General features: G+C 37.8%; 1 protein-coding gene across 5 annotated transcripts; it reads left to right on the top strand.

The window, feature by feature from the left end:
• The first annotated feature begins 108211 nt into the window (after positions 1–108211).
• Positions 108212–536499, top strand: NRG3 (neuregulin 3). Of its 5 annotated transcripts, XM_056352555.1 has the most exons (9): positions 108212–109982; positions 278626–278755; positions 411790–411863; positions 452396–452422; positions 496217–496319; positions 501068–501194; positions 509448–509575; positions 518739–518909; positions 524853–536499. In XM_056352555.1, exons 1-9 carry the CDS (start codon positions 109289–109291, stop codon positions 525358–525360), a joined length of 1962 nt encoding a protein of 653 aa, XP_056208530.1. In that variant the 5' UTR covers positions 108212–109288; the 3' UTR covers positions 525361–536499. The 5 variants fall into 5 exon arrangements, 1 of the variants encoding a protein (XP_056208530.1); XR_008824052.1 differs by lacking the exons at positions 108212–109982; positions 278626–278755; positions 411790–411863; ... (3 more) ...; positions 518739–518909; positions 524853–536499 and adding exons at positions 446202–446310; positions 458915–458997; positions 459088–460120; positions 460205–460417; XR_008824051.1 differs by lacking the exons at positions 108212–109982; positions 278626–278755; positions 411790–411863; ... (3 more) ...; positions 518739–518909; positions 524853–536499 and adding exons at positions 419781–419930; positions 456155–460120; positions 460205–460417.
• Positions 536500–576716: the final 40217 nt, after the last annotated feature.

The following is a 576716-nucleotide window of genomic DNA, read 5'->3' as shown; positions in this document are numbered from 1 at the left end:
AAATGTTGTGGGGGAAAGGAGGTAGCAGGCTGTAACCTTTCTGTTAGCACTTCTCGATGTTGTGCATATATATGCAATGACGTGATGTATTGGTAATTGATCTCCAGTATTTATGTTGCAGATTAGTATCTCTTTGAAAACAGAGTTAATTAGTGTTAAGAATTTCACTGTAATAAACTGTACTGATCAGATTCTTTTAATTTTCAGTGTAAGTGAAAATGAGTGAATAAGCCCAACTTTTGAGTAATATAAATCAGTATTAAATCCTTTCTGCATTTAGATGGAGCAAGTATCTATATTGGTTACAAATAAATATATGTTGTAATGGAGAGCATTTGTGCATATGTGATGACAGCAGCCGTTTTTGTGTGCAGATAGAATTGCAGCCTGTACAAAGAAGTTTGCTCATGGAGTTTGTATGAACAGCTTATATTATCCAAAGAGCAATTGCATGCATGCAGTTCATGAAATGAGCTCCAAATCCCCAGTGAGTTACCCTAAGAGAATAGGCCTGTTAATTCAAACAGTTTGACTACGTGACAGAAACTTTGGAGTGAAAATCCTGTATCTGTTAAAATCCAGTGGGAATCTGGCTATTAACTTCAATAGATGCAGGATCAGGCAGTATATTCCTATGTGACTTTGGTGCCACATTTTGTTCTATAGGCAGTACGATTTTGAAACTAGGGATGTTTATTTCATCCCTTCACTCAAAATACGCCAGAATTGGGGTTAAATAAATACAATAAGCAAGCATGACAGTCTTGCTTAACAAAGAATAATGTTAAAAATAAGTAAACAATACAGTTGAATCTGGCCTAGTAATGAGAGAACAAGAGCAAAGTAGACAATTTCTCTTCTGTCTACTATATTCTAATTTTTATGGATATATTATTAAAGTCTTCTGTACAGCCATCTGCATTGCAAAAGTCTCAGTAGTGTTTGGTTTTCTACTTTTCATACTAAATAAGTAAGTAAATATAATTCTCTGTATTTGTTACAGTCCCTCTGTAAAGTTTAGAGGGACTAAGAAGTTCTGTATTTTCATATGTTTACTCTGCAAAGCTTTATTTGAATGTGACTAATTAAATAATGTCTGCTACATTTCCTCTGCAGTATTTCTGGCATATTGAAAGTTGCTTAGCGTGCCAAAGAAACACTTTTTTATACAGTATAATTATATACAAGTATCGTTGACACTGTTGAGCCTGTAAAATATTTACTCAGCTTGTAAAACATGGAGTGTTAAAAATACGAAACACAACTTCGGAAAAAGAGAAATACCTTTAATCTGACAAAAACATATTTGAAAAGAATTTGAAATATGTTTCTTGAGAAGAGGGGAGTGGAACTGAATTTATTTCAAACACCACATACTGTGTAACAGTTTGGCTTATTTTTTATTTAAATTAAGCTGACCTCAGTAAAAAAGCATTTTTGAGTAATATTAATAAAATTTGCATTATTAAACACTTTACAGGTGATCTTTGCTTAGCTAGGCAGAATATGTGGGTTTTTGTTTTTTTTTTTTAGACACCGGACAGTTTAACACTTCTCCCTCATGTCTAGATTTGTTTACAGATTGATAAAATTTCATAGATATATCACTTACTGAATCGAAGTTTAAATAATGTAATATTCCAGGAGTTTTCTCCATTAAAGTGCTTTCCAAACTGCCTTTGCCATTTGCTGAACCAATTTTGCAGGCTCAAAGAATATACAAAAACCAGTTGTAAATAAATCTTTAGCAGTTCCTGTGCAATGTCCTTTAAGCCTTGACCCTTTACAGAGTTTTTCATTATTTCCTTATGTGTATCTTGAGAAAGAACTAAAAATGAACTCTAAGCCAGATGCAAAAATGGTGTCATTCCCAAATAATTTTCATAAATAAGTACTTCGTTTCAAATAAAGACAGGCAAGCTTTGTATTTAACTTCGGTTCATTTGTGGTTGATTGATTTTTATTTTTTTTTTTACTAGACTCAATGTAAAATCACAGGGCAGCTAAAATCCGCTGCTAGTTCTGTCCATCTACAGGGCAGAGTCAACACTGGAGTTATATTCAGCTCAACCAAAGGCAAAGTGAGAAAGGAAAAGTACCGTGCTGCAAGTGAGGCAAGCTATGGGCAAGTAACCCTGGAAATAAATTAGAGCAGCTTAGGAGGTTCCATATGATTCTCAAATGATGAACCTTTGCACCAGCTAAGAATGTGATGAAGTGACACGTGAACTTTTAAACCTGATGGGATTTTTGTACGTAAGCTAAAGAAAGAAGGTTATGCAATTACCAGGAGACTGTTTTTTTCAGAGAGAGTTTGCCCAGCTAATCCTGAAAGAATTGGTTGTAGCTATTAATATTGAGCATTTACAGTGTGAACCTAGCTGAAGTAATTTAATTAGTGCCTATTCACTGGAGAAACAAAGATCCCCTATAGATCACCATGTTAGTTGATATGTGCTGGCTATCAACGTTAATTAGTAGGAATTTGTTTAATTTCCTATCAGTCAACTACCTTATGACACTTTCATGAGAACTTTGTGTGGTTGAGTCAAATATATCCATAAATTGGAAAGGAAATAAACCTAATTTTCAAAAAAAAGTTTAAATTTTTGTCAGAAATTTTAAATGTTTTTAATAGACTTCATTGCTTCCTGGATGCCAGAAGTCTTCATATTAACTCATTCCAAGCATACAGTCTTTTTGTTTGGTTTTTGAAAGACACTTATTTAACAAACACTGCACCCATTTCTCTTCCGTATATTACCGCCCGATTCAGGGATTGCCTGCTAAGGGCCTTATAGAATGCTAAAAACAGTCTAGGTAAGAAGTTCTTTGTTGTGCTTGTTTGATGTCATCTCCCATGTCACTTGTGCTACAGTGTAGTACAGGGTTCCTCAAACTTTTTAACCAGGGGGCTGGCACGCAGATGAAGTGGCAGGCGGCCATCTGCGGCTGCTTGGTTTCCCCCCCCAACCCCCGGCGGGGGGGTCTGTAAATACCGGGGGCCGGATTGAGGACCCTGGGGGGTCGTATCTGGCCCGCGGGCTGTAGTTTGAGGACCCCTGGCGTGGTAAATTGGTGTCTCTGTAGGTGAACTAAAAAGGAAATTCCATGAGAAGCTCAAGTGAGAACATAGCCACCTGGCTGAAAGCCTGATATTTCATAGGCAAAGAAAAGAAGTTTATGCCATTCTTTAAAATAAAACTTTGAATCAGGTGTACTGCAGTTGTCAGCTTTGTGCTCAAGTAGTTGTAGAGCAGAACTATTTTACAGACTTACCATGTTTCTGTTCATGTTTCAGAAATAATTTCCATTTTCTGCCCAAAAGGGAGTTTTCCTATTGTATTTATCTAGAAATAGGAATATTTTTGTGAATAAGGTCATTAGTATTCAAAGGTCCCACAGCATGGTTCTATGTAGAAAGGACTGTAGATGATATTCTGTGGTGTGGTGATATCCTGCTGCTTGCAGTATCATTTGCATGCCTCTTACTTTCTGACTGTACACTCATTACACTTTTATCTCTATCCAATAAGCTGGCTCTTTGCTGCTGAGTGGAAGTTCTAAGTGCTTGTTTTTTATCCCTAAGCATTCCCATGAAGTACTAGGGGTTGCAGCGTTGTAACCAGCCTCATCTGCTGCTTCTTGCCACAAGTTGAGCCAAAAGACATCACAGCGAATAGGGCCCTGGATTCTCATGCTGCATGTCTGTAGAAAAGATGAATATTTGTATGTTTCATAATAGCAAGAATGACACATTTTCCTTTTCTTTTGCTACTTGTCATTTTCTTTCCTTTGACTTATTTAAACAGAACAGAGAACAGTTATTTGCATCTTTCAATCATCCATTCTAGGAATTTTGTGATGAAAAGCCTAGAAGAAAAAAACCTGTACTGTGATCCTTAGATTTGCACAGTAGTCTGTGTCTCAGTTGTACAGCATTTTCTGAATCTATATGGAGGGCACATATTAAAAGCAGATTGTGTTCTGTTGCTTTATTAAAATTCAAGAAATCACCTCTTCTAGTGAAATCTTAAATTCAAATGACTCCATGTGTAGAAATATTTTTTTTTTTTTTTAATGTAGCTGTTGAATGAAGGCTCGGAGTATTGTGCTGTTTTTATTGTTCCTTCCATGAGTTTTCCATTTTAGATTCAAGTCAGAGGCTGACTTGCAGAAGAGAACATACATCAGAAAAGACAGGTAGATACAGTATAAGGAGGAGATAAGAAAGGATATGGAACAGTAGATTTCACATTTCATTTTAATTTGGAACATGGCATTTAAGTCCTATGGAATGCCACAACAGTCTCTCACTCCATTGACACAAAATGTAGCTTAAGTTATTAAAATTAGGAATCTAATTTTAAAAAAACCCAAACAAGTTGTAGGACTGAGCTGGTATCTGCTGTACTTTTTGACAGTGTATTTGAATTGGTGGTGGTTGGTGGGGTTCCCACACACCCCCACCCCCCGCATTTGGATTTTTAGGACTTCAAATGTCCTAACGCTTAATTCCATGAACTGATTCTCCTAGGAGAAAAGAAAATTCTGAAAAAAAAAAATGTCTCTTGTAGATTGTTTCTTACTAGGATATTTTAAATTGTCTTTTGAGGTTTCCTTCAATTTTTATTTTCAATGTTACAACAGAAAAGGCCTCGTTATTTCCACATCTATCTAAAAGTTCTCTCTTTTTTTTTTTTTTTATTTTTCACTCCAAACTTACATTGTAATTCATAATTGCATTGAAAAAGGATTTTTAAGCGTACACAAATATATCTATGCTTCATGAAACAAATAATGTCCTTGATATTACAGAGTAAATAATTCCTGTACTGGTCACTCCTGTGGTTTGGATATCAAGCTTAATAACTCAGTTTCTTTATTCATTATAACAAATCCTATAAATCCATAGAGTGCTGAGGAAAAGTCTATCAAATAAAAGACTGACAAAAATTAATGCAAAAATATCCTTTGTTCTCACGACACTGGACACAATTTCCCATTAAATATATTGGTGGAGAAATAGCAACAGAACTCATTTGCATACTCCAAATAGTTTAATTTTATTCATTGGATTTAATTGTTATACCTGCAGACAGAAGTTAGTATGTTGCATGGCATATAAAATTCACAGAGTGGGAAATTTGCTTTAAATTGCTTTGCTGTTGAATCCAATTTTCATCCTCACTGAGGGAGAAAATATTTTTTGTTATGAATGGATGGTTATATATTTTAACTACTTCACCTTTACCTCTTAGAATAGCCTTAACAAGGAGTTCCTTATTTTCCACATAGTGCTCATAGCTATTTCTCAGATACCTCTGTCTACCAGGAATTGTTCTGAATTAGTGAAGGTTGCTGTCAGTTGGGGAATAGCGCTTAAGTATGGCAGCCCTTTCCATTTTCAGGTATGATTCTGAAATTGGCTGTATCTCACCCTAGAACTCAGTGGAGCTCCTCAAGGAATGGATTAAGTGCATCAGCTGTGTTTCTTTGAATACCTGTGTACAACGAGTAGCTTTTTCTCCATTTCACAGACAGGCTGGTGCACAGGGAGTGATCTACCAATGCTGAGGAAATTGTATCTGACCAGAACTGGAGCCACAGAATACCTGGTTCCTTTGCCTCTTGTGAAAACATACGTCTCCCATTATGTAGCGAATTGGCATTTAGTACTCTCATATCCATGATAATGATCTAGCAGCTCTGAAGAAAAAACATTTTCTTGCACTGAATTTTCAGTCTCTTAAACCTTCCACGTTTTAAAGCAGGGGTCCTCAAACTACAGCCCGTGGGCTGGATACAGCCCCCCAGGGTCCTCAATCCGGCCCCCGGTATTTACAGACCCCCCCGCCGGGGGTTGAGGGTGGAAACCAAGCAGCCGCAGATGGCTGCCTGCCACTGCAACCGCGCGCCGGCCCCCTGGTTAAAAAGTTCGAGGGCCCCTGATTTAAAGGGTTGGAGATACTGGGGGACTGGAGAGTAAGTACTGGTAGGGTCTGTCCTTTGCTCAGTCAGTGGGGTTACTGCAGATGTTTCTGTGAACAGAATGAAACTCCTAAAGTACAGGAAAATCTTCTAGTTGTGCATACTGTTAACCTATGATGGAATTAATAATTATTAAAAAAGGAAGCTTTGCACTGGGTGTGGGTAAAGTTGTTCGCCTGTTCAGTTGTGTTTGATTTAGACTAGGGGGTGGACCTACTCCAAACCCCTGGAGTTTGTTTTTTTTAATAGTTGAGGGAACAAAAGAATATCTGAATTACTTTTTTTGTTTCGTTTTACAGGAAGAGTGATTCCTTGGTGGTGGTGTTTTGTTAATACTGCTAGACCTATGACAATTTTTCTCTCCATGTTTCCACATCTCCTGTCCTAGCCAAACACAGAGATATTAAACATATATAAAATATTAAGTAGTCAAATGGGATTGTATATTTAGTTATGGTACCCATACTTGTACAGGGCAATCACTAGGAAGTGATTTCTAGGTATATTTTTAGAGTTTCAAGGAAAATAGAGCTGGAATCTATTTTACTATGTTACAAATCAGTTTTGGAAATGTATAGATCTGCCTCAGTCACACCCCATTATGCCCAATCCAAGATACTTCTGTTTCTACATTTTTAAAGGTTGTGTTCTTTCTGTAGCTGTAGCTAATTACAGATTTTTGCAGTATAATGTCAAGATATTGTTTTAAATTCCTATTCTGTATTTAAAAGAAATGGTGGCAAACAAAGGGTCTGCGCATCATCTTTTCAATATTTTTACAGTTTTTTAGACCGCAAAGTGGAAAAAGAAGGGGCAAATGAAGAAAGTGCTGTTAGACCAAAGCACTCAGCCAAGCAGTTTTGGAAACAGGCCTGATCAAGGGTGATGTTCCACTGTTTTTGCCTTCATATAACTGTAGCTTGCTACAAAAACAATCAAATGAAACAAAGGTGTGTCTGTCAAAGGCTCATAGAGAAAATGTATACGCAGATTCTAAAACTATCCAAGTATATTAACTTACATGCAGGTAATCTAGAGAATTTGTTATGCTTCATACAAAGAAACGTACATCATAGCCAGAACCTCATCACAGAACAGTAATAAACCCAAAAGCCCCTTTCCACCATGAAAACTATCAGTTTACATATTTGAAGGGATTTTGGGGGCCAAAGTCTAGTTAGAGTTTCCATGTTTAGAATTTCTCTCTGTTGTTTTGGTAACACCTAGATATGTAAAATTAAACCTCATTTTTCTGAATTACAGTTTCAGGCTTTTCCCAGTCTGAAACATAACTGTAGTGCATTTTGATTTGATAGTTGTGGAAACAACTGCTATATTCCCACACTGTTGTTAGTGGTACTTGCCCTCCCCTCCCTTACGACACCCAGAGTATTGAAATTGTGTTGTTCTTTTTAGGTCTCCTGAGCTGAATCCATTTTGTGCTGAAATCAGTGGCATGTGGAACAGCTTTTTGTGCTCTGATTATATTCAGGGGGGAATATTTTCACATGAGAATTTTTCCTCTGGTAGTGTAGAGCTGCTGCTGTTTATCTTGGGCTGTAACTATCCCCTTGATATGATTTCGGCCGTCTGGGAAAGAATTATTTAATTAAAGATTTAAATATACTTTAGTACAGAGAAATGCAAGTGCGTACATCTAAGAGAGAAATGTAGGCCACGATTTCATGGTGGAGAAGACGATCTGGGGAAAAAGCAGCTGAAAAAAATTTCATCTGGGCAACAGAATGCCTAATATTTTAGTATTGAGAGAAAAGGTAAATAGGAGTCTTAGGTATAGAAAGAGCAGACTGTTGAACACAAACAGTGCTCTGTATATAGCACAGATGAGCTTGCTAATGGGCTCGTGCTTAAAGTTCTGTTTGTTCTTGAATAACATGGCAGGTTGCAGAACAAGTTTCCTAAGAAAGAAATATTTATATATTTTAAGATAAGATTCCAGGATTTAATAGGCATGTATCTTGCTCATGGTCTAGACGTGCACTTATGGAGGGAAAACAGATTTGATCTTCAGGAACTTATTAACCTAGAATGCAGAAATACAAGACCCCATGGTATCAAACTTGAAGCAGAAAAGAGGAAATACAATGCAACATTTGGAAAGTGACAATGAGTAATCACTGAACCAGATTTCCAAGGGAAGAAAAAAATATCTCATTATGTGAAATCTTTAAATTAGTTTCTTTTATGTTCTAGATGAAGCTCTAGTTGCCAGCCCTGGCAACGCTTGCGTGTCTACTTCAGAACTGATAGGTGATATTTGATGGCCTATTTTAAGTAAAATCTTAGGCTGTAGTAATCATTCTTATCTCTAATAAATTAACTAAGGTCTTGCCTACTCCTACAGCAGCAATTTTTACTAAACCTGTTAAAGAACTTGATTTGAATTTTTGGATTTATTTTTCTGTCTACTTGTGCTTAACTGCATGGAAATAGAGTAGTGAGCTTACGTGCCATAACACACAGGAAATGAAACTCTAGTGTCTATTTAAAAGATGAAAGGAAGTTGATCTGAATCTTCATTGTTATATCGCATCTATTCTGAATGGATGGATTCGTTTATTTTGGGTCAAAGGAATGCTTTCTAAAAGAGACCCATCCAAACCCCAGAAAAAATGAGATAGTGGTCAGTATTGAGATAATGTGAGAGTAAAGAACTGTAGAAGTTACTTGTAATATTTCTAAGCAGCTTTACTTTATTTAACATGTATTTACTGTGACTGTCACCAAAACAAAAATAGCATGCGTTGAACTGTGTTCACAGCTAACTGTCTTTAAAACTACAGTTTAATCTGATGAGGAAAAAAATCCCCAACAATCAGTTAAAGTTCTACTTCTCCGCTGCTTCTCAATGCACATAAGGTATTGCCTTTATCACAGGTTTTGCCTTTCCTTCAGAGTTTAATCCACATGCATGTACATGTGCAGTTCTTGTGAAACTTTTCATCTGCGCTTTCTACCAGAATAGCTGCTTCCAAGAGTGATTGAAGACTAATTTGTTAAACATCAATTTGGACAGTCTATTTAATTCTAACTGCTTAAAAATGGAGAGACTGGGCAGGATGGAGCTTTTCTAGAAACAATATTACAATCTTATGATCTCACTATGCCCACGTTTTCTGCATTGTGCAAACCTCTGAAGAGTAACAAGGACAGTCTGTTGCTTTAATATGTATTCACCAATTCTGAAATCTTTTTACAATATAATGTGTAAGACTGTAATGTCTAGTACTCTGGCACTCCATAGCTTTGTATGGAGAACAGGAAGAACATGTAGGATATAGAAGACAGATATAGAATAAGTTGCTTGGGCATCCAGGCTAGTTTACAAGACAGGAATGATTTCTAAGATTGCAAATATTTCAAACTCATGTGGAATTTGTGTGCCTAACTTCCTTTCACAGATCTGTGCATTTACCTAGGTAAAATTGACATTAAAGAGTTTGTTTAAAATTTTTTGCTAAAACATGGAAATCATCTGTCTCTATGTCATGAAGGAAATCTATCCACTAGAAATTGCTCTCAAAGTTTTTCTAATTGCTGCAACTATACCTAAGAGAAAAAGAATACACAGAGGAGTGTAACAATTTATTTATAAGTATGAGGCTAAATGGAAAGGATATAGTGTTACGTTACATTTACATTTCAGTGTGGAATAATATATATTGACAATCTGCAGAAATGTACGATGCCTTTCTTTGATGTCATTCTGGTATAAAAATCCGCAGCATTAGATTTTAACATCACCTTTAGACTTATGCAAGGCAAATTCCATCATTTGCTCTGTTTGAATATTATAAAGTTTCTCATTACTGAAAAATGTTTTGTCTTTGTGGTGTTGCATTGTCTCCGAAATGATGCTTTTGAAATCAGATTTAGTTTTTGAATGGAGGAGGACATTTGAGGGTTATATGGGGTTTGATTTAAGCTCTATTTATCTTGTTATCCGTGAGGTTCATGTTTATTTAAAGGTTATGGAGTGATTTGCTGGGATTAATTTATCTTTCTTCTCCTGCCCCCCCCATTTATTCAAGTGTTTATTTTTCTCTGTCTGTGAGGAGGACTTATTTAACAGTGTCTCTTCCTACAGTTTTTAATATAGCATGAGCAAAGAACAGCCTTAAGACAAAAATCTCAACTTTTTTGTTTGGTGGTTTGAGGTTTTTTTAACAGGGTAAACTATTGCTCTGTTTTATGGCTTTTAAAATTTAATTTGTTAGTTCATAGCGAAGCAGTGTCATGTAGTAAATTAATTTATACTGTTGGATTTTGCTCATGTTCTACTGTGATTTGAGCATACATTATGCATTTGGATTTTATTCTGCCTGTGGTTATTGTTGCTCACATGTGAGAATATGAAAGGATTAGTACTTTTTTTTTCTTGAGTCTTTATTTCCCTGAGTTGTAGACATGAAAAAGATGATGTAAGTGAATTTGTTCTAAGATTATTTAATAAAGTAACAACAACATGGGTAACGAACAAATAAACATTGATTTAGCTTATAATATCTGGGAGATTTGCAATTAGGTGATACAGTATTTACAGGCATTTCTCAGATTCTTCATGAAGCTTTTTTGAATATAAAAAAACTTATTTATGCCTATCTTTGTCTCTTTTGTAAACTGTAAGCTTACTGTGGCACTATGGCTGCATAGAATGTAATGAAAAACAAATTCCATCAGTCAGAACCCCAAAATCCTAATATCGCAAAGCAAATGCTGATCAAATAGTAGTTATGTTCTTCAATACCTACTAAAGGACTATGATATATACATTTACAGTAAGTAAGTAATTTCAGTAAGTAAAGATAAAATTTTATTACTTCATTATTAAATTCAGAATAAATAAATTAGAACTTTAAGTATTACAAAAGTGCATTCTTTTAGAAATAGTGTACAAAAATTAATATTACTGTGAGTTTTGTTTAACTTCTGAGGTTAAAATACAAACCTATAAAACTGCATGGCTTAAGCTAAGATTTTTATTTCTTTAGTGCATCTGCAACTGTTATTAAGGTAACTTCCTGATGTCTTTTTCATACTGACAGTCCAAAGAACTTTTGTTTCTGCGAGACTTTTTCTGAGCATTTTCACTAAATCTCCTATATCATTACCAGTAGAAACAGAGTTTAATTCAAATTGTGGTCATAACATTCACAGCAAGTATTAGAACTTGTGGCAAGTTGCACTTTAAGAAAACCAGGAGCAATACAGAAATTGTTGGTGTATTCATAAAGCCATTCCTAAGAAGGCTAGACTGGCTGTTGTTTGAATAATGGATGACTCAACCCATTTCTCTCCAGGCTCTGTATTAGAAAGATTATTTGCTGTCATTAGCACAAGACACAAAGTTTCTTTCCACACCTTGCTGCTTGGTGGGGGGTTTTTTTGGTGGTTTTTTTTTTTTTTTTCTGCTCAGAAATATACCCATCAGTGCATGATCAGGTGTCAGTCATGCTCTGTCATATCTGATTTGTTTTGCTCACTCTTTGGGACTTTCTTTCTTAATTTCACAGCTGAATTTGACATTCAGGGTCTCCTCCTGTGCTGATTATCTAGAGATAATGAATGCTGCTTGTATATGCATGTATTTCCACCTTAATATAAAAAAAAGTTTTGACATTCAAAAAATAACACATCAGTCACAGACTTCTAAAAATAAATAGATTAATCAAAGATACCTTGCATTCTCACTACTTCATTCAAATTATGTTTATTTGTGAATTTTAGTTTCTTAGGAAAGTATAATTACCTATGCCATGTTATATCTTTATGGATTTTGAGTTTAACTTTAGGTACGTTATGGTTTGATAAGAAGTTCAAAAATATAAGACAAGGTATTTCAACTCAAAAAAAATGGTGAAAGAAAAAAGTTGTTAATGGTTGATAATAACTTATGATTTTGGTAATCAGTTAGATATTGCCATATGGAGCTTCAGATGAAGGAATAATTCTGCCATTGATTTCAGTGGGGCCTCTTGAGAACCACAGCAGACCCAGCGTGCAGGACCTGCAGTGGCTGTGGCAGTCACTGAATAGCTAGTGGAAGCAAGGCCACCAGAGAATAGTGGGGGATATCATGCCTAAGGTGTTACTTTACAATATGTCAGTAGTGGCTGGAAACAGAGCTTCATTCTCTATTATGTCATTATAAAGATGAAGATGGACAAAAGTAGTGGAAAAGATGCAGCTTCCATCCCTGTGTGGTGTAAAAGGTAGAGGACACAATGCAATGCTTTAAGGAGCACGGTCACTTTCAACATCATGGAGATGCCTTTTCTTGACCATGCAATAAACGTAATAGGTTGAGGTTAAAAACAGTGGACAACTCTGTCTTGTTCTGTTATTGTCTATTTTAAAACTAATTTTGATACTGATCTTTCTTATGTATTCTTAAGTTTTGTCATGAATAAGTGGATATGAAATAGCTCATCATTAGAAATACTCAAATGTTTATAGTGGGGAGATCCACAGAGTAATCTTTTAACTCTCTAAGGCAATTAGAAATGGCAATTTCTGAATGACATGTCACCTCAAATACATCCTGCTTTCAACATGAGTTATGTCTGTATCATGTAATACTTACATCCATTCAGACTTTCCATTAATGCATGCAAATAGATCCTTCCTTGGATCCATGTATATAATGTGATGAGGTAAAGGGAGATAAGTCACTTAAAATTTAAGAACCTGACCCATATAGTGTCCATAAATTCCAACTTACAGTGGAAGAAGATAAAATATACTTAGTCTGGACATTCATACATTAGTTTGTGTTGCCATAAGTAGATCACTACTGTTATTAACTTAAGCACCATTGAAGGACTGGATGGTTTTGAGAAACTGGCATAATGCTGTTACCTTCAGTGATACTAATTCACTTATGCCAGCCAAGAATGAGCTCAAACAGGATGAAATGATTCAGGCATGTCAGGTATATGTTTACATGTAAGGTCTCATGTAGTTTTGTATGGCTCCAGTTAAGTGTTGGCTTTAAGATAAGCTGTGGAGACTTGCTTAAATCCTTTGACATGAATTAGAAGGTTTTGTTAAAAACACACTTAGCTGAAAAATGAGAGATAAACAAATCCAGAGCTGCAGCAAACGTGATTATCAGAGGCACATGTGGAAAGTCTCAAACAGGCAGCAAATACACTGCATTTGGCAGGTGACAGCTACCTTCAGTACTCGGAAGGGAGGTGCAGCAGTCATGGCTGAGCAGCTGGGAAAGCCTGGAAACACTCAGATCTGGAAGGATCTAGATATAAGGATTTCCTAGGTGTTCTATGAACAATAGCATAATTCTATTAGACAGTGTAAAATTATGCAGGGGTTTTGGAATTTAGTTCCAAACTGAAAAAGTAAATATATGGTGATAGGTCAATAAAGGGGGCAGATGGCAAAATGCTGAATGCTGGAGCTGGAGATTCAAGTGATGGTTGAGAAGAGGGGTTTCATGTTGCTTAGTTCAGGATGAGATGTCTCTGAAACCTCCCTTCATGAAATTTGTTCCTTTCCCTTGGTTATTAACTGCCAAGCTCTGCATTGATCCTGCACATTCAGATGTGAGGGCAGAGTGGGAGAATTTCTCCTGCTACTAGAAGTCACAAGCTTCTGGCCTCCCCTATCTTGGGAGCTGTCACCACTTGTCAGTCAAGCGTAGCTTCCAGCTCTTCCTCCTTCCTTGCATCACCGTTTTTTTGCAAAGTCTAAAACCATGCTGCTCTCGTGTTCATCCTTCCTAATGCTACAATCTGCTCACTTTCTCCTGTAACTCTTTTGCCTGTGAACTCAACTGAAGCACACTGCTCTCAGGTGAGGCCAGCCCCCAGCCCAAGGCAAAAAGCCATCTCTTCCACCCAGCACAGGTTCCACCAAGCCTCCACAGCGCTATCTCCATCATGGCCTCCAATTATGAGGCCACTTTCTCCAGCTGGAGCTAGGGCCCCAAGTCTTGTGGCCTGGCGCCAGCACTGAGCTAAAGGCATAGCTCAAAGTAATTGAGTGATGTGGTTCGGTGTGTGTCACTGCCTCTTGAACTAAAGACATAGTTAGGTATAGTAATCAGTAGATCAAATTTAAGTGCCCAGCATGAAGGATAATGTATAGAATATTCTAAAGCATTTCACGTATGTTAGTTGTTCATTCTTTTCAATCAAGGCTGCAAATGAGCTGTGTAAGGAGAGTATACCGGTGGAGATTGCTGTGTAGTTGAAGTGCATGTGAGTACAATTTTATAGGTGCCACTTTCTTCTGCTGAGCTGTATTTTCCAATCTGAGAGAGAAAAAAATGGTGCAACATACACTGGCAATTTGTGCTTGCATTTTCTGGAAGGTAACCCTTATGACTCTTCAGCCAAAATCAGTATGCAAGATTCAAAGCAGGTAGAATTCCAGACTCTCTTTCCAAGTGTGATTTGCTGTGCATCAAATTTGTGTCAAAGCATTTCTAAATGGCCTTTCTAACATACTTCTAGAAAGGGAATGGGAATGTTAATTGGAAAAAGCTGAGCTCTGTAACATTCTTATGAATCTGAGCAAAGTCCAACAACTCTACATTTATACTATCCTAATGAAAAAAAGTCTAATGGATAACACCAAGGCAGAATCTTAAAACATAAATGGTGTCCAGCTTCTTTGCAAACTAAGTTTGGATCTGAAGTCTCAGTGATTTGAATTTAAAAAATGAAATTAGCTTCCTATCCCTTCTAATCCACACAGTTAAATTCTTCCCTGGAGTATAAACAGAATACAGCAATCTCAAAGAGAATTTCACCCATATAAGAGGCCAAGTTCTTTTGTTGGAAGTAGGTAAAATTCCAAAGAAAATCATATATCTCGGAACCACTACTAGTTTAAGATTTATTTTAATTACTTTAAAAGAAAAAAGCCACACCCCCAAACTTCTAAAGTTCAAAAATTGGCTTTAAAACTGAAAAAAATATTTAACGTTAAAAAACTTTTAAACTGATTTTAACTGGAACTACTAGTTTAAAAACAACTGAAAATTATAAAATGCTTACAATACCTCAGGGCAAACAAGTCTGAGAAAGATTCAAAGCCATGTTTTACTGGTAGTGATGCTTACAGCACGGCATTGGCCACCCATCAGATTAGACTGCAAGAGCTAGTCGCAAGGTTCACAATAAAGATCTGTGCTAAACCAGTTGCTACATAGCCATTGTAGGAGCAGGTTTCTAGTAAAGAGGTGCCTTTGATCTGAACATTTGGTTCCAGAATAGCAGGCCGCAGATGGGGAAGAACAGATTACAGTACATTTTTTCTAGAAGGATATGTGCTTTACAAACAAAGGTTACTCTAAACAATGCAAAATGCCAGCCTGTTCAGGCTGAAGACACTATAAATGCAGTAATACATCTCACGTAAGTAAGCTGCACTGGGGTCACATAATTGGGTTTTCCTTATAACACAGTAGGAATTTTGCTTTGAAAACTGCAATGAATTCTACCCTGAATGCTTCCAAGGATTTTAAGTAAAAGAAACAATAATTTAATTAATTTAGACAATCATGGCTTACATGAAATCAAAATGTAAACTGGAGCCAAAAGTGAAAGAGCAAGATTAAATCTTTGTTTAGCAGTATATATTTGAGACAAATTCTGGAAATGTGGTCACAAAATATATAGATTATTCAAAAAGCTGGTAACAACTGCACCAAATCTAGCAGTGGAAAAATACTGGGAACTAGGACAAATTTTTTCAGTGGTACAAAAGAACTGTACGAAGTCATAGGCAAGGAAGCTTGGTAAATTTGCAGTGAAATTGCCTAAAGAAAAAATGGAACAAAAAGAAAAAGTGTGATTTAATAGAAATTGTAAGAGCATATCTGTGGAGTGGAAGTTGATTATAATGGTAGCTGAAAAGTTGAAATGGATCTTTGTTTGTTTGGACTTGGAGGTGAATATTGAAGAAGTGCTGATTAATTATTTCCCCAGCTGCTCTCTGAGATGGCAACTAATGCCAGCAAGAAACAAATTTCCCATGAGAAAGGATAACATTCAGAGAATACCTAGTTCGTGGCAAAACAAAGAGTTAAGGAATCAGTTGGCCAGGTGCCAAGGTTCAGAGTGATAACTGTCTAACTTTTGAAGGAAGTGGCCAGAGGGGACAGGGTAGTGGCTCAGTACCTTTCTGGAGAGCACGAAATGGCTTCATAGTCTGTTATAATCTCATATTCCTTAAACTGTAAATACAGACAGTTCTTCAAAGTTTAACAGTTACCACTTTTTCTGCTGGACAAAGTAAAATCTAAGAGTAAACTGGAAGAAAGATGATGAGAACTAAATATGATGGCATTAGGAAAAACTGTAGAATCTATAGACTGAGTTTTGCACCAGATGTAGTAACATACAGGAGAAACAGTAACCAGACAAATAGTAGGAAATTGTCAGGAGAGCTGTGATTTAATTACAGTGAGTGAGCTGGAGTCTTTAAATGAGAGATCAAGTCTAACAAATGTTACGGAATTTTTCCAAGCACACTCATTTGCAGTGTACATATCATGTAAAAGTTTCTCTTATATGGCAAATGTCTGTTTAATTAAGATATGCATTAATTACCCTAGCACTGCACACAAGTGCATGGTTTTTTGTGTGCCCTAAATTAAAGAGCAGATTAGAAGAAAATTATTTTTGAACTAAACCACAGTAGCCCGTAAGACTACATAATTACTTTGGACTAGATAATTTTCTCCTGAAGGAAGAAACTCAAATAGCAGTGCCTTTTCAACAGGTACTTTCAGGAAACGCTGTCAGGATTTTGTTTTCTATCAAATGGGTCAGCAGAGGCAGTCCTATGAACCCCACAGTTTTCTGCCTTGAGTTCTGTAAGCATGGAGAATGGTCACAATGTCTCCTCTTAATGGGGATGTCCACACTTGGAAGTGACTTAGCTTCACATCAGTGTCTCAAATGTACAATTTATTTTTAAACCTCTCCTAGAAGATGCAGGAAGAGAAAGTGTGTCAGCACTCCTTCTCTGACATAGTACCCTGAAGGCAGCTCTGTAGCTCATCTGTCCAGAAGTGTGTTGGGCTTGTGTCTGTGGGGGCAGGCTCTCCCTTCCCTGCTGTATTGTGAGGTACTGACCATCCAGATCAACATACTCTGAAAAAATATGGCCAATGGTGACATACAAATCCAGAAAAGTAATATTTACCTCAGTTATACAACTGCCATTACTGTTGGAACTTTAGAGACTAAGACATTTTTACTATTAAAAATAGAAATTTTGTTTGTCTTCCGACAGGTTCATAACAGCAGCAAAATTATGGGTGTGATTCATTCACTGAAGTAGTGGAAGTAGTGACAGTAACACTAATGTAACATGTTCAGATTTTTTTTAAATATTATTTTAATTAATTATTATGATGTTAAAATATTTAAATAGAACAGCTTGGAATTTTACTAATTGCTGAATTTCTGTATGAAATATCCTGATAATTATTTGTAAAAACAGATTTTGTCTTTTTCTAGTACTTTTTCCAAGTAACGTATGCTGGAAAAGAAACAAACTGACACCCAAATGGTTTGAGATTTAAGCATTTACTTAGGGATCTTCTACCCTACATTCAAAAAGATAAAAATCCAAATAAAAACCTCACTACTGAGTTGAATGTTTAGCCTGGAATTTGGGAGGTGTGGATTATGAACTTTCCTCTTCAATGGATTTCATTAGGCTTTGGTCATATTTCTTAATCTTGGTGCCCTGAAAAATGAAAATAATATATCTGGGAGAGACTATTGTGGAATTCACATTAATTAATACGAAATGTTTGGAATTAAAGCAATAAGAAATTATAGAAGTACCTGTGAATTCTGTCTAGAATATAAATTAGTTTTAACAGACATCAAAGAAATCCATGTTGAAATATTAGTTAAAATATATTTTATTTATTGATGATATTTCATTTGTGTTAGGTACTGCAATAACACCTTGGATAATAGAGTCCCTAGAGGATGTAAGATTTGTACAAATGTAGTTCTGAAGAGATCTAATTGTTTATACAGAAAAGGATAACCATTTAAACAGCAGAACATACTATAAGTCTCATTAAAAGTTAAAAAATTCTCTGAATACCTTCCATGTATATTGGTGTTTCCAATCAGTGTGACTGTCCAGAGACCATGCTAGAGATTCTGGCAGTGTTCAAACAGTGCTCCCTCCCATCACAGGGGCTTCTGTCAAATTCAGAGAAGTGACTACTGTTCTCCATCCAGAAGTTTATCTGCTGCTTTCCCTGGAGTTGGCTTCTCCATGCCAGTGGACATCTGGTCTACTGTGCTCCGTACAAAGATGACAGAAGTTCATAATGTTATATTTCTAATATGTCCCCTGTGACTGACACTTAATTTTCAGTAATATCATTTACTGTTAATTACTATAGAGAAGGATGTATGAACATGTTCAACAAAATATACAGCTTGTTTTCAAACTGCTTTTCTTATTATACTCTAAAAATATCAGGATCCAGTCAATATCTCTTGTGAATATAGCCATATGTTTTCCCTCTGCACCCATGTCAGGACCCATATGCTTAGCTGAGAGGTTTTCTTTGCATGCTCTAGAACTTTTCCCGTGGTATTTTCTCTTTATTTGTCTGCAGATAACTTATATTCAGTTTTGAGCTGACATTTGTGCAAGGAAACAATTATTTTCCAATTAACTATACATTAAGCCTGATGGAAAACTATTTAAGCTTTTTTAAAGGACCAGGGTAGTGGTTTTGCTACAGCAGATTCTGTTACTTAAAAGAAACTAAATGAATTCCTCCTTAGCCAAATATTTTTAGTTTTATGAAGCTATGTGTCATGGTGATGCTTTTGTGCTTAACAGCTTATGCTCTGATAAAGAACCTGTAGCAGGCAGACATTGACAGGCAAAAAGATAAACTGCCTGTAAAAAACCTAGATGACATAAAACTGAATTTAGTCAGAAGTCAAGCAGGTAACTAAAATGTTGAACATCCAGCTCATACAGCTGTTCCAAAAGGATTATCTAACTAGATGTGGACTAGATCTAAAGGAAAAGGGTTTGGCTATGACTGCTTTTTTGCTATCTTGCTTTCTGTTTTATCAAACTATAAAACTAAAATTATGCATAATACATATCGTAGGAGTAACATTGTAGCTTTTTGAACTACCGCAGGCAAATTTCTGGAAACTTACATAAGCAAATAGGACCATAGTATAGAAAAGTCTGGAATCCAGCAGTTTCAGTCATGGACTGAGCAAACCAGCCTGCAACTGGTAAGTCACTAGAGTTAGTAAATGCAGTGGCACAGTCAACAACATATGCAAGTAAATCAATCTTATTTAGTTTTATGTGACACAGTATCAAATTTATCAGTTGCTTCATGCCTATAGGAGACAAAATAGGTCAGTTTATCTGCTTGCAAACTTAAATACCACGTTGTGGAATGAAACCATGAAAGTGAATGAGAGTATCCTGTGCTGTCTTAGTTGAGAATCAGACTCTGAGAAGAAAATTCATGCTTGACCTTACTTCTGATGCATATTTTTTTCTATTTTTTGAGTCGCGTCTCCAGATATATAGAGAGGAGGAACATAATGAACTTCAACCAAGGCAAGTGTAGGGTCCTGCACCTGGGGGGGAACAGCCCCACCGCCAGTACGGGCTGGGGCTGAGCTGCTGGGGGGCAGCTCTGCGGAGAGGGACCTGGCAGTGCTGCTGGGCAGCCAGTTGCCCCCGAGCCAGCAGTGTGCCCTGGTGGCCGAGGAGGCCAATGGTGCCCTGGGGGCATTCGGGGCAGCGGGGCCAGCAGGCCCAGGGAGGTGATCCTCACCCTCTGCTCTGCCCCGGCGAGGCCACAGCTGGAGTGCTGGCTCCGGTGCTGGGCTCCCCAGTTCAGGAGAGACTGGGAACTGCTGGGGAGGGTCCAGCGGAGGCTGCGAAGGTGGTGAGGGGGCTGGAGCATCTCCCTGGGGAGGAAAGGCTGAGGGAGCTGGGCCTGTTTAGCCTGGAGAGGAGAAGGCCGAGGGGGGATCTTCTCGATGTCTGCAAATACCTTAAGGGCCAGTGTCAGGAGGACGGGCCGGGCTCTTTTCAGCGGTGCCCAGCGACGGGACGAGGGCGACGGGCACAGGCTGCACCACAGGTGGTTCCTTCTGAATATGGGGAAGAACTTCTTTCCCCTGAGGGTGACGGAGCCCTGGAACAGGCTGCCCAGAGAGGCTGTGGGGTCTCCTTCTCTGGAGACACTCAAACCCGCCTGGACACCACCCTGTGCAGCCTGCTCCAGGTGAGCCTGCTTTGGCAGGGGGGTGGGCTAGATGATCTCCAGAGGTCCCTTCCAGCCCTGACTCTGCTGTAATATTAATACCTTCCGTAAGATTAATTGCCCTAAATCTATGTGCTTCCCAAATAGACTATTTGCGTATCTGTTCTAACTAGTGATGTTTAACAAATCTTGTTATTAGTATTACAGCACATCAGCCACTCCTAATATGTCAGCCTTATGAGCTCTGCATTCTTCTTGTTACTCTAATAGTGAAAAAGCTTGAGATACTAGTGTAGCAGGGAAAATGAGTAGGCAATCATACTCTAATCCATTATTGTCCTTTCCCATTCTTTAGAATATCCTTTGCAACAATGAATTTCTAGTTAAAAGTTGAAAACGCAGATCGTTTATTGTCATTATCAGATGGTAATTCTGATTTTTCTAATATATTAAAATCAGTCTTTTAAGAAAAGGCTAAAAGCTTTCTTCTTATTTGTCCTAGGCTTTGTTCAAGTTCCTTTTATGGGAATGGAACTTACACAAAAATCAATCTTGTGTTCTCAGTGCAAAAGTGATTGAGGGAAAATAACAGTGAAAAGGAATTTACTGGTCTGTGAATCAGTGTAATGCTGAACTGATTAAGAGTATGCAAAAAATCAATTGTATTAATCTGGATCAAGGAATTAATGAATTCAAAAGATTTTTAATTACTAGCTGTCATGGAATGGGCATAACATTAGCATTGCTTGTTCATAATTATCACAAGGATTCAATATTACTATTGTTATTGGACTCTGTTTTCTCCCTCAAAATATGTTCATTAAGGCCTAAGTCATTAATCAACAGTGAGTCTGATTTCAGCAACTGAATTATAAAACACAGCAACATGCCTGTTTCAGTTGTTTTCCCCTTTATTTTATTTACCTCTTTAAAATTCCATCTTTAAAAGGTAATATTTTCTCAAGACTGAGTCTCAGAATAGGCTGTATTAATTTAAAGGTAAAAGAATGCTTATGTATGAAACCAGGAGATGTTGATGAGAGATCTTCTTATGAAGCAAATGGCTTAAACACCTCTGAACCAGGAGTGGTACACTGGAAAGGCATTGCAGTTACAGCATATTTTTGCCATAACTTCAGTTCAGTGTTAACTGTTTTGCAGTCATCAAGTATGCTTCAGTAGACAGCCTTCTTTGCATTCTTAGCAATTACACAGGTTATTTCTGGAACAACAAATACAAACTCACTTCAGGCCTGTTGACAAACCTGGAAGTAAGGCTATGCAAATAATCGACAGTCACTTTGGTACTAATAATACCTATAATGATATAAATATCATTTCCAACTAGGGAAAAAGCCCATGCCAAAACAGTAATTTGGGAATGGAATGACGGATCATCTACTTTAAAAGAGAGAGGGGAAAAAAACAAACAAACAAACAAAAAAAAAAAAACCACCAAAAAAACAAAACAAAGTAAGGTGGACATTTTGTCTTATACTCAAAAGGACATAAATGATATATGAAATATTCAAAAACCTGCTAGAAGCGGAAGACTAGGAATAGTGTTCACATTTTAAATATTCAAAGTAATATTGTTTACACAGTACAAGCTGTAGCACGCTGGTTTCAGATCTCACTTCTCAAAAGAATGTAGTGTTCCTTTGCTATCGTTTCAGCTGCTCTTGGTCAGTCTTCTGTGGATTCTCTGCCTGCTTTTGAAAGCAATAGCCATTTCCCAGAAGATCAGGAAATTGTGTCCTATGCTGCAAGCGAATGACTTAGGAAATAACTCTTTGTTTCTTGCTCAGTTTCTGACTGGAGGGTGTCAAAGCAAAAGGAAGAGAGAGGCTCAGAATGCCTCAGGGGAAGGTGGCACTGATGCCAGACTTGCTTTGCCTAGGGATTTGTGTATGTCTGTGTGGGGGGGTGTGTGTGCTGCCAGTTAAATGGAAGTTTCAAAAAACACTCTATCATCCCCCTCCTTTTTTCATTTTTGACATTAAAACTTTCAGACTTAACTCAAATTCATAAATTTACCCAGAGGTTTGGTAGAAATTGCCCAGATTTCTCTCTGAATCATAACTTGTTCCATTTTCATTAGAAACTCTGTTCAAGGAATGCTTCTAAGTAATAGTATTGGTAAAGTTTTGTTATTTTTAATAAACAATTAGCCAAGCATTAAGATAATCTAGCAGCTATGGGGTAGGAAACCTTTCATTATGAGGCCGTTATTGTCAAATCCAGCCCAAAGTAATTATGACCCATGGCTGTTGTCTTGTGGTCTGTGAAGTAGATTTGCTGAGAAGAGCAATAATAATGAAATAAAAAAACCCAGACCCTGTCCTCTCGATTGCTTTGCACTTTGCACAAAATATATAATGCTATTCTAGGGATTTGTGGTTTTCGGATGAAAAGAATGTTTTGTGGGCTTTTAGCATGACATCAAACAACATTTAACTTACTTTTGTTCCCTGGGACTTTTAGGATTTCTTGGTCACAATCTCCAGTACATTTTGTCTGGAAAAAATCTACTTGAAAGGAATTACTTTTTAAGGGTGTTCGGTATAGTCTGAGTTGACTTTTTTTCCTCCTCCCTTATTTTTTCCCTAGCAATTCTGATGCTAAGCTGTCCTGTCTTCTTGGCTTTTCCTATTTTTACAGTCTGTATTGAAGCCAAAAGCTGGGATATATTTAGAATATTAATGGATGTACAAGTAAAATAAGCTCTGCAATTAAAACTTTATGGGAGCCCATGGCCTTTGCTTACTTAAATGGATGTCATCTGTTGTGCTGTGTAAAGTTCCTCTTTATTTATATAAATGCGATGAAAAGGAGAGCAAGGTCCTTTCTCATTTTGGTTTTCTACTATCTTAGGCGGGAAGAAGATCATGCGCTATGTCAGGGCGAGTGTGGCTATTCATGAGTGAACCCCACCTGGATCAGTGGCTACAGTTCTAATGAATCTTTGCCTGTCATATCTCCCTTACAAAAGCAGAGAAATTGTAGATTTAAAAATATGGCTTCAGTGATGTTTTTTATGCAACAGCTGTAATTTTTTCTCCCTTCAGACCTTCCTGTTTGTTTCAAGCCACATTTCCAGTTATTTAGGATGAAATATAATTTATCATAGCTACATATCACCTGTTACCTTACCCTTCTTAGTCTGTGCATTTCAATGATGTTTAGAATGGTGGTAAAAAACCCTTCCCCTCTCTCTCTCTCTCTGTGTGTATATATATATATATATTTTAAATTAACTTTTATTACAATGACCAGTGTATATATCTCTGTGGTTACAGATTAACTGTATAGTGGATGTAGATAAGAACCAACTCCTAAACTTACTTTAAATTGTTAGAATCACATTATAGGTTACTGTTTCTGCAGTGAGTATTTACTAAATATGCATTATTACATATATTATTTAAATGTTTTATATGATTCATACTATATAGAGAGACAGATTTGTAAAATTGGAGAAAGGTTTCAGTTGAAATTTATGACAAAATGGCAGAAAACAGTATCTTTGAGGCTTTTTCTCACACCTTCCCTTAGCTGCCTCCCCTCCCCAGCTTATGTTTAAGAACATAAGCCTTAAAGTGCTACTCTGATGTTGGAGGGATTGGGATGTCTAAATAATAAATGTCTATATATGAAATCAATGCACTAAAAAGAGATGTATCTATTAGTAAATAATATTTTCATAAGAAATTTCAGAAAGTAATTAAGTTTAAATCATTTGGAATATAATAATAAACAGTTAAATAAAACATCAACCTTGAAATTAATCATGGGTAGAAGGGCTTAACTCTTGTTATTAACAATATACAACTTTTTCATTTCATAATTCTATAATGTTTAGAAAACATGTTGTACATCAAATCTGCCGTCTAATTTAATACAGAGTGAGATCAAGTGTCTTCTAAAATATCTAGAACATAGGGAACATCAATTTTGAAAAAAAAAAACAAAAAAAACCAAAACAAAACACCCTACCTTTCATCCAGGGTATTTTCCTCTGTTGCCTCAGCCAGTTTCTCAGCCAAATTCTATGTCCTCCTGGCCTAAAATGACAGCAGCATCTCTGACAGGATCTGGTGGCTTGAAAGGTAGTAATGTTTTCCTGATTGACTGGATACCAAGCAAAAAATAATTCCAAATCAAATGTAAAAATAAATGCAGTTTATTATACTGCACAATAATAAAGAGAAAATGGTATGCTATAGGAAAAAAGGAAACTGTACTGGTAATTATGCAGAATACAATAAAAGAGCAATAGCAGCGAAGCATCAAATCATTACTGCAAAGCATTACAGAGGCTAAGAAAAGGAGACCTCACCAATTCCCACCTTAACATCATCCATGCACACCCTTTGGCTGGGAAGCCCCATTGCAGCCAGCCCCAGGAGTCTCTTGTAACTTGGAAAATTCCTATGTGGTGTGTCCACCCATAGGTGAGGCTTCTGGCCCAATCCCAGAGCTTGCCCACCTTTATACTCAGTGAAAAACAAAAATAATTTACACACCTAATGTATGCAAATCTTTTTAAGTTTAGGCGATGTGCAGGCTGCACTATCTCATGATCTGTAAGGTTCACACATGCCAGGGACATTGGCCAGATGCCCGAGCATTGTGGAGTTACTGTCATGCCACAGCTGTGCACAACATTGATTGCCTGGATGTTCCTGCTCATATCTTGCTTGTCTGGGGGAGGGGGGGGGGGTGCTCAAGACAAACACCACCTGCTCATTAAAGTTATTCTTGAGCTCCCCGAGCTCACTGTCCAAGTTAAGTGATCCCTAATTAAAGACAAAGGCTTTTTCTTAAGCAGTAATCAATTTAATACATTATCACCAGAGGCAGCAACTGCAGACTGCTGCACATGTTGCTGCCTCACTGTGCATGCCGGTCTCCTAAGAAGCTTCCTAGTGCTGCAGGGGCAGAAGGAATGTCTTTAGGCAAATATTACAAAGATTGGTGTGTTGATGTTGTATTCCAGATAAATTGTCTTGGGATAATATAGACATCAGTCTATATTATGCAGTATATATTGTATAGGCTATAGTCTGTACTACAGTTTATTACTGCAGACAACAGTAAATAGATGAACTGCCTGCATGTGAAATACATAGCAGTTATTGAACACTGAACTGGATATTAAACACCGAACTGGAAAGACTTAACTTTGGCAAGAGACTGAAAGTGCCTCATCTCTGTTCTTAATTAACTAATTCTAAATGAAAATATAGAACCAAATGATTTTAAATTATGTTGGTCATTTGGGAGGGAGGGGGGGAGTGGAAATCCTAGAGTTCCCAAATGGGAATTTCCCATTCTTCCAAAAAGTTGTCACAGTCCATTTTGGATTCAGAGGCTGGAGTTGAATCCAGAATACTTGAACTATTTTCCAGATACTTTCTAACACAAAAATAAACCCCTTCTGCTCTCCAATGCCAGATTTTTACACTTTATTCAGTCTAAAGCATAACTATGTATCTAATCTGATATATTAACAATCTTATAAAACGGAGATTGCTGTAATAGTCCAAGAATCATGTGACTTCAAAATTTAAAATATTATATCTAAAAAAAAATTTGCAAGAAACGAAGTAATTATTTTCTAGCCATGCACTTCTTTCACTGAATTTTACCCAAAAATCTTTGTAAAGTATTGCTGGCTAGATGTTGCAATTGAAAATACAGTCATCTTACTACTTCTACTTAGCAGTGTACTGAAGACTCTGAACAGCTGTTACTGCTCTCTTCATTGGTATCATACTGTCTAAAGGCTTGAGTATTTCTAAATGTTTGATCACTGAAGTGTTGAATTTTGGAAACCGAGATTTTCCAGGGGAAAATTGATTTGAATCAACCGCACTGTAGAAAATCTGCTATGAAGAATGGGTGGCCTCTAAAAGATAATGCTGAGAAAAATATTTTCCTACAATGCTGAATCCTATGATTCAAGCCAGCGGGAGTAAACAATAGCAGTCTGGCATTTCTTTTAAAACTCACAGGTAAAGACATTGGCACTTTGGAAAGAAATGTTACTTCTTTTTTAACCGCAATTCAAATTTTGATAGCAACTACACAGAAAAAAAAAATCCATGTTTGTGTTTTTAAAACCAATCAAAAAACATGGCATGACTAAATTCACAGAAACTAAGGCAGACAACTGGGGAGTATAAAATATTATGACAAATATTGAAATTCTACAGCAATAGAAAGACCAAAGCAGTAATAACCCCTTACTGTCTCATAGATCTGGAATCCGAGGCAGAGCTCTTTCAAACAGTGGGAGAGCTGCAGGATATGAAAATAACTGGATCCATTACCCAGTGTTAAGTAATTGCAAACTTTTCTGTTAGGAATGGATTAAGTGGTATATGGTTTTCTCATAATTTTTGTTCAGGTGACTGATACAGACTTCAGCTCTGCACTAAATCCCCTGCTTTCAGCTCTCTGTGCCTTCTCATCTGGATGACACTAACAAAGTGGTGCCTTTCCTGCCTTTTCCTAAGCTTCCAATTCAGCACTGTTCCCCTTCTTGGCTACATGGAAGGTTGCTTTGTGTACTGGAGATTTCTTTCTTGTACTTTCTGAAGTCTTTAAACATAAGAAATGGAAATGAGCAACAGTAACATGGCAGCACCACACAACACACCCACCGCAAATGCCCAACCTCAGATGTATAATAATGGTTTGATGCACGAGTTGCCATAACACTTCTGTGGTCTTACTCTAATGTTAGTGCTAAAGGTAATGCTTAAGTGCCTTGATGATTAAAGGCTTAACACCGTGATTTCCTTCTCTGTAGTAGGGACCAAATCCCAGAGTCCTTCTTTGTGTGAGTCAATGAATCAGTGTGAGGTTAAAGACTATTAATGTTTATTTTCATTCTATGCCACTTACCACTCTGATCTTCTCTATTACTCATAGTTTCATCTCTCTCAAGAGGCACTGTAACTGGCAGTCAGGGATGTATATGGAGCATCAGTGGAAAAAAAATAGCGCTTATAGAAATGCACACATAATTTAGCAAATACCATATGAATAATAGTAGCAATTTTATCGAAGTGATGAGACCATACTGCAATTCACAGATATAAATCTCTGCCAAGAACTTCCTAGATCTTCTTTGTTAACAGTTCTGTGAATTTTAGTAGAGAATGCTAAAATAATTCTAAAGTACTGGTACGTTTGGTTCTTTCCCTTCTCCACACTGATGTGGTTGAAGCCCAAGCTACATCTTTTAGGAAATGAATTTTGTCTGTGAAGTGGTAGAGAAGCTGAAGTGGGAAATCATGGGTAAGGGTGAAAGACTCAAAGACATAGTTGTTGTAACTTTAAATACTTCTAGATAACCTTGCAGTCCAGTATTGGGAAGTATTTTCTGGTATTGTAACATTAAGTAACATTAAGTTTCATTGGTACTAACTCTAGTTTCAATTATAAAATAAATTTTCTTTGCTTGGAAAAACAGACATTTTTTAACAGAAAAGTTGCTTAACTTCATATAAAATTTTTGATCGGGGAAAATATCTTTCTGGAGAAATTCTGGAATAATTTCTTTCATTACTTTTTTTCAAACAAAAACCAATTTCTTTAATACTGCTAACTGCATTACTTTTAAAAGAAAAAAACACTTGGATTAAAAAATAAGTTTGTTATCATATGGTATTGTATACCTATTTAGTAATTTCTCTTATTGGGAGACAGTAGAAATTAAAATATATGGGAATATGCACATTAAATCAAGCTGTTCTTTAGGATTAAATATCATTTTAGGAGAGCAGCAAATAGTCATTTACTTACCTGCAGCGGTGGGAATTCAGTGTAGCATGAGTATGTTATAAAGGAAAGAGGAGAAGTCCTTGATAATTAATTCAGTGTCTTACATCATGGATATGTTTGCAGGATTATACACAAAAGTGTAAATGATAGGTATGGTTTAGCATATAGAAATAAATTCAAAGTGAACACCTTGCTTATGGCAGCTGCTTCTGAGCTCTCAGAACTGGTTGCTAACACTGAGCAAGTCAGATCTTAGGGGCTAGGGAGAAGCCATTAATGAATTCGGGAACATCCGTTTCTCACACACCCACAGATGCATTGGAGTTGTTATAGATATGCCCTCTGCTCTTTTGTATGCTGTTCTGCGCACCCACTATAAGCTTCTCTTGTCTATCTTGCTGTTTCTGAAACCCTTAGCATAGGTGTCATTTGAGCAATTTAAAGTGTTCTAAACTCTGTATTAGTGTTTTGACTAATGTGATGTATCAAGCTCCAAGTGCAGAAATATGTCCTCTGAGCTTTTCAGAATCATAAGGCATTTGTATAAAGTTTGCCTCACCTCAGTTTAGCTGCCTTCGAACCTGGCTTTGCACTTTCCACACCCTGCCCCCCCCCCTTTCTGTCCTCCACGGAAATCTGTCTGTTTCTCCAAGTCCTAAGCTATTTAATGTTTTGTTGACTACCTTCTGTTTTGCAGAAGCAAAAGTGTGCAGTTAAGCATGTGGTTTTGTTTGGCTAGCTGATCTTTAATGCATCTGCATGTTACATGGTGGATATTACAGCTATTATTATGAACAAGCATTTTTATAAAATGTAAACCTGCAAGGCTTTTTAGATGAGTAGAACATGTTCTCTGCCTCAGAACACCTGGTATCTGTATTAAGCAAAACAAATGCTGAGGCTCAGGAGAAGTATTTGGGAAATGTGAAGAGTGTGTTAGGATAGTTTAAGAAGCACTGAAGGGAAGAAGAGTCCTGGCACAAATGGCTTGGGACAGGCAAAGAATTCTTGGCAGATGAAGGCATTCCAAGTGTGGGCAGCTAATCTGACACATTTTAGGCAAAATATTTAAAGAAAATAAAAGGTTTAGAAGAGTCTGAAGAATTAATGTGGTAAAATTGCAGAAAGCTGAGGTGGAACTGGAAGCAAAAGTATTTGCGTGATGGAAAAGGCTTATACACAAAACTTTATGCATCAGGGAGGTAGTTTTGAAATTGATGCAACCAGAGATAGAAAGTAAATGGAATTTTCAAGAAGTAAATCATCCCTTTTATGCTGTGCTGCAGAATACATGCTGTACACATACTCCCCAAGATAGCTGATAGGCAGAGCTGACATGCTAAGGTGGCTGTAACCTTTTACTCGAGCAAACACACATATTTCTGGACCACCGTACAACATACACAGACAATTTGTATAGATACAAAATGCACATACATAGTAGGGGAGAAATGAAGGCAATAGCTTACCATTCTGAAAAAAACATCAATTCTATTGACAAGACAGTTGCATGGTGTGCAACAGTTGCAGAGTATGCACCTCTTCAGCATAAAAGATAAAGTAGCTCATTTGTCTGTTTATATTATGTAGTCAAAAACTACAGTCTAGCTCTTGAAGGACAGTTGCTCTAACATGAGCTTCTATAGACAGTCATCACATTAATAAATATAAAAGGAAATAATGTATGTATTCCCACATGCATCATATAAGTTTTATTGACGAGTAGAAAGTATTATATAAAAACATAAATAAATTCAACACAAGATCCTTTCAAACCTAGCTTACTATTGATTTATTATTGCTTTGACTTCACAGGCAAATTGCACACTTGCATCTGCCATTGTGATTATTCTCCACCTTCGTCACTCAGCTACTCCAACCTCTTAGACTAGGTGTGGGGTTTATTGGTAAAGTTCTTACTTGTTTACTCTTACCCGTTATCACTGTGATTACATCCTATTCCATCCTCAAAGTTTAAAAAATTATCAAACCAAACCCCTTTTTTCTTGTGGTTTTTCAGGCGTCATAGTTTTTCCTACACACAGCCACAATGCTTCACAGAAATACTCCTACAGGAATGTGTATTGATTGTCACAGTGTGTGGCTTTGATATACTGGCTGTTGTTCAGTAACTGATGTATAGCGTGTATCCGCTTTGCGCAGATCAGTATGATCAAAATTCTATTTTGTTCAGCTTTTAGTATAGATATTTCCATTTTTTCTTTCTCTATCCAAAGTGATGCACTAGGCCTTTTTCTAGAAGGAGCAGCATTTCACCTTCTCTCCTAATTCAATTTGTTGAATGCAGGCAAGAGAGGGAAGCTTTAAGAGGGAAATTGCTAATGTAGGATCTTGTTGAAGGATCTTCTTCAACTGCAAGTGGCACATGTTATTTTAAAGACACCTTAAAAAATAACTTACCATGAGGTCACTGTACCAAATTAGAAAAGAACAGTTGTGCACATCTAGTAATTCCCTCTTTAGGGCATACTTCTGTTTTATGAAGAATTTGAATTATCCTTAATTTGAATCTGTTTTAAGAATTTCTGTTTAATTGTTAGATAACAGCTAATAGCATTTCAATAACATTTATAAATTGCAGTTGAGACCAAGAAGTAACTCTATAAGAGGAAAGAAACAGTAAAGTTCCTTTACCAGGTCTGATATTTCTGTCTTAGAAAGTGTATTGTTCAACTCCTAATAGTGAAAACAAAAGCTGCTTAGTGCCTAAAACTGATGGTAATTTAATGATGTCTGCTGGTTCAGTTTTGCCTGAGGGATTTCCAGCATATTAAGAGCTATAAGTATGAGATATGATCACAGAACATTCCATTCTGATACATTTTCTGACTGCAGTGTGAGTGAACTCATTTAGGAAACACTGAGGATTTTGGATTACGTGTTGACTTGCATAAAAAGCTTTAATAAACATACTGCAGAGACTGGTAAAAATAGTCTTCATACTTGGATGGAAACAATTCTAACTGATTCTGTGACCACATAAATATTAGTATTATCACTTATTATCCATCAGATCATTTGGTCTTTAGTTGCCTGTCAGTGTCTCAAGTTGTTCAGTATACATAGCTGCTAGTGTATGCTCTAACACGTCCTACTCAATAGCAACAACATCAATCCAGCTTCCCCAAGCCTGGGAACTGTTATATCTTCTGAACCCTTAGTTGGCAATTTTTGTTTTATTTTGATATGACAAATAATGTCCTTCGTTTCACATTTCATTGCAATGAGGATGATAATCTTTTGAATGTTACATGCTTTCTCAGTTTACTCAGATTGTAAACTCTTTGAGGTCTTGCCTTCTTTTTGTTTTCCAAGTAATACGAGGTACTTTTCGGCTGGGGCCTCTCCATGTATAAGTAGTGAAATAGTGGGTTCGGATCCCGCTTCTGTTTCAGCAGTATCCGATTTATGCATTTTCATCAGGGATTTTTCATTAAGTGAGGTACAACTTCCAACCTTGCTTCATGCAGTCCTTGTTCTTCACCAATTCCACAATGTGTACTGAAAATAAAATTAGGATTTTTAGAGACAAATTGTGTAACTTGGTTATAAATGCTACAAAAAAACCACACAGCGTAAAACCAATCCTCACGGGTGTTTAGGATCTTAGCCTTACCTTTCAATTTCTTGACATTTGTGGGTGTTGATTATCTTTAATTTTAAGTTAGCATCATTCTAACAGTGAGCTTCACAGTAGGTGCCCTGTTACCTTTCCAATGTAAATGTTATGACTCAATAGGAATTGCTGTTTGTATCAGAATGCTATCTTTCACAATGATTAGCATCATTTAGCAACAATACCATGTACATGAGAGAGGTTTTTGACCTGAATTCAGAACAGAGTAGTCTTTCACTTTTAGAAGAGCAAAAGAACCTTAAGAGGAGTTAGAATGATAATACTTTGCATTGTTCATGTGTGCCAACTGTCTTTACTATTCAGTTTCTGAAACAGAGGATGGATTCTTGGAATGACAGTATCAGTATTGCAGCGTGAGATTAAAGGACCGTGAGTAGCCAGTGTTAGGATTACACTACCAGGATGAAATTTACCTTTACACCCTGGATTTCCAAATTCTGTGTAATCATCTGTGGTGCAACAAAACCTAAGTTTTATTACCTAATAGCCAAGTAATATATATGTGAAAATTATAACTTTAAGTGAGGGCAGCTTGCTAGCAAACCTAAGCAAGCAGAGCCACCTCCACCTGCCTTTAAAATCTTTATTTGCTAAAACATTGTTTAGAAATCTATGCTGTTCTTTTCTGTTGATTTTTTTTTTTAAAGCTATGTTTTAAAAGCCCTAGCTGAAATCATTTATGATAAAGACACTGCTTCATAGGTACTGGACAAACCATCCTTCCAAAAAGGTATCATTTGTGCCCCAGAGCTGAAGCAGGCTGAATAGAAAACATAAGCAACAAGGGGAAACAAGAAATGTTATCTTGCTTTGTGAGTGGGAAGAGAAACATAAACAGATCTAAGGTAATGATGTAGACAATGCTTTGCCTTACCACTGAGAGTAGTTTGAACAGCCTTAAATTGCCACTGACGGAGCCCTGTAACACTGGCATGGGTTAGCTTGTTAGTTCTGCTGGAAGAGATGCTGTAGTACAGGTTTTCTGTATTGGACACAGGCACTAGAATTTGCTGCATATTTGATTTGGTCATTCTAGTTTAAGACTCTGCACTACTCTCTGGCGAGCTGTTTAGACTTGCTCAGAGGCTGTATAAATAAGTCTATGACAAAGATATGAGTTGTCCCCAGATCCCCCAGTGTCATCTTCATTGCCAAACACATTTGTTTTATACAGTTGCTGCTGAATTTCCCTTTTGTATTTTTCTGTTGATCATACTATTTGCCATCTATCAAACACATGCAGAATGGGCTAACACAGAATAATAAAAGCCACGCTCTTGTTGTATTGGCAATGGAATAAAGAAGATCTGGTGAGATAAAAAAAAAAAGTGTCATTTCAAAGTCACAAATATATTTCCGTCTTATCCGTCTGTGTTCTGTCTCTCTGTACAAGCTGAATAATCTATTTTTTTGTTGCATATCTGCTAGGAAAAGTAAGATGATCTGGCTTGTATTTTGCTTACTAGGCTAATCTCTATCTGACTACTTATTGATCTTTTCCTCTGTTTTTACCTGTTTGCTTGCCCACCTGCTTCTTTTTCTGAATGGTATTGTTTTCATTTTTTATGAAAATTTGTCTTTATAATGAAAGAGTTTTGTTTGCTGTTTTTAAATAAGTTTTTGACGCATTTCAGGTAGCTATTCTTGCCTGTTCAAATCCCTGCTGTACTGAGGTACGGGAGAACCAGAAACACGATCGCTGCCATGAGCTCACTCTAGGTGGCACTAGCAGACACCGCAAACGCCTCTGATTCACCGCGGGTAAGGAGAAGTTGGTACAGCGCTGCAATTTCACTGCAGCGGCATATGGCAGACGGTGCAAATTTCAGGTAGGCAAGCACTGACCTGTGTCTGTCCAACCAGAGCCTTTAACACCTACAGAACGCCAATTAAAAATGTTCTGGAAGCAGTGATGGTGATAACTGCTTGATGCAGTAGTAGACATTTGCACAGCTGCATTATTTTTACTCTAAGGTAACTGTCTCATTCCCTTTTCTGTCTCTTTTATGTAACACTCCTATTTTATGATTAAATTTGGCTCTTCTATTGTACTCACATAATGCCTTTTTCTTTTAACGCATCACTTCTGAACTTCCTTCTTGAGAATATCAGATTCCATGCAGGGAAAGAGGGGAAAGAAATTCTCTTCAAAAGGACAATGAGGATACGCCAGGGAGGGTTGTCAGCTCAGAAAACAAACCTGCCATATTCTTTCCTCTTCACATTTTGCACTCTTCCTTGACTTAAAAATTGCAGACTGGATTCTGCTCCAAGGAGAATATTGTCTCTTGCTAGGTTTTTGTTTGTTTTGTGTGGTTTTTTGGTGGGTTTTGGTGGGTTTTTTTGGTTGTTGTTGATCTTGTAACACATTTTTGCAACACTAGCCAATTAGTTGAAATATTGAACGAGTATTTTAAAGCACTTTATTTTATTTCTTTTTCTCTCAATTCTTTCTGCTGCTTCCATAAGGAAAAACATACCAGTTTTGATCTCACTTCACCTCAGCAAAATCAGATAATACAGGGCCAGTGCAGCAGTGGTTTACAAGGCCAGGATGATACTATGAAATCTGTTCATGAGCTGCCAAAGGGAAAGCATGTCAAGTATTAAGTGCATAGGCTGGGTGGAACAGTGACAATTGGGGCAGGAACTGTAAAAACATGAACATGGGTCACTAGTTGACCAGTTGGCCATGCAGCTATCGAGGGGATGTTGAGAAAATTCCCTTAACAATCTCGCTAAACTCACTTTGATTGTAAAGGATGACTATTGCATTTTACCTCCCTGAGGCCTTAATATGCTGAAGCAGGCAACCTGTGCAGTTTTACAGGAGAACATAGACTCCTAAAAATAAATTAATCATGTATGATTTTTCATGCTGACAGATGCTAAAGTTAAGATGAACAGTTTTCTGCATGATATTCTGGCTTTCCCAACCTAATTTGGCCACAATTTTTTACTTCCCATCTAAATATGTAAAATAATGTACAGAAATACATTCTGTTTTCCTTAAGGGCAGAATAGTTTCTGCTAGTCATACACTCTGAAAGAAGCATTATCCAGAGTATAAGGCTAATCTGGAGGAAAGATTAGGTAATGTTACATTTTCACTGTGGCCTCAAATAGGTATTTAGGATCAGATTTTAACATGCTTGAAGATATCTAACAGAATTTTCAAAATCACTCTCATAATTTCTATATGACACCTGTTTTTATCAATCTGTATGTTTAGGTACCTACTTAAAAATTCATCTTCTCTTTAATGTATTTTCTTCTGCATCTTGGCCTTTTGGCTAAGAAGCCTAGAAATGGATGAGATGGAGGTGGAGTACAATTGCTTGTATTTGGACTGTGGCTCCTAAAGATTCGTCAACATCTATATTAGGCACTTATCAGGCACTACAAATTTAATTTATTTGTTTTGCTGGCATAGCCAGAATAAGGGGAACTTCAGATGGCCAACACCATAAAAGTCAAGAGAAAATCTTTCAAGAAGTCTGGGAGCATTCAAGCTGACATTCACTTTGAACAACACACATGGGGAAAAGTGAATACTAACCCTCACATATAAAAAAATAGGTTCCAAGATAACTGTTTTCATTAGATTAGAGACATTACATTTTTCGCAGACAGTTCTGTGAAAATATTAACTCACATCTTAACCGTGGTTAAAGTATAACCAAAGTAGATGTTAGGAATTCCCAATTTATTTTAGGATTTCCTACGTAGAATAAAATAGATCTCATTATTGTTTTAATTAGTAAATTCATGGTATGACCCCCACCTTGTATGCTTTATAGAGTTGTTGTTTTCAACTCCAAATATATATATATATATATATATATATATATATAAAAAAAAAAGCTTGGACAGAGAGGTAAAGAAGGATGACAAGGTCTGTCAATTATATGGAATGGCATCTGTGTGAGGGAAAACTAAGTAGGATTTCCTAAGCTAAAAAACCCAGATGTTGCAACTGAATATATATATATACATATATATGTGTATCAGTTCAGGATATGGGATATATTGCTATGATGGGAAAGTTTAGAATACTGACAAATCAGAATTGCTATCAGTACTCTCTATCAAACTTCAAGAGCATATTGAGAGAGATTCAGCAGGAATCTGAGTAGGGTCCAAAATTTCCCTTTACATACAATGTCCAAAGCTTGACAAAGTAAAGAAATTATTTTTTAAAAAAGGCAATTCTGTGATCGTGAATATGAAGTTACAACCTTAGCAATAGTCAACTGCACAAATATAAAATTGGAAATGACTGACTGGGTAATTTTTCTAAAGACAAAGGTGTGATTACATGTCAGCTATGATTTCTTACTGAGAAAAAGACAACCAAAATAATTCTGAGATGCATAAACAAAAAGTGCAATTGGTAAAAAGTTAAGTAATACAGCTGTTTATCCCTTGTAAATTCTCAGGTGGAAAATTGTGGTGAGTCTACATTCATCACAAAGTGAACCAATTGCCAAAGTACTGGGCAAGCCAATGAAAACAAGTACAGTTACAGAAAACTGGATTGTAAGGAAAGGTTGCAGAAATTAGTGTGAAGGTGACTGAGGGAAGACATAATTTTTAAGTTTGTAAAAAAAGAAATATTAGGAAATAGGCTATCTTCCACATTTTAACCATAGTTATATACCTCCATCATGCAAGTTAGTTTGGAATAGGGTAGTAGATCTCTGCTTTAAAAAAGTTTAATGAAGTAGGCAGCCTGTGTTCAGCACTAGATCCAATATTGTTATCTTTCATACAGCTGAACCACTATAAGCAGCTGCAGGAATGGTTAAAGCCAAGGTAAAGCTAAAATGTCACCGATAAAATTAATTCATTGGTTATTTTCATGAACAAGTTTAATCTCTCCTGTCAAGACTGACAGCTAATACACAGTCTCATGGTTTTAAAGTTGCCTGTGCTGGTTATCAGTTTTAAAGCCTAATTTTGCCTGCCTTTGCAATGACCACCACCAGCTTTGGAAGCAGGCAAGCCGCAGAGTGAGTCAGGCACAACAAGGTCCATGCAAGCACAGGGGCACTGACTGCCTCAGCCTACCGGGGAGAGTCTCTTTTGGCAAGGGGAAAATTGTGGTTTTCCCTGTATCGTCAGTGCTCAATCTGGCTTTGGGAAGGACCCCCCATTCATGATCCCATCATTCGTGTCAACAGCAGTTAATAGCTCATGTTTGCTCACACAGGATGTTGCTGAGAAGCCAGAGGCTCTTTATTTTCCAGGCTGGCAGTTTTTTGAATCCGCTCTAATCTGCCTTAGTGTTTGTTCACAGTACAGAGACTGTCCTGCCAAGAATGATCAATGATCTCCTGTGGGTTATCAATTGTGGTCACTGTTCCATCTTGACCATAGGTGCTTTTTAAGTATACATAGTACTGAACGCTATGGACAGACACACTATGAAAAAAATGACCAAAGCTGGGCTCTTAAATCCATTTTAGGCAGCCAACAACGTGACTCTTTCCCCCTGAAGTGCTGAATACCAGCAATTTCCATTAACTTCACTTAAAGCTGTGCAAAGTCACCAGGGCCCCATTGGCCCTTTGCTCAGTGCAAGCTCAGGTCCCTCGTCAGCATGGAACTGGCATAGTTCAGTCAAGCCAGAATCAGGTAAAACCAATAACCCTCACTGTTTTGTTCATCTATAATTGCTTGCATATATTTAGTTTTCATTTTCCTCACTTAACAGGCTGGACTGGTGCAATTAAGTCTTACACAAAAATCTGCAAAAACACACCAGAGAAAAAGCAAGCAAGACATGTAAATATGTTAGAAAAAACTGAAAGAATAAATGTTACTTCAATGAAATCAGAGTACAAAAGGATTTTTCGCTAAGAATCTGAAGATGATGAGCTTAGATAGCCAGCTAAGTATGTGGGCAAGTTAGTGCTCATTGTGACAAATGTTGTTTATGTACACACCAGCAGGAAGTAAACTGAGATTGCTTTTCCTTCACTTAAATTCTAGGAGTGAAGCATTTGAACAATTGCTGATCTTAAAGTATTGAGATTAATAGAGTTAATTTTTCCTTTTAAGAAAAGACAAACACCCCCTCACCCCAACATTCATAAAGCTGCTAATGAAGGAACAGAGATCCAGAACCCATCTAAGGATTGAAATGAGCTCTTTGGCAGTAACTAACAGTGTGTTATTTTGTCCTATCTTACACCAGCAGTAGATTTCATATGTTTGTCAACTAATGTTATAAATGATCTACACAAGTAATCATAAGTTTATTGATGATTTAACTAGATAGTTTAAATTAAAGTGTTTTTCTTTTTTCTGCATGCATGAGAAGTATCAAGAACCTAACTTACAATTTTGTATAGTTTTTTCAGGTGGCAATCCATAGTATCCTAATTAAATGTTTTAAAACTGGCATTGAATTTTGGTTCTTAATAATAAAACTTAAAAAATTCTTAAACTAATATTAACAAAACCTTAACTTAGATCTTCTTGGAGAATCTGTCTTTTAGAATCTCTCTGTCTTTTATCATTATTGTTTCCTTTATATTTCTTTCCTAGTTCTACAGTGAGAGTTAAGAAGGTCACTCTGACCAAATGGCTGTAATATCTCATATTTGTATTTGGCAGTTCTTCCAAATGGCTATTTGATCTTAGCTGTATACTACAGATATATTTCTATTTAGAATAAACCGCAACTGGCGGCGTGAGTGTCTACATAAATCTGAGTGCATTTGGATTTCTGATAAATGTGTCCAATAAACTTTTGGCTCTGTCATAAAAATAAGCTGGGGTGCCATTCTTTCCAATTATCTTCTTTTTGGGACCAATATTAGCGAAATGAGTGTTCCAGGGCTGCTTATAACAACTGGAAAACATTTCTATATGTTGCTATAGATAACTATGTCTTTCTGTCCCTGATTTGATGTAATGTTACTATTAGATAAAAGCCAGATATTTTATTTAAAAAACATGACAAGACTTTATTTCCAGAGATTACAAAGAACAGTCAGTACTTGCTGGTGAACAGTATATGCTGTTGCTTCCTGTGTAGTTTTTCTAATAGATGTTTGTGTTTGCATTTCTTGCCTGAAGGCAAAACACTAGTTAAGGAAAAAAAAAAAAATACAAAAAAATCAAATCACACACATCTTTCAATACTGAAAAACAAACATATAGAATCTCCTTGAAAAAAATTATATTTCAGGTGTGTTACTTGCATTTGGGCAAATATGTAGGTCATTACCACAAAAGCAAAATGATTGTAAAATTCCACAGGTATGAGGAAAACTTTGAATTATATTCAATTTTACAATAATATACACAGATTGCTATAGAGTGTTATTGGTACATGAGTATTTATCTTTATACAAATACTTACTTGTGGAGTATTGCTATATTTTATGAATTTATATGTTACGTTTACAAAAAAGACTATATACTTGTCTGGTATTTGATGAACATTCCTAGATTTGAATATAAAATGTAGACTGTTGTCTACTTTTATGTCTAAAACTTAGATTAGTGGATTAGTAAAAGTGAAGGTTTGTCTATTTTGGAACTCCTGAATTCAGTAAGAATAATAAGCCAAAGCTGAAATAAAATTTTGTCCAATTTTTGTTCATTCAGGTTTGCACAGTAGGACTGAAAAGCATAAACATTTTCAAGCATGCTCTCTTCCATGGAACTCCTTTCCTTGTATTCCCCAGTTTTGGTTGCTCACTTTTTAACTACCATCCTGTTAAATAGTTTGAATATTTTGGAACAGCTGTTTGGAGTTTTGGGTTTGTATGTAGAATGATGAAAAATTATCTGCAGCACTTGAACGCCATTCAGCAGGAGGGTTATGACTATTACTTGATTCCTTGGTTTGGGTTTGGGTTGGTTTTGCTTTAGCCTGAGTTTATATTGATTGGTAAGGAGTTTTTTTCCTTCCTGTAAATTATCTGAACAAATAATAGTGTTCCTGACAGTACTGTGCTACTGGGAACTCAGCTGCTAGTAAAGCACTCTGTAAAGCTGCCTTCCAGTGTGGTTTGCAAAGTTCCACAGAAGACAAAAATCTAGTCTTCAGTGTCTTTTGACACACAAACATTCAGTAAACCAGCCTGTCCTGGAAAATACAGCTAAGTCTTTTATTTATTTTTCTTTTAAAAGGCCTTTTAGCCACTGCTAGTAGAAACCAGTCTATAACATAAGAGAATTAAAAACCAACCAAAAAACCAAAACCAGTCCAGTTTGTTACTGGAATTATATCTGAATATATAATACGAGTGAAGACATCTCCAGCAGGATTTGTCCTGCTACTGCTTCTTTTTTTTTAATTCTTTTTTTCTTTTTTTTTTTCCTTTTTTTTTTTCTTTTTTTCAGTCAGGCTGCTATTATATTGATTATCACACTACTCTGACTTTTTTTCTTTTTCTTTTTTTCCAAAACCTTGTACAAGGAACTCGTATACATATTTCTTTATTTAGATAGGTTAGGCCTGATTGGAGCTCTCACATTTCCTTTTGAAAAGCAGAATCTACATTTGGTCATTTTTAGAAGTTATAATTTTTAAAATATTTTTAAATTTGAATCTCTAAAATGTTTGTTGATTGTGCTTATATGGTATTAGAAAGGCTTATTAATCAGTTATTCTAATACTGTGAAGGTAGCTCAGTAAATTTCTAGCTAATGTGTTTTATAAATATTACCATGATTATACATTTCACTGAGTTATAAAATTATTTGTTCCCCTGACACATCCTTGTAAATGAGAAGTAGTAGCTCAGCTGATCTTATCAAGAGGGAAAGGTTAAATTAATGACTGATTCAGTCAGTCTTTTACCTTTCATTAGTAGTGGATTAATTTCTTAAAGAAATGAAAGATTGTCTTGAGTTGTTTAATGTGTAAATTTCATTTTAAACACACATTTACAGCATAACGTATTAATGGTGAAATTAAAAAAATATGTATCCCTCACAAATGGCCAATCATGCTAAATTACAAGACCTTTACTCTATCCTGGCTCTGTAGTAAAAGCTAAAAACATGCACAGGTTAGTAAACTTGGTTTTAACAAGGAGGAACTCTGGAGTAAACATTTGCTGTATTAGTAATGTATAAATAAGATATAGTATTTTTAATGCATTTATAGGACTAGCATTTCAGTATTTCAGAAGGTGGCAGTGATAGGCCTAGAAATTATTACTATGGTTTTACTTGCAAAGTACTGGAGAATAAGAGTTCTCATCTGCTTCCATAATAAATGTGGAAAGAGTGCTTTCCATACAGAAATTTTTTTTTACATCTATTCAAATATTTGAATACATATATGCAATCTCAGACAGTGCTCTTATAAATAGGGTAAGATCAAATAGTAAGGCAAGAGGTCTTGAAGGTATTTCTTATGTTTCCTTAAATGATACTGGTGACTCACTAGGTCATCCTTCTTTTGAATCAGTTTTGAACCAATGTTTCATAAAGTACTAGTGGGAAGTTAGTGTGGGAAGTGCTCTTTCAGATGAGACCATATGTGGCCATGAAAGTTTCCCCCATTCTCTCCTCAAGAGTAAGATTTGGAGGTTTGGATTTTTGTTTTGCCTTAGTTCATTTTATTCCGCCTACTGCATCTAAAAATGACTCCTGTAATTTTAATTACAGTAGCCATTCCTTTATTTAAAAAAATGAACAAAACTGAATTCTTGTTTTGTCATGTGAGGTCCACTGAATTCTATCCTTAATATTTTTGCAGTACTGTAAAGTGAAACTGGAATTCATAATTCAGTCTACAAAATCATCTTATTTCTTTCAGAATAGCAAGAGGTGTTGTCTTTTATTATTCTTACTAAATGTAGGCCATGTGATAGCCTTTGTTATACTTTAAATTATGACAAGCTATGTAAAGGTATTTTTGTTTTGTTTTTTTCCAGTAGTGATTGCTGCTTTGATCAGATGGCAAAACTTTGATAGGAAGATGTTTCTGTATAATTTATAATTTAATGTGTGAAAGGCAACACAAAGAACATGCTAATTATTCAATATTTTGAGGGGGTTTATTGGATCAGATATGCATATATCATTCCCCTAAGGCATCTGAATAGATAAAAAAGCTGTGTGTAATGGCACACTTACCTGGTAAAAATTCAGCTACTCTGCATAGCAGTTTGTTCTGTTCAAACCATCTGGCAGCTGCAAGGAAATAAAAAAATAGCCAGCTATAACTTTCCTGTTACTTCACCATGTCATGGCTGAAATTTTTCATGGTTGATTTGTTGACAACATGCAGAATGCATGCAATTTCTTTCAGAATGTTAGTGTTGAAATAATTCTGAGATCCTTGATTTGGGAGCAGAATTGTGAAAGTGAGCAAATATATCAGCCTTCCTGCTGAAGCCATTCATATTATTGTTGTGTTTAAAAAAAACGTGCTAAAAAGATGAGGCCTTTGGTATGGTTTATAGTGTCTGAATACAGACACTGAGAAAGCAAGCAGCAAGCTTTTGGAAAGACTTGGAAGGAGCAATGAAGCATTCAGAAAACCTGAAAATTTTTAGGTATATTTTAGGATCAGATGTTGTTGGTTTTATGCTGCTCCATCTGCTTCCATATTAGAGAAGCTAAAATGAGTCAGGGAGGAAAAAAAAAAAACCTTCAAATGTTTATTGATATTTTCAATTGATGTGTTCAAGTATGTTTGTATACTGACTAATTTCTATGGACTTTTGTGTACTCTTAGACCAAGCCATGAGTTTACAGGCAAATATTTCAAAAGGATTCATGAGCATATGAAACTTCGAAAAAGAATAAAAAAAAAGAGAAACCCAACATAAATAATTTTCTATATAAAGGTGAGGAAATTTATATATTTTTTTCTTTTTCTTTTTTTTTTCTTCTTTGCTTCAGGTTCAATACCTGTTCAGTTAGTCCAGTAGTTAAGGACGTGGGACTTGGGGGAAATTCAGGGTATTGTGACAGGGGATGAAGAGGGGTTATAGTGTGAGGGAGAAATGAAACTCTCTCACAGGAAATTAGATTACTTATACATGAATTATAGCAACATTGACTTAAAGCATTTTGCTTGTCAGTCAGTTTTATTTTCAGGCTCAATTCTCCAACTCTGTCGGTAGAACAGCTAGTTTTCCATGCCTGTATGTGGTACCACAAGCACAAACTTGTATGCAAACAAGAAAGATGGCTGGGAATAAATGTGTATACTGTGATTATTCAAAATATTAAAAAAGATTAGCCTCTGTTAATATGTCTGTGTGTCAGCATAGTAGGTAGCAGAGAGCGCTAAGTTGACAAGTATCAGTGTAAACAAGCTTTGGACCTTGTTGCTTAAGTTCATTACAAATCATGGTTTCAATCAATCAGTTTCACTTTAATTCAGAACCTGGTGTGTCAATGAACATTGGTCTAAGGTGTAATGCCCTCTCTGTGACTGCTAAGGGACTGAGCCATAGACTAATTTAATCATAGCACCATACATTTATTGATGTGTACGGAATCCTATAGGATTACACTAGAGAACAGTGTCATGGACAAAAATGTACCTTTTTGTTTGGTGATGAATGAAAGCTTCTAGAGAAAGAGAAATTGGATCACTGTCTGAAATCTTATCAAGATATTTTCCTTTTATTCTTTGCTTTACCTTTACAAATGAAGTAACTCTGTGATAACTTGGTTCTTTTAAGAATGTCTTCATCAGTGTGATTTAAATTGCTTCCACTGTCAGATCACTGAAACGTTTGTGTATTTTCCTAGCTACTGTTACATGTTAAAAGTCCTGTGATACTGAATCTAAATTGTGAAGTTTCTCACAAACATAACATGTCGTTCAGCAAGGAGTAAAGAGGGAAGAAAATAGAAGCAGTATGTCAGGACTTTAAATTTATCTTCGAATTGTATACCCTTCTTTGCCTAATGGGGGGGTTTATGCAATCTTAATTGCAATGAAATGTTTATAACAAATATTTAATCAGTATTCAGTGATTAAATAGGCAAATTTAATTTTCTGTCATTATTTTTTCCTAGGTAATCAATGCAGATGTGATTTAATGACAAAGTCTAATTGAGTACTTTCATTTTGTGAAAAGAAAATTAAAAGGAGAAAATTCACTTTTTAAATTAGAAGTAATGATGGAGGCACAGGACAATTCCTGGGGATTAATGATTCTCTGAGAAAGCTGAAGGCTCAAGGCTTAGCTGTGGGCTGTTAACCTCAGGTGGTCATTAATTCTTCAAGTAATGCTCCATGCCCAGATCATTATTACAACTGAAGAGTGATGGAGTAGCAAGTTTCAGCAATTAAACCATCAGCAGTATATTTAAATGCATATTTTTCTTTCCAACTTGTATATCCTGACACAAAGCAAAGAATTAATCAAACCATTGACAGTATCCAGTCAAACCTTTGGTGTTTTTCTTAATTTGTATGATGTGTCATTGAGGATGTGCCACGTTATGTATGTGACTGCGTTTGTTGAGCCACACGTTGTTGTCCCAGTAGCTGTGCCCCACACACATTAAATATATGGTTGGCTGTATATACTTCTAGGGAGCCCTACTTACACAGATTCTTGTTCTCTCTCTCTCTCAATAATGATGCAGATGCCACTGGCTTGACTGGCACCAAAATTTTAAGTGTAAGCAGCATCTTGTCTTCACCATCTTACATGCTAATTTCCCCATCTTTCTGCAATTAAATATGTAGCTAAACCTTATTTTTCTAGGGTTTTTTTCAGGCTGTTGTATAGCTTCATTAGTCAAAGGAGAAGCAAGACAGAATCCCCTACAAGCTAAAGCTAGAACTTGTTATAAACAGTGTAAGAGCTTATACCAACATGTCAGTGCTTGGGTATGGCTTTTTAAATACATCTTCATGCAGCGAGTTCTGATGATCTGCAGATAGACCTTCACTCAGTTCTGTGAAGAGTCAACAGATTTCATGGTATTGCTTTCAGTTTGAGATCTACATGATTACCTGATACCACCACGTTAGACAATTTTCATGTAACTAAGCTTACATTTACACATACTAGATACTTGGTTCATATACAGAGTCTAAAATTACCCCCAAGTCCTGGCAAAACATTCATTCTTCTCCAAAGTCATTGTTGAAATGCTTCAAAATTCTACTGCTGAAACATTTCGACCTGTGAGTCAAAAGGGCAGATTAACAGACAAAAGCAGCTAATCCAAAACCCAGCAGTTTATGCCTGATAGGAGCAAACAGACTCATGAAGCACGCAGTGTTTGATAGGTCTCAATACGATGTTAATAACAGGTCTGCAAAGAAGTGAGCAAGCCAGTCACAGGGAGCCGCTTTCTAGAGCGACTTCAGGTGAGAAAGACCAAGAATTGCTGGAAGCATAATCTAATTAGCAAAATCATTATCATAGCGTCATTGTGGGTATAGATTGTGCATGTAGCATAGGTAGCATGCCAAAGCATCTTGGTGTCATCTGCTGGTTTAAAGCGGAGCATGTATGAGACTGTATGGCCTGCAGAATAGGTATATGAAGGTTAAAATGTGTTATGTTTCTCATTTTACATAACTTTGAATTTTAACTTATTAGTTCTGTTTACCTTAATGCAAATATGAGTATAATAGAATAAACTATTTTCAAATTATTGTAAAATGATAAAAATTCCAGGGCAGCTTTGATTATTTAAGTTGATTATAGCAGCTAAATGTTGACAGGATAATGCATTCACCAATTATTCCACTGAATAATAAATCTTTTGTTGCAGTTCTCTGCTTGTCAAAATAATGCACTCTATTTTAAAACAGTCTCTGCTGAAACATGCATTTGTGGTTGTGATCGCCCGTAGCTGCTGCTAGGAGGAATAAATTGTATGCTTGCACAATTTGCCAGTCCATCAGCATGCTGGTAAACCACTTCATATACAGCATAAACATTAATGGCAGCAAAGTTTAAAGTTATGGCTGTTACTATTCCCCCTGCCTACATGGTCCATCTTTGTTCTCTGTCAGTCATAGTTTTTGGAAGGCAGTATTCTTTTAAAAACGTCGTTCCTGAACTAGTGCATCACAGAATTCTTCTCCTTACGATATTTCAGGGTAGTCATTAGTGGGGAAATAGCAGCTGCACTTCAGTGATTACTACAGAGAACCCAGCATATTCGGCTTGGGGGAAAGGGGAAGAACTCCATGTATGTGAATCTGCAGCAACAAAATTGTGGTTTAAAATGAAAAATAAGCCTAAACCTACTTCTGCTCCATCTATTTCACAGGTATTTTCAGAGATTTTTATCTCATATCCCCATTTGATCTTGTTCATACGGGCAGCATAGTATAGTACGGGCAGCAGGTCTGAAGTGTAATTTCTTCAGTCTCTCTGCAATAAATGACAAGGTATTCAATACCTCATTTCTGGTTTGGAGTTCAAGTAAAGTACTGCTGCTTACCTAGCTGTTGCCTAAAACTGTAGGCAACTTCCAAGTAGTGCCGTGGATAGTGTGTGAGAAGAATGGCTTGCAGATCACTTGTGATTTTGAAAAATTAGAGCATTAGTTTGCACCCGTGATGGATGCCAGGTATCTCTGATAGTTCCTGGCTACGTGTTTGAAACTTATTGTAAAATACCAAAATATATCAGTTGTGTCTGTAACATGAGAATAATAAATATTTTAAAATTTAATTCCTTACTGTTGAACGCTGAATGTTTGAATTTCACAAGGGGTCTTATTTTTACTGTTTGTAAGAACCAAAACATATTTCAGTCACCAAAAGCTTTAATTTATGTATTTTCAAATTGTTGCTAGATTGATCTTTCTGGGGTAGTATTTTCTTTTTCTCCACAGCCAATATGCTTGACAGTCTAGCCAAGCAGAGCATCTGATAATCTATCAGTTTTTCTTTTGAGGGGGCATGAGGGTGGTAACAAGAGATTTGGGGTTTCCAGCTCCTTCAGAGTCCCGAGTGTCAGGAAGTACTGCAGGCTGTCCTCCAGAAATGAAGCCATATAAGGGCGATTAAATAAGCCTCCTCTTCCATTCTGTGAACTCTTGAAACATGGTCTTGGTCATCTGAGCTCATGCCAAGTCACACAATGATTGAGACTGGTTGGGCTGCTGCTATCAGTCCTTAGACTTCAGATAAAATGTATTTTGTTGGCAGTTAGGGCATCTTAGCCAGTTATATTTGCTTATATATTTAATGCTGTTCTGTCCAAGTACTCAGTAGGTTTTAATAGTAGTTTAGATTTGTGTGCTCGTGCTTCTGATTAGATCTATTTTTATGTTTGTGATTACAGTTAAAATTATTATATCTCTGTAGACGGCCTGTGTCACTCAGTCTCAGACTTATATAAAAATATCAGGCTTCATGGCTGTGGAATATTTTCTCTGATTAAAGCTTTATAACAAAACAAAAAAAAAGGATTTTTTTTCTGTTTAAACTGACTATTTTGTTGAAATATATTATTTTTCATTTATTCCCAACAATAGGGAAACTCCATATTCTGTGAAGTAATTAAAGTAATTTAATTATTTTAAAAGTAATTAAATTGATTTAAAATAAGTATTCAATTTTATAAAGTCATAAAATATATTAAGTAAAACAAATATAAATCATTTTTACAATTATGAAAAGAAAGAGAGAAAGAATTACTATCAGTGTTCATCAATCCTTCAGTATTACTAAGGAGGGGTGCTTAATTTCTAAAAATGTCCATGAGACTTCTGGTGTTACAAATTATCTTTATTATACAAATTGACCAAAATCCACCAGGGAGCACATTCAGGTTAATACTTGAAGGAAAGACCCTAATATGTCTCTATACTGTAGAGAGATGCACTATTTTATTCCCTGAAGGGTATATAATAAAACCTTTCATAAGGTTGGCTTTACTTTTATATCCAGAAGTTTGCTACTTTTCACAGCTCTCATTCAAGAAAAAAATCCTTTATTGGTTAGATTCTTGCCTATTACCTTGATTCAAAGTCTGCCAACATCAAGAGAAAGTCTATTATTAGTTTAAATTAGTTGGGCTGGCCTGCATCCCTGCAGATATTCAGCAGCGTCTGTGCATTTGTGTGTCAGACTTCATTGACAGAAAAATATGACTGATAGTAGTTTACTGAGTGCTGGTGAGGACACGTACACAAAATACAGTAGAACCTCGGAGCTTTCAAACATACGTAGTGTCAGCATTGCAGCTCAGTTATCTAGCTGGATGCCACTGCAGGCATACGGATGCAGTTTTAATCTTGTTACCTTGGGGTAACAGTAAAGGTGACAGAGACATTGTCTGAAGGGGCTGTCAGTGGCCCCTCTTGTGGCGCCAGGGGCCGGTTTGTGTGGCTGCGACTGCTGTTGGCAGCTATGTGAAAAGGAGCTTCATTTTCTCATCAAAAACTTTTCAACAGTGAGAACTGGGAAAAGAATAATACCAAAGATTAATTTACTGAAATCACATAAAAGCAAGCAATAAATCCCAGAAAGATTTGATAAAATAATTTTCTACGAATGTGGGAAGTAACTAACACTGTGCGGTCTCTCTAGTAACATGCTGGCAAGTCACTTGCATTCTCTATGCATTAGTTTGTTTCTAGAATAATTGGTATTGACTGTCTTAATTAAATTTATTAAGTAAGTTGAGCAAAGGTCACTTTATAATTATTGATGGAAAATTTTATTCCTTTTATCATTCTATTACAGAATAAAGATCAGATGTGGAAAGGAGAAGGGAAAGGAATTCAAATGCTCCAAGCTCCTCACACTGTTTCCAGATGCAGCTGGCAGAGATGCATTGGCTTCAACTGGTTTTGACTCAACAGAAAAAGGTGAGTTGCATAGTCAATGATTATACTTGTGTCCAAGAATCCTCAGTTAACTCATTAATTCCAATCCATAAGATAAGAATCTGACTTCAAAATATTGTTCATGATATTGAGACTGAAGAGATGTGTTTTCCCTCTCAGGTAATGGACCCAAACAGGAATGATTACAAAGTAGTGTGGGAGATATTATCTGAGTTCAGTTTATACTATTCTCTAGACAGGTGGAGTATAAGGCTATAACTTCATGACTCCTTATCTCTTAGGGGCTTCAAGTAGCAACATGTGAGCTTGACTTTTTCTGGTTTACACACTGAAATTTAAGAAGTGACAATATGTCTAGTGTTTATAAAAGCAGAAAATAGTTCCCAACAGTAGTTTTTCCTTCCCTGAGGCAGCTCTGCCTCCTCCATTTCCTTCTTTATCCCGTACAAGCATACTTCTGTGCTCCATGCAAAAGAATTCTTTTGTATGTAAGATTTTAAAGAAATAATGAATTCTGGGTAATCATATAAGGTAAAAATTAAAGCTTTTGCCTATAATATTTTGTTACTATCATACATGCAGTCATTGCGGAGCCTATGAATGAACAGAAATTTTCACCAGGAAAGAAAATCGTCCTGTAAGATATTTTTACATTATTAATTTTCAGGCACTTAAAAGATGAAATCATAGAATGGGTCACACTGGGGAGAGCTCGCTGGAATTTGTATACAGGTGAACATTCATATTAACTAATGCCTTTTCTGTAAAAGAGTACCTCAACTTATACTGAAAGATACAGAACACATTCTTCCTTCTCCCCCTTTATCCGTCATCTTTATCTTCATTAAAATATGGATTAAGATTCTTATCCTCCTCCTTTATCGTCATTAAACCACTGTCACTTAAGACAAATGTAAGACCTAGTGTAAAGAAGGTGTTCAGCATTCAACTATTCATCCAGATAGTTGTTCAGAAAACGCTGTGATACTTTTGTGCAGAGAAACCAAGGTTTTTCTTTTTTTTACTACTTCTGCCTCTATAGTATAACAATGATCTTTTCCTCGGACTGCTGATCTCTTCCCAAGAAATTACGAATGTCTAAAACATTATGCCATTCATTCAGTTTGCTTTTTTCTGTGTAGTTTCTTAGCAAATAAGGCATTTCTTCCCACGCTATATGTGGAATGTACTTCATATTGTGTGTTTCAGCCAGCAGTTTAAAAATGCCTCCTGACTGGTAAAACGTGAATGGCAGTCTCACTGGCCCATCTGTTTAAATTATTTTTGAAGTGCTATAGCACAAGCCATAATATTGATGAAATTTCATATTCATTTGGATGTTGACAACATTTTTAACTTTCTTATTTTGTTTCTGGGTATATTGCTATAAAGATTAAATACTTCAGAAAGGAAAACCTACCAGAGCCTAATTCTGTAAAGGCAAAATTTTACATTGAATAAGCAATTTTTGGAGTTCTTTCCTTTATATTTTCCTGCTAAAAACAACATATGCCTTGAAAAGTTTGGGAGTCATTTTCATGCCCTTGGAAGCCTAAAGCTTAAGTATGCCTAATTGAGGCATCAGATTTAAGAGTAAACCCACAAAAACTAAGACAGCTTCAGCAGCACACAGCATGCAGCAGTACGTAACTAAGAGACCTTAGAGCTGGGCTTACTGGTACTGGTCATTCTCTTTGAATTAGTATATAGGCTGTGCCAGATAAAAATATTGAAAATCAAAAGAGCCTACGGCCTAATAAATATTTTACTGAGTCAAATATTCATAATGTAAAAGCAAATTATTCTAGCTCTCACATCATGCATCCAAAATAAGTGTAATGCAACAAACCTGCCTTTGAATAAATCCAGCAGAATATGACTACAAGTACAGTAGTCAGAAGGTTATTTACCTCTCATTAATTTTCCTTTTTCTGTTGTCATATTCTTCCTAATATGCCTTCAGGTTCTTCTTAGCAAAATGCATTTTTAATTTCCAAGCATGCCTTCTTCAGCTTGCATCATGCACTATAGTCTATGCATATATGAATGCAGAAATTAATGTAACCTGTTGTATATTTATCAGATTATATCTACCCCATTAGTCTCCATAATGGCTAAGTAGTGGTTCCTTGTGTATCTGCTGTGTTGACCTCATCTATCAATGGACCCACAAAGGAAAAGATTCTTCTGTTCCCAATAATATAAATTACTATTTAGCCCAGGCTATGCCTTCAAGCTGCTATGATGGCATTATTCACAAAAGCAAAGTTATTTTTGTTCAGATGTATTTTTAGTGTATAACATCCCAGCCTTACACCAGGTCTAACATGATGGGAACACAGAATCTCTAGGGTCCAACAGCAGGATGAGTGTGCAAGTGTAATGAAAATTGGCAGTTTTGAACATTCACGATTAGAAAATTGGTGGCTGATTCATTCAAACTTCATTCATGTTTTGTACCTAGCAGATACATCAAAGGAAAGTTAGAAAGTTCTGAAGAAAAAAATATTCTCAGGACATTTAAATTCAGCATGTTATAATAAAAATTATTTGATTTTAAATCAAATATCTTAAAAACAATACAAAGTGAGCTAAACGTGCTCTGGGATTTGCAAATATATGTATATAAAGATGTGGCATTGTCATGTGCATTTTCTTCCAATTTGGCTTAAGTCCATTCAAATGAACACTCAGCATGAAATATTATCACAGAGAATAATGCGGTCACTTTCTCTCATTAATGTGCATCTTTTTCTTTTGTAGTTTGCTAGTTCTTAGAATAATGGAATGTTGGTTTTTTCTGCAGTTTAAAAAGATTGAATAATTTTCAGATATATTTCAGCTGCTTGTGTGCCAAATTAGAAGTACGATTGTGAAACGAATGCTGTAAGCATTATGATTTTGTTCTGTCAGGAGCTACAAAGTAAAATGTACTCAGCAGACAAATGACAGTTTTGCTAAGCAGTGAATAGCTAACTATTTTTTGTTGCTATAATACTACTTTTTTTTTTTCTGGTTTTACTTTTTTCCAATTATCATTTTGCTCTATGCTGTGTTTTAATTGTCTAATTCTTTGTGCTTTATTCCTAAGGACTAGATGATTGGTATATTTAATATTTTGTTAAGTGATTGTAGTATATGAAATTTGTTTAATTTGGATAAGGTCTGGGTTGCTGGGTTTTTTTGTCTTCCCCACCCCCTTACCCCAACCCCAAAGTTTAAATCGAAATCTCCCTATAAATTCAAATCTCCAAATCTCTATCAAATCTCTACTCTTACATAATGGCTACTAGACATATCACATCACTCTTTGGAGGTAACCATGGCATCCATGTATTAAAAACCTGTCAACTGATTATTATTTTTCTTCCCGATCCCACTTTAATTCCTTGTATGTTGGAATATAAACAGAACATAGACTGTCCTATATGTGTATGTATCCTCTCACTGTCTTGCGGAGCTGTGGCACCTACAAGCTGTAATATGTGCAAGCAAATTTCAGAGGAGCTGCTCTGCAAAGGAGTGTGAACAAGAGGTCCAATTTGGTGTTTACAAGTAAATTGGGATTATTTACGTTTGGGGCATCTTTTTCCAAAGAGGAAAATGACTGCTCTAAAGCAAATCACAGCAAGCTCCATCACAGGACAGTGACAGTGACAGATACCCTACCCAGGTGTCCAATCCACTGCAGCCCACATCCTGCTCCTACTTTGCTGCTTTAGTTAGTGTTCAAAGCCAAATTTCACTGATTAACGCCAACATAACTGACTGAAGTTTCTCATAGTTCAAATCCTGTCAGTAGTATAGATGTCATACATCATCTTAGGTATAGTAGCGGTGAATTAAAAGGTAAGAGCTATGCCTGTTCTCCAACACTAACTGATTAGCTAGCAGAAACAGTTCTGTACAACATTTTGTGATTTGGAATTCACAATGTTATTTCTTTACCTAGCGAAACAATAATACTTACCATGAACATTATCAGCCAATATAAGAAAAGGTTGAGAGAGAATCTTGACATTATGTGATTTCCATTGAGAGGAGAATTGAGGGGTTATTTTGGAATTTCTCACAAGTTCTTAATGTTATTGCTATCATGCCTAGTTCTTCTCCGCTAACACATCTGGCACCTCTGACTTTTTCTGGCATCAACATCTGGCTCTGTCAGTGTACATAAGAAGCCTGTAACTGTCTCATACCAACCCTATGAATTTTGAATCTTGAGTCAAGGCTTCCTCAAGTAAGAGGGGGATGTTTATACTAAGTTCTAGAAAATTAATTTTAGGGAAGGTCTAATATAACCCAAATCCTGTCATGGATCAGCTGGAACAAAATATGTTGGTACCTAGCTTAACACCTACATTTGAATAATTAGTGATGGGTTTTAATAGCTATTTGTTATAGTTTATTGATTTTGCACTGCGATAGTGACTTCCTGTGTCTCATTTAAAAATTTTTGCTATTTGAAGGGCATCATTCAAGATAGTATCCATATGACTTCATTTAAATCTTATTTAAATTGAAATTTCCTAGAGCAAAGTCAGCATTTTTATGAGTCTATGTTTATTAGTTTTCAAAGATCAAAACCTAAGAAAATAATATTGCAAATAGAAAATATCTAGCTTACTGTATTTTAAGCATATTGTGAACCTGAAATAGAAAGAGCTAGTAAACCATCTGACATAATCTCCATTATCCTATTGACAGTGTGAAAAATATATAAGGAATTAAAGATTATATTCTAATTATATTATAATGTATAACCAAATACCATCTTAATAACAGGCATGTGCTTTTTGTGGTATTCATGATAAAACAATGTGGGAAATTGAGTCACTTATTGAAAATGTACAGCATAAGGAGGAGATGAAAACCCAATGCTGTTTAATATTAATCTTTGCAATGTATTACATTGTGCTATTGGATTTGGGTTTTGGGGGTTGGGTTGGGTTGTTTTGGTTTGGGGGGGGGGGGTTGTTGTTGTTTTTTTGCAAGTGAAGGTTCTGTAAGTTACAGAATAAACTGTGACAGGCAAAGGAAATAATAAGACTTTTGCAGAAAAAGGCAAGCACTGTTTCAACAGGTATGTTGGTATATATGGCCCTGAAACAGCAAAAATTTGTACGTTCCAGACATCAATCGGAGGATACGTAGCAGACTTTTGCAAATTCTTTTAAAAAGTAAAAGAGTAAGGATGGGTTTGCTGTCATGGATGGTGCCTGAGTTGTTTAGGCTGGGTAATGTCATATAAAATACTTTTTAACCTAGTACTTATGGTATTTTGCAGTATGAGAGCATTAAAGGCAGTCACAGAGGGCAAACCTTCAGGGTTATTCTGCCTCAGCAGTTCAGATTCTCCTTCTGCCTTTTCTGGCAGGTCTTCTCTAACAGAAATATTCTTGGACTTTGTACTAAAAAATAATTGCTAGCACAAGTGGCTAAAAATGGTTTCTTCAGGTGCTTTCCCAGACTTCCCTTTCTCTTTCTGTAGCAGCTTTCTTGCTTATTTTAATTCAAAATAATAAAAATTAAAGACTAATTAGCCAAGACAAAGCTTCCTTTCCCACATGCTTACAAGATCTCAACACAAGCCAAACTTTATTTAAAACCTGAAAGCCAACTGTGTTCATTGATTCATTCTGAAGAAGGAAGCAGATACACAGAGAAAGTGAATGTTTTTGTAACCTATATTTGCAAAATCTAGTACAGTTAAGTTTAAACCATCAGGTTTTAGGAATTTTCCAGAGAAGTCAACCTTTTGAAATCTAAATCTCAACACTTTTCATTTATTCTGTAATCAGTTTATATTTAATGCTTTGTTTCCAATTAGGTCTTTATTTTGTAATACATAAAGGTGGATGTCCACTTGTCTAAAATTAATTCAGAACTTGAATTTGTTAAGCTTATAGTCCAGTTCTTAACTGGATCTGGAAATGTTTGTCTCACTGGAGAGAAACTATGCAGAAACTCATCTCTGAAATTAGGATTCCGTGAAGTGATGAAGGGCCTGAGGATGCTTAGTTCAGGATACAGTTGATGAATTGAACTGTGTATTTTTAGTTACAACAAGGAAACAGACCATAAAAGAAGTGTTAAGTCAGTCTTAGGGTATGCACAACCCTTTTTCTGTTGTCTTTCTGTATGAGAATTCCCTTTAAATAATTGATTCAGAAACAATCTAAAGGCCATTCAGCTGTATTGCCATGCAATTATACTGGTGATCTTTATGCTTTGAAAAATGTTTTCTTTGTATCTGAAGGGATTTTACATGCAATGATATTTTTGCTCCCCTTAATAATGCAAACTTCTGGAACAGTCCTTCCTATGAAAAAGAAAATAGACCTCTGTTGCTAGGGTGGTTTATCTTGTCCCACAAATTCTTACTAAAAAAGAGAAATGAAGCACCTTCTGGGAAATATAATGACACATAAACAGCTAAATTAGGATACTAATTTCTGGAAAACAGTAGCTCACATGGCCAAGACGACAAACAGAATACTGTCTTGTAAAACAAGGTAAATTGAGTTAAGAATAGATTAATGACCAGATTTATGGTCAAAGAATGGAGGCAAAACACCCAAAAGCAAAGCAAAATGATAGAGGCAACTATAAGTAAAACTTAAACATGAGGCTGCATTCCAATTATCCTTCCCTGACCATCATTTTGAATTAGGTTATAAGAATAATATTAAATGTCTACTGGGAAATAAATAATGTTGGCTTAATACTTTCTGCTCAGCATTACATGATAAAATGTAAAAAAATACTGAGGTTTTAAAGGGAAAACACTCTTGTGTATCTAGTCTAATATTTATTTCACTGCTCTGTACCTTTTGGAAGTATGAAGAAATCATCCAGTCTTATCTATATGTCACAAACTTTGAAATAACACCTTATTACCATTAATGTGGTACTACAAATGGGTTTAAACTAAAATTCTCCAACAGCCAAACAAAGAAACTTAGGTGCCACCAATCAAAAGGCAGAGAAATTAAAAGATGACGTATCATATAAAAGAACAGCACGGTGGGGTTTTAATCCATTTCAGTTATAGATGAGTCCTTTTCAAGTTTTTTTGTATACCCGTGCTTATCATCTGGATTTTAGCGTGATTAAAATCTTTTTCACCAGTTTATCACTTGAAAATCTGCAAAGTAGCTTACTGTCTCCGTTTAAAACAGGCAATTAAAAGGAATTGTTGCTATGGTCATGTCACATGATGGAATTCAAAACAGATGTCCTGAACATACTCAAGGAGTAAAAGGTAGTACAGCCACGTTGGCTAACCGGAGGTAATTAGTTTTTGCCAAGAGCAAGTGTACTAATAAATTTAGCTATAGTGCTTCCAGGATGTTTGCAGCTATCCTTTTGCTGTCTTGTGTGGATATATCAGTTCAGCTGGCACCAGCTTACAAGTCTCTTCTCTGACATCTGTTAATGGCTTTCCCAGTGACCACCCAGCTTAGAGTCATAGAGATTTTAGTGCTGTAGCAGTTTAATCACTCTCAGTGTCATTTTATTAATAAAAAGAGGGTTTGAGTCCTTCTTACTTCTGAAAACAAACCTTATGTGATTGTGCTTTTTGTGTATCTCTGTTTTCTTATGGAGGCACTTGAATTTGTTACCTAATTTCAACCAGAGGGCAATAAATGTGGGAAGACGCATCTAAGAGGTGGTCAAAGGCAACAGGTGGTGGTTAGGTTTTCACAAACTAAAAAGATTTAGCCACAAATAGCACAGAGCTTCTAATAGGAAAATCAGTGTTCTCATGGGAAGGCCAATGTTCTCAGGCAATTAGTCACTTGCTCATGCTCTGTAGTTCTCTTAGGAGAGTGAATAATGACATGTTTTGTGCAGTCCTGTATGAGATGTGGATCTCCACAGATTCCCATTTTGTACAAGGAATTGATACAGAACTTTCTTAGCACCTTGGAACTTTCCTTGAAGCTTCCAAAGCTGCCCTTCCTGCACCACACAATGCAGTGGGTGCATGTTCCCAGTCTCACCTGCCCTTACTACAGAAGAAAGTCTAGGCTGTCCCTGACTTAGAATACAAGAATATTTGTCTGCTTGTCATCCTTATTCCTTCTTTCCATACTTCTTTCATTTCACCCTTCATTCCGTCCATCCTTCCTTCCTTTTTTTCCTTTTCCTAGGAGCTAAGCAACTTACTGACCTTGCTTACCACAAGTGTTGAATTTCAATTCCCATTGAAATTAGTGACACAGTTCCTATTAGCTTCTATGGGAGTAGTAGCAGGTTGCAAGTTATTGACTGCTTTCTGAGGTTATGACCATAATCTATGGAAACTGGCACACTTTTACTAACTTTTGTGGAGCTTTGTTGATTTACAAGTGCTGGTCTGAAATCATCAAATTTTAATGCCTTTAAAATTAAAAAAAATGAAATTGTAATAGCATAAGTATTCATCAAAGTAAAATGGAAAAAAATAATTTAACTTTTGAGAGATAAGTATATTTTTCACATACTTAAGATTAGCGCTTCAGACGCCACATGAACCAATTCCCGTCTAGCAGCTAGCTACCTTGAAGTCAGCTTCAAGGTACAGAGTAACACATGAAGAGACACCTAGCTGTTACTGTACCCCTCCCGTGGTCACTCACCAACAGACTGTCCAGGGCTACTTCTTCTGAATTAAGCTCTGAGCTTAATTAAGGTGAATTAAGCATTCATTCCTTTTAGAGTAATGCTCTAATTGATACCAATGGCTTTCAGAGAGGACGAAATGGTGGCCAGCCTGCCACCAGGCTTCTTCTTTGTTAGACCAGTGCAAGTCAACTTGGCAGGATATTACGCTCAACAGAGCAAAAATATGTATGGGGTGACACGATCACATCACTTCTAAAGCATGGGTATTTTAAATGTGCCAACAGCATTCTAAGGCCAGCTTAAGCTTTCTGACAGTCTTTATTGTTATAGATTTTCCTGTCCTCTGTACTTGTTCTCACCTCTGCTGTCTTTCCACCTTGGGCACAGTCTCTAACTTATTCAGGGATTTTTTTTAACTTTTCATTGCTTGAAAATCTCTTAAAATATATTTAAAAAATTCCAAACTTTTTGTAAGTGCAAGTCACCATTTTTCAGCATGTTATGCTACCAAATTAGAAACAATGCTTCACAGTAGTTATCAGACAGTATTTACTTTCAAAACAGAATAATCTTCAAAAGTATGTCAGGTTTGACTTAGTCACTTTGGCTAAGTATTACATTTCATAAATATTGATAAAACCTAAGGATTAAATTGAATTTAACATTAAAGTTACCAGTCTGATGTAGGGAAGCCTAGCATGAGATTAATTTAACTTCCGTGTTTGGTGTCTTAACAGTCACTGCCAAAGGTGCTAGCCTTTCTTGGAGAGTTTAAAATATCATTTTGCTTATTGTAACAGTTAACTAGTCCCTGGAGGTCAGAAATAGATGATCTTCCCACTCTGCTTAATCTATATTAAGGTATGTAAAGCTAGATGACAGTTTTACAGAGAACTTTAAATATGGTAAGGATGGTTGTCTTACTGACCACGAAGATGAAGTGTGGTTAGTGTTGTGTGGAAAGTATGCTTCTTACTTCAATTCAAAACTGGGTTTAAAAAGAGAAAAGGTTATCAAATGAAAGATGATCCCAGATGGAAAATACAGCTCCAACAGTTACCAGCAATAAAAACTGTCTTATAAGTGTTCTAGGAATTTCAGAAATATTAGCTGCAGAAGGAGTCTGTAACAGAACATGGAACTGCAGATAGAACAATCATTCATCATTTAACATCTGAATCATTTCTTTCTGACTAAAGAGAAATACATATCAGAGAAGTCAAATAATCCTTTCCTGTTATTATATATGATTCATTAATTCCAGATATACAAATGCTCCAAATTGCATTAATCTAAAAGGAAGTATTTTCATCAAAATAGCATTGAACTAGTGTTTAAAATAATATTAAAAATTATTTTCAAAGTAATTGTGATTTTTTTTCAATTTGTTTAAAGTGGCCACACTCACAACCACCCTTTTAGACAATATCAAGGTTTTTGTAATGTAACTGGCATACTGGCAAGTTGGAACCTTGTCTGCACTTCGCTATATCTTTGCATTTCTGCTATGGAATAAAAAACATAATCTGCTATTAAAGATGAACTAAATTTTTAATTGGAAAGTCTGAAGAAACTAACAAAAAGCCTTTTTGTTGTATCTATACTTAGTTTATTCAGTCTATATTCAGAGTTTTAGACTGAAAGATACATGATGCATGTGCAAGATTTTTTTAGATCTTTGCAAAAATTGTAGTTGCAGATTATAAAAAAGGAGTTCAGTCCATCTATGAGGTCTCCAACTGTTTTGTTTGCTTGTGCCAGCTTTGAAAGTGAGAGAAGGCTTTGGCACCTTGTCACTGATAAGCTCCTCACAGCTGACCCTGCTTTCAGCAGGAAGCAGCGCTAGATGACCTGCTGAGGTCGTGTCCAACCTGAATTTTCCTCTGATCTTTTTGGTATCTAGTTAGAAGTGAAGGAAAGAGGTTCTGGGGTGTAGCTTTATATCCTTAAGTGTCCTAAGAAGGTGGGTTTGTGTGTTGTAGAAGCTTTTGAGATCATCCAGAGAAACAGTTTTTGCCTGTAGAAAGTAATATATGTGGTTATATGGGAGACAGCTTTGACCTTGTGGTTTGTTCTTACTGTGCAAAAGAGCAAAAGTAGTAATTTTTGAGCCATTGGAACAAAGCCATTTGAAGAAAAGGTGACTGAAGTGTTTATGAGGATTTGTAATGAAATGTTATGTAATCTAGTCAAAAGGAATATCTATTTTCTAGCTGGGAAAGTATGAAACAGAAATTGGAGCACAGGCATCCTGACTTGGTCTTGGCCCCTACTTTTGAACAAGGCATGTGCTATAATGAAAGACAGCATACTAGGATTTGCGCTGTATTAAATGTTCTTCTGCTGACAGAGAAACTTTCTTTGACCAGACTTTGGAATTATCTTGATACCCATGCGTGATTGTTTCAAAGTGTGCCATGGAAATTACTGGGATATGTAGCAGCTGTTAAATCTGAATGTAATAAAGTGCATCAGTGATGTGTATGTTGTGCTTCTGGGTTTAAAAATGTTACCAAAACTTCCAGCTTTGCACGCAACTGCATCAGCGCACCTGTGTTCGCAGAAGTGGATCTAAAGCTTTGTTTTCTTCTTTTGATGGAAGTAGGATCCTGTCATGAAAGCATTAGGCTGGAAGTCATGACTTTCCTGCCTGTGCCACAGAATTTCTGTGTGGCCCTGGGCAAGCCATTTAATTCCCACCACTGCAGTTTTCCATCTGAAAGTGGAAATGTTGCTTTTCTAGTTCATATAGTAGTTTAGGAAAATGTGTATTAACCATGTTTGAGATATTAAGGTGTAATGATGACAGGTGACTGTAAAGTAGTAAAGACACATTCTTATTGAAGGTTGAGTTTTATATGTAGATGGCTTAACTCAGTAACTCCTTTAGGAAGCTTCTATTAAAAAGGAATCCAATCAAAAATTCTTCATCCTAAGCCTAAAAATATTTTTTTTTTATTTGGAAGAAGACGACTAAATCAGGAAAAATTTAGTGTTAAATCCACCTGGTAAGTTCATGGTAAGTCTAATAGCAGGTAAATTTCAGGAAACAAGTCTTGATACTGTTGGTTTACAGCTCAAAAATCAGTGAAAATCACTTGTCATTACCTTAACTCTCAACTGAAGGGTCTCATGTAATGTTTGCATTGTAAAGTAAAGACACAATAGTTAGCCTGTTACCTGCATTATTAATATAAGAAATATTTATGGTATTGCTTATATGGTTAATACCTATATATAGGTCTCTTAGTGGCTCAGACTGGAGAAAACTATTTAAAGAAGTCTCTGAATCAGGGGTACCCCTAAACTTGTTATCTTAGTATTCTGATTGATATATTTATGAACTTATCCATTTTTTTGGTGGCTTTTAAGAACTCTTCTCCAGTATTCCTTTATTTGTTGGTCTGGCAGAGGCTTGTAAGTGAGACCTGCAGGTACTGCAATGTTGCTTTGCAATTTGCTGAAGCCATTGTTTTTCTATTGCTCTCCTGCTGTGCTTGAAATTCACCCATTTATGTTTAAGTATGACAATATGAAACAAGCAGAAATAACCACTATTTGTTTTATCATGTCTCTGGGACAAATCTGTCAGCATTTCATCAAGCCAGACTTACATTGTCCTCAACAGGATTTCTGTGTGATGGAGGACTGCTGCATATAGCACTTTGAGTTTTTAAATCTTACACCCTCTGTGCCTGAGTATTGACAAATGCATATCTCTAACACCTTATTTATTTTTTATTGAAAGTAGAAGCTTGCTTTGCCTCCCTCTTCTTGATTCTTGTTGATGTCAGACAAATTTACATGGATGATTGCTTCCTTAGCATGCTTATCTATCATCATAAGTGTGAGATAACACCATTGGTGCAAACCAGAAGAGAAGAGATCACCCAAATTCTGCTATTTATTTAAAGGACACATTAACCTTCAACATCTGATTGATTTTTTATTTACAGATCCATGGACTACCACGCATTGGTAATGTTTTTATATAAACTGTTCCTATGAAGCAGGTGACTTTACATTAGTTCTAATACTTCATTTTTCTGAGTAACTGAACCTTGTTGCTGCTATGTCAGGCCTGCTGCATTTCTGGTTTTGTAGGGAGAAGTTCAACCAAAGCATAAAAGTCTCTACATTCAATTACATTAAATGTTTGAATCTTATGAGTAAATGAGATCTTATGGGAGATTAGCAACCATTTATGTGACATCAGATTTTTTTTTTCCTATTTGCTTTATCTCTTGGGTTTTTTTGGTTTACGTGTCTTCCTCCTTGTGTACATGAAGCACCTCTTAAACTGCAGCTTTCATTTACAGGTACCTGGTTTGATACAGCTTCTGTCCAGTGTAGCATTGTCAGATGGTCTGCAATAGGTTCCTGTTTCATTCATGCAATATGAGGTCATCTGAGCACCATTATCTGTGCAGAAATTGTTCATCATGATCATCACCATTCTAGTAGGAATTGTCCTTATTGCTCCCTCCCATTCCCCAGTGACACATTATGATGGCACTCTACAGTCCCTCTGAGTCAGCTGTCATCTATTTGTCATTCCTTTTTATGTAGTCTCACATGGGTCCACGCGTATGACTGATGCACACTTCCATAGGATATAAATACACTTCTGAACCTTCCTCAGGCCTATCAGTCTGATCCCTGTGCATGTTCTTAATGAGCACTCTTGATATTATTGGCATCTGTGTTTAAAATTTCCAGTTTGAGTAAGTGCTTTCATGCCATTGAGGTTAGTGTGTACTTAACTCTCTTTGAAAGCTATGTATACAAGCAAAAAGAAATACAGCTAAATAGAGTGTCCTTAAGAATTTTCTTCAAATATATAAAATTTACAGAAGTCTTATGGCAAGAGTTTGAAAGGAATTTTAAGTATTCAACTCCCATTTGAGACTTTGATAAATCCTCCTTCTACCTTTAACCATTTCAAAAATTCTTAAACCATACGTTCTTGCCCTGCTTCCTGGGAGCTGTCAGCACACCAGACAGTTGAAAATATGGTACAGCTTCAAATATAATGTCATCATCATTACAATCTGGCCCAGTCAGCACCTGTTTTGGCGTCCTCTTCACAAGTAATCTTGCACAGCTATGGCACTGCATGGACTAGTAACTAAAGAAGCTGATCAGGGAGCAACAATTACTTTACTGACAGTGTTTAGGTTTCTGGGGTTTTTTTCTTCCATGATAAAATGATAAAAACATTCTGAATGTTTCCATGTACCTGAAATCTAATTGATTGTAAAATTTAGATATTCAACTTAGGTCTATTCTGTATATCGATTGAAATAAAGAGTGTACCCTGGACCAGTTAAATTGATATTGCTTTATGGCACATCTCTGGTTAGCTGAAAAAACATTATTAAATTTTAAAATCTTAGATGAAACCACTTTGACCAGTGGTTTTCAGCTCTTAAAGGTAATCACTTTACCATCTATTTTAGTAAGTAATTTTTATTAGCCTTTATACAGTATGTGAAGAAAAGGGTTGTCCTCCAAAGCAAGGTCCCAAACTAATCCTAATGGTAGACTAGATTCAAAATGGAGATTTAAAAGACCATAACTGTCCCTAGTAAAACTATGTGGTTTTGCTTTTTACAAAATACACAGAGAAATGTTAGACCCTTATGAATAACATTTATGCAAGGTGGTGCATAAACCATACATTTATTGTTGTGCTCATTTTCCCAAGGAATTCATGCACTCATCTGACTTGACTCAAAGCCCTGAACCCTCTCATGGAACTAGATACTCAGAGGAAGAAAGTCTTTCCTTCAAAACATATCTCAGATTAAGTTTTACCTAAACTTTATTCATTATGTTACTAGCTAGAATATTTTCATGTGCTATGAGGCTAAGCTATTTCATCTGCTTAATAGAGCTTTCTTGTTCTGTCAAATTCTAAAATCGTGTCCAAATTTCCATGATATACAGTAACCCAGGCAAGACATTTCCAAGATTTCCCAGTGAAACAGCTATCTATGTATGAACTGGCTCCACCCACAACCCAAACATTTGCATAGATCACCTGACTATAAAACATTCTAGCCATAATTGCAACACCTTCTCCATCCCTCAGCAGATAAAACTGTTGGACTACTAGAGAGAGAGAAAAAAGATGTAACACCAGCAGCTTATTGTCTTTTGAGTGTTATTGAAGAGACAGATCAGATTTCAAAATCATTATCATTCTAAACATATTCTCTATATTCTCATTCAGTTAGTGTTTAACATGTCTGATTATATCAAGGTGCTTTCTTAGAAGTGTGACAGTTCATCATATACCATGATATACAGAATATAATTGCTAATAATTTTTTAACAGAAGATAAAAGTGGAAATTGTTGAACTGATTTTGAAAATTATTCTAGATCTGTTACCTTTTCTGGAGTACAACAGTGCTTTTCTTTGAGCTGTTCATTTGAAAATCTTTGGTTTCCATTTTAGCAAGGACACCCAAGGAATTTTCTGATGACATCCAGCTGAGCCTATTTCCATGTCTCTTTCTCCATTCTGGGGATAAGGACCCTGCAGAGTTTTTATTAATCTAAGAACAGAGAATATCAGTGAAGGGATGCCAAGATGAGTGACAGACGAGAGATCAACTCTTAAATGCATAGTCAAATCAAATACAAGTTTTCCAGAAGAAGAAACAGGAACAGAACCTCAGATACCTTGTTTGGATTGAATCTCTATCATTCATTTAATGTATATTAACTTGAAATGATGGATGCAATTTACCATAAGTAGAGTTGTAAATGCTGACTGACTAGGAGCAGAAGGAAAACTTTTAGAATAAGGCTGAATTTCAGAAACCTACATCTGAGTTGCATTTAACACATATATTGAATCCCTCTTTCTCAGCAGAATCATAGCTAGTGCTGCATCAGTTCTTAAGTGTTACTTGTTCACTTGGTGGTATGTAAAACAAAATGTTTTCCAGTTATTGTCAAAACAAGTACTGATATTTACCATAATTAGCTACTGTCATGTAATAAAATACAATTTCAGCTTATAAAATTGCATATTTAATTATCTATTTCTTGAACTCCACAGTCAGTTAAAAAGTTCCAATAATGGATTTTAAAATCTCTACAAAAATGCTCTTGACTTTTCAAGACTATGTCATCTGTCTATTTTGGGTTTTTTGGGTTGTGTTTTTTTGTTTGGTTGGTTGGTTTGGGGTTTTTTTTGGGGTGGTGGTGGGTTTTTTTGTTTGTTTGTTTGGGTTTTTTTATGGCTGCAGAAAACCTAGATTTTGAATGAGGCTCTAGCGTGAGTGGAGAACTTCAACAATATGTGTCAGTCATTTAACACTATCACAGATGATGAATGTGATGCTTTCATCCTGGTTTTGGAAGGTTTCAGGGGAATCTGTGTTCAAAAGTAGCCATAATTTAGAGCCATAATTAAATGTGCCAATACAAAATCTGTAGTTCAGACAAAATTCTGCATTTACTGGCAAACTAACATAAGTGATTGGAAATCTCAGTTAAGGTGAAGTAGCAATTAAAACGTGATTAGTCTTTATTATAAGGTGAGGCAAATGGAGGATCAAGTACAATAGCTGCTGCATAATTGAGGTGCAGAGTGTTGTTATGGGAAAAAGATGTATTTTGAAGCTTTCAGAATATGATTTTAATGACTACACTTGGGTTAAAGGTGAAATTTGCTCTTTAACATTTGTCAGCAAGCTCTTCAGTGTCATTAGCATAGCTGAAAATATTAAAGATCACCATTTTGCTTTTCCTCCAGAAAATGTAGTGCAGCCCAGCTGGTGTTCTAATTTCTCTTACTTTGGTTTCCCTGAATAATAACTATCTAGTCTTAAAAGATAGTTTCTTTAAAAAGAAAATTTAAAATGAGTGTTTTAATTGAAGGTAGAGTGTTACAAAATGTATAGATCAAAATATAAACATGAGTGAAATTAATTCATAAATCCTGTTTTGGAGTAACACCTTTATGTTTCTGCTATTACTGTGCTGAAAAACAGTTATGGCATATCATGCCTTACTTTCCCCTTTCAAGTGTTTTTTTTAGCTAGCTTACCATATAGAAAGTTCTTTGTAGTTATTTTGGGTTAGCTTTTGTAGGAGTATGCTTCCGTAGCCTAAAGTAAAATCTCTTAATTGAAGGGAGGGCAGAATGTGTAGTGCGTTTTATATATTGAATCTTAATTATTTCATCCATATGTATAATCCCATCTGCTTAAGCATGCTGCGCTCAAAGAACAGGGGGCCTTATTCCTCCTTCTCCCACCTTGAAGATGATTTCAACAAAACAGCATAATCTGTTCCAAAGAAATGCAGTTCATTCTTTCTTGTAACAGACCTGGACAGGGTGATCAATGGTTAGCTGTAATTGCAACTGCTCCCTAGTATGGAACAGTTTAATTCCATAGTTTATAGGGACATGTATCTAGCAGTAGGGTTTACAGTCCTACTGGCTGCATCCCCGTGTTAAATACAATATTGAACTTTATAGTATCTGAAATTTCCCTCCCTAAACAACTTTGTAGACCAAAATCTAAAGCCACTCTGGGAAAATAAATGAGAGGCTTTATCAGGAAAATATTGAATAATGAGCTTGCTTGGTATCTGTTATACCCATATTATTTAAATCTGTTCATTGTACTACTCAGCAAGCAGGGTGGGTCATTCATTTTTTTAAGCTCTTCTGCTGAGATAATTATTCATGAGATTTGCATAGGAGTGTGTCAAGATGGTGGTGATATAAGATTGTATTTATGGGAGTTTAGTACATTTAGATCGTTAGAATTTTCTGTGTGCATGTGCATAGAATTTCAGACAGGGATTTTGAATAAATTAATAAATATTGTGAAAAACGCCAGATGAATGTGTTTTGCCATGGAAACCTGAGAATTCGCTTGAAATTTATGCAAGTAATATAAAATGTTTGACCATTTTTATCCTGTGGTGATACTGTTGGTAAGACATGTTGTTTATGGCATGCTATTTAGAAAGTATGAGAGAGACAGAAAGAGTTGAATGGATTGCTAAACAAATTTTAAGCTGCTTAAGCATTCAAACACAGCTGCAGAACTTAAGCAATGACTAGTTATTGTACAAAAAGTACTGAACAGCAGCAACGTTCCACACTGATTTGACTATAATATGCTTTTCTAAGGAAACAAGAACATTGGATTCCTTGGGGTGGGGGGAGAAAAGTGTTGGGAATATTCTCTTTCTAAGAAAATACTTTTAAAGAATAAAATACTTTGCTAACCTGCATTCTGAAATCACTAATCAGATTAAGGCCCTGGACGTACAATTGTAATCAGTCTTTTTATAGTCCCCCTCTTACTGAAAAGGACATTGAAGTACACCTAAATGATTCTATGTTTCTAGGATAATTTACCCATCTCGTAAGTTCATTGTAGAAATCAATAACATGTAAATTTGCTAATCCCTCTCCATCTTTTTCTTGGATGTTGCTCTTCTATAGATCTAAAGACAGACCATAAATCCCACAGAATTTCATTTTTCCAAGTTATTAGCATCTTCCACCTTTGGTCAGACTGGAAATATCAAAAGAATGGGCTTTTATGTAGTACATTGACTATGTGGTTTCTGTTTCTGATTCAACCAATACTTATGCAGAAAACTGAAAATGGAGAAGTGGGGATGAAAAAGGATTTTTTTTCTTTTTTTGAGGAAAGAAAATTGTTTTGAGCAAAGACTGCCATTTTTTATCAACTTTTAATTTTTTAGTATCTGAACCTTTAGAATTAAAGATCATTCTTACTTTTCATGGTAAATATGAATACCTTATTTCTCTTCTATTTCCAGAAAGAAAAAATACTTTTTTTTTTTTTCTTTGAGTCAAGGCAACTATTTTGAAAGATGAGACAGGAACATTTTGATTACTTTTAAAGTTTACCAGTTCTGTTTTGTCACATTTTATCTCAGAGAGGACATGCTCCTGGATTTGTTTTCCTCTGAGCCTCAGGAAAAGAATAGTGCTCCTCCTTCTATGTCCTTCTAAGTCTTTAGAAACATGTGCATGTGTGTTGGACTTTCTAGCAAAACCCAGAAAATGTATACATCTTAATGGATATTTCAGTGGTGCAGAAAAAAAAAATATAATATGAGCCTAGCCCAAAGTTATGAAAAGAAAACAAGAGACGTTGTCAGAAATAAATTAAAAAGCAGAGTTCCGTATGCTCTTTCCACAAAAATTTTTCAATAGTGACAGAAATTTCTTGGGCTTTTTCTATGAGAAATATAATCCAAGATTTCAAATAGAAAATCAAGAAAAAGAAAACCACTGAGGAAGCCAATTTGTATTCTAAACTAGTAATATTGAAAAACTTTACTCTGCTAGGACTGTAAGTGAAAACCATAATTCTCCTTTGTTATTTTATCACAATTTTGCTGTTGTTAGAAGTAGTACATAAGATCATTAGAAGAACCGAAGGTCATTAAAAGACACAGAAGAAAAACATGTTTCAGTAGTTTTTAAAAGCAGGATGTCTTCAATTCTTAGTAATTTCCCTCTTATTTTCTGTCACACACAGAAAGTAGAATAAAAAAGGAACACTAAAGCATTTATTGAAAACATCCAATACATGGGGTTAATACTGTAACCTGATTTTGAGATGATGTTCTGGAATTAATAAGGTTAAAAATACAGATTCACAAACACACATACAAGCTTTATCATCCTAAATGAGCTTTAAAAAATCTATGGCATTTTATTCTCTTAGTCTATTAGCATGAATATGATTGGGATCTTTCATATAGAATTTACTAAACTTTAATAAAAGTTCTTGTTAAAAGTTAGTTTTCACGTAAAATAAAATTAGTATTCACTTAAAGACTTCTCTAATTCCTCTTGCTCTTGAAACTGAAAGGTCATGCCTGGACAAGGATGTGTTATCAGAATAACTAGGAACACCATCATGCATCACCAGAATAACAAGTGTAAGTTACTCTTTTCTTAAAGATTCAGTGGCAAGCTATTGCCTTGCATTCAAATATCTGTTCTATCAATAAACCGGAGAGATATCCTCACATGTTATGGCAAGCCAAATGACATACTTGCCTGTATTTAGTCAATGAGAGAATAGTTGTTTTTGTAACCAAGTAATAAGGACAGTCAGGCCAGTTCTGATCACCTAGAATTTCTTACTCTTTTCACATCTTTCACATCTCAATTCAAATATTAAGACTCTAACCCTTGAGCTCTAACCCGATTCCCTGCTTATCTCACATAGTCCCCGTGTCTTAAAAGTATTTACAGGGAACTATTGCATAGTTTAGCTGCTGTCCAGGTGTTGGATGCCTGTGATTCAGTCCAAATGAGTGTGTAGTTTAAGAAAAATCTTCTGAAATGACTAGTTCTGCTTTTCTTCTCCCTCCGCCACCTAGATGTTTCTATTCTCAGCCTTCAAAAGGAGCTTTCAGTATCCAGTATCTAGAAAAAGAGCTTCTGTCAGGTTTGAAGCTATACCACAGATACCGGTAGAACATAATAAAAGTCTACCCCATCAGATTTCTCTGCTTGCTGCTCTCTAAATATGACAGAAAAATGTCTATTTTGTAACTAGCTGCTGCCTTGTAAATCTTGTAGGCTGTAAGTCGTTTCTTTAAAAAGCTGTTCTAGTGTAATTTCTTTTTCTTTCTGACCTGGCCTTGAGTAAAGGGCATAAAAAGACAATTGCAATAATAAGTGGAAGGGAAAACACAGCAATAAATAAAATATGTTTGCACAAGCAAATTACAGGAATCAAAAAAGCATGAATCTACATATACATTTTTATCATTTTGACACACAGGAGGTAGGGGGTATGCTATCTTGGCTTAAAAGGAGCTTTCAACAATTAACCCCCTGGTTAAAGTAAAATAGCACCCTGTAAGATAATAAAAATTATAAAAAAGCAATGTAGAGAAAGCAAAAAGAACATTTTCATTTAATGGAAAATAAATTCATATCATTGTTTACAGCCTTGCTGTTCCTTGAATCATCAAACCAAATAACCTTGCACACTATTAAATGGCATCATTTAATTATATACACTTTTCTATTAAAATTTTACTAGACTGTGTAGGAAAACATACCGCTATGTTGAGCATAATTGCATATTATTATGCCTTTTTGCAGACACAGTCATGGGTCCCTAAGCTGTATATATGTGTAACTTAGTGATGGTGCCCATATCACAGCTATACCATGGTTAGTGTTTGAAGACCTGTAGTTCAAGTGGTGCTCTAATCATCTGATGAAAGTCCTTTGGAGATAATAGCAAGAGGCAAAAAAATATACAGGACTTAAAAGTGTGAAAATAGAAAGTTACAATAAAGTCAGGACTAGTCAGAGGTTTTTAATTTAAAAAAAACAACTGGATAACTTTGAATAGTAAAGCTTTAAGATACAGACATGATTCCTTTCAGCTGTATACATGACTTGCCTTTTTCTTACTTTGTCCTTGAATCATACCTTTGAAAACTTCATAAATTGTACATTTTTTCATCTAAATCCTAGTATCTAACAAGGAAATCATCTTTACCAGCTATCAGTTTATAGAACATCACATTTCCTTAGAACCTACCTCCCCACACTTTATCGCATATAATGCCATTTGACTCTCATTCATGATGTTTGCTATTGATTGGTGGTATGGGAACTTTGTGAACTTACCAGGGGAAAATTATTCCTCTTCTCTCTTCTTTTAAGTGGAAAAAAAGTGAACTGTTTGCATAGACCAAAACAAAGCCCACTGCTCTTTTCTTAAAGCTTCCACAGATCTTGCATCTTCCTTCAGCTGTCAGGTGTCTAAACTAAAATCATAATATTAAAGAAAAGAGTTATAATTATTTTGCCCAACTGGCACATAGGGAAATGGATTTAATTGCATTCTTTTCACTGTCAGATTTAAAGTAAATGCAATGGCAATAGATATAAAGCCAGGTAAATAACTGTACGGTGTGATTTATTGGGGGGCAAAGGGAATTTGTTGACCAGCTTCAGTGAAGAAATTAACTTTGTATGACATTAGCTTTCATGGTTTTGGTCTTAGATCTGGAACAAAATACATTGGAATAAGACATGCCATCTATTCTGTTGGAGAGGCATGCATTTATATGTAAGAAAGATTTTTTTTATTTCATACTTCTGAAATACTTCATATTTTTAAACTTCACAACATTTATAATTACACATTTTTCTTTAAACATATATATAGGTTGAAAAGTATGTTACAGTTATAGCAGAACTAAAAAGGAAATATTAGAAAGTATCAAAAGTATCATGATATAAGATATCATGACGGATATTCAAAATATCAAAATATTCCTTGTATTAGTGTCTTGATTATATACATATGTACTCACACATATATAATTTTAGTCTGATATTTTACAAAATAGTTTATAAAATCTGATGTATTTTATAAAGTCTGATGTATTGTATAAATAGTAATGTCTTTACATGATACTTGTTCCTCCTTAATCGGTGAAGATGGAAGAGGCACTCTCTTGTTAGCACCCTTTCTCTACTTGCCCACCTTTTTTCCATTCCATCAGCCCACACTTTCCCTTTCTTTGGCCTTCAGTTTTTCTGAAATGCTTCTGTATTTGATGCTTTTCTTTATTTGATTCAGTGTTTTGATTCAGATTCTTCACTGTGGTTACTCCAATAATACTGGCTGTAAAATTTTCAGTACCAGGTTTTAGTAAAGCATCTGAATTGCCTGTAGCGATATCACCCAAGGCTATTGTCTTGCTTGATTTTTATTAGCCAAGCAGAGTCTGACTAGGTCAGAATTTGTATAGAGCCCCTCCAGGTAACAAAGAGACACTGTGAAGTACAAAAAGGAGAATTCACTAACAAACGCTCCTTTTCCGTTTCCTTCAACACTGGCTTAATGCTGCATTTTGGTCATATTGGTGGGGTACGATCTGTTAATTGATACAAGTGACAGAATCATTTATCAATTAAGGTTTTAAACTGACTCAGAAGTGGGCAAAATGCATCTAGTCTTTCTGTATTCAGCTGGAAAATAAGCAGCCCCTGTCTCCTCTGTTCATATTCCTAACAGGATAATGTTTATTTCTTTGTGAGTATGTAAGCTCTAAACCAGTAGAGGTCCGGCCTTATCTGAGGCCCCTAGATGCTAACTGCTATCTGTACTGTGAGGATATACAGATGTATGGGTTTTAGGCAAAGCAGGAGACCCTTAATTCCCAATGCCAAAGTACAAAATCATTCTATTTAAAAATATTCTTAGACTCAAAATTTTGCCTATGTCCAGGCTTGAGACTTTTTGCTCATGAGTGCTCTGATAAATTTCAGAAGGATAATTGGCCACAGGATTCTTCAGGATGTTCTGGATGCTTGTACATCTCCCCCCATCCCCCCACCCCCCTAAAACTGAATCCCAGAGGAGATAGCAATGAGGTTTCCATGAACTGTAATGCTGGAAAAAAGTCCAATCTTTGAGATTTTTCATGAGAATAAGGGAAGAGAAAAACAAACAAACAAAAAAATCATGAACCATTTTGCAAGTTCAGGTGGTTGCAAATATGGGTAGACGAATTTCAACAGAGTATAAGGCAACAATGTTTCATCTTTCTTTGATTTGAAGTTGCACTCACAATCTTCATACCGTTGAAGTCCTGCCATGTGGTTACAGTAGAACTTACATCAGCTCTGCGGTGCTTGCATGTTTGTTCATTTAAGTGGCAACTTAGCATTTTGTCATATGAGTCTTTTCTCCCTGGCAGATGAATAAACTGGAAAATAAAGTCTTCCATCCTTTTTATTTGAATGTAGATTTTCCTCTTTTTAATCTGAGGAAAAATTATGATCCTTCAGTGCAGAAACTGTTGACAAAAAAAAAAAAAAAATCACAAGCCAAATTCCCGAACTCCTAACAATAAAAAGTCAATTTGGATATATGGGGGGATTTTATTTTTTATTTCTATGCTAATTTACCTCACCTTTATTTCTTATTCATCGTGTATGCCTTGGATCTCATAATGGTCTCTCTTTTTTTTTTTTTTCTCTGTTTCTATCCCTCAGGTTTATTTATTTTGAAGTCTGGGTTTGGTTTGGTTTCTGGTGTCCGTCGCCCTTATTAAAAAAGGCAACTTGACAGTCATAATTTTGAATGTTATACTAAAGCAATGATGATAGATTAATGAAATATCAACATGTGGTATGCTGAATGTGTTTAAATTTTAATTGATTCTTGAGTCAAAAAGAAATGCAGTTACTATCTTATTTCCATAAATATATACACAAGAAAAATAGCACCAAGAAGAATATTAACATGAAGAGTGAGTTAGAATGGCAAATGATTATTAGCATGCACAGATTTACAAGTTATGGTAATTCTCATCTCACATGCAAAGAAAATCAATATATCTCAGATAAATCTTTTTGCCTTCTAAGTATTGTTTGCAGGAATTCAATACTTCCATTCTTTTGCAGAAACGCTGACAACTGAGTCATAAATACATTTGAATAATTTCTGTCCATTTCTATGTATTGCATAAATCAAGACTAACACCCTGCAGGTAGTATGGAATTTGTCTTTGTCCAAATTACAGAATTACTATATTGCAAATAGTTGGCATGTTTAATGAACATTTTCAGAAAGTTTATTGGAAACAAATTATACATTGAAATAGGGCATCTGATGCTTGATTCACAAAGTAACGTTTTGATACATTTTTGATCGGTATGATGTTTTATGTATAAATATTATATTGTTTCCAGCATAATATAATTTTGATTTTGTAGTTATACCTCCATACACATTATTTTCATTCATAGGTTTTTAAAAAAATATTTAGTATTTAATTTAATATAACAGTGTAAGTACAGCAGTATTGATTCAGCTCAAAGGTGTTGACAAGGAGATGTTGACATGATAAATAATTCTAACATTGAAATACTAAGTAGCTTAAATACTATACATACATAATCATGAGATTTCAATTTGAGTTTCTGAAGCTTTTTAGTCAGTCTATGTCATATCAATTGCTGAATGAGAAAACTTTTGCAGATCTTTATTTCTACCTATTTTCTGGTGATGAATATGGAGGCTGAATTGCAGTTATCACACACAGGACTTGTCTGGAGATCCTCAGTATTCCAGTATAATCCACACTATTTTGCAACACGCCAGAAAGATGTCATGGCTGGTACTAGTGACCAGATGACACTTTATTTCCTTAGTCCATGATACCACCTCTAATGGAAGTCTGCACAAGTACACCAGCGCCCATGGTCAGCAAAAGCAGAGCATGCCTTTTTATGTGCCAGGTCATAGAGAGACAGCACTGTCACTAGACAAGGTTAAAGGATAAAATAATGTCCCATTGCAATAAGAGAGTAATGTTATGAAAAGAGAAAACAACAACATGTATTACAACATATTCAATAGTTATACTTAACACTGTCTTTAAGAATGTCTTATAGTAAGTCAAATTTTCTCTTCCAGTCAGTTTTGTCTCCAGTGCCTTTCATGCCTTTTATCTAAGATGTTACTGGTTCCTCCTGTTCCTGCCTGTGCAGCACCTTTCTTCCTGTTATGGAAAAGATGGGATCACAGGTATGTTACATCTATGCTCTTTTTTTCTGTTTAGTCTAGACTGGAATGTTTTAGCCTCATTTTTCTAGTTTCTTGTGACTAGCACAGAGTACTTTTGGACAACACTGTGCGCATTACTTGTTTTTCCTTTCTCCATATGCTCCTGTTACATATTCAAGTGGCTTTCCTGGTTGTAGGTTGCTAAAACGCTTGATAAAAGACCCCTGGACTTTTGAAAACTCTCGGTAAAATGCTATGCATAATATTACAAAAATTAATAAACGCACAGTTCATAGTAGATGCAGAACTGTGCCTCCCTGTGCATCACACAACAACTTCACATAATATCCTGAGTGCTGACATTTCAAGAATTGCTGCTTACACTGAGTTCAAGTTTTTCCTCTGTTTGCCTAGCTCTGAGATACCAGTGGTTTTACAAAATCCTCTCTGGGAGCTGTATCGCAATAATATACATTTTTAAAGTCTGCAATAGTTGCATGTAATCTCTAGTAAAAGTGTAGTACAGCAATCTGTCTTTTCTGCCTGAGAAGAGCTTGAAATTAGAGATAAGTGATTGATTACAACATTGATAACGGGTAAGGAGCTGACCTCAGCTTCAAATAGGGGCAGAGCAGATGGTAGAGGCATATGTTCTGCCCTTTTATGTTAGGCAAACACAGTAGCTGTATGTCTTCCTTCAAACACCTTTTATTTAGCAATAACCTTGACTATTTTCAATAATGGCTCAGTCCGTCCAAGAAGTCACTGCTCTGTGCTACTACCATCTTCTCTCCTACTGATGATGCTTTTACTTCCCTCATTTTCGTTAATTTCAGTGCAGGCTTCAGTGTCATGCCACTTTCTAAGATACATAGAGTTTTCTTTCATTACAAATTAGTTTTATTTATGTCACTTTACTCTTCTGCTGTGCTTTTGTGTGTGTGTATGACTGTATTGGTTTCCCTGCACCAAGACCTTCCCTGCTGAAGTTTGAAAAAGCTTATTTGGGTGATCTGCATTAAACTTCATCAATTAATTGCTCCCTGCAACTCCAAGTACACAGAGATGATACAATCCACCAAACTTTGAGCAGTTATTTGGGTTTATGCCCCAGGTGTATTCATTGAGAAAAGCTGCAGTCCATGCATTTCCTAGAATTGTTCTGGTAACTTTATTTAATTTTTGGTGCCTGTAACTGACAGATACTTACCAGGTTCAGAAACGCTACAAGTTAAATTGCATCATTTCTAATGTTGGGGGGGGGGTGGTGGTGGTGGTGCAGTGTGGTAATTTTTTTAGCAACTTGTTAGACTGGGATTCAGTTTAACAGACAAAGGAAATAATGAATCAGCACTGTCTTGAAACATTAAGAATTTGGAGATAATTTGCTCAGTAAGATGCCAGATGAGGGTGTGGTGTGTTTATTTGTTCTGCAATGGACTTTGTTTTCTGTAAGGCATTTCCAGTCAGTTACATATTCTTTGCTTATCAATTATTGGCTCAACTGATCTTTTAGAGCCCTTGTTGCCAATTCTATGCAAACTGTGTGTAGTCAAACAACCTATTCCTTTTGTTTTGTTTCATCATAAAAGACATCCTTACATTATTTAAAGTCTTAAAGATATTAAGGGCACTCTGAATTTTTTGGGGGAAAAATATTATATAAATAGTGGAGACAATTCCATTAAATGTTTCTGTGTGAGGTGAATTGACTGCTGTATGATTACTAATGTTTTTTTCTCATTTACTAAAAGCTAATCCAATTTTTAGAGTGTCTGTATAGGCATGCACGGGATTGTTCTATAGTGTACAAGACAAACATTTCTTGGTAGATACAAAAGACAGACATAATAATTTTAACTGCCTTATAAACAGAGGGATTTATTGGTGGCCTTGGATCCACAATATTCAGACATGCTGAAACAGAAGATTTTTTTTGGGGGGGGTGTATCTCTGCACATACCAGAAGGAACCACAAATCCATCAGCCCCAAACGGATTTTCAATATCTTAGAATATGTAACCACCTGAAAATGCCTCACAGAAACCAGTCTATTGCAGAACAAACACACACACACCCCCCATAATATGTGTTTAAGAGTGTGGATCTTTAAAATCCTCATGGAAAAGTTCTGTTTATAGTACCTTAGTTGATCATGCTTGAAAAAGCTGCAGTGAAATGAGGCTACCTTCCAAGCAATTGTCCCAACCTTTAATTTGTGGCAGTGTTGTGGCAGCAGTAGTGGAAGGATGCAGATTTAAAGGCCTGTAGTGTTGTCTTTAAGCTAGTATTTCTCCCCTCAAGCTTAGAATTTGTCTTGTCTTGAGGACTGGTCCTACTTTCCTACTCTTATCTAACATATCAGGCATGTAAGAAAGCAAAATTAATTTGCAAGTAAATGTAAATAAAACTTAACAACACTTCAAATCTCAGGCAAATCTCCTTTAACTGCTGTGTTGCATTGAAAAATCACTGTGTATATGTAACATTTAAAATGCTGTTATAAATTGTTATAAATCCAATCAGGTACTTAATGAATATAGGACACAAGTAATTACTGGGCGATTGTTGCACTCTACTAAGAAAATCCTTATTATATAAGAAGGCCTACAAGGTTTTGATGTAATTTCCTGAAATGACACCATGTGTGTAAGATGTGTAATTTCAGGGATGGAGTGACAAATAAGCCGTTGGCTGATTACTAATACAGTAATTTTAGATTCTTTAATTGTGATGAGTAATAGTCACCCAACTTTACCTCTTGCCAAAAATCTGTCTCTGGCAGTTAATTCCACTGATATGTGGTTTTTGTCACAGATCTAAGTAATCCCACTGGAAACCTTCTGATACAGAGTAGTCCAGGTAGGATGTGGTCCGACAAGGAGTAAGGGCAAAGGACAATTCATTTATGACAAGGAGTCAATCCATTGAGAATGCCCTTCACATTCGTGAACCTCTATCTCTAAGCTACTCGTCTCTTTGCTTTTCCAGCACTCTTTTGTAGCTATAGTATCTCAGGATTTGGAGGGATTGGGTTTTTCTCCTTTTTTCCTGTACCTTTGAACATGAACAGTTTTGATAAACTGAGGAAATGAGCAAGCAAGAGGCACTACTGTTAAAGAATAAACACATGATGATGGAAGCCAAGTGGAAGGGGAGTGCAGAAAAGGGTGGGACCCTGAGGCTCATAGGGAACTAGAGAGGATCCATAAAACAATTATATGACTGTGAACAACACAAATGCAGGGTGATGTGGGGACATGCTCTTACATCACTTGTCACAAAGAATGGGACCACTGATAATCTTTAACATCATGACTTCCTTGAAAGGGTATTTTACTTTGTTCTGTCACAAAGGATACTGCATTCCAGATGACATTTAAAAAGTATCATTCAAAGCAGCATTTTTTATTTCCTATGGCAGAGCGTGCAAATAAATTTAGCAGGTGTTATTAGAACTGGTAGGGGGTGGAAGGCAAATAAAAATTGCTGATAGGGATTTTCTCAGTGTGCTACTGCTGGGATCCTGCAGAGACTAGACAGTCTTAGTTAAAGCTGAAGTATGCTTGCTTTTTATGGGAATTCTATCTCTTTTTATATTATCTCACCTGTGAAATCTATTTACAGAAGAGGAATTTTCCATTCACCTTTCCTAAGATAATTTTATTTTGTTGCTCAAAGTGGAAGGGCAGTCTGCAGCTGTGTATGGTAAACCAGTGTGATGCATTATCAGGAATACAAATGAAACATTTTCCTACAAGCTCACCTTTTCCATTTTCTGCATAGGTCTAGAAAGTTCATTGGTTGGACTATTCACACACTACAAGCAATTACACTCTGTCACTTTTAGCTTGCTTTCATTTTCTTTTCTTTTTCCTTAACATGTTTGCCTAAAAGTAGGCCAGCATGACGGATTGATTGTGGACTAAAATACTTTTATATCCCATGTTCTGGATTTTCCACCTTTAAAAGCACTCTGAAAAATACTGTGCTTACAAGAAAACTGGCATATTCAATTTATTGTTTTCTACTGTCTTCAGTAGAGTTTATTTTGAGAAAGAAAAAATTGTTCCTGAAACAGGAAAAAAATCAGTCTTGATTTGCATTAAAATTCTTTTGCAAATTCATTATTTTTTTGGAAGGGAAGAAGGATATTTGTTCTCAGAAAACATACATGTTTTAATGGTATTGCTATAAAGAAATGGGTAACAACTGTAGAATGAAGTTGACACTGGTGAAATGACATGACATTTTCCGGCTAGAGGGATAATCTTTTTCCGATCCCTTTCTTTTCTGATGATTAAATTCCCATTCTGGCCTCCTGCAAGGCAGGGAAGGGAGCCCTTCTCCCCTATCCCTGTGTTCCTTCTCCCCCCCATACACGCTTTCCCCATCTTTTTGCTGCCTCTTGTTGCTGAAGTTTGTTTCTACTTTTCTGGAGCAAATCCATGTCCTGCTGTCTGTAGCTTAATCAGGATATCTCTTAGAATAGGCCCTTGACTAGGATTTCTGTGAAGATAATGAACTGTTTTCCACAAGCAGCATTTTAAATGCTGAGCTTGTCAGTACAGACGCTTCCACTTCAGTTACTTTCCTAGGAGGACTAGAGAGAATACAAGCAGGGATAAATTTTCTTGCTATAAATTCACTTTGTGTCTTAATACTGTACAGGAATGAGTATTTTAGTATTTTGACTAAGAAAGGGGTTAAACCATTTGTAAACCTCCATATATTCCCTGCCTCCTCCATTGCAAGCTGCAACCTTCCTGCTGCTGCTGCCACAAGCCTCTGCAAGGTGTAGGGAACGTACAACAAACCATGCCCTTCAAGTCAGGCTGCCCTGTGTCACAAAATGCCACGCCATGACCAGTGACATCTCTGTGCTCACAGGTTAGGAAAAAAACCATTGCTATTGCTGGTCAGTAATTAAACAGCCAGCAATGGCTGAATCTGACAAGCAAGTTAACTGTGCACTTATCTTTTTTTTTTTTTTTTTTTTTTTTTTTTAATGGTGCAATAGTAACTGCAAATTACATCGCCTGTAAGCATTTTGGCTACTGTCAGTGGGGCCATGTTTTCTGTAGAACTTGTATAGCTTTTAAATGAGCCTCATATGCCCTTCCTTTTGATTTTTTCCTCTCCTGGTAATGGAGAGAACAACTATGAACAATTTAAAAAAAAAAATAATTCAATTTATGGTGTTCATATAATTTATTTTTTTGAAATAATTCAATTTATGGTGTTCATATAATCTATCTCCTAAATTTTTTTAATGAGCAAAAGAGGGAGGGTTTTTCCCCTCCTATTCCTTCCCCTACTATGAAAACACTTTCCACAAAATCTGAGTTGATTTCTCCCCTGATATCACACTGCTTAAGTGACACTGAGGGAGCATGGATTAAAATTTCTAAGTAAGGAAACAGAAATTGAACAAACTAGTCTTAAGTTACTTTGCTCTTGGCTTCTCTTAGGCTCTTTAAATGCCTTTTATGAAATTGCTGTTAAGGAATAAGCAAATAAGCTAGACTGAGCAACCCATTTACAGACAGAAATAATCAGGAATTGTAAAATACCTTGTTTCTTTTCCTACTTACGGGAAGAAATATTTTAGCATCTCTTGTGGATTAAAACACAGAAACAAATAAACAAAATTCAAATTATTTTCATGCCCTACAAAAGGTTTTAAATGTATTTTCCATTTCATGGAAGCATGTTATGGACTCATTCTTCACAAATTACTCTGTATTATGCTGTTAAACTGATAAAACAAGTGAGATTAAATCTTAACTCTAAAAATTCATGTTTGCTTGAATAGAGTTGGACCATTTTTTTCTATTTCAAGGTCTGTCCCAGTAAGATTAAATTACATAACATTATGCAGAATTAGAGCACTGATTTCACCCTGCCCTGAACCTGTTGTTTCTTAACACTAAAGAAATATTATAAGGCAATGAATAAGTGGAAGAAGGTACTACTTCTGATAGAATTAAGTGAGGTTATAAACTCAGTAGTACAAATAGTGCTATGCATTTTTGCAGAAAAAGAAAAGAAAGGAAAAGAAGTATTACTTTTGACACCAAGGCTGACATCTTGGACTTCTCCATATACCTCCTATTTCTTACAAAGCTGCAACATCACAAACATAAATGTTCATACATCATACATATGTCAGTTGAAATTACTTTGAAGATTTCCAAATACAAAAATAAATGTCCTTTTTCAATGAAGAACTTTCATGAAATAAGAATATTTCTCAATCTGTGTTTCAGAATATTTATTGACACTTGCGACAACCATACAGTTTTTGTACAAAATATTCATATTTCTGTCTTGAAAGATAAAATTAGTGTTATATTAATGTTTTGAAAATGGAAGCCAAATGGAAATCTCTTCGTGCAGAAGCCTGGCATTAGTGTTTTTTGTGCACAAAATAATTTTATAAGATGTATTGAAAGCTTTTTTTTTTTTCACGATTAGAGCTTTACTGATTGCTGGAAAGGGTTTATATTTCTTGGGTTTTATTTTTTTCTAAAATTGTAGCGTTGTTGCAAAGATTTGTTCTTCAGTGATTGCTGAGAAATTATCATGGAAAAGCTTGTTGAGGAAAATAAGCAAAGATAATGTCTGTGTTTTCAGCAGAAATAGTAGAAGACTAAACTGTACTTTTCCAGCATAAAATAATAAAATCCAAATTCTTATATTATTCCCTTTTTTCCTCTTTTATATTGGATTTTCTAAACACAGAATTGTGCTACAGTTAGGAATGAGTGCCTACTATATTAGTAGTCCCATCTGACACCAAGGAGAATGTAGACTAATAAATTGCTAAGCACAAAGAGAGGAAAGGCAATGTTACAGTTGGGAAGTTGCAGATTTCATAGCGAAAATAAAAATAATGGAAAAGACACAATTTTCAAAAATAACACAAGTAAAGTAAACATTTTGATGCTTTCAAAGCATACTGAACTGCCAAGCTGATCATGATTGTGTCGATTTATTAATCATCCTGAACCTATATTAGCATTTTCATAACAAATTTAGCGATCTAAACAATTTTTTTCTATGTAAGGTCAATCCACATAGTCTACTCAGTTATGTTGTAGGAGTTCACCTAATTAAAACATGAGAGGTTCCACAGAGGAAGTGAAACTAAACTCTGGTAAACCATGTATAATTTTGTCAAAATTATAGAGTAGAACATCAAGGTTAATATGCCTGTTACTATAAAAAAAAAAAATGGCTTCATTAAAGGATAAAGATCTATGTTTTCAAATACTTACAGATTTGCAAATCTTAAGCAGTTTGGGCTGAAAATGTGTGGTAGCTGAATGCTTCATGGAAGGTTATTTTTATTTCAGCCATAACCTATTGAGTCAGCCATTTTAAAATGTGTGCCAGTGTAGAGAAATTACTTGACAGATAAAGACTTTGCAGAAATGTACTTAACGATTTCGTTGATAAAAAACGTAGATAAACAGATCTAAGAACAATTACAGGTTCGTATGGATCCAATATAACTTGACTATTTGGTACATGAGATAAAAGACAAAAGAAGGATAGGCATTGTGAACTTACTAGGCTTTTATTTTGCATAAATGCAATGAAATATCAGGTGAAGGTAGATGACATTAATTCAGGGAAAATCTATCATTCAGAGTTAGATGGGAAGTTAGTGTTTAAACTGGGCTATACTTAGACAAAGGCCAGGAGGGCTTAGTGAAGTGGCAGTGCACATTAGTATATGTAATTATGTCCAGAGTATTGGGGGGGGGGGGGGGGGGGGGGGGGGGGGAGGGCAGCAAGGGAGAGAGATTGTAATAAAGTGGTAACAACAGTTGATATAAAGCATCAGATCCATCAGATATTTTTTTTTCTTTTTGCAACACAACAGCCCTGCTGACAAAGGTGAGACCTGGTAGAAAATTCTCTAGTTATCCTTAAGATTTAAGCTGTTCTCACTTCTTTGAACTACTTAATCATTCTGTATATAACTCAGAAATAGGATTTTGAAGGAGTATTAGTTACCCAGCTTCTTTCAGTTTTTATTGGAATTTAGAAACCTAACTTCTGGCTTTTTATAATGTTCAATGAATAATAGCTTCTTTAGGTTATTTATAAAGTTCCACCATTGCATTTACTGCTCATACGTTCTCTATACTTCCCTTCTCTCTCTAATGACACAGGGCATGTCTACTCAGCAGTCACTGCAGACAGATCTTAACTAGTCAGCCCAGCTTCTCCAGGAGCTCACTGATGGGTGGTGGCTGAGAATTTACGTGGCTTTTCAAGGAAGTTTTGCAACTATGCTGACCTGTATGCCTCTGTAGAAATATCGATCTCTATAGTCATCTAAGTTAAAAGAATATGGGTATCTTTACAAGAGGCAGTACAGACAGAAAAAGAGGGAGGTTTTTTGCTTACTGTTATTATAGAACCTTGCTAGGTCATGATTAAAGTTTTAATGCATGAGAAGACAAAGGCAGAGCATGCCAGGAGTGCAAAGGGCTTTCCCTGGGAGTTTGCAGTGTTCCTTTTTTGATTTGGAAAATTCATAGGTTTATGAAGTCAATCTGAAATCTCTTGCACTGATGTAGCTGATATACCTGGAAAATAAAGATTAAAAAAAAAAAAAAAAGTGCAACCAGAAATGTGTTCCCACAGTCTGTAGCATTTAGCTGTGCTGATATTCTCTTGCTTTGCTGTATTTAAAAATCACCACCATTAAATAGCATTGAACTTGCCATTAAAAGTTGCCTTTCTCTTAGGAGTCAATTATACTGGAGGCTGGCAGCAAAACCTTTGTGGTTCAGAACATTTTATACATAAGAGAAATAGGTGGAGCCAGTTGGTATAGATATGCTATATTTAACTTTCTAAAGCTTCTTTCGTTCTAAACTATAAGCGTATATGCCTCTCAAACCTGTGCGCGTTATATTTGCAGTCTCCAGTTTCACTTTACACTTTGCTGTAATCGTTAATTTGCCTGTTCTGAAAGTGTGATAGTGAAAACTACTTTTCTATAACTTAAGTTGAAGTTCACATGAGTATCGTTGGAAAATCTCCTCCTTCTTGATATCGTTAAGGTAGTATCAGGGTTGGAATATGAGTTTGCAGTTACAATAATTCAGATATTCCTATTTTTTTTTCTCCATTGAATTTGTTCTATGAAGGGAAGATACACCTAATATTAAAATACTTTTAGGCCTGCAACATACTTTTCAGGCTGTTATTAGAAGATACTACTGGAATGCTGGAAATACTTTAAACAGATTAATATGTAGCTTAGGCCAGACTCTCAAGTGGTCTAAAGCTGCCTAATGCTGAAAAGTCAATGGAGTTATTCCAAGTGTCCAGCTCTTCAAATTTAATCCCATTCATTTGATCTGTCCTAGAGAAAATTCCATTTTTCACACTCCCATGTGATGCAAAAATTAATATTCACACAGGTCCTAACTGGGAATGAGGATTCTGTGGGTTGGTTTTTTTGCAATATGGATGTTTAAAAAATAGTTATGCTTCACAAGACTTTGATATCTGCTTGGAATGTATTTAGTCTGGGTGTATTTGTAAGGACAGAATGGTGAGCATTCTGGAAAATTAGTAGTAGGTGTACTCGCATTTCTTAATTTCATATTTAGTTTGTCAGAAACTGTTTATGACAGGCCTATATCCTATTCATCCTGACTCAAAATTGTACTTCCTTTCCTACCTCCTAGCTACATTGCCTCTCAGGAAGCCTTGTCATTTTAGAGAACAAGACAGAGTAAGAACCCAGCTGAGATTGTCAAATGTATAGATGTCAGCCAACACAAGCACAGCCTGTATGTTTAGAGGAGGGCTTATGTTTTAAAATCGGATCCAGAAATCAGAGAAGGATTTCAATAGTGAGTTATTCAGCAGTCTAGAAAATTTTTCAAATATTTAGCAAATTATTGCATTAAATATTAGATTTACTGTTATTTATTTTTTTCAGGGTAAATTATTTTAGTAATTTAATAGTAAGAACTACATCTCATAAATTCTTTGAGCCGGTGCTAAAGAAATGCCACAGACTATATGGTCTGTCTTCCTGGTGCTATAGACAACAATAAAATGTATTGATATAAAATTGCCAGAAGTATTTTGCACCATTTTAGGTTCCTGTCTCTTTTGCCATTGGATTTTGGCACTTGTATTTAACTAATACTTTGTTCTGCCACAGCTTTGTAGTGATGTCCCAGAGGGAAAAAATAGACTGTTTAATGCACTATTGTCCTAGTATCATGCAAACATCAAAGGCGTTGTGTAGTTCATCCTTTAAAAATATAATTCTGCAGAAGAACTTAGAAATGTTAGACTTTTAGTCTGTGCCACGCAAAAAAATAATGTCATGCGTTCAAGGATATGATCCAAATACTCAGGGAGCAACTTGGCTCTTAAATACAGTTTTCAAAACAGCATTCTTAATCCTCTATTGATTTTGATAAGGAAGTAATATATGTTACATACATACTAAACATCATACTAAAAATAAAACCAAAGCTTTTAATGGATGTAATAAACCTATCATATATACATATAGTTTAAACTCAAATGTTGTCACACTATATCCAATACCTGTGCATGCTTTTAAGTTCTAAAAAGTTGTTCTCAAGACAGCAGGAGCCTGTTCTTACCAGGCATGTTCTCTTGCATGTAATACTGCACATCTTGCTTAATCAGCTAATGTATATATGTGGGCAAGCACAGCAGATGGCTTCTGAAGACAGGTGGGAGCTCAGCTACACCTCAGATTTTAATGGTGGCAAGGGAAGCAGGAGGAGAGAAGAAAGTTCAAAATAATGTTCTATCCACACACTTCTAATTTGATTTATCAGGCACATAGTGATGAATGAGGTTTGCTAATTTTTTCCATTTCTGGTGCTTCTTCCCTGTCCAGCATTCTGGATTTGCTTTCTTCAGGGATGCTAGAAAGGACAGGTTTTGTTTCTTGCACAGACTTATAAAAAGTCTTTACTTTGTTTGAAGAGAATCATATGAATCTATTCAACTCTTCAGTATTGAAAACTGGAAAGTTCAAAATTTCCTTTTTGCATACAGTGGTCAAACAGAAAACAAACCAGAATCATTTACAGTTAAAGTAAAGCAGATTTATTTTTTTTCTGAATTAGTGAAAACTTATATATTTTGAGGTTGGTGTAGAATGCTTCATTGCACCAAGAACAAGATGTTCTCTCTCATTCGCGAGTTATCAGTGCTTACTATAATTTTGTAAACATTCAGGTTTTGAAAATACCATCATATATAATGTGTTTAAATATATTGTTTAGAAAATGTCAGATTTTTCAGCTAAATCTATATCTCACAGTTTTGCCAAAATTAAAATAATATTAATATTTTCAGCGCTCTGTCATCAAATATTTTGCATAACTTAAACAACAACCAATCAATATTTATGACCATGTCTTTTACTTGACTAGTCTCAAATGTTCAAATATATTTTTTGGGGGGGGCAGGGAAACCATATTAGCTGCTGCCAGCCAGTATTACCATTAAGCAAAAAAAGGGGAGATCAGGCTAGACAGATGTCTGTACTTCATTTGAAGAAGTTAATACTCAAATAGAACTTGTGAATTAGTATCCATTTAGCTTTATTAAGACACTGGCAACCGTATTTTGGAAAGCTTTGTTGAAAAGCATTATCAAAACACTACAGTGAAATTGTGGAAATGAGTGTACTTATAATATGGAGCACTTCCTTCCATCTTTTTGGCTTATCTCCTATTAAACTGACAGAACAGAACAATTGCTGCCAGCTAACAACAGGTTTTTGAAGCTTGTTGCCATTCTCAGTGCGATACATGAATTGGTCCTTTCCTCCAGCTGTCACATTTCATTAGCTATTTCTATTCACTTTGCTTGCACAAGGTCTTTTTTCCTTGTAGTTTTGACACAGTTGTGCTGCTATTTTAAAATCGCACCAAACTGTGAACTTGTAGTAAGTGGTAACACTTGAAAGAAAGGATGTTCCCAGCAAAATGTGATACTGATTTATTATTGCAACAGGTTACAAGAATGCATTTTTGGCGTTTTCAAAATATACCTCCCACTTTGGACATGGGATATCAGGAAAGTTCCTTCAAGAATTCCCTTTGCAACAGGAATTACAGTTCACATGAAACTAAAATAAAAGCAAAGGAAATGACAAGGAGGGAGGTGAAAGGCTTTTTTAAAAGCCTCATGTGGGCTGGGAGTTCACTTCTGTGTTGCATTCTTTATGAGCAGGGGACGTATTGGATAGGTGTCAGCCAGGGCAAGACATTTAATTGGATGGCACCTTCACTATCTTCCTGCGTACTGTTTCCGCTTACTTAGAATGAGAATAATGTATATCCTATCTTCCGTGCATGTTGTGTTTAGGCTATTCTATTTGGACTACAAAACTCCTGCCACTTCAAGGGGTGTTCACAGTGCTGGAATACTGTGTTCTCCCCTACACATGAGCAGAGAGTATCTGGCTGGAAAACATCACGCGTCAGATAATCTGGTAAAGACGGTAATAGGTGATGGAACCTCTGTGACTGTAAACCCTAGTGTTGCTAGTGAAATTAGTATTTGTTCTGTTAACTCCTGACCAAAAGATTTTCAGGGATTTTTGAAAAAAATTAATCTTTCCCTGGGGAGCTTTTTGTATGTATGTATGCTCATATAAACCAGGAAAGCCTGAACCACACAGTGATGGAAAGAAAGTCACTTCTATTTCTAGATTTTAACTGCAAGTTAAGTAGTCATGTGTGTATGTAAAACATACACACTGTAGGATCATAATCCATAATCAGGGCTCCTATAAAAGAAATGCCCACCCAAACGCTAATGAATTATATTTGCATTAACTGTCTATATGTATCTAGAAATGGATACAATAAAACAACAGTAGGTGGGGCTCTATCATTTATTCAATAATTAACTTTTTTGCTTTTCTGAGATGAATTAAATGCTGTTTCTGGGGAGGACTCAAGGTGTAGTCATGGATACATAACAGAGCCAACTAAACTGCTGAGTTACCTAACATTTAGCACCCTGACCACCCACGCTCTCCAGCCTTGTGTGGCTTCTATCTGTCCTCTCTTATTTCCCATTGGGAAGGAAAACACGGAAAACAGCATTCAAAAAGCTGTTTCTGACTCTTTGCTTTATTAAAAATTATTGAAGACTTCTTACTATGAAGTATGAATCCACGTTTTCACCTTCTTAAACATTAAACACCTGAGAAAACACCAACTACCTTGTGATGACTGCTTAGTGTCAGTTAGATTACAAACAGCAATCCTTTGGGTGTTCCATGGCATCTTTTCTTTGGAAAAGTAGTGCTTCCCTTACTGTGAGCAACAGGCTTTCCCAGAAGCAGCCTGTTCCTTCCCATGTTCCCTCCTTGGCTGATTCTCTCTTTAAACCCTTTTTTCCCAGGAATACTTCTCCCTAGCCTGTTCCCAAGATCTGCATCCTGTTTACCAGGAATATAAAGCAATGCAAAATCCAGCATTTTTCCAGAAGAGGCTCCAAAGCCTCCAACATGTAATGGATCTTTTAGACCTTTCTTTACTCCTCACAGAGTCGTAACAGTAATGTTCTTTAATGGGGAAGGGCTTGGTGAAGAGTTGCTTCGAATGTTTTTTTAATCTTTTAAACCTAGTGACAGCCTAGAGCGATGAGGGGCTGCTGCTGCTGCCCTTATGTATACTTGCAAGCTATTCCTTGATCAGACTGTTGGAGGGGTGTATATTCATCCTTCCAGAAAGTTTTGTCCAGCACCTCGCTGATGTGTCTGTATGGTACATCAAAGCCCAGGAACTGAGAGCTCTGAATATGTGTCTGTGCAGAGAACTGTGCTCAAACCCCAGCATTTCTTAGTTCTTTTGAATTCTGAATCATTCCAGTGCTCAAATTCCTATTTTAGTATGATATTTTTTTCTAAATTTTAAGCCCAGATACGCAATATGCCAGAAATAATAAGATCTCTCTGTCCCAGAGAAACATCACAGCAATACCTTGAAAAAGTTAAATGTTTCTGATCCCACCTCAAATTCTTCATGAAATGAGGGGATTTTGCTGTTGGAAATGATTATTTTACCATGAAAATGTTAAACAGTCCCTCTGACACTTGCAAATGTATGGAAATTCACACCTGTGCTCTGGAGGTGGAATTTCACAATTCTTACAATGAATGTATTTTTACAAAGAATGCTTTATCTGACAGAAATGGCAAATGTTTCACCCTGGAGCAATTACACATGTGCCCATGAAAATATCAGTTTTTACACACAGGTACTCACAAAGGGAAAACTGGAGGTATAGTTTGAGTACTAGCTAAATGAAGCACCAGTATGAGGCCACGTATTGGAACAGAATACTCCATTCATTCCTGTTAAAGGAAAAATATATATTTTAAATGATTGCACTTCTCAAAGACAGGGTACACAAGGCAGTGTGTATCAGCCATTCACTAAAAGTGATAAACGTGTATTACGGCGCGCGTCTTTCTGTATGTCTCTGACTACATTGGATGACACCGCTTCAACTGTGCTTTGGCTAAAAATACAGCTTTACATCTAAAGTTCCATCTGTGTTGTTGTAACGTAATTCAGCTGCAGAATGCACACTCTTGTTTCACTGACTCCCCGAATATTTGTACTGAGGAATATCAAGGAGAGTGAAGCAGAGAATAATTTTGTCCATGTATGAAATATTCTTATATAATGTCCTAATCTGGAAATCATCTTTTTTGAACAAGGGAAAAAGCCAAACAAATGAGGGAAGAAAAGGTAATGAATAAAAATTTTGACTCAGGAGGGCCAATTCAATATTACTCTTTAACATTTCATCCAGCATTTCAATCTGAGTAGAGAAAAGCAATTCCATTTTAAGGAAGCTTTCAAAAATTTGGTTGCCTTCCAATTTGAAACAAATGCTCAAATCTTCACATTTTCTACTGGGCCCAATTAGAATTGTAGGGCAAGGCTGTCTGTGAGGCTGTGCTTGAACATAGAAATTAAAAGGCTGGAAATTCCATGCTCCAAAAATACCTACGTGGCTACAAGTGAGGTAGCTCCAAGCATCTGGCTCTAAGAATAGGAGCAAGTGAAAGCCTGATGCCTGCTGGCACATCTGATCTAAGTCCTGCTCAGCTCCAGCTGACTGTGTGACTGTTCATTGTTGACTCTGATAGACATGAGACCAAGTCTCAGCTAGTACAAACTATTCTCTATGTCTCTTGATCTTTCCAGATTTCTGTGTGAATGTCGATTCCAGTTTGGTTTAATCTGATTTTTCCTTCAGTTGACTTGTCAGTTAATTTCAGAAAGCAAACATAAATGCCTGTGGATACCACAGTCTTCTAAGATTTTAAATCTTTAAATTTTATCTATCTGGAATGCTTTACGGGTTCTCATCATGATTAGTAACATAGTTACATTATGTTTTGGAAGCATTGGCTTCATAAAACATATGAAAGACTGCTTGTAAAAATTTTAGAACCGTAAAGGACTTGTTCCAATGAAAAATTTGGTCTGGAACGTTTTGAGGTCTTAAATGGATTCAGAAAATCCATACTCTTTAAGGATTCTCATTTCTGTTGGTTGCAAATGTCCTGATAGATGCTGTCACCGCATGTATGTATTACGTGAGATTAACAGTTATAATTTCTACAGGAAGGTGCCATGTGTGATATGCAAGGGTCATTTGTAAAAAGCTATCTGGTTACCTGAAGGTTTGCATACAGATGTATCATCCTGTTCTTTACACAGACTAAAATGGAATAATTTGTCCTTTTTCCCTGTATTTATTATTGATTATCCCTTTTAAGAATCATAAGTGTTCCCCATTCATAATTTATGTTTCCCTTTGAGAACTTTTTGTGTATCTTTAGGATACTAAAACTTTACTAGGCTGTATACTTTTTCAGTCTTTTTTTGTTTCTTTTCCTTGTATGATATACCAATACCTAATTAACACTGCTACTCTGATGTGCTTCAAGCTGTGGGCTTTTTTTTTTCTACATACAGCAGGTGAAAACACCCACAACATATAAAAGCGCTCTTGCTTTCTTCTACATTTAAACAATAATCATGTCATAAAAGCAGAAGTTAGTGACTAGAAAAATATTTAAGGACAGATCATGCCCTTCTGAAATGATACTGAAGTTATGGTAACTGTCCTATGCCTCATTCTTCTGAAAAAAAGAAAATTATACATGGATTTAGTCTAGTGCTCTGCTTTCTATAACAAAGCAAGAGCAGTATTTAAGAGGTTCCCAAGCCCCTAGCCAAGACCTATTATAATCCTGAAAAGAAGCATAGCAAGTGTAAAGGAAAAAAAAAACAAAAACCAAAACACAAAACCAAACAAACAAAAAACCAAACACTGTATGAGTCTTAGTTTTCTATAAAGCCGGGGCGGGGCGGGGAATGGGTATATCAAATGCAGTAATATATCTTACTAACTGCAGTAATGTTATCTTGATTCATACTGTGATTGCAGAGCAGTCCTTGTCTTACAAAAGGTTCTAATACTGTTGCAGTAAATAAACTCTGAATAATTATTCATGTTAGAGGAAAGCCTGAAGGTTTAGCCAAGATGGACAACTGGTTGTGCAGGGCAAGTTTGTGTGCAACACAGTTTCACCTTGGAGCCTTCATGACCTGTACTAACAAAATGGAAAAGGAGCAGTGAAGGCACTTGCTCCTGCTGTTACTCAGCTAGGTCTTGGAGATGTCAAGAGCTTTCTCAGAGGGATGTGGGAGCTAGCAGAGAATGGAACTGTGAACTGAAGCCTGCAGTATCTCTGCCAGTGGGTCAAGCTTTGTAATGGACACCAAGCCTTGGGCTGGCTTGTGTGTTGGTCCTGGACATGTGAATGAAGTTGCCTGGAGACAGAATCTCAGGGTAAAAGCTGGGAATTGACTGAGGCAGGGCCACTGCAAGGAAACTATTACCTGTCCTGGAAGTAAAAAGCCTTACCAAAGAATGAAATTATACTGTATTGGAACTAAGATAGAATTCTTCCTTTTGATCAAATTCACTTTCCAATTTTAATTGAATGTAGACAAAAATTCCATTCTCTTCAGGACAAATAAGGTTATTCTTTTTGTTGGTTCCTTGTCTGAGGTTAGAAGGTCACTTTCTGACTCTCAGCCTTTCTGTGAAAGGCCTGTCGTAGGAGTAGAAGCTGCACCGGGGAGGGAAAAAGTTAATTCCGAGAGGAGGGTCTTACAGATGTGCAATTGCAGACACGCAGAATGATCACATCAAAGCTTACAGATCAAATAGCAACAGACAATTTTACATATTTACAGTTTATGCCAAAATGGTTAAACAAACCCTGTGAAGGATTCTTGGTTGGACTGAATCCACCAAGTGTTCCAGAGAGAAATTAACCTGTTCTGTAGCACACAATGCAGAACAGACACTTAAAAACCAAAGAAAGACAGAAAAAAAGTAGAAGGGAAAAGAGAAGGAGAGGAAGGAAAACAATAAATGCCTTCCGAAGAATCTTAGTCTCTGACAAACAAATGCCTTCGGTGTCAGATGCAACCTGCCAGGTAGGTATTCAACACTGTATAAAAAATGTGTTGGCAGTGTACGAGAAATAAAATTACAGATCTGATAGGCATATTGCAAAACCTGCAAGAAAACTTATCTTTGCATTTGATAGCATTCTGCCACAACTCACTTGGCGTCAGCTCTTCAAAACACACACCTCACTGGAGAGTCAGACAGGGGAACTTTTGTAGCTGCTGCTGAGCACAATGTGTGACGAAACCACGCCTAATGACACACTCCTGAACCTACACACTACACGTCCCCTCGATATTTTTGTCCGTGTCCATGCATGGTTAAATCTTTAGGGACTGTCAATGGGCTGAACAGACGGCAGTATCACTCTGCCCTAAGCTCACTGTTCAGGCTTGCTTCGTTAGAGCTGTGGGGTTGGGTAGAGGGTTCACAAGCTGTTTCCTCAGGGAAGGGGGATCTTACCCCTGATTCTGTGGGAGCATTGAAAACTCTGTCTAGACGTATAGGATAGCAGTGTTTTCCAGATTATTACAACAGCATTTAACTTGGGCACTGTGATTACAGTTACAAGGCAAAATTCTGCTTGTCTGAGGGGATGAAAGGTGGCAGGCAGAAAGAGAATTTTGCCTTGTTATACAGTTAGTGCAGTTAGATGACTTCTAGGATTGCTCTGGCAAACGTGTCTGCCTAGTGTGTTAAAACAATGCTAGCACTAGTGGTTTAAGAATAAATGGGTAGCGTTGGCTAAAATCTAGACAGCTTGGATACAGCTGCTCAGGATGATATGGATCTATGTGTTTGTGGCTGCATAATGGATGTGTAAATTATACAACGTCCCGTGGTGGCAGACTGTACATCAATACTTTTACATTTATGCATTGATATATAAAACTATAATTTACAGCCTGTTCGGATGATATGCTAACAATTTAAGTACAGAGACCTCAGACAGAAAAGCAATTAGGTAAATTAAGTACATAAGCTCGAGTTTAATTTTAAGCCTGGGACCAATAACAGTGAAATCAAGAAAACTGTTTCCATGTTAAATTCCAGTCACTGCCCAGCCCTGCAAGTATTCTATAAACAGCATTGCAGTAGTAGTGTGTATGTCTGACAGGGTTTTCTGATGTGAAGCCCAGCACAGCTCCTTAAGTATGCACTAGGACAGACTCTTCCATGTCCTGGCACTCAATGCTACCACCTATCAGACTGACCTTTGCAGGTCAGTGGGAAAAGGATCTCATCTAGATTTTCTAAACTCTTGTGGGGTTGTAGACAAAAGACTTTCTGCAGCCCTATTATTTGGTTATGGTGTTTCCCAAAAACATGTCTCTCATTTACTACCATTAACAGAGGTTTTTCAGTATGAGGTAAAAAACCCTAAAAGTGTCATTAATCATAAATGTAGCAACACAGTGCTAAAAGCAAGCCATAAAAGAATAGGAAACTCATATGAAATCTGTCATCAACAACTTGTCTTACCTATGCCTTTTTTTAAAGGTATCATTCTACTGTGGAAGCCAGGAGATCAATTCAACAGCATACCATCTCTGTAATACCAGCTACTACCGTTCAGAGTATTCTATCATGAGATTTCCTTCCTTTAATTTTTGGTTTCTACTGATTGCTATTTCTCTGTCAATAGCTAAAACCTCCCTCTGTCAGCCTGGGGGCTCTTGGTCTGCTGTAGTTGTAGTTGACCTGTATGGACATATTCATAGTATATTCTGCGACCATATTAATAGCACATCCATGAGCTTTGAGGAGGAGGATTCCAAAATCATCTGTACAGAGTATCATTTGAATCCTGATTAATCTACACATTTACTTTTTCTATTAAGAAAAAGCCAGTTGAACTGCATTCATAAACCAGTGAAGTAATATTTTAAAAATTATTCATCATGAAAGTTATTCTTGTCCTCAACATGCCACAGTTTCATTTGTCTTGTTTTAGTAGCAGTGCTTAGAGCACCCATAATGTATTTATCAACAGTACTGCTTTTAGGGTTAGTATGTCATACAAACACTGCAGAAATACTGATTTAACTCAGTGCCTGTTGAAGGCTGAGATTTGGTTGACTAGATATTACAGTTCCAACACCAACATTTTTATAAGAAAGAATTACAATTTTACATACCAGATGGTGAGAGAATGTTACAGTATTTTTTTTTAATCCATTACCCATGCAAAAAGCACTAGTTCCATACACTTACTTCCACCTTTCCTTAAAACACACTATGCATTCTGCAATGCAATTGGAAACCTGAGATTTCCACTAGTTGTACAGATACCAAAACCTCAGTTTTGCAGGGTTACTTGCCTTGAGCTGGACATGTAGTATGGGTGGACCATATAGGCATCCAGGAATCAGCTATGTGATGAAATAGAGCTTTTCAAGAAAGGTATGACTACTAGAGAGTACCTAAAGTGCTTTTCAGCCACGTCTCAGTTAAAGCTATTCAAGTGTTAACTCCCTGGAGTCTTTTATTACCGGCAGGGATTATTAAAAAATGAAGATAAGCTTATATGAACAAAGCACTATATATAATATCTGTAGTATACAAACAAGAACATATTTAAAACTAAAGAAACTGCTTTACAGGCTACAAGAAATGCAAAAGTGGTGGAAGAGATTACTTGTCCTTCATTGTCTCACCATTCATGCACAGACAGTGCCTGACCTAATCCATCATTCTGTCATCATTGGCATGTAATAACAGGGTAACTTTTTTCAATTAAAAGCCAGAAAATTAAACTTTAGTGGAAACAAAATAAAAACGCATAACTTAAAATCTCAGCCACTAGCTAGACTTGTGTTCTGCTCCTCAGGAAAAAGCATAGACTGTGTTTGCTTTAGGAGGAAAATGGTGCTTGTATTCAAATAATGGGACAGAACTCAGCTAGCTTCTGCTATGATACCACATATCTGTAAAATACTATCCAAAATATATCCATTATAAGTAGAATCAAATTAAAATTTTAAAATTACAATTTCTAGTATTTGAAGTGGCCATTTTTTTTTCCCCTCTGGACAATTTTATTTTTGCCATAAATAGTATGTTGAAATACTTCATTCTGAACATGCAACCTTAGAGAATTGTGCTGTCCTCCAGATAGTTGTATTTAACTCTATAAGAGAATACTTTTTAAAAACCAAACAAACAAAAACTTTCTGGAATCATAGAAATCTCTCTGTATGCAATTTGCTATTTCAGTGGTTCGTGTGCACCTTTTCAGTCACTCAGCATCCCTTTGATGAATTTTATAAACCTAACCAAGTAAAAAATTAGCTATGTTAATATATCGGAGAAAGGTTTTTGGTCTTTACATATTCATTCTTTGGGAACTAATTAAAATTGATTTTTCTGCTGTTGGTTTTTAATGTCATCCTACATTGTGAGTGCATTTTCCTATGATTATTTCATAGTTCTGAATCAGAGATCACATAACTGGTGCCCGGCAGGTTTGACACCCATAATTTTTTGGTCATAAATATTTAGGTTTTCTAAAAGAGCTTAACTTGATTTATCTACTTTTAAAAAATTGGTATGGTGTAGGCATCACTTAATTTGATCTAATAAGTTCTGTGGTGTCCTGTCCTAACTATCCTCTAAGCCGTAATCACTATTTGTATGCAGAGCATTGCAATTAGAGTAATTTTCTTTGCTGGTGATTCTGAACTTGAAAGAAAAATAAATTAGAATAAAAATGCAAACTCTTTATACTCCAGTACATTAGACATTATTTGAATATAAAAACTGACCTTCATAGCTTCAGAAGAAGAGATTGTACTTGCTCCTGCTCTCAGTTTGAACCTGCTTCATCCACCACCCCCCCCACCCACTCCATCTTTCTGGTTGGTTTTGATTTCCTGCTACCTTGGCCATAGCTGTATCTTCTTAATGCTTCTCAAGATTCTCAGAGACATGTGGACTTTACAATACATTTAAAACCAAGCAATCTCAGTCTCTTGTTATTTTCTAAAAATAGTGAGCATAGCCCTTTGTGAGCTAAAAGGCAATTCAGATTGTGTAGGGATGTTAAAATTTGGCTCTTACAGTAAGTCTGACTTTGATTTGCTTGACTCAATTGCAGACTTCATAGAAGTTTGATAATAAGAATATAGAATTTTCTATACTAATAGGAAATATCTCTTTAATTCAGTATACTCACTATGAAACATCTGAATGAATTACTGCAATGCCATAAGTGACATTTGTGAACAATGATTTCAAAAACATGTTATTCAGAGTTTTTCTGCTTAGAATTTGTTCAAACGTTAATTTTCTTTGGTTTGGGTGGGTTTTTTGTTTGCTGTTTGTGTTGGTTTTTACAAATAAAGAAGACCCAGTGGCAAAGGCAAGCATCTGTTGCACAAGTCACTTTGAAAGCTGACTGCCAACCCAAAAAACTTATTGTAATAAGAAAGATGTCAGAACAAGAGGAATATATTTCATTAAATGGTGATCCTCCTTATCTTACTTGCTTTTAAGAAGAAAATGTTTTCTAATTAAAGATCTATTTGATTCAGTAATAAAGGCATGGAATGTTGTGAGGAAGGAAACCCCCATTCCACCACTCACAGTACTCTGGTTAGGCAGGGAATACTACAGCTGGCCTCACGGGAGGAGTATCTTCCAGCACATACCCTGAACAAAGTAGGAGAAAGCAGGTTTCCTCACTGTTTATACAACTTATTCTTCATATATTTGAAACAGATATGTAATGATAGGTGCTGAACTGCAAAGCAGCACCAGCCTCCGAGAAAAACCTTGCCTCTTGGAGGACACTGCTGCACCCACCATGGTCTCATGACAAGGAACGTGACATTTATCTTGATTCCTTTCCACGTGACAGTGAGTACTGTCAAAATGTAATAACAATGACATCATATGATGTGCAGTACAAGTGTGCCTTACTATTACTCTTTTGGTTTAGTGCCCTTTGCTTCAGAACTTCCTAAGCTAGTAGCACACAGTGAAAATTTGCTGTCTGCTCCTACAGACAAGTAATCTCAACAGTTTCACTTTTAAACTTGTGTCAGTTCTCAGTTGCTCTGTGAAGATCGTAAGTAAAATCATGTTCCTGTTGAAACACAGAGAAGCTCTGCTATTGACCACAGCTGGGACTGGATTTCACCCTATGATGCTGTCAAGTTTTTGACATTTATATGCCATCCTCACTTCTTGAATCTTATGATTGCAACAGAAATGTAGCAATGTTTAAAAAGAAGAAACGTGGTTTTCCATTTGCATAACTTTAATGATTGAACTGATTGAGCTTAACATTTCCTTCAAAGTTCCCACTTTGGCTGGCATTGCTAGTGTTGAAATTGCAAATATATATCTCAAAAGGGACATATTTTTAGAAAGTTTTATGTGATAGGAAATAGGGTCTTAGAGATGAAAAGTGCTTTTCATCTTAGCATTAATTTCTATCTCGCTTGTGTATGTAAGCAATGTGCTGTGGAGGAAGTCAAACTGTGTGCATGCTATTAGCTATATGTATACATTTGCCTACTTGATTTTTTTTTCTAACTCAATCAAAAGAAGCTTTTAGGATGAACAAGTAGGAGATGAAGCAAGGACCAGAGGCAAGACACCCTTCTGTATGCTACCTCCTAAGAACTACTGGTGAAACCATTACTGGGGAAGTAATAAAAATTATATCACTACTTTATCAAAATTATTCTAAATCATTAAAAGCTTCCTCATTTTACAATAGAAATGCAGCTCAGTACTTAAAGACAGTTTGTGCAAAACCAGTGAATGAAGATGGTGGCTCTAAAGGACAGACTTACAAGTAGGATATCCCAACATTTGTCAGATGCAATAGGTTTTCTGTTCTTTGTATACATGCCTAGGTATACTTTTGAATTTGTATACAGCATATTTATTTTTTAGGGTCAGTTTTCATTTAAAAAGCTGTTTGTCGCAAGCTGCTAGAGGAAAATTTCCTGTAGGTGCCAGTACAGCTTGGCCTGTTGCATAGCAGGGCTGAGAAATGGAGCCTGAACTTGAGGACTGAATCTAGGGCATATCCTCAAGAGCGCAGAAGTAATGAAATCTGCACGCTGGTCTTTCCCAGCCTTCAGAGCGAGGACAACAGCAGCAGCAGTACAGGTTTGTCTTCATTCATGGCATGAACACAGTTACACGAGGTAAATTTAAACCATGCACTGGGGCTTGCATCCTCCTCATGACGGAAGCTAAATCAGGGTTCATCACCTAAAGCATGCCTCTGCCTCCTGATCACATATCTGGGTTTGACTCAAAGTATGTACAAGAATGTGGTGTGTAGGGTAAAAATAGCTCAGGGATGACAATGCATCTTGATTTTTAAAATGACAGAAATTCAGTTAACCTTTACTTTTAGGCACCTGAATTCTGCAGAAGTGAGGTTTATAGAGAATTCATGCAATTGGCTGGTGATTTTAATGGAAATGGATGACCTGCAGCACTTTTGACTCTTGTGCTTTATATTAGCTGTCCAAATAAACACTGAAAATGAAGATTTGAAGCACTCAGGTTTGAACAGAGTTTTGCTGCATTGTGGATGTTGTTATTTTGTACTACATTCTAGCGTAGAAATAGAGGAAGTGAGGAAATAGCAGTAGAAGCTTATATGGGGACCTTGGGGACATTCACGATTCCCTGACCACAGGTCTGGATGATCAGGGAGCTAGATCAACAGATTTGGAAATCTCAAATTCTGATCTCTGACTTCTGAAGTATACTCTGACTTCTGAAGTATAGATTTACTATTCTGCTGATCTTGATTCCCTGGTTATAGACATATTGACTGGAGAGGTTTCCCTTTAAAATAGGTTCAGTTTCCCAAAAGAGGTGAAGGGAAATGTGGATGGCTCTAGAACAAATGAATAGTTGAGCAGTGTATGAAGCCTAGCCACTTAGCCTTTGCTGACAGCTGTTTTAAACAAAAATCTTCATTTTGCACTGGAAAGAGATACAGAAATTCTGATCCTGCTTTGTGATTGGGAGCATACGTGATTCTGTTCTTGAAAAAAACATTTTATAGCCGTCATTTTTAGGGATTCCTCCGTGCATCCCCGCTGATGGTGAGAGACTCGCTTCAATTTCTGACTGCCAGAATAGCCTGGTGGGTCATGGATGATAATCTGACCTTAAAATATGATTCAATAAAATGGTTCTGTATTGTATTGCTTCTAAAACCAGGAATATTTGCACATTTTTATTTGTAAGCAAAACTGAACTGTATGGCTTTGTTTAGCAGCTAGTTGGTGGCTGCTCTGGTATTAAACAGGACAAAGTCACAGGGGTTTGTTCCACAGCCAGAGTATGAATTCTGTTTACTCCATAGCTTTAACATCTTTCTTCTCAAATATATATCCACATTTACACACACACACACATATATATACACGTCTACATTATATATATGCATACATATATATTTATAAAAGCTTTGTCACTCTACCTTTAGATTTGTTAATGACATTACAAATGTAATGTTGGTAGGGAAAGAAAGAGTTTAAAATAAAGCAAGCCTTGCGGGACTGAAAGTTTGTTTTCTTTAGCCAACTGGCTCAGTTACTCTGGTAAAAAGAACCCAAAACACAAAAGAAAACAAACTCAATAAACCTTACATCTCTTTGTTTATCATGCTTACTATTAAAATGTCAGAATGTGCAGGGTATATTGTTATTGGTATAACGTTGTTTATTAAATATTAAATCCGTGATTATTGAACTGTAGAGAACAACTACCATGATGAGGGCTGTGCATCAATGGATTCATAGTACACACAAAGAAATACAGTATTATGACTCAGAATTACTAACTGGGATTTTAGATTGGCTAATTCATTTCTAGTTTTCCATTGTACAAATACATATTAACACCTACGGTATTAGTAAGTGGAAACATGGACTTGTACATTGATACTTAATTAGTTTAAGGTTGAATCCTAGTTGTTGGGTTTTTTTAAAAAAGTCTACTGTTTTTAAAACTCTGAGGTTGAGAATTGGGCTAACTGTTGTCAATTCTATTGCCTTCAAAATCCTAAAATTTTCAGAGTATTTATTAGTTTTTTCTCTCCTTTTATTAATCACAACTTTTATTACAATAGATTCTGTACATAACAATATCATGCATATATTTACCAGTTAAGATTCCAACTCTTGTTCTCTTGAAAAATTTATTCAGAAGCTATCTTGCTCTAGGCATTGTTTTACTTCTTATTGTCCCTCCTCAGTGTCTCTCCATTCACAGTTAAATTGAAATCATAGAACCCTAGAATAGTTTGGGTTGGAAGGGACCTTTTAAGGTCATCTATTCCAACTACTGCCTCTCTGGGCAACCCATTCCAGTGTTTTACCACTCACATTGTAAAACACCTTTCTTCCTTATATCTAGTCTAAGCCTACCCTCTTTCAGTTTAAAACCATTACCCCTTGTTCTGTCACAACAGGCCCTGCTGAAAAGTTTGTACCCATCTTTCATGTAGGCCCCCTTTAAGTACTGAAAGGTTGCTATAAGGTCTCCCCTGAACCTTCTTTTCTCCAGGCTGAACAACCCCAATTCTCTCAGCCTTTCCTCACAGGAGAGATATCCCATCCCTCTGATTATTTTTGTGCCACTCCTCTGGACTCACTCCAACAGATCCATGTCTCTCCTGTGCTGCGGGCTCCAGAGCTGGATGCAGCACTCCATGTGTGGTCTCATCAGAGCAGCACAGAGGCAGAATCGGCTCCCTCAACATGCTGGCCACACTTCTTTTGTTGCAGCCCAGAATACAGTTGGCCTTCTGGGCTGTGAGTGCACATTGTTGGGTCATGTACAGCTTTTCATCCACCAGTACCCCCAAGTCCTTCTCAGCAGGGCTGCTCTCAATCCCTTCATCCCCCAGCCTGTATTGATACCGGGGGTTGCCTCTACCCAGGTACAGGACCTTGCACTTGGCCTTGTTGGACCTCATGATATTCACAGGGGGCCACTTCTTGAGCTTGCCCAGGTCCCTCTGGATGGCATCCCATCCTCAAGGCATGTCAACTGCACTACTCAGCTTGATGTCATCTGCAAACTTGCTGAGGGTGAACTTGATCCCACTGTCTATGTCATTGATGAAGGTACTAAACAGTACTGGTGCCAATATAGACTCGTGAAGGATACCACTTGTCACTGATCTCCACCTGGACATGGACATTGAGCTGTTGACCACCACCCTCTGTATGTAACCATCCACCAAACCTCATCCACCAAACAGTCCACCCATCAAGTCAATGCCTCTTCAATTTAGAGAGAAGGATCATGTGGGGGACCATGTCAAAGGCCTTACAGAAGTCCAGAGAGATGACATTCATAGCTCTTCCCTTGTCCACCTATGTAGTCAGTTCATTATAGAAGGCCACTAGGCTGGTCAGGTTGGACTTGCCCTTGGTGAAGCCATGCTGGCTGTCTCATATCATCTCCCTGTCCTCCATGTGCCTTAGCATAGCTTCTAGGAGGATCTGTTCCATGATCTTCCCAGGCACAGAGGTGAGGCTGACAGGTCGATAGTTCCCAGGGTCCTCCCTTCTACCCTTTTTAAAAATGGGTGCAATGTTTCCCTTTCTGCAGTCATCAGGAACTTCACCTGACTGTCATGACTTTTCAAATATCGTGGAGAGTAGCTTGGCAACTACACCAGCCAGTTTCCACAAGACTCTGGGATGCATCTCGACAGGTCCCATAGACTTATGTGTGTATACATAGATCATACATAAATAGAAAACAGTGACAGAAACGGGATTCTCATTTGCTTCATTTTTCATAACTCTTTATGCTGTTTTAGGCTATGTATAGAAAAGTTCGTCGTAGTCTCATAGGGGTGCTAAGAAACAGTCCATTCTGACTTCTGTGCTGAAGAATGAAAAAAAACGGTGTTTTGAGGTGAAGTGCTTGGAAAATTTGAATGATTTCATGGATGTCTCAAAGCTTTAAAGATGAAAGATCCAGCTTTTCTTCCTGATTAAGCTATGAGAATGATGAGATCCTGTGGGCTTTTTCTACTTCAAAGGGTCATTCAGATATAACTCTAAAGGTGGATGCCACAAAACTATTTCCATGAAGTTTTGTAGAATTAATTCCTTTTGTATTATGTGGAAGGATAAGGAGACTGCTCCCTTTGGCTTGTTCCACCTGTTGTTGCTCTGGGCATTCAGGGCAGCATTTAAAGAGGTACCTGCTAAGCTGCTGAACCTCCCAAGTAGTAGGACTCTAACATCCAAAGTCACATTAATAGAACTCATTACTTTTGATATAATTCTCCCAGGCAATTGCTTTACATTTGATATCAGTTAGGTCACATCAGGAATAAATGCTGCTTAACTGATGCTTTAGGGTATGGAAATTTGGTCTCCATGGGTTGGATTCTGGAACATCTGGGACCAGCTCCTGTCAGCTATGGGAGAGCCTGCCTATTACAGCAGGGAAAGTATGAGTCAGCGTTGTTCATCATTGCTACCTCTGAACAATTCAAGGTTAAAAACATGAATTTCCAAACTTCTTACCTACCAGTTTGAATGTCAGTGGCTGATTTTGAAATTTCAAATAGATGAAGCACTGTTTCAGGTTGAGCTCACACAGGCTTAATATGACCAACTCCCCCCCCTAACAACAGCCCAAACGAACCACTGATAATAAAGCTACGAAAAGCACCATTACAGAGCTTTACCAAAATGAAATGAAGGAACTCACAACAACGAAGTAGTAAGGACACATTGTACTGAAGGTAAGGAAATTGTGATATAAGAGCTTACTCAAGACTTAAAAGCAAATCCATAGCTGAAATGGAGTCAGTCTTGGCACCTAGTCTATACCGGAATAAACAAATTTCTGGATGAATACTAACACTAGGAAGAAAATAATAATTCCAAGTTCATTTCTCTACAATCTACACAATATTAATTGCTCATAGTAGTTTTTCATGTCACTGTTTTTCTGTGTTAAAATCAGCAGCAACATTTGGCTTGATAGGTCATTTATTTGGTCATTCAGGGCAGAGAAGCCAGTTCTTTTGGATGTAATTTAATTGCTGGGACTGATGAGGAAGTTTTAATCTATCTCTGTCCTATCAACTTTGGACTTCACGGGAGTGTCAAATTATTTTAAGTTCTACTTTTTCCATTGCTCTTTTATTCCTCCCTTTAATATGGATTTCCAGTGCTTCTATACCCTGCTTTGCCTTTGATCGCTGTAATAACTTTACAAAATAATTGAAAACATTTATTTTAAGATAAAATCTCTCTTTTTAATGTAACAGCTATGATAAATGTACTGTTTATCCAAAGACTGTGACAGAAGGCAATTTTATTTACCATCAAAACTAATCGAGACTGGAAAAAAAACCTGTCAGTATTAGTAAATAATTTTAGTTTTAGAGAAGGCAACGATTTAAGGCTTTGTTCAAAGTCATCTGGAGGTGCACTATTTGCCCTGTGTTGTTACCCTTGTAGATTTACCATTTTAAAGAGCATTCACCTCTGAAACCGAAATAGTTGGAACTAGTTCAGTGTCTGGATGCCTCATACTTTCCTGAAATTTGACAGTCTATGTTACTTTGGGTTACTTTCCAGGGGAAACTCAGAATACATTGGATGCTTCAGACCTGCTAGCGGAGGAGTTTCCAGGGCTGTGCCTCTGCACTGAGCTCCTGCTGGAGCACCTATCCCCAGAGGTGGCTGGCATGCACCCCTGGCCATCCCTGGAGCTGTTGAGGAGGAGGACCCAGACAAGCACCTTCCTTTCCCTCAGGTACATTGTAAGGGTTTATAACTTACCTCTTTGCCCCTTTGGTAACATACGGAAATCTCTGCAGAAACAATACTTTCTTTGCCACCTCTCTGCAAAGACTAACGCTTCTACAATGGACAGGAGAAGTAAAGGTATTTCAATCTTTATTCATTATTCCTTGTGATAGACTGCTAAAGTGCAAGCACTTCCAAAACCTATCTAGTCTCATATCATACGCCCATATCCACAGCCAGATCCTTCACCAAGCAACACCTCACAGCAGTGTTCTCTACATTGGGCAGAAGTTACATGGGGCAGCAAACAATTTTGAACAGAAAAAGGAAAGATGCCAAAGCCTGAAACACAGTATATCTTCCCTTTCTGCCTGATTAATTGGGACTGAGTGTACTAATTGGGATGAAAAAAATGTAGATTTTCAGGAAAGAAAACTTAGGAGTGAGTCATATCAGTAAATAATTTTAACTTTCTTGTCTGTTGATGATTGATTGCTTCACAGGCTTTCTCACTTGCTGTTGTCATCATTTTGTCCTAAATCTTGGAAAGATTTTAATTTTGGATTAGGGCTTAGTCCAAGTTCTTGTGCAATATTCTAGAAGATTCCTGCTGATGTCATTGTGCTTTGGAGCAAACCCTTTTGATGGCATTTTCCCTATTTGCTTTCAAACATTTCTTTCTCTGGCATCCTAAATTAATGTTCCTGATAAAAATCTCAGGGGTTATAAAGGCTTGAAGAGTAATATATGCACTTCTGTTGCATTGCAGTGGCTTCACTATGTCACAAGGGCATTGTTAAGACTAGTCGCTATATTTCTCAGTCTGAAATCATTATTAAGCATGTTCATAAGGGACTGATACAATACTACTAAAATCAGAATTAAAAAATCACTTTGATTTTACTCTTGTCAAACAGAATTTCTCCCACTGAATTCCTTAGAATTTACTGTCAGCTGAATGTGGAGAATATTGAGAATTTGGCTTGATAAAAACATGAGTCAGGCCTTTAGGATTTCAGTTATTTAGTAGTATGTCCCTCCAAGGAATGCATTCAGTTTACTAGTATTTCCAGATTGAAACACATTTTGTAGGATTTGGGGTGTGGGATTTTCTGCTAATGTCATGACATATTTCAGTTATTCATTATGAACCATACCAAGATAAATATTTGAATTGTATATATTCATTGATGTACATTCAAGTGTAATTCTAAGTATTTCATCACAGCCCTGGCATTTGCAAATAGGCTACACATGATCCGAAAAACTGAGGACATTCTGACTGTTGAGGAGGAATCAGCATACTTGCACTGTGTGAAAGGATAGGTGTATTTTATCCAATTAATTTAGCCATGGGATTGTTATGCAGAGTTTATGTTGCAGTGAGAGAGAGCAGACTCTTCTCCCTATCCTGAAATTAACTGCCACTCATCTCACACCCGTCTGAGACTGACATAATGCTAACTGGCAGCTTGCTAACGTCTCAAATGGCTGCTGTGCTTTTGAACTCTGTGGTGGATTTCTCACTCGTTAAGACTTGTGCCATTCCTCCTGGGTACCACGAGTATTCATAACACCCTGCGTAAAAATACAAGGAGGAATACTTAGGGCTCTGCATTATGCACAGGTATATGGTCGAAGTGTCTTGACAACATGGTAGCTGAATAAAGCTTAGTCTGTTTGTCTTGCCTAATGGCTATTTTAGCAATCAGAGTGGGAAAGAATACTTTAGTTCTGAGCACTGGTTAATGGGATCAGTGGAAAGCTACCCACATGTTTCACAGGTGACAAGGAAGAGAGTTACATGCCAACAGACAAAAAGCAAGGTTTTCCCTGACTCTGAACCAACGCTTTGTGACATGAATGTTGTAGCTGAGCTAGGGATAAAAGCTAGGAGGAAGAATGAAGTAAAGATTATTCAAATGTCATAGTTTGGGAAAATACGCCAGCAGCATAACACCTATTGATATAACCAGCCTAAATTCCAGCATCCTTTGTGAAATTCTGTTTTGTTTGCCACATCCAATTGCCAAACTGCCAGAAAACAGCAAGTGTGATGGATGCTGGAGGAACTCACAATTCTGAGAGATTGTTTAAGCTATCAGAGGCTGATTGCACCATAAAGCAAAGTAACTGTAGAGGTTTCATTGCTCATAGCTTCAGACAATATTTACCTGAATTAACAATGAATGTCTTCAGATATTTTGTAAAGTTGGGGAGGAAAGAAAGGCTTTTGAGAACTGTGTGTGTATGTGGGACTGGAAAACATGCATCTCACATGCATATTGTTTTGGTGCTGAAATGGACATGGCTCCAAAAGGGTCTTATTTTCCAATTTTTAATTTCTGCTTCTTTTGTTGGCTATTCTGAGGATAGTGATCCTGAGATGTCTAGGATTAATTCCATGATAACAGTTAAAGCAAATCTAACTTCTTTAACTCATTTATTACATTTCCCTATTTGAAGACTCTGTGGCTGTATGTGGTTACTCTGTATGGATGCACGTGTGAAGCTGGTCAGGAACAGCACCCTTGTAGCAGAACCATCAGCTTTGGCATACCTACTGCACAGGCAAAACATCACCGCCCTGTGATAAACAAAGTAATATATGCATAAACAGTATATCTGTTATGTGTGTGTCGCAGCGGTCACTAAAAAAATACTGTTTCTGACTCCACCGCAGAGAAATAATTTTATTTAGTCCCAGTCACAGATGTCCTCAAAGAGATACTAAGGATTTCTTTGCATATTATGAAGAAAAGTAAGTATAAAAAAAAATGAATTATATGTTGTTTTCTGATCATGATAAACACATACTTCCAGAAAAAGCAAGAGCTGGGCTATGATACAGAATGAGTAGGAAGAAATGCAAGTGAAATTTACCAAATACCTACGTAAATTAGAATTAATGCACTGAACAGATTCAGTTTAACAAGAGTGGGCTGATTTGAGAAACAGATTATGATTTGAATATTAATTTTTGAGGACAGAGAGATAATCTAGAAGCATTCAGAGACTGTGGTTTTTTTACACATCATAACATTTTAACTCATGACTTCATTATTACAGGAAAAGATTTCCATACATTGTCTGCACTCAGGTGTCTATCTAGGTGCAAGGCATGTTTTTTTTTTAAACTGAAGTATAACCTATTTGAAATACATTTGCGTTTACTGTGGGGTTAAGGGAAAGCTACACTGAGCTTCCTGTATCAAGATCTATGCCATTTCATATTTTTAGACCAAAGAACATTCTACAGAGATGATAATAGTCAATGGTAAGATCTTCATTAACTTACCATGGTAATACCTGGTTTTAGGTAATTCACTTAAGTGAGGCATATTGAAAGCATTCCATAATCAATTTCAAGAATAGTTCGTCAGCCCTCAATGATAAGAATGGGAAATTGTAAGAAAAGAAGCCTGAAAATCATTACTTGTAATACAGGAAGTCTTTCAATATTAAACAATTAAATGACTACACTTGAGAGTCATCTTAATGGTATCACATCCTGATGTCTTCCATTAGAACCATTACAAAATTTAGGAGCTGACAGCTTGAAAATCTTACTGGGGGGAAGAATTGCTGTTGAGACAGATGAAACACTGAAAGACAATAGGACATGGTCATGAGAAAAATAAAAGCTCTCTTGTCTTGTGAGGGCTGTAAACCATTTTTGTTGTGTTCTTTTCTTCAAGAAGCATGTACAAACTTCTTGAGAATGAATACAAAAAATGATTCATACCCAGCTTAGTGAACAGCAATACAGCTGCAGAAGAGGCAAGAGCTAAACGACATTGTACGGCAACACAAAGCCCAGAGCAGGACAAAGGTATGCACAGTTTGCAAGGAAGGTGAGGACTGTGCAGGGCAGGCACTCATGACTGAAAGCACCTGGTTCTAGAGTTCCATAAGAAATCCTGGACTCCATAAAATCAGTGACAAAGCCTCCCTGGATTCCCAAGACTTCCCAGTCTTGCTCATTCACTTGCTTTACTGGGCATACATTTGTGTACTGGGCAATGCTCATGTGGTTGTTCCTAAATGCTTTCTCCTAATTCTTTTGCCTGTTTGTCAGAGGAGTAGAAACCCATATATTCATGTTTTCCAATGCCAAAGTGCTTTTTTTTTTTTATGAGGAAGTGTTTAAATGATACGTGATTACCTGATAAACCACTTCCACAGATTTTCTTCGTAGCTGTTAGCATAGACATATCTTAGAGAAGCTGCCAAACTCCAGTTGCATTGGTCCAGGTGACAATAGTCTAGATGTCTAGTTAATGTAATTTTGATATTATATTATAAATGCCATTAACATTCGTTCTGAAGAAAAAATCAAGCAGATATGTTTCAGTTGCAATATTTTATTTTCTATAATTGACTGTGTATATACAGAACAAATGTATTTCACAGTTTGTTTCCAACTTTTGTGCTCATTTTTTCTGTATAAATATTAATATACTTTTAAATACGTGACTAAGGAAATTATACGTCAATACCAGGAAATGACACCAATGAGATAACAGTTCAGAAGCAGGGTGAAAAACATCTCTACATTTATAATTTTAGAGACCATTTTCTATAATTTTGAAAATGGTGATAAAACCATCTTTTGGTATGCTGCTGTTAACTCTTCAGTGACCACCCTAGCTGTTGAAATGTTTGTCCATTAAGTGAATGGAAAGCACACGCTGTTGACCACATTGAACTTGGAGTTCAACTCTGGAGCAGATCAGAAAGCTGGAGTAGTTTCAATATCAAAACTTGGTCTGGCCACATCCCGACAGCTGCAGCCTCAATACGTGCCTGTGCCATCGCTTTCCCCCAGCTGCTGCAAAGGACCATCTTTTCGTTGCAGGTGGTTTTTGTTCTCCTTTAGGAAATCCCTTCTAGAAACAACAGCAACAAAATGCTGCTTATTGTTAGTTACCAGATAGCATTAGCGTCGGAAAACATCTTCTCGTCCTGAGCCCCGTTTTTTCTCCGGGAATCCTCTCCAAAGGTGTCTCCACCTCCCTCCTGCACACGCACACCCCTCGCCGCTCCCTCCACACATGTCTTTTTTGACATAGAGCAGCAGCCTATTGGATTGCTACCACAGGATGGGTTCAGGCGATCCCCGCTCACCCCACCCACCCGCCCCTTTCTTTTTTCTTTTTCTTTTCGTTCCTTTCCTTCCTTTCCTAGGCTCCACTTGCCGTAGCATGCACCCTCCCGAGGGGTTTGCCTGGATCATTTATTTATCTTGTGCGCATTAAGAAACCACCATTAGGCTTTGGTGGGAGGCGCCTTACTTTCTGCGCGCTAGCCTGCCTCCCTTGCGCTGCGATAGGAATACACAATTGAACAGAAGCTGCAAGCTTGGCAGGAGCTGCCTTCCGCGTGCCTATTTATTTGCCGGATCCGTATTTTTTTTTGCCGACTGGGTCACTGCCGCCGTCCCACCCCCCTCTCCAGGGCTTCATCTTAATTTTTTTGGGTGTGTGTGGATTTGTTTAATTTTTCTTTTTTTCCGTGAACCCTCGCCGGAGTTTTGATGTCGGGCCGGACTTAGCGCGGCCGCGGAGGAGCTGCGCGGAGCTGTACCCCCTTGCCCCCGGGCCCCGCCCGCGGATCGGCCTCCCTGGCCCGGCGCCGGCCGCGGGTTGGCCGCGGGGCCGCGGAGTGGCGGGTGCGCTGCGCCGCGCCGCCGCCTCCCCGCGGAGCAGCCGAGGGATGCTGCTGCGCCGCGGCCGGGCATAGGCAGGAGCCGAGCGGGCGGGGGAGGGAGCGCAGGGAAGGCAGGCAGGCAGGCAGGCAAGAAAGACGGAAAGAAAAGATCCCCCAGCTCCCAGGGGAGAGGAAACCAGAGGAGAGGCGAGAAGGAGCGCGAATGTGAAGGAATGTGCCTGCCCGCCGCCGGAGCCGCACGCTTGGGATAAAAAAAAAATAAATCCAGGAGGCTGATTCTTGCGACTTATAACGCGGAGGAAAAAAAAAAAAAAAACAAGCCAGAAAAAGAAAAGAAAAACCTGAGAGCGGAGGGAGAAGAAGGAGAGCGAAGAGGCAGAAGCGGGCAGCGCAAGAGGAGGGCGCCCGGCGGATGGCGTGGCCGTCCCGCTGACTCCGCGGCCGCGGGAGGCTGCGCGGGGCATGCCATGCCGGCGGCGTGACTGAGCGGGACGCTCCCGCCGCCCGCTCCGCTGCGCCGCGCTCCCCTCCGCCCCGCTCCGCTCTCCTCCGCCCCCCTCCGCCGCATGCCGCCGGCAGCCGCGGCGCGCTGATGCCCCGGGGCCGCGGCGGCGCTGCGGACGGCCCCTAGGATGAGCGAGGGGGCTGCCGGCGCCGCGGCGCCCGGGGCGGCGGAGGCGGCAGCGGCGGGGGGCCCGGGCGGGGATGGGGCCGGGGGGCCGCCGCGGGAGCTGCGCTGCAGCGACTGCATCGTCTGGAACCGGCAGCAGACGTGGCTGTGCGTGGTGCCCCTCTTCATCGGTTTCATCGGCCTGGGGCTCAGCCTTATGCTGCTCAAGTGGATCGTGGTGGGCTCTGTCAAGGAGTACGTCCCCACCGAGCTGATGGACGCCAAGGGCGTGGGGCAGGACCCCTTCTTCCTCTCCAAGCCCACCGCCCCCCCCCGCGGCGCGGAGACCACCGCCGCCGCCACGCCGCGGCCGCCCAGCCGCGTCAGCCCCCGCCTCACCACGATGAGCCGGGCCCCCCCGCGGCCCCCCGGCACCCGCGGCCCGGCGCGGGGCGGCCCGCGGCCCACCGCGGCACGGCACCCCGCCGCGCCCCACACGGCGCCGCCCGCCAGCGGCCCCCCGGGCACCGCCGGCCGCGGCGCCCGCCCGCCGCCCGCCGCCCCCAGCACCCCGCCGCTGCCCGCCTGGCCCACTGCGGCACACGCTACCTCCTCCTACAAGATCTACGTCCACGACTCGGCGCCGTCCTGGACCTTGTCTCCCTTCCAGGAGTCGACCACCACCACGCCGGAGGCCAGCACGACCCCCAAAATCCGTAAGTACCGCCAGCCGCCCCGCGCCCTCGGGGCGCCGCACCGCCCGCGGCCGCCCGGCTCGGCCCGGGGAGGGGGCCCAGCGCCGCCGGGGCCGGGGCGATGCCGCCGCGTCGCGGGGAGACGCGGGGCTCCCGGGCGGCTGCTGCCCTGCGGGAGGCCGGAGAGCTGCGAAGTTTGCGCTGCTTTTCTCCACCACCACCACCACCCCCCCCGCCACCACCACCCCCGCTTGCATGTGTGTGTCCGTGTCCCCCCGGCAACTTCCCCGCTCGCGTGACGGATGATGAGGCAGGAGTAGCCATCCGAGGTGACTGGATCTCGCCGTGGTCTTTAGGGAAGATGCAGACACCACACACACCCCCCCCCCCGCGCCCCTTTCCCCTTCCAGGCTGGTCTGCGGAAGGTGTTTGGGAGGTGTCAGGGCGAGGGGGAGAGGAGGTGACCCCCCGGGCGGCGGGGAGAGTGGTCCTCGGGAGGAGCGGGGCGGCTTGTGCCAGTGCTTCTCTGCCGGTGCGGGGGTTTGGCTTTCCCACAGCCTCTCCCTCGAAATAGAAGAGCGCGGGCTGCGGAAGGATGCGCCCCCCGTCCCGGCGCCCGGCTTTTCGAAGAGCCGTCGCCAGCTCCCGCAGGAAGGAGCCCGGGGCGCCCCGCGAATATGCAGACGCAGCCAAGCGCTTTCCCGACTCCTGTGTGTAGCCACAGCACCGTCTTGCCGTAACTATTTTTTTTTTTTTTAAGCAGAGGAGGGGGCTAGTTCCCCGATTGATGCTCTGTGGCTGGCTCTTCCCACCCTCGCAGGCGCAAACCTAAGGATTTGGGCTAAATCCGAAAATTCGTTTGGTCTGGGTGCATCAACTTTCAGCCTCTCATAAAGGTTATCTAGGACAAGTGCAATCCGTGCCAAAAGAACATGTGCGTGGTGCTATTTAGTGAAATGCTCAATTATGCTGTATTATAGTCATCTTCTGCGTTTTCTTGGATGCAGTAGAGGAAATGGGAAGCTGGGTGTCCTCCATTAACTCTTACTTGCTTCTGCTAGGAACGTCAATTCAATTGAATGCTACCACCTGAATTGCTTTTACAGCCCAGGGCTCCCCTTTTGCATGCTAATGTAAGACTATTCTGCTAGAGGATTTTGTTAGAGAGTCATTTGAACTTTATTTTGTCCGTTAAATCTATTTGCTGATGAGCCCCGGGACAGAGAGTATATGCAGAGTGAACTGATCTTGTGAATTGACAAAATCGGGAGAAGAACAGCAAATTGGACGTGGGTGGGTGGGTGGGTGGGTGTGCAGGTGGCGGGTGGCTGGGAATGATTATGAATAAAACTTACCACTAAATCAGAAGAGCAAACAAGGCAGTAACTCGGTTCTGTGGTGTCTGCTACAGTAACAGAGAGCCGTCCCTGACAGGTGTGTCTGAGCCTGCTGGCTCTGGGGGTACAACCTGCAGAGGAAGGCAGGTGTTACCAGAAGGAAAATTTTCTGAACCCTGCCCGTTTGACTTAGGTGTAGGGAGTTACACTGGGCACCTTTAAAAAACAAAACAGCAAAGGCAGCCCGATTTTCACCCTGTGGCTCTGTTTCCAAGCCTTGTGTGAACCAGAATGTTATTACATGGTGTTTCAGACTGCTGTGACCTGTGTGTGTCTGAAATGCTGCCTGGGCTTGCCAAGTCGGGGTCTAAGTGCTGCCTTGCAATCTCTTCCTTTCTCCTGTTTCTGCCTTTTTGGGTATGTAAGAGAAACCCACAGCAATTTCCGCCCCTCTATGCTGTCTCCTTACAAGGTATAGAAGGCAAGAATATCCTGATTAATAAATAATGTTCAGCTGGCAGGACTCTCCTCTATGAAAGACACACAAAGGAAGAAGAAAACCCACAGTCTTGAAATGTTCCTGGCAGTTGCAGAGTCTCGTAACTATTATTTGTTTTAGGGAGACTGCTAGTACCTTTTACAGCAGGGTGTTTCCCCTCATTAAATACAGCTCAGTTATAGGATGAAATGCAAGAAGTGCAAATCCAGCAGAAATTGACCCTGTTTGGACACATTGATAGCAGAGATTATCATTAATGGAAGATTAAATAGATTACATAAAAAAGGATTTGAATTTGTAGGGCATGTGGAAATTTTTTTTCAGAGCCTACAGCTCTACTTTCCTGATATGTATAAAGCTCTACTTTCCTGATACATGTACGTATCTCTGAGGATACATGTAAAATTCTTGGGGGCTGGAGTAATCACTGGAGGGGAGGGGAGAGGGAGAAGAAATGCAATCTTTCTGCCTTGAACTGCTGACATGGTGTGACCCCAAAGCAAGTGTCTGCATCTGCCACTAACAGCTCTTGGGAAGAAAGGGATTTTTTTGAAACAAATTCATCCTCATTTCCCAGGTTGAGCTGCATGTTCCTTCTGTGCCCGTTGCTCCAGCTGCTATTGAAATGAAAGTCATGGATCCCGTTGTATTGTGTGAATACAAATCTGACATGACAAATCTGATGCCCCAGCTTTCGAAACAGTGCACACCCTTGTGTGATCCTCTGGCTTGGCAAGGCACACGTGTCGGCAGGAGTCATAGGTTATTCAGCATTTCACAGCTCTTAAGAAAAGAAGCAGCTGTCTTTAGCTATAGTGGTGCGTGTTGCAGTTTATTTAATTGTTTTAATATGTTACAGTGGGCTCAAAACATGACTTAGGAAAATGGAAGGTAAATCGGGAGTTATTTTTCCAGAAAGCCGGATGATTGCCCACCTGAAGTAAATGTTGGTAAAGCCTTTTCTCTGTGTGTGTATTCATCTGAGGAGATGTTGTGAAATCTCTCTTTTTTTGTGGGTGTGCATAATGACAATAATTCTTGGTTGTGTTTCACTCAAAGTCAAGCTATCTGTTAGCTGTTTTGAAAGTTCTTGATGAAGATCCTTCAGGTTCTGACTAAGCAAAAGCCACTTACTCATCAAATCTCGCTCTGTGCCTTGTGCCTGCATGTGTTTCTCATGACCATGCACGGACTATGGCTTTTCAGCATGAGCCTCTTTATTCAGTGCTGAACATAAAAATCAATCATTGATTTAGAAGGATGGTCCAGCCTGTAGATCAGAAAAATCAACCAACTGACTGGAACACACCAGTGAGGTTTTATTTTTATCAAGCCATTGGTTTCATTTCTGAAGAGTCATGCCCTGATTTTTCCAATATGCATTTTTCATGGTATTCTGGGTTCTTCAGTAATGTTATTATCTTTAAATTGAGATACTGTACTTATAAGAATTCCTGTGTGAATTCAGCTGTGAAATAGCACTGTGGTTTCTCTTGTGTTCATATGACCAAAGACTAATGCAGACAACCGAGGTCAGGCAGGTGGGGCTCAACTAATGCATAGTAACCAAGGAAAGAGATGTTACAGGACCCTTCATCGATATGTCTTGTGAAGTCCAGTTGCGACCTTTTTTTATGAGTCCAGACTGCAGCCTGCATTTACTTTGATTTCCTGCTAAAGATTTTTTCATCCAGTCGTTTATCCTAGTCCTGTCTCTGTCTGTTTGTTATGCACGACATGGGTTCAAGGAACAAGCATCTGGCAGATGAACTGTTACCAACACTGACATTTTGGTAAAACCTGTTTGTTTTATTTTGCACTGACTCAGATATCTTTTTCACATTAAGGATGGCACTTAGATGGAACTGCGGGGTTTTCACCAACTGGAGGGTGTTGTGGGAGGTGCCAAACCATAGTAAAACCAGACCTACTCTTCCCAGAGCTCTAAAACGTTCTGCCAACAAATGACATGTATCTGTGAACACTTTGCATTATGATCATGAGCTGTCATTGAAATCGAGGGGAGCACACATGACTGTAAAGCACGTGCCTTTAGCGTTGACTAAGATTAATATGTCAGTTATTTATCAATTTGTAAAGCATCAAAAGCTGTTGAATTGGAAAAAAAATACTGAAGCAAACAATGGGGAGTTCTAAAAGCATTTGCTTCTTCCTTATTCCCACTTACTTTCTATTCACATACCATGAGTCAGTGTACCACAGACATGATTAGATTTGTGTTTCCCATCTTAAACACTTGTCAACAGAAAGGCTACCGTCAAGATAAAAATAACAAATACGGAATTGTAGTCACACCACTAAAGTGGAAGTTACTGTAATTTTATTTTACTTTTCATATTTTACAGCTATAACTTGCTTCATCAGTTTCAGTTAAGTTGGATGACACTAGACTTCATTCCATTTTCCATTTATAATCCTCTTTACAGTTAGGGACTAGCACAGTTATCACTGAGTTCTTAAGGAATGTGGAATGTTTAAGTGAGTCTCACTCACAGATATGTACGCTGATTCTATTCAGCTGTACTTCCTCTCTGTTCCTTTTATTGAAGTGCTTGTTGGAATCCCATGACCTAGGAGAGCTTTCATAGCACTGGTGTGATGAGAGGAAGGGATGTGGCTGAGATTACTCCATGCTGCCTTTTAACCCTGAAGAAAATTCTTTTGGGGGCTGTAAGGATTCTCATTACATTGATTTAACTTGTGATCACTGGTGAAAGTAAAGCCTTGCATTTTATTTGGCATATTTTTTTAGCATCTATACAAGGACATTATGTGATATATTATATGTTGACAGCAGAATACCATTATTAAATTAAAGTATTGATTCACTGCAAAGTATTATGCTAAAGTAATGTCAGTGGTTTGTCTAAACCCACAGAAAATGGAAATTAAAAATTAAAGCAAAAGACCTGTCTCTATCTGCAGTATTGTGTCTAGTGTTGCGGTACATTTATCATCTGAGTCATTGCTTTGAAACCTCCTGCAAAGCCCAGTAAATACATGGATTGGTATGGATTTGGCTTTGACTTTATCTTTAAATTCTATAGCTCATGTGGCTTTCAGGAGGCACCTAAAGCACACTAGTGTTTGGTTTTGCTGATTTCTCCCATGACTTGTTTGGAAACAAACTGCACAAGGGAAGCGGCCCGTAAAATCATATGGGACTACCTGGTCACAATTATAAATAAGCAAATGACAACCAGAAACACTTGTATGCTTCCGAGCCTGGTGATGTGTTTTTGAGATTCTTTGTGGTTTGAACCAGTTTGCAATACTGCAGTCTTAACTGGGCACTTGTGCATGCATACACAAAACACAAGCAGGCACTTGTGCATTTGCCCAGTACCTGTCTTTGAGGAGGATCGGGCCCTCAAAGGCTGTAGTAACTTCAGCAGCAGGCTGTGCAGGAGTAACTTCAGCAGCAGGCTGTGCAGGACAGCTACTTTGCCTCTGGCCCTTCCTTCTGCAGCACAGTTCAGAAGAGAAACCCAGAGTTTTCATTGTAGCTAGCTGGACTGAATGCCAAGGTAAAGAGCAGCTTTTTTAATTTGGAAATCCCTTTCAGGTTCTGCTGTGTGGAAGGGATTTATTTGTCCTTGCATAGCATACGTTGCATAGGCACTTTTTTTTTTTTTTTTTTTTTTTTTTTTTTTTTTTTTGCATTGCAAGAGTAGACAAAACGGGCAAAAGACAACGAGTTACTTTGTGTTATGGAGATGATTTCTTACTGTAAGTCAGGGGTCCTCAAACCTTTTAACCAGGGGGCCGGCACGCGGATGCAGTGGCAGGCAGCCATCTGCGGCTGCTTGGTTTCCCCGTAAAGAGCAGCTTTTTTAATTTGGAAATCCCTTTCAGGTTCTGCTGTGTGGAAGGGATTTATTTGTCCTTGCATAGCATACGTTGCATAGGCACTTTTTTTTTTTTTTTTTTTTTTTTTTTTTTTTTTTTTGCATTGCAAGAGTAGACAAAACGGGCAAAAGACAACGAGTTACTTTGTGTTATGGAGATGATTTCTTACTGTAAGTCAGGGGTCCTCAAACCTTTTAACCAGGGGGCCGGCACGCGGATGCAGTGGCAGGCAGCCATCTGCGGCTGCTTGGTTTCCCCCCCCAACCCCCGGCAGGGGGTTCTGTAAATACCGGGGGCCGGATTGAGGACCCTGGGGGGTCGTATCCAGCCCGTGGGCCGTAGTTTGAGGACCCCTGCTCTAAGGGACTTGGCTCTTTGATCTTTAGGGTGAGGGTTAGAAGTGCCCTTTAATATGGTGGCTGCATTCCAGATCAAACCAGGCTGTGTTTTCTCATTGCGCAAAACTAAATTTCCAGGGCGAACAGCTCCTAAACCCGCTTTCATACCTTTACCTTCCCCTACATACCTAATCTCAAGCCACTCTGCTGAGTAAAGTACATCTTCCGTGGAGGAAAGTAGCTCCCTCTGAGGGCTGAGCAGACGGGCTTGCCAGACGAGAGCAGTTCTGACCAGGACAAGGCAGAAGATGAGCATTCAAACGGCTTCTAGGTAACACACAGAGAAACAAGATGCACATAGATGGACAAGTGCTTTTTGAATGGGGTTTTACTTGTTATTGCACAGGTTTCTGGGGCCCTTTGGTAAAATGCATTCATGAGGAGAAAGATGAGTAAAGCAGCCATGAGGAAAATTAAAATGGCAACTGAATTTATAAATTTCAGTGTCCTTTTCACAGAAGAAATACCTAATTGGATCAACCCATCCTGGTGAAATTTGGTGATAGCAGGGGAAAATATATTTACTAAATGCTTATTACTGTTTAAATGTTTGCTTCTGAAACTTTATCAATATGCTCAATATTACTCTAATAATATTTTAAAATATAGATAAAATAAGTAAAACCTACTAAATTCTTCCAATGTTTCATCTTTTCTGTCCTCCAAGGGCAGTTTTTTTGTATTTCCAAAGCTGTGTTTCTCATGCAGCATGTTAACTAGGGGTATTCCATTACTTTCAGGTCCTTTTTACAACGTGTTACTCCTGATTTTTTTTTTTTTGTGGTGTAGTTCTGGTAACTGCTGACTGCAAGAGACAAACTACTGTGCTTCAAACCTAATTCACTTTGTATCATGTTTAGCAGCTGATTTTTAAGTCCAAATTGATTTATGTTTTTTCCTCAGAGTATTTTGATTTTTTTATTTCTGCAAGAATTAAACCTTTGGGAAAAGCTCAGGTGGAATGGGAGAGGCTCACTCTCCAATAAAAACAGAACTGGGTAAAAAGAGAAAGGGAAACTTTGCTCTGAAATACTTGAAGAAATTTCTTCTTTAGTCCCTGTGAAATAAGCCCAAACTTGCAAAATCTCCTCTTTTTGCCTTAACATCCTCTCTTTGTTTGTTAGTTTTTGGTTTTACGGCCTTTCTTTCCCTTTTGAAATTTGAATTATTCTCTTGGCAATTCTAAGGGCCCTACAGGTGTGTCCCATCCCCCCCTGCCACTTCCATTTTACCCTCACAGGGAAGATGCACATCAGCAGTGCATAAACATTGGCAATGTGGTAGGTGCTCTTTGTAGAAAAAATAATTGATATTTTAATCTGTATGAAAAGACCTTTCACTGAGGCATTTTGTAACTTTGTTAGCAAAGAATTGAGGAAAAAATATCCTGATAGTATTCCAAGTAGAAGTGCTGCATTAAGTAGTTTAGGGTCATTGGGATTTATAATGAGATTAGTATGTGACCCAATTTTGCAAACATATAGGCCCAATACAGGGTGTGGGGGTGATGCCTTTGCACTTTTGTAGAGATAGGCATTGGCAGAATCAGGGTCAATTTATGTGAACATCTGTGTGATTAAATCTGTTACTGTGTCTTAAGATCACAGTGTGACTGCTTACAAAGCATGCCTGTGTATATACACATATATCAGCTTTAAAGTGCTGCTTTTTAAAAGATGTCAGCATTATTTAAATGTGCTTATTAGAAATGAGTTTCCGTTGGTACATTTTCTTTTTTTTGTGTGTGTGTGTCTTTAGCATTACCTTGAAAATTACACCATTATCCTGTTTATTCTTTGCCTGAAATGAGTTCTGTAGTAAAATCTTTGTGATTTGGGGAACTGTTGTTTCTTAGCTGTAGACTGTCACAAGACATGTGGGTCATTAATTTTTTTTTGTGCATCACTTTTAAATGATTTCCATACCTGATTTTTCTGAATTTTTTTTATTGTTCTGGAAAATAATACTTCTGGTTTTGCACATTTTTTTTTCCTTCTTTATTATTTCTTCAGCTAGATATATGCCAACACTGACTTCTTCCTAAAGCTTATTGATAGAAAATGCTTTCTAAAACATAAGAGATGGCGAGCTGTATTGTAAGATTTAGTTATTTTCTGAAACCAAAATTATGAAACTGTCTTCACATTGTCCACTTCACAGCATCATTACTGTTAAAATTCAAGATTCTAGTTCAGTAGGAACTCAGAATTGATTGCTGGTTGTTACCAGATAGAGGGGCTATAGCACTGTGTAACGGCAAACCATTAAATTAGTATTAACAGCAAATAGCCTGTTTTCCAGATCTGATTATTCTCAGTGATGTCAGAACTTGTAAAGCAAGCATTTGAGATAAGATGGGGTTGTTCCCTTGGAAGGGCTTTGGTGGTCTGGTTTTGCTGCAATGACAAGGGTTTTTTTCCTAAGATGGTTGGCAAGGAGGGTAGAAAATGCAGAAACCAGTATGCAGTTGCTGTGGTGCTTCTAAATGTAGCCAGGATTTTAACAAAAACAAAAGACTTGTATCAAAGTGTTGCTAACCTGCAAAATTGTGCTGCATTGTGCAAAGCTAATATTTACTTACGTCTCCCAGTTTAATGCATAACAAAATAGCATTTCTAGCAATGTGCTCAGAGTGGCTGAGAGTTGTAGACCCTCTCAGTGGCTCAGTAATACTGTTGAATATTAAAAAAAGATGTAGGGAATCTTTGTTTCCTCTCCCCTTGGTGAAGTACAGTACAGGTGGTCAGAAGGTTGCATTAAAATAGTGCTAAGCTGTCTCAGAAGTTTTGACTTGACATTGGTTGTATAATACTCGCTAAAAACAATCTATTCATTGTCTTCCAAAGGGGTGTGCTTTGTTAGTGTTTTTTTAAGAGTAGTGTTGTGTGGAGACTCATTTAATGTTCTTGTTCAATCTGTCAGTGAATTTACAAGAGAGATGCAGGGTTCTTGTTTGAAACTTAGAGATAAGCTGCACTGCAGTCGTATGGTGATTTTCCTGGCATTTAGCACTATGGAATATGAAGACTTTGTACTGCCAGGGTTTAGTGGGCAGTGGGTTCAAGAACTTAACTGAGGGGATTATTCTGATGAGTGTCCATGCTCCTGATTTAGAAGGGTAGAGGTACTTTAAAAATTATTTCATAAGTAGCTAAACCACATTAGTCTTTAGCCTGAAATGTGGCCCAGCTACATAAAGGTCATAGTGTTAAAGTTCAATCCTCTTTTTCTTTTTTTCTTTTTTCTTTTTTCTTTTTTCTTTTCTTTTTTTTTTTAAATTAATTAAAAACCCAAAATGCCCTGCATAAATACATACAACAATGACTTTTTCCTTAAGCAGTTTGGGTTTCTTTTCTTTTAGATTTCAATCTTTATTTATAACATATATTAATAGAGCATACTATACATTTCACAGGGTCAGCTGCTTATTTATAAGACTGTATCTCAGTGTAATAAAATTGATTGTAATTTGTTTTCATCGATCAGAAGGGTTAGTCAGAACAATACAGGTTGCAAACTAAAACAGTTTATAAATTATAGTATCTAACAGGTGAAAATACTCTTTGAATACCATTTCTGAGTTTATAACATCCAAACTTAAATTCACTGATTATCTCAAAGCAATTTAGAGATGATGCTACTAAACTGACACTGTGCACTTCTGCAACAGGTTTATTGTAGCACACGTAGGCTCTCTTCCTACCAGAACTGCTGTTAGGAGGTTGTACCTTTGCCTCAGCTAACTACATTCTGAGCCATGAACATGACGACCTTGACGCTCATAATAATACTAAAAATAAGGCAGAAAATGCAACATGCATAGGATACTTCTAGAGTCATAGGATTTACAGTCCAAAGGCTCATTTGTGCTGGGGATGATGAACATTTGCCACTTGGTGGCTGCTGTCACTTTGTCTTAGCGTGGGAGGGTGGCGGATGGGCAGTGGAGATGATGGGGTGAGCTGTACCTGTCCTGCACTTCTGCACAAGGAGCTCTTCAGAACTCTTTGGCCTGATCCAGGAAGACGCAGTCTTTGCCTTGGCTCTGTCAGCATTAACTAGCCTGCCTTGTTCTCTACAAAAGCACAGAGGGAAAGAAGTGTTTCTAATACCTTTTCATATCTGCAGCACATTCATTACAGAGGCTTACTTAGTTCTAAATGAAAAGCAAGAATAGTAACTTAATATTTTAAATTGGTTTTAGAAATATCTGCCTGCAATAGGGAATTCTTACAGGTTTTAGTTCTTGGATGGCTGGATTTAATCTGCATATGTGAAGCTGAAATGTTAGTGTGTGATGTGTTTAAAGAGGGAAAGAAAGAAGAGTCTAATACTGTAGTTGTTATTTTATAGGAAACTGAAAAGATCACTTGCATCTACTGAATTTCGGTAATTGGGTATACTACAAGGCTTGATTACACCTTGTGTTTACATACATTTGAAAAGCTATTCTTTATTACATTGGCAGACGTAGTGGATTTGTAACCAGCCACAGCTTCGCTGCTGTAAGGTGCATCTAGAAATGTGAACACACACAGTATGAGGAGCTACTGAGTAATGGCTCCTCATTCCCAGTTTGTTTACTGTGCATATTTTGGAAACATAAACAGGTATTTATTCAAGCTTGATAATAATTAAAATATATTTATCCCTGATTTTACCAATGATCCTGCTGATAAGTGATATGCCTGTAGAAAATGAAGTGTTTTGGACAGGCCTAAGCTAAAAGTTCTTAGGGTGAGGAGATTTTTGTAGGTAGAGGTCTACAGTGAGGATGAGGTATGCTAGGTGACAGAAAGATTAATAATTCTTGTGAGATGTTTTATTTACAAACTGTAAGAATTTTGTCTGTTTAAAAGCAGTGTGGGTTTATCAGGCAGCTCATTTTAGAAAAAATGCTTTTAAGAAGATACTGTAAGATTATATCTAATTAATTAAATATATTACATTTGAATTATTTAATTAGAGATTATTTTTCAACCCTTCCCTAACATTCTTATACTCTCTTAATATTTTTTTCAGGTTTGTAATCCTGTTTGTGAATGCCGTCTATGTGACAGCATAGACTCTTGGACTTTTCAGCACTGTTTCCTAAGGAAAAAATAAATTTACTGTACTCGATGTAATGAAATAACATTAGAATCTGAGGAACTCTTCTCATATGTAACCAAGTATTCAGTGGGAGCTGTAGGCTGCTCTGCAGTTCTGTAAGAATCACAGAAGAAGCAGGATAGACCACAGACAGGCACTAGACTGAATGTTTTACATGAGAACTAGTAATTAAAGCTTGTTAAAGAATTTAGAGTCCAAACATAACGAAGCTCTTCTAATTATCACCAGATTTTGGTCCAACTCTGCATTGGCAAAGAGTTAATTAAAAGCTTCTAAGTTCAGTTCAGCTCTGCATAAATGAAGATTGGAATAATCAAAACATAAATAAAGGAACTGGGAGGACATTAGATTAAATATGTGATACGCTTTTTCAGTAGTAGTTACAGAAAATAAGTTGATGTAAAATCCCAACAAACCCAAAACCCAATTGTGATATCTGAGAATCAACATTATTTCGTGTTTTTGTTAGTTACTTTGTATGATGGTATCCTAAATTACAGGACAAAGTCACTTTTCCCACTAGATATTGAAAAAGCCTGTCTCATATGGCCCTGAATAACAGGGGTGTATCTGACAGCAGGGCAGGGCTGTTTGTGAGATATCCTAACAAGCCAGTTACTCTAGTCTGTAATTCTTTAATTTTGTCCTCCAGTGAGTTGAATCAGGTTTGAATTTGGGACACTCATTAGGCCAAAGACTGCCATTATGACAACCCCATTTAAATCTTTTTAGCTTAACGTTGCAGTCAGTTGTCACCAGGAATTTTAGTAACTACTATGTTTTATATTGCTGCCTTGTTATATTTTAGAACTAAAGTGTTATTGTTGCCATATCTCACATCAAAAAGAAGAAACACTTTCAGTATGGTGTAGTCTTCTATAGATAGTCAAAATGCTCTCTGAGTAGGTGGGATCCTTAGCCAAATCCAAACCCTATGAGATAAGTGAGAATAAGTGGGCTCTAGCTAGTGTTTAAAATAAACAGTTACAAAGGAGTGACTTGATTAACCTAGTCTGTTGTTCGGCATTGGCTCATAGTTGACTTATATTAAATGCAGCTATGCTCTAGAGGAAAAAAAATATCTGTTCTAACAATAATCTATTTATTAGAAGGGATCTCAGATGGAGAATGAGGTTTGTAGGAGAGGTATTCTAGCAGATCAACTAATGCAATTGGCCAATGCTTTTTCTGTGTCTCTTTGGTGAGGTGATGTAACTGATTTCCTTTTCGATTTTCAGCTTCCTTCCAATAGTAGGGCTCTAACATCAACAAAGTTTTAGTGTTTGTTTTTTTTTTTTAATTAACTGAAAATGTTTTTCATAACTTGAACTGACATGCTTAGCTTTGAAGTGTAAATAGGTAAGTGTAAAGCTTCCTCAGTGTTGTCCTATTTGCTTATTTAGCCTGCTGTTAGGTTTGAGGTTAAAAAAACAATGTTGTATCAGAGAAAGTTACTAAAGGTGGGTAAGAAACTGTTTATAATTTTAAAATTCTCGTGCATTCAGACTGTCTTAGTAGCTTGGAGAAAGCTGTTTAGTATTAATATAGTGTGTACATAAATTAATATTGTGTATAAATATTTAGTATTGTGTTAACACCTAGACGTATGATCCCAGCAAAGGCATTCGCATTGAAGGCTCACTCAATATGGATTTCAAAGCCTATATGAAATGATTTATACCGGTGCTTGAAAATGTGTTTTGGTAATAGCCTTTTTAATGCCTTTAGGACATTTAATTGCTATTAAGTGGCATAATCTGCTGTTTGGAATGGAGAGCTGGGAGTATTTTTGTTGCAAATAGGATAATGAAATGGATTGAAAACAAGGAGGAGTAATAAATGTGTGGATCGGAACTATTAAAAACCAGCTTGGGCTCAGCATCCTGTTTATGACCAGACTATCTGGTGTACACCACCTAGGGTCAGGTATCTTTACCCCAGAGAGTCATGGGGTTGGCTACAGGTAGTAATCTGTCTGGGGACTGATCCTGCCCTTGCTAAAGTAGTACTAAAGCTATGTTAATTTTCATAGTAGTGGATTAAGCCTGTGGATCTTCATTTGTTACTCCTGAAGTCAGTGGAAGCTCTGCGTGTGGCTGATACAGGACACATTCAAACTCTCTCGGTCTGGCACAGTTGGGCCTGACTGGAATACCCATTGTAGTGAACGGTGGGCTAGTATCTGTGTAGAAGGTTTTTGACAGGGTTTTTGTATTCTGCATGACTCTCAGTGGTTCTGCCAATCTTGATTTGTAGCACTTCCATCATATCTCATTATGTGAATGTCAAAGCACTAAAGAAGTTTGGGGTTTCAAATGGTTTTGTTTTTAAAAAATCATAAAAGTTAAATCTTTCAAAGTGGTACGCCCACTTCCTTTCCACGTATTTCAGTTGTGCTCATGTGGCAGGGTGCTCCGTTGGTAGTCAGATAAGCAATAGGAGAACCTAAATTATTTTTTTTTGTGGAGATTTCAGTTTGAAGTGATTGCCCTACCGTGGAATTTTCTTGGGGATCCACAAGTGCATCTTTGTTAACAAAGCTTGTCATTTGTAAAGAAAGCTGCACTATAAACTTCAGGTCTTAAAAAGGAAGAGTATGTAAAAAATAATAAAAAAAAGTTTGTGAGATAAATTGTTAAAAGTCAGGTAATATTTTGTAAGTTAAGACTGTTATTTATTATCTAAACTAGAGAATCCTGGAGAATCAAAGATCTCCTCAGTGACTGTTTTGACCCAATATTTACTCTAGTATGAAACAAATGGCTAATTTAGGTAGGCTTCTGGTATCCTGAACAATCCTGCTTGCATCTAGTATTTTTTTGTGAGCTTCATGTAAGAGGCGTGGGTGGTTAGACTTTCCCTTGAGAAGTCTCCATTCAGGAAAAATGCCTGTTCTTTGCGAAGAGAAGTCATACAGTTTTGCAGCTTCAGGTAGAAACAGTTCTACAAGAACTGAACTTCTGGAGGTTTCAAGGTTATTGGTTAATAAGGGTTTACATTAAAAATGGTAGAAGCCTCAAACTCTTTATTAAACAGTTTAGAAGAAAAAACCCCCTCACAGTTCTCCGAAGTCCCAGGCACTTTCTCTGTAAACCATGTGAAACTCTACCAAATAACTGACTTCTCATAGAGACAAGCAGTTGATTGTGTAACTAGTATGCATAGCCACTGTGAAATGCATCACAGAAAGTGTGATTTTTAGGTGATTTTGTAAACACAGCTAAAATAATAATAATAAAAAATAAGATAAAGCCAGTCACATGGTATATTTGGAATTCTTACATGAAATCAAGATATGATCAGAGGAGAATTTGTTACTGCACATTTGTAAAAATAACTGTAGTTTTGGGCTTAATCTTACAATAGCTATGAAATCTAATGTATTCTGCTATATTTGCTTCTCAAAGCATTGACTGTAGTAACTACAGAAATTTCATTGATGGGTTCTGTAGAATATTTTAAATAGGGACATGTAACAGTAATTCCCAAGTGATTTATTATTTGGAGGATGTGTACACAATAAACCTAGCAGAAGCTGTCTTCCCTTGTTTCATTTTTTTGGTATATGCTATGCCACCTGTGCTTTACTGGTGCAGTGAAATTGTGAAGGCTGTTTTCTGTGTTCTGTGCTGCTTCTTCCATTGTTGCTGTTCAGTTAAGCTTTTCCAGAAATACCCGGAGAGAACAGGGCAGTAGAGTTAGCAGCAGAGGTCTTGTGCTCAGACAAAATGAGACAGATTTAGAAGCTCAGGAGATCAGAAAAGCTGGTGTAATTGTATGCATTGTAAAGATTTAGCATGCTTTCTCATAGGCCTAATTTATTATGATAAAACTCCTGCCAGCAGGTGAATCATTGAAGAGCTAAGAAGGAAATTGTCCCAGTACGATGTGCTGTGCCTACAATCAGGTGATCCAGTCTAGGATCTGTTCCTGTTGTGCTCTCCCGCAGGACCCTGTAGTATTTCTCCCAGGGATTCTTCTGGAATGGGTGGCACTACGGAAGCAAAAGAAGTGATATGAGCTAGAGAAAGTATTCCACATATTGTGGGCCATTTTGGGAGCTCTTTTAAATTTCCCTAACAGAAGGTTTTCCTAGGCAGTTGAACCTGTTGTTTTGCCCATGCTACCTCTGTGAATTGAATTTCATCGTAACCATCATCACCTGAGCACACGATGCTCCACATACCCTGAACCGTGTTGAAAAGCTGCCATGAGTCTCAATGAACAGAGATTCATGTCCCAAAAAGATCGTATTAACTGCAGTGATGCTCACAACATTCTTATTTTTCCTTTTGATGTTATTTCATCCAAAATGCTAGTTTTCAAAAAACAGATCATGAAAGGCAGAAATGTCTTAAGATTCTACCGAATAAGAAAAGACTTCTAAATTCAGAGTGTCTTTGTGTAATTACTATGAAAGTCCGATGATGGCATTGTGTCTGGCTTGTTTCTTGCCCTGTACCCTCTGTCTTGCCTCAGTTTCCATTTCTCTGCCGCTTACTGTATTCGAGTCGAAAATACTGATGCTGACAACTACAAAACAAAAACTTGATACCTGCTTCTCATTAAACAGAGAATAACTCTTCTGTATTCAAAACTTGGTTAACTGAGAATTGTTCTCATGGGTCTTTTCTAGTCCACAAAAATCTTCTGAAAGTCTTTGGAGTAAAAAAATATTTGGACTATCTTGGCCAACCTTTGTTCATGAGAGTTAGAGGTGTAGTTTGATATCTCTTTGATTATCCAATTGTTCTGGTTTTTTATTTTATTATATTTTATTTTTTGGCCAGTGCCCTGGAATTAGCAATGAGCTTTAGAAAGTCATCTTCTAGAACCTTTTCCTGATGCTTCTTATATGTAAGTGCTTCATTTTCTCTATAAGTGGTTCCTACTGGAAATATATAAAGTTTGTAGAAGATGTTTCTCCATCATACTCTGTGGTAAAGATCAATGCAGAGAAATAATTTATCTGCAGTATCCATAATTGATGCCTTATCTTTTAGTAGAACATCTGATTCTTTCGTAGCCTTCCTGTGACTGATACATTTAAATGCCTTATTTATTGCCTTCACCTAATAGCTTTTAAAATTCTATTGGTTTCCTGAATAATTTTCTCAGGCTAGATTTTATTTTTGAAAGCATGTATTGCCATTTAACTTGCTTTCTTCCTCTGCTGTGTTCTCTTGCTCTCAGGGGGAGGAAGTATTTCATACATTCCTGGATTAGATTACAATGTCATTTGAAATTCTTATATTTTATATTCTCAGGCTTTCCCCCTTCCATTTAATTTCCTTTCTTTTTCTTTTTTTTTTTTTCAGCTTCCCAATTCCTTTGAAAAGCTTTACCTATTATTTGTAATAGCTGTTGTATTCCTTGCCATCCCCCTTTTCTGTCATAACTGAGCTGCATCATACTCGTGTCTTGAATCAGCTTCTGGGGTTTTTTTTTTTGAGAGAACTGGGTCAAAACTGATCGCCTGATATCCTTTTTTTGCTGTTCCAAGAGCAGCTGTTTAACGTGCTGAAGATTTGCTGCTAGAAATAACAAAATAATAGGCTATAAGAATACAATCACATTTTCCCCTGTTTACTGTGTTCTGTGATCTTTTAAGTGGCCACAGTGGGGTAGAATTTTCTGTATTTGCTTGCATTCATCAGGTAGAAAGTTGTCAAGTTATCCACTCCTCTGAGTCTTTCCTTACCTTATTTCGTGAGGAAGGGTTTGAAGACTTTTTTCAGCTTCAACAATGTTCAGGTTCCTGTCAGAGTTTTCACGTGTTCATTGCATTTAAGTGAGCAGTTTTTACATTATCCTTACACATTGAGAGTGTAGTTTCTGTTACGGGAATAAAATATTTGAGAATAGCCCCCAGAAATTTATGTTTTCTTATGGCTATAGATCTGTCTTCCAAATTCTGTGTTGTGATTCCTTAAATTACATTCTTGGCATGAATATACTGCATAAACATGACATTTTCCTAAGCATTGTGTAGTGCTCAAGTAGATGGTTTCATGCAGTTGGCCCTTCTAATAAGCAAGTCCCTATCCTTCATGTTCCCTGCCAGTTTACACGTGGCTGTGGATACTTCTGGATTTTTTTGCATCTCTCTGCCTTGACCGTATGAGAACTGTAATTCCAATTACATGAGTGATCTGTTGACTGAGGAGCAGTCAGAACAGTCTTACGCTGATGAAGGATCTGTTTCATGTTGTTTTTTCTTCTTCAGAAGACAAGAACCTCTTTTGGAGAGAATGGCAAGGAGCTTACATACGGTTTCTTGTGTTTTGCCACTTTTGCACTCCCTTTCCGTTACAATATATTGGGTTTATAGCTGCCGGATTTGTCTTCTCAAGACCAAATACATTGCCGAGGTGGCAGGCTAAATAATTCTATTCCCTTCTCAACACATGGGGTAGTTTCTGTCTTAATTCAACTATAACTGCTTCTTGGTTATACGTAACTTCTTTTGGATATACATACTGCTACAATTTTACTTTGAAAATTTGCTTTTGTGGAGGTATGTCCCTAACTCCAATAGAGAGAAAGGTGTTTGTTGTTATTTTTTTTTTAATGGTTGTCCAGCTAATTTTTTTTTAATTACTTTTCTTCACTATAGATTGTTATCTGGCACTGTAAAATGTCAATATAATATCAAATTTGGGTGGAGGATGTGTGTATCCTGAATGACAGATGTCTTCAAAAATGTTGTTCCATCATTTTAAAAGGGGTCCGTTTTCCACTTATAATAAGTTGTCTGGGCTTTTTGATTCCTTTCTGCTTCCCAAATAATAATTCAAACTTCCTAGAGTATTTCTTTTTATAATTTAGCACCTTTTTGACACTTTCCGCTTCTGCATGTAATGTTCTTGCTGTTTTCCAGAAATTATGATTCAAGTGAATATTTCAATGCACTGAGAAAAGAACTTTAAGAAGTACAGTAGGTTTCCTTTATTCCTTAGACATGGTACTAACTAAGCTTTACTTTGATTACTAAATTTATAGTGGCTTTGTTTTTCTGCTGAGTAGGTAATTAAGTGAAGAATTACACCATTTTGAAAGAAAGAACCTTTTACATGTTGTTCACATTCCTCGACATTTAGGAGAAGATACAGCAATATTATATTTAAAAGGAGAAAACAGAATATTAAAAATAGATCACTGTATTGCAAATTAAGTAGCTCTATATGATAGTGGGACCCTTTTTTATTTGCAGCTGTATAACATGGTCTAGTATGTAGTAATGCATTTATTTCTTTAGAGGTCATGTGCAGTAAAACTTCTTCTGTACCTTGGTGAGAGAATTTAGCTAAATTCTGTTTCATCCTGTATTTAACAGCTCTTCTTGGCCATGCAATTAAAACACATCACCACAAGTCATATACAACCTTAACAGTGGTTCTGTAGAACTCAGCATAAGCTTCTATCAAGTAAAATAGTGTCTTACATGCAAGGTCATGAGTTAGAACAATGTTAAAATGGTAGCAAAGAAAGTGCTGGAGTAGTTGTTTAAACAAGTGTCCTAATTATTCAAATGTTCTGAACAAACAGCAATTCCTATTACAGTTAAAAATGCCATCTAGACATAGTCTGCATTGTTTTTCTGTATTGGAAACATTGGCCTGTCTTTACTTCTTGATGTTTTTCGCCAAACAGTAGACATAAATCAAAGCTGTATTTTCAGGTTTGTAAACACTTCTGTGGCATTGTAAGCTTTAGTATACTCATTTCAAAACATCTTTAGCAATTTGCCCAAAATGTTCTCTGAAAATGTAGAATACTAGTAATATGTTTATCTCTTTTGATAAACGTAGGTCTATTGTTGTTTGCCTGTAGAAAAACTATTTTTTGTCAACAATTTGTATGTCTACTTGTATTATTTTACTGTGTAACCTTTATATTTAATTGATTTTTATAAGCTGAAGAAGTTTTCAGAGTTGCTCTGACATAAGGTTGCAATTTCCGTGGCATGTACTTCGTAGGGCAGTGTGTAGCCTGCATCTTTTCTTCGTACCTTTTCTGACCTCATTGATTCATTTGAGTTACAACTCTGCAATTTTTTTACCAAAACATTTGTAAGTTCTCTAGTGTGAGGGGTATGTGTGTGGTAGGGGGTTTTAATTATTTTTTTTAGTTTTTATTTGTCCCTTTCTATTCTGGAGAGCAGTAGTTGTGAATTCATGCAATTACAAAAGAGGAACCTGCTAATTAGTCCCATCCCTTACCTTACAGTTTTCTCCTCCATGCAGGATTGCGTATAATTGTAACACCCTGTTGCCCAGTCTTTGAGCTTCCACAAGGACAGTTTCATTCTGGTATTTCTCAATCTTTACCTTTTGGAAAGTTTTTCTGATGTCTAGTATGACATTACTTACGTGTTCTTTGAGGTGCATAGTAGGTAGATGATGTGCTTTGCATCACTTTGGCATCCTTTTGGTTTTGGTTGGTTGGTTTTGGTGGGGTTTTTTTTTTTGGGTATCACTGTTTTTATGATTTGTTAGCCATGTTTTCTGTGCTGTGTGGTAGATCATTTCTGCTAAACCATCATACTTTGTTTTTGTTCCAACTGAAGAACTTTGAGCTTTTTAGATTGCAACTTGCAGCCGATAATTTTTACCTATTTGCTTTCACCGGAACTCTAATTGGAAGTCTTCAAGTGAACTACTTCTATGGCACTGGGAAGTAAAGGGCATTATTTCCTTTAACAACATATGAGGGAGATACTAATGTTTTTACAGTTATTCAATGAAATTAATATCCCTATTGTATATTTTTTTCCAAGCTCCATCACTCTTTTCTCCTTTCCTAAAAAGCTAAGTTTGTCTTAGAACCTTATTATTTACAGCAGCTTCATGCTGGTTTAACTGTGCCCATTTTAGTGGTTGCATCTCATAAAATTCTAGGTGAGATAATCAAGATTTTAACATGATGAGAAAAATAATGTCTTTTTATCATATTGTTTATCTGGAATTATATGAGCACTGACATTTTAATGAATCTATCTTCTCCACTTAATAAAGAGTGTTTTATCCCCTTTTATGGTAGGAGATCATATTGTGAAACAAAATTAAACCACAACAGTAGTCTCTTAATTTTTATGAATCTTAAGAGGGTTTTGTTTTGTTATAATGGTCCATTTTCCTGTACTGTTGTTTTGGTTTTTTGTTTTGATTTTTTTTCTACAACACAGAAAATACAGGAACATGCAGACCTGCAGTTGACATCTGATTTATTTATTTAAACTCTGTTTGAAAGTGTTAGTACTTTGTATGATCTGTAATGGGTTAGAGGTTGAATAACTCTAAGAAGCATTAAAGACCTGGTTTGATGACTAGTTTAATGCTTCTTCCAAGAACAATTTGTAGAGATTAGGATTTAGTGAGATATCATTAGAGGATTAGCAATTGCTTCTTAAGGAATTCTGAGTTGACAGCTAATGGATAGCTTTCCCTGATAGCTCTTTTATAGTCCACTGCAGCTGGATAGAAATCAATAAGAAAGTGAACTTAAGTTGGTTTATCCATTAATTTTGGTTTTAACAGATGAGTTTGGCTGCCATAGTAACTTGCTTAATATGTTGTCCCCATCTATCATGATCTAGATAACCTCAATTAACACACTGATTAATCCTCACATTCTTCTCCAGTACTTCCCTTCTGGACTGCACAATGTAAAGGAAAGTGTTCCAGCACGCCTGAGCAGACAGAGCATGTGCTTATCAATACCCGGATAATACGGCCTGAAGAAGAAGAACTCTTCCCCTGTGTTTCCTGGCCTCCCTATGTGCAAAACAGAACTGTACTTATACTGATTTCTGGTTTGGTTGGGTTTTTTTTGTTTGTTTGGGGTTTTTTTGTGTGTTTTTTTGTTTTGTTTTGTTTTTGGTGTGTTTTTTTTTTTCTTAATCTGTCCTATGTTTTGCTCTTATTTGAATTTAAAGCTAGTAGTTGCCTTGAACTTTACTATTAGCTGGGAATCCCAAAGCACGTTTCTCATGTCATTGTAGAAATAACAAACATAGTATCAAATGGCTTTATTTTTGAAGTTGATAAATGGGAGTGAAAAGAACTATGTAATGGTTAGTTATGCAGGACTTTTTGTGAGGAAGCCACAGCCCTCATTCTGAATCTACTGGTATTCCCATAGTTGTAACCTAATTTCGGCACTCTGCTTCTTAACTTTATGTGTCATCTCTGTTGAATATTGACTGGGGGACAGTTTTTCCCTTTAAAAGTCAGTGAAACAGCATAAATACAATCCAGTATTTCAGGTGCAATATCTTCACCAATTGTGTAGGAACAAACATTTATTTATTTATCAATTTATTTTATGTCTTCATGTGCTTTTTAAAGGTGAAAAACCATCCAATACATTTTGAAAGAGTCCAATAAAAATGTCTTGGGTTTTGGTCCCCCCCCCCTTCTTCTTCTTTCCCCCCTAGCAGGAACTGGCTATGGAGGTGTTACTTTGTGGTAGGCAGGATTAAGACAAAAAGGGTTTAGTAAGTCACTTACGAAAAAACTAAATGTGTATGTTAAGTAAATAATATTTAGGAGAAAGCTACAGGGAAAATGTTCTACACACCGTTTTTATAAATTCAAGGAACTAATGCATGGGCAAGCTATTACAGGAAACTAAAAAATAAGCCATTTTATAGTACAAAAATAATGCATTTTACACTTTAAATTTTGATTTAAGTAATAACAATCAAGAGCTTTGCTTTATAACCAACACAAGCCTCTAGGCTGCTGTTGCAAGAAACATCTCCCATCCTGCCATGCCTTTGATAGGATGCAGCTGTGCCACAGTGTTAGGGATGCTGCACCTGATGAATTGTAGAAATAGAGTTGGAATTTGCAATTATTTTTGTAGGTTTTATGCTGCCATTTCATTTATACTTTCATTTCTTTCCTAGTACTGATGGTGGATTCTCTTACAGCATGAACTAAATAGCTAACATATATTCTTAAGACCTGAGTGAACGTTAGAACATTTATCATCTTGTTTAGAAATAATTTTCTCTGGTGGAACTAGTTAGGTTTATAGGTTTATGTTCTAATATATGCTTAAAAAAGTTAAAACAACATACAATATATAATCTTCTTAAGCAAACTGGTTATACCCAAATGGTAGCTCTAAGTGTCTTTACCTTTGTTTTTGACAAAAGCAAATGCTAATCCTTACTAAGCCAGAAAATGAACCTAAACGTTAAGTCTTCCCTGTCTTTGCTGGTGTTTGCCTTAGTAGTTTCTTCCTGTGTTTCTGCAACTTCTTATGGTACCAGATTGCAAAACCATGACTCAGTTTCTAATGTGGAAGACCAGTGTGGTGCACCGTTGTCTTTTGAGCACTGCAGCCTGGGGATGCTCCGGGGGTCCGGGACACCTGCTGCCATGCCCAGGGCGTGTGGCAGCACCCGCCTGCTCAGAGAACTGAGCGCAAACTAAAATCTTCAATGTCATCTGAAGCTCTCTGCCACTGCCATGTCTGTGGCTCTGCTGATGGCAGACACATTTTAAGAGCATGTTAATGCTAGAAATAGGTCATTATTTTTAAAGAAATTAAATGATTAATCTATTATTAGTAGTAAAAGAACATTTGGCTTTAAGCACAAGCTAGGCATCGTTGCTGTCTCAGTTAAAACAAACTTAACAGTTTGGGAAGTGTTACTTTATCCCTAACAGAGAAACACATCTGGAGCTTCTTTACAGAAGTGGTTTTTAAATTTAGCAAAACTATGGGTGTTTTAGAGCCCTGCTACCTAAGAGCGTATGATTTAAATAAGAAGTCCAGCTTCTTAACAGGGAGAGGGTGGTGCGTTGGTGATACCACAGCTCAAATGCTTTGCCATACTTCCATCTTTGGGTATTAATGACACTGAATTCAGGCTGTGTATTGTTTCCCTTGCAGGATTTCTGTAATTTATCAGTTGAGCATAGTTGTTAGTCTCAATCTTCTGCACTAGAAAAAAATTTTAATAAGCACATCCCTGTTGGCGTAGAGCCCTGTTTATTCAATTATCTTAATGCTGACGTAGGATATTAAAGCAAAACCTTCTGTTAAAACTTTTGAGTATAGCACCAAACTGAAAAACCTGCAGAACGCAGGGAAGATGACCAAACATTTCTTCTAAGGTATCAAGTTTCAATCTAGCCAGGGGGAGCCCTCCTTACAGCACCCTTTGGATTCTTCTTGCAGAAGAGCTTACAGGTTAGCCCGGAGGGCTGTGAGTGCAGCTGCCAGCGTGCTCCACTGCGTATGGTATCACCTTGATTTTCTGTTTCTTGTTTTGTCGCTGTTAAGATGTTTTGTATTTAAAGAAGCTGAGGAAGAGACTTCCCCTGTTGTGGCTGAAATGTTTAGTAGCGGAAGATTCTTCAATGTAGTAGATTTAGTGTGAACGTTATGCAAGAATGGAAGCTGAAACTCGGAACTTTCAAATTGGAAACAGTTTTCCCAGGCACACATTGATATTTGAAAGTGAGGACTTGTGGTTATAGGACCCAACCTCTTATTTGGTAGTGCACAAAACTCATCCTCTGCAGTCTAAAGATGACTGTTTTCGGTAATGTTTACCAACTTTGAGACAATCTGTAAATTTCTACAACACTACTGGTAACTTTTAATGGCATGTAGGGACACATGTAAAGAGCAAAATTTGAGCTTCAGTCTCAGGCGTTTTAAAGCTTTGTTGTAGATTTCTATGACACTCCCAGTAGCCTTCACTGACATGTACAGATATATGTAAAGAACAAAGTTTGTACTTCAGTCTCAGACCATTTAAAAAATTTTGTTGCAGAGCTGATGATTGTGTGTGACGTTCCAGTCGTAAAAGTCTCTGCTGGGGACTGAGAGTTGTCAGAAATATTCGGGTTACTACTTGAGCCTGCTCTTACAAACGAGTCTTTAGTCAGACTGGAGTGTCCTCTGAAGTATGGCATCTTTGGATGCTATGTTGCAAAAAACTTTCTCAGCTCTTGTAAATTCAAACTTTTGCTGATTGTTTTTGTTTGAGATCATGTGTGAACTGTAAACCATACTTAATAATTCTACCGTAATTCAGGCAATGTAATTAAGTTTAAACTAAGTATTTGTGCTCTGTATCTAATTAATATTTTTACTTTTTTTATCCTCCTGAAAATGGTGGCATTTGAGTTCATAATTTATGTCTAACACAATATAAATACAGACCTTATTTTTTCCTAAAGAGATTAATCACATAGCTCTTCAAATTTATCATGGGGGTAGGATTTGACTTTCACCACAGACAGTCATGTTTTGGGATTTTTTAATTCCACTTTTGGTCGGTAATGAAGGGAAGATGCTAGTCATTTCTAGAAACACTTCAAAAAAATCCGAAGCACTGAAAAAACACAAAACCTTTATTCACTATTCACATTGTCATACCTTTCCAAATAATCCTTCACTGACCGGTCGCTCTGAAGGCAGCTTTCTGGCTGCCTTACCTCCAATCACTCTGCAGCTTTAGAAGTCCTGGGAAAGAGGTGGCTCTTTCATGACCAGCGTTTAACGCATTAACAGGCAGTGCAGTGATGGTGTTTCTCTGCTTTTGATACGCTTTTTTAAATCCAAGTCACCAAAGGTCCTTGTGTGGCTGTCACTGATCAACAGTTGTGTCCTGTAACTCCTCTTTCTGTTTTCTCGGGAAGAGCTCAGCCTTGGTGTGGCTAGCACAGGTTGGAGGCAGAGGACTTGATGTTCTTTCTTACTGTGGTCCTTTGATGTCGATTATTACCCCCAGATTAGTTTCAGGTCATTAGCCCAGCGATAGGCAAACATTCCATCCCTTCAGGTTTCCTATCACTTCAGTAATTTAATAGGTTCACTATGTCTCCTAAGGAATACTGTATCTGGAGTTATGTTATTTTTCTTATTTGCCTAGTAAATGTTAGTAATAGTATCACAATTTCATCTCTTTCCTTTTAGCAATTGTCAGCCCTACACTGATCATTTTTAAGATTATCTAATTGTATATGCAAAACATACTACTTATTACAGGACTTAATTTCATTATATCCGCATGTAAGTCCATCATGACTACTACCATTATAACGCTTTAATTTGAATTTTTAATAAGGGCTTTGATCCTGAAAATAATTATAAGCATTCAATTATAATTGTGTATTATCACTCTATATTATTATGCAGAGAGCTTACTTACATGCAAGTTACTGATGCACAAGTACTTGTGTAATGAACTCCTTCTTTTATCAGCTTTTGGAAGCACACTGTTATACCATATATGCAGTAACGTTTTTCAAGGGTAGCCAATGTTCTTTGCAGTGGGGATTTAGACACTTAGAAACCTTAGCCCTGGAATGGGAATATATATACGCTTAAGTGTGTTTTTAATGATTTTGGTGTTTTGGCATAAGCCATCCCTTTCACCTTAATGTTTGTAAAATTGACTAATTGATTGCTAATATACATGCATGCACACACATTTTGCTTTCTCATTACTGAGGTGGAGCTTATGATAACAGAACATACAGTTACAGTTTAACTACGTGCAAAACAGGACAGCTGAGGAATATAGAACCTAAGGTAAACCTTCAGGAAACCTGGTTCAGTAATACTACATTTTTCCTCATTGCAAATTAAAAAAGGTCCCTTGAAAGGTATCGTCATACCTGTGCCTTTACAAAAGCATAAAGTACAAGTACATGAAGTAAAACTTTCCTGTCTAGTTGGTTGTGGTTTTTTGTTTGGTTTTTTTTTTTTTTTTCTCTTTTCAATATTTTTGCTATATTGAAAGAAAAATAAGGCTGAGAGAATTCTGCGATTAGAATCTAAACTTCTTTTGACTTGGAGCATGCATTTGTGTTTGGGGAGTATCCAAGCAGAATATTTATATGATAATATCTCAGCTCTCAAAACTTGAAAAGGTGTTTCTAGCTCACCTCAGTAGTGGCTTTCCGGTGGGCCTTGTTTCCTCAGCCTGCATTTCAAGCTAGGTGTTACTCCTTGTGGACCATGGGGTTTTCCTCTCCCCAGTATCCTGCCTGGGAAGACGACTAGAATAAATGTAGCACATTTCTTCATGTACTGATTCCTCTTCGTTTTATCTCTTTTGGGAATGAGGAAAGGACTCGTGTTGTCACAGGTAATAACATCCTGCAAATTCTTTAGTTAGTGTTTTATGTAAAATGCTACAGCTACCTTTGATTGCATAAAGACCCTCATTCTGCTGTGCTACCGTTAATCACAGTCACTGATCACTGAACTAGTGGTGATTATGATAATTGTTTGATGTGTAAAAGCACAGTATAGTCAATGTTACAGAGTAAACATGGTATACTTGCCAGTTTAATATATAAATATAAGTATGTGAAATTGAAAACAGTAGGGGCAAATGGAGTGGGTGGCAATACTGAAACATAAGAATACTGTTGTTAATTGGGAACTGTGCAAGTCCGATTCATTAGATGCCAAGGAATACAATTAATTAATCATGACAGAGTACTTTGGATTTAAAAAAAGTGATTGAAAAGGGAAGTTAACCAACAAGGGAGTAATACAGATGAACAATAAATAGATAAAAATGGAAGAGCTGAGAGCAGTGTATGTTAGGAAATGGGCAAATGCCAAATGATATCACAGTATAACTAAGAAGGAACAAATACGAGTTATTGTAGTTTTCCTTACAAACTATTTGGCAGCAATGAAATTCTAAAAATGACATAGGTATAATTATAGCTAGGTTTGCTACAGAACAATGAAGCAAGGCTAAAAGTACAGTTTTTCAAAAATACTTGAGAAGAGAGAAACTGTACGTCATACAGACACAATGAAATGCTCTTGATTTTTACAAGTAAATAATTAATGCATTTAATAGTTCAGTATAAATTTGAAACATTTTGAACTGTTGTTTACACTCAAAAATAATATTCCATCTCTGCATAAGGACCTTTCTGAATGACTAGTGCGGATTTGTTATCAGTTAAGGTACCCTACATAGGTTCAGTCTTGTGAATGACTACTGATATTGAAAAACCATACATATGATGACTCGGGTAACTATAGGTGAGGTAAAGTGACAGCTGTTCTGGACAAATTGTGGTAGAGCTGATATGGAAACAGCTGGCAGTTACCTAGTGGTAATCTGATTGTAATAGTGGAGAGGAAGCGTAGTCTGATTTGTATATTCTGAGAGAATCTCAACTCGGGCTGATTTACGCCTTTGACTTTGCATCATTACTTTGTTTTGTTACATGGCATTGCAGAAGCAGGGAGATAATACTTTCAAGTGAACAAATGTTATATAAAATTGATATATGTGTGTATCATGTAAAATCATGTTAAATAGACCAAAAAATACACACCAGAACAATTGGTTGCTGGAAGATTTTGAGCGAACAGTCTCAGCATGGTGCTTGCTCTGGTGCATGGAAGTGTAGGTCCTTGTATCTAATGAGGGGATTAGAGACGTTCAGATGAACGTTATATTTATGTGCTTGAATTATTCTCACGTACAAATATCCTCCAGGTCTGAATCTTGACCTCTTTGCACATTTTCAGTTCTGATCCCACTCAGACCTACTCAGCTAATGAGGTATAAGACCATTGCCTGAGGTGGAAAGACTGTGGCACATCAGAATGCACAGTAATGTTGTTTTCCACTTGAGTGCAAGTAGTAGTAAAGGAGTTGCCAAATATGCTGTGCTTTACAGTTAATGTTTTAAGTATGTATGGAAGATCTGTGTGTCTTTTTCTGTTCTTCACTACTCTATGGCTGTGTGATGTATCAAATAAAGGGGAATAAAAATATATTTTTCAGGTATAATTAAGAATCTGTTATGCTGCGTGTTCCACTTCCCTATTTTGCAGGTGACTGTAACTGATGACTAAAGATTTCTAGTTGTGCTTAGTGTTAAGTTGAATTTTTTAGTTAAAACGTTACTGGGCATTTTCTATGCTTTTTTCCTTATCTTGAGGCAGTGTGTGACGTGGTAACAAAAGAGTCTACAGGGTAAGTTCTAGAGTAAAAACTATGCTGGTGTCTAGTATAGGTAGTCTAAATTGTGTTGGTACTTTAAAAATGTGGTTTTTTTGTATATAAAATAATGTCCAGTTAGGAAGGAATTAGATCTTCACTTCCTTCTGGTTCTTACCATTGGAACATATGTCTTACCATTGATGTTGCTGATTATTTTAAATCTTGTTTTTTGGTGATAAATGTTGGGAACCAAATAAAATCTTTGCCCGTTACAGTGAGAGGAAATACATATACCCTGTGCAACATCCATCCCTTAGTTCTTTATTTAATCTCTCAAAGCGGTATTGCACTGGTACAGCATAAACATTTTATCCCTGTTGTACTGCGCTAAGCAGAACCTTCTGTTTCTTTATGTAGATTGTTTTAAGAGTGATGAATTGATAACAGAAGCAGGGAGAATGGTGCTTCAGCTGGAAACGTGGTCTGTGTGCAGCTGATATGTCAGCTCCCTTCAGCTGTACCACAGGAGTACACGATAAGAGGATGCTGCTCCTTTACTGAATGGAGCTCCCCGCAAATCACTTCTGCAGCCAAGTGCTTAGTCCTTGTAACAATATGGGGGATTCTTCTGTGCTGTGTCCCTGCTGGATGCATGTGCTGCTAGAGCAAAAAATGTTAGGCGAGTGAGTGTAATTTTAGACAAGATGGTTGACATTTCAGTGCCTCTAGTTCAAAACTGTATTATATGTACCCAACATGGGATTACATAAATCAGTAGTAATTTAAACAGTACTGCGGTCAGTCTGCATAGAATATTCTAGAGGAAGTACAGATAGCTGGAACTTGCTCATTGTATGACTTAATTACGTTGTTGAGTGTGCATCTGTCAGATACCTAAATAATTGCTTTTTGGCACCTCATTGAAACTTTACAGGGCTTTGTTGTGTATCAGTGATAATGCTGGGCTCTCCAAGTTGGAACGAACAATTGAGATGTTGCAGCTTACCAGAACGATTCATTTATTAGTTAGCACCTGAAAATTAGCAGTCTCAGGGGAAATGTTAATGAGTGATTAATAATTTTCATGTAATTAACAAAAACCTCTACAAAACCTGTCACTTTCTAGATGCCAAGGCAAGTTAAGTGGGGTGTGTCTCTGTGGAACAGTGCAGCTGTGAGTAACTGGGGTTAATACTAGATTACTGGTTTAAACCTAATTTAGGAATATCACTTTGCTCATCTCTTTTAAGTGCCCTTTTGGATTCGATTCACTCGATATAATTTGTCTTCCAAATACCACTGCTGAGGCTCAGGACGCAGCCCCCTGACTGCTATGTCAAGAGCAACTCTTGAGCAGGAGGTAGAGTTCCTGTGTTGCAGCCCTACTCATTCTGACTGGAGTGAGTGTTCCTGAATGAGAGCAGTGAATTGCAGGGGTCTGCCTTAACGCATTGCTGACTGTCCCTCGGCGTTTAGTTTGCTTTTTTCCACAGGTATACTTTAATACTTTGAGCTGGATTCCCCACGCAGTATGGTGGTCTCACACAGGAGTTGTTTAAAATACTTCTCTAGAGTATATTTAAAAGAGAATACTTCCTGTTTTTAGATAATTGATTTTTCTGAAGTCTCAAATTTTAGTTTTAATAAAAATTCAAGATGGAGTCATTGCCAAGCACTGTGTGTGTTACCTGGGTGTGGAAGTCAGGAAGTACGGGGAATTCTGCAAAAGCAACAGGTTTGGGTCTGCTGGGAAGTCTTTTGAACTGAATAAGGAATATGGCAGGAAACTCTTAACTGGAATCTTGTCTTCTGTCTGGAGAACGATGTGTAAAAAGACTTCAGTTACTCAAACTGTTGTTTCGGGCTAGGGACAGAAATGGAGGGATTGCACTCGTACAGATAGGTATATGTGATGGGATATGTATGATACAGGGTAGGTACAATAAAAATATTAGGCAGTGGACTTTTTCCGTATCCTGCCTTTCCTGTTGTGTGTTTCTCTGGAGGCTCACAGACAAGGTACAGAACTCTATAAAATCTTTGCTGTGTCCCCAAATATTTTCTGTCTGCCTTTCCATCAGTCTTTGAGCCACAGCTTTCAGCTGTTTGGTTTTTTTTCAGGTGGTCCGTTAGGTCTGTTTCCGTCTGAGATCTATGCTGTATTGCATCCATTTTATGGATGGAGAAACTTAAGTTGGGTTATCTTCCAGAGGGTATGTAGCAGACAGAGCCTGTTTTGTTTACAAAACCAAAAATGCAAATTGGTTTTCTGTGATAAATTTGGGAGCAGCATGAACTTGACAAACTTATCCTCATGTCGCTAGTGGGAAGTTTATCCTTGTTTGCTCTGTGCCTGCTGTTCCTCTCTGGTCTTTACCTGCGTAGGGATGCTGCTGGGCTGAGTATCAGCTGAGCGCAGAGAAGGGAGTGAACGTGGCCAGGGACCCAGCAGTCATGTTGCTCTCCAGAATCCCAACTCTGAAAGCAGAAACTGGACATGGATTCTTCAGAAATTCTTAACTTAAATAAAAACTGGCAGAACTTGGGTCAAAACATATGTGGGTTAGTATATGACAGTATTGCAAACTTTGGTGTCTGCCCTAATGATTTAAGCTCCAAGCAAAGATAAAAGAAATAGCTTATCTTTGGGAACTTCTAGATGTCATGTCCTTAAAGCCCAGAACAAATTAAAAATAATAAGTTCTGATGTCTGAATAGTTGCTGTCATCAGGAGACCTCCTTGTAGTTTTCCCTTGTTCTCATGCTCTCTTGCTATTGGTAGCCAGTGTTAATATTAAAAGGAAAAAATAAAAGAAAACTAGCACTTCAGATTTAGTTTATATTATATTGCCAACATCTTAGAAGATTAGAGTATCATTTAGCAAAGTTGGTTGGCACTGAAAGAACATTATATACAGTTGGCTTGTAACATAATTTATACAAGTGTAAATGAATCTGCAGGTCTCTTGCCCAAAAGGTAACTTGGGCGTTGCTTTTAGTCTGCTCTGCAGTAGTAGCCTAATGCTGTTAGGTGTTGCTGTGTCTGACATAGGGATGTAAACAGGGATAGGAAATGTCGCTGTGGGGATTTGAGAGGTGACGGTTACTGATACAATGCCCAGGATAAGCACCTCATTTTTTCACTCAGTGTCAGGATGTGTAATAACAATTGTTCAAGACAATTATTGCACAGTCTGTGGTCTGAAATAACTGGGTTTTAGGCTCTTTTGTTGAAGAGCTAACATGAAGCTCATTTTTCATAGAATCCCATTCTGTGTAGAAAGGACTTAGCTGTGCAGACTTTATAGAAGCATTAATATTTTTCTCATAACATTTAATTTTCTGAATATTACAACAGATTTTTTAGTAAATTTAGCACGCTCAAAAATTAGCTTATATGATAAACTTTGATAACAAAGGAAATTCATTCTAATTTTCCCCATTGAGAAATTGGTTTTACTTAGTAAAATACCTATAATGAGGATAATGAACATAAAGTTAGGTCACTGGACAGTATAAAAATGTTGGCATCAACCATATCCAAGGTCATTGCTGTACATGCTTAGTGAGTAATATGGTTACCTTCTCAAACAGTAAAACAGGTGTCACATTCTTTTTGACCTTCCACGTAGGATGTTACTTTATTTAGTTGGGAAAAAAAACCAAACAGCAGAAGTATTTTAAAATTTTAAGGTCAAAGCTGAAAGCTTTCATAGCTCACTACATAGCCAGACATGCATGGAGATATTAGTTGGATATTACAGCTAAGACAGTGCTAATGTGTCAGACATTTGAAAGGGTCAAGATTTTACATATTCTGAAAATCTCAAGTAGTCATTCAGATGCTCACTGAGTTACAGACGTAAAAAGCTGCAGAATCTAGCTAAAATGCAAGTGACAGCAGCATGTTCCCTGTGCTTTTTATAGACAACTTGTAGAATATATAGGGTGCCGCTCTGTGACTAGCGTGAGCAATCAGAGGGATAAATGTAGTACTGCTTTGCCAGGAGATGAGCGGTCTGCTCAGGATTAAAAAGGAAAACTCCCTGTAGGTCCATGTCCTGCACTAAGGATGTGGTGCAGAGGTCTTTAGGACATTAAAGAAAAGATGTGTTATTTTAGGAGATTAGAAACTGAGAAATTAATCCATAGTAACATTCTCATAGATTTAGTGAAATCCAGCTTTACATTTGCTTGTGACTGCATCTCCTGATGTACGTTCAACAGAGGCTCTGAGAAGACTGAAATATCCTGCTCCATGTTGCTAATTGTTATTATTTTATTCTGATTTATCTGGTACTTGGAACTTTCAAACAGAGAAATAGCCACGGAATAGCAAAGTGGTTTGAGCTTCATAAACTTTAAATGAGGTTAACACATAAATGTTAACATTTCATCATCAAGTGTTATTAAAAAAACATGAGTAGTTGGAGATTGTGCTGCGTTGCTGTTAGGGAGGGCAACTGTGGTGAAAAAAAAAATGGATTAACAAAACCCCATATATAATTTGTAGATTGAAAATAATCTGAACTCTTCATGATGTTCTACTCTGGCTTCTAGTCCAGAAAGACACAGAAATTCATCGTGCAATTTGCTCTCATTGCATCAAAACATATACTTTTTACAAGCCATGCTATAAAAGTTTTTCAAAGACAACCAAATCACTTAGCCCACAAATCCTAGTAACTTTTGGGAAACTTTTATTTTTAACTGCAAGAACACTTTTGGTGTCAATCAGGCTATGATTGCAAAGGTTGTGAAGTTGCTTTTAGCCATATTGCCTGTAATCTTGAGTTAAAGATTCCATATGCTGGAGGTTGGTTAAATGTATAAAAACTTGCCCACTCAAGCTCATAAAAGCCTGCTTTTGTGTCATCTTAAATAGACATAAAAATGTTATTCTATTCGTATTTAAAGGAAGAAACTCTTCCAAAGTTCAGTGAGAATCCGTCCCCGAGGTGTTTATTTTAGTTTTATGCAATTCTGAGAAAAGAGTGGCTGTCTTTAATAAGTCACAGGGAATTTTGTTTGATATTGACCCATTTTAATCATGCAATAATCAAATTGTCCTGTTACATCTGCCATTATTTACAGGATATTGCTAGTCATTTGATTCTTGCAGTTCCATTTAATTTTTCTTGTATTTTCAAAAATAAAATCTTTTTCCAATGTTTTTTTATAGCTTTAAATCTGCTTTACTGCATGGTAAATTACTTCACTCTTTACTAATCCCAGAAGTTTTGGGGAACTGTTTTCTTCTTTCTGTTTCCTTCAGGCTATCTGGTGATAAATCCCTGAGCAACCTGGTCTAATTAAACCTGCTCTGAGCAGGGTCTTGGAGTAGATGACCTCCAGGGAAGTCCTTTCTAATCAGAGCTGCTCTATCATTCTATCATATAGGAAACATTGATTCCATAATGCAGTAAAACCTTTTATGAGCTTGTAGCTGTAAGGGGGAATTATGGATTGGTCATTTCTGATTTGTGAATAGCTGCTCTAGATCATCATTACAGGGCTACCAGGGACAGGAATTCTCAGCAAGCGTGGGCACAAATCAACATCTTCAAGATGTTGGGGGAGAACTTTGAGCTGGTAGCCATGAGGGAGGATTATGGATTGGTCATTTCTGATTTGTGAATGGTTGCTCTAGATCATCATTACAGGGCTAGTAGGGACAGGAATTCTCAGCAAGCATGGGCACAAATCAACATCTTTAAGATGTTGGGGAAAACGTTCTTTACAGTTTGTTTTTTTTTTAAACAGATATTGGCATGTATATTTATTTTGAGTCTGCTTTAGCAGTAATCTTATCTCCATGAGTGATTACAAGTGTAAAAATACACAGCTTGCTGAAGTAATTAATAGTGTGAAGTGGTTTGTAATTTAAAATAAGTATAATATTTGTTTTCAATTACTTTTTTAATACATCTCACATTTCAGCTGAGTTGTAATGCATCTAGGATATCAGTTCTTGAGCTCCAGGGGGAAAGCACTGTTTTCCCTGCCAATCAGTGTGTAATGGTCCTTCATTTTGACCTGGAACTAATATCTCTATGTGTGCGCGTGTAATTAAATGACAAGAAAAATATGTGTTTTCAAGTAGTATTTTATCTGTCAAAAGGAGCAAATTATTATTGTCCTTTCAATAGGTATTTGTTTTTCTGTACTTATCCCATTGGTCATCAAAAGAAAACCCTTGGTAAGGTACTTCTGTTTCTTAATAGTGCCGTGTGTTGTGTTGTCACACAGAGTTGTTCTAAATTCTGGAATGCTTTCTAAACTTGAGAGCGTAAAACTGAAATGGGACGTTTCTTTCCTTCTAATGTTGACCCCCTTTGCAGTCGTTCAGAATTCAGTACGTACTAGAGTTTGGTCAAGTACCTCCATATACATCCAATACAATTCAGTTTTTATCTTGCAATGATCTTCGACTGAAATTTGGGTAGTGTGCCATCAGGGGGCTGGATTCAGCCAGCAGTAAAAACAGGGATCAAAGTCTACTCACATTATTATTTGAGCTGTACTTGTTGTTCCCTGACAGTGTTTTTATTTCAGCAATGGAGAAAGTGTGCCCTCTTAAGAAGAGAAAACTGTCTTCAGCCCCACATCCTCAGCCTACACTGGGGTCATCTACCTCCTGCTACATATACTTCTGTTTAAATCATTGGTTCAGGTTATAGTATTTTAAAAGAAAAATATGTGCCTAGATGAGGTATTTTTGTTTTGTCTGAAAGCCGTTTTCTTTTCCCCAATACATAAATATTTTATAAACTTACAAGGTTGTTACTTGATTTTGTTAATAGACTTCTGTCGTGAGCCAGAAGTACGGTACGGAAGTCTCTGTGCAAAAAGCAATTTCTTCCATGTTCACCATTCGCCTTGCGTTATTTTTTTGTGTATATGAAACGTATCAGTGTGATTTCATCATTAATGCTGGTGCTTGCATGTTGTTCCTTACTGAGGTATTTTTTATTGTTTCAAACAAAATTTTAAAAAATATTACAAAGATAATTTTAAAATGTTGTGTTCTTTAAGGTGTTGTGTAAATCAGGGGGAGCACTGAGATATCATTCGAAACCACTATTAAGATTTGTAAAGGAGTCTTCTCAGGAAAAGAAGATTCTAATTGTTTCCTAAGCATTTAAAATAAAAAGAAAAATTACTTAGTTTTGAAAATTATATTGACTCCAAGAAATCAGGCCATAAAAAAAGTTTCATATTGAAGTTAGTTGTGTTGTGCAAATCTGAAATGTCAAAAATGACTGGTTTTAAAGGTCTGAATACAGATGAAGGAAAACAAGCTTTTCTATGAAGATTTATTTCTGTCTCCCAGTGGGTGAAATGTAGATAGGTGGATATCACTGTAAACTAGTAGAGAGGAGTAAATACCAAATTAGGCACAAATCAGCATTCTCAGCAGAGAGCACTGGAGGAAAGAGACTAACCCTCCCTGCCCAGCAATTTCTATTTCTTTCTTTTTCCAGTTCAGAATGAAGAGATGTTGCGAAAACCTTATGTTGCTGCTTTCTGCTCAGTGGAGAGACTAGAGGGCTCTGTCTTTACTACTTTCCATGCAGCATGTTGCATGAGTGGTAGTACTGAGATAATAATTGCGTGACACACGGTGACTGTAGACTTCCTAAACTAGAGGTGTGATATGCATCTGTTTATCTGCTGAAAGCTTAGACAATAAACATATGGACTTATGCTGGGTGTATTTGTTATAAAATGAGAAGCTTTTCTGTTTAATTCACTTAAAAAGTTAAATAAGAACCTAAATGTTAATTTCACAAGACCTTGTTACCGATTCTAATTCAGGGAACCTTTAACAAAGGTCTCCCTCATTTTCTGACAGTGCAGAGGGTCCTGTTGGGCACAGTGGAGGGAATTGATGGAAGAGACAAGTTCTAGCTATTGTAACCAAATAGGAGTCAGCTATGATTTACCTGGGGAGCATCATTTCCCATGAAAGGAGTTAGCTGTTGGTCCTTATCTGGTGGACAGCAGGGTCATCCTGGCAACAGACCCATATTGGCAGGGGGCAGCATGAGTGACAGCACACTGAAACAGTTTGGAAATGAGGAGATGGACTGGTTCTTCTGCCGTATGAATAGCTGCTGGGCACCCTTGCCATATCAGTTAGTCAGTCCACAGCCTGGGAGCATCACCTTGCTTTCTCCTTGGTTCCTTGAGACAACCAATAGAAACTGCAAATTAAAAAATTCATCATGGCTGTGTACCAAGGAAGGGGCGTTAGTATTTCTGTGTCTACTTTATTAAGCAGAAGAATCTAAACTTTTGGGAGGCTTGCTAAACATATGGCTAAGTTCTCCCCTGAAGCTATTTAAACTCATAATATGGCTGCTCTTGGAAAAATTGCTACTGCTAGGGTGTGTGCTTATTGGTTTTTCAAGATGTGTAATAAGGTAAAGCTCTCCACTTTATTGGAGAGTTAAAATGAATCCATAAAGTTGAGTCTTATAAATATTCCCTATTTTGACTGGCTAGATATTTCACCTCTTTCCTGCAGGTTGTAAACAGGAGAGAATAGGAATTGCCAACAAATCAAATTACAGAACATTGAAAGTGTCAGAGTGGTAGTGTTCATTATGCTCGTTCACAGAATATATGAGTCATTAAAATTCTGATATTGCTTCGGAAAGACAGAGTTTGTAATGAGAATAAAAAAAAGCCATTACTTCCACTTCTCTTTCTGGCAATGATTGTTGGGAAAATTAAGGATAATACCAAAATTATTACCTGTTTCTCATGCAGTCTTAGGTTTTCAACCCTAAATGCCCTGCCTAGTTGAAGTGCTAGGTACAGCACACTCTGAGAAGGTGCAGTGAAAAAGTTCTAAACTTTCTGGAATTACAAGTAAAAGGCTTTCATATCCTGTTATGAACTTTCTCATAATTTCAGGTCTTTCAAGTTTCTTTTTTCTTGTGTTCAAGTGGTTCATCTTTTTAGGAAAAATATGTTTTGAAAAGGTTTGTAATGTTTTTAAATGTAGAATAGTGGTGGGTTTTAGGTTTGTTTTTTAAATTCGAGATTGTTTAAGCATGTGGTAGCGTTGTGCTGGACCTCTGTTTTGTTGCAAAGGTACATGCGCATACACACTCAACCTCTTTTTCCAAGAATCACAAAGTCAGATGAAATTAATCCAGCCCTTTTTTCATTACAAATCAGTACAGACCAACAGGACAAGTAATTAACAGCAGGATATTGTCTTAATGACCAATATGTTAGTGATGCTCATGTTCTCTTGTCAGTTATGAATGCAAGGCTGCTCCCCCCATTGTCTTTGCATATCACTGATCCCTTTGTGTGGTTCTTTCCAGGGCTGCCTGGAACAATGTAACTGCTCCTTTGCCTGGGTCTCTTGAGGAGGCAAGTTTGTACCAAAATAGATGAAATGACTGTTTCTGGCCTTGTCTGTGGATGTCACTGACAGAGCTGTTCCATACTTCACACACGTTATGCAACTTTGCAGCATCACCTGGTCTCTGTAAGAGGTGAATCAGACCCAGTGAATCTGTTCAACTTCTAAGTCTACAAGCACAGCTGGCAAAATGCTTCAGCAGTTTAAACACTTCTAAGTGGTCTGTTCACGGACACTTCCTTGGTCTGTCGCAGGTTTCTGAAATACCAGTGCAGCTCTCCATCTCCAGCTTTATCTCATAAATGGCAATAAGGTGCTTCACATCCTTTTTATGATCTTGTCTGTCTTAGTCTAAAATCCTGGAGTCACAGCTCTGGGAATATTTCCTGAGTCTTAATGGGGAAGAAATACCACAACAATAGCTATTTTTATGGTTTTTCTGGAGTGGTCTAGTAATTTTCAAGGACTGTCAGCATATTGAGTGGTTGTGTTTCTGTTGTGCAGAAAAACCTCAACTTGGAACCACAACTTTTTCACCTTACTGCACATGCTCCCCTGTTGTATCAGGTTGTCTTGCCTGCAGTACACTAAATTTATTGTTTGAAAACATGCCTTGTAATTCTTTCAAGATGGTATTATGTTCAGAATACAGCTGTAGATTGTTACAAGAATGCTTAAGCTAAAACAGTAACATCACATAGCAGGTGATTTGAGGGCTAGGAGAGCCATTTATTTGCAAACACTAAAGGAAGGGTGGCCACTCTTAGGATCATAGAATTATTTAGGTTGGAAATGACCTTTAAGATCATAAAGTCCAACCATTAACCCAGCATTGCCAAGCCCACCACTAAACTGTATCTCTAAGTGCCACCTCTACACGCTTTTTAAACGCTTCCAGGGACAGTGACTCCACCACCTCCCCGGGCAGCCCGTTCCGGTGCCTGACCACCCTTTCGGTGAAGACATGTCCCCTCACACCCAATCTAACCCTCCCCCGGTGCCACCTGAGGCCGTTCCCTCCTGTCCTGTCCCTTGTTCCCTGGGAGCAGAGCCCGACCCCCCCTGCCTACAGCCCCTGTCAGGCAGCTGCAGGGAGCGATAAGGGCCCCCCTGAGCCCCCTCCTCTCCAGGCTGAGCCCCCCCAGCCGCCCCCCATCCCACGGGTGCCCCAGCCCCTTCCCCAGCCCCTGCCCGGCTCTGGACACGCTCCAGCCCCTCTGCGTCCCTCTTCCGGCTCCAGGGCTGGGCACCTGGGTGAAACTGCTCTTGCTGTTAAAGGCTGAGGCAAAGAAAGCATTAAGTACCTCGGACTTTTCCTTATCCTTTGTAGCAATGTTCCCTGCCACATCTGATAAAGGATACAGATTATCCTTGGCCCTTCTTTTGTTTCTAATGTATTTGTAAAAACATTTTTTTTGTTATCTTTTATGGCAGTGGCCAGCCTGAGTCCTTCATAAGTCCTGCCTCTTGTAGTGAACAAGTACTGGGTGGTGTAAAAGCCAGACAAGTGCTATTATTCCACACACCTCTCCAGATATAATCAGTGATACAGGTAGTGAAGTGCATACTAATTGCAGCTGCAACTTAGTCTGCAATTGATTTAAACTAAGTGTATAGAATAGAAACGAATTATGTTTAAAGAAAAATGCAGTGTAAGAGGTTTATCTTATTTAATGGTTTTCCAGTCATTGTAATTAGATATCCAATTGTAGTAAGATTTTGGTTTTTATTTCAGAATTACAGGAAATATTTATGTCCAGTTTTTTTATTTACACAACCAAAAATTTCAAATAGCCTATTATTCAAGGAAATCAAAGCATAAACATTAGAGATGATCTCTGGTCATTTTTAAAGTGAGAAGATAAAATTGACACGCTTACACTAAATTGTATTTGTAAATGGGATGAACACAGCTCTTAAAATGGAGTATATTCACTGGAGGCAAAGGCATGTTTATGTTGACTGATATGAAGTTTACTGACCTATCATAAAGGTTACTTTTCAGTGATCTTTAGCAACTTTGGAAAAGGATGCATTATGGTGGTTTTTTGTTGTTTTTTTTTTAAACTCTAAAGTATTCAGGAAATGAAATGAATACTATACTATTTTGTAAAAAAAATATACAGATTTGTTTTAAAAATGTGCCTGTGTAGATGAGTAGGAAGGGAAAAAAAAATGCAGTTTTGTCCAGCATGTCCCTAAATATTATAGGCTACAATCAGTTTAGGTCTGGTGCAGCTTTAAAGCAGTTAAATTGAATCACTGTAAGGCTTGCTGTTCATTGTGTCTTCGTGTAAGATTTCTGAAATTTTGTCAAAATCAGTATGCTGTGTAATGTGACCTTCAAGATCCAAGAACCCAGAAGAAATAGGAGTATTAAAGCAGCATAGGGCTAGCAGCACAGACACGAGATAATGATTTGCTTTTCTAATCACTGATCATGGTGACTGGTGGACCCGAAGGTGCATGAGCCAGTGCTACTTTGGGAGAGAGCATTTAGAAGCCACCATATGTGAAAGTAGCTTTGTATTTTAATTAAATGTAGAATTATGATTTATTTCCATGACTGCAAGAGAAGGGAATTTGGATGCTATTCAACAGAGCTCTACATTTCAAGAAAAATACCATTTTCCTTCGGACCTTCATTATTTACTCAGTAGAAGATTTTTTTTTCTGTTTTTGTTGATGGTGTATTGTGACAAAGTACCTGTAAATATATAACTTTGAGAAGGTCAGTGTTAGACTTCATCAAATTTTGAAGAAGGGGGAAGAAGGAAAAGGGACTAAAGAGGAAACTGAAGTGTGCTGAATATGTGAAGAGTATAGTTTTAATGTGCCTCATTTTTTCTCATTGCTGTGTAAAATGTTTTATCTCATTTCCAAGTTTAGATGAATTATTACATTCCCACACCTAGGTCTCTTCCTTGACAACAGAGAAAGCTTAGCAGACTAGATTAGATGCAGATGTGTACACATTAGGTGTTGGTTAGAGGAATCTCATGCCCTTTTTCTCTTAGAAATCTTACTTCCAGCTCAGAAACAAGTCCTGTGTGGATAAGGCACACAAATAAACTAGTGGCAGGTAACTGGAAGGTGAGGGATGAGGCAGAGTGGTATTTTGCAACATTTGGAATGGTTTAGTTTGTTATTAATCTGTACTTTGCAATTGGAATGTATAAACGTCTTTAATCAGTTGTGCCAAGCAGTGGTCAGTTTATGAGCTGCTGGTGATTGACATGTCAGGCCTGAGGAATTGTGAATTCATGTTCTGAAATTTTCTGTCCTGGCAGTTTAAATGATTTTGGTTTTTTTCTTGTGGGGTGTGTGTGTGTGCGCACGCGTGTGTGTGCGTGTGTTTTTTGTGTGTGTGTGGTTTTTTTGGTGGTTGTGGTTTTTTTTTTTAGTTTGTTTGCTAAAGTTATAACAAAAATAGTTGCAAGCTCCTTCGAAAATGTATCTATTATTTCAGAAGGTTATGGAACATCCATCAGCTGTTTTACTTAGGAATTTCAATGTATTATAATGGAAATTATCCAGATAGTTTTGTAAATATTGAGTATAAGATTGAGTTAATTCTGGATATAAATATCATTCCAGTTAGTAGTTGAATTTGGCTTTCACTGTCTGAGAGCATCACACATTTTGTCATAAATAATAGTCCAGAGTAGATGAGAAGCAGAAATGAAATTTAAAATGTAAGAAGTAAAACATGAAATAAAATATTGGTCCTCTATCTGTAGTATTTTGGTCTGCTTGCTTTCTCTTAATAGAGTGTTAATGCTGCAAATTTTGCTGGATTGTGTGTAATAGTTCCAGGATATGTTTTTTTAACCTGATAAGGGCCTGTCTTTTTCAATTCTTGAGTTGTGGTAGCATAGGTAAAATGTCCGTGATTTATCCTGTGTCCTTAGGCTTCTGATGAAACATTTCTTCAGCACACCTTTGATATTTATTGTTTTGTTAACTCTTTCATGTATGTGCTAGGCAGCTGGTTATTAAATTAAAGAAGGCTTCTGTTTCCTCTTTACAAATGATAATACTGTAAGAAGGAATGCTGTGATTTGAGCCTTTCTAATTTTCTAAGGTATCTCAGGCCTTCTGGGATGATGTATCCTTGGCTGGAGTCTTTCCATGTAAAAATATCCCATTTCAGACTTAATTTCAGAGATGAGACAGATAATAATCTGTTTGATTATTCTCCCTTTGTCATCATAGATTCCCTGGGTTAATATGTCTGCCCACCTTCTCTGACCCTGGCTGTTAGAGCTTATGGCTTTCATTCCAGATTCCAAAATGTTATTTTTTTTGACCTTTTTTGTTTTGCCTTGTTGCTTTCAAGCAAAAGGGGAAATGTTTTAGATTACTAAGAGCTATGTTTCTTCTTCTGTTTGTAACTTTAAAGGAGACTTTCAGTTTACAAATTTACAGAAGTCCTTTATGCTTTTGAAATGTACACCGATAGTTAGAGGTTGCTGTTGCTTTTCATAAGATGAGTGGTCAGCTGAAATCAAAGAGAAGGAGCAAGGTGCAACTCTGGCTTGTTTTCTCTCACATTATGTCCTTTCATTACATCTCTATAAACTCATAATGTATGCAAAAGGAAGCTAGAATACACTTCATAGATTTACAGAAAACCAATATTCATAGCATTTTAATGCTGAATTTTTATTCTATCACTTCTAATTTCTTGTGAGAATCATACAAAACCTGTATTTCAGATAGGTTGGCTGTTGACGTTCATGAAGTTACTTCTTTTCTTGAAAGACAAGTTTGGGTGTAATGGCTGACATATGATAAACATGTAACTCATCCTTTCTTAGAGAAAACCCTTGTGATGCTGCTACAGTCAGTGCTGGCTTGAATTACCAGGTGCAAAGGTGTAAATTGTGCCAGTTCAAGCTGCCCATGGCAGCCGATGACTCTTTTTGATGCAAATTTGAGGGAGCATGATTTAGGTCAGTGCTCTCTTCCTTTATGTCAGTTTTTAAAATTATTTTTGAGTTCATAATTTCTCTTAAATATGCTCCAGTAGAAAGTTGTCTGGTTACCTTTTTTTCAGCTAAGGTAAAGATCTAAATAAATCTCACCGACACCAAGGATTTTTTGCATCAAGAACTTTGTTTATTGGTGAGTTGCTCTTTGTACATGTAATTTTTAATGGATAGTGTGAGGCTTTTTCCTCATCATTGACACAAGAAAACAAGTCATGCTACTCTTAAAAGCATGGCTAAACAGCAATGATCGCTGTGCTGGTGAACTTGATGGCTCACTCTGTAAGAGGTGTGTGTGTGTCTGTTTCTGTTTGTACGAGTGATTAAGGAAAAAGGAAGATCCTTGAGTTAAAATTGAAAAGCACTTTATTTAGCAAATCGTCACACTCTTCTCTGGTAAAAAGCAGATACTTTATAGGTTGCAGAAAATATTCTTTGTACTGAAAGTGGTTTTCAGATATGAGTTCTAAGGGCATAAAGCAGCAATTGCCTTTTAAAAACCAGTCTTTAGTAATCTGCCTGCCTCTCATCATGTATTCAGAGATGTCTCCTCTGCTTATGTACGAAGAGAAAAAGACCAAAGGAATTAATTCTAGCACTAATATAGTCCTCAAAGAGTCGCATAGTCTGTAAAGGCACATGAAAAATCTAATCCACAACCAGAGAAAAAAAATTCCCTGGCCTATACTCTCAAACAGAGTGTTTGTATTAGAAGTTGAGTATACGTGTATTTTCTGTTTCTTTGCTCATTCTTGATCTAGTATATCTGTCGTTATTATTATTATTGTCTGTAAAATGCTAATTTATGCCTTTCATTTTTCTTCATTCTCTGCATTTTGTCACCGTGTACTTCCTTTTAGATGAATGTTTAAGTGCAAGATGCAGAGTGAGATCTGAAGACTGAATTTCTGTTCATGTACTTACATAGTTTTCTGGAGAGTATTCTGCCTTCTTTCCAGTTTCTGTCCCATGTGATGGTGGCAGAACCTAACCCTTGAAAGCTAATTAACAGCTCTATGCTATTTATTACTTGAAGCTTTTTGTGCTTTTACAATGCAAGTATGTGACTGCTTTATTTTGGGTTCTTGTTACATAACTTAAAAAAAAAACAACCCAGAAGTCTTTATTGTATTTTTACAATAGAAGGGAGTAGAAACAGCCACATGGAAATACATTTAGGTGTTATTGTACAGCAACCCTTAATGCAATGAAAGCAGTTTTGCTGAGTTTATTCTCATTTAACATCTGATTTATTTTCTGCTCAGGGAAAGACTTGTATTCAAAACTGCCATGTTAGTTGAAAGCTGGAGATGGAAGAACACAGACTACTTAGAGATGGTGCAATGCCACATGACAGGTGACTTTATTTTTAGAGTAGGCTAGTGCAATCTAATCCTGGGATGTTGCCTGGAAAGATGCTTTGCTTGAAGCAGCTACTATGTAGGTTACCTTCCTACATTATTAATAATGTAACAGGAATGAAAGTCTAACAAGTTTAATATTTAAAAAACCTCTCTCTGATGGTACCTTAGTGTACCCCAAAGAAAGAATATTTGGTCTGTTGTTGATTTTCATACATGGATGTAGTTTCATGCTTTGCTCCCACCCAAGCGGAAGAGCATACGTACTGTCTGCCTTACATCAGCAGTTCTAAGGGTGTGGAATGATGTGAAGCACTCACAAGGACTGAGCTTTTACTAAAACACTTGAATATTAAACTTCCCACTGAAAATCTTTGCTATGGCAAGGAGATCAGTCACCAGTATTTGTCTCATGTATCTGCTACTTCTAGCAGATACTTAATTTCAACACAATTTACTGCAGTGTTTCTGAAATAAACAACTTGATGATCAGTAGTTTCTCAACTATTCAATACGTATTGTAATTTTCAGCCATTTTATTTTCCCTTGTATTTTTTCATAATACATGGAGCGTGAGGAGTAATTTCAAAAAGCATCTGAGGAGGTAGTGTTACTGACCTTGACAAACCATTAAGCATATTAAGTACACTTACTGAGGATTATAACTTTAGGCCAGAAGTGTTAGGTTTTGTAAAAGAAAGTAAGCTCTAGTGTATGATAATACTATAGAAATATGTTTTTGAGAACTGATTGGAAAATGGAAATTTCTGTTGAAATCAGAGTACATTACTCTGAAATGTAATATTTTTTTCAGAATTTCACTCAAAGGAAATGGTCCACTTATGCTGTTAAAATGGAACGCTTGGCTATGTTATGTGTGTTCTTAAGCAGTATAACTTTATAGATTAAATTTTATAGATCACACCATTTTTTTAAAAAGTACAAGAAAGAACTGAAATAACTTTCTCTTTGGTTGAAGTGGTGTTTTCATTGATATTTAAACATGACGCTGGAGAGCCAGTGAAGTATGTATAAATTCGTCCAAATCTCATAGGTTTTCAGATTTTCTCGTAAAGGTATTTGTGCTACCAAAATTCAATTCACAAAAATGTAATACAGTTCTTTAGCTTATTTATCTGTTACTGGGCTGTATCAAAACTGAAACATTACCTAAATGTATGCATTTAAGATGGAATCTCTTTCTAGCTATATAAGCCAATACACAAAAGGGTCTAGGAAGATAAATTTCCTCTATTTCACAGAAAGTGTTCTAAAGATATACATTAATCAATAAAGAAAGTTTGAATTGTTTCTGCACAAGATTGTTAAACTATACCTTTTTTGTTAAAAAAGCCATTTTTATTTTTAGGGTTTTTTTTGTTGTTGGTCAGTTTTCTGTATGTGACACAAATGCATACAATTCCATAGCTGAAAATGCCTTCAGCCCGTATGAGAACAAACAAGGCAAACTCACATGGAGCCTCTGTGAGGAGTAACCAGACCTGGTAGCATTGCATTTGTGGAGTGGAGTGAGGTGCAGGGAGGAGGGAAGCGGTGCTGGAGCTCATCAGTTGTTGAGCTGGAGATCATCTGCTGGAAAAGTTGTGTCCCAGTGAGTTGGAAGCCACTGTATTACTCTCTTAGATCACTGCGTTTTCACAGACGTGACATATATGATGCTCTGCATTATATAGAAAAATGTGTTGAGGATTTATTTTTTTGTTTTTTTGTGTGTGTGTCCAGATTTTATGCTTTTGGAATACTGAAGAACTGCTGAAATACTATGTGCTTTTTTGAATGGCTTTTAAGTTTACTTACTTACAGTGTTAGGAATCATTGTTGCTAAGTCTCCATCAGATACATTTCCAGAAAAATGTCTGTTCATTGACTATGTATAAATCTAAAGGCTTGCAGGCTTTCCTAATTCTTTCCCTTGCTCCCCTTTGTGTAAATTTGAGCTTAAATGTTTAGCATCTTAGATGACATCTCTTCTTTTTTTTTTTTTTCTTTTTTTTTTCTCCCTCTTCTGTTTTTACTCTTGTGTCCTTCATTGATACCGTCTTGCTGCATGGTTTTCAAAAGAAACTTCTCCTTGTTGCATTGGTTCTATGTGCCAGGAAAGACCTGTCTGAATGAAGAATAATTAAAATGGCATAGTAAGTTAGTCTGGGCTGCATAAATTTGCGTTCATTTTCTAAACCACTTTAAGTGACAGTAAGTGTTTCACTTACATTTTGAGGCTCTGATGAGTCACCTTTTATGTAGGCATTTTGATGGCACTGTTGATGCCTCAGTATGACAGTCTTAACATAGCCGTAATTATGCTGAAACTATTCAATAAGTAAAATCATTGTATTAATCTGTATGTTTTCTTTCTAGGCTCCCACAGAAACATTTAACTCAGTTCTTACTCATATTCACCTTTTTCTTTCTTTCTTACTTAGGCTTCTCCAGGGAGAGGGGAGTGGAAGTTTCAGATGTAGTCATTCAGAAAACCTGATTCATACTCAGTAGCTGCTCTTGGCTTCATGCTTCTCTTTTGCCATACAAGAATTTCAGTAATTCAGATGCAGTAACCATTGTCTCTCTATCAAACTCATATCTGTACCTGTCCGTCAGTGATAGCAGATCAGTTGCAACAGTGATTTCAGTAATAAATTCTCCTATTTGACCTGTATGATGGAACAATAATACTGCCTTCCTTATGCTCTGTTTAATCTATGCACAATGCTGCTACATGTAGTTAGGATACAGCTTAAACACATGGCTTTGAACCTTATGTACAAATATCTTAATATTTTGATAACATTTCATAATCTGGATTTCATAATTAATCATTTAATAATTTGGAAAGGTAAAATACTTACATAAAATTGAGAAGAATTGATTGCCTTTTCCATGATTCAAGAAAGCATGAATGACTTTAGTAGAAATGCCTTTAGTTATCATGCATGTACCTTGATTAAGTAATAGGGTCATGAATTATTTCAATAGTTATTTTGCAGTCTTCTGAATTCCTTCCAAGCCTGATTGCTAGGAGAATTATTTAATCTTAAGTATACCAGGAAAATATTTTTTTTTAATAGTAGAAAATATATAAAAGGAGACTAAAGATCTCAAAGTTAGACTGCCAACTTTAAAGGGAGGTAGTGTAGGTTTTAATTCTCTGCAATATCTGTCATGCAAAGAACATTGCTTGAAATCCAGTACAGTAGACTACAAGTAGTACTTTTATAGATATGAATCAAATGGGGTACATTTGATTGCCAAATGGGGCTTTAACAAAGCAGAATGTCTCCCATGTCCTTTGAATTCCTGTGGAGTGCAGCTCTGTTGTGCAACACATTCATTTTGCTGACTCCAGTTGAATTAGTAATACCGTGCATTTCTCATATAGTTGGAATGTTTTCATATCTAAACCCAACCAATACAATGAATCTAACAAAGCAATTTGTGAATTTATATATGCAGTGAGCATGGATACTGCATTTATTTTTTCTAATGTCATGGATAAAATAATCCAGTAATTCACTAAAGAATCATGGTCCCCATATAGTTTATAAGATAGGTTGGTGTTTTTGGGGTTTTTTTTAAGTTGATCCTGTGGGGCATGCTTCTTGATAATAAATTAGTATTTATTAACCCCAATACATGTATTCGCCTTTATACCGTAGTACCATCATACCTGTTGCAAGCAACAAAAACATAAGTGTTTTTTGTTACTTTTTTCTTATGAAGTCATCTCTACTTTTCAAAATTAAATAATAAAAATACCTCTAATAAAAACACTGAAATTCCACCGCTTTCTTTTGAGGAGTGAAACCCATCACAGATAGTGAGAACTGAAAGAAAATGCTTCTCTCTCCCATTCGAGCTGTGATGCTTAACAATTGTCTAGCTGAAGTGATGAAATGTTGGATCTTTTTCTACTGGCAAGGGCCTTTTATCATTTTAAACCTGGTGTGAACTCCTATAACTCTTCCTGTGTGCTTACAGGAAATTCCTAATGTAACTATTTCAAAGTACTTGAACAAAAATAAAGGAGATTTTCGTACAGAGATGTATTAGAGTAGGATCTCTCTGGTCTCTGATACACATGTAAGTTTACAAAAGGGACTTTGAATATTGTTGCTTGTGTTGGTACCATGGCTATAAATGACTGAGAATCATTTCCTGAGGTCTTCCCATATCCTTTATAGCAATAAATAAATGTAAAAACAAATAAATATTATTAATTCTTAAGTTTTAGATGTGTACATACATGGCTGTCACTAGAACATACACTTTAGCCACAGTTTTCTATTGAGAACTCTCCCTATATACTGAGATAATTTTAATCCATTTGGACATAGGTACTTTATATTTACATTTCAGCTTAAGTAGTTATGTACGATGACCCTTCTTTATGTATCAATGCTTAATATGTTTCTTACTTTTCTTGTTAGAGTTCTTGGATGTGAGATTGACTTGCATTGTCTCAAAACTTAACAATGTCTCATTTGTATAAGTCTCAGATTGGGAAGAGCTTTGCCACTGCTATTCATGCTGCACTTAATCACATTTTCTCACTGGTTTCAGAAGTGGTAATTCTGGATTCTTCTGTTTTCCTAATCACAGGTTTGATATAATTTACAAATAATTGTCTGAGTTACATATTTATTAATAAGTATTAAATAGTTTTAAAAATCAGATTACAAAATCTCTTTGGAATAATTATTAAAATGGAAACACGAAGTATGTTGAATGCAGCAAAGTTCCACATCACACCAGCATTCATGGCTGGTCATGTCCTGTGAATAAACTGAAAGCACCTATGTTGTTATTGAATAAAATACAGTTTGATCTTCATAAAAATAAACTAGGTAATAATAGTGTATTGATTTGTTTCAGAATATAGAACTTAAAGAGAAAATTAGTTCAAATAATAAGGCTTGACTCAAAAGTATTGGTTAAAAAAAATGTTAGTGGGATTTTTATTGTATCTTTCTAAATCCCTAACCTTGCAGTCAATTAATGTGTTTATAAGGTTTTGTTCAGAGTAAATACATTGGGCAAAGTCCTGGGTGTCCTGAAATCAATGTTAGTTCCATTCATTTCATTAGTGCTTATTGACTTAAGTAGATTTATTCTTCTGCTCAAGGTAGACATAACATGTATTTTTCTTGCTGAATAAACATTAATTTCGAAGGTTTTCCTTTTACGAGCCTTAGTTCATGCAGAGCCTCTTCATTTATCTGCATGAAAAAGTTCAAATATGAGGATCTTAATGTGTGCATGTTAGGTTATAAAGATGATTTTAGTCCTACTGCATTTCAGGCATCATTGAAGTCTATGGGAGCTTGGAGGTGTTTAGTGCTTTTCAGAAGTTTTCAATATGGAATCTAATTCTAAAATGACTGAATAAATTAGCTATTTTCCCCCTGTACAATATGGCTTTTAAAGACTGAATGAGCTATACGATGTGCAAATGTGCAGTGAACATGGTTTAGTCCTAAAATAGAAATTATACTAAACTGCTACCATACATTTTTCTAAATTGAGAACATAATTACTTTGTGAATTACAGAAGAAGTCTTGAGCATGGCTTGAGGGAGTCCACTGTTGATGCTGCAAAGCAATTATACTTTCAAAGGGTTAAACAGATGATATTATGAAACCAGAAATCAGTTCTTGCTTGTGCTTTTTCCCCATCTTCAACATTACAGCCTAGTCTTATGCATTTATACTTTCACTGCTGTGTCTAGTGTTTGTCCTGCTAACATTCGTTGTCACAACACAGTGTAGCTATATGACCATAGGAAGTTTTTAAAGGAAATTACGGTGCAATTCAGTCCACACCCCCCTTTTGTTTACTCATTTAAGGATGAATCACTCAAGCTGTCCTTCAATCTGTGTAGAAAAACAAGCAAACACCATTGCAAAGCAATGTTTTTAAATCTGTGTCAGTTACTTTCTCCTAGATCAGTCTGCACTTTCCTCCAGCCAGCACTTAAAAGAGCTATTACTTGATAATCAGCATTAACTCTGTCAAATAGAATGCAGACGTTATGACTGCATCTTGACCTGAAATACTAAGTATGCCTAAAACTTCGCCCCTCCTCGCCTGCCAGGTGGCTCCTTATAGTGCATCTTGCATTCAGCTGTGTGGGATTCCTAGCAGCGGTTCAGGTACACCCCTTCCCAATGAGGATGCAATTACCCGTAAACTGGTTGGTCTGATAGAATGCTTAGAGTATCTCATGTGCTAGCCAAAACATTGTGGTAGTCCCCATTTTTTCCTTCGGTTTAGTTAGAGTAAATTTTTTTGGTTTCTGCTTTGCTGTCTTAATGTGAAATTGCAAATTAACATTTCTAGGCCTAGGATTATACCCAAACTTTTATTCTCACACCAAATATCAAGGAATTATTAGTTATAGACATTGTATGGTAGAAAAAAAAGTCTAGATACTAAGTTTTGAATGAAAAGATCTCAATAGGGCACAAAAAAATCAGTGCCCTTTTATTTTTTTCATTTGGTTTTAGCACATTAAATTAGAGTATATGCAGAAAGTTGTGGCATAGAAGTAATTGTGACAGAATGGAGTTGATGTAGAGTGTGTTGCATATGTTCTTCCTTTGTAGCTAAAGGGAATATGTTTATTTATAACTTCTTGTTGTCTGGAATATTCCTGTGAGACTGTATGTTCTCAGAGTTAACTCTCTGTGATCCTGCTGTAATACTAGTTTCCAAATACCATTTTAATCCCCCCATTGGGCTAAACAAAAGGAAATAAAAATACTTCCTTTATCTTTTTTTGAGGTGCAGATTTCAGCACGCTAATCCATTTGTTCAGGCTTTCAGAACACAAAAAGCTGCAGTGATTTTGCTGAATCCAATTAAGGCATACATTCTGTGATTAGAGATATCACAACAAATTATGAGAAACGAGAGGGTTTGTTTCATATTGGGTACCTTTAACTCTTTAGCACTTAGTGCTTCAAACTTTTAGCAGTGTAGATCTTGAAGTTCCATTTTGCAATCTGAGGAAGACAAAATATATTTTTTGAAAAATTAATGGTCTGATATTTGAGGTCCTTGCATTCTGGCCATCTGTCTTGATAAAACAGTAGGATTTAATGACGCTACTAACATGTAAAGCTATCTTGCCTCTGTTTCCTTGAGTATCCTCATATATGAGGAAGACAAGTTTATATTGCTTCAATATGAAAGATAAAATGAAGCTGTATCATACACACAGATAAGATAAAATACAATCTGTAACTTGAAAATACATAAAAGTTGTCATATTACACTGGAAATATGAATATTAAAAATTGTAAATGAGATAAGGTTAGCTTGGCAATTTCTACCTGTATTAAAATAAGAAACTCAGAGTTAATTTATATGCTCTTAGAAACCAGTAATAAGCAGTAAGGAGAAGTGGAAATTGCAGTGCAAAAAGAATTATTTTTATCTTTGTTCATGAGTTGCAAGTAGACTTTGCAGATCTTTTACTCCAGCTTTTCTCTATCACATATTTTCATGAACTTAGAAATGTGTAATGATGAGTCCACAAATACATCACAAATTGTCACGTTGGTGGGACAATGGGTGCAGTGTTTTTAGGTTAAATCAGAGTACTTAAATTGTTTTTACCTAAAATCACCATTACTGTGTTTGCTGCTATATATTTTATAGTTATGTTAATGCTTGAGCTGTAATTGAATTTAGCCTAGTAATTGGCATAAAAGAATAAATAAAACTGCTTAACAGAACTAACTTTTCATTATACCTATATAAGCATATATATTCATATATGTAATACAAAATAAATGTCTAAATGTTTCTAACAATTTAACAGTCTGCATATATAGGTATATATAAATGCAAGTATATGTATTTATACTATATATATGTATGCTTTTATATATACTCTATTTATGTATGTATGTATATTTATACACATTTCAGCAGAAGTTAGAGATTTCTTTTATTCCAATAAGTATTTTTTAGCTCTCTTCTAATCAGGTCTTTAAATCCTGTCTCCTGTATCAGGCTTTATATTCACGTTATCTTTAGCCAGGAGTAGTGTGTCCAAATAAAATCAGGAAATAACTAGTGGATCTAAGTTATCCTGTATGCAATGTTCACTCTTACCTTAAGTAATAAACTTTTATCATTTCTGCTGTGTTCCTTTGAAGTTCGTGCTTGCAGAAGCTTTCTTTGCGTCTGTAATCCATGCCACAGTATGTCATGTATTCATTCACCAGAAAATTCAGCAATAATTCTTCCATATGTGCATTTATTCTCTGTTAGAGACCCTGTGTAAATACTCCTTGAGCTAGAATAGTGAGAGTGTAAGCCTCCTGCCTAACTTGGTTTCAGTCTCTAATTACTCCAGCCTGTTAACACTGTGGTTTTCTCTCCAAATTCTGTCACGTCGTTCTCATTGACTGGTGGTAAAGCTAGTCACTTAGAACAAGGGCTGCAGCCTCTGAAAGTCACCAAATCATGGATTTGCTTTTGTACAAAGTGTTTTTCTTAAATGTCATTTCAAGTATCTAGATTATAAACCAAAAATTTCTCAGAAATGCTTTAAAACTGTACCTGTTTAGTTCATGAAACTTTGTGTCCTAATGAAAGCACCTGAAATCTGAGAATCTCCCTTGTAATATTATAAATACTTCCTTGCTTCAAGGTAATATATTTCTGTTTTGTTTGGCTAGGACAGTGAAGTGTAACAATGCTTTACCTTCACACAGGTGAAGACTTTTTTCCAAGAATTGTATCCAGTAGGTGCCTATCTGACTTCATGAAACTTTCTGAAATTTTCTAGCCATTGTGAGGCTAAACTCTGCCAATAAACATGTAGCTCAACAGACCTGGTTTTGAAATTAAAGTAAAAAATACACAGTCATTCTTGCACCTTTTCCCTGTGATTTTCTGTACGAGGAACCTTGGCTTACAAAGTTTACAGGATGTGTACTTATATGAACTTTGTCCTTTCATGTGTTGTGGTATTTCTTGCAAGCAGCGTGGATGGTTTATCATGCAATAGTTTTCACATTTTCTGTGGCAGTGTTATTTGACTAATGTATACAGATAGGATTTTCCACTTCAGCAGGGTAATGTCTCAAGGGAATGACATAAATGTAAACTGAAATTACAGAGAAAGAGGGGAGACTGAGCTCTTCTAAATGTTGCTGGTAAATGTGCGGTTAGATATGGCCTGATTGCTGGCCATATGTTTGAACAGCTCTGGAAGTGAGATCACCGCAAGGCAATCAGGGAGGATTTAGATGGATGATTTCCACAGCTTTATTTGAGGAGGCAGAGATGAGTGAGAGATCTGACCATGCATTTTTCAAACAGTGGCACTGGTTCTGGGCACTGTAAATTAAAGGGACACTGCAGCGTGGGAGTATGAGGATTATAGTCTGGCTGCAATTATCATGTGCAGATGATGAAAGAGTAGGGTGGTAAAATCACTATTGTTATTTGAGTTTGTACACATTGTACTGCATCCAACATCAGTTCTCTGCCGTCGAATAAAAGATCTTGTCTAAGTTGCGTTAGCTTCCTGTTCAGTAAGGACGACTACAAATCCTCACACTTGTCCAGCCTCTAGGCAGTCAGGGTAATCGGAGATTTGCAAGCTTTTGGAACAAATAAATCCCCTGTATTTATACAGACAGATAGAAATCTCTATGCATAGAGCTAGCAATTTGTTTGTGTAAATAACTACTTTTGCCTGGTGTGAATAACTAAGAGGTGTCTGACAGGTCTGTAAGATTTCAGTGCATGCAGGGAGGGATGCCTTCAGTGCAGCTGAACTGCAAACGATTAACAGCTAGGACAAATAGTCAAATAAGGAAAAGTTTCTGTGTGGAAGTGTTGAAAGTAAAAAGCCTTATCCTGAAATTGGTTAGGCATACAATTTTCTTTTTAAAGTAATGGTTGAAATCGTGCAAGAATTGTTATGCTAGTTTATTATTACTTCATTTCTCAATATAGAGAGTTTAAGACAAATTTCGAAGGAATGACAGAACTGTCTACGTTAGCAGCAATACAGGCTTGAAAGTTTTCCTCAAAGTAGAGGTCAGGTCAGAGAGAGAATGGAGCTGACTCTTCCATCTGCTTTGTAGGAGACGGCAACTACTAGTCTTCGTGAAAAATGGCTCTCATCGCGAGCCGCATGTATTGTGATACTGGCTGAAGTCTGTTTCTGCAGACCTAAGAAAGTAGGAATGTTACTATGATCTTGAGTGTTAATAGTGATGTGAGCAAAACTGATAGATGATTTTTTTTTTTTTAAGAGCTATGTGAACACAAGGGATTTCAACTGCAAGTATGTGCACAAGGTATTTTTTCCAGAGGCAGCATAATGATTTGATAAATTCATTGTGATTTTCAGGCTATTCTTATATTCTGTAATTCACTTTAAACTGTAACTGTTAGCTTTAGGGAGGAAGTTTTGCACTGTGCAAAGCATAGATGGTTATAAATGAATTTTCTTTTCCAGATCGTATGTTAGAAATTTTCTTCTTTGCAGTCCCTTTGGGTGCTGATATCAATGACGTTGTCTGTAGCAACTTGATGCATTTTTTTCACAAAACACTGGCTATACCTGTGGCCTGCTTGCGTTTAATAAATGTGTATTTTTTTATTTTTTTTTAAACAATGCTCTAAAATCTGCTAGTTTTTTAAAAAATGTGAATTTAGAAGATATTTAATGGAACTGAATTTTCATCTACCTTGTTGCAAAAAGAAATAAAACAGTTTGGTTTTTCTTTCGAATGAAATTTAAATGAACATAATGTTTCAACAGACATCGCTAGGGCATGTGTTCTTTAGTGTGTACATTAAAAGCCTTCTTAGTATGATACTATCTGCTAATTAATTCTGGCCATTCTCAATATTTTGCTCCTGTGTAGAATTAGGCATGTCTGCAAAGTCCTATTCATCAAAAGTACTGTAAAAAGTCTGTGGAAGATTTAAGATTAGAGTCCAAATGTTGTTGTAATAAGGACTGACAATTTTATTTCCTCTTGTAAGAAAAGGCAGAAGTGGGGTTGGTCTGTTGATCCCAGGAGACTTGAATTTAATGCAGATATAGTTGTTAGGGATCAGTCATATTTAGCAATTAAGCACTCTGTGTAAGATAAGGATTAATCCTAAGAAAACATTACTGATATTAAAAACCTAAGTTATTGTTGTAACTGTGACGTAGATACTCCTGTTGTCTAGTAAGACCAAAGAAGAAATAATTTAGAACTTATTTTGCCTACGTAATGAAAATTATGAATACACAAAGGCACACAAGAAACAGTTGTACTGATATAAGTTGTGCTTTGTCCTTGAGGTTCCAGTCTAACTTCTAAACTGGCAAATAAAATTATACATAAACCCCCCACAATATTTCCATTTGTCCAGTTTTCCCTATTGTTTAAAGAAAATGATCAGAAAAAATAAATATCAAATAAATAAATCAGAAGTAAAATAGAAAAATTAAACCTAAGGCAAAATTTCACCAACTGTTGTAGCAGCCAAGTACAGTATAAAGTGGGGAGGGAGTGGTGACCTTTTGGAGGGTGCCATTTGAAAGATAGTCTAGTTGTTAAGAATGACCTTGAAGCTAGGAAATAAAATCTGATTTGAAATTTTATGGACTCCACCCCACATATTTACCTTTATGTACCATACAATACTTACTCCTATGCAAATAATGAGATATAAAAGTTATTTTCAGGTAATTATTATTTATTCTGTGCTCTATGAATGGAGGAAATACTGTTTTCATAATTATTACAACATTTTTAGTCTTCTGAACAATGTAAAGCATGCATTTAAAATTATTTTTTGTCTATTTGGGAAGTAACTGCTCTGCTGTTTCAGTATGCTAGCGTCTAGCAAGTTACTAAAAAAGAAAATCCTCAGCTTTATTTACATAATAACAGATAGCTGCCTATTGCTTCAGGAGAGTGATATGTTCAGTTGAAGATACATCTCTGTTTTATAACCCTGAGAAACTCAATCCTGTCAAACATTAGGCATCTTCTACTGGCCTGATGCCTGTTCCCCGCTAAGGGGAAATATTTCCCTTCACAGCGTGGGCAGCTGCATGTTGTCCCCGATTCCTGTTTGAAATCCCACATTTTCCTGACATTGTACTGCAGCCTATATGAACAGCTATAAAATGCTTCAAAGTAGACGGTGAAGAAGTAGCTTTATAAGTGATGAGCACTTTTCCATCTCACTTATGGGGCAAGATCCAAACAAGAGAAAAAAGCACAATGGGACAGCTAACAACGTTGTAGACTTCAGCTCCCAAAGATAGTTTTGTATTCAAGTGAGACGTCCTGTGGACATTATTAGACCATTATTAGCAGTATACAATTGCCAAGTAAAGGCCAGAGAATGTATAGGATTCAGGCAGGAATGTTAGATCAATGCTAAGTTTCCTTAGTTTTGAAAACACATGCAGTTTTCTAACTATGGGTTTGGAGCAGTGGAAACACAAAACCTGTCTAGTGATAATGTGGGGAACGTTTGAGATTATTCTCGACAGCGAGAAGGAAAAACTAGCATGAAGCCTGATCTGTAGTACACTTTTTCTCTGAGTTCTCTTCATTTTGTAAATAATATAATTATTCTTTGTCATATTGGGTTTTCTGAGTGAGAGTTTCAGTAGGAGACAAGGAGACGAACCACAAGCAGATATCATTAGAGATTTAGCCATATACAGAGGTGTAGTCAAGGCACCTACCTTAAAGCTAATGGTCTCACTATCCATATAGCATATAGCTGCTTTAATTTTGCAGTATCATTACAACTGCAGAAAATGAAGTAATTTCACTGAAGTGAAAAAAAAAATTAAAAAATCAATGGCACTGTTGATGTGCTCCTGCTGAGGTGTACATGGCATTTAAAAGATGAAGTGTGGAGCCAAAGCTGTCAATTTCATTATAAAAATGTACCGATTTTGCCTAGTTAAAACCCATTAGTTGGCTGAACTCTTGCACACTCTTTATGTTTCAAGAAGTTATTTTTGAATGTCAAGCACTTGCTTGGGCAGGCCAATTTCTTTTATAAATTTCTCATGGTTAGTGAGGCCATCCTGCGTTTCTTGTGAGTGCTTTGAACAATTCTCATGCAGTGTAGAGACAGACAGAAGTATTGGAAGCAGGTGCTATTTTAAAAATCTTTTTGTAATAATAGTATTCTTGAATATTCTTACGTGGCTGTTTTTCTTTAGACTAAGTATTGATTTACTTATTTAGTAAACTTGTGTAAAAAAGTGTTGTATTACAAGATTGTCAAGGAAAGGAAGTGTTGTCGAAGACTTTACTGTATCATTCCCACGTGTCCCACTGATCTGGGACACAATAATTGTTGTGTACCAGGGGTTTCAAAGGGCTATAAGCATGGCATGATGCTAAAGCAGGAATAGCTTCAAGTTATTTACCTTCAAAAGATAACTGTCTCGTTTCATTTACAAGAGAAATTGAGGAGGATATTGATCAAGAGATGGAATTAGGTAATTTTGTGGACTAATTTTATTATTTAAATATATAACAAAGCTAATTCAATATACAGGTCTGAAGAGACCTTTACTTTTGCTTTCCTTCCCTGTGCTCTGGGATTTATGCTGGGATCTGACTTGCACTCAGGTACAGCTGAATTTTTTGCTGGTGTTTGCAGCAGACTCATTAGTCTCCTCTGGGAGGCATCTGGTATCTCTCTTTAAAAATCTGCTACCTGGGCCTCCCCGAGCACACAGTGCCACATGGCAGGACAGCTGCGCAATAGCTTAATGCCTTTCTGGGTAAAATATAGAGGAGGAGAGGAGATTGTGTCTTTCCCATCCCAAGTTGCCTTTCTTCATGACAGATAATGAAATAAGTACCTCTACGTACGTGAACTCCCTGTATTTCTAAATTGCTTTTTAAAGGATTGCTGTTGTGATAGCTAAGAATGAGGATAAGCATCTGTCTTTTACGTAAAACTTTTGCTGTTAATATGCTTTGTGGAATTCTGCAAACTTGTTCTGCAGAACGCAGGATAACGCTGATACTGTCATGCTTCTGTTAATATGTTTCATGCTTGTTTTATTAAATTTGCATATTGTAGCATTTACAACATTTATGCAAGGTAAATTTTATAAGCCAAAGCTGATTTAATGTGTACAATACATAAATAATTGATTAGATTTAAATCTAAATCTCTGACAACTTTTAAGTAATTTACAGGACTTTTTTCATCCTTTAATGACCTTTGATTCCTGAAAGTACTAACTGTGGTAAGTGTTTGCACAGGAAAAAACAATGAAGTTACATTATTTGGGTCGATTTTGTTGTTGTTTTTCTTTTAATAGCAAGGTGAGTAATGTGATACCTGCACAGAGCACTCATTTTGCATTGAAATGTTGTGGAGAAAAGTACAGGTAGACTAGACAAGCTAAGACTGGATGTTAAATATAGGGGGGTATCATTTCAAATGAATAGGGTTGTAAAAAAGGACAAGTATGGCCTTTTGGAGGCACTGAAGAAGACAAGTATTTAAATGTTTATACCTGTAATCAGCCCCATAAACGTTAACATTCATGTGTAAATGACAATTGTGATTGTATTTCAATGTTAATATCTATTAATATGAATTGAGGAAGAAATGGTATTCTCATGTCAAGTGAATCATCACTATTTCAGAAAGTTTTATTCTCATGAAGAATGAACCCTTAAAAATTTGTCCCTGGACATTACAAAGAAGAATGAACGATCTTAAAAATATGGTTAATGTATGTGTTTGTGAATATATATTTCATATTTCTCCTTTAAACTTTTCTTTTTTTCATTAAAATATGAAAGGCTTTGAAGTTTGAAGTAACTTTAGAGTTTATGTGATCTCAAAATGTAGAAGTAATCTATTTACCAAATCAACCTTATAACATGGAAGGAGTTCATTTAATCCAATTGACTCTTCCTAGTGAAAAATGTTTATTAAGAAATACAGAAAGAAGAAATATCATACCCCTAGCAACTCCAGGCTCTGTAGGCTCAGAAGGAAAGCTGACATCTGAAACAGCTGAAAGTATTTGGATTTTGCAGTCAGAATTGTTTAATTGTCAATGACATGCATTTCAATATGTATTTATGATGTTTGGTATTACCCTGTCCTTATTTGCAAGTAAGAAAATACAACTAAAGACAGGATAAGATCATCTTCATGTCAAGTAAGACAGACATGATAAGTAGGAGAATCATCTCTCCCCGTAATACAGTAGCGATGTCCACTTTAGGGTTCTCAGGTATGCAAGAGCTACAGATGTCACATTTTAAGGTTCAGAAACTCCTTGTGAGTTCTTTCCTGTTGGTTTGGCAGTAGTCTGATTTTTATTTTATACTGCAATATTTTTTGTGACTGAGACAAAAGAAATATTTGATGTAAAGTGTGCAAAAATGGGTTGGTGTTTGTCTTTTAAACATGCTAAAAGCATGAGGAGTTTAAAATCCGTATGATGGCCAGCAGGAAGAACTGACAGATGTTTCACAGTTGTGGCACATGTAGCTCTGTGGACATGGAGGCAGCTCTGTGGTGTCTCAGTTCAGGAGCCACTGCTGTGAGTTTCATTTTAAAAGACTGTCAGCTACTTCTAGGTAAGTTTTCATTATTGGATTCCAGGTCTACTGGAACAGCTTGCTTTGTCCAGTTCTTGTTCCTGCTGGAACTAATCACAGGTTCTTAAGCGCTTTGGCCTCACCGGAGGATTGCTCCCTTCCCATAGGGATTACTGACCCCTGCTGCCAACTAACAAAACCAGCATTCGAGGAGGATGTGTCAGAGTTGTAGAGAGGTGTCTTTTGCAATAAACCTTATGGTCCTCAGGTCTCCTCTGCACCAAAAGTTTTCAACAAAATATAGGTGCAGGGTTTCTACAGACTGCAAGAAGCAATCTTCTGACAAACCAGAAGGAAATCCCTTTCTTCTTGTCATTCTTGAAAAAAGCAGTAATGGAATAAAATGTGGCAAAAATTATAATTTTATCTGTTGCTATTCTTGAGTAGTACCAGATTTCTTGCAACTTCTGTGTTACTGATAGGGTAATGAGATGTGTTTTGAAGCCCAGAATACTCGTGCCAAGCCTTTACTTTGATTTCTGAAATGGGTAAATTTTGAGGAGAAAAAAGATGCAAAAATAGACTACATAGCTCTGTAATTGCATTCATGTCTCTCTGCAGATATGCTGAGTGCAAGTAATTCGGCAGAACTGCCAGTTTAGGTGAAGAAACAATAAGCAGCATTTCTTCCATTAGGCGAGACTCTTCCAAAGATATGCAGATAAAGCTAACAAACTGTAGCTGTACAGGCAGAATTAAATAAACCTAGTGTTATTAAGGGAGACCCAGGTATGCTTATTGTGAAAATGAGAACATACTGTTTCTTGTGTTTTGCATCTAGGGGTCTACTTATCCCATTACCAGTAGAGTTTAATGGGGGAAGTTGTGGTGGACGCGACAAGTCTGTTCCGTGCCTTGCAGAATCTACTTTCTGTATTTGTGTGCCCATTAGGAGCCTGATCTGAAAATCCACTAAAACTTTTTTTTACAGAAAGCACAAGAAGCAGGACAAACTGATAATGAAGCATATGCTCTGAAGTACATTCTGTGTTGGCATGTGGAAAGACTTGAGCTTTTGAGCAGCTTGGGTATGTAAGGAATGGATAATAAAGTGCTGACAATCTTAGGGGATTCTTCTTTAGATCAGACACTTAAATGCTGAATGTATCACTCAAGAACGTGATGTGGACTTGTAACACCTTGTGGAGGACTGGAGGTCCAAAAATCAATGATGAAATTCCCAGAGATTGCACATGTCATAACGTCATGTGAAATGCCATTTCGTGTGCCATGCACTAGCCCCAGTGCAAGCCAGACGTTAACGTTGCAGCAGATCTATAAAATGAAAAATACTTAGGCAAAACACATGACTGACATTTTTAGTGGGAAATGTTTAATTTTCACATCTCAAAGCAACTTGCTAAAACTAGTAATAAGAGAAGCAAGATTTCTGTATGTGCATTTTTTAATTTGTGGATTTAAAATGACTAATTTAAAAAGCCCCTCATCCTGAAACCTTGCTAATTTCTTTTGCTTGCTACCACTAAAATTACAATGTATCAATGTATTTATTAGAAGGATCATTTTTATGGGCAGATAGGGAAATGTGGGTAGATAACTTGGGGGAAGTTAATCATGGTGCTTTATTTGCTAATTGTTAGGATTTTTGCTTGTGTTCCTGTATGGATAAATTGGATTCATGATGACGGTTATGTTCGGTTCATTAATGCATATCCAATAAGTAGGCAGAAAAAAGGGGTACAGAAAGGTCATCTCATCTGTTATATCTGACTCAGATATTTCAAACCATGGGATATTTTTATTATTTAAAGGTCACTTCTTGAAAGCTTTTTTGATATTTTAGTCACATCTGTTGTCACTAATTGGCAGCGTGTAGTTTTACACTCTCTCTCTAATTCACTGCAGAGGTGGAAGTTGGTGTTAAATCTGATGAATGTGTGCTTATTTCAAGAAACAGTTCCAGGACAATGATTTGAAATATTTTACAAGTCACAGAAAGTGTGGAACAGTAGGCAGATGCCATGCAGGCTTTTTACAGTCTCCACTGAAAGATGCAAATTGGCATCTCTTAAATGACCATGTTACTTCCCATAGTGAGGTATATAATCATATTAATGAAAACTGCCTTTGTATTTGCACAGTCTAATGTGAACTTTTGCTTGTATAGTTTTCTAATCATTTAGATGTGTAGTAAGTGGAACAAAACTTTTTTTCCTCCCTTCTTTTTTTCTCTATGATAAAAAATCCAAGATCTCCTTTGGTTGAAATGAAATGTAGTTGCTTTTTCTCAGTGTCATTATTTACAAAGCGCTTCAAAGCTGTGCCACTGGAGTTTTGCACGTGTTGCTGACAAATAAGATTTTATAGGAATATAGCCCCAAGACTTAAAAAAAGATGTTGAATTGCATTTTCTGTAGTAGATATATTCATTTCCTCTTGGAAAAGAAGATTCTGGATAGTTCTGTGTTCAGTCTTGCAAAGCAATGCTAGAATCTAGTCTCTAGAAAATAATATTTGCAAATGCTGTATCCGTGGTAATTTTCTGTTTGCTTAAAAAATAAATGAAAACAGAATAAAGCAAACAAGTTAGAGCCTTAAACAAAAATAAATCATAGGGCTTCTAAATCTTACATATAGTGGTCTTACTCCCTTCACAGGGTACATCAGGCTTGGATTCTGCTGAGTTTGTTCATGAATTCAAGAAAGAAAAGCAGTCTAGTAAAGTTGTCTGGGTAGATTACTTTCCACGTCCATTAAAAGATCTCTGTCTCAGTAACAAGTATTGGATAGGAATCTGAATAGAACAAAATTCATTGAGGTGAACTAGTTCTATAATTTTATGCTGTGAACTTAGTCTTTAACAAGCAACTCAAAGGCAGCAGGATCTCATAGAAAATTTAATTGTATTTGCTATCTTAAAAAAGAGCAGAACCAGTTTGTGGACAAGTACCAAAGGATCTACATCCCTGAAGCTATTCAAAACTTGGCTGGACAAGTCCCTGAACATCCTTATCTAGCCTGGCATTAGCCCTGCTAGCAGCGCGTGGACAGATGACCTAGAAAGATCATTTCCAGCCTAAATTATTTTATGATCTTGTACTAATCCGCTCTATCTCCACTTGCATCTTTCCCTACCAAAACATTGTATTGAGTTCAGGCAATATAGTGTACGCAAGGATAATAGCGTAATCTTTTCTTATCTTGGCGGGTAACACACTATTGTATAGCTCTGGAAAAAGAGGTTCTGCTGTGTGATATTTTTTAAAAACTTACTGAGTCAGACAAACAAAGCTAGCCAGGTCTGTCATACTGGAATTAAACATTAGGTACTGTTCATGGACAGAAAGCAGTATTACATAAAAGGCTGAGTTGTTTACTGGAGAGTCATAGAAGTTACTGCAACTTAAAGCTTCTCGAATTTTTTTTTGACAGTTATGGCTGTTAACATATTGACTGCTGCTGAGATGGAAGCAAGATGTATTTATGTGGTAAAAGCAAATGTGACCTTGCAGCGAGGCTTGTTTTATTCTAGTTTATAGGGGAAAAAAAAAAAAAAAAAAAAGAGAGAGCGAGAGAGAGAAGGAGGGCACGTGGGGGCAGGAAAGCACCGGTATCTTCTGCTTTCAGGTTTGCCAGTGTTTCCTAAATTCTGCTTGCTTATGTTTCCTCAGTATTGAATCCAAATGCATTATGCATAGTAACAATTTCCATTTCTGTTGTTTATTGGGAGAGACATGCTGATGTAATTACAGAGGAGGGAATGGGCGTTTCTAATCAATAGCACTGTCCTTAAGTCATACGAGTGGCTATCACAGCATGAAGACAGTGCAGACAATCAGAAGTGCAAATGTGATCCCAGTATTTCTGCAGAGTGCTCTGAGGCAAGGCATTAGAAAACACCACCATTCTTGCAAAGCCTGAACACCTCCAGTGTTGCTACTTCATAATCAGATCTGGTTTCATTTACTCACTAAGTCAACTAAAGTATCCTGGCTGGGAACTCTTCAGAGAAATACTATATTATGTTAACTTCAAATTTGACCTATCCTAAATCATTAAGTAACATAATTATTGAGGCTGTTTCCCTGAATGCATTAACAGTAGGTTTAGCATTCCAGTTTATAGGCAGCTCAAAATCCATGTCTTGACGATGCTATACACCTTCAGATAAGATTTACAGTGGCACAAGTATAACCTGGCAGAGTAGTACAATAGCTTTAAGTAAAATAAATACTAGGGATTACATACTGAAAGTACTGTAACCTGCATAAAAAGTCAAAATAGTAAATGTATTGCATTGATGTATTCTACTGTGGCTTTAATTTAGTAGTTTGAGATGTCTTGTATTTCTTACTCTATAAAAGCATAAATTTCTGTGATGTCTGACAAGACAGTCCTTACCTGCTGCCAACAGGTGTGGTAATTACTAGGAGGAGCTTAATGCATTTATTTATAACAGCATTTTTCCTTTCTAATTATTATATGATTAGGGTTTTTTTCCTACTTTCCCCCTTGATTTGCAACCCAGTTGACTTGTTTGGAGTTCTGTTCAGTGTTCAGAGAGGAAGAAAAAGATCCTAGTGTCTGCATACTGGTAAGATATGCTGCTTCACTTGTCGAGAAGGCACAGTGATGTCTGCTGCCCCTCTGTTGAATCAGGCACTGAGCTAATGAGTCTTTCATTTAAAGCAAAGCCAGATGTCCTGGTTTCAGCTCGGATAGAGTTAATTTTTGTGTTAGTAGCTGGTGCAGTGCTGTGTATTTGCTATGATGTGAGAGCAGTGCTAATAGCACACTGATGTTTTTAGTTGTTGCTGGGTAACCTTTATACTAAACCAAGGACTTTTTGGTTTCTTGGGCCCTGCCAGCCAGAGGGGCACAGGAAATGGGGAGGGGACACAGCCAGGACAGCTGACCCAGACTGGCCAAAGAGGTATTCCATACATATGGCATCATGCTGAGTAAATAAACTGGGGGAAGAAGAAGCAAGGGGGGGACATTTGACATTATGGCATTTGTCTTCCCGAGTAACCATGACACATGATGGGGCCCTGCTTTGCTGGGGATGCCCGAACACCTGCCTGCGAATGGGAAGTAGTGAATGAATTCCTTGTTTTGCTTTGCTTGCATGTGAGGCTTTTGCCATCTACCTATTAAATGGTTCTTATCTCAACCCTTGAGTTTTGCATTCCTCTCCGATTCTCCTCCCCATCCCTCTGGGTGAGGGGGAGTGACCAAGCTGCTGCGAGGTGCTTGGTTGCTGACTGGGGTTAAACTACGACACCAGACCAATCCTTTCAATATTAATAACAAGGTGTTTTGTCAAGGGGATTAAAAGCTGCTAAAATACAATAGATTATATACTTAAATCTTCATTAAACTCACCCTCAAGAAACGGAATGATACCCGAGCAAGTTTAAGTATGTCTAACTTTGACCATTTGAATTCAAAGTTTAAACATTTAAGTATCTAAGTGCTTACAATCAGACAGATGTTGGCTGCCTGAATAAAAACTCTGGTCAAGCCTGTTGATGCCTGTGCAGGGTGGGATGGATAATCCATGCTGTTGGAGTCAATATGTTTGGTCTGTCAGAGCACAGTGAGAAAGAGGAGAAGGACAAAGATAGATGCTACTGCTTTATTCTGTTTGTGTGCTGTAATTTTAGGGTCAGGAACATAATTTTCCCATTCTAATTGAACATGTGGCTATTGACATCCTAAGCTTATTGCTGCCTTCCCCTCACTCTCTGCTTCCACTCCTCTCTGTCTTGTGCTGCTTTCACCTTTAGGAAAGGTGAACGCATAGGAAAAATTTTATGGTTTTCAGTTATTTCTTGGGTGGGTTTTGTGTTTTGTGTGTGTGCTTGTTACTTTAGGACTGGGAGGAGGGGGAAGGGAAGACTGTACTTAATTCTCAAGAATCAAAACCCTACTTTCCTACTTACTGATTATCTAAAACCTTGCAACAGGTCTGGCAGTCCTGGGTGCGGTATCCCACAAGGCAGTCCTCGCCACAGCTTGGTGCTGGATGTAGCTGCCGCCCAGTGACATCTCTTTCGGTGCCATAACTTTCTCTGTGTGCCAGGATGGCTGGTCATCTCCGCCAGTGGTTTCCTAATGGTACTGTCACACTGGGGAGCCTCGCATGCTGGTCTTCCTGCAAGGGCCCCTTAGGGTGCTTGTCCTGCCCAGCATGGGGCTAATGTTGTGGCCCTTCTCCTTGTCACCATGAGGAAGGAGTGGACCTATGGGATGTCCCAGTGCAAGGGCCATGCTGGTGAGAGAGGGTAGTGCTGATGCTCCTTTTGTAGGACTGGCTGATGGGGGCACGCAGGAGGCATAGGGGAGTGTGTCACGGAGTCTCTTCTCTGCCCTGTGGCAGCGTAAATGTGTAAATCCACTCCAGCTTCACCTTCCCCTGCTCCAGAGCTGATGCTGTGGATGGCTCCCACTGCGGAGAGGGAAAGGAGCCAGCCTTTTGCAGGATGTCAGTCATCCTTTCCCATCTTCCGACTGGTAATGTTTGGCTGATTTGAGAGAGTGTACGCAGTGCAGTCTTGGGAAGGGGTGTGGGGGGAGCTGGCATGAGTGATCACATCCTAACGTTGCAGTCGTTCTTCAGTCTCCCCCAGACAGCAGTCACTCTTCTTGCCTGTACCAGCCGCTTACTCATTCACAGCACAAATGTTCTTGTTTGTATGACAATGCTAATTGAAAGAGCTGTTCCAACTTCAGTAGCTATTTGTTTGGTTATAGCACAGACAGTAACTTCTAACTTAATAAACCAAACAGACAAATGTTCAGGAGTTACTACAGCAGTGTGAAAGTGTTTGGGTTTTTTTCCCCAGTGGGCAATGTGAATCCAAAACACAATCCCCATCTGCAGCCAGTCTGTAAATGTTTAGAAATGATGTTCTATTCTTTCTCATCCCTGATCTTTTATAGGGTTAATTTAAATGAAAGGTGGCCTAGTTTGGATTAGAAAAGTGTAAATCTCACAGACTCTGCGATGAATTATCTTAGCCTTCTAATCTGTCTTTTGCTTTCGCCGTACCTGTGGAATATCACGTGCAAAAAAAAAAAAAAAAAAAAGGTGACTGAGTTCTTAAGTTCTTATTAACCGTGAATTTACTCATATTATTAAGCCGTCTTAATGCAATACTTGATTTGATTTAAAAACTGTAACTGTGTACAAATTTTGCATCCTAAGATGAGCTGGATATACTCTGTACTAGACATTGTATCCCTCAGTGTACACAGGAGAGCCACCAGCGATAACATGTGACCTACAGGGTAAGATTTATGAGGATTACGTGGCAGGTGGAGGAGAACTTTGTGCTTTTTTCATTCTATGCATCTTTCATCAAATCCCAGTGCTCTTTCAGTGCTGCATCTTTCTGTCATGTGGACTTCAGGCATTGATCGCCTGCTATTTTACAGTATGAAATCTTCAATTCCAGTTACAGATTTAATCTGTTTTAGAAAAGAAATTGTGGCCAAGGGTGTTTATTTTTGATTCAGCTGGTTTGTGTCAGATTGGAAGAGAGAAGGTGAGGACCTTGGATCTAGAAATGAATGATGGCTCCTTTTCAGTACTGTCAGCAACTGTAAGCATGTTTTGACCTTATACCAGGTTAGAGAGAAATCTTATTAGCATTGCTGATTTGCAAACAGGTAAATTCTCTGGCAACAGTAATGAAAGCCAGAAAAATGTGTTTTGCCAGTGTTACTGGAGCAGAAATTTCTACTTTATTGTTTTACAGCATAGTATTTGAAATACAGCTTTCTCATGCTGGTGTACACGTTTATTACTATTAAATCATACCAGAGGAGAAAGCATCTTTGTACTCTGCTCCACATTAGCTGGACAGGTAGTCTAAGAGTCTGGATGGTTTTATTCTAGGTACTTTCTGGAAAGCAGTGTCAGAGTTAATACTGTACAACGTGGCCTAGTATCTGTCACTTCTTAATGATTCTAATAGTAAATAGCATTTTAAATTTATCAGTTGCTACTGTCAGACAAAAATATAAATATTTTTTTTTAAGGCCAATCATACTAACTTGCTGTCTCTGGGATTTTTTGTAGTTAAATCAAAGATTTTTATCCCGTCTTCAGTTTCTTAGTGTTTAGCGCTGCCATCTGATAACCAAGCATAGTTGTTCCAGAGAGATATAAATATTTTATAACAAAATTGCTATTCTGAGTAGTTTTCTGTATGATTTGTGTAGATGTCAGTGTTTTCTATTGTCTGTGCATTTGTTTGAAACTTATTGGAAGAACATGGCAGGAGGTGCTGTTTAATGAATGGTACCTGTCTGCCAGGCGCCATCAGATGTTAGGCGCAGCCAGTTTGGGAAAGGTGGGTGTTGTGGTTTAACCCTGCCCGGTGACTAAGCCCCATGTGGCCGCTTGCTCGCTTCCCCTACAGTGGGATGAAGGAAAGAATCAGAAGAGTAAAAGAAAACTCGTGGGTTAAGATAAAGGCAATTTAATGGGTAAACCAAAAGCCACACATGCGAGCAAAGCAAAGGAATTCATCAATGCTTCCCATGGGCGGGCAGGTGCTCAGCCATCCCCAGCGGGGCAGGGCTCTGTGACGTGTAACAGTGACTTGGGAAGACAAACACCATCACTCCGAACATCCCCCACTTCCTCCTTTTTCCCCAGATTTATATGCTGAGCATGATGCCATATAGTATGGGACATCCCCTGGGTCAGCGAGGGTCAGCTGTCCTGGCTGTGTCCCCTCCCACTTTCCCGTCCTCCAGCCTTTGTACTGGCAGGGCCTGAGAAACTGGAAAGTCCTTGAATTAGTATAAACGTTACCTACCAACATCCGAAGCCATCAGTGTGTTATTGACATTGTTCTCATAACAAATTCAAAACACAGCACCGTGCCAGCTAGTAAGAAGAAAATTAACTATTGCAGCTGAAACCAGGACAGTGAGATTTTTAAGGAACTGTCCGTTACGGTTTCTTAAAAATTCCAATTTTTCTTTACCATATTTTGCCCTTGCTGAATATACGAGAACTACCACAAAGCAATGATGTGGATGCTTTGTGGAGTTGTGGTTTATCACACTTACACACTGTGATTCAATGCACTGAACAGTGAGGCCAGTTTCAGAGTGGCAGGCCCAGCCTGTGCACGCAGGATCCTGTGTGGGGATCACGGGGACCCAGTGCAAGCAGTGGCTTTTTAGAGATCCTCCCATGGTGTGAGTTACTCTGTGTGTCCATTGTCCCCTGAATGGTCTTGGGGATCTTGCAGTGCTTCTGCCCTTTTACTGTGTGCCAGGAGCGGCGGCATGCCGGGGGAGTGCTGGGGTGCCCTGGGGCAGGGAGAGCTGGGCTTGCCAGGCCGCGCGGCGGCTCTCAGCGGGCTGCTGGCCTCTGCTTCCCCAGATGCACAGTTAACGTTGGCCCTGCCAGCAAGGTAGGTGATTGACCATCACTTCAAGACAAGTGGGGTTTTTTCTCACAGATCCACCAATAATTAATCTGTACCTGGGTGTTTGAGTACTCAATTACCATAAACTCAGGTAACCAGACAGCTGGGTTTCTGAGACATCTCCAGAAGTCCCAGATGAGATGTTCAGCTATGATATATATGTGTAATTATAATTTAGGGTATGGTTCCAGCTCGCATAGGTAGACCATAAGCTGACACAAACTGATAAAAAAGTAAATATTCTTGCTCTTTTTCAAGTGTGACTGTGTTTTTTAGAAAAAAACACCAAAAAGACACCCTACCTGCCCCTTACACACAAAAAGATTAAGCCTATTGCATTTAAAAAGCACAAATGAGTCATGCAGGTTAACGCTTTTTGAAATCTTCTAATTATTTTTGCATGCACAACAGTGTTCCAGTGCAAATGGAGTTGATATGAGAGAAATAATTAGCGTGCCAAAGATGTGATGACAACTGAGACAGTTCAATGAAATGTTCCAACTTCCATTAGAAAATAATGACCTTCTTGGCTCAGTAAAAGTATTTTAATTAAACACTGACAATTCATAGTAATCGCTGAAACTATTAGCCATAAATTTGATTCTGTCATCACAGACTCTTCACTTGCATCTTTCAGACAAAAAGGAATATGCTTATTATTTCAAGCTTAACGTTGTGTACTGTTTTAAAATACTACTCTAGCATTTCTGCAGGTTAGGAAAGTGAACCCTTAAACACTTTTTCAGAAAAAGTTGCCACATGATTGAAAAGAGTCAGTAGTTAACAGCACTGTTCTTTATGTCAGCAGTCTGATGCTTCAGTGGAATCTTGGCTGGCTCCAGTTCGTTGCTTGATCAGCAATAGAGGCACAATTGCTTCTTCCTTGATTGGTTCCATCTGTTATTGGTGGCTTTTACCATCAGGTAAACTAAAGGGGGAAATATCCTTAGTGGAATAAAAATATTTTCAGAAATGAAAATTATTTGCATGAATTATTCTCTGGTCTTGTTAACAGCACGTTGGAAGCCACTAATAGTGGACTTTCTACTCTATTGCCAACAGTGAAACAAGTAATAGGACTGTTCAGGAAACGACTTGTAGTTAAAAGAAAAAATAAGTTCTATACTGGTATTTTGCTTAAAAAATGACTAATTTGCAGGAAGCTCAGTCCTGTTTTGTGTATAGAGAGATACACACTTTAGCTGGCTGCAGAATCATTGCAAGGTTTAAATGCTATGTGACCTGTTTTGTAGCAAAGTTAAAATAACAGCAAATGGCAAGCTTTCAGTCTTAAGTTGTTTTTATGCAGTGTTCATATGATTTGAAAATGTTTCAGGCACAAATGGGGCACTTGCACACCCATAGGTCAGCAGAAATGGTTAGTGGAATAGTGAGACATGGACAACATTTATAATTGAGCAGCTTTGGATCTAATTCTATTCCCACTGAAATGAAAAAGAAAACAATTACAGTTTGCTTACACAAAGAAGAATCACGGTTGGGAACTGCAACATGACACAAGGGAGGTGCAAAAGGAGTTGAGTGCATTTTCTGCTTCTGTGACTTTGTGTTTTATGTCAGGAGAGTATGAACTAAGGACATATTCAGCAATTTGAGGTTCCCTAACTGAAAAAATAAAGCTCTAGAATGTTGTGTTGAAGTGCAAGGTAGGGAGTTCTTAACTAGCAGGGTGTTCGCCTGCTTTCATCTTTGTGAATGACTTGATTTTTCATCGATTGTATAGTGGAGCAGCTGCAGCTCTACAACCTTTGCATGAAAGGCTTTTTCCCATGCCGTGATGAGTTTGTATTTCTTTTACCAGTTGCCAGGAGCATTTATTTACCTCCTTGAGATATGACACAATGTCCTTTAAAAGCAATTATCGCCTCTCCGTTCAGTGCTGAATCTCATCACCCTCAGTTATCTATAAAGGTATCCAACTGTAATAGTATCATTAAAGTTGGTTGTATCAGGAGCATAGAAAATAATACATTTTAAGTTAGCTAAGGTTTTTCAGATCAGAAGTTGGGTTATGGACTAAATAGCTATTTTTTTCCAAAACTTACTTCCTATGTGTGTTAGTTATATTATACCATCTTTCATATTAAGATCTCCAGGCTTCTTAAAGGAATTGGGTGGTTGTTGTCTTTTAGAAACAAACATGGGAGGGATTTGCTTATTCCTAGCTTCTTCAGTTGATTTGGGTTTTATTTTCATTTTTAGCTCTACTTCTAGTCAGATATTAAGCACTACATCTATTTGCTGTTTGCATCCAGTTTGTCGAAATTGCATCTAGAACGCTGAAATGCTAGAAAGCTTTGAGTGGCTGGAGTAGTGTTCTAAAAGGAAATCATAAAAAAGTTATTGCAGTTGTCCATTTCTCCTGCAGACTATCCTGTTGAACATACATAAGATGGAGTCCACAGAAAATTTCTGGTGACATGATCAGATCATGGTGATGCATCTTTTTTAATACAACCTTCCTGAAGCTGCTAGTGCAATTGTACGTGGTTTAAATGCATTTGGGGAGGATATTAGCTCTTCCATTAAGTCTCATTCCATTTTAACTTTTGACAAGCCATGTATTTTTGTACTTAATGCTTTCGTTTCCAGTGAGGATGCATTAATGAAATAAAATATGGTTAACTAGGACAATGCTTTAAGTCCAAGGAAGAAAAACAGAGCTTCATTTCACGCTAATCCTTAGATTAACCTATAAAATTTTCTTGAATACCATGACTTTTAATTGTGACACTGTTTAAAGGTGATGGATAATTCTGTTGTGTGTAAGAATGCTATTTTTTTAAAAATTACTGATGTAATCCAGAAAAGCAGCACTGAATTTTTTATTTTTTTTTTTAAGACTTCAGTAAATATAGCTGACTGGAATTCAGGTGAATTTCTCCTCTGTAATATGTGAGTAACAGATGTCATTTTGAGGATCGCTGTGTTGAATTCTGTGCTTATACGATTGTTGTCTTCAGATTTGCATTTATAGTTACTACAAGTGTTTTAGTAAGTAATCATTGAAATAAATACTGTGGTGCTTTGTAAGGCCTTCATCCTGCCTCTGCCACCAAAGCGCTACATAATAAAAGCCAGCTTTTAGAAAGAATACTGAAAAAAAGTTATAATTTGCTGATCTAAAAAATGTCACAGAAAATAACAACAAAGTAGGCCATCATTTTGCATTGCATTTTGAGACATTTGAAGTGTTTGTACGAAGGAAGGATAGCTCAACTTAATATCACTTCAGCTTTTTAGATTTAGTTTAAAAAAAAAAAAAGGAATTTTTGATAATGCTTTTAACCAATTTATCAGGTTCAGATTTTATATACAGTGAAAATATGTGGGTGTGGGGGTTTTTATTGTTTCGTATTTACCAAAATGTGAAAAACATGTCCATTTTATAGAGATTATAAGGGAGACAAAGTGCAGGAGAGGAAATAATCAAAAAGCTCATGAACTGGAAAAATGTAAATACATTGCAGCTTTAATGAATAAATGAGCTGGTTTGGGTTCCTAAGGATACTAGATCTTAAGGCCTAATGATTTAGCTTCCTGCACACTATCATCAGACTTTAATACGGGTATTCCCTTTCAACTCTGGAAGATGCCCTCTCTGATTACCATATTAGCTGCAAAGACAGGAAAGGGCTGGAAGCTCTGAGTAAACTGGAATGATTGCCTTATATAACACAGACAGATCATTGGAATGAAACTGATAGTCAGAGACGTTTGACTATAATTCATCATCAGGAAAAAATAGTGACATTTTAAATATTAGCATAATGTAACAAACTGAGAGACTGTTTTCAAAAATACAAATTAATATCTCAATTGCAAAAGTTAAATACATTTAACTCTGTGGCAGTGGACCCTGTCATGTGGGTGCACAGAAGTTTACAGTGCAAGGACGGGCACTCTGCTTTGGTCTGCTCTGCTCTGAAGGTGACAACAGTCTGCATGCACACGATCCTTTCAACTGCATCTGGAAACCTGGAAACCTTTCTAACTGCTGTTATATCTGACCATCATGATATATTGGCAAATTGAAAGGCATTCAGACACATTCAAAAGGAAATAACAGTTATAAGGGAATAGAGGGATTTCACTTAAAATGAATGGCTAAACCAATGTATTTATTGCACGTGGTCATATCATAAGTGATGTTATGTTTTTGTACAACCCTTACTAAAATATTTTTGATGCATACCAGAAATTTCTTAAATTCTACCTTGGTATAAATAATAACGGTAATAGTGATGTCTGGGAGTTAGGGAACCATAACATTCTATGGAGTAGTAGAAGAACATAAGTATCAGAACAATATTAGTATAATATAACCATATAGCAACACTGGTAAAAAATTACTGATACTAATTGCTCACAATAGTGGAAGAAATGTAAGCTGAATATCAGGAGAAACTTTCTGTGGGGAAGGTTCCTGGAATGTCTTCCTGAGAAGTTAAAATATCTGTTCATTATACCACTTGCTTAAGACTTCCTTAAGATTAAATATTTTTTGATTGAAAATAATTGTGTATGTAATGTGGTAAACTATATTATTTAGTGATAGCAATAAATACTGACACCTACCAAAATAAAATATTCATGCATTCTCTAGTGTATTCTGTTTATTTGATTCATTAAAAAAAAAAAAAATTACTACAAATCTATCTTGGCATACAAAGGACATGAGGAGGGAGCAGACAGAAACATAAAGATGAAAGAAACATTTTCTGGCTGTTAAGTTCCTGGCGATTTATACTGCTATGATTCCACGAAAGTGAGACAATGATGACACAAAAGAGAATAGTAAAACATGCATGTTATCCTTCTTTATATGCCATTTTAAAGGTAAACCAAGAGTAATCAAAGAGTCTGTCTTGAGTATTACAATTTGGCTTTAAATTCAGGTGTTGAGGAGAACAATTTCCTTGGCTCAATACACCTGTAAATTCTTCCTGTATTCTCACTTCAGACATCGTGCTGAAAAGAAGTAGTTAAAAGAAGTGGCTTCAAATCTTTGCATCCTAAAGGATTTTCTAAAGTTTTGTTTCTGTCATATCACTGAGGATGTTCCTAAAGAGAACTGGTATTTGATCAATAAAACATTTACTGAATACACTTTAAACTGAAGCTATCCTGTTGCCGGAAAAGAAACTCATTTGGAGCTAAATTAATAATTAATATTAGCTAAAATTAATAAATATTTTAACAGAGATAATGCAGTGAACTGTATAGGAAAACAGGAATTTCCTATTTTAAACTCTGCCTACAGTCAGTCAATTGTGATTGCTTGACTTTCAGTTGTGAATTTGATTTGCCATATGGCATGGGAATAAGAGAGCTAGGCTTACCACAGGAAGACGGTATTGATATGCAGACTGAAATGGAAAATTAGATTTCCTTCCCAGATCACTGTAAAGAGTGTGTCGGATGTTGACTTCAGACTCTGTTGCAGCAAGCAAGTGTACAAATTCCATTTAATGCAGGTTTCATTCTTTCAAACCATGACTTGGAACCTGCTGATGCTGTTAGAAAGGGTATTGATGCTTTTATTTGTTTTTGTTGTTGTTATGTGTTTGGTTTGTTCCTGTTTTTCTCAGCTATGTCTTCTCAAAGAGTCCAGGTGATGCTGCTTATTCCTGTCTGTATAATTAGCTTTAACTGGTCTAGTATGGAAATCATATTTTCAAGCGTTTTTTCCTTCCTTTTTATCTGAGCTTTTTTCTGAGTAACTCAAGATGGAGTGCATGAAAAAATAAAAGGACAAATTTTGTTCTGGTGGGACAAATACATTGATCCACATCCATCCTATGAAGTCATGCTTTTTTTAATGGATGCTAAAGCTTAACTCCATTTAATTAGTCACACTGCATAGAGAACCCTACATTAAAAATAACTGCCTAAAAAAACCAAACCAACCAACACAACAACAAAAATAACCCAACACCGTTATGCATTGATAATATGCATCAACGTAGCTTCGTTGATAAGCCGCTCTATTCCTGTCTTTTGAGTATATGATGATTCTAAGCTATGTAAAGAAGAAAATCAGTTTTCAAACTGATTGCTTCAAAAAGTCTTGAAAAGCTATTAGAAACAAATGGACATGTCTGGACATGGCAAGTCCTTTGTCTTGGCAGTCTGGTGTTTTGTGATGAGTCTTATGTTTGTCAGCTTTCTAGTGTCTCAGCATGAGCTGTGCCAGACAAACCTGATGTGATGGATGAGTTCAGTTTTGGCTGGATCAGACTGTCTGTCTGAACAGGTCCATCTGGAGTAGCCCCCTAAAAATTAATTTCCACTCCTACACTTGCGATTTTTAGTGTGGAAGTTGACTGCGGTGTAGAACAGCAGTAAGCAGAAGGTCTTATGGCTGGCAGGTTCTTATTTGGAAGTGTAGCCTCTGATGCACTGTTATCCAAAATTTTGTACTTTTGTAACTTTGTAGATCTCTTCATGTAATCCGAAGCTCTGCATATTGAAATTAAGCCTGTAGACAATCATTACGTTCCTAGTTGTGTCCCAAAGATAATAGATGGAAACCCATTTTTTCTAATGTGCTCAGACTTGCAAATCCTTAAACGTAGATGGAGAAGTTCTAACCCAAAATGTATTAGGTATACTCTCTTTGGAACTGGGAATTCTGTTGCAATATTTATTATACAATATTTTACTTTATAAAAAGAGCTGAAACAGCTTTTAGATTTATAAATACGTCAACACTATAAAAATGTGCTAGTAGTTGCAAAGTTTCTGTATTAGCAAGCAAATACATTTGATTAAGTGACCATCTGGTAAAATGTTTGTTACCAGTGGAAACACTGAATTTTGGATTTTGCATGTGCCAAGTAAAATGTGGGTAAGAGTTATAGCTGCATAAATTGAGTAGGCAGTAATTGGACCATATACCTTTCAAAGCCTACTCCTATCAATCTAAATAAATATTGTTATTCTCAAAGCCATTTTGCTTAGCTGAGCCACTCCATCTACAGTCAATTGTTTTGCACATTTTAAAATTTCTATAAGGAATGATTTGATGTTGTGCAGTTGCATCTGTACAAGGGCTGGATGGCCTGGGTTTTGGTAGGCTTAACACAGAAATAAATATGTCCTGTGTTCCATGTGTAAACTGTGATTTGAGTTGGTCCTGTTGTCATACACATCAGACCTCAGTGTCACAGCATTTGGAAAGGTTCTCACCGATGTGGTTAGATGACTTGTGGGTGAAAAATATGTGTGCAGTTTGGCTTTCCAAGGGCTCCCCTAGGGCTATGGCTCTTGTTGCGTGGCATGCAAGCAATAAGAAATTCAATTATGAATTGCAAAAAATGCCAAAGAAAAAAACCTGATATGATTTCCATAGAAGAGCTGCTGTGACTTGGTTCATTGAGAATTGCAGGAGCATAACACGTTTGCTGTTTTGACCATTAATGCATCAAAGGCTGTGTAGAATGCAGTTGTCTTTTTTTCTCTCATAGCCTGTGGTGCACCTGTAGCCTTTTCAAGAAACTTTCATCATTCATTTCTAAGATATTAGCAAGTCAGATAATAGGAAATGCATAATGTGCTGTTTTAATATTTCTAAAAATTTAACCTGGAACTCATACTTGTCCTTGCTTTTTTATTTATTGGGGTTTTTTTGAACAATACAATAAGGTTTTTGAGGCCTGGGATTTTGGTTTTTTTTGTTTATTTTGTTTTTGTTTTTTTTTTTTTTTCTTGTAAAAATGGAAATATTAAAAAGGTTTAGTATTTGTCTTGCATTGTATTAAAAATTGATATTTGTAGGAGAGTGGGAAGTCTAGATACCACTTCTGTATTCGGTTTTATCTTGCTCCCAACCAGTTTTGGAGTGATTGCCAGAGGTGAAAACTAATTTGTTTTTACAGTAAGAGCTATTCTAATGCAGGGAATGCAATAGCAGTTGTTCTGTTCATAATTTACCATGTACATCACTATGTCTTCATTTCATATACTCATGGAATGAGTAATGAAGTGGTAGCTCCACCTCTTTCTCCCTGACATTAAATATTGAAGCTACAAGCCCTTTCTGAGAATAATGAGATCAGGAGCTTAGAAGGGCAGTTGTTTCTTTGATAAAACACTAAATAAAAATTCATTAGAATTCTGTTGATTCCATATACAAATTAGAGGAAACTTGTAGGAAGGATGGTTTGGGAATACTGTGCTTCATGAACATCCTGTAACACTTAAAAATTGTTACAAAATTGCTGGAAATATTTACCTATGGGTTGCTGAATGTAGCTGTTACCCGAAGTGAAAGATGCTATGGGCAAGTAAGAAGAAGGCTGAAGAAAAGACATGGCCATTGAATAGTTGCTTTAAAAATGTAAAAGGAGTGATGAATAGATGCATTTTATTTCCCACTGCTAAAATACAATTCTTGCTTTCCTATTATAAGTGTTACAAGTCTATAATTTCTGTTATTGCTCTTTAAGTGGAGGATGATGGTAGAGTATCTTTCACTGGTTTTTCTGGTGTAATTTTATTGTAAATGTTCAAAATTAGATCTTTGGGTTTATTCCAGCCAAGCTATACTGACTTATTTGGAAGTTTATCTTTTTATATTCTCTGCCCAGAGTTGAATCTAGGGCTAAGCCTAGATGAAAATCTTGTAGCATACAATACAGTGTTGTCTGTATTTTGAGGTGTGTTGCTTGCTGTGAACCAGAGTGGATTTGTAATCAGTGCTTTGCACAACAATGCATGGGGATTTACACATCGCACATCACTTAGGGGCCATTGCAACTGGCAGTCTGTCAAAATGCTTTCAGTCCACTTACTACTTGGTTTTAAGGAAGTGGGCAAGAACATCACTACAGAGAGGGCAAAGAGCTATTACAGCTTACTGTGACACTTCAAAATGCAAATTCATTGAAACACGATGCCACCAAGTCACCTAACATACGACTCGATCATTAACAATTGCAGAATATGTATGTTAATTCAAATGTGTACTATAAATAAGGAAATCCACAATGAAGTGAAATACAATCAGGTCTTAGGCATTGTACTATATTGTTTCTTGGGTCCCTGTGCTGCTCGTTGTTGTCTGTGGGTTAGGACCATCTCTTTGTTTTCTCTTCTCTCCTTTGATTCCATCAACATTTTAAGGTCCTGGGTTAAATCCTGTCCAGTCAATGCCCACCAAACCAGCTGACTCACTTCACATTTTCCTCCCATTTATTGAAGTCCTCTAGCAGCCTCACTCTAGTTCATGTTACCCATGAATTTGGTTACATTCAAGAAGACTTCCTTTTTCACAAGGTCTGCATTGCCTCTTCCTCTTGCTTAGCAAGCATCTGACCAGGTTATTCTGGGAGCTGCAATATGTCGAAATATCAGTCTGTCCCATTGCAGTACAGTATGATGAAACTCGTGACATTGTGCAAACGGCGTTAGGAATCCTTAGCACCAATATTGATGGTTGATTTGGGGTTTTGTTTTCTTTTTTTAATTATATGCAACATTTGTAATAAAGAAAAAACATCAGATTAGTGTGCATTAAAATCAGCATTTTGCTTTTGGGCAGCTTAGCTCAATTTATGTAATAAATCACATCCCCCAGGTGCAGTAAAGTACATTGAATCAAATTGCATATATTTTGCTATCACTTCAGATTAGAATTATAGCATACTTTCTGAGGACATCCCTATGTATATTATCTTTTATGATTCAGTGCTTTATGTACACATACCATTCAGATACTTTAAAATATCATCAATCAAAATGTGCAGAAAAAGGGAGTTTTGACAGCAGCTGCTGACAATGCATGCTGTTTGCATCTTTGGATGTAGTGCTTGATAGTGTCCTTCTAGAAAACAGTGCTAATAGAGGTCTTCCAGTTTATAAATATGCTTGATTTTTCAATAATATTCCCAAAATACAGACAATCTACAGGATGACTACAGGATGCATAAGATAAAATAAAAGGTAGCCACCTGAGTAAGTATGAATTAAAATAATCTGCTTGTGGAAGGGGTATGTGGTTGGGTGGTGTGTATACATGTGAGAAATCGCCAGAAGGAGAATTTCAAAGTGAGGTGGGAATGTGGTGGGGAGAAGAGTGAAGGACCTTGGAGCTTCTCTGGAGAGGTAAAAAAAAACCCACCCCAAAAGAACAAGATGTTACAGCTAATTGAGGTGTGATGTTTCCAAGCAGTCAGTTCTGTGATAATTTAGATCATTAGGAAGAAGCCTAGATGGGGAGGTCCTTGTCTCTGCTCTAGTGATGCCCCACACAGGTTGTGCTGTGTGCATCTGCTCAGCAGGCACAGGCCATTTGTGTTAGTGTGTTTCACTCACAGCCCATGCTGGAGTGTGGTGTCTACAAGATAAAATGCATCTTTTTAAGTCATTTAAGCCTTGTTGCAATACGTTCATTGTTCTTTAATTACCATGTAAGCTGTCTTCAAGATGCAATGTTGTACTGTGCAACTACTTCTCTGTAAAGAATAAGTTGAGTAAAATTAAGAGATTCTTACTGAAACGGTGACATTTCAACTCAAGATTCCTTTTTTTTTTCTGTTGTTATTATTTTTCCTTGCCATGCCAAAAGTTCTCCTTAGCGTATTCTAGCCAGATGAGCAGGAGTGCTTAATTCATACAGAACATCACTTCTTTAATACTGATATTTTGACGGTACTTTCATTGTTTACCTGTTTCCATTGGAAAGCTTCCAACTTTCTTGTGCTTAAGCAATGCTACAAAGAAATCCTCTAGAAATACAGAGCTGTAAACAGCAGCCTTTGTGACAAGAGGGACTTCATAACTCACCTGAAAGTTCATGCCTCAAAAGTTCCAGTCTTTCAGCTCACTGGCGAATGGTGCCTAATGAACTGGAAGGCTCTGTCTGCTGGCAGCGGGCATGCTTCTTAGCCGCCTTCTCTGAAAGGATATGGGTTTTGCTTTTGCATGGTGTCTTGTGTTGGGGTCAGACCATGTAATGTAATCACATTATACGATATCTTCACATATCTTCTATGAATGGTACTTTAAATTTTGTCTAGTTGGGAAATAAAATTGAGTTGAATGGCTGAAAAGTGGAAAGCTGTTGGATTGCTGTTGCTTTCAGTAAACAGTGCCAATACAGAAATAGTTTTGCATTTTGTATGGTTGTAGTAATAAAAATATGTCAAAATAAATAAGGTAAGGAGGCCTGAGATTTTCAAGTAAAGGATCTCTAAAAGTGGATATTCTTTAGTATTTTCAAAAGCTTATCCCTGAGTGGAGATGTGCTAATATTTTTCATAAATGTCAAATTTGCATGTAGGTTTTTGGGCCTTTCCTAAGCTTATTTTTAAAGCTAAATGTGTCTAGTTTTCCTTGATGCTAATCCTATGCAACTACAGAAAAATAAATTGATTTTCTGTATTGATGTGGCTATTTCTGCCCAGGCTGTAGAGGGAGAACATGTTTTTTATTGATTTGGCGCTGAACTTCTGTGAATCTTGATGAGCACAAATGAAAGAACTGCTCTGGAGGTGGTTCTGAGTCAGCAAGGGAGCTAGTACCCCTGCCTTGGCCAGACTCTCTTGTTTCTTCTCTGTATGAATTATACATTGGATTACCATAACAGCAATTAGAACAGGATCCAGCTATTAATGTGTGACCTATAGTAAGAGGGTTTTTCCTTGGAGTGCTTGATCTCTGCATAATGGTAAAAGAAGAGATTTATAATATAATTATAGAGGGGGGTTGACAAGGCTGAACCCTTTAACAGTACTGGAAGTGCCTGTGCGTCCAGAGGATGTTGTGCTTGTTTCTGTCAGAACAAATGAACAGGGATTCAAGAGAAAGATGCATGAGGAACTATTAGCTGATTTTTAAAGCTGTGTTAGGACATATTTGTTTAATATTTTCCAATGCTCTGATAGAAAGCAGCTGGGCTGCTTGTGGCTTTTAAAATTCTGGATGCTTCGCTTGTAAACCTGTTGGGAAATTGACTGTTGGGGTACTGGGAGTGGTTTGAAATTTAACCTCCAGGAGATACGGAGATACTAACAAAGATACAGCCCATCTACAGGACATGTTTTGCAGGACCAGGCATTTTTCTCTGGAAAAATACCGTATCACATAAGGCTGGATTCTCTTTTTTTGTCACCATTGTCAAATGGTTTCAGTGCTACTGCTCCTGAGGACTGAAATGATGTTTTTGTAACAGAGTAAGTTAGTGCTTCACAGGTAGCTTTTCCTGCTTTTAGGTTCTTTCTCTCACAGACACATACACAGAGTATAGAAGCTTGACTTTTATGAAGCTTTTCTGGTGATGACAGAATAGAACATGAGTATGTCTTTCAGAAAGAATAAAATCTTAAATATGATGCTGTGTCATTCTCCAGAATGGATCCTTCCAGTAATGTGGTAGTTCTCCCACTCCCTCTTTATGCTGGCAGATATGATGAACCTATTATTTCAACTTCGTCATAAACTGGATTTACTCTCTGGTTTTAAGCAGATCTAAATCACATTGTCAGTATGTTCCTTTGTGCTATCATCCTTAAAAAAATCTTTATAGCTTTGTTGTATCCAGCCAAAGGCAGAGATAAGGCTGAGCCATTTTTTGTATGTATGTAATTTAAAAATCAGCAGAGACTATTTCTTTCACAGGAATCAATAAAGTATGAATATAAAATTGTCAGGTGATAGCAACTGTGTGATGCAGAGGATTAGTGACTTGTCCTTTTGTTATCAGGGACTGAGTTCAAGCTTAGATACAACAAATCAGAAATAATATTATGCTGCATGGGCTTTAGTAGTATTGAACGAAAAGAGCTAATGTGTATAATACCACAGTCCAGCTGGGAGATATTAAGCACTACTCTAATCTCTTGCTTTCTGCTCAGATCAGCTGTGGATTCTCAGTCTAGTACTTGGTTGTTGATCATTCTTTGCCATCAGGATAAGCTTTCTCCACAGCAAGAAAAAATTAATTGTAGAGAATTCATATATTTGTGTGCTTATGAGGTAGCGGTTCTCCCTTTAGGTGCAGTGGTGGGCAGGCTCTCGGCAGATGCATCACTGATGAAGGGAACCGGGGCTGAGCAGCCTCCTGCTGGGCCGGGGCGTGTGGCTAATTCCAGTTCTTTAGGGAGGGAGCCCAACCAACACCTTTCCCCTCAGACTTTGACAGTGGTGGTTGCTATGGAAACCTTTCTAGGAATGGCCTCTTTTAGTGTTTAAATAAATGAGCTGAAAATTCTCTGTTATTTTTCTAACAGTATTTAATTTTCTTTGGGATAAGGAAACTACAAACGGATTCAACAGTCTATCAATCCAGCTTCCAGAAAATACATTAAATAGATTCGTTGTGCTGCGTGCATTTAAATATGGCTGTTTGCTTGTCTAGAAAGCATACAGACAAGGCCAGGGAATGGCCTTGATATTCTAACTGAGCTCAGAATTACAGTTTTAATTACACCTCTGAAAGAACTATGAATTACCTTGTGAAACATCAGTTAATACCTCAAATAATTAGCTTTGATAAATCGAGTGAGTTGGGCACTCCTAAGTAATTGGTTTTTTTCACCTGAGAGATTTTTGCATTTCAGTGGTGGGTTAGCAATCCCCATGCATGCTTTTTAAATCTGCTTGTAAATGCTTAGGGAATGAATACCATCAGGAGTAGCTAAGGAGGAGTACATGGATTGCACGGGTTGCCATAATGATCTGGGGGAAGGAAAAATATTATCTTACCATGAGATTGATTTCAATGTGAGCAGTGGCAGTATTTAAATAAGTAGATATTTAAACAAACTGTAATTTATCAGTAGAAGTGAAACATGAAGGATCTCTACAGCTTGCCAAACCCATTTGTAGGTAACGCTGCGCACTTACTCAATTCAGTTCCACGGAGTGGTAGCGTCTCACCTGTTCATGTGTAGAAGTAGGCTTTGAAGAGGCAAGCTAAAAAATACTTTACCTGTAGAAGCGGAACACCAATTTCAAAAATTCATGAAAACAGCGACGGGACGTTTTCTGTTTGTGGGTGCTGGGGAATTTTGTGTACAAGCCAAGGTTCGTATGACCAGGCTGGTCTTGATGAACAAGCACAGACATTTATAATCAAGCTATAATACTGGCATGATGACTGGTTGCTTCAAGAAAAATGTCTCTTCACTCAAGGGGTTGGATTGTATAAGAGGTTTTCCTGATACCCTCTGCAGGGTCTGGCATAGGACAACGCTTATGAAGTTGCATCTGTTTTAAAGCTATCTGAGCTTTTAGCCAAAACTTTTAAGGCAGTACCTGTCACCTTCCAAGTTAGATGAAACATGCCTAGTCAGGATAAACACTATTCAAGTCTGATGGAGATTTTTTCAAACGATGTGATAGCTTCCAGTTCATTATTCTGAAGATTTACATACAAAAGAAATAGGAAAGCAGTAAAACTGCAGTAGTGCTGACACCAGCATAAAAGATGAATGCTTAGTGCAGCAAAGTGATGGAGAACGCATAATTGTGTTCCCAATCACCTGAGCTGAAAGACATTTTCCAGTGAAAAATTCATTCAGAGACCTGAATTTTCCTGCACTTCCAGTGTCGTGCATGGTACAAGGTAATATAGAAGATCCAATTTGTGCTATAACAAACTAATTCCAAAACAGATCATTGCACCATGTACAAATTACCATGTTAAAAGAAAAAAAAAGCAAAACCTTCTCAAATACAGTTGACGTGAGAGATTTACATAGCCTTCTTTCCCTATATGTGAATAACTTTTCAGAGATTTGCAAACTATCAAAAACTATTTTCATGTTCAAAAGCTTTGTCAACTACAATAATAAAATTATCAAGTAAATTGTGCTTTTCCTGAGATATACCTGATATTTCTGTCATGCCAAATTTATCTGATTTTTTTCTGCACCTGAAAGTTAAATGTGTTCTCATGGGTTTTGTTGTTGTTGTTGTTTGTTTTCTTGTAATTATTTAACCAAAGAAAAATATTTATAGCTATCTGTCATCTCTGGAGAAAATAGCTGTTTTACCAGTTCAACAGTTTTACCCCCTTTTTAGTTTCATTAACTGATTCCATTATTCTGATTAGCTAATAGTTTTTAAAGATGGAATTAAAAGCAGACTCTCATAAATAGTTTTACATGTTTCCATGTGAATAATGAGGTATCGGGCTCCTCCTTAAGGAGTTCATGTGACTTGGCCTTCTAACCTATTTCCCCAAGTGGGAAATGATGTGTCGAGAAAAGGTAAGGACTGCACAGAAGCTAGAGTCGTGTTCCCTGGTCCAAAAAAGAATCATTAGAATTCTCTATATGATGGGAAAATGGCTGGTCCTGTCCCTTTAAAACCGTTTTTACTCTGTTAATTTACTTTTTCTAGTAGCTTGCATGCCTGCTGTTCTAGGCCGCAGTGCTCCCAGGTGGAGTGCCCATGGTCGGGGGAGGAGGCACTGCCACCTGCAGTGTCACCCCTCTGCCTGCTCTGCAGCTTCCTTCCTTCACAGAATTAAAAGTGTTAGAAGCCTAGCAACATTTTTGATATTACAAGTAGTATAAGATTATCGATATAATTCCATTTTGTTAGCCCCCAGAAAAGTATAAAAATTCAAGCTTTCTTTGGTGCAAGTAGTCAATCTTTTACCTTTATCTGCTTTTAAGATTTTGACAGGCTTGTTATTTTTTCTTTCAAGGAAAAAAAAAAAGCCATTTGCATTTTGTATAAACTGTTGCAGCTAGCATAAACTTGCATAATGTTTTTAATCTCCCCATTGTTTTAAAGGTGAAGGAATCAAAAAATAAGGATAAAAGGTCATCACTGTTTTTATATAGGCTTTGCCTTTTTATAAATATTGGCTGTTAAATTCTCCAGGAATTGTTTAGACAATAAACCTGAGGTATTTTATGGAACATTATTTGTGTCCTGTTTATCAGTTGACAGTTCGCTGATTCCACCCATGAAAGGCTTTTATTTAGACAAACAACAGAACTTGAATACCACCTGCTTCTGAGTAATTGCTATCCAGGCAGACTTGGTCTGATGCTTGTGACTAGTAGCTGGAGATAAAAGTCTCTCGTTTTTGTTCTTGGCCTGTACAAGAATATTCATCTTCCTAGCTTGGTTTGTGAGTCTCTCACACATGAAGCATGAGTTGAGTAAAGTAGCTAATTAGTAAGAATGTGGTATCTAATTTGAAAACAAACCACGCTTTTTGGAAAGATTGTTTATGAAAATGGGAGGGAGGAAGCTTGGTGCATCAATCTGTTCTGGAAAAAAATGTTAGAAAATATGATAGGAGGTTGCAGAGTATTATATGCTTGTTAGGTGTGTCCTTATTTTAATTCATAAATATTAATGGTTGAGTGCAAATTAGGTATTGTTGTCTGGCTATAAAGATTTCCCTGAATGCATTTGCCCTACTCAGTCATCTGTGCTTAGCTATAGAGGGAGAAAAAGTTAGAAGGCAAGCAGACAAAATATTTCATTTCCATATTTGGACTTAATGACTTTTTCTTTTTCTCCCAAAGCAAAACATTGCCTTGCTCAGATGGGACAGGAGTAGGTCATTTTGCTCCTGAGAGAGGCCCAAAGCCGCTGCAAAGGCTTCTGCTTCAGACCTGCACCAGAATCTGCACCCAGGGGCTTCCCTGCTGGGGCATCAGTCTACATAGCTGCTGGTACATATGCTACTGGCATGCAGCAGCCTCCTTCCCGCTGCTCGGCTGGTCAGGCCGCCTCCATGGAACCGCTCCTCTCTTCCCCCAGTATAGCGTGCTTTCTTGGTAGCCAGGAGCATGGTCTTCTCCCACATATGTGCGTTAGGGACAAGCTCTTGACGGGAAGTATCACCATTTCTCTTTGTAGCTGCTATGTGATAGCAAGGAGGTTTGGAGATAGATTGATTTCTTCAAGAACTGAGCGTGCTTTTCTTTTTTGATCTGTTCTGATCATCACCATATGTACTTGTGTACATAGCTACTTGTGTTTGGAACACAGCTTGAAGTTCAACATGGGACAAATTCCCAGAGAAAAATTACATTTGTAACTGTTCACTGGCAACTTCCCTACATCTGAGACTTTCTGAGAAGTCTCCTTTTCTTTCGTTCTCCCTTCCTGCCTGGCTTTCTTTCCTACAATCATTTATATTAAATAATGTGTTTATATAGGTTCTAAACCAAGACAATTCTAACTCTTATTCAGTGTTTTTGGGTATTACTGAAGAGTGAATAAAAACTTGTAATAAAGCCTGCAGTGGGCCTCTAAATGGCTGACGTCTTCTAGGGGACTCAGCTCTACTTAGCAAGTAAACAGAGGGCCTGGGCCAACGGGCAGAATAAAAAGTTGGACTTAAACTAAAGGAACATAATACATTTTGTCTAGAAGTTTGCATTTCACTGCTCAGCAGGTCATCCAGATTTGAATAATTGTTCCAATGAATACTTCACATCCTTACTTTCTTGACTACTTGGTGAGAAAGGCTTAAAGACTGGGGCAAGGCTTTTATCTTACATGCCAAAAAGAGCTTGCTTTTTTGACTGTAGCAGTTGAAGCGAAGGATCCTGGTGATACAATTATTACATATATGTACTACAAAGGCATCTTACCTGAACCTAGAGCTTCAGTCCATTTGGGATTGTCATCGTTAATAGGCACACACTTGGCTGTCCTGTTGGATTTCAAGAGATGTTTGAAATGTGGAAGTGCTGTCTCTTCACTTGCAGTTGTAAACATCAGGAAAAAAGAAAACATGAGCAAAGCATTTGGAAATAACAAGTATTGTGAATGGTGGCACCAGGCAGATGCAATGTGACTTATGAATAGATAGCTTCTTTGTCTCTTAAAAACAGATGTGTACAGCAAGTACTATCGGTATCCCGTAAGGATCTGTGTACTGTGTTCAAAAATGCAGGAGATGACATGAAGCAATAAACCTACTAAACCTCAAGCTGTAATACAGCAGAAACCAGAGCACGCCATGCATTGTGGATAGGATTCCTGTGGATGGGTAGTGTATATGCTGTTGTATAAAGGTGAGGTATACATGCTATTGAAAAATATTTGAGTATTGCTTTTTCCAGCATATGTCCTTTATCAAACATTATGTTTGGTTTTACGTTGGGTGTTTCCCTTCCCTCTGTCCAGACTTTCATTAACTTCCAATTAGTTTCCTACCTCCATCAAAGTCTTTTTTTCTTGCTGTTAAGTTACAGGTTGGTTTTTTTTTTTTAATTAATTTTTATTTCTCTGAATAATTTTATTCAGTTTTTTAAATTTGTGAAACAGGACTAATTTTTCAGCATTATTCTTTTTATCTGGAGTGGATAGAAGGGTATGTTTAAAACAAAGCTGCTATAGATTCCCTTTCCTACCTAATGGCTGATCCAGAACTGAATTGATGCTTATGTGGAATCTGATTTGAATTTTCACGGGGACAGTGAGTTGTCATGTTTCTTTCCAACATTTGCGCATGCAATTCAGTCGTGCCTTGCTCCTGTGGTACTTCTGCATTTACTTACAATTGTTATTAACCTAAGGTAAAAAATCCTAACAGGGAAAACCAGGACTCAGCTTTCTACTTAGAAGAGGTGAATTAAGAGAACAGGGCCCTTTTCTGGATTTCTAGTTTTATAAACCAGCCTTTAAAATCTCTTACATAAGTTTTTAGTAGCTTTTAGAAATTATTTTCAACAGATGTGATGGAACCTGTGTGATTTTAAATTAAATGTTTGGTTGTGTGCCAGAAAATACAGTGAAGTTATTTAGTAAAATAGAGATCTGTAAAAGTAATTTATAGGAGCTTGTGATGCTAGTCAAAGCAAAGTGTATTTAATTTTCGTGATGATCAAGCTGAACTTTATGAGTCACCTATCAATAACATTTTGACTTGAAGTGGTGTTATGCATCAAAGTGGGACTTAGAGTAATTAACCTGATCCCATATAAGACATTTGTTTGAATTACCAGTGACTGAATTAAATTCAAGAAGTGTGTTTTAGTTTAAGGCTTTAAAGTCTCCTACGTAAGCCTGGAATCACAGAGCTGTCATTTTCTGCTACTGAATCTATATTATTTATTATTATTTTTTGGCCCAAACTGGGAGTTCTGGCAATCTTATCCAAATAAATGACAGTTACCTAAATCCAAAAAACTAACAAATATTTTTATTTCATGAACTCATTGGAAAAAATGTATCTTTTGTTTCTCACAAGTTTAACACGTTTGATAATTGACATTATATTAGATTAATTGTGGACCTTAAAGTTTATAATCAGTAATTCACCTCCTTGTCAGCACATCTGAGCAACTTCAGATTGTTTCAGAAAAAGAATTAATTTCTTTACTATGTAGTCTAAATGCCTACAGTTTGTGCAAATAATTAACACTAGTTCAGAATAAAGTAATTGTAAGGATTTTTAGGGAGATTAGGGAATCTGCATGTCTATGAAGCATGAATTTCTTCCCACAAAAAAAACTATCAAGAAGGAATTTTGCCTAGTGTACTTTTTCACCTTTGTTATGATATCTTGAAAGCCACTGCTTGGGAAGCTGTGCCACGGTTGTCGTTTCACAAGTAGACTAATTTGACAAAAATAATCAGGGAGATGGATTTTTCTGTCTGTATTGAGCAGGGTAAATTTTTTGAGGGTAGGTTGCATCAGTGTGATTTATGTTCTGTGGACACAATCTTAGTCTTTTCCTTCATAGTAGCAGTGGTCTGAGAAATAGCTTGTTTATGTGTTTAGAAAACTGAAGTTGGTTGAGAATAAAGTGGAATATAGTTTTAAGAGGTTTATGCTGGATGCTAGCCCTGAAGATCCTGGCAGTACTGTCTGCTTTGATCACCTCCAAGCCACATGTGTCTCCTGGTGGATGAAAACAGCACGGTAATGTCCTAGCCATCATTGGCTCACGATGCTACGTGCAGCCGCTCTCTGGGCTGCTGTACACTGCTCTTGTTTCAGACAGAATCAAGCTAATTATTATTCTGTATTCCTCTCTACTCATAAGACTTCTTTGCTATCAGTTACCCCTTGGCAGGAGTCTGCCTCTGCATTTAAATTGTACTCCATCCTTTTTGTGCCCTACAACTATTCAAAGTTGTAATACTCCCCTTTTCCTCAATTATATTTTTCCTTCATTTTTAGAACCTAACACTTGCTTTTCTCTCCTGAGATCCTATTTACAAGTAGTGTGCTAACTACGATAAAGCTAAAGGCAATTCAGGCTTTCCCTCACCATGATGCTAACGTTCCTTAAAAGTTTTAAATGTAAAAGGTCCAAAAAGATGCTGGGGGTTCTCTGTGTGTTTATCCATCATTTAGGCTCTCTGCTGGGACAACTGCTGGAACTCTATGAATTATGAAAATAGTAACATTGTGACATGGGTGAACCTATGCAGTTTAAACCAAGTTTAAATATAGACAATATACTGCCTAGTGTAGAGGTGAAATGTTTTTCCAGCTTTAGGACCTCACATGTGTCGTGTCAGTGTCTTAAAAGTTGGGAGGGGGGTGTATGTGTGTGTTGTTTTGTTCCTCCCCTGCTTGATTGGTTTGTATTATGCACTCATTTTCACCAGATGTTTTCTTCCTCACGTATTATGAGCCAAAGTTTATCTAAAAAATATTTAACTAATATCTCTTACGGATTTTAGTCTTACCAAAACCATTAGGGTATTGCAGGGTTTATCTGGAAAAAAATAAATGCATAACAATGCAAATGCTTAAATTTTTGCTCTGTAAGCCAGGCTGGAATTTACTTGACTAGAGAATTGCGCAGATAACAACTGGCAATTAGATCTTCTCTATTTCGGAAATGCCCAGAAACAACCAAATGACAAATCTAAAACTAATTCTGGATTACTACCTTGTTTTAAACTGAATATCCCATTTCAAGTTAGTCTGCTCTGTAAGTAGTATAATTGATTTTGGAAATTAGGTTAACTACAGGAACAAACCCACTCATGTCAGTGTAGATGCTAAAAAATATTTTCAGTTTAGTAAATGAAGAATAGCTTCTCAAAATGTATTGTTTTTTAAGGTGCGTACTTTAAATTCTCTTTTTGTGCTTTGAGACTGCAAAATGAAAGGTGCTTTAATTGCAGAAGTATTATGAAGCAGCAGGTAGTGGATTTTTCAGGAACTGTGACAGAAGAGTGGCAGACAGTAGGTGGAAGTCTTTTCCGAGTGATGGACATATTCCAGAGTTATTGCTCCTTGGGACAAGTGATGCTTGTTTTCACAACAAGTGGTAGCATTTATCAAAGGCTATTTACTTGTCGAGATCTAAAAAAAAAAATAATAATGATAGTTAACGTAGCATTGCGTTATGGTACGGCAATCCAGTTAGACGGAATGCTCCAGCGAGTGCACGGATAGCTATGACAAGTGGTTTATATGTTAAATGTGGTTCCCTGTGAGTGGCTACAAACCAAACAGCTGTGTTGCGGTGTTGATCTCTATTAGTTTTACAGATCCGATTTTCTTCTTCTTAAAGTACTCACACACTTGTTTGTCTATCTCTGTGCTGGTTACCAGCCTTTTACTATATTAAACAATTTGATATGACTGAATATGAAATCATGGGAGATTTAGAAGAAATTTGTATGGTCCTTTTATAACACAGCTTTTATTCCAAGAACGAGAACTTGATATTTGATACATGTTTTGAACGGAAATAAATGAATTCCCTGGAAATGGATTTCAGCTTGCTGCTATGAGCTCTGTCTGGTTTACTTTTATCTTCCAATTTCTAGGAAGGCAGTTAGACATTGCAGTCATAAAGGCCATAAATACGGTATGTTAAGAGAAGAGAGAGGGAGGAAGAACTGCACACAGACTGCATCTGCAGTACCATGGCTTGAGGCTCTATGAAAAAACAAGCTTGAGATCTTACAGAACATGGTCTTTGTGTATACCAAAAGCATGGTTCTGCAGCCTTCACCATAGCTGATTAGGCTATTTAATAACTAGTGTTTAATTTTAGAGACTAACAAGCGCATTCCATAACCGTTAACTTTGATCAATATTTGTACTGGGACAGAAGTAATTTTCAGTGTTCGAAAATTTATTGGAATCACTAGATGTACTTTCTTGCGACTTTTTTGGTCGTCTCACTGGAGAACTCCATACAGGGACTGTCTCACATGACCTACCCTGCACAACTTATTAAGGAGCAGCAAAGAAGGGCACAATCACAATCTTTGCTGTAGGGCATTGCAGCTTGCTTCTGCTTTGAACAGTGACAGCACACAGTGCAGCCTGCCAAGAGGCCGCTATAACGTCTAAGCATAAAATTAACTGTAAAAGTGTGAGTAATCTCATCCTTTTTCAGTGAAGCATTTAAGAACGTGTTTATGGTTAATGATTAGGTCCAGATGAAAGCAGTAAGATGATCTATAATTAAAGTTAAACATATGTTTATGTGATTTCTTGAAGAGGAATAAAATTATTCAAATGCTTTAGCACTGTGGGTCACCTCACAGTACTATGTTTTCCAGAATTAGCCATCAGACTCTCCAATGGAGTAATTTAAAAAATGTTCTGTATGTGTGAGTTCAAATACATTATTCAAAATTCTCTTACCTATCTGTTTTGGTCTGGATTTTGGTAAGAGTATTTGCACTGTGCCCCTAGAATGAATCCAAAGTGCAGACAAGGAGGAACAGGGCTAATTGATGTACAGATCCTAGACTCGGAATCTGACCCTGTAATGGCATACTAACTAAAACATTGTCCACCAACTTGTTCTTTTCCACAAATAATTTTTGAAAGTATGTCTGGTAGTTACCTTTGGGTGCAAAAAAAGCAAACACTGCTTTTATGGGGGAAGAAGGGAGAATTCAGGAAAGATACTGCTTAAAATCATCCTGGGTTTTGAGGTGTAATATTTTTTACATTTAGAAAGCAAAGAATTTAAAATTCTGTCTACATTTTTACATAACAAGTAGTTATTAACAAACTATTAGTTTCAGGTTTTCCCATGTTCCTATTTTATGGTGTTCATTCTTTTTGAAGTTTTTTTTTACTTGATTAAGCTTCCTTTCCCATTACAGAACATCATTAGGTACAGTGAAATAAGGCATCTTGAAATGGTCACTGAGGAGGTTTGGAGGGGTTTGTTGTCTCTATTGATTGTTACAAACTTCAATTACTTGGGTTTTTTTCTTTAGATACTGAAAATAGGTCGTATGTTTCTTTCGATGACTGGGAAGAGAACATGTGCAAGAGGTTTAGATGTAGACATCTGCATTTCAGAGGTCTGAAATCCCACTCTGACAGAAGTTTTATGGAGAGTATAGCCAAGGAGGCTGAAGCCAACTGTTTCAGCAACTTTTTTTCTCCATCCACAATGTTTTGCATAAAGAAGGCTGTATCATATATCACTGCTGTTGCTTTGTATGTTACACTTCTCAGCCATCGGTTGTTTACCACTGCTGAAGCAAGCTAGTGGGATCAATAAAATTTTGTTCTCACCTGGTATCTGTTTAGGTTATAAAATAGATAATAGTGAGTGTTATCCAGATGAAACTGTAGAAAGGAAAGGGAAACTTTCCGTATCTTCAGTTTCCTTGAGTAATAAGTATCTATAATAAACACAAAATGAAGTGCTGGTATTTTCCCACATGCGTGGGCCGGCAGGAAATACACGTTAGCTTGTTTGTGGGCCAGGAAAAGGCTCCTGATGTACACTTCTTATTTTCATGTATAATGCTACGTAGAGTGGGGTTCAGACTCATATTCCACCTACTAAATACAAAAATTAATCATAATGTGAATGAACATTTCTAATGGATACTCTTAGGCAAGGTGCTGTGTAAATGATAGGGATTTTGATGGTGGTGGTAGAGAATAGGTTAAGGTAGGTGTACTCCGTCCACCCTGACAGAAATTATAACAGTTCCAGGATTGGCTGAAGTTGTGACAACTTTTCCGCAGGCTGCCAGAAGATGCACAAGTGACTGTGCTACAATCCCATCCCTAATTCCCTGACATACGTAGGAGAACCCATGAGGAGCTCCCCGTGCTCTTGCTCTATTGGATTCTTTTCTTGGCAGCATATAGATTATTTTGTTGTTTCGAAAGGTTTTTTTAGTTTTGCTCTGCTGCTTCTAAATGGTATGTAGAAGGCAGCGAGGGAGTGCTTACCTTTGGCACTCTATTTTTTGAGTGGTGTCTTCAGCAGACAAAAAGTCAGCAAGCAGTCTTTGTAACATAGGCAACTGATTAATAAAAACCTGCATGTCTTACATGAAATTTTCAAAATGTTTCATTCAAAAAATTCAGCCCTTTTTCTTTGAAAGTCAGGCTTATTACTAGCTTGTTAAGAGTAATTTCTTAGCTACTTTGAAGTTTTCAGTGAAATATGGCTGATCTTATTATACCTGATCTTCAAAAGTTCTTTCCAGTTGTTTTATTAAATATGTTTTCCCTTCTGTAGCATTTATGACACAGAACATTTTTATCCATTTAAAGTGGAGAAAGAAATAAAATGGTCTGAAAGTTATTAAAATTCTTTTTGTTCTTGCATACATTCAGTGTAATCTGTAGGATACAGGTTATAAAATACAGGGATTACAGAGAGGCCTAAACCCCAGACTAGGAACTTCTGAAATCTTTCCTCTGAAGACTGGATCTTAACACCAAACCCACAAGTTTATGATAATCTGTTTTGCTTCTTTACCATCTGTGTTATAAATTGGTGAAGGATCTGCACTCTGTCCTAGAACAAAACGATCTCTTTGTTGACACTGAATGCAAAATGGATCTTCAAATATTTTTTTTTTTTTTTTTATGTAGCTGAGCTAGAAAGACGGACTTTAGCTCCCCAGTTATACACTGGAACTTACCAGTGGTCAAGCCTGAACATTTGTAGAGCTTGTATGTTTCATCAGTTTGAAATTCCTACCAGCCCTTTGCCAGGTCTAACCTGCTTCAGAGGCCATCCTCTGTCTTCTGCCTAGTTAGAAGTTGGAAGCCAGGGCAGCAGAGGCTGGAAATTGTAAAGTCATCTGACCAACTTTATACAATAAGAATTAAGAAAAAATAATCGGGGGACAAAGTGATAAGGTGCTAAGTCAATATTTTTAGTAGGCAAGAAATCATAGTGTCTTTGTGGGCTCTTTCCTGCTGGATCCCAGCTGGCTCTGCTGTCTTGGTGCACTGGAGAAAACATGCTGCATTAAATAGGTTTGATGGAAAAATGTGTTTTCATTGTGGATCAGTTTGGGATATTAATTCTTACTGAATTACATTCTGTTTTCTGGCTGCATTTATTGAATGCCACTATTATGTTGTAACACTGTAACAGATTTTTATTCTAGGTAAAACTGCTTACACATTATTTGTGATATTTATTTGGAGACAGATGATGGGAAAAACATATTAGATAAAACTGAATTATGTTGCCAAGCTGTAGACTCCCAGTGTTTATAAACTGAGACAGTAGAAAATTATTTAAAAGCAAAATTCATACTTCTTACAATCTTCAGTTTCCACACTGTTGTCACTCTCAAAATGACATTTCATATTCTGACACTTAAAGTTTGATTCACATTTTTTTCCAAATAAACATAATTTTAGGTTCCTACTGAGTTTCTTGTTTATTTTTGAGGACCTGCTTGTGAGTGTTTTCAGATGAGTATACTAGGTAGCACTTTCCCACAGTAGGTACCAGTGAATTGCTCCAGAGAAGACAACAAAATTGCAGTGGGAGCTTTTGAGGTTGTCTGCACTGTGAGCAGGGACGTGCAGAGCTCTGTCCTGCTGCCTGGGCACAGGCGCCTCTCGCATCCAGGGGCTTCCTCACACCTAGGGAGGTAGCTCAGCTTCAGGCAAGGATGTCAGCAGCAGCCGTGTCAAATTCTTGGAGCCCTTCAGGATATTTTTTTCTTCCTCCCAAAAGGCACTGCTGTTGCAGCAGCTGGTGGCCAAGTGTACTAGAAGCCCACCAGAGCCCACAGACACTTTTGTGCAGATTTGGACTCTTTCCTATCTCCCCTTTCTTTCTTGGGCAATGTAAACCTAACGTCCTCTAGGGGTTTTTATAGATACAGCTTTTAGGTCAATATTACTTGGAACTTGGACAAAGAAGATGAACCATTTGGATCATTTGTTCTCCTGTGACTTGGAAGCACGCAACCTTTCAGCCCACCTCCACAAGGAAAAATCAAGGCATGCCAAAGCTGTTGCAGGGCAGGGAATTGAGAAGTTACCGGTAATAGGTATTTACCTGTTAGGTAGGGAACTGTCAGTAATCAGAGACAATTAGCAGTGCCTCCAGCTCCTGTAACCAGCTGCACTTGTAACCCACAGTCACAGCTCTTTTGCACTTTTGGTCCCTGAAAACCTGGCTGCTGCTTTCTTACCCAAGAAGCATCTGTATTTCCATCTAACCTGGGGACAGGCTACTCCATGTCATTTAATAGTGCTCTGCTGTACAGAGTTGGTCTGTATGTGATGGGGACATGAAATAATCTGCCTGGCAGATTATAAAACAAAGGGATATGTGGTGTGGAGTTTGTGTCGCCTTGGTTAGTGGTGAGATGCATTCTGTGATGTCTCCTTGCAGAAAAGTGTTACTGAGACATCTTATTCAGCAGAACGGTGGTTAGTAGTTAGTATAAAATTACTCCATGAACGCTTCAGGATGAATTTGAATGAACAGGCTGAGCCTGTGCTGGATCAGCACTTTATCTTCTATGACTGTATTGATTTTGATCCAGCGCTGTCAGCTTTAAAGCCAGATTTACTGTACTGTCAAGCCACAAACTTCAAAAGCTATCTTCAATTGAAGGGAAGTTTAATGTGATATATGCAGAAGGAAAATCATTAGTCAAAGTTGTCTTACATTTCGTCTACAAATGGAAGAAAGGTAAAAGCTCCTAATGCTTGGGCTTCATTTATTTATATTTATTTTAGCCCATTCTCCCCCATATCCACTACATGAAAGTTCTGCCAGGATTTCCCTCTGTGGTTTATTTAAAACTGTAAAATCTGCAGCAAAGAGGATGTAAGCAAAACACCATTGTTTAATTTAGGGAAGGATTTCTGGGCTAGATAAAGAGGCAGATCTAGTTAGAGAAGAAGATGGGCCTGAGGAGGATCAAGGGCTGGAAGAGAACACTCTTGAGGATTAGGTGTTGGTATTGGGAAGGTAACAGCACAGCACCAGAGAGAAGAAATGAAGAAGAAAATCTCAGTCTTATAGTCCTGGCTTGCCATTTTCTTCTGTCTGCCCATTAACAGATTAACATAAATCAAAACAGGGAAGGAAATTTTTGTAGAAGTAAAATACGAGTTCCCATTGTGTCCTATGTGTTCCTATTCCTACTTACGTTTTATATTTTACTGTTACGCTTCCAATGCTATAATTGGTAGGAATCTAATTACATTGCGTGAAGCTGTGTCTTTTTGAAGGAATAATTTACATTTAAACTCTTTTGGAGTGTATGTGGTTTGTCTTTGATGTTCTTTGATTAGTAATTGCAGCTCTTGTTATCAAATGTTACATTTAAAGCAAAACATTTTCATATGTCTCTGCTTACTTACATTTTCTTGGCAAGTCTTCTGTGTGGTGAAACATGCTATAACTTGTCCTATTAAGGTAACCTAAATTGCTTTTCCAAATATTCTCCTGTTTTAGAGGTTTGAATAAAAGAGCTTTGGTTTTATACATTCCTTGCGGACACAGATGAATGTGAACCCGTTGACTTTGGGCAGAAAAAAATTGTGTCATTTCAAACATTGTTATGGGTAGGCAGATGTTCAATCTCTCCCTGTGCTGCCAGAATGGTATCTTTACTAGCTGTACAACTTGATGCGCACAACTAACAAACAATGGATTGCATTTGGATGTCACAAGAGTATAGGTTCTTATTTCTCCCTTCTTCTAACTGGGGAGCAGAGTAGTGTCGCAAATCAGAAAAGGTTTGGAAACCTTACCTTGCCTATTACAAGTGCTGAGTTTCTATGCATCCTAAACATCACTGTGTCCGTACTTAGCTTCTCTCTGCTTCAGCTCATTCTTTAAACCATTATTACAAAGATATTTACATTCATAAACTTTTATTTCCTGGTTATATTTCTGTTTTCAGAAATTATATTTCTGTGTCTATTACATCTCAGTCTTTCCAGATTTTAGGTAGAGTTAGTATATGAAGCAAATACTGTACTTTACATCTACTTTTTTGTTAAATAGTCTATATTTTTATGAAGAAAAACATAACTTGTTTAACATTCTAATCTTCTGACATGAATAGGCTCTCTGTGTTCTTGCATGATAGAAAAATTGTGCGAACCCCTAGTATTGTAACACTGAAATACAACATTAGCCATTTCAGTGCTCACCTAACATTTCCCTGCTTTTTATCACGACATCCATATAAACACCAAATGCTGGAAAATAGTTTCTGAAAAGCACAGCTATGTTTGTTTATTCTGTCAGAAGGGGGAAAAAAAAAATGTTGCCTGAACTTCCTCAAAACAGCAATTTCAAAATTTGATTCCTTGGAGAACAAAACATTCACTTGATATATTACTGCATTTTAGCAGGACTTTGTGCTTCCAGATTAATTTACATTTTAAATTGCTATGAAAGCATTAATTTACTGAGCTAACATGGGAGGTACAGATGAAAGAGCAATTTAGTTTATAAATGGTACCATCTAGTTTCATTGTAGGAACTCTTTGTGACTTTAAAATACATAAAGACTAATTCTCCTATAGATTTTGTAACCAGTCATGTTAGTAATGTTCGGTTGTACTGTTTACAACATTGTTATGTACATTTGAATGAAATCAGCCTAGTTGAAAACTGCTGTGTCAAAATTAATCAACTCATATTAAAAAATGGTCAAATATTAGAACAGCTATGAAGAACAAATTCATTGCAATACTTGTGTGTATTTAAAATCTGAAAATACGAACATCAGTTATGATGATCAGTTAGGAATTATGGCGACAGCCATGATGTTAGTGTGCATTTCTAAAATAAAAGTTTCTGGAATTCTGGTGCAACACAATTAAATTTGAGTACATAAAGTAATTAATCCCAGATGATGATGACAGCTTACATACCATTATCTTTGCTCCTTGTTACTTTACTTCCTTCTTCCATCTGTTGTGCGCTTTTAGTGTATGAAACATTTGCTCATCTTTGATCGGTGTAACTTTTTTGATGGGCAGCACACAAAAAATCATTAATTTTTGGATCTTATTAATCATGAAGCCAAAGAGTTGAAGAATAAAAATTAAATCCCTTATTCCAGCAAACTCAGTGGCAGAATCTCCTGCAAGAAACTCCCATGTTTGCAGAGCCTAACAGACTCATTACTAGGGCAGTATCTTAAAGTCTGCATGTCTTTATTTTTATTTTTTTTTATACTGGTTTTGCTTGTGCTTTCAACCTTCTCTATTCTGTGGTGGGTGGTATGATCTGGTGATTTGAACTGGGAAGCTAGAAGCAGAGGAAGCAAGTTCTTTTGCAGACTGTGCCAAAAATGTTCTTTAATGAGATGTTAAAAATTAATTCATCCTATTTTTTAAAGGATTGAAGGGTGTAATAGCATTAAAGTCCCCAGATACTGTACTCTGTAAAATACATGATACACAGTGAGGAAAGAAAAGTCGTCATTCTAAACATACTTGAAGATAGTACAATTTCTGAGACCAGGCAAGTCAGAACACTAATGTGAAGGCTCAGGAATGGTTTTACCATTTGTCCTTTCATGTGCAAACCCCACAAAACATGACTGTTCTTTTGTAGCTTTGGTAGTCTGAAAATATGCAAAAAAATCAGGTAGGCCATGTTACCCTTAAATCCACTAGTAATTTTTACAGAATCTTACGAGTCTGGAGGAAGCCTCTGCCAAAGGGACCTGTGCTGCTCCTTTTGATAACCTGAGCATGATGGAGACTTTTTTTTTTTTTTTTTTTACCCCACCTCTGTCTGGTGGAGCTTGAGTTTGGGGCTCTGAAAGCTGAAGTTAAATTAAAACTGGTTTGTATTACGGAATAGACCATATTTTGCTTTGGTTCCTCTCTGTTGTGTCTCAGATCATAAAGATTGCTTACGCCAAAGCTTGCATGTAAACAACAGGCTTCTGTCTGCAGCAAGGAAATCTCTGCCTGAATAATAATACAGCTGGCTTCAGGAATATGATTGGAGCCTTTTCTACATTTTTGGATAAACTGTATGTGTAAATTTTTCTTAATAGTCGATGCAAATGCAAATAAATGTGACATAAAGCTGTATGTCAAGAAACATTGCAGTTAGATGCAAAGCCTCTTTCCCATGCAAGAAGTTATTGTTAGGCTGGTCTTTTTAATGCTAATTTCTAGAGTGCTCCGTGGGAGTGTTTTTTGAAATACATCCATAACAGAGCAGATGTCAGAGTTATGCCTACCCATTAATAAAATCTGCTGGGAGAAAGGTTTGTAAGGAACTTTTGAATAGCAATCTCCATCATGTCAGAAAATTTAAGTGAGATTTAAATTTATCTTTGGAAAAATATTTGTATATAAATCTTCAAGAAACCCCTCACCACGCTATTTATAAAAACAGCATGATTATTTGTTTGAATTTCATATTGGTTTATTTGCAGTAAAAATCTTTTAATCCTACTTGTTTCTGATGAGCAAGAATATCTTAAATATATAATTTAAATTCATTGGTATGAATACAGAGGCAAGGAATAGATTAATTTTGTTAATTGATTAATAATAAAGAGAAGAAGAAATGGTGCCTGAAGGTACATATATTCCCTTTGATATTTATCCCCAACTTCATGGGTGTAGCGGACTGATATGATTTAAATGTAAGCTTACATTTAAATTGTTTGTTTTGATGAAAATGTTTTAAGTTATTTAGAAAATTGTATCCTAAATCATCCATAGTTGGATCTGAATGCATTATTTTTAATTTTTTATTTGTACCATTTTTTATTTATTGACTTTATTTGCTATGAGCAAATCCTGTGCAGCTGGTGCAGTTATCTCTGATTAGAAGCACAGCAGATAGTAAATGCTAAGAACTGCTCTGGTCTCTCCAGCCCCCATAAGGATGTTGTGTAAGAATAACCTGCCCGGACGTGCCCAGCCACAGCAGATGCCCTGCGTTACCCACAGGTGTGATTGATCAGTACAGTTAGCAGATAGGTTCTAGCTGGTTCTTGTTTCCTATACCTTTGGTCAGAACAGGTCTCTTCTTCAAGGAGTTGTGTCTGCATCCAAAAACTGCTGAGAACACAGTCAGTGAGACTTACCAAAGCTTTGCTCTGTGGTTTCTTGTAATATAAACCCATCTTATTTTTTGGTGAAAGAAGGCTGAGCATATCATACCTTCTCCTCACAGAGATGGCTTTTCCTGCCTGCTTAGGTGTGTAAGGAGATACTAAGCCTCTATGAAAGAAGGCTTTGATGTGTCTCAGTTAATATCATTAACAAGATAATATTATGCAGATATATTTCTCTCCTGTTTGCACTATAACTGCAATGTGTAACCTTGAAGGATAAGTCACCTATTCAAAATGAAACCCTTTGTCTTCATGATGCAATCACTTTCTCCTCCGCACCTTGGCAGCCAGTGCTTCAGGCTCAGCAGATCTCTGACCTTGCCACCCAGGTGTGCTAGTGGTTTGCTTAAATATTTGAACATTTGTAGCAGGATGCCTGCTGTCTGTGTGGCCAAAACAGCCCAGGTGAAGTTGATGATGACCTTTATTAGCTCTTTGTCTTCTGGCCAAGCTGCTAACCAGCTTCAGCTGTGGGTCTGTGGCGTCGTGCAAGGGCTGCTCTGCCTCTCTGGGGTAAGGAGTGGAGGGGCTTTTGTCTTAAGGAAAAATTAAACTTTAGAGGACTAAGGGTGTTGGTGACCTTGATTGAGAGAAAGGTTCGGGACAGACGATGTAACTTGTGGATTTGGAGATGTCATTAACCCTTGGAGAGAGGAACCTGCTGATTTAAAAAATACGTATGAGATCACTGGTGGTGTTAGAGCTGCTCTCGCAGCCCTGGCAGAAGCTTACGTTGCAATTTGAGCGTGAAATAAGAGCAGCCTGTGGATCCAGTTGTAAGTAAGGGTTATTTTGTGTTGTGGTATTGTCATTTATTCTCTTGTTGTGGCTGTGCTCATGCAGTGACCTAGAGGCCGTGTTTTATCATGTGGCTTCAGCCTTCTTTCCTTGCAGATCTTCTATGCTGAGTTTGAGGTCTGGATGAATTGTTGTGGTAATGGCAGTAGGCGTTGGTTCCTCATATATAATGTGGTAAATGTGAATACGGTCCCGTGCCTGGAGGGGGTTACAGTGTGGGAGAGATGATAGCGAGACAAAGCAAGCATTTGGTGCATTCATGTAATCCACTGCCATTTAAAACCTTTTGGTTGTCCCAGAAACAAACTGTAGTCCTTGGCAGTATCAGTGAGGAGAAGACTTACCATGGTTATCTGCACAGTGGATCTGGGTAGAGGAAGCTGCTACCTCCGGCTTTGTTACCGGTGCTTTAAATGTAATGATGACTGATGGTTGTGTGCTGATTTCTTACTAGTCTCATTGCTCTAGTGTTACATGCCCGTAGCAGACAACTTGTTAAAATGTCACACGTGACTGAAGGTACACTGCGCAGCAACCGCAGAGTTACTTTTGAGAGCAGGTTAGGAAAATCTAGGACCTGTTCTGTCCTGCTGTGTGGCGGTGTAGAGTTTACTTGTGTAACATCAGCTAAATGCAGCTCATGAGATCACCAACACTGAATTATTCTCATGATGCTGGGTAAATATTGATGTTTTTAAAATATAGAAACTAGTGGGTGTTGATATGTGTAAAACCTAGTAAACTGCTAGGAAAATATTTTAATCTCTTTATTATGCTGATTTCTTCATAAATATTAAAATATTACCATAATACGCCTCTTCACAGTATCTAAAGTGGTGAAGAGATTTACTGTACAGAGCCTGAATCTGTATGTGTTATTGGTGAAAGCCGTGCAGCTGCTTTAACCTTCATGGACAAGAGTCTTCCATCTCTAGGACTTTCCCTCTAACTTCTGCCCAGCCACAGTGTGGTGCCATTTAAATCTGACCTGTGATTGTAGAGATGCGTGGCTATTCCTGCCTTACGTGATCAGAAGCATACATACCACCTAATGTGGCTGTGAATAAAGCTGTTTGCTCCCTGATTCAGCATAGCGTCGTAATGCATTTGAAATGGAACTTTACATAATTCACATTAAGACAAAACACTTGTGTGTGGATCGGGAATACAGTTTTGTCAACTGCTACCTGGAAGCTGAGGAAAAGAAATAAATGGAAAGGCTTGGCTCAAGCTTGAAAATTAAAGGCTATTTTTTGAGCTAATGTGCAACCCCTAGCTAAGGTACTTAGAATGGAGTAATCCTGAGACAGAGATGTGCACGTTTTATTCTTGAGCTGCGGCTCATTCTCTGCTGCTTTTTCTGAGTTTCAAAAATGGCTGTCTCTACACAATGGGCTGTGTAACAGGGATAAAATCCTTTCCTCGCTAGAATTATACGCTAGAGAAAAGCTGTCCTTTGTACAAAGCCAGCAAGGTTCCAGTGCTTTTTTGGTCTAGAGAGAAAAGCAAATGTGTTTACATTTCCGTGTAAGAAGTTTGTGCCCGTCCTTTTTTCTTCTCAAGGTAACTTGTTCAGATGTGAAAATTCTCAGGTATGTTTTTAATCCAGAGCTGAACAAATTCCCCGTGCTGGTAGAGAAAAATAGGAGGCTCGACCAAGTTATTTGGTAATGTTCCTTTTTCTACATCATCAGTGTGAATTTCAAGTTTATTTTGTTTAACTGACAACTTAAATCCAGAAAAGCTTTAGTAAGACAAGATTCACACTACTGTGTGAGTCAAGATTTGCTCTACTATGAATGGTCTCCCATAAAAATATGCATGACTTGAGGGGTGAAGCAGAAAAAATGATCAAGAAGATATTTTTATATATGTTTTTTATAAACTATTTTTGCAATCACTTTAACGTAGAACTTTTAAATGAATGAGAAAATCCTGAAACATGGCTGATAGAATGTTGTGCTCATGTTCACATTTTGTGAAAGTAGGTTTTACAAACTGGATTTCTCTATGTTCTTGTTTTGGTTTTTTTTCTTCCTCCCCACACACACACCCGCCCAGCTCCACTCTATCCAGCAATCTTTACTCATACATGAGACACTGAGAAGTCAAGGAAAGTAAATGCTAGGAAAGCCTGTAGAGGATGAAACTTGCAAGTTAAGGAGCAGTTTATGGTATAAAATACAATATTCAGCAAGGGTAGTTAAAACAGTAATCCTGGAAAACACTTGAAAAAAAACATTTCTTGGTTGCCTTTTCTTCTCTGCTTCTTGTTTCATTTGGGGCTGGGTAAACCAAATTACTGCGGGGAATAGATTATGGAGCCTTTCCAACCAGCAAAAGACTTTATAAGCTCTGCTTTTATTGTTTGCTCTACAGTGACAGAAAACTGCTGGTATTAATGTGTTCCTTTCCTGGGATTCAAAGATTACATGTGAAATGTAGGAGGGGGCTGGGATACATAAATCACTATACATCCACATTTGGAGGAGCAGAAGAATAGTTTGCTAGCTGGTTTGGGGGACTTTTGAGGGGATCAAGCAAGGACAGAGAGCATGAATGAAAACCATGGGGTTTATCTAGAGTTTGGAGTTTTCCAACAGTTTAAGTTTATTAAATGCAAACACAGATTAAACTTAATCTTCCCTGGTTTTATGAGTATTTAAAATTGGTTAACTCTACAGCATATATCTAAGTAATATGAACAAATAAAATCCCTCCTAGAGAGCAAAGATAATATCCTAATGAATGTGTCTAATATCCTGCATAGTGTTCAGTATATCACCATAATTATTAAATGGACAGAAACGGATGCCTTAAGAACCCCTCTTGTGTGCCCCATGCTTCACTAGATCTTACAGGCCTGTCTTGTAAATGCTAATTAAAACTATATTGCAATAAAGAGATGTGATTCAGTGCTAACAAGTACCTGTTAATGTTACTTCTTGTTTATGATGGAGAGGTTTAATCATAATCTAAAGTAGTGTCTGCACTGTTGAGCACATCCCGTAGGAGGCATGCCTGCCTTTGGACACCACAAGCAACTAGCAGTAAACTTGATGCTAACATGCACTTTTCTCGAAAGTGGGTACAGTTTAACTCGATTCTAGAGACCTTTTCAGACCAAGCTGCTGGATGTAGATTGCACCTCAATACTGATATAGACTGGAATCTGAGATACTGCCTTTATGAAGGGAATGACGTTCTGTAGCGCTCGGCCTGTGCGGAAGTGATGGTTGAGATTAGAGTGATTTTGAGGTGCATTTCTCTGGTAAGTAGAGAACAAGTAAACTGGTTAGCTAACAGCTTAGGCACAAGGGTGCAGGTGAGAAAAGTCCTCCACCTTTGTCTTGCATTAATTAAAAAAAACTTGCGATGGCTAATGTCACTGAAAAAGAAGCATCTTTTTTGAGCTGTCAATACCAAATAAGTAGAACAAGTCAGGCTTTTTGTTTAAAAATAATTTCTCATCAAAATTGTTTGGAACTTGACTTATGCTGCTGAAGTTTATGTACATTCTCTGTACCCTCATCTAGAGTTCAGCTGCTTTTGCTGCATGTTTCTGAGCTTCATAGATGCACCTATGCATCCTTTTGTAGAGGAGCGCAGGCAGTGGGTTGGTTAGCATTGATAACGTGCAGCTGTGGCACTGCCTCAGAGGCAGTGGGTTGATTGCTGTGGATGATGTGCAGGTGTAGCTCGTTCCCGCTAAGTGGTTAAATAGCCCTGAGGATTGGGGGTTGGATGGAGGAGGAGCAGCAGCGTGGCCTGGCCTCGCCTCTGGAGGAAGGAGAAACAGCATGGACAGTAGAATCTGACTAAGGGTAAAGCCTTGTTGCAGTCTACTAGTTTGATTGTGCTGCAACAATTGGTGCCTCGTGTGAGGCCAACGGAGTTGGACTCTGACTACAACATCCCTTGTTGAAAATAATCCTTCCTTTGTTTAAAATAGACGTAAAAGTATCCCCGAGTGCTTATGAGAGTGTACGTATATGTGGATGTAAGTGGCCTGTTACAAGGGACTGTAGAAGATAAAGGAGCTTTTTGTTCCTGATCCTAAAGGAGGAAGAGAATATAGTGCTGGATTAAATAAGTGAGTAGTCTTTACATATTCGAATTTTATAATTCTACAGTTAAGATATGTCAAAGACTCTGACAGTTAATATTTCCAGTCCAAAACTTATTTATTGGATAGCAAAGATCGAATCATAAGTTAGGCTGTTGACTTCTTTAATCCAGTTTTTCAGTATTTCCAACTTAAACTTTCCAGACTGTGATTTTGTTGTTCTCTTCTAGCTCTTGTGATCACAACTATAATGGTTATCATATAGCTGCTGTAATGTCACATGCAGAATGTTTAGTTTATGTTTCTCTAACAGATAATTAATGTAGGTAAAAGTAATTGTACTGAAGTCCGTTACTTAACAGTGTATCTTACAAGTTTTATATTAAAAGCTGTGAGGATCTGGCTTCAGAAGTCAATGAATATTGTAAGCACTTTAATTCCATCTGTAATTGGATCTACATAGGCATTTATTCCTAGCCTCTAAATAAAAAATGTAGCTGCTTATAACACCCAGGTGTACATGGCAACTTAAGAAGTCTTTTTAATTTTGCATGAACTTTTGACTTTATGGGAGTTTCTCTTTAACAACTGTAGTTCAGTTTTCCTGCAACTTATTTTAACATTCTGGTGTTTTGCTAATAAATATGTTGACTGGCTGTTCCGTTAGTTACCAAGGTGCATATTTAGAAAAAGCTATGGAAAGATTGTAAGAAGGGTAGAGGAATTTTCTAAGTCTTGCTCACCACCAGTTGGGCGATGGTAAAGTGATCGCATATAATAGATGAACCATCAGTCAAAGTGTTAGCAAACTTAAATATCTGCCATAAACAGGGTTTCTGTGCCATAGAAAATAGTGATACTGAAAATACAGACATAGTTCAGTCACAAAACCATAAAAATCTAAATGTGAGACAATGTCATCGTACATCAAGTAATGGTACAGAATGAATGCTTTGGCATTTTGCTTGATCTTAGTTCCAATAGTTCTGGTTTTCTACTCTTGAAACCAAAGTTCTTGCACAATCTTTCAAACAGCGTCAGCCATGCTGTTCATGTGTTTCTGCTAGTGACAATTTCCAACCCCCCCCCCAAGTATTATTCCCATTGACATATGTAGCCCAAGAGAACAGGTAGGATGCTGGCTCATGGAGGTATGCCAGTGTTCTTAGGGGTAAATGCCAACTAAGACAAATGGGAATTTTTATTCAGTATATTCAGAAATTGCCTTACTAAATATGCCAGGTCTTGTAGTACCTACTGGTATTGACTTAAATCCAAGACTAATTTCTTTCCCAGTAATAAGTGAGTAGTTAACAGAGCATTTCTGCATGTAGACTCGTCATCTTCTGAGCAGTAATGATTGTGTGTGTGCATGGTGTGTATATATATCTGTTTTGTGGTGTGTGTTTGTTTGTTAAGGGGTTTAGGGGTTTAATGTATGACTCTTCCTTACAGGACTCTGTCTTATTCCTTAACTGAAAAATTGTGTTTATAACTACTATGGAGGCTTGAATCATTGATTTCAGTTTCATAGCTTAGCTCTCATTTCAACTATCACAACTATTTATTAGCTTTAGTCTTTTTCCACAAATACTCCTTTTGAAAGACCAGTTGTATACTTAAAACATTTATATAAAAATTACAGGAAAATTGTTAGTAAAAGCAAGGAAATTGTTAGTAAAAGCAAATCTGAAATCTCGCTGCCTTTAGCTGCCATTACTATTTAACAAAAGCACAGCTTTATAGTCAACTGTTCTTAATCAAATCTGATACTTGTATTTTTCCAATATATTGCATTATTCAATGTACATAGAAAGGAAACACCTTAGTAATTTTTAGCCATACATTTTTAATAGCTTTTTAACTACTTGGGAGAAAGAGGGAGAGTCAAGCTAATGAAGGAAGGCGGTGAGTGAAGTGTGGAAGGATTGTCTTGTATAAACTCCGACTGCGTGACACTATAGTAGACTGGAACCAAATGCAAAAATATTAAGTATTCCTGGACAATGTCTCAGTTGTTGTCTGCTTTCCCTAGGAGACTTTGGGATTAAGTCAGCTAAGAGAGTTATTTCCTATGTAGAAAAGAAGTGCTGAAATAGTTAGGCAAAATCCCAGTACAGTACTATTATTCCATCTAAAATGTATGGCTCATGTAGCCGACTTCTGCTATAGCCGCTTCCATGCTATTTCTGTTGCCTGGTTCTGGGCCTCCTGTTGCAGGGCAGGGGATTTGCTGAAGGAATGAACCACTGATGACCAAAAGTTCAACAAGACATTCTTAAATCCTTAGGCTGCCATACAGAGAAACTACCCGGCATAAATTCTCTGTAGCTGCTCTTTTGCTGTATTGCTTCTGATGCCATGCTCTTGGCCGCGGGTGATGGCATTCACCTCTTTTGAACATAACAGCCGAGTAGGTGTAGAATGTGCAGCAGTGGCAGATTCAAAGAACATTTTCTGTAAAGCAATGTAATAAAATATTTACAAGATTTGATGTAATGAACTAGGCAATTATGTGTGAATTGTACTGTCTTTAGTCTGTTAGAATAGGCAGCCTGCAAGCATTTACTGAAGCTCCTTTAGCATAGTTTAAAAATCATGTTTTATGGAGCGAGACTATTGTTACAGTCTGTGTAAGGTTTCATTTCATCACAGTGCTTATGATGGAGCACACAAATATTTACAGTTGAACTTTGGAAAAAAGCAGGTCAAGAATTCTATTAACACTTATAAATGAACTTTATATATAAGGACATGTGCATCTTGAACCTGCTAGAGATGAGAGAAAAGACGATGAGCTTCTCGTTTTGGAAGGTTGTGGGCAATTTCATGTTCTCCAGGTATCTTTCACCTGTCTCTCAGTGCTTTTGGTGTGAAACTGCAGGAACCTCTCACCTTCCCTGCTTTGCTGGCCATTTTTCTGGAAAGCCTGTGCTGCCCAGCTGTTTAGAGCCTTGTCCACTTTATTCTTGTAGCTTCCATGTTCCAGCATGTGCAGTGTTTCTTGGAGTACAATTGAATTGGCCATTTTTCTGAGGTTGGGATGAGGTTTTTTTCTTTTCATAGATGTGACAAACCTGATTCTATTCTAGTATGTCACCCAGCCCTTCATTTACTAGGCAAAAGTGTGGAAATCTCAACTGATAGGTTGCAATATGTGGGCTATTTTGTATTGGAAATTGAGAGAGAATTTGGTTCGACTCATTAAGTCCAGAGGCAGCAGTATAACAGTGCAAAGAGCAACTAATGAGTTCTGTCTGCTACAACTTTATTTTTGGCTATGTAATAATACTATATACATTCACTTGGAAGTATTTTTCTGAACTAAGCAGAGGAAGGACCTTAAATGTTAGAACTGAGACTGCCAGTTCTGACATAGGCAGTTTTATATCAGAAGTCCAAATACTTTAATGTCCAAACTGCTCAATTCCAGAAGAAAATTGATTCATCTTTCATCAGTCTTTGTATCACTTTTACTCTAATGCTGTAATGTTCTTAAGGCAGATGATAAAGTGCTTTGATCTTCCTGTTAGCCACTTGGCATTGCTTTCTGAAGTTACGATCAGCTGCCTTGTTTGAAGTAGTTAATTGGGCCACTGAATGCAGCTTTTCTGTGCAGAGAGATTTTACCTAAATTACTATTCTGCATTCTCTTCTCTCTCTGACTGTTTTTGATTCTTTGTAGAAGGGATGTATCTGCAAGTATGTTTATTAAGAATATAGTGTCTAGCTTTATTTATAAATGCAAAAAGGAAAATGGCCTATCTACAGCTCTTACCATTGCAGTAACATGAGATGTACGGTCATGGTTTTGCACTGTTCTAGAATGACCACAAAATGTGACCAGTGATCTGTCGAAGTATGTGCAATTAGTGCTGCGAGGAGATCAACTGGAGTTTGATCCTTTTGACTGTTAAACTTTACTCTGCACATCGGTGTCTTTCTCTTCTGTGGCCTCACCAAATGAATGGGAATGAAGCTGCCAAACAAAAGTCTGTGGGACTGTGTTAAGGAAGTACTGGCTTGCGTTTAGACTATTCAGAAACTTATTTGTACTGCAGTCTGATCAGCTGAAAAATAAATTATTTTGGTTATTATCAGTTTGCAGTGCGTGAGTTTACAAGTGGAAATGGGGAGCTGGGGCTGCTGGTGGACTGCTGTTGTATAATCCTTTACCTGAAGAAAAACCTCACAGTTAAATTTGTCTGTGAAACCATAGAAATTGAATGCACTGACATCTCTCCAGCTGCCAATTTGAAATGCCCAGTGTGCTTGAAAGAGTTGGTGGTTGCTCCAAAAATAAAGAGAAGCATTTATAGAAATTTACTTCAGCTTTGATCCATACCTGGGAAAACGATGCACACCTTCAGGAAAATGTACTCATTTCTTTTGATATCTCATTGATTTTTTAAATGAGAACCTGGAAACTGGTGGAGAAACAAAACCTATTCTTTGTAAAAGCAAGGAATAAGTAAATAGCATTACCAGCTTTAGACAATGAGGAGATACGGGCTGAAGAGAAATTTGCTTTTTGCTGTGTTTTTTCTCACACATTCTCATGCTTGTAATGTATGCAAAGCATTATCAGTGATGAGCAGACTCTTAAGTCAAACCCCAAAGGGAGGCAAGAAAGAAGTGCAGTGCACAAGAGATATAGAATAGCTAAGACATTCGTGGAACTTAATTTTTAAGGGCTTTTGTAATAAAACAGAAAATAGGCAATAGCCTTTAGGCCTCGTTAACGTTGACTTATTTCCATACATATATTGCAAACAGATAAACTAATGTTTTTTTCATTTCACAGTAGGAACCATGGTGCACCTATTCTTTTCTAAATGCATAAAACTGTAGTGAATATGATTAAAAAGACTGCAAAACAAGAAAATTTTAAGCCATTGTAGAACTGAGAACTCACTTTGTGCTGTGAATTGCTGAGTCTACTGAGAAGCTCTTTAATATTTTTCTTTTCTTTTTGCCTTTTTTTTAAAACATTAAAGGGTCTCTACGTAGTCTAACAGATAACAGTTAAAAGTCGCTTTGAGTTTTTCATTGTCCCCCTATATTAAACTGGTTAGCTATTAATACATAGATTCCATGGAAAACAAGGTAGTTGCGTGTTGCTATAAGCTAGGTATTTCTGTGTAGGTGATTACTTAAGAAGCATATGTGAAAGCAGTGACACCTGCCTTTTGGCTATTGGTAAAAACTATGGTGGTTGTATGCCATATGGTGTGCTTGCAGGGGGCTGGTACAAGCAGAGTAGCAACTCACTGAGTTATAGGCTATCAATGCAAAGTTAACTTATTCATTTTCTTATCTCTGGTCCTTTAGAGTATGTGCCCTGCTAAATTTAGCAGAGAAAAATGAAGTACTTGCTGTGCTTTCACTTGTTTTGATCATTGATTATTTTTACTCCTCTGTGATCAGGTATGATCTTTAAATAACGATATCAAGAGGTCAAGTAGACACAACAACAGTATTGGGAGATGGTTGCTGTAAAAATGCTGATATCAGGTTCCTAATGATTGATATTGGTATCACCATATGTGTAGAGTTTTCTTTTGTAATAGTTGTGATATTGAAGGCATTAATTGAATTACAACCTGAGAATATTTGTGACATTTGACTGCTTATCTGCAAGTCTGCTTCTTGTAGACAGGCTGATTCTTGCTAAATACACTGTGCGAAGCTTTTTCAAGTCTGTACGTACTCACAGTGTGTGCCTGTCTAATGCTCTAGATGTGTTCTTACGGTCCGGTAGAAAGGAAGGATAGTGAATCTACCAGCTCTCCCAGATGTCCAAAGCAATGACATTCTGTTCAGCTCTTAATGCACCTCTCTTTTGGTCTAGTGTGGGTTCAAGACTTTGCCTTGGGTTGTATGTGTTTATAAGAATTAATGTGGTGTGACATCACACCTGAGAGTGGTGTCCTAATACAATTAATAATGCTACTAATGGATTCAACTTCACAGAAGTACAATGCAACTGCTCCTCATCATTATGTTCTGAGACTATTTTTGTCAGTATCAGTTTTTTCCTTGCACTCTATTAATGTTGTCCATGTTTTTACATTTTTCTTTTCTTTTTGCTAAATGCTACTAGTGTTCTCTTGTTTAAAATCTTTCGATTCCCCAATGCGATCAACCTTCTGGTAATTTGTGATCCGCTTTTATGAGGGAGCCTACGTAAATGCCACTTCAGTCCCACTCCTCATTTATTTTAATGTTCATCACTCTGGCAGTTTTTCCTATTAGAATATATCAGCTTAGATCACATAAAGCTCTTTGGCTTGGGCAGGGAGTGAAACTAAGCTCTCTGAACTGATCTCTCTCAAGAGATAAAGTTGAATGTTTTTCTGCGTTAGTGTCTTTGAAGTTTGAGGGTGTTAAAGAGAATAGTAAGCTATACTGGGGGGGTTGTGGGGGTTTGTTAGTTTGGTGGGAGAATGCAGTTCTGTTTTATGATGTTAAAATGCAACAGCTAACGATATCCTGTGGTCTGTCTATGCTGCTGACAAGTATGAGTGCAAACATATTCTAGCTCAGGTTTCAAGAACAACTTAGCGTAGCATTTCCAAGGTCTCTTTATGGGAGCAAAGCCCCCCAAGACATGGGTGTTTAACTTTTGTAACTATAGCAAATTCCATGCTATTGCAAAGAAGCTGTTGCTGTGGTGTTAGGAGCCAGAGATTTGTAAAAGTGACCTGGGTAAACAGGGTGCTAATGCACTGTGAAAATGTGTAAACCATTTAAAGAATCTCATAGGGTTTGAGATCATGCCAAACCCTATGCAGGATTCATCTGGTATAACTAGGTGAGAACATTAGATGACCTTTTTTTTTTTTATTATTTCCACAAGATACTTATGGAAAAGATCAGTTTTGATGCAATAATATCATCAAAAGTTCAGCAATGTATTGTAAGCACCAAAGTATTTTTTCTTTTTGTTTTCAAAAAGCCTATGTTCTGGTTTGCAATTAACTATTTGTATGGTAAATCTATTTAATGATTAAATTGGTTTTGTGTTGTTTCCCCTGTACACCCCCATCCCAATTTTTGAAGGAGGGAGACTAGAGCATAGCAAAGCAATGGGAAAGAACACTTGATTCTGTTTGCTATAGGAAGTTTTGTTTTGAAGTCTCGAGCTCTCTTGATTCCTGCTGAACTGTGTGGTAACATCACTTCTGAAAATTCTGGTGTGTACTACAAGCTGGTCTTTATGAATACCTTTCTCTAAATAGATGAGTAATAGACTAGAGCTGGGTTAATTTCTATTAGAGATATCAAAAGCATCTACAAAACTTGTGATTTGCACTTGTAAGTAGACCTGCATAGGTTATTGGAAAACTTAGGTAGAGAGTGAAGGTTAAATGTTTGTTCTGAATTGGTGTGAGAAGGGGAGTCAGAACTGCAGCTGCTCAGAACAGGAAGCTTTGAAGCTACTGGAGGAACTGTGGCATGTGTTCTGGAAAGTGGGTGAAGGCTCGTCTGAGTTGGGTAGACAGTGCCAACAGGGAAAGGTCTTGCAACCCTTTCTGGTTTCTGGTAAAGCTTAGATTGAGTGAATACTTTTTGGCCAGATTTTTTGCTTGTGCTGACAAATCAGGTGACTTACAACCACAACATGCTATTCTCATGGAGTTTTAGTCAAACGGGCCAAAATAGTGCCATCATTAATGAATAATAACAGAATGTTTTCAAACAGTCAAAATGTCTGTCTGTGACTGTACTGGGTTTGCGTGGCAAGGTATCGGCAGGTGGGAGCTACAGGGGTGGCTTTTATGAGAAGCTACTACTAGTAGCTTCCTCTGTGCTCAATGGAGCTGGCTGGCACTGGATTCAACACTGACCCACTGCTGGCCAAGGCTGAGCCCATCAGCAACAGTGGCAGCACCTCTGGGATAGCATATTTATGAAGGGGTGCAATGGCAGCTTCAACCAGAGAAAGGAATGAAAATACCTGAAAGCAGCCGCCCTGCAGCCCCAGGTCACGCAGGAGGGGCAGGAGGGGCTCCAGGCACCGGGGCAGAGGTTCCCCCGCAGCCCGCGGTGCAGCCCACGGTGAGGCAGGCTGTGCCCTCAGCCCGTGGGGGTCCATGGAGGAGCAGATCCCCACCTGCAGCCCGGGAGGGTCCCACACCAGAGCAGGTGGGTGCCCGCAGGAGGCTGTGACCCCGCGGGGACCCCGGCTGGGGCAGCGTGTGCCTGAGGGGCTGCACCCACGGGGGGACCCACGCTGGGGCAGGGCAGGGTGCGAGGACCCTCCCCAGGGCGGGGAAGGGGCAGCAGAGACAGCGTGTGAGGGACTGACCCCAGCCCCATTCCCTGTCCCCCTGTGCCATGAGCGGAGATGGGACAAACATGGGGGGTGAGGTTGAGCCTGGGAAGAAGGGAGGGGTGGGGGAAGGTGCTTTTAAGTTTTGGGGTTTAGTTCTCGTTATCCTGCTCTGACTTGATTGGTAATAAATTTAACTTCCCCAAGTCGAGCCTGTGTTGCCCGTGACAGTGACTGGCGAGTGACCTCCCTGTCCTTCTCGCCCCACGAGCCTTTCGTTATACGTTCTCCCCCCTGCCCAGCTGAGGAGAGGGGTGATGGAGCAGCTTTGGTGGGTGCCTGGCGCCCAGCCTGGGTCAAACCATCACAGTGACAATCTAAGAAAGCATATTTACAAGGTCTTCAGGTCTGTGTTTATCTGCAGTCTGTGGAGGAAGGACAGGGTTATTTGTAGGCACAGCACTGCGTCCCACTCTTTGACTGGAAGGATTTGGTGCCATCAGGATGTAAGTGCACCAGTGGATGGATTTCTGTTTCCAAGTGTGTTTATCTACCCTTTCCAATGTACAATTTATTAACGTACTTTTTTAGAACAAATAGGCAAACATTACTTTAACAGTGAGTAGTACCTGCCAATGCAAAATAAGTGTGAATACTTCCCTGCTGGAAAGATAATTCTCTAATTAGCCTCCAGTGATTCAGTGATTGAAAATTTGTGGATGCAAATAATTTTCAGATTACTTAAGTCACTTAAAATAAAAGATTCCTGCAGAGCGGGTAGAACTTATTTGTATCTGAGGTGTTTCTGACCCTGGATCACATCTGGCAGGAGGAAAACATATTCCTTCTACTTATCTTAAACACGGCATGTGCCTGACTGATGAAAGAAACGCATGTAGAGGTGATTCTTTCCAGTATTGCAAGATGCATGTTTTATTGGGGGAATAGAGGGAGCAAGAGAAGAGGAGGATGAGGAAAATAATATGTTGGCCTCTTAAATTTTCTTTTTGTCGATTCTTCCATTCCTCTTTTCCTCAAAGCCTTTACGGTTGGTGAGATGCCTGTCATGGGGTTCTCTTTTGCATAGTGACCATGCCTTCTAGTTAAGGGAGTGTGTTCCTTTGCTCCCTCTGATGGAGAAGCCACCTGTGATCTCCAACAGCCTGCTCAAGCAGCAGGAATTGGGGAATTATTTCTTCCAGTTTAAAAGGCTGAGGTCAGTTTTCCTGCATAACCTGCTATGGCCACGCTCCAGGCATGAATAGTTGGTGTTTACCAACATAGGGAACAATGCTTTTTCAGTGATACTGGGAGGGAAGCTGGATGTCATTACTTGTTTGACAATCCTTCTATTATATTCTTTGTTCTCTTTATCTTATCAGGACATTAGTGTGGAATAATTCTACTGGTATGTTTTTATATTTCTTTTATCACGCTTTTGGCCTTCTGGATTTTTGCCTTTTGAAGATGCTGTGCAATACTTATGTTTTTTATGGAAATGCTGTTATTAGGAGCTCTAGTGCTGCGATGGAGAGACAGGATGCAGCTTGATGCAAGCAAATGTCGATTTATTGTATACAATCACAAGTTTATATATGTTTTCAGAAGCTGCGGGCTTTAAACAGATTGGTTCTTTAGGCTAAGCATTACATACTAGGCAATCCCTAATTGGTTAACTACAAACAAAGGACACATTAAGTAAGTGTTTACAGTCATCAATTAACAGCAAGGTGTTACCTCTCCTTGGCCCATCCATTCCTCACTCCCCTATCTCCTCTCAGCATGACTCATCCTGTTGTTATCTATTCACACTCCTTGTCCTCCCAGGGTTCCTGACCTTCAAGCTCCAGCACATTCCCCTCAGCTAACTGATTGCCACTTACGGTCCTGATTTCCAGGCCAGCTCCTGCACTCTAGTTTAACTACCTGTTCTTTACTATGAAGCCAAAAGATTTTTTCACTCCAGCTAGTGGTCTGTTGGAAGCATACCACTTAAAATGATTCAGAAATTGACGTCTCTGTGACAGATTCACTCTAGACAGGCTCTATATGAAATCTTATTCTTGTCATTTAGTGTCTGTTTTAAAAGGGAAAGTGTTGAGGATGTCAGTAGCCTGAGTTTTAAGTGACTGTTAAATCCATTGCAGCTTGAATTTTAATCATACATCATCAACCAGGAAGCCAGTTGGACTTGCTGGTAGGATCATGTTGCCTACTGTGCTTTGGCAGGACCAGTGCCGCTTGGGACCACCTTGCACATCAGTCCTGGGCGCAGGATTAGGAGCCTGCCAAAATCCAGATTGCTTGAGGTTAGAATAGCCCCAGGAGGATAGCTGGTGTAGGATGAAAAGCATGTTGAGCAGTTTCCTGGATGTGGTTTACCATGTGCTAGGGTACATCTGGCGTTGCATTGCACGGGTAAGAAAGAAGGTTAAAGCAAATGGAAGGCTAGGTTTCATTTTGCCCGTGTTGCTGCTAGTGCTTCATCACTGCGATGAAGGTAAGGCAAAGAGCTTGGGATTTGTCTGAAGAGTGTATGTGCAAAGAAAAATGACCTCAGCTGCAAGAGACAGGCGAAACTCAGAAGAGGATGTGTCTGAAACGAGGAGAAGTGGTTAAATGGTCTTTGGCCATGATGCTTAAAGATGTGAAAGAAAACAGCACAGTGGCAAAGCCTGAGCGTGGTCAGGGTCATCTCGGAAGGTCTGAACATGGGTACAGACACTTCTGCATGTATGTGCACTAGATCTCCTTTTGCTTTTTCCAACAGAATCCCTTGGACCAAATAAATATTTTAACGCTAGGTACGGTTTATGCCTTGAATTAAAAATAGTATAGTTACAAAGGACATTGTAGCCTATCACCATGTATTCCTCGTCAGTGCCCATGTCATCCCTCACCTGCACGTCTGAGTTGATGAGGAGAGCTGTTTCTGGTGTCTTTATGGTCAAGGGCATCTTATCCTACAGTTTTGCTTATAACTTATTTGTGCTCAGTTTGAGGTCTGTAATTAGGTAGTAAGTTTTTAAAATATTTCACTATCAGCATCTCTCTCCTGTACTTACCAGCCAAAAGTGATCACGCCTATCCTAAAAGTTGGCAAAGGCAGGTGTTGCACAATATGAGCATTATAAGTGTTCTTACTGTAAGAAGGCTTCTAAACAAATAAAATTTTTCTGGTAAAATATTTTTTCCCTACTGTATTGCTTGTAAATTCGTAATTGCTTTAAATATATTAAACATTAAACAAAATTTGATGTAGTAAAACCAGGTGTAGGCTTATTAAATTAGAAGACTAGAACATTCATTATCATTATATTTTAATTGTTTTTATGGTCTTAAAACAACTCTTCCTACCATGTATATGATTCAGAGATTGATGTTTGCAATATTAGATAATGGCAATATTAGATGAAAGCTGTTTGCGCCTTTCAATTACTCTATGCAGTATTGCTGAATTTTCAATTACCACACTCAACTATACTGATGTGCCTTTTCAGTACACAACCTGGTCCTATAGTTTCATGCAACCTGTAGTACAAGAGAGCTAATTTGTGCAAAACCCCCAGAATTTACATTATTTAACTGGGGAAGAATTGATTTCTATTTACATAGTAGTTTTCAAGAAATGCAGCTGGTAAAACCATCAGCACTGTTTCCTAGCAGGTTCAGATACTGTTATTTGCTTCCACATAATTATGGAGAAGTCTACGCACAACTCCTTCACAGGGAGTCAGACACTGATCTGTCACAGCTTGCTTTGTTAATTTGCAGGTTCTTGCTCATCTTCTCAGGCGAGGGAAGGAACAAGCCCACCTTGGATTCTTTGCACTGAAAATATTGTTCTGGTGCAAAATTAATATTTTAAAATTGCTTCCACTGTGTTCTGTTTTAGTAATGATTTCCTGTTTCTATATGTGTTGTCTATAGCTGCTCAGCTCGTAATAGAATGAAAAGTCTCTATTTTCTTCAGCTTTTTAAAAAACTTTCTGCCAGAAATGTCAATATGTTCTAGCTTTCATTCACTACAGTAAATCTGGCTGCAAGCAAGAAGAATCGATTTTCGTCCAGGCCACCTTTCCTTCAATCTTAGCACAGTGTGTAGCCTAAAGACTATAGGTAGATGAAATTTTCTTGTTGCATGCTTCATAAAAGTAGCATAAGTACTTTAAGCCTCCAAATTTGGCAGTAAATATGAGGCAAAAGGTTTTCTGTGACCTTCTGCATGTTCTGTGAGAAACCTTTAAGCTGCCTCTGAGTAAGGCTTGACTTCTTTTGAGATATGCTCATTTTGATTGTCTTTTGAAATTCATTACAAATAAGAGCTGGAGGAAACTGTAAGAAGTGATTTGGTTTGTTATGTCCTGATGAGAACTCATTTCAGCAGTTCTTTTGTTTATTTAGTGACAATCAAATACATCTTTTATTTCCAGAATTACTTTGCTATGATCTTAATGATCTTAATCTGTAAAGCTGCAAATCTTTGTACAAAGGTGCCTTCAAGACTAAATAACTGCTCTACACTGTCTTGCCATGGCATAGTTTCTGCCTCCAATCTCATCACGCCAGTGAGGCTCCCAAAACCACGTTGCACTGAAGCGGGTTTGTAGCTGGAAAAGCCTGTATATTTTTTTACGTTTGCTTGTCCCTTGAAGTGTGTTGGTTCTGAGTTCGTAACTTCAGATATTTCACTTAAATGTTTTCCTTGGTCACTGTGAGAATCATCAAGACAATATTGAATTTGTTGTGTTTTGATGTAATGGGTAAGTGTTGAAAATAAATTTAAATCTCAGAATTTATTAAGTAAATTACAAGGAAAAACATTTTCAAGTAGTTTTCTCACATAAAGTCCACAGCTAAAATACAAATAAGCATAGGAGTTAGTCAGTTTAGTCCTTCTTTGTAATCAGTGGCTACAATTGTGAAGAAAACAATGCTAAAATTATATTTACACAGAATTTTAAATGTGAAATACAGAAAAAGGATTAGCACAGAAGAATGCAGTGCTAGTATATATGCTGACCAAAAACTTTAGAAAATCCAGCAGGAAAGAATTCTATCAAAATATAATTATCAATAATTTTTTTATGACTGTTCTCATTTATCACTATAAAAATTGGCAACCTTTTATTGAGAAGAGTACGAACACACAGCTGAAGTCTTAGCCAGTTTATAAGGCTGTCTTTTTCAATGTTCCCCACCTTAAACAAAGTGTATTAGTCGAGTCTGATAATCTCACCTACGTAGAAATAAAAATAATCCAAACCAGTCCAAAGCCTGTACTCCACTTCCATTGGCTTAAAGGCTTATTATAGTTGATCAGAAATAAGCCAGTTTGTTAGCCTTTAGCATGATTCATGCCTGCCTTGCTGCTTTTGTGAATCAAACCAGATTTGACTGTAAATGCAGCCAGAAACACTGTAGAAAGTGCACTTCTCTTCTAGCACACGTGTATCAACCTTTGCTGTGTGTATACATGTGTGCACTCACAGACGTACGCATGTAAATCTCGCTGTTTATCGGTTGTGATTGCAATCCCACAGACTCGGGCTGAATTTCTTAGTGCCCACATGTTGCCTAACCCTGACTTTGAGGACACTTCATACACTTAAGCGGTTTAGGATTAGTGATGATGTGACTCTTCAGGCATTGTCATTTGAGTAATTTCAGCACATGCGAATAGTGTAGCTTCCAAAAGTTCCCATGGGAGCAGTTTCCGTTTCTTATTTAGAAGTTGCTAAGCCCAGGAACAAAAAAGTTCAGCAGAGCATATATGGCAACAGACTTACGAAAAACCTGATCTAAGAAACAGTAGAAGTTTGTTGGTCTGAAAAGGGCAAATTAACCTGTTGTAACGGCCATCCACAGCTGGGCTGGAAATGGTTTTAAAACACATTTTTTGGATATGCCTATTCCATAAAAAATCATGTGACTCTTGCCTTGTTAAACTCTCTTTTCAAAAGTAATATGCAAGTTTGATTTTTCTCTATGTTATTTAGAATATTTCTATTATTATTATTAATATGAAGAATATTATAAAAAATTAATTGCTGTTGCCATCTCTATGTAGTCTTTCAAGGAGACAAATGTTACAAAAATAATGTTTAAATCCATTTTACATGAGAAATGAGACATATTTTTGGTAAATCACATGTGATATGGAATGTAATGTACATCTATGGGATCATCTATATCCCAATTAACACCTTCTTATGAGATGCTATTGTGCTTATTAAATCCTAACTCCATTCTATTAGCTTTGCTATTTTGCTTGGATGAGTGTATGCAGCAAAGGCAAATTAACTTTCTTAGAAATGTATCAGAGTAGATATTGAAAGTAATCTAGATAGCATGGTAGATATTGACAGTAATTTAGATGGCATGAGCAGAGAAAAAGAAAAGGTGGTACAAGTATCGTCATGTTTCTCTCAAAATAGAATTCAGTAATGTAGAATGGTTCCTTAACTTCAACATGTCCTAAACAGGTCATATAATTTTTTAGAATTTAACGCTAGGGAGGTCTCCACAAGCAAATTCTTAGTACTTATAGAATGATTTGTAAGTACATTTTTGTACCTTCAGTCTATTTTTGGAACTTATATTTCCACCAGTTTCAATGAGAGTTCCATACTGAAGATCTGTACAAAAAATATTCTTTAAATAACAGTGGAACTATAGGTACCATATTCCTTGACAAACTGAATAGAAACAGTTACTGTTCAGAGATATATATATATGCTTCATCTTTTTTACCATGAATTTGGTAACTAGGAAAGCCAGTGAGACCATATAGAAAGGCATGGATTGCTTAAAAGCATGTTTGATAAGTGTTCAGGATCAAACAGTAAAGCTGTAAAGGTGATGTAATGGCAAGGCTACATACAGCTCTAGTGAAAGTTTTAGTCTTGTAGACTTCATCTTGTTGGTCATTCGTGATCTTGCCTGCATAGATTAATTAGGCCCAAATAAGTTCAGCCATAATTCCTATAGAATTGTGGAATTTTTTTCATGTATAGAGGTGTTTAAAAAAAAAAAAAAAAAAAGAAAAGAAAACAAACCAAAAAAGGCACATGGGAGACCTGTATCCTGTTCAACTAGAAGGGCCACAAACACACACACAAAATCTGTGCTTTGACAACCACAGAGAAGTTTGAGGGGAAAAAAAAATATAAAAATGCAGTCACATAAGCCAAATACAATCAACATTCAAACCCCAGTAGGTTTGTCTGAAGCTATTATAAATTGTCTCATTCTTATGCTTCTTTTAAGGATGTTCAAGTCAATTGTTTTGGCCTTTGAGAGAAAATTAGTTTTGGTTTTGATTGTAAAGCATAAGATACTTTTTCTCTCGTGATTAATGAGATAAGCTGCTTGAATGACCGCTTAATTTAGCGATCTATTTTTAAGATTTAGAGAACTGCTTTGAGAGTATTGGTAAGTAAATTTGTTCACAGTATGAGAGGTATTTATAATTACACCAGTAGCTTGAGAAAGGCTGCTCTCTACTTAAGGATGTAACGTTGGTAATACAAGTCGGTTGTGTGTGGAGAAACTTCAGCTGTACTATGTCACACTGCTTAATTTAGAGCAGCTGGTTATAACTCAAATTGATTGCAGAGTGCCTTATTGCCTTGAAAAGCCAATTTCACAGCTGCAATCAGTGTTGATCCTTGTATTTCATTGATTTTGCAATCCCTGAGGGCAACAGGAAGGGAAGCCAAAAAGTTCTGCCATGTTACTTGAGGAGCTGTTTCCAGGTACAGGTCTAGGGACAGTGAGATTAGATTCTGTGATGTGCACAGGTTTGGTCCTCTTGCCGTTGTCACTTGTAGGTCCATCCAGTAACAAGGCTGAGCTCAGTCTCCAGAGATACAGATGGGCATGTGCACGGCACAGCCACGCCGATCAAAGCAGTGCCGTCACTGCTTTATCGTCTTTGTCCTCTCCTGCTTATTAAGGTTTGTACGGCTAGGTGGTTAGTTCATAACTTTTCCCATCTTATGTCTTTTGCTGAATTGCCCTTTATCAGATATCCTTATATTCCACACATACTTTCAAATTTTATACTCACTTCAGTGTAAAAGTAGTCTTTCAGAGCAGCTAAGTCTTGTTGACTCACTGAGATGTCATGTGTTTGAGCCCAGCCTCAGTAGAAATGCACACCTGTGCAGAATTGTAGGCCTCAGAAGCTGGAATGTGTTTACATGAAGTGTCAGCTTTTACCACTTCTCTGTCAACATTTTAGCTGGTTGTCCACGCGTGTTGATAGTCATGGCTCTGGACTTCTACACCTTTTGTTGAATAGTTTTACGTGTGGTATGGTCAATCTGACAGCAGTAAAGAAACTGAGTTTAAAAGATGGTGCTCATATGAATTGCCATGAATTTTCTGTCTCTCGAAGTTACATCAGCTTATGTATTGGCCAATGCTCAGTATCAATAGCTGGATATTTGGTTTAATAGGACATCTAGAAAAATGCCAAGGGAGATGCTGGCATCCTTTGTTACTTCGGCTTGGGCAAACAATACAGAAACAGTTTGCTGCCTAATTTTGTTCAACGAGGTCCATTCAAGCGGACTTTTCTGCCTGTCATGTTGGTCCAATGAATTACTGATACTGTATTTTCTAACTTCTGGTTGGTTTTACCCTTCTGTATTAGACATGAAATAGTATGTAAATGCTTTCATAATATGTAGGACTTAATTTAAAAAAATCTAAAACAAAATAGTACTTTCATTTGAGTTATCTGCTTTTGGTAGGTATCATTTGACTCTATAGTAGGCTACTGTTGGTGCCAAAACATTCTGGCGAGAAGCAGGGGAAAGCAATTACTAGGTCTTTAAATATAACAGTCAAAATACTACAGTCCCAAGAACTTCTGCATATCTGATTGGTATTCACCTCTTTTACTTGATAACTTGCAAGTGGCTGTATCATCAGTTTTGTTTATATCTTAAAAATAAGTGCAATGCAGTTGTCTCACTTCTCTTAATGCCTCCTTTGAATGTGAATGTTGTCTAATGATGTGTTCCTACTCTTGTAAGAGCTAGGCAAGTTACTTTGAAAAATTCACCAGCAGACTGGAGCAGCGAGTACTTGTAATTGCCCACCTGTGTGCAAGATATGCTTTTATTTAATAGACAATTTCAAAAGCTCAGTGAGTTTAATTAAAGTGTATGGAAGAATAAAAGTGAGATTAAGGTGGCAGCAAAAGTGGAGGAAAAAAGAAACAGAAGGAATACAGGAAACTGCTAGGAATGTGTTGCAAACTGTCAGGAAAGCGTTTTCAGGCTGAGCATCAACACAGGACACGCTTCAGCTGTAGACCAGGAATACAAACAGCTGTCACTCTCGCACTTGGTCCGAATACCCAAGCTTGTCAGAATCGGCCTATGTGTATTCAACATTTTTCTTTCATTATGCAAGTGCATAAAATATCTACCTTGATGTGACGATTTCAAGGCAGTGTGTCTATATGGAAATTCCTGAATCCTCAGTGGGTCCCTTGAATAAGGGATCTGGTAGGTTGGTTTTGGGAATGTTTTTTCTTCCAACCCGTGAGTTCAGGCAGCAAATATATCCATTAAAGATGGTGAGAGCTTCAGGTAAGTGTTGCTGGGTACTGAATTACTTCCTACATTGATGTCTCCCTGGGTGAATCTTTGTTTCACTGGTGTTTAGCGTTATAGTCTACATAGGGAAACATAAAGAAATCAAAACCATGTGGAATGCCTGTTGAAACAGTGTAGATGGTAGTCTTTCCAACTAACAATGCTTTGGGATTTCTTTTGTGTTCCCTTAATTTTGGGAGAAGTTGTTCTCCTGCCCTGTGGATAGGAAAATCTGAAACTTTGCAGTAACTGTAAATTATTTTATATGCCCTTAGCCATTCAAATCCTTTGTAAGTCCTTAGATATAAAAGGGGTTATGAGTGTTAGTTTCAGCAACAAAAGCTGAAAGCATCATTAGTTGTTTCTCTAAGGGCTGCTTGTGTCCTGGGTCAAATGCAGAAGGAGAGAGACAGGATCAAAAATAGTTGCCGAGGTTATCAAGCTGGAAGGGTTTGGAACCAGAACCTGAAGATACTGGTTATAGCTAAGACACAGAAGAAGAATAAACATTCATTCGTACTGCAAATCTAAATCTTCGCAGTGGAGGTCAGGTAAAGGTATGCAGTGAGTAGTTACTCACTTCTTTGGGAAGCCAGGCAACACCCTCATTCTGTGAGCTCTGGGTCAATTCTGTGGCTGGGTGGGCAAACTGAAGTTTGTCCATATATGTTTATTTCTGTATGCAGGTTTTAAAAAAAGGCTCTTGAATCATTTTACATGTAATCCAGTGATGACTTGCTGATATGGACAGAAAAGTCTGATGTAAAATTAAGTATGAAGAATAAATAATTGTCATCGTTAAATTAATTTAATGGGAAATTATAATGTAAGAATACTGTTAATATAATTATTAATCATACTTAATAATCATAATAATAGCATGCTTAATCATGAAGTATTAATAATTACTAAAAGTTGTCATTCAGTATCACAGCTTATACTTTGATATGGAACTAAAGTTATTGGTAGGAACGGCTGTCTAGTCATCCTGTTTGTCTACGAAATATTAATTCGAGTGACTTGGAAATTTTCCATGGTATCAATATAAATACAGAGACAGGCAATTTGACTCAACTTCAAAATCCTACACTATATATCTTATTTAGCTTGTGTTTGTGAAGAAAAATTGGAAAGGGCAGTGAAGTAACAGGCTTTAAAATAGGTAAAAGCCAAACTAGGGAGCAAAAAAATTATGAAGAATTAAATAAAATTCTGATGTTTCTGGAAGTATGAACAGATACTAATAGGGTAAAGGGAAAATCAGCGCTTAAGATAGCAAAACCCCGAGTCAAAACTTATCCATGTGGACAACTAAGTCCATATTTAGACAATTAAATACGATCTCTTTGTGTACTACTTGTATGAAGATCTGAATAAACTCCCACTGAAATCACAAAAAAGAAAGTTTCTCAACGTTCAGGGAACTTTTAGGGATTAACAAAGTGGCGGGTGGTAAAGGAGGATCACAGAACATGGTCCGTTTGTAGGGGATTTAAAAATTTTTGTTTAATTTATTAATGTATTAAAAACTTGTGTATCTTCAGGTTTCAATAAGAAAGAGGAAGATTAAGATTAAATTCTGGCTTCTGTGAATTCATTCACCAAATCTGTCCCTTTTTTCTTGATGCGATATGTTGTCTTTTAAGTAGAAAGAGAATGCTAAAAATACATAATTTCTTAGTCTTCCAATATGTAATGCCTTTATACAGCTCTATTTTGCTGTTACTGTACAGATGTAAAATTACTATAATTGCTTTGCTGTTATTTGCAGGGAAAATTAGTGGGGTTTGCTCTTTTTTCTTTTTGTTTTTTTTCTTCCCTTCCATTTGGAGTTTGTTTGAATTACTGGAGATGTGAATTTACAGGGAACCCATGTTAGAAGTGAGAAAGGTTGTTGTTTAATGTTAATTGACAGCCCTTTTGTTTCAGTCCCAACTTAACCAGAAAATAAGTGTTCTCATTTATTTTTACACACACACAGTTATCAAATAATTGGTTTTTTATGTGTGCAGGGTAACAGTGACATGAAGTAGTTGGAACAGGTTTGAGTATCATCATCAGGGAGGTGTGGCATGTGGTACAGATTAAAATGTGCTATAGACATGGCTTTTGCCTCTGCTGTAACGTTATTCGGTGCTCTTTGCTGTGAAGGTTCAATACAGGAATTTATTTAAAAAACAAAAACAAAACCCCCAAAAAACAACTGATAAGGTAGAAATACTCTTCCATTTCATAGTCTGTAGTGATTTTTTTTTTTTTTGGTCTTGTTTGTGTATATGTTTTAAACTACCGTAGTGACTGGTAGAATCTAGCCACAGATGCTATTTTCTGATGGGTGACATGTCATAGGAGTTAATATAATGGGATATTTTAGATTTGTATTCAGATCTTTCCTTCTTTTTGTGGTTTACTAAATGATTTGTACAGAGTTCTTGATGTTGTTTGTTTGTGATGGCAGTGATGATTTATCATGATCTTTTGATCTTTCTCCAGTGCTGTCAGGTCATGTGAATAGCCGTCAACAGATTTTTTGTAATGATAGTGAATTTCCTCAGTTGCTCTAAGACATGGAGTTGAATACTATGTGCTAAAATGGCTTGGTTTGCAGACAGGTTGCGAGACACTTGTAGAGCAAAAAAATCTAATGTCTGCTTGCCATGGATATGTAATTTTCAAGGAGAATATTGGTTAGGCAAAAGATTGAGGATTAGAGTTAGATAACATTTCAAAGCAGTCCATCTTTCTTCCAAATTCTTTCTTAAAACACATAAGCATTTACATCTCTCTAAATGACAATATATCAATTATTGGACCCCTTTCTCAGAACGTGGCAGAGAGGTTGATGTCAGTCGTTGCTTGGGTATAGATTACTTGGTCACCTTCCTGGGTATAATTCTGTTTCTAAATTTTGGTTATGTTGCTCTAATCCTCTACTGACAAACTCATAAATGTTATTGTGTGTAAAGGTCATTACTGTTGCTTTTCAGTTAGACATGGTGAAGTCTTGAACTGTGGGGAAATTAGTGTCAACTGAAGGAACTGGCTTACAAAAAAGGTTATAATCTCAAAATATCTTTTTTTTTTTTTTTTTTGGTCAGTTGTCCATGCTTTTTTAACAGTGTGACAGCACCAAGAACGACACAGAAAGGCTGTTGTCTGCCTCTTAAAGGAAGATAGGTCTTTGTGTGCAGCTGAGATGTTTTAGCCTTGTTCAAGCCATGTTACCAACTTGGTTGTAGGCATCTTTCTGTCTCTAGCTGTTAACTCTAGTATGTTCTTTACATTCTGTTCTTCACTTTTGTCATTTAGTAAAATTTTGTTAATTTTCTCAGTTTTGTTTTTGCAGGGGGATTTTTCTTTCTTCTCAATTTTTGTAGTATATTCTTTTCAGATGGCATTGGTGAGACTCCCTTCTATTTAGTATCACCTATTGATTAAGTTGATATCTAGTTTGTTTTACTCAGTGCTGCTTTAAATAATAAATTTAGGTTTTGGCTATCTGCAGTTCTTAGTAAAACCCCTTATGGTTTTGTTTAACAATGCAATAGAGTCCTTGTCTGATGGCTTCTGTGGAGCGGTGAGGAAACTAAGATAAAAACAGGAGGTCTGCTCCTTTCAGTGTGTCTGATGGAAGAGGTGTGCATGCTTTGCAGTAATATACAATACAGCCTGAAAGATTTAATGTTGGATTCCCTATGTGTGTACAATAGGGAACGCAAATATTCCTCCCGGGTCCCTCACTAGGAGTGCTGCTGTTCTGTATTAGTCCAGATTTTTACTGTTCTATAAAGATTCACCTGATTTCACCTTCTTTTTTCATTTTTACACTGAGATTTGAAGTCTGCTCAGACAGGCTGTTGAGGTGAGGCATTCTCAGCATCGTACATCTTGGCCTGCCAGACTCTGGATGCTACAATCATCTGTCTGGCCTTCCAAGGCTTTTGTGCCCTCAAAATTGTACAGAGAAATTAGATGCTAGTTTACTTGTCATTTGATCATAAGGCTTTCTGCTGCAAATTTACGTAAAGATAATACATTTGTCAACTGTGTAAAATAAATGCTGGATACTTGTTTCTGAACTCATATGTAAACAGTGCTGTATTATGAGATATCACTATACTGATTTTTCAGCTGTGCTGAAGTTTACTGTTGATGTGAATTCAGGTGAGTTTAGGTATGATAAAACAGGAGCAGGAATAACATAACAGCACGCTTGGCGTGTCAAATAGAGCATCTTTTGGACCAAATAAGCATTTAATTTTTGTAATAACAGATAATTTGTGGTCATTTCGGATTAGGTAAAGGACAGCAGCAGAAGCTGATGACTCTCTGAAAGGGAGAGAGATGAGCAGATTTCTTGACAAGCTTGGATTTGCTGTCTGGTGACAAAAGCCGTGTTTTGCTTTGTTGCTATTGTGGTGCCAACAGGAGAGAATAGATTGCTGTCTATTGTTGGAGTTGGATGCAAATTGTACTCCTGTTACACTCTAAGAAAGCCATCTCTTTAGAGTCTTACTGTTTCATGAAATTACGCTAGTTTTTGATAGGGCTGCAAGAACAATGGAGAACCTTTCAAAAAGCTTTAAAAGTCATGGATCAACATTTTTGAAAATAAGTTTGGATTTTTTTTTAAGACAGCTCTTCCTTTTGGTGTTCTGCATTTCATAAAGCAAAGTTACTATTGAAATGGAATGCTTTAGGGTACTTGCAGTCGTTTCTTTTGGAATAGCTAGTTTTCTAGTTATCTTTGGGGAAACATTTTGACACTTCTGGATTTTGTTCTTAACTGCAAGGGGGAATGGGTGGGGAGAACGATGACTTACAAAGAGATCTGCAGAGTAATTTCTGTTAATTCACTTTATACAAAGGTTAAAATATTAAGTTTGCAGATAAGGTGCCTCATCCTCCTTTGACGCAAACGAGCAGTACTACCCTCTCCGAGTTAGAGATTCCTCCCTAGTAAAGCTTATGGAATTGGATACTTTCCTGTTTTCTAAATTCTTTTCAGTCTGTAATCACGTGGGGTTATTTCAGCAGTAATAAGTGATTATCCAGTTTGGTTTTGTTAACCTGTATGTTTTGGGGTATTTTATTTCTTGTTTTTGAGTCACTGTCTCCAGTTTTACTTCCTGTAAGCTCTACTGGAGAGGTGGCACAGAGGCAGAAGTTTTAAAATCTCACTTAAAGCCAAGTGGTGTGTTTGTGGCAAAATCATGTATCTGATGTCATTTATGGCTATAAAGAAGTTATGTCATTAGAGGACAAACTTGGTACTCCTGTACAAAAGTGCTGCCTTCTGACTGATACACAAGATTAATGCTATTTAAAGTAAAATTTACTAAAAAAAGTAAACAGACTATTTTCTACGTAGAAGCTTTTAACAGAGGAAGCATTAGAAAAACGGGATTTAAAGTGGGCTAAAATACTTGCCTACATTTCTCTTTTTAATGTGTTTGTCTATTTGGGCAATTTTTTCCTGAATTTCCAGTTCATGCAGAGAAACCAATTGAGTATCTGTACAGCACAGAACATCACTGCAAATAAGTATGCTAGAAATAGCTGATAAAATGGGCTCCAGTGTTATTATGACAAAAGCACAGTATTGTGTTGTAGGAAAAAAAAAGTTATTCTTTTTCAGGAGGACCATTACTTTGCTTTTGCTTTATCAGAGAAGCATATGGGGTAGTAGACTAATATGATGAGGATGAATGTGGCACCTGTGTTATTTGACACCCATGCAAACCCAGCAGCATAACCTTTTTGATATGGGAAAGAAACGCTTTTTCTCTTTCAGCTGGGTTTCCAGTTGTTCACAGAAATCCAAACTGAATGGAGGAGAAGATGCAGGACCTTTGGAGGGTCACTGGAATGGACTTTCCAAAGGAGAAGGCCCTGTTGGGTGTTTAATAACACAAGCCCCTATGTCTAGGTATTCCTTGGCACGTCTAGGTATTCCTTGGCACATCTAGGTCTTGCTTGGCACATGGAGTTGTGCAAGGCCCATCCTTCAGTTCAAGAAGGCAGAAATATCTGTTCCTTTGAAGTATCCCCAGTGTCACCCTGCTGCAGTATTCTGCCGTTGCCTCGAGTGAAGACAAGTGTTTGCAATGTTCCCCACCCACTTTATTCTCCTCAGTTATGTGCAAATGCTCTTGCAGAATTTGAAGCTCTACCTTTCAGATACAAGCAGTTATATGAGATTTCATATTTAAAAATAAAACAGTAGTCAGTGTAAAAAGCAAAATATGTACATGGATGCAAACAGTAGAAGTCAAAATTGCATCAAAAGCTGACCTTAGTATTCTTGTCATCAAGACTATTTGTATGTGATCGCTTTATCGGTATAGGAAAGAAGATGGTTCTATAAAAGGGTTTTGATTTTTTTTTTTTAACTACTATATTTTAAACTCATGAAAGAGTTCATGTTTTTTAAGGCATAGGAAACAAATATATGCAAATGAAAATGCTAAAGTAAGTAGTCCAAGAAGCATTAAGCACCTAATCTTTGTCGATATGTTTTCCTTTAACACAGTAATTTTTTTCTTAAGAAATCCATCTTGACTCTGTACTGGATCGAAGTAATTAATTTCAGTAAAAAGAAAAAAAGTCATCCGTTCCCCCTTTTCTGTTTGAAGAGGGTGTTCTAGTCTCAATAGCCATAGTAAGATATGGTATCCATGAAACGCCTTGCAGGTGGTATTCAACTGATTGGAAAAATGCTGTAGTATGGTTCTTAAATTTGTTACCAAAATTGAAGGATTATTAAAATTAGAGAGATAATCTGGCTCCAGTGTTGTTCAGTATTTTAATTAGCAATGTGAACAAGGGAATCCAGCATCTATCTATTACATTTCTGGAACAGCACCTAATAATTGGGCAGGGGGATGTGGCATGTAAGACAGGTCTGTTTTTTTGATAATTTTCTGAAATCACTTCAGCTTGTGGTTATCTGTAAAAACCCTACTGCACTGCAGGGCAGACCTATGGAAGAGAAAGAAATACATATTTCTGACTGTATTTTAAGACTTATTACATTGTTGTAACAAATTGTCTGGGAAGAATTGCAATTCAGTAATGCTAATAGATTTTTAGTATTTTTTTTGTTAGCACATACTTGAAAATACAAAAGCAATCACTTGAACAGAATGAATGTGTATGCTTCCTACATTTGCTGAGATTCAATTCTAATGAAATTTTTGAACCTTGCAGTAAGACCCATATTTGCCTATTTCAGCCCTTGTTGGCATTTTCCTTTGGCTATTCACGTAAAGTTTTTATTTTAATATCATGTAGCACACATCTTTTAGATCCAGATTTTTTAAAAAGCTGGATTTAAACATGTAAGTTTGTGATTTCTATTGCAGAATGGCTACGTTAAAAGTACTTTTAATTGCTTTTGATTCAGCAGTACAGGGAATACACCAATGTCCTAGCAGTTGTTTCGGAGAATAGAATAACATTGTTAGCTTAAACACCCTCAAACTTTTTGAGTGGTTTTGAATCATTCTGTCATCTTTTGATAAAGCCACCCTTCACTGGCCTTTGTCAGATTGCTCGGTCCTATTTGATAAGGTAAAGCCAGATATAGTCCTGTATTGTACTGCTGCTGTATCTTAGTCCTCATCAGTATCGACCTTTTTCTGGAGGAGGCGTGTATCGCAGACAGCACCACTCCTGCTGTGTTTTGTGTTTTTAACAGATATGTCGTGGATTATGCTGGCAGCACTGGACTCATCTCATTTGTCACCCGCAGTATGCTGTGCTTTCTCCCAGATCACTATAGGTAAAACGTGACTGTGTTTAAATCCCTGCACTGCTGCCTCTCTTTTGCATACATTTACCTTTTCTGCTTCTTCCACATAGCTATTTCAGAACTTCAGAGTGAAGTTCCTTCAGAACAGGGTGACAACTGTGAATCCCTGCAGTGGCCACAGTAAAAGTAAATTGGAAAAACTGCAGAGTTAGGGAGGCTGAACCTTTTATTGTCCTACCTCAAATGAACGATAACTGTAGGTAAATGAGTTCAAAGAATAAACAGAGCTGCACAAAAATTACTGGAAATGGAGAATATAGCATGCACATAACATTAACTAATTAATAACCTATATAACTGATACTGCTAGAAGGTGGTGGGGTTTGCTTTTGTTTGTTTTTTTTAAACAGCAGCAGCAGAAACCAAGTAGATTCCCCTGTAATGTCAGAGGAGAGGAGAAATAAGCATTAAGAAACCAGATGCTGGGAAGTAAGGGGCTCTTGGTTATTCTTGTTGAGGTTTAAGATACTTAAGATGTGTTTATAACCATTACTTTTCCCTTTGATCAAATAATAAATAAAAATCGAGATTTTGCCAATCTTTAGGAAAGAGATGGCTTCGTAGTGCTGCTCAGTGTAGTGCTGGCAATGCTTCTGTGCTGGGAATGTAGATAACACTTGGACATTTCAGGAGAATGTAAGCGTTGAAACTGTGCAGGTGAGCAAGGGATGGGGGAGAAGGGATGGTTGGATGTTGGTTTTTTTTTTTTTGAGGCAAGGGGAGTCCATTATGAAAACTTGAGGGGGATCTGTTGCCCTTCAACTGAAGAAAAGGCTCATGCAAGCTGTTCCTTTTTGTGTGGTACAGCCCGTGGATACGGGAGGAGGTATCATGCTATTTATCTCAGTTGTGCCTGGATTAATGTATATCACACACTGTGGCAGTGAACCTAGTAAAGGATCCCAAAACCTTATTTTTGTAGATTTGATGATCAAAAAGCATAAAAGACACTGAAGAAGTGTTAAAGCTGCACATCATAACCTTGATTGGCAAGAGGATCCAGATCCTATTGATTTCAAGCCCCCATCCTTTGGTATTGGTAACTACTGGTAATGGTAACAAAAGGATGAAAATAACTGGTGGGGCTTGGTAGTCTATCGGCTCTGCATAATCATGACTATCCAGTGTTAGGGAAAGCTCTATGATCTTCACCATCTCCATTTATTATTCTACTTATGCCATTGTGACAGAGCAGATAAATTGCATTTAAAAAATAAGCTGTACTTGCAGTGTACTGCAATTCAGACACACACGTGCCAGCTGCCCATTTTCACTCCATTACTATTAAAAGCCAGTTTTACTACTTGTCTGTTTAATCATATTTTGCAGAGGAGTCTGTACTGAAATTCTTCATTTTACCATTGACATCTCTGGAATTGGTTATTCTGCAAATATTGTCATTGCTATATGCGGTATTAATATGACATCTCCATAAAGCTGTGTGATGGCAAATAGAGCTGTAGCTTAGTGCTGTCCTCCTATGATGTCCCACGCAAAGGGCAGTGCAACCTTTTGCTTGACAGTTGTTGGGTTTTCTTTCTTCTCCAGTCAAAATGTCAGCGTATTCGAAAGGGAAGTGGTGTAATTATTAAACGAAATAAGTTTGTGCTTGTTGTTGGTTTTGGACAAAAAGACAATGAAAATGATTTATCTTCAGAAGTTCTCCTCACTAAAGAAGAAGCTAATAGTGCCTTGGTATGGGGTACTTCTTGAATTCCAGCAGAAAGTTTCTGAAGCAAAGGCCTATCCTGAAAGTGTGTATGTGAAATTGGAGTTCAGATGTGTCTGTAAAGAAATTAGCTGACGCTAACAGCTTTGTTTTGATTTTTAACTATTAAAGTTATGATCATACCGTGCAAGGTTGATGATAGATTCTTCTTGTAAACAGTAAATAGTCAAAATGTGTTGAAAACTTACGAGACATCACAGTATTGAATAACTATTTAATTATTCACTTTTATTGCATTGCTTAAATATTCAGAAAAATAGTATGAGTTATCAAAATCCAAGTGGCATATATAATTAATGTGAAGAATATTGGTTTCTGTGCCTTTGACTTCAGTGTGGGGTTTACTTTGGAATTGTTCTTATGCACAGTGACCATAAATACAAATAAACTCTGTAGAACTCTTGCACAGTTTGCACACAGGAATTCATAATGAATCAAGTTCTTAAAGCTTTAAACAAGGGTTTGATGTAGTTTAGTTAATCTAAAAGTTTACTTGAATCAAAATGGCTGTAATTTAGTTTAATTCACCAAACTGAGTTAAGGACTCCTGTAATTATGTATTGGAAACTCTGCATAATGATTTATGGGCTTTTTATTGTTCAATTTTATAAGGAGAATTTGTGAGTAAGCATAAACATATAAGGGAACCTTTAACTGGGAGCTGCTTCTGTCCATTACCCTCTTCGTTTTGGTCCCCACCCTTACTTCTGGGAACTCCTCCCTGTTCCAATCCTTTATCCTGGTAACTAGTTTTGTTTTGTAGTTGATTATAACCTCGGAGTTAATTTCCACTTTCGAAAGGATGTGGATTATGTCACAGTATCAAAATATGTAGCTATAACATGGTAGTTCACTTAAAATTCCTAATTTATATTGCTTCAGAATAATTTTTGGTCTGATTGTGGGTGTAGGCAAGTCCAAAGATGATCCTGTAAAAATCGGGCATATGAGCTCTATTAACATACAGCAATTAATTAGAGCAAAACTTTCTTTTATAATAAAGCTGTATTATATAGCTACGTTTCTTTGCTCTGAATGTATAATATAATTTAGATTCAAACGAAGCTTGTTTTTTGCTATTTTTCCCCCAAAAATGTGTTTAATCATTGACTACCTCAATATCATGAGGTGTCAGGATATTTCTGGACTAGCTTCTAATCTTCAAACGTAAATGTACTATTGGATCTCAGAACGCCTTGGTATGTAGTATATGCCCACGATACTACCTTTCATTTTCTTTGTACACCAAAGTAGTGTTAAGGCAATGTTTAAATTTTAGTGGTATTTTAAGTACTTCATTTTGTAACCGAGGAACTGGAACTTGCAGAATACCACAAGGTTAAGCTCTCTAAACAGACTAAGAATGTGCATATATTTTTTATTTTTTTTTTTTGTAGTGCTTTACCTCTTGAAATAGTAATGCTTTGTTTTCTCTATACACTAACTCCTCTACTGTACCGTTGCTTATTCCACTTCACGTCTTAAATTCTCTTTCCTTTGGACATGCTGCAACCTATCACTTTCTATATATGTACCACAGCGACTGCAATTTGAAAGCTCTTAAACTCAGCTGGACTAGGATGAAACCATTCTTTAGATATACAAATATATGCAAGGAAAATTTAAAGTCATTATTTTGTTTTGAAGGCTATACTAGTAATAATACACTTGCCATTTATACTTAGTTTGCTGGCATGTTTATGCAAACATTAAGAGAAAAGCTTAACGGCATGTTTTGTTGCTGTATAGCTTCAGCACTTAAATTGATATTTACAGAAAAACCACAGAGGGGAGACCAACTTGACTTGCATAGACTGAAATAATAACTTTTTTTTTCCTGGACCAAACCCATTTCACATATCAGTCTGACAGCTGATAAATGCTGTCTTAATGGTAACGTTTTTTGCTTTTGTTTTCATTAGGGCTGAAGGAATTTGCTCTGTGTATTTTCTTTATTGCAAGGAGAAGTTATAATTGGTAAGCCCCCCGCTAAGCAGACTGCTCTACACAACTAAGGAATTAAAAAAATAATACGCATTTTGTAGCATGTTAGCAAAAATACAAATATTTTCTTTTTCAATCCTAGCAAATGTATAATAATGGAGAACACTATCCTAGGTTGTAATTGGCTGAATAAATAGTGAAAAATTTACTGAAAGGTTTTTTACAAGTTGCAGAAGTTCTGGAAGGATTGGTTAAGATAAGCATTAGATCATTTTAACACTCAAGCATATGGGATACTCTGTACCTGTTGGAATAACTTTACAGTAAACAAATCCCAGCTTTAAAAAAAGTGTGTGTTAATGGTTTCAGGTCTGTCTCTTTTTTTTTTTTTTAATTATTGTAATATCTGTAATGATCAGAGAGGATTGATTTTTTTTTTTTAACTACTGCAGGAATGTACTTTCTAAGTAACTCTTCAGATTAAGTATTTATACGGTTTCTGACATAATTCTGTTGCCTAATAGCATATAATTAGTGCTAATTAACACCTTTCATCATGTATACATGAAATGTGTAGAAAGATTGACATGTGGTATTCTGATCAAACAATTACTTGACATGGAATGGGCAGTTGCAAAGCGGAGGGCCTGGGAATGTATGTTCACTTGTACTTCCTTTGCCAAGGTCACATTAGTGTGAGCACCTTAGAAAGCTTTTAGATGTCTTAACACAGTTCCAGCATCTTGAAATGTGGATGTCTGTCTCAGAACTGTGGTTGTAATCAATTAGTAATGTGGTGGTTTATATTTATTACAATCTAGTGGAGTGGAAGTATCCAAAGTTAACTGTGGCAGATTTCTTCTGCTTTGCAAAGGAGGGAATCGATATACAATCCCTTTCTAGATATTTTAGGAAATAAAATTGGTACCTTTTAAGATCTGCCTCAAGCAACAGTATGTCGGGAAGTCCCTTCCCTTGGAAACCTTAAAGAAATAGTAAATCTTTGTGTGCAATTCTTGCACACGACCCAACAGTCTAGCATTGTTTGCTGCGTGTGAGTTATCTGTCATTGAATCCTTCATGTACAAAACTCATAATCATGAATTGAGTCACACACTGAAGCATTTCAGGTCATCAGAGAAGCTTTGGAATTAAAATTGAGAATTTGGTATATAGCAAAGAATTAGTGAAATATTATTGTAGGGGCTGGTGTTCCCAGTGAAGACCAGTACTTACTGGAAGTATTTACTTGTGTTTAACCATAGAATAGCAGGTGGGAAGGGACCTCAAGGTTCATCTGATCCAACCTTTCTTAACAAAAGCACAGTCTAGACAAGATGGCCCAGCGCTCCGTCCAGCTGAATCTTAAAAATGACTAATGCTGGGGTGCGGCGAATGAAGAGACGGGACGCAGCTTGATGCAAGCAAATGTCAATTTATTGTACAGAAGCACGAGTTTATATACACTTTCAAAAGCTGCACGTTTTAAACAGATTGCAATGCTTAGCTTCAAGAACCATACTAGGCAATCCCCGATTGGTGGTTAACTACCAGCAATTAACAGCAAGGTGTTACCTTTCCTTGGCGCCATCCCTCTCCCACTCCCCTGTGCTCTGCAAACATGCCTCATCATGTTAATTGTTGTCTAGACAAGCTCGAGCACACTCCCCTCAGCTAACTGAATGCCATGCATGGTCCTAGTTTCCAGCCCGCTCCTGCACTGGGGAATCCACCACTTCCCTGGGGAGGTTATCCCAGTGACTGATTGTTCTCATTGTGAAAAATTTTCGTTTTGTGTCCAGTCTCACTGGTAACTTGTACCTGTTACATCTCAGCTTTTTAATGTGACTCTTTGTAAATAGGGAGTCTCCATTTTCTTTGTAGCCACCCTTTAAATACTAGAATGTGGTGATAAGGTGTCCCCCAAGTTGTCGTCTTGAAGCTGAACAAACCCAGTTCTCTCAGCCTTTCCATACATGACAGGCTTCCTGGTCCTTTGATCATCTTTGCAGCCCTTCTCTGGACACTCTCCAGCCTGTCTGCATCTTTTTTTTTTTTTTTTTTTTTTTTTTTTTTTTTTTTTTTTATAGCAGAGACCAAAACTGAGCACAGTATTCCAGCTGTGGCCTGAAAAGTGCTGATTGTGAGATGATGACTCCTTTATCTCTGCTGGTGATGCCCTTGTTGATGCAGCCCAGCATCCTATTGGCTTGCTTTGCTGCAGCAGCATACTGGTCACTCATGTTTTGCTGCTTGTGCCCCAGGACCCCCAGGTCCCTTTCCACAGCTGCTCCCCAGCCATGTAGATACCAGCCTGTGCTGCACTCCCATCACACTTGATCCCATCATCCAGATCACTTATGAAGTTATTAAACAGTGTTGTGCCCGATATCAGTCCTTGAGGGTCCCCCCCGGTGACAAGTTGCCAGTTGGAAAAGGAGCTGTTTACCAGCAGCCTCTGGGTGCAGCCAGCGGCCGGCTCCCCACCGCCCGCACTGGGCCCTGCCTGGGCTTTGGCCGTGACGTGGCAGTTTCTCTAGGAGGAGGCTGTTGGATACCGTATCGAAAGCCTTGGGAGAAATCCGGGCAGACAATGGCCATTAATTCTTTCCAGCATGTTTCAAAGTGTGCAGATTTATACATACCTCACCGTGTGTAGTGTATATAAGTGAGAGGGAAATGTTAGGATGGAAAATGAAGAGGCTTTTCAATAGTTATTTGCTACGCTTATTTTCACTTTTTCTGAAAACTCCGGCATTGAGAAATTGTGAGAGTTAATAGAATCACTGAAGTGATATGATGATGATTTCATCATTAAATTTATCTATTTTAAATTTTACCTATTACCTCTGATACTTAGAGATTGGAAAACATACCAGGTATAAGGCAAACTGTTCAGCCTCTATGCTTTATTACAGTAGCTTTTGTGTTCAGTAGCCTGTGTGCAATCAATATCCTTATTGCTTATAACCAAACCCTCATTACTTATATGTATAAATGCCTCCTTTAAGTAAAGGTACCATCTTGACAGCCAGCTACAGCTCCTGTGGCGTAGATTTTTGTTGACGAATAGGGAACTTTCCAGTCATTTTAGATATGTCAAATTTTAACAGCACTAATGTTTTCTGAAAGAGCAGTAATCTTGTTGTCTTGGGTGTATCAGCATAGGATTTTTTTTCCTCATTGCAACAATAATGATACATTTGAGATTTCTGCCAGGTAAAAATGAAGGTCATATCTTATTATGTGTTTCATTGTGTAAATCTGGTTGTGTTGTTTGGGTGTGGTTTTTTTTGGTTTTTTTTTTTTTCTTTTAAAGCTAACAAGTTACAGGAGAGACACCGGTAGCACCTGCTTCTCTAAATATGTTACATCTGCAACCAACAGCATATTCAGGTTCAGCTCTGATGGCATTTTGTGAAGGGTAGAAGGAAGCTTGAAGAGTATCACAGGAGACTTAAGGATGTTTCTATCACAAAAGCAGGAAGGCTAATGTGTTTTTTTAACAGCTACTTTAATGATAGCGACCACCATACTGAAACATGGTCATCTCCACAGTGGGCCAGATGGGTTTTACAGGAGGCGGTGGCTTTGTTAAGCAGATGTTTGAGTGCTGTATTAAATTGTTTTATTTCTCTGGGTGATATTAAATGAATACATCAGTGTACTGCTTGACATCTTCTTTAATTGTATGATTGCACTCTTCCTTTCCTCTTTTTCACAATAAATTTTATTGCCTGCCCATAGCCCATTTTAAATCACAATGAAGATACGTGGTGTTTGCCTTATTGGGGATGGAGTGTACAGAAATCAAAAGGAAGAGAAGGTATTCAGACAGAGCAGCAGACCTTTTCAGGAGTTGCCTTCAAGACCTTGGTCAAGACACAGAGTTGCCTTTCCTCTTTCATTAAGTTAAGGAGTGGGAGAAGAAAGGAATTCCTTTATTCATAGAGGTGTTGTAATAATAAATAAAATAGATGTCACTGCTGTGGTGGGACTCTCATAAAAACTTAATGGAGGCTAGAATGTATTGTTATGGATATTTTTAGAATTTAAGGGTGTGAGTACATGGTTCTGATTCCTTTTATTACTTTGTGTGGTTTGGGGTTTGAATGTTGGCTACTTATGGTCATTGCTAGAAATTTAGGCACGTGATGATGAATGGAGCCCTAGGTGCTGCTTGAGCTTACATTGTTGGGAATTTGCTGGAAGACAAGGGGAAGATGGATGATTTAGGAAGGCAGCATAATTTCAGAAGGCTCAGCTACAGGTATTTTAGCTGCTGTCATGGATTTCAAAGTAGTCTCTGTGCTTTCTTCACTGACGGTGATGGCAGCTGTCTCAGCTCCCCACCTCTTGTTGAGGGGAAAGTAGTTCTAACTGTCCGTGTGTGTGTAGGGGGCAATGGCTGTACTTTTAAAAATTGTAGTTGTTGCTTTGCTGTCGTGGAGATTGCTCCTATATTGTAACTGCAGCTATGGTAGAGAGAACTAGAAAAATAACAACAAATTACAAGCCTGGAAACTCTCATTCACCAATAAATGTCTAATATTTAAAGAATAGCTACTAAAAGATATCACTTCCTTTCTAAATACAGACTGTCCATTTTTCCTCTTAAGTTATTGCAGTTACAGGATGGCTGTCATCTCTGTCTCAGAGATAATTCATTGATGTTTTCAAGAATGCTTTGCATTTCTTGTATAATACCCTTCACTGGAGGTTCAATATGTGTAAATGGAGAAAGAGAAACCCATTTCAGGGAGCTCAGTGAGTCTGTAGAGACTCCAAACACAGCTCAGCAAGACATTGGCATCATACAGGCTACCTGTCTTTGCAGAGCTACAAGAGTAATTGTAGGAAATGCACCATAATAAATATTCTCTGAAATACTGCCAGTTATACTACTGAGAAAGGCATTATTGTTACTTTAAGTAGACTGTGTGTAGTTTTTATAAAATAGGTTTTCTTGGTGCACGTGAATTTTTTTTTAAATGTTCAAAGGAGATGTGCCTGTGCATTTTGAAACTGGTAGAAGAAATAAGGGAGTGGGTAACTACTCTTAAATATAGGGAAAAACTATGTTTAATGTTCCTGATACATTCAGAAAACAAGTATGGTGTTGCAGATGAGAATGAAATTCTATCCAGTTTGTTCATTTTATAATGGTAAAAAGTTCTGTGTCCAAAAGTACAGTCTAATTGAAGTTAAATATAAATCAGAAAAACATTGCAAGAGTAAAACTTTTTATTATCCTCACCTATAGACTGGTATGACCAAAGAGCAGAATGAAGAAGAAATGATAGTTCCTAGACATTATTCAGACAGGCACATTTGTGAATAACTGTCTTCAGAGATGTGCTCACCAGAAATCCTAATTGCAGCTGAACAGAGCCAGCAGGTAAATTATGCTATGCCAATTATCTCAGGTTTGTTGAAGTCACTGTGCCTTGTATGGCATGTTAGTGAAACTTGCTTGATGAGCCACATACGATGCTTGCTGGTGTTCAAGAACACATGGACTCATCCTGCTACACACTGCTGCTGCACACACAACTTCTATTATTAAAAAATGTATTCAGAAAGGGCAGCACAGTATGTCATGTTTTCTGTACATCTCTGGGCAGCATTAGTCTCGTATGGAAGAAGGAATGAAAAGTTTTCCTCCTGCTTGTAATTCTTATGCCAGTATTAGCTTGGATGAAAGACAAATGAAAGGCTGGTTTTTTGGCCTCACTACAACTTCAAAGGCTAAGATTTTTCTGGTTTTTGATGAGTTCTTCTAGGTAAACACAGTATAGCTCAAAGAATACCTGCAGTTCTTTGAAAAGAATGCTGTCAGTCTACAGCTTTTAAAAGCTAATGTGACGTTAGTTGCACACAGTTCACTGGTTAACTTTAGACCTTTTTTTGGATTCCATGCAAATTTATTCATTCCATAAATTGTACAGCAGTAATAGCGTATAGTCACAAAAAGTACAAATACTTGCCTATATTTTTACTTTTGTCCTATATAGTGACATCTGGAAAAAATATCAGGAGTATTTAAAAACATTTAATCTTGAATTTATTTCACTTATGAGTTTGAAGAAATAGTTTGCTAATGTATTTTCTAATTTTTAAAAATAATGAAGACCTCAGTTAATGAGAATAGGTTGGAAAATAAATAGACTATCACATTCAAATTGTGAAAATGTAGATATTAAAAAGTGTTTCTAGGTTTTTGTTGTGTTTTGTTCTGGAAAGTAAAGTGAATAGGCTTAAGTTTTGAAAGTGGTTTGGGTTGTGGTGTTGTTGGGGGGTTTTTTTGTTGTGTGTAGTTTGGGTTTTTTATTCAGTTAAACCAGCAACAGTATTACTGTAAGGCAACCCTGCTACAAAAAAAATGCTTATTTCAGATGCTCTACCCAGAGACTTGTGCTTTGAGGTAAGGGGACAAACTCACTGCAGACAACTAGGGGGGTTGGGGCACATCAAACAAAACCACACCAAAAAACCCCAACAGAAAACATGTTCGAAAGGCTTTCTAAATGAAATTGTTGAAGGTTTTGATGACATGAATTGCTTTTTAAGGCAAAATACACTATTTTTTCCTATTTCAGTGATTATTTTATATGCACTTATTTAAAAATTACCATAATGTAGCAAGCAAGAGATCATCTAATCTGATGAAGGTGTCATTGCCTCCTCCTTGAATAATCTGTTCCAGTAGCTTGTCTTTACCATTAGAAAGCTTTTCTTCTAATTCTTAGCTGTAATATAAGCTTATTAGATCTCAAACCTTTTTGTATTTATGAAAAAATCTTACATCTTAGCCATTGTTTTACCTCTAAATAGTGTATTCCAACGTTGTTTAGATTCTTCTCTATATCTTATTTATCCTGATACCTGCATCCTCAGAAATTACCTTTGTCACTGTTCCTTGACTGGGAGCTCCACTGTCTGAAGGAATAGGCCAACAGGAATCTTAATGAATTTCATTTAGGACAAATGCAAAGTCCTGTGTTTGGGATGGACTAACCACTGGCAGGCATGCAAGAGAACAAAGATATGGTGGTCAGAAACGTTAACAGGAAGGTTATGATGGAGTATAAGGAAAATATCTCTACCTTAGATTATAACTAAGCATTGGAACAGGTTGTCAGGGAGGTTGCGGATTCTCCCTGGAAGTGAAAACATGCCAAAGCCCTGAGCAACCTGGTTAGGTTCAAGGCTGTCCCTGTTCAAGCAGGAGGTTGGACCTCTCGAGCTTTTTCAACCCTAATGATTCAGTTTCAAATTCAGAGACAACAGCATGCTTTATTACGGCCTTAGCTGCCGTCTGTTTTGCCTAGAAAGCTGATAGTTTCTTTTCACAAGTTAAGTATATGTGCGGTGAGATGGACTACTTTTATAAATTAAAATGTCAGATGTCTGTACGTGATGTAGAGAAGCTAAGTCAAAGGAGTTAATTTAACCATTGTTCCCCCCACCCTATCATTAGTTTATTATCTAATGAACACCTTCCTATGACCTTTGTCATAAGCCTGCTGCAGCTGGGTAACTCTTTCCATGTTCTGGCAGAGAGCTGGGAATTGAGCACCGTAGCTGGAGAGGTGATTGCTCTGCTAACTCAGGGTAGTTCTCTGCAGGGTACAGAAAGTCAGAGGCAGTGATTTACTACTTGAGTGAAGACCTGCTTGCAACATTGCAGTGGTTTTAGGATGGCCTGTGTAACTGAGCAAAGCTGCTATGGTTTGCAACAGCTGATGATTGTGGGTTTTTCTTTCTGCCTCTTCAGCGGTTTGGCTATGTTCCCAAAGAAACAGAGCTGAGGAGCGGTGCCTATGTCCATGCATCATTGAGGCCAGGCCTTTGAAACAGAAGATAAGAAATGGTCTGCTAACCAGCCCTCAGCCAGAAAGGGTATTGCCAGCAAGTTATCTCCTTCAACGTATGAAAGCGTTGAGGGAAAGCAAAGGGACGCAGAGCTGTGAAGTGAACAAGCAATTGTTGAGCGGATGCCTCCGATGAAAGGATATGCTGAGTAAAGAGGCACCCGTCCTCTGGGGCAGGGGGGGGATTGTAAAACATCTAGACAAGTATTTTGCAAACAGGCAGATATTTACAGGGATCTAATATATTTGGAGTAGCATAATGAAATAGTTGAACCTGGGACAAACTGACCTAAACCCAAGTATATTATTTTAATTTACAAGTGGGAAAACTCTGGGAAAGAAATTAATCTTTCCTTTTAAAACAGATTCAAAATTTCTTTAACTAGCCTCCTACCTTTTCTCCCTAATCAACCAGTTAAGTATTCTCAAACAGATGTCCTGTCACCAAAATTATTTTAGTGTGAATATTGCTGTCTCTATATTTTTTTCTGCCTAACTTTTCAGCAATTTTTTGGTTGGCTTGTGGTTTTTTCACAGTACCCATTGGGAAGGTATAAGTCTTCCCTTATAAATTTGCTTTTATAATGTTTTAAGTGTGTGTTTTGGGGTTTTTTTTGTTTGGTTGGGTTTTTTTTAAGACAAAGGGGGAGAGAAGCTTTTTCTTAATGATTGTAGGTACTTTCCTAGCTGATTTATACATGGCTTCAGTTGAGTTACAGGAGATCTGAACAGTGAATCTTAAGATCCAATGAAGTTGCATGACTAATGCAATGTGTATCTTGGTTATACTTTATGCTGAAATTATTTATGGACATATATTTATTTGGATGTTACTCATGGGAAGAAGAGTTCCGAATTAAGTCAATGGGAGTACTCACATGCGTATGTATTTTCTTAAGAGTTACAGAATTATTGCAGTACCTGTTCTATGCTCTTAAATGTCTGGACCTCTGTGGGACTTCTGACTTCAAGTTTCCTAATGTAATGCATACCATTTTGCTTTGTTTAGCCAAGAGCATTGTGCTGCTGTGCCATCAAAACACCTGTGTATACTCAGAAGCGCTGCTGATCGTGCACAAGATTGCTGTTATGTTGTTATAGAAGTGCAGATGCACTGTGTAACGCTCTGTGGACATGTATGTGCATATAGATGTACCGTTATAACAACCTTCAGGCCACTATGCAGTGAAATTCAAGGTGCATCATGCTGCTAGCCGGTCTAAGTTACTGACTTTTAGGAATCCCTGTAACAAATTCTGGATCACAAATACAGATCTGTAAGTCTGGCTGGCTGAAACTTAATCTCATTTGTTAAATGGGTTGTGGTCTAAATAAACCTGAAAAAAGCTTGTGAGACTTTCAGCTCAATGCACTAGCTTTTTTGGGCAAAGTTTCCTTCAACGTAATGTCTAATACAAAGAAGCTTCTCTGACACTTGCTGGTTTTGGGTGACAGTACAGAATGCTGCTTTTTTTTCAGCCGTGTACTCAGCTCCTGGGGAGGCATCGTTACAAGCTTCTTGCTTAACCCTTAAACATAAACACGTCAGTGTTTTTTTAGACCAAATTTTTGATCCTAAAAAAATAATTAAAATCTAGTTGTGTGTAGTGAGAGAGATTTAACTTCTAAATTCAGCTACCTAATAACAGAGACTTGGGCAGGGGTGTTCAATAGAAATGTGTTAGTTGCTTTTTGGGGAAAATTCTTTTGAACAGTAGAAATGAACTTCAGGCATACGGAGTGCTTTTCAAAACCTACCTTTTGGATATTAACTGATGTGGAGATGTAAGCATTATGTGAGCTGGCATTATCTGTTTAATGGTGTTATCTCAGTTGGGATCTAGTGTTTGTGCAATAGGTTGTTTATCATATTTTCAAGTGTTGTTTTCAAAGGAAGAGTGGTGATATCTGAATTACTCACATATAAAACAAAGTATGAAAATTGTTCCAAAGTCTGAATTGGTAAAAAAAGTCAAGCAAACCAACAACAACCCCCCCAAATCAGTGATTTTGATGCATAGCATTTTGTTAGGATATTATGCTAAACTAGCAAGTATAAACTGAGTGTTACTTGCCTGCAGACATTCACTTCTATTACTGACTGATACAATTGTCTTGTATTTCATTAAATGTTGGGTGATATCAGTTTATTGTCTTTATTTCAAGAGGAGTGGTTTAATATCTGGACCAGTGAGTCCTTAAAGTATTATGCATAAAAATTATAATCTTATGAATATAAGAAAGTATAGTTGTTTTCTTGTTGAAGAATGTGAAGTTGAAAGATCTCTGTTATATAATTGTTTCATAAAAATAACTGCTATTTGCTTGTCATTCAAAGTCTAGTTAGACTAAAACACGTTAAGTGTCAAGCCATTCAAATGACTTTGGCCCTCAAAAATCATGCTGACTTTAACTGACAGCTAGAGGCAACACAGTGTATCATATATCCCATTTCTTCATATACTCCTAGCATGGCCACTTGAAGACAAGTATTAGAACTATATTTAAAGTGTATGTATGCCAGGCTGCTAGGGAGCAGAAAATACTGTATTTCAATTGAACTCCTTACTATCTCATTCAAAATAAAATTATTATTCTAAAGCTCAGTAAGTATTCTTATAAAACTATGAACAAAAAATGTCACAAACTGAAGTCCTAGTTGCAGGGGAAATGATAATGGTACTGTTGCATAGATATACACTAACTGTCTCAAGTCCAAACATTGGTACAAAGGTAGTAACTGCATTAACAAGTCCATATGAATGAGAGACGTTAGCACGGACATAGAAGTCTATGCTACTCCATATCTCGATACTTAAAAAAATTTTGGTTTTTTTGACAGTGTTGGTTTCTTTTTCTCTTGTTTCTAATCAAATGTGAAGAACATAATGAACGGATGTCATGCTGAAAAATGGGATCTTAACTCCACTAACTCAAACCAGCATATGATGGTTGTGTGCTGGGCTGGGTGTCACATGAGATAACTGCAGTTCTGTGATTTGCTCTGTAGCCTTGAACAAATCACAAACCTTGCACAGTTCCTGCTCTTTTTAATCTCTTCTAGATTAAAATTCCTGAGGAGGAGGGAAAGAAGGTTGTAGGCTACAGTGCTTCTTGGTTGTCATTGGAAATTGTAGGTATGTAATGTAAACAACTCACATCTCAAAAATGCTGATTGAAACCCATCTTGCTATCTTCTCACAGCAGATGAGAGCAGTAATGAATTCAACTAGTTTACATATACAGCTTGTGCTTAACCATAGCAGCTCATCACATGCTGCAATAACCTGGGAACTGAGTAAACATTTTCACACTTAGTTGACCAGAGCTTCCTGCTTCTGAGGGTATATGTTGCCATGAGAACACGTACTAATTAGCTGAGAACTCATAGCAGTCACTATGCTGTAAGCATCCAGAGCCTGAGGCATCATCTGTAGGCTGGACTCAGCCCCTGTGACAGTTTAATCTGTTCCACAGTGTTCCCATGAACCTTCAAACCTGTGGTCTGGAGTGGCGGCTGCGGCAGAGATCCCTGAGTTAGCATGTCTTGAATGTGTAAATCCACAGGCAGCAAACTGAAGAGATGCCAGTATCAAGGAGCAACAATAGCAGTAAATGCAATCTGAATACCGATACAACTTAATGTGGTGGTGGTGTGTTTTTTTTTTTTTTTTTTCTTTTTTAAAAATTCTCTGAATATTGGTCATGTGAAGGCCATAATGCTAGATCAGGACTAGCTAATTTTAAGAACACTGGTGTGAATGTTTCTTCACCCCTTTTTTTCACACAAACAATATTAATACACTGAAAAGGCAGTCCAGTTCCCCAAATCCAGGGATCTTTTAGGGTTAAGGCTTCTGTGCTGAAGGTATATCAATGACAGTTAGGATATGGCCCAACAGAATGGACACTTTCAGGAGTTCTGCCTTTGGATGAAGGTTAAATTGTAGCTCATCTTCATGTAACTGCCATGGGATAATTCAGTAAAACAATTTCAGAGGTACTTATACTTGCAACTACTTAGTAAATCAGACTGCACAAGAGCAAACTGATTAGATGAATCACTGACTGTACAGATGCCCTGGAATAGAATGTCATGTGATTTTATTTTTAAAATAAGAGAATTTAAATGAGCATGTGCAAACCTAAGTTCCTAAATAATAACCTCTGTTTCACATGTGAAAGGCATCAGCTCCCCATGTGAATTTTTGACAGCTATGCATGGTCTGAAAATACTCGTTTCCTCCACTTGAGCGGACACTGGGGCTGCTCTTGCTATGGGTTTCTAAGAGGCTTGTATCCTCTAAAATCCAGGCAAACAGAGGACACAGTAACACACACACTCACCTGCTATTACCCAAGTGCTGGGCACCTCTGTGCCATACACTATTGTGCAGCCTGGTATACTGTAGAATCCTAAAAAGATGGACATCTAAACCCTGAGTTGCAAAGATAGTCTTAATTTTAGGTATGTGATATCAATGGTACTATTCATGCAGGTAACTTAATCTGTAGGCATGATACTTTACTAAAGATTGGACTTTAAGGTTTCCCAGGCTAGATGAATAAAGTTAATTGCTTTTGGTAGCTCACTGTCATTTCTAGATGCCTTGAATTAAGCACATCCTTTTTAATCAGCAACTTAAATCAAGACTAGACTGATGTACTACAGCAATCTTTGAAAGCTCAGCAGCGGGGGCATTCTCTGTTGGTGATTCTGATCTCTATGATGTGTAATGTAAAGATAGATAACCTAGAGATACACAAAAAGAAACCAGGGCTTTTGCGTTGGTTGGAGAAGATAGCATGCCAGCTAACTAAGAGGAGGAAAAGCAAGAAAATGTTCCTCTTTTTGTTTATTGAAGCATTTATGTGTTTGAGGTTTTCTTAGCTGTTTTTTTTCCACCTGAGTTCTATTACCATATAACCTTGTTGTATATCTTCTAATTAAGTTTCTTATTGTTCTCTTGAGCTAGGGGATGAGTTTTGTGGGTGAGTGGGATTTACTGGCTGGGTTGGCTGGGTTGTTTTAAACTGAGTTACAAAGCACTTACCCAGAGCTGTTTTGCCAGCCATAAACTGGGACCTCAATATGTGCCATAGCTATGAAGCACGCTCTCCAGCATATCAGAAAGAAAACTGGAATAGATTTAATTTCAGGTGCATAAAGCTAGAATAACAGAGGTCAAAAAACCAAGAGAATATTTCAGGTGCAGATGGTAACCAAAAATGCAGTCTCGTATACAGCAAGATGCTGGGCGATGGCTAGGTTGTTGGTTGGTGGGGTTTTTTTGTGTGTGTGTGGGTTTTTTTGTTTGGTTGTTTTTTTAAGTAAATATTTGGTAGAGTACCTATGGTAATTAACAGTGGCCTGTGCTCAGAATTAATCTTTCATTGTGTCCAATAAGCAAATATTTACTGCTTCGTCAACACTGTTTTATTCCATGCAGGTGAAAATGTATGAACAATCCACTTCACAAATCCAGACCAGATGGGTGAAAGACATTATGCTTTTCAATATGTGGTAATTTAGATGTTCTGCCTGGAAAAATTACTTTATTGAAACCAATCAGAGAAACAAAATAATGTTTACACAGGCAACATTGTGTGCTCTTTAAAAGGCATAAATGAGAATGATTGCTAGAGAGCATTCTCCAAAATAAATGTTATTTGTTTTAAGTTTTACAGTTCACCACCAATACATTGAGTTATCTCAAGAACATCTCAGAAAAGAAGTTTCTCATATCGATTTATGTTGTTTTTTCAGTTTTATTTTTGTTTAGAAGGGAAGAAAGAATAATGATACAGATCTTGTAGTAGGAAAACTTTGCCTTTCAAAATATTGCAAAATACATAATGTTGAATATATTAAATAAGCATAGATAGACTTACTGTATCTTAAATAAACTATTATTTTATAGTAATTTCCTTATAGTACTCTGAACCCTGGTTATTATTTCAGCTAGTTGCTATTCCAGATGCTTCCAAAGTGAATGGCTGGAAAACCTTATTATGTTGTGTGAATGTGATAACGTGGTTTCCCCAAACACAAGACAAGGGGTATGCGTATGTATACATACACACAACGTCTGTGTTGAAACAGCTAGATTATATAGGCAGCCTTGGTTTGCAGTAAGTTTATTTTTGTATTTTAAATACAGTTTGTCCTGACACTAAATTCAAATTTAAAGAAAAAATGATACCTGAAGACAGGCAGGTTGGCTTTTTAATTTGATGTTCTGTGTCTGGCCTCCTGTTGTTCTTGCTTGCTGGCTACACAGTCGAGCCGGGTCAACTGTTTTATAGAGGTCATGTGAAATACTATCATCTGTGATCAGAATGAACATGCCTGCTTTCTTCAAAAGGTGCTTAATAAGGTTACCTCTTCAGGATATTTTCTCCTTGATGTAATTCATATAAATTTCATTTTAAATACACAGTTCTTTGGAGGCTTTCAAGACTGTTCAGGAAAAAACCTTGAGCAACCCAACCTAAATTCAGTGTTTGACCAAACTTTGACTTGGATACTGGTCTAGCTAAGCTCCCAAGGTCCCTTCTGACTTTGATGCTGTGACTTTGTTTTCTGTAGTTCAGGAAGAGAGAAATAGCTGATTAATTCCCAGTAACTTTTACGGATCTCGAAGTATTACTTTAGCATTTTAAAGAACTTCTGACTACACCCAAGTCTTGTGAAGGTCTGGTGTTTGGGATGCGCGTTCTCATTTATTAAAGCTTTAGTGAGAATGAAAATTAAATTTATGAGACAGCAGATCTTGAATGGTTCAGGTATTGGTTTATTTCCTAGCTCTGCTATAAACACTGTCACATCCAGTGAGTCATTAAGTTTCTCTGTAGTTCACTTCTATTTCTGTTGAAGGTTAATAATGATTCTTTTTTCCTCTTTAGTTTGATGTAGGTTGTTTTTTTCAGGACAAGGTCTGTCTCAGTGTACTTTCTTTAAGAAAGGGGAGAAAAAACCCAACAAACTGGCTTTTTGTTGTGATTCCCTGTTAATTGTACTGGAGGTTGCCAGAAGCTGCTGTCACTGCTGTACATGGAGTGGTCCAAGTAAGAGCTTGGCTGGAACCTCCTGTTCAAAAGTGATCCTGTTTGAGGGGAAAAAAGGCACTTCTGGAAAACTGTTCTTCCAAAAATACAAAAATAGGCTAAACTCCCTCTCCACCCCCCCCCACCCCCCCCCCCCCCCCCCGCCTCAGCTCTCTTAACTTTGGGCTGCTTTGTGTCATGAACATTATTGAGATATTAGAGTTGTTAATTCCCCATCCCCCCCCCCCCTTTTTTTTTTTCTTCAAATGCCTCTGGGGTGGCAGAAGCTTAGCCTTGAGTTTGTAGGGACAGAAATCTCTGTAAAAGATGTGCTCAAAGATCAAATTCTGTCTTTACCGTTTGGAAGGCTTTTTATAGAACTATGGGCAAAATGAAGATGGAGAAAACAGGAAAATGATGCTACTTACATTTGTTCGTATTTTTCTAAACAGACTTGGGCTGAAAAGAGTGATTTTTCTTTTCATATGCTTTACACCCCCTTCATAGTCCTGTAGTGTATCAGTCAATGAGGCCAAGGAGCTGTGATAATACAGACATTTATTCAAGATGGTTTTCCCCCAGTGAATATCTAACTAAACTTGCATCTAGTAGAATAAAATTTTCTCTGGTGCTATCTATACAGAGCTGTGCCTTCTCTAGTTAAATTAAAACAAGCCCAGCATGTTAACTACTATCAACAGTGTTTTATAAACATTGCTTGAATAGGAAAGTTTAGATCATGACAAATGAACCCAGAGACAAACAGTAGATCTCAGAATGTTTCATATAATTAGAAAGATTTAAGATCATTAACTAATACGCTGAAGTCTTTAAGATACCATGTTTATTGTTTGGATTGAAAGTAATGAAGTAGCTTTTTGTTGTATGGTTGGGGTTTTTTTGTTTTTTTCTAGTACCTCTACGTCAACTTGTAGTCTTTGAAATACAAACATTGCCAGAGGTCCACAGAGCTCTGGGTTGGGAGGTGTTAAATGTTATAGTTAAAATGCTAGCAGAAGCACAGAATAATTATTTAGTCTTCCTTACGTTATTGCCTCTTCCCAGTTAAAATGGAAATGAGATTCCAAAGTTGTTTACCAGTGATCCCCCCTGTAAATCTTAACCCAAGCAACTGATGTGTTCATAAGCAAGCAAGCCAGAGTCCATATATGTAATTGTATGCATGCATACATACGTGAGATTTAAACTTCATTAAAATCCAAGTGAATTATTATCAGACTTACAACTTTAGTTTAGCAAGCACAAATCCTGCAAATGACTGTTATAAGTTATTAGTGATGGCACTTGTATGGCTCCATAAATGATCAGACTTAGATAGGAGCACCCACCAGTCTAAACTTTCACATTGCTGCAAACAAACAATATTCAGTATTAGCTCTGGCATTTGTTCTTGTGAAAATGCTGTGTAACGGTGTTTGTGTGTGTATAGATTTCTGTATGCCATAATTATATGGGAAGGAGACTAACAAGTGTAAAACAACGAAGGATAGCTTGCGGAATAACACACCTCCAGTTCAGAATGGAATCGGGAGTTGCATGGGTGTCTGTCAACAAGTCCAGAAGAAAGCAATATGGAAGTTGTGAAATTAGAGAATGAGAAAGAGATTATACATCCTTTTGTGGGTCTGCAGGAGAAAATGAGGATGCTGTGGGTTTTTTTGTTTGTTTTATTCATTAATATGCCATGATTATGAATATGGCACTAAAAGCTTAGACGTTTGAAATTACTGCATGCGTAATTATTCAATTATAAATCCATTATTAAAGGCCATATATAAGGACAATGGAAATAATAATGGGAGAGGAAGACTACGTAAGTAGTTCTCTATGGATTGTAAACCTTTACAAGTGTTGTGGTTTTCTCCTGAAACTGAGGAGACAGATTTCCTATGAGTAAATCTTGATTTCCTGCATATTTTGACGTACTCTGCATTGCTGTGGTGCTAGACAAATAATATCAAATATAGCTCACAGCAACATGGAGAATATTAACATCTACAGTGTGAATTTTAACTGTTCTTGGTTTTAGGGCAGATTCTGTCCTGGATTTTGCTGTACTCTGATTTTTAGGATATCTCAGAATGCTAAACCCTCAACCCTTGAAAGCTCTCACTATGTAAAATGTGTCCCAGTTAGGAAAACTGATAAAATTACTGATCTTCAGATTTCCGCTGGCATTTCAAGGAATGTTCAAAGTACAGAGCCTTTGAAATAATGCCAGAATCTGAATTGCTTCCTGATTTGGTCCCAGTTTATTCATCTGTCTAATTCTATGAAGAGATGGGAGGGTCCATACACTATGTACATTATGCCTTCCGTGCTGAAGAGGGAGAAAAGGGAATAGCGAAGAGATGGTTGCTGGAGTTGTAAGCCATGCGGGGGTGGACGGAGGGTGGTGCTTCAGTTCTTAATTACAATTCATTAAAAATTAAGCTTCACCCTGAGAGAGAGATGTGATGAGTCCTATCTGAGCACTAAAATAGGGCAGCAAAAACTTGCACACAAAAGCAAATCTTTGTAGGACTGAAGTTCAGATTTTTTTCCAAAATGTCATGAACATGGCTGCAGCTGTGAGAAGGCTGAATTTCAGCCAGAATTTTATAAATGTACAAGCTTTCAGCTGTTTGCCTGTTTTTTTGCTCTCCTCAGAAATCTTGCATCTGCTTGATAATGCTGTGATGAAGTGTGAGCCTAGGGAAATCTCCAGAAGTTGTCACGTTGCATTGCTGCATACAGAAGGTACTGCAGGTTCTGAACTGAAAAGTGGTGTATGAAGAAACAGTTCTTAGAGGCACGTTCTCATGATGCATGTGCAGTTGTGTTGTCATGGAAAAATACAGCATCAGTGATCTGTTTATTTTCTGACACAATCATTACCAACACTAATTGGCAGTGTTTAAGTTAATTATGAATGCAAAGATCTTTAAAATGTTTCTTGGAACATATCAACTATTAGCCATACTTGGAGATTAATCTGAGTAGCCATGATGTATGCATCATGGACAGGCAGATCTGCGGGCTTTTTTGATACCTGCTGAGACTTTGTCCAGCCCTTAAAGATGTCTGAAAAGCTTAATTTTTTTCCATGCTGGCTTTTGGTGATTCTGTAAACTTTTCATTGTTAAATATTCAGTTCAGGTGTGATTCAGATCTTGGTACTCAAAAGCTACTTCCTTCTGATCTACCTTTGATATACCCCTAAAATGTGCAGAGATTTTTCAGTGATATCCATATCTCGTGTGTACTCTGTACATAAGTCTACTGGCCTTTATGATTAAGTGCATGGCAGGGCGTACAGCTCCTTTGGTGTTGGATACTGAATTCCAACAGCTCATCTGCACTGACAGGGTTTGCAGATACTGATGTGCTCTGTGTCCTGCCTTTCTATCTGCCACCTCAAACAAACCCTACATGCAGTGTATGCACAAATGGGGAAAGTTGGATAATAAAGACTGAGGATGATCATTTTTTTTTCTTTGAAGTCCTTGTCATCTAGTCAGAAGGGAATTAGCTAGCAGGAACTATTATCTTGGATGTCTGACATTACTAAGGCAATAGTATAAGAAAATACATAAATCTACTGAATAATCATGAAACATACTCAGCCAGAGAAAATAGAAAGAAAATAGAGTAGCTGGCAAATGGAGAGATACAAGCTGCCAAAAGGGATGCAAAACATTAATTCCACCATCTCAGGATTGATTTTTTTTTTTTAAAAAAAATATTTATTTTTAGAGCCACCAGATGCTAGCCACATTGCTCATGCAAGCTAGATAATCTGAAAATTGTTCTAGCCTACTCCAACTTCCAGTGCCCCGCAGAGGCTGTTGCAGCAAAAATGAGATCAGCTTGGAAGAAAGACATTCTGACTCTACCCTTCTCCTAGATAGGGACATATGTGTCTCTTATACATGCCAGTGGCTGTTCAAGGAGGCTGGCATGGGAACTGTTTAAACAACTCTTGCAGTAATGAAGCTTTTTCCTATGCAAAAGATGGCTCATTCAATCCAACACACTACTGAAGCCAAAGATTTTCACTTGCTTATATGCCAGAGAACTTCTGATTGTGTACTCTGATTCCCCATACCCCCAAGTTTTCCAAGCTTTTGCTCAAGTTTTAATTAGGTCCAAAGCATCACATGTCGTCTGCTGTTTCTGAGTGCATTCAATCTAAATTTACTGTTGGCAAAAACAAACTGAACACTGAGGCAATGCAAAAATAACTCTTAAAAAGAAATAAATAAAATAAATCAGTAGAAACCCAGATTCACAATGAAACACCCTGTAATTTCAAGCTGAATGAGCATTTCCAAACGAGGCTTAGGTGTTAAAAGGACTTTTTCCCTTTTTAACAAGTGATTTTTGGTAACCTTGGTTTCATATTGGATTGGCTTCATAGGCAAGTCTAACTAGAGAGAAAGCAGTGATATACTTTATTTGCTTTAAACTGGGGTATAAGTGGAAGCGTCAACTGATTTGTGAAATTATATTTGTATATGGATATAAGTGGATAAAATATGTAAATAAATATTGGATTCCTAAATATATACCTGCTATTTAAAAACAATGTAGTCTACTATTCGATTGATTTATACTTCTGCAGTCTTGAGGTATTCAAGTTATGTCTCTGCTATGTAAAAGGTAGGCTTACATAGAGATTTTAGGCATTTTTAAAATTTTATTTTAATTCTCAATGTTTCTTTCCTGAAGAGTCCTGTTTGTGTGAGCAGGTTTTCTTTGGGCATCCTGAATTTTCACTGGGTTTTGTTTGTTTTTTTCCTTATTTTCATTCTGCTTCCTCCTATTTTATGTTGCTTTTAAAACTTGCTGCCCTGTGTCTTATAAATTTGGAGAAATTACGCATTAGCATCTGAATTACTTTTTTTTTCTTCTTCCTCCCTTCTTTTCCTGCTCTCTCATTCTGTGCTATTCATGTTATCCTTGGTCAGAATTTGTACAAATAAAGTATTTGTTGCCTCGGGAAGATTTACATAGGAGAACAGCAGGGCAGATGGTTTGTAAAGGAATTATTCTTCATGTTTCCTTGGGAATGGCTGAGAATCAAATGCATCTTGGTTCGTGCAGGCATTTGTCTCTTGTCTCTCCCAGTTGAGCACTAAACTTGAACCTGTATGATCTAGGTGATATATTGCTGTGAAGAACCACACTGTTTGAATCCACTTTCTCCATTATTTAAAACTTCAGATATTTAAGTGTCTCCATGTGTGACCTCAGCAACATTATTTGAGAATTATTTAAAGAACAGCATGGCTGGGGAAACAAAATAAAAAATTATTCATTGGAAGAGGAGGGGGAGAAATACTGTAATAGCAAGTATTTGTGTCTGGAGTTATTTCCACAAAGTTGACATGGGATGCTGTTGGAGGAATTGATTAGTTAGGGTTCATCTCCTGTGAACTTCTGACAATGATTACTGAAGTATTTTGGAACCAGCTTATTTGATTTATCAGCTGACTTATTTTTTTTTCTTGGCCTTTTCCACACTTCCAAGAGTAGCAGTTGTGCTCTCCAGAGGGGATACTACTAGGGTTTTTGCTACTGCCGCCAAAAATATTCTGGCACAAAATTGCTGTCTGAGTCAGCTTTGTAACATGACAGATTCAGAGACAGCTGCAGCAATGATATGTTAGCTGCCTATTGGGCAGCTTCCAAGTAGACAATAAATCTCCTACTAGTTATAAAATGTCATTAAAAATAGACTAATACAATAGATGATTGCAAAATATTGTGCTTGCTTTTCTGGTTAGCAGGTTGAAAGATGTGTAAGTGATATAAGTTACAACAGTTATTCCATCGTAGCTACATATGTTGTATATATTAGCATTAAAGAAGAATTAGAAACCATTAAAAGAGGGTGATGCACTTTTTCTGTTACCTTTTGTTATTCAGCTGTTAATTGCTCACATTATATGCTCATATTTTAGTGATCACAGCTGTTGCTTCTGTCTATGTTTTTCTCCAGTGTGGTGGCACTAGAGTAGTTGAATACAATGCATTTTCCAATGGAGAGATTGTGAAATGGAATTAGGTTTCCATTGGAGGTTTCCAGAACAGGACTTGTGTTGCTATTCTCCTGTAGTTCTATGAGCATTGTTAATGCTGCAGTTTTTAAGTTAAACGACTAGTTTAATTTGCTTTTTCTTTACTGTAATAATATTTTTAGTCAACCAGAGCCTGCAGTCCTACTTTTTTCTGTCTAATTATATTCCATTTCTGTGCCCCAGCCTACATTTAATTTGCACAGAAGTGGAAATGAAGTTGTCAGTGCCATCCTGCAACTACTCTCCTCCCCCTTACTTCAGCTATATCAGATGCCAACACTGCTGATTTGTTGAACCTCAAGCTGTTTTGTTTAGCAGTGGAAAGCTTACTGCTTTGCAACCATCAAACTGGTACAGTGAGACACAAAGCGCTTGTGATATTACCCAAATTTCTCATGGGTAAAGGTAGGAGATAATAATTTCAATTATATGCTGAATTAATCTGTGTAGTAAAACAAGGATGCAACTTCAATATGTGAAATCTCATGTTCTGTACTAGCACTGGTAGATGCCTAGGTTACTGTGTATTTGATGCAGGAGTGTAGGACAGCTGAGGAATACTTTTGTTTTCTACTTCGAGGCTAGTTTCTTGCAAAGACAGTTTTACTGAAAGATGCTCGCTACAATTCTTCTTAGTCTGTATTATCTAAACCTATTAATTGCAGAGTGGAGAGGGTGAGACTGTATCTTAGTGTTTCTTGGAGTGAGAAGAGAAGCTGCTACAGATACTTCATTCCTCTTCTTTTCTAATACAAAGTAGGGGAAAACAGTGCAAATTTGTTGATTTTAACATTGACTTTACTGTTTTTGAGATGCAAGTAGTGGTCTCTTTGTCATACTGTTGTCATTGTAACTTTAGTGTGAATAAATACTAGAGGCTTCTGTAGCATTGGAATTTATACTGTTAGAAGCCCACCCTGTAGACCTTGTGTTTTCTGAGTTTGTGTAACACTGGAGAGAAAAACTGGCTATTTGTTTTTCCCTCAATTACACTTCTTTGTCAGGTACAAGAAATGAAAGTTGGGGTTTTAAACTTTAATTAAAAAATACATAATATAATTCCTCAAAAATATTACAAAGGGGGGAAGGCAAAGCATAAGACCTACAAAATTTATTTAGTCATGAATGAATAGAAAATTAACCTGAATGGGTTTAAGAACTTTAAAATTCTAGTTAGTATTACTTCTCAGGGGCATTTTTTCTTCTTGATCTTCGGTAGAGTTAAATAATTACTGGAATGTTCTTAATCATAGCTTCCACAACTATCTTGTTGAATGATGCATTATAAAGGCTGACTCTGTTATCTAAAACCAAAAAATCAAAAATCGTACTGAAACAAGAAGATTATACTGTAAAAAGCTGAGAGAGTATATTTTACTGCATAGCACTTTTTTTTTAAGTCGGTGAATAAATGCAGACTTACATTTATTCGTATATATGAATATATATTTATATAATATATAAATTCATATATGCTTGATAATGCTTGAGTGCTTTGTGTGCTTCTGGTGCTTCACTCTCAGGAGCTAGCAGAACTTGAAAGATGCACAGAAGAGGTATAAGAATGACTTACGAGTTTATTAGCTTGTTGTCACTGTTGAAAGATTGAATTAAATTTCCTCTCCTGATAATTGTGGTAGGATATAGCTGCTGTAGAGATTCCTAAATGTGGTAGGCAAATAAGTTAGACTTCCTTTTGGTAGCTAGCTTTTGTGTTAATTGAGTTTGTAATACTTTATAGTCTTCTCAGCCGTATTATATAAAAGAGCTGTGTGCATGTTTCTTTTGCCTGCCAGTCAGCTGTGCTGTAAACAGCCTGCACTCTAGGAAGAAAATATATTTTAATTTTTACCATAAAATCAACATTAATGAATTAACCTGAAATGGGAAATGCAGATTTTACCTAATAATTACATCTTATGAAACTTGCTAATCAAGCACTGAATCGATAAGATATGAGACTTGTGCTACTTTTATTCATGGTATGCTGACAGCTTATAAAATTAGAACGATAGAGCATATTGGATGTAGAGAGCGTGCTTCCAAATGCAACTTTACAGAGCACTGTGACTTGTGGAAACAAGTGACAAACAGGAGCCCTGACTGAATGCTGTTCATAGTGGTCATGGTCCCGAGATATCGGAGTGAATTATACTGTGTCTCTACAAAAGTATCTTTCCTTATAGTTGCAAACTCCGTGTTATCTCTTCCCTTTGCTTTTTTGTTCATGGTTAGCAAAACTATACATATATTGGTTTATTGCACAAAGGCTGTTTCTCCTCTAAGAGTAAAAGCCAAGCCAAGAATTAACAACTATTTTAAACTCCTTTTCTGCCAACATAATAGTCTCGACTTTAGAGAATTTATAAGAAAAATATGTCTCGGTTATTAGACGATAACTTAGATTTGAATCACAGATATTGAACACATAATTTTGTTTGTTATATCTAAGACCAAAGGGAGATGCAGCTAAACCTGATATGAATGCAAGTGAAAGGCTAAGAATTTATGAAACAGAAGAGGATAACATTTATATTAATCTGTGAAATATCAAAACATTATGATTATCTTTTAATATTAGATATGATACCCTAGACACCTCTAGTCAAGTTCAGACCTAACTCAAGTTCTGTTGATTGAAGTCTAGTTTCTGAAGTTGTAGATTGCCCACATGAAAACCTTATCATGAGATTTTTCCTTACCACAGTTCACTGATGCTTTGCTATGTTGAGGCACTGTGAATATAAATTATATATCTAACTAGGCTAGCATTTTCTAACGCAAGTATAGAGTTGAGCAGTTTACTGTTGTATACTGCTAGTAAGGTCAAGGGGATTTGCAACACATGGAATTCTCTCGATGCTGCGTTAGAAACAGATGGAAAAGTGTTCTCCTTACCTAAGAAAAAGAACAAGAGAAATCTTGTGGGGTAAGCTTGTACACAGGAACAGAGCACTACAGAATAAACTCTTGCAAAGACGCTTTACGTTCTCATGCCTATCCTCTTTCTGTTCTTGAAGACTGAAATAAAAGAATCAAGGTGAGGAAATGAGATTAAAAAAATGTAATGTAGGATATATGGGTTTCCTTATGAAAGGAAGTGCTGAGAATAATGTTAATGCTTCATAGCCTGACTTTGCATGTCCGCACCACAAGGATGTCAAAATGATAAATGCAGTAGTGAATAAATTTTAGATTGCATGCCTTAGAAATATGTCCAAGCTTAGAGTTAAAATTGCATTTCTTATTTCCATAATTTCTGTTCAATGCGTTATTTGACCTATTTCAGCTCCTTGGAGAAAGAGCATTATACTGCCAGTCAAACAACTACTCATAGCTTCTTGATAATTAATACTTTTACATTGCAATGTGAAGTGTTTCCCTATATAACTGGTATAATCCTTTTATTCCATTAGGTATCTATTTTTTAGCCTACAGTACTTTGTCAGTGACTGGAAGAAGTGATTTATTAAATGTTGGAAAACATAGTACTGGATAATTCCTGTACAACATTAAGGAGATTGTAAATGATCCAGAAGAACTATAAACTATAGAAGCATAGAACAGCTCAGACTGAAAGAGACCTCAAAAGATCATCTGGTGTAACCTTTCATGGAAAAGAGAGCCTAAATGAGTTTATCTAGCAGCCTGTCCAGTCGTGTCTCGAAACATCCAGTGATGGGGTCTCCAACCACATCGCTGGGGAGGTTGTTTCAGTGATGAATTATTTTTGGATTTTTTTTAAAAATTGCCTTTTCTACACCAAGATGAAACCTCTCCCACTTGCCCCTTGTCTTCTCCATGTGGCTCCTTGTGGAGAACAAGTCTCAATCCTCTTTGTAGCTGCCATTTAGTATTGGAAAATGGTGATGAGTTCCCCCTGAGCCTTCTCTTCTCCAGGGAGAAAGGACCCAACTCTTTCAGCCTTTCTTCTAAGGCAGGTTCTCCAGTCTTTTGAACATCTTCATGGCCTTACTTCGGACTCTCCATCTGTCCTTGTTTCCTTTTAAATATGGGGATGAGAACTGGACACAGTATCCAGGTGCAGCCTCGCAAGCACTGGGTGCAATGATCACATCTCTTTCTCTGCTAGCAATGCCCCTGCACGGGCAGCCCAGGGTCTGATTTGCCTCCGTGGCCACAGCAGCGTGCCACTGATGTACCTTCAGCTTGTTGTCCACCAGGACCCCTGGGTGCCTTTCAGCAAGGCTGCTCTCCAGCCACACGTCCTGGCCTGTACTGGGCTCGTGGTTTATGTCATGCCAGGTGCCAGTGCTCTGCCCTTGTCTCTGTTAAACTTCACACAGTTCTTGCCTCCCTGCTCTTCCAGCCTGTCCCTGTAAGGTGGCTCTCCCTTCTGTCTCATCCACCTCACCGCCCAGTTTAGCGTCATTGTGCTCTCAGATCCCACCTCCCCAGGTCGTTCATGATGTTGAGCAGCGCGGGGCCTGGTGTCAATGCTGGGGACCCCACATGTGAGGGGCTGCCAGCCTGAGTGGGAGCTGCTGGTTGCCACCCTGCCGCCCACTCCCTGCTCGCCTCATGGACCGCCCGCCCAGGGAGCCTGGCAGGAGGCTGCAGGGAGCCGTGTCCCACGCTGTGATGAAGCCCACGTAAACAAGGCCCACTGCTCTCCCCTCGCTGACTGAACATGTTACTTCATTGTTATCAGGCATGAGTTGCCCTTGGGAAACGTGTGGTGGCTTTTCCCACTAGTCTGCTCCATGTTTTGGTTTGTGACGGTTCCTAGGAGGCCTGGCTCCATTACTTTCCCAGAGACTGGAGTAAGATTAATGGGGCTGTATTTTCCTGGGCCCTCTTTTTAGCCCTTCTTGTAGATAGGTGTGACGCTGATCACCAGGACTTTTTAAAGATTATAGGCAGTGGCCTGGCAAAGGCCACAGACCAGTCCTTCCTCCACAGCTGGTGGGTCAACACACTGTTGTTGATGGTGCTTGATCTTGTGACCCCGAGGTCCAGCTGTGCTGGTAAGGATGGAGGCAAAGAAGGGATGGAGAACCTTGGCCTTGTCAGGATTGTTAGTGGCTGGTTTCTTTAAATTTCCAAATATATTGGATGTGAAAGTGTAAAGATATGAAAATCTTCACTTTAAAATTATTTACAAGGAGCTCTAAGCAAATCCAGTTAAAGTGACGCTCCTTCCTAGGCAATGAGATTTAATTGTCCTGAGATCGCTAGGTTCTGAGCACAAAAAGTAAAGGAACATGATTTTGAGTTGTTTACGGCAACTTTATTTTTATTACTATTCTTGATAAATAATGACTAGTCATTGCTTGAAACTAAGATTTTCTTCAGTAGCCAAACTGAGCCAAAAATATCTAATCATAAACTTCCTGATGTTCTCTACTTTAGGTTTGATACATTAGGTTTTGTGTGACTATTTTTTTCTTAGTTATTTCATTTTAATTGCAGACCACTGGTGGTTCCAAAGATGTAGTGTGTTACACTTGCTTTATTCTAGCATCTTTTAACCTATGCAGAATTTTTCTTCAAGTCGTTTCTTTTTTCTCTAAGTTTTGATTGCAACCCTAGAAACCTCTTTTTCCCCTTTCTAGCTCGTCTGTCTGTCTTCCCCCCCCCTTCTAGCGCTCTCTAACTTATTTTGCTTTTGTGCTGCAAAGTCACTTAATTTAACTGTATTTCAGTTTCTCCTTGTATTGGGGACTATTTCTTAGAGCTATTTCCTCATTCCCAAAAGGGTGTTTCTTTTGGTGCCATCCAGTCTCAAGGGGTATTGGTGACCCCAGTGATGCCTGTATACTGAGGTGGGAGGGACTGCTAGTGGTCAAAGGAGAGAGAAGCCGTGGTGTAGGTGATGGATCCATTTTTGGCACCATCCCGAGTATGCTGCTTTTTCACTGAGTTCCTCTATGAATTTTTTAGATCAATTAATGGGAAGTTCTATCAAAAGACACCTGAATGCATGTCTGATTGGCAAAAGCACTCTGCCCCTAGAGTGCCCATCAGAACTGTCACGACTCAATTTTCAAAATAACTCTTCACATTGAAAGCTCAAACCTTTTAGAGTTTTAGTCACTCCTGTGTCTTTGGCACCTAGGTGTTGAACTTCTGAAAAACCCTGGCCTTTTGTGTCTTGTGGGCTCTCTACTGAGTCATCTCCCATTTGTTCAGCTCTCACTGATTTCAGTTTGAGCTGTACAGGAGAATGCACCCTCTGATGTGCAATTCTGCACGTGTATAAATTAATGCCATTGGTGTTCAGGGTTCAATATGTAAGTTCTGACAGATGTGATCAGATAATGCATTCTGGAGGGATGCTAGCCTTATCTGGTTTTCTGCTTTTGAGTTTCAGTTGCAAGATACGGTTAGGTGGGCGGGTTTTTTTGTGCATTGTTTTTGGAAACAGTGCTTGCTTGACTTGTTGTTTTTAAGTCACGAAATACGTACTTCAGTACATAAGAGTTTTGCAGTAAGCAAACAGCTGTCTAATAGCGCGTGATATTTTGCTATTAATGCACTAGTAGCTTGAAAATCCTATAATACATTTTTCAAGATATGGATTAGTACTTGTGTGTCATCTGTTCAAACTGATAAAGCATTTGGAAAATGTGAGAAACGTTTATGGAACAAGTTCATACTTTAAGTACTAATTTTGGAGTCAGGTCACACTTCAAGCACTAATTTTAGTGACTGACAGGGAGTGTGTGCTGAGTTTTTTGAGAGATGACTGTCTCTAATTTTGTGTACATTTCGGAGCTAGAGCTGTTGTTTCTGTGCAGTTGTGGATGTGATGCTGTGTTCTGGTGATACAGGGAGAAAAGCAGTCTGATTCAGGATGTGATTGGTTGTACCCACAGAGAAATGTTTTGTAGGAAAGTGCTTGTTGAGTTAACATCACATGAGCTTTCTTATATAATCCTCTGAATTAAATATCCCCCCCCCTCCATATTCAGATCATCTCTCACTGATAATAATTTCATCTACCTCCACAATCTCACTGGGAAGCCAGCTAGTGTAGATGACTGTGTTTTGATGTATCTGCTGCTTTATCAGTTTGTTGCTAAATTATCCTGATTTGTTCAATTGAATCTGAAGGATAATAGAAAAGCTACAAGTACTCCCGTATCTATAGCACATTTTTGCTTTATATCACAATGCAATCAAAGCCTTTAAAGTGTTATTGGATTAAATAAAATTTTGTCTGGCACAAAATGGCTAAGGGGTAGCTGCTTGAATAATCATCATTCAGCACTTGATTGCTAGCTAATACAAAACTGTCTCTGTAAATGTAGTAAAGTATTTTCCATATTTTCATTGGTTTGGGTTTTAATCACAGATAAATCCATGCAAACTGTTCAAGTACATTTAGAACAAGAATCCTGTTATGATTTTAAAAAATAACATTTTAATTTCTAGATATCTTTAGGTTTTTACTCATAATTTATTACTAGAATTAATAAATTCAATTATCCCAGCAGTCTCCCATGGCTGATGCCAACTGGTGTTCAGCTAGCAGTAACGTGAAGATCTCTACTTTGCTTTAAAAATGAGTGTCTTGAATATTTACTGTACAAATATCAACAACTTAAGAAAGAGTCACCGTCAGCCTAGGCTAATTCATAGCAAACGTTTGCAAGTAATATTTAAGGATTCCATTTCTTCTCCCTTAATAAATATCTTGCTAAGGCTTGATATCTTTTCCCCTTACCTAACTTTTGTTTACTTCCAAAAGCACAGGAATAGAAATTTTAGGTTATATGTAAATAGGTTTGTATGTGGGCTTATATATAAAATTTAGGTTTTAAGATTCAGGGTATGTGAATAAGCAAGGTAATGTATAAACTGCTCTGCGTGTATTTTTAATTTTTGCAAGTCCCTTTCTAGAAGGGCTCCCATGTAATCTGAAAATATAAGGAGAAGCACCACGGGATTCTCTAAGAACTACAGGGAACCCTTGTTATACTAAGTCATTGTAAATATTTTGCCATTGACTTCAATGAACATAAAATTTAACTCTGTATATGCTATTAAATGACCTTTTATGTTTCCTTCTTTATAGAATGCAATAGAGATAAAAAAATATATTGGGGAAAAAGATTGGATTTTTTTGAGAAGGGTTTTTTGTTGGGTGTTTTGTTTTGGTTTTCTTTTTTTTTTGGTAACTGGAGCTGCATTGAGAGAGCAAGTCCAGTTGTTTGTAATTGGCTTTTTTGTAGTGCATTTAAAAATGGGAACAGTGATTTAAAATAAGCATGTCACTTTTATGGTGGTTCTCAGAGAAATGATCAGTTATAAATGAATAACAAGATAAAGGAAAAAGTAATTTGCATGTTGATACTGAATCTATAAAGCTGGTAATACCCAGCAGTAGTCAAAATATACAGTATTGTTAAAAAGTCTTTCAGCATATGAGCTCTGGCTTTAAACCAAATGTGGGGTCTTAAAAATACCTCCTTGGGAATGCACTAGGTAGTTGCCGTGCCTGTGTTAATAAGTGAATGTTACTGTGTAGCTACAAAATTTGGATGCCTGTCTACTAGTGGCTTCAGAAGAGTTAAGCAGGGTCTTTTCAACTCTTGTTATCCTAGGTCACTTTTTTCACTCTTTTTACAACTAAGGCTATCTATATGGAATAAATGCTTACAGTAATGTGTAAGCACTGTATCACTTAAAGCTGGCATGGAAAACTTTTTTTATTGGAGATTTATCCAGTACAGTCTGCTTCTACAGTAAGAATGCTGCTAGAGAGATGTGACGGGTGGTAATGGTTACTGCTGCTGCAGTCTGTGCATGAACAGCTGCCATGAGTGCTGCTGTTTCCCAGGATATTTTAAATCGTATATTCTCTCTTTTCCTGCATTTGGCCTTTGCAATTACAGATATATTAATATCAGAGCATAGTACTGGAAACAATTAATATGGTAGCCTTGAAAGAGGAGATACTATTTATAATACCTATATCATGTCTTGAAGATCATTCAATAAATTAGCTATAATGAGCCATCCTGTGCTGTTATAAACATGATGAAATAGTTCAATGAGACAAGAATACAAAATTGCTAACACTAACTAAGCTTTAGACTTTAAAAAAATAACATCTGAACATTTTCTACTGTTTTCTTTTTTCCCCAACGTTCCCAAAGGACTGTTGTTTTTAATCAACTCCATGCTTGTAAGTAAAGGATCTCGAAGCCTTCCTTTGAAATGGGAACTTAATTCTTGTTCATTTGATTAAACAGTGCTATATGAGACTTAGCAATGGTATACCTACTTCTGGAGTATGGGAATCGTGCATAAAGCTTTGTTGCTCAAGTGAGGCAAGAAAAATAAAGAAAAAATGCCTAGAAATTCTTTACTCTCATCTAGTTGGAAAAAATCCATCAGAAATCAATAGCTCCCACTGCTTTAGCATGAAACACCTGGACACTTGACAATTAAAAAAAAGACAACTTTAATGGATTATTTGTTATTGCTATTTATGTACTGAATTCAAGGACATCGGAATACTTAAAAGAAGTTCTCTTTTGTTACCTATAAATTTTTTGGGTCTGCTACCCCTGTTCAAAGACTAGAAATAAATTAAAGGGCAGTACCAGTAATTTTGTGAATGCCTGCGATATATCAGTTATAAAAACAGAAACAAAAAAAAAACCCACAAAAAACTTTACAATGGAATGGTAGATACTTAGCAGGCTTCTGGAGCTATGAAGGACAGTTCCACCATGGAAAAGTCAATTCAGGATTCTGTTAGGAGTCCCAAAAAAAAGTGGGAGGTGGGCAAATAAAACAATAGGATTTATTTTTTATTACAAAAAGAATAAAGAAAGCTGTATAATCTCTACAGTGTTTTCTGTTGTTTCTGTACTTCTGTTTAGAGCAAGGTTTTAGGATTTGTTTTTTCAATAATCAATGAAGCTGTAAGAGTTTGTTTCATCATGAGTGCAACATGAAATAACAGGAGGATTGTAACATTTCAGAAAACTCTGTTTTCTGTGTGTGAGTATATCCAGCAGAAGACACCAAACAGCTCTAGGGATATCCAGGATATCAGTTAGTTACACAGCTTCTGAGCTTTTGAATGTTAGTGAATGACTTTTGTAGCTAAGTCACGTGATTTTTGCAGGCCACGGGACAGCTGTACATAGACATATATTTCCATGTGTGTCAGCCTGGTTAGACTTGCACAAATATTTCCAAGACATAAAAGGCTATAACTTAAAACTGACCTATAATGAGACTTTATTTGTGGTTTGCTTTTTTTTTAAAAAAAAAACCAAAACCAAAAAAAACCCCGCACAAACAAAAAACAAACCACAAACCCAAAACCCAACCAAAACAGCAACTCCAAGCAAAATATTATATACTTCTCAGGTTAAGGAGTGGTTTTCAAAGCTGTCATAAGCTGTCAGCATCACTGTTATCCTCAACTGTTGTGCTTTATTTGAAGCACCAGTGACAGAATTGAAAACAGTGGAAGAAAAGCTTGAAATCATGTCCCAGTGGAGAAAATGAAGCATCACAGCTTAGTCCTTTTATTTTGTAAATAAAATAGATGGGGCTTTGAGGGGAAGGTTTTGACTTCAGCTCTGCATAGGCAGAGCACCATGTCACTCCTCTGGAAGGGTCGGAGACTCCAGTCCTGGCTGGCTGGCTTGCTGTACTGGCTGGCCATAGTTTGTTAACAATTTATATCAGCAGAGCAGTCTAATTACCTGTGTAATTTCTGTTAGTACTCAAATTAAACTATGCTGTGGCTGTATCTTCAGTGGCACTTTTGCCAGTGTAATACGTCATGTGCTCAGTCTTAGCTCTACTCTGACACAGCTGAATTGGCAAAAGTTCCTGCTGTGGATGTGAGTTAATCTTGAATAATACGGAACAGAGAAGTGATTAAAATAAAACCAAACAAAACCTCTGAAGAATATATTTTGAATCTAAAACTCAAAAATGCTGACCTTGACAAGTTTTGGCATTAATTATGGTAGAAGAGGAGTATCCTGCACTTCAGACACTGCACTCTGAGAATTCACTGCGTCACTGGCTCAAAGACATGCTTTGTGATCCTGTGTGCCTCCTTAGTCTTGCTCTTGTCCTCTGGGGACATCTCTGCTTACTTTGCTCCATATAATGCAACTACTTTCATAAAAGTATTTGCACAGATAGTTTCTTCAGAGGAGGCTGGCAAATATAAGTGTTCTGTTCTCTAAATCCATATCAAATTGAGCTGCTGCTCATCAAATAGTTTTAATTACCTTTTGTAATTATGAAAAGTGCTTTCAAATACCATTATCTTCGGTTTTCCTTATTTAAAAGGGATAGAAATATATCCGATTACCGTTTACTTTTTTTGCCTAATCAAATTTTAAATGGCCATTTAATTGCTCCTGTGTAAAACTGGCCTTAAAAGGTAACTGGGCTACTATTTTGTATCTGAAGATATTTCTGCTATGTAAAACCTGATCATTCTCGGAATGTCAACAGTGATGTGCTGTCACTGTTTGCATTTACAAAAATCTTGTATTGTTTCCAAAATTCAATGTGATACATTTCACTTCAGGATTTGCTTGCAGTTATTAAAAACATAGTAATTTTTTTATAGCCTGCACTTTTTTGTAAGTATTGCTGTCAGGGGGAAAATGGCAGGACCTTTTATTCTGAATCTGCAAAAGCATTTGAAGGGAAACTTTGAAATTTATCCCCAGGATGTTTTTTCTCTCCACTGAAAACTTCAAACTACCGTATTTTTCTCTCTGGGTGGGGAGAAAAAAAAAAAAAAAAAAGTCTTGCATACAAAGATCAGGGTGTGGATTTTCTTATTCTTTTCAAATATTTTATTAATCTTCCTTTGCTTAGTCTGGTTAACAAGGAAAACTTGTAGTGCTATTTGAGATAATACACTAAGAATGAAAAAAAAGTTACTTTGAAAGACTTTTACAATTACTTGAGTTGTCTTTCAGGACAGTACTTACAGGTGTATTGTATTTCAGTGTTTTGATTTTCACCTTGGTATTAACTTGTTGGCTATTTACTTTATATCAAGTTATGAGAAAAGAGCAACTTAATGTGTTTATATAATTTTGAATTTGTAAAGTTCTATGTGCATTGAGCACAGCTTCATTCCTTTGATAGCAGGCAGCAGAATATTTTGTAATAGTCTGTATGGTACATAACGTCCACCTATAATTTTAACATATAGTATATTAAATCCTGGTCTTTTTCCCCACAAAATGAGTAGGAATTTAAACTTTGAGAATTAAGATTGTATAAGGACATTGAATCATGGTGCTCTGGAAATCAGTGTCTACTTTGAAAATCACACTTCATTAGAAAGAACCTTGCCTTAGTGAAGAAAATTAAAATATCTATCAGACGTCTTCCTCTGAAAATTTCACTTAATTGTTGAATAATCCAACCGGATTGGGAAGGTTAAAGAGATATATTAGAAGACAGGAATGATAGCTCACCCTGACGTGCTGTCAGCCTATTCCAAATCTCATCATGTAACTGCGTATTCCAAAGTTACAGCCAACAGTCCAAACTATAATCAGGTTTTTGAACTGTGTTGCTGGGGTGTTTGGACAGATCTATAGAAACCTAACAGATAGTGTACCTGAAATGACACAATCTGTGGTGCATTGCTTGTATTTAAGTTCTAGGCCAATTATTGTGACTGGTGATTCAAATTAGCATTGTCCTTAGGTTTTTGGCTTTGTTTTCTTTTGTTGTGTGGTTTATGTTGTGGGTTTGTTTTTTTAAGGTTGTTACTATATTCAGTATTTTTGCTCCTTTTTCATGGAAAAGTATTTTATTAAAAACCATATGTCAGTATATTAATATAAAAATATAGCTCTTGGTTAAAGAATACAAAATAGGTGTGCTTACGTTTTGGAAGGGATACTTTGGAAATTACAAGTACTTGAAATTATACTGAACCCTGCTGTATTCTAGTTCATTTTCCTGGTAGTATTTCCAAATACAAGGTTCCTTTTGTGAATCTTTTTAAGAAGCTTCATTGCAAATAATGTTGGGATTACACTGAATTTTGTGTGCCCTGTGCTTTCCATTTCTATTAATTAGTCTGTCTTGATCAGTTGATGTTACTGAGACCAATTTGATCAAATTTACTTAATGTATACTTTAAAAACATCCAATATTTAGCCTTTCTTTTTTTTGTTTGTTTTGTTTCTCCATAGATACTACAACGTATTCCACTGAGCGATCTGAGCACTTTAAGCCATGCAAAGACAAGGATCTTGCATATTGTCTCAATGAAGGGGAATGCTTTGTGATTGAAACTTTAACAGGATCACATAAACACTGCCGGTAAGTCATTTGTGAAGAAGTTGAAAAAAAAAGTCTTTTGTCCAAGGGAGAAAGCATTAGAAAAACGTAAAAATTCAAACTTAGAATGTTATAAAGCAATGACATTTGCCTCCAATTTGATTGCAACTCTGGTAATTGATTTTTTCACTAATCTGCAATCTTTAGAAATAGAAAAATGAAAATAGAAAAAGCAACATTTTGATTATTTTTACAGATAAGAAAAATCTTCAATATTCTGTTTTGTAATCATATAAACAAGTAAGGATTAATGTTTTGGGGTTTTTTAACACGTTAAAATCCTAGGTTCTTCTACATATCAAAGTGTTCCTTTAGTTTGGGTGCTCAAAGTGGAGCTTTGACAACAGCTTTATGCACTTTTCATTGACTGAGAGTAAGACTTGTTCAGTTAATAGTTTTAAGAATTAGGGTTTCTTAAGTTTAGTTACTGAAAGACAAAATAAACTGTAATATCCATCTGAACCTGCTATATAGCTGCTGTACAGTTTTATACTCCTGAACTTCTGTTAACATCTATCACCACCTTGAATGTATTTGAAAGACTATCAGAAAGCAAGCCAGATCTCGAGATGTAAGTATTCTAGATGTAGCAGCCAGTAAAAGGGAGTGATATGCAGAAGGAATACTGTAACATCTTCATAAAGATGAGAATAAAAATACTTCTGAAATATTCAAACGATCTTTTAAACGGAAGTGGTCCAAAATGAAAACCTGTACTTGTGATGTTTTAATTTACTCCTAAGATACTGTATGTGGCATACAGAAGGTGTATCTAAGATGCTTATATGCCCAAATTCTAAACTAGCATATAAATACATGTATAACACTAATAGAAATAATGCATCCAAGATATTCAGAAGCTTTCCTCAGTGATTTGGGACTTAAGCTGCTAAATCCCACTGAAAGTAGGAAAAAAAAAAGTCACAAAGTTGTAGGTGCCTGGTTTGAAAGTGGAAGTTTATGGATTTCAGGATTGATGAAAGTCTGTTTATCATTAGAACAGTATTCCTAAGATTTTTGCTTTTAATACTAAGCTGGTAATTTTTCCCCATTCAGTTGTATATGCTTCCGTGACCGTTCATTTATCGTCTTTGTCGTCTTATGGCATGCTTATGAAAATGAGTCATTAATTATGGGAAAAATGATGAGGTTTTCAACTTTCACAAAAAAAACCAAACATTTTTTTTTTATCAAAGCAGCAGGTGTGTGATTTTCAGTCTTAGTGTCATGAGCGGATCAGAATATTCAAACTGCACAAAACTAATACAAATTAATAGCATTGATAAATTGATATATAGGAGGATTTTTAATTAGGGTGGTAAATTTATTTGAACAGACTCTTGTAGTAAACTGTATGGATTATACTCCTGCAGATATTTAAAATATTATTTCATAAGAAATCAGTCTCTTGTTTGTTTGTTTGTTTGACTTTTAAGATCTTTCCTCTTAAATAATAAATATATATTATTTATTTGCATATAAATATGTTTATATATACAATAAATAAAAATAAACAAATTCTTGTTTATTTTCTGTGATTGTAATGCTGCAGTCTGACTAAGGGTTAGAAGTTTTTTCCATCCAAGCTTTCCCCCCTAACTAAAGAAGCTGGAGTGATGGGTTTTCGTTCTTTCCAGCAGAGTGGTATTTTTTCATTGCTTTCTCTTGAGGTTTTTCTTCCATAGGGAAATGTGGGTGTCATTTGTGAATCTGTTGGCTCCTGTGTGTAACAGGTTTGCATTGCTTGTACAAGTTTCAGGCATTGACACGTTCTCTGGGAATTAAACATCTGCTTATTTCAGTGGGTACTTTCAAGTGTGCAGCGTGAAAAGACACGTATAAAGCAATAAAAATTCATATAGCAAGAGAAGACACCTTTTAAAATTTAAAAGGTGATAAAACTAGTCATAATGCTTTGTAAGGACCTTCAACACTGCAAGCAGCAGCTTGTTCAGGATCACTTTTATGATACTGATATGTATGTCATTAATGAAGAGAAACCTTTTAATTTGACCTTCAAATTCTGTATCTCTACCTTGGTAACAGATTATGTGTCTCTTCGTTAGAACCAGTGTTGTAGTGAGTAGGATGCAGGTGGTTTTCTATCTGTAGCCTAGAACCATGTTCTGAAATAGCAGCTAGAATGTAAGCATATAGAAAAATACAATATTGGTGTACTGTATTTGCCCTCAAAGTAGGAAAAAAGTAATTTTCCCTGAGAGAATGAAAGCATTGTGGAATTCCCGTTGCAATTAAAAAAATCATTTGAATGCAGAATTATGAAGACTTAGAGAGTGAAATGATACTTTGTTCTCAGAATCAAGCTGCATTGTGTATTTTCATTGGGAGTTTGATTTTGTGTATGTTCTGGGAACAGAGCACCAATTTCCTGAAATGGGAATTTGCCATGTGGAACAGCTGCAGATCGAAGACCTTGATGTAGCAAAAAATTTTGGTCCCACTTCCTCAGGTTTAAAGAGTGTTAGTAAATTATATGCTTAGGCAGTTGTTCTTGTTGTGTGTACGTGTTTAAGGACAAAAATGCTAATGATTGTTAAAGCATAAAAAAAAAAATACTTGATACTTGATAGCAATTAATATATACTTGAGTTAGATCCTGGACCTCTTCTGTATGCTCATGAACCACACTGTCAATGCAAACATCTCAACTGGCAGTTCAAGCACCTTTCAGAGTTGACAAAATTCATCATACTCTTGTGTGACGATAGATGAGCATGTGTTGAACTCCAGCAGTCAGTAATGGCATTGGCAGTTGGATGTTGTAGAGCACTGGCTCTTATAACTTTTTTCTGTTTTGAGATACATGCCTTACTAAGATTGAACCTTGAATTTTGGCGAGTAGGACTAGCATGCACCCTTGCTAAAGGGCAAGAGGGAGGCCAGTGGCAGGAGACCACTGGGAACAAGGGAGTCTGAAGCAGCCCTGCTCATGCATCTTCCAGTCTTAGCCACCTACAGTGGAGGTTTCCTGAAGTCATGGGATTTGTTTTTTAGTTTAGTTGACAAAGTGAGGGGAAAAGGGAAAAAAAAAAAAAAAAAAAAAAAAGGAACGCTTACAGTTTTGAATTCTATAATTCCTTTTTTTTTTTTTTTTTTACTCCCTGTCTCTTGATAAAAAATTTCCTGGGGATGTAAACTGGCAGAGTTCTCCTGCGTGGTTAGATAACAAGATACGCTGGATGTTGTTTGTGCTATTTTAAAGGTGTGACTTCAGTATTTATTTTTGTGAATGGTTTAACACAGGCTTGTTTTAAGGATAGGGTAGGTCAACAGTAGAGAAACATCAAATTTAGCTTCTCCATATGCTGGTGGATTTTTTTTCGGTTTTCTTTCCCTGTTGCCTTCTTGAGAATTTAAGCTGAATAGTGAGGGTGCTTTTATTTGTTGTTTACACAAAACAAATCAAGTAGACAGTCAACACTGACATGTCAGCATTTAACTGGGTATTACATAATGCAGGCTTTAAAAAAAAAAAAGGTAGTTTAGGATTTGTCTTTACAATTTTACTTCAAAGACCCTATCTCAAGTGACAGTGGGTTTGGGGGGAGTGTCTTGGTTTTTTTTGTTGTTGTTTTGGGTGGGTTTTTTGCGTGAATCCTACTTGTTGGGTTTTTTTTTTTTCTTTTTAGCCCCTTCATTTTCTTCTGATTACCCATTTAGGACTGGAAAACACTGGGTGAATGAGTGGCTAAAACTTTTGAGGGGAGAAGAGGATTGTGCTGTTAAATTTCTCTTCTGAAAGAAGCCATTAAGACTATTGTATATGCACTGGAAATCTTGGCATTGGCAATGAACTGTAATGTCCTCCTTATTGATTTGAATACACTGGATGAGAGATTCTTTTGTCCTTTCTTCCTGTCCTTCATCTCTCCTTCACAATACAAGTGGTAGAAAACCGGAATAAATTTTCTAACAACAGAGAGTGAAAGAACATATTCACAAATGCACAGTAAACAAAATATCATTCCCAGTTAATCAAATTACAGCAGGCTGTACATATACATCTAAAGAGCATTACTATGGTTGCTATTCGAGAGTTCTCAGATTTCACAGGACAGGCTACTTTTGATGCATCTGTCTTGCTCTAATGAATTTTGAGATTGATTGATCTTGCTCATTTTTAAGCATAAAAATTACCATTTTTACACTTAGTTGATTAAAAAATGATACTAGTTTTGCTCGGCTTTGTTTAAAATCTGTTGTGAGACCAAAAGGATTAAATTCCCATTTAATGAAAGTCCAGTTTGGATAAATGGTTTATATACTGTCAGGTTTTATTGTGAGTCTTTTGCACAGTAGTAACTGTAATCCAGGCGTAGCTCTTGCTGCCAGGAAAAGCAGGAGAAAGGGATCAAACAAATGGGACTTTAGAACAGCTCTGAGCATGGCATATGATGCATGCAGTTAACAATGTTAAACATCTAAAAGGATAAAAATATAGTATCCTCATTTTAGTTATGTGGCTTGTTACCTAGGCTTTTGCAGTCTGACCTAGGTGTCTTGAAGTACCAGCTAATCCATTTTGTGTGTCGTCCCCCACCATCTTGTGTTAGTGACACTTTCCCAGGGCACTTGCAACTTGTAAATACAGCAAACCCCCAAAATTGCTCACTACTGGATAGCACTGAAAAAATAAAGCGTTTAATTAATTTTACAGTATTACAACGTTAGCTTCATCAAAAATACTCCGTTGCATTAAGCTGGCAACATACCATACAGCTAAAAGAATTTAAAGGAGGAAGAAAGCTGTGCTTAAAATTTAAGATACTTTCTATGTCAAGGGCAATCAACAGCCCTCCTGTTGTGAAAATTATTGATTTATGAGCGTAGCTGGAGCACATATCTAGGTTATATTTGTGTAGTTGCACACATCAGTAGCTGGAAATGCTACAGTTTTTACTTCCATGTTTACTTAAGAAAAGCTGAGGTGAACTTGAAATACCACATTAGGTAGCTCCAAGCTGTTGTTAAGCACCTGTATTTTAATAGATATCACACTGCATTATTATTCTATCACCAGCTTATTCAGCAGTGCTTTCACAACTTGTGGTTGCCTTCAGCAATGTAATTGTTTCTGTTGGCTCGAAGGAAATAGCCTGTGGGCCTAAAACCTTGTGGCTGTGATACATTTCAAAACTCTGGCCTGTAAGAAGTTAGGAAGCAGAATTTCTGGCCAAGACTACAGTCACCTGGATTGCACAGCCCAAGGGCAGAATCAGGTCAACTATATTCATATACTCAAGACAGTGCTAGTAAACAACAAATAAGTAAAAACCATTATTTCTTTACTATTAATAACAAATCTGCAATTTGCTTTTCCCTTTTTTATTAGAAAACCTCATGCTTTTTATATCTAGTTTTAGATATACTTTTTTCCTTCATACAAAAAGCACCCCTAAAAACCAAACTGCTTCTGTGCATTCTCTTTCAAGCTCCTGCCCCTTGAAATTATGGGAAGACATTGCATGAGTTTGCTGTTGCATGCTTGTTTTATCCTTTTAAACCTTTTTAGATGTAAATTGTGAAGAATAATGGTTTCTGAATCTCAAAATCAAATGGTAGACATCTCTAGGTATCGTAATTTTCTTGGTATTACCTGATCTTACAGGATATTTACCATTTGGTCTGAAATTTTCTGTAATCAACACATAGGATTTGAGCTTATTTAATTAGGATCGGTTAATTGGAATCAAAACGAAGTTGTTTTTTTCCAAATACTAACCTTCACCTGCATAATAACAGTACTTTCTCGGTTATCCATCTTCTTTTTCTAATAGTCCTCTAAAATTAAAACCCTTCAAGTCTGATTTTGTGGTATGAGTTTACAATAAAACACAATTAGTTTTTAAATGTAAAGACTGAGTCTTTTAACATCCTCCCCTGGTGAAACAGTGCAAGAGCATGTTATCTGAGAGGTACACTAAACACGGCTGTGTTCAACACCTGATTTGTGCTTTCATAATTTAACATTCAAAGATAGGGGCTCTCAAGAAAGCTTCTTGTCAAAGTAATTATTGATTAATTTTCACAGTCTCAACACTCCATTTTACAGTAGTTTTTATTTACAGATTATTTTCTAGATTATTGCATTTAGCAGATACTTACGTTCTTCAATCTTCTGTAACTTCTGTGGCAGAAAATACTTTCAGCTTGAAAAAATGTATATATTCAAATTGAAAAGTCTTACAAAGTTCAATTACTTTCAAATATCCGCAAAACTGAGTGTTTTAATGCAGCAGTGTAACAGTCTGTATTTCAAACATGACAGACGTTTTCCTTGATGTGTTTACAAAAATTCACCCTTCAGCACGTGCTTAAGTTTTTGAGTACTGCAATAAATTGCTCTTTATTACTGTTGTTGCTCTGGGTATCGTTCCTGCATGCATAAGCAGCTCTGTTCACCAGAGAAGTCACTGGTAGAACATCTATTCTCATCCTTTAAACATTTTCTGAAAACAACTTTTATTAATCTTATTATTTGGGGGAGGATAAATTAATTTCATGAAAAAATGAAAGCATAAAATAAAGCTTTCTATATAGTGATGGTTTTAAGTTTCTACTGAGATCCTGTACTTGGTATTCATAGTATTTCAGATTTTACTTGCTTTCAGCTGAGCACCTTAAACAAACCAGATTTCCTAATGATTTCCTTTGAAAAACTTTGATTAGTTAACAGTAACAGTAATTTCTTGGTTCCATTTCTGTCTTTTGAAGTCATGAATTACACTTCTGCTTCAGGTTATGATGAAGATATACTTCTCCTGTCAGAGCAATAAGGTAAAAGCCACAAAATACTATACACATAAAATTTACGCCCAGATATTTAAATTACACACTAATTAAACTTAACTCACCTGTGATTCATTTGATATAAGAAAATGTCCATAGAAATAAATCAAGATCCATAGTCCATTTAATCTTGTTTGAAATGCTTATTCAAATTATTATTCTTGAAAGAGTTTGAGGAAGAAGAAGAAATAAAGGAGAAATTGGGTAGCTGTGCATCCAAAGTTAATGCTGAAGCTTAAGAGAATGAATAGGTTTTAAGCTTATGTCAGCATGGAGGACTGAAAAACTGGAATTCATTTCTCTTTCCCAGAATAATAAAAGACTAATGTAAATCCATTTTCAGTTAGCGTGAATTATGGGAAAAGTAGTTACAGGCTTAGTATGTCCCTCGCCTACTTTTTAAGCCACACATTTGTAGTTCACAGATAATAGCTGTCAAATCAGTGTTAATTCTTTCATTTATGTACGTACACAGTTATTTCTCAACCATAAGAGAAGTATAATTTCTTAGAACAACCAGTAATGTGAGTGAAACAAAAGTATTTCTGAAAGCTTTAACTATCATCTCTTTCTGGAGGACTGGAAGAGTATGAGACCCAGTTCTGCTGCCTTTGCTTTTGGCACGATCCCTTCACTTAGCTGAAGGATGTGCTGGACTATAACCTTCAATTTCAGTAGAGAGAAATGGCAAATGTAGTTGCCAGACCAGCAGCTGAGTTAGCCTTCCCCCCGGCCCCAGCCACTACCAATAATTCTTATATTTCTTGATTTGGCACCTAAGTGGGAGATCGGGAAGCAATGCTGTGCTAACATTTATTCTTGTGTCTCACTAGCAAGAATATGTAAAGCCGGTGGAACCTTGAATTTTTATCACCACCTTTTCTTGTGCCTACACGTGTTTTTGAAGCTGGGTCTTGTCACTATAGGTTAGCAAGGCATCTTGATTGTATAGCGTATCTCCACTGGCAGAGATGATTCAAATCCATTCTATGTAAAATACAAACTTCCATGAGGAAAGTTGATCTGTTAATGGAAGAAACTGTCTCCTGTTTCCTATTTCCAAAGGGAAAATAAAGTTATTTTCAGTTATATCAGTATATCAGGTTATATCAGTATATGCTGTCTGGAACTAAATAAAGGATGAAAAGGTATATTCTGGAAATTGGAAAAATACAAAATGCTAGAGTCCTTCCCTGCAAAGGAATATTCTATAAATTTATAAGAATTTGTTTTTTTTCTCACCTTGCTATCCAAAACTTGCCAGTGAAAAAGGGACTGTATAGATTCTGTAGTACAAAGTATTTGTAGAAAAGAAAACCTTAAAAGGCATGGGTGCAAATAATTGACGGCATATGCTGCATCTGCCTTGAAGCTAACGTATGCAAATATTCTGCTATCAAACTGCTTTTAAATTAACTTGGAAATGAGTTAGGGTTTTTGTTGTTGTTTGTTTTACCTCCCTTAGGCAGGAAGGAATTTGTGAAATGCGTAATGCAGACATCTGAAATCTCTCTAAATTCTTATATTTACCAGTGCCTTAAGTACACTGTAAGCAGTAACATTTCCAACCTAACCCTGTCTGCAGACCTTCTCCCAGTAGATCTGCTGGAAGGAACCTTGCTAGGAGAAGAAATAAACTCTGGACAGTTGAGTCATTTAAATAGAAACAAATGCCAATGATATTAAAATGCTAGTTGCCAAGATTTAATCCACTACTAATCTAGATTAATGTAAATGAGAAGAACAGAAAATCCCATTTCCTCTACCCCTTGCTGCAAAGCAAGCCCTTCCTACTATCTGTGATAGGAAGAGGGGAAGTGAGGTAAAAATGTGTGGATTCTGTACCGTTATGAAAACTGTGTATCTGAGATTAGCTAGGCAGACAAACTGTCATATATGAATTATGTTAAAGAGATAAATATTCTGGTTCTTTGCCTATACCCATTACTGTAGTGTTTAGGAGTGAATGGATCATCTGAATTTGAAACAAGTTCCTTGAATTTAGTCCAGTGCAGGTAGTGATGAACTCTTTAAGCAACCTGCCAACAGTATTTAAAAAGGAGTATCTAATAAGAAATGCCAAGTATAAAATTTATGTCAGGTGTGTTCAGAAGTATCTCCAGAAGGTTGTTGGGGAAACATGTTTTGTGATTGCAGGCTGCCCAGAGAGGCTGTGGAGTCTCTTCTCGAGTCATTCAAAACCCATTGGACACCACCCTGTGCAGCCTGCTCCAGGTGAGCCTGCTTAGGCAGGGGGGTAGACTAGACGATCTCCAAGGGTCCCTTCCAGTCTTGACTATGCTGTGATCTTTTGGGCTATATTTGTGCTTTATCAGTCACTTTGCTAGATTGAAAACTACAGTTTTTACAATAATTATGCTGTTGAAAAAGGCTAGTGTTAGAAAACTAGAGTAATAATTTGACTTCTACTTGACTGGCATACAAATTTGAGGTCAAACTGCAGGCTGCTTAAGATACTTATAATGTGCCAGTGGTATCTTGTTAATTGCGCTATTGAAATATAAAGGATGTGTGACAGAGGAATGTCATATACAGAGACGAAGTTAGAGGTTATCTCTGGAATTACTTTCGAAGGGCAAGCCTCTGCTATGAATTACTAAGGCCATGTAAAAGGAACTTAAACAGTTAAAAATTATCATTTGCCTGTTTTGCAGTCTGGATTATAATGGTGGACACCATAGGAGATTATTCAAGAGAGCACTTTTGCCTGATGTCAAGCTTGTTCTTAAATTGCAACTATGGAAGCAGTACAGATGTTTCAAACTCAAAAGTAACTATCTATGAATTTCTTCAGAATCTCTAGGAAAAAGGAATTTTTATTGGCCGTATTGGACACTTTTTAGATATTCTTTCTTGCTTTGTACAGATCTTTCCTATGTGGCACTTCATGGTTATGACATCATTTAGATGCACAGCTGTGATGGGACAAAGTGAGATTTGAAGGGATTATACTTCTGGGGAATTTAGACATGCTATTGCAGTAAATAAGGGAGAAAGTTCATTGTTTTTTTTCCTTAAATCTTGATATTATTCAAGCAAGTTTAATCCACAGTAGCAAGTTAGAGGCAAAAAAAGCATGAAGATCATCTTTCTTCAGAGATGTTCCAATTACTTACCTTTCAGGTACAGGGTCTGGTATAGTCTAGGACAGAAAGTTTTTAAGGGATATCTATGTATTTATATATTTTAATAGATAGAAATATAGAATTTATATATTTCTAATACCCTGCTAGGCACTCCATGTATGAAATGAAGTCTTCAAAGAACTTTGCATCTTGGGAAAATAGAGGCACACCATAAAATATAAATATTGTAGAGAAAAAATTGATGTGTGCTATTTATTGTAATATTACGTGTGTTGGAAAAAGAAGGTTTATTTCAGGCTCTGGTATGAATGTGTATGTGATTTTTACCTCATCATGTAATTATCAGAATAACTTTTAAATAGGTTTTGTTGTTTTCTGAAACAGGATTTTGGTCACTTCTAAAAGTTTAATGTTCAAAACTGGTCTTACGTCTACTTAATTAAGTCCTCGACTGATTTCAGTAGGAATACTCGGGTTGAATAAAATTTGAAAATTCCATTGTGTCTTATATTAGAGTATATTTTGGGTAATTATTTTAAACAGACAGATGAATATTACAGCTGCATACACTTTTTTTCCCCTGCACGTCTCTGTTCTGCTCAGTCATGGCAACTACAGTTTCAAGTGATTTCTGCATATTTGGTTATGTGTAGCCATCCGTTCTTCCCTCGTCTTTTTCTCTTAATTTTGTGCTTAAAGAAGAAGCAACTTGAAGAACAGTATCTAGGATAATTAGACTTAATCTCTTGCTGCCTTATGCCCCGAAAATCAGAAATTTGATATTAATTGTCCAACGTGAAGACAAAAGAAAAAAATATTAGTAGTAATTTTAGGGAGGGTGAGGACTTGAGTGATCTTATCTCAGAACTTTACTTTGAATTGCAGAAAATAGAACCAAACTCCAGAGGTTTGATATGTTTTTAGTTATATGTTTTGTTCTAGTTTTTCCAGGATGGAATCGGTTAGATGACTTTTAAATATCTAGCCTTTTTATATTTCTCAACAGGTTTTTCCCCTTGTGCTTTTTTTCATTTTCCCCTTCAAATTAAAATTGGACCTGTGGGAAATTCAGAGGCATTGCTTTGTTCTCCTTCAACTAAAAAAAATAACCCCAAACCAAAAACAACCCCCCCAAAAAAACCCACCCCCCCCAAACAAACCAAACCCCCAAGGCTTTTGGTTTTTTTGAATCTGTAAACCATAGAGGACCACGTTCCTGCAAAGAGGAGTAGAGGAGAAAGCAGAAAAACAACAGCAGAGCCAACTGTTAGTTTATGGCATAAAATGAATTTCTGATTTGCCAAGATCTGTAGGTCTTGTATGCAAGTACTTTGAGAAAAAGTTTCAGTTATTGACTAATGAAAATACGGCCACAAATGCTCAATGTTTCTGTTTTCTTTAAGGCCACTGGGTAGGATGGGACCATTTCACAGTGTCCCCTGCTGTTTCAGAGCTCAGATGTGAACTGCTGTTTTTATTATGCGTTTATTGAAAATGATGGGTATTGGTGCCACAGTATATTACAAATGTCCATGTGAATTGAACCAGAGGAGGGATTTTTAAGACCAGCACTATGAGAACATGTCTTGACAGTAGACATTATAATAAATATTTCTCTTTAAGTATTTTTGATTAATACTGAATCTGCAATTTCATTAAGGGGAATATTATATTATTAGAACCACTTCAGTATTTAAAATTAAAAGCAATACGTGCAGTATTGTACCTGAGGAATAAAGCCAACAAAAGATGGTCTTTACAATATACACTCGTTTTGCTTTTTTTAGTCTTATTTTCAGCTATCATCGTTAATGGGATTTTTCTTTTCTTTAGACTTTAGTCACCTTTGGTAGATGTCTAATACAGTCATTGAAAACTGGGCTCAAAAAGGATCTGGGGATGTCATTCATGGTCACACAAAGGCAGTAAACTTCTGTCAGATGTCTGTCTGACCTTCTCTGAAAGACCTCTCAGATTGGTGATTTTATAATGTTCCTGGTCAATACATTTGAGTCATCTTTCATCTTTCCATAGGAAGGATTTTTCTGAGGTGCAGTCTAATTATTTTTTAGCAGAAATTCATGCCTATTACTGCTTGTTCTGTTTAGCATGGAAACATTACTGCTTTCTTTGTAAATTCTTTTTACAGCTTATTTAAGTTTATCACTTCCTCCACACAATGCGTCTTTCTGGAGGCTAACTTTTCCAGTCTTACCTCAAAAGTGATGCTTTCCAGATCTTGAATTCTGGCTCTACAAAGTTTAAGTAAGTTTAGTTCATGGGAATGATTTCACAAAGGCCTTTGTACCACTTTTGGGGCAGAAGATGAAGACTGATTCAGTCTACTTAGTTGTTGGCTGCACCCATGCATGTTGGCCATGTAGCTGTCATAGTTGGTGACTTCAGGTGTGCTAACTTTGCAACCATACCAGAAAGCTTACTTTGAACTAAGATCATCTATGCAGTGTAGGATCAGCTGATGTTTTCAGGGTCACTTAGATGGCTAGTCTGCATAAAAATTCTTACTAATAGGCAAAAAAAAAAAAAAAATCTTTGCATTTCCTAAAATATTTCAGTCTAAAATATTTAAAATTGGAATGCTAAAAATAATAAGGATGGGGTAAAGAATGATTACAAGCAGTAAAATGCTTTAGAATATTTTCTTGAAAAGCTTTTGGGCATCAGTTTTGTTTTCTGAAATGAAGGAGTCTTCAGTAAAAATTTGAGCTTATTTAATCAATTTCATCTTCTGTATATTGAGCAGGCTTTTTTGTTTGTCCCCTCACCCCTACTTCCTCTCTTAAAACCAATAAGGAAAACTAACAGCCTTGTGACTGTTCCTTGAAACTCAACGATGTAATATAGGTGACTGTATTTTTATAATGGAACTCAAAACCATCAAATTTTCAGATCCTGGTTTTGCCTGATAGGCAAAATGAGTTCTTTTGTACACCCTTAGCTAGTAAAACATTTCATCTGTGTAAAAAAAACAAAAACAAAACACCCCCCCCCCCCCCAAAAAAAAAAAAAAAAAAAAAAACCCAAAAAAAAAACCAAAACACCTCTGAAACCCCCAAAATCACTATAGTAGAATGACAGGAAGAGGACAAAAGGCAGAATCAAAATACCACTTTTTTCTAACTTCTCACTAAACACTTAAATCACCAAGATGTGTAATGATGACTCCCACATATCAGATAGGGGGTTTTGTGGTTTGTTGAGGGTTTTTTTGTTGTTTTTTCCTTTCTGTTCCCTCCAAATTTACATTAGCCGCAGGTGATTGTGATGACCTGCTGTGATCTCAGTGGTAGGTGTGTTGCTCATCTGTTGATTTCTAAGGTGATCATCCCTGGAGTAAATGGTGTAACTTCCTGTTCTATTTTAAATCTCCATTAACATAATCAGTTCCCATTGGAAGGAAACCTGAGCATCCCCACGTATCCTAACATCTTGTGTTCTGTTGCATAGCTTAGCATACTGCTTGTGATCTGTGTTAAATCATGTACCAAATGTTGTAATTGAGAAGTTAGAATAAACCCCCCTGCAAATAGGTCAGCATATACACTGTGGATATTTAACACTTGTCAGAAAATCCTTATGGTGTAAGGTCATTACTGTGTATGCTGGAAAGTACTGCAAGACTCAGCAGAGTTTTAGTTGGGTGCCTTTATGCAGAGCTTTAATTCTGAATAGAGCCATGATAGTTTTCAGAGATTTAAAACGCACACATAAAAAAAAATATCACAACCAAATTAATTTAAATTATGACTTCATTTTTATCAGTAGTGTTGAATATGAAAACTAGCTTTAAAATGATGCTTTTAAATTCTGTATTTTGAACATACTGCTAAATGTTTGCTTGTTTATTTTACGCTCATTGGAAGGTGCAAAGGAAGCACTGGATATTAAATATGAATTGATGATTAAATCACCATGTTCTGGAAAGATGACCAAACGTGAACAAAAATGTCACCTTACTGAATTATAGTATTTACCACTGTCTTAGCTTTGAAATAAATGCAAATAGAAAGTTCAAGGTCTCTGCACAGATTATTGCATTTTTAATTCTTGTCTTCTGCTGATGTTAGATCTGAAAGGAAATTTGTCCTGACCTTATCAGGTGCTGATGTATGTTGCTTTCTGCATACCTGTCAGTCTGTATTTCTTATTATCCATTATTCTCCTGGCAAGGACCTGCAGATGCTGCAGTTCCCTCCCTGAAAGTGCAGAGCCTGCATGCTTTAGGAGAGCTGGAGCTGGTGTGCGAATTTTATGCAGTATTCAGCTGATTTCAGTAGTCCTAATCAAAGCCTTCTGACTCCATGCTGGAACAGCAATAATACAGTAATAGGAGAAAAATTAAAATTGTCTGGTAAATCCTGAACTTTGAGCACACAAGTCACTGGATTTCTTTTTACAGCAATCTGAAATTGCATGACTTTAATTAGCCTTTACACCTTGAATGGGAATGGCAACACTGTTGACTAATTTCAGGGAAATAAATTTACAATTTTTTAAGATTTTTGGACATTTTTTGTAAATATTTCTAAAAAAGATACAAAACCTACAAATAAAAAATTAAAAATACATAAAAAATAAGATATACAATCACAATGTCTAGCTTTCATGGTAACAATCTTTTGCTCTTGGAGCAAAGTATAGTGAAACAATGAAGGTTTTAGACAACACTAAAATTTCCTTTTAGAAATGTCTTTAATTGTGGAAAATTTAAGCATATAAACATATTCAAGGAATGAGTTTTAATTTAATTTTGTGTCAGATATTGTAGTCAAGTTTGTAATTTCTGTTCTTTGGTTGAATACAAATACTTTGAGCTGTAATATGAAAAAAAGTATATTGCTGATAAAGAAATGATATCCAGAAAGAAGATGTGGTGTAAGGTACAGTTGTGTGCTTAGAAGAAATACAAAGAACATTCTGCAAGATAAATTGTAAGACGTACTGGATGTTTTCGGCAAGCCGTGTGGGTTTGTGATTTATTTTTAATGAAGCACGATCTTTATTAAAAGCCTTCATATTTTGATGAAAGCTAAGTTTATATATATGTGACAGATGTTATCATCATTGTGATTTATGCTTAAAACTGTCTGAAAAACCTTTTTCTAACTTTGAGTTTAAATGCTAAGCTTGCCTCATTATCTCTTCATGAGGCAACTGAATTCTGTGCACAATATCTTTTTTCAGATGATACGCTTGCTAGCGCTTTCACAGGAAGCATCCTGCTTGGAGTTCAGTACTTTCATGACTGAATAAATCTCAATAGTGTCATGGAAATGAAATACAAATGACAATGCAAACTGAGCAGATAAATAACTTGTAACTAAAGTACTAGCTAACTTGAAATACTGAAGAGGTCGTAGCTTCTTACTACATGTACTTACTTACAGTACTACATGTACTGTAGATTTCTTAAAAATAGTAGTACTTAGTCTTTGCAAAAGTTATTTTGTCTGTACCTTTCCTATCCTACCATGCTTCATCACAACTTCATGGAGCAATTGCATTTTTTTGAAAAGCATATTACCAAAAAAAATAGAAAATCGACTTTTTGTTTATTAGTTTTAGAAAAAAAAATTGAGGACACGGGGGGAAAAAAAATCAGAAATTGAGTGAAGCCTCAGTCTGATTTTACTGGCCTCAGGAAAATCCCTGCAGACAGGCCATATTCCTCTGATGTCATTTCATACAAAAGTATGTGAGGATTTCTCTTCCATCTTGTGTTTTTGTTATTTTGGGTCTGGTAAGGAAAAGGTAGAATTTAAACGTGATACGTAAAGTGAAGATTAGGGGGCTGGAGTTGATGGGGTCTCTCTGGCAGACTTTTGATGCTGCAGAATGGAATTTTGCCCAAGGGCTGCACTTGAGTCACACTGCCCCTTTACTTTTGCCCTTCTTTGTGTCCCTTTCTTCTTCTTCTTGTTACTTTAAGTCCTTTCTGATGCCGTGCAGATAATACTGAGGTTCTGGCTTTCTGGGTCTGTTACCATTTCAGAAGTCTGGAGGAGCAGTGTAAAGCGCACACACAGTGACTGTCCCAGGTGGAGCATTGCTAGTGGGCTGCCTTCTGAAGGAATTTTCAAGTTTCTGCTTGGGTTTCTCACTGTGACTGAAGCTCCTGGTATAGCTCATGCGGATGACCAAATCCTAGAATGGGGGTTTCTGTAATCTTGTTAGGGAAATACTAAGAAAAACCTGAAACAGATTGTCGCACCATCATCCCCTCCAGTGGGAGAAGTTTATTTCAAATATTGTCTTGCCAAGTTCATAAGAAACGGTTGGAATGTTGCTGGTAAAGACTGTGGTTTCTGGCTGAGGGGCATGGTTAGGGAAGCAGAGTGGCTATATGCTGGTCATCTTTGAGAACTCCAGAGGAAAATAGGGGGAATGAGAATTTTGATGAGTTAGTATACAGGGAAAATGGGAGACTAAAATTAGAATGTGATTAATTAATAAGCCAGCAACAATTAAACAAGCCTAAATGCCTAAATACAGAGGTTTTTGTATTCAAGCACATTGAAGGCTTTGTGTGCTGAGGAAAATTATGCATGAGGGGATGTTGTCCATAAATCTGCGGTGCTACTTTCATGCTAAATTGCTTCTGTGCCCACATGACTTGCTAACCAAAAACCAGTGCAGAAATCATTGGAACTTCTTGTTTCTGCATTGTCTGGGGTCCGTATAAGTTCTGTCGTATTAGAACAATGGTCCATTTCTTTTATAAATCATACAGCATGTTGCAAAAGCTTTCAGCTACATGCACTGAATCAGTTCATATTACTGAGCAGCAGCAGAACATGACATTGCAGCTGGTCTGGCAGAGTATGTATCAATGAGATATTGATCTAGTGTGATATTTGCTAAAATAGACTCAAAAAGAGGAGCATTATCTCCATATGGCAGTATTTGTTCAAATTATACAAGATGTTGGGAGGAAAAAAAAGATAGTAGTGCTGGAGAAGGGAAAGTGTTAGGGTTTTCCTTTTCTCCATTACTTTGACCATTTTGATAATTCCATTCAGGAAAGAGATGTGTGTGTCATTGTGGCTGTCTATATTGCTGATAACCAAATACTTGGGGGTTATATTGTTACTTATTTTGCTGCTATTGCATTTGGAGTGGGGCTGAGAGCTTAGCTTTGTACATGTGAGCTCTAAAATTGCCCACTCTTCTGGAACCACGAGTCAGTTACTTAAGAAAACAAACTTCTGTCAGGAAATGTTGATTTCCGGAACCCAAATGTTTTATTCAAAACACCTCATGTTTTACAAAAAATTTGCTAAACTGACAGAAACGTTCTTCTCTGAATGGTTGTGGTGAGCTTATGGTTGCTTTTCCCTCCTTCCCTCACAAAGGCTCCTGCATCCTTGACCTGTTGTCCCACAGAGCAAGGCACCCCACATGATGGCTGAGTCTGTCGAGCCTTGTTGGTTACGTTTGTCATTAGATTTCTTGCTCAGCTACTGCAGCATCTGTTCTTCCAGGTTCTACACTATGAAATTTTGTCAACGTGAATTTACAGTGAGAAACCTGCTGGAGAAGAATGCCAAATAAGTGAGGAAGATGGCTCCTTTTAGCATATTTGTCTGCTCTGTTCAAAAGTAAAAATAAATAAAATAAATAAAAAAAAAAAAGTGGCCTGGACAAAAGCAGGCACTTAAAATTGAAGACAAGTTATTATTACCATGTTATTTGTGCAGTAATGTGGTGGCTTGCTATTTAGGGATATAAATAGGATTTGTGTGACTTGTGATGATGAAAAAAAAGTTCACATCAGAATGGCAAAGAACATGAATCTATTCTAAAATACCTTACAGTCACTGTGTTATTTCTGAGAAGAGTAAGTCTGTAGTGGAATGATCTTATACCTAAGAACAAATCATAGTTTTATACTGAAATCTGCTGCTCTTCTCTAAGAAATGAATTGCTGAGCTATCTAACTACGTTCCAGTCAGGTAATGCGGCCCATCTTGCTGCAGAGAGGAGGAGGAAAATATCAGCTGCCGTTTGATACAGGTGAATTAAAAGGCCAAGCGAAGCCACCCACAATGGGTATTAAAGACTGTGACATTCGGTTTAACAGAGAAGGGCATCCCTCAGAGTCTTGTATCCATGTAAGAGTCACCAGTTTCTAGGTTACAGACCAATGCAGCTTTGTTTTTCTTCAGTTCTGTGATAGTTACTTAGCTCTCTGCATTACTTTTGAGGAATGGTCAGTGTTTCAGTTCACAGAGCTCGTCAGCTAGTCTAGAAACCGAACCTGTAAATTTAGAGCTATTGATTACTGATATTTTATTGTTGCTGTTTTTAAAGTAGGAGAAGTCAGTGATGAGACTTCTCTGGGAAATTCATAACAGGTGAACCCTTGTGATAGTCCTTTGCAGACTGATGTAATACTTCAATGAGGAAGAATGTTTTCCTGGGGGGGGGGGGGGGGGGGAAAGACAGTATCCAACAGCTGCTGGAATAACTTTGCTAGTAGTGAATATGCTAAGCCTTTGCTTTGGATCATGCTGATGTCAGTCACCTCCTAAGGTGAAGACCAAACTTAATCTAAGTAATGATGCTAGTGTGTTTAACATCCAGCCCTGTGAGATTTTCTTGCTTTTGAGTCAGAATTAAAAAAAAAAAACAAAAAACAAAAAACAAAAAAAACAAACCCACAACTGTAAGCATGTGTGAGATGCAGAAATTGTCCCTACTGTCTTTTATGGAAAAGATGCCCAACTAAAAACCAAGAGAAGTCCTCAAAAACAATGAGGAAACACTGCTACATGGGTTCTTAGACATTTTGCATGAACAATATTTTAGCATTTCCTTTTAATGCAAACATTAAATGTGCGCAGGAAAAAGTCATTTGCATATAAAATATTGTTAAATATCAATTTAAATACAAAGTTATTAATAAAACTAATACAAAATCTCTTTTTGAAATTAAAATAGTAAATTTTATGGAATCCCTCAAGTCCGTAACATCATATTCTGATTTATCAGTGATTGAGCAAGAAGGCAAATATCTCCTTTCCCCTAGCTGCTGTACATCAGTAGTTGCACCCAGACAAATAGTTACATGTAAGCGCATCTTTATTGTATTCCAATCCTGATTTTAGACCAAGAGGGTGAAGGCTTTAGAGAAATGCATCGGTATAAGAGAGAGAACACTTTTCATCAATGCAAGAGCTATTTCCTACTTGGAGCAGTATTATAAATATTACAGTAACCTGTGAAGCTCAACTGGGTGTATGTCTAGTAGATCCAGATCCTGCATATCTGTTTTCAGGTTTTTCGCGTCCGTGTCTCACATCTGCTGCCTGATTTTGCAAAATCTTTGCACCCCAAAGTTACAAAGAGTTAGTTTACAATTAAAGAATTGGAAATGAAGGCTAACAAGAGGAAGGTATACTGATCTGATGCTATACTTAACCAGGTTCAGTGTCTCATCCACTCCATCACATCTCCTCCTTTGCGAAGAATGTCTTACTGTAGGAACAGTTTGACCTGTGTGTTGCTTGAGAAGGTTCCGTCTTTGTTCATGGCTCTCTCTGTTCAATAGGGATGAAAGTTTAAAAACAGAGCTCTTACTCTGATTGCCATGTCTGTGGTCTCCGAGAATGTGATTACAGTCCTCCTTGTTTAAAAGATCAATTTGCTGTATGTATTTTGAAAACTATTACAGCATTTTAGGAACAATTTCTGAGTAAAAGAAATCTTTATAGATAGAACTTAGTATGTTCACCTTCTTTGCCTCCTCATGCATGTCATATGTTTTATATTTATAACCCAGACTAAAAAATTTGTATCAAGAATGCTTCTTCTGGAACCCCTTTTTCCTCTCATTTTTTTTATAATTTTGAGTTGGTGACGTTACAGGTGACTAGATGTTCTAGTACTTTAGTTTCAACAGTAATTTAAGCTGGACTTCCTTGACAGCCTGAGTTCACGTCAACAGCTAACATCATTAATGCAGTCAGTTGGTGGTTTGCTGCCTTTGCTGCGTGAGCATTGTGGTGGTCAGCATTAGACATCAACCGATAATTAGAACTTACTTATTTGACTTAGATATTCATGTGGCTTTTTCAGGCACAATAGTTTTGCCTCCCTCACACTTTAGAAAAGACCAAAATACAAAACAAAGTGTGCTAATTTGGCAATAAGAATCAATTATTCTAAATCATAACTTTTAAAAATATCTCAGTCAAGTCAAAGACATTTTCGTTTATGTCTGTATCTAACTTAAAGCTATATGCAGCCTGGTGCCCATACAATAGTGGTGATAAAGCTAGAGCTGGAGGTAACCACAAGAAACTTTGTGCTTTGCCTTTCCTCAGGGCAAAACCAATTCCATGAAAAGACATGTGTGTGTACGTGTGTCTTTATCTAAATTCTGGTTTTGTTATGCTTAAAACCAAAAGAATACAGTGCTAGCCCTTTGAAATCTTTACTGGATTTATTCATTAATCCATTGGAAGGAAAATACAAAACTAGAACACACTAGTGTGCAAAAGAACATATTCTGCCTACGCGTGCAAGATGTGGCTATCAGTTATTTCAAATTTAAGCCTTCAAAACTTACTGGAAACACACACTTAAATATGACAAGTATACTAACTTATTAAGCTAGGAAGAGTAAGAAGTTCAATATAGACAAAAGAAAGAAGGACTTCCTATAGGAAAGAAAGTATGATAGCACCACTCGAGGACTGTACTTTCTACTGGCATTGTTTGCAACTTTATAAAATACCAAAGCTAATTGACTGTCTTCAGTAATCCTTTGTGATGTCTCCTTAAATTTAGGAGAATAACTGCCTAAGGAAAGGTACATGTTTGTGACTGCAAGGTGGAGCTCTGTAAATGGAATAAAAAAACCCATGCAGGAAACAGCAGCAAAAACTAGAATGTGATGTGGTTTTTTTCTGTATATACAGCTAAACTGAAAACATCAAAAAGTGAGAGGCAAAAGTAGTCTCTTTTGGAAGGAACTATCAAGTTCTCCTAGCAGTGGGTTTTAAATGCTCTCTCCTTTAAACCCCTGAGCACTCTGTGTTTGAATGGTAATGACTTTTACAGCAGTGGAAAAGCACTATGAAGAAATGCGCTAGTACACTGCATTATGATTTTATTTCTACCTAATTTTTTGAAGTAGTGCACTGTAGAATGTTCCTGAATACAAGAAAATGGATGAGCTAGCAGTGATATATGCAACATGTTAGTAAAAAACAGACTGTATGAATTTTAAATGAAGTGCAAAGTTAATTCATTATGCATGATGGATAACTATAATATTTGCAGAGATGAAGTTTCTAGTAAATGTTATTATATGCTGAATTTTGGGCATCAACATACTCATGCTCTTCTCCAGAGGGACTTTGTGCTTTCTTTCCTTGTGTACTTTGACTTGATGCTGTAAACATAAATCAGAAAACAAGATGCTGCCTGTTGACAGGAATGGAATTAATGAATTTACCTTGATATTGTTGCAGAATTATCAAAAATGTTGTTTGTTGGGTCAGATAGAAAGGAAACACTGCTGCATCTATAGCTGCATTAGGTATTTTTTGTATAGTTTTCAAGGGTAAGTTTATCAGGTTTGGGTTCCTCCCCCAGTTGTTTTCAAGCAATAATCCATAATCACACTAAACATTTGGTGAAACCAGGCAGATCACAGATCTGCCTCTGTAGTCCAAAGTGCTCTCCTCCTGTTTAAACATTCATTTTGGCTTGTTCATCTGGTATTTTGTCATGCATGTCTAGTATTAATCTCAGGCTCACCCGAGTACAGAGTTGCTGTTAATCTTTTAATTATTTGTTCAGTTAAATCCTTTTCTGAACTAGATCCTGGCAGTGCATCTTAGAGCCATAGCGTTCCCAGGGTCTTAAGGGAAAAATGGTCACTGTACCCCAGACATAGCAGTTTCACACCAAATGCTTGTTATTCTTGTGTTTATGCTGCATATCAGGGAACATGTATTGTACTCCTCTCTTGGTGAATGTGCTCATTGGGCAAAAGCTTTTTCTCCTATGGAGAAGATTAATCAACATTACCCCTCCTGCCCCCCCCCCCCAAAAAAAAAAAAAAAAAAAAAGAGGGCGGGGGGAAGAAAATATTAGGAAAAAATGCATTGAAGCACATGAGAGGTGTTAATGAATTGTCCTGGGAGAAGAACTTTGAGGAGGGTCCCTTTGAGTAAAGAGTTAGGAGGGGCAGGTGTTAATGTCTTACCCTCAGCTGTATCCTTAACTGGGTGAGGGTCAGAGCTCTGACCGGCGCAAAAGTTGTGTTCTCCCAAGCTTGTCTTCCAGGAATGGAATAATTCAACTTATACAAACATTTCCAGAATCAGGATTTCTGGACGTAAACATTTTTGTTCATGGAAATGGAGTGCCAGTCAAAGTGTGAACACTTTTAAACCCAGACAGGTTTAGAGCAGTGACTTGAAATTTTCCAGTAGAATACCTGGAGTATGAAAGAATATGCTTCACCCTTTTTCTGTGCTTAACTTTTAAATCTTCATACCTTCCTGTCAGACTAGATTGTCCAAGCATCAGAAAGTTAACATTAAAAAGAATAAGAATTACAATCTGACATAAATTCTTATGTAGCAGTTATATTGCTTAATGATATGATGATCTCCATAATTATGAAATCGTACTGGAGATTAGCTAGTGATCTTTTTCCTCTGCATGTGAGGAATGTTTTCGCTCCCTGAAAAAAAAAATAAGACAATAACTAAAGAAAAAAATCAAAAAGTTAGAGTAACTTAAGAAAATATAGCTCCAGGGAATAAAACATTGTATATGCTTATTTAAATTATAATATATAAACACATATATGCGTATGTGTCTATATTTGTGAGAAGGATTAGTATCAGTTATTCAGTGGTCAGTAACAAAGTGGAAAATTCATTACTACAAAGCAGAGAAGTAAATTTTTTGCAGACTCAAGAATACAATGCTCACACGTAAGTTTACGAGTACATGTGGCTCTTCAGTGTCGTGCTGCTCTTATACAGAAAACTTCTTAGTGGTGATGTCAACAAAAGGTAGAGAACCTTGTATTTTACATGGAAACTTTGAGGGATTATTTATTTATCCAGGCATCCTCCCCCCTCCCCCCCTCCCCCCCCCCCTCCCCCCCGCAAACACTTTTTTATCTCTTTTTCTGTAATTCCAAATTTCTTTCAAATTTGTTGCTTTCTGTATAGTTACTGAAAGGACACAACAGTTCACAAGCGTTACAGAGGAAGGGAGGAATGGGTAAGAGTGACTGTGATTAAGTGAGATGGTAAATGTGTCTTCTCTTTGTCTCCCGTTACCGCTATAATGTATTTTTGCTTAGTGATTAAGCAGTGTAACCTTAAAAGAGTAACCATGCTAATCCTGGAACACAGTTTTTAGGTACAGAGAGAATTACAGCATTACATGATGGCCTGAGCTTGTATCATTTGGGAGAAAACATGGAGCCATGCTTAACGAATCATTGTTCACAACAGGATCAGAGAATCAGGGTAATATAACTGTGTAGTAGAAAATAAAGACTAAAATATCAGCTTTTTACTGCTTGAAAATGTTTGCACACTAACCAGAAAAACTTTTTTAAAGTCTGTAAATGGGCAAAATTCCAGACAAGTTTTTCCAGTATTGCTAGTGCTGAAATTTAGCTATTTCCTGTAGGAAAAAACCAGGAAGATATAGTACCCATCATTGTTTTCACTGACTTAATCTGTTGACATCTCAGAAAACAGGCAAATAATGCTTGAAAAACAAATGTACCCTTTTTTTTCCCCCTTCTGTAATAATAATAAAAAATTGGGACATCTAGAAATTAAGTATCATATAAACTATTCAATGGGTCTTCAGTCAGAAGATAGCATTATACTTTACTATGGTTGTTTTCATATTAATTACTGACAGATGTAAGATTTTCCAAGTCCCTTCACCTTGAGAAAATTTGGTAACAGCAGCCTTTGTGACCTTATCACTTTTAGTGTTTTGTGGGGAATAAGGAGATTGAGATATTTTTCTTTAGATTCATCCTTACAGCATAAGCGTTAATTTGTGTATATATTTTTGTTATGGTGTCAATAAGTATCTTTATTATCATCCATAGAATCTTCAAATGGAAGCCCTGTTCTCCCCTTAATTTACACTCAGCAGGAATACCGGGAAAGTCTAACAAACAGATTAAAGATTTACAAGTATGATTCATAAAATTATTAGGCACTTGGTATGTAGCTAATAGGAACGGTGTGTTATCCTTTATAATAATTGAGTAATAGCTTATTATTTTTTTTATTAAAAGTTGTACAAGTATAAAAAAGAAAACATTCATATTCTTGCAAGGAGTTTGTTGGAGTTGACATTATTCTGTGTTTTTGTTGTGATAGAGAACTCTGGCTCTTATTTATAAATCCAGAGATACATTCCTGGATATCTTTTACAAGAGTCTGCGATATGCATTAAATCTCATTATTTTAGTTCCTTCTTTTCAGGACTGGTTTAATCCTGAACTTTTCAGGAGCAGTCATCTGGTCCTAAAATAGGCTACAGCTTTTAACCTCTAATGTTTGTTGACCAGCTGACATTTATACTTGCTTGCTGTCCTGGTTTTTGAATGGAGTCAAAGTTCATTTGGAACAGTCATTTTGACTTTGCCTTTTTGCCTGTCTTGGTATTTAGACTGCAGTAAATCTGGGAATTTGATTCCCTTCTGATAGAATTTTGCACTTGCCATAGGGGGAGGTCTTGATCTTATGGGATTTGCAGATCAAGAAAACTGTGTCACAGTCTGAGACTCCGATGTACCTACAACCTATCATTGGTTTCTCCTTGTGCTTAAAAATACAGTTATGCTTCCTTGTGCAATAGAATATTTTGTATTATTACCCCTCAAGCACACAACTCTAGTGACTTTGTAAAGTGGGCTTATTAGTTGCATTTGAAATTGATTATGCACTAGACATACATGTAATGGACAAAACTAGATGGAGTTACCTAATATACTTTTTGATAGTCAGGCTGGTTAACTGTAGTTTAACCTGATAAATCATGATCAAGCAATATTTGTTTTGCAATTAATTTGCTGTTGATTACTAAGGACTGATGTATGTGCAGGTCTGATTGGGGAGCTATCTGGTTTCTACTGTCATGTGAAGGGGAACGCGCATGCTGCATTGCAGATTGCTGCAATTATTTTAGTTTTCTCTGATGTTACATTAATCCAAGACTGATCAGTGTGTTAAATACTATTTAATCACAGCAACAGCTAAATAAACAAGTTGCTTTTAATGGAATGAAAATCTCAATGCATATCTCTCACTCACTGAAATTTTTGCCTGCTCTTGTCTCAGACGCTAATATTTTGGGAGTGGTTCTTTTAGCCTGTTCCCATTTATCTGTTCTTTTCCTTTCCTTTTCCTTTTCCTTGTTCAATCAGTCTGTTGAACCTAGACAGATCAGATGTAAATCTTCATGACTGAAGCCTGTATTGGCTCTTGACTTCAGATTTTATAGATACTTTTATTACAGGTATTATCTTCTTTGAGCCCCTGCTGGAACTGAATCCCTTGTGATTGCCATTTTGTTGTTTTAGATATAATCAGGCAAAAAGAACATATTTTATGCATAAACAGATTATGTTCAAAAACAAACACCAAACCGTTTTTCTGCCTTTTCACTTGTCTCTTTCAGGATCTGGTCTTAGAAACAAACAAATGAAAACAGGGAAATAGCTTACTTGCTTTTTCAGGTTGATGAGTTAGGATTAATCAACTTAGTAACAATTTTTATACAGAGCCTGTGGGGGGGGGGGGGGGGTTGCCAGATTTTTGTTTTAATTTAGGTCAGTCCATGCAAAATGCATTCACTGCTTTTTGAATATATTGCATGTTGGTGCTGGTTAGTCCCAGATCAGTAATACTGGGAACAGCCTCAGTCTTGGATTTTCTGCACTGAGTGCTTGAATACTTGCTTCAGTTTAAGCGCCAGGATGGTGGTGTATGGTTTCAAACTCTGCATTTGCAAATAGTAAGTATTGTGTGTTTACCGTATGCGTGGTATTATGATGCAGTAATTAAGGTGGAATTCTGAAGTTGTGGTTAATTATTTTCCTTAGCTATCATGCATAGTTCTAACAGTAACTACTGAATGTTGGTGTCTATATAAAATCAACGACATAAACCAGCATAAACCAATATTTATGAAATACTTCTTCAGTTGTCAACATTTAATAGTTGTCACTGAAACTCCTCATTACTTGCAGTCTTTTCAAGATGAGCTTTTTAGTTTTTAAGTGTAATAAAACCAAGATAATAGCTCTTTAATATTCCCCCCAATAAATCATGATGAATTAGGAAACCTATCCCCTCTGCTCGCCTATTTCCTCTTTTTTTTAAGATCTTATGTAAGATGATGATGATGATTTAAGTTAGATTTATTTGCCGCTACAAATCTGAAAGTACTGTCGTCAGTTTTTATATAAGTGCACAATTCCACATCAGTCTGAAAAACCCATAGGTTAGATGTCAATTCAGCAGTAGAACACTTATTTGAAATAACAATTGAAACTGTGGCACATAAATCTTGGTCAAATTCATTAAAGCCGGTGACTGAAAGCATGAAGGGAACAATACATAGAACAGAAAACCCAAATTAAAGTTATTTTTGTGCGTAGGAGTGTAAATAGGGTCAGTTATTTCCACACTAGGGTCTTTCTTTTGGCAGTGTTTTAGCAGAGGCCATGGTCATAAGCTGAAACGAGAGGTTGTGACTTGGTAAAGGGCAGGGGGGGGTGAGTAAAAATCTCTCTGAAGATAATTAGTCATGGAAAGACCTGTCTAGGGAGGATGTGCTGTATCTGTTCTTGAAGGTGTTCAAAACCTGACTGGAGAGAACTCAAGGCAACCTTGTCAGAATTCAGTGGTGACCCAGTTTTGAGCAGAGATTGGACTAGGTGACCTGAGCTCCTTTCAAATCAGATTTGTTCTGTGATTCTTTGTGCAGACCAAAGGATATCAAAAAAGGAAATTAAGGTCTGATCCATCTTGCAAAGTTGTATTTCTGAGAAGGCCCAAGAAGTTCCTGAAAGGACCAGAAGACTTTGTCTTATGTCCTGCTTTCTTTTGTGGAACAGTTGTGGATTAGTCATGCCTGTCCTGTGGCATCTACTTAATTATTAATCACTTTTAGCAAATGCATTGATAATCATCAGTAGCCTGAGGTATTTTTACTTGATAGGCTGCAGATTTACATATTCTTTTATGTACATGCTGTTATGTAAACACATTGAATATATTAATTATTTCATAGAATCCTAGAATCACTTAGGTTGGAAAAGACCCTTGAGATCAAGTTCAACTGTTAACCTAGGACTGCCAAGCCCACCACTAAATCACGTCCCTAAGTACTGCATCTACATATTTTTTAAACACCTCCAGGGAGGCTGACTCCACCACCTCCCCGGGCAGCCCGTTCCAGTGCCTGACCACCCTTTCGGTGAAGACATGTCCCCTCACACCCAATCTAACCCTCCCCTGGTGCCACCTGAGGCCGTTCCCTCCTGTCCTGTCCCTTGTTCCCTGGGAGCAGAGCCCGACCCCCCCTGCCTACAGCCCCTGTCAGGCAGCTGCAGGGAGCGATAAGGGCCCCCCCGAGCCCCCTCCTCTCCAGGCTGAGCCCCCCCAGCCGCCCCCCATCCCACGGGTGCCCCAGCCCCTTCCCCAGCCCGGCTCTGGACACGCTCCAGCCCCTCTGCGTCCCTCTGGCCGTGCGGGGCCACAGCTGGACACAGCGTTCCAGGGGCGGCCTCGCCGGTGCCGAGCGCAGGGGGACAGTCATTAATCTTATTTTTAACTATGATATGAAATTCTGATAAACAATAAAAGGAATATAAATTAAATGAAAAACATCTTCTTTATGTAAAAGTATTACATGAGTGTATGTCACTTTTAGTTCTCTATGTAATTGGCATACAAGTTTTCCTGTCATATTGTGATAGCTATCAGCAGCGAGAATTCAGCCTTTACTGGAGGGGGGCTTGGGGTTCTGTTTTGTCTGTTTATGTCCTCATTGTGGATGCTGAGTGTAGCCTCGTTCTCAAACAAAATTTTAATTCTTCAACTAGTGTATAATCTGGAGATGATTTCTAAAAAAAAAAATATGATCAGAAAGTACTGAACACTCTTGAAGTCTGTTGCAATTACTTTTCCAGTGTATCTGTTGCCTTCACTGTGTCTATAGGACAGTTTCGCAGCTAGTAGAAGTCAGAACAACTCTGTTAAAATGGTAACTTCGCAAGTTTATTCTGTCTGAGAATGGTGTCTGTAGTGATGGTGGTGATGTGTGCCATGAGATATGTAATAAAATAGTGTATTAAAATAAAAGAATATACCCATAGACTATATGCAAAAACATTTCCCTTTTGTGAAGTACATATATGAAGCAGCAACAAGATCTCATTTGTAGGAGAAAATTTCATCCAGTAATCCTACTGCCATCCCAAAGCTATCTAATTATTCTTTTTTTAATCACACTTTCTCTGGTAAGAGTTCCTTGTGTGAAAAGTAACTCCTGAATTTCTGTAGTGAACACTATAGGGAAGTGACAACATACTCCCAGTTTTAGTAATTACTGAATATCTTAAAATGAAGAAAGCATGAGTTTAGGTTTTGCATTTGTTGAATTTCTCATTTGTATATGACAAATGTGTTAATCTTACTTTTTTTCTTAACAGTAGGAAAGGTGCTAAAATAGATATTGTGAAAAATTGCTTGTGAAATGCAATGTGCATGTGCATTTAATATGTAGAGTGGTGGCTTTATAAACCCAGGGGCTCATGGTAGGTTCTTTTGACATGATCAGTGTTAGGCAAACACCCTGCAGACAGTTTCATCTATTCAGTCAACATGTGCTATTTACACTCCTGCTGTTATTTTAGTAGGTGTTTTTGTCTAAGCCATTTGCCAAGGGTGGGCCTTGCAAGCACCCTCTATGCTATTGGGAGGATCATCATTTGCTCTTGGCTGAGTCCAAAATCAACACATGCTCAGAAGAATCAAAGCCTTGTCAATTATCAGGCTATCAAAGTGCACCTTTTGGAAGATTTTTTTTTTTTCATGCCAAGTACAATATTTCAGGTTTGGGGTTTTTTTAACAAAATTAGCAACTCAGGTAATTAAGCTTACATTAGATCAAGTAAATGAGCTCTGAGACTGGAGTTAAAAGCTGAAAGTTTGTCAGCCTAATTGTAACAAATTGTTGGTCTGACATACAAGGTTAAGAGCAGCTAAAAGCTTTTGGGGGGGAGCACTCAATCAATAGGGAAATCCTTTAAAGAAAAGCTGTGCTAGGCTTGAGTGTATGAGGGAAACAGGGCACACACCAGAGGACAAAGAGAAATTTTGACTTAATATTTAAGAACCTTTATAGATCAAAAAAGCCCCAAAGGTACAAGATTTAATTAGAAGCTAATGATTTGGTGTTGTGGGGAGCTGAAGGGAGCAGAACTGGGAATGGCTTGTTTGAAATGACCTTGCTGTCAGGGTTTCACATAAGATATTAAATGTATGCAAAGAACCACCACGAAATCAATAAAATAAAACATTGCAGTGGTCCAGTATGGAAGCACAGGACATAAATTACCATTTTAATTTTCAATCAATACAGAAACAGATATCCCTGAAGCAGTAAAACATGACCTGCACACAGATGTTCATTGCAGGACAAAAGTAGGTACAACAGAAATCCATAAATTTCTCATAAGTGTTTTCAAGGGTAATGATACTGGGTGCATTGTTTCTGTATAATTAGTATTTATCTGTTCCTGATCAGGAATATCTGCTCCCAAAATAAAGTCTTTCTTCATGATTTATCAGTTTCACAAAGCTTTTCAACAGCTGGCTTTAGAATTTATTGGATGCTCTTGTTTTGCTTTGAAGTTTGCAAGTCTGGTCAGCATTTGGAACCAAGTGTAACCGTGAACAGGTGTCAGAATGGAGTTGCCCAAAAGATACTAAAGAGGGAGACTGAGTAGCTCGGAGAATTTTACTGGAGGGTCATAGTTTATAAGTATTCAGGGTTCTATGGTAGTCATTCAAGTCCATTTGAATGAGCCGAGTAGACTGTTTCTTTTCAAAGGTTAAACTTGTTGCAGTAAGAGCTGATGGATTTTTGGTTTGAATGTGAAAGTAAGAGAGCTTGAAAAATCTAATCCATTGATACCTTTGATTAGCTTTGAAAGCCATTTTTAGGACAGTATTGAATAAGTCTATATTGCTTTTGCCTGTGCTTCCAGATGGTCAGCACATAGTTTGGAGTGTTATAATCACTTAGTTTATATTCTCTTCTCTAAGTACACAGTGCATTTGTATTTAATTTTGACTACAGGTATTTTAATTTCTGAACCACAACAACAGATACCTGAAATTGAGCGGGATATCTACCTGTGCTATAAATTAAACCCCACTGTGGATAGAATATTTGGTCATTTCAAACTCCATTTTCAAAATACCCATAGAGACATAAAAAAGAAAAAGAAAATAAGACAACACTCTTCAAATTGCAGGTGATGGCACTTTGGGGTTAAACAGGACTTGTGCTCCCTATCCAGTGTCTAACTAAAATCAGGGGAAAAATTACTGATACAAGTATGACCAAGGTCACCATCAGTGGCTATCATATGTACTCGCAGTTGCAGTAGTTTTCCACAGAATCAAGCCCCTACCATAGGTTGTTGAGTTCAGTAAGAGAAATTCAACGGAGTGATGCAATCAGTAGTTTTCTGTCCATGTTGAACCAGTGAGAAAACATCTGTTCTATGGGTGCAGGACCTCTGAAGGGCAGAGGGAAGCAGTGTCCAGAAAGATGAAGTTGAGGGTTGACCGAGTAGATGATAGTACTAGAGTATCTTTGTGAGATGGTTTAGGTAAGTAGAGCTTTGTGAAATCTATTGGTGGGTTTTGTACCGTATGGTTATTTATGTCCTATACAGCTCAGCCCTATGAATTTTTCATTGAATTTCAGATTTGAATGATATCAGGATGAAAATAAATGGAAGTTATTTCCATTTTATCTGATTTTTGCAGCAATTCTATCCAGCTGAGGAGTTAGTGTATTTTCTTTTCAGAGACACAAATGTGTCCAAATAAAACAAATCAGTCATAAACTCACTGAGCACTTCAGTGTGCCTCTTCCTGACTTTTAAACAGAACTTGAAGCTAAGTGAAAAAGATGCGTGTGGCTTCATTTTCAGGTTTTATAGTGTAGAATTCTACCTATCGTGGGATCATATGATTGTAGGTAACCTCTTCCTGTCAGGAAAAAAGTCCTTGAGAGGACTTCACGTACTCATTTTTGAAAATGGTATCTTTGCGTACAAGAATAAATCTCTTAGTTGTTTTATCATAAGAGGTGATTTCTGCCAAGTGAACACCAAATAATAATCCCAACATGTAATTTATCTTAGTAATTCTCCCTGTCTTCTTTGCTAGGAGAAAACAAGTTACCTTTTTTCTGAGCATTGTTTGTGAAAATAAAGACCAAATAATTACTGGTGAAACAAATTCAGAATTCTATGGAGGAATTTCCAAACACTGAAATGCATTTTATTTTTTATACTATTAAATTTGTGTTTACATTTGATGTGGATATTACTAGCCAATTGATAAAATACACTGGAAAAGTATTCTTGTGTAATTACCATGTAGTTTGGGCTTTGTTATGATAGGAATTTTATATTTTGGAAGGAATAGAACATTGAATTATTATGAAAGACACTTTTATAAACTTAATTTGAAATAATGAAAATAACATCCTTTTGTATTACATTTGGTGTCTTTTCAGTTTATCTTTGTAACTTTTAGTATTTGTACTTAGAAAAATACCAGCACTGTACTATAAAAATGAAAGCACATGAAGTTTATAATTACATTTTGCAAACTTCTTACATCTTTGTGTGACTAAAGAAATTATTATAACTTCATAGATACTGCATAGACAAATTGATTTATTTACTTTTAGTGTCCCTCAGTGAGTTTAGAATTGTTCTAAATTCTAACATAAAATAGTAAATTGTAGCATATGATGTGGATTTGTTTGGTTGGGCCATGGTTTGCCATTGGGAAAGATCAGATTTCTCCCATGTCGTCCATACACATACTTACTAAGCAGTACATGTGTGTTAATCTCACTTTGTAACAAGTCAGTTTGATACTTTTGACAAAAAATCTAGAAGAGTAGCAATGTTATAATGTGGGTTTTTAAAAAAAACTGCCTTAATGTGTACTTTATATATATATATTTTTTTTTTTTTAATCTCTATTTATGGCTATTTTTGTGATAAAATCTTGAAGTCACAACAGGTTTGGGTTTTTTTGTTACATCTCCCCAACTAGCACTGCAGAAATTGGAAAGGTTACACTATGATTTTATATGCTTCTCAATTAATAACAGGTTTAAAGATATTTTTTCTTTATTTTACCAGCCATTCTAATGTGTATTTACCCATCATTAAAATGGGCAATAAGGATGTAAATTGTACATGCCTCATCATTACAGCTGGTTGTACGGACACTTCCAAAAATATGTCCAAAATCCCACTGATAATCCAGATACTAAGAGTTTAGAAAGTTAAGGTAAAAATTGTGTATATACCTTGTTATATCCACTTCATAGAAGTGTAAACAAAGGAGGAGTAACACAAAAAGGAAAATCTGTTTAATCTTTTTAAATTCTTTAGTGCTGAGAATAATTGAGTAGGAAGGTGGATTGCATTTCAATATTCAACTGCTTGTTCTCAGAAAGCTGTCTTCTTTTTTCTCTAGTACATGATATAGAAAGGGTCAAGATGTAAATTTGAAGTGCAATTTTTCAGTTTCTTTTTTGTTTTATTTTTTACTTTGGCTTGCTGCACTTGGAAAAGCACTACCTCATGACTGAGACATAAATAAGAATACTGATTCATTCATTCTAATCATTAAACCATGGAAAGTGAGGAATACACCTCAGCTGCCGTATTTATATGTATGGAAATAGCTTTCAGGGTTCTGATTTAGATTCTCCCCCCCTCTTTTTCATATCTGTTAAAAAGTATTCCATTTTTCTTTCTTGAATGGTATTAATGGTTGTATTTTGGAAGATTCAGGCTGCTTTTTCCTCCCCACCCTATCTTTCACCCCTCCACCCCGCCAAAATAAATAAATAAATAAAGGAAAAAAGATGATTCCTGGAGCTGTAGTGTGATGTGTGGTACTACACAGTATTCCACGTAGGGAATTGTCATCGTTTAACCCCAGCCAGCGACTAAGTACCATGCAGCCAGTTGCTCGCTTCCCCTCCCGGGTGGGATGGTGAAGGAGTTGGAAAAAGGTGAAAGCCAGGGGGTGAGATAAGAACAGCTTAATAATTAAAGTAAAATATAATAATACTAGTAATGAAAAGGAAAAAAGAGAGAGGAATAAAAACCAAGAAAAGCAAGTGATGCACAATACAGTTGCTCACCACCTGCTGACCACCCAGCCAGTCCTCAAGCAGTGATGAGGGCCCCCCGGCCAGCTCCCCCAGTTTATATACCGAGCATGATGTTCTGTGGTATGGAATGTCCCTTCGGCTAGTTTGGGTCAGCTGTGCTGGCTCTGCTCCCTCCTGGCTTCTTGTGCCCCTCCTCACCGGCAGAGCATGGGAAACTGAAAAGTCCTGGACTTAGAGCAAGCACTGCTTAGCAACAACTGGAACATCAGTGTGTTATCAACATGATTCTGCTAAATACTAAATCCAAAACACAGCACTGCGCCAGCTACTAGGAAGAAAAGTAACTATCCTAGACAAAACTGGGACAGGGATAGGAAGGCCTATTCTGGCTTTGTTTCTTTACTGGGGAGGATCTAGAAATGGGAGGACACTGCTAACCTCTCTGCAGAGGACAGTCGCACTACCTGAAGAAAATAGAGATCAGGGAGGTGGCAGAGCGCTGGGTCTGGCAGAGCAAGGAGTGTGCATTGTTTGCATCTGAGGCCAGTGCAGGAGTAGGCCTCTCCAACTGGTAATTTCCATTCTTAGTTGAAAAGAGGCAAGAAAGATTTGTGTTATGGGTGAAATAGGCTTGCTACTTTGGCCGGTTTCTAAAGTCATTCTCTATAATAAAAACACTCTTTCCAAATATAAACTAAACATAAAAAAAAAAGGCAGAAAAGTGACAACACTGTTCTAATAAAAATTATGCATTCTGTTACAACAGCACATCAGTTTTTGCACATCTGTTGATGCACCTTGCTGTGTTATGTGATTTTACTACCCATCTCAAGCAACCTTCTTGTACCTTTTATTATCTCACCTTGTTAGAAAATGTCTAAGGCTTGATGTGCTAGCAATATACAACCATATATGTACGATGCCAAGAAGTTTCTAAACTCCTTTTTTCATTAATCTTCATAAATAAGGTCAAATGGAATTAATTGGCTGCAATTAGTAGGGTGAGAGAGGGACAAGAATTCAGTCTCCAGTTAGAGAACACCTCAGTAAGTAAAATGTATTCAGTGGGTTGAGTATGTACTTAAACAGTTGCTAATAAAATCTCAGGTCCATTGGGAATCACCTTTGTGAACTCATGGATATACTGAACTTTAGAAAAGGATGAACTTCGTGCTTATCTTTAAAAAAGAGATGGAGGTGAAAATTGCCTATCAATTTAGGCGAGGTATTGGGAGGCTGGGCATGAATATATGTTTTATAGATAGATATTTACATCCTTTTTTTTAATCTCTCAGATTTTATCTTAAAAATTGATACACCTAGCAAGTGTTCATACATAATGTGAACACTACTGAAAATACACTTGCAAAACCACTCTTCAGATGTAGCATCAATTCCTTGGTCTTCATTCTAGCTTAAATAAGGTAGGGAAACCTTAACACACACCAAAAAAAAAGGGGTATGTGCAGGAGGCATATGGTTGGGTTTCACATTATTGCAGAGGATGAGTTTATCCATTTATCTAAATTCCATTAGAGTGATGTTTCTGCGTGAAAATAATGGAGCTATCTCTGTCAGCTGGTACTTTCAAAAAACATTGTCTTCATAAAGGAGGGTGAAATTACAATAGCTAATTTCAGGTCATGTATAAGGATTAGTCTCTTTGTTCGTATGTGTTCACAAAAAGTTCTCACCATTTGGGGCCAGAGCATGCTGTGGTATTCCCCTAACCTAAAACCAGTAAAATAAAAGGTTCCGTTTTCCATAAACATGTGGCAGAGCTGGTAATTGCCCTCTGGAATTGCAGAAGAATCACACATCAGGTTTCTGGTTTGGGGGAGGAAGATTGCCACGAGGATAGGCTTGACCCCATCTTTATTCTGTGGCATATGTCTAGAGATTGGAAAACTCATTTGTCCTAAGAAGTAGAGGTATGAAGGAGATGTTATAAGGTGTCCAAAACAGTTTGCAGCTTTTCTTTGGCAGCAGATTTTTCCAGGCTGGCTGTGATTCCTGGGGAACTTGTACTGTCTATTCTGCCTTTCCTACCGTAGTCACGTAAGCTCTCCCATTGCTGAAAGAGAATTGGGAATTTGGGGGGATGACAATTGAAAGAGATAAATGATACTTTTTCTACTAATCTCTGGTTATGTTAGTAAAAATAAATCACTCTTCTGTATAAATTATGGTGGTTTATTTATTTATTTCAATTACTGATTTCAAACTCATACTGCTTTCACACTTCTGGAGTGTTTACAGCCCTACCTTTATCTCCCAAGAAAAGAGAAATAAGCTTTTTAAGTAGACAGATTGGTATCAGGGTTATTTCTTTAGATACACATCAGCTAATCTGACTTTAAAGCCAAATGCTCTGAGAGGATAAAAATGGATTTGACCACTGCATTTTCAATCTCTAATCCAGGTCTTTGACAATTAGTAAGGTAGATACATAGCATCTAAACTGATTTTAGCTATTAGTTATTTATTCTATGAGTTTTAGGTCAAAAGAAACCCGGATAAGCTTCTTGGTTATGATAAAATGTTGTTAATAACAAAAAGGGACACAATTTGTATTAATAAATTATCATTTGCCTCATTTCAAACCTAAAGCTTAAAGGTATGGGGCGCGGGGAAGGTCTTGTTCCATGGTTTTCCATATAAGATATAAAGAATAGGTTCAGGTTCTCATGGACAAATTAATGATGGTAATTACTGTTCAAGAAAGAAAATGAACATGTGAGCCAAAGAATGAGATCTAGGACTCTTCTTGGGCTCTTGACACGAGTAGTGTTGTAAAATATGACTATTTTAAAATTGATCCAATTCTTCTTTGAACCTAGAGAAATACGAAGCCTCTACTAATGTGATATTTTTATGTTCAGTATTGATACTTGCATAATACAGTTTTCTGAGTGTGTATGTGGATTTCATAAGCATATCTGTGTATAGTATAAAGAAAAAGAGAAAACCATGTGATCAAACATTTGGCTTTATATGCAGCTGTTATTTCTGAGATATAATGGAGTTCTATCTATGTGCAAAATATTTATGGGGAGCAAGAGTATGAGTGGGATAGTTTCATCCAGGGGTAATACAGTTTCGTTTATTGGTTGGGCGGGGTGTGTGTGCAGGGAACCAAAACCAACCAAAACTAGAAACAACAAACCAACCTTTTTTTTATTTTTCTTTTCTTGGAAAAAATGCAGTAAGTGTATTTAATTTGAGGCAAAGTAATTTACATTGCCTTTGATTTTTTTCTCTTGTTATTCCTTTAGCAGTCAGACACATTGACTAGTGATGAGGACATAGGACTCCTGGGATTTATTTTTTGCTCTAGCTCCTAAAGAAATCTAGTCTATATTGATAATTTAACCTGTTACTACTACTCTTTCTTTGTGGAGTAATACTGGGGTTTCAAAACGGAAACCGAAAGTAGTACAAGTATATTTGAGAACAGATGGCATTTTTTTAGAGTTCAAACTATTCATAACCTAAAATGAATTTAAAAATTTTCAGTTCTGTAATCCAGAAATTATTAAGCCTACCTAAGATGCCTTAATACAGTACACAAGATCATCTGACATTTACAGGGGAAGTATTAAAGAAAAAATGGAAACTGCAATTTGATTATTTACGTAACTTCCTACACATGGCTTGCATCACTTCACTGAAAATACTTCATATTTTTAAAGGTAATTGTATGCTTAGGTACTTAATTGAATCCAAAGCATTCCTAGAGTCTTGCTAGACTTCAGAGCATTGAGGAGATTTTTCTTCTGACAGGCAGAGTCCAGCCCCCTGATGCTGTTTACATGGAAAGGAGGATTTTTTGAGAGCTCTATACAGCTGCCTACTTATGTGGGGTTTATATTAAATATATTATTTTGCAGAAAAGGGTATTTAGTCACCATGTCCAACATAATCCTTTCAGGATAAGGTAATTTAAGAAATCATAACACTTCTATTATTTGAGTGGATTAGGTTTCATTAGTTTACTTACATGATGGAAGGAGTATCAGTTGAAGGGAGAGTCAAGGGCTGAAGAGGGATGGAGGTCCATTACATCTTGCCACTTTGCTAAAGCTCTGTAGTTATTTCTGTTGTTGGATTTTGTTTAGGTTTATTATTTATTTTTTTAAAGAAGTAGATAAGATTCTAAATCTATTTTGATCACGTCTGACAAAAGTTAGATCTCCTTTGAGTCAGCAGGTGCAAATATATATTGCTACTCTTATGCCAAGAATGTCCAGAGCAGCTGAATATTTATATAAAAATCAATATTAAGCATAATATGCACTGAAAAGTTGAAAGGATGAGAATCACTATCTAACCAATACTGATTGCCATGTCCTACCCAGTCTTTTTAGAAAGAACTGAGATTATTAATATGAAATGTGTGCCTTGCCACTCAGTTCCATTGCACATGATTTGAGTTTATTTGGTCAAGTGAATCTTCCCGAGGAAACTCATAAAGGAGCAACAGTTGTCTGGGAACTACAACCTCTCCCTCCTCTGGTGTTCACTTTCTTGCGCATGCGCAAGGAAGACAGCTCCATCTGGCAAGACCTGTGCTAGCAGCCTTTGAAGAGACCATGTTCAGTTAGTGAATCTGCACCTCTCTCCTTTTAGTAAACAATATCATTTGTTAAAGAGAAATAACTTGTTTGTTTATTAGTCAGGGTGGAAATTTAAAAACCTTACAAATCTTTTTTGTAAAAGATGAATTAACACTCTCTGGCAATGGCAGTTAAGTTACACATTTAGTTAGATTTACTGTGAGAAGAACATACAGGCTTCATTATGTGGATTTATAATTTCAATTTGTTTTTAATTTTGAGTTTGTTTTTATTATAGTATCTTGGCATTTGTGACAGAGGCATGACCACATAGTATATTTTAAAACATCTAGTTGTGAGGTTAAGTGTATTAATAAAGTTGGTTCTTTGTCTAGCTTGTCTCAAATAAGTGGTTGTATTTAATTTAGGGTATATGAGTATATTTACATACTCCAGGGACAGCAGGTGACAGTCTAAATCCCCAAATTCACAGTTTTATTGTCGTTTCTCCCCTGTATGTAGCAAAGCTAGCTATTTTTACATCTCTTCATCTCTTCCGTTGTGCTAATGATCAAGTCTGAAAGAATTCTTCACGTTGGTTGCACTGTGTATGATCTCAGACTTTTTAAGCCATCGTTTTGAAATGTTGCTCTGGCAATGGTGTATTAATCTGACCACTGTCTTGTTTCTAGAGTGTGTTTAGCAAGAACTTTCGAAAACCTGTGTTAGGATTTGTATTTACAGCAAAATATTTTAATTCTTCTTCCCCAGAACAGATTTTGTAATTTTAATCAGGCATTGCACTATTTGACATAACCAAAGAATGAGCCCTTTTAACATGGAAAATACTCCATATATTTCTTAAAATTCTCTTTTCCTCTCCCATTTTATTGTCTAGATCAGTGGTGGGCTTTTCTAACTTTTTTTTAAAAAACAATGTCTTGTTGATCATGCTATACGTGATAATCAGGTATGTTGCCACTGCATATAGCACTGAGGATTTTCACAGGAGAGATGCCTTTGGCCTTTTTTCCTTTTAACTTACATAAAATGTACATTGAAAATGGACTTCTAAGTGTTGATTATGAGCCTGTACCTGAATTGTGAACACACTTTTTATTACACAAAGAGTTCTTGGTTGGATGTACTGTTTAAAAGGTCAAATACATTAGATTTTAAGGGAGAAAATAATTTGAGTTACTTCCTTCACTAAGGTTTAAGTCATCTTAGTCTACTTCTGAATCTAGTCCTGATTTTTTGCATTCCTGTATACAACACAACTAATATGTATATTCTGAAAAAAAACCCCAAAACACCCCTGTATGTGATCCTATGCTTAATTTATGTTGATATTTTTTTTTCTTAACTGTCTGGAAAAGACCCTTCGGTTTCATCAATGGCAAACACGTGTTCCTGGGTGGTCAGGCTGTGACTGTCTTGTTAGGACAGCAGTAGATGCATCTGCACTAAAAAACAAAGGTGAAAAACAAGTTTATATGTTTATATATTTTAACAGTATGTATTGTATGTGTGGGGTTTGTTTGTGTTTCTTCCATTAAGGAAAAAATAATAAATTTCAAACACTTTTGAAGATGCAGGCGGTGACGCGCTTGAAAAATTCCAGTGTGGGGAGCTTTATACTCGTTACACATGTGCATCACATGTTTCTGTATTGATAGCTTACTAGTGTACATGACATTTTATCAAAACACCCAATGCACATTAATTATGTACCAGTATAACTAATAAATTGTCTTCCATGGTGGGCAAAGCTGTGTTTGAAGGTCAGAGGCTTGCTTTGATTCCTGTAATACCTCTGTACTACCTTCCAGCCTGTGTGATACGTACTGTGTAAGAGAATCAAATGACATAGTTTACAAGGGCTAATCTTCAAACTGGTCTATGGAAAAGCAGGAGGGCTTAAGAATTTACATCTGCTATTTTGAAGGCAAATTTTAATAATTTGCTATAAATGTGTAATTTGTAACCTGGCTGCCAGCTTCCTCTGGCAAATAGAAGTTCAAGGCTATGGAACAGTCAGTTGATTTCCCGTTGCCATTCTTTGGTGCAAAACCCTGGTGTGGGTATTCTGAGGTTTTTAAACCTAAAACTATTATTTTCTCTGTAGGGTTCTGGGCTGAGTGCCAGTTCGTTGTGTGTCTGTGCAGTATTGTATCTATTGCTGCCTGGTAATTTGCCTCTGCTGAGTAGGTGCCTGCCTCTCTTTCAGTGCACATAAACAATTTGGAGGAAGAAATAATAGGTTAGATGGCTTGCAGTTTCAGCCATGCACAAATGGTGCCAAGGTTCAAGAGTATATCCTCTGCAAGAATCTACCCTTTCTTCAGAGGATGAGATGCGGATTTAAAGTTAGAGATGATGCATTTCAGTCTACCTGGCACACGGTGCTTTAATCTGTAGAAGGGATGTTCGGGCTTTTATCCCATGGCATTGATCTGTATTACTGCTAGTAGGAGGAGGAATCAATTCTCTTTGGTGCTAGATTTGAGCTGCCTAAACTGTAGAATCGCATTTTAATTTAGACTTACTTCCCACTGTAAAAGATAAAGGCTCCTTCCGGATGTACTATTAGGTCTCAACCTTGAAGGTTTCTGTTATAATTTCAACATTTATCCACTTATCTTGCGAATAAAAGGTTTCTGTTTTAATTCTAGTAATCCCCCATGTGAAAGCCCCTAGCACAACCAGATTCATGGCTGAGAGCACACAAATCTGCTACTGAATTCACTTATATTGATTTCTTCTGCTTACTTAAGGGAGGGATCAACACCCAGCTTCATTAACAAGACTGAGCCAGCACTCCCCTGTTCTGTTGTTCTCTATGACTTTCACTAGCTGACAGCTCTTGCCTTCAGTTTGAATTACTGATCTTATACAATCGAAAGCCCATGAACGGATTCTAGCAGTGACTGATGTCTTCTCATTGCCTTGCAGAGCAAAATTGCAGAGCTTCATCATAGCAGCATGGCCTTTTCTCTGAGATTTGTAACTGTGATTTGACTGTGCAACGTTTCTTATGCTGATATATTTCAAATAATTAGTTTTGCCAGTTTCTGAGGGACAGTGGCCCATGCGGTCCATTCTTACTCAAATTTAAATTAAGTATTGAGTGATGATTCCCTGACTCAGATTCCTAGAGTCAAAAGTACCATGTTGAAATTTTGCTGAATGCACCACGAACTCAAAGCTAAAACACTTTTGCTTCAGGAAGAAGGTATGTTAAACAATACATGTGAAGTAAAAGTTACTATACAAAAAGTTACTATTTAGTGCTGAAGGGAATCACTTTATTTCTCTGATGAACCACGAGTACTGCAACTGTTGTGTTACAGCCTTTCATTTTGTAGTGGACTAAAATCAGACTTCTGTATGCTGATGTTGGTTGAAATTCAACGTGTGCCAGGGGTAGCTGTCCAGGCCACGGAGGTGAGCATGCTCATCTGCTCAAGCCAGCAATTCTTTGGACATTTTATTTCATTTTAGACACTGTTAGCTTATTCTATGCTGGTAAAAAAAAAAATCAGCTGTGGCTTGCTTGCCTTGGGGCATTTGTTTCTTGTAGCTTTACCATTGCTAGTCATTGTGGAGATTTTTGTTTTATGTTACTTTATGTTGTGAATAACAAGACATTCAATTGGTTGTAGAGGAAGGAGTTAGGTTACAGGGGGGCATGGTGTGACAGACAGCACACCTGGAGTTTTCCAGTGTGCGGGATTATTCCATAAAGCCAAGAATTTTGTAATGTTTAACAATCACTGTTTTGGCACTCTTTTACAAACTGTACATCTTCTCCACAGCCTCTTCAGGAATTGATTTTATCTCAGTTTAATTAATTTTTCAGTCACAAGTGACACTATATGACCTGAAATTTTTGACAACTCTACAGCCTAAAAGCTATCCTCACACCATATGAAGAGAAGTAAGAGCATACAGGTAACTTTCTGTGGTATAGAGTTCAGTTAATTTCTATGTTTCTTTGGGTGATATATTTTGGTAATAAGTTTTATTGGCTATTCCTACTTCTTGAGCAGAGTTTCAAATTATTTTTGTTAGCATGCTAGAAAAGTCATGTTCACTTACATCATTTATATGCATATGCAGTATTATTTTGACTTTTAAAAAATAAAATATCTCGTTTTGCAAAACTTATGCATTATTGGCCACATTTTTAATTGTCATAAATCACTGTTATCTCTAAGTCCATTTTTACCTAAGTTTTATGGGCCAGAAAGTTAGCTTTTGCTGTGAACACTTAATCTCAAAAGAAACATGTGTATACTTTATAAGTTAGGAAAACAAAGTGTCTTCATTTTTTTGTGTACTTTTTAATGTTCTCTGTACTCTGCATCTTTTTTTGATACACAGCTTGACAGAATGTAATGCAGGCATGACACATATAAAGGGTCATCTTACATTTTTACCTTTAAATGGGTGCGTAGTATTCCAGGTTTAGGCATTATCTTTCATCCAAACCAAACTTATCATTAAATAGAGCCCATCTGCAACCACAGACACAAAATATTTTAAGCTCTAGGACTGCGTAAATATTCTACAATCACACCAGAATAAAATAAGGTAGTATCTGATTGCACTTGGAAGTTTAGTGAAATTTTAATCTTGAATAGTTTTGAGGGTTAAAGATTATCTAGGGCCATCAAGGCCTCTAACCAGTGGGCTGTAAAGATGTCTTGTTCATAAGTTGTTCCTCTAAGTAATGTCTTTCTCTCTCTCTCTGCCCTCCCCCCCTTTTAGATTTAATGCCTTTCCTTTATTATTTCAAGCCTTTTTTCTGATTCGTATTCTAGCAAAACATTTACACTTTTTGTATGTACAGGTTTCTGCAGATACTCCATATCATAAATACTCCATATATCACCCTAAAAAATCATGTTGAGTCTTCCTTCCATTACCTGGCCTCTGAATTTTTATGCGATGCTTTTGTGTTACACAATGTGTAATGTTCGCTGCAGATGATTTTTTTTTGGAAGTGTATAAATTAGATCTAAAATGAAGATATTATCTTAAATTGGAAACATCGGTTAATACTATGTCTATTTTGATGCTACATATAGCAGTAATGTTCTAGCTGTTGCTTCTGGAGCTGTAGTGTCCACAATCGGACATGATGCCCTTGTTTGGGGATAATTTTTTTCCTTACAGTGGCATTGGTACTACATTTAGTGTTTGAGATAGTTTCCAATACAGTGCAACGGAGATGATATTGATATCAAGGCCTTCACAGATGTGATCATTTGGGAAAGAAATGTGAGACCATTCAGATTCTGAGTATATTTGGCAAGTACCAGACTTCTGAGCTGGACTTAAAAAAAAAGGTATAGATTCCATGCACAGAAGGGAATTCTCCTACTGAATTGGGTTCAGAGGATATTCAGCCTTTTAAAATCTGATCAGCTGAAATGTGGTGCTGGCTAATGCAGTCCTTCCACACCTGGAATTATTTACTCTATGACTTGCCTGTGTTTTCTTATATGGTGTTCTGCTGGTTTCTGTGAACAGGGAACACAAAGCCTGAAAAGACTAGCTTGAGTTCAGCTCATGTTGCTTAATCTTGAGGCTTCCGTTATGAAGATATGGTTGATCCTTCGTGAGTGATTTGTTTCAGTCAGGTGACTGTTATCCTTATCTGTCCATCTCATCTAGGATTGCAGGTAATGCTCAGCAGCATGCCCTTGAGCAGTGTTTGCTGTGGAGAACTTGAGTACCCTGTGTTTATTTATCAGTATAGAAGGGGTAATGTTACTGTTTGGCGGGTGGGGGGTGTTTTATATTTAAAGAAAGCTGAGTTGCCCTTAATGTCATTGTAATAGCACCTTAATCTAACTGCACTGAACAAAGAAAACAGCGGGGAACTGTAAGGTAATAATGAAAATTGCAATTAGGAGCCTGCTACTTCATTTTACTCCATGCACTTTCACATTTAGCACTGTAGTGTTTTTAATTTCTTTGATTTTTGTAAAGACTGAGGGTTTTCTCAATTATTCAGCCATTTCAAGCGATCTTCTTACCATAATTTTAATATATATATTGTAAGCATCATCAATAAGATTTTATTGGCTTTGGTTTTGGGTGTGGGGGTTTTTTTTATTATTTTTGATTGGTTGGTTTGTTTTAATCTCAGCAGACAGAGCTCTGCTTATTTGTACCAGTTAGGGTTGTGGTTAACATTTCAAGATAGTTATGGGGCTGGGATCTAGCACTACTTCACTGAAAGGAAATAAGTAATATAGGAGTTATGCAGGTGGGTGGAAACTAGTAACCATCAATTGAATATAATGGAAAAAAAAAAAAGAAAAAAAGACTTTGTAAAGTAATCTGATTTTGTGCAGTAGGTGGTAACTGATAAAACAATCAAACAAAAAAACAGTCAGAGCCTGTGGCTTTCATTTGAAAATCATACTGAGTAGCAATAGCAAGGTTAAACCTTGGCAGTTATATGTTCTAGCTGACAAAATCGCAGTTCAGTTTCTAAACAGTCTAATAATGTGAGCTGGCCTTTTTTGATCCCTTTAGTGAAATACCAGTTTATTTTGTAGTTGCTTTTTAATTAGAGTTTTCAATGTTTCTTTGCTATTAGAGGGATGCAAAAATAAGTAATGTTGCAATTGCTGATGGGGAGTGCATTGCTTGTAATTGTTTCACTTTGCAAAACACTGACAGGTAATGCTGTCTGTGGTGAATGAATGTGAATATGGGTACACAGTGACCAGAAGAGTTAGTGTTCTGCAGTATGAATGTGACAAAAAGGAACACTGAGTCTGTTGGCTAACCAGCTTTTGTCAAGTTTCTTTTGCCTTTAAAAATAAACCCCCAAAACTAACAACAATAAACACACACACACACAAAACCAACCAAACAAAAAACAAACAACAAAAAAACCCAAACAAAACAAACAACAACAACAAAAAAACCCAAACCAAACAAAAAACCAGCCCAAATGTAAAAACTCAAAGTTTTTCTGTCCATGAATAGGAATTATCTAGTTATGTATTATTTATTAAAAATGTATATTTAAGAAAATTAAATACTAAAGACATAGAATTATTTTATTCGGAAGGCTATTTAAGCTATCTATTAGCATATTTTTTTATTTTTATTTATATATATATATATATATATATATAATGCATTACCAAAATCACTGACAGGTCAACAGATTAATTTGCTTCTAGCAGGCAGATTTAGTGAAAAGATATGATTAAATTTTAGAAGTACCCAAGTAAAATTACCAGAACCTCTTCCTGAAGCCGTGTTTAATAGGTAGAATTGGAGTCCCTCGGAACATCTCTGCTGTCCTTGATAAATAGAGGAGTTTGGTACACTTGCCCACATAGTAGGTAATGCCCGGGTAATGAGGAGTGAATAAACTCCTTGTTTCTTAGAGTGGCAGAATTTGTGTGCATTCACCCTTATCTATGTCCTCAGCGTTACTTACTAGGGCTTTATTAGATCCAGAATAGTTTTTAATTATATGAGGATGTATTTCTGGAGCAGAACAGTCTTATATGTACCATTGGTACCAATGAATATCTTGATGCTTATGAAGTATGTGGAGAGAAGTCCTATCAAAACCTTAAACAAATTGTATATTTCTTCTAACTTTTAGATCCATGAATGTACACCTCAGGCCAGTTAAGCAGAAGAATGTGTTTTGGGGTTTTTTTCCTAGAATGAGGAAAGCTGAACAGTGACTGTGATACATTGTAAAGGGATATGTTCTCCAATGAGAAACACTTGCTCAATCAATCTCAGAAAAGCTCCAACAGTCCTGTTTTGTTTTACGAGGTTTTTTAGCTGCCAGCTTATTGTTAGTGTTTCTCAATTTTTATTAGTGTCCAATTCTCATAGTATAATTATATGTACGTCTACCTGGCAGATTAGAAAACGAAAGAAAAAATTAAAGCAGACTTAATCAGAAGTTGGTTTCTTTTCTTTACTGGCTGGAAGGAGCTTGAATTATTTTATTTATTTATTGTAAAGCATGTAGGTTACTTTGGGAAGGAACTTGATTTTTTTTTTTTTTAACATGTAGGTTATTTTGCCAGATTGAAGAATAAAACATTCTGGTTTCTGCTCAACTTGGAAAATATGGGTTTGCTTTTTCTATTTGTATAATTCCAATTGGATGCTTTGTGTATAGCAGTTACAGCTATTATATTCTCTGTATTTAATTACAGCTAACTATGTGAGAGTGGCTGACATTTAGCAGATTTGTGGCTGAAAAATGTTTCTAAGGGAATGTTAGACACATCGCTTCATTCAAAATAGAATGTGTTTTAGAATATGATTTGTAGTTTAAAACAAAGCACTGGAAAATACTGATATTTACTGGAAATGTCAAAATCTGCTATTCTTTGCACTTTAAGGAGAGCTTGACATAAATGCTTTAGGTAATCGGTTTTTCACTGAGAATCTTTTTAGTGTAAATTCTCTACAACTTTTGGAACACTCATTTGGTGTGAAAATTTCAAAGGCAAGGCAGACGGGATACACTAGTTCATCAGGGTTATTGTATATCCATGTTATATGTATACATGTATGTACATGTAGTTTATGTCTATTCTAACAGAAGCTTTGCTTTTTTCCGCAAGATTCTCTATTCACTGTGGAGGAAGGACTGGGAGAATGAGAATTGTTGAACTAAAAAAATGTGTGGAGTACAGTGTTAGTGTTAGAAAGTTGTGCAATTGCTAGCAAGGGCTAGATTGCTGACCTTTGAAAATGTGTGTCCCGCATGTTTCTGCTACGTTGTCTCCACAAGGTCAGCAAAATCACTTAAACAACTTTTCAGTTCTGTCTCTAATTAAGTGTTGCTTGAGGGCCTGACTTAAAATGCTGCACCCTCTGCAGGGGTATATACAGCAGTTTGAGAGTCAGTTGCTAGTCTTGAGGGTATCAGGAGAAAAGAAATGCCAGCTAATGCTTACTTAAGAAAACTCCTAGCGTTCTGAAGTCACAGATGGCATGTTCAACCTCCCTTTCAAAGCAAGGACGGTATAAGGTTTAAATCGGGGTTCTCAGGACCTTTTCCAGGTGAGTTTTGGTGACTTTGAGGGACAGAGGTTACACTGCATGGTCTGAACAGCCTTTTGCAGTGCTAAATCAGTCTGTGAAAGTCATCTTCTTCTTCTTCTTCTTCTGCTTTCTTTTTCCTCACAAAAGATGTTCCTCAGCAGTGTTAGGAGCCTGATTTAAGACAGCTTTGGTTTTATCTCTTCCTATTTTTTTTAGTAAAGGTTTAAACATACATTCTTTTAAGCAAGTTCTCTACATGTAATCTTCTGGTTTCCATGTGCGATATATTTATCCTGAAGAGAGGATTATACCTATTTCCCCATTTGTGCCTTTCCAAAAGGACATGTGTGTCCCATGTATTGGAAAATTAAGTCTCTGAGTCTGAGCGAATTGTTCTGAACTTTGTAGTTGGAAACGTGCAGTTCTCACTTAAAATACTGCTTGGCTGTTCAATGTAAACTGCTAAGCTGTTGAATATGTCATCTCTTAAAGTTGCTTTCATTAAATTGGTATGTATGCATATGGGGTAATCTAGCAGGGCTTGAAAGCAAAGCAAAGCAGAGTCCTTACATTGGGGAAAGAACTGCTTAGGAGTGCAAGATAATCCTCAGAGGGGTTGGATGCTTCAGATGATAAACAGAAACAATTGTTGACTTGCTAGTCAGTATTTGAGGTTTTCCTCTTGTAGAAGCTTGTGTCAGCAGTGTTAAATCCAGAAGCCCTTCAGGAAACAGAGAATAAATACCCGAGACAGATATCCAGAATTTAGGCCATCCAAAAGATTACCCTGAGGTAAACTGAAAACAAAAATGTCATTTGATAAGAAAATTCTTCTCCCACATAAGGGAGATGTAAAAGTGTATTTTCCTGTAGATGTGTTATTCCCACCCCCACCCCCCTGCCCCTTGGAATAATGGTGAATGAAGTAGAGTATCATTTAAGCTAAAACACTTCATACAAAAAGGTATGGCAACATAAATATTTAACACTTAGCGCAACAGTATAGCCATCCTTTTTCCATATGGGGGCAGGGGGGAGAAATGCAATTGCATTGCCTTCAGTGTTAGCTTGTGTGTGATTTAGTATAACCAATGGGACAGCACCTAAAGTCTTGTTAATGAGCCCACACATGTTTTGTCCTGTTAAAATGTTTCCTTGTACGTAATTTACTTAAGAATACTACCTGAGAGAGTATGGGCATGGTTTTGGGTGAAGCATAGATTTCACAGTTTAGAGAGAAACTACTTCAGGAATTACTTTCCTGTGTTTCACCTTGAGCACAAATAATGTGTTCTTTTAATTTATGATGATGTCTTTTTTTGTATAGCCTCTAATACAATTTAAAAATCCCACCGGGCACTTATCCGTAGATAAATTTAAATGATTCATTCCATTATTACTCTGCTTACTCTGTTGTGAAAGTCATCAGAAGTCTATGGTATAATGGTACATAAAAAAAGAATTAACTAATCTCATAAAAAATATCCAAAGATTCCAACAGCAAGTTGGATTTTTTTGTTTGTCATGTACTGCAGTTTGCTGTCTACCTTTATGACTTCACATAAAAGTTTGCATGATGTGGGCTGAGAATAAGAACCTGCATCTTCTAGGACAACGTCTAGCATTTCAAATGCTTGAAAAATTACTTCTGACCAGTATTCTGACCTGTAAATATAAGAAGAATATTTGGCAAACCCAAGTATAAGTAATTCACTATTCTTATGTTTACTTAGCAAACTTAATTTTTAAAAATATTGTTGTGTTCAAGAAATAAAAGTGACAATGTCAAAAAAGGGGGGGAAAAGCGCTGATCAGTTTGTTATTTCTAAGGACCTGCTCTTATTTCTACTGTCTATGTAATTTATCATTCAGTTTTTTCTTAATATTACTATAGTGCAACAACAGATTATATTATTAAACTCTATATTTTCTCAGCAGACCCTTGAATTTCACATTATAATTTACCTTTTAATATTGTCTGTGAAGTCTTCAGATACATCTGACCAAAATATCGTGTGAGTTCATTTTAATTGATTGTGTGAAATGTGCCAAAGTTTTTCATCAGCTCTACTGTTTTAATTCACATCTCTTCAGGATTGTGGGAGAATTCAGAAAGAAAGGACAGTTCAAAAAACTGGAAAAGAACAACTAAAAGTCTTTAGGATTATCTGAAAAAGATTTTATCACCTCTGCGCTAAAAACCTCCTCCTGTTATGTATAGCCATATTTATATGTAAATCTTCCTGCACTGAGAACTAGCTGAATAATCTGACAAGCCATGAGGTGCGTTTTTATTTTTGTCAGTAATACATAGAAGAACAATCTGACTGACTTTGTTCTTAGTTTTTTAACCTTCTGAGTGCTGTGAAGTGTTGTGCCAATACCACTACGTCATTTTTCATCTTCAGCAGAAAAGAATCCTTTAGAAATAATTGTAGGCTTAGTAGTGTGGACTCACAATGTGCGCTCCCATCTTAAACCCTTTAGTGTCTTGTTTGATAGACTCATATAGTATGAAGATTGGATGACCTTTTTCGAGGTCTTCATACAATTATTTTCTTTTTATGAATGCCATCTGCTCTAATAAGTTCGTGAGAATTTGCTTTTAATGTGTTGAATCTTTTTAACAGAGTTAGTGTCTGGTTTTGGCAATGAGATATGGGTAATAGCTGTTTAAAATGTATTTATCATATCTAATACTAGTCTTCAAGTGTATATTTGGATCAAAAGAAGTAAGATGTAAGAATCAGAATGCTAGAAATTAGTATTTCAAGTATATTAAATTACAATATCAAAGTTAATCACTATAAAATAACAACCTTCCAGTAATAATTGCTGAGCACAAAAATGAGCACAAAGCAAAGTTCTGTTGGTTACTAAATCCAAATTATGCAAATATTTTCATAAAAATAAGGAAACGATTAACAATTAGTAATGGGGAAAGCACTGGGCAATAAGTAGACTCGTACTAAGTTTCCTGTTCTCAGCATAAATGGTGTTGCCTGAATAACATAAGTGTATAACCAAGGAGAGCAAATTTTACCCTTGCATATTAAAAAAAAATAAATCTAACTTTTAAATAAAAATCTAAATAAAAATTAGGTACTTTCTAGTCTGTGATGAAGATGACAGCATGTGTGAATTAAATGAAGATAGAGCTGTAACATCGACCTTTGCAACAGCATCCAACTAGCCATCAGCTGTGGTCAGCAACCGAGTGATGGAACATGCAGCAGGTCTGAAGTTTGTTAGCTGTCTTCCTCCATCGCTTCTGGAGTGGTTTTCCCATCAGTTTTACTTGTGGCAGAAGGAATTGCAGAGTTAAGAAAACATAGGGATGATGCACTACAAACAGGTTTTTGCAAGCTGCTAGAGGAGGATGATCTTTAGCCTGAAAGTGATGGAACATCTCCCATTTTGTGTTCAGGGATCCCTAAAGGAAGAAGCTCAGTCTTGCAAGATTTCAGAAGTTTGGGTACTTAGTGGTATTGTAGATTTTTAATGTTTACGAAGACCTGTATTCTGATTTATCTCATTTACTGCCTTTATGTTGAGAAGGTCTGATTTCTTTCATCAGTAGAATCTTAACTCTGCAGTTGTTTTACTTGAATCTTTTGCCCAGCATTTAAATAACAAATATGTTTTATGGAAGCCATGCTATTGATTTAAGCGTATAAAATGAAATATTCTGTTGGCTGTTTCTGCTTGTGGGTTTTCAAAGTCTTGGCATAACAGTTTGCTTTGAATATTCTATTCAGATTGTGCTAAATCCATTCATGAATTATGTTTCTTATTATTATACAATAATTTCATTATATTCAGCTAGCAAAAACTATATTTGTATTTTCGTAACTATATTTCCCCTTTTTGAAATGTTATCTATTTATTGGGTGCCTAACCCAACTGCTGGAAAAGTCCTTTTTTCACTCCACACACGCTAATGGAGTGAATGTGATTTTCACATGGGAAAGGGTTTATCAGCTTTGGACACTATTCGGTATCTGCTTAGTCTTAGGTACTTGAATGAATTAGGAGACAGGGACTTGCAGGACTGAGTAGTAGTGAATTAATCCATTGCTTTCCTGTATCTGGTTTTCATTATTTATATTAAAATGCATGGTTCATATCAACCCCATTAACTTTACATATAGAGACTCTTTGTTGTGTTGATTGTCCCAAAACAGCTTGACCTTCATACTGAGAAATAGCTTTGAAACCTATTACATATAATAAAAGTTATGAACAGTAAACCAGAGTAATTTAGACTTTTTTTGATACATTAAGTTTTTCAAAGACATCACACATGACACATTAATAATAGAATGATTGATGTGGAAGTTGGTATGGTTTGTCAAATGGCTTTGAATGTGAACAGTAATAGTTTTATGCCGTTACATTTACATTTAGACAAGCATGCAGAACTAACAGTTGCTGGTTTATATTCCTCATAAAAGCTAAAGCATCCTTTTCAATTCTGTACCTCTACAGTAAGAGGGAAGGAAAAGATAACTGCTGTAAAACATTTCTGTACCTATCAGCCTGAATGTGCTGTGGTCACTGTTGAATATTAGCATCTTGATGGTGTGGTTTGATGTGCTTTCTGGGTTGTTGGGGTTTTGTTTGGGTTGGGTTTTTTGTTTTGTTTTTTGACGTTAGACACAGAATTCTATAAAGGTAAGGAATTTAATGCTAGTGTTTGGGCTGGTTACCAAGAGACAACTTCATTCTAGGCAACTGTTAACTTGTTTTTCCATCCTAAGTAGGTATAATTCTTTTGAAAGTGATAAATATGTGAACTGGTATTCAAATCATTTACATGAGCAGTTTGATTGTCTTGGGTGAAATATTTCAGGTAATTTCAGTGTTTATGAAAATGCATATGGCAGCAGTTTCTTTGTTTTAAAAAAAACAACCAACTGTTTTCTCTTCTCCCCCCCCCCCCCCCCCCCAATTTTAAGGCAAGAAGTATAATCAAGTTAATAATAAAAATGAGCATGTGTTTCATGGAATTTAGTGCTGAAGTTTTATAGTAATACAATATTCTTTCTTAAACAGGAGCCAGTGTAACTACACTTTTTGCTGGTTTATTAGTGTCTGCATTAAATTATTCCTCCTGTGCCCAGCTGAGCACTAAATACTCCAGAAACAGAAACTCCACAGCCCTTCTGGGCAACCTGCTCCAGTGTGTTAGCAGCCTCAAGGGGAACAAAATTTCCTTACATCTAACTGGCATCGCCCACGTTCCAACTTGTGGCCCTTGTCTTTCATCCTGTCAGCCTGTACCTTGGAGAAGAGTCAGGCTCATACCCTCCCACTACATAGCTGGAAGACAGGAATGGGATTTTCCCTGAAAATTACCTTTTTAAGCTCACTCAGCTTTATGATGTACTGTAGCAGTCTGACTATTTGGTGGCCCTCAGCTAGGCTAATTTCTGCACGTCAAGGTCTTTACTCTAGCCACTGCTGTATGCAATTTAAAGAAAAAATAAATTTTAGCTAGTTTGAGCTAATATTTTCTTGATGTCATTGGTTGTTTTGTTGGGGTTTTTTTCTTTGGTTGTTGTTCATCGTTTTGGTTGCACCAGTTTCAGTAAATGTTTCTGACAACATCATTTTTTATCTGTCTGCCATGCTACCCATGCCATCCCTGTTTCATAGGCCTGGTGCATTTCTACGTATTTTATAATCATTCAGCGTATTGTGGTTGTCTCTGTCGCTCTGATACTCTTCTTTTTTTGGAGTCATTCATGTCGGTGTCATCCCGTCCTCTCCTACCCTGAAGTAAACTGTATGTTTCTCATATTGAATAACAAAACCACAGAAACCTTGAAGAAACTTTGATCTATCATAATTCTAGGGCAAAACCCAATTTGTTTTCCATCAGGTTAAAGAAAGAATAAATGGGGAGGGGTGGGGTGGGTGAGAAGAGAAGCAAGTAAAATTTAAGACTGCTTCAAAAGGTTGTTTTCTTGTTTTGTTTTTTTTTTATTTAGGACCTAATTTACAATTTGCAAGTAGTAAGAATTACCGAAGCTTAGAAGAAAAACGGTTTTCTGGGGTTTGATGCTTCTGTTGTGCCAACTGAGGGTTTTAGCAGTTGGTGGATAAAAACGCTTTTACCTGTCCAGTAATTGGTTTATAGTTTTGACTGTGAAAACCTTATCTTCAGGAACTTCCTCCAATGTGTATTAAGTCAAACAAAACATTTTTTGTGATGTTACACTTTGACTTTTTTTGAAAGTTTGCAATAAGATTATGATAAGCTATTTTGAGCTGAAATAATGATTTGTTTGTTTTTTTTCATAAACGTGTAGTAGTATTTGTCATCATGTCTTCTAGGCTATTTGTAAACAACTCAGATGCCTCGGGAAGATGAATCTTATAAGAATCCATTCCTAAGTAGCATAATTGTAACAAATGATGCATAGGCTAATGTTGCACTAACCAAATTCAAAATTTCCAGCTTACAAAACCCAGGTTGTTCATTTAGCTGAGGTACAAATATCAAGTCTCTTTGGAAGTATCTGTGAAAAGCTTTGTCTTGTTTTTGCCACTTAGTTACAGTTGTGAGAATATGTAAAAAGCCAGTTCCACCTTAACATAGGCAGTAACCAGCCTTCCATGCTGTATATTTCTCAGAGGCTTACAATTTTTGATAGGTGGTGTGTGACTACATAGGAAGCAATATGAAATGTATTATATTCTCTTTCAAACTGTTTTTTTTTTCTTCCAAAATTGGATAATGATGTTGGTATTATTCCAAAAAATAAAAGTAAATGTAAATTTAAAGCTCAGTTAGGAATGGGGAGTATTCACGTGATTTGAGGTTAAAAAGATCAGTAACTCTGCCACAGAAAGGTCTGCACCCAAGAATTCCGGTAAGTACAAGAAGCACAGTAGTGAGTGCTTGAACCTTAATGATCAGCTGGTTTCTTAAGAGCGTTATAATGTCCTTGTATTTTTTTTCTGCTCAAGAGGAGAGAATTAAAATTTGCATGTGAAGCACATTCTGCTTCTCAGCCTACCTGTCTGTTGCAGATGGAGTGATGCGCATCAGTCATAAAAAGAGAAGCAGCAATACGTTTATTGGTATAAACCAGCAAGTTAACAAAGTTTGACAGTAAATTGCAACAGTGGTTTAACAAGATTCCATGGCAAGGTACACTAGATTATTTACTTCATATGGGACAGCGTCAGACAAAACTGTCAGGGAGACTATCCTGTTGAGTCATGGGGTTCAGAAAGGACCCTCTGGCATTCTGAACTCCTTCTCAGCTAGGAGTTTAGGTGTGGTTGGGTCCCGACTGAGTTGCAGGCTTCATCAGTGGTTTATGTCTAAAGGATTATATGTGCATAATCTATCCATTATATCACTTAGCTAAGATTTCAAAGTTTCAGCGTGCTTATTAGCAATTCACTTGCAGAGTATCTGATGCAATAAGGATTCTCGCAACATCAAGCAGTAACCCTGAGAGGCGTCTCTACTGGAAGGGAGATCACAGCATGGTCAGGGCTGGAAGGGACCTCTGGAGATCATCTAGCCCACCCCCCTGCCAAAGCAGGCTCACCTGGAGCAGGCTGCACAGGGTGGTGTCCAGGCGGGTTTGAGTGTCTCCAGAGAAGGAGACCCCACAGCCTCTCTGGGCAGCCTGTTCCAGGGCTCCGTCACCCTCAGGGGAAAGAAGTTCTTCCCCATCCTCAGAAGGAACCGCCTGTGGTGCAGCCTGTGCCCGTCGCCCTCGTCCCGTCGCTGGGCACCGCTGAAAAGAGCCCGGCCCATCCTCCTGACAAGTATTTGTTTATCATTTAAAATGACATACGTAAGGGTCCTTCTGGCCCTTAAGGTATTTGCAGACATCGAGAAGATCCCCCCTCGGCCTTCTCCTCTCCAGGCTAAACAGGCCCAGCTCCCTCAGCCTTTCCTCCCCAGGGAGATGCTCCAGCCCCCTCACCACCTTCGCAGCCTCCGCTGGACCCTCCCCAGCAGTTCCCAGTCTCTCCTGAACTGGGGAGCCCAGCACCGGAGCCAGCGCTCCAGCTGTGGCCTCGCCGGGGCAGAGCAGAGGGTGAGGATCACCTCCCTGGGCCTGCTGGCCCCGCTGCCCCTAATGCCCCCAGGGCACCATTGGCCTCCTCGGCCACCAGGGCACACTGCTGGCTCGGGGGCAACTGGCTGCCCAGCAGCACTGCCAGGTCCCTCTCCGCAGAGACAACCATCACACTATCTGAACAAAATGTTCTTTCGCATGTGTTGTAAAGATCTGGGGAATATAGGCTGTGAAGACAATTGCACAAAGAGCTCAGTTGTTCCTGCATTGGCTGTGGAAGTATATATGAAAGTGGGGATGGAGCAGGGAGCAGCATTTAACCAAGGTGCGAGCTCGCCAGCAGCATTTTATCACCACAAGCAGTGGCAGTTCTTGTCTTTTCCTGAGCAGGACTTGTCCAAACCAGAAATGTCTACTTTGTGCTTTTCACATATCTTGAGATGGTCTCTGAATGCAGTCATTGTCCTGTGTGCTACCCTTCTCTTCAGCTCCATAGATATGTAACTGCCTAAGACATAATCTGCTTAAAAACAATACAGTAGAACTGTAGGCATATATAGGTCAGTTCTATCACTGCTATAGGACCCTGTGTGCAATGCAAAGCAAGTGTTCTCTATTGTAAGCTTTGCAATAAAAATATTTCTGGTGTTTGTCTAGCTCTGAGGCAGCTTTGCTGACATGGTTATTTCTATCGGTTTCTTATGATTCTGCAGTAAGCTTATTTACCAGCTGCTTTCGGGATTTTTGTTCCTGGCTAAAAAGCGATGTTTCCAGCTGTGATATTCTTGATAGTGTTAGGTAAAGAAAATGACAACAAAAAAATTAGAAAAAAAGCATTAAAAATGTGCTTCATCTTCTGTTGAATCTTCTTCAAAATGCAGTCTTCTACTTATTAAATTTTGAAATGCTTGAGGCATGGACAGACAGATGGGATGTGATCCTTTGCATCTTAGTATCTTGTGCAAGAGGACATTATTTTTGGGGAGACATTTTTCAATATTCCTTCATTCCTCTACCCGAAACATATACTGTATTTCATCAAAGAAAAACACACAAACACCCCAGTTGTTCTGAGTGATGACATACTTCATCTATTTTGCTTTGTTTCCTGTGAGAAACAACTTTTCCCTTTATTGGTAATTTATAAAGACCATCCGTTTTTGCCATAAAAATGAGAACAGAAGTCTGTACAGGAGAGTGTGGTCATGGAAAATTCACCGGAAACATTATGTTGTGTTGCACCACCGTGTCCACCCTGTCACCCAATATCTAGCTGTGGCTTTTTGCCTGGGTAGTCTGTAAGGTCTGGGTGAAGGCTACATTTGATCAGAGAGAAAGCAACACTAGCTGATAATAGCTGATAGATTCTGCTGTATTTTACCATGCAGAGAAATGAAATAAACAGCACCAAAAGAAAAAAAAAAAATAAAGCAGCAGAAGACAGGAGTGTGATGAGAGATGGCTAGATGTTGCTTACAAAAATCAGAAGCAAATCTGTAGTCTTTTCCTAAGTACTTCAGCTCTCATGACAGAATAATTTTAGGTGTCTCTTATAATTAACATTCTATTTTTGCTTCTGAAAAAAAATAAAAAATCAACCTCCTAAAATGAATTGCCCTAAAATTCAGTATTTAAAATGGCTGTGGAGTAATAGAGTAGTATATAATCCTTAAAGAAATGGCAAAAATGTAACATTTCAAAATCCTTTTGCAGCTAGAGTTTTATCAGTCTGTGCACTTTACCATTCTGTTCCACATTAAATGTAGCAATTTTTTCTTTGTTAAATTTAGTTTAATTATAAAAAAGGATTTCATACCTTTATTGTAATACTAGTTTTATATAAGGTAACTGTAGCGGATCAGTCTGTAGGTCCATTTAATCCCTTATTCTGTTTACAATGACAGCTGTAAGAAGATGGCCGAGATACATGTTACTTGTTAATATCTTTCCAGCCCTTTTTTGGATCAAGCGCTTCAGGGCTGGATGTAGTTTCTACGTATTTATTAATCTTTAACAACCTTCTCCTACTCAAATGTGTTGAGTCTCCCTTAAATCTAGATATAACCTTTACCTTTCTGAACATCCATTAGCAAGGAAGTTCACAGTATTTGTTGTGTGATGAGTCATGTCATCTAGCTTTGAAGCTGTTTCCTCTTGGTTTCAGCTGATGCCTCCTGCTCCTTATTTTGGAAGACAGAGTGAAGAATCAATTTTTATCACTTTGACCTTGAAGACCATGTTTTTGTAGGCATTTGTTATTTCTCCCCTCAGTTATGTCTTTCCGGGAAGAGACTGAAGTGTTTTTGTTGTATGTAGGGATTTCTTTCACAGAAGTTATTCTTCTACCCGTGTCCATCTTAAATTTCCTTTCCCCAAATCATTTTCAGTTCTCTTGTATGCCTTTTTTTGAGATGGGGGACCAATGTGATTCACAGCATTGCTATGGACAGACCATGGATTTATAGAATAGTAAAATCAATGCTGTATTCTTGTGTTCCTTTCCTGAAAGTTACTATCTTCTAGTTTACTTTTCTCAATGACTACTGATTGGTTAAGATTTTTTTTCTCATTAGTATTTTGCTCTGTTTATCTATAGTGAACTTTATTTTATCTGTCATCTTATTGGCCACTCGGTATCCTGCATTGCTTCATGATTGATTCTTCCCCGCCCCCCCCCCCCCCCCCCCAACTCATTATAACTCACTATTCAGTTATTTTTTGTATATGTTTTCAGTCTATTTACGATAGTGCTTAACATCACTGGTACCGGCACAGACATTTGCGCAATTCCATTCCTAGAGACCTGCTTCTTCTGTGGGAACTGACCATTCACTCCCACTTGTTGTTTACCATCTTTTTACTGACAGTTACCTCAGCAAGGACAGACAATCCTTTTTATGCCTGCATGCTGAGTTTCCTGAAAAGTCTTTTTAAAATCCAAGTTAATTGCTGCATTCAAGGTTTTATTCTGCTACTTCTGTATGCCAAACTTCCTTGGCATTCTAAATCTTCTTTTAATATATTTTTGGGTGACTTTCAAAGATCGAATAACTAAAAAATTAAAAAAATGGATTTTTAAAAATTATTTATTCAGAGGCTATGTTGCAAAGCTGGACTCTATGTGGCTAAGTAAAGTGTGTTAGTAAAAGTTACTGGTAGGCCTCTGTGTTGTAGCCAATGTTCATATAAGCTTTTCTAAACACTTGCCAGGATAGTTCTGAAGAATTCATTTAACATCATATGAAGACTTAAATCACCCTGTGCATGTTTTGAAGGGGAAATAGAAAATCATAAGTTTCATGAAAGAAAATGAATGAATGTTTTTAGAAAGTTTAACTCTCGGAACTTTTAATGAAATACTTTCTTTATGATAATGGTGTGGCGTGATTAGTATGGCAGCAATTTTACAGTACTTATTGATTTCAGACACTGTGGTTTTTATTGTGTGCATCTGCTGTCCACTGCTGCACTCTGCTTGAAGATTTGTTCATGATCTTTTCTACATGGTGACTGAGATTTCTGCACAGAGATCTTTTTGAACTCTATTTGCTGCTTCTGACTTCAGTCAAAAGGCCCAGTGGTGACCGGGCTATGGGCTGTCGTACCTACAGAAGTATTCATGGGTTCTGGTGGGGGTGAGTGGGTGAAGTGCTGCAAAACAATGTCATTGATTAGTTATTTGAAAGTGTACGGCACTAAAATGTTACTATTTCAGTTGTTTACAATTTCATATAGCAGCAATGTGGCGAAATTTAACTAACTGTGAACACAGAATTCAGAAGCTACCTCTAGTACCTCAGGCCTTAATTTCATTCAGGTATATTAATATATAGCATCCAAGAATAGAAATTGATTCCCTAGAAATGTATTGATCAAGTGAGAGAAATTTGCAGGAGGTTGTTTTGGGTTTTTTTGAGTGGTATTTCTGTGACTATGGAGTTATCCTCAAACTCACCCCAGCATCTTTACTTTGTCAGTATATGTATGGTGTTTCTACCAAGACAGATACTCTTTTCAGTTCTTGTGATTATGGATAATATGACTATACCCGGGTTATGTTGCTACATCTGTCTGTGAGTTCATAGCTGTAGCTGCAGAAAATGGCCAGATAAGAAATGCTTATGTTCCTGGTTTCCTATACCTGGTACAACAAGTAACACCTTAGTGAGTTGGTTTTGAGCTGCAAACATTGCTAGGAGGAGCACATCAGGCTTACTGTTGCTGACCTGTCAGCAATTTAGCTTGTTCTTTCGGGTCCCAGCTCCTACTTGAAAGTCTTACTTAAAACCAGGAGTCCTCAAACTATGGCCCACGGGCTGGATACAGCCCCCCAGGGTCCTCAATCCGGCCCCCGGTATTTACAGAACCCCCCGCCGGGGGCTGGGGGGGGGTAACCAAGCAGCTGCAGATGGCTGCCTGCCACTGCATCCGCGCGCCGGCCCCCTGGTTAAAAAGTTTGAGGGCCCCTGCTTAAAACTAACAAAATTCCACCCCCCCAGTACTTCATTAAAGTATTGTAATCTCCTAACACACGCAAACCTTTATCCTTGTTACATTCCATTTCTTTACTTGGTCTCTTTTTGGATTCACAGGTCAGTATACATCTAAAAGAAAGTAAGTTAGAGCATGTATCAAGAAATCCAATAGATGTTCCTGAAATGGATGAGACTTATTTTCTCCCCGAGCAGTAATGGCTGCATATTTGTTTTTTCTCACACATTGAACATTAGTTAGAATATAAATGACAGATGGTAAACTTCTGCTATATAACAAAACCTATGTGGAATAATAACTAGATTACCTTGCAGTTTTTGCACTTGCTAGTAACTTCAGAAGTGTCTAATTTGACGGTGCTATTTTAAATTCTGACTTTAAGAACAGTCTTTAAGGGGTGGAATTGAAAATACAGAAAGGTGGTACTGGAATAAATTCCAGACATATAGTACTTCTGGTTCCAAAATCCTTTAGAGTTCTCTGTGAGTGTCTTTTAAATACTGCACATACACGGCTTTATCAGTTCCTGAGATCAAGAAAAGTCTTGGACTGACCTAAAGATTGTGCCAGAGTCTGTGGACAGGTCTGAGGCTGAAATTGGAGCAGGTGGTTTGTTTGGCACTTGGCCACATGTTTAAATCACCACTTCAACTCTTTTCACCTGTGGAGTAAACAAAGTGTACTTTCTGTGAAAAGGAATAGGTCTCCCCCTTCAAAATAAGTGGACAAAACCATGTCTTTCAGAAAGTATACAACATAAATTCAATTTTTTTCACTGAAAACAGAATTCAGTGGTTTTATCTTCCTTTAAAATGTATGCCTTATTTCCATTGTGTATCAGGATTGTCTTGCTTTCTAGACCAGGGTTGTCTTTATGTCTTTTTTTCTGTTAAACTGAAAAGTAAATTTTCCTCTTCCTTTTAAAATAGTTCAGTGCTGTGATATCTTTTTGGAACAGAGGATGAAGGAAAAAGTAAAATAAAACACCTCATAACACTGCAGTGTGTCAACCTTAGTTCTGGCTATTTTCTTCCTTGTTAACAGAAACAAGAATGTTAGAAACATGAAATATGTGGCTACAGATATATACACTTAAAATTGTTGGTGATGGTTTTATATCTCAATTCCAGTCATGCTGTTTGCATGTGGTCCATACAGCTGTGCCCAAATGTAGCCCTGTGGATACTAATGCCTATGGAAAACTGGTTTGTAAGCTTGGCATCCTGATTTGCATGTGAAAAGCCAATGATTACTGTCAGAATGCTGCAATCAGAGATGCAGGTTGGGAGTTCCACTGTGTCTGTCCTATATAATTTCAACTTAGAAGAGTAAGGTGCTGTGCGTATGTACTTTTCATGCAAAAATTATAAATAGATACTGAAATTATTTGTTTAAATTGCTAGACAAAAAAATGATTAAACAGGCCTACAGGCAGGTTCTGAGAAAGAACTCAGCTCAGTGTTAGTTAATAATTTTAATGAGAGATGATTTTTATTAAGTGTTAAATGGCACTGTGTAGATTGGAGAAGTAGATGAGGGGGTGAGTTCCAATAATGTAGAAAATTTGAGTTTTACTATGACAGGTGAGTCAGAGTAACATTATTCTGATAATATTATATATAGCCTATTTTGAATTGGTTATTTTACTCATCTGTAAAATTTCCATTTGATAAATGCTGCCTGCAATATAGATACTTTTCAAGGAAAGAAATGTATGTGGAAGACTTCGGTCACCTGTAAGTACGTACTAGTGTTTCCCAAACTTGACCTGCATCTACATTGTATCAAGCTTTAATCTGATTTTCTTCCTGCAGCTTTAGAAACAGAGAATTGTTTCCTTGATGTCCTGAGCTATTGTAGTAGAAGCATTTCCTTAATTTCAGCTGTTTCCATAACAAAATCCTTGCCCTGCAAAGACTTACTAAAAGTCAACATGGCTGTTTGTGTTGGTATGTGTGCGCATAGGCTTTCTCAAATCTGAGGTGAAATATGTATATTTTTAAATCTGATTTTACTTCTAGGAGAAGTAAATTTTCTTAACCTACTGTTAATGCTTGCTACAATTACTGTGGTTAACAATTAAGGTAGGAATTTAGTGCTTTCATTGCAACACTTTCAATTATCGTTACTTCTGTTTTCAGTTGTAGAGTATATACACCTGGGTTGTTTCATAGGGTTCAGCTCAGACTTTCTGAAAACTCAAAAAAACCTGAAAGAAATGTTCGGACTGAAATACAACTGGATGCTTATTTCTTAAATGTCTGAGATCTTTTGCTGGGTATTTTTTTTTAATGCATTCCCACAGCATAACTTTTTACTTCAGGGCATGTTACAGTATGTATTTATAATGAGACTGACTTGTGTTCTTTCTTGCTCTAGTGAAGTCAATGGGCTTATGTGAGACTTGCTAAGATAATATTCAGGCTATTAATCTTTACTTTAGTCTCACATGGAAGACTAGCTAATATTTAAGACTGAACTTACGGTTATTGCTACAGGTTCCGAAGTTATTTTAATCTACTATTTTATGTTCGTATTTTTCCTTCTTGCTTATTTTCTTCCTTATTTTCTTCCATTGGAAAATGATTTTTTTCTGAATACCGAAGACATTCAGAGTAGAATATTATTTCTTTTTTTCCTAGATATGTGCGTATACAACACAAATTGGTATTAATGCAATATAGTAAGTTAAATCTCTGGAGAATTTTTCAAAAGGAATATGTGGAGTTAAGTTGAAAGGGTAAGGAGAATATTTCTAGATGGTCTTTCTGCAGGGTAACAGGCTCAGTGTGAGATTCGATATACATTATTTGTGTTGTTGCTCGCTCAGAAAGGAAAGTAAAAAGAATCTTAACAGAGTTAAAAAAAAAAAAAAAGTAAACCAGAAATTGAAGGGTTTTTTTGAAAAGGTATCCCTCAGATATATGTTTATGCAGAATACCAGTCTGAGTGGAAGTAAGAGTTTAACACCAACTCTGCTTAGGGATTAATTAAGTAATCTTTTAGTTAATGATGCCTGTCTTTTAATGCATTGAATTATAGGGATCATTTCTGCTACCGGAGTGTAGGTAATAATTTATGATGACTTTCTTGTAGCTTAAGCTATGCAATAAAACTACAGACATGTCTGAGTTGTTATACAGAGGAACCCTCAGGAACATGACTTTTTTTAGAGAGGGTAAAAAAGGAAGATGGTTCAATATAAAATCATGTTTACTGTGACTTTTATTGTAGGTACAGAGATACAAAGTGGAGATAAAGGCAATCTTATGTGTATTGATAAAAAAAAAATAAATCACACAACTGACTATATTTTTTTGAAGTGAATTAAAGGTTTAAGGAGATATTGCATGGCTTGCCCAAAGAAGAAAGTTGGCCGTGTTTAAAAAAGCCCATAAAAAATGTAAGAAAGATGCAAGCATAGCTAAAGATTATTTTTTTAATGAGAAGCCTGAATAAAGAACCATGTGTAAGGCAGCATCTCAAATGTATCATTTATGGAAGATGTGCGGTTTCTATCTTCCTTGTCTTTTCCTTTGGGAATAATTTACTATTGGTTTGTACTAGCAATTTTAATGGTTTTATGAATCAAGTGAGCTTTCTTCCTGGCTCTTCCTGCCTGATCTCCGCCTGCCTTCTCTGTTTGTTGGAATGAATAGCTAGCAAACAGCATCAGCTTACCACTTAGCTCAACTGTGCTCAGATTTGGTGCAACATGCGTTGTACTATCCATGTTCCAGGTCTGAATGGCAGGTACAAAATAAGTTTTACTTTTTCCTTCCGTCTGTTAGATCAAGGTGACGCAGCAGCTCTGGCTCTACTTTGAGCTTTCCTCTTGTCAATTATTTCAATAATCTATTCTCATATAATGAAGTAAACATATGGGACAGGGAACAAGAGAAGAAGAGGCTGTTTTGAGGAAGGTAGGAGAGAAGGAAACCACTAGCAATAACAAAAAAATAGATACTTAAACTTTGTTACTATCATAGGTTGATAGAGTGCTCTCTTTGAAAATGAAAAGAGCCTTAGTTGGTGGTGTTATAGTGGTGGGGATAACTTGTGTGCAATTCCTGTTTGCAAACATATATTTTAATTTTGAATAGTTACTTAACAACATTCATGTAACTTAGTTTATTAGCATGAAACATTTACATTATTTTTTGCATTTCAGTTAATGTATAGAGAATGGCTTGAAACCAAACCACTATGTATTATCAGTGTACGAGTTGTTTTGTTTACTGGCAAGGGAAGTCACAATCTGACCCTCTGTCTGTATCATCCAATATTCAGTAAGGGCAATATAAGTAAACATTACAATCCCGCTGTCTTTATGTCCATAGCTGCTGTACAGATTGTGCAGGATTTGGAAGAATATTACGTTCAGTCCAAACTGATAGCTTGAATAAATGAAAATCTATTCATTTATGGAAATGAAGTTTAGTGGGGTATTTACATTCAACAGACATTTTTAAGAATGTTCACCTTGAGCAAAAGTGTGAAACACTCAATCAGTTACTAATCAGAGCAAGTAACTTGGGAAACCATCACAGCTTTATTGTTTAATAAATGAGACTGAAAAGTTTTCTGTAAAAGTAGTGTTGAACTACCCCCAATACTTCTTGCAGCTGCCTGCTGCACTCTAGTAAACTGCTTTGTAGGAAAGGGATGGGAAGAATACACCATTTGAAGTTTAAAACCCAAACTAAAACCTCTGCCCCATCTATCAACTATTTAAGTTGATTCCTATTTAAGTATGTTCAAGAACAACAAGGTGATGTCACTAGTCATTTTACATCCTTCAAACTTAGAAAAATACAATTCCTTTCCAGTGCTCCTTTCACTTCTGGTTTTTATTTTGCTTCTCAATTAATGTGTCATGTTTTAACATGAAAGTTTTTAACAAAGTTTTCCCAAACTGATCTGCAGGACAATGGGCACAATAGATGCCACTTCTGTTATGATGGGTTGTGGTTGGATTTCATTGTGTAATGCTATTAGTGAACATGTTGTCACCAAGTCCAAAAGAGCAGATCAGTAGATGTTCAAAAAGCTGCCTTGCATGTATAAAATCTTTTCTGCAGAGGGAAGCGCAAATCCATAGTCAGATTTGTGGCTAAATTCCTGACGTTATTTTGCTTTTTATGCAAAGAACTGTTTGCTTTAGTTCTTGAGCTGTCGTTATAGGTAACTGTTGTGAATACTGCTTCTTCTCTTCTCTGATTAAATGTTGTCAGTTTTCTTCTTTAAAACCTAGAATACTTGTTGGATCTTTTCCAGCAAATACAGTGCCGTGTTTTAGCCTTCAACAAAATGCTTTCAGTGCAGGGAGACCCTTATTGGAAGCTTAATTTGGCTATGCTTGCACACTGTTGAAATGCTCAGAGCACTTTTGCATGAAATGTTTTCCAGTATCTCTGGAAAACTCAGTTTTTATCACTTTAACATGAAACAAAATGCTATGCTTGTGAGCTCAGAATGAGCAATAGCTAAATTTTGTGGTTTATTTTAGAGTAGAACAGGTTCCAGATGAATGGGTTAGTCTTTCTTATCGCTACAGATTATTTTTTTTTTTACTTCTTGAATATAAAACACTATTCTCTATCGGTTTTATATTATATCTTTTCCATGATATTTTCATGAAAATAAAGCAGTTTGAAAATGGACTCTTCTCCAGGTCATCCTTTATGTGTTTTACATTATAGACTTGACCATAAATCTCAATTAATTCTAATGCAGTGCCTCTTCTAATTCATCCTCTTTTCTGCTTGTAATTAGCAGTGTTAGTTTTATTATTGTGATAAAACTATAGAATACATCATTGCATTTCCTCAAAGAAGTATGTGTATGCCATCAGCTTAGTACATTAAGGTTAAGTATTGGCACATGTAAGAGAGAAGGAAAGACTGAAAATAAAGTTTATGACAAGTCTTACTTTTGACAGTTTCATCTTATGTTCTGAACAGCAGTCTATTCTCTTTTGAGACCAATTTTCTTTAAAAAGCTGCTCAACTTCTGTAAATATTCTAGCACTTCGAAAGAGTCTTATTTTTGCTAATTTTTAACGCTTTTTCTGTTGTAAATAATGGACTCTGGTGTCATGCATCAATTATAGAGGCTTCTGAGATGGGGAAAGGAAAATGGGATGTTTCCGAGACCTTTAAATAACCTACTCAAAATATTATTTCCCCTGAATAATGTTTCATTATTTTTTTCTGACCTATATAGGTTAGAAGTAAAAGCCATGTCCTAATGGAAAATGAACGTTCTTATTTTTCTAATTATATGAAAGTATTGGATTTTACAGGATATCTGTTCAAAACTGCTCGAAATGTTTGGGTGAGTGAATGGAGGTGTGCTTCTCAGAGGAACTTTCATTATGCCATTATGGACCTGAGCCCCGCACGTGTGATGCCTTTGAATTAGATCATATTTCTTTAGGATGTGTATCACTTGTAAATGCTGCAGCATAACTATTACTAAGTTTGGCAAGATGAGACCTTGAATAATAAATTTTGTATTATTGGACACTGTGTTTAATTTTTGGATGGTTTGTTCAGGAGCCAAACTACAATAGGCTTTATTTCATAAGTTAATACATAAATGACACAGGCAGATAAACATGTATTTTAATGTGGTTTCAGAACAGCTTTTTAAAGATTTCAGTGTTGAAATGAAGGAAGCAATTCTGTAACATACTGTTTGATAAATTAGTATGCAATTCTTTGGAGAAGAGAGAAGTTCATAGAAAGAAACTTCCTGAATCCTACAGAATTTTGTGATTCACCAAAATAGTGTCTGTCTTGTGAGGTATTTTGAGTCCATCGTTGAGTGGATAATGAGGCTTTTACATACAGATGTACTGTGGTCATAATCTTCACTTAGGGTTATATTTCTCTCCTCATTTTGCAACCTGATAAGGGATAACAGCCTTATCCCCCTGCTCTCCTGCAGTTCTTGGTGTTTTCTGTTCTCATCTGTGAAGCAACATGAGGACTACTGAGAAAATAGGCTTCATAAATTGAAAACACCTTTTTCAATAATCTATTGGAGGAAGGTGCATGCATGTGTGCCCAGAAGTTTAGCGTTTCTACAAAATTAATTCAAAAGATCCCTGTGAGATGGATGCCCATAAGTATTTTCCCTTTTTTATTATTTTCCATTATTTTAGGTCAGTCTACTATCATTTCCCATATGATCTTTCCTAAAATTTTAGGCGTGTTTGCTCTGTATTCACCTTTGAATCCTGAGTTCCAAATAATTTTCTGAAATGCTGCATCTTCTGAAATGCTTGTATCTTTAGCCGCCTATCTTGGAGAGTTCAGTTTTCTGAAGTTTTTCAGTACAACAGGACTTTTATAGCTTTTAGGTTTTGTGCTTCTATATTACATGGATTTAGGTATTGAGTGTGATGCCCAGTCTCTCATTGTAATGCCTTCTTGTACACATGATTTTTTTAATGGCTTGTAATCTCATTTTCTGCTGTTTACATACTGAATTCTGGATCTTATGTCATGTTTGCTACTGAAAATAGCTTCTTTTTGTTTCTTCTTTAAGACTACAAGTGAAATGGCATGGAAATCGCTGAAAGTAATGATTCATCTGAAAGTGTTTATTGTATGATATCTATCTCTGGGAAAAATAAACCACCTACTTGTTCTTTACATACTTGTTATTTCATATGAGTTTTCTAATGTTTCCCCTCCTCCATTTTAATCATATTACAGAGAAACTGAATATAGAATGCACAAAAGATACACAACACCCAAAACACTCTAAGAAAAAAGCAAGATTAAGTTTGTGAAATAAAATGCTGGTGCTGATTTTTTTTTTTTTTTTTTTTTTTTACATCACAGATGTGAGGGAACAAAAGTGAAGAAAAAACATTTCAGGATGAATTATTCAACAGATATACTATGGTACACTGTCACTCAAGTAATTTCTGGGGGTTTTTAAACAGGCATTTGAATCTTTGTAGAGGTTAAGCTTTTGCAGTCTGACTGTTGGGGGTTGGGAGAGCAGTTATCAGAGGCGCAGCTGTCATCTTCTGCATTAGAAAAGCATGAAACCATTCCTGTGTGTGAGAGGAATGAAGAGAAGACCGTAGCTTTATTGCTGGTAAGGGAAGGAGGCCATGTATCCTCACTCTTGAGAGGATGACCCATATTACTTGCAGATGACCTTTATTACTTGCTTTTAGTAAGGGACTAAGGATTCTGGTCAAGCTTGCCAACTTAAAAACATTAATTTTATTTACAGTGTTGCTCTTCTGTATTACAGGCTGAGGGAGTGTAATAGGGCAGTGGTGGCAATAAGGGCAATGATGACAATAAGGCCATAGGAAATGAGCTGCCCAAGCAGCAGTGTTGTGCACTTCTAAGTACTAAAAAAATCCAACCCCTCTTTCCGGTGAAGATTTAAGCCAAAAGGGTTTCATCATGCAGAATTTCTCTGTTCTTTCTGGTTCTTCTTAAATACCAAGAAAATATTAGTGGGTAAGAGATTTAATTTGTATTCCCTTAGTCCTTTAAACGTGCCCTGAATTTTTATTCTCACAAAGCTTCCAGTCCCTGCAAGATACCCAATGCTGATTTTTTCATTTTGGCTTTGTATTATAAAATGATTAGTCAGTCTTGTCTTTTCTTTTGTCTTTCTGGTTTTTAAGTGTTTCATTTGGAGAGGTTTAATAGCTGAATGTTCAGGCCACTTTGTCTTGCCCCAGTCTGAACCATGTACTATGGAAATCAGCTTTAATTACTTTATTTTGAAAATGAATGAATTTCTGAAACATCAGTGGAAAAATTTTGTCACTAAAATGTATTTCTTAATGGTTCAAAGTAAAGGCCTTGTTGAAAGTGAAAGAGATGAAACAGGTAATCTCTTCAGAAATAATGAGTTCTTAGCAAATTTTGAATATTGTTGAGATGTTGAACTAACAGGTTCTGCCCCAGAGTTCTCTCTCCAATCCCTTTATGCAAAAGGAGAGCTCAGAAATGCTACATTAAGTTACAATGGAAAAATCTTGGACAACAGAGTAAATAACAGTAACATTGATATATTGGACTTGTATGCATAATTTTCATTTACTTTCGGTCAGTAAAGTGGTAAAATTACAATAAACAGGAGTGACAATTGGTGTTGCTACAGCAACTATTTTCTTATAAAAATAACAATTCTAAAAAGCTGGAAGAGTCAAAAGCAGTTTTATCAAATAATTGTTACAAAACAGATACATAGTAATGCAATACAATTGCCCCTGAAGGTTCAGAATGGTAAGATGGGCATAAAAGTCTTTGTCTTATGCAAGTGCTGATGCTAACGTTTTGTGTCCCTTAACCTGAAGATGCTGCCACCTTGTTGGAAAATACTTGAAGGGTATTAGAGTGGATTAGAAAGGCCCACTTCTCACTGCGGGTGATTGGGTGTGTACCGGTGTGCTTGTAATGGAAAATAGTCTCATTCAGAAACAGTGCATGAAAATAATTGCTGATTACTTTGAACCGTGTTCTTCCCCTGCACATTTGTATACAGGCTTCATGTGTCTTTTATTTTAGTACTATTACAAAAATTACGATTGTTGTTTATTACTCTGTATGAATTAAGTTTGATTTGCATTCTCTATATTTTTAAAAGTGTGTGCAGATGTATATACTTTATACACACATACATACACCCACGTTTATATACCAATTTATGTGTATGTATGCAGACATACTTATACAGAAATATATGTACATGTATACATAGACATACAGAATTGTTTTCGAATGCAACGGGGGAAAAAAGAAACAAGTGCTAAACTTATGCAAAGAGTTAGACACTTCCACTTTTTCTTCTTACGAAATGTCTGGGACCTGTGAAAACTGGAAAACAAATATCCACTTTATTCAAGTGTTGCAGCTAACTTGAGTAAGTAGAACTGAGCCTGGGAAAAAAGCAAGCCTTTTAATCTTCCTCACAGTTGTTAATCAAAATAGAGAAATTAACAGTACTTGTTATAACAGTTCTTGAAATAAGTATGGCATGTATTTATAAATTTTAAAGGTGCATGGAGCTTCCTAAATAATATAGAATTATGTGTTACAATTAATAATATAGAAAAAGATAATCTTTCAGTTCAGAATTCTGATGAAACTTGAGGGCATTTTATTCAGGGAAAGAATTTTTCCCTATGTGGCAGAAAAATGTTTTTGTTTTGTTTTCAAGTAACAAAATATTACTGTGTGTATCGACTGAGCAGCTATCTTGAAAATGTCATCTTTTAGATGCCAATACTGTCTCTCAAAAGATAGTTTGAGATTTGCACAGCTTTTTACACAGGAATTCATCATTTGGTTCTTTCCAAGGAACCCATGTCTGGCTAACAGAATCAAGGAAGCACAAGAAAAAGTTGCCTAAAACATACATTGAAGTGCAAGTGGTTTGGGGCTGACTGTAGGGAATGTAAGTAATTCTCAGCCAAGACAGTTGTTTTTTGGCATTGTATTGGGTCTGGCTGAGATGGAGCTGATTTTCCCCATGGTGCTGGGCTTTGTATGGCAGCTAGAAAGGTGGTGATACACACCGGTGTTCAGGCTCCCGCTGAGCAGGGCTGGCACAGCACCAGGGCTGTCTCTCCAACACTCCCCCTCACTGGGGGGTGGGCAAGACCTTGGGAACAGAAATAGCCAGGACAGCTGACCCTAAGTGAGCAAAGGGATAGTCCATACCGTGTGATATCTGCCTAGCAATTAAAATAATGGGGAGTTGGGACATTTGTTATTACAACATTTGTCTCCTGGAGCAACCACTACACATACTGAAGCCCTACTTACCAAAGAGTGGCTGGGCATTGCCTGCTGATCAGAAGTAGAGAATAAATCTTTGGTTTTCCTTTGCTTCCATGCATGGCTTTCTTCTATTAAACTGCTGTTATCTTGACCCATGAGTTTTTTCCATCTGATTTTCTCCCTCCCCTCATCTTGCTGATGAGGGGAGTGATAGAGTGGCTTGGTGGGTACCTGGTGTCCAACCAAGGTCAGTCCACCATAGGCATAAATCTCAGGCTTTTTGACTCAAGATGTTGTTAGTTCACCTGCAATGACGTATTAGTTAGCAGTCAGTGCGTAAGGCTTCTATTTTCATAACTGATATTAGCCACGTTTATTCAGCTTGCACTCTTAAAAGACATTCAGATGTAGAAATTCAATTGCATTTTACCTTCATAACTCATTCGCTAGTATGTGGGATTATGGAAGACATACTACTGCTCTGTTAAGAGGCAGACATGTTATGTCTTCCTATATAAAATAAAATGCAGATTTTTTTTTTCAATAAAGCTGTCCCCAAATAAAGCTTTCCTGAAACTTCTGTTTATTTTCATAGCAATTCCTCTGTATATAATCTAGGCTGTCCTGCAGTATGACTCCTTTGAATCGCACAAGACAGGCAACAATATTGAAAATTTTTGAATGTTTGCTCTGATTGAAATGTTACTCCTGTGTAATAACTTGTCTGATCATGTACCAACATGCACAGTTAACATTAATGCTTCCTTATAGCTGCAGCTGATAAGAACTGTAATAAATATGCTGCTCTGTCCCTTCCCAAGGTTAGAGCTTTTTTCGGTTAATAGACCTATATATGTCAAAATAACTTGATTTTTCAAACTCAGTGACAGTGGTGTAAGTATCCCTAGATCAGCTTTTTCATTCAGCAGAGGAAAGCATTTTCCTTGGCCTCAGGAGAGAGAGGTGTTATCCATTAAAATAGTAATTTTTCTCTCTTCTCAAGTGAAAAGTACCTCTCAGTGTAAAAGTACCTCTTGTTAGTCCAAAGAGGAGTCTTTACTTCATTGAATGCTCCTGGATAAAAAGGTGATGGGAATGAAAAGATGAACAGAGACAGAGGGCATATACTGGGAAGAGAAGTGCTGAGACAGTTTGTAAAATTAATCTTAATACTACTGACTGTGTTGGTTGTAGTAAGGGGTGACAAATATTTGCTATCTATTTACGATGTAATGTATGTAGGACTTTTTTCCTAATTGTTAAAGAAACGATAGAAATAATTGTTTTCCCTATTAATGTTAATACTGTTTGTCTAAGGATGCATTTCAGCTTGCTAGAAATGTTAGCCATCGATCACACATGAGCTGTTAGTCCTTTTGGAGGCAGTAAAATGCTCATAGAAGCCATTGGTTTTGGATAATACTTCCGAGGCAAAATATACAATGGCAGAAAAAAACTGGAAAATCTTATCTGAACCCAGAATTTCATCTCAGAGCTGTTTGTGTCATTCTCCTGAGTGAAGACAGAAATTCTGTGCCAACAGCTGTACTCTGAAAGCTGCCTGTGGATAAAATGGTTTGAGTCTTACAGAACTGACAGAGAATTCTGTGTCGTCTGTATCATCATTGCAAGGCGTATTGTTCATTAGCTGCTGAAATATGCTCTGTTCCTATATGCACTTCTGAGTACTCTTATATGCAGTTTGCTTTTGATTCACATAGTAGAGAAGAAATAAAAACTTTTTTTTAATTGCTGATTCAAATTTATTCTAAAATTCTGAATTTAGTAAGTGCTAAGCAGTGCAGAGATTTGCTTTTAGGTAGGCAATGCATAGTGTATAAACTATTTTGCTTACGATCATGGCACAAAACAATTTTTGACATCGTATGCAAATCCCAAGCTGCTCTCCAGTCATTGAGGATATTATCTGGATTTGCAATGATACGTAGAAAAATATGGTTCTTTCTAAGTGTTGTTGACAGGTTTTGACAGAATTAATCCTGATCTCATCCAGTATGTTTAATGCTGTTGACAAGGAAACGATTCCTTTTCATTCATATACCTGTAGGATAAATTTGAAGCATTCTGAGGTATTTATCATATTATGAATTCCCATTTTAAATCTATGCAAAGATTACCTTGGTATCACCATTTGAAATTTTGAACTTCAGGGAGAAGAAAAGCAAACAGTGTCTTTTAATTAGAATGCTATATGCTTAAGAAAATATAGTAAAAAGGAGGTTTTGTCCCTGCTTTTCATCTCTGACCTCTTTCCCTGCCTAAGCTGGTGTGAGCTAATATCCAGTCATTCTTCCTGTGATGTAAAAAACCCTCTCATGTTGTGGGCAGCATGAGAGGACATGGCTTTTGTGCGTAGTACTCTCTCACTCGTTTCCTATTACACCCCAGAGTTAGAGGAGATCACGGTATTAGGAGGACACAACCCTGTCCCTATCTCAAATGCTTGTTAGGACCTGCAGGTTGAGGTCATGAATTTGGAGCAATGATTTCACAGATTCAGGGAGACATCTGTTAACTTTCTTCATACATAATTGTACAGAGACTCACTTAAGACTACATGACGGTGCCTGCAGGACCCGTTTTGGAAATGCTTTTGCTTTTCATGTTGCCAGATATCTTAGCAGGAGAACCATCTGATACTGCAAGCGTGGACTTTACCTGTTAGAGCGCTTGTTAAGTACTATGTTTTGCTGTATAAATGTACTCCTAATCTGCACTTTTTATCTTTCGAATGTTGGAGAAAAATGACGCTTCCCTGTGAAAAGATTTCCAGGGGTTTTGGTAGGCTGCCCATCTCTCATTGGAAGAAGCGCTGCATGCTGTCTTTTTCTAACCACATGGTACTTTTCATTCACCTGGTATATGCTTAGGAGTTCAGGAAATCACATGCATTACTTGGGAACAAATACTCTTGGTGAGAGTAAATATGGCTTGGTGGTGATAACTGAATAGAGGAATAGCTTCTTGCTGATTTATGTAAAAATTGTAGAAATATATTCCAGCATAATTTACTGTGAAGTACTTCATAGTTTATTAGCTACTGAGATTCCGATTCTTTTCAGCACAAACCATAAATTCTTCTAACCCAGGAAGTAGTAGATAGAGTTGATCTGTTAAGCAGAGGAATTCTTCCCCAGAACAACAGAGTAAGAGGATGGATTGCTTACAGCCTGTAAAGGCCTGGGCTGGGCAAGTTGAGGTAAATTTTTACTTTAAATTTAGGTGTTTCTTCTTCCTTTGACTAACCCATAGGTGGACTTTAATACTTGTAAATACGTTTCTTAGAACGTCTTTGCAGGCTATTCACTGTAAGTTGCTGTATTTCCAGGATGAAATTCTTTCCAGCAGGATAGAGATGCTGCAGCCATACGGGCCAGGTGCTCGTTTTGTCTGAGACTGTACAAACTCATTTTGTTCCGAATTGGTTCTCATGTGGTCTGAGACTATACTGAAATTTTTATGTTCAGGAAAAGACAGGCTTTGAGATTCTTTTTCTTTTCTAATGTGGACTGATTCAACTCTTACTCATCTTTAAATGCAGGCTATATGCATGGATGTAAAAGGTGATTTTTGACTTTGGAATGAGAATCCCTTGACTGCATGACGTGTGTTGCGGTGCGTTAGGATGACCTGTAGCTGGATATATTGAGTCTTGTGACTGACCATAGGCTGTTGTGCTGGCTCTGGTCTGCAGACTGTGCCCTTGAGCAGGATTTCCCAGGAGGAGCAACACTGCCAGGTGTCATACCTTGTATCTTATAGCACAACTTGCCCTGGGCCAGAAGCTGGCTTACTGCCCCAGAAATTCACATTTGATTTTGAGAGTGGGAAGTAGAAAATAGAGGCCTTGTAACAGTATTACAAGTCTTGGCAGACTTGCTGTTTGTTCCCTATCCCTTGTGGGTAAATGAAAGTAAGGTAGACTGTCACCTCACAAGTCAGAAATGGCCATTCTGTTGTTGACTGTTGTCTCCGTTATGTGTTTGGGTAACCACAGATTGATGTGAAGTATTTAGATTGATATACAGTTTTATTAAGAGCAGAAAATACAACTTTGATCAAGAATAAAGGGAAGATGAAAGTCAATGAAAATTTTCATTTGCTTTATGGGTGTTCAGAACCTGTTATTTTGATGTAAATCTGTCCCAGTCTGTTAAATAGCTACACAAAGTGTGTGACATCTTATACCTCTGATTCTGCACACTAAGAAATAAATGCATTGAGGAGGCACAGAATGAAGCAAGATGAGCAATTAATGATGGTAACTGTGTAACAGTGTGAACCTTTTGCCCTCCCATGCATATAAACTGTAAGTCCAGTAGAGTTTGCTTTCTCTTATATTTCAGTTCTTGGGCAGCTCCTGTACCTAAATTGATGCAGTGACAGTAAGAATTTAGCTGGGGCTTTATCCATCACATACATTGATCCCTTGAAGGGTGAAAATATATCTGAAGAACCTGTAATTATACTTAATTCAAGTCACTGTAGCAGTTTATGGTCCAATCTGTTCTTGTGGAGAATGAAGAAAAAAGATAGCTAGAGACTGTTGATCACAGCTTGAACTGAATAACCTTACCAAATATTCCAGTAACATTTAAAAATGCACTTGAGCATATCATCCTTTTTACTTTCTTGTTGTTTTGTGAAAGGACTGTGGAGTCACGAAAAAGGGTTTCTGAGGTTTTAGCCCTCCTTGCTCATCTTTGTGTTTGTTCTTATATTATGTGACATCATCACAGCAATGCAGCCATCCAGAGTTGGATTTGATTGCCTGCCTCTGTTATGTGAACTAATTCAAGGCAAAAGGACATTAATAATTTTTTATTACAGTTGGTAGGTTTTCTTAGAAGTGGTAAGTAAAACAGGCATGTAAAGGCAAGCAGGGATTATTCTTTTAAAAGAATGAATTTGTATTGGGGTCCCTGTTGGTGAAGTGGGAAGTATATTTTAATGGGATAATGAAGCATCCCAAGTGTAATTTATTTTCATTTTCTTACTGATTCACCATTCTGTTCCTCCCTGGCACCTGAAGCAGTGGGCCACCTTTGTCCACACTTTGACAGAAATGTAACATTTAGCCAAAATAAATGAAGTATAACCTTCAGCTGGTGAAGAAAGCTGCCCAGTTTATAGTTGGAGTTTTAGCTAATACTCATCCATTCTTAAGATGCTGCAAAATGCAGGTAATGATCAATATTTGTCATATGAATTTGTGTCAGTGAACAGAAGTGTTCTCTCATTTATGTTAAGTATTATCAGAGTTACTTTCCCTATTAAAAAAGAAACTAGCTCCTATAAATGTAATGAAAGCTGAAAATGGTTTGCTTGTAGAGGACTTCGTTACTAGCTGAGAAGGGAGTGAGTTTTTCTTTTATCAAGTTGAACATAATAGTCCCGATAGCAAGGCTGTTGCTGTCAACTCTTTTGGCGGAGCTTTGGTACAATTACAGTGCAGGGGAGGTAGGTGAATTCTTTTTCTTTGCTGAAATATGTAGTCTAGAGAATTAACTTGGGAGAACCTATATATTGGTACCTCAGTTTTAATAAGGACCTGTATTCTTTTCTTGAGCATATTAGGGTATGTTCCAAGATGAACCATAATAAAGCAAAGATACATCTGGCTGGAAAATCAGTGTTGAGGGATAATTGTCAGCAGTTTTCTTTTGCACCAAAATCAATATCCTGATCTAGAGCTAATGTTTTATTAATTTATGTATTTTTTTTTCTTTAATGGTAATAGTGAAGCTTAACATTTTGAGTGATGTCAGTGGAGAAGGAATTGTAAACATTTTTTGGTTACAGGATATTAATTTTGACAAATTGAAAGGACAGTCCATGAAAATGCAAATTACTATAATTGGAAAGGTGAACTCTGGAGTGTGAGTAGTGCTGAGTAGTAAAATGGTTCTTAATTTTTTATGTCTGACTCATCTAAATAAGTTAATAATGTGATAATTGGAAAATAAGGTAACTACCATCTAAGGATATATTAACAGAACTCCAGTGAGCAGTCAGCTAAAAGGCTTTGTCCAGATTTTGAGCCCCTTTTTAAAGAAAAACCTGGAAAATTGAATAGAATCCATTGAAAAACAAGAAGAGCAACAGGTGGTTTCTATAAAAAAATACATAAGGAGACATTTATGGATTACATTTGTTTGTCTTATAAAAAAGAAGACACCATAGAGTATGAGCACAACTTTAAAAATGCAGAATAGTTTTGTAAAATGATTAATTGTTCTTTGAGGATGCTGTCAGTGGAAGAAATTGTTTGTTTGCAATAGTTCAGATGTTTGGATATTAGGAGAAAAGTCATCAAAAGAAAAAAGAAGGAAAATGTTCTTGTTTGAGATTTTTAAGGAAGTTAGGTAATTCCTCAAATATCAGGCACAGCATTGCTATGGTTGATTGCTCGTGATCCTTTTCTGGTAATAAACAACATATAAAGGGATGTATTTCTAGCAGTCAGTCACAGATTCCTTTTTTTGCCTTCGGTTTCTTTCATTATATTATTTTCTTCTCTTCAGTGACAAAATTTTCATTAATTATGCATGCCAGCATTACATAATTCTAGTGTTATTTATTGTTAGCATGAACATTAGTCCAAGCTCCGTGAAAAGTAATAGCACTGGTTATGATTTCAGGCAGACCTCTGGAGGGAAGAATCTGACAGCTCATGATCATCACATTTATAATCAATTAGTGATATTCAGTGAAGAAGTTTAAGGGAATTATTTTAACCAGCTAACTTATTGCAGGACACCATAGTTAATCCACTATAGGTCACAAATAAAGCTAATAAACGGTAATCATCTGCAAAAGAGCAGCTAAGTAGCAAATGTTAGGGCTCAAGCAAAGTCTGCTGTGCTACATGAGTACTTTTAATGAGTCATAAAAATGGAAAGGCTTTCTCAGTAGGGTCTGACAACAGAACACACAGCTGCTGAAAAGCACCAGACCCAAACCTTTCTTTCTAAGGTGGATCGGATGTATTGGTCACTGTGGATATCATCTGCACCGGAGATGTGGACTGCAACACAGTGCAGATAAAATTAAAGTAACTTTGATAATACTGTAAATTTAAAAGCTGTAATATAAATTGTCTGTGTGACTTTTGTAATTGACTTGCTGAGTTGAGAATGCAGAAAGTTAAAAACTAGCCAGGGGTGTTGCAATGATTCTGGCAGGTCCATATACTTTTTTTGCAGTAAGCGCTTATTGTGAGCATGTTTCTTTCAGGAACTTCTTTAGCTTCTAGATGAGATTAAAATAGGGAGAAAGACTGATTCACCTCAAAAATTGGGGAGATGTGAATTAACACTTCAGATTCAGGAAGTGTAAGTCTTACAGATCGAATCACATCTGGCATCATAACTTTGTTTCAATTACAAAAAAAATGTGTATTCAAATACATTCTCAAGCCCTTGAGTAACATAAAAAGCAAAAAGCAAGAATAACAGGGCAGTCACTGTGGTACACACCTCTCAGTTGCTAGATGGGACTGCTGATCGTAGAATCGTAGAATTGTTGAGGTTGGAAAAGACCTTTAAGATCATTGAGTCCAACCATTAACCCAGCACTACCAAGCCCATCACTAACCCATGACCCTAAGTACCACATCTACAGGGCTTTAAAATACCTCCAGGGACAGTGACTCAACCACTTCCCAGGGAAGCCTTTTCCAACGCTTGACAACCCTTTCCCTCACACCCAGTCTAACCCTCCCCTGGCACAATGTGAGGCCATTTCCTCTTGTCCTGTTGCTTGTCATGTGGGAGCTGTGGCCTGGTCTTTCTTTGCAAGAGCGAGGTGAGTCTTTCCAGTCTCCTGGTTGTTTTGTGGTTACAGCTAGATCTGTGAAAGATACCAGTTCGGGCTGGAATGTGAACAGTCTCTGAAGCCTCACAAGTCTCCTGTGGGCCTTATTTTCATATGGATTTCAGTGTACGTTCCAGTAGCTTCGCTGTCAGTGGATACTTGTTTATTCTGAGAGCTTTTCTGTGATGAGTCAAGGAAAGCCTTTTGTGAGACAGTCACAGGTGTGACCTGAGCTTAAAACAAGTAGCATAAAGCTTTTATTTCTTTGTTCAATCCCATACCAGTGTTGTCTAGGGATTGCAGGTTCACAGTGTTACATACATGCCCTTGAAAATTTTAATGGGTAATGTTTTTAATTAGTAGAGTATTAATATGTTAATAGATGTTATCAAATAAATGCAATTGTCTCCAGCATCCTACTAAGGACTTTGAGGGTGTAGCAGTTGTATTAATTTAGTTAATTCCTCTGTTGTTTCTGAGCTATTTCTTATTTCATGATTTTAAAATGTCTTGCATCCGACACACTTGACCTTTCTCATCCACTTACCACTCAAAACTAAATCTATTCAGTAGAGCTATTGAAGTATCCAGTTTGAAGGTTCCAAGATTCTTACGCTGGAAAGAAACAGCAATCTCTTTTTATAATTGGTACCTTAGGAAGAAATAGACCACTTGAAGACCCATTTGACAGAAGAATCCTGATCCTGATGAGTGTTCTTGTCATCATCTTTATTAAAAGAGATAAGGATTAGGAATCCTCTAACACAGGATCTCTCTACAAAATCTGAGCAGCTCTGCAGGACTCTAGGAGAAAGACTTTATACAAAACCATTTCTCTGGTTTTTGTCAGAAGGTTCCTGTTTTATTGCATCTTGGCTCAAGCACTGTCCTTCATTCCTTGCAATTCTTTGTCTTTTGTACTTTGTTGACTATTAAAAGCTTGAATGTTTGCTTTAGTCTACTGCAGTGACCTTGCAATGTGTGACATAATGTATGTATTTGAATGAAACGGTATGATTTGTGAGCTCTTGCAGGACTGAAATGTGAATCTCAAAACACTTAGCTATCCATTTATGACCTTTGAGTTTTTAGGCTTGCATGAAATGTAGTTAAGTACATCATAGTTGTATGAAAGCCTCAGAGGCCAATGGCTAAAATTGTTGAATTTTTACACAAAATTAAATTCTTTCTTAAAAGCTGTATGCTCCCAAGGATGTATGAGACATTGGATATACCAGTTACTCAATTATTATGCTTTTGAAAATCAACTGCTGTGCAGGTCTACCAGGAGGATCTCAGTATAAATTTCTGAAGAATGAAATAAAACTGCTTCTAATAAAATTCAATTACTATTACAAAAGTGAAAAATACTTAGGCATTGTATTCTTTGGAATGGGGTGGGATCTCCTGTGTGTGCAATAGTTTGATGGGTTTATGTCAGTCATGCAGCCTAAGAACTTTTTGTCTGTAAATTGGTGTGCAAAGAGCGGTAGATATTTTTTTTTTTTAGCACCATAGTTTGTTTTGACATTTAGCTTTAAAACAAATTTATTTTAAAGGACAGTTCCTCATGTATTTAGGCCAATGTCCTGATCCAAGGAGAGAGAATTTGCAACATGAGGTCCTGCTCTTTGTGCCTGAAAAGAGGTCTTTAAAAGAGCTTAAAGTAGCAGAAAAACTAGAATCATACTGGCTCTCATACTGCCTAGTCTATTTCTGACCATTGCAGGCTATGAATATTAGTTCATTCATTTGTTTTCCACTGAGAAAAGGTGTCATGCTTTGTGTTCAGAAAGCTTTATCTAATAAAAATACTGCCATGTATTATGAAGGAAATGCCAAAGAGGGGGATGAGGTTTGGCCTCAGCTATCAAATTCAAGTCTTGAACTCCAAGTCTGTGATCAGATTTCTGTGCCATCAGAATTGCAGTGAAAAGGCTTATCACATTTTTAAAGTAATATCACTGAATAAGCTGGCAGAAATGAAATCAGTTTCATTGAATACACTGCATATCCAGGTAACGTGATTCTGGAAACTCCTTGTGACTATTACCTTAAATCTGTTAAAATCCATTTTTTTCCAATTGCATTACTGGTAAACTTGTTCATAAAATAATTTTTCACCATTCTTTTATATATGTTGTATATAAATTCACAGCAGGAGGTAGTACGGAGGAGATCACAGTCTAGCACAGGGGGAAAAGGAAGCTGAAGCTCAGTGTTACTGAAATGGAGGGGTCACATACTGGGATCCAGGAGTGGAGCTCACTCCTGAGTAAAGGCTCCTTTTCCCTTGATTCTTAGCCAGGCCCCAAGTTATTCTGGTTTTGCTTCCAGAGTTTACGAGACTGCCAAAGCAAATTTTGTAAATGCTCCTAATATCTCATTTCTGATGTATATAATGTCCCTAGCTAGTAGAAGTGCTTTAAAAATAACCCCCTCATACTGGTGAAGAATTCTAGCGCAGGCTCTATGCAGTGGGGGAAAAGTTTTCAAACCATTGGCAGAGTGGTGCCCGTCAAGAGCAGGGTTGCTGGAAATAAAACGCTTGACAACAAGAGGGGTTTTGCATTGCCTAAATTTTGTACCAAAAACAACTTTTAAAATTAACATAAACTTTGCTTATGCCCTGACTTCCTTATGGCCATAAACTTAAAATTACTGCAGCCCAACATTCCTTAAAGGATTGAGGCGGCCACTTGTTTTAGTATGTATAAGGCACATATACACTTCAATGCACTGTCATTTAAAATGAAGTCTTTATTCTCCAAGTTACATTACACTGTGTTTAAATCGCTGTTCAAGCTACCACTTTCTTCAACTAATTAGGTTAACAGATTTTAAAATCAGCTTCCAGGATGACAGGTAGGTGGAACAGAAACATCACACTGCTACTTAAATCCGTGTAAAAAGAGTGTAAAAGAAAAAAGGCCAGAATATGAGAGTCAGATTTTCTTCTGCGGTAATCTGACAGTTTACGAGTGTTTCTGCTACATATCTTCAGCATGAGTTCTCTAAAGTTTTAATCTTTCTGCATGTTTTACAAAAGGAACAGACAGAATTAAACATGGGCATTACACATTTGTATTCAGTAATTCCAGCTATACGTAATTGTAGCAGATGATTACTGCTTATTACTGGAGGAAGAATATTTGGAAAAACTTGGAATTCTATTAAACTTGAGTTCTGATTAGATTAATTTATCATCTTTGTAGACAAAGTGTACTTGTTCCATGACAAAGAAAAAAAAAAAAGTAAGTCGTCTTACTTGGATACTTTTTAGATCATTTGTGATTCATGATTAAGAGCCCTTTAAAAATTGGTAAACCTGTAGTAGCTGCATCAGGATTGGGAAATCTGTGACTCCAGATGTCAATGATTTGAAGGTGATGCTAGATATTCTAGTACCTTCTTAAAGATCTGGGTAATTACCTATCTCATAAAAGTTCTAATTGATTAATGTATTATTCATTAGTTTTGCTGGCAGAGCTACTTTCCTCTATCATAAATGCACTAGCAGTTTTAGGAATGCATCTATAAGAACTCTCTAGGACTAATGCACTGAACACGTGATACAACTGTGCTGCTGAAATTAAGTCCATCTAGACACAGAAGACCTTTAGCCTGATGCTCTCCAATCCCCCCAAATGTCCATGTGAAGTATTCAGCTTATGTCAGCACTTTGGTATGTTTGTAGTGCCCTGGGAGTGCTTCCGCACAGGCTCAGGACAAAAACACGTGAGGAACCACACCACCATTTGAAGCTCAGAGCAAAGGCACAGAAGAGCTGCAAGCTCTGCGTTTTTTATAATCTTGTTTCCCAGGAATTTGGGCAGCACCCTGAAGACAGATTCTGTCCATATGAAAACCAAATATTTAGTTACCTAGTCACCCTAGTCTCACCGTCATACTCATCAGCCTCCTCTGTGTTTATCCTCATGAAACCTCTATGTGACTGACCCGGTAAAGTTGTTAGAATCTCACTAGTAAAGAAGAAATTACTTGCAGGCTTTAGAAAGCCTGTAGTCTTTGCAGGTAGGTGCCTGGGTTTTCAAAAGAATCTCAGTGGTTCAAGCATCCAGATGTAACTTTGCAAAGAATAAAAACTTAAACCCATATATGTTGCCTCTGTTCTCTGATGGTACGCTTCTGTATTTCACTGCAGGGCTCAGTCCTGCAAACTGAACTCAGCTGGAACCTCATGCAGGTGGAGAAACCTGTGTTTTCTTTCTTCAGACTTTGATGCATAGTTGGGACTAGAGCTCTTGTTTGTTCTTAAGTGCCTGAGTCATCTACTGCCTCATAACACAATCTGATTCAGAGTTGTTAATACTCAAGAGGGTAGAAAAATGCTATAGAAGAAACTCCAGGAAAGAATTACTGTAAGTTCCAGTCATGCAGTTATATATAGTATATGGTACAGATGTGAATCTAGATTTCTTATTTAACACTGAGATGGCCTTAAGGCATCAAATCTTGTATCAAAGCCTTATCTTCATGGGCACAGTATAAATTCGGGGGGGGGGGGGGGGGAAGGTAATGCTCCAGAGTCCCTGTAATAATCCTATTGATAGACGTGTTTTCACATGCACGAACAGCCGTGTCTTCTCCTTTGTATTTCAAAAGGAGCTGAACCAGCAGTCTCAACTTTTTAAAAGATGGAAAAAATACACATTGGATAATAAATAGTGTAGCTATTCTGCAGATACCATTGTTTTTACTTTTCTACATACGATGTGGAAATCAAAGGAAGTCAGATTTTTGAAGAGCTTTGAATGTTCTTACGTACCGGGTCTAGTCTAGTAGTTCTTTCTGTGATGCTGGAACATGTCAGATGCTTTAAAAGAAAATACAGTTGGGCTTATCCTATAAAGGGTAGTTATGGGTTAATCTTCAAGTTTGGTTTTGAGGGTTTTGCTGGGTGGTTTTTTGTTTGTTTGTTTGTTTTTTAGTGGTTTTTTTAATTGTCACCCTATTTGTTTATTGCCTGGCCCAAAGCCATTGAAACATGTTTTTTTTTTTTCTTTTCACTGAAACATAGTATGTTTCCGTGACCCATACAGCCTTACTTTTGGGTTTTATGTCTAGATGCTGTGGCAGTGTGTTCCACTGCTCTACTTCTGAGTTGTTATTTTCTTCGGTATTAGATTTGCTTGTGCATTATGTTTAGGGCTTGTCAGTCTCTTTGGATTTTTTTCCTTGGTACTGCCTTTCACAAGGAGAAAACCAGAAATATTCCTGAATTAACATTGCTGTCAAATTATATGGCTAAAACAGATTTGAGCTACAGCAGATTCATTCTCCAAGGGTGACTTGTTTTGCATTGAATCTAAAGGGTAACCTGTTTGTTATGAATTACAGAGGCTTTCATAAAATTAAGGCCCATAATTAGGAAGAAAGAATATGCATGAGTAATTTGCAGTCATGTAATGAAAGATTGCCATGGGAAACCAAGTGGATCAACACATGCTTAAACCCTTACTATAATTCTTGGCATATTTATTTTTCACTTTCCTTCTAGTCTTCTGAGTCACGTTGACCTCAGTTATTTGCAGATCTCCATGTATTACAACAAAATACTAATATTGCAGCAGATATTCAGTAGTAATAATTAAAAATGAAAATAATATGTATTCCATAGATCAGAAACCTGAGTTTAACACATAGGCTTTTTCTGTGTTTAAAATTAATAGGCAATGGTAAACTCAACAACAGAGATTATGAAGTGTATGTTTCTTCAGATAGCTGGAAAGTGTTTCTGAAATGATCTGCTTATCTCTGTAAAGAGCAAATATCTTTGACGTTTATTACTGTAGTGTTTTACCTATATCAGGCTTAGGAAAGGTACACGGTGATTTTTTTTTTTTTTTTTTTACATGCAGTCAAAAGAAAAACCCCAAACGTAAACCCATTTACTTATCTCAGGTGTAGAAAAGAGGTATAATTGATATATATATCACAAAAATGCATAAAACCGTGCGAAGAGTCGGTGTTTAAACTAAAGAGAGGGTAGAATGGAGGAGACACTTGGTTTTAAAAGTGTTTTACTGTGATATGCTCAATATGTTCAAATAAAGGAGTCTGAAAAAAACAATTAAATGACCATTCTTGATTGTAGCGCTGTCTTCTGTAGTACCAAATCCTGACTGTTGTTATCCAGTTTGATAGGGCTTAGCTAATATGCTTTGATATAAGCAGAGCCTGAAAGGTGCTCTTGAAAAGTTTATGTTTTACAAGCATGGTTGTATGATTGTTGCTGTTTCCAAAAAGATAGGCAGCAGGAAAGGTGAGAGTACGGTCTGAATGGTCCTTCAGCATACGGGGAAATAAGTAAACTTTCTACAATTTCAGTTGGAAGTTAACACAATTCATTTCAGAAATTGTTTTTAACACATACAGTGAGTTTACTGAAAGGGAAATATTTATTTGTAAAAACCTTGGTATTGCGAATATGCATACTTATTTTGTAGAAAGAGCATCTTTTTCCTTGTGAAGACTCAAAAAGCCATAGTGATATTTTTACTAAATCAGTATTTTGAGGCATTAAATACAGGCTCTATTAGCTAAAATCTTTTGTATTTATCCCTTTTTGCAATCATAACTTTTGGGATTCTGGTTGGAACAGCTGTGTGTGTTTGTAGGAAAGATCTGAAATCTTCAGGAGGTCATCTTTTCCTAAAATGTCAGGGAAACAGCATGACTTCTGTCTTTATTCAGCAAGTCCCTTTGACCTGGTTTGGGGTGATTTTTCTTAGTTATTTCATCTGGTTTTTGACTCTACAGAAGATAGTTCTACTCTTCTGTTCTGTTGACAGAACTCAGCAAAGGCAACTTGCATTACAGCCTGCCACCCGATTTAACTGTGATATTAGTAGAACATTTTTGCCACTTTTACGGGAAGAATGAGGAAGTGTTTAGGAGTGCTTGGTTGTCTAATGAATAACAGCGAGCTATAAAAAATCCCACTAAATGCTACTTTTAAAGCTGGAGCTGGTGAGAGGTCTCTCTTTACTGTGGCTTAACCTTCTTTGTCTGATGCATCTTTGTAGAGAAAGGAATTTGACTTGTAAGGAGAAAAACTGTTTCTTTTAGCTCCAGAAATGGTTTGGGGGTTGGTTGGTCGGTTGGGCTTGGGGTTTTTTTTGTGTGTGTGGTTTTTTTGTTGTTGTTGTTTTGTTTTGTTGTTGGTGGTTTTTTTTGTTTTGTTTTGTTCCCATCTGGGGAGAAAAGCACCGTGGTAAGGTTCCTGTAGTAGTATGCTACAGCTCGTGTCTGCTGTGAGAGCTTTTGGAATCTATTATGAAACTAAAAAGGCAAGTTCAAAGCACATATTCAAAGATTTAATAACATAAACACTTTTCAAAGAGTATTTATGAAAGTTCTTAAAACTACGTATTTGTCTTGGTTGATTAATTTGCAATACCTCTACTTATTCCTGGTTTTTAGAAAAGCTTATGCTAAGGCTCTGAAAGGCATAAAGCAGATTAGAATTACAGTTATTTAAAATATCTGCCATAAGTTTTGTAAGTATTATGATAAAGAAGCAGCCTGGGTTTCCAAGTTGTTCAAGCCTGCATGCTGTGAATGTTGGATTAAGCCTTTTCTGAGAAACAGCTGAAGTTACCATGTGCACACGTTTGTGAGACTCAGCATTACGCTTAGGAATAATTGCTCAAAGGCAAGCGGTCTGGTAGACAACCCTAAGGAGATTCATGTCCTTGCCTCCTTGAGAACAGAAGAGACAGTAAGGCATATTGGCATTTGTTGAATGAGTGAAATTATGGTTGAAATGTTCACTGTTAATCTTGCATATTCCAGATTTTGAATATTTTCTAACTATATCTTTAAGCATGAGCAGTCTTTCTGGATCCATCCATCCTTAATCATCTCTGGAAAATGATGCCACCTGTTTGCAGCCCCAGATACAAAATTAATTTGGCATCTATGCCTACAGAAATATTTAAGAGTCACCTCCCAATTTACTTCCTTTTGATCAAAATTTTGTATCCAGAGCTGAGTTCCACAGTTGCTTATTAGACAATTGATCATTGTATTTTCATATCATTTTCTCAATTGAACATGCCTTTGTGACTTAATGTTTATAAATGTATTTATACCGCAGGTTTTCTCAGAAAATTATATATTTTTAGGTTCTAAGGCGCTATAAGTAGGAATGTTTTCAGGTAAACACAGGTTGTCTTAAAAAACACTGAGCAACCTAATTACCATTTATACTTCTGTCAACATAAAAAAAATCATAAACCCCTTTGTTAACTGTTAGCAGAAGAGTAGAATTCAAGGTACTTGACTAAAAGAATGGTTAGAATCTGGTAAGGAGCAGAGACAAGAGAGATCTTGCATGTCCAGTTAGAGACTCCGGGAGTGTGTGCATCTGTGGATCGCAAAGCTAGCCAAAGGCAATGGAGCCTTCGCTCTCTCTCATGCAAAAATATTCTTCTGAGAGCAAATTTTTGGGAATATGAGCTACTTTGGGGCAAAATGTTGTCTAGAAAAAGATGTGAAACTGTGAACAAGGTGACTGCCATGCTTAAGTGCTAGGTTTATGAAATTGGAATTCATACAGTTGCTCCTAAATGCAGAAGAATAGACCCCATCATTAATTCTTTATAGCACACACATTGTAAAGCCTCAAATATGTGACTTGCTTGAGGCAAAAAGGGGTGACAGTAGCTGTATCTCAGCTGTAGGAGAGAGGAGCAATAACAAGATTTGGGGCTAATTAACCTGAAGTTTAGATGTATTCTGGTATGTCAGAGTGGGACTGAGTTTTCAATTTCCTGTCCTGCCGAGCAGGGTGATTTCTATCGAGGAACCCAAGCTGGTGCTATACAGTGGGATGCTGCAGGAGGAGGTACTCCCCTGCTGAACTGACCCACGCTGCCCTTTCTCAGTAACTGCTCCTCATCACCCTCTTAACCTGTGTTAAGCAGGTAGATATAAACATGAAATTAGGAAGGAGGACTTCATTAAAGACAAAAAACTTTATTTGAAACATGTCTTGTGACAGTGGACAGCGAATAATTAAATTCACACTTAACTGGTCTTTTTTAGGGCTTGTAGAAGAGAAATACTCTTGTTCTCTTGCCCCTGTCAATCTAACCTTCACCTATCAGAACAGATGTAACCTGGAAATAACTTAATGCTTTTCAGTCAGATTTGTTGCACCACTGGGTCAGTCATTTATGTGCCAGTTCATATGGAATAGAGGTGACACAAATCTGAAAGCATTTATAAATAAGTAATGAAAAAACCTCCCATTGCATTGGGGACTGGTTAACAAGTACCTGTCTATAGCAGTGTGTACTGCTGTTAAGAAAAAGTTGATGAAAGCATAGATTTAGTTGAATAAAAATCACTAAATAAATCTATACAGGGCACAGATCTGTGTGAGTGTCATTGTGAGGAGTGGACAACAAAGGGGTTACATGAGAATTAGCTCAAATCCCAGAGTGTGAATGTCAGGTAGAACTGTGATCTGCCAATTGGGGGGGGCGGGGAACAAGAGGAAAACTGTTGTTGTGACTTGTTAATTAAAGCAGGAAGCAGGGAACTGCTAGGAATATATCAGAGAAATGGTTACAGTGAGAGCCTAAAACCAGTTGAAGGGAGAGTGAAGCATTGTTAAAGAAAAGAACAAAAAGGAATTAATTTGTCCTCGGTAGCTAAGTGTAGAAGCCAGAAAAAAAGGTGAAATGTCATTAGAAATACATCAAGGATGAAGAGGACCTACTCAGACAGTAGTTCATATATTATTACCCTTTTTATGCAGTTACTCCTCTTGGTTTGTTCAGTGTTGGAGGACAAAGAGAGATCATGTTTTAGACTGGACAGGGAGACAGGCAAGTGCCAATATAATTTGCTTTGGGAACAAAAGGAAATTGTTCAGTATTTCAGTTCATTTGCAGTCAGTTAACTTTGCTGTACCGTTATTGAAATAAAAATGTAGAAGTACTGCAACAAAGTATTAAGGCAGAATAAAATATATTGAAAATTAACTCCCTTTGACACTATAATAGCATTTAATTGACATTAAATAACTCCTCTGGAACCATTATGAATATGATATGAATACAAATGTATGAAACATTTCCATCATATTGAATCAACAGCTTCAACAGATGAAGTTCCATCATTCAAGGCTTTAAGACTTTTTTTACAAGTGAATTTAGTACTTACGAAAGTGCCACGCTGACATTTCTGAAGACTGAGGTCTTACTGTGTGAAGCTTGTTTGTTGTAGCAGTTTTGCTAACAGGGTGTCAATGGGAGGAGCAGATCAGAGCTCTGTGCAACTTGCCTGGCCTGTCCTTGAGGCTGCTGCTGCTGTCCTCTGCCATCCTGTGAGGGACACAGCACAGGAAGAAAGAGTAGCTGGGAATCCAGGAGAGCAGGTCCATGTGGTTGTCGCAGCACTGTGTACTCTTCATTATGCTTTCTTCAGTAATAAGACTTCCAACAGCCATGCAGAAAAACTTTGGTTTGGATGCAACTGTTTCAGAGTATACAGAAGCCTGGGTGAGAGTATTGTGAGTTTTTAAGGATTTAGTGTTACTTTTCTTATCACCCTATTGATGATGTTTTCATCTGGTAGAATTGAACCTATTGCAAGTACTAGTGCACACTGCACCAGAGAAAGAATGGGCTGGATCGTATTCTCAAGAGCTCAAGTGATTCTGAGGTGCAACGAAACCAGCATGGAAACAAAATGAGGCTTTAACTGAGCAAGCTGTTGGTGTTTGAGGTCTCTGTAATTCATAGTTAATTGCAGATACTGGAAGGCAGCACATTATTGTGTGTGGTTCTCTGTCTGGATTTCTCCATAATTTGCTCACTAATAGGCTAATGCATGTGGTACAACAGATTAAGGTATTAGATCTGTTAATTTTGGCAAGGTCTTTCTCTTGTAACAAGCAGATTAAGCCATACCCGTCTACTGATCATCATAATGGAGAACAGCTCTTTTATTTGTACATTTAAACTTTTTGGAAGCCTACTGAATTTTGTATTTGATTCTTAATTGGAAAAGGGAGTACTTTAATAGAAGGAATATTGAACTTACAATGGGATGCCTTTGGGAATCCTATCAATGCACACTGGACTTTTTTTATTTTATGTATTTTGAATAATTACACAGTGTCTTGTTCTGTAATAAACAGATGTGGATACAAAACTAGCCTTTTGTGAAGTTAATCTATGGCAATGGATCATTAATTAGCCCTGGTTTGTTCTGGACATGTGAGGTGTTTTAGGGAGAGAAGTCATTCATGCAGTAGTGAATGGAGGATTTCTTTATATATGGTTTGGTGCAAAGCAAGAGTTAAAATAAATGTGATAATTTAAATAAGATTGTCATGTCAGTGCTTATTATTTGGAAAGTCCCAGATCTGTGTGCATCTTTATAAATGTAATTGTGTTTATAGGGTCCTGTAGGACTCAGCTTTTCAGAAAAATCTACTGACTATCAATGGGAATTGCGTGTCAGATTCCTTTATGTTAACAGTCTAATCTGGAAGCTTACTTTAGAGACGTGTTTGTAAAATGTTTTCATGCTGGAAAAGGTGATAATGATGTAGTTTGTTCAAGAAAAATACCTAGTATTAGATAAGAGAGATGCAGTCTTTCATTATAATCATAGCAAAGAACTTCCGTGAATATTTTGGAATAATTACTCTGAATGCATAGCATTTTCCAAAACAAATGCATTTGGAAAACATCTGCTGGGTCACTTGAGGGCAGGAGAGACAGTGGGTTAAGCTGCCTATAGCTCCATCACTGGGTTTCTGTTGCTCTTCCAAGCTACTCTGGTCAGTAAGGAAACACTGAAGATTTTTCTCTTATTTTCAAAAACTTTGAATATGTGAACGCCTCTGTACTGCCTCACCAGCCAAACCCTGTCACTCCCATGAAAACTGAGCCCTGTACCTAGGGCACAGGTTGCTGGACCTTAGGGGTTTGCAGGATTCCGCTTCCAGCATAAGGAGGCACAGGCTGTAGAAATGTTACAAAGTAAAAGGACTGGTTCAGCACTGCCACATATGGAAAACAGTGTAGTGATCGCTACTTCTGAAAATAAATTCTTTTTCCTTTCTGAACATGAATATGAGTTTCTATGTTCCAGTTTAGATTTGGAATGTTGGCATCTGTTGCTGAAGAAGACTTACGAACCCTTTTGAAAGATGTTTTTGGAGAGGAAAAAAGTCTTAGTTCTCAGCTGGAAGAAGGTGTAATGTTGGAAATAGAGGATGGCGAAAAATCACGGACTCACCTTTCCTGATATTAATACCTAATTACCAGGATTTCCCTGCAAATAGGTTTGATTTGAAGTAGGAAGGGACCATAAACCAGTGTCGAATTTGGAGGTGAAATTGCCTGCCCAAAGAAGCGTGTTCTCAGGTCATAGGTAAGAGCTGTGCCAGCACTGCATGCTAGCATTGATTAAATGAAGCATTTAAGCTCGTAACTCTCGTTTAAGCTTCTCAATAGAAATGGAAATGTTTTTGCTTGGGGCCTGGAATGGTTTATTTGCTTTGTTGTTCTTTTTTTTATATATATAAAACTAAGATTTTGGGGACTTGGAATAATACCGTTTTTACTCAGCTGTCCCCATTAGATGAGGGCTGATTTGGCAGGCAGGCAGGCTAGCCAGTAATGTTATAAGCAGTTATACCAGGAAGTCTGTAATTCTAGGTCCCAGCTCCACAGGTTCTATATAATTATTTTTTTTTTCTGATGCTTTTGTTCTTTTGGCTGTTTTTTTTTTTTGTTTTGGTTTTGTTTTTTTCCCTGAGGAGTGTTTCCCCCAGTGCAACAGTTCTGATTAAGAGTGTGATACGCTTGAAGGGGTTATAATGCATTTAGACGCAACTTCTTCCAGGAAAATATTTTTAAAACAGATAGTTATTTGCCCAGTATTTTACCATATGTCCAAAGCATTTGGCCGTTACATAAACCGCACTTGTTCTGCGTTTCCTTAGATTGCTGTCCTATATATGGATGTGTGGTTTTAATATTATGATAAGTTGTTATAGCAATCTGATGTGTGCTTTGAATGCAATGGTATGCTCTGAGAACACTTACCTGCAGCACCTTGCTTACTGGTCCTGTTTGTGGGCAACGCTCGAGCAGGTGCCATGCTGCAGGAAGGCAGTTGGTGTGCAGTCACGGTCCGTGACTATGGGATGTGCACACTATGCTGGCAGTGCTGGTGGCAGACCCTGTGCTTCCCCTCTTCTCACCAGAGCCCGTGCCACATTTTTAATTGCTTCTGGGTACAATTCGAGGTGATGAGCTCTACCTGGAAAGCCTACTTTTGCAGTCCTTTGTATATTGAAAGTAAATGAGTTGCTTTCTATAGCATCCTGTAAATTAAAACACGTAAGGACTAAAAGAATTTTCTCAGCTGGGAGCCGTCAACTCTGGAATTCTTTCCTTCATTTATGTGATATTTCAGTGACCTTAAGTATGTGACATGACGTTTGTCTGTTCACTCCAGCTTTTATCTAATGAAGTGGTAATGTGGTGAGACTAGAGACCACTTTGTATGAGGCACCATTCAGATTGGTGGGGTTTGAGTTACTTATTTTAATAGATGTTTAGAAGCACCTTTAATAAAGAAAAAAAGAATTTTTATTTATACTGATCTTGGCTTATTAATTCCTTACATAGGTAGTGTGGTTCTTACCTCAGCCAGTACCTGCAATAAGTCCTGAGAAAGCTCAGTAAAAATTGCCATCTTCACTAGTACAGAACGGATGCTGTCACCAACGCTGTGTTTAGTTTCAGCCAGTGTCCTTTGTCATTTTATTTTTTTTTTTTTATGTGAAGTACTGCTTCCAGGGGTAAAAGGCTTTGGCCACTCAACCTCCTAAAGAACAGCCAGGTGAATTGTCTACTTTATGCAGGCAGGCCATTTCTGTTGCTCAGGGAACTGTACTGCTGCTTACAGGTGAAAACATGGGCCTTGGTTGTGCTCTGTAATGGCTGGGGAAGAGCTGATGCTGTGCCAGCTTAGCTCCTCAGCAGTCTGCCAGCCCCTCCCCAGCGTCCCAGTATCGATGATAGTGGTGAGCTACCTCAATATGCCATCTCCTAAGTGCAGGGTTTTTTAAAAAGCAATACCAAGGTATTACAAGGAATCAGGTATGAAGTAGGAGAGGCAAAAATGTGCCTGACATCTTCATGTGGAGGTAATAAATACAAATTTGTACAGTAAATACAGACCTGAGGCTGTCAGAAGAGATTTTCCTTCACGTGTTAAACACGTGTACACAGTTGTCACCTAGCATGTTTGGTTCTGAGCTTAAAGCTTGATCTCCCTGAAAGAAGGCGGTAAGAAACCCTGGAACAAATGCACATATAAACGCAACTTAATGTCTTCAAACTGGTGATGTCGACATCATCTCTGTGCAGGGTTGTATATTTTTGTCATATCTTTTTAGCAGCCCTACTTTTTGCTGCCTTACCTGTGAACTCCTTGGGACAGTAGTTCAACTTTGGGTTCTGGAAAAATCTAGCAAAATTTTTAATATAAAAAGTTCTTAGCTCTCTATTGGTTTGGGGTTTTGAGGGGGTTTTTTTTGTTTGTTTTGTTTGGTTTTTTTCCTTTGGCTAATCATTCAATCTCTGTATTTCCTAGCTTTTACGTTACTTTTTAATTAAAAAAAAAAATTAGATTTAGCTTTTAATGCTCAGTTTAAATCTCTCTAGTCACAATACCAATCTGAAATAAACTTAAATTGGGGGGAAGACTTAATCAGCAGCTACTGTTGTTGTTGTACAGAGCAAAGAAAGGCTGTTGGAATAATGCCCATCTGATGAGAAAGGAGGTGTCATATATATTAAAAAAAAATATATATAAAAAAACCACAAACAAAACAAACAAAAAGAAACCCACAACAAAAACCCTGAAACAAAACAAAACCAACCAACCAAAAAACCACACAACAGCCCCCTCCAAAAAAAAGCACAACCAAAAAAAAAAAAAAAAACCCCAACACAAAAAAAGAGTAATTAGAACCTGAAAGAGATTGAAAATTGAAATGATAAAATTAACTTTGAAAAGGTAGGCAGAGATAGCTGAGCCTTTTTAATGAGACTAATTTGTATGTGGTTTTAGACAGTTGCAGAAAAGGTGTTGGTGCGGTGCGCGGGGGGCGGGCGTGGCAGAGCGCGTCCGCCAGGGGGCGGGGCGGGGCGGGCGGCTCGGCGCGCTGCAGCAGCGGTACGTTCTGCCTGCGCTGTCAGGGGCTGCGGAACAGCCACCGCCAACGTTTTCTTCTGGTGCTGCACCTGATATGGTCATATCTGACAGTAGATCACTGTGACAGGTCCAACATGCCGCTTTCCCCGCATCCCTGGCTTGCAGCGCGGCGCAGGAGCGATGCTAAATGGAAGGGGGCTATAAACCTGCTTTATTGTTATGAAGCATTTTATCTCTTCCTGCAGGCTTTTTGGCAAGCACCTCGAGGCAGCCTGCAAGTCTTTCTAAATAACATGCTTACTTGTTTAGAGTGGTGTGAAGTGTAGGAGACCCTGCTTTTTGCATGGCTTTCCGTCAATGATTTTCCTGGCCAGCAAAGCATAAATTTGTTTTGGATATAGCTTGTCTGTGCTTAGAAAACCAGGACGACTCATGGTGACTCACAGCATGGCTATCTTCTGACAAAACTTATGTGAACAACAAATGTTTTGATTTGGGGACTAGATTAATTAGTACTTTCTGCATCATAAACTTTAAAAAAAAAATGCACATTATTGTATGAAACAAGGTTTCTGTGTTGGGATGCACACTTCATCCTGTCTTGTCCAGAATTGAAATATTGTACAGTCTGTTCTTATGGAATATTTTTGATCACTTGCTTTCAGCCGAAATAAAGTTGGTGTGGCATTTGTGTGTGATACGCATGGTACGTAGCGTTAAAGGGAAGTCTAATTGAGTTTTGAGTATGTTTTGAAGCTGGGCACTGGAATTTTTATTTTGGCTCCTAATCTAAATCACTTACGGGAAATCCACAGTTCTAATCCACAATTCTCTTGAATTCACAGGGTTAGAGTTAACCTGTTTTACTGGGTTTTGTTGAAATGGGTCTTCACACATTGTAATGCTTTTGATAAATATGATGCTAATAGCTCTCATGGGAAATCCACCAAGCGTAAACAAACTGGTTTTGAGCTACCATAGACTCTACCTTAGAAGCAAAGAAAAATCTTGATTTATAATTTAATATAGAAGCCTCTTTGCAGTGTGGATTTTAACCTGTTGTACGGTCAGTTGTGAGGCTGCATAAATTTTCCAGACAGCGATGTGCGGAGACAGAAAGTGAAGTAGAATTTATAGGTTTTCTTCAAGTTTCATTCATTTCTTCTGCTCAGGAAGACTTCTGCTTTCTCCTTGCAGTAATATCTTGGCTTTCGTTTTGGACTGGGTCTTTTTACTACTTCTTCCAAAGCCTATTTTTCTCTCGTTACCTATTTCTCCAAGAGCATTCATTAAGAACAAAATCTTTTTCAAAATATTATAGCATAAATTTACATGTTTACTCTTTTTCATAACTCTCTGTATCACTTGAAAAGAATTGTAGTTGTTTGTTATGCTGACCTTGAGAATTAGCAGCCCTTAATTTTTTTTTTTTCTTTTACTTTTTTTTTTTTTTAAACTAGACTGTATTTGTGGCAGGGTTATGTATTACACATCAACATTTACAGGCAAATTTTAGAACTTCATTAACAATTGTTATTTTATAATGTTATAAATCAAATATTCAATTCTCCCCCATTCCTGCTTGTATTCTGTGGTTGCAGCAGGGGTAGGTCTGTTTCTTCAGTCGGGGCAAAACCCTTTAGCTTTCTCTGGACAGATCTGTAATTAGTGTAATGAATACAGGTGTATGAAGCTAGATCCCGTGAAGTCTTTGGACACAAGTAATATTTTTATTAATTATATGATTGCTACTTATCATTGTGTGAGTGACAAATGCTTAGGCTGATTTGCAGTGTGACTGCTGTCCAGAAGAAGCGTGATGTGTACTGACTTTGGAGGAACTCTTCCTGATTTGTGTTTCTGCACAGGGAGCTACAGGCACAGCTACTCCTTGCAAATCACAGCAATCCTTGCAAGGATTTAGAAAAGGCAAATAAGTGAACAGTAAAGCAGAGTCCATAATCAGCTACACAGTTCAAAGTACCCAGGATTCTTTTTATTAAAGATATAGATTTTACTGATTGCTTTAAGACCATCACATAAAGAACGGAAATTACTTTTCACAGTGCTCCATTTTCCTTTTTTTTTTTTCTGTCATCTTTTACTGTTACTGAAAAAAAGGAGTAATTCTTATTAAAAAGAAAAAAAAGCCCCATGCCAAACCCTTCTATTTTTGTCCTCGCCAATTTTCAGGCCTAATTACAACTGAATTACAAAGTACAATACTGCTATCATAACATTTGAATTTATTACTTTCATACGTATTTCAGATTTGCATTTGTATTTTACTATGTCCTTGCATAAAATACCTCGCTGTAGTACTCTGATGAATTGATGAATTCACTTTGTAAACGTCTTTGACATCCTTAGTGAAAGTTGCTATAGAATTTGTAAGTTCAGTTGCTCAATATAAGGGAAGTCACGTAGGAAAAAGGCAGTAAAGGGACAGTAAATCACAGTATCATTTGCATGGCTGTTAATGTCAGGATTTTGAAGAATAATGATCAGCCAAATGCAGTCGAGTGTGTGTTGTCCTGCAGGAAGAAAGTTTCTCTGTTCATTTACTTTTCAATTAAGTAACCCACTTAATCTCTAGCACCAATTTGCACTGTTTACTGATCTGTCGAGTTAAATGTTAATCATAACAGTATGGTGTTACCAAAATATTCTTTTTACTGCTACTAATGGATTCATCATCATCATACTTGAGGCAATAATTAGCAAAGAATAAACCTGTGTGTGCAAGAATTTATAATAGAAACTAACTTGAGCATTCAAGGTCTTTCTTTGCACCTCTGACAAATGCTGTCTTGTGAAGATGAAGATATGTTTCTCACTCCCTCTAAAACTTCTCAGGCAGAATATGATTTCATCAAAGTAAGTCTGGGGCCTGAGCTTCATACCGTACTTTTAATCCTTAAAGCCTGAAATTAAATAGCCCAATTTCTTAAAGACCATTTCTAAATGGCCATTTAGTCAGCTTAGTCAAGTCATTAAATTTGACCCACATGCCTATCTGTGTTTCAGTAAGGCAGAATTCCCGTTTTTATCCTTGTATTTAACTCCAGTCTCCTTTGTGTGTCAATCATTAATTGGTTTCTCTCCAGTAAGATTTTGCCAAAGTAATTAAAGATGCATTTCTTTCTCCCAAATTAAAAATAAAGTAAGCCAAATCTTGTTTTCTGAGAAGTAGGGTTTGCTTTTCAGGTGTGTTTGAATATGTAAGGCCTTTGCATATGAAACAAAGTAAACGTTAAAGAGAAATCACAAAAAAGTCTCGTATGCACAGTGATGAGAGCACATCCAACTGGCATCACTTATAGGAACCCCTTCTGGAAATCATAAATCCTCGAAGTGCTCTTTGTGCAGCAGCAGCACTGTAGCAGAGGCAGAGCAGGTCAATCTGAAGTGTGCACAGTATTTCCTTGCTAACATGGTGGCAGAAAACATCCCTTTTGCAACAGCAAGCTGCAGTTTACTGGTCTCAAAACGGTTGTTAATTTTCATGGCAGAAGCAGAAAAAATAAACTCTGGATAGAAGTGTAATTTCTGGAATGTTGTAGTGCTGTGTTTTAAGGAAACTAGTCTCATCTGGGGTCTTGTGAGCTCATGTTCCAGCAGTGTTATAGTTAGCAGGTGTGTTTGAACAGGGATGAAGGCTGTTTCACACACAGCCGTGCTCTTCGTTCTCTTTAGGGTTGCTGTACTATGTGTCAGTATTGATCTGCTGAAATAAACCTTACTCGGATATAAGTTGGTGTAACCACTGACTTCGCCCCAAATAAATTGTTTCCAATCACTAAAACAATATAAACTGCAGAAACTGTTTATTTCTCCTTATTATGGGCAGGTGTTACACAAATGATTAAAACATAGCTACCTTGAAGATCAATGGCCATGAAAATCCTAACTTCATCTGGTCTGTAAAACCAGACCATTTCCTGCTGAACTTTAAAGATTATTTTTTTTTTCATTATTTCCCTAATACAGGAGGATAAAACCTTTGGATTATAAGGACAAAAAAAAGAACAGAAAAAAACACAGTAGCATTAATCTAAGGTGCTTGCTGAACTTCACATGACTCAGTTTTCAAACTACAGTCTCTTAGTAGCAGTTGTATGCCATTTAAAACTTTAAAACACATTTTGGATATATGTGTGATGGAAAGAGGGGTAAATGGTGTGGAGACTGCCCGTTTCAATTACGTACAAAGTCGTCATGCTCCTTTGAATACTGCTAAAGCAAAACACCCAAGGCTTTCCAGTGGTCTTTCAATAGCTCACAGGTCTTTTCATTTCTTTTTTGTCGATTGTTTACAGTGTACTAACATAACTGCTCTGTGAAAAGCGATGCTTAGATTCAAGGTAAGTCAGTTAAATCATAAACATATGCACAGGGTGAAGTCTGTCTGGCAAAGAGAGGTTTCAGAGAGGACATGGGCTGACTGCGTACTGGGAGGAATAAATCACAGTGATGAGATGGTGCCTTTGGGTAGTGCTGCTCCCTGGCCAAGTGCAAGGTTGAACTAGTCAAAAGAGATTTGAAAGAAGTCTAGTAACTGTCAGGAGCTAATAAAAAGAGACTTCAATCAAGAGAGACAGATCTGGTTGGAGTGCATCTCAGATCTCCAGAGACAGATGAGGTCCCGTGCTGTGCTCAACCATAGTTATCTGAGCGTCCTGTTGCGCTTATGTTTCTACATCTTCTGGATGTGCTATGGCACTGCAGTGACATGGAAGAAATCTGAATTTATTATAACTTGATATTCATAGTAATTCTCACCACTGAGTTATTGGATCAAAATTTCGTATAGTATCTATGCACGCCTGAAACAAATGATGTGCGGCAGTGCTGGAGAGGGAATTGGAAACTGAACTTGGTAACCACTCAGTTACAGAACGGGAAATAGCTCATGTTTCCAGTCATTGTTTGATGAATTGAATGTCCTAAAGAGAAATTATTCCCCAAACAAGAAAGAAATAGTTTAAAGTGGATATTATGGTTTCTAGATGTGTTTTACACCACCCTCTCAATTACTTTTTAATCTCTGTCCAAACTCCCAAGCACCCCACTAATTTGTAGTGGTGTTATTAGCAGGTGGCTGCCAGCAAGCAAATTCTAAGCCGTAAAAAAAAAAAAAAAGTTGCCATTGACAGAAACAGCCCCACAGAGACTTATTCATCAGAAACCTGAAGGCAGATTTAGACACTCGAAACATATGGTCTATTGCTTTTGCCTGAACCGAGCAACAAAAGAGGACTTACCTAATTAAAGATTTACTTTGGTTTTTCTTCATTCACTTTGTCTTTCCATTTTTAAATGATCTGTCCTTTATTCATGCAACAACAGAGAGGTCAAGGCTGAAATCTTAATGAAATCACTTACAGAGCAAAAAAAAAAAAATATCTGTTTTCCTTGGCATTGCTGATAGCTTTGGTTCTTAGTCATGTAGAGGTACGCTAAAATACACCAAAGGTACATTATTTCATTCACAGTCTGGACAAATAAAGCATGTGCTTGTCAGTCCTGTGGTTGCTTCAATTTTTAGTTCTTTGTGTTGGCTGGAGGGAGTCCAGGTATGTGATTCCAGCAGTGTTTATATGTGATATGTATATTGTTGATACATGCATTTTTTGTTCAATTAACAGATTATTCCCTCTGGGTTATATTTGCATTTGGATAAGGTGAGCAGTAGGCTTATTCTCTGGAGTATCTTCTTTTCTTGGTGGCAAGTAGGGTTTAGCTGGTGAGTATTTCACAAGTTGTTCCTCTGAGTACAGATGGATTTCATCAACTCTGTTTTCACCCAACTCACTTGTTCCTGTTAAGAGTGATACAGGCATGGAATCTGTATTAAAATTTGATATCATTGTAGTCAGTGTTGCCACATCATCGGTTAAAAACGTTTTCTTCTTTTGTCTGGATGGATCGACAGCACTGAATTTTTAAAGGGATAAAATATTCCTCTTTCAGAAAATTAAGCTGCATTATATCAACCAAATACAATAACCTGGATGAACTGAGGCAGCAAGACAGCAGTGTGGCTGTAAATGAGCCTTGATTTTTGTCAGCAGGAATGCAGTAGGAGGTTAATAAAATCAATAATGATGGCAGACGATGCAAATCACAGAATTAATAGTTAGAGCTGATTTTTTTTAGTCAAGATAGAAAAAAGATGTGTTAAGGCAGGAACATCATAGCTTAGAAAACCAAAGCATGTTTAGTTTTTATGTGTCATATAATCATGTCATGTGTCATATATTGTATGATTTCTAGCATCACTTATATGACGTCCTATTAAAATACATAGAGATATATATATAAAATGCATCACATTCCTAACTTTTTCTCAGGCCTGTCAGCAAGATCAGCAGGATTTAGAGGAGCTTCTGGGCTGCTGTAAGCATGCTGTTACAGTAGCTTTTCTACTGAAACTCCCCCAAGAAGCAGATTTCCTGTAGCAGAGCTTCAGTGCATGAAGAACCTGTCCCCTCATGAGCCTCTTCCCTCCAGCATTTCTGTCCCCCAGAGCAGAGCATGGGGTTACGGTGCTGCACGGAGCGTGCCCATGTGGAAGTCATGCTGCTGCAGTCTTGCCAGTCACCCCTGCCATCTGAAATTATCCAAAAACCTCATTACTTGGCCAAACACTTTCTCTGTTTATTTTATGTTGGTTTCTTTAGCAAATGGATAAGCTGCCACTAGCAAACCAAGCCAGTTGTGGCTGCCACCAGGCAGATGTTGGGTGTCACCCCCCTCCCAGTGTTACCCGTGACTGACAGCCTGACTCCACAAGCAGGAGGTAGATGTCTGTGCTTCCCATGGGGCCAGAAGAGTGCCGAGCTTTGCTCAGGAATATAACATGGAAAAAAAAGCTTGTTAAGATACTGTAATTCGTGTTGAACAGAAAATGGATCTTGGTGTCAGAAGCGCATATAATGACAGCAAATTTGCCTTGGGGCTCCCGAGCTCACCCTGACTTACAGCGGTGCTGCTGTCTGTGTTTGGGCTGAATTGGTGTGTCTCACTTTCACTCTCACTTATAGTCAGTTTTATTTTGACCTCTACCAGGTTTTGTGTTCGTGTCAAAGGAGTAAGTTTAGTTTCTGAACACTGGAGCATTGTTGCTAAGAGACACATCACATGGTTGCTTTTATGGTAGTTTTTCAAGACTTTTAATATCTGTTGATTATTTTCATGTAGGTAACTAAAAAAAAAAAAAAAACCCAAATAAAATTATTGAAATGTTTTAACAGCTATCATGTAAAAATGTAATTTACATTTTTTCAAATATTCTAAATAATGAAGAAGAATGTAAAAATAATAAGGTACTGCATGTATTTGGACAATCAATGATAGCATTAAAAAAATGTGCCTTTGTGTATCAACTTAGAAAGAAAAATCCAAGGAATGTGATGTGGCACAATTACAGTTTTGGAATGAAATTAAAATACTTACAAGTGGTCATAAAACACAGTCAAAAAAATTGAGCTCTGGATTAGTTTGAGCTACAAAATGAGATAGATACCTAGCAGAATTAGCATTATTGCTCCACAAAGGCATTGCATGCTCAGATTATGAGATTGTAAATAAGGATTTAGGGAACTATTAAGTAAATTTTCAAAATCTTATGTAACTACTTTCTTGACCTTTCATGAGAAAAATAAGATCTAGGATGGATCCATTTATATGGGACATATCTTATTTCACTATATCCTTACAACATGTTTAATCCAACTTAGTCATAGCCATGAAATAGCAATGAGGATATTTAATCCAGTATATGTCACTTTTTCATTCTGTTGAATGTCAGTAAGGAAGGGATTTAAACCTAGACAGAAGCATATTCTCTTATGTGTGTTTATGTATCTGTTGGGATTGAAAGGCTCAGAAATTCCTCTGCAGCAAAATTAGGCAAGCAACAGGAAAGGGTCTCTAGGAGCCACACTGTTCTTATTTTTGTAGAAAAATTGTGAGGTCTGTTATGTGGAATAAGTAGGAAGGAAAAAGCTTTCCTACAATAGGTGGTCTTAAACTCTATTTTGAAAATTATTTTTCTACCCTCTGGAAACTTAACTCGTCAAAGGGAATAAGAAACATGAGTCCATGGAGTCACTTGACGGTGAAGAATTGAGGACACAAGCAGTTTGTGTTCTGGTGGAGGTAGGTAGGCTGTGGGACCCATCTACATTCAGGAAATTTGTCCTTGTATTGATTTCTAAATATAGGTATTTCTGAGTGCAAAATAAGCTCTTTCATGAAGGACTCTTTTGGCTTAGGTTGTACTGCCTCAGTGTTGAGCATTCACAGTTGTGGAACTAATGTAGGTAATTTCGTGATTCTTTTTGGTTTTAATGAGTGTGATCCTCAGTACTTGTCAGATAAAAGAAAGGATTCTATCTATCTGCAGTTCAAAATATTGGAAAACTGGCTTCTCATTGATTACTGCCTGTGTGTGTTGCAATGGATTCCTTTTTGTTCTTTTTTCTTCAAAGTTCAGACTTTATTTCCTTGTACTTTCGTTTCTCCTTCTCATGTATGTATTTTGCACCATCTCATTTTATTTCCTTGACACAGATTCAAACACATTTTTCCTCCTTTTTATCAATGCAATACCCCCGTTTCCAGTCCCTTTTCTCTGCTAAGGTTTGTGCTTCCTCATGTGCACTTACTTCCAAACCTGTCTTTCCCTCTCCAACTTCATTACTCTCACTGAAGCTGATTATTCCAACTTTTCCCTCCCTGGGTTGTAAAATGTCACAGAACCATTCATTTTGCCATTTGATGCAAAAGCTGATTTAATCTGTCAGAAAGTTGACATGTGAGCATTAACCTTTTCCTTCTGTATTTTAAAAGAAGTGGATTTCACAAAAACCTACATAAAATATCAATGTGCCTAAGGATCTTTAAGTAAATCATTTTACATTTGTCTTCTCTTTGAATTTGTATTCACCCAGGAAAGCAATTTATTTTGAATATATGGGACTATTTCATAGTATTTAAGTATGTTTTCACCATTCGTTGACATGACAGTTCAGTAGTGATCAACTATATCAGTGGCTTTCCTTATTAACAGATTAGGCTTTCTTGATTCTTTGATTCATACTCTTGGAAGTTCTCCATATTATATTTTACTTTCTTTCAGTGTAAGATTTACTTCTTTATGGAATCAGCTGCTCTAGAGTTAGCTGGTGACAGTTTTTGTCTCTAAAATCCTTGTCTAAGGGCAATTGAGAACAAAAACTTTAATTATAACTCTTTTGTGCTTATTTTCTGTGAGGTCGTCAAACTGTGATAATTAACAAAGCTGATTATTTTTCACCAATTTTTGTAAGCCCCGAATGAAGAATTCTGATTTTTCCTTAACTGCTAATTGCATACCAATGTGCTGTACCAAGAGCATACTCCTTAAGTTTCTCTAATAGGCTGTAGGGACATGGATCTGTTAAATGCAGTATGCTGCAAAATTTAAATTAGTGTTACCCAAAGTAACTGTTTAACTATTTGAAGATTAATTTATGCATAGGCATTTGTTTGCATTAAGACCCGTTTTTTTCCTATTTCATTTATAGAAAGACATCTACCTAAACAGTCCTGTCTCACATAGTGTTTGAAAATAAGTAACAAATAATTAATTTGACCACAGCAGTCAAATCACGTGGACAGAATCAGGAAAATGCCAAAACCAAGCAACCTCTCTTCTCCCGGTTTTAAAGAATCCTGCCACTCTGCCATAAGGCTTCGTTGATGATACAGTCTCAGCACCTGAAGAATCATTTCCAAAATGGCGTAAATGATATTAGTATTTCTTCCTAGAGAATAAATTAGGGAAAAGCAGCTTTAAGGCAGCATTTTGTGCCAGTTAGGTTATTGCCATACTAACTCTCAACTAGTAAGTCCATTCTGTATTTGAAATTAAACAAGATGAAATATGTCTAAATCCAGTGTTTTAGAGTGTGGAATTCACGTGAAGTTTAATCTATATTACAAGAGAAGATGAAGCAATGCATGTTAAACTCAACATTTACAAATTATTTTCGTGTTCCAGTTTTTTAGATTACTATCTGTAGAGATCCTTGAGCCATGACACTTATGTTTTAAAAATCTGGTGTGTGTTAAAAAGCCACGTTAGAAAGATTTTTTCATTAAAAGATCAAAATAAACTTTAACGCAGATTTAGAAATTAAACTGATAGAAGTTTAAACCTGCTTGCAACTACAACCAAATGTTTGACTAAAATACAATTTAAATCTACCAACTGCATATGTTATAAAAATCAGCTGGTGCTGGAGCATTTATCCTTTTATTAAATCACCTATTTAGGAATTAGTATCATGCATACAATCTTTCTCATTTGATATAAGGTCACATAATGTAATTAGTCATATTTGCATTTTGTGAAATGGCTAAGAGAGATCTGAAACTTCCCCACTGACGTAAGCTGGAAGTTTCTGGCAGCAGTGGTTCGTGAATGGAAACAAACTGCAAGAAAAGTAATCTAGAACTGGAATAAGATGCATCAAGTCAAGTAAATGTCTTTTAAATATTTGTGTAACTGTAAACAATAGTAGCTAAACTGCAGTGAGATGTGGTTTATTTTACATAGAATAGATTATTTTCAACATTCCTATGTAACATAAAATTATTATTATGTCTTGTAAATGCTATACCAATTCTATGAAAAATTTATGCAATACAGAACTTAGAGAAACTTCCTGGAAAGAAGAGATTGATTTCCCTTGTTAATTTGCCATGATTTTCTACGTGATTTTATGCAAGTAATTTTTTTCTTATTCCAGTATAATTGTTCCAATGTAGAGAGCAGGTTTTTCTGATACTATTCTTTTCTTCTTCTGAGCTATGAAAGGACTTATTAATCAGAATCAAATTTTATTCAACATTTAAATTTATTAAAATACTATTATTCAACCAGAATTGAAATGTATTATTATTTTTTATTATCCTAGCTCCAGTTCTGGCAAGCGATGGGAGTTACAAAGACACCTACTTTGTCTGCCATGCTTATCTTTCATAATGAACGTGTTGAGTATTGTTTGTATCTCTTCTTAGAGTGCCTCAATAACTTCTTTTTTCCCAAACAACCTCAATAAATGGGTCACCCAGCCAATCAAGGCGGAAGACCTGAGTAATTTTACTCACTAAAGTCTGAGAGACAGCTGTTAATTAACCTGACGTATGAGTAGTTACTTCCACTTACTGAAAGTTTTAATTGGTATGGCAGGTGCTATTACGTAAAATTCGTTGCAGAAATCTAGATATGCAATAACTTTAATTAAACAAAACTGTAGAGGTGAAAATTATTATCCCACCTGGATGCAGGATCTTCTGTCAAAAAATGTAGCTTTTCAGTCTATGTTAATATCCTTGAAATACAAAGAAGTCATCTGAATACTCATTTAATCTGAGAACATTTGGGTTTTCTCCCTGATCAATTGGATGGACAACAAAATGGGGCATTCCTTCCCACTCCAGGAGGTTGTTGCTCTGCCTGTAACATCTAGTCTTTGCATGACTACATTTTCTGACCATGGGCAATGACTTTTTCAGTTCACCCATTCTGTCCTTTTAATGCTGATTGTGGTGGGAGGTTTGGGAAAATACACTCCTATGGGTCACAGCTGGAGAAAGGGTTTTAACTGATGCCATGCAGATTACTGGCCAGGCACTGATGATGTTGTTATCATCATTGCCATTTGGGTAGGAATTGGTAAGCAGAAGCTAAGACCAATAAGGTTTTCTAGGCCTTCCCACCCTGAGGTTCATTGATCCTATATGTTGTATGAAAAGCCCCTGTATAAGCAGGCAATGAATAAATTGTGAGGGCATGAAGATGTAACGCTACCCCTATTGATTTCGGATTGTAAAGTACCACGTTTTTGCATTGCTCTATACCGATAAATAGGCGGCTATTCTAGGGTAGGGATGTATTCTACCTGAAAAGAACAGAATGTTTCTTTATAAACATGCTTTTGTGTCCATATATGTTTGGGTTTTTTTCCATTTGTGTATTCTCTTAGAGGAGAGATTTTCCCAAGAAACAAAATTCACCAAATTGCTATTGACTAATAATGCTGCTGTAGTTGGGAATATGGATCTGTTCCATCTCTACAACATCGGGTATGAAAATGTGCAGAATAAGGAAAGTTTGGGCTCATGAAATTAGGGCTCATTCAGTCTGAGAGCTGTGAAAAACTTCATTACATATAGCTGAAATGTTTGTTGTATTTTCAATTAGCATGCATTACATCCCTGAATGTACCATGTACAGAAGTAATGCTTTAGCTAGTGTTTCATGGTAAAAGTACAAAAGTTCAACAGCAGCTGTTAAATCAGCAATGCATTTTATTGACACTTTTAAGGGATAATCAATAGAAATTGATAAAAGCAGCAATGGGAAAACCATCAAATATTTATCTTTAATGTATCGTTTCCAAATACCTGTTTATTTCAGATTTAAAATGAGAAAATTTTGCATGTTCTGTTTCTGTGGGTGGGTGTGTCATCAGTGAGGAAAGAAGTTACTCATACATTTCTTTGGGTTAAGTAACTAATTATCCTGAAGTCATTGTTGCTTTTTATCAGCATCACGTTGCAAATGTGCCAAACTGAAATCCATCTATGTGTAGTCACAAGGATTTGGTGTCATGAAATCCTTTGTTTCTTTTATGTTTCTGGGTAGAGAAAATAATATTTTGGAAAATCAAGGAAATAATAAAACAGCAGGGATCAAGAGGTGATCCGAAGAGGAGGCTAAGATTGGAATCAAACTCTCATTACTTGCCAGCAAATCTGAGGCTTCGCATTCTGTCAGAGGGCTATTGAGTGCATTCCATTGAATGCTTCTTCCACCAAATGCAGGAATTTCATTTTCTCATAAGTAAGCTATGATTAGCTCTCTACCCCCAGCCTTAGACAAATCAATTAAGCACAGTGCTAGCAAGGTGTTTTGTTGTTTGATCCTATAGTTGCTTTAATAAAATTTAGAGAGGGGATATTGACAGTTTTGTTTTGCAGAGTAAATTGGGAACGCTTTTTCCCTATGAAGTGTTTTCTTCAAGTAGAAGGAATACAGTACAGGATGATTTCTTTATGTTAAATTAAAGAATATGGTAGTGTAATATTTCTCAGTTCCTTGTGGCTTTTTTTTTTTTTTTTCCTGGTTGTTGTGTATGTAAAGCTGCCCACTTGCTGCAGAATAGCTCAAGTCTTAAATCATTTACCAGCCACTTTGATGGCTTGCAAGCAAAAGACATGTTAGCCTTTTACACAAGGGATTCTTTTTCCAATCTTTGTGAGATACATAAAAAAATATGTATTTTCAATATGTAGTATATATGTTGTGGGTGTGTGTATATATATGAATATATATAAATACATGACAGCTAGTTGTAAATTTCACTTAGGACTGCTGGTGGAAAAGGTACTGCTTTGCCATAGGAAGATTGCCAATTTAATATTAACTGTTCAGTTTGTCTATATTTGGTACAACTACCATATAATTGCCATCATATTCAAGCATGCAAAGCTCTACTGTAATCCACAGGAGTCTTAGCTGCCTTCCATAAAGTGCTAAGGAACTTTTAGAAAAGAAATTCTCATCTGATCGCTGGGTATCAGCCTTCCATTGTTGCCAGTTTGATCTGCATTCAGTTTTCATTTGAATTTACCTCTAGTCAGAAAGAATATGGCACAGTGACATATAGAGAAATTAAATTTTGCCTAAACTTCCTACTTTTATTTTTCTTTTCATACAGCACAAGTATTTTTTGAAAACAGCAAGCAAATGAAAATTTAGAAACGCCCAGAGACAAGCACAAATACAACATTTTATTTTCTGTCTCTTATTGATGGTAGAATTCAGGGCATATCTACCAGGTATTTTCTTAAGTGAATGAAGTTCAAGTTAGGTACATTATTTCTTTCTGAGGCCTGTTTATCCATCTGGAAATTACATTGATATAATGGTCTTGTCCTCTATATTGAATTATCAGTGTCATTTGAATAATTGGCTTGCTATCCTGCTGGCTATCGGGGTGTGTATATATATATAATGTAATTATTGAGGCTGTTACATTGTCACAGAACTTAAAAGAAACAAAACCCCAAAGCTGGAGGAAAGCACTGAAATAGGTAAAACTGGTGTTCAAGTAGCTAGATCAGGAAAACTGCTACTGAAAAAAAAAAAGAAAATATGATGATAACTCTTGTGACCACATTAGTCCTTGCTATGGGCAGCGTTTGCCTGTTGTCTTCAGCGAGGCAATTCTTTTCCTTCTCTCCTGCTATCCAGATTGATAACTTCAGGCTTTCAAGCATCCGTACAGTCATCCTGTTTGCTGTTGTCTTATTTTATGACTCTCTACAATTCTTTTAGGGCAAGAATGTAGTTAAATTCATAATTTGCAACACGGAAAAAAACTAAGAGGGTTTTTCCCCAGCCCAATATCTAGGTGGAACTACTGAGTTTGAGATTTCTGATTTAAAAAACTTTGTAAGAGAACTGTGGAGCATACAAAAGCATTACTTGTAGACTTTTTTCTCTGAGAAAGGATTTTAAAATACGAATATCATTCCTAAACTAGGGTCTTGTTAAAAGGGAGTAAATGACAAAGTGTGTTGTCTGTCTATACAAATGATAGTTTTAGCGTAGCAAGGGAGCGCCCCTCCCTGCAGTATTTTTCATCATGATTCCAGCGTAGTGCTGCGATGGAGAGGCGAAAACCTGATTCTGCCTAAGGTGGTGGTGGTATTCTGGGAGCTAATGAACAAGGGGATTGCTGCACTGAGGTTGGCTCCTAGGAGAATACAGAATTAATCTAAATTGAAATAAGAAAAAAAATATCTGGGAATAACTAGTGACAAAGTTATCTGGAAGAGGGAGGTCTCCCACTATTCTTTTCTGCTTAGGTAACTTCATCTTTGAGCTAAATACACATTTGTGGGTATCCATGTTGCATTTCAAAAGGAATGCAGGACAGCGAATCTTTTCAGTGCTTTAAAGCGGGGAGGGGTCAGCTGTCCGTGACATGGTTTTTTTTTTTTTTTCCATTTAAAATTTGAATGTGTATTTTTAACAAAACAACACCAACAGTATAAATACACACTTGAATTACTGGCTAGTTTTGTTAGCCCAAGTGTATTTGCAACACGATCACCTGGAACTGGTCCCAGTAGTTCTCAGCCCATGAAAAAGATAGCACTTGAGCATGCTTCAAGCATCTTCAGGTTTCTGTTTATTTATTTATTTATTTTAAAAGATTTACTGTTTCTAGAAGTCTGCCAGCTGTTCAGCTCTTGGTAGATTGCAACTGAAAATCATACCACAAGGTTTGACTGTGCTTTCTGCCCTTATTCCAGACATTAATATTTTAATGTTCTTACTGTCTTTCTGTGTATGTATAATGAATGACTGACTGTAGCTTGTTTCTGGATATAAGCTTTTATGAAGATCTGTCAATACTGATTCTTGGTTCTCTAATGTCCTAGAAGACACAGTGACACGAGGCTTATGACATGTGACATTTTATTTTAATATCACGAGGGCAAATTTTTATGTTGCCAAAGGATGCAAAAAGTGAAGTTGTAAGCATTCTCAAAAGAACAGGTTTTGTAAATAAAAGGTTTTCCAAAAAATGGCAGTATTTCTAGGCATCTTTTTTTTTTAATATTCCTTGTTCATCTACTCTATATCAATAGTGCTCTGTGAAATTATTTTACAGCCCAAAACCCAGTGTACTCCTCTGTTCTGTTTTGCCACATATATTTATACTGAAATCAGAGCTTCACAGAGTTAGTTTGCAAGACTTAAAATCATTTGCATAATGTAGCTTTTTATGTTTCGGGCCAGGTGGGGTTTTCTTGATCTGTTCTCAATCAATATATCTAGTATTTCAGTAAAACAAGCAAAACTGTCTCTGTCTCTCTCTCTCTCTCTTCCCCCCCCCCTTTTAAAAAATGTTACTGACAAACAGTAGAAAGTGGTTGAGGTTAGACTACAAAGAAGATGATTCTCTGTTTTACTTGTGCAGTATAAATTGAATATAAAAATAAAACACATAATAAATATTAGAATCATAACTTACTGCATGTTATTCTTCTAAAGGAAAATTCAGAAATGTGTAAGGAAGTAGTTACGAACTACACTCCACTTAGCTTTCAGATTAAGGATTTTGGATTGCAGTCTGCTTAAATCTTAGATTGAGTCGAAGTCCTACGTGTATAACTTAAACTGGCCTGGGCCTTCATTATTAATATTAGTCTTGTGCAGCTTCTCTGAAGCAGTGGAAACCTCCCTAATTGTGTAAATGTGTACAATGCACTTCTCAGGATTAATGGATGCTGGGCACATTTTCGTCAAGTGTTGAGAAGCTGAGATTATCCCACCCCTGCCCAGGGAAGCCTTCTTTTGTTCACTAGAGGTTTGGGATAGAGATAATAATTGGGAAATATTTTATGATATAAGGGAAGTTAGGTAACTATCCAGCCTTTTAAAAAAATTACTTAAACTTTGGGTGTGTGCATGCTATCATTGAAACTTCTCACTGGAAATGAAACGTGATTAGAGTACTTCTTTGGAGCAAGAAAATAAGCTCTGAGCTGACAGGATCAGCCTCAGAGGCCAAGCACCAGCTTCATTGACTTTTAGACTTTGGCACATTTGAGCTTTTAAAATAAATTATTCAGATGTCTAAAAGGGGGTTTTGTGTTTTAAATAAGCGATTTTGAAACCATTATTTTGGGACCTTCAGTGACATTGTATAATTGAAAAAGATATTTATGTAGTTCCTGTAGGCTCTGTCACTAAGGAAGAGTATTTTAGGGATAATGAAAAATTCAGGTAGGCTATAGAATAGCCACATCATTGTAAAAATTCAATTTTTTTGTTCTATTTGTTCAATGGAACAGTTATAGAATTTAAAAAAATGTGGAATTTTATGAATGTCTTGGAAAAATCATCTTATTTTACTCGTCTGAAGTTATTTCTTATGTTGTGCAGTCTAACATCTGTTCAGAGTTTTAAAATAGTTAGAAATGACAGCAGTTCTCTTCTGCTAAGGCATCCACAAGTGTATTGAAGTTCCACAGGATGTGTTTACAGAACATAGGTGCATAAAATGCAGAAGATTAAGAAAATGCAGAGGGAGGTGAAACTGTAGACTGCAATATATTTCATATATGTTTTATTTATAGCTGTGAAACCTGTGTTTACTGAGAGCTGGAGTAGGTTCATAAGGAGGCAAAAAACTAGTGTAGTGCTAGCACAAAAAGAGAAGAAACACGAACCTTTTATTCTCTCTGCAGTTGTAGTTTTCTTTCTTAAATTTATTTTACTGATGGAGGGGGTTCTGACTCACACCAAGTCGGAAGAGAGCCCTGCAGCACCGAAGGAAATCAGAAATAATTAACAAGAGCGTTCTGAGTGGTGTTAGCCTCATAACACGGTGTATAGGCTGTAGGAGAAGATATCAAAATCAGATGATCGTTCTGGTGGCTCGGTCTTTGCATTTGTATTGGATTCTGAAAACTTGGCGTTCCCATGAGAGGTGTGGGTACACAGTCCATACTATGCTTTAGTTTTTAGACTTTGTTCCACCTACAGAGACTTGCCCATTTGAGCTGCTGGCTTTCTAAGTTTCTAAGCCAAGGTGGCCATAGCATGAATTCTACTTCAGAGTAGCCTGAGTAGCCGCAGCCTCAGCTTCTTCCTCTCAGGAAGGTCTTGCCAGTCTGCCTGTCAGGAAAGCTCTGGGAGCGAAGAACTGGTTTCACACAAGAGGCGTCGTACTGGTAAGTACATGCGGCACAGCTGGGCATGTTTCCTCTCTGCCCTAGCAAGGGAGTTTTATCGTCTCACCAGATGGCCAGAAATCTCGAAACATTGATTTAATTAACTGAAATCCCACCACCAGATGGCAGTTTTTGTGGCTGTATCAGTAAGTAGAACAGAATGCTTTAGGAGTAATATTGTCCCTCCAAAATTGAATTAGAGAAATGTTGGGTCATGTAAGGGTTACTTAAACATCTGTGGTGGGTTGGGGAGGGAAGAGTAAGTGCTAAACCAGTAAGGGGATTAGAGTGCAGAAAGTCTTTAGAGAGTACTGATGTTTGTCCTCCTCCAGAAAGCCCAGGCTGTGCCAGGTTGTTATGTAGTAGCGTAGTATAGGTTGTGGTAGCTGGAAGTTAGCATGGGTTTTAAAAATTTTTGAGGTATGGTAGGGAGTTGGGCACGGCAAATGGATTCTGTGCTTAATGTATGTAAGGTGGCTTGCATTATGTTATGTTTGACTGCTAGGCAAGCTTCAGTTTTGTAGAAAAGAGTAGTAATCATTCCAATTGCCTTTTAATTCAGCTGTAGCTAGGTGAGAAGTATGGCATGATACCAGCTAAACTCAGGACATTATCACATACTATCCACATCTACGCACGTACCCTTTCCTTATGAAAACCTGTGAATGGAAGCACAAGAGTTATCCTTTCCAACTGAGAATACAGGAGCAATAGAAGAGATTTGTAATAAATTTGATTCTCCACTTATAGTTAAGGTAATGTTGGATACTGGTTGGAATCAAAGGTGTTGGGGAAAAAAATAATTGAGGCTTTACTTTGGAATAGAAGTCCTGTGACTAATTCTTACTTCATTTTCCACTTCCTCTGATAAATCTTTGTCCCATATACATGTTCCTTCTTCCCAAGGAAGATGGAAGGCTTAAATAAGCTCACTTATATAGACTGAACCTCAAAACTGTTTTTTCTGTATTCTCGTTGTAATCTAATTAGTGCTGCTTCACTTTTATGAATCATTAAAGACTCTGCTTTTTCTGAAACCCACATACATACGGAAAGAAGTTATGGGTGACTGTTGAAATAAGTGTCTCAAGAACAAAAAAAAATCAGTAAGCCTCTGACAGAGGTAGTTGAAAAAATAGATGCAATGTTTTACAAACCCTTGATTGTACTGATATTTTTGGTAATTGCTTTCCAATAGTGAATTAGTACAGACCACGTCAGCTAGACTTCAGAACGTCTTGGTTTTAACAGCCATCTGCTTTTCTGTAAAGTGCTTTTTCCAAGCTGTATGCAATCTTCTGCTTTGCCTCTGTCTCTGATTTAGCTCTTGCTTCCTCTTTTTTGTCTCCCCAGGGTACAATTTACTACATCAATCAAAATAGGATAAAAAGGTCAAAAGTCTTCAAATGTTTTTATAAAAAAGGTGAAAAATGAAACTAATATAATCAGCTCACACATGGCATTTCATTTATGTCATTTACTCTCTGTATTATATCTCTAAGTGAGGTGAGTTACTTTTAAAGCACAGATGATGAAACTAGACCTCAAGCTTTAGGGCAAGGCGAGGAGAAAACAATGTCTATATATAGGTCCTAGATCTTTCTTTAGTAAGTAAAGGAGCCTGTATGATTGATTTCCATGACTCATATGAGCACTTCATTTAGAAAGCAGAGAATGTTGTTTTTGGGTATGGAAATCTGTTTTCCTCTAACCTGTCTCTCATGATGCTGAATGATCATTGACAATTATACTGGGATTTAGGAAATATGCTGGGTTTCAGGTAAATTCTGCTTCTCTAGAAAGGATTACATTTGTAGAAATTTTGTTGTGGGTTTGGGGGGGTTTGTTTGGTGGGTTTTTTGTTTGTTTGTTGTTTTTTTTTTTAATACAGTGGGAGGTCTTGTCATTCTCAGATGACTTATCTTTTTGTTTATCACAGAATTGTTAATGTGGGAAGAAGCCTCTGCAGATCATCTAGTCCAGCCCCCTCTTGAGCAGGGTCAGTTACAGCAGGTTGTTCAGGACTGTCGACTTGACTTTTGAATATCTCAAGGGATTGATACTCTGGGAAACCTGCTCCAGTGTTTTGCCACCCTCACAGTGAAGTGGTGGGGGTTTAATGTTTAAGTGGAGTCTCTGATATTTCAATGCATTCCCATTTTCTCTTGTCTTTTCACTGGGTATCACTGAGAAGAGTCTGTCTCTGTCTTCTGCAGTAGTCACCCCATACACACCCCATCCCACCCCACCCCAGTATTTCTGTGCATCAATAACATTCCCCTTGATCCTTGTTTTCAAGCTCAACAATCCCAGCTCTCTCAGCCCCTCCTCATGCCAGACATGCCTATGCTTTAATCACCGTGTAGCTGCTCTGTTGCAGTATTGACTTTGCTGATGAAATTTCATACGTGGTATTCTTCCAAGAAAGTATCTTTGGGAGTTGAAATTCTGGATCAATCTAGGCGATCTAGGTGATCCAGAACACTTCAGAGGATATATTGGCTTTGAGGCAGATTGTTAAACCTGTAGAATAGAGGAGGTTAAGAATGAATCCAGCTTCCAAGAAATAAAGGAGAAGAGTTCTAAACTTCCTAGCAGGGATTCTCTTTTTCCCAGGTGTAGGAACTGGTGCAAGGTTCAGAAAGGTGGAGGGAAAGGAGGAGTGAGAAAGGCCTTGGTCTTCCAAAAGCAAACTCCAGGAAGGTGCTGAAGGAAGCAGTTCTGTCCTGTGACTCCTATTTTGTTTATTCATTTAATTGATTCACTTTCATAGCACTCTGGGACTCAGGTTATTAGCAGTGATAGATACGCAAAACTCTGCTAATTACTTGAAACTTTTTTCCTGACTCTAGTAGAATCTGAAGTAAAAAAGAAAAACATTTTTCAGGATTGATGGATTTAATTTTCCATGATATGACTCTAGAGACAGAAGCCTTTATATTAAGTTGTAAATCTTTGCAGGTTGAGTTTGCTTAAATAAGGCATAATTTTATATTCTTTATCTGGGAAAACCATTATTTATGAAACCAAGAACATGTTTTTGTAGATGATGTAGGTGAACAATTTTCTTGTGTTTATGATTGCCATCAAAAGATGAGAGTCTTGAAAATATTCGCAATACACAAAAATATCTTTATCTGTTTAACTTCTAAAACAAATGCAGATATGCTTATTAATAGTGATTTTGTGATGTATAGTACCCATATTCTTTGGAATGCATGAAATGTATTCTGAAATGAATGGAATAATGTCAGTTTCCTAAGTATTAGAAGCCAGGATGAGTTTAGATTTTTTGGTGGTGGTTTTTTGAGCATTTAGCTAGTAATTAGGCTATGTAAGGTAAATGTTAAAGTCAGGAGTTGACATGTCAAAATTACTAAGAACAAACTGAAGTACTTAATTTCATGCATCACATTAGATTATGTTAACCTGAGGCTTTAAAATGCTGATTTCTAGCTCAGGTTTAACATGATTTTTGCCCCCAATACATCTGGTTTCACTCATGTTGTTTTATTCCTACTCTTGAGGAACATTAAAACCAAAACAAATTAATGAGAACATGGCTTTAAAAAACAGGGGTTTAAATCAATAGTGCAATCTTTAAGAAGTTCAGTAAGCGTATAAAAGGAAAGGACAGCAGTATGTATCTTCCTTAATGTTTTTAAGACTTCAGATGACTAATCCTTTTGCTAGCTTTAAGTTGGTAACACTGCCATATCAATCTCTACTGCATCAGAGTACCTTTTTTTAATTTGCTCTCAAATCAAATGAAAACATTTCACTGTAAATCCCATGTGAATGCTTACTGATTAGCACAAAATAGATTGAAAAGGGACACCAGGTTCAAGTGAAACGTGTTTCTTTCCTCTCAGATCTTGAACTCAAAATTATATGAGGTAAATTAAAAGGATATTTTAAACTGCAAGTGTATGGATTCCCCCACTTGATTTAAGCTGGTTATCTTTTCAGTTTCTTTAAAATATTATTCATAGTCATACAGTTTGAAAAGTTCTTTGTCCCACTAAACACTCAGGAGGAACATACTAGGGCTCAAGAACTGTGGGGGTTTTAGCTCTTCAAGTGGATGTAATAAAGCATTACCATCTTACCTTTTCTCTGTGGGAATGGACTAGCATAGCTCTAAAACAAGTTTTATTCTTTTTCTATATTTCAAAACATAAGCATTGTTTTGTATGCAGAATATATTATAAATCATCTTTACAGGATAGAATCCAAATTATATTTACCATGTAGATCATTTAAGTGTGGAAGGGAGTAAAGGGGCGGATACGTCTAACAGGAAGAGCCAACATTATCAGGGCAATAAGCAAAATATGGCGAAAATATTTTTCAGAAAGGTTCTCTCCTGGGTAGAAAGACACTTAGCTGGTAAAAATAAAATTAATGAGCATCTCATTTCTAATAAATTTGAAAGGCAGTAAAGACAACCAAAAAGGAAAAGGCTCTTTGGTTATTATTGGAAAAAGCAAGGCTGGTCATTTTTTATTTTGTGATCTGTGTGCTGATGTTTAAAGGAACTTACCAAATTCATACCACGAGGGAACGGGGGGTGGGGAATCCACCTCATTAGAGGCATAGGTAAACTTATAACGATGATGGGTTTGTAGAGTAATAATTCCAGTCGTACTTGATAGATGAAAAGATTTATATTCTGTGCACAAAAGGGGGATAAACATGTTTCATTGCAGGGCTGGACTGACTTTTGAATAATCAATGTTTATATATTAATGTAGTTATTTAGTTGTGCAGTTATGAAGGGAGAAATACCAGTAAAATGTGAAAATATCAGGGATGGCAATACATCATTCAGAATAGTCTGTAACAAACAAGTGAAGAAACATCCAAGCTAACCTTTGATTAGCTAACTCGGTTACTCCTAATGAAATAATTGCTGCATCGTGGAGCACACCTCTGGCTGCCTAACTCTACCAAACAGCTCAGCAAGTATGTGGGTAATAGTCTCTGTTGAGCTGTGTGCTACTGTTTCATGATATAAACAGTATTTGAATAAACTAGAATAACGTTATACTTCAACAACAAAACATTTGGTTTCTGAGATGTTTACAAAATTGAACAAAGTCTTAAGAGAGGAAGAAGGATGAGACTGAAGTGGGTTCTCACGGTGGTTGTCCTGACAGTGAAATATAACTAATCTGTAACTTAAAAAGGTACTAGTGCCATCTCTTCGACATGTTGAAGAGTGGGTCAGATGTAAAACTCTCATGGTTTCAGAGTGCTTTTGGGGCACCCAACTGGCCCTTGTACCTGCAGGGCCCTAGGCTGTGCTGTTTGCAGTTTCGTTGTTGGGATGCTGTGCATAAGAGCAACCCTGACAGTTGCTCTGGTTTGCTGAGTACTTCTATCCTAGTCTTCCCAGGTGGAAAACAGGGGGAGGGTGGGTGTAGGAGGGACCAGGCTTTTTCCAGAAACACCTGTTTCTGTGCAGATTGGCTCCAAATTGATCTGGAGAGTCTTGCCTCTGAATCTCTCTGAGTATACTAGCATTAGGACTAACAAAAGAGGAAGAATGGTGAAAGCCTTGAAGCTGAAACGGTAGAAGTGTGCATGTCTGAGTTAGCATACCTGTGCTGGCCTTGTCACGTGTATGGTTTAGCTGACATCCACAATGTCTGCACTCACCGTTCAGCCTCAGAGGTCATTCAGGCAAGGCTTTCCTCCCTTGTTACTTGTCATACTTTAACCCCAGCCGGCAACTCAGCCCCACGCAGCCACTTGCTCGCTTCCCTCACAGTGGGATGGGGAAGAGAATTGGAAGGGTAAGACTGAGAAAACTCCTGTGTTGAGATAAAGGCAGTTTAATAGGTAAAGCAAAAGCTGCACATGCAAGCAAAGCAAAGCAAGGAATTCATTCACTACTTGCCATCGGCAGGCAGATGTTCAGCCGTCCCCAGGGAAGCAGGGCTCTGTCATGCATAATGGTGACTTGGGAAGACAAACGCCATCACTGTGAATGTCCTCCCCGCTCCTCCTCCTTCCCCAGCTTTACGTGCTGAGCATGAGGCCACACGGTATGGGACACCCCTTTGGGTCAGCGGGGGTCAGCTGTCCCGGCCGTGTCCCCTCCCAGCTCCTGGTGCCCCCCAGCCCCTCGCTGGTGGGGCGGTGAGAGGAGCAGAAAGGGCCTCGGCTCCGGGCAGGCTCTGCGCAGCAGTAACCAAACAGCCCTGCGCTGTCAGCCCTGTTCCAGCACGCATCCAAAGCACGGCCCCACACTGGCTACTGGGAAGAAAACTAGCTCTGTCCTAGCCAAAACCAGTGCTGTGCTCCAAATTACAAGAAGCCTCTATATCCTGTTGCTGGAAAGGAACTCGTGTCCTGCATGAAACTGGATGGGAATGGCAAGATTTGCTGTGTTCGTCTTTGACATATATTGTGGAAGTTAAATTTAGAAAGGAAATGAGAATATCCTAATTTTCCTTATAACCAATGTTTAATGCATGTTTATTTAATGTAGCTCTGTTGTTTAGGAGACCTCAATATTTTTTTCTCTGAAGAAAATCATGCTGAGGTGAATGAGTTCGGCAATGCACGATTTCTGCTTTCTGCAGAAAATGACAAAGGTATATTTATTTTATCACCTCTATAGCTTTGATGCTTACATTACCACCATTATTGTGGGTTTTTTGGATAATTCCTCCTCACAAAGTTCAAGCTGAGGGGAAGGCTGTGCTGATCCTACCCTGCTGCTGTCACAGCCGCCTTGCGAGTGGTACCACTATTACGTGGTTGGCTGAAGGTCACCCAGGAGGAGAGCAGTGGGGCTCCAGGAGCAGGCATCCTCTGCTTTCTTCCTCATAAAGGCTTTAGTCTTCAGTATTTATTTCCTTTGAAATAAGAATGAATAAGATCAGAATGGCCTGTTCTGCTCTTTTTGTGTTTATGTGACAAGAAAAATTTGGTAGCACTGTCTAGAGGCAGTATGAGCGCTGCCACTTTTCTTTCACCTGAATTCAGAAGAGAATTATCAGAAACACGTTACTGACTTCAGTGGATTTATGATTAGGGATTCAAGAGAAGCAAATTTATTTCTTGAGTTTCATAGGGATGTCTTGTCAGAGACTAATTGTAATCTACAAAATTATCTTAAATGGGACATAATGACTTTCCTGATTATTGCCCACAGCTGCCATTACTTTGAAAATAGACTCAAGCAAGAGTCTTGTATGCATGACCAGTATTTTCTGGCAGCAAGCAGGTCTGATCAGTGCTACCTGTTGGAGTTACCATTATTTAGTAATATTCCAGTTCTCAAAAGTTTTCTTTTTTGTGTGGTTTGGCAGGTGGTGGCAGATCATGGGTGACTTTTCATGCAACTCCTTATTTCTAAAACCAGTACTGGGAAGAGACGCAAATTATCAACTCAAATGTAGCAGGTCTTTTGGGGAGTGCTTTGCTCTTTGATAAATAATTATTTTTCATGTACCTTCCATTTATTTGCTTGAATTTAAGCACTTCATTTACCTTCATGTAAGAGAGTTTGGCATTTTGCAGAGAACTGCCAGGAAGTACTTACTCCTCTCAGTAGTGTTAGCCTGGGTGTAAAATACTGACTCAATTCTTAGGAGCTCCCTTCGCTCCAATGTTTCTTTTTCTGCTGCTCTTACAGAAGCTGCAAGAAAGCCAGCAAATTAAAATGACCTGCTTATACTGCTTTCTGCCCACAAGTAACCATGAAATAACATGTTTTGGATTCCTGTGCGGTAGCACATAACCAGTAGTGAGAATTCTGTCAGCCAGAGAGCTGCTTTGTGGATTGGGCAAGTATTAAAATGGACATAGAACAGCTTAAATTTGTCCCTACTTGTGGTGTGTCTATCATGTGTTTTGGGTAGTTAACGTACTTGGAGGTAATGTATTAAAAATAGCTTTTTAAAATACTGGAATCAGAAATAAATGCTATGCTTTCATCTCTGCTATAATTTTTTTAAAACCATTCGCCACCCTTGTTAGAAATGTTTTCTATTAGCAGTATCTATTATATTGGGTCATTCTTCTTAAAATAAGGCCTATATTTCTTCAAAATAATGCATAGCTGGTATTCATCAGTATGTCTCCAACTATTTCAGTGATATTTGTGTTAATCAAGACTTGTCAGGTAACTGAATTATGACTTTTAAATGCAAGCTGAGGAAACAAACGTTATCCTGATTTTTCTTTTTTCACATCCTGACATCCTTAGGCTTTGGTGTGGTTCAGTCCTTCATACTGAAGAAAATCTATGTTTTAAAAATCTTGGAAATTTGATGCTGTATAGCAAATAATTGCGCTAAAATACATTGTTACAAGACTTGGTGTCATGTAAACAAATCCTCCACAACTGATGGATAGTGGAGTACCAGACATGTTCACAAGAAGAAATGAAATAATTATAATTTTAAAATATTCTTGAACACAGCTGCAAAAAAAGAAAGTTGAGCTGAATTCATAGCCTAGAATTGTGTTACTATTTACAGTTACTAAATTGGCGTTCCTTGTTTTCCAATGGAAAAGATTCCATTTTCCACAAATGAAAAATGATGTCACTGATGGGTCAGGTACTGTCAGTAGTCAGATGGAATTTCTTGCACTTAATATACATCCTGTATCAGAAACATACTCATCCAGACCCTACTAAACTACAGATACGTTGGCTGGTGAAACTTTATAAACTTCCATTAATAACTTGTGGACAAAAATGCTCAAATCACTTATACTTTTAATGATGTGGGTTCTTTTCGCTCACAAGCAAGAAACTAATTAAGAAAGCTTCAGGTCAAGATTTCACAGTGGAACAAAGAGGGCATGTTTTTCCTTGTTCCAACAAAATTTTGTGTAAACCATAGTGTGTTTTTGTGGCTTGATTTTGGGGTTTTGTGGTTTGGTTTGTTTTGGGTTTTTTGGAGGTTTTTTGTGGGTTTTTTTGTTAGGTCACTTTTCTGCTTATTTAATGTAGTACGGGTCTTCCCATATTGCTCCCGTGGAAGTCCATCTGCATTTTATATGGATGATAAGGTAACTGTTTTTTTTCCTTGGTGATGGCACTGTTCCTGTTGCAGGTTTGGCTTCTCCAGTATGAGCTCCTACAGACTTTTCTCTTGCCACTGAACTAAAGAGAGAGCAGAGTAAACTCAGAACAGCTTTGGGCTGGAGTCTTCATTGAATATTTTGAAGCTTTAAGCCAGCGGATTGCTTATGTCATAACAGGTGCTATAATGAGATGAAGGCTGCAGCTTCCTGCCTTCTGTAGGAGTTAAATTTGCTAGATTTAGTCAATTGACCCCAAGACTTTTACTGACTGGTAAGCTGTTGATCCATTAGCAGGAGAGCTTTTGCTGCTAGTTATATGCTAAATCTACATAGTGATACATATGCTATAATCTCATTACAATACATATAGTTGTCTCTTCAGGGAAAAATTATTCCATGCAAGACTTGTTACTGAATCTTTCTGTATAATGGGGCAACTTTAAAGATTTGGAGGTTTTCAGTTAGCAGCTTTAAATATCTCCAGAAAATGGCTTGCTTGAATTTTAACATCGTTCATTTTCTGGGTTCTAAATTATACTTAATATGCTAAGGAAGAGTTATTTTGGAAAATGTTTCTCTATTTGAACTTCACTAGGTAATTACGTTGCATGTCAAATTGTACTTGTCTATAAAATGCGATGTGTGCTGATCATATAAAAAACAGTTGCAGAGGCATGTATATTTCCTGCCATAAAGTGAGAGGGCATCATTTGTGTAGACCATCTGTTAGTAGTTAAGGGTATTTTAACTGGCACCTCCAGAGTGGCTTCAATTATTCTTTCCAAATCAGGTATAAACCCAGGTACAACACAAATACCTCACTGAATTACTGAGGGGGGCTGAGTGTCTATCGGAAGCACTCTGTCTCTGTAGATAAGCATTGGCTTGATATGGCCTTGAGCTGTTTAGAAGAGGAGTCTGTGACAAGCATTATTCCATATAGATATTATTACTAGACAAGCATCTGAGTTCCTATGTGTATTTTAAAATTTGTTCAAAAACTGAATTAGAAATTTTTACAGAAATTTGTAAAATTTCTTTGAATCTACAGGGTTGACTGGAAATCTTGCATGATTTTTTTGATGATAAGCAAAGGATCCATTGTACTTCTAGCTTGGGCTTGAAGCAGATTTTCTTTGAATATTTTTTGGATCTATTTTTGAATTGGGAAATACTCAATGAAACAAAATAAAGAACACATTTGAAAGTTTTTGAAAAAAGTCCAGGGCTGTTGCTTTTGTTAAGTAGCTGGAAGCAAAAGACTTCAATATTGAGTTTGTAATATGTGCGGGACGCAACTGCAAAAAGAAACACAACCAGCAAACCTGTTAACGCTACTTACCAGTGATTTTGCACCTCTTTAGAATTGCCTCACTTACTGTTTTAATTGCTGTCTTTAACAAATGGCCACTTGAAAGTGAGGTGAGTTCCTACCAATGACATCTACAAATCTTACATCTTTAGTTCTTTCTTTAATGATTTTCAGACATCTTTTTTCCTACCTATGTCCAGTCCCTGAAAGATGTTTTCAAGAAGAGTTTTGAAGAGGTTTTATAGAGATGATAATCTTGGGCAGACATGATGTAAAGCAAAGGTCTCATTTTCATTTGTTTTTTTCAAGTATTGAATGTGGCTTTCATCTGTGCCTTAGCTGCATGAGGCTTTGAATATGGTATGAAATCACTTTCTATTTATTCAAAAGCTTTCTCATAGCTGATGAATGCCATACATAATGGAAGACTATATTCATTTGTCATCCATAGTAAATCATTTATTACACAGCAGAGGTATGTTGTGGAAAAACCTAAGCAAAGCTTTTCACTTTTTCTGGTTGGTTAAATCTGAAATAGCAGAGAAATGATTGCTCAGTTAGTTGACTAAACATTTTGTTTATTAGATGGTATTTGAAGACAGTTTCCAATGCTTTTCTGTCTTACAGATTGAAGTTTGTTGTTGGAGAGGAGGAAATTTATATTTTATTTTTTTTTTATGCTATGACATGGACTAGGAAAGTCTGTGTTGATCTTTCTGCTGAGTTAAATTGGAAAAATAAAGAATAGGCCGGGGCAGTATTATTGCATTGTGCTCTGAGGCTGGTCAAGGTGTTGCCGTAGGTAAGGTGGTTTGGTATGGATAGATGAGATGAACTTGTGTTGAACTACTAGAGTGAACAAGCTGTGGCAACTTTCTCCTGTTACAAGTCAGATTTAAAATTTTCTGTCAAAAAGCAAAGGGAACAGAGAAATTCCTGTTCTGATGTGCAGTCTTTCCCATGGTTGCTGCTGAAAGACCCTGTTAAACGTTTGCCTGCCTCTACTGAATGTAAGCTAGCATTTGCAGATCTTGGAGTTAATACTGGCACTCAGGACTGTTTATGCTACACAGACCGTAAGTTTCCTTATTTCAGCACTAATATAAAGTAAAAAAAGTTAAACAACAGAAAAAAATCTTAAAATGAAAACTGTTGGTTAAGCCCATTCACGTCTTTATCTTTTCAAAAAGATTTTTCCAGATACTGCTATTTTATTTGATTTGGAGTAGTATATTTTTTTTTTAATGATCAAGACTTATATCACAAAAATATCGTGTTGCCTGTCCATTGCTGTCTGACCTAGACAGTCATAAAGTACCATAAGAACTGCTTAGATGGAATGAAGTGTATGAAAGTAAAAGTTATCACTTGTTGACCTAATAACATTTTATTTTAATAGAGCACAGCTGTGAAAAATTGAGCTGATACTAAGCATGATTTTCTAATTGGTATAAGCAAGGGTAAGTCTCCTGGCACTGTGATTTTAGAAGATTTAGCATAAGGTGAATGTGACCTTGTGCTTGTCAACACTGACAGCGTGTTCTTGATTACTTTTCCCAGTCTTGTTCCAAATCCAGTTTTATTGTGAAAATAAAAGTTAAAAGTGCTCCTCCATACCCTGCTTTAGTAAAGTTTCTGCATTTTCTATCATTTTATTTAATATTAGTCTTAATCTTAGAAGTTTTACATCTTTGTTCCTTCTTTCTTGTCTGTTGAAATATGTCAAGAGCTAAACATTTGGTGATACTTCAGAAGGATTCTTAGATTTCTTCTACAGGAAGGTTATTTTGGCATGTAAATGCTCATCAGTCTTGGCCTCTCTATTTATTTTTGATGACTGCTTCTGCCCAATTCTGTCTGTGGTGTGTTTGTATTTCTAGCCGTTTTTTTGCAGCAGAGTGCTGTAGTGCTATCGGATTTGAATTTTTCTCCAACACCAGTAGGCTACTGCTCTGTATTACTGAGCTAAGAACGAAGAAGGAAAGATTTAATTTCTGTTGATGATTGAACAATCCAGATGATGGTTGCAATGACTGTTCTCTAGTCAACCCAATGTGCTTGTGTTTCATAGTTCCTGAATACATTCTTACTTTGAGACTGTTCTCCAGCTGAAAGAGAAACAAAGGACTTCAAAACTAGAAATTCCATTGTTAAAATATATAATGGAAATTGAAGTACAGAGGACATGAGAGGAAGTCATCTCTTGAAATCATGGGATTAATCCTAGATAGCTCAGTAGTAAAAGATGTTGCTTTGTCTATTTTGTTTTCTTTGAAGCCACATAAAAAGATTTAACATACATAATAGATGTGGTAGCAGCCCACAAATGGAGGCTTATGTCAGCTAGGCTCCATTCAGCACTGAAGTTAAGCATCTGTCTATTTTATATGGATTCAAATAAATACATTGATTTTGATTGGAAAGCAGCATAAGTAGGTCTGTCTAGATCCTAGTGCCTTCTACGTATGTGATTATACAGAACTCGCTAGGGTATGAAATGTGACTGTATCCTTATCCTGGCTACCTCGTACTGACTTGTAACTGAATCCTCTTCAAATTTTCACATGCTTGCTGCACCAAAAAACTAAATGCAAAACCTTTTTTCAATCTTTGATCTGATTGTTGAAATTAAATCACAGTCAATTCCTAAGTTGCCTCTTTAAATTGCTATGCATAAAACTTGTACCCAGATATATGTATTATGGAAACAAAGGGGGAAATAATTTCTTAAGGATTTCAGTGGGTCAAGATAATTCTTATTCCATGAAAAGCCTAAAGCCTTTGTATTAGTGTGAAATGTTGACCTGCATGTAGATATACTACAAGTAAATTTGATACCAAGTGACTATCAATAATACAGGAAATTTATCTTTGGATACAAAACCTAACCTAAGTTTCAAGTGAATAATGTAGTCTAGAACCACTATGTAACAATTCTGCATGGGCTTTGTGCATCGATTAACTGTATGAAACTGTTCCTTTGTTTTAAAGAAACACCTTCAAACTAAAAAACCCCATAACTCCTCTGTTGTTGAGGGGAGGGAAATGTTCATTAGTTTAGTTGCTGTCATGTATGGCTTTACTGACACCTCTTGTTAACTTTTATGTCTTTTTCTGACCTACTTTTTATGAAAAACAAAGAACAAAAACCATCCAGAGCAGGAGAGGAATGATAATTCAGTAGTTCCTGCATAACTTTGTATGAGGCATTTAAGTCAAATCCACATAACTCCCTTTTAAATGCTAAAAGCCTCATTTGGTTCAATGGTTCCTACAGAGGATTTAGAGAAATCAGGTTTTACTAAAATATCTCTATCTAGTTTCTCCAGGGCTAAAGGATCCTGAAACACTGCAGTCAACAGTTGAAAGTTGTGTTATCTAAATCTGGGCAATGACTTCGGGTTTTGTAGCTGTGACCGTTAATCTCTGTGCCATTTGCACCAAAAGCATAATAGTACTTCCATATTTCAGAGATGTGCAGACAGTTTGCATACTGAAAAAAATAGAATGTATTATACCAATGATAAGTATGATTTTAAAAAAGTTTTATTCAATTTCTATATTGATGTTAGGATGTTTCAACTAGCCTGGTTCGAGGGCAAATCACATAGAAAAGAAAAAACTTTTCATACCCTTCTTTAGCTGCCTTTTCAATGTAATTTCCTTTATGGTTACTTGCTCTAGTTATTTTTAACAGCTACAACATTTTAAAAGAAAATTGGCAGAAAAGTGGGGCTTTTTTTTCCTTAAAGTTGATATTGTCCATTCTGTAAGAACTGTGTTTCTTTACACAATAGTCAAGCTTATTTCTATAAGAAGAGAAAAAGAAAAGGCAGATACATATCTTAATTCAATCACATGATAGATTGCAAGGTCTTCAAAAAATAAAGTAAGTTTAAACCCTGATTTGAAACCTCTATTATACAGTAAGTGGCATCTCTGTTATGGAGATTATTTTAGAGGGGAAAAAAAAAAATCTGAAAAAAAAAAAAAGAGGAGTGGGGTGAGTCTCCTTGGTAAGTATTCTGGCCTTCCCACCTGAAGGGATTCGTGTTTGTGGGCAAGAAATACTGTGTTTTTAATCAATTCCTTACTGGGTCCCCAGTTTTGTTCTTTATCATGCCATGCATTCATTTTAATTGAGTTGATTTTATCTGATTATATTGATTTTATTTTAGTTTTAGTTAGTAGGTTGTATTTGGTGCATAACATAGAAGCTAGAACTTTATGCAAGGAGTAGAGGTGCACATATTTCTGCAGCCATAAATCCACAGTGTTTTAAAGTAAAGACTCCCCTATCTAAACATACCTTTTAATGACTGGCTCTGTTACAGTTTTTTGCACAACAGGTATAATTTTGCTGCTTTGTTCTAAAAGCCTCTGGATATTTGTATTTGAAGTTACTGAGGGCAGTCAAAAATCTGGTTTTGCTTTTTCAACTTTGCTTACTGATGATATCTGTAAATGTCAGGTAACTAGATGGTTTGGCTATTGACATTATTTTGCTATAGTGATATAAAGTAGTAGAGGCTACTGGATTTTTTTGGTCGTATGACTTAGATGATTGCATTATTGGTTTTAATAAAATTACCACAACCAAGACCTGAAGGCTGTGTTAGATAGTGAAATCATATGGAAGATCCCACTGCTGCATTTTAAAAGTCTGATTACAAAATAGCTACAGTTTGTCATCTTTAAACAAGGAAGAAGGCCAGAGCTTGCCAGTGAGAAGCATATTCTAAAAACTGATTCTGTATAATAGGTTGGAGTGCAATGGGTTAAATGCACTATATCACTCATGGAAACAACTGAGGAAAACCTGCACATTTTTTTTCATCTACCTCTAAAGTCCAGCGCTTCATTTCAGGAAGAGTTTGAGCTTTGTTCAATTATATGTGTTAGTGTTAAATAGATCAAGGGAGGAATTATTGAAGGGCAATTTCTCCTGTTGCTATGGTAGGCTTTTGTAATTGGTTTTGTATTAGGGGCTGTCACCCTTCCTCCTCCTCCTCCTCTTCCCATCTGTGCCCCCTGCTCCACATGCTTACTGCTAGCAGACGGCACGCACCTATGGTCCACCACCGACAGTCACTCTCACAATTAAGAAAAGCCTTTTCCTTTAACAGTTTGCTTCTGAGTTGTTGCATGATCTTTTTATGAAACAATATTGGAAAAGTCAAGTCAACTTGGAAAAACTCTTCCCATTGTGAAACTACAGAAACAGATTTGCAAAGAGAAAAATGTCATCTCAGCTAGCACTGCTCGATATATAACTTGCCTCCAAAGTTCTACGATTTCTGGAAAAGTCTCTAATAACCATCAGCTGATTTGCTGTTAAAATATTCCTTCTGGTTTGTATTTCACTACAAACTCTGTAACAGTAGTAACTCTGTCCAAGGCTCAACGCATGACTTTTGCTCATACATGGTTAGAGCTGTGTTGGAAACTTTTTTTCCCATTGTCTTTCTGCCCACACCCCAATCTATTTTGAAATTAAGTGGAACATCTCTGATGACTATTTTTTTTCCCCCCAAGAACAATACAAGAGCAGTCCTTCCTAGAATAAATAATAATCAAGTGAGCAGGACATTTCTGCAATATAGAAAACATGGGTTCAAGTCTTTAATACTTCATTTTCACACCAAAACCTGAATGTGAATCTCTTACTTCCCAGGTGAGTGCCTGACCAGCAGTTTTTATGAAGGGTTCTTTTTCTGTCTGGCTTTGAGCATGGTATCCACTGAGAAATGTTCTCAATTGTGATTCAGTGATCTAATCTGTTGAATCAAGGAAGCCTGTTTTCTGCTTATGGTGGCTCGCTGCACATGTTAAATGACAAGACATCCTCTCCTACCCTCACTATTAAGATTACTTTTTTTCTTCCCCTGTGAATAAAATCTTCACCTAATAACAATCACAATAATAAACATAAATTTCCTTTTATTCCAGTTAAGGTCATTCTAGATGCGGGCACAGGAGTCTATATTCACCTTACCTGCAGAGCAGAGGAATTATTTTTCATTGCTTATGGGGTATTTCAGGCAGGATTGTGGAACAACTCAATGGCCTATACAACATCACAGCTTACTACTGTATATTTATTGCATAACTGGCTCTCTAACCCAGGATAAAGTGTGTTGCATTCTGTGTGTGAAAATAAATACTTGATCAAAATTATAGACCACTGGAATATTTCTTTATCATGATCTCTGATCCCTCTCTTAGATAATTAGTAAGAGATGCAGTATATACTCTTACTGGCATCTGATCATCAGTACCATGGCTGTAATGGTGTCATAAGAAAATACTTTGTAAATGATCCAATGAAATTATGAGATCTATCATTCATAGCATTTCTGAGATTGTCATTTTATAGCTTTTACCAGTGGAAAGAAACATGCTTTGGTCTAGATACACGGCAAAAATTAACTTTAATTTTTCATAGGTAATATTCATTTATTTTTTTTTAATTTGATAACTCCTGTTTATGAGGTTAGAATCCGATTATAGGCTTATATATGTTTATCTTTTGGGCACTGCGCTATTAAGACATTTCTGTAAAGTGTCACAAATCACTTTTTGCCCAGGATAATCTAATTTTCCTGATGTATCGTGTTTTTTGTCTTCTGGAGTAGTCTGTAACTGAGGTTCCCCTATGCCATTTTCAAAAATCCCACTTCAGAAGAACTCATATATCTTATGGTTTCCAAATTCTGGACTTTGTGCAGAGAACTGTTTTATGCATACTTCTTCGTATGGTGAAAGACAATGTGATCTCCATGCTTAGGGAAGAAAAATAATCATTCCCATTTCAAATGGATGGGTGGTATCATAGGGAGGGAGGGAAGAGATGGGGGTTCACAGCATTAATGTCTTTCATAGCCTCTGCAGATTGCTGGTGCCACTCTCTCTTCTGCCTTTTGTACAGTGCTGTCCCTTGAGAACTAAAATATTTCTGTTTAATAGGGATATGGAGCTTTATATCAAAATATTTGGGGAAAATGTAAACTGTGATGGTAATGGCTTCTTGGCCTTAAGCTTTATATGTCCTTCCCTAATTCTTCTAAGTAGGTTCTTTATAATACCTTCCCTTTCTCCTGCTTGCTTTAGATATGTTTTTTTTCTTCAGCTTTGCTTAACATGCAATTTGCCACCCCCCCTTCTGCGTCCGCTCACTTTGCTAGTGGGTCCCATCTGAAAACTAGGGATTTGGAGTGCTGTGTTATTCCTGCATGTGATGCAGTCATCTATTTGAAATCTTCCTCAGCTCCATAGGGTTGGAATACACAAGAAACAATTCTGAGAAATGTCCAGAGAAACTGTCTGTGATCTCTTTGACTAGAATATATGTGTTTTAATACTATTTAATATTTATAATGGGGAGGAAGGATTGAATAAACACTTACACTCTATTTACTTTTGAACACTTAAGCACAAATATGCTCGAGTAGAAAGAAAAAAACCTTCTCACTGGGAATGAGAAATGTGTTTCTCACACACACTAAGGATGTTGTGGGTGACTCTGTGACGTGCAATGCACAATGCAGTTTGTCTTTGGTGACCTTAAAAAACATAATCTAGAGAAGGTACATTACCAATGAAAGATGTAAAGAACAAATGATAAAATAATCTTAGTTGAATTTAACGGATATCATTTAAGGATGTATTCTTTGCGAGCACATTAGCTTTACCTATGATTCTCTTTTCATACCGTTTAATCAGAAGGATTTAAATCATTCCATTAATACAGTCTTGTTGATACTTTTGGTCTAGAGCCCCAACAGATACAGATATTTTGGTGAAAATCTGAACACAAAATAGAGAATTCCATTTTCTTTCTTCTGTATTTACTTTGCAAGGAGACTGTAATTAATGTCTATTTATAGAGCCCTTCACCACGGTCTGTACTTAAGCCTGTGCCCGAGCCTGCTCATGCAGTGCAGTACTTCAGCACAGAAGTGATTTCTGATGCTGGAATGGAGCTTAGATTGTCCTTTCCATCCTTTCCTGCAGGAGTCCACATGCAGATCAGAGCTTTCACTTCACTGCAAGCAATAGCTTATCCTAGTTTCATTTACTTTTTCTTTTTTTTTAAAGGTATATCTAAGAAACATTTGCTTGTCATATAAAGAAATTATCATTTCTGAAACAGTCGGCTGCATTAAAGCATTTTTCAAGATTTCCCTGATTACTCACAGCTTTTTAAATACATCTGTAAATACAAATGTGATCATTCACACTGCATATGGCAATATTGAATGACCTCAGCTGGACTTACCTGAACTTCTGTATGTGACATTACAGTGCTGTTTTAATAGAGTTTTTTGTGGTGGGTTGGGTGTTTGTTTGAGGGGTTTTTTTTTCCTTAGAGGTGTGATGCTCATTAGCAGCATGTGTGCATGTCAGGGAATGTGGGCTCAACTATCACATCTGCCCGTTCAGGATGGATGGCAGATGCCTTAGCAAAGCTTATAGGATGCCACAACGTGGTCAGATTTTATCATACTGTATCATTATAATTGTCAAGTATATATGCTACAAGATTTCAGTCTCACAAGATTTAATGACAAAGGTTTGAACTTTGGGGTGATATTGGCAGAGCAGTTATTGCTATTATTTGATCATTTCTTAATTAAATTAGAAGATTTAGTTCTTATCTTTGCTAAAAAATTTAATATAATTTAAAAAACAAGCTATGTATGGCCATAGTAGTTGTTACTTTAAAGATTAGGTTATTACATTAAAAAATGTTATGTTCTTTGATATATCATCCATCTCTGTACTAAATTTTGAATGTAACAAATATAAATTCCTCTTGTTTCAAATTCATTGAAGTGTACAGGTAGGTGAAAATGTTAAGTTTAGACTCATCCAGGTCAGTTAATGAGCTGCTTACTGTATGTTCCAGTTTCATAGTGATGGAGAAAAGCAGCACTATATGTACAATAAAGTCAGAATAAAAATAATATTATAGCCAGTACTTTTTAAGAGAAGAAATGCATCCCCATCATTATCTCCAGACTGCATAGCATAGTTGTGGCAGTGTGCAATTCAGTCAGGTACCAGGGATGCTGAGTTTTAAGTTGTAAATCTAAGTGACTCTTGTGATATATTCTGTTCCAACCCATTACTCTTATGAAGTTGGGAAAAGAAAGACATAGAAATACATCTAACTTAGAGTCTTGTACTGGGGTGATAGTCTGCCAGTTACAGGAGATTCCCATCAGACTGTTTCTGAGTCCACCAATTTTATCAGCACCTGCTATTTGCAACTGATAAAATATAACCCCTGCAAACAACTGGGAGGTGAAAATATCCACAGTACCATTTGCCGTTTTTGCAAGATACAAAAAATACTTTATTAAAAATAAAATCATGATGTTTGGTTTGGCCCCTGACATGGTAAGATTGGAATAGAGACCCCCAAATCTATCCTAGCAGCTAACAGTAGCAAAATTTCTCTCCTTGAATTCTGGAATGAGCAATTAATTAGCTGGACCAAAATTAATTGCATGAGCCATCTGACAGCTGGAACAAATGGGACAAACTGTTCCTCAGCTGTGAAGTGAGATAGTCTGAAGAATGGAGTGATAAGGAAGGGAAGGCAGCAGAGCTTCTGTCTCAGATGTGCTCTGTTGGCCATCAGAGAGGAAGGGAAGGGGTTGCTCCTGCCGCTGTGAGGGTACTTGTAGCATTGCTCTGCCTGTTCCTGGCTGATGGGTACCTGCACATGCTGATGAGCATTCAGCACAGCTCTTCCAGGAGATACCACTCTGACTGTAGCTTCACACGTAGCATCAAAGTTTTCAGTTGTAGAATTAGCCTATGCCATGAAGACTTTTATGATTTGCAGACCAACGGTTTGGCACAGAGAGTTGTAAGTCTGTAATAGGCTAATAGTAACCAAGGGGGGTACAAACGTATGTCAAAAAGTTAATAGAAAATGCTAATGCAAAGAGAAGAATATCCTCACCGTGTAGGTTGTTCTAAAGCTTTGAAATGAAGTCTACCAACTCTCCTCAAGACTGGAGATCAATTTCTGTTTGATGTGAGGCAACTTCTGATATTTCATAATCAGAGGCAAAAGGTACATGCAGCAGTGTCGTGAGTATATGCAGACTTCAGTTTTTCTGACTAGTGGACATTTTTAATTGGATATTCTGTATTTTTCAAAAATAAATTGGAACATTTTTTCCTTGTTAACTTACGACTACTGCCATAGGAACCAAATTCCTTTTTTCCTAGTCGGTCATTTTATAGATTGGTGAGTACCATTAAGGATCTGATCTCCAAAGTAGCACTCTGTATCCATCGGGGAGAAAAGCCGAAAGGGAGGTTTTGAAAGAATATCTGTATGATTTTTAAAATCTTTTTCTTACTGTAGATTTCTACCACATTTTTGGGTCCGATGGGAGTTCTTATAATGTACATATTTTCTCACAAATGTGCTTACTAATGCCTGAATCAGTGCTGGTGAGATGCACTTCTCACTGAAGCATTAATTTATTAAACTAAAAGCATTTCAAAAGGCAACTTTTAGAGGAAGCCTGAGTAGAAACATCGTGAAGGAGCAGATAAATTCTGCTGCTGACATTATCACATCATTCAAGCTGCAGTTGTCAATCCTAATGAAAGGTGGTGATGCTGATTTGAGCATATTGTTTATATGATGTGCAAAAGCTTTGGGAGATAAGGAGTCCCTGTTGCTATCATTTATAATTAAAGTGTCCATCACTTTTCTCTAAAAAAATTGGCTGGCAAATAAATAATTAAAGGTCTGATTCTGATACACTTAGTTGAAATGAGAGTGACTCCTGAGAACAGTCCAAATGCAGTAAATGGAATTTCTTCAAAGTAAGGTTTCAAGATAAATAATACTATTAGAATCTCAGTCAGAACCAGGTCTTGTTTGTTAAGCCAGGAGGGTATTCTGGTTTGTGCTTTAATCCCACAGACATCTAAGACTGTCCACTTACAAACAATGCCTGGTGTTGTCTGTCATGCCTAAACAGGTTATCTTTTAAGCACAGCAGAAACTAGTTTTAAATTAAGGGCTAGATAAGAGTTCCCTGCTTATTCAAACAACCAAAGATAAGCAAGTTGTTAATCTGATGGTATGTGCAGTACAGAAGCTTTATAAAGCTTTGTTTTACCTAATGAGATCATTTTATGTCTGGGTTTTTCTTTGATTATTTCATTGAATTGATATTTAAAAGAAGGGTTATGTTTAAATTATGTTTCTTTTCATAGTTTCTAAAATAAACAAAAAGGTTGGAGGGGAATTTTTTTAAAATACAAGTTATTTTACCTGCTTCTATTGTGTTTCAGTAATAACCTTGCTTCCATAATGGTTGAAATAACTTTAAATATGCAAGTCCCTCACAGCAGTGGCAGGGAGAATTTTCAGTTGATTTTGCTACCTTGAAATTAACCTTTTACTACCGCATGCATATGTTTGTCATTTATCGCCTTTTTCTCAGGTGCAAAGAGGGCTACCAAGGAGTCCGCTGTGACCAATTTTTGCCGAAAACCGACTCAATCTTGTCAGATCCAAGTACGTCGATTGTTTTTCTTACATTTTTAATCCATGCTGGAGGCTATTCTTGCCATGCGAGATGACCCTTTGCCTGTTGTCAGAAAGCATGTTACGGACCACCGCATTGTCTGTAGAGAGCGGTGTTGCTTTTGTCGGTAGGATAACAACACATCCCCTGTCTCTGTTCGTACAAAACACCTGTGGCTGCAGCACGGAGGGCTGTCAGAGGACTTGATTCCTTATGATTTGGAATAATACTGATCCTGCTTAAAGCCAAAATATTCCCATTCCTCTATTTTTGACTCAAGAAGAAATAAAACTACATAATCTAAAAGGAAACCAAGTATAGACTGCAAAGCTTTTCCTGCAAAACAAAGTAAATTCATATTATCTGGCACTGCAGAGATTATAATCTTGAAAATATGTGAGATGAGTTTACACCAAACTTTTTTTTTTTTTTCCTTCTTTTTTCAGTCTTACAAGTAAAGTTGCTCTGGTTTTGCAGATTAAGGGCATACTTTCAGGTAGTAATGTGGAGTCAAAGTAACTTTCTATTACACTGCTGACTATGTGCCGGAATACCGTCTGCATATATGTTCTCCTACTCCTCTGTTGCCCTTTTTAAATTCTGTTGACTAATAAAACTATCTCAAAAATATTGTCGCAGATGAATTTACTGGAAGTGAATCCATTTACTAATTAATGCTGTTTATCTTAATTTTTTTAATGAAGTGACATACAACAAAGGGTCATATCCAATCTCTTGGTTTTGTTCTTATACCTGGAAAGTGTAATGTATTAAGTCCTCTGGGTTTGGGTGCTCTTAAAATTTTGATTTGAGTTGTTTTATGGGGTTTTTTTTCTGAAGAATAATGCTTGTTATTCTAGTCTTGTGTGTGTGCTTTCTGTTTATTTGCTTGTGCTTTTCCATGTGAAAGATTGTTTCCAAAGACACCTGTTGTTTTGTAGTTCTGTGTTGTATAGCTCCCATTATAGGTTGCTTTGTATTTGGTTTAGCTTTTACTTTTGCTTGACCTTTAATGGTAAAGTGCAGAGCCTATAACGAGCAGGCAGATTTTACCTGTGCCAGTGGGTATGTGCATGTGTCAACACAGAAGTTGTGTATATGGCAAGGAAAAAGGTACTTTGTCTCCTAAAAGCAAGGAAGAGGACAACCAATTAGCAGGACAGGATGGTACCTATCTGACTTGCTTCTAACAGGGAACTCTAGCTTTAGTCTTTCAAGAGTAGAGATGAAATTCATATAGACACAATATAAAGCCCAGAAAAGATTCCCAGATTAAGCTGTATCTGACAAGACCAAAAGCCCTACAGTGTTTATATATTGCAGACAGCATTGTGCTGGTTGCACAGACTTGTTTCTCTTTACCTGGGAGATGCTCAATTACTCTGGTTGGTTCCTGACTGCATTGTTTCTGTAAAATTGTTCAGCCACCTTACCTTGCTCAGTAAGCTAAAGTTCTGCTGAAATGTCCTTTTTACACCTTCTGACCACAAAGGCATTTTTGTTTTATTTTATTGAGGGTTTCTTTCAAAATTATGTTGTTTAGGCTACGTGAGAGCAGGGGACCTTGGCTTGATATTGATGTAGATCCACTGGACACACCTGTGGCCCAAGAAGGGCTCCTCTTCCAAGATAAATAAAGACGGTTAATACGAGTTAGGTACTTTTCCAGCAAGTTTTGACATTTTACTTATAGTTGATCCTCATCCATGTTCAAAAGAGGAAAACCTTTTGTTCAGGTACATTTCTGTGTATTGGCATAGTGTGATTTATCTCTGTCTATGTATGTGCATATGCACTTGTTCTAAGCATGTCTAGCCTGAAAGGGAGGTATTAGAAACTTTCTGTGGCAGCTGGACAGTGACAGAGGAACATTTTACTCAGGAGTTAAGTCAGTAATGTGTTATCTTCCTTCTGGAGAGGAAAGAATTAATAGCATGCTGATAGTTAGCACTTGGGCAGAAATATTTGCTCTTTGCATAACCTGAGTGTAAAAAGCATTTGACGCAGTGGTCAAGAGCAATATGATCATTTCCAAAGGCTCTGGTGTTGCTTTGCAAAAACTATTTTTGTGGTTGAATGTGTGTTTGGATTAGGAAAAGAATGACTGAAAGATACTAAAGAGTGAATTTGAAAGTATCTTCAGAAAGGAGCAATTTTTTTAAAAAAATGCAAGGTTTAATTTCTGAAAGTTGAACACTCAGATCTGTGTCTGGACTGCACGTAGCCAATGCTGGCTGGTGTCAGTCAAGCTTTACAAACAAGTCCAGCTCATTTGAGTTCTGTGGGATTGCTTAGGGTTCTCAGTAACAAATATGTTCAGAACAGCTAATGATTCATCTGATCACAATATTTAGCTTATTTGAAGTTCAGATGCATGAAATAGTGAAGCAATATGTTTTTAATCTTACCTTGCCTGTGATAGCACAGGTTACATTTTCAAACATTCACTTGTCATTAAATGGGAAGTGCATCTGGGCCACAGTCACTTGGGAAATAGCAGCAATATTGTCTTAAGATTGTTACTTACACACACAATGTTTTTTTTTTTTTTTTTCTTTCCCCCCCCCTAGTAACTCTAAATCAAACTAAGCTTGTTCACATAGCTATTATCTGAGGTTGCATAGTGACAAATCATATGATATGACTCTGCACTATTTTCAATAGTATCAGGTCAAACCCACCTTCTTACCTCATTCTAGGTGTATGCTAGGCAGGTTTTGACTTTACGTCACAAATATGGGTACGAATTATGTAATATTTAATATAGATTAATGCATGCTAAGTCATGTACATGTCATTTAATTAAACTAAATGGTTAAAATATTTAAGATTCTGCTTTTTGTGAAACCTCTTGAATCAAACTACCTGATGGTGTTTTGGAGTTCCTGAATTGCCATTCGTGGCTTCTGGCAGTCAGATCTGCCACCTGCTACCTTCTTCATCTCAAAGTTAGGATCTAATTCATAAGAAAACAGATATAGGACACACAGAACAATGTCAAAACACCCCAAACACAGGCCCTTCTACTGGACCTTCAAGCATTATAGATGTTAGTAGCTTCTACTTCCCTTAATTTCTTTGCTCTTAACCAGGTTTTCTGGGTCTTAAAAAACCAAAACCAAAACCAAACCACACAACAAAAAACCCAAACCCAAATGCAAGTAGTTTGAGAAGTTTATTAATCATGGAATACAGGAGAAACCTACTTATACCATGGGAGCCACAAGGAACCTAACAAAATTAATGGTGTCACCAGTAAGGGGAAGGGCTGCATGCTGCATGACAATGCAACCCATGCTCACAGTCACTATCAAGAGGAGGGAATCTTATGTCAGCCCTGCTAATACTGGGCAGGACAAGTCCCTGAATCTCTCTGTCATCTCCTTCATCTATGGAAGAAGTGCTAATGGGACAAAGAGAAAAGAAACAGCAGTCACATGCTGGGAGGAAAGGATAGGAGCTTATGTGAAATGTTGCTTTACCTTTCTCCATCTGGGCTAACCTCTCTATATATACAGTTCATGGCAATGGTAGAGCACTTACATTTGCAGCATTATAAATACAATTAAACTTTAGGTACAAGTCATTTTTCAGACCTGTGTACTCCTGCATGTATCTATAGGATTGGGAACTGATATAATACAACATAAATTGTGCAAATATACTCATGTACTACTGTTTATAGTGTTCTGGAGTAGACTTACCTGGCCTAACAAGTCTTGAAAGGTAAGTTGTATGTAGGCTGAGGATGGGTTTTTTTGATCAGTTTTCATACTAAGGCAAAGTCTAACCTTTAAAGCTTTGTCCATTCTGTGTAGATATTCCAAAGCAGTAAACGAGGCATTGAGAATGAGTTTGTCACATTACCCATTTTTTACCAGAATGTTGAACTCCACCTTCAACTATTTTGTTCTTAACTTAGCATTGAAAGTTACTTTCCTATGCTAAAAGTTTATTTCAGTTTTAAAGTGAAGAGGGATCCCCTATCAAATATTAGGAATGTTATCCAATCCTTTTTCAGAATAAACATGTATTTTCTAAAAGAAAAAAAAAATAGGATGGCAAGCTTATAGGTCACTAGGCCATACTCCTGTTGGAATCAACCTCATCATGTAATTCCTTCCGTAAGCCGATCATACTTCATGTGTAAACCACTTACAATCACCAGGAAGTAGCCACTAGAAACAGGTTTTGTTTCTCATCCCTGCTCTGAGGGTTTCAAAACTTTTCAGCTTCCACACAAAGTTTATGGACAGAAAAAATCTGTCCATTATTGAAATACACACTTTTTTTTCTACATTGATATATTTTTCTATCAGTTTCCACCACGTTTGGGTCTGTTAAATTGGCTTCCTCAAATGTCAGAAGTCTTGTTTGTATAGAGCTAGCTATAGCCTGTGGTCCTCTGTTACTTTAACCTGTGACAGCATGGCACAGATCGTGCTTCTTTATGAATCTCATCAAAGAGAAACCTGCAAGTGTCGTGTCTGGAATCTGCAGTTACTCATTCCTAGACTACCTCTTTATATAGCAAAGGATCAAACCACCTCTCCTGGAAGACTGGGACTGTAAATAAGTAAAACAACCCTAGATAGTTAAAAAAGGGATAAAACTATTTTTCCAGAAATGTATTTGAAGCCTTAAGATCCACACTCACCTTCTCAAATGCCTCCCCACCCCCCAAACAAAAAAAAAAGGGGGGGGGGGGGGGATTTTCTGCTTTTTTTCCCTCCTTTTTTCCTTTTTTTTTTTTCTTTTTTTTTTCCTTGTTTGTGGGTTGTTTTTTTTTCTTTCTCTGTCCAGTTCTGTATTTGTAAGATCATAGGATAATTTGGGTTGAAAGAGAAGTCTGGACTCCTCTGGAGAACTCGGGATTCTCAGCCTCCTGTTTTAAGCAGAGCTGGCTTTGAAGTTTCTGCTACCAACACTGGGCACCGTGAAGGCAGTCTGTAAAGAGACTGTTACTAAATAGAGGAAAAAATGAATTGCAGTTGGTAAATATTTATAGACTATATTTTCAGATAATTGGAATAAATAAAAATAAACTTCTGAGTCTCGTACTGAATGATTGATTTTCTAGAACCTGAATATTATTTTTTTTGTCAGCTTTACTACCTTTCTGAATTTGTCAACATTCCTCTTGATTTTTTTTTTCTCCTGCTTTTTGGATTTCTAGAAGGCACAGGAGAAAATAAGGTTTTGCTAGTGGAAAGACTGAAGGTTGGATGTAGGTAGGGGCTGTTATAAGTGGAAGAAAATTTAGGAAAAATAGTAGGACTGGATAGCCAGAGGTGGATATGTGAGTTTTGTGGAGGGCAAGTGCTAAAAGAGATTTAACATGGTGCTTGTTTAACCCCAGATAGACCTTTTGATATCTGGATTAAAATCTGAATTTTAACTTTGTCACAAAAATAAAAGGGTTTTAAGCCTTTCTGCAGTAATTATGTTATCTGTTTAAGACTGGTTTGTATTCAAAAAGGGCATATGGAGTGAGTGGCTGCAGACTAAGTTTCTTTTGCAGTGATTGTAATTTTGTGCTGTCATCAATTTAATTGCAAAGAGTGCCACATTAGCCATGTTTTCAAAGAATAAAAATTATTTATGTTGGTCTAGGGTATTAAGCTTTTATAAAAATGAAATAATCAAAAGGTGATATTTTATTGCCGTGTAAAATTAGATTTTAAGAGCTATGTGTGACAACAATCAAGTGAAGTTCCTGAAAACAACAGGTCAGTGTAAGATCTGTTAGCATCCATCAAGTGGGTATGACATTTCTGTTAACTACGGTTTCTTTACAAGGATATACAAACTGAGTTCCTCCAGTTCAAATGCATCACAAATCAGCCTAGATTAGTGTTGATGCATTAAAGATTGAAAGGAAGGAAGGAAGGAATTGCCTTAATAAAAATAGCAATAAAGGAGAAAAGCAACACAGTCACATCAAAAGTTTTAATTATTTTTTGTATAATCTAAAAAAGGTGCATCACATGAGACAAAGGCTGGGGAATGTGAAACCTCAGCAAGGTAAAATAAGAAAGAAAATATATCCTTGGGGGAATGAGGGACGTGTTTTCCCTGCTCTTTGATCAAGTGTGGGTAGAGATCTCAGGATAAAGGCTGTAAAAGATGACATGTTTTCAAATTTGAGTTTTGCTGAAGCTGTGAAAATTTACTTTGTGTGAATAGTATGAATCTTCTTGATTTGGTTTTGTTTGTTTCTTTAAAATAGGAACTTCGGCTTTGATTTTGTAGAAGGGCAATGAAATGCTCAAAAACAGAAGTGCAACATCAACAAAGCGTTAGTAAAGTGGTTAGCTAGTGATAAGTGGAAGTGTGAATGTGTTCATTGTCAGAAGATATTGAAAAGTTAATCCCCGAGAGAGATGAATTGAAATCAAAAATTTGCTACAAATGCAGTAGGCAAGGAAAATCACTATCAGTTTTGATAATATAATTATTTCTTACAATATTAAAAATAAAATTTAAATGTATAGGGAAAAACTGTAATATTTTTTCTATAGGTAAGCTAACAGTGACTTGTACAGAATGTGCCATATCAATATTACTCAGCAATTTATATTTTTTTTTCTGTTAGTACTGCAGAACAGATTTTTAAAGTCACAATAGTATTGGTGGTCTTCACATTTCTAGTATAGGGGGGATATTTTAAATTAATTCTAAATTAATAAATTTGTGTCACTTTTCTCAGGTTAAAAATAACAGCAAAAAAATCCACTAGTGGGATAGCAGTTTCCAAACAGCACTGAATTTAACTGCTTTCATTCCTTTTGTGTGCAATAATAGACCTTTTTTTCCAGTACTTTCCCAGCCCTTTTAGAAAAAACAAAACAAAACAGTTTGCGCAACAACCCCCCACCCCCACCCCCCGCCGCTTTCTTTCAGGAAAGATTGAAGGGGGTTTACAGTTGTTTCCCATTTCATATTTCAGTTTTAATGAATGGTCAGCCTTTACCAAATTAATTTCTATCTTTACTTATTACTAGCTAAAATAACATTTAAATAAGAAGTCACGCAGTTTTATTGGGAAAAGTAGAAAAACTCCATCTGCATTTGACCAAAATCCTTTTATTAGTTTTAAAGGAACATTGATTCTTTATTCTTCTCCATTCATCTCTTCTCCTGGAAGACAAGAGTGTATTGGTATCTGGTTGCTTGTTTTATATTCAAAACTTTTCATTTAAAGTATTGAAGTATGTCTGGTTTTCCCATGACTTTTAGGCCTTAGGTGGTCTTCTGTAATTTAGTTTGCATCTTGTAATTTTAGACTGCATCTCTGCAGAAATTTGTGGAGAGAAGCTAGAATCAGGTAGATGCAATGTCTTTGATAGCAACTAAAGAAAAAAAAACCCAAACCACACCACAACAAAAAAACAAACGTGAAAACCACTTGCTTCCTTCTCCAATGTTGAGAACTGCCTATAGGTGGAAGAATAATAATGAAATTGAAAATTCCTTTTATTTGATCTTGGTATAAATCCCAAGGAAGACAGAAGATGTGGGTATCTAGCAATGCAGGTCCCATTCAACAAAAAGATTTAATCAGTGTATCTTCCTGTAAGCCATAGATGCTAGAAATGAAGAATGAAATTACAGCCATCCCATGCAGAGGGGCTTGAAGGCTGCCTTTCCAAACTACAATTCATCTGTGAAATTTGGGACTTGCATCTAGTTAAAGTATTTCTAGGTCTTTGTGTAGTGATTTTTGCATGTGTATTTTAAGGAAAATTACCATATGATGGCAGAAACACTCGACTATAGCTTGTTACACAACAGTCACAGCAGATGGCTGTGAATAGAGGTTACAGGCTTATGTAAGGGACGGAGCTGTGAATCGCGCTCTCCCGCTGGCGAGCCCGCTCTGCCGTGAGCACTGGGTTCATCTCGGTGCCTGAATGAGAGGCGGTGCAGCACTTTGACTAAACAAGCACCTTCTGAAGTGATGAGCCTCTGAAACATCAACTTCTTCTATCCGCTCCTTTTACAAACACATTATGATTTCCTACATCTGCTGTTGGCCATCCCATGTCTGGAAAACCGTAAGTATAAATATAGCTTGAAGTATATGTTCTGTGATGCTCTGGAAGCATCTAACTTAGCCTGTTGGTCTGAGTAACTAACTTTTCTGACTTGCATACTCTTCGTACTGATGATGTGTTACTGTTGGTGTCAATCTCCCACTGTCGTCTTAGAAGGACGTTTCTTTTTTTGCCTGGATGGACAAGGTGGAATCAATCATTTGACTTGTCAGATCACATTTACAGGCCTTCTAAGAGGAGAATTTGGCAGCACAGCAACCACAGTTCTTCATGCTCGGGGAGAAAAGTATAAGCAAAGATGGGTCATCGTGAGATGACATGTAGGAAAATTGCACAAACCACGACAGTGATTTAGCTGAAAAGCATTCATTTTGTTGGGTTCTGTCTCTGTGAATTAGATACTCAGTTGTCCAAACAGCATTTCATTTTGGCAATACAGTTTCATGTTAGCTCAGTGACTTAGTCACAGTTTTGATGTTAAACGCCTCAGGATTGGTTGAGATGGTATGGTGTAGTTTTCATAAAGATGTCGTAGCCTGTTGCAGGAGCTATTGAGAACACATGGAGAAAAAAGATGGATTTCTTTTATCAGCAACTAATCTTATAACTTTGAATGTATCTGTATTAAATCTAAGTCTGAACTGGGTGTTTTGCCTTCTGCTATGAGTGCTTCTGTGTTGAAATGGTTCCAGTAAAAAATGCAGCAGCGCATGTGCAGATAAATCATGAAGCTGTGGGGTTCCTGATGTTCTGATCTGTCCTGTCTGCACTGCAGTTATACAGCTGTAAGTAGTAAGCAGCAGGAAGACAAATTCAAACACTGATTCTCACAGGTACAAAGCTCGAGATCAGTCCAGCACACACTATCTTGAGATTATAAACATTAAGGGGCCCATACATGAGAGTTAAAGTTTCCTTTGAGAGCCTATCTGCTGAGTGTGCTGTTTGTCTTCCCCAAAATAATACATTTTAAGAGCCACTATGCTCTTATTTGATCTTTACTCTTTGCATTAAGTCCATATTCCAATATAAGGATGCTTATTAAGGCAATTCGTGTTGTTAGAGTTTTCGTTTCACATGGAGCTTCTACCAATGTTGCTTGAGCTCACTTGAACAATTTCTACTTATTAAGGAAAACCTGGAATCAATGTGTTGTTGAATATTAATACATTACAGTGTTGTTGTGAAGACCAGATGCTTGGTGGGTAACGTGTGTATATACATATCTTCCTAAAGTAATGGCAATCTTACTGAAAGCATTAGGGGTCAGCATTACTATGAGTTTGATTACCTCATCAAGGTAATCATTTTCTTCTCAGAAGATAGATAGTACTGAGACTCCTGAAGGCATTTTCAGGCTCATTTCTCAGGCCTCCCACAACAGTCATATTTGGCAACAGAGAACGGCCATTGCTGGTTAAAACTTTACTGTGCAAACCCAGCGATTTATGAAACTATTATTCCCTGGATCAAAAAGATCAAATGGTTAAATCTTGATCTTACTGAAACTAGTAACTGTTTTATATAGTAAATCCTTTGAGGTTACATTGCCCTGTCATGACTTTTATTCCATGTATGACTACTATTTTGCTAGAGATTATTGTATTGACCGTTGGGGGGTTGAAGTGGCCAACCTTGAGGATATGCATTCATTTTCTGCAGTGATAAAATTTGATCATGGAAATGGTTTCTTAAAAGATAACCTGGATCAGTGTTGTCTCAGAGGCAAACCAAAAAAAAGGTTGTAACAGGCAATTCTTGATGAGATTGTTTTTATTGGGAGGACTTGATTCGCTTCCAGCCTTTTCAGAGAGCACCCTGCTCCCAGGGCTCCCGGCTCTTTGCTCTTGCTGCAAGCACCAGCTTGCTGTAGAGAAAAAGTCCAATTGCTTGCTGCTGTCATCAGTGGCACATTAAGGGGCCTGGGAAACAGAACATTCCTCTTGTTACTTCTGTACACAGCCTGTGTAACAGGTTTGGTAATCTAGCTTTGAATGGTCGTATGAAGAAAACAGTACTGAACCACTGAGCTGACTGTAACAGCCAACCTCTGCCTGTCATTGCCCCTTTGGTTTTAACAAGTAGTTCTGCTCCTTGGTCTTGTTTATCTTTTCCCCAACCATTTTAGCATCTCAGTTGGGTTATCAGCATCAAAAGGAAAAGATCTGAGTGTTCTATGTTTTCTTCTGATTAAGATATGAATTCTCTCTTTCTTGGCCCACTTGTCTTAATTTCCTACTCTCTAGGTTCTTCTCCCCCCACCCTTTCTTATTATTTCCAAATATCTACTTTATTTCCTTCCCTATTTGAGGGGTTTTTTTCCCTTCAACATCTAAATTACATTTCTGTTAGTGACTCTTTACTCTCTGCTAATCGCTCTTGCCACTCAGTATTTCCCATGTGCTTTTGCTGTGATTTCTTCCCACATCACCACTGCATGTGGCATTCACTCCCTCTCTGAAGCCAAGGTCTGACTTCTTGCTCTACTTGACCCGTTTCCCATCTTCCAGATGAATGCCTAGACCACAAATTGCTTTTCATGTGCTGTCTGGTCTGTCTTATTTTGGCTTCACTTCCTTCCTTATATATATTTTTTACTTTTAACACATAATGGAATAAAAAAATATAATTTGCAGTTTAATTTAGTGTCTAAAATGTTCTCTACATGTTTGCAGTGAACAGATGCCCACATTCCGTTTTGTTTCCAAAGGAGTTGGCTCCAGTTATCTCTGAAGATACGGAAAGAGGTTAATACCTGATGCTTATCAGGAGAAAATATCCACTGTGTGGGCTGTTTGTAAAAGGCAGCATCTAAATTTAACCTTGTCTGTTGGGTGTTGTTTTTTTTTTTTTAATAAAACTGACTTTTGCTTGAAGAAAGGTTGCATTTTCAGTACCGAAGCTTTTTATTGCCTTGAAGTACTTTTATTGGGGAAGCTTTTTCAGGTTCAGAAGAAAATAATTCTGATCTGATACAGGAAAGGAGGCCCTGAATTAGCAGAGAACAGAGTATTTGTCCATAACAGGTGAAACACAGGTTTTGCTTAACCTCATTTTCCTCTCTTCCAGATGAATGACTAGATCACACTACAGAAAAAAGAGTGGAATCCTTGTCTTTTCTTGTTTCTTTTCTGGAAGAGAAATACTTAAGTGGCTTCTGCTGTTTCCCACCTAGCTCTAGTAATGAGCTAGTAGACTTGAAATCTGTTGTATAGTAAAAATATTTTTACTGTATTGCCTTACTCTGGAAAGAGCAAAAGAAAAAATTTTGCCTTAATGCTCATCCATGTTGTAGAAGGTGCTGGAGTTTACAAAATTTATATCGACTTAGGTCGTGGTGCTGCAAAAGCTATACTGATGCATATTGTTTCTCAGGAGACAACTACTATATCAAAGATACTAAGAACTTTTGAAGCATCCAGCTGAATTATTTCCTTTTTTTTTTTATTTACCTCAAAAAATTGCAGTTTTCTTGATAGTGAGATGATCTACCATATTTAAATTCTCTGGATTTAATGAGTTCTTCTGAAAAGACTGTTTCCTGAGAAACTAAGCAGCACTAATGTAGGAACCTGGGTTTTGCTAGTGGAGGGGCTTCCCCTGAAGAGCTCTGTCTGTAGCTGATGGGCAATTCAGTACACCGACAGGGGGAAAAGTGTAATTTTGAAGGAGCTTCTTGGTCTATGGAGAGTAGCAGTTGTATTTATAAATATGTGTGTGTATATATATATATATATATATATATAAAAACAAAAGGTAATGTTGTTACTGTAAAGGCTTTTAAATATTTCAGTCTGGTTTAGTTGTGTTTGAAAGTTTCCATCTCATATTAACACCATATTAATTCGCTGTCTTTATCAGTCTCCAAGTTTTAAGCAACCCTTTTGGTTAGGTTTTGTTCAGGATTCAAAGGCTTAAATGCTTTAAAAGGTTTAAAATGCTATCTGTGTGCTTTTATAGAAAAGATGATGCTCCAGAAGAAGGTTGTGAAACTTGTTTAAGTCATGTCTAGACGTCTGCACAACAACTCCAAGTAAAAATACTACTTACCAATGCAGTACTACTGTCCTCATAAAATTATTATTAATTTTCTAGGCATTGGAAACATGGTGAGTAGAGAAGTCAGATAAACTGATTCAGTCTTATATGATAGTATTGAATGTCTTAATCTACTGGAAAATGGCAATATTTGGCTATTTATGTATTTAAGGCAAAACCAATCAATATAAATTCATAATTTCTTTTGGAAGCTAGAACAGACTATTAGACTAATACAGAAATTTGCACATTACAGATCAAAGATCACGTCCGGTTCTGTAATATTGTTATCAATTTTGCTGCAACATTTAAAAACGGATGGCAGGGTAAATTAGTTTTTAGCTTAGGTTATATCTATGTAACAAGTTATTGCAAATTGCAGTGTAGAGTTACAGTACAATTAGTTATTCTGTGATACCTCCCTGCTTGTGTGATAAAAACAAGCTGGTGCCCTGCAGTTGCATTGAGGCAAGTCTATCGCCATGACTTTGTAACGTGGCTGTGCTCAGCAGCTTGTTTGGTTTGGCAAAGAACAAAATCTGTGTAGCTTGGTAATGGAAGGAATTAACTGAAACTACTCTGAGTCAGGTACACATGCAGAAAGGAGAGCTGTCTGAATGGGCCCCATGAGATGACCGTTTGCCCCTATGGCTCTTTATTTGACAGTAGTAGCTTTTGGACCAAGTTTTTGCTTTGGATGTGTCTGCTGCTGTCACAATTTGTAAATAACTGACCTACTTTGGCAGATTAGTGCAATCTTGTTGTCTGGAGTATGATAGATTAAAGCTTAGCAGGTAGGAGCATCCAAGAAAATAGCTATTACTTTAAAAGGAAGAATGTAAATCCCTGCACAGAAAGAGATACTGAGGATTATTTTTAAAAATAAAAACCAGTTCCTAAATATGTATCAAACATATAAGGTGATTCATGTTGTCAGAGAGCCATCAAAAAAGGATAGGACTAATACAAGATAAAGTCTCTCCTTGCCTATCTCCAATATACTTTACAGTCTGGATGTAGTGGTGCGAAACTTACTTTTGCATTTGTCCAAGCACATGTGCTGCAACTTCATGCTACAAACTATGGCAGCTCTTCTGAGCTGTCCTGTTAGATCCTTGTTGCTCAGTTTGTTCTCTATTCACACTAAACAACGAAATGACTATTAAATAGACAACGGGGACAAACAAACAGGTAAGTGGAAAAAAGGCAAATATTTTCTGGAAGGCCATCGTTTCTCGACATGCTGTATGTTTCCACTGAGGGAAAATTAGGGAAATTGATGGATCGCACGTAGTATCAGACTCATCAGTTTTTATTTTCTTATATCTGTTGACTTTGAAGTCATCAGTAATTACAATTTGAATTCATGTTGAGTTGAGCATAGCGGGGATTTGTACAGTAATAGACTAATGACATGTACATTTGTTTTCAGAATTTATTCCTTAAAGACAAAAGAAAATGCTGCATAAAAAAAAGAAAAATCATTAGCTGGCAATATCTGTCACGGTGTTTCATCCAAGCAGGATCATTTTCAAAATTTGGACTTGGTTATGTATAAGCCAATATTTGCTATCCATTTTGGTTTTGTAGAAAACTTTTCCTGCTCTTTGTTTGAAATGTAGTATAACGTATTTTACAGCATGATACGGTTGCCACTTTGTGACTAACTAGCCACTAGCTGTCTGCTCATGGCTTGGATGGGTGGTACTCTTCATTGGGCTAAAAACTGGCTGGATGACTGGGCCCAAAGATTTGTGGTGGAGTAAAGTTTGCTTGATGGCTAAGCACACGGGGTGTCCCCAGGGCTCAGCGCTGGGGCCGGCCATGGTTCATGTCGCCATGGACCATCGGGGCGAGGGACCGAGCGCTGCCCCAGCCAGTGTGCGGGTGGCACCAGCTGGGGGTGTCGATGTGCTGGGGAGCGGGGGGCTCTGCCGGGGGGGCTGGGCAGGCCGGGCCGAGGGGCCGAGGCCACTCGTACGAGGTTCCCCAGGGCTCAGCGCCGGGCCCCGCGCCGGGGTCACCCCAGCCCCGGGCAGCTGCGGGCCTGGGGCAGAGCGGCTGGGAAGGGCCCGGCGGGGAAGGGCCTGGGGGGGCTGGCTGGCCGCCGGCTGGGCAGGAGCCCCCCGCCTGCCCAGGTGGCCCAGGAGGCCAGCGGCACCGGGCTGGTGCCCGAAACAGCGTGGCCAGCAGGCCCGGGGCAGGGACCGTCCCCCTGCGCTCGGCACCGGCGAGGCCGCCCCTGGAACGCTGTGTCCAGCTGTGGCCCCGCACGGCCAGAGGGACGCAGAGGGGCTGGAGCGTGTCCAGAGCCGGGCAGGGGCTGGGGAAGGGGCTGGGGCACCCGTGGGATGGGGGGCGGCTGGGGGGGCTCAGCCTGGAGAGGAGGGGGCTCGGGGGGGGCCCTTATCGCTCCCTGCAGCTGCCTGACAGGGGCTGTAGGCAGGGGGGGTCGGGCTCTGCTCCCAGGGAACAAGGGACAGGACAGGAGGGAACGGCCTCAGGTGGCACCAGGGGAGGGTTAGATTGGGTGTGAGGGGACATGTCTTCACCGAAAGGGTGGTCAGGCACTGGAACGGGCTGCCCGGGGAGGTGGTGGAGTCACCATCCCTGAAGGAATTTATAATCCGTGAATACATGGTGCTTAGGGACATGGACTAGTGATGGATTTGGCAGTGCTGGGTTAAGAGTTGAATTCAACAGTCTTAAAGATCTTTTCCAATCATGACAATTCTCTGATTTTAAGGGGTGATGCTACTATGGGTTTTAAGCAGAAAGATAACAAGTGGCCTAGCTGGAGTAGTGATAAGGACACTTTCTTAAGGTGTCAACAACGATAATAGTTGTTGCTAAATATAGAGATGCATCTGCTTAGGGAGATCACGACCCATTTTAGTTGCTTCGTATTTTGTGAGGTCTCTGTACTTTTGAAGGTACATTCAGAATAACCCACCTCTCCCTTTGTCAACCTAGTATGAGTTAGAAACTTCATACCAGATGTTGTGAAAGCAGCATAGACTCTACATGGTTTTTCATACCAGCCTGCAGATATCTGAATTAAGGTAACCTTAAGTTCCAAATGTAGTTAATAGGGAAGATGTACTCTTCTGCTAATTAGAATTAGAATAACCAGAGGCTAATTAGAATATCGAAAATTAGACAAAAGCCAAATGTAGCTGTTTTAAGGTGATGTGTAGAGGATATTAGCTCTTTTGACTTTTTAAGAAGCTTCAATAAGGCATTCTGAGGGAGACTCAAAGTCATAGCTGTTCTATGTCTGTCTGCTTCTTAATAGAGGGAAGTTATTCAGTATCTGCTAGGGCAGGTCTGTACTGAAAGCAGGGCTGTTGACCTTGCTGGGTGAGCAAAACATCTCAAATCAGAGATGCTTAGCTGAACTCAGTAAAGTGACAGCATCGTGAAGCTGACTGCCAAAATTCAGCACATTGAAAGATGAAAATACCTTTCTTACCCCCCCCCCCCACCTCTGTTAACAAAGTCACTGTAAGAGGAAACTAAGAAACAAAAGGAAAAAGAATAATTGAGATAGATAGATAGATAGTTAGTCTTGGGGTAGGCTGAACTAGACCTTGCTTAGATTTTTAATTTAGGATGCTTTAGGAATGAATGGAATAATGCAACACTGGCAACCTGCTTCTTGGGTCGATCCTGCTTAGCACTTGTGAAATTAAAGGCTTTTTCTAAAACTTGGCAGGGTGTTGGTAGTTAAAATCTCTCATTGTTCTGTTGCACATAATACCCAGATCTTTCTACACTACTTGCACAAGACTGTCAAAAAAATCAATGCAGATTAGACTTTAAATTTTTTTTAAAAAAGTAAAAAAATACAGTGAGTGGTACTTTGGGTTGGTAAAACAAAGTGTGCTGTGAAATTATTTTTTGCCCAAGAGGAGAGACTTGCTGAAATGAATTCCAAATGAACCTTTGCTTGCCCAGAATAAGACCTGGAAAGTCTGCTGTATGTTGTAACTTTCCAGCTGAGTTTGTGCTGAAAATGGAAATTGCTTAAGCTTGAAGTGAGAACGAGATTTACTAAAATGAGACTTACTTAAGCCTTAAAATGAGAATTACTCAAGTTTAGAGTGGTCAACAGATAGAAAACGAAGACTGATTTTTCCTGTCTTCCAGTCCTAGTGACTGGATCCTATATCAAGTGATTTGGAGCAGCTGGGCACTCAAGTTTTTCCCATCATGATCTTTCATATATAAGTGATCCTTCTAACATCTAGTATATATATACTGACAAAACACAAAATTTTTAATAGTTACAGCTTGTTCTTACAATGTACATTACTTCTGACATCGCTGTCTATCATCGCATGTCAAGTTGCCCATTAGAACTGCAATCCTTAGAATTAGTCCAAGGATTCCCTATTTTGATTAATCTGAATATCATTTGCACATTTTTCATTGGAACAATTTGTATGTTTTGCTTAATAGAAATGGATCAGCTTTGGGGGAAAAATCTAAAGTATAACTTGGAAACCTTTGCCTAACATCTAGGTGTGCTGAAAACCATTTAAAGTTGATTGCCGAAAGACAATTTGAATAAGTTTGTAATAAAGGGTAGGAAGTGCACATTGAAAATTTATGGTACATGCCTTCTGTCCTGTCTGCTATGGGCTTTTGCTTTTTCTTTGTAGTTAGTTTCTAATTACAATATAGTACTCTCCTTAACCCAAAATTTAGGAAGAAAAAGATGAAAGTAATTCTTGCCTATAATATCCTTCCGTGCCTACAGATATTAAAGCTGACAAGTATTTTGGTGAGCAGTATGGCAGATGGTCTGTGTCTGAGCGGAAGAAAGAGCAGCAGCAAAAGGAAATAATATTGCCAAGAGTGATAGTAAAGTTTAAAAAGCAGTAAACGTAACTATGTGCTAGGCATTAGCTAAGAAATTCTTCAAGAGGAAGGAGTTTGGAAAAATATGAGATCAGAGAAGGATTTAATAATTATTGCCTAAGCACATCCCTTTTTGTTCTTTATGCAAAATGCCTTACTAGCAGATTATAATATACGTGGTAGCAGTAGATAAATATTTTAGTAGTAGGGGGTTGTCTCAAAGAAAGACAAAACCAAATCAGGGGGAATACAAGAAAAATACTACATTTTAAGGTTAATTTTGTGGGGCTTTAATTGTGTAAGACAATGGAGAATTAGTAGGAGGCCAAGAGGAGCAGATAGAAAGTCTTCTCAAGGTGATGGATGTGAACAAACTTGGACTTCAGGTCTGCAAAGCCCTGACTGCTAACACTGCCTTGGGCTCGGGGTCAGGATCTGGCTCTGGGGTCAGGTAGGTTGCTGAAGAGAGACTGGGATGTTCTGAAAGATCTCTGAATGTCTTACATTGTTGGGCATAAAAAGCCAACAGAAGGGAAAATTAGAATAGACACAAGTGCTTTGATCAATGCAATAGGTTACTCCCTAGGTTTTGACCATAGAGTGCCCCAATTTATATCTGCTCATCCCTGGTGCATGTTAAACTTGAAATGCCATTTCCCCCCAGAGAGGGGGAACTGTGTTCAGAAACCGTTGACTTTTAGTACAGGTTTACAATCAAGAATTCAATTCAGAGCTCTTCTCTATGCCATTATTCTTATGTCAGTGGATAAAGACCTAAAAAGAACTGCATAAAGTTGTCAGGTTTGGATTGGGACGACTTTGGTTCTTTGCTTTGATCTCTTTTGTTCATGAAAAGAAGCTATACACAGAAATTTTTATTGTTTTCACTTGCTACAGACTGTGCTGTTTACACTGGAAAAAATGCAAAAATTAGATGTCAGAATAAGTGAATTGACTGGGAATGAAGCAGTGTCTGCCCGGTACAGCAGTTACCGCATAGATGAAGTGCAGTTGTTTTCTGTGCAAAGTGGATGTGCTGGGATCTGATATTGTCACATACTTTTTTTTTCTTGTTACACAAACTGATTGATATGGTTGCTTTTTTTCTTTTTATGGATAGCAATGCAGAAAAATGACTGTTCTTTTCTGCTTTAAGACAGTCATTGGCTTAGAGAATAAATTACTATAGTATGCTTTGGTCAAAGATGAAAGTACTACATTATCCATGTCAGTTTTGTGTGAAATTCATAACGTATTTTTCTGAAGAAGCAGCCAGGCTGGCTGGAGAATTTTATTTTGGTTTACATTTATCTGTAAACTTGGATCGGTTGTCCAGCAGTTTGATTGACTGATACAGCTTCTGTTTGGTATGAATCCAAATGTACTCGTTTATTGTGCACTCCCGTTATTATCCATAAATCTCTCAAGCCTTAGGTACTAGCAGCTGCACTGCTATTTGAATGTAAAAACAATACATCTGATGTGTGAGAATGCAAAATCTCTTACACAAAAGGAAAAAGTAAGGGCAGGAAGTACAGAATTATTAGCAGAATTTCATCACCTGTGGACATTTTAATATTTAAGTTCCTATTTATCTTAAGTCAGTTTTTGAAATTATACTTAGGCTCTGCGAGAATAAACTCCTTCGTGCCTTTGAAATACCTGGGAGTAAATGAATGGATGATGAAAATTTGTGTATGCAATCTTAGGGCTTGGGAGTCTTTTTCTTTCTTTTGAGTCCCAAACAGTATTTGTATTGTGTGCCTTGGTTTGGTTAGCTTGATAGTGGATAGGCTATTTGAGAAGAGACGTTGGACTGGAAAACTAGTAATGGATAGCTGGTGAAATGGCAACTATTGGGCAACTATTTGTTTCTGACTCCCTTTCCAGCATCTGGTTGTCATAAGGAGAGTGACTGTTTCTGGGAGAGACCTTAGAAACATGTGCAGCGTTGTGGAGAAAGCAGTGACCCCCAAAACTCTACAGGATTGCCCTAGAATCTGTCCTTAGATTTTGTGTGTGTGTGTTGTGACTGTTCCTGAGTGCAACTCTTGCAAATGTGACAGAGCCCAGAGCTCAACAATCCTTTCTGAAGGGTGCCACTAGGGTATGTGGAGTAACAAGTTTTCAATAGTCTTACGGGAAGTTGTGTTAGATACTCGGTTGGCACCCCAGTGTTTGGTGTACAAGCCTCTCTATTCAAAGGTGTGGGGATTGTTATCAGTTACGTTATCTAATAACATCATGTTAGTGTTCAAAAAAAGCAGCCTTTAACAACAGTGAAGCTGGCCAAAAGCCAGAGAGACTGTCAGTGCTGACTCATCACATTAAAGAGGAGGAGGAGTACAGGACCACCAGTGCAGAACAGGGAGGAGAGGGAGAGGAACATCAATGGAGAAACAAAAGGCTCAGTGTGTACCTTTTTGTTTGTTTCTTTGTTTGGGTGGGTTTTCTTTTACAACGTCAAGTAACATAATGTGACTTGTCTGATGATAATTCTTCCGAAGGAGATCTGCATTGTGAGCAAACAGTTTAAAAGGGCTACCACTTGTCAAAGTCATAACTTACCTTCTTCGGTGGTATAAAATGCAATTGGTGAGTTCTAAGGTTTAGTGGTAACATAAGACAGGTTGCTCAGTGAAGGGGTTGTGTCTGCTGAAGCTCTACAGTGTGGCAAAATTTTAGAGATGTTTTCATCCTGCACTGGGCACTTCTAACCTTTCTGCTTTCAGTGATAAGCACATTGAGCGTAGCCTTTTTCTGTTTTTAAACCTGCCATTTAAAAAAATAATATTTTTTGTGTGATACATAGACATTCATTACTTTATACCCTTACCCTAAACAAAAGCCCTTTCCTCTCTTTCAGTTGACTGAGTTATTTTCACAAAGTTATTCATACTCTTTTATAACTTACCTTTGCAATATATGAGCCAATTGAAAACCCTAGCATCTGTTTAAAAGTAGAATTTGAAAACCTAATACATTTTTTTTTTTTTTCTCTGCTCATTTCTTGAGTTGTTGGAAGTTGTGTTCCCCCAGAGGACAGACATGTTTTCTTTTCCATCTATATTTAAAACAAAAACAAAAACACCCCCCAAAAACGGGATAGTGGCTCTTGGAGCTGAATTTTTTAGAGGCATACTTGGTAGAACCGGAAGACCTGGTTGCGTTTTATATATAAATACATATTTTAGCCCTTGACTCAGTGTTTTGCTGCCTTCACTAATGTCATGCAGGAGCTTAATCTAGAAATAAATTGTGATATTTTTCCACCTCATAACATTGCTTTTATATTAATAAGGTGGCACAAACAGAATGGAAGCAGTGTATTTCCCCTATCTAGAAATTCTGCCTTCATGAGACTTCTGTGCTATCAAACCCATCGTGATACAAGGGAATAGGAACAGCTTCTTTTTTGCCATTTTCCGAGAGCAGGCAATCTGTAAAAGAAACTTATCTTCTGTGTGGCAAGGGAACTCACAGGCTTTTCTAGCTTGTGCATACAAGGGAAGTCAGGAGACTTAGAAATCAGCCTGATGAATCGCACAGTGGAGAAAATAAAGCTTGTCAGTATGTACTTAATACGGTCACTAATGCTGCAACTTAGATGCTTAGCTTCCTGCTAATTGCTATTGACCGTAGATTTGTATTACTATACTCGTTTTCTGACTAAGTTATATGAGTTTTAATCTAGACTTTTCTGATTTGACTGATCAGTTTTGTGCTGCAACAATGTTTCTAAAGTTTTAATTTGCTCATGAGAAATGTATTTGCTATGAAGCTGTGCAACTTTGCGAGCTCATTTCTGCAGTATGCTGCATACTACACTTGTCCTGTGGTTGGATGAGGAAATACCCAAGAAAATTCAAAACGAATTAGGTCAGGTTGTGGAAGAAGTTTAGCTGCAACAGCACACAGCTCAGCAAAAGCCAATTAATCTGCCTGCTTGCATTAATACTGCTCTGCCTGCCACTCTCCCTAAAGAAGAAAAGCAATTTTGTCCATCTTCAACCCAGTAGCTCTCATGGGCCCCTTTTTCAATATAATTTACATGCATTAATCACAGCCCAGTTTTCTTCCCTGTTTGTCCTTATTGCATTTTTCTGATCTGGTCTGAGTGGTTGACAAATCTAACAAGCACAAAGTTCAAGGTCAAAAAGGATCTTTTGGGTCTGGAGAATATCTTAAAAGTAAATAAAGAACAAATCTATAGTGTAATGAATCTGAAGAACTTACATCACCATAAAATCACTTCAGGAAAGGAACTGGGTTGCTGTCTTCCATAAACTTCGCTCTTAGAGTGTTAAACTCCCCTAATGAGCTTTTTTCATTATTGGTTAATTAAGCAAAGTGTTCTGTTCTCTTATTGCCCTTATGCTCACAAAACTCCTTTTAGTATCTGTGTTCAACGTGCCCTTTAGAAAATAAATTTGCTTGTTTTTCTAGTCTTCCATTTAAGTCTCCATTATGCATCATCTGATAAAATAGAGGCTTCATGTCTGTTGCATATAATAATGTTGGGTTTGATCCAAGAGCTTAGCCAGAACTGAAGATTCTGTGAAATTAGCAGTTAGGAAGACAAGCTAGTAATACCCGGATATGTTTGATGCAGTTACGGTTACAAAAGAAAATTCTTTTCTTCTAGAAGATAAATTCTCCTGTCTGAACAGGACACATCAAACAAAAGGAAGTTGTTCACAGCTCCAGCACTAAAGCTGCCAGAGTGGCGCCTTTCCTACCACTTTTTTATAGGTCCATACTTGCTGGTTTTCTGCCTTTTACATTCTTTCTCTGATACCATTTCACTGCTTCTCTCACATAACTTGCTAGAACTCTGCATACGTTGTGTGCTTTCCTCTGTTTTGGAGGACCAGACATCTTTGCTTCTGTCATACTGATCTCACTCTCCCCTTAAGTAAAAAACAACCAGAATATTTTCCTAACCTGTAAGTCTGCCTTTTTCTTATGTGCCATATATCTGAGGCTAAAGTAGAATGCATTATTTAATCTAGCCATTAAATAAAACTATTAATGTCACCAAATTTTACAGTTGTGCTCATATGGGCAAAATACCTCCATTTCTAAATATCTGTGTCACTGCTGATAGATTTCTTTAATCCACTTTGCACAGCTGTAGCAAATTGCTATTTTTTTATTTATTTTTCTAACACATACTTTATGCTTGCAAATGCTCTTGAAAAATCACTGAGAGCTCTGTGGAAGCTGCCATTGTAGTAATTGTAAACAGTTATATAAAATTACGCTGTCGTGCTGTCTGTTCCAATTAAACTCATAACATTTTTGTATGGGGCATACAAATCTGTACAGTAAACTGGAGAGAATGGGTCCTTGACACTCCTATTAAAAGGCAAATTATATTTTTTCATGGCATAACTTGAGAAAAAATACAAGCAGTCAGCCTCTTTTTCTAAGATTAAAATGAACTAAAATACACAATTTAACAGTAAACTGTGATCCAAAAATGCTGTGAAGACTTTACCTTTCCATCACAATCACAAAAGCATCTTTTTTAGTTACATTAAACACTACCTGAAAGTAAATGACTAGCATGTACAGGTGGGATAAGCTTAATCTGCTAGTACTAGCACATTCTGCTGCTTGCTGCTGATTGCCTTCTGGTTTTCCTTTCTTAGCATTCAAAGTCAGAGTGGGACCGTGTCTGACAAGACAAGGGACAAGGTGTGGTGTCCGTGTTCGCGTTTAGCACATTTGCTGTTCCACTTTGATTATCCAAAGGAGTGGTTTCATGGCAGAGCAGAGTATCCTGACACTGAAACTTTTGTAGACACTTGAAATACCACTGCCGCATTTCTCTCACTAGCAAATGTAAAAAAAAAAAAAAAAAAAGGCAAGTCAGATTCCAGTATGGCTTTTTATACACAAGTAAACAGTACATGGTGGATGGGAACAAGCACTGGGAGAGAATAGAACCTGAACAACCTGATCCTCAATTCTACATTTCCTGTACGGATTCGTCACAAAGCGCTGGAACAATTTGTAATTAAAATTATTTCAATGTGGAAACATTCTATTGGCTGTCAGCTGATTTAAGCACAGTGCATGCCGGCACCTCTAACTTTCATCACTCTGCTTTTGTAAGCTTTGAGAAATAATATAAATACCCTGGCTAGACTACATGCACTCCATAATGTTGATTGGCCCGTGAAAAATCATCTCAGGGTAATTCATGATAGACGAAGGCCTCAAATCAAATTTATTAGTTGTGTCAGAGAAGTTTGTTAGAAAGAGGACAAAAATACATGGATTGGAGTTTGGATTCTTTGAAACTGGTTTGTCATGCATGTAATGGACACTGTGCTGCAATGGCACCGTGCCATGGTGCTCAGGGACCCCCATCTTTCAGAGCTGCATCAGTAACACCTTCAGCCAGTGCTTCATCCCTCAGTGATGGTATGACATCTTTAAAGCCTAGAAATACCCATCGAAATGGATGATGTGGCCTGACTTGCTGACACATCCTGTGCACCAATTAATTTGGTTATAAACACAGTTTTATAAAAAAAGAGAAGAAAACTTCATAATGAATGATTCTTTAACCTAACATACTTTGCATTTAATAGACATAGAAAGCAAAAATTAGCACAACCGGTGAAAGGTAGTGAATAGGATACATAGTTGTAACATTTACTTAGCTGAGGTGTATGCTAATTAATCTAATTCATCTTACTCATCACAGTTTAGTTTCATTTGTGTTATTATTGTTATGATTAATTTTCCCTCGTTATGATGGAGATATCACTTACTAATGTCCGGTTAAATGCAATGTATTTTTGGGGAATGAGTTTCAGAGAAATAAATTGTCTCTGCTCTCCCCCATCTCAGTTCTGTTGTCACCCAAAGAGAAGGACTGGGAACAACAATCTCTAGTTTGCTCATGAGAGAAAGATGTATCCTCAAAATTGCAATTCCTTAAGAAAATGTTTATAAACAGTGTAAGGGTTTTGTTTTGGTTTACTTGGTTATTTTGCCCTGGAGTGTGTTTAATTTTGTTAAAGTCAGCCTAATGGACTGTAAAAAAAATGAAAACGTGCAATTGTAGAGCAGCTAATGAGACTCCATCGTGGTGACACTGATTCAACCCAGGCAGACTAGGGCTGTATGCTTTTTTTTTTTTTTTTTTTTTTTTACAACTTTTGGCATATTTGTCTGTCTTCAGCCACTTATGTTAGTGCTTAATATATGACTCCACTACTAGCTAAGAATACCTTCCAGAAGTAAGGTCCATGCTGCAGGCCTCAGCTTGTATTAATTCTCCAAGCATAGCTTCTCCAGGTACTGTGGCAGTTGGTAGGCAAGTATTTAACAACTCGTGTGTAATTACTCTGCAGGTATTTAAACTTGCTTAAATGGCATATGAACAGGAAAGAGAAGTCAGTGAAACATCAAAGTTACTATTGTAAGTCATCCAAACAATCTAAACAGCATTAGCAAAAATAATAAACAAAAGAAATGAAAGAATAAAATACTTGTATTATGATGCTCTTGCGCAGCAGTGTTTTGCACGTGCACAAAAGACAGAGGAAAAATTAGCATATGATTGCATTCCTTGTATGACTATATATATACATAACCTGTAATTATCACAGCATGATTTTGTACAAGTTCCTTTTAGAAATGCAATCTTAAGACCTCTGTCTTGAATTTTATATTCCATTCTAAAACCAAAAGATTATTATTTTGAAAATTGTTTCTCAGTACAAAACTTGGTTATGGAAAAGTGTTAGATCTTTAACTGTTTTGACTTAGTTTATCTGGAAGTTGTCACACAAATATGATGGGATCATATTTCCTTTATTAAAAATGGTCTCTCCATTTAATATTTTTAGGTGAATTCCAGTTAGTGGGGCAGAAATTTCCTTCCTAGGCAAAAAGGATTTAAGGAGAATCTCCAGATTCACTATGACAGTTCTCTCACAGCTGGACCACTAGTGGAGCGAGCAGCCATGCCAGCATGCACAGTCCTTAATGTACTGGTTGGGATGAAATTGCACTTTTGGTGGCAGATCTTGTATTCTCCTGTCCCTTGAAGAGTCTGACTCAAAGGCACTAGTCAAAGCTTTTTACCTCTTTTATTCTTGCTCAGTGGGTTGTTGTTTGGTTTTTTTGTTTCTGGTGATTGTGGCAGTACCGGTAAGTACACAGTGTTTTTTGCTCTTTCCACGTGCTATGTTTTATTGGAGTGTAGAAAGTGATGGTAAGAACAGTTATCAGATTTTTTAAACGTATTCAAACATCATCGCTTGAGTGAATATATTGCTGATCCAGTACCACAACTGATAAATGTTCCACTGTCTGTCTGGAAATTACAGCTGTATAGAATGATGGTCTGGGAAATATCAGAGGGATATCATTGGGTCTATAAATACAGCAAGTGGATAAATATAAAGGAAAGATAAGAATGACTGAGCTGAAAGATGTGTTGGCACAAGAATGAATGAGTTTGAGTTGGTGCAGTATGAATTTTGGCTGAAAATCAAAAGAAAATTCTTATACATTAGAAAAATCAGATTTTGCACCTCAGAGCCTATGACATGTTTAAGACCTCAACTGGCCAACATAATAGTATGATGGTGCAGGTGACTTAGACTCCCTGCCTTTTTCTTGCCGTGGTTGCTGGACCTCTGTAGAAAATTTCCATGTGTGAGTATGCACAATCCAGCTTTTTGTGCCCTGTTAGCTTTCTGCTAATGCAACTCTTTAGCAAAAGCAGGAGTAGTCATCTCAGCAAAATGGATATCTCATAGCACATCTGGGTGTCTCCAAGTTAACCCGATCTACCTAGCATGAGGAAAAATGGCAATATCATGGAAGAACCAGCTGCAATACCACGGGTATTCCTAGATGGTGATAATTCATGCGTGCTTGTTCTTCCATGCCGCAATAACTACATGCAGGTATACCTCCTGTGGACTAACTGAGCGTGTGAATGTAAGGCTAGGTGCAAGTGTAATTTTCTCTTAAAGTGCAGATGTTACCCTAAAGAAATAAAATTTTCAGGAAAACTTAAGCAGTGTGAGCCTAAGATGACTGGTTTCAGTCTTGAAAGTGATTTCAGCTGCTTTACAATGGTAAAGGTACTGGGGTTTGTATTTTACAGAAGTATTTAGGTGCCTAAATATGTTTTTAACCATGTGTTGGCCTCTCTGATCTTTTATTTAAGGGAAGAAAATTGCTAATCCTCAATGGCGAGTGCATTTAGCAAATGAAAAATAGAGACAGCTGCTTTTTCAGCTTAAAATATTCCTGAGTGTTAGTTACATGTAGTGCACAGCTGCTGAAAAAAAGGCGGGGAGTACAGGTTGCAGTGGACAACCGTTTCCCTTTGAGGAAAACAATATTGCTACTGCTGAGAATGTTCTCTGACATTAAGGCAAAACATTGGATTCTTCACAAACCTGTGTGAAAAAAAAGCTTCAGGTTTTTTTGCATACCTGATAGACATAACAGTATTTTAGTAATACTTTTTCATTGATATCAGCTTATTTCCAGGATATATACTGATTCTTTGTAAAGCCACTCTGAAATGTAAATACCTGTTTCTGATGCTGCTGTCAGCTCAAGCAGCAGTACAGTCCCTTGTGTAACCCAGGTTTCAGACCACATTTGATATAATGGACCAAGGAAAGAAGAGCAGGATGAGATTCTTATTCTGTACAGCATTTTCGGGAAAAATACTGCTTCTGGTAAATGTGATGAATGGAATAGCTGACTGGGACAGTCTGCAGCCAGAGTTCGAGAAAATACAGATATTGTTTTGCCAAGCCTTACAGCTCCTCTGAAGAGCAATATTTCCCTTTTATATGTTCTGGAAAAGGGAGGATTTGGGTCAAAAGTGTATTCCAGACCTTTCTTTCCTGCTGTTTACTGACATGTATATGTTCCAAAGAAAAAAGTAGCTTGTTTAACAATCTGAGTAATAAATTTGTGTTACAGTGATATAGGTAGGATCTACGCACCAAACATAGACCTTGGGCTGTCTTCACTGCTGTCTGGCATCTTCATGCCATCATAAGGGGACTTACCTTTCTCACTGATTATGGCCTCTTTAAAAGCTCCTCTTCAAATCCTGGCACCATGACAGTAAAATAGATGTGTAGCTAGAAGAAAAAGAGGTGATAGCTGGACTGTCAGTTTTGAGACCATATACAGGTAAAATAATTAAAAAAAAAAAAACACAAAAAAAACAACAAAAAAAACCACAAACAACAAACAAACCCTAGTATTGACATGACTCAGCTTCCTAAAGTTTGCTGTGAAATCACAGTTTTTATCTAGGATCAGCAGCAATTCTACTTCACAAGGGTTTGGAGCAGGCACTGAAAAATTGTGCTGCTCAACTTTTGCCATCTTTCAGGTTAATTTTCCTACCTGATTTTATTCTGTGCCTGAAATTCTTACCCTCAAGTATAGTACAAATATATTAGAAATCACAATAGAAGTGTATCTTTGTCTCTTTTTCCCCTCACTGTATTAATCTTTGTGACCTTTTTAATGTGTCTGACACATTTCTAACTATTCACTCTGTAGTATTGCCACCAAAAAAAAAAAAAAAAAGGCATTTTCCATGTAGGCTCCCAGCCCCGTAACTAGAGTCTTGTCAGCTGAGAGGTCACCTGCCAGTGTGTGCCTCCATTTTAGCAGGCTGCATTGGCAGACAAAATGCAAATCCATGCGATAACCCAGAGCTTTCCCTACCTTGCCATTGTCAGTGTAACTGTATCTGTAAATGAATGAATACACAATGGGGCTTCACTTAGCAAAAATAAAAAATATACACAGGTAGCAGGACTGTTTACTTTCTTCCTGACATGCTGAGACATTATGTATTTCTTTTGTAATTTGAAAGCATTTTCTTCTGGTTGGATCATATATACCCAGTAAGGACTTGCTAAAAAGAGAAGACCTTTGGGTAAGCTGTCCTGTATTTCTGCTAGAAATTGCTTGTAATTTTTTCTAGAGATTTTATTGCAATTTACATGTGAGATGCAAGCATTCTTGTTTTGTGACCATATAGACATGCAGTTCCTCAGACTAGCATGTTTCAAGGGGAGGAAACCCGATTTCATCTGGGTTTTATCCAAAGACTGCATTAGTTGTAGTAGCGTTCATGCATTTTCCTCTTGTTAGTTCATAAGTCATTTAGATGTCGTGTAAAGGTGATTTCCATACTCCTGACTCTAATTCACCAAGGATGAGAGAGAAAACAAATCTTTCCTGTATTTGTTTTATATTTACTTTTTAGAGATATAAATGCTTTGAATAATACAGGAACTGTTAATACTTTATAATCCCATCTTGGTAATTACCTACCTCCGTAGTGTCTGTATGAGTTTACCCTGCACTGGAATTGCAGCTGTGCTGGGTCGCTACTTGCAGAGCTGTACCCGCCCAGCAGCATGTTACCTGCCCAGCACCATGGTACCTGCCCAGCACCGTGTTACCTGCTGTGTTGGCTGACCCGTTTTGCAGAGTCTGTGAGTTGTTCAAGTTGTGAAGTGAGGTGCAGAAGTGGAGCGAAGCGTGGAAAAAGCAAGCTGCCCTTTCCATGTCGATTATTTATGAAAGTTGAATAGCCCACAGAGAAGTAAAAAGTTTTGACTTGAGCTCACAGCTTTGCTCTGAGCAAAGTCCTACTGATTTAAAACACACCAAAATCAAACCAACCAAAACCCCCTAAGTGGGTTATAACATTATTTGTGATTTCTAGACCACCCTACAAAACTTACTTACTGACATACCTAGTTTGTTTGTAATGAAAAAAAATCCAAACCTCCCTTTTGCCCTGTTCTTATTTGTCGAAATAATTGATGCCCTAGTAGAAAGGTCTTATAAAGGAAACACTGGATTCCTCAATGTTGCTAACATCAGAATGAATGTAATAATAAGTGGTATCTTAAACCTGGAATGAAAAAGGCCTTTGATGGGGGAATGTTCTGTGAGATTTATTGGGAACTATTACATTCTTTGAGGCCCTCAATGTTTATGTTATAGAGAATAAAGAAGAAAACAAGTGCACTTTGATCATCCAAAGCACAGGCATCACTGAGGTGTCTTGCAGAGGGCAGGCCATAGTGATTCTTCCAGTCCTCCCTACTGGCTGTTACCTTTTCCTGTGAAGTCTTTTAGCAAATGAGCTCCACATTCATCTAAACCGCTTTGCCTAGCTTTTAAGTAATGGTTTGTGTTTATGAAGAACAAATTCTCCTCCTTTTTACTTTTGTTTTTCATATGCTGCTCTGTGTGGGGTGCTGCAGTAATTTGTGAATTGGCTTGAGGGCCAGATGTTAGCTCCTAGTGCTGCAGGTATCAGCATATAGGTACTGTTCCGGTTGTTTTGGTTTACATCTGATCTGTGCAGAAGCAACTCATTTGTTTGAGTGGCTCTGACACGGCGATTACATTTATTGAGTTTAATATTTCTATATAAGGGGCCCTTTGGCACTATTCTCACATTATATTCACAACAATTAATTGCAGTGTATCACCATATACAAATGAGAGCAAACAGCAGCTTTAATTTTGCTGCTCTCGCTGTAGGTGATTCTGGGCTGTGTGCACATCACACACTGTTCCTCCAATATACCATTTTTCATTGCAGTTGAGAGCAGCTAGTAGTTTTGTATATATCATAGCCCTATGTCTGCTTCAGATCTCATGGATGAGTCATATTATCCATCCCAAACATTATCATTTTTAGACTGCCTTTGTTTCCTGTATTTATAATAATGTTGCTTTAATGTATTTGGAGTAGCATAGAATTTGAACACCTACAGTATTCAAACACAAAAACAATGAAATAAATTTTCAGATTGTTACCTACGTATCAGAAGTCATAAATTCGTGTCACATATCCAAAATTACACAAGATGCTCACACTGTGAGGAAGGTCTGATAGTAATTTTTTTCCATCCATTTTTACTGGTACTTGTTTGTTTACATTATTAGCTAATAGCTTCTAAGCAGAACATACTTCCATAAACTTTCCATAGGGAGCTTAGGCATGGAAAAAAAAGCCATGATTCTGTATGCATGTACTGTATCTGACTGTATGGTATGGAGAATTATTTATTATGCTATCTGTGGGTTCGTAAACACGTTGGTCTGATTTTGTCAGAGCATGTGTGCCAACAGGGTGTGCCAATACCCACAATCAAATAGAAATGCTACTATTTGCTCTGTTACAGTACAGGTAAGAGAAACATTTCCTTGGTGCCTTGATAATATACCTCAACTCTGTACTTTCACATCTCAACAAATAATTCATGTTATCTCACTATCTCACTTCAAAGAGCCTGCGATTCAGACACAATGCTCTGTATGGTGCAGAGCTGTTGTCCAAATCACTGTGCTTCTGCAGCATACCTGGCTTAGTATTGATTAGTTTGAATAAATTATTCCCAGATGTCAAGAAAACATTTTAACTTGGAGATAGATGGAGCTCTTCTGCTCCCATCTGCTGTCTGTGGTTTGGTACCATAAATAGGCTGACAATTACCAGTATATTTCCATTAAGACTGTTCATACAGTGCACCAATCTCATAGGACAGGGTCTGGGGAGGGGATCTGAAAGGTGATTTGAGAGAGCACTGAAAATGAAGTACTGAAGTGTTCTTGTCCTTCAAGGAGCCTTTCCTTGAATGTGAAAACACTATATAGTAAAATAATGGCCTTAAGTGTCAGTGTGTACTCAGCAGCTTTAAATAAAATGTAACTGCTCAAATATTTCAGTGGAATCACAAAGGATTTTGATAGACATTTCCCAGGTGACAAAAAGAAACCAAAATTAAAAGCCATTCGTTTCTCTAGCAAGCCACTTACACCTGGTCTTTTGTCCCTCTAATGTTTAATACCACATACTGCATAAATGCAGTACAAGCAGTGTTGTGTTTGCGCATGTTTGCACACCACGACAGCCAACAGACATGTAGCAGCTTAAAAAAAAACAAACACACAATCAAAACACTATTAGTTGAGTTGTAAAATGAATAGAAAGAGTGTTAGTATTGCAAAAAAGGAGAGATGTGCCTAGGGTTGGAGTTGTTCCCTTGCTATACATATTACCTTCTTGCTTAGATGAGAGAACTGCACAGTAGTGGGAGTATTTTTGTGAATTGGCATTGAACATTTCCTCCATTGAATCATAAGAGATGTTGGACAAATGCTGTGTTTCCTGATAAAGTTCACTACAATAAGTTCTTTAAACCTTTCAACTATATGGCCTTGTGAAATCGGGGAAAAAAAGAAGAAATGCTTCTCTGCTTCCTCACTAAATGGGGGAGACCTACATAGCTGAGAAAAAACTACTTTAAATAAAACCCTTTTAAGCACCATATATGTGTGGATCGCTCACCTGCAGCTGGGTCTGATGTATGAAGGGACTTCCATGCCTGATTTCCTAGAGAAAGGACTCTTGGTAAAACTTGGAAGATCTTGGTGTTTAATAATCTTTTGATGGTTCAGGAAAGTGACTTGAGAGACTCCTGACACACAGGAGTACATATTGCACAGGAGACCACCGAGCCCATAAAGCGTCAAATGATACAAACATTGGGAAGACATTGATTAAAGCTTATATCCTTTTATCATCATCTGAGCCTGAAACATAGAGCTACTGGAAATGAGGTTCAGTAATGCTGGTGTGTAAGGCCGCTACTTAGATGATGTGCAAGATGTGCACAGAGTAATCCGAGTACATTCAAATAATTGTCTTGCCACACTCTGCGTTATTTAAAATTAAACAATATAAGAGCCTTCTGTGTACAGCAAATATGGTTAATATAATCAAAATTGGGTGTCTAAAGAAATGTAGTTTCCCAAATCAAGGCAGATAATAAACACCATCTTTCTAAAATTGTCTGAGAATCCCACATCTTTGAGTCTCCCAAGTCCTTTTGTGCAAAACTCTGACCATTTATCTAGGAAGCTAAGTACGGGTATCAATTAATATGTAAACTTTCCTGTCATTAGACTGGAGATGTACAATTCACAGCCATTAAAACTTTCAATCAATATTGTAAAAATCTTGATGTGAATACCTGTACTCTGCTGCTGCCAGTTTGTTTTTTGACTGCAGTAGAACTAAATTACTTGGTGCGTTAGGGAATAAAGCGCACTTTTTTTTTTTTTCTCCCCTGCAAATTGGTGTACATTCCGTGTCCTGAAGTTGAAGGAAGTAATTAGGTTTTAAGAAATTGACAAAAACTTAGAAAATTTTCTGTGCCTTCAGAGAGCAGTAAACACGATTGCATCTGAAACATTTTCCTGTAGTAGGCAAGTGAAGGACAGCTTAATGATCTGTGGAAGGAATAAAGTAACATTTAGCATGAGAAATGTTTATTAAATGTCATATGTTCGTAAGATGAGGGAGCTATTAGCAATTCCTTTAATGTTTCTAGGAGGCTGGTTATATTTTACAGACCCATATTATCAAATACCCCTTTGGAAATAATAGTGCAGAAATCCCTACAGTAATTTCTAAGAAACTCGTAGACTTATTCCACCTTAATAGACATTTTGCGCCACTTATTTAACCAGAATGGGATTTTTTTTTCTCCCACAGAACACTGCAGTCAAGTAAATCTTTCACGCCTATGACAAGATAAATAATCTAATTCATATGTGGTTCCAAAAACTTTCCAGACCATATGTTTTGAAAGTACTGAATAAGCTTTTGGCTTATGGCTTGTACTTTTTTTCTAGTTTTTGACAAAAAAATTATGATTCCCCTCCCCTCTCCTATGTAGCTTTATGAGACCTTGTAACAACATAGTTGAGAAAGTACCAGCTTTGCCAGTGTAGAGATTGGAATTTTCAAAGGACTCTGCATGACTACCCATGCCAATTGCAATTCAGTGGAAGCGCCTAATGACTTAAAACATCCAAGGTCAACTTAAGCAAACACATTCAAACCCAATCGCCAGCATTCCTGCAGATAAAGGTGAGCCCATCTGCAGAGGCAGGGTGATACCGCTGTGCAAACCTGGAGTAGTCATGAGAGGTGGCACCGGGATTTTATGCAGTGCATGTCTCAACGCTGCAGGAACGTTGGCGTTAATGACACAGTGAAGGATAGAAGAATATATTGCTCCATGGCCTAATTCTTCTGATGGTTCCTCGGTTGTGACAGTGCTGTAATCACCTACTATGCGATTGCAACTGTGGGACAAGTGTAGTTATTGTCACAGTTGCTGCAGAAGCCCAGGAAGAGTTCAGAATTGTAAAAGTAGGTCGACTAGCTATGTTGGTGTTTTGTCTTTGTGTAGTCCTTAGCACAGTCAGAGATCCTGGTAGGTGAAGTTGTACTTTTAGATGGCAATATAAAAAAAGCCCTGGAGCCAAAAAAAAAAAAAAAAAAAAAAAAAAAAAAAAAAAGGGGGGGGGGGGGAGGGGGAAGGAACTTTCCAGGAGGTGATAGGCTTCAATAATGAACAGGAACAAAAAAGATAAATTACTTTTTTTTTCAATTGCAATGCTAATACAGGGGTTTAGTGATCTGTCAAAACTGCAGAATATCAGAGAAATCTTGACATCTCTAGGGTTAACTATCAGAAACATTGATTATAACAGTTTATGCTAATATCAGTAATCAAGTAACCAGGATATAATGTGCAATGTTTAATGGTCTCATTGCAGGGGCAGAGGAGTTGGTGTCAGAGTGATCACGTTGGTTCATCATTTTCAACATATATTTAGAGAAAGCTTCAAAAAATAACCTTGTCACCATGAGCTCTGAGGCTCTATGTGGGCACCTTTATGTTCATTTGATGTAGTTACTCATTTTCATGGAAACTGTGTTACATTTTTAGCAAATAAGAAAGCATCTTCAAGTTGTCTGACTGGAAACATAGCATTCTGTGTGGCCTTACTGTTTACACACTGATATTCTAGGGTGAATTAAAGTCCTTATATGTGTTGAGCAATTCTGTTGATTTATGAATGTTAATCAGCAAAAATAAATCTGTATATAGCAGCAGCAGCAGCTAACGTTTACCTTCTCTCTCCTCTAATTGATGGAAACAATGGGTTATTCAGAGAAAAATGAAGCATTGCTGCATTTGGCTGACACCGAATACTAAATATTTTGGCCTGAGTGGTAAAATTCTTGAACATGTTCTTCAGGCATTTAGTAAATTTAATGGAGTAATTTCAATAGGCTATTCATTGAATTTAATTTAAACACTTGTTTATTTGCTCTGCTGAATTTACAGCTGTAGTATCAAGAATTGATCTAGGGTTAAAATCTGTACTGATTTTCAGTGTTTTGGATATCAGTCAAGGTTGCTTACATTGTTTGGTGAGACAGAATTTTTCCATGAAAATCCAACATAGTGCCCCAAAGAGAAAGAACTTTGTTAGCTGTAGAGATGATAATTTAAGGTCTTAAAAATGATAGAGAAGAGGCAAGCTTAATCCTCTGAGTCTGCATGCTGCAGATGAGGTAAGTAGTTGAAATTTCCAACTTGTCTTGAACCTGTGAAGGTGGAAGCATTGCTATTATTTCTTTTCAGAAGTTAGAAACAGTCTTTCAACTTTGGTGGTGTAAACCACAGCTACAAGTTTTTGTCATTCAAAGGGAAAGAAAATCAATAGTTTATTCCTTTATTCATCACTGTGTATTATTTCTATAACAACAGGCTTTGCTGTGTTTTTCAAATGTTCCTTTGTTATGGAATTGATAGTGGGTGGGGGAATTCTGTCCTGAGGTTATTCTCTCCAGAGCCATATGAGTGCTCACAACAAGCCTATTTTTTTTTTCCTCCTTTGGCTTTTTTTTTTTTTTTCTTTAAAAAGAAATGTACAAAGCAATTAACCTGTAGGTGTTGTCTGCAATATTTGTTTTTGTGGATTGAGGATTTTAATTTGGTTTAAAATAAAATTAACACTGTCTATACAAAGTGAAAATGTAAATCTTCTCTCATTGTTCGTACTGATAATATATCAGATTGTGGATTTTTTAAATATTTTTATGGCCTTCTTTCTTTGTTTTTTTTAAGTTGTTATCATTTCTGTAACTGTGATTTATAATTTCTTTGAAAACTGACCAAGTATCTTGTAAAGGATGTCTGATTTTCATCACTGTGTCTTGATATAGGTGGGGCATATTACTGATATATTCCATATACTTATTGTTACACCAGCTAACGTGTAGTGAACAGCCTACCTATTGCCAGGGAGATTTTATATCTGAAAAAATTCTAATAGTCCTCTTTGTCAGAGAGGGTAAAAGGAGGCACCAGGTATTAGTCTAGTCAAAGTAAGTTAAAGGATTTAGTTTGGTCGATTTTTAAATGTGTTTTAATTTTCTATCATGTCTTTCAGTGAAGATGCTTTGAAAATTCAGTAGTTGAATTATCTTGATTTTATGTCTCTGTTTCTCTTAAACCATCCCAATAATTTGCTCCACCCCAAAAAAAAACTGTTGTGTGAAGAATAGTTTTGTGTAAATTAATTATAAAAACTAATTACCAGAATATCTCTAAAACAAACAACAGAGTCAATTTTTGCACTTTCTAATAACTCAGATTTGTAAAACACAGTAATATATGCTGGTGCTTTTTCTTTTTGATGCTGAAAAAAACCCCAAGCCAACCTCTGAGAGCACTGGGCCAGTTTGCCAAGTCTGATAACTTCCTGCACACGTCAGAGAGAAAACAGGAGCCGTGTACCCTTCCTACTGAATGGAGGAAATCCCTTGTCCCAAAACTATGTACTCACATGCAAAATGAGGCACCAAAAAATAATGTACTTGAGGATTCAAAAAATAGTATACTTTCATATATGTATATGTAACCCGTTATGATTTTAGCTTCATTAAATACACAAATAGGCTGACAACTGTGTGCTGTCAGACATAGTAAGTCATAATGGATAAGACAGCAGCAGCTCCAATCTTTGGGTAGTATCCTAATCTAGCTGCCTTTTGAATGGAAGGATTTTTCTTCATTTCTGACCAAGTTTGATTGGTCTAATATTAAGAGTTAAAGTTTGTCCTGTTCCTTCCAGCCAGATAATCTGTTCAGAGTGCTTGAGCTGTCCCAAGGTAGCTTGCAGCATATCATCGTGTTGCATTTTCTGTTCAAGACAATAATCTACCAAGGACAATTTAACAAATCTTATGAGTTTATTGAAACCAATATATTTCATTTGTAGTAGAAAATACTTTGCAGTTGTAATGATTTCTAAAGCTGTCTCCTTCTTGCCAAAGTGAACTCATCCTTAGAATAGATTAAAATGTCTGTAGTGGTCTACAATGAGTATTTTAATTTCCAAGATTTTTCTTCTATAAATCAGTGAGATTTACATGTTGAGTTTATATTTCTATTCATAGTGTAGCTCAGAAAGTACCTGGGACAATGAAACCTGTCTTTAACTAGGGGAAAATCTCCATGTTAATATGACTAAGCAAAAAGCCCCAGCAAACCTCAATCTAGGCACAAGGCTTCATATTCTTTGTGAAGCACTAATAAATTAATCCATTAGTGAGTGCAAATTTATCTTCTCTTGTGCTTGTTATTAAGTATTCCCAGGTGTGTATGTATTCATAAAGTATAAATTAAAATGGCTTTAATACTAGCAACAAATTCACATAGTGCAAGGACCATCAGGCACAGTATTTTTCCCACATCAACAACAAAATGCAGAAATATTCATAAAATAAAATATAAAAGTGAATAATCTTTCTGTCTGAGTAATATATTAGTTCCTAAGAATCTAACAATACCAGAAAGAAAGAAGAAATCACAATAACAAAAATAAAATACAGTTGCATTATTTGGTTAATGACCCCATCTTGTGGAGCAGTGCCCACGCTTCAGCACATTAATAGTTCACATATACATTTTTGTTGAAGTGAGTCCTTAAAGCAACTGCACTGCTTGATGGTGGATTACTTGGCATTGCACTCACTGTGTCCAGGGAAGTGCTCTGCAGGCAATTCATCACTTATATGTTACGACTGTACAGCAATATAACAGTCCTTTCTTACGCTGTGGCATGTCGGGGTCAATACTTTACATTTTTGTGTTTGATTCAGCCTTAGGTCAGCACCACAGCTCGCTTTTCCCCGCCGTGGCCCCCACTGTGCAGCTCCCAGTGCCATGCCTGCTTCTCACAGGGACTTGCTGGGAGAGTTTCTGGCCGTTGTTAAGAGCGGGGAAACCCACCTCCAAAACTTGGAGCTTGCAAAATCGTTTCTTTTCTCCACAGCAGTCCAAGTGAGAGTGACCGCTGGACTGATGCTTAGTCACCAAGGGGCAGCCCGATGACGGTCGCAACCCGTTCCATGTATTTCTCCGCATCCCTCCTCTCCCTGCCGCCAGCGTGGCTGGGTGCAGGGGGGGAAAGCAGCCCTTTGAGCCCTGAGGACTCCTCTTGCCCCTGCCTTTCCAGCTGGGAGGTTTCCGACCCCTTTTATCTGTGTGGGAGTCCCGTCACTGCTCTGCTGGAACTGCATGCTGCAGTATGAAGGCTTTGCTCCAGGAGAGCCAGCATCCGCTTTCGACCTTCTGAAGGAGCGGGGGTGCTTGGAGGGGGCTCCTGGCGGTGGCCACCTCAGATAAAGGGCTTGAGCGTTGGAAGCAGTTATTTTCAGTCCCTTTCTAATAACTGGTTTTTTTCAGATGCAAAGATGCGGGATTTGGGTTGGTTTGTTTTTTTGTGGTATTTCATTGGGTTGGTTTGTTGTTTTTTTCCTGTAGCTAGTGGAATAAACACCTTATAATGATAAAAACTTTAAGAACCGAACAACGAGAATGGTTAATGGTTGCTGATGTTTCTTGTGCCTTGTGCCCCCATTCAACATGCTGAATGCTTTGTTGAACGCCATTCCTGCAGGGGCCATAGTTGTGTTAAGGAAAACAGGTTTCAAAGTTAAGGTTTTGATAACCTGTGAGTGCAGCTGAATTTCTGCAGTGAAGGGGGAAAGGAAGGGAAGAATGTGGGGTACGTTCAGGCTCTTAGGAGGAAATGTTTTTGTTCTTGTCTTCTTTTTTTCTTTCCTTTTTCCTTCTTTTTTTTTTTTTTATTATTTTGTGTTCTGTCTGCAGAATTTGTTGAACTATACTTCATGGTATAAATTGGCAGCATGGATGTTTTGCTATGAAAGTTTATCCCATTAGACATCCTTTCATTATAATCTGGGTAAATCAGCTTTGTCAGCAACATATATTACCCTGGTTGCTGAAGTTGCTTTCCGGGCATATGAGATACTTTAAATAACTGGCCTGACATGTTCCCACCCACTCCAGTTGAACACATCTCCCAGGAAGGCTACAGATACCCTTGACTCTCACATATAAGCCACTCAAAGACAAACTAAAATGGTTTTTTTTCCATCTATTTAAAGGAAAGGTGTGTTTTGCATGCACTTTTTGAGAAAGTGGTTTCTAACTCTGCTGGTGAACTGAATGAGGACATTTCAGGCTGCAAATGCAAAACGTGTAGAGAATATAAATACCCCAGTTAGGAAAGGAGGATTGTCTTCTCAGCTGTTCTACATAGACTTGAAAAGATGGTATCGCATGATCTTGCTTCACGTGTGAATATTGTTAGCTCCGTGGAGACCAGATTACAGCACTTTGATCTCTGTTACCTTTTTTGAAAGTAAGCAGTTGTTGACTACATCTTGATCTGGTTTATAGAAGGATGCAAGGTGTGAATTGCATGCAGATAATATTTGCAGATTTCACAGGTACAGAAAATTACAGAAAAAAACCTAGGTTACAAATCCCTGGGAATATAGTATGTTGAATGCACTTTTGATATTTCTGATCTCATGCTCTTATAAAAGCTACATCCCTCTATCAGATGTACCAGGGATGTTTGTACATGACACTTGTACATGAATCAAAGAATACGGATTAGGAGATTGTAATGTGGGATACATATGTGTATGGGTTTGAGTTATGTGTTTAATACCAAAAAGAAAGATTCACTTGGCTGTCACTAGACTTGCATAATGTGCCTGCCCTGACACCCTGCTAATAAGATATTTATACCACATAGCCTCTTCTTATGTTCTGTTCTTTTGACATGCCTACTGTTGTTCTGCATGAAGATAAATATGGAATTTAGCAACTGTTACATAGATTTGTATGCTAAATGAACCTTCTCCTCGAAGGATTGAAAGGTTGCAAAAGGTAAATCACTCCCAGCATTTTTCAACAGAAACTTTAAACTTTTTTGTATAGTTCAGTGGAGTTTTGAAAGTTGCAGTACATTACTTGATGGGACTGTTTCACACCACTCCCAGTAGTACCTCCCAGCTCCAAGCACGAGCTAACACGCCAGTCTTGCTCCGTCTTTCTTGTAGTCCTGTTCTTTCCCTGCTGCCTTCCTCTCCACACACACTGATCTTGGAAACGTTGGCAAAATCATTTATTAATCTATTCTGTATTAAGGAGATGTGACTGTAAATTGAAAGGAAGGTAAACACGAAACATTTTGGGGTTTTTTGTATTTTGAAGGGAAATACTGTGTTTTCCTCAGGGAAAAAAAAATAAAATTCTTCTTTATTCTGTATAGTGCAAATTATTTCCTCTCATGGAAAAACAAAATCTTTCAAGTCTAGCATAGAGAATTGCATTTTTCAGCCTTTCTGAACGTCTGGCCTTCCATAGTTTTGGTTTGGGCTTGAAGATACTACTCCCTACACACTCAGCTCTGAAAAGTCAGTTAACATTCTTCTGTTGCCCTGTTCCTGCAGGATGGAGAGTTTGTTACTTTTTAATCACGTATGTATTTAAACATACTTCCTATCAACTTAAATAAGTGCTTTGTATAAATTTAAATCTATTTTGCACTAAAACATCTGTCTGTTAGAGACATATATCCTAATCTGTCGTGTGAAAAAAGGGTCCCAAAATGTTTTGAACTCCATATGGTAAATTCAGTCAATATTCTAAAAATGTTAAAATTCTTTCCTCAGGTCTAAATGTCTTGAAATTATTGCATCATATCACTCAGATGGCTAAGCAGGGACCATGTCTACTATTTCTTGAAGTCAGATTTTCTGTTGCGTGATAGTAGTTATGCAATCGCGTTGGGTGCAAGTGTGGCCACTGTGCTGTACTGAGAGCTGCAAAACTCAGTAAAAGCCTTCCATTCATCTCTTTAGGGTTTGATCTGTCAGAGAAAATGAAAGCAAGAACCTTGTCTAACTAATGATAGTAGTTAGCATGTTAAGAGAGGAGTTTCAAGAGAATGAGAAAATGAAATTCCTGTAGGTAGCTCACTTGAGGCACTTCAATTGAATATAAATATAATGAGTAAAGGCATTCATGTCCTTCCCCAAGTACACTTCCCTTCTGTGATGGCTCAGTGCCCTAAATTCCCATCTTTGGGTTGCCGTTCGAAGGGCACGTACCCACAGAGTGGGCCCCAACCCTGCATTGTGTTCTGCAGCTCTGCCACAGAAATATTGAATGCTACCAGTGATGTTAAAGGTGATATTTACATTTTAGTCTATTTCTAACATTTCTGTCTCTTTTTTTTCTTTTTTCTTGTACATGCTTTCTTGTGTATAGCAGACCATTTAGGAATTGAATTCATGGGTAAGTTTTCATTTCTCTTCCTTTGGCTTGCTCATATTTATCTTGGTGCCTTATCCCAAAGCACATGGAAGTTAATGGGAAGGCTCCCGTGACGTCCATCAGTGGATTTTGGATTGGGCTGCTATTAGATTTACCGGTTACATTTGAAATTATATGAAGATTTATTTTTTCTCTTGTCCACTGCTAGGGGGCTTTAAAACTGCGTAATGATATTTTGGTATTTTGTTGGTAGTTAATGAAATGTAATATAAAGATTATATGGCCATATCATGACATTCGAGGAATAATATTTTATGTGAGATTTTAGGAATGACTTAATGCATGGTTTCATGTAAAGGAAAGTAGATTTTAAATTAGAAATACTTTTTTTCAGAAGTTGGTGTTGATTACAATGTTAAATGTAACTAGGTTTTATGAGAACCATTTCATTAGCTTTTAACAGATAAGTCAAAGGAATACTTTGAAGGAAAGGGATAAATATCTGTGATTCTGTGAAATAAGTTAACTTCAAGTTATGAAAAAGCTAAAGCAGGAGTGAATAATTGCTTCTTATAATTTTGGAAAGGAAAAGATGATGTTCTGTTGACTCAGTTGCTGCCCTGTAATGCATTCATAGCTTGATGGAATGATAGGCTTAACAGAGCGCTGCTTCACCTCTCGGCTGGTGATCTGCAGAGAGCATAGGTAATTGCCTTGAGAAGCCAAGGCTTTTCTTCAGCAGAATTAGTGGACTCAAGCATCCTTTGTATAAAAATAGCTTGCATAAACCACTATTCGTGACTGAAAGCACTGTAATAAACAGCTTGCAAATTCACGTTAAAGTCATAAAAAAATTACTTTTAGTGTGTCTTTTCCCTATGTTGAGTTTTACTTAATTTTTTTAGATTACAAACATAAAAATGCGATAGCCTAATGATTGTAAGTAGTGATACAGGGATTTTGTTGACAAGTTGGGTATAAATTGTCATGAAACCTATATGGTAATGAGTATTAACTTCATGGCAGGCTGCAGGAGCAAGTAGATAGCCAGCAGGTTGAGGGATTTTTTCCTACTGCTTTTTGGACTTGTGTGGCATACCTAGAGAACTATTGTCCCTAGTGGTCTCCAAAATCTCATATCACCAAAAGTTTAGTGTTTCATTGCACTTTATATGCATTTTTAAAAGTACCGATGGAATCAATGCAAGTGTTTTCACAGACTTACTGGACAAGAGCAACTATGAAATGGTTACTTTAAAGGCTCTACATGTATCCCAGTTTCACTGCTTAATTTAAATTTTAAGTAGCAGTCTTGAGGCATATGAATTGAAGGACAAGCAAATACGTAAAGGAGACAGGATAAAGAATATATATAGGATTCTTAAAGTGAGTCTTTCCATAGGAAGCAGGAAAGTGTTACCCAGGAGGCAAAGGTCAATTATTTTAACTATGAACATTTTCGTTTCCTTTTTTTTTCCTTCCCCTCCCCCCCCTCAGATCTCTTTAAGGCTTGAAGTAATGCCAACTCGTGAAGTATTGGCTCAGAGTAGTCTCATATCAGTAGCTTTCTGATTGTCTTAATATTGGAACAGATCTTGATGGTGTAGAAATTAATGAAATCTTATGTCTCAAGCCTGAAAATATTATGACAGCAGTCTAAAATGAGGCTTGAGGTGTTTTTCTGTGGGCTATAAAAAAGCCAGTTCCAGATTAATATGCAAAAGTGAAATGCTTTTGCTACTTAAACCCTCCCCCAATCTTTTTGAAGAATTTCTTAGGAAATGTAGCCACATATGGAATCATTACTGCACACATAGCAAAGTACAAACCCCCACCCTGTATGCAGAGAGATCAGGTGACAATTTACTCATCAAATTAGGGCTACTCATGCAAAGCCTCTCCCATGAGTTTACTTCTGTACTGTAGAAAATTGCGATTAGTGGGAAGAGTATTTTCCAGTTACAAGAAATAACAACATATAGATGCGGCAGAGCTTAGCCTTGTTTGTACATGATCCAGAGAACACGATGTTTTCATTGCATTTGTGGGCTGAGTTGTCCTATGAATTCCATTTCCATCATCGTCTTCCAGAAATTTTGCTTGAAAACCATGCAAGCCTGGATTCCCAGGAAGGTTGAACTCCTTCCACAGTAGATAAGGCTAAAATCTCATGTGGATAGGAACATCTGTCTATAGAGGTGCCCCAAGAGACAGATGAAAGGTACAGCAACTACACATCCCGCTTAGTGTACCTTTGCCAAGGAAAGTAGATGAGCCTAGTCATTTTTTTTGCTAGACTCTCAGGAATCATGGGAGTGTATACACCTACCCAGGCAGTCCTTTCACTGTCCTGTTAAGGATCTGTTGTCCATAAATGTATGTATCCTTTTGTGAACCACTGATACTGTCTTTCCCCACCATCTCCTGCGGCAGCCAGTTCCAGAGGTCAGTAGTCAGAGGCTGTGTACATTGCTTTGCCATTACCTGTTGAAATCTGCTTCCTGCCAGACCCGTAGCTCTCACACGCAGAACACATTGTTATGCATTCAGTTTCTCTACCACATTGTTGTGTTAGCTGCTCTCATGTTCTCACACCCCCTTCTCTTTTGGATATCATTAGGTTTATTTCTGTTCCATACAATACTCGATATTGTGCCTTCCCAAACATGAATACCTGAGACTTTATAATTGTTGCCGGTTTTGGTTTGCAGTATCTGTTTCCTTGTATGAATTGCAGAGATAAATGCAAGCATATTAATGTGGCATACCTGTTTTCAAGTGTTACAAATGTAGCAGTTAATGTACAGTTCTGATGTATGCATGTGCAGCTTCTCTTGAATTAAATGAAAGCCAAGTATGTGTTCAAGAGACACTATGTCCTTAAAAATGTAGATTTAAGTATTGTGATCAGAGTGGCCAATCTTTATGAAATTTCTGGTGATAAGAAAATGCTTTATGCTTTCTAGTACCTCAAAGGAAAAAAAAAGTAAAAAAAAAAAAATCTTGTGTTTAATACGCACTTGTGAGAGCTAGATTCAATTTCCATCTCTGATGTGATCTTCCGGAAAGGCTTTGGGCAATGTATTTTAATCTCTTTGTGCCTTAGATTCTCAGGTACAGTAATTCTTGTCAGGCTTTCTGCATTTAGATTCCTCCGCTCTCTGGGGAATCTCTTGGTAGTGTGTAATACAGAAACAATTTCTTCCTTGCAAGAGGGTGCAGATTTCGCTGCCTTCTTGCCTGTGCTCCCTGGTTCCTTGTAATAGAGCAGGGCGGTGCATGGGAGAACAGTGTACAGCTCGCGCAGGGGTGCAATGCACCTGGTCTGGATTGGTGCACATCTGCATGCTTCCCACTGTCTCACCAGTGATGATGCATGCAATTTTATTTAAATTTCCAACACAAAGGTAAGTGTTATCACTGTGTTCCTACAAACTGGAAATCTACTTGTATTAACAGTTTCATGTCAATGGAAAGCAGGCTGGCTGTTGGTCATAATCATGTGAGGCAGTGAGTTTGTAAAAAAAGAGATTGAAAGAAGCAGCTTTTATTCAATGAGAAAATGGATGTATTCTTAGCATTTGATAGCATGGGGATATGAGTTTCTACAGTTTATTATCATTTTTTGACCCAAATGGTTAACCACACGTAGGACTGAATGGTTTATTTTTGTCTGATGGCAAATTTGGTGAAGAAGAAAAGTACCTCTGAGAGCCAACATAGCTGATCAGGTTACTTACTTTGGTGCAACAGGTAGCAGTTGAAAGCTGAGCTGTGGAGACTGACCTCGTACATGTGGTCCCAGCTGCAGAGTGAGATCGTTGCTTTAACTGCCATGTACAAGTTGATGCAAAAGCCTGAGTGTGATCTTTGGAAATAAGTGTTCTGGGTAAAGAATCAGTGCCAGAGACAAGGAGTCATCAGTTTTACTCGTTTCTCACGTGGAGAATGAGTTAAGCTGTGTTCAGGGATGAAATGTGAAGATGAGCGGGTATTGAATAATCTGCTACAATACATGAACAAACATGAATATTTCAGCAATTCACCTAGTCTAACGATCCAGAATCTTTGTCTTTTTTTATTCTGCAACAGTAATTTATGATGGATACAGTTGAAAATAAAATGCCCCAAGAAAGTGCAACAGGCAAGTCACTATAGTTTTTATGGAAATACAGTCATTACATGAAATAGTCCTCATCCTTAGGCTGCTTAGCAGTTAAACCAGTATCAATGGTGTAAACAATTACGATGTGATAACCTGAATCTCCCCATGCGTGAACTGCAAAAATAATACAGCAGTTGCTATATTTAATCGCTACTTTTAGCTTGCTGATATTTGGGCCTTACACAGGAAATCAATATTGTTCCTTATAACTAGTTATCTTTTCTGGAAAAATCAGAAGAAGCTTTACTGAAGCCAATGGACTATGAATGATATTCACCTTGTAAGTGGTGAATCATTAAATAACATTTAATTGAGCAGACCAATAAAGTAGCTCAAGAATGGGACCCTTTTAAAATCTATATATCACCTTGCAATGACTACAATGTGAAGTGTACTCGGTTTTCTGTACTTCGAGCAGTGGTTAATATTGGAGAAGATGGTGCATGCTTTATTTTCACTGTGCTGATTCATAGTGCCTCCTCATTGTGATAAGACAGTTGTATGCCTAAGACTCCGAGAACACATGATTCAGTTAACTAAATTGACTCTGTGACCTTGTGTCATGCACTGTGACAGAGGCATTTTGATTTTTCCAAACCATAAAATTTGTTGTTGCTAATGGGCAGTATCAGCAAGACTGCAAGAATTTAGTATTTTTCCTGTTTGCAAAGAAATAAAAAGGTAAAGTTCATTAGTTCCTGTACAGCTCACAAAATGTGCAGCTGGTGAGCTGTCCTCTGAAACTCAATGTCTTGTAGCAGCAAACAGACAATGAAAATAAATAACTAGTGTTTGCATGGATGGTCCTAGCCTTAGTTACCGTTTAGCAGCTCTTATCTGTTATAAAACCCTGTAATGCTTCTGTCCTCACTGGAAGAGAGAATGAATGTTCAATTACTTGAGCAAAGAAAAGAATGTATGTATTCTAACGTACCTGTGTTTAAAAAAGAAAGTTCAATTTCCTCTGTATTCCTTTTTTAAAGTATAAAGCAGTAGAGCCTTCTCTGTCAATATGGCACAATGACTGTTTTTATGCGCCTGTTTACACAAAATCTGTTATTAGAGATTCTGATCACAATCATCCCCCAGTACTCTCAAAGCATACCTGTATAATAAATATATCTTTGTTAATCGTAAGCATTTAAAATATTTCATCTGTATTCCTTCAGTGAATCCCTGAAGAACTAAGAGGGGGGTATTCTGATAGGAATTGATACTTGTAATGTTTACTACTATTGATGTCATCACTCCTTGAATCCCTTTGGTCTTCATCCTTCCCCAACTTTTCATTACCACCTTCTGATGTAACCTTTTCAAATTTTGTAAAGGCTTTGCTCTTGGGACCTTGTCTTTCTTTCTGTGTTTTGAAATACCTGTCCTTTTTAAGTATGCTACAAAATAACAATAGTATCCTGAGGCACGAAATGGCTTTAGATCTCCAGCATTTTACATGGGATTCTTTTAGCTGGGAAGAAGTCATTTATCACTTCTAGAGAAAAGAGACATGAGCACCAGAAGACAGAGTTTTATAGAAACAGTTGAAGCCTATGTGCTATGAGAGTAATGGATGAAGGAGAGGTTCCTCAGGGGCTGGAGGAAGCTCTGCCAATGGTTGTACCTGCTGAAGAAAACATACCTCATAAACAAAAGTCAGCATGCACCTGGTGAACATGTTGCAGGCTGCCTTACAACAACTTAGCGTCAACAGTTTGGGGGATATGGTTTGGGTTTGCTTTCGTGGGAGGGAGAGGTTTATCCCTAGGTATTTTGTGACCTAGCTACTGTCTTGGTTCCATGCTACCATCTTTACTTTTCTTGGTATGTCATTTTTGTGAATTAACTGCATTGGCTGTATTGGCACTGAACTGGGTTGGATTAACTTGCATTCTTTTTAAAAGGCAAGACTAAGATTTACCATGTGGTTAACTAATGTATGCTGTTAATTGCCTGTAGTGCTTTGTCAAATTAGTAATGCTGTGAACTGTGTGGATGAAATAGATAATATTAATGTATGTAACTTGCTCTGGTGACCTTCCTTGGTGTTTACTTTCTTCTGCTTTCTCTAACTGAAGTTACTAACCATTTGTGTTGAAACTTAAAGAAAGTAAAAAGAAAAAAAAAAAAACAAAACCCAACAACAGACAGCACAGCATGTTGACATTTAGAAACCCAGAATTGGTTCAGGTTTCTCTGTTTTGCTGGGAGCTGGGTTGGGAGGAGGTGCTGGTTGCATTAAGCAGGCTATCAGTCTGTAAAAGTGGGTGTATGTCATCAGTAATGCTACATATAACCATTAGTCTGTCACTTCCAATGTGAATGTGTACTGTGCATCCTTATGTGCTGATCAGGTGGTAACGTCAAAGTCTTTTCTGTGGATTAGAAGAGAGAATTTGTGAAGCCTTAAAAGCGGATATTGTATACAAGCCTCTGGGTAAGTTTCCATTTAACTCCTAGTGCCAGGTACAAACCTCTTCTGCATGGTGCTGGTTACAAGAACATTCATGCTGTATTGTCACCTCAGGGAGAAAGGATGCATCCTTCGAGGCTGGTCTTCAACTGAGGACACAGCATCCCCTCTGCACACAGAGGGGCTTTGCTGTATTCTGTCTGTATGTATGCACATAATGTGTACATTCTGGTCTGGGATTAGGCATGTGCCCTAGGTTCCTCTGTGGCTGGTGTATCTCTGAGGTAAACACTTTTTATCATGAAATACAGGTAACTGGATAGCACCAACATGGAACAGACAGCTGTCTATATAAATACAGCCTTACAACCGGTCAGTCTTGTAACCTGCATTGTGAATGGGGTATTTAGTTAAATGCTCTGCTGGGTGTGAGGAACTGTTACAAATGACACCACAAGGATATGCTAATGCGATTAGGTGACTTGCATTGTTGAGACTTCACTCTTGGCCTTGTTTGGGCTCCGTTGCAGTTTAACCAGATGCAAAAATGTGTAGATGGTGATTTGTATATATTGTACGCTACTGAAACAAGCCTAGATGAACAAAAAAAAGCCAAGACCTGCATGTCAAAGGTGATGGTAGAGACAGCTGCTGGAAGACGTGCCAGGGAGACATTGTATTTCCAGTTGAGAGGGGACCTGGGAAGAGCTTCATAGTAGTAAGTACAATCCAGACATACCCATGAGAGCTTGGGAATCCATTATTAGGCTACTAGGGTGAGGTTCTTTTTTCAGTAGAAGGTTGTTTTCTGTGTACTGAAGTTATCTTGCCACAGGAGAAGCAGCTCCAAGTGCCCAAGATGTGCCATATTTACATAGTCATGGTGAATCAGTGTTACTTTGTCCTTTCCTACTTGGAGGTGTTATGTAGATGTCAAGTCTCATTCAATAAATGATGCAAGGATTCAGCAAGCAGAAGGTAAGTATCACAATAAATGTTCCATGACAGTGGTGCGCTTGTAATGTATATTATGGTTGTATAGAAAAATTGATGTTTCTGACAGTGAACTAAATCTTTCTGTGTCCTCTATGCCTAGAATGAGTAGAGACAGTGTCCTGCCAGTAATTGCTGGAAGCAGAGGAGAAGGGTAAGCAGCGTGGAAAAATTGACAATGCGCTATGTAAAGCACTAAAATATTTTTTCATGTACTTCTTTTTCTTTTCTTTTGCAGATGCTGTAGGATATTGGCATGTGGAGAAGAGCAGAGATATTATTCCTACTCGGGCTGATTGTTTTTAATAAAGTTATTTTTATGATAATTGAAAATTGTTTCATTTCCTGTCCCCATTAACTTCAGTTTATCCCCATTTCAAAACTAACCTGTCTGTGCTGAAAAATACTGTTTGTCCAGTTACCCAGGGTATCTATCAGTATTTGCTTCTGACTAGACAGCCCAGCAGTTATCTGGGAAACCAGCCTGAGCAGCAGAAAAGGAGGGGGGGGGAAAAAAACAAGTAGTTTGTGTTAGTGTGCGTGTATTACTCTTGTGTGCTCAGTTCTTAACAACAGTTTAAATAATCACAGAATTGCAAACTGTTGCATGCAGATGAGAGACAAGCTTTTTGGTTTACCAGTGCTGACTTCTCATCTTTGAATGGTAAAATTAATCGCCGTGAGGTATTTTCATTTAGTATGGATTCACGATTTTCAAACACCGTTTGGATCATGTTCATGCAGTTTAGTCACTGTGGTTATATTTATTGTCTCAGTGACCCAGTAATTCTCATCTGAATTAATATGATCCTTTTCTGTTTCTGTGCTGTTAATTATGTACTACTCCATACCTACATTAGCAAGTAAACTTCATTGTAATGTAGTATTACTCTGTGGTTATTCTTTCAGGTCTCTTGGTAATTTTGCATTTCACATTCAAATAGAAAGTAAAATCAAGATGGAAATACAGAATAGTAATCTGGTAATGAAGGAGCATAAAATGTGACAGTATTGAAGTTCTTAGCAGAATTAACTGAATCAATTTAGGGTCTTCGCTATTTGACAGTGAAAAAAATATATAAAATCCACTCAAAATAACAGTGAGAGGAATTAGAAAAAATTAATTAGACCAAGGAGTCTGTAGAGGAGACAGATGTGAGAGAGAAGCAGTGTATTTACAATTAGGAGCATTGATAACTTCCATTAGCAGTTTCCCATACATTGTGGTTTTCGTCATTGAAATGATGACCTTAGTCTCCAAAAGTACAAGCTTTTATATCATGAAGGGGACACGGAATTAAATCAACTGAAGAATTTTCATACTGCAGTGCTGAATGCTGCCCTGCTTAAGCCTTGCCACCGTCGTGTGCGGTAGCCAGCTACACTTGCAGCCTTCTTGCCAGTCTGCATGAGATAAGCACCAAGTCCTTCAGTCCTGTAAAGACTGAAGTGTCTGTGCAAGCCAAGAATAATTAAAACTGATGCCTACAAAAACTCTGGGTCTTTTCAGTGCGTTAGTTGACTGGAAATTTTGAGAACTGCAGTTTTGAACTTGATAACAGTTACTTCTGTCTTGCTCATTTAGAATTCTGACAAACACACAGAATTCAATGGGTATTTCAATATACTTTCTATCATTTCTAATATAATCTACAGAACTTGAAATCAAGATCAAGTGTGTGACTGGATTCAGTGAGCTTGTCCTTTTCAATGATTGGGTCCAAATCATCTAAAACTGAAAATCAGATAAATCCCTTAACGATAGTTGCAAAACCTAGTATGTATAAGTAATTTTGTGTAGTTGTGCAAAGCTAAGAGTATCTTCCTTTGCTCTCTTGAACTTCCATTGTTCTTCCTACCCTTTCTTTTTTGTGCCCACTTCATTCTTGTCTTCTTTCTGTACCCCTGCAGACTTTCCTTTTATATTAGTTTCATAAATTTACTGATTAATGTAACTTTCTCTGTTTATGTGGTGTTGTTTACAGGAGTAAATAAAAATCAGTTGTAAGCATCGCAACTGCTCTGTTTAGCTTTAATGGAGAGCATGACATGCAGACACTGCAAGTTTTACTCGTTTATAATTGTAATGTCCCCTCCTGTATCCAGAAGTGATACAGCATTTGAAAAATGGGAGTTGCAATATACACTAACTTGCCCAGTTTATAAAATATGAATGCTTGGAAAATGAATACGGCAGAGTTAATACAGTTAATCAGCTTTAGAAAAACAAAAATAAGCATTTATCACTGTAATATACACTTGCATGGGATATTAATGAAAAATACCAGCTACTTTGTTTTCTGTATTTATTCTACACTTTGCTTGTTACTCCGATTCAAGTAATTTAAATTTGTTTTCAGGATAAGGATGATTTACTTCTGATGAGAAAAGTTTAGAGGTCTTTATGCCATGTTTTTCTTTGAGTCTGCAAGGTAAGAGTCTATGCACTGGACATAGTCAGCTGCGCTGGAAATTTTATACATTACAATGAACTGACAGGATAGACGTTTAAAATTGTCAAGCTATCAATAGTTTTAGGTAGTGTATTGTTAGAATTTGTACAATAAAAAAAAAAAAAAAGTTTATTAAATCCTAGTCAATAACCTGACTCAGTGAGAATAGCAGTGTGACTTCTGCTGATTTTGCTGCATGGTTTCTTTGTACTTCTGTACTTTGGGTAATGTGCTGAAGACAAAAGCAGGGAATTGTCCTCAGTTAACTGTTCGTTTAATGAATGATGAAGACAAAAACACCAAAACAAGTAGTTGTTTTATTTCAGTTTGTTTGTTGGGTTTTTTTCTTGGAAATCTCTCTAGTGTGCTTTTAAAGTTTCTCTTGACTGATGAGCAGTCTTTTTTCAAGGTAAGGTAGTACCAGAACATCTCATTCTTTCATTTAGTAGTAAATCTTGTCTTGAAATAAGATGGCTGACCATCAGTGGGAAAAGGTGAGTGAATGCTATAAAAATCCTACGAAAACATATCGAGCCATTTTAAATTAATTTATTCCAAAAAGTGTCCTAATGGTGCACTGGAGAGAAAAGGTGAATGTACTTAAGTTATGCCGTTTCTTTGAAGTTAAATAGCCATTCATGGGTTTTTTTCCCCAAGATTACTTATTTTAAGATACATGTTCTACTCATGATTTTGCTCCAGTAAGATTAATTACCTCATGAAAACCTCAACAAAAATATGGAAATTCTCTTACATGTGAATGGTTTGCCAAATACAACTAGTGATTTGTGAGAACTACACTGGAAGGGCAGTATCTTACTTCTCACTGTTGGGTCAAAGTTTCTTAATTGACTGTGATGCAATTGATGTGGATAGAGGACATCTGAAAGACAATTCAGGTGCATGCCTTGTCATCAGTGCTGCTTTATTCAACTTCTATGGCAGGTGGTGTTCTGTTCAAAGGGTGAGTAGTGTAATGCCATTGGCTTGCTTTTTCAAGTAATTTTTAATTTTTTCTGTATCTTTTAGTACTTGGTAGTATTCATGTGTCAGCTATTTTTATCGTTCCGTTGCCTCAATACCTTTATGTTCTTTAGCATCTGTAGGCCATGAATCAGTTCATTAATCATCCTGTTCAGTCTGCCTATTCGTGTGCAGTGTTGATCTAACGGTCCTTGTGCAAAGAAAATGCAGAATCACCTTTAAGTTTGCAGCTGTAACCCTTAGTGTGACAAACTTGCTTGTAAATATAGGATTGAAATGTGTTCCAAATACCTTACTGCATGTCTAACCCGTGTCCTGGATTCTGGTGGTACTAGTTTACCCTCTAACCTGTGGAGCAAAAATGGGGACATAGTCTGTTCCTCTTTTTGGTGCTGTGAAGAATGTGGTGGGGAAACAGTTAACTTTTTAAGAAGCCCATTCCCTGCCCCCTGCCAAGTCCTCAGTTTCCCCCATTATTTTATAAATTTAAAGCTTCAATTTGAATTTGTTGCATTCCTTCTTTCAGTACACTAATAAAAATTCATGAAAATACCAGTATATGATTTACTTGTCTTGGAATTATCTTCTCATAAATACATCCCATGATGTAACATTACTGTGTTTTTCCCATTCTGTACTCCTTATTCTTTATAGTATCAAGGTGTGTACCATCAATCGTTCAATTTATCCTTTTGTCATCTTTATTGCTTGCTCAGTCTCTTTGATATCTTCATCTTATCCTTCATTCTTTTGCTCTCAGTGTTCTAAAAAATATTGATGCTTGTGTTGGTAGCACAGCTGTGCTGATAGACCTGCTTGCAAGGTCTTCTGCTGCTCAAAGGAATCTGACCCTCACTGTCATTACTCTTGTGTCACTGCTCTTGAAAGAATAGCTTTTTAGCTATTTACTTCATTTAGGTGTTTTTCCTTCTATTTTTCATTGTTTGGCACAGCTCTGTTGCAGCCATCTCTTGTTCCCCGATTATTTTGGTATTGCTATTACGTCTGCTGTTAATGTTACCTTTTTTTTTCTTTTACCAAAAGTCTGTAATGTTAAATTTTCTGAATTATTCATAAGTCCATATATGAACACCTGCATCTATTATTCAGAACTTCTTATTTTATTTCTTTTAGCTAGAGCCTAAAACCTCTTTTAGAATTCAATAATAAATGCTAGCCTTCAGTTTTTTCAGAGTTCTTTTTGTGACCTCGTGTTTATCTCCAAGGTCCCAACTGTCTTTTAGTTATTTGTGAGGAGCACTGCAGTGCAAGGATCTACACACTTGTTAAAATAATTTAGAGTATTCTTTTCCTCTTTGCTATCTCTGTCTTTATGCACTAACCTCCATGTGCAATGTGTTTGAAGTGGCTCCTGTTCTGTAATATATTATTTACTAGCTATTATATATTATTTACTAGCATACAAATCTTTTTTTCTCTAATTCTTAATCTATTATCTGAGAATATTACTTGATACTTATTCCCTTTTTAGCATTAAAGAGGTGGTAATTAAAAAAAAAAAATATTCCTTTTGGTTTATGCCACCTATTTATCTCCCTCATGTACTTTCTTATTTCTGTTCCCCACTTCTCTAAAACTTCCGTCCTCTAGAGCATTAGTTGGTGTGCCTGTGAGTTTTCCTGTTTACTTAAAAAGTATTTCTGGAATGGAAGTTGCAGAACCACTGAATAATTCAGGGTGGAATCTGAAGACCTGAAGGTCTCTAGTCCAACCTGATGCTCAAAGTAGGGTCAGCTCATGTGCCACCAGGTTGCTCAGGGCTTTATCCAGCTTAGTCTTTAAAAACCAGGGACTATGTGACTTCTCTAGGCAACCTGTTCCAATGCTTGACTGTCCTAATGGTAAAAGATTTTCCTTATATCTAGTTAAAATGTCTCATTTTAATTTATCATTTGTGCAGAAATATTCTGGAATTATGTATTTTCTGCTGCTTGATAATTTATATTTCAGGCAAAAAATTGCTTACTGATATTTAATTATCTGCTTACTTAGAATGCTGTGCTTCTGGTTGGTAAAAAAGTATTCAGTCTTAGTTTTGATAGTCCTTCTTTTCCTGCCCTGTCCAAACTACACTAGTCCTCATTTATTTCTGCCATTTTACTACTAGAAAAAGTGTGTGATATAATTCTAAAGTAAATCTCCCTCTGTGGCTTTTTAATTTTCCAGACCTACAGTATAATATTTTACCAGCTTTATGCAAAGGCAGGTTTTATAATTAATGAGCTGCAGGACATTTTTTTAGGTTAGATCATCATAACTTAAAAGCTGTGAGGTGTCTGTATTTTAGATGTCTTTGCCCATGTAGTATAGGCTTGTGATATAGAGAATTTCTCACTTAGTATCTGATTTCACATTAAATTCAGTATTTAGGCAAAAATGTAAAGAATTAATTGGAAGTATTGAAATTTCTAATGGCCACAAAGAGAAGCAAAGCAGTTTAACAATCTTGACAGTCAGTTTACAGTAATACAGTATGTAATCTGCTGTGATTCCTGATATTTTAACACAATTCAGTCACAGAAGTGCTAGGATTCACCATCAGGTTATCCATATTCTTTAAAGACCTTTTGTACCTCTCTTGGCACAACAGAATTAGAAACTGTTTGAAACAGCTTCAACAATGCAGTCTCATCTTCAAAGATCCTTAGTAAAAGAGTTATAAACTTTAGAGAATGCCATCGAATAAAAGTTGGAAAGGTATTTAAAGCACAGGCCTAGTTTTAAGCAAAAATACATTTTATTCCATAAGTGCTTTTATTGATAGACTTACACTTTTGCAATAGACCAAATCAGGAGCATAATTATGAAAGGTAGATTAACAGTCAGGATTGACTCATCCCTCAGAGTTGAAAATCTATTGTTTCCTTTTATTCTGTTTCCTTTCTAACATTGTCTATATTGATTTAATGGAACTGTAAGAGAATTTTAATAACTTTTAGAGTAATTAAAATGCCTTTTTAGATAGTATTTATTTTCATATCTTACTCATCTTTGTGGTTTAGTGAATATTTACATAGCAAATATGACTGTAGTGTTATTAACATGTTTTGCGTAAGGTGTTTTATGCAGTCATTCCTCTACACTGAGATGCATCTATTCCATTTCTATCATGAATGGTGGCAGTGAATAAGCGACTCAATAAAACCAAGTGAAGTTAATAGACTACTCTTTCTTTTCTCATGTTTCTATGCTGATGCTATCAGCAACAGGAAGAAAAGACTAAGGATCTCCTTTTAGGCACAACTTCCCTTTCCTACATCATTTAACATTTTCTCCAAACTTCTTTTTAGAACACTTTGCATAAAGTAAGATGCCTATAAAAAGGTGGTTTGCTTATTAATTATGATTATTATTTCATTATGTACTTCTGGTAGCACCTAAAGAGCCAGTCACTTCTCAAACAAAACGGGGCAAGGATGGGTGCACTGCACTAACCTAAGAAACAAACACAAGAGGTTATAAAATGTCTCAAAATGGGTAAGACAACAATATAACCTGGCTCTTCTAGGTCAATGATCTGACTCCCAGCATGAGAATATTGGAAGATTCAGAGTTATGTTGCACAGATATGCTCATGAAAATATGCAGATGCTCATGAAAGTGAACATACTTGGGTTTAACCTGAGATAAGAATGCATATTGGCTATAAGCTTGAGATATTACAAGCCCAAGTGAAATATGTTGTGAGATCAAATGATAGTAGCTGAAATAAAGCAGATGCAAATCCTGACTTCTAAAATACCCTAAGATCACCTTATGAGTGATCACTGCCATTCTGCGTCGATGTTGCTGAACAACTCCAGTAATGCCTTCATATTACACTTCCCCATTCATACCATTTGCTGTCTTATTTGCGTTCAAGGTGGTGGTGTAATCTCTGGCTTTTGTAACAGAGGAGGTGGGTAACTCAGCCTTCCGTTGATGAAATGAAAGGGTAATGCAACTTTAGGGAGTCATCAGAAATACTAACTCAAACCCATCACCAAACCCACACTATAGCAGGAAGATATCTTTATACTTTGGGACACATTTCTACAGTAATTTAAAAGGTATATAAATCAGGAATGATGTTTTACAGAAGTGATTGATAATCTGGTTTAGTTCATTGTACAGCCTAACAGATCAATAATTTGGGGTTTTTAGCTCTGCAGTGCCCTAGCACTGTGGATTAGCTACTGTAAATATAATTTCATAATGTGCTCTTGTATCTATTAATAATGCATTAACTTATGCAGAAAACTACAATAGTACAAAAAATGATCTGATTGAATTGGTGTTTTTCTTAATAGTGTGTTTACTCGAAGTAAATATGGAAGAAAAAATTTCTTCTCAAGAAGTAGTGTCTAAATTAAAATAAAATTTATAACACAAAAAATACTGGTTTCACAATGCAGTGTGTAAGTTCCAGTCAATTCGTGAGCAAATATAAATGTCCTAAAATTGGATTTTACTCTTACTGAGATATCTGTAAAATATACATACATTTTTTTTTTTTTCCAAGCACTTAGAACGGATGATCCTTCCATTATTTCCCTAATTTTACACTACACTAATGCAATGCAGCATTATTCTACGGCAATTATTTGCTGGTACTAATCTAGATCTTCAGTGTTAGAGCTGGGTTATGAACGGATGATAATCAGACATTTCCTCTACCATAATTATTCAGTACTGTTCTTACCTTGATCTATGATATTTACATTTGAAGTCATTTACACTGATCGATTCTCTGTATAAGGTGGGCCTTTGAGTATCCTTTTGTGACAAGGTTGGTTTTTTATGCTGGTCATGTTAGCTTATGCTTTTTTTTTTTTTTTTTGAATTGCAAGGAATATATTATGCAAGTCCATCCAAACCATAACTGAATTCCTTCTATAACTGTAGTGCCTTTCTGTAAAGCCTTTTGTTATTAATCAGAGATCTTTATGCTGTTTTCGCTGTCTTCCTGGCAATGCAAATGTAAGTATACATTAACCCTACTGTTGTGAGGCTGATGATTGTTCCTAAATTCTCACATCATTTTAGACTTGTGTGATTTCCATGCCTTCAAGATTAAGTGCTGTGTTGAATAGTTAAGTGGTCATTTTGATTTCTTCTTTCTGTGCCACAGACTTTGTAAACATGGCCATGGCCTGGCTCTGCCAAAGTAGCTTCCATATGATTATCAACTGGTGCAGCTAAGTTTGTTGAGCATCTTCCTTAACAAAAGGCAGAGAGAGGATTTACGTTATAGGTTATGTGGTCTAGATAGTCTTTGAGCACTTAAAATTGATTCTTGAATATCAAAATGATGAAGATTTCGTAGGATCACTGAAGCATTTAGGTTGGAAAAGATCTTTGGGATCAAGTCCAACTGTTAACCTAGCACTGCCAAGCCCAACACTAATCCGTGTTCCTAAGCACCATGTCTTCATGGTTTATAAATAGCTCCTCAGGCAGCCTGTTCCAGTGCCTGACCACCCTTTCAGTGAAGACATGTCCCCTCACACCCAATCTAACCCTCCTCTGGTGCCACCTGAGGCTGTTCCCCTTGTCCTGTCACTTGTTACTTGCAAGAAGAAACCAACACCCACCTGGCTACAGCCCGTGTCAGGCAGCTGCAGGGAGCGATAAGGGCCCCCCCGAGCCCCCTCCTCTCCAGGCTGAGCCCCCCCAGCCGCCCCCCATCCCACGGGTGCCCCAGCCCCTGCCCCAGCCCCTGCCCGGCTCTGGACACGCTCCAGCCCCTCTGCGTCCCTCTGGCCGTGCGGGGCCACAGCTGGACACAGCGTTCCAGGGGCGGCCTCGCCGGTGCCGAGCGCAGGGGGACGGTCCCTGCCCCGGGCCTGCTGGCCACGCTGTTTCGGGCACCAGCCCGGTGCCGCTGGCCTCCTGGGCCACCTGGGCAGGCGGGGGGCTCCTGCCCAGCCGGCCGCCAGCCAGCCCCCCCAGGCCCTTCCCCGCCGGGCCCTTCCCAGCCGCTCTGCCCCAGGCCCGCAGCTGCCCGGGGCTGGGGTGACCCCGGCGCGGGGCCCGGCGCTGAGCCCTGGGGAACCTCGTACGAGTGGCCTCGGCCCCTCGGCCCGGCCTGCCCAGCCCCCCCTGCAGAGCCCCCTGCCCCCCAGCACATCGACACCCCCAGCTGGTGCCACCCGCACACTGGCTGGGGCAGCGCTCGGTCCCTCGCCCCGATGGTCCATGGCGACATGAACCATGGCCGGCCCCAGCGCTGAGCCCTGGGGACACCCCGTGTGCCCCCCGCCAGCGCCAGCGGGGTGTGACTCCATCCCCCACCGCTCCTGGGGCTCGGCCGCCAGCCGGCTTTTAGCCCAGCGCAGAGCACACCCGTCCCAGCCATGGGCAGCCGGTTTCTCCAGGAGATGCTGTGGGAGACGGTCTCAAAGGCTTTACTGAGGTACAGGCAGGCAACACCCACTGCCTTTCCCTCACGCACTGGCTGGGCCATCTTGTCGTAGAAGGAGTTTGGGTTCCTTAGGCAGGACCTGACCTGCCTTTCATAACCCCGCAATGGCTGGGCTGGGTCCCCTGGTTGTCCTGCATATGCTGTGTGAGGGGCTCAATAAACTGCTCCATAACCAGGCTGAAAGGCCTGTAGTTGCCTGAATCCTCCTTCCACCCCTTCTTGCAGCTGGGTGTCACACAGGCTGACCCCCAGCCTGCTGAGACCTCCCCAGGTAGATGGCTGATAAATGATGGAGAACGGCTTAGCGAGCTCCTCCGTCAGCTCCCTCAGTACCCTCGGGCAGATCCACCCGGTCCCATAGATTTTGGTGAGTAAGAGTGGGTTATAGAAGTAAATATGCTCTGAAGAAAAGAATATTTTTTTTGTAAGTGGAGTGTAAGAAAGTTGTGAAATCTGTTCCAGCTGCTTAAATAGGAACAGTTTTGCAGATTGGAAATGTCAATTTAAAAAAATTCTTTCATATTTTAATAGTTTTAAAAAAATGTATTCTCCCCTTAACCATGATAGGCAGTTAAAAAGAAGAAAATAATATGGGGTTTTTTGTCCCTTTCTGTTATATGTGTTGATTTTTTTTCCTTGTAATTTAACTTGAACGTAAAAGGACATAGTTATTGTCATTATTGTTACTTTTCATTTTCTTCAGCAAGTGATCATGCAGTAAGATTTTTTATACATTATGTAGTCTGAGTGCAACTGTGTGACTTTTTTTATTTAGCAACCCAAAAGAATTAATCATAGAAGATCTTTCCACTTTGGAAACCAAAGGTAACCCTTTATGCTTTTAGTGACTGTAGTTTTATGTTAGGTTTGGTTGGTTTAAAACTTTTCTTACAGGTATTTGATGGTAAAAAACTCTGCCATCTTTGGTCATACCTGACCTGTCCCGTTTAGATGTGAATAATACAGAGCAATATGTCAAAGGCCAGAGTAATCCCTTACACAGCCGGGGGCTGCCAGCTAGCAGCCAGTGTTTCCACTAGGTTTAATGAAAAGGTGAGCTGGTACAGTAGCACAGATGAGAACAGAAAAGAATTGCAGTTGGGTATGAGTTCATTGAAAGAGTATGGCAAGAAACAGGTAAAGAATTGTGACCTTTCCTAATTACTAAGAGATCAATCTCTTTTTGAAGAATTTGATTCTACTGTATTCCTCGATATAACTGTTAGATTTCTGTTGCACAGTACGATAAAATACGTGGCTGCAAACTGATTTGAAACTGTGTAGTTGGTGAACAAAAGTTATTTTAGATGGCACATGCTCTCATTTACAAGTTGACTGAATTGTCTCTGAAATTAATATGTGATTAAAAAAAATCAAAACCATATTTTTGTATCCCAGGTAGCACAACAGATTCTAACTTACACTTCTAAGAATAATTTTCAAGAAGTAATGTAATTGTGGTTTGTTTCTGTAACATGGTGCATCTTTTATCGTTGCACCTGCTTCCTTTTACACTGGTGGGGGAGTGAAAGATGCAACCTGCAAATGCACCTACGCCTTATGAATATTTGTTAAGTGGCTAACTGTAAACACATGACTATGTAAGATGAAACAAAGTTTAATTCCTGACAGAAAATCTCAGAGGAGTCGTTCTAAAATCAAAAGCTTTGTGGTCTAAAATACGAATCAAGTAAAATGAAACCAAGTTATTAAAAGAAAATTACTGAACTTATGGGGTTTTTGTCTGTGGAAATACCTAAGCTAGCTATCTAGTGTATAGTTTCCTCTTTTGTTTTTTGGAGTTTTTTGTTTCCGTATTCTACCTTCTATTTTTGCTAAAGCATCTACACAAACATATAATTAAAGTTACTTTTTTATGTGTTATACAAAAACACACAGAAGAATCCCTGTACTGTCATTCTAATCTAACCTACTGATGTATTCATGCGTCATCTAATAACACATCCCATTTTGCCCAGGCACAATTATACGAATTTATGAAAGTACATTTTCCTTCCGTTAATGCTATTAATATGGACAGTTGCGTTGTGGATGCTCTGCTGCTTGTTTCTGTTCTCTGAACAGAAAGCAGGAAGGAACCATTTCATGATGTCTACTACTAGAAAATACTACCAAGGAAAATGGTTTCTCACTGTAAATTTAATCATTCTTGGTTAATTAGTTTGTTATTACTCTAAAAATCTAAAGTACCATCCCAGTAAGACGTTATGCAGTTCATTATTTTAATGTTGTTGAATTCGAAGACCTCAGCGCCCAAGATGAACTTGGTCGTACGTAGTCCATCGCTAGAGAAAGTAAGATCCTTCCAGTGCCTGCAAGGTCTGGCCATGCTGTGACAACCATAGCCTAAAATTTACTTCCTTCTCTATGAATGGAGGGGGATGAGGTGAAGGCAACTTACTGATACAAGGATGCCTTTTGATTTTTAGAGGACTTTGTAGAAGGGTTTGCAGTTACTTAATAACAGTACCCAACTGCTTTGCAGGGTGCCTTTTTACGTCCTCGTCCTTCCTTGAAGCAAAACATCCATATGCTCAGCAGCTTTCTGACTTCCTCTTGCCAGTCTGTGGTGTAAGAACACTTTGGCAGCTGTGCTTGTATTCCTAAAGAGGCACAAGTGCTGTGCTGAGTAGCTGAGCTGCTCACCCACTTGCCACACATGCCAAAGTACGTGCACGTGTACCTCCAAGGGTAGGTCATAGGTAGGTATACAAGGTAGGTATTTTAATGGTCGTAGTAGGTTCAGCACTCGCAGGCAGAGTTGCCAGCCTTTTTGTGAAACTGCTGATAGATACTTTCTGGCTCAGCATAACACATCTCCGTAACTGCCTGATAGGGAATATGCACCAATTGCTCCTTTATGACTGTGTATGCCCTGGTATCTGCCTCGTTTGTCTTAGGTAGGGATAAAAAAACAATTGAAGCTGTGTTCTGAACCACAGGGGTACTTTTATAAAAATAAGCAAAATCCATTTATTTTACAGTAACTTTTACCATTACACTTGGTGTTTCCAAGAGCATTTGTTATGTATACAATGAAAATGTTCTATCGTCCCAAATACTGCATGTGATACATCTGAGCCCTTCGCTTTGCTGCTGTGCCTTTCTGCACCTACTGCTAATTAGCTGCTTTTTAGGAAGGAGACAAGTAGTGTCTGAAAAACACCCTCATCTGCTGGATTACTTCCCAGGGTTGTTTGCTCAGCATGGAGCATGATGGATGGGGGTTGTAAAACGCTGTAATTCCTCCTGTTGACCCATGTTTGTACGTCAAATCGATTAAGACAGAGGCTGATGTAGGCAGGAAAGGTAAAGTTAAAAACAGGAAAATTCAGCGCCTCTTCAAGAAAACGAGAAACCACTTCAGCTGTTCAGGAGGCAGCATACTCAGCTGGAAAGGGAGCAGTGCTCCAGTGAACCATTGTGATTCTGTTGTAGAGAAAAAGTTTTTTTTTCCTGTTGTTACCCTAAAAGTGAAGTCTGGTAATGAAGGTCCTCATGGCAAAAGTGTAGCCAGGTGTTTTGTTGAGGAAAAAATTCAGTAAGTGTTACAGCCAGTCTGAGTCAGAAAATCAGTGTCAGTCTGGGGGGAAACATCAATGAAATGTGCCTTTTTGTAAATGATTAGCAGACAAATGCACGTTGTTCTAGTGTGGATGGTGACCTGTTGTACATCAAACTATTTCTGCAAGTTTCTGCATTTGCAAACACATGGAATGCTTTTCTGGCTGTTCTGTAGGTGAAGTAGGAGTGTTTGAATCAGAGCAGTTCATGGCTTTGCATGGTACCTTGTAAATGCAAAGTTTCATACTGAGTTTTAATTCATTTTGCTTTTCATGTGATAGTATTTCTTATTTGTGCATCTTTTTATAGGTATTTCTGTTATTGAAAACTAAGTCATATTTTTTTTCCTTATTTAATTTTTGTGACTCTATGCATTCTTTTATTTAGATGTCCAGTTTGCCCAGGTAAAACTCTTACATATATATATACACCTCTTGTACTGCAGTTTTAACACTAAGTGTATCATTATTATCTGTTGGGCTTTATTAATGGATAATTATGTTGAATATTTACCAGAAGGCTTTATAGGTTTTCAACATACAAGATTATTGTGTTATAGAATTCGAAGCCATAAAAGCAGTCCAGTTTTAAGGGAAAATGTAAAGTTAATCACTCCTCTCCATAACTTTCACAGAAAATAGTTGATGCTACATTTTGATAGCACATTTTGGAACATCATTAACTTTCCTGTTTCAACAACAGGAAATTTTAAGGCACTGACCCCAAACTACTTATCAAAGTAAAATTTCCAAGCTGATGTTGAATCAGAGGTGTTTTACATATGGAAAGAATATAACATATAAGAAACAGGACACTGCAGAATTTATAATAAAGGAGATACTAGGGAAACCATTTATCTGCTTATTCATCACTGATGACTTGTAGAGTGAAAGCATGCTACATGGTGCATGGAGCACAAACTGTACTGTACTCGCAGCATGGAAGAATAAAGCGACATCTAAAGAAATACAGAAAAGAAGTGTGCATTTATTAAGTCTCTTTAATAAGTGAATGAATCTTGCTGATAAGAAGTGTCATGAACCTTCTCTGTACAGATATGTTCATCACCATAGAAAGTACAGCTGGAATTTAATAAGAAGATTTTGCTGTTGACATTGCAAGAAGGCTTGATAAATACTCGCTTCAACAGAGCTATGCTTACTTACTCCCTTTGAGGACCTGCCCCTCTTGCTTTAATTAAAAAGCAGCAGACAAAATCTGACCATGCAGAGCCTGCTCCATACCAAATCCAGAGTCACAGTGACTTCTTCATGCTCAGTGTAAAACTGACTTGAGCAACCATGTCATGTAACTAGATCTTCTGCAGCGCATTCTGAAAGGCAATGTCATGGGAAGAGCATCTCAGAAGATTGTGAAAAAGCAGCAAAAGAAGCAATTACAGCATTCATTTTTCCCTTTTATTGTCTGAGTCGTGCCAGAAATGTTGTTCGTGAGCAACATTTAATTAAACCGTTATCAACTTAACTTTGGAGTATTTCATAATCCCACCCTTGGCATTGTCTTTTTATTAGGAAAAGGCTTAAGTGACTATGAAATATAATGAAAAGCCATGGGGAGGGCTTGCACACAATGAAGCTGCTAATCCATTGGAGACCTATGTGGGTAACTTTCATTTTTCAGTGATAGAGTAGAGCTTTAAAGGTTATCAGGACCTTTTATCTTCTAGTCAGCTTTTTCTGAACTTGCAGAGTACATGCTGACAAATATTCATTGAACTTGAGGTGGGGAGACAGATTTATTGCCACTTTTCCTCAAATGTTTTAGATCTTTGTAATAGTTTACTTGTTTTGTATAGTGTGTAGGTGCCAGAGTGAGAATCTAGGGCATTAAGCACAAGGTAACTGTGTTCAATGCCCCAGAGAGTTTATTGTACATGTTGTTAGGTGCTATTCAGATAATGTGGTTTTGACACCGCAAACATACAGATGTATGGGGTTTTTTAACATCAGACTGAAATCAAAGATCAGAACTGATCCAGTAATAGGGGTGCAATATTTTCCTCTCGGGTTTGTTATTTTTTTCATAGGAATATGTTCCTCTGATCAACCAGGAACCAGAAAAGAACCTGAAGTTCACTTTCATATTTTATTTCCTGTCATGTATTCTTTTTATTCAGCCTGGAAGAGTCTGAGCTATAACTGGGAACAGTGTGTCTGTGAAAGTTCTCAGTGTCTTTGACACACGGTCAGGCTACTTTTCTTTAGTCTTGCAAACAGGAAGGGGAATAGTTTGCTTTGTGAAGGAAGAAGTGAACCCTGGTAGCATCTGAGAGGATTTAATTATTTGAAAGGAAATTGTTACCTTATTTTTTTTAAAAAAAGCCCATTGGCAGAATTTGGAGTTTCTGCTGCTGAATAGAGCTTCTCTGTTTTGAATCTTAACATTCATAACCATACACTGCCGGTGATCACTTTGGGAGCTACCATCTCATTTTTTACTAAAAATGCCCATACAAGGCACTTTAATACAGCTTTAAGTGAAAGTGGTATTTGTCTGTCCGCAGTCTCATTTACTGGTGAATAATCACATTGTGCAGAATCTGTTGCTGCTGTTCTGCATCCACACCACTGTGCCTGCCCATCAGTAGCAGTTAACAAAGAAGCACAACATAAATTAGCCACTTAATTTAAACCAAAATGCAGCTGAAGCATTCATTAGTCTTCCTGGAAAAGCTCATCTTAACTATTCAGGCTAAATGCTTTCACCATAAGTATATATTTATATATTAATAGTTAGAGGTACTAATTCTGAAGCTTTGACTGAAGTTTGAGATCTTAAGTTTTCTGGGGAGGAAAGGTAGGCTGTTTGCTTTACAGTTTTTTACTGAAAATGTAGTGTCCCAGCTTGGGACAACTTACATAAATACTAGTTCTGGCTTTTTAACTCGCCACTCTTCCTTCCACAAAGCTTCAAATGCTGTTGTGATCTTTACCAGACACATTTTTGTGAGAATTAATATAGATCCCACTAGCCTGGGACTACTGAACAGTACCATAAACTAGAGAGTACATGTTTTTCATTTAATATTTAGCTTGAATCATTTCCCTATATCAGCAGTACCAATATCTACCATCCCACTGAAGAGTTAACCCTGGCAGTGATTGGTGTTTACTGACTGTGTCCAAATTGCTCCTAACATTAACAACAGTTGAGCAAACATTTCACAGAACATCATTATCTTTTTGTGTGTGTTTTCCATTTTAAATCTCAAATCCTCACTTCCTCTATTGTATTTCCACTCTTAGAAATATTTAGCTCTTAGAAAAAAAAACAGTTATTGGTGTTTAAAATACCTGAACTGGGTTGATCGGATGCCATTGATCATGATGTCAAGAGCTTAACTGAATAATATCTAAAGTACTACTTAAGTGAAATCCTCAGTATAAAGCAGTGCTCCCTAAATTATGAACTGAAATTTCTCTCCTCAACCACCAAGTTCCTCCTAACTGTACTCAGATGGAGTAGCAGCATGATGATGGGGAATCACTGGTAGGACATGTGCCCTGGGGCCGAAGGGAGCTGATGGTGTTTATCCCTGGGACGCTGTACAGAGGACTTCCTCATCTGCCATTAAAATATCCATCTGCATGGGGAGTAAACCAAGTCTTGCACTTGGCAGGTACAGAAACCTATTACAGGAGAAGACATTGAGGCAGGCTATGAATGTTACCTCTGTGCCAAAGAAGACAGTAGATGGGAGAGAAGCAGGGATGTAGCAGGATGGGATCTTTCTCACTCGTTTCTTTGTTAACCACAGGAGTTTTTATGGGCACTGCTTCCTTTTCAATATGGGAAAACCCTATGGCTGGGAATGTATATTCCTCTTCAAAGAATGGTTTTTCTGTGTTCACTTGGTTGTTTCTCAGCTTCCTAGAAGAGATTCTGCAGGATCTCTGTGCTTTGATTTTTGGAAACAGTGTGTTTACCATGTTCTGTTACATACTGTATGAAACATATGTCTTAGGAACTTAAATGAAAACAAATTAAAATTTACTTCAATACTTGCCGTTCTAGAAAATTGTTAAAGCAGGCAAGCGGTAGATCTTCACAGGGAAAACAAAATGGGATTAATACAACCGAAGCCAATTCACTTCTTTCTTTAGTCAAATATTTAGAGACAATTTTAGTTAATCAACCTGCTCTTCAAAAAATATTGAAAAGGTCATACAAATTAATACCCAATTTTGAAAGAGCATTTGCATTAAAAAAAAAAAAAAAAAAAGGACGATATGTACATCTTACCAGAATGGAGTGCAATAATTGCTGAGTTAAAAGTAATTAGGATATGAGATAACAAGTATCTCTAAATATATGTAAAGTACAGTTTTCAGTAAAATACATGAACTCAGTTTTTACTCTGTCTCTTCAATTAGCATATAGGTTGGTATTGGGGGCTCATTTTTTTTTTTCAATTAACAGAAAGAAGCGCTATTCAATACTATCAGAGTAGTTTACCATGTATTGCCAAGTAAATTGATTATCTGCATCACCCAAATAGCTTCAGTTGCTCATTAGTGGTAATTACTGCTCATTAGTGAATAAAGTTGTAATCGATGTATTAACGTCACAGAAATAGCAACAAAACCTGATGTCCCTGGTGTAGCATTTGTCTAAAGTTTTCCTCCCTTGGCAGTTCACTTAAATAGCTCTGTATTTTATTACCTGATAAGACTTGCTACAGTTTAAGGTAAAAAATAATTTTCTTCATAACATCTCTTATGTCGTATGGCCATAAATTTCTAAAATGTTTCTTTCCATGCTGTGTTTTTCTCTGGAGAATTATTTTTTGGAGCATCTAACAGTCTTCAGCAGTCCAGTGAGCAGTGCTTAGGCATTACTTTATACATATATGGAGATATTTTAAAAAATTATATAATGGTGGTATTTATAGTTTCCCATAGACTTTGAAATGTTTCAGTTGAGAAAGTTTAACAGTACAATTTGGCTGAGGAGGTAAAATTTATTAGGAATAGATTTATTCAGACATTTTTTCCTTTTCCTTCATTGCAGCTTCTATGAGCTGCTAAATAGCAGAGCCATTGCTAACATTAGGCTATTTAATTAACATTAAAAGGCTTTTGCCTCATTTCATATCTGAACATTTTATAATATGTGAAAAGCCTTGTATTTCATGCTGTTAAAAAAAAAAAAAAGTGGATTGCATTTGGTTGCATTGCTGAATGCCTATATAATCACTAGTATTATGGTATGAAAGAGTGGTTTGTGCCTGTTATGGAGGAGCAGGTGCTCTTCTTTATCATCTTTAAAGGGATCTTCTGAGGTTACAGAGTTGTTCGGCCACCAGAGTTTTTCACTGGAATCATAATATAAACCGGCTGCTTTAGGGCCACAATTTTGATACTGAATAAAAATCTATAGCAAAGAAAAGCTATTGGTGATAATAAATAAAGCAAACACTAAATTTAAAAATAAAGTTTAGGAGCCATGTCGAATTCATAGCTCTTGCAAGGTTCTTGTGTCCTGAGATGACATCTATAGCAAAACAACCCAGCCTGGTTGCAAACCAAGCAAAACTATTTAATTGAATTCTTAAATATGAAGCTACATAGATAATGATTTCTGGAAGCTTCAGGACTGTCGTCTTATATTAGAAGTTATTGCAGCTGTTTATTATTTTTTTATATATAAAAGACAGTAGATTATTATACAGAAATCAGAGGTTTGGATTAAAGAGAAATAAAACATGGATTCAACGATGAATTATTTTTATTTCCCCCCAAAGAGCAGCATCTTTGTATTCTAATAGGTAGATTTTTTGTTGTTCTGCCAGAAATAGGAAAAAAGAGATCTATATCATTAATTCATTATAATTAGTTGATTTGTTGTAAGACACTAGCATCCTATTTTTCTGTATAACTAAAAAGCAGATAAGGTTATGACAGGTCTGGTTAGATGTTCGGTAATTTTAACAATAGGTAAAGCTCTTATACAGAGAGGTTGAAATAAGTTTGTAAAGTACTTCAACATAAAATGTTACATTATTCCTGAGAGAGTTGCATTGCTACTTGGAGAGTAGTAGCTGGTATTAAAGCAAGGTGTATTTTGATTTGTAAACTAGGTAGATAGGACATTTTAGAATAACAGGACTAGAAGACATTAGAAAGTCAGATTATATCCTCCTGTGTACCTACAAAACTTAATTTTACTGATGCTTTGCCTTCAAGGGTATTTGTAATTTAGGAAAGAAACAAGTGTAATGTTAACCAAATAGAGTAAGATACATTAGTGTATGATGCGTGCCTTTAAAATACATATGTACGTGAGCTAGTGAGAAAGTTTATATTTTGGAGTTTATTTAGAAAAAGAACTGTTTTTTCTAAGGAGACATTTCTGGCATCGTCCTTTATTGTCTTTCTCCTAAACCTGAGAGACTTCCCAGGTAGTGCTGGAATGGCGGGAAGAAGTAAAAAATTTAGATGATCAGTAAAAGATTATTTTTTTCTTTATTGTTCCTTAGTGTAGGGTGGTAAAGTGAGAAATGTCTGCTTTTACTTTAAGATGTTAAAGGATTCTTGCTTAGGCAGATTTGTCTTCCAATGTGGTGTTTTAAGAAAATGTTACATAAATTCACTGTTGATCTCACTGCTGAGTTCCTCATACTATAAGTACAAGCAATATAATGGTGTAATTATAGCATATTAGGTATGAGGCTGCAAGAAATATCTTTTACTACTTTTTGATTTGTGAAATGACATCTTGTAAGGCAGTGCTACAGGTTTTTGCCTTAAATACAGTCTATTCATATATTCTACAGAGTTTAAGGACTAGATATAAACAATAGTACTATGCAAAAAGTATGTGAAACACTGTGCTAGGTACAGGTGCAAAACTTTGTTAGCCATGGAAATATAATATATGTTTCTATGAAACAAAGAAAATATGATTTTGATGTTAGGAAGAGCAGGAAAGAAAAAACAACCCATACTTCAACTAACATTATGATTTTAAAATTAAAATAGTTCTTCAGTCTTTCTTCACTCAACTAAGAGAATAAAAAATTACCTTTAGAAGAAAATATTTTATGAGTTCACTGAAGATGCAAAAGAAGACTTGGAGTGAAATACTTTGTCCTACTGAAAAAAAAATCAATGCCTTTTGGGACTATTGACTTTCTCAGGAAATGTACTACTTGTTTTGATTGTACTAGAGGTTAGCTTTCATCTTGCCTCAGTACTTGCTTCCATCACCTAAACTTGGCCTAATTATTAGTCATGGAGTCACATTGCCAGAGGAGCTTTAGTACAGAGGAACAAGGGCACTTGAGAATGACTAGAGACAGACCTCTGTGCATGTGTGTAGCTATATAGATGGACAGATAGACAGACGGATATAAAAACATGGTAATACCTACTGGAAAAGCCCCGGTGTTTAGCTCAGTGTTCTGTAGCTCCAGCCTTTCTGAAAGAGAAGCCAACGTATGTCCATATCATATGTGTCATGTGCACATCATTCAACCTCTATTCATTGATAGAAAAACAATTAATGAATTTACAGACATGCTAGCAGAAAGGTCTGTTCCATTTCAGTATCATGAGAAGTGACCAGTATGTGTGTGGGAAGCTCTGAGAAGTCAAGTTTTCTCATTTTCTTCAAAACTTTCTTCTGTGTCTTAATTATTTCATCCCCACACTAGCTAGTTCCCTAAATTAGAGGATTGCTTGCATGCATCTCTTAATTGGTTATCTGAAAATTTTTGTTCTTAGGCTCTGGAAGTGTAATAAAAAAAAAAAAAAAAAGCAAAGCCAGATGCCTCTAGACAGGAATTTAAACCTTGAGATCTTTTCTCTGTCTCAGAAGTTTCTGCTTCATTATTCATAGGAGAGGGATTTATATCACTTGTACCTAGCCAGCCACAAATTTGTTCTGTCAATTTTAACCCATTTAATATTAAAGATTAATTAGCAAGCTCTGTATTTTCTTTAACTCTTAAGGAAGCTTTGGGGAAAATCCTAGCGTGTGTATGTAATTGCAACATATAAACCACAGGAACTTAAATAAGATAGCTAAGGTAGCAGTAGAATTCAGCAGAACTTAAAGACTTCCAAAACATCCCAATTTTCAGATGATTTTGCTGTTCTGTCTCCTTTCCCAGACACTCTGGAACAGTTTCCTGATAGTGAGCCAGTGCTAAGCTAGAAAAAGTAGAAGGGTGGGCTTTGATCCAGGGTAAATTTTAACCTTACATCTGAGGAGTGTTTTTCGTATCTTTGTGATATTGGATGTTATAAAGTTTCACAAACAAATTTTGCAGACAAATTCTTTCAAAAGCATCTGCAATGTTCCTTTTCTACTCCTGGGTTGTGGTTCTTCTCTGACTAATAATGAAATGATGACAGCCTTCATTGCAGTTTGTTTATTTTTTATCTGAAGAATAAAACTTGATAAAACTTTTTAACTGGGAAAATACCTGCTTTTTTCAAATATTGCAGTTGCTTCTGTGAAACTATTCCTAATGAGCTGAAATCTAGCATTACCTATTAGACACATGACCAGTGAAGGCTTTGCTTAATTGGGACACGTAGCTGGTAGTTGATTTTCTTAACTGTATTTTCTAAGGTCTGATTCTGCATTATTGGAATGTTTGATATTCCATGTGCCAGTTAAGAATACCTGGTAATGGTTTTTTAGTTCAATAAGAACCATTTGAGACAAAATACAAGAGGAAAGCTCACATGTGAATGACAGATCTTGTTTCAGCCAACATACAGTAATGGTAGGTCATGCCCATTCTGGGTTTACACCCGTATGACTCTGACTTTGCAGTGAAATTTTCTTGCATGTTGCAAAGTTGACCAGAATCAGTCCTGCTCTTCCTAGTGATTCTTGCTCTACTCTGCACAAGAGTCCCAGCAGGTGGATTTCCCAGATTAATCCATCCAAAAACACTGCTTAAATGTTTCTAACTCAAAAATAAGTCTAAACAAGGTGGAAATAACCAAAAAGTCTTAATAAAAGCTGCAAGTGATAAGGGTTGGGAGTTGAAGAATGTCAGTCTGGCAGGTTCTTGAATCTGGTTCCCATTTATTAATGCAATATAAACATATGTATTTATATATTTGTTATATATATAACATAAACAGAACTGTTCTAGAGGAAGAGACATCTAAACTGAGATTTGATGTCTCCTGCATTGTTAGCAACTGAGGAAGCGGTAAGTCCTTACCTTTTTCATGACAATTTATTTAATTAATTTCTGTTAGTTCATAATGACCATTTTTTCATACCACCTCTGCATTCTCCAACAGGACTGTGAAAATTGAAATTGATGATGGCAATATATTGGCAACTTGATGAGTTGTATGTGTTCTGATTGTTTCTTAGAGTAGGTGTAAGATGTATACTGTTAAGATAATGCGGAAAGAAGGGTCATCTGAAGGAATTTCCTCTCTAGTCCTGCTCAACAAAGAAAACACAGATAGGAGTTTTCAAAGAGGATGCGTGAAGAGCAACATGGAAAGGCAATGCATTTTCCTTGGCTTTAGCAACACTTGACAGCAAAGGGAAAACTCAAAGACTGTTAAGATGTGCAGAGATCTTACCTAGCTGCCTCCTTGATAATATTGCAAAGTGGATTTTTCCTAAATTAATGACATAACTATTTAAAGTTGCTAGGAAGTATGAAAGCATATAATTTTAAAACATATAAGTAACGTGAGAAGTAGGGAAAAGAACAACATCTCAGAGCCACAGGCAGCAGGTTGTCCAGCAAGGAAGCCTTTTTGTGTGGAATGTTCAGTTGCAGTCATAAAGCCGTCTCCATGAACTCTCACACCTCTTCCACGACATTGGCATCGCAAATGGCACTGTCTTCTGCAGTCTAGTCTTTTGTGTTCTTTCACCTTTTGCTTTCATGCCATGGCAATGCAGCAGCTGTTTCCTCCTGCCTCCTTGTCAGCCCACCCCTGGTTGCTCAGCACTATCCGAGCTTTTCAAAGTATGTCTCGCCCAGGCAGAAGAGAAAACTGGGTCACAGGCAGGCCCAAATAGTCCAACTTACTGCATGCTATTTAGCTGCCTTTCTTTGGGTTGTTTTGTTAAGCCTCTCCAAGTCTGCTTATTCTTTTCATTAAGCCATACTCGGAGCTGTGATATTTCAGCATGTTTGTTCAGGGCTCGGCACCCACTTGGCCCTACAGTCAGAAGCTGTCCATCATGACTGCCACGGAAAATAACGTGAATGTTTTTCAAAGACATGAAGCTGAGGGGTATAGAAAGCTCTTGTATAAAGCATGAATCAGAGAACACTTTGCTGTGACTGCCTGGCATAGTGAGCTTTATGCTAAAATGTTGGGATGAACCAGAGGTAGTGCTTACTTCTAGCATACTATTTCCACTTGCAATTTTTAGATAAAAATCATGACCAGAGGTGTTACCAAAGCACATCAAAAGCTGCCCTGTGCTTCCAGCATCGCTATCATGTATGACAGCTCCTGGCTTGTAACACCCACCCACGCACTGTGTGGAAGTGTTTATTACTGGTACCACCAGTCAGGCTTCACTTGAGAATGTTTGACTTTGGTGTAATATGTCCTTCAAGCCTGCCACACAGCAACTGTGTAAAGCTGCTCCCTTCCACACAGTCATAAAATAAATGAGGTTTGGAGGGACCTCAGAAGCTCCCTAGTCACCTGGCTGGGTTCCAAAAGCCTCCACAGGTGCACACTGCAGGGTCTCATCGGACAGCCTGGTTTACCAGTCAGCTGTCCTCATGGGAAGTTCTTTCACATATCTGGTGGGAAACACTCTTGTTTCAAATCCTGTCTGTTTTGTCTTGTCCTCCTGCCAAGTGCCACTGGCTCCACCTTCTCAATAACCTCCTCAGAGTCAGAGATAATTTGATATTTATTTAAGTAACTTTTAACTTTAAATTCATTGCATGTGTCATTCTGAAAATACTTTGGCTAGTGGTGAGTTTAGTTTCTTATTCTTCTGTAGATTATAAGAAATTATGTTGCACTGTATGGTTTTGGATAGCCATGCATCTTTTTAAAGTGGCAAGTTTAAGGATTTTTTCTGACAGTTTGTGTGCTTCACTCCTGAAAATAAATCAGCCTAAGGGATTTTGAAATTTAAAAATAGATTAGTAAAAAATGTTTAGGTACATGCTTACATTTAGGCATGTGTTTGCATCACTTTGAGCTACAATTTGCACATGTTTAAAACCCACCTAAACATATTAATTTATATAGATTGGAATTTATAGAGATTGGACTATATATTGCTTTTTGTATATATCTGTCGGGAAGTCAGGAAGAGGAGTTATGAGAATAAGTAAAACTGTATTCTCAACTACTTTAAGCACTTATCTTTTAACTGGGAACACATATAGGATGTATTATTGACGTCATGCAATATGTGAGCTGCTAAAGATTTTAATCCTCCCCTTCAGTTGTTCTGAAGCAAAGGAAGGCGATAAGGTTTGCACGGCGGCAGTCCCAGCAGTTGTATGCACGTACAAGTTGGCACTTGAGCAACTCAGTTCTGGCAGCTTGCTGCCTACCTTCAGCCTCTGCCAAATACACGAAGCAGATCCCTCAACGTGGGTGAGCACAGGGAGTGCTCTGCTAGACATTTTGTGGGATGAGGGCTTAATCGTGTCTTAACACTGCTACTCACATCAGTAGGACTTTGAGCACCTACCATCATTGCTCAGTATGAACATCTGGATGCATTATCCCTCATGTTGGCCAAAAGCTCCTAGAGGATTAAAGGAAGGGTATAGCTTACAGTCACCATATTTATTTCTTTCTCTCTGCCAACATAGTCTGGTTTTCTGTCTGATGGTTTAACCAGCCTAGACTTGAGCATTGTAGTCGTTATATGAGCAAACATGCATTTGCATTGATGGGGACCTGGGGGACAGGAATATTTTGTGACAAGGTGAGGGGGATGCTGGTACAACTGTAGAGATGAGGGACAGTGCACACCAAGCCAGATACCTCTCTGAATTCCACTGTCTTGTGGACAAGGTAGAGAAAATCAGCAGAACAAGTAATGGGTGCACAAGTATACAGTCCCTTAATCCTCTGTGTATCTGGGAGCTTTGAGTGGGGGTGGCTTCAAGGTGAACACAGATCGACACAATGCTCTGTTGAAGAAGGACACTTCTTTGACTCCCTCTGGCAGCCTCTCTCCTTGCCGTTACATACATCCCTGGGCACTGGCTTGTAAGGAGAAGCATGGTCGAGGAGTTGGCACTTGGAACAAACCAAAGGCAATGCATAAAATCTGTAGTTCTGTGCCTGCAGAGTCTTGTTCAGAAACTGTTGTACTTCAGCAGTAACACAGTGTCCTTTGTCACACCGTCCTGCAGCTGAGTAAGCCCTTGTCCTTATCCATGCCATCACCCTCCAAACCCTGCCCAGGTAGAACACCACGTTTCTGTTTCAGTGTATGAAGAAGAAAAGCAAAAAATATTTCAAAGTTATTAATGATTATTTTCTATGGTTCTTCTGTCACTGCTCACACCGTATTTTTGTAAAAAAACTCAAAAAATCTATAAAAGCACCCAGGTTAAAACAGCAGCAGTCAAAACAGAGATGGCACTTAATTATAACATTGCTTGACTTACTGTGAGCTCCTGACAATGTAGCCATCAACAATAACTGTCAAATGTACTTTGGGCATCTTTGATGTTAGCTCAAGATTTGAGTGGAATGTTCAATACTAGCAAGTGAGCGAGATATTAGAACATAGGAGCCTCACCTGTGGGGGAAATTCCAGTGACAGGGCTTTCTTGATAATAGCAATACAAGCTCGGAGATCAAATAAAATATCAGCTGGGAAATTAAGACATTATTATATTCGATGTTAGCCACGCTTAGGATCTTAGGAATAACAACCCTCATCAGCTGAGGAATTACTATGGCAGGATTAAATGCTATTGCATTATAAAGCCATAATATTTTTATGTAATAAACCTCTCAAAAAGTGTCTTTATGGAGTTATTCAAAGTGCAATTATTATGTATCTGATCCAACACCTATTGGACTTAACAGTCTTTGGATTAGTCCATATATATATTATATATTTTAAGAAACCTGATACACTACAATAACTCATGCAGAAGGCTTATGTCTAAATGTCCTTCCCTCTGCTTCCTCCATTTACCAGCCCAAAGTGTGGCTGAACCAGGTCCTCAGGAGAGTGGCACAGCTCGGCTGAGTATTGACTTTGCAGAATTAGAAGGTTATATTACAAGAAGAATGAATGCTGAATGGAATTTTCACTTTGGAAGCTTTTTCATGCTGATGGTGTGGGGGGGAAGCATGATAGCAAAGATATTTTTTAAATGCGGAACTGTGTTTGGTTATAAGATTTACAGTAAAAAAAAAAAAATAAGAGAAAGGAAGATGCCAAAACTGGGGAGGAAAGATAAAGAGATGTGCCAAGAAGCAGCCAAAAATTAAGATAGGAAAAAGGGTGAGTCATTATTCTGGAGCAGCATACTATACCGTTTCCCCTCCACTTAAGACTGTTATACAGAATTGTGGAGCTAACATACCCTGTCAGAGAGAGACCAAGGAAATAATACTTTCTGTGGGAAACCTATGGTATGAAAGGTCTCTAGGACCTGGCAAATAATTGATAGCCTTGAAGAATATACATCAAGAAAAAACCCACTGAAAAACAAACAAAAACCAAAAAACCCCCACCAAAACTAAATCCTTCTGGAAATAATGTTATTTAATTAAAAAAAAAGAAAGAACACAGTATATTATTTTCCAATCTTTAAGCTTTTGCAAATTATGCTTTGTAGTTTTTTGTGTATCTGTGAAAGAGTAGAAGCTTTTTTCTGTACAATAAAGAAAATATTGCAAATGTATTTGTTCAATGGAAGACCAGCAGGTAACATTCAGACTTTATTATATTAGTTACGTGGATTTTCGTACCTAAATTTCAAATGTTTTCCAAACCGTTATATGAGAATCGTCAACAGTGCTGTCAATGGAAAGGTAGCTGAAACTGTGCACCCTGTCTGCTTGGTTGGTGTTGGCTGTGAAACTAAATTATGAGCACCTTGCATGCCCTCCTTGCCTGCTGACTTAGTACAGTCCTGTCACCGAGAATGATTTGATGATGAAAGACCTTGTTTAAAGGGTTGCATTTGCATCTCTTGGACCTGCAGTAGAAGCTGGAGCTACTTGGAACTGTGATTCTCAGAAAGAAGAAGTGACATAACGAGTAAGACTTGATTGTAGATCATGAAGTTTTAGCGGTTAGCCAAGAGGTTTTAGAAACTAAAACACAATTGGTTTTAGCTGTTAGCTCAGTAGCTATTAGTTTTAGCTCTTATGGTACTATGAGAAGGTTTTCCACTACATAGACTTGCAGAGTGCTGCAAAGCTTTAAAAACCTTCCGCTGTCCCACTGGGATTTTCCGTCAATGTATTTTTGCAGTTGGCTTCTTTGGTACCACTCCATATCTATTCATTTTCTGCTGGTTACATGAGTCACTGCTGCTGTGCTGCTAGTGCTGTCCCGTCCCTGGTGGCTTCTCCATGCCACTACTCATGCCATCCGTCACGCCAGGAAAAGAACTCACACAGCATTGCTGCTGAGGTTCTCTCTTGTGCAGTGTGACTGCACACAAACAGAAAGCATACAAAGAGGAGGTGTTGGACTCTAAAGTTTCTTTCAGAAGCAAAGGAGCAAGGGAAGCAAATTGTTCTGCGTCATCGTGCTGTGAAGATTTGGATGTTCCTATTCACATGTGTCTACTTCCTCTTGCTATTCTCAATCCCTTTCTCTGTTTAATTTCTGGCAATAAAGGTATTTTTGGTGTCCAGGAACCAGTAACTGGTGTATACTGCTTATGGGACTAATTGCTGATGGCTGGTTGAGTTATAACTAAATTGAATCAGTCTGGCTTGGTGACTGGTCAGTGCCCTTCTGCACCGAACAATAGGAGATTTTAAAAAAAAAAAAAAAAAAAAAAGGCTGTGGGGTCCCATCCCCCTCAATTTCCAACATGATGCAGTCTTTTGGGAAAAGGGACATGGTTTCTTTGAAAATGCCTGCTGCTTCCCTGCTCTTTTCTGCTGAGAGCTGTTCATTTCTCAGTTGCAACTCAAGTTGCAGAAATACCACAGCATATAGGACCATGTGCAATCCTTACTGCCCAAGAAAAGCTTTAGTAAGTCTTTAGCTTTGTATCTCAAAGCTGTGAGTTTTCCATGAGATTATGGCAAGAGTTCATCTTGTTTAGGTGTAGCTGGTTTGCCCAGAATGTCACACTGTATTACCAATGATACTATTTCTTCAGTGACCTGGTGTGTTTTTAGTAGAAATGTTCTCAACAGTGGTCTAATGTAAAACAGAAATAACATGTTTCAGATCTTTTAGTGGGATCTTTTTCTGTCCACCAGATACCAAGTTTCTCTCCTTCAGGACTGCTGTTCCTTAGGGGGCTGTTCCTTTGCCACTCATCCCTTTCACACATCAGCCAAAATGCAGGCAACCATCACGCAGGGAGATTACTGCCAGAAGATCATGGGTTTAGACAGCTTTACTCTTTGTATCGTAAGTTTTTTTTCAATGTGCTCGTTGTCTAAAATATTACCATAGGTTTTTAGCTGTCAACCTCTATTAACTAGGTAACTATTTTTCCCCTATATCCAGACTGGAAGTGAAGTTGGGTGAGAGAGGAAGAATGGCCGTCATATTTGTTTTTCTTTTGTACTTAACAAACTCAAGTTAAAACATTTATATTCAGGTTGTATCAAAAAGTAAAAACAAGGTTCATATGTGATTCTTATTCCTATTATGTAATAATAATGTAGTAAAGGTTGGCTTACTGGGTGTATTTTTGCAGTAATAGAAGGTCTTATAGGAACTTAGAATTGCTATAAAATTCTAAAACAGATTATTTCAAAAAGGAAAATCAGCACACGCACACAGAGGTTGATGAGACTTAGGTAATGAATTTTGTTAATAGATGGCTGACTTTATCCATCTTAGAAACAGAATGAAAATAGATCAAGTTTGTGATAGATTTGGATTGTTTTACTTGTAAATTGTAAATACATAAAAGCTCCTGACCAGTCTTTTTCTTAAGAAATAAAAAATCTACCTCTCATCTCTTAGCTGCCTATGGAGCTATTTCAAGCCTAAGATTTAATAAATATGTTGCACTGAATGTACTTAACCAAGGCTTTGAAATTTTGTTAGATTTGAGTTGTGGTTATAGTTGATACATTCCCTTGCAAGTTCCCTGCAGATAAAAGGAAATTATTATTTCTTAGGAAACCGAAATTAAAATTAATTTACCTTCAGAGTCATGACCTTGCTGTTTAAAAGTACTTATCAAATTTCCACTTCATAAAAAGTAGCACTTACTAAGAATATTGGCACATTCACTCCTCTTGTAACCACAGACAACACTAGATATTCTTGTGTAAGGTTACCCTCTCTTTTTTTTTTCTTATCTGCAGAGCATTCTCCACTGTTTGGCTCATTTTATTTTGTGGGGTGTTGCAAGGATGTGTTTGATGGAAATAATTTTTCAGGATATTTTGGTTCATTAATTCTTAAATAAGTTTTCACCTTTCACTCACCAACCTAAAATAGCTGGTTGAGAGCTCAGGGTTAGAGCACATACCTTTGCATCCCTTTTCATCGTGAGTCTAAAACATTATTCACTGCTTCATTTTTAATATTCCATGCAAAACTAGTACTAATGCAGCATTAATATTGTAGAATCAAGTACTCGAAATAGGTCAGTCAAACAGGTTGAACACTCTTCCCTCCCATTTCTGCCTTCTGTGTATGCCGAAAATGATCTCACTAGTTGTTAAATACCAGTAGTCAAACAATGTATAATATCATGCAATTATATAATGGGCTACATCTATTTCACTTTGCTCTCATTAAGAACCTTCAGCTGTGGACATTCCACAGGTATTCCACAAGAAGAAAATGTATTTTGTTAATCTTTGTTACAATCAGAATCATCGAACGGTCCTTCCCAAGAGAGAATCACTATCGAAACTATGAAATGCTTTATGAACTCTAGCCAGCAGAAGTCAGCTTGCTCTTGTTCCAGTTTGAAATGTGAATCTGTGCAATTAACCTTGACTCTGCCCTTTCTGTAAACGACAGCAGATACAAACTTCTGCTCCTAATTTGTGAACCTAATTGTTTTGAAGCCCTTATACAGGGGAAATTCTACCTAGATGGACAAAAGTTGAAGGAAGAAAACTCAGTCCTTAATAAAGGTAGCTGAGAATTAGAATAAAACATAGTATTTTATATGAAGTATGTGATCTTAAAGACATTGAAGCAAAAGTATCTGGGACAGGTTTATTTGCAGAGACTTTATTCCTTTAGAGATTAATATGTTCATATTAAATTCTATCATGTTATTCACTGAAATGGAAGAGGCAATATTATCTTCATGGTTACAGAAAGAGCGAGGGTCTCAGCTTAGCTACGGTCAAAGAAATGTGAACCGTGGCTTGTAGCATTTCAGCTGTTAAAATCATTCTGCCTTAGCACAAGCTACAGCATATGGCAGTGTATCCGTATGGCAGGTTTTGCAAGTGAAAGAACAGAGAAAACTCTGGGGAGAGTTGGAAGTCTGATGCTGAAGGCAATCGCAGATTTTGTGGAACATACAGGCTTTTTTTATTCACTTCATGAATTAAATTTAGAATACCGTATATAGTTCAGCACTTGTCACATAAATCTAAGTATATTGAGAAATATGCTTTAACTACTCTTTTACCTTTAAACTTATGGGAATCTTTATTTTATTGGAAATCTTGATGTTGTGTATGGGGTTTCCATGTAGTCCATCTCTGTTGTGTATGGGACTTTGAGGATGCAGGTCACCAGTAAGAGTGTAAGTGGCAAACGATACTATTGAGATTCACCTCAACAGCAAGGCGCTGGCTCTGCAGGACATTGCAGTATTGTATGCCCAATAGTTCATTCACGGGAAGTGAAAAAAGTGTGTGGCGGTGAGGTTACAGCAGAGGTGACAATGCCCACTTGGCTGCACCTGCATGCCTTAGTTTTCGCATGGGGACAGGAAAAAAAAAAAAAAAAAAAGAAAAAAAAAAAAAAGCCTGCCTTCATGCTATCTTGTAATTTGTTGAGGACAAGCTGGTTTTATGTTCTATCCATTAGGCCACACTTCCTCTGTTAACTCAAAAATGACAGGGATTGAGGAAAAGGTGAAGAACATCTCTAAATTTTCTGGTGAAAACTAAGTCATAGAATTATTTTCATAAAGTTTTCATGGGCATTTATTGATGGGAGAAAGCACATGGAAAACAATTGTTCGTCATACATACCAATAGCAAGGTACTGGGCTTTCCATATTTATTCTATAGCATGTTGTTACTTGCAGTAATGCAGAGTGGGTCCATTTAGGGGAGGGGAGTGAGGAAGGTAAGGGAATGCTGCATGCTGTTAGGGTTTGTGGTGGGTTTTGGGTTGGGAGTAAAAACTTCAGTAGGAAAAATCATCTGAACATTTATTCTTTCTTTTATTTTCGTTATAGAGCAAAGCTCAAGTAATGCATCCGTATGGTAAATGTGGTAATTTCTCAGTTGGCTCAGTTTGACTATTCAATAATCATTCTCTGTGGTGATTGTGACAATATTGAGATTTTATTCAAGAGCCACTGAAATAAGCATCACAAGGGGGAAGCTACTATTTTTGGTTTGTTATCATCTTGCTTAGGCCACATGCACAATGCTGTTCTTCATATTTGAAATACCTTTCAAAGATACTTCAGTGAGTTCAGAAAATACACAATAGAACTAGAGGATCCAGTAATTGTGGCTAGTAATGATTATGTGGATGTAGGTGCTAACAAAGTCTAACATAATCTCTATTAATTAACATTTTTTCTCAATGATATGGTTAGAAACATACATGGTTGTTTCTCAGGGACCTTGTACCAGTGTTCTTCCTTTTATAGTAAAGTCACAAAGAAGAGACAAGTTTCACCTTATTCACACAAATAAAGCTACCATATCCTTTAGAAGTAACAATCATGAGAAAAATGTGTCTACCCTGTGCTTTTTAATCCTCTAAAGACTTATGTGTATGCTTCAGTGGGTCTTCCCACATGCATAAAGCAGACAGATGACAGCCTTCAAAAGTAAATTTTAAAGAGCAGGAGAATAAAATAAACCAAAATCCTCATACCTGGAATATGGCATGTACTTTTTTGTTAGTAACAGACAGATGAAGTTTGACTGTGATGTGAGTGCTGAAAGAAACTTTGCTTTCATGAGTCGCCAGTAGTCATTCTGTGTTTCCTAATGGTAGCAAATGTGTGAGAGAAGCTTAGAAAAAGGAGCACTTAAGGCACAAGCAGCTTACATTCAGGGGGATGATGTGACAGAGATGAAGAGAGACAATTCTGTAGCAGCAATGAAAATAAGAAAGAATCCATAGTTTAAATAAAAATAGGCTAGACATGTAACAGGACACGCAGTGAATGGAGACCTGTCTATGGGAAGCCAGCCTTTCAACAGGCTTCACGTCCGATGTTTGTCTTGTCTTTTATGTTCTGGGAAGATCTTTCTTGCCATAATTTTTGTTAAACAAAATAATCTGCATCTAAACAGTTTACTTTGTTATTTTTCAGCACTGCGGTCTGCAGTTGTATTTCTGTTGGTATAGGTTATGTGTTTTGTATAATTTGAATGCTTGGTGGGATTCATGTTCTGTGGTCTTAACTCCTCAGATGGATTATCCAGGAATATCTGTAGCAGTTTATATTTTGGTTTTGAGCTGAAATATTTTCGTGCCTGCTCATTAAATGAGGAATCCTCTCCCTAGAGTATTTATTTCAATAGAATGGAATTAAGATGATTTACTTCACAAGGAATGTATGAATATATGTGAATAAAGAGAGACATCATAATTTCAGTCACACTTTACATTACCTTGGGAAGTTTGCTTCAGTATATAAATATGCACAAGTTGATGCACGTCTTCAGCTAAGGAGAAGGAATTTTCGGTTATTCTCATTTCTGCAGGCTGAATTTCTACAGTTTTCTGTTCTGTGACAGCAAAATTACTTTGCAATGCTTAGCGATAGCCTTCCGTGTTATTTAAAGGCCCTACTCAGTACACCTTTGCTAGAGAAGATCTCAGCTGTGCTAGATGTGTTTAGAGCAATGGTGAGGTTAAATCAAGGCGACAACGAGAAGACCTTCAAAGTTTGCAGAGGCACAGATTACATTTCTATCAGCAAGAAGGTGTTTGTTTGTTTTTTTAAAAAAAAGCTGATATGGAAGATTAGAGACTGAAAGAGTACTTAACTGTTATATTTTGAGAAGCTGGAGACAAAAAAATGGTGGAGTCCAATACATAAATAAAAATTTAAAGGATATAAAAAATGAACAAAGGTGTCTAAAGAAATGGAGTAACATTAATCAATAAGCAGTTCTTTAAATATGCACTGTACAAAATAAAGAAAAAGGAAAGAAAGTATTGATCAGCATGTGTTGAAAGCTAGTGGCAGGGATTTATCTGACTACACAAAAGATTTAAATCTTCACATAGTTGTTTCAGCAAGATAAGACTGTGTGTTCTCTGAATTGCTTTTATCTTGGTAAGATGTATTCTAAAGCATCTTTAACAAGACAGTGGCAGCTATTGAGTTCTGACAAAGACCATAGTTGCATTAAACTCAGCATTTCTCAAAAAAAAAGTATTTAATGAGGACTTCGGTTAAAAGAAAAGCAAAATTAAGCCTCTTTACACGACTTAAATCAGTTTCTCTTAATACATATGTATTTTTTTAATTATATGCAATGTTTGAGTCAAATTACAGTTCATATGTATGTATGTTTTAGTTGTAGTCTTAGGCAGTGGGTGCTGAAATTGTTATTCTGGCAGTATAGATTAACAATTGATGAACTGGATAATCCGTTAACTATTTGCAGTGATCCATCTCAACATAAGAATTCAAAATTTGTAAGATTAGTCCTTTGTGTGCAGTGGAAATGGAAGGTGGATAACTGTGCACACAGGCTAGTAAAAACAAACAAACAAATTTAAACCCCAAACATTTAGTTCATTGCCAATGAGGATTTACTCTCTAGATCTAAATTTTATACATGCCAATGAGGAATGGGCCCAAAAGCTCTACTGGAATCAGTTTTATTGCAATGTTATCAGGATTTCCTATTGAATTACAACCTTTCCAGATATATTTTAGACATGCAAAAAGTGTAAGTTACTGTATTAACTTCTTTTTATTTTAAAATATTTAAATACTTTTAAATATTGATTTTTAAATATTTAAATACTTTTAGAGTTTCAAATTTAAATGAAAAGAAAAAAGTCCACAGCAGCTGGGGTCTTAGAAATGGCTTCTGAATCACTGTTGTGGTCTTTGAGTGAGCAAGTAAAGAATTAATTAAGAAATAAAGATTTGGTACATGTAAATTAATTTGAAATAGCTTATGAAAAAGGACTGTGGCTTTTACAAGAGGCAAATGACTAAAGGTTTCAAATGCTTTGTAACAGCACTGTGATGTTAATTCTTGAGAAATTTGTAATCACTAGTGATTAGGATACTGTATATAGTCTTCAGTCATTGTAACACCAAGAGTATTTGACTGAAGTTCCAGTTGGGTGTAGGTTTTTTCAGTATTTGCCTAGATTCGCCTTGATGTTGTCACACGATATTTTCTTCTTATAAACCCGAACATTATGAACCTGGAATTTGGTGTTACCATCACCTGCTTGACATGTGTCTGGTATTCATATTGATGGGTGGGTCAGCACAGAAGATCTCAAACCTAGAAAGGAAATGTAGGTTTGTCAGTGTACAGTGCTTGTACTGTGCTTTGATAACCCTACATATTGCTCTTCTACCTAAACTATATGAATGAAAATATTATTTAGTATATTGCATGTTTGGAGAAACTGAGTTTTTAAAATTACAATTTATCATGTTAGCACTTTGAACTAGAGAAAGAGTTGAAATAATAAAAGTAAAATATAACGCTCGAGGAGCTGTTGATAAATTGAGCATGTGAAACTCCAATTGCCTATCAGCTTCTGTCTGCTGTCATCAATGAGTGTTTTCTCTTGTTTTCTTAGCTCTTTTTTTTTTACTTTCATTTTGTTCCTGTTTTAAAATTCATTAGAAGATTATGAGATTTATTAAGGAAAATTCTCTTAAAAAAAGTAGGCTCATGAAAACAGTATCTGGTGCATTGTAGCATAGTAGTCATTGGGTTCCATCCAAGTTGATTGAATTAGTTTTTTACAGTGATGTTGTACATAAGCTTCAAGTACAGGGAATGACATGGGAGTAGGGCATTGTAATCACCGTTCAATCAAAGTAAAAACCTAGAATTTTTGGGTAGATAAAGAACTCTGAATCTTGTGGAACCTTGTGAGAGCTTTGATGGATCTTGCCTTAAGCCAGAAAAACTCCATGGTTGTAGGGCTCTTTATCCTATTGACAGTAGAATCTTTCTTAAAATAGCTGAAAAATAGCATGTAGGGCAGACAAGATATTCAACTACCCTGAATTTTATTATTATGTGTATCTCAGTGTGTATTAGAACCATTTTCTCAAAGTTTCCTAGGAGGCCACAACTCTATGAACATTATCTAGATGAGAGGTTCAGAGAAGCATCCATTCTGTTGAGGAACTGGCCAAGCCAGACCTCCAAATTTCTCCTATCTGTCCATCATTAGTGAAACCATGATGTGCTGTAATCCACTTTTCACAAGTATTGTTTTCTGATGCTTTCATAATTCTCAATTTTGCTGTTCACAGAGAGCGAAGAAGTGTACCAGCGCCAGGTGCTGTCTATTTCCTGTATCGTCTTTGGCATAGTCGTAGTGGGCATGCTTTGTGCAGCGTTCTACTTCAAAACAAAGTAAGAGCCTTCATCTAGCGTGTTTGTTATTTAGCTTCTGTCCTTTTTATGGCTTTACAATTCTTCAGTTTCTCGCCTCCTTTTGAAGCTGTTTTTATCTCTGAATAGATAGAACAGTTCCCCAGCTACACTATCTAAGTCAAAAAAAAAAAAAGAAAAAAAAAAAGTAAACAAAAGTCATGTGTTCTTGTTTCTATCTTTTGTTACCAAGAAAGAGATTGTGTCCTTTCCAGTTTGTTTTTTTTTTTTTAAATAAAAATTATGTCTTTTACTATCAGTGCGATAATCGCTTTCCTCTTTTGAAAATAAAGTTTAAACATATCATCTCCTTTTTGCATTTCATTTCATATCCCTGAATGTCCCTTTTGTTTCTGTAGGATGAGAATGAAAGTAAAGTTAGAAATGCAGAAAGAGACAAGTTCTCTGCAGATGTCTGTAACCTGTAGTTAGTAGTTGTAAACTGCTAATGTAGTTGCAAAATGAGTATCTGTATTGCACAAACACATTGACCTATCTGAGTATGGTGGAATCATCTGTACTAAACTATTTTCAACTGAAATACTTTGCACTCTATTCTCTATCTTCCTAGCCAAACATTATTTTATAATATTTACTGTTATGTGTGTAATTTGAGTTGCAAAAACCTCATAGCAATTACGTGACATGGTTGTCAGTGCCGCTGTATCTATAAATATGTTCTGTATGGTTGTCATCCTTCATTCCTGTTCCAGCTGGAGCTAATGAGAGAACACATATCTATATAAATAGTACCTGCATAAGGTTAGTCATGGTGACTGAGCATCAAATGTGGAGGTTTGCACTACTTAAGAGTTTGGATGCTTACCTGAATACCCCTTTTTAGAATTTATTTTAATGAGTAGGAAATCTGATGAGGACTACTTTTTATTTAAAAAAAAAAATCTATCAAAAAAAAGAAAAAGAAGTTGGAAAAGTCACCAAGCCTCCCCACCCCCTTTTTTTCATTCAGACTTCAGGGGAAGTTTGTGCATGATTTGAGTGAAGATTTTAGTTGGTTCATATTTCACCTTAACACTCCTACCTGTTATAATGTCTTGAGAGTTTTTGTTTAATCGTTCTTTGGACCTAGAATATGGCAGTGGTGCTAGGTGGGAGGATGCTGTGGCAGAACACTTCCTCTCTGCGAACTCCTTGGTTATAGTATAAATTGTGAGCAGAGACAGCCATTTTGCCACTGAGTTAGAAATGTCATTATGCATTTATCTGCAGAAGAAAGAAAGAAAGAAAGAGAGATTAAGGTGTTCCTGTTCTTCCTGGAAAGGCTTGGAGTTTTTGCTCACAAAGATAGATGCAGAATAGGTAGAACGGGATTGTCAGTTGGAAGAATATGTAGTCAACAACCGAGCATGGTGTGAATAATATGTCCCTCTGTTATTCACCTGTGCCTCTCTTGGTTTTGCACTGCTGTAGGGAGCGGTAGAGCTGGACTGGAACAGCCTTCAAAATACTGTGACTTTGATGAGGTGGTGGGGAGAGCTAGGTCTAAAAATAATGAGTAGAAATAATAGTTCAAAGATGAACTCACAGGGCAGTAGTGCTTCGCATCTCAGCAGGAGGTGGTGGTGTTCGGTTTGGGTTTTCATCTGCATTATAAATACGCTAGTTAAGAATTACTGGGAAGAGTTGAAGTGTGCTTATGCCAGATTCTTGGAAGTGAAGTTTGAAGAGTAATGAGAAAATGAGCACCTCCTGTTCAGTCAAGAGGTCTTACCAGATATATGAAGCACAGTAATGGTAAGGTAGCAATCAATCCCTAACTCACTGGCTGTGGCTTATCTAGCAAACTGTCCAAAAAATATATTGGAGTGTCTAGACTGGGTTGCATAGAGGCTGCATAAAACAGTATCATAACTGTGATGTTGACCAGTGTCTTAAGGATGTAAAAACCAATAAATTTAGAGTGCCTCTGCCCTTATCTTATGTTAGCTTTTAGGCAACACATTTTCAGGAGCTTCTTCATCAGGCAGATGTGTCTTGGTCATGCTTAAGAGTTGTCAAAGAATTCCTCCTCCATGGGACATAATCCGTGGGTTTAATTTGGTGTATCATACTACTTGCAGCTACAGAACCCCTGAATGGTGCACCTTTTATAAAATATATTTTCCATGAAGGCACTGACCCTGGCTTTCTTAGTCTGACAATACCTGCTGCTAGAAAGATCACTTCCCTGTGTACCATTAAATTAAAAGTCCTGATTTAAAAATAAATTCAATCTGAGGAAGTTTAGAACTATAATTAAACACTATGCCCTTTAAATTATTCCTTTTAGGGTAATCAAGAAAGTGCTGTAAGTGTCAGCAACAGAGGGAGCATACAGTAATGGGCTGCTCTTTATAGCTTAGAATTTTATAAATGACTAGTGACTTTATTTCTTGCTGAAGTAACAATACTTTATTGCCAAATAGCTCTAAAGTAGAACACATAAGGCCCATTTGTTTTGAAAACAAAATTTATAAAATAAATATATTAGTCGGTAAGTAACTTTGTATTATTCATAATTTCTAGTTTTATAACTGTGCATCCTATAGTTTGGCAAAATGAATATGCATAAACCTAATATTAATGTTAGGTTGCATGAACATAAAAGGAAATTAGTTATTAGATTGTTTCTCTCAGTAAATTGTCTTCAGGAATCTCAATTGTAATGTTAAGGATTGCAGCAGTGAAGCTGAGCATTCCAGTTTACTGAGATGTGTTTATAGATGTAGAAACAGTTCTCTAAACACAAGTTTTCTAAATAAATCCAAATTAGCATTCCAAAATCTTTTAATTTTACAAATTAAATTATTCAATTTCACTGGTTTCAAAAATCAGTAGATATCAAAAAATGTTTTTAAAAGAGATGTTTCTGAGTCAACCAATTTAATTTTCACTATAGTCCTTCAGATTATATATCTATTCAGATTATTCTGATATTAACTTTACAAGTTGTTTTGGTTAAGGAAGAAATTTGAAAGTTTAATAAGTTTTTGGGCTTCAGAAATTATTTCCTCACCCACCCATATTCATAAATCTTGCTAGTTATGATCTGCTTAGCTATACACAAAATATGCCACTCATATTTGTAACATGCTTACAATGTAATTATTTTTTTTCCATTTGCCATGCTGTTTCAAAATAGGATGTTAATAGAAACATAAAAGATACATGCAGGGTCCAAGGTTTATTGTAGTTTATACCTGGATTCAGAAAACGTGCTATAACAAATACCTACTTCTGTGCAGGTGCTTATGGCCTGTTGAATGTAAGCAAATGCTGAAATTATGCAGTGCTGATTCAGAACTAAGAGACTTAAAGGCAGAGGAAATGTCATTTATTTTAATACATTTAAAACTATATTATTAAAATTGAATATCTAACTGCGACACTTTGCACTGCTTGCTTTCATGTTGAGAGAACTTGTCCTTTCTCACAGTCTCCCCCCTTAACCACTTAAGTAATTTTCTTCTGGTTTCTTACATTTTACTGCACTAGACACAAGCTCCACTAAAAGAAGTTAAAATGACTTGTATAGTACATTCAGTGTCAAATTCATTGGCCTGAGTCAGGTAAGATGCTGCCAGACTTGACGATGTCACAAGGCTTTCAGCAGCAACATCACCAGAAATTTTTAAAAATGTTGCTGAAGCTTCTTTGCTAAAATTTCAAATTTCACTGTAGAAAGACTGTATGTCCTTTATTTCGTATCAACATTTTCTGAAATCACTTCCTCCTGAAACCGGGCTCCACGCCAATTGCTTTCCAAAAGCTGTGGTGGCATAACGAAGTGTCGCTGCTGCTGCTGGCGAGTCCTTGACCTTGCTGAATCGTTTCCAAGGCCTTTGTAGGTTTGCTGCTGGAGATGTATCTGCTGGGGAGAAAAAGGAAGGACAGGAAGGAAGAAAAGAATGAAAATAGTATTGTGGAGTTATTTCTCATGATAATTTAAAACTGATAGTCTCAGACAATGTAGCTTATCGGAAGAATAGACTCTGATAAAAGACCTTAAATATAGTTTTCTAACAGTTTTTGCCCAGCTGAGATATCTGTTTGCAGAAGATAAAAGAAATATTTAAATGAAAATTTGCTGCCTCATATCCTCAGTCAGGTACAGAACTTTAAAACTCAGTTTGTCAATATAGTGTGGCAGAAACAGAAAGCCTTTATTAATACCGTAGTAATATCCTGAACATTGTAAGTGATTCGTCTTGTGGTATTCCTTTCTCTGACATTGCAGATCATAGTATAATATGTCAAAAATGCAGCCTTAGATACCATTCTGATTTTTTTTTCCAGGTTTAAGCATGTAAGTAAAAGTTGGTCTATACAAGATACTGGCTTACAGGTCACGTCTAATCAGCTAGCAGAAATCTTTGATTCTTCGACACTTCTTTTGTGTCAATGCTTTTTTAATACTCGGGCCTATTGCAAGCTATTGTTAAATATGTAATAGATGATCTTACGAAATTCTGCACTAAAACAACTGGCATGCTGTTACAGTAATCTGAGAATAGAAGATATTTTAAATAGAAGAGCTCTTTTTTCCTTTCTTCAGCCTTACTAGAGGATGACCACTGCACTGAAATTACTAGACACTAGCAAATGAGCTCAGCTGGTTAATCTAATACGGTGAAGTTTTGAACAAAGAGAACCATGGCTATAAAAATATCATGGCTATAGTACAAGATCAAACTAGCTTTTTCTTACGTGAATTTTATTTCTCTCTGCAGGAAACAAACAAAGCAAATTCATGAACAGCTGAAAGAAACACAGAATAGGAAAACCTACAGCCTAAATGCTTCCAGCATGATGGCAAAGTCAGACTGTATGGCACAAAGCCGAGTCCAGCTGCAAAATGTAAGTAATCCTGCCAGCCACAACACTTAATAGCCTGGCTGAGTTCCTGCTGCTGATGGCAGCACATCGCCATGTTGCTATTAGCATCTGAGCAATGGGAACAAGAATTCTCACCTCTTTCATAAAATGTTTTCTATCAGGTCTGTTAATAGAAAACACCAAGGAGGGATTATTTTTTTTTTTTTCTAAAGTTATTTCAATGGATGCTGGTACATTTTGTTCATGTAATATAGCTTGCTGAGCCCCCTAGCTCTGCATCCAGCAGTGGAAATTACTGTTACAGTTTCTGGCAATACTTTGGTGCATATGTGTGGTTTATAGGTGAGATGGGGGTCCTTGATCTTAACTGATTTCAAGTCTTCCAATAATTAATGAACCTGCATGAAAAAATGTAGATCTGTCTAAGTTAGTTCAGAGTAAATTCAAAATCTAGAATTACATTTATACATGTAGACTATTGCCCAAGGCAAGACTGTGCAGACGTCTCTTTCTCCTGGGTTTTGAGTTAAAGGGGTTTTCTAATACCAGAAAGAGAATAGTTTGTTCAAACTAAATTTGAAAATTATTTAGTAATTTTCTGTGTATAGTTATATATAAGTTAATACAATCCCACAATTATGAAATGCATAAAGCTTATTTGATATAAGGAACTTGAAGAGGACTAATTTATTTAGCCCTGGGTGCAAGGTATTTTCCAATGCATGTCATTCTCTTCTCCCTGGTCACACACAATTAGTGCTGTCTTATTTGGAACAAAGTCTTTGGAACAACTGAGAAGGATCCTGGTAGCAATATAATAGGAAATCATAAAAGATGTCTTGAAGCCTTTCTAAATGCTACACTTTTTTTTTTTTTTTTTTAAAGTATCTTAACTTTGCTTAAAGGGCTGGCTACCTTATTTTCCAGATTCTGTCAAAATAATGGGAGTTTAGCACAAGAGAGCACTCTCATGCCCACTTAGCCTAAGATGACTGAACTTCTGGTTTACATGCAGTTAATGTAGAAATAAGTATAAGCCCTTTTAACCAATTCAGAGTAAGCAGAGCCTCCATGCTATGACAGAGGAGTTGTCAAAGAATTGCTTGTGTTCATGAGAAGTTTTGTTTTATAGGAGCACCACTGTGGTCATGATATGCTTTGTGGTTCAGGAAAAATGTGCTATTTCAAGAAGGAGGATAGCTTCACTAAACTGACATAATCACAGTTGTTTAGGGAACTTTGTGCAATTCTTTGTTTCATTTTCAGTTCATTCAGTCATATATTACTTATAACCCATAAAAATAAATGCTGTTGGGAGCGTTTTTGGCTTGTAATGATGGCAACAAAAGGTAGAGTTATAAAGAACTTTTGCGATCCTTTCATTCTAACATGTAAAGTAGGTCTTGGTTAACACTAAGACTTATGTTCTTTGCCTTTTTCTCACTGTAGTTCAGTGCAACATTTTGTCATCCCATGATCACAATGAGCTATCTGATGTCTTCTGAGCAGCTGACAAACACATCAACAAGCTTTATTTAAGTCTTTTTCTTTTGCCATAACAGTAGCCATAATGGCTGAAGTAGCAGTTTGTAAATTCCAGATACTAAAAATTGAGAAACATTATTATTATTTTTTTAATCCAAATTTGCTTTTCGGTTTTGAATGCTGTTCAGACCAGCATTATCAGTGCTGGTAATTAACACCGTTTTCTTGTGGCTGCTTGCAGGCAGCTGTTTTCTTCTTGCCACTAATGCATTTTCCCTTTGGGAGCAAAGATACTAAGGAAGAGAAACAGAGTGACCTTGTGCAGGATGTAGCATAACAGCACAGGTTAGTAATGGTTTCTATTGTTAGCAAGATTTTAGTGCAGGAACGCATGTAGGCACTTCATGAAATATTTACAAATCTTGGTAGATTGGAGGGGAAAAAAAGGGCGAGGCATATGGCAAGGCAGCAGAAAAGAACTCTGAAATGGCATTTTGTAAGAATGGCTGAGTGGCTTCCCATCAGAGACCAGAGATCTGCCCCGGGTGTATCTGCTGGGTGGGAAAGGGAGGGCCCAGGCAGTGGTGTGGGGAGGGGAAGGCGCCCACCGCTCGCTCCTGCGGCTCCGCTGCCGCCTTTCTGCCCATCACTGCCTGCAGGTGACCTCTCTGTGGTTTCCATCTGCAGCTCCACCCACAGGGGTCTGTGGAGAAATCTTAGTTCTCTTCATTTCCAGGAGCCAATAAAAATGTAAATAAATCAAGGGGGTTATTTTCTGTAGGCTAGGCATTCTGGTTTATGGAACACTGGAAGCTGTTCCTTTTCCCACTCCAAGTGCTCCTCTTGCATGGGAAAACTGTCGTGCTTGTATGTCACCTTTCTCTCTTTCCCTAAAAGGTTGTCCTGTATTTTTCCTCTGCCTATTTTGAATGGACCTGGTGTTGCTTTCAGGTTGTTCACCTTCCTTTTTTCTTCTATAGAGAAGAATATGTTAGTGTAGACCTGAGAATAGTTGCATAGGGTTCCTTATTCTTGATGACTATTCGAATAATGTCCATTCCGAAAAAGCCATCACATTTTGACTCAGAGGTTGCTACATTTAGTAAAGGATGCATGGATCTTTCCAAATTGCTCTAGAACGAGGTTTTACTTATTTCCCAGGACCCAGGGTGTAGCAGATAGTGTTTGAGGTGGTTTGTGGCTGTAAAGACTTTGACCAATCTACTACTTCTTATCATTCCTTTTTTTCCCTTTTTCCCTTGACTGGACATTAGGGAAAGAATTATTATTTATTACTTATTTTCAACACCCATTCTGAATATTTTTAAAATGAGAGAAGCCATGTGAATGTATCAAAATTGCTGTTAACAGAAAAAACACACATTTCACTTTTGAACCAAGTATTAAAATGAATTACAAGTTTGCATTTTACATTTTATTCTAGCCTAACTCACTTTAGTTGCAGCTGTTTGCATTACTGCAGAAAGAAAAGGACAGTGGACCTCAGTCCCCATGATATCCCACCTCTATGCTAATTAAAGCTTCTTTACATTAGTGTGTTCATAAGAACCATATACAAGGTTAAAAGCTCTAAATATTTGCCTTTAAAACACTTTCCATTTGTATCAGAATTCTCCTGCTGCATCCTAGACTACCGAGTTACTTTGCAACAATCCTTATTTCAAAAGACAGTGTTTAAGAAATGGATTTGAAGTGTTGGACATTCCCCCATGTTCATTAAACTTCCATATGGCAGGATTGCTCTTTCAGATGTGGATATTCAAATTAAGCAACAGGATATACAGGGGTAAAAACCAGAGCTGGCCAACTGAAAAATGTAGGGTTTTTAAAACTCCATTCATTTAAGAAGTTACTGGCTTTGGGGTTTTTGCCCTCTCTGGTCAGCAGGGTAAACATAAGCAAGAAAGAATGGCCACATCCCCGCACCTCCCTCAGCAAGGCCTGAGGCTGAGGAAGAACACAAGGAGTTAGGCGCCCAAGTTAAAACACGCATGCCTCCCTGTCGTTTGCTATATTGCAGGGAATGAAGCTCTTTCTTTGCATTGACAATGTTTTGAAGTAACACATGCTTTTCCTTCCCACACTCAAATGCGTTACATCTCCTCCACTGCCTTCCTTTGCTCAGTTGTGATTCTGTAAATAAGAAAAAAAAAAAAAAAAAAAGCTTGGATTTTGTCAGGACAGCTATATTCTCTCCGAACTCCTGCTGCTCATAGCTGGTAATTGTGTTCACCTGTGCTGAGTCTATTTCTCTTGGTATTGATTCCACTATTTTGTTTGGGATACAGATTAGATGGAAAATACTGTATACTGTAAGCAGGATTCATAAATAACTGTTTGAACACAGCTCCTAGTATTTCTCCTGAACTTTCTTAAAGTCCACTGCTTTCTCCAAATATTCTGGCAGCAACACACTTAATTTCTTGCTAGGTTTTCTGGCATCTTGGATTTGGATACTAATGCACTGGTAATCCTGCTATAATTCTTCAGTCAGAAAGAGATAGATGTGCTAGTTTTTAATACAGGATCTTGAAGGTACACAGGAGATGCAGCTTTATTTCACCTAATGCATGAAACTTTGGACTTCCTAGTATTATGTTCCCCTTCCCAAAGAGATTATATCCTCCTTGAGAGGTATTTAATGAATGTGCTCCACAAGACTGCAGCAGTTTGATGTCCTCATAGGCGAAAGGAAGTAAATTGTCATTCTCAGCTGCCCCTCTTAGAAAGTGCTCTCTGCCCCCTCCTACACCCTGTGCAAGGGGCAAGAGGAGGTGCTGTGGCCCTCCAGTTTTTCCGTAATTCACCAGTCTTCATGAATCTTAATTGTGCTCCTGATTACTAGCTCCTTTTGCCACGCTGACTTGAGGGTTTCTTTAAATTCTCATAACTTGACAAACATGTCATGCAACAGCAACAAAAAAAGAAACCTTGCCACTCCTTTAGTGATTCCATTAGTTGTCATTGTTGTTTAAAGTGGTCTTTTTCACCTTTGTGGATTTTAATACCTTCTCCCATCATACTAAGTGGATCTATTAATTCCCCACCACTTTCCCTTGGAGGTGGTTAATATGCTTTTCATGCTGTAGCATGTGGTTTCACTTTTCACTACACTTGTTTCTAATAGCTTGCAATCACCAGTTCCAGGTTTCTGCTATTCTTATAATGAGGGGGAAAACTGCTTTTTTTGTATCTTGTTGCCTTTTGTTGATAGTAATAGGAAATGAATTCTTTTTAGTCACTGAGATAAAAATGTGATTGATATATGTTGAGCAATAGATACACCTAAATCTTTTAAAAGATTACTGTGTGGTTTTGCCTGAGTTATGATGTGATTTATCAGCCACGATCAAGAGCAAATTTCCCATTTCTGCACCACATGACTACTTAGGAAGAGCTGCCAGGATAGACAAACTCAAATTTACTGGCTAGTCTAGAGCTACTGTAGACAACGAAACATAAGGAGAGTATGGGAACAGCTGAAAGGATGTTAAATATACCACCTGATGGGCTTTTGTGAAAGATCAACCCGTCCAGAAAAATCACTGGCTCTTTACCTCCTTGAGGCACTCGCTCTGAATGTAATTTTAAAACTGACCCCTCTGCCTTCTTGGTCCTTTTTGAAATGGTATCCCTGCATCACCTCTCTTCCAGTGCTGCATGGTTTTCTGGACTTTTTTTATTACTATTTTAGGCAAGTCATGGAGGAGGAAGAGCTAAGAAAAGCTGGGAGCAGGGATGGGTGTGTTGTTTTGCATAATACTAGGACAACAGTGTCAAGCTATTCTGTCACACTTGAGTGGCATTTGTTATCCATCGATCCTACATTTTAGAATAAAGAATACAAGGCATGGAGCAGGGGAATTACGTGCTCACAGTTGTATAGCAGGTCAGCAGCAGAGGCTGCTTTCTTGTCTCCTAGCCCAGGCTGCCTATGCAGATTTGCTTAGCTTTAACTAGCGGGGAGTGGAATTTTATTGTCAGGGAGTTGAGTAATTGTACATAACAGATGATTTTCTCCACGAAACCATGAAAAATTGAAGATTTGCAAAATGGTTTATTTTAAAATGCTATCATTATTCTTTAATTTATTTAGCCATATGCATCAGCGTTTCTCAGTAATTGCTCAAACAAGCACAAATAATTGGGCAAGAAGACAATAAACCATAAAAAAAAAAAAAAGCTTTCAGTGATGCTTTCAACCTGCTGGAACAGTCCTTTGAAAGTGTTTCACAGCTTATTCTCCAACATGGCTGAGTATTCAGCAGCTCGCAATGGTCAGAGGCCTCCAAAGAGCTCAGCCCAGATGAGAATTGGGCTGTGGAAGCAGTGGGATGGGCTCTATTGGGATACGGATGGGGACTAATCCTGTACCATACTTCTGGGGGCACAAACTGATACTGCCATCAGCTCCTCACAGAAATCTGAAGATATTTTTCTCCAGAGAAGGTCTCAGAGAAAGGATGTGGCAATTATGGTTAAGCTAAAGGAGAATAAACCCAACCATCTTTAAACCTATTAAAATGTATGAAAAATGTGATACATCCAAACAAGTTCAATTACATTGTTCAAATTCTCTGTATATTCAGACCCTGGATTTAAATTGTGATTCATGTTGTCATTGTAATTAATGTTATGGCTGTTATGGTAACTGGTAAGTAGTTTACCTGAAAATGGCATAAAAGAGATGTTTGGTTAGGGGGCAAAAATCTCCTCTGCAGGCTGTGACTGGGTGGTTCTGAGTGTTGGACCTGCAGTGTAGTTTGCTGGTCAGCATCGGAGCAGCTTCTGGGGGTCCCGGTTTTCCTCAGCTGTGATGAGGAAAGCCCCTTTATACCATCACTGCAGCCCACATCCACTTTAACTATAGATGTAGCAAAAGATGCAGCTTATCTCTAATTACCCGTTATGATTCAGTTCATACTCATGGTCTTCTAAGCCATTCAGACCATCAATTTAATATCATGAACAAACACCAAAAAAAAGGATAGAAATAGCTTCCTGGCACTAACAACCCATTCTTTACATAGCTCAAATTGATTTATTCAGGTCAGAAATAAAAGACAGTTTCACTTCTGTAGCTGGCAAGATAACTATTAAAGTTTAAAACCTTCACAGACATGAGTACCTTAAAAATTGTACTTCTGTCTGAATATTTTATCTGCAACGTTTACAAGTGACAACTAAGATCATAGTAACTGAAAGAAATAAGAGTGGAATATGTTTCTTCTTATTATTTCAGTTGTGTTTACTTCATGCATGCGGCAACATTTTGCATATTGTCACTCTCGTAGCTTTGCCTTCAGAAGCACGTAAGCAGTGATTTGAGCTGTGTTTGTGTGGGTATTTCACACAGCAGAAAGAGGGAGGAGAGCACTGGAGAAAAATTGGAAGGTCTGTTATTTTATCTATAGAAATCGGTCATAAGTCTGAGTAGATGGACCAAAATTGCCCATTTTTAAAAGAGAGTAATCTTGTATGACTTTCTTTTTTGATTTTGCTGAAGTCTGGGGAAATGTAGATAATAAGTGAGAATCAGAAAATAATTCTGTATTTTTAAGGAGTTATTGGTCATTTGTTAGACAACAAAATAGTTATGAAGAACTGTACTTTGAAAGAAATCTTCCTATCTTCTCCACAAATGTTTATCCTATTGCATCATAGCATGGCGGTTTTCACCGCTGTGATTTTTTAAAAGATCATTATTATTTTGCGTTTTCTGTTTAAAATATTTAATCACATTACAGCTTCCCCAATACTAGTTTATTGTAAAGATAACGTGTATCTCTAGGTATCTAGTAATAGAGATACAAACTCAATACAGAAGGAAATGGATTAAAGAAAAATAGACCATTTATTTTTAGTACAGGTCATTGTAATGCAATGTAAAAAAAATCTGCAAGGTGCAGTATTTTTCATACCTGAGTGGAAATGTGGGTTAAGCTCTCATTTATCTGACATATCACCCAGTAACCACTAACAACACTGATTCTATCTACTTCCAAGCCAAAATGCAGCTTTTTTTATATACTTTGAATTTCTGGTTCCATTCAGGATCAGAGACCATTTTTGTAGAATTTTCAGTTGAATCACAAAGCAAGAAGAAGGAATTCTGTTCTCATTCATGTCCGGTGTCTGCTCTACAGACCTTTGTGCCTCCCTGTGTGCCCAGAGCCTGCCCTACGCCTACAACTGTCACAACAAGAATTATGTTTACACCGTTCTTACTAGCACAGATACTCCCAGGTCAAAAGTTTCAGACTTACTCAGAAGGGATATCTTGCTCTACAGATAAGATTCGCATATTTTTCTTACCTGATGATACAAATGCTGTCTCAGTTTGGTTCTCATAGTCATGCATGCTGATGAAAGCAGGGTTTGACTGAGATCACCAAATGACCCAAGAAGGTGTTGACCGTCCTGTGATATGTGTTTTGTGATCTCTGTCTCTGCATGGACAGTCGCGAAAACAGGCTTTTAGTCGAAGGGATCAGTGTTCCCTATCATTATGGGCAGATCAGTCAGTAATTTTGCTACTAATGCGGATATCATCATTTTGATGTGGAGAAGGTAATGGGGGATAATGAGTAGCAGCACTTCCTGCTGTGTAAACAATAGTGAATGAACGTATTACCTGCAATGCCTAATTTTAATTTAAAAATGCATTAGAGTGCTCCTTACCCTGCTCCAGTATGAATTCTGATTGAATAGCATCATCAATGTACTTTGCCTTTTGTGTATTAATTAATTTTATTCTCTGTGCTACAGTATTCAAAAACAGATAGGCATCCTGGGCCTATTCTGCACAAAGTTATGGAGTCTAGTTTTTCAGGCCCTCAGTCTTTCCCAGAGGCCTTGTCTCCCGACAGAGGAACCCAGCCCATCAAGCAACATAGGTAAGCAAACAGCCGTCTGATGGGAGATTTGGCAGGCGGCCGAGGGATGTCGCTGAGCCGGTGATATGTGTGCAGGATTATTGCGCGCTGTGACTAGGGGAGATGCGGAATGGTATGCTACCAACACAGCCTCAGCCGACTCATTAAACAGATGTCCAAGCATTTTCTTAGCTGCAGACATAAAAGGCAATCAAAATGCTTGCCGACTTTATCTGTGTTTTGTAAAAATCCTAGAGGAAGCATTTAAAGATACCATCCAAGCTGTAGACACAAACCAGTGAATGAAACAACTGTAGTTTGAGAAACCATTAAAACAAGACTTTCCTTATCGATGTTCATAAAGTTAATGACACATTTGCTGCAGAAAGATATGGCTGCGAACTTCCAGCCTTCCTCGCTGTTTCTTAAAAACAAGTAATACTTGAAATGAATAACGACTTATTTATGAACACATGGTGGCCTTTGAAAACCAGTATTTAAAAAGTTTGGATAGTTGTTTCCAAGAGGCAGAAAAGAGGAAAGTCACCCATCACTGGATGGCATTTGGATTAGAATTCTGTTTATAGCCCTTTTGGATGAAAAAGAATGCAGGTGCTTCATTATGGGACTAGAAACCAAGCTCGTATCTGGTATGAGCAATAGTGTTGGTGGAATGGCAGTGGTAACATCTGATCCAAAGCACAGAGAGAGGAAAACAAAAGGCTGAGAAAAATAGTTCAGAATTTTTTAGCTAGATGATCCGTAGGGGAAAACATTTATTAAAAAGGACATCAAAAAAAAAATTACTAATAAAAATTCTGGGGTTGCATGAGGTTATGATCTAGCTTCTGTGGTATTTGGTGCATTTTCAGTGCAGTCCCCCAGTCAGCTACATGTTCCTTCTCTTTTAAATGAATTATTTGCTTAACCTAGCAAAGTGCAGCATATGAGCCAGTAGGGAATATTTGGGTCCTATCTACTTTTACCTTACTTAAGGCTGTAATTTGGCATGAGAAAAATGATGCCACCTGTCATGTCAGATCCATTTGTCAGGGCTTATTCCTTATTGCATAGAGATTTTCAAAATATGCTTAGTAATTTTACCGAACATAGATGAACTATGGAATTGTTGCCTACAATGCTTTCCACGGAAGTTCTGGGAGGAGTTTTATCTCCATTTAGTCAAAAGGTGACGTTCGGAAAAAACACAGTGACATTCCCTTACCTTTAATAACATGATTGCAATATCCAAGTTTAAAATGTTTTAGGTGCTGTACCATGACATTACCTAAGCTTAAAATTGTGGAAATAAATCAAAGACTGAAAATATTCTTTCTGGTTATGAACGTCACTTAAAATAAAAGCTGAATAACAATCTAGACTTGCTGTTTTCCATAGGGAAATTACAGAATAAACTACACTGAATTTACAGTGAACTAATGCAGAATCACAGATTGCGCATTTTAACACCTTTGCACACAAAATCTCTTTTCAAGGGGGGTGGGAAAAAAAACACACCCACCCCAAAAAAAAAGGCAAAAAAAGCAAACAAAAAAACCCCACACCAAAACAAAAACCTCAAAAACAAAACAACCCAACAGTCATCTTATTTGCAGATGTCAACCACTGGACTATCTCAAGAGTCTTCAGGACTGTTTTAAGATGTGCAATGACTAGCTTAATTTATAAAGAATTATTGCATAGTTAAGATTTATTGTAAAAGGCCCCTGCTTTATAAAACATGCAACAAACTTGAACATTTAAGACTTATAAGGCTGTCTTTAATGCATGCACCCTGTGACAGCTTCCTAATTTAATTTCTAAATAGTGTTTGATGTGGCCAAATGAGGAAACCTTTTTTTACTGGGACACGTTTTGTCATAAACATCCCTTCATTCCATTGCAAACCTGAAAGAAGCCTGGAAAAATTACAGCGGCTTTGCAGGTTCTCTGTTTATGTTGCTTTAAAACTATATTATTGTTTTATTTCTGCTTCCTGCAGAAATATTTTGTTCCACATTCAGACCTATTTTCTCTGCTGGTGTTTTCAAGGGCACTAATGATGGGTGATCATTTCTTAAAATCAGGAGCTGTCTGTTTCCAGTTCCTAAAACAAATACAATTTTGGCCTGGCAGTAAAATTATCAAGGTGGGGAGTCATTTGTGGTTGCTGAAATTCAACTGACAGAGATCACCTAGTTATTTCAAGCAGATTACTAGATAATACAAATTTTATGTCTCTACCAGCCTCAGCTGCACGCAAAGAGTGACTGCAGAGATTGAATTGAAAATTAGAGTCTAATCTGAATCTCACTCTTAAAACATTTCACCTGTATTATGCACTGTTATTATGGTAGAAGAAATTTACATCATCTGCTTGCATATGTAAAACAACTCCTACTGTGGTCAGAACTGGAAAATAACAAATGTGTTTAATCAGTAAACTTCCTGTGAAGTATACAATGCGCTCAGAAATTCATCTCAGATTATCTGTTGATTTTAGTAAGAGACCCCATACTATTTTGATTTCTAACAGAGAGAGAAACAAATTAGAGGTTTTTTTTAATTATGGGATTGAGTTGTGATCCCTTTGAATAGCAGTTTTCTTGGTAATTAGTCATTCTGACTTTCATTCATTGATTCAGTCATCATTGATTTTAGAGGGATTCATTTCACAGAATGCCATGATGAAAGCCAAACGCAGAAGCTTTCAGCCTAGAGCAGTTGTATTGTCTTACAAAAATGCCACCATAGGACAAACTTACTCTAAAATCTGAAATAATTTGCCTTTGCATTTTTAATGAACTTCTAACACCATGAAAACCACAGTAAAAACAATTTTTCGATTTAGTAACCGTTTTTATTCTTTATGCTCCCAATATAATTGATTCAGTTGAAATTAAAAGAAAGAATAAATTAAAGTTATTCTGTTAATAAGGCTATTAAATTTCAAAGAACAAGTATTGATAAACTAAAGCAACTAAGAATGTAAGGGCAGAGGAAGCCAGAAAGGGCGAAAGTATGAGCAATCTGCTGTTTTCGCCAGGAAAGGACATAGATTTCTGGAGAAACGTACTGAAGAGAATGCCTAAAAGGAATGGGATGTAGGGAAAGAAACAAACTATATCACAGAGGGCAAGAAGTCGTGCTTGAAGTGAACATTTCCAGGAATCATTGAGAGTTAAGAATTACTGGTAATGTTGAAAGCAATCAATTGTTCTTGCTGTATAAAGAAAAGGGCTGCTATGCAGGAAGAAGCATACCTGATGGTGGGATAGAGATAACAGATGAAGCAGTTAGGGCAATCCTGAATGAATATATTTCATTTTTCAGTTGGGCTGCTTGTTTGAGGATGAAGGTAGAATGGGAATAGAATCAAATGTATGAAAAAAAGATGTTACTGCAGTCAAGGTGGAAGTAAAATCCAGAAATCAAAGCCCTCAAGTCAAGATGGTCTGATTAATCTTAATCAAAGAAGTCTGGAAGGAGAAATGGCTCTTGAAAATTCAAGTCTGGTAGCAAAATCTATCAGAATGGGAGCTGTGCTGTGTGACGATGGAATAGCAACTGTCTAATATTTAGGAAGAGGAAAACGTATTGAAGGAACTGAAAACCTATTATGTATTATGTTGAATTAGACTAGTCAAGTCTTTAGGACAGATTCTTTGGGTAGATAAAAAAAGGCTAAAAATTATCATGAGGTTTACCAGAGCAGCTCTTGCAACATTAACTGATGACTTTTTTTTTTTTTTGCATTTGATGTAGGTGAGCTAGATCTTTACACAGCCTCAGTCCACATTTGTTGTCACGTGTGTATAATGCCTATAATAGAAGAAAGTAAGCAGGAAAACTATGATGCAGATACACAGAGATGGTTAAAAGGGAGATAGTAAGGAGTTATGCTGAGAGGGTAAACACTGGGATGGAAACATTCACCTATGGAGCACTAATGAAGCTCTCAAATTAGTCAGTATTGGGGACAAATTTTGTTTAATGCTTTTGTGCATGGCTTTGGCGCAAAGAAGTTGGAACATACTGAAAAGTGTTAAAAGACAGTACAGATAAGGATCTCTATATAAAGAATTAATTTAATCACTTTAAAGAGTGGCATAATAGAGGTGGATTGAAGTTCAGCTGTACTAAATACAAGGTCAGGCATTTGGGAACTAATAAAATTTAAGAAAAAAATGAGAGAGAAAAGTTTCAGTATATGTTACTTGGTCAAAGGATAAGCAAGTCACAAAGTGATGCATCTGTGGAAAAGTTATATGGGATAAGAGGAATTATTAATCAAGACGTCCATCAGAAAGTCAGAAACATTAAAAGCACTTCAGACACTGTTGGCACTTCGTTTGAATATAGCATGAGAATACCACCACTATCATCTCACCTGGTTAAAGTGACCTCCTGATTACTACGAACTCAAATTGCATTCACGAGCTAGTGTGAGGAATGAATGACCTGTGTTCCACAGAAAGCCTTAGTCCGTCTCATTTCAGTCCTCAGAACACTGAAAAGAGTATATGACTGCTGCTTATAAATACATCAGAGAAAGCATAATGAGAAGTAAATGAAGGACTATGGTGACATATATGACAAATAGGTGCACACTCATCATAAATCAATTCAAGTTGAAAAGAATCCTCAATGCATTCAATATGGAACAACTTTCTGGTCTGGAGTAGTAGCCTGGATATCATTATAGCTTTAGGATGGAGGTGAGTATAATGATGAAGTTATGGCAGATAATTAAACTGTGCCACTGAGGTACCTTCACACGCTCCGTTCCCTTTACCTTTTGTATGTATCTTCTGGTGGAACCAGGGTGGTGATCAGATGATATGCGTAGTGTGGAAGGATTTATGTAGAGTTGCAAAGCCCTCAGTCAGCTCCAGCACATGCTTTTGCCGAATACAAGAATACATAAAGGAAGCAACAATGCTCCCATTTCAGAAATCCAGAGTAGATTACTAGATATAGGCTGGCTGCTGGAAAGCTTCTTCTGCACATGCAAAGGGAGAAGAGGTTTTTCCAAACAACAGGCTGCAGTCCCACTCCATCACCTGGGCTGCGAACCAGACCAGCTGTAATGGTTCATAAACACAAGCTAGGAAACAGAAGTCATCGTGCCATTGTAGATGAGATGTTTTCCTAGACAGTAATCATGCACCGAGAGAGTACACGATTACTTTGCCGAGGCAAGGGAAAGAGTGATGTTTAAATGCTTGGGATACAGGATGCTACAGAGAAAAAAAGGGTAAAAACTATTATGTTCAGTTCTCACGTGTCACAGCTTTTTTTGACATAATAATCTCCTTACAATCTCTGTGATAATTTAATCACATACAGCTTTGTTGAAGTCCCAAACGTTAACTTTCTGCGTTTGGGGAGGTGTCTATGCTATAGGTCGTGCTTATGGTGTGTCATTCTTTTAAACAGTCTGACAAAAGGGCTTCATGATACAACGTTATTGTATGGTATTTATTGAGAGATGCTTATGTTCTCAGGTATAACAGATCCTTTTTATTAAAATTGCAAATTGGTTGAAAGTCTGAATAGTTGATCTGTACAAATGTTAACAGTGGATTGTCTAACTTAGCCTAAAAATGTGACTCCCAGGGAATATCAGAACACACTGTCTATCTGGCACCTAGCTCTGTCAGTGGGTATCTAGGTGCTGTTTCTGTTTTGCAAGGACTAAATCCATCATTTCAACACTAATGCTTGCACCTCATGATCAGTAGATAGTATAGTATGTAATATAATGTACCTCTCTGTATAGTTTTTGCAGGTACAGAGGCAGAGTATTTAAAATCAATTTTAGAACTTTCCTTCCTCCCTCAACTTTGCATCTTTCTTTTCATGAATTACGGTCATGAAAGAGGAGGAAAGAAGAAGTAAAATAGATACACACACAACCATGTACATCAAGACTATTTCTGTAGCTCAATTGTGCTTATTAAACAAGGGAAGGATTGGGATCCCATCTAAAGTTTTAACACTTTAATTGTCATCCTCTTGATAATGCTTTTCATGTTCTGTTGACAAAGTTACTTCTGAATATGTTGATAATGTGATGTATACTCAATTTTGTTTAGTAACTAACTAAAAAGCAGTGCAGGAGGATTCCCAGAGTTCCAGTAAATGTGCTGCAAGTCTCTTTTCATGAACACAGTTAACTGCACTTGGGAGTTGTGTACGTGCCTTGAGTAAAGAATACCCCACCTGCTGAAACAGACTTGGTTTGTACTCGCTTGCTCAACCTAAATAAAATTTTCACACAGAACAATTTGCAACAATGAATCCCAGATTCTTAATTAACTTTTGAGATGGTTGAACTACTTCTTTCAAACCATTAATTCATCAGAACTGTGTTTCTCCCTAGTTCATGCATTATTTGTTAACCAGTTTAAGCATATTCTGATTTTTGTTTTTCTGGAGTAATTGATCATTAGATTTTAAAGACATTTCTGCTACAGCTTTCCTTCTGCGTCAGTTTTATTCAGCAGCTCAGTTATGTGAGCTGGTTCCTTTTATCCAGTTAGATTAGAGTACAGAGAAGAAGAAACCATAACAGTGGCTAAAGGAGGATAAATTCCCAGAAGAAATCCACCAAAAGGCATTGTGTGTCTCAGAGAGAGAGGGACATTTCATGTGAGCAATAGAACAGAAGCCTGAGGGGGACTCTAGTAACGTTTTCGGAGGAAGAGTATGCTGATGTTCACAGCAGTTTTGTGAAAAAGGAAAAACATGGTTATGCTGGAGTTACTTTTTCACAGAAGTTTTAACAAAAATGGTTGCTATCTTGGCCTTGGTGCTTCAACAAATGAGTGTTGTCCTGCATCTTGCAGCTGCACTGCCTGTAAATATTTCCCTGCTCTTCTGAGTGAATTTGTCTCATCCCTGACCACAGATTATTTTTGTCCATTTTCCCCTCCCTTTTGTCTGTCAGAAATGTTGAAAGCGTAAGAAGCTCACACTAGCCACAAAGCGATTGCTTAAGCTCTGAGGGTGCTGGAGCTGCTGTGATTGCAGGACGACGCTGGCACGGGCCAGATGCCTTCAGTGTGACCAGCCCGCGCGCCGTTAGCAGCCCGTAGTGCCTAGTGTTTGGTGCAGCAATGAGAGTTGCAGTGCAGGTTGGAGGAAGTCCAAACAGGTCATTTCTATGCATCTTCATGGAGGTTCATACCAGTTATCTCCAGTATACCTGTATGTGTTGAAATTATGTCTATTACAAATGCAGAGCTTTTGTGAATTTGCATGCGCACATTATTAGATGGGAGACCACGTGCTCTTATCCAACAAGGGAGGTGCACAAGGGCATCGATCCAGCCACAATTAAACAGTGCCTTTCTAGTTTTGAATTTTTATCAGTCTAAAGTCTGTTAAGTTAATCAGTTTGTTGACTTTTGTAGTACATTGATGAATATACTGTGATCAATAAAACCCCCTGATGTTCATTATCTGTCACAAATTATTCATTCAACTGCATCTTTGAAAATCACCTGCTTTAATAACCTCAGAATCACCCGAGCAGAAATTGTCAATTTTTTTTTTGTGACGTGGTAGGGTTATTTTACAGAATATGAACTGTAACTCACTACATGAACTCAGCCTTCAGAACTGAAAGGCCAGTACTTCAGGTTTTTAAAAAAGGTTTTTCACAACCTCCTTAATAGCTAAAGAAAAATCTATTTAAGGAAGTATCAAAAATCCTTGAGGGAGTGCTATTGCTATGGGTTATTGATCTTTTCAATTAAAAAGCACCAGGAAAGTAAAAGTGTGGAAAAGAACAGAGTGAAGACTGTGATGGAACACTGCTAAGCGGAGCAGTAGGATAGAGACTGTTGAATTTATTTCTTGTGTTTAGACTTCGTGGTTGAAAAGATTGGTTTTAATGGAAATGTACACTCCAAGAGAATTTGTCCAAGAGAATTTGTCCAAGATACTTGGTCCAAGCAAGAATTGCTTTGGGAGTAGATGTGGCCCTAACTATAAATAAAGTTCCCACTAGGTGTAAAATGCAGATTGCTTTTAAGTCATGTTATAATAGGAAAAAAGAAGTAAATTTATCAAAAGTCTTTTGCAACAGCTGAATTGTATCAGAAGTTGAAATTATTCACGTAACCAAAAATAATGACTCTCAAAAAGCATCCACAAAACCTATATTAAACTGTCATTAAGGTTGTAACAGAGTATTAGGTAATATGTCTGCATTTCTGAGAGCCAGGAGGTGTCAAGAGAAATAGGAGTAGCTGGAAAATGAACAGCCAGTCACACTGTGCAATACAGCGAGCTGGTAACAGCAGAAGTAGGTTATATCTTGCCTTAATTCTGTGTTGCTTTATTTTTGCATTAGCAGCAGCTGAATTTATGGTTAATATACCAAAACTATGGATCCTAGATACCTTTTAATTCCTGCAGGTAATGGAAAAAATCCATTCTCCTTCCAAAACACTACAAAATATGTTTACAAAAGCCATTTTCTAAAATAAGTAGAAAACTATTACTTGTTTTTATCATATTCCACTTTGTGTTATATTACATAAAGAAACAACACAGTATTTATCCATGCATATAAACCAGAAAGCAATCTGTATATAAAACAAGAATAAAACAATATAGAAAAGACATTTTGTTTGACATGGAGAAAACATGTCGCAGATGGTTTTTTCAAGCTGCAGTTCTTAAGCCTCACTTACATTCCTCACTTATATTTTTTTCCTGATTTAATGTTGTTGCATCAGGAAGCAGCACCTAGCGGGCTGATAGATGATATAATGGGCTGTCGATTTAAGACATGATTTTGAGCTGAGCTGTAGGTATGCTGGAGCTGTGCTGTTTGCCTCTACTATCTGAGGAGTCAGCTCTATATAGCAGGATTATGGTATGCAGCATGGAAAAAAAGAAGCATCCTTCACCCAGTACAAGGAAACGTTTAACATGCCATGCAATTATTTTCATTCCTAGAAGAAAGACAATGTATTAAATATGGCATAAACAACAGCTAACTGTGGATTTTAGTATTATATTTCCACAGAGAATTTCTACTGATGTCATAGACCGCCACAGCAAAGTTTATAAAAAGTAATCCGTGTGCTACTAAACCTGAATCTTTACTTTGCAGAAGTTAACACTTTTGCTGTGATAATTTTTACTGTACTCTTGGTGTTGTTCCTAGAAGTCTCTCTTCATGCTGCAGCCCAGGACAAAAAAGTGGGATGCTACATAGAAATGCCTTTCGGAGGACTCCTCCCTTACCTCGGGGTAGGTTCAATGGAATTACAGGACCAGCATATCAACAGCTAGAAGAGTCAAGGATCACAGACCAGGACACAGTACCTTGTCACGGGTAAGTAACAACGCAACTAAGTGAGCCAGTTTGTGAGTAGCTACTGCTACGTGGCTGATGTGCTTTGCCATTACAGTCCTTCCAACTTTGTTGTGTACTGTACATCCAGGGTTTATAGTACTGAAAGCAGAAGAATGTTTTCAGCACTCTTGGAAGGTAATATGTTTTTATTTGGCTGGCTGCTTATTTTAAGCCTTTCAAAGGCTGTAGCAGGAGTGATTAGAACAAACTGTGAGTGATTGCCAACGTTACCCTTTTTAACTGATGCTTTTTCTAGTGGTGTCAATGATGCTATAGTAACTTATGCATGGCATTTTTTTCTTCCATCGGTACTCAGCAAATAAAAGAAAATAATTCAGAAGTCCAACTTTTACAGTTTTTTAAATAAATCAATGTATGTTGCGCAGTGTGTTTGCTGTAGACTGAAGACGAATCACTTCATGCGTGTTTGTCTTTGAAAATGCACAAAGGATCCAGTATTTTTCCTTTGTTTAATTCAGCTTATTAGAATATTGAGTGTGAGCTCCAGCTGTACGTAAGGTCTGAATTTCAGAAGTGCTCCTGAGCACCTACAGCTGCCTTTGAAGTCTTGCAATTGCTGAGGTATTTTGCATAATATTTACGTATCCCTATGGATTTCCAAAGCCTTTCCAGAATCACTACGAACATATCTAAAACTAGAAGTGATACCTGGAATGGAATAAAACAACACCAGTTTCATTTGGGCACATGTAAGTCACAGCTAAGTGCAGCAGAGCAAGCAGTCACGCTCTGAGAAGGTAGCTGTACATCTTTGCATCGGAACTGGCTTTACGAAGCATGGAACTGAGGTCACCAACGTGTTTAATTTTCCTCAGGAAAAAAAGGAGTTACTATCACTGTCCCCTGCTGGCAAATGACAGCCACAGTCGCCGGTGGAGAATAAGGGTGGTTACGCATGTGTGTCGTTGCGTGCGTGGGCACACAGGCAGGCGTGCTTCACCCCACGCCTCCCTCCCTCACCACGCTTCCCAACCTGCAGCACGACTGCCCGGCCTGGAGAGGGGGACTTGGCTGGCTAAATATTTTCTAGCTGAATCTAAACAACAAAGTTGACCACAGTAATGAGGCAAGGCAGACCAAGAACAGGGCTTACCTAGGAAGGGAAGAAGCAAAGCCGCAAAAGGTGACTTCTTTTAAAAAGTACAAATTTGTCTCATACTTCTTTTGTCATTACTATTTGCTGCTTCTAAGAAAAAACTTGTTTATTACTTCTTGCAGTAAATGTATTACTGTCCATTTGTAGCATAAGGTCTGTATAATTCCTTAGGAACACTGTGACTCCAAATGCATGCCTTCCTGAAAGCGACAGGCTAGCAGCCGTGCCTCTTCAATGGCACTGTCTTGTAGCACGGGTCCCAGAGATAGCTGCAGCCCCTTCCTCGGTTGAGAAGTCAGGTAGAAAACAGCAAAGCTGTCTTTGGGGTAGCTGTATTTACTCTTCTCTAGGAAATCTGTGTGCAGTATTACAGGTATCATCTTGTACTGGTCTATATTTTAAATCACAGTTCTGCAGAAGGTTGATATTCGGACCAGGGTGTGACGACTCCTGGCCTCAGTACGCTAAAGCACTTCATCCGTATTTTGGGTGCTAGGGATGCCTGTAGGATCAGACCTTCCTAATATCAGCTCTAATAACAGAACCTTTTTCTGAAGGAGTCTTCTGTGTGCATCAGCAGGTGGTGTTGTGACAGGGAGTCACAGCAATCTCTGGAAATCACAAATACAATACCAAGTCTTCAACTAGTACCCATGGGAATGAATTTTTTAAATGTCAATTTTAGGCATGAAAACAAACGCAATTTTTTTATTTTCTTTTATGACAGTGTTTTACGGATGATAGTCTTTATGAAAACAAAGTCTTTTAAAAGTGTAACTGAATTTTTTGCAAGTTATTTTGTGTTGCAGCAATGAAAGTGTCCCTTCAACCAAAATATAAGTACACATCTTATCTCTGAACAAAAATAAAAATTAATTCCCGAATTCCATGTTATGTGGAATTCTTCTTACTTGGGAAGAGGTTTCCCCAAAATCAGATGGCTTTCAATATCTAAACATCTGCTAGTTTCATAGTGTTGGTATTCTCATTAGATTTCCAGCCCAAATTAAAAGTTCCCTTGTCCGCTGAAGAAGTTACACTACTTCATTTCTTCTCCCTTTTCGCCTCCATCTTTTCCTATAGGGTTGTACAAATCAAAGTGGTTTATCTCCCTAATTCTGCAAGCCTTCTGAAATTCATCCGTCAGCAGCTCTGGCTGAAGTTTAGTCAGATTTTGTATGTTTATATTTGGTAGAAAAGAGGCTAATTTACCTGATTTGTTTTCGTATAGTCCTGTAAAAGTGCTCCTTTTTGCTCCTTTTCCCATTCCACGTTGAGAAGAAAGCTTTTGCTGCCTTCAAGAAGCACCAGATCTCGTTCTTTGCAACATTTGGAGAGTCTGAGTCAAATACAGCTAGTATCAGTTATTTAACGAGTGTGCTACTTGAAGGAGTAGAAGAACCTGCTTGAAATGAGGGGCTTAAAGAAAATAAACCATCTCCATGGCGGCCACATCTCAAAGAATGATTCAAGTCCCTGGGGGTGTCGTGAGTTTATGTGTGGTTCAGTGGACAGTGGTTTGACCACATGCTTTCAGTGGCAGCTCTTTGTGTCACACGGTATGAAGTGTTCAAAGTAGTGCCTTGTAGCCTGTGGATGTGTACGTATACAGATAAAAATGTGTCTATCTATACAAGACCCAACGTGTCATACCTACAAGTAGAAAATGGGGTGTGTATACTTAGGTACACGTGCTTACGAGGCTGAACCAGAACCTAGCAGTGCCACTGGAGTGACTGCCATTCATCTTAATGGACCTTGCTCTCAGGCTCGTGTGCTGGGCACTTATAGCAGTAGGGCGTATAGCAAAGCTATGGGTGCTACGCTGAATTCAAACCATTTTGTATTTTAAATTCCAGTCCCTTCTGTTGCTCTTTAATATCCATTTTAAGGGGGCAGGTGCTGGTTTTGGCTGGGATAGAGTTAATTTTCACCGTGACAGGGCAGTAAAATTATTATGCTTCTTTCAGTTTCATTCTTTAATTTCGACTCTGAAACACTGTATAACATAATTACTGTTGCATATTTATAAATGTTTTAGTTTGTTGTTTTGCTTGGTTTTAGGAAAAGGGTGGAGAGCGAGCTGCGCTTTGAAATACACGCACGTGAATGTATTTATTCAGACAAAACAATTTTTCTGATCAAAAACCATATCTTTTTTAGGAGGAACTATAGTTCTGGGAAAGTTAATTATAGGAAAATGTAATTAAGATTCTGCAATTATAGGTCTAAATCTCAGTCTATTGAAAACAGCAGTAGTCTTGTGTCAGAAGTAGAAGGATGGATCGGTTTGTAATTAACCAAAAGCTGAGTCGCACATGGTTTAGATGTAATATCCCTACCAGTTTAATACCTTGCCTATTGCACGCAGTGTGTATGGGGTTTAATTCCACCTCAGTCCTCCTTTCAAAGCCCTGTAAGCATAAGGCAGCAACATGTAATTTTGACATAAAATTGATGTGTCTATCTGTATTTCAAAAAACTATTATTGAAATATGCCAGGCATTGTGTTACATGTTATTGTTCCTGCCAATTAGTTTTCAAAATACTAAGTATAATTGAATCTATATTATGGAATTGGCAAATGTTGCTGTTTTCTCACCAAACCCATTTTAATTCAGTCTTTTCTTGGTTTTGCTTATATATCACCCATATAATACATCCATTGCATGTGAAATTCATTAAAAACATTCACTCCCTTTGTTTTCAGGGTGCAGCCCAGAATATATTTAGGGCCCGAATTACCAAAAAAGGGGATAATGCAACTGATGCGATCTCTCCAGCTATAGTCGTTTGAACAATTATATAATAAGCAAAGGAAACAAGAATGGGCACAACCCAAAGGTCTGCACTGTTTTGTTTTCATTTATTTTTTTTTAATTGTCCTCCCTCGGGAATAATGTCCCTGCTCAGTATTTCAGTCATACTGCTTCTTGAAAACTGTTCTAAAAAGGCTCTCCAGAAATGGCTACGAGTGTGTCTAAGCATTGCGCAAATAGAATTAACCAAAAGCTGAGTCTCAGCTGTGTCAGATGTAAAACATAAGTGCAGGGGTATAGCATGTACAAGAAGTTCTAGCACGTATCCAAAGCAGCCGCTTGCTCTATTATTCCCCTGGGTCCCACTTCCCAAAGCGGTGTGTCTTTCCATCAGATAGCAGCAAAGATCACAACACCGCCTCCTCATCGCAGAGCTCCCAGCTGCGTTTTCTGGTCTTTAGGGGATGCCTGGAGAGTTTTTGTATAGGGGCTGTGCAGAACTCTGTGTGTGCACATGTACAGGTTAATGTGTCAAGCAGTTGTACAAACACAGTGCCACCGTAGACAAGTTAATTACAATTCAGTGGCGCTCTGCTGGAAACAAGCCGAAAGATATCTCCTCCTCTCTCTTGTCTGACAGCTCGCCAGGAGGATGGGGCCAAAGGAAGCCTTTCCAGTTAATTAGTATTGTGTGCTAATATTGGACTATGGCTGTTTCATGCCATTCACTTTCTTTTCCTTAGCTCTCTTTCTGCTAATGCCAAAAAGCAGCAAGGCACATATGAGTAGAAGGATATCCCTAGTGAAGTCCAGCAGGCTTAAGCAGCTTTCAGAAAAATGCCCTTCAAGTCAGAGCTGAAAACACCTGCTTCCACGCCAGGTCTAAATGTTGCTTTCCTCATCCACGGATAAAACATATTAGAATTCACCATTAGCTTGCCTTATTAAATAGTGTTATGATCACAAAGCTGATTATAAATAACACACGTTCCAGTACTGAGGGATGTCTGTCGTCCTTGGCAATCATGACTAGCAGATATAGTAACTCTTAGACCACAGTATTTCTAGTAATACCACTTTTCAGATGGGAAACATCTTTTTTTTTCCTTTTTTTCACATTGTTTCCTTTATTTTATATTTAATATACTTTCCATTTCTGCTTTTGAAGTATTTCCTGTAAATGAAAACACTTTCTGATCAAAATAATTAATTTGGCTTTGAAACAAAATGGAAATGTTGATGAAAATTCACCATAGTTGCCTCACAATAAATAAAATCATGCTATGATATGTATTATTGGAGGATAAGGATTTTTCTATATTTTTTTTAAACACAGGATTATGATATCAGGAAAACACAGACATTTGCTCAAGCCCACTATATCAGCTCTATTTCCAGATGAGATCTAAGAAAAAAAAAATTAGGCTGACATTAGGATTAAGGGCTGTTGAATAAAAGACACATTTTTCAGAGGCACACTGCACTTAGATGCTGTGCTTGTTCAAAGGGAAGCACAGACAAGCATTTCCATGTAAATAAAGACTATGCAGCCATGTTTTGGTTAAAGTTGTGGGGTTTTTTTCTGCATGTTTTTTAAGAGTTTTCCTAAAATAGCCAGTTGACATTGAGAGTTCTGATATTGAAGAAAGCATCAGTCCATTTTTCCAGTTAGGAATGTAGGAAAAGAATTTCAAATATAGGAATGTTGGAATGGAATTTCAAATTCAATTAAAAAAGAGAAGTAATACAGTATAGCTCCTGCAATCTTTTCAAAAGGAATTGTCGTTATTCTCATATGCTGGTGGGCAAAATGAGACTGAGAGGAAAGCAGTGGTTTGCTACTTGCAGATCTGAGAGAATCAAAACCAGGTCTCCAGAGTCTGTTGTTTTCCCCAGGGCCACACTATTACCCAAGCACTCCTAGTGTGAGGGAAGAATGACATGTACCTTTTCAGCACAGTTCACTGAATCTCATACAGCCATCCTGCTGCCTCTCGCATCTGACCGCTTGATGTACAACAAAAACCTCTTTTTTACTTTTTCCAGGTATTCGTCCAGTGGTTTAAAAAGTCCTCAGAATCCTTCAATAAATATGCAACTGCCTTCAAGAGAGACAACCCCTTATTTTAATAACGTGGATCAGAAGGACTTGGTCGGCTATTCATCTTCAAGGGCCAACTCCGTTCCCATCATCCCATCTGTGGGCTTGGACGAAGCCTGCATGCAAATGCAAAATGTTTCTGAAGTAACAGGCATCAAATGGTGCAAAAACTCCTATTCAGCTGAACTTGTCAATGTGAGTTCCCCAGTCAGTAATTGTCTTATAGCAGAACAACATGAAGTGAAAATATTGCTAGAAAGTGTGCAGGAGCAGATCCGGATTCTGACGGACGCGAGGCGGTCGGAGGACTATGAACTGGCGAGCGTAGAAGCAGAAAGCAGCGCGAGCGAGAACACGGCCTTTCTGCCCATGAGCCCCATGGCCAAGTCAGAGCGAGAGGCACAATTTGTCTTAAAAAGTGAAACGCAAAGAGACTCGGTATTGACCAAGTGACTTTGTGTGGGGTTGCGGGAGGGGAAACGAGATCTGTGCATTCGATGCTTTGCTAAACAGGAAGGGAGGAAATTAAATACAAATTATTTATATGCATTAATTTAAGAGCATCTACTTAGAAGAAACCAAATAGTCAATCGCCCTCATATCATAGTGTTTTTTAACAAAATATTTTTTTAAGGGAAAAGTTCCAGGAGGGATGAAGCGTGCATCAGGTGCTTTCGAGGCAGGATTACGCATACAGTTTCAGTTACAGAGCATTTTACCACAGTCCCGTTCAGCTGTCCGAAGGCTTAGGCTATGCATCTTTCTTTTCAGTAAAGACCCAGACCATTCTTAGATCCATTTCTAGTTTCAGAGCAGCGCTGCAGTGAGCTGCTGGCCAGGATTCATACCTTGGGGAGCAAGTCCCATGACCCCAGCACAGACCCGGTCCCCTCTCCCCCTCTCCTCTTGGTTCCAGGTTCACACCATGGAAACAGCCACGCAGACATCTACTTCTGAGGTCTGGTGCCTACTGTGGAGTGACAATAAATCCCTAAACTGAGCCAGATGCTTAACTCTTAACTTGACATTAATGTGTCAGCCCAAGAAAGTCCATGGAAACATTTAGGAGCTTTGGGTTTGGCCACGTGCGGAGTGGGATTGGGGTCCATAGAGATGCAGTGGTCAGGAGCCTGCGGCTGCTCCATCTTCTGAGCTTTGCCTGTCACAGCTGCCTTGGTGGAGAGTGAGAAACAACATGAGATCATGCAAAAAGTGTGCATTACAACAGGTTTGCATTTGGGGTTTGGTTTGGGGTTTTTTTTTCCAGTGGGATCATAGAGTCTGTTATTCGTTACCCACCCCTCAACATTTCTAAACTGTTAATACTTTGAAGACATTTGTAAGCTCTCAGAAGCACTTCTGAGTGTGTGTGTGTGTGTGTATTTTTTTTAACTTATTTTTTTATTATGGGTTAATATTCAGAGAAGAGTCAGGGAGATCCGATATGATCAAAATCAAGCCGATAAGTGTCCATGCTGCCCTAATTTGTTCCCACTTTTGTTTCTCTGGTCACTTTAATTAATCGTGGCTTAGGCTTGTGAACTTTAAAGCTTCAACCCTGCAGATGGTTCAGTATGGGCAGACCCACAAGCATGCACATGATTCTAATGGGGCTATATAAGAGCAGATGGTTTCCACCAAATCACTCCCTGCAGGGGATCAAGACTTTAGAGAAGAAATGTCATTTCCTGTGTGCTATATCCCAATCACATTATAAACATTTTTTACATCTGCTTTCTTTTGAGTCCCTCTTCCCCCCCATAAATTTTAAGACAATATGCCAATAATGCAATGAATTGGGTTCAGTGACACAAGCGTCACAGTTTTTATTAGTTTTAAAATAATTGCTTATTCATGGGGAAAAAGAAAATCAACTATAATAAATAATTTCTAAATAGCCTTCCCTGGTTAATGTCCAAAGATTGATTAAAAAAAAAATACAGTATATACAGAATGTATTAAAATACTTCTTTGCAGCAAGTTAATTGTTAAATTTATTAATGTGCCCCAGACTTTCCAGTTCACAAGTCTCAAGACTTCCCAAAATAGCACAATCAATCACTCAGTGCTGTTGTATGTTGAGTCAGAATAAAGCAATATTTTAACCTCTGTCAAGTAAATTTGGAAAAGAAACGCTTAAGGTGTATGTCATTTTTTTTATTATTTTTTTTGTTAAGGCAGTAAAAATAATTACTATTCGCAGTCTTCATTCAGCAAGTCTTATTTTGAGTTTCTTTTGTGGTTTTGGCTTTGGGGGTTTTTTTGAAGATGAAGTTGATGAAATTGTCTTGTTTTCGGAACTTTCTATGGCTGTAATCTTTGCTGTGTGTTTTCACTAATATTTGAGGACAAACTATGCTTGATGCCCCAGGATGGAGCGTGCCTGGTTCAGACTCCCTTCAGATACACAGAGCTTTTGTTGTAGCAGTAAGGTGGGATCACGGTGAGGAGTGGTCTCACCCCACTGTGTTTCTGCAATACCTTGTGGCTGGGCACAACCTCACCCTGCCTGAGCTGAGCTGACCGCCGTGGCTATTGCCCCAAGCCCACCCCAAGGAAACCCTCTGAAAGAGGAGGTGTGTTAGGTGGGGCTCAGCTTCACACCCCTACAGTCGTGTGACTTTTCTGTCAACGCCGTTTACATCCCACCAGCTCGGGACATGAGCAGAGTGAGCTTGCCTCTGCCCGTAAGCCCTACGAACGTATCTGTAATAGGAAAACCGGCTACCACATAAAGCTCTGATTCAATAATGTGAAGTGCGATCACATTTAATTAATTGCTCGCCATTAATTTCATCAAGAGATGGTCTCTCTGCAATAAAGTGCAGAATCCTGCCCAAACAGGCTTTTCACAATTAAATCTTTTCAATCCAGATGTAAAGCCAAATCCTACCAAACTCTGCAAATTCACCTTTGGCAACGTATTGCATATGGGAAACACACGGCAAGATTTCTGTTGAAGAAAGAACCATATCATAAGCAATGCCTTTATGGATAGAATGTGTTCACTCAGCACCCCCGAAAGACCCAGAAAGAGGGGAAAAGCAATGTATTTAAGAGAATGAAATGTTTGACTGAATGACAGATGGAGATCTGAAATAGTGAGGCTATCTTCAGTTCATGTTAGAGATGCGATCTTGTACTCAGCAAAGGATGTGTGACTGTTATATGTTAACTGTTCTATTCAGTTTTCAGCATGTTTGAATAGAGAGACGTTAATATTAACCATATGACAGACTAGTGTATTATTTGTTCAGATCCTATTGAAACTGACATTGTTTGCAGAGGAAAAGAAAATGGTTTGAAAACATCAAACTAGGGAGCCTTAATGTCGTTTGTGTGTTTCTCTAATGCAACTATTTTCCTCTGTGGACCCTCCTATTTTACAGTGAATGGAACAACATTTTCTCTGAGGTCTGGCAATTAATTACATAGAGGACACAAAAGAGAGTTGTACTGAAGCGGCTGAACTGGTAGGCCAAATTTTGCTTTGCTTCTGACCCCTAAGATCCCATTGAACTCGGTGGATCGGAAGGGATGCGAGTCAGTGAGAAATGCGGTTCACTCCTACAATTACATCTGTTCCCAGGCTTGGAAACAGACTGTAATCCCCCTGAAAGAGGCTCTGAACTCAGCCGTTTACCTGTAACATAATTAACAGTTGTATCTGAGCTATGAAGTTCCAAGTGTGGTCTGGTGTGCAAACCCACACACGCAGCATTGCGCTCGAGTGAACGGGGAGAGCAACTACCTAAAGAAATTGAACGTTCTCTGAACTGAGCAGAGAAAGCCTGTGTCTCTCCAGCATAATGCTGGGGAGCAGAATTGTGAGAGAGGTGTTTACCCTCATCTTTGGTTGTTTTTGTCCTTCAGTATAAAATTTCCTCAAAGCAACCCAAAATAACCCTAAAAAAACCAGTAGAATGATCCCAGCATTTGAAATAGGAAATGTAGGTGAGTATGGGCAAGTTTCATAGCATTAACCACTGAAAAACTCTTCAGTACACCCATGACCCAAAGCTGAAATGTTCTAATTCTTGCAGGATCCCATTTAGATCAACGAATGAATCCATGGAAAAAGAGCTCTTCAGCATGCTTTTGGCATCTAGCCACCTAGCCGTGCTCTCAGCGGGTGTAGTCAATGCATTAACGACAGTTTATATTAATTGATGATCATGTCCCAAATCTGCTCAATGTCCAATGTCCAGTGTCACAAAGCTGAGTAGCCTACCACATGATATAAGGAATTCTACACTGATTTATGGAGCTACTTTCATTTTGCTTATGAAAATTGTATCAGTGTGTGAACACCATCACTGGAATACAGTGCAAGGTTCGTCAGCCGAGTGATTGGCTTGTCAAGTCTGTCTTTTACAAGGGCGGAGTTTCACTGACCAGGCTCTAACAGCAATGAGCTTACCACCATGTGGCTGATTCCAATGGTATTCATCAGAATCTTACAGATTCAGGTTTAAATTCTGTAAAAACAATGAGACGATGGCGTGTGCTTATGACCAGGCATGTGTTAGATACGCTCCTGAATCAAAATGTTCAATTGGGTAACTCCTATCTGCTTCTCATGTAAGTAGGGAGAAAATCTGCATTCCTCTTCCCAGTTCATCCCCAGCTTCATTTAGTCTAAAGTTGAACATTACTTGAACTTTTCTTACTCTTATAAGAAATTATGAAAATTAATACCAAAGAACTTCTTTTTCAGAGTCCTAGCTTCAGCAAATAAAATTAAAGCTTGAAGGAGCAGACCTGGAACAAAAACTGGTTTTGAAAATGGCATTAATATAATTTGCCTTTCAATAAAATGGAATTTCCCTATGAACTGGTTTTTTACTTGGGAGAAGAATGAGCATATAAAGTGATTTATTATCTTGGCATGATTTTAAAATGCTCATCTTCAAGCAGATTGGGAAAAAGCAAATATGTAGTACAGTTTTTTCAGCTTTTGTGATTTATCTTTTTTAAATTTTATTTCAGTAGCCCAACAGGTCAATGATCCTATTATCTGTATTGTCTGACACACAGTCTTAAAAGCCACCTCTGTCCCTTTTTGTGGTCCAGATGCTGGACTGTTAGATTTCCACAAAGAGAACAAGATTGTATCTAAATTATATTAAAAAATTATTCATAGAATAATATAGTACTTTATCTTGCTGAAAATATAAGGCGATGCAAACTGTTGTTCTTTTTGTGTGCCGCATTATTGCTGTAGGTTCATAGCAAGACTGTGCTCCCTTTGGTTTGATGTCTACCCACATGAAAACAACTGCAACACCCAATCTTCAGTTTTTAGGCTTGGTGCTTCTAAATCATCATTACCAAACAGGATTTTTGTATTGTAAATAGCAAAATTCAAACATGACATATAAATAAAATAGCTACAAGAGCAGCAAACTTATTAATAGGTGGGTTGGGGACTTTTGTTTGTTTGTTTGCTTGCTTGCTTGCTTGGGTTTTTTTCATTTTTATTACATGGCGATTAGAGGATTGGGTTGTAGGAATCGGTAGTCTCTTGCAAGAAATCCAGTCACAAAATATATTGTGGTAGTGGAAAGCCAGCACAGCTAGGAAAGCCTAGAACTGGGGAAAGCCACAGTGGAGGGGGAAACAGACATCCACAGTGTACGCTGGCGGGGGCAAAAATGCTTTTATCTTAATGGTAAAAACCAGTACAGATGGTTTTCTGTTGAAATTGCCAAAAGGTTAAACTACATGAATTTATTAATGACCAAGTTGGTAGTATTTAAGAAAAGGAAAAGGGGCAGAAATTCCCAAATTTATAATGCTTGTACTATTGCTTGAAACAAAGGTAATTATGTTTTGAGTCTTTATTACTACAGCACAGTTTTCAATGTCTGCTGCAGAGACAGAGCGATCACAAGACACTGACAAGGCTGCACTGGCCCTTACTTTCTTGAAAAGATTTAATAATCTCCTCTTTGGTCAACAGTCCTGTAAACAAGGAGTGGTTTTCTAGTACCCCACAAGGCTACTCTTGTGCGACTTTTCCCAGATAAATAATAAAGTAAAAACAGAGCAAGACAACCTCTAATTTTTAGATATTGCTATTTATTTATTTGTTTGTTTATTTTTATATGACAATCTACAATATTTTTTAGTTCTAATGGAGAGGTGTTTATTGACAACTGAAGAACATAAAGAAAGTATAGGATATAACATATGTAAGGGGCATGGAAATCCTGTACTTGTACTGTAGCTTTTAGTAATATATCCTCTAACACTATCAGGAGGAGACCTACATGAAATTGGTATTTCTTGTTTCCTTACCAGTGACCATGGTCTGTACCACTTCACTATAGTGACTGGGCACTGATGTACTCTTGCCCTTACTCCTTGCTCTTGCATTGCAAGGTCCACTTCTGTGCTTTCCTATTCCCACTGTGGTTTTACTGAAATCACTGAATTTATGGTGCTTCAGCATCTTTGTTCACATTCAATTTTACCTTGCCCTCAGAACAAAGAGTATGATTTACAGCCTGACTTTTGGGACACTGATGATGTCCACAGAGTAAATTTAAGGCCTAAAACATTCAAACTTCTATACACTTACATTTATCTGCTTTGGGTAGACCTAACAGGGAATGTTTCCCTTGAAGAAGGATTTATGTGGCCTGGGCTGTAAAGCATTCTCCTGACGTTGCTACATACTGGCTGGTGTCAACGTTTCCAATCTCAGAGTCAGCGGCTCTCTCCGGGTTCTCCTGCCCGGCACTGGGAAGTGCTGTCAGATTTCAGACCAGAAGCCTCGGACTTCTTTCAGAGTACCAAAGACCAGAAGTCACCTGAACTGTCCTGAGCCATAGCTTCAGGCACGACTTTCTGCCTCTTAATACAAAAATATCTCTAAAGTTTAAGAACTCTAACGTGCATTGCATTCAGTTATGTAATATAAATGATGCCAAAGTTCATAAAATTGAGAGTTATATGGCAAATACTAGTTTAATGTACATCTTGCTTTGAAGGAGTATGGAACAAGAGCTCTCAGTTATGTACATATTTGGAAACTAAAGAGACAAATAAGAATAGAAGAATAGAAAAGAATACAAAGAATAATTAATATTCTAAAATAAGGAGATAGTTCATTGCTTTTTTTGAAATAAACAGTAGTAGCTGAAGGTTATCGAGATTCATCAGGAAAACAAAAATTTCACTGAGGCTATTCTGTAAGTCATGCCAGTAATATGTCTAAGACCTTTTTTTTTTTAAGGAATTCAGGTTTAGAGTTTCCCTTGCTTGACATAACGTTAAGATGATGTTTCTTTCATAACGTAAAGCCCACTCCTATTCAAGGAGGCCAGTATTGCTTACCTCAGCATAAGCACGATGGAAATATGCTATAGGTTTCACTATGGCTTTCTGACTCAAGTTAAGCTCACTTGCTTTAGATTATCTCTGATCTCTTCCAGGAGAAAATGAGTATCGCACAGAAAGAAAAGAGGTATGAATACTCAATGTCTTTTTTTTTTTTTTTTTTAAATTCAAAAATCTACTAATTGATACTAAGATTGAACCCATCTGCTGAACTTGAATGTCCTAGAAATAGCAGAGATTTGACTGTTCTTGATGGGCCAAACAGCAGCTTGTAGAAGTATTACCTGGCCCCCACCACACTCTCAGTGTGCAGTGAGATGAACTTCTGGAAATAGGGTAGGGACCTTCTCCTGGCTATGGCACAGCTTTTTCCGTGGGTGAGGAGGGATGGATTTTGCGTTGGGCCAGGTCATGCCATCTGGAAAACTTGCCTTACTTTTATTTCTTCCTCAGATCTCTCTCATGTTGGTGAAACTGTGGTCATCAGGACTAGTTTGTTTTGTAACTTAGTGTTTTCCAAATTCTGGGACCCTTTATAAAGTGTTGAAAAGGTAAAATTTCTTCTGTGAGTTTTTTAAAACATCTTTCTTGAAATGCTTGTATTAGATGAACTATGTTATTAAAAAAATAAAATTAGATGTTACAAGCCTAAATTACAAATATTTAGATTTACATCACAACAATAGGGCATGGGTGAGATCTGTTTCATGTTTCTCTCCTGATCTAGTCGAAGATGTTCCTGCAAGGGGATCGGGCTAAATGAGCTTTCAAGGTCCCTTCCAACCCAAATCATTCTAACCATTTTCTGAGAAGTGTGAAGTTAGTTCTTTTATGCACTGAATTGCCCATAAAATGCTGGAGATCTGTGTACATCAATGACAACTTTGGGTTTTACATGGAAAGGTAAATAAAACTAACATGTTTGCAAAGAAAAAAATGAACTACACAAAACTTCCAGGTCAGACTCTGGTGTTGTACAAGTGGGAGCTGTTTCACTGAACGCACAGTTAGTGTGGGGGGAATGGGGGCCCCAGAGGAAGATATTTACGTTGGCTTAGCAGCTGAGCCAATCGCATAAAAGCCAGGTTTCCACCTCTGTGGTGCCAGCCTATGGTCCTTCCTAAAAACGGCCCACCCTGAGCACCAGGGTGTCTCAGCTCCCCCGCTGGTGACTGTACAGGTGCCAGCACTGACTTCTGTGAAGGCTTCTCTCATTAAATTGAAATGAAATAATATGAACTAAAAATTTATGGAACTGACTCTCAGTTGCTGTCAGGTTGTGGGGACTGCCAGCAGTGGTGCTGCTTTACAGTTTCTGAGGCTGTGGCTCATGGTTGGACCTGACCCGTTAGTTCCCACCACCTGAGCTGGAGCAATCTGAGCAGAAATCTCTCCGCCCATCAGGGTATCTTTGGAACACCGCTGAAGCAGCACAATTCCAACTAACCTCATTTTTTTGTTCTTCATTGCGTATTCTCCTTGATTATTGCAGAGCTGAAGCTGCTTCCAAAGTCATCTTAAAAGTTGTCAGCACTGACCCGTCTTTGCTAAAGTAACTGGTTGTACTCACTGAGCTCCAGTTTGTAACACTCCAGTGGTGTAAGGTCCTCTAACTTAAGCTGAGTCTTAAGAGTCCAAAATCATGTATATGTTGGAATCACAGAACGGTTTAGGTTGGAAGGGACCTTAAAGACCATCCAGCTCCAACCCCCTGCCATGGGCAGGGACACCTTCCACCAGCCCAGGTTGCCCAAAGCCCCGTCCAGCCTGGCCTTGAGCACTGCCAGGGATGGGGCACCCCCAGCTGCTCTGGGCAGCCTGGGCCAGCGCCTCACCGCCCTCACTGGGAAGAATTACGTACAAGCAAAACTCTCCATACTTGTTCTGCGGCAATATATGCGTTCAGATCTAGGCACGGCTCAGCTACCAGGCTGATCTTTCACATTATCAGTTTTATTTCAGAAAGCTCTCTTTTGAATATAATTTCCTGTGCTGCTTCTCTGTATGTATGTATTCTCTGTGTGAGAAGCAGTGAAGGCAAATTCAGCCTGCCTGCATTTTCATCTCGGCTAACGATGGTAGGCTTTTTTCCAAAGCAGCTGAGGAGACAAAGTCTTTAAAATTCAGACCTCAGAGGAGGAATGGATACCCTGGCAGGGGAGGGGTTTTCTGAGCAGGTTTTGTCCGTGTGCATGATTATCTAGCCCATCTTTCTTCCATAATGATCCTTCTTTCTTGCAAGGGCCAATGTACCTAAAAATCACTTACAACATGAAGCAAAGCCAAGACAAGAGATGTGCTCTGCCTTCTCTGCAGAGGGGACTGGGGCATGAGTAAGGGCTAATTACCAAAAACCTTTCTAGCCACTTCCACTAGTATTTGCACAGACTAGTAATGCTAAAATGACTCTGTGATTTGGTCACATTTACTTGCAGGCTGTAATGTATATAATCTGGTAGCCTGGTTTAAATCATCGATGGTTTGTAGTATCTCAGGATGGACTTTCAGCGTGCCTAGGACAGAATTTACCATTCCCCTTAACCTCCATCTCAGTTTCATTTAACTAATGGACATTTCTATTACTTAGGTGGCAGTGACACCCTGTTGCTGGAGGTGTGGGTGTCACACCAAGTCCCACACCGCTTTCTGGCAAGCAGGACAAACCAGGCCTTCCTTCAGCCTTGCAGGCAGCCCTCTGGGCTCTTGAGGGAGCATCCCACAGGCTCAGCCCCTTCCTCAGGTGAGGAATTGGGCTTCACAGCAGGGGAGGCCTCCGAAGCTAAAAATGAAAAATTATCCCAAGATTGAGGCAAAAGGGTGACTTGGAAAAAGCCCTAGAAATGACAGTCCTTTAACATCAGGCTCCTCTGTAAGCCCGTATAGGCTGGCAACAAAGTTGTGATTTTCATTTCAATTTCACCAGTACATAAGTAGTAGTTTTGCATTTACATTCATTTAAAGCTGTCTCTAGATGGCTTCAGAGAAAAAAAGGGAACACATCACTGTGCAAATGCTTGTGCTGTAGGAAGGTACGATAGCTCACGGGCAGCTTTCTATCCTGGTGGGTAAGATCAGGGTGGCAGCACTTTGCCCATCTTCCTTAATTAGCTGGGAGAAGACCAGGCAGTGACCTGCACTCATAGCTCACCAGCTGCCGATGAGATGTGGAGCCAATTCCCATAGTAAAAGCACTTAAAAAATGGAATGAAGGTAGTGGAAACATGGTTTGTTCACTGTGAATATCCAGCTGGGATAGTTGGAATAACTGCAAGGGAAGAGTTGCCTTTGCAAATCATGTGCCTGATCTATTGGTCGAATAGTTTTTCAGTCCTCACTATTTAGTCAACAAGGATGTTAAGATGTTCAGAAATGGAAGTGGAATTATCGGTGCCTAGAACTAGTCTTGATGGTCACCAATCCAGTATTTCAGACTTTTTTTCTGAGCGAAGTAGAATCAATCAGGCTTCATTTAAATAGATGAACTTCTATTGTAGAGTTATACCTGATTTCATCCTTTCCTTTATCCATGACTAGATCTTCTCCATATCACATAGTATTAGGTTTACCTTAAAATTAATCTGTAGATATGCACAAAACAGCACCTAATGTGGACATGAAGCCTGAGCATTCTCGGTGCATAGGGCAAGTCCTGTGAAACCTTTTTAGCAGCTGAAAGTCTTGAACCATTCACTGAAATAAGACAACTATTTGATTTCAACAAAATTGGTTCTTCTGTCAATAAAATCACTGATAAACACTTGAGTTGGACCTAGGGCTTCTGAACTATATATATATATGTGTGTAGAGCTACATGCACAAACGTTTTTTAGAACACAGAAATGAATGCTCCAACTTAAGATTTATTCATCTAAATAACTGGAGAGAATATCCACTTAACCACATAGCCTAAACACACTGAAGAAGGGGGTGGGGGTGGGGAGGGGAAGGTGTTATTTTCAACTGTGTTTATTTTTGCACCAGTAAAAACAGAAATAAAAACAGAAGAAAAATAATCATAGTGCCTATGACAAAGATTGTGTTTCAAGGAGTGTGCAATGTGTACCATGATTATTTTAACTGCAAATGGAAGCCGCTTCTAGACTGAGTGTGGATGAAAGGAAATAACCTTAGAAAAACTGTCACGCAGCATCCCAGGAAATGTTTTGGTTCAGTATGTTTGGCCTCCGTTTTTGTGGAGCTGTACATTCCTGTCCATGGTTTTAAAGGATAAAAAAAGAACTGATTTCAGAATCAATCTGTATTTTGACTCGTTTTTATGCTCCCAACACGCAGGTTGGTTTACCATATGTGTAAGCAAAGATGAACAGTATCATTTTTCTACTTAGTGTCACAAATGAGTTTTATTGTGCTATTGAATGCAGTCCTATTTCCCTGCTGAAGGGGTGTGCTCCTGCTGTCGTCAGCCATCTCTCTCTTAAAGCAGAGGTTTCATTTGTTGGCAAAGCCACAAAGAGGGTCGAGATTCATCTGTCTGAAGACAAAAGCTTCTTTCATTCAGCCTCACTAGGGGGAGGATTGGCTGGGCTTAGCTGGAGTTTGGGACAAGGTGGTCTGGGGTCTCTGTCATCTCGGCACACTCAGAGGGACCTGCCTAAAAAGCCCAAGTCTTCTGCTGCTGAAGTCAGCCTTTCCAGTCTCACCCACAAGCCTCTCGGTTTCAGGCTAAATGAACCAGGTAGGAAGGCTGAAGTGTCCAAAATAACACATTTGCAGGGAGGCTCCACTGAGAAGAGAGGCAAAGGCAGCAATATCTTTAATTCTAGAGTCCTGGTGAAAAGAAGCACAAGTTCTTCACAAAATTACTTCCCACCTGAACACAGTGAAACAGATCAAGGTGTCCCAGCAGCAGCTGTGGGGACAAGGGAAAATCTCCATGCCACCCAGCTGCATCCAGCCTGCAGCACCACATTGGGGTGGTGGTACCTCCCGGGATCCTCCAGCTGGAGCAGCCATGGGGGACACAGTTCCCACCCCTCCTTGCAGCCCCCAGCGCCTTCCTCCCTCCCCCCTGCGCCCAGGGTCGTGTTCTCATGCACATCCCCAGCGGTTTGTGCTGAGCTTACTCATCATCCAAACCCCCAAGAGACTTTCTACTCAAGCACCTCCGAAAACGCCTCCCTAGCTGACGCCAGGTAGCCCTCAGGCAGACCCTCAAGCCTCTGTGGCTCCCTGCCACTGCCAGCTCCGCTCACAGTGCACTGAGCACCCCAAATCCCAGCGGAGACCGAGCCTGCGCCAGGCAGGGGAAGGAGGGAGCAGTGCTGGGGGCTGGGGGGGCAGCAGGTGCTCCCCAGCTCTGCCTTGCCTTGGTCATCTCCCCCCTGCATCACTCCTGGCCACTGCCCTGCAGGACCCTACTTGCCTGGCTAATACTTGGTTTGTTGGTTTGGGGGGTTTTTTTGGTTTTTTCGTTCTTTTGATTTTTGTGTGTGTGTAGCTCAGAATAGCTGCCTGAATCTGTCACTTGGCTTCTGCTAATGCATGTTTTTTGCTTGAAACGTGCCTTACTTCAGTACTGTTAGCCCAAGTGCTTTTGAACACACTGACATAACAAAATAGCAGAAAAATGTTTTACTTCCAGAGCTGCTCCCTCCAGGTACCTCATCCCCTGGGCACAGGCACTAGGATGAGTTTGATGCTGAAACCCATTGGTCTAATAAGAAGGTTTTTCCTCTTGCCCAGGGTTAAGGGCAGGTTTGGGTGGGAGTATAACACTGCCCCAGGTAAAGCTCCCACCCGCCGGCAACCCACACACCTGTGTTAGGTGAAGCTGCTCACCTGGTCTGCAGTCACAGCTGAAATCACTGAGGACACCCTTTATCTCCCCACCAGTGACCACACCTTTGGGTTTTTTCTTTGGATGTCTGTGCTGGAAAGGTCTTGTCCTGCTGAGAGGAGGCAGCTCTGGAGGTATGGCTCTGGCAGGAGGTTTGTTTCCTAAATGTGCTGCTCCTGAGAAGAAGTTGGGAAATATTTTGTTGTTGTTTGTTTTGGAGTCTTTTGGTTTGTTTTTTGTGGTTGGTGTTTTGTTTTGTTTTCCCTCCTCCTTTGATTTGTGCTGGATATCTTTGGTAACAGTTATTTCATTTGTTCTGTGGCATAGTATCTGAGTTTATTAGACTGAGTGGGGATGAAGATATTAGAGTACAACAGTCTTATAGCTTTATCCTAAAGCTTTCCCTCCATTCAGAGCTATGGTTGATTGTTTTGAAAATGTACCTGCCTGGTAAGAGAGTATCTCTGTTGCTTTCCCTCCCACACAAGGGCAAATTGCAAGTTTCTTGTCTGCTGCTGTGCAGAATGGAAAAATCTGCAGCTTATTTAGAGTGTGGTTGATGCCACGATAGGCACTGCGGGCTGTCCAACCGCCCGATGGAGCAGCCTCCGTGCTGAGGAGCCGCGCTAACTTTCAAGGGCGCAACTTCAAATGTAACAAATGGCATAATGAGAGTGGCTCATAAAATTCCCATTAAGGGTCATGTTTGATACTCGCTTAAAATTTCATGTGCTTATAGGATGCCATTTGCCAGTGTTAAAGACACATTAATTATGATTACTTTCTGAAGCAAGGGTACAGCATGTATTATACAGCTTCAGAAATTTCCTGTGACAACTTGTATTCTAATAATTCAAACTGCTTTGCTTAGGCAGTCAGCTGCAGAACCAAAACTTTCCTCAGATCGCTTAAATACTCTTAATTCTTACTCTTCACTGATCCACAGCAAGCTGTTAAAAATGCTAACAACTATATTTGAAGCTATGTCTACTGCTGATGCAAATGCTGCAGTTACTAGCAAAATACTTACAGGAATGTCGTGGGTACTATGCAAAATAAAAATATGTCTTATTGTAAGCATCTCTTTTGCTAGGACTTGGTGAGCACATGCAGATCACGGTGAAGTGCTGTTACATGCAAAATGTCTGCAGCTGAAGAAGCAAAGATTATCACGAAGCTATGTTGTGTTAGCTGTAGTACTGCTCCATAAAACAAAGGGTTTGCTACCAATTTAATACTACTTAAAATTTATGTCTATGGATTCTGGCTGTTTTCTAACCTTGAGTAGAAGAGCTTGTTTCTCTCTATTTATTCTCCCTCAGCACGGTGAGATATGAAATTACAGGTGGGCGGGCAGCAAAAGAGCAACCGTTCACAAAATTCTGATTTTGCTTTTTTTCGTGAGTTTGTGGCTGTATTTTTTTTAATTGGTTATTTCTAAGTATTGTTATGATAGGATTTGTAAAGATGTAAGGAAAAGGCTGATGTTTTGGGAGGCTCGGACTGCTTGCAGCAGAGGAATTGGGGGAAAGGTGGGCCTTGCCTAAGCTCAAGATGGATTGCAGGAGATCTGTGTGCCAGGTATTAATAAGGATTTAAAGCACCAGCTCTCTGTGAACCTGCTCCATATTCAGGTGGATATAAGGCAGCTGGACAGATCCAGGTCGGTAAAGGGGAGCTACTTGCAAAACAAGGTGGGGGAATCTACTCTGGAGATAAGACTCCTTGGGTTTTCTTCCTGGTAATTATCTACCAGAAAAAGGAATGGCTCAAAATACAAACTGTTGCTCAGCATAATCACCTGAGAGCCAAACCAGAGAGATCTGCAGGTAAAGCCTGTGATGTGTGGTGTCTGGGTGCTCCTGACCCACAGCTGTACCTCCTAACTCAGTCTGACACATGGCTTGGGCTGAGCATGGTGGATGAAGCAGAATGACTAATCCATTATAAAGGCAATGTTTTCCAGCAGAGCTGATTTCTTTTTCAGGAATCAAAGTAGCCAGAGGAGAAAAAGCACTATTATTGCTAGGAAATAAAAGTTGTTCAGTTTGAGATATTTGCTTAGTTATTTTCTCTACTTTTTTTTTTTTTTCCTGAAGTCAGGCCAGGCAAAGTTACAGTTTTGTAATTTACTAAGATTTAGTTTCTAGGAGCTAACTTGGGGAAAGCAAAAAAAAAAAACTTTTTAAAAATAAAACCTACCATCCCAGGCCACAAGAAACTAGTAACGGTACCAATTGCCTGCAGTACCCAATCTGACTGTACATACATGTGCCTGTCTTGCTCTGTTCAACATCTCTCGCTTACAATAGTCTCTTCACTCAGAAAACGTTCCCATGCAGTGAACTTGGGGTGACGGGGATGGAGGGAACGTGGCTTCCCTCCAGCAGCTAATACAAATCCCTACAGCTGTGGTACATCCCCTACTTTTTTTTGGTGTCTTTCATAAAATCTCCAGTTGCCCTTCTTGGGGTTTCTCCTATAACTCATGCTCTTGTTCTTTTCCTGTGTGATGCTTGATAGTTTGCTGCTATTCTTCTAAAAATAGTGCTGCTATTCTAGGCTGTGATTTATACAAAGGATGTCAGACATGACAGCTATTCGGGGCTTTCTTTAAAAAAAAAAAAAATAGAAGTCCTGGTTTTGGCTAAGTCTCTAGGAAATCTGGAGGGCCTGAGGCTGGTCCAGATAGCCGGAAAGCCCCGCTGGATGGGGGTGTCTGCACAGGGATGGCAGAAGCTTCCTGGGGGCCTTCCTGTGAGATGCTGGGGTGTGGGGCTCACCTGCTGAGGCCACTTGCAAAATCCCTGCTGATCCAATGCCATTCCCAGGGCCCATGCTGTAGCGGTGATTTACTAGGGAAGAGCTTTATGGTGAACTAGAGTTTATGGCCACTGGTTGTCCTCTTTATGGTGAGCAGCATAAGGAACATGTGAATGAGGCGGGTGGGAACAGACGGATGTGGGTGTCTGGGAATCCCTGTGGCTAACAGGGGAGTTGGGAGAAGGGGCGATCCTGCTTTTCCCTCCGAGCTGTCCTGGGCTGTGAGCTTTCCAGAGGACTGTGGAGACCAGGTGCTGTTAACTCTTTGTTAATAGTCTGCATTGTACCATGGGCTCTAACAGCTTCTCGACCCAGCCCCATGAGGTATGCCTTGCTCTAGGAGACTTCTCAGTTTGAACTGAATGGTGTTTATAGATTTATTGGTGATAACTTATCTTGCTGGTCTACATTTACAGCATATAGTGATGCAACTTTTGATTTCAGGTTAAATGAACCTTTTATTCCTATCTAGATAACTGAGCCAATATAGATTAAATTCTCTAACGCAGACTTCTCCTCTCCATGAATTAAATGGATTAATCTTTCTTAGAAAGCTATCACTAATTATATTACTCTACCCGGCTATTAATTCCTTTCCTCAAGAACTTACTATTTTTATATGGCTACGTTGGCCTGAAGTAATTACAACCCCAATATTACTTGAGGCCCTTTTCAACACTTTTTCTGAAATTTACTGCTTCTACTAATGTCTTACAAATAGTGAGAAGGAATAACAGTGCATAGAGGGCGTTCCCATAAGCACTATTGGAGCAATAGCTGAAGATACTCTAACATACTAATATTCCATTTTTCCCCCTACATAATCACACTGGGATAATTGCATGCCTGTTTGAGAAGAAGAAAGTGTTCACTGTTAGTATGTTAGATTTCTCTTAGATGCTAGAAATCATAAGCCATTTACTTTATCTGGTTGATGATGGAAAAACAAGAGGTGACTTACTGTATTTGAAGTCTGTGAGATTGCCCAGAGTCCAAAATTCAAAATTCCAAAACCTGGATTTCTCTCACATTGTTATAGTTGTAAAATGTTGGGCTGCAGTTGTGTGCAAGAAGTGGTGTTGGTGCAGTGCTTGCCAATCGTCTAATACCTTATTTCTTAGGTAGGCGAAGCCTGCCTCATCCCATGTATGCGAAGAACTGAAAAAGTGTTTGTCGCCTGAGAGGAAAATTTCTCACCTGAGTTTCATGAAAGATATGTCATGAAGCCAAACGGGAGTGAATGTCATGATTTATGGATTAAATATCACTTTAATCAAGAGATGTATTAAGTAGCCAGTTTAATCATTGTCATCAACTTCATCAGGGTGATTGAAACCATCATTACTTTAGCAACTGATTAGCAAGAGCTGGATGTGGTCTTTCCACTAATGCTGGAGCTGCTCATTACAAGGGTGTCAGAGGTTCCTGACAGAATCTCTGCATAATCTGCCCTGGTGCTTTTGCTGTATCTTGCTAGAGTGTGTATGGATTTTTCTTTAAACTTCTTACAGTGTAATTCAAATTAATGACTGTTTTGTATTGCAAATATCTAAGTATTTATCCATAAAACTTGTTGATAGAAGTGGAGTGCAAAAGTCTGTTTGTTCGTTTCTTAAGCTTTATAGCCAGGGCCAAAGAAATCATTAACTATTTAAACACAGTTTTAAAAAAATCTAAAAAAAAATAAAAAATATTACAGTTTCTGGAGGAAAACAAACCAAAAATAATTGCACCTAAACAAAGGAGAATACCAAGGCAATGTGTGCTAGAGTGGGCAGGTGGTTGATCTTGGTCCAACAGAAAAACTAAGTTGGGAAGACCAACAAAATGATAGTCAGTTTGGAAGTTAAGGTATGAGGTTCCCCATCTGGTGGAATAAGAAACATGATTCATGTGTAGCATACTCCTGAAGTATTTGGGGCAGATAAAGGAAAAAACAAGACATTTCCCTGCTAAATAGTTTAGCATAGGCCATGTAAGATGTAAGCAGCAGCAAAGCTTCAAGGTTTCATGAGCATAAAACTGAGAAGCAACTAAAATAACCGTAAACTGTATAGTAAGTTACTTGTAGAGGTGATGAATCCAGCTAGCCAGAGATCTTGGGGACTGGGGGTTTCTGTCAAACTGAAGATAACAGTTATTATGCCTGGTTAGGAAAGCAGCCCTCTTACTCGCATTTTTGGATTATTATTTTTTTCTCTAAAATAAAGGCAAAAGTCTTATCTTGCTTATTTAAGTTCACAATGCTAAGAAAGAATTGGGAAGTTGATTGAAGACAGGTACTAGAAGTCATATCAATAATCCTGAAAGAATTTTTGTCAAATTAGTCAAATCTAAATTTTGCTCTGGGGTTAGCAGTTAGTCTGACAAGATTATAACAAAGCCCGAACAAATTCTCCTAAAATGCTTCCCAGCATGCATGGAGCAGCTCTCGGCTCAATGTGAGAGATGAAGATTTGTAATCCGAGTGGCGATTTCTGGCATGAACTAGTGATACACCTCATCTGTATTCAGATGGAGGTTGGGGAAAGGAAGCAGAGGATGTTTTTGTCACTTTATAGTAACTGCCATGGGAAAGGCAATCATTCCCAGCAGCAGCTCTCCCAAAGGAGCAGCAAATAGAAGTAATGAGGAGGGCCCCTAGCAATGTACAAAAAGGTGCAGAGGGACACAATTTCAATTTGATTTCATAATGTATGGGGGAAAAAATGGGTTTAAAAATAAAGAAAAACTCTTCATTATCTATGGTTTACAAACTGAGCTTTAATGATGGGCTGGACTGAAGAGGAAGTGACGTGGAAAAGAATTTAATGAATATAGGGAAAGCAAGGATAAAGGCATTAAAAGGGTTATTGGACAGGGGAACAAGAAATAGTTCTCCCAGCTTAATTCTTTTAATGAAAATTTTGTTCTTGTCATCCTGAAATGTGGGACAGCATGAGACCAGTGACATATACTGATCTAAGAGCTTTGAACTTTCTTCCCATTTTGCGACACTAACACCTGTGTCAATCTTGTTCAGCGTTTTCAAGATGGGCATCTCCCCAGCTGTAACAGCTGGCTTCCAGCACCAAAGCTTGCAGGGCTCTTCTGGCTCTTTGGTTCAGTGAATGTACTGGCTGAATACCTGTTTTCATTATTAGTGGGGTATCTCTCAGGGCATTTGAGTCTCCAGATACACACAAGTGGCTCCCCAGCTGTTAAAGTACTTCATGGGACCGAGTAGAGCCCCTGTGAACCAAAGCAGTGTTCTCTGCCATCATAGGGTACACAGAGGCAATAGTTTTGAGCCTGAAGCTGACAGAGAGGATTTCATCAGGCTTCCCCCCTCTTACAAAAGGTACTCCTCTTTGGTGTGTAGAGTTGTGCTGTCACTCGCCCTCTCTGCCCTCCTGGGTGACCAGAGCTGGGTGAAGGCGGTGGGCACGGATGCTGCCAGCCCCCTGGGTGGCTGTGCTGTGTGCCTCTGGAGCCTGCTCCTAGCCTGGTGCTGCTGTTACAGCAGCTGGGGCTCCTGCAGCAGAGCTGTGCTCCAGGCAGGCTGATGTGAATCACGTTTGTTATTGCTCGCATGTGGAGGAGAGTTTAAATCAAATTTTCTTTTTATTCTTTGGGCTGATAATCTTTAGCATCAAAGGAGTCTTCCTGCTGTGGCTGCTGTTTGAGAACACATACTGAAATGTTGTTATTCCTGATTAGTGACGGTCTTTCTTTCTCTTGCTTACCTTTGTTTCCTACCTTGCAGGTGGGCTTTAACAGGCACACCAGCGCCCCTTTCGACTGGGGTGTTGCTCTCCCCATTGCTAAGAAGGAACATTTGGTACAATTAACCGGCTTTTTATGGTAGTACCATTGTTTTAAAAGTGTGTTTTGGAGTATCTGTGTGCCTGGCAATTGCTGAAGCCAGCAATTGCTGAAGCAGCAGCACCTGTGACTCTGCGGAGAGAGGAGAACTGAGCTGCAGGCAGGCTGACGGTGCAGGGAGCAGCAGCCAGGCTTGGCAGATCCTGGTGGCTGGATACGCTGAGGCCACGGCTGTTCAGTATCCTGAAGTGAGGAGTCCAGGTTTCTGTTCCCATGCAGAAGGACAATCAAACTTCTAAACATAGCAAATCACTGTGGCAGCAGACTGCAGGAGCGGCAAAAGCAGCAACAAAACACATCTGATGGCTGCCGGTGGCTTGTCAGCAGTGAGTAATCCTGCACGTGAGCTGACAGCAGCTCCCAGCTCCGGTGGCCAGAGCTGTTCCGCTAGCCATGCGGGTCCCTGCTCAGCCAGAAGCTTGACACGGGTTGTCCTAGACTATGTGGATGGGACCCAGTATCTGCTCAAACAGTGGCAAGACAGGAGTTTGCCACAAGGCAAGGTAGTTCCCAGTTCTTTCAATTAGTACTATTGCAGTGCATTCACCAGATTAGTGGTGGTGAGCAGCATTAAGAAGGACAAATAAAGGGCAGACCATCCAGCTTTCTAGCTTTCTGAGCAAAAGGAGAGTGTGGCTACGCTGTTGTGTCTGCACCTGAAGAAAGAATTCAGATGTTGCTATAATGAAAAATGCCATTTAACTTCTCTTCATCTGCCTTGTTCATATTTTTCCAACACGTTTCCTTCTAGATTTCTTTATTACTACTATCTGTTTTAGTTGATCTAATTTTGTGGTCAAAATGAGCAGATGGAGAGGGATGTGCTATTCCCTAGCATGTTCTAAATGACATCAGCCCAGTGAGTTTAAGCATCAGTGCAAATAGCTGAAGCTAGAATCATAAACAATTGCTGTATCTAAAAAAAAATGATGCGTCTCAGCCTGCTAATGGAATAGGCATAATTAACTTCCCACCAGCATGGCACAACTTCAGAAAGTTCATGCATATGTTGTCTTGTTGACCTGCTTAAAGAATAAGAGTATTTACTTTTATGGATTGCTGTGAAGAGAGATAGTGTGTTTGTAAAAGGAGAGTTTTTGTAGAAGATGTTTAAATTACAAAAACCTTTGAAAGCAAATCTACTGTTAACCATAATAAAAATGAATTCAGGGAGGTGGGGGGGAGATGGATGGGCTGGGGGAATGACTAGGAGCCCCAAAGACACATAAAAAACATTATGACAAACTAGAGTTGTTTAAGGACTGCTAAGATGTAAAAGGCTAAGAAATTATCTGATTTTGGTTACTTAGCGTCGTTCATACTAACTGCTTCCATCTTAGGTGTGTAAATACCTGTTAAATAAGCCATCCTTTCTTCTAAGGTTAAGACAAGAAGTCTATCCAGGAATTTCAGGAAATGGGGCTGAGAAGGGGCATCAAGAAGCCAAAGTAGCATCAACTCTTTCTTCCCTTTTGGTGGGTGCTTGTCTAACTTTTCTTCAAAGCTTATGTAATTTCCCCGAGCACCCTCTTGTATCCCTCTTGAATTTGAATCCTGTATTGCCTTTGCTGCAAGTGAACTGCTTCATTTGGTGACTTCATCTTTGACATGCAGAGATGATGTCCCCAGATGCATTACCCTGGAGCCATCTCGCCGGCATGACTCCCACAAGGAAGGCTTCAGCCAGCTTCTCCCAGTTTAGACAAGGGAAACTTGATGGTCACACAGTGCAGTGCTTTGCCATTCGTTCAGCCTCTGTGTTGCAGTGGTTTCATTTAGCCAATGTTTCCTCTCTGATTTATCAGAAAGGGTACCGAAAGTGTTTTTTGGATTTTATTTTTTTTTTTAGTAATGAAGATACAAATTCTTGTGGAGCTTACCTACCTACAAGGTCTGCTCTCCTGCCAGGAGAGGAAATGAGACTGGTTTGGTACAGTTAGTGTTTTACAAATGTGTGTTTCTTATGAGTACCTGCAGTCGCTTGCAAAACTTAACCCAAATGAATAAAGTGAATTCAAGTGCAGAAATACTGTGATTATTTTTTTTCCCTCTGTGTTCCCACAAATAGTTTCTTCCTTCTGATATCCTTTAAGAAAATAAACTTATTGGTTAACCCAGACCTCTTCCTTCCTCCCACCCTCGCTTCTTTCTCAGGGGCACTGTGCTTGAATTCCTCCAGTATTTCCAGACATGTGAGCTCTTAAAGGTAATGTTTAACAGTATGGATAGGAATTGGCTGGAGATGTGTCTTCTAACACAAATTCCATAAAGCCCAAGGAAAGTATTTGCCAAGGCAGGAACACAAATGCTACTGTGCCTGACAGTGGCGAGCATCAAGGGTCGTGACATGCAGTGACACAAACAGAGCCAGCAGGGAAATGTGGCAGTAAAATGGAGGCTGCTTGCCTCACAGAAGGTCACCCCTAATAACCCATATAGCTTTGTTTACAGAGTGAAGGAAATAAAGTGGTTCTCTCACAGCCAGTGTCCTGGCAGGCGTGAAGGGTCTCTTACAGGTCAGCGGTGATGCTGCGCCCTGGGGAGCTCGCGCTGCTGGGGTGGACGCTTCCACTGCCTGACCTGCACCAGGCTGTGAGGCTCGCGTGCTCTCGGGTGTAACCACACGCTGACTCCAGGCAGTGTCATAAGCAACATACAGCTTGTTTCTTTTGAAGAGAATTATCTGAAGTATGAGTCTTGTGGACTTGAAAGAACAGATGCATTACACCATGGTGGTATTACGTGTATATTTTAAATGAGTATTTCCATGGATACCAACAAAAGTTATTCCTAATTAAAGTACTTGGGATTTAGATTTTTTTACATCCCCTGTGGGAGTTCCAGTTGATAAATACAGCAGTTTAATTTTTAATGTGGCTACTGCTCTTCAGCTAGTTCAAGGTGATCAATTTATTAGACATTTAAAATGTTTAAATAAGGATTAATGACTAAACACAAGCCTGAACAGAATCTCCCAGACTTCTGACAATTGCAGTATGACAAGATGAAGTTCCAAGAAATACTTGTGTCTCGGGGTGTCTAATGTATAGTGCATAGTAAATGTGGAATGGAGGTTGTTTACACTAGCTTTAGGGAAAACTGGGAATCGGAACAACAAAAAGACTCATACTTGAGTGTAAGTGTTCTCATGGCTCACTAGTGACGTGTTACATACTGGACATACTACTAAATGTAGCCTATGCATACTTCCCTATGGAGATGGGGAGTTGGAAAGGAACAATGGTTTGTATCCTGATTGTAGCTAGAACGAGTATGAATATGACTGCCTCCTCTGCTTCAGCCAGTGGGAAATCACTGAGTCACGCTGCTGAAGAATAATCTTCCCTTTCCAGTTATGATCAAAACAGAAAAAGCTGGTTTGTCCGCTTGATGTAAATGCTTCTGAAAACCAGGACAAACTTTACGTCACTTACCCTAACTGAACTCAAACTTTCCTGTCTATCCTTCAGTAGTTAATAGAAAGTTTGCTGGTGCTAATGAATTGTTTAATTGGAGCTTTGCCAATCGCCCACCAGCCAACACCCAGGGGATAGAGACACTGCTTGGGGTGAAAAAGTTGACCAAATTTTTCAAAGCATGCGTGTGCTGTAGCACCAAGGATCACTTTTCCATCAGATATGCTTTTAGCATCCTATTTGGACTTTGATGGGTTGCAGATGTACCTACTGATTTCCTCCTAAACATTTTGAGTAGCTAAAACCCAACTGAAAGGTTGCTTTTCCTGAGGGGGGGCCGGAAACAACAAAAAAATCCTAGCCATCTTAGCTTTCCAAAAAATGGAAAGAACTGTGAGGGGATGGCATGCGGTGAAATACTGCAGCTCAGGTACGTACATCCAAGTTACATCTCAGGCTGCAGGGGAGGTCTGCAGAGAAAGGCCAATGAAGTTACTGAAACTGCTGGATGTCTACAGCCTCATTTTCCACATCTGAAGCTCCTCCTGCTCCCACCGCTCCTTTCAGGTAGCCCTCCAGCCAGAGGATTGCACTTAGCGCCTGCGAGGGAAGTTGCATGAGAGGGTCTTGGAGAGCAGGGAAAGTAAAATCATAGGGGGAGGAAGGGGCAAGGGGTGAGGGGTGGGAGAAGTAAAGAATGTGCAAGAAAAGCTTATACACAGGAAAAAATGCCTCTATATATTTCTACAACAGTTAGATTATTTCAGCAGTTTGGCAGGTGACAGTTACTTGTTTTCCTACCAAGTGTGGTAGGAAAGAGTGCTTGCAATGTCTTAATTTATTCTTAATTAAATCTTACTGCATTCTATTTCACTTTCAAATTTTTCCTGTATTTATGGGTGATTTGCAATTCAGACTTACTATTCATGCTTAAGTTGCCATTTTTGCACGTAATTTCTACGGTTGTTAACAAAATTTAACTTGGAGATTTGGTAGTGCCACCAGTACATTTTTAAGAACGGCCTAGGAAAACTGTGTAGCTTGGTTGTTTTTTTGAAGTCTCAGATACTGTTGACTGGGTTCAGCATTCAAGCTGAAAAATCAGGAGCATCTATTTTCTTCTTTTGTGGTAACAATACTGTCACCATGTATTTTGGTCGGTGTTTTGACTTTGGACTGTCAGCTGAAGAAAACAAAAGAAATGGGGAGGAATGGACTAAAAGATGTGTGTGTGGTTTTTTTTTTCTTAAAAAAAAAAAGCAAAGCAGGAGGCTCCATGTATGTATTTGTACATATTTGCTTTCGGTCATAAACAGTTGTGAGAAAAGTAGACTAAATTCCAGCAGAGATGATTTCACTGCTGTTTGGCTGTTGGGCATCAGCTTGTCAAATGTGAGTCTTCATAGTTCTGAATAAAATTCATTTCAGTTTCTTGGCGGGGGGGGGGAATAGGAAATTGAATATAGAAGGTAAAAAAATTAGTTGTCATAGCATTAAATACTGGTTAACTTCCACATAACAGCAAACTTGAGATCCAAGGGGTGTTTTTTCAGCTGTGAAGAGACAGACCCATGGTCATCGTCTAGCCAGCCCACTGATAGTTGTGCTTGATCGTAGCTTTCCCATATGCAGCTGTATTGGTGACTGTGTATTCCTGTAACAACTCTCACCTGACACTGGCAACCCATTATACTTAGATATATTTTGATATATTTGTACCCTAACACAGCTACAGCTAACCCAGGGTGTTCAGCTAAACCCGGGCAAATACAGCAAAGCACATCTTAGCTGTGGGAGGGAAACTGGCTGGACTGTTGAGCTTAAAGGGTAACGAGCAGTGGCGCAAATCATTATGGAAGTGGAAAAATGTTTGATTTGTCTGGCTCAAAAAGAATGGCATGTATCACCTCAAGTGAAAGAAAATCACTGTTGTCAGAACAAGGTAAATGACAGATGAAGAGTCCTGAACCTAACCAGCCCACCACGGGGTGCAGGTACCCCTATCTGGTGTTTGCGTACCTGTTGATGTAAAGCAGAGTTAAAAAATATAATCTGAGAGAAATTGCTCAAGACAACCAAAGGTTGTACGTAACAGATCGAAGCAAAGTATATGAAACAATATTTAAACTCTTTGTGAGCAGATGAGCATAGTCTGAACAGTCCCCCATCTCTAGAACTAAAATGTGTAAAGGAAAGGATGAACTGCATCAAAACTGGGGCGGCCTCTCAGACAAAGCTGGCTCCATCTGATTTTTCTATCTAATGCAGAACTGTGGACTTGAATATATCTCCATCTACCTTCCGTAATTTTAACAAAAACTGGGTGTAGCAGTATATGCCACAAAATTAAAACTTTCAGGCAGTGAGAGACCTATTCAATTCAGAATTTTGCATCACTTTCTAATCACTACAGAAAGTCAGTTATAAAGTGAAACTTCATTTTAAGAATTACGTAACATCTCTAGAGTTTTCTGCTCTGTGCTTTCTCAGAAAATACTGGATGCCACTGAGGGCCTGCATCCTAAGGCACTTCCCAACGAGGATTTCTGCTAAACCATTATGAGTATTTTGCAGAGCAGTTGACTTCACCTATGTATTTCTTTCCATGGCATACATTTGCACTTTATGGATTCTGTAAAATAAGGGAAATCATTAATTTTAAAAGGGGGAAGTGCCATTTTATTTCTCTTCTTGAAGACCAGTGTTGTCATATAAACACAGTGATGACAAAAAATGCCGTCACTGAAATTTGCAGACAGACCGTAGCCAACTGAGTTGGGGCAAAAAAGTAATATGAGAATTTGGGGTTCTCCCTGCACAATACATCTCTGTCAGAGTACGGTTTTGGTGGAGTGACAGCTTATTGCTGTGGCCCAAGGGGTCATAAACATGTGTCTCCAGCCAAACACAGCTAGCCTTGGTGGCTTCCAAATCTGTGGATTGCACAACCAACTCCCCCAGTGCAGCTCATTCTCAATATATGGCATGATGTTTGCTACATGTACTTTAAAGGCTTGCTTAAAAAAACTGTACTAGTGCCTTTTGGGACTTAGATTTTTCTGTTGGTTTTTTTTGGGGGGGAGGTTGTGTGTAGACAGTGTTGCTTGGTATGTATGCATCAACTAAGTGGAGAGGAAAAATCAGCTGGGGAAACCTTGTCAAATTCTGGCTAAAGGCCAACGTCAAGTATTTTATGACTGCAAATTTGTTGCAGAGAATCAAATAAATGGTAGGCAGAGCATCCGGAAGCAGAACAAATTAACCTATGTTAAATGCCGTCGGGAGAGCCTGTACAGCAAGGGAAAAGAAAAGCCAGGAAAATTTGCCTTTGATATGAAGTTTTTCTAGAGCACGTCTTTAATGACAGGTGGCCCCAACTTCTTTCCAGTTGGTAACGAATGTACAGACTCAAGGGTTTTAGGGTGGAGATGGAGCTAAACAAAAACAAGCTGAGGGTACCACTTGCGCTGGCAGTTACCTGCAAGTATTCCCCTGGGACATGAATTAAAGCACGACTCCTAGCGAGTAATGATAAAGCTAGCATTTGAAAATGGGGGGTGGGGGTGCTGAATCTTGTTCTCAGAGTACTTAAATCTGGAGCAACTCTGGTGGTGGGAAATGCAGAATCCTGCCTTCCACAGCAGGCAGGGGGGACTGAACTGCGCAACAGAAGCTGGGCTCCAAACATTTGCACAAATGTAGAGACAGAGGGGAACCTGAGAAGAAAGATGCAAGGAAAATTCATAGCTTGGTAAAAGCTCCTTGGGTTTTTTTTGTTTTTTTTTTTTGTCCTGCTTGTAGCAAATGTGCTTAGTGATAGATTCATGTTGATTTCTAAAAGAATTTCTGTCAAATACAATTATCAGGGAAGACTACAACTGCAAAGGTATAAAAGCTATGTTTGCAGAAATCAGCCTTCAGAGTACTTAGATGGAAGTTGTTTGTTGAGTTTCTTTACATGTCATTTCATGTTTCTCTTCTTTATGAATCTTCCAGCTGTGATACATGCTGTCTGTTTAAAGACAAGAATACTCCGGCAGTTTTCTTAAAGTCTCTGGCAGCTGCATTGTACTTCCTTAGCTTTTTCTCTCTGCCTTTGGTTGAAAAGAAAGACGGGGAAGTGAAACAAAGCACAGAAATGAAGCAGTCTGTCATGCTGAAAACCTCTTAAATGTAAATAATCAACTTTATTGACTAGGTAATTCTTTTGATACTCTTGTTTTTCATGTTTTCAACTGTTCTCACTTAAGATTGTTGCCTAAATACAGGATTTTTTTTTTTGTCTCGCTGCTTTCAGTTTAACAATATCATTATATCTATATTAACAGGCAATCAGGTTTGGAAACATGTTAACTATATGGAATGTGGTTAGAAAAGCAAATGCATCTCTTCCAAGTGTCTGAAGACTCATTTATATTCAGGATAAGACCCGGATAGTATCAAGAAATGTATGTTAATTGCTACTTTACCTTTTTGCATAGCATATATATTACACGTTGAAGGTATCTTTTCTGTTTGAGTCTCTGAGGACTTTGGTGTTACCAAGTATTGGTACCCACCCTATACATGAATCTATTCTTATCTCATTACAACAATGACTCCTGGCTGATGGACTGAGCATTATTTTAAGCACAGGGAGAGAAAAGAGAGGAAATAGATTTATTTCCCATTTTTCGATTGCTCAGTAGCCCACAATTCAAACACGCACCGCATAATCTAGTGAGAATTAAATGTCACTGTTTGAATGTAAGAGGAACGATCCACTGAATTCAAATTATGAGGAGCCCTGAATTGCTTTCAGCTGTCCTTGCAGGTGGTTGCTATTCCTAATGATGAATCAAGTGTCCAGGTATGTTGGCAGAGCTTGAGGAGGAAAGGTGGATTGTGTTTGCAGGAAATCAGGTGTTAATTAACAGGGGTACTTGGTGTCTTGTGCTTTGGAGCTGCAGCCAGAATGTCTCCATCACTGCTGTGCCAAGGAGAGTGCTGATCAGATTATTTCGGAGAAACCATGTGTTGTGGTTTAACCCAGCCAGCAACTAAGTACCACACAGCTACTCGCTCAATCCAACCCCCCACCCCCACAGTGGGATGGGGAGAATTGGGGGGAAAGGTAAAATTTGAGAGTTAAGAACTATTTAGTAATTGAAATATATATATAAAAAAATAATTGTAATGAAAAGGGGAGAGGAATAAAATACAAAGGGAAGGGGAAAAAATAAACAAAACCAAGTGATGCACAACACAATTGCTTGCCACCCGCTGACCAAAGTCTGGCCGGGCCCCCAGCAGTGATAGGCAGTACCGGCCACCCCCCCACTCCCCCATCCCAGTTTGTACACTGAGCATGATGTTTTCTGTGGTTCTGGCTGTGTCTTCTCCCAGTTCCTTGTGTCCCTCCACCCTTCTTGCTTGCAGTGCCTGAGAAACTGAAAAGTACTTGACTTAGTGTAAACATTATTTAGCAACAGCTAAAAACATCAGTGTGTTATCAACATTGTTCTCACACCAAACCCAAAACGCAGCATTGTACCAGCTGCTAAGAAAATGAACTGTATTCCAGCAAAAACCAGGGCACTATATCATGTTTGCTTTAAGGGCTGGAGGTAGGAGCTTTGAGCTGTTCTTATGTAAAATTTCCCCAGGGGAAGGAGCGAGTCATGCTGCTGTTGTGCCCTTACCTAGTTCTCCTGTGCTGCTGGGGTGCCACCAGCTCCCCTGTGTACTGGTGTAGACTGCAGTGGGACCTGGCTGGGGCTACGAATGTGCAGAGGAGGGGGGTGGACCTCTCCAGCACAGGGGGTTCCTCCATAACCAAAGCAGAGAGCAGATTTCTCCACCCACAACTTTTTACTGCATTAATTTAAAGCTTGAACAGAGCAGCTAAAAAACCTGCTGATGTATTCAAGAGTGTATGAATTATAATCTTGGGGGGAAAAAAATGTGATTCAGTCCCTAAATGTCTGCAAGCATCACCTTGCACAGGCATCAAATCCTGGTCGTCTCTAAAAAGTGCGATTTGCTGAGCTTCAAAGCTGCAGTGGGATGACTCGTTCCTCCACCAGGCAAAACTGCCACCGTGTATTTTGTAGTGTCAGTATGGTGATGTAAGTGAAGAGGATACATGACAGAGCAGGAGGCAGGATCTATTGCTCATACTTCAAGACATAAATCAGTCAAAGATAACTTCAGGTAAGAAAGAAACCTCTTCTCTATGTATTTAATGCCTAGCTATAAATTTATGAGGACTTTAACTCCCTCTCACGCAGCAATATTGACTAAAGTGTTTTTTTTCTATATACTAGTGTGCGTTTATCAGTTTATTCTGCCCACAGTACACACATCCACAATTTTGATCACAGATGAGGATTCCCCTCTTCCAAGATTTTTTTTTTCCAAGTACAAATTCACTTTAAAAGTCTGCAGAGGATGATGTGGCTGTTCAGACAGCTCTATCAAATGGCATGCTGGGCAGCCACTGAGCAGCATTTTGCACAACCTGAAATTTCAAGAGATTATTTTGTAAGAAGAAAAAATTCATGTCTCCTCACAGGTCATTAACATGGTAAATATGATAAGGACTGTTAAAGTTACAGCTGAGTTCAGGTTGCTTAACTTCTTAGGTAGTACAGCCACACACTTATAAACAGATCTCTCCTGCTTGTTTTTTTTAGGCTTTGACAGAACAGCGTTCTGGAGGCTGTGTAAGCTATATGCAAAATTGTGCATGCCTCGCAAGAGGAACTGCTGTTTTAAGAGGGTGAGAAACATTAGAAGCCTCTAATTACAGCAGCACAAATTGTCAGTGCTTGTATAGGAGGCTATATTAAAATGTAGTTTGCATTGTTTTCCTTTCAAGCCAAGATGATCACCTCCACAAGAAAGCAGACTTTTACATTAATTAATTTAAAATTGATATGGCTCCAACACAGCCTGCCCTTGCTTCCTCCAGTGCAGCCTAGATGAGGAGGCACTTGCCCCTTGTGCTTCCAGGCATGAGATGAAACATGCCCTGGAAAGCCAAGCAAAGGCCAAGTATCCATCATGAGTTGCCTGCTGCGGCTCCTGCAGGTAGCTTGTAAAGAGGATACAAAGGCAATTTAATTTCAGTGTCCCATAACAACTTTATAATAAACTATGTGCTTCTGTAGTAATTTACGATTCTAATTCTATTACCTTGTTCAGACTTAAAAAGAGAAAAAATTAAAAAATCTTAGACTTATTTCCCTTTTGTATTCAGCTTTTTTTTAAGGCTGAGGGAACAGGATAGGAGGGGCACACAAAAATAAAATAATTGGGCTAAATCTCGCTGGCTTGAAACCTAGCTGTGGAGGCAAGTGAACTCATGCAACCATTAAATGTTTTGAGACCACATGGTAGTAAAAATAAGTTCCTTCTGTGTGTGAAATTCCTGCAGTACCAAGTGAAACTGTGGCATGAATAATGGGTAGCAGGCTCTGGTAAGGGTCTTCACAATTTTACAGCTTGAGAAGCTGCAGCCTTGCTCTTTCAGGTTCCTCAGCCTGTGATGGGAGCTAGGGATTGACGGACTGGAGGTTTTTTTGTGGAGATCTTCTGACCTCCTACTCTCCCACTTTGGCCATGGGTAGAACTAACAAGTGTACAGCCTGAGGTGATGTGGTTGCTGCTGAAACGCTCAAGCCCTTCTGGGATGCAACAGGGTTTCTGAAAGCTGCTGCAACTGTCGTACTGTGTATTGACAAGCCATAAACTGTGACTTCATGATGGGATATTTATTCACAGTGCTGTGTAGCTGCAAGGAGAAAGTTAACAATGGAAGAAATTTCTATTTTCGTTCATTAATACTGTAGATGTTCTTAAAGGCACAGACTGCAGGATTTACTAATCGACACGTCACTTCATTCCCAAATGCCTTGTACATCTTGAGTTATTTTTGTCTGGCAGCTTTCTGCATATCCAACTTGAATAGGCAGCAGCACGCTGCTGGGACTCACCTCTGACTTAATCACGTAGGGATCTTCCAAAGGTATGGCAATGGGGGTGGGGGAAACAGCCAGTATAGGTGTGAGGAGATATTCAATGCCTTTTACTAAAGCTGATAAAATCCCTGCTGGTGGGCCACAGACAGCACTGTTTCCTTTGTAAACTGGTTTTGGGAAAAATTCAGAGATTGTGTTAAAGACCCTTTATCTGTAACTGCAGTAAGAGCTTCGCAATCTATATCCAAAACCTGCTTAACTCTACAGTTAATAGGACTTCTGCGCTTGAAAAGTTAAGCACACCCTTTGGTGCTAGCATAGTTTCCCTGTGCTGCAGCCCCCCCCCTGGTGTATTTGAGCACAGGAGCTGTTCCCTCTGTGTGAGCAGTTACATCCCAGAGAAGGTGACTCCATCAGATGGTACTGTGTTTTGTGGTTGGATTAGGAAGGAGAAAGGTGCATGCTGTCAAGTCCTAGAGGTGTTCAGCATCACAATAAGAAGTTTAAGGAATGACGAATTAAGAGAATCTGGGACTTTCAATCAACTTTCAACCGACTGGGCCTTGCCTCTGAGACTGCACTGTTTACCTGTGATGCTCGTGGAGAAGATGAGCTTCAGAGAGGAGAAGAGAGCTGTCAGAGCTCGGTCTTGTTCAGGCAGTTGGGGTTCATCAGCTCCTTTTGCCCTTCTCTTGGCAGCTGCTGTTGCTCTTTGCACCAGCTGAGGTGGGGAGGGGGTCGGGTGCGGGGTCCCTGCCCTCCACTGTCACGCTGGCCAGCATGTACTCAGCTCTCCTTGCAAACGTACTCGTTTGGGTGTCAAAGACTGATGAAATCCAAGCAAGAATCCAGGAAAATCACTCAAAAGATACCTGCTGATAGCAGGAAGCTCTTGATTACACTGTTAATGAGCCTACTGCTCAGGGTTTTTTTGTCAGTTTTGCTTTTTCCTAGTTTAATGCTCATTCACCATGGGCATTATTAGGAGCTGGAGCACAAACGTAGGAGTCTATAATAAAGCTGAGGCTCTAGGTTATGTTTTTGCTAGAGAGGAAACAACAAATGCTTATTTTCTTTTGAAGTAGCTCATCTGAGTTTTGAGCAATCGGAGAGAGATTTCTTTTGGCAGGCACAAAAAGGACGCTTGCTTTAAATCACAGCAGAGGGACGGTCATGCAGAGGAGACCGCTGGTCAGCTGAGCCTCGGCTGCTGCTCGCCTGCAGCCCTGCCTGATAAGCAAGGGGGATGCCGCTGCGCTGCCGGCCCCCCTCGCCAGGCTCCTTGCTGTCCACGTATTCCCAAAGTTCTTTCCCCATCCCTCCCCTCCCACACACAGGCACCACCTGAGCTGCTTTCTCCTCTGATGGAAAACCACTGTTTGGCAAGTTTCTGGAGCTTTTTTTTTTTTTTTTCAAATGGGTGACCACTCGTGATCTGAGTGAAGATATTTTAAAAAGAATTTGCTGCCTCAAGAGCAGAATTCCATTACCGCAGGCTCGTCTGGGACGAAGCTCATAGCAGCAGAAAGCCAAGGGTCAGTATATTAAAGCAGGATGCAATCATACATTCAGTTAGTAGGCTATCTTGATTTCCATATAAATGCAGTGAATTACGTTTGACTGTGCACCTTTCAGGCATGTAAAACACTAATGGTAAAGTAATTTTTATATTGCTTACTTTGTTTTGTTTTAGTTATTTTACAAATGGAATTCTCTGCAGCATTCTTACCGTTCTGTCTCGCTATGCTGATGTTTGAGCAGGGATAATTTTAACTGGAATTAGTGACTACCAATGGCACTTACATAGGTCCTTGGGTTTAAGTGCTAGGAAGCTGTATCTTGGCAACCTAAATGCCTAAAACAGTCAGAGATGTTTAAAATGCCCTGTACTGCAAGGTAACATTAATCTACAGTTCAGTCTCTTGTTCTGCTGCTGTAAAGGATCCAGAACTCTTCTTCGATGTGTCCTTAGCCTGATGCACATTTGTACCCTGTACCACAAAACCTACTTCTAACAAAAGAGATTTTGTTGTTACCAACATGCTGTCAGAGCTTGCTTTTTGTTTCGGCTGTTTTCCAGCCCTAGAAATGTCACGGTTTGTCCAAGACCCCTTTGGTACCTAGATGTTCCTGGCAATCGTGGTCACCACCCTGGCTTTATTTCTAGCAAGTTTTATGGTAAAAGTAATGAGAAATTTCTGATTTTCCTTTAATTCTTACATTTGGTCAGGTATTATTAATGAACATGGAGTGACATCCTAGAATATGGTATGTTTACCATCTTACCGTATTCTTATTTCTTATAAATGAGAAAGGAACGTAGATCACAGGTTACTTTGCACAGACAAATGGACTACAACTCGGAGGAAAAAGTTGTAGTGACCTTCTCCTTGGCCAGAGCGCTGCCGGGATGGCAGTGGATGGGGGAACTTGGGCCTCTGCCACCCCCCTCTGGAGCAGGCATTGTGCTATGGGCGGCTGATACAGCAAGTTTTCCTGTGGCAGGTGCCCTGTGCAGGAGGCTGAGGGGACGGCTCCAGACAGCCCCTGGTGCTGCCCCGGCACATCACGGCGTGTGGGTCTGTGTGCAGGGGCAGTCCCGTAGCAGTGTGTGCCCTGCGAGGGGGGCTATGATGGTAGGCAGGTCAGGATCGGCGGTAGCTGAGGCAGACAGAGGCCGCACGAAAGTCAGCGACTCTCAATTCCTTGTACGTAGCATCTGCTGTGGTCTATTTGTGGACTGTGGTGACAAGAAACATCACCCAGTGTACAGCTAAAACTTGTACTTGGAAAACAGCGGGTGATAGCTTGCAGGAAATGGGCAGAAAGATATATCTGTCAGGATGAGCGCTATCTGCTATGTAAAGCAGTACCTCTCCCCAGCGACCACGTTGGCAGGACAGGGCTGCCAAGACAGTTGTTAGCCTTAACAAATGATTTCCCACTAACAGTTCTTATCTTGTATTAGTGGCTTTTATTATCCTGTAAGTGTTTCTCCTCCATAACAGAGGCAAGCTGACTTTCCATAGATAATGCTGATGTGGGTAATGCATCTGTGGGTGGGAGGTGCCCATGCTCTGAATGCCAAGCAATGGTTCTCTCTTTGGTGGGATGCAAGATGCGATTTTATTGGGATGCTGCTTTGCATGTTTACCGCTATGCAGAAGAGCAGCCAAAAAGCAAGATTTCTAGCTAGTGGGGAGCTCTCAAAAAACAGAAGCAAACCCCACCCTGCCCCCAGTTTCCAGAGCACCAAGGGTTCCCAGGAAATACTTGCTTCGTGAGCAAAACCAAACACTTTCTAAAATGAAATACGCTCCCAAGGCTTCTGAGCCACAAAACTTGAGCTTGTTGCCACTTGTCTGCCACTACTTCTCAAACTTGTGCTTAATTTCCTTGGTCATGGTTCAGTTTCTAGTGTATATAATCCAAAACAGTCACATCAACAGTGTAATATATCTTTTCTTATCACTAGAATTCTTTTCCTACTGCCTGTGCTGTCGTGACAACTAAATATATAGAACAGCCTTAGAGTTAAAATATAACTCATGGCATGTTAACTTACTGATACAGTAAGTCTAACAGTGAAGAAAGGAAAATATAAGTTTCCCTTCTTAATAGTGGGTTTTTTTCAGATTTCTTGAAGTTAAATGCAAACAGAACATAATTACAAATTTTATCAGAAAACTACCCGTATAAAGTGAATCTAAACCCTTATTTATCAAAATCCAGTATCTTTTTTTTGTGAGAGGGTCTCACCATCACCTTTTCTGTATCCTTCTCCCCTAATATTTATTACTGAATTGGGAAATCTGTAAAAGTTTAACTGCTTTGATAGTTTCTAACTTACACAGAAGTTCAGTCAGTGTTATGGGAAAACTTTTTCTTTTGTGAGATTAAAAAGATCTTTTTTTGTTGTTGTTTTTGTAAAAGAATATGACGACATTTCTTTTTTTGGTAAAGAATACAAAGGGAGATACAGAATGGCAAAAAGGACACACTGAATTGCCAGTAAAAGTCCTGGCAGTGTGGGCACCTGCCTTTATTGCTGCATCACTGTTACAGACAATGAAACCCTGACTCCAGGCAGTGAAGTGTGTTTTCTTTAGTTTCCAGACTATGGACTCTTTTATGAAATGCTACTACACAACTAAAAATATCACAGTGTGTGCCTCATCCTGTGCTCATTGCTTGCATATGATTTTTGTCACTTCTGGCCACTTGTCTGCTGGATTTATTTATTTTTTTTTTCCTAGGGATGTTTTCAATGCCTTTTCTTTTTGTCGTATATCATTGGACAGAGCTTATATTCAGTGCCTTTACTTTTATCATTTCCAACTCCAGAAGGCCCACTAGAAATGTATGTGAGAATCATTACAAAGATCACCAAGGACTATTCAGACAGAAGGATGAATCACACTAGGTCTCCGTTTTTCAGCTCTGCTATCAAGCATCAGCATCCTTCCTTTAGTCTTGTTGTTAAAAGACACAGGCAGACCCAGCATGCTTGGCTCTGTTCTGCTCTCCCAGTTCATCTTTCCTGATATTTTCTGGAATCATGACTTGAATTACAAATAATAGGATTGCTTATATGAAAGGATACCTCTTCACATGAGTAGAAGCCATGCACTTGGACTCCTTGAAAATGGCTCTGTGGCATTCCATATACTTTGTTCTCTGGTCAGAAGTTCAGGATGTTCCATTTCTAAATTTTATTTCCAGCTAAAATATAAATGTGTCTCATTGACTGATCATCCTTGGAAGCTTATATGCTTTTAGAGTTAAAGATGTGAATGATTAATGCTTCTGCTGTGCTTGGCTGTGAATCATTATACGATGCCCTGATTTTTTCTTTCTAACACTGTGGCTATAGCAAATAAGGTGTGTAGGGGAAAGGGGGGAGGAAAAGAGGTAGAATATGAACTTCCTATTAGTTGCACTCCAGATGAAATAATATTCCTGCAAGGATGTGTTTGAGTTTCTACCTAGCTTGTGAACTGTGACAAAGTACAGACCTATCACCTGCAGGCTTCTGTAAGTAAATCCAAACACAGAAACCTTGAAAGTTGAAGCAACAGACCAAGTAATCGAGGTTTAAGCTTTAATACAATCCTAAACTGACTCTAGTATTGTTTCCCCTCAGTTGCATTAGACATTCTTGGGGTATTCAAGTGACGAATTTTCCCAGGAAACACAGTTGTCCCCTTCTGGTGGCCAGCATGGTTTAAAGAGCCACTGAACCTCTCTCGTGGTGCAGAAGCTCCTGCTGCGGGAGCCTGCCTCTTGCAGCCCTCTCGCCTGATCTGCTTTGGCCCTTGGTGAGGGATGAACTCCCTGAGGTGGTGATCAAAAAATGCACAAATTGAACCCAGCGTGGGACTTACTATTAAAAGTTTTGTTCAGGCTTCAAGAGCCAATGTTGTCTATCCTGCGTGTAACTAGTCCATATTACTGATTTGAAAACAACAGTGTGTGACTTGCCTAAGTGCAGGTATCCACACTTAAGGTGAAATGTGTTTTCCCAAACAGCCACCCACATTTCACTCTGATTCATCTGCTTTGGGTGCTATTTCATCATCCCAGCTGCGGAAAGCGCTACTTCTCCCTTGCCTGTTGACAGCATTTTTGTTCACTGAGCCCAGAACTTGGGTATCTGATGGGGTGGATGCAGTCTGGGAGGGGCTAGGTACCATGGGGGAGGTGCTTCATCACTGCTGCCGATTTAAATCGGAACAAACAGGAGACCAGAAATTGGTTTGAGAGGGAATGAGGGATTAAAAGTGCTCTGCTTGGTCTGCTTTCAGGAGCCTTCCTGGCAGGCATTACCCTGAACAGAGCAACCATCCTGCAGGGTATGGAGCTAGTGGCCCTCGTGACAATCATAAATTCCACTTGCCGTATTTCTTCGGTGATGGGGCAAGGAAGATTTACCATTTGTCGTCTTCATCTGTTAGGGAAAAAGTGCTGTGTCTGATGCTGTTTTTGTCATAAATACTGAGCTAGAGCAGGGGAGCACATTTTAATTAAAAAATACAAATATAATTTTGGACAGTCTTTTCCAAAATGAATCCTTTCTTTGCTGAGATGTTTGGAATGAAGCTTTCATGTGGAAAAACTTTAAAAATAATCTGTGAGCTGGCGGCTGCCCACTGAAGAGATGGCAGTAGTATTCAGGGGCATAAAACCGTTCTATTCCTCTTTGATAATGTCTAACTTTATATCAGTTTCTGTGCTCTTATTCAACTGCTGCTGCAGCAAAAGCACTTGCTTCACCTCATGGCAGGTGTCTGCTTCTCCTAGGGGGGACAGGAGACTCAAAAGGACATAAGAAAATAATTTCAAATTCCCTTTGTCTGCTCTTCAATCTTCCCCCCCCCCCCCCCCACTTTCCCAAAGGAGATCATTTGCAATAGTCAAACTCTTTGAGAGAAAACTATTTTCTTTCAGGAACTCATCATGTTTCTGTAGCTTGGATCACCTGGGATCACAGTCGCATGCTACTTTGGGGACTAATTGTGCAGACTAATTACTGACTTCTCAACCCTCACAATGGTTGTTTTGTAGATAATTCCCTGCTTTGAAAATTGATCACAGACACTTCCTAAAACAACCGTGCAGAGGAAATAATTCTCAGAAACTGTCACTGTTTCTGTCATATGGCACAAGAAGAAAAAGCTGCGGGGCTGTGGGAAGCAGCAGGTTGCAGGAGAGCGGGGCTGGCCCCGCACACCGCAACCCTGCTAGCCGAGCAGCTTTGAACACTATTTGTCTCTGTGCAATCGATGAGCTCTTCTGTTTTAAAGCAGGAATGGTGGAGTGATGCTTCATTACAGAGCTCTGATGCTCAGCAAACCCAGCATCTAAAGGCATGCTGTAGATGGAGGGATGAAGCTGGGTTTCCAATAAAAGGGAAAGGAGCTAAGGAAAGTGTGTGTGGTTCAGTTAAAATCCCTGCCTCAGGCTTTTCCTCCTTGCTTCAGAAATTCAAAGAGGTACACCAATCTGTGTGCTGTAAGGGGGATTATGTAGGTAACCATATATAGGTGATGCAATGAGAATTTAAAATAGTGAGTGTGCAGTGGTTGTGTAAATGACAGACTACACATTGGGTATTGCTAAATATATTAGCATGACAGGTGAAGCAGGCTGATGGTGCTGTTAAAACCAATAGTAGAGCATTTGTAGAGGGCAATCAATACCCCTTCTGGCCACAGTTCCCAATGTCAGGTGAAGGAAATGTTTTAATAGGCACTCGGTTTATGTGTCTGAAGTAGAGGAGATTTTTGTATTTCTTATGGTAAAAAAAAAATTTAAAAAGTGCTTTTTCTCTTGGAAAGTCTGTGTATTTTCAGGATGAATTTTTTTTTCATGGGAAATGGAAAGCCTGCTGTAATAACTGAAGAAACAGTAGCGGCAGTAGGGCACTGGGAAGTGAATCAAACATCAAGCACTGCTGATTAGCTGAGGTGGAGGGGTGTCTCAGGATGACTGCTTGCAGGCTACAAATGAATGTGTGTATGCAGTCTGAAATAGGAGTGAACTGTGTTCAATAAGTGGAACGTAATATTTATAACCCTACCCCAACAACTGATAACACACCTGCCTCCTACTACAGAGGGTAGAACCAAAATCAAGAATATTTTGGAAAGTTAGGAAATAGTTTGTAAATTAGTATGTTCCAGTACATGCTTTTTACTTGCCTTCAGGATCTAAGTCATCTGCAAAAAAAATTTTTTTCAGTGTAGAGATGGATTTTTTTAGAGAGATTTGTATTGCTTTAGCTAATGGTACCTGTATGAATTCTGTAGCAGATCTACAGGTGAAAAGAGTGCATAGTTTGGTTTCTAGGTTTGGTTTGCATTTTAAAGGTGAAAAAAAACCCTGGACGTTCTTTCTCTTGTGCTTCTCAGGAGTGTACTTCTGACGGTGCAGCCAGTGTGCAGCAGGAATGTGATGATAGCTTACCATTGCCTTGCTGGAGACTTGAGGAAGGCCATAAATAGCCTATATCTGGGTGTTGTCATCAGTGAGGTATTGGACAGCCTGAGGGTTGTTCATCACTCCGTCGCTTCTGAAGGCTGTCGGCTTCACTTCGTGGCATTTGCATGACTTACTGAGGGATGTGGCTCCCTGAACATATCGTGGCATTGTTGATCTATGAAGGGCTTCCCAGTACTATTTCTTCCTATTAGATGTGAGATGGGAGAAGGGTTAATGGGCTTCCTTCAGATTTTGAACAGTCATTAGCAGTTACCATCTATTTTGTATCAATGAGAAGTGGCTTAGCGTTCAAGTTTCATAGTGATGGTGATCTGACTACAAAAAACAGGATCATTTCCCCAACCCAAAACTTAACACTTTTTTTTCTCTTTTGCATTTACTTTGCCTAAAAACACTTTAGGAAGTAATCTAAAAGATCAGATTAATTATGGAAAGCTTAAATCTGGCTATATTGTTCATGGCTGTAAAGGAACAGCGCGCTCCTGCTTACAGACCGTGCTTTGTTTTACCAGCCGGAGAGCGAGCATTGCCCCCCAGCCCCTTGCAGGGGGCTCAGCGCCCTGTCTCCAGCAAGCCCAGCAGGAAAAAGTCCAAAGTCAAGGCTCTTGCTTGAAGCTGCATTGATTCAACTCCACCAAGTACATGAGAGAAATTATGGCAAATTCCTCCCCCAGACAGAACAATGCAATTTACTACAAGTTGTGATCCTCAGAAATCAATCAGTTTTGTATTTTTCAGTAAATTCAGGCTGCACCAAATTAAATTAGAAAAACTGACTGGCATGGAAATAATTCTTCTAAGTGAATTTCTGCTTAGATCCCTGCAATAATATCAATGCAGATTTCATGAATATGTTTCATCAAGAGGCTTTTCATTAGGAATGAGTTTCAAAATTTGCTAATATTTCAGACTCTGAGGACACTCATAATTATATCCATAGTCTTTCTAGATCTATCCTTTTCCTCCTGTCTCTCTCTGCCTGTGTTAATAAGCATTTCTAAACTGCCTGTTAGTGTAATAGTCTGGCATGCTTTACAAATTAGAAAAACAATTTTGTTTTCTTTATATTTGTTCAGTCTCTTAATCTTCTCTTTCATTACTTTTAAGCATATTATCCTTCTGCTTTTTTAATAAAGAAGTGGTGAAGATGAAAATCTAATCACAGACAGTATCGAGATATTGGACCCTGGCCATGACATCTCTGATGTTTTTGAACACAATTTCAGACAAAAGCATATGCCACAAGAAGTGAGTGTGTCCAGACTCACACCCTGTAAGGACTCCCAAATTTCTGAAAAGGCTACTTTCCCGCAAGGGATCAGGGACTTTCAATGTGGACAAATCTATTTAAGAAGGATCCCACCCATGTGGTGAGTGGCTGCCAGAGATATCATTGTTCAGTGCCCAATATGTCATGGCCTCAGACCACCCTGAGTCTCTTCCAGAGCTCTGCTAAACTTTGTGTGCTGGTGGGTTGCAGGAGTTCTTTGACCATGAGGGGAAAAAAAAAAGGGGGGGGGAGGTGTCTCTGAGACACCAAGAGAAATGAAAATGTGAAAATTGTGGATGTTTGAACATTATTCTCCTGGTGAGCTATTCTCTCTGAAATTCACAGAGAACGTGGCCGAGGGTTAATGAGTGTATTTTTTGTCTTTAAGGTACTGCTTGTTTTGGTCTTTTGTTCAAAACTGTGCACTTGAAAACATTCCAAAAAAATCCTTAGTTTTGACAAAATACTCCTTATTGTCTTTACTGTCTAATGCAATCATTCTGTTTTGTTTTCCTGAAGTTCATGAACTTACTTGCCTGAGATGATCTTGACCAAGCTGTTGCCACTGAAAATATCAGTCTGAGTTTAGTGATCTTTTGAGGAAATGATAATAACATACCCTTATGTTTTGTCACTGTGTATCACATTGATATAATTAACTGAACAGTGCTCACGAGAGGTTTTTGATACTTTAGTATCTAATTTTTTTTAAGGAAGTTAATATTTTCCTAAAAAGAAAAGTCTTATTAGAAAATCGCTGAGCTTCAGTGATTTGGCTGAAAAATTGCACTCAACAATTGGAAATTTTCTGTGATAAAGTCCCTTTTTCTTTTGAGCTGACTCAGTCTTTGGATTAATGAATCATAAAGGATGTTGGTGTGGGGAACTGGTTATGCAGGACTTACTAAAAACATACATATACATTGGGTATCGGGGAAATGTACATTCTTTATTGCAATGTGTGTGCTGTTTCACCGTGGTAATGTTATAAATATTAGAGATGGATTTTTTTTTTACCTTCTGTTGGGTCTGAAATGTCTGTGTTTTTAGTAGGTGATAAGCTTTTCACATACATAGTGGTTTCTGACAAATATGTCTAGAAAAAGCAGTTACAAAAGAAAAATGTATAACTTTACAATTATCATCTTCAAATGAGACAATTTTGGAAGTATAATTACTTTTTTTAATTGAGATTCACACATTTCAGTATGTCACATATCAAAAAAAACCCCAAAAGAATATCAAGGCAAAGCAAATCTGGGATTGCGTGGTTGGCTGTTACTGTAACAGTCTCATAAACTGATCTATTTTTTGTTGTGCCAAGTGTCCTTTGGGGCAGGTAAGCTAAGAGAATCTGTTGCAGGAGGAAATGTTTAGTTCCAGAAGCAGGGGCAAAGCAGAGAAAGATAGGGAAGGATATTGAGTAATCTAACCTTTCCTCCTCCAGGAGAGGAAGATATTTGCCTGTGATTTTTCCAGCTTTATTTGGTGCTGTTTCCCATGTCTGAAATAATGGGGCTTCAACTCGTTGCTCTTCAAATCTATGCTTCAACATTGTTATGCTGCAGAAATAACTCTCAAACTATTTAAAAACAAATTTTACCCTGTCTTTTTTAAAAATGATTACCCATAGGACTTTTGCAGATAATACACATCCGCTAACTTAGGTTTATTCTTTTGGGAGAGGAAGAGCATGCAATTTGAGTGTCACGTGTGAAATCCTTGAAAAATACTCATAGAAGGCTTCTGAACTTCCAAAAAACAGGCATTTCTGGTCAGTCTGAAAAACCTGAATTTTGAAATGCTCCCTACAAAAAGCAAGTTTATTTCAGGATTGTTAGCACAATGCTGGGACATGCTGATTACCTAAAAAATACACATACATGCTCCAAACTTTTATTTAGTTATATGTTACAACTGTTCTGCGAGATGCTGGATATTTCTGTGATTATCTTTGAAGCAGCAGTAAATAAGGTTTCTGTTCTGAAAAATGTATCTACCTAACTTGAAACGTTTTAATAACTCACTGAAGTTTTATGTGATCAAATTAGGCAAGAGTTTATCACTCTGTTGGACTAAAGGTTTCAGTATTTTCTATGGGTAGTATCAATGCCCAATCTTACTGACATTATTGAAGATTGGAACCTTACAAATACAATGAAATTTCCCAAACAATCACTGTCTTAAGAAAGGACTGGGTTAACAAGTTGATTTTCCTCGTCTGTGTGGAAATGCCCTGGTTAATCAACCTATTTCAAGCTGGATGGGCTAGCTGATCCGTTTAGTTTTCCTTCCTTTATCTTCAATTAATGTTTATTTTCTAATAATTTGGTAATAAAGGCAGACAGGCAATAAAAGCTAGGTGAAAATACCATGAAATGACTGCGTGCAATACAAGTAGTTTGCTCGTGAATGTGGGACCCTATGTGAGGCTCTCTAGTCTTCTGAATAAAGCCCTTCTAAAAACCCTTTTAAAATTAAGTGCAGAGTAGGTTTCAGCATTGACAATTTACAAGTAATCTGACAGTGAGGACATTGCTCCGGTGCCTAACATGCAAGCCCTAAGGGGCAAAGTAACATTGTAAATTTTTGTCTCCTGTTTAATAGGTATGGGCTAGTGGAGAGGGGATTATTTAGGTGCCGTTAATAGTTCTAGAAGGTTTATTGTCTTTTATGAGAAAAAATGTATAATATTTGTAAACTAAAACAGTTTCTATACGTGTATGTTCAGATTTATTTTTGCAGATATATCAGTTTTCCTTGTGGTGAAAAGATAAGTACACAACAGAACAAGGGGTTCTCAGTTCAGTTTTCAAGGCCTGAATAATCCAGGCATTCAATAATCCAGGCATTCAAATGTCATCTCTAGGAGTGCTTGAGTATGTTCGGCACTCCTAGAGGGGCTTGGTGCTGCTCTTTTGAGATGACATCCTTATCTGCAGGTTTATACTTTCAAGCTCCCTTGAAAGCACAGGTTATTCTAATCAACATTTAATGTGTTCTCTCTGTCCCATATTACATAAAAATAAAACTACTGTATCAAAATAGAATTTGTTATGCTTGAATTCCAGTATCTGAAAAAAGGCAGAGGAGTGAAAAGGATAGGTTATATATCTGAGGAGGAGATTATTTTTACAGAGACTTCTCTGTTACTTTCTTAGAGAAAGGAAAGCATTCACAGGAATTTGTTCAATTGGCTTAATTGAGGAAAAAATGTGTAATATAAACACACAAATCTTACACGTCTGAAAACAGGCAAGAAGCATCTCCTTAAATTCAAAGGAAAAGGAAGAGACATTTAGTAACTACAGGGTTGATGCAGAGCATGCTTTAATTCACTTGTATTTGCATTCTGTTGTAAAGCAGTTCCAAAAAATGTGGTTTGGTTTCTAGTTCTGAGCAAACATTAGTCTTTGGGAAAGTGACTTAAGAAAACATATAACCAAAACCTTTGGCACCTATTTTTAATGTTAGGAGAGCTTTAGCTAGAGTGGGGGTTAGTTGCCAGATAAATTGTTATTTTTATACACTAAAATATAATCTAACACTTCCTTCATTGTACTGGATCTCTGCAGAAAGTACTAATATGAGCCCAAACATTTTTGTTTAACATCAGCTACATTACTGGACATTTTTTTTTTTCATTTATTGTAGCTTATTATAGAGCTTATATTATAAAGCACTTAAGTTATTTACCATTGCTTGATATGTTTTTCATTTTTAGTTAAAATGGAAATTAATCAAGCACTTTCCCAATAGTCCTTTGCCTTTGCTTCTGCTTTGTTATCTTTTTTCTAAGAGGAATTTTAGATCATTATTTGACTTCTTGATTTGTGAAACGTACTTCTTTTTACTCCTGCAGCATTTCTGTTTTCAGTCCTCCCTGTTTCATTAAGTTTTATTTTGGCTTTGTCATTTTTCTCACTGAAGGACTCAGTATTTAGGATCAAGGTACATACCTAAGATTAACCCCAAATTTCTCCCTCCTTTTTGTGGAAGGACTCGGCAGAAAGCAGCACTGGCTGCTGCCTCATTCTAACCATGAACCACAAAACTCTGCTTCATTTGTTCTTACTGAAGACTCTGTCATGCTATCAGGATTCAGGATAATTGAATTGCTGCCCACTTTTTCCCCTGTAATCCTTTCCCTCTCCCTTCTTTACTTGTCAACAGGACTTAGTGTAGCAATTTGCCACGCTTGTGTTCTGGATGTTTCACCTGGGTTTTTTCTCTGCTGGTGTCATAACGAAATTAAAACAGTTATTTCTCAATTTCTACTGTAAGTACTACCCCATTTTTTTGTTGGTTGCATAGCTAAGGCACAATTACAGTTCGTTATCTGTTCTTCATGCTAAAGTACTTTCATTTGATCTCAGTTCAGCTTTTTATAACAACTGAAGATCACAATAAATTAGGATTTAAAAATAAAATATTTTCATTGGTAGAAACAATCCAACAACTCTCAAGTCTGAGAGGAATTAAGATGAACAGCATATTTCAGAATTAAGCTTGCTACTATGCTGGTAGTGGAGGTTTTCTATTTAGATGATAGGACAAAATCTACTTGATTTGCCATAGCCCAAAGAAAAACAGGTATCATGCATCAGATGTGGAGGCAAAACTTCCCTGAATTAAAGAATGTAAGGACCAATACAGGCTGTTGGCTTTTCCCATGAAAACACACCTTTGGTGAAGTTCAACCTGTGAGGTCAGGCATCAAAATGCCAGTCAAAATCTTATGTGCTTACTACAACAAAAACAGCCTCAGGACGTGGCTTCAGCCACCCCCTTGCTTCCTTCTCACTTCATTTCCCTACTAAATTGCTGTAAATTCTTTCTGGCAGTCTCAGAAATGGAAAAAGACCGCAATAAATACCTACAGCATAATGCTTAGTGAAGTCTCACATCCGTTGAATCTTGGTCACCCAGCAGTCACAGGATACCTCTTTCCTCCTCTTTGTACACTGCTGTACCAAATCTGAAGAGATGGAATTAGTGCTACTTAAAAGCTTAGCTTGCTGCCTGTGGGGACACACAGTCATGATGGCTTTTGACTTTCACATGATTAGACCAGGATCTAAATGTTTCTCATCAGGACATGTCACATCATGGAACTTCTAAACGTCTCTGCAGAACACCAGGTTGCTGATTTTTGAATGCTCATCTCTGACATTGCAGAGGATGAGAGGCTAAATATTGGGCTCAAGTGTTTAACAACAGGATGTGTGAAGTACTTCAGAACTGAGAGTGCCAAGGTAGTGTGTTCTATGGACGTAGCCATTGATGCAAGTTAGCTGGAAGGTAGTATAGGAGGAATTGGGGCAGCACAGTGGTAATTGAGGGGAATTGAGACATTCATCAAAGCCTCATGTGCAATACAGTAGCGCAGATATTTTATTTTTCTTGTTATTTTTTAAATAAATAAAAATTTCATTATCATTCTACTGGCTTTAACAGACTGGCAGCAAGTGCCTGCTTCGTCAGCTCTTTTGCAAGCAATGTAGCAAAGCAGTGTGGGTTTGCAGGAAAGACTGAGGAAGATATCTCAAACTTCAAGGAAAGAGGAGATCAAAGCATAACTCTCCTGAAAATTCATGGTAATCTCCACTAATGGAGCAGAAAGAGATTAACATGCTGAGACACTGAAAAAGAAATTGCCCCTAAACAGTTGCTTTTTATAGATACCCAAAGCTCAGGTTTCAAAGCCACATTTATTTAGAATTTATTTCTGCCTTCATGATTGAATCATTTAGGTTGGAAAAGATCTTTGAGGTCATCAAGTCCAACTGTTAACCCAGCACTGCCAAGCCCACCGCTAATCCACGTCCCTGAGCACTGCATCTAACACCGCCAGGGATGGTGACTCCACCACCTCCCCGGGCAGCCCGTTCCAGTGCCTGACCACCCTTTCGGTGAAGACATGTCCCCTCACACCCAATCTAACCCTCCCCTGGTGCCACCTGAGGCCGTTCCCTCCTGTCCTGTCCCTTGTTCCCTGGGAGCAGAGCCCGACCCTCCCTGCCATGTTTCATGTCATGTTTCGTGTCCCCATCAACCATCGGGGCGAGGGACAGAGCGCTCCCTCAGCCCGGTGCCGCTGGCCTCCTGGGCCACCTGGGCAGGCGGGGGGCTCCTGCCCAGCCGGCCGCCAGCCAGCCCCCCCAGGCCCTTCCCCGCCGGGCCCTTCCCAGCCGCTCTGCCCCAGGCCCGCAGCTGCCCGGGGCTGGGGTGACCCCGGCGCGGGGCCCGGCGCTGAGCCCTGGGGAACCTCGTACGAGTGGCCTCGGCCCCTCGGCCCGGCCTGCCCAGCCCCCCCTGCAGAGCCCCCCGCCCCCCAGCACATCGACACCCCCAGCTGGTGCCACCCGCACACTGGCTGGGGCAGCGCTCGGTCCCTCGCCCCGATGGTCCATGGCGACATGAACCATGGCCGGCCCCAGCGCTGAGCCCTGGGGACACCCCGTGTGCCCCCCGCCAGCGCCAGCGGGGTGTGACTCCATCCCCCACCGCTCCTGGGGCTCGGCCGCCAGCCGGCTTTTAGCCCAGCGCAGAGCACACCCGTCTGTGCCAAACACAGTTTATCAAGTCTAAGTAAATTGGCAAAAGATGACAGGTTCTTAAGACCATATTTAAAATGGCATTGCTAGGCCTACACAGAAATTTGTAAAGAGGAATTAACATGCTACAAATTTCTCTGGCATCATGAATAGGATTACATTTCAATTTAGGTGTTCATCAGCCTTTTTAAGTATTATTTTTACAATGTTATAGTTTTCCAATCTTAAGGCTGATAGAAAAGTTATATCAAAATAAGAACTATGGAAAAGTCCACGAGGAACAGCTAAGAAATATTGCTACTGCTCCACGTTGGCTATTCAAAATTTCAAAAAATGAGTCCTGTTTCGCTTGTCATAAGTTTTGTGCTTTTCTTTGGATCGGGCTTAGCAACAATAATAAATGTCAATGTTGCAATAAGGCATTTATGTTGAAATCGAATGTTTACCTACATTTTAATTACACAAAACCATTATAATTAAATGCATTTCAAACAGCATGCAAACAATGAAATGAATTTCTCCATATAGTAACATTAAATAAATAGGCCATACTATTCTTTTTTCTCAGGACCAGAAAACAATGAACCAATTATTCCTTACTGCTTTCCAAGAGTGCTTCTCGTTGTACAGAGAGGCTTAACATCTGGATCAATGCTTGCATGGTTTTTAATGAAGTCCTTTAGCTCTTAGAAATTATTGAAAAAGCATCTCCTGTGGAAAACAAAGATTAGTTTAGCTGGATGCCATGCTGAGCAACGGATGTTTTTCTTGGCTGGCTCACCACAAAACTGCTTCCATTCTCTGTATCAAGTAAGGATCTCCAGGCTTTAGTCCAGTAAACAAAGATTATTTTCTTGTCATTCAGTACATGCTGTAGCTTCTTGTTTTTCTTTAAGGGTGAGTAAATTGGGCCAGATTCTGGGTGTTCCCATTGCTTCTTTGCACTGCACTGTTCCCACAAAGGAGACTCAAAGTGACTCCTGGAGAAATCCATACATCTGATGTAGCCCTACGTAAGAAATCTTACATCTCTTTCCTGTAAATCCCCACACATTAAGATTTGCCAGGATAAAGATTAAGCTGTGTGAGAGGGCCTTTGGCAAAGCACTGAAAGTATGTGCTGAAGTGTAAAGAGCAGCAGTGAGATGCTGCCCTAAGCTACCAGCCTTCAGTATTTTTCCAAATTACTGCCAGGTATGCACTCAGCACAGAATTAAAAGAAAAGAACAGCCTAAAAAGTTTGCAATGTTTTTCATGCGTTTTGTTCCCTTTTCCCCTATATTGCACTCCCGATCGAGGGCAATCTCTGTGAAAAGCAGCAGTGCTCACCCTCTGAGGGAGCAGCTGGGCTGGAGTCTCTGGGCACGCAGCCCCCAGGAGCACCGTGTGCCAGAGGGTCCGCAGCAGCATCTGCTCTGAGAAACAGCCTCCTCGTCATTCTGGTGCCGTGTTTGCTCTTACACAGAAAACTTACCGTACAGGACTCCAAATAACCCTGTCAGATCAAGTCACATGTACACCTGGAAGAGCAGTATTTTGATCTTCAGTGTAAAGCATGTGAGCAGCCCGATGAGACTGTGAGCAGATCCTTTCCTTGGATCCCAGTTTTTATTCCTAAATTACTTTAGCAGTTTTCTCAAACTGTTAGGCAAGTCGTTCCAGTTCTCTGTGCTTTCATCTACCTAGTGGCTTACCACAGGGGCCTCCATCTATGCAAGGGCTTGCTATAATACTGCTAGTGCTGGCTCCAGCAGCAGTCCAGCTCGATAAATCTCAGTTGGTGAATAACTTTGATTTTTAGTTGAAGCGTTAAATGATATGAGAAAAGCAATCATGGCAAAGTATTGTTCTGGTAAAGTAAATCAATGCATGCTTAAAAAAGTCCCATTCTGGAACCTGCGTTTAATGGGATGACCAGAGTATCCTGCAAGAGCTAAGCAATGAAATATTTACTTTCCCTCTGAATATGAGGAAGAGTTCTACATACAAGTGATTTTTTTTTTTTTAATACTCTCTTTTTAAATTAAAACATGCAAGGAGAGATACACTGAAAAATGACACTTTGGCTGGACGGTTCCTGGCAGTTATACCCACGCTGATGAACAACATGGCTCTGTGCTTTCAAATGGAGGAACTGCAGAAGTGAAATTACATCTGAAAGGTTCATTTCTACATTACCACAATTTTTGGCTAAAGGCAAAATTGATTAAAAAGAGAAAAGACTTAGGATGTAAGGAGCTGTAGCTGTGTTTCTATGCTGGAGTGCCACTGTTAATCTAGACTTGGTGGCACTGCTTACAGGAAGAGAAAAGTCACTGCTGTACCAATTTCAATCTGTGTTTATAAATAAAAGCCCTGATGTAATAGATTATTTTTTTTAATGCATGGTGTTTATGAATTCGTATGTCGAGACAAGTGCAGCTGTAAAGTGATGGAATAAATACATTAAGTAAGAAGTATCTGAGAACAGTGTGCTTAATAAGGTAAATCACTGGAATAAATGCAGCCACTCTGGTGAAAAATTTTTGTGCTAGTAAAATATTAAAGTGTGATGAGTATCTGTAGAAACAGAAACGCTTGTTACAGATCAGTGTATATAGAGACAGATGTGCATACAAGGACAAAAGCATCCACCTTGTATGAACGAGCAGATTTAGAAGTGCTGGGCAAAATACCACAATTGATAAATGACAGATTCTCCTTTACTTTTGTGTGAATCCCATTGGTCTGGTTTTGTTTGGTACTTTACATAAATAGCACTGAGGTTATGACACGGCTCTGTTATTTTTGTTAATTAGCCAGATTGACAAAGGATATTGACCAATTAGATACCAGTTAGGACTTGGGGTGTGAATGTAGTTTGTATTACTCATAGTGTACTATTAAAAGGGAGGGGATTCTGTCTTTTCATGTTGGGGTATAAATTAACTCAATACAAACCTCTCCATGTAAGGAATTCCAATAACAAAAGATTCTGTAAAGAAATAACTTATTAACATTTTGAAAAAAGATGAAGCTGCAGAAACAAGATGAAAGATCCGTCAAAACTAATAATCCAAATGTTTTTGAAACTCTCAACCTGTGAGGCCAGTCAATCTTTTAAATTACCTTTTTATATTTTTTGAAGTCCTTTATCAAGTACCTAAATGAATTTTTTTAATATTTTATGGATTGCACATCTTCTAATCTGTTCTTTATTTCATTTTTATGAAAATTACCCTTCAAATTAGTTTTCTTCATCCCAGGAAGACCTATATCTTATGCATTATAATTTTTTAATTATCTTGATTTGTGTACAGCTATGACTAGAGAAAATTCCAGCTTGAATTTCCAAAATAACTGGTGTGATGTACATGGCATCTGAATGATGATCTGTCTCCCTCTCAGAACAGTATTTTGGATGGTCTTTTAAAATGTTTTCAGTGAGTGACTTGAAGATTATTATTTCAGTTTTGTGTTGATTTCCCCAAATTAGCTTAATTCCATAGGAATACTGCTCGCCAGGAGTTCAGATATTAATTGCCATTGCTCCCCCTGCCCCGAGCCTGTCCTAACACCTTACTTAGGAGATGTATTCTCCCCAGGGAAACAAATGGAAAGGTTTCCTTTCACAAGGTAACCGTCAGTGAGGCATACAGCATTGATGCATGGTGGGAAGTGGCAGAGACTAAAATACCTTTACTAAACATGTTTAATTAGTTGTTATCGCTGCAAGTTTTATCCTTACAAAGTTTTGACATCTAGCGATGTGCTTGAGTTAGGAAGGCCAACACAAGGCACCCCAGACCTGCCAGCATTTTCTTGCCATTTGCGTTAACTCTTTTTTTTCAATGATTGGTATCAGGAAAGGAGATAGAGCTTCTCTGACATTATACTGTCACCACCATTGTTATAAGGGAACTGGGGTATAGCCATGGTGGCTGAGATATTCTAGTGGAGTGAGAAACCAAGCAAACCTCCAAAATTCAAGTAGGCTCTTGTCTGGCAAGTAGTTCATGATCTAAATGATAAAAACTGAAAAAGCAAGCACTAATCAAACAGATTAGTCTAAAGTGACAATATCAAGACTCTGGTGTTGTGCTGTGGTCTCCAGTGGCTTAATCCCCAAGGCTAAGGACAGCTGCTCTCAAGACCTCTTTGATGAGATAAGCCACAAGCAAGGTGGGAGGTCTTCATTCATCCCCAAGCTATGCTGTCGCTGGTGCGTATATACCCTTTTTTGTTGGAGAAAACCAATCTCGTCTGAGGGCTCACAGCATCTTTTCACAGGTCAGGACCCACCTGTACCAGCCCATCCAGACAGGTGTTACCCCGGTGCAGGCCCAGCCTGGCACATTCAGATGAGCATGACCTGCTGGATGCTGGTCATCCAGTTCTGTCTAATGACTACAGACTGGAATGGCCAGCAGAATTAAATGCCTACGTTATTTGTATGCAAATATGATGAGTGAGTACGTGTTACAAAACATTTCACTTTCTACCTTGAACGGAGCAGCTTTGTGGTATGCCTGGGGTGCAAGGCAAGCGGGGTGCATTTCACAGGGAGATACAGAGGCCATCCAGCCTATCTCCTGGCAGGGACCCACCAAAAGAGCCTCCTTTTTCTAGTCCTGATGAAGTCTATCAAACAGAAAATATTGTACACAGAGAGTTTTCAAATTAAATTACCCAGATGGATGAAATGTGAAGCAAGTGTGAACCCTTGCAGACACCTGAGGACGTCTAAGGTAAAGGTAGGGGTCTGGCCCCCAAAGGATGAGAAGCAAAAGCATGAGA

Source organism: Falco biarmicus, chromosome 9 (assembly GCF_023638135.1).
Source record: "Falco biarmicus isolate bFalBia1 chromosome 9, bFalBia1.pri, whole genome shotgun sequence".
In the NCBI taxonomy this organism is placed as follows: domain Eukaryota; kingdom Metazoa; phylum Chordata; class Aves; order Falconiformes; family Falconidae; genus Falco; species Falco biarmicus.
This window is presented reverse-complemented; position numbering and strand designations above follow the sequence as displayed.

Coding starts and splice junctions, on each gene's coding strand:
- NRG3 (XM_056352555.1), top strand. CDS start 109,289: ATGAGCGAGGGGGCTGCCGGCGCCGCGGCGCCCGGGGCGGCGGAGGCG. Junction 109,983..278,625: donor CAGCACGACCCCCAAAATCC/GTAAGTACCGCC, acceptor GTTTCTCCATAG/ATACTACAACGTATTCCACT. Junction 278,756..411,789: donor GGATCACATAAACACTGCCG/GTAAGTCATTTG, acceptor CCTTTTTCTCAG/GTGCAAAGAGGGCTACCAAG.